At 42.7% G+C, this 460,240-nt stretch overlaps 6 protein-coding genes and 1 long non-coding RNA gene across 31 annotated transcripts; 2 read left to right on the top strand and 5 right to left on the bottom strand.

The window, feature by feature from the left end:
- Positions 1 to 41,596: 41,596 nt before the first annotated feature.
- On the bottom strand, positions 41,597 to 48,545 carry KPNA2 (karyopherin subunit alpha 2). Of its 2 annotated transcripts, none has more exons than XM_081160880.1 (11): positions 48,444 to 48,545; positions 47,375 to 47,474; positions 47,076 to 47,213; positions 46,444 to 46,532; positions 45,208 to 45,476; positions 44,888 to 44,982; positions 44,531 to 44,794; positions 44,104 to 44,337; positions 43,690 to 43,872; positions 42,546 to 42,695; positions 41,597 to 41,950 (listed from the first exon to the last, which is right to left on the bottom strand). In XM_081160880.1, the coding sequence occupies exons 2-11, from the start codon at positions 47,447 to 47,449 to the stop codon at positions 41,858 to 41,860; spliced, it is 1,590 nt and encodes a 529-aa protein (XP_081017006.1). In that variant the 5' UTR covers positions 47,450 to 47,474; positions 48,444 to 48,545; the 3' UTR covers positions 41,597 to 41,857. The 2 variants fall into 2 exon arrangements, with proteins under 2 accessions (XP_081017006.1, XP_081017007.1); XM_081160881.1 differs by having other exon boundaries at positions 48,412 to 48,535.
- An 11,000-nt stretch (positions 48,546 to 59,545) lies between these two features.
- LOC308546686 lies at positions 59,546 to 61,419 on the bottom strand. Its single transcript, XR_013997371.1, has 3 exons — positions 61,331 to 61,419; positions 60,899 to 60,969; positions 59,546 to 59,636 (listed from the first exon to the last, which is right to left on the bottom strand). It is a non-coding gene; the product is annotated as an uncharacterized lncRNA (long non-coding RNA).
- A 1,240-nt stretch (positions 61,420 to 62,659) lies between these two features.
- On the top strand, positions 62,660 to 67,312 carry LOC308546685 (UPF0450 protein C17orf58; the record flags this gene model as incomplete). Its single annotated transcript, XM_081115903.1, has 4 exons — positions 62,660 to 62,735; positions 64,750 to 65,271; positions 65,510 to 65,701; positions 66,385 to 67,312. 4 exons carry the CDS (start codon positions 62,660 to 62,662, stop codon positions 66,573 to 66,575), a joined length of 981 nt encoding a protein of 326 aa, XP_080972029.1. The 3' UTR covers positions 66,576 to 67,312.
- Positions 67,313 to 71,659: 4,347 nt separating this feature from the next.
- Positions 71,660 to 167,556, bottom strand: BPTF (bromodomain PHD finger transcription factor; the record flags this gene model as incomplete). Of its 19 annotated transcripts, none has more annotated exons than XM_081115893.1 (32): positions 71,660 to 71,769; positions 77,835 to 78,021; positions 82,221 to 82,305; positions 83,386 to 83,578; positions 84,335 to 84,508; positions 87,305 to 87,627; positions 90,866 to 91,091; positions 91,377 to 91,459; positions 93,031 to 93,944; positions 94,651 to 94,876; positions 96,891 to 97,108; positions 101,072 to 101,180; positions 102,092 to 102,243; positions 102,462 to 102,623; positions 102,972 to 103,218; positions 105,445 to 105,487; positions 105,804 to 105,954; positions 107,019 to 107,147; positions 108,365 to 108,489; positions 112,560 to 114,867; positions 115,900 to 116,079; positions 118,273 to 118,411; positions 119,463 to 119,592; positions 127,275 to 127,406; positions 127,867 to 128,222; positions 129,485 to 129,672; positions 134,011 to 134,199; positions 142,818 to 143,006; positions 143,546 to 143,746; positions 147,111 to 147,334; positions 154,143 to 154,965; positions 166,947 to 167,556. In XM_081115893.1, the coding sequence occupies 32 exons, from the start codon at positions 167,554 to 167,556 to the stop codon at positions 71,757 to 71,759; spliced, it is 9,429 nt and encodes a 3,142-aa protein (XP_080972019.1). In that variant the 3' UTR covers positions 71,660 to 71,756. The 19 variants fall into 19 exon arrangements, with proteins under 19 accessions (XP_080972019.1, XP_080972008.1, XP_080972013.1 ...); XM_081115882.1 differs by lacking the exon at positions 71,660 to 71,769 and adding an exon at positions 71,773 to 72,678; XM_081115887.1 differs by lacking the exon at positions 71,660 to 71,769 and adding an exon at positions 71,773 to 72,678 and having other exon boundaries at positions 93,457 to 93,944.
- A 27,453-nt stretch (positions 167,557 to 195,009) lies between these two features.
- Positions 195,010 to 211,323, bottom strand: NOL11 (nucleolar protein 11). The gene is made up of 18 exons (XM_081161779.1): positions 211,092 to 211,323; positions 209,650 to 209,763; positions 209,189 to 209,245; positions 208,014 to 208,162; positions 206,000 to 206,057; positions 205,313 to 205,457; positions 203,551 to 203,745; positions 202,233 to 202,309; positions 200,973 to 201,096; positions 200,226 to 200,314; positions 199,047 to 199,121; positions 198,412 to 198,596; positions 198,137 to 198,262; positions 197,755 to 197,985; positions 197,090 to 197,168; positions 196,496 to 196,588; positions 195,636 to 195,743; positions 195,010 to 195,466 (listed from the first exon to the last, which is right to left on the bottom strand). The coding sequence occupies exons 1-18, from the start codon at positions 211,230 to 211,232 to the stop codon at positions 195,350 to 195,352; spliced, it is 2,163 nt and encodes a 720-aa protein (XP_081017905.1). The 5' UTR covers positions 211,233 to 211,323; the 3' UTR covers positions 195,010 to 195,349.
- An 8,503-nt stretch (positions 211,324 to 219,826) lies between these two features.
- Positions 219,827 to 410,029, bottom strand: PITPNC1 (phosphatidylinositol transfer protein cytoplasmic 1). 6 transcript variants are annotated; one of them, XM_081162712.1, is made up of 10 exons: positions 409,916 to 410,012; positions 409,659 to 409,784; positions 308,588 to 308,736; positions 297,000 to 297,088; positions 284,648 to 284,719; positions 258,709 to 258,804; positions 238,379 to 238,534; positions 234,982 to 235,045; positions 225,810 to 225,928; positions 219,827 to 222,479 (listed from the first exon to the last, which is right to left on the bottom strand). In XM_081162712.1, the coding sequence occupies exons 3-10, from the start codon at positions 308,652 to 308,654 to the stop codon at positions 222,474 to 222,476; spliced, it is 669 nt and encodes a 222-aa protein (XP_081018838.1). In that variant the 5' UTR covers positions 308,655 to 308,736; positions 409,659 to 409,784; positions 409,916 to 410,012; the 3' UTR covers positions 219,827 to 222,473. The 6 variants fall into 6 exon arrangements, with proteins under 6 accessions (XP_081018838.1, XP_081018836.1, XP_081018837.1 ...); XM_081162710.1 differs by lacking the exon at positions 225,810 to 225,928 and having other exon boundaries at positions 409,916 to 410,029; XM_081162711.1 differs by lacking the exons at positions 409,659 to 409,784; positions 409,916 to 410,012 and adding an exon at positions 402,131 to 403,043.
- A 30-nt stretch (positions 410,030 to 410,059) lies between these two features.
- PSMD12 (proteasome 26S subunit, non-ATPase 12) lies at positions 410,060 to 425,669 on the top strand. Its single transcript, XM_081162631.1, has 11 exons — positions 410,060 to 410,286; positions 416,829 to 416,888; positions 416,977 to 417,105; positions 418,283 to 418,390; positions 419,760 to 419,864; positions 420,977 to 421,126; positions 421,219 to 421,353; positions 421,927 to 422,039; positions 422,711 to 422,885; positions 424,028 to 424,105; positions 425,097 to 425,669. The coding sequence occupies exons 1-11, from the start codon at positions 410,179 to 410,181 to the stop codon at positions 425,304 to 425,306; spliced, it is 1,371 nt and encodes a 456-aa protein (XP_081018757.1). The 5' UTR covers positions 410,060 to 410,178; the 3' UTR covers positions 425,307 to 425,669.
- Positions 425,670 to 460,240: the final 34,571 nt, after the last annotated feature.

Genomic DNA, 460,240 nt, shown 5'->3' with positions numbered 1-460,240 from the left:
CACATCTTTTCAGGATGAGGTAGCAGCCCCAGCCCCGGGGGAAAGGGAGCAGGCACATCACTCAAATGCAACTACTTTGGACAACTGAGCAACATGAGGAGGCTCAAAAAAATAGTCATATCCAATCATCTTCAAAATAAAAACTGTAGTAGCTACAACACAATCCTCTAAGGGCAGGATGGGAGGAGATGTGGAAATACTTGTATGATGCAGTCTTCATGGGTAATGCACAGAATATGGGCCAAAATGAGATCAACATGGCTCACAAGCCAATGGGTCAATGTCAACCATTGCTTAAAAACCTTCAATGACTGCTCGTTGCCTTTAGCAGCCAATCCAAACAGCTTTAATGACATAAAGGAATGCCCATGATTTAAATATATAAGCTTTTAAAAAGCAGAAAACAAAAATATATGTGAAAAATGATCCCAATTTTTAAATAAATACACTTATGCATTCATTCAAAATGATAGTTACTAAGCGTATGCTAGCTGTTGAGCACTGTTCTTAGAGCTTGCAGTCTAGTGGAGGCAGACAACCAACAAGAAGACTATACATGAAACACAAAGGGTAGGACTGAATTATCTGTTGCTTTCTAGAATGCACTTTCAATGCTTAAGTCAAATCAGTCCCAGTGATTCTCCGAAGTTTAACTGAAATGTTAAGAAAGATTGTACCTCTTTCCCATTAGACATGAGCTAGGAAGGACAGGCACTGCTATGCCATATTGCGGCCCTCCATGGCAGTCCCTGTCTAAGATTGAAGTCAACACAGAAGAGAAGGGGCCAAGAGATGGAGAGTGGAATTTGATTCTGATTATCCCATTTGAGCCCCTGTATCCAGCCATTCCTAAAGCTACCATGTAGTTTGAGTCAACTTTTCAGTCACTTGCCCACAAAGAGTTCTAATGAATACATCCAGTGAAGCAGAATTTCAGGGCTGGAAGCTGCAATCTGCATTGGTAACTAGGTCCCCACGTGAATAATCATTGAGGGGGTAAAGAACTGGCTGGAGAACACAGGCTGGGAAACTTTTTCTGTAAGGGGCCAGAGAGTAAATATTTTAGGCTTCACCAGCCACAGGGTCTCTGTCGAAACTACTCAACTGTTGTAAGGCAAAAGCATCTATAGGTGAATGTGCGTAGCTATGTTCTAATAAAACTTTATTTATAAAAGCAGGCAGTGGGCTAGATTTGGCTCACTGCCCATAGTGCCAACCTCTGCTCTAGATCTAGAGCCATAAGTAAAGAGAACAGTACTATACCTGGAAGGAAGGGTCAGTAGGATTCAGTTTTTCCAAGATCTGTGAAATCTGAAACCACTTAACAATTCAGGAAAAGAAACCAATACAATTACAACAAGAACTAATATTTATTGAGAGCTTACAATGTGCTAGGTGCTGTGCTAAAGAACATATCATTTAGGATGCTTTGGTTAGCAAGGGGCAGAAAACCTGACTCAGACAAACTTAAATAATAGAGATTTGTTATGTCATATAACAAGGAGCTCTGAGATAGATTGATTCCATAATTGGAGTTTCAGTGGTTTAGTGACATGTTCAAGGACCCAGCTTCTTTCCATCTCATGCCTCTGCCTCGCTCAGGGCTTTGGTTTTGCCTTCAGGTAACTCCCTTCATGTCCACAAGACGGCTAGTGCAGTCCCAGGCCTCTCATCCAGACCAAACAATCTTCAGAAGAAACATCATCTCTTCCTCTGTCTGATTCTTAGGAGTGAAGACATCTTTCCCAGAAGCCCTCCCACATCAGCATCAGCATCAGCATCAGCATCTTTCCCTCTCAGCTCTCACTGGTCAGAATTTGATCATATATGCCCACCCTTAAACTAATCATTGGCAAGAGCAATGGAATTTCCAAGATTAGCCAAGACTAATCAGGAATCACCTCCTGATCTAGGCTATGTGGAGGGTACAGAGAAGGGTGTGGAGGGTGTATGAATACCTGAGTGAAATCAGGGTTCTGCTAGGAAGTGTGGGAGCCAGGAATGGATACTGCATAAGCAACCACAATTGATATCATCAAGTGATATTCTTTTTCATTATTATAGATGAGAAAATGAAGTTCAGAGAGAAGAAAGTGACTTGCCCAAGGTCATACAACTAATAAGTAGAAAAGACTGGATTCAGACCCAGGTCTGAGACTATAGTACGCAAGACCTCAACCAACACACTAAAATGCTATTGTAGAGCTGAAGATGTTCGGAAAGAGCAGGACAGATCCAAAGGTTACCTCACAATCAAGTAAAATTGAGCCACTTGTTAAACCTGTGTGATGTGGCCAGACCTCCTTAACAGGTCTGAGCCTTTGCTGTATGACAACCTCATAAGTCAGTGTGTAAAACCACAGTAATTTATTTAGTTCACAATTATATGGGTCAGGAATGCGAACTGGGCTCTGGTCGCAGCTGGACTCACTAATGCATCTTTGGTCAGCTGCCAGCTAGCCAGCAGATCAACTGGGGACTGGTTGGTCTAAGATGGCCTCACGTGGGATGACTTCCCTTTGCTCCACATGGTCTCTCATCCTCCAGCAGAGTGCCAAGAGGGAGAGTGGAAATATGCAAGGCCTCCCGAGAACTAGCTCAGATCTAGGAAGGGTCACTTTTTGATTAGGAAATGAGCCGAAAAAGAATTTTCTTTCTTCATCCCACAGAATGATTGATGCTCTAACACTTGTGCAACATTATGCCCCATTCCCGTGTTTGTAGTTCAGAGAGTGTTCAAATAGGTTGGCCTCTTTTATGGCCAACACGTCACCTAGGCTCCCAGATGACAAGGCCTCTTAACTCGAGGTGGCAGGTAGCATCAAGAGGTGGGACATTGCCCTGGCCTGTGTGACTCAGTTGTTAAGAGCGTCCACCCATGCATCGACAATCGATGCTTCTCTCTCTCTCTTTCTCCCCCCCCACCCTTCCACTCTCTCTAAAAATCAATGGAAAAAATATCCTTGGGTAAGGATTAACCAAAAAAAAAGACTTGGGACATGGATTTAGTATAGAGAGTTAGAAAAGCAGCACCGTGGTCAATGGATTGAGGCTGGGATAAGAAAACATGAGGAGAGCATCTGAAAACCAAATATTTAAACCCAAAGATAAAATTACGCCATCAAGCTGTGTCACCCTCCCCCCAAAAATCATATTCCATATGGTAATTAAGAGACCAGAGCCGTATTTTCTACTATCCCAGTAAGTATAAGCTATACATTCATTCATCAAATGTTTATTGTGCCAAACTCTGTCAAAAATGAAATGAATTAAATTCTTACTTATCAAGTTGCTGTCTTTAAAAATATCCTTCAGAATGACTTGTGCTATCTTTATAGGACTAAGAAAGTTTCCCCTAATATCATAATTTCTTTATTTGCAAACTTATTAAACATGTGGTCTAATCTATCTGAAAATATTGATGTCTTTTTTCTGAATTCATTCACTGCTGTCATTAGCAGTTTAAATCTATGGCTGTGTGTAGGCATCTAAAACATTTCCTTCATTTCTAAGGAAAGGCAGCGAGCACAAGTTGTATTTCATCTTATGAACCCATTCAGAAATTTACAGTCTTTAGGTGTGAACTTACACAGCATGAAGCTTGGCCCACAACATTTCTGAAAGTGGAATTTGGCTCATGTGAATTCTCATAACAAAAGAGGAATTGCCAAAACAAGCAACTTTCTCTAAATACAGGTGAAATAATATTCTTACAGAGTAAATCCTCACAATGTGAAAACATACAAAGTTCACTAAACGTTCTCTTAAATAGTTTTCCATAGAACCGAAGCCATGGAAAGCGATGGAGTGGCGATTGTGGAGGGAATTCCTCTCCCGGGTCACTATGCTGGAGATATGAGAAAGGAGCCCAAGCAAAGCAAGGTGAAATCTGCCCACCCCCATGGAGCGCAGCCTGAAAGGAGAGGGGCTGCTGGCTTCAGTTATCTCCATTTCTACAGCTTGAGGTGGGCATCGATATAGAAAGTGTTCATGATATAGAAAATATAGAGCATATAGAAATACAGAAAATAAAGACAAAAGCTAACTACCGTATTTGCTAATGTTCGTTGTGAATTTTCTTGTTGAAAAGAGCAATTTCTAATGTGCCATTTGTGATTATGTTACAGTTCAACAATCTATAATATATTCAATTAATAGGCAGCCATATGGACCCTAAAAATGCCAAGGAGTTAAACTACATTAATACACTGAAACGTGTATTTGTAATGAAGTCATAGAAACGTTTAAGAACATTGAGTTAGGCATCATCAAATAGTAAATATTAACAAAGAAGTTAAAAACATATGACCTAGTGGAGTGATGCTGTTTAGAATAAAGAGGTTGTATTCCAGCAAGAAATTTTAAACTATCTTAATATCCAATCATACAGGATCAGTTAAATAAATCAGAATTTATTTATAGTCATACTATGGAATGCATGCAATTATTAAAATAATATTGAGCCCTAGCTGGTTTAGCTCAGTTGTTGGAATGTCGGCCCACAGACTGAAGGGTCCGGGTTCGATTCCGGCCAAGGGCACGTATCTCGGTTGCAGGCTCCATCCCTAGTCCCAGTCGGGGCCCGTGTGGGAGGCAGCCAATCAATGCATCTCTCCCATATCGATGTTTCTCTCGCTGTCTCTCTCTCCCTTCCACTCTCTCTGAAAAGCAATGAAACAAAATATCCTCAGGTGAGGATAAATAATATTAATAATGTAGAAATCTATTAAATATAAGATACATAGCATATATAATATACAAATATATTACTAATATGTCTGTTTCTTCACTTGATCTTAGCCAAAAGTCTGAGGAACAATTACATGTCTATTCCTTGACATGGGAAATGCATTAAGCATGCTGTCAAATGAAAAAAGCTTTATATTGTAATATATTACTGTATAAATTCATTTCTTAACAGAAAAATAAAATATATGTGTATACTTAAACGTCTTAAAAGAAACACATCAAAATGTAACTAGAGGTTATTTCTAGATAATGGGGATTTCTATTTCTTCTTCTTTCATATATTTGTGTTTTCCACTTCTCTTATAATGAGCATCTATTACATTTATTACATGTAATAACACAGTAAAAATAGTGGGTTCTAGCAAACTAAAAAGATACAAATAAAAAATAATGAAAAAAATGCACCAAATGTCAACAATGGTTGCCACTAGATGAAGGGATCATATGGGATTTTCATTTTCTTCTTTAACTTTGATGTTTTCTCAATTTTCCACAAAAAGCATATGTTAAAATCATATTGCACATTACTAATATATATAATTTCACCCCATATAGAATGAATGGGCAGGAGAAAAGAAATGATTACATAGTTAGGAGAAAGGTCCTTTCAATAAACTAAAAATAAAAACTTCTGCATTATCCTCAACTGCTATAGATTCTTTCTTCAGAAATGTCTGATTTTCAATAGCAGGATTCCTAAATAAGCTGATAAAGGTGTAATTTGCAAATCCCAGTGACACCTTTGTATTTGTCGAAATGGTGGTGGGATCCCTGACTCAACACTGCCCCCTTCCTGTGGTCATAGCATCTTTCTCTGAGACAAGGACAGCCCTGTGCCAAATTCAAGAGAGAAACTGGAGCTTAAGAGGGGTTCCTTGGGTGACTTGGGTTCAAAGAGTCAATTGCTCAAGTACAAGTTGAGGGAGATGTGAATCAACAATAGCCCCCGTGGAAATGACTTCAGGATCTTAGCTGACAATGGGCTCAGCATGAGTCATTCTAGCGACATGGGCTCTTAGCTGAATTCAGAGCAGGATTCTGTTGGGAATGAGGGTCATGATGGTCCCTCTATACTTGCAGCCCATCAGCTTATATTATAGCAATACTTTCAGTTCTGGGTGCTGTACTGTAAAAGGGACCAGGGGTAATGAAATTAAAATGCTGAGGGGCTTCAAGTCATGTCCCATGCAGAAGTGAGAAAGAAAACCCAGAGGAACACATCAGCTGCCTTAAAAAACACATTCAAATGAATTAAACTTGTTCATGTGGTTTTGCAGGAGGAGTTATGACCAGTGTGCTGGAACTGGGATTGGAATTCTATTGAGACAGACCTTTAGATAAGAGGAAGGCTTTTTGAGTAGTTTGAATGAGCAGAAGGTATACTGGCCTTGAACCTGCCCCTCAAAGTATGGTCCATGGAACCACAACATGGATTCTTGGGAAGCCCATTAGAAAAGTGTTGGGTTTCAGGGCGAGTCCAGACATCCTGAATCAGAAGGTACAGTTTAAAAAGGTGGCCAGACGACTCAAATGCACATTTAAGTTGGAGGGGCACTGGTCTAGACTGCCCATCTGGGGAGGGAATAAAATGCCCTTTTGCTCTCACAAGAACTCTGAGCAAACCAAGGTGAAATCTGCCTACTCCCATGGTGGAGAGAAATCCAAGGCTGGGCTACCGTTATGCAAGAGACTATAGAAAATTCAAAAACTGGGGGCTATCAGAGAAAGATTTATGAATAAAAATGTTCATTGAATCAGAGTTTGAATTAAAAAAATAAAAGAAAAATAATCTAAATCTGCTAAAAACTATAAGAAAATATTATGCAACCATTAAAATTATATCTTAGATGAATATTTAAGGGACAATAAAAATGTTCATAATACTGTACATAAAGGGAAAATAAGTTACAAAATAATATATACTATGTGAGATTTACCACACATACTTAACATTAATTAAAAATAATTATGAAGCCCGGCTGGTGTTGCTCAGTGGTTGAGCATCGACCTATGAACCAGGAGGTGACGGTTCGATTCCCAGTCAGGGCACATGCCTGGGTTGCCATCTTGATACCCAGTAGGGGGTGTGCAGGAGGCAGCTGATCAATGACTGTCCCTTATCATTGCCGTTTCTCTCCCTCTTCCTTCCTCTCTCTGAAATCAATAAAAAACATTTTTTAAAGAAAATATTATAAACCTATAGGCACACACAGAAAAAAAGGGAAAACGAAAAATCTCATGGTTGAAAAATTCCGACACGTTTTGGGAGAGGGCAAGCTCATGGAGGAGTGGTAACAGACACCAGAGGGCTGTGAAGGAACCAGAAGACGCTGGGTGGGGTGGTGATTAAAATAAAACATGTCACTTGTGGACAGGACTCCAGACTCCCCTCCTGGGAGACATCTCTGACTCACTGTGTGTGCCCTGGAGCCAAGTCACTTAGAAATGCTCTTGTCTCTTCTCCCAACTGAACAAGGAACGCTGTGTTTAACATCTCTAGCTTCCACTTGGGGCTGCAGGGAGGTTAATTACTGTTTGAGAAGGTATGTGAGCTGGTGGAATAAAAGATCCAATAGGCAGGAGGAGGGTTATTACCAGTGAAGTAACCCTTTAAATCCTGTGGTCCTCTCATGCACCCAAAAGATCAGCACTCAGGCTTCTAGTTGGGCAGCCGCAGGCCGGGCCAAATGCTCGCATCACTGCAAGGACAGGACAGGCATGGCCAGCTGTGAAGAGATGAATGGGAGTAAGGCTCTGAGCCGGGACACCAGCCCAGCCATACCCTTGGGCAGCTCCTCCCTATAGAGCTAGCGACATGCCTTCCTTGGTACCCCACTCAGTACCCTTATTCATCCCCAGATCTGGAGCCCGGCCTTACATGCTCCTCGAGAGCCCCTCCCTGCCTTGCCTTGCTCCTACTTATCAAGACAAGTCCCATCTCCATGTACTGGGAGCTCCGATGCCCTAGAGCTACTGCTCAGAATGCAATGGTCTTGTTAAGATACAGAAAAGTGGTACAATTTCATTATCTCCAGTAAATTGACGTTGTTGGCAGTTACATCAACTCAGGAGGGACGCAGACAGATGGGGACACACATGCACACGCACACCTGATTTCAAGAACTTGCTGGTGGGTTTGATCCAGTATCTTTCTATGGCTTGGAAACCAAATGGGGCTAAAATTATTCATTCATTCATTCCATCAATTGTCTTTATGCTTTCTTTGAGCTGTAGGACGTTGCCAGCAACCCTGATGCCTCTCTCCTGCCTCTTCTGTCACTGTCCCCCACAGGGATGACTCCTATTTCCGCATCTGTTACCATAGATTAACCTTACCTGGTTCTGAACTTCATGCAAATGGAACAAACAGTGTTACCCTTCGGTGTCTGGCTTCATTCATTTCATGTTTTTTGTGCGGTTTCTTTATGTCCTTGGGTATAGTCATGCTTCTACTAATTTTTTTTCATTACTGTGTAGTATTGCACTGTATAAATAAACCACAGTTTATCTCTCCATTCTTCCATTGACCAACATTTGGGTTGTTTTGAATTCAGGAGCTAATTCAAACAATACTGCTGAGTATTCTCATCTGTGTTTTTGGAACACATGAGTGTGCATCTCAACTGAGTAGATATTTAGGGGTGGGATCGCAGGGCAAAGGTTCTACTTCAGAAGACTCTACCAAACTGTCTTAAAAGTCTGCATTTTAATCTGAGAGGAAAGGGAAATCATTAGAAGGTTTAAAGTAGAGAAATCACATAATGTGGCCTATCTCCCCAAAGGAGGATCCCATGCTAGACATTTTTAAAGATTACATTTTGAAAATATTCACCACATGAAATAAAACTCAAGGTCACCAGCACCAGCATGAAAAGCATGACTCCAAATCAATCTCTCTAGCCAGGACCTCTGCTCTGAACCACAGATCCATGTCTCCAAAGCCTACTTGACAACTCCACGTGGCTGTCTAATGGGCATCTCGAACTTTCTATGGCCAAAACTAAGCTTTTCCAACAGGGGTCCCATCTTAATTAATGGCAGCACCATTCTTCCATTTACTTGGGCTGAAAACATTGGTATTATTGGTGTTATCTTTGTTCCTGTGTATTTTTTCACACCCCATATCCTGTCTATCAGCAGATCCTGTGAGCTCTATCTTCAGAATATTCTGGACCCATTGCTCACCATGCCCCAGCCACTACCCTTCTAGGCCACCATTCAGGCCACTATTGCAATTCCCTCCTAAGTGGTCTCCTGACTTTCACATCCTGCCCTCACCCTCTTCAGGCTACTATCCATGCAGCTTCTCAAGAGATCCTGCTGAAACATAAATTCGATCCTGATACTTCTCTATTTAAACTCCCCTGTGGTTTTCCATATCACAGGGTGAACACCAAAATCCATTCTACCACTCAGCGTGATGTGGCTCCTTTTAACCCCTCTGACTTTAACTCGTTTGCCTCTCCTCTCCTCTCCCCACTCCCCTCCAGCCACACTGGCCTTTCTCCTGTTCCAAGCAGCCCAGGCATGCTCTGGCCGCAGGCCCTTTGCACTTGCTGTTCCCTCTGCCTAGAATGCTCTTGCTCCCACTGCTTGTTCTCTTGCTTCCTTCAGGTCTTTACTCAAAATTCTCTTTCCCATTAAGGACGTCTCCAGCCGCTTTGTTTAACAGTTCACTCTTCCCTTTATACCCAACATTTTGTATTTGTTTCCCAGCTTTGTTTTCTCAGCTTAGCATTTATCACTATCTTACACGCCGTAATGTTTTATATTTTTTATCTTATTTATCAGCTGTCCCTCCCAGTGAACGTAATGACCATGAGGACATTGATTTTTTTTTTGTTTTGTTTACCTCCGTAGCCCAGCATCTAGAATAGAGCTTGGCACGTAGTAGGTACAATAAATATTTATTGTATGAATGAATGAACGGCCGGCTGGATCCTTGCCCTAGGCCCTTTACTCATTACCTGTGCCTGAGAAGCAGCGGTTCCTAAGCACCTCCAGTGAGCTGGAGCTGCCAATAGAAACATGTCCCCCCTATGCTCTCCCTTCCTGGCGTGCAGGGACCTGGGAAAAGCGGAGATGCTGATTGAGATCTCTGACCGGGAGGAAGATGGGATTAGGTACTAGAAATGAGAGGAAGGATGTCTCCGCCCGTCTGCTCCCAGCAGCAGAGGCTACGATCTGCCTGGCAAGTCGCCTGCTCCCAGAAACAGGATGTGTCCAGAGAGGAAGTGACTGCAGACATGGTTCGGGGGGGAAAATACCCTGTGCCTGAGACAGAACACTTGAGGCCAGTCATTCTGGAGCCTTCCAAGGGTCCATTCCTGGGGGATGAGTAAATTCCGCTGCATGGTCCCGTGGTGACTCAGTCTGTATCTCGGGGAATTTGCAGCCCATCCCTAAGACAGAGCGGACAGGTGTTTCCTCCTCTGGGGTTCCCAGTTTGGGTGACTGGATGCTGATGGGGAGAGGGTGCCCATGCCAAGCCCACAGTCAGCTCAGGTGGGCTGTGAGATTAAGCCAGCATCTTCCTGGGCTGATGTGGGTGAGGAAGTGAGCATTTGGCAAGGCAGCCGGTCTTTTTTTTTTTTTTTTTAAGTATGTTTTTATTGATTTTAGAGAGCGAGGAAGGGAGAGGGAGAGAGAGAGAAACATCGATCGGTTGCCTCCTGTACATGCCCCAACGGGGGACTGAACCCGCAACCTGAGCATGTGCCCTGACCGGGAATTGAACCGGTGACCTTTTAGTGCACAGGAGGGTGCTCAACCAACTGAGCCACACCAGCCAGGGAAGGCAGCAGGTCTGCTGCAGAGAGAAATACTCAGGGCCAGAGAGAAAAGAGCGCCTGTGTTTAAGGCTCCGAGGGAACTGGCAATGGGGACAGCTTTCTAGCAGATCCTCTGACCGGTCTTGTCTTCCTTGACTTGAGGTCAGAGGTTAGACGGTCTAGAAAGCCATTGCCCGGGGTTCTCTAGGAAACCTGCTCTCGGTACCTCCCCCAGGAGTGGGCAAGGGAGCAAGCCTGGCCTGGCCGAGCCCTGGGACCTCTGGCTCAGGTACCCCAGCAGAGGGCTCTCCCAGCTTTACTGAGGTCCCCCAGCCTCCGAGCAGCGGAGGCCATGGCCTGAAGTCTAATTTTGCAGCAGGAGAGAGAGAAGCAGCTCCTACAGACTCTCCACAGCAGTTCTGCCTCGGTGGGCTCTCAAATGCCGACTCTGCGTTTTGGCCAATAGGCATGAACGTCTCAAACCCCATACCAGGAAACTCGGTGAGAAACAATGCGGCTGTTTAAGAAAAGAACCACAAACCCAGCGCTCAGCATGGAAAGGGCAGATGCACCAATTCAAGTTCCCAGAAGAGCGAAAGAAGCGAGAAAACCCTCCCAACACATGGTCTGCATGACCACAGAAATCTCCAGAAGAGCTCTGAGCCTTCTGTTTATGGTGAAACGCAGCGAGCAGCTCAAAGCTGGGAAGGTTATTTATGAGCATTACAATGATTGTCATAAAAGCTGCAGTGTGTTTGTTCTTCCTCTCTGAAAACCCAAAACGAGCATCTTAAACTTGTTAATGATAAGAGATTAAAGATAGCAGGAGGTGTCATCCTGGCAGACTGCCTCTAACCTCTTTATTTACAGAAAAGAGCTCCTATGGTACAAACTATTCTGCAACCTGCTTTTTTTTGCTTCAGCATTGGCGGTGAGCTCGTATATCCACCGATGTACACACACCAACATCCTCCTACGTGCTTCCTAGAAACTAAGAAACTAAGGGGTCTTCCCTGGTGGAAGAGATGGCTTCATTTTGGGGTGGCCTGGACGTGGGCCCCAAAGCAGACATCCAATCTGCTAAATGGTCTACTACACTTTCCCACGCAAGGGGCTCGCCGCCCCAGCACTTCCTCACGTCGAGCAGAAACTGGCCCATCTGTCTGACCCCCCTCTTGTGTGACAGTCCAAAGGGTGGGGAGGGTGTCTCCTCTCGGCTGTCTACAGCTCCCGCTCTCGGGACTCCCCCTCACCTTGCTCCAACCTCAGTTTTTCCTTTCTAGAAACTGGAGGTGAAGGCAAAGCGACGGTCTCCCTGGCAGAGAGAACCACCCTCCTGGTCTGCCCGAAAGCGACAGGGCTATCCCGGGACATGTAACTGAGTTTTAAAACCAGGGCAGCCCCAGTAAAACCAGGAGGGCTGGACACCCTATTCCCAGAATTGTGGGGTCGAAGCAGGGTGTGGTCAATCCTGACTAAGTTGCTAGAATTCCCCTTTTCACAGATCCACCAAGGTCAGGCTGGAAGTTCCCGGAAGGCACACTCAGAGATTCTCGTTGACCGAGCTGCTTAGGTCCGCCCTGGGGACAATCGCCAGGACAGGGGTGGATGTCCGGGAGGCAGGGACCCGTCCACCTGGCAGGGGATCGGCTCAGGCGGCTGAGCACTTCCACTCTGCAAAGCCGTCACGAGTCTAAGGCCAGCCCCAGCTTCTCCCCAGATTCTCTCCCCTGTCACCAAGTGATGTGGCTCCCAGACCCTTCACCATCCCAGCCTGTGGGATCAGGAAAAGGGTCAGCCTGGGAGAAGACCCAGAGCTTTTCCTCCCCCCTGAGCGCCAGGATACTCGAAGGGGCGGAACTGGGCACCAGACAGACCCCAAGAGAGGAGCCTCCGCTACCAGGCAGGACAGACCCTACTCCGCCCCCGTGGGAGACATCGCTCAGGGCCAGCAAAGTCAGAGACCAGGGTAAACTTATGTTAAAACAGTATGTCAAGGACACTTTCAAACCACACGCTTCCCACGTTTGAATCCAGCCTCCCCACGCCTTTCCAGGTGAAATACCTCTACGCTTAAACCAACCAATGGGTCTAATTATTAACCAGAAAAATACACGGTAAGTGTACAACTTTCCCTGTGTTTCCAGACTTCCTGGATATTCTGTGGTGCATTTATTGTACTTTTTTCGGCTTAAAAATTGGACCCAATAATTTCAATTTAAAGGCACTTCCCCTGAAAACACAATGAGCTTATTATTTTAAAATGTAAGTAGCAGACACTTTTAAAAATAGGTGATAGACTAAATAAATGAATGGAAAACAAAAGATGAATTTCCCATGCAGAAGAATTCCAAATAATTGACGTAGGTGCTCCACACTCACGCAGGGGGACAGAACTCCCTGGTCCTTGCGCCTGGCTGTGCATCGTGACTTCCTTGCAAACAGCCGCCTGGAAGACTGGGGAGGGAGAGCGATTTGACAGTGGAGAAACCTGCCAACCCCGCCCCAGCCAGGCGATTCCAGAAGAAAGAGCTTGTCCTATGTTTCCTGACTTCGCGGGATGCTGTAGAACTGTGGGGAGGCTTCTGCTGAGGCGCAAAGACCTTGGACCTGAGTTCCAGTCCTACCTCTGTGTGTCCTTGGGGCAGTCGCCTCACCTCATTGAGCCCTAGTTTCCTCATCTGTAGGTGGTGACATCTGTCTGCCCCGAGGTCCCAGAGAGGAGTGCAGGGGACAGCTCAGCAGAGGGTCAAGCTGTCACTACCCCGGAGCCCAGGCGGTTCCCCTCCGCCTCCCTGATCCATCCAGCTGCTCACTCTCCCCGCATGTCAGCAAGGTCAAGGGCCTTTCAGACCCGCTCGGTCCATTTGGGTGGGGGTGGGGTTGGCACAAAGCTGTGCTTGTTAACTTCAAGGACCCAGAGGGCACACTTTATAGAACACAATGTTCATGCCAGCATCTCAGACCACAAACCCCAAGAGTCTGAGTGCTGAGACACTCAGGAAGTCTAGAGGCTTCTCTCATCTTCGGAGGCCCAGCCCAGCTCACGGGAATGGCAGGCATCAAAAGGCAGGAAGTCCCCAAGAGTCTGTCCCATGAAGCCGCCAGACACTGGTTACCTTTATGTGGCTGCTCAAGAGGTTGCGTTCTCAGGGAGGGGTGAAGTGATCGGGGACCTTCGGAGCCTGAGAAGCGAGGCCACCACAGGAAGCCGGGCTCCCCGCGGCTGAAAGAGGGACCCAGAGTCAGGGCCTCAGCTCCCTTCCGGGATAAGTGGCATTTTGGTTCACGTTTCCTCCCCTCTCAGTTTTTTCTTTTCCCCCCATACATTCCCCAAGGAAGTCTGAAACGTGGACTGCAACCCCCAGGAACAAGGCCCCGGAGAAACACAGAGAACGGATGGCCTGCCGTCAAGATCTGATGTACCAAAAGCCAGGGACAGTCCTGGCTGTCGCTCTCCCCCTGCTGGCTGTGCCTCACCACTGGCTTGGTGACCCAGGGGACCAGCTCCCTGTCCTGGGCTTGGGGGTTGGGGAGAGAAAGTAGAGAAAGAAAAGGCAGGTGACTGCACTGAAGAGATGGCCTGGCGGGTCACGAAGTCGGACTTGTCACCATCGCCTGTGGGAATTTCTCTGCAGCGGATGGCCCCGTGATGAGAGGAGAAGAGAGAGAGAATCTCTTAACGGGCTAAAGAAGGATTTTTGTAGAAGGAGGGAGAAGAAATGACAGGTTGGCCAGGGAGACCAGCGGGCCTCCGGAAGGCAGCTCCGGGTAAAACACGCCGGTGGTGCGAGTCCTGCTAAGACAGAAGCAACCCAGGCCCTCGCCAGCTCAGCTGGTTAGAGCGTTGTCCCCACACACCACGGCTGCGGGCTCCATCCCCGTCAGGGCTCACACAAGGGTCAACCAGAGAACACATCAGTAAGCGGAACGACTCATCAATGTCTCTCTCTAGCTCGCTTTCTCTCTCTCTAAAAAAAAAAAAAAATCAATAAATAAAATTTCTTTTTAAAAAGACCGAGAAGCAACTCCAAAAGTGAAAATAAAGAAGGGACAGGACAGCAAGTACAGGAGGAAGGAGGAGAGACAGGCAGAGAGGGAGACGAAAAGCAACATGCAGCCTGTTTGCTAAGGCCCTGCTCTGGGCCCCAGAATGCTCCAGATTAAATGATCGCAGCTCCTTGCATCCTCACAGCATTTCACAGATAAGAACACCAAGACCCACGAGGTTAAATTCTTCACCCCGGAGCCACAGGTTGGCTGAATCCTATTTGAGCCTAAGACCGTGTGACGCCACCAATGTCCGGGATCCATGGTAACTGCCTCGGAGCTGCAGGCTTCCTGCTTTGGGTCCTCACTTGACCCATGGCTGCTTTTCATTGCTTGTGATTTTAAAAATAATCATGTAAAAAAAAAAAGGGGGGGGGACAACCCAGGTGTTTGAACACATCATTTTTCCTCACATTGTATAAACAACACAGCCATAACAGCCACATCTAGGGGCAAATGGATGACAGGTGAGCCGAGAGGGTGATCCCCTCGGCGCTTCGGGCAGCCAGGGGAGGCCTGGCTGGGTGGGTGTCTCCCACTGTAAGCAGCCTGGTTTATTAGCCCAGCATCTCATGCAAAAGTATGACTTTCTATGTGTAATTGATTTGCAAAAGTTGGGTCCCACTGGCTTTGTAAGACTACAGCTAGATGGTATAGAGGTCTGGGAAAAGAACAGGAAAACACTCTCATGGTATTGTTGGGGGGTGGAAAATGGATACTGAGGATGACAACATTAGTCAACTCTCACAAAAGGACCTCTCTCCCAACACTAATTGTGACTGGGGAAACCCCTTTTTCAATTGGCTAGAAAACAACAACAGAGCTTTAGGAATCCTAAACAATATATTTGCCATGTGAACTCATTAGGGAATAAGAAATTAAAAGATCAAGTAAGATTTATCTCAGGAGTTCAAAGATTAGTCAACATCAAAAATATAATGATAATAAGAATAATAGCCTCACTGGATATCTACCCTTCCAAATCTACTCCTCACCCTTCCCCATCCTGTTCTATGTCCCTGGAAACTGGCCTGAAAAGTTGACATCAACGTTCCTCCTGGCCCTGGCTTCTGATAGGCCCAGCGGATGACAGGCGCCAGGAGAAGGCAGGAGGAAGGGAGGAGCCCCGGTTGGGGTGCTGATTCCTCCAGATACCTGTCTGCGAGCCCCCCACTAGGCCGCTTCATCCCTTGACTGAAGCTCAGAGCTCCATCTCTGGTGTCAGTAACCACATGGCCCTGGCCCTTCAGGCCCAGGCATGGCAAAGGATTCCACTATTCCTAACGTGGGCTTACTGTGCTGTTCCTGGTTGCTTTCCTCACCTTCCTTTCATTAAACCCCCCTCCAGTCATCCAACTGGACTATGCCACGTCTCCTGCTGGTCATTGGTACCAAAGATGGCCCAGTACCAAGGGCAGCCCCTCAAAATAGAATCCTGTGATTAGGTTGCTTTTATCATTGAGGAGAGCAGCGGAAACCTCCTTGAAGGAAGCAGTGGGCATGGAATGAGCCATGTGTCATCAATGGCATTTGGTAGCATTATAATCACTCAACTTCTCAGGGGTGGCATGGGATGAAGGGCAGGTGGAAGATAAGGCGCTAGGACTTGGAGAGACTTGGGCACATAGATACTATGACAATAATGGTCATTATACAGATTGTGGAGTTACTTGGCTTCTACTGACATCACTAGAGAGAATAGGTAGGGAAAAGGGAAAATTGAAAGCTGTGGGTTTCCAACTAAGAATGCAGTGGACAGTAAGGGAGGCTTGGTGGCAGCTGTGAAGGAGCCCTCATCCCCGTCCTTGCAGAGTGTTTATGGCTGAAGACTGAGCCCAAGGCTTCACTGTACATGTAGCAGAAGTTAAATGCTCAGGGAAGGGCCCAGCAGGGAAGTGGTGGAACCCTGGGACTTACACTGGGAGAGTCTGGGAAGTCGCAGACAAGGCTGAGAAGTTTGAAGTCTCATGTCCCCCTGAACCTCCCTTGTCATCTCAGGTAGTCCCTCCTCACCTGAGGGAACCAACTATCCCTGTCTAGGAGCCCTTCAGTGACTGCACCTAGGACAGTTGCTTCACAAAAGGGATGTCAAATCTCCTCCTCAACCCTCCAAGCCCAAAAGGAGAGTTCGATCCCAACACAGCCCAGGTGGGGAAGTACAAGCCCTGCTCCAGGAAGAGACGGTCTCTATATGGAATGAGTTGCAGGACCTGCCAATTTAAATCAAGAGTCTTTGGAACATGTACGAGAATGGATTCCATGCACTATAGCCCAAGGAGGGTAAATTCAAGGCTTAATTGGGCTGAATTCGCTGACATGGATATACTCTCCCAGGTCTGGGCATTGGAGTTTTGCAAGAGTAATCTCCTACAACGAAGGAGACTCATTCTGATTCAGGCGAGGTTTAATAGTGGCCTAAAGTTAACGAGGTTGACATGCTGAAAGTTCCCCGGTATGCTGAGTGCAGAGGAAGGAGTCTGAATGTTCAAAGAAATAGGAATGTCTAAGTGCACCAATTATACGTGACCTCTCAGCTGTCTCTGACCATATCTCCCTCGCCCCACCCCAAGGCCTGGAGGATATTTCCTTTACCAAGACGTTAAGAAATGCATTGTGATGGGGGCACCAACATCCTCAGGAGCGCTGTGATGTCACTGTGGGCTGGACATGAGGTCAGAAATGCTACAAAGAAATGGGAGCCCTTGATCTCAATGAGAATTACCAAATTCCAGAAGGGGAGAGGTCAGGTGGGTGTCGCCAGACACCACATGATGCAATCACCTAATAAACAGCAGAGAGGAGTGGTGCTCAGACTGTACTGACCTGTGGGGATCTGTCATGATGGCCGATTGATTACGGGGTTCCTAGGAATCAAGCAGATGAGCTGTGTTGTAAGATGCTGCTACTCGACATAAAAGAAGGAAAGATTCCAGGTCTGGCGGGCAGAAATCTAACTCAAGTTGCCATAATAGGGATTGAGGACGTCCTGTGCAGTTCCCAGACCTCCCCGTTCACAGACCCAGGTCCCACTGAGTGAGAGGGAGGCCAAGCCCTTTAGAGGAGGGGTCTGCTATGCAGCCACACAACTATATATTATAGATCTTTCCCCAAAGCCTCTATAAAGGATCCCAGAGCCATTTACCAGGGTGGCTGTGGACTGGGGGGAAAAGAACACCCAGACTTTTTCGGGGTTTTTAGATATTGGCTCTGAATTGATGTCTCTAAAGACCCAAAATATCACTCTAGTCTACTGGTCAGAATAGTTGCCAACTTCCTTAACCTGATGAACATTTTCTATCAACACACTCAGAAAAAAATGATGAAAATGTAGAAGCACTGAGAACAGAAACAAGGAATGAAAGTCCACGGTCACTACTTCTATCTAACATTCTATTGGCAGGCCTAGGCAATGCAATAAAGATAAGAAAAATAAATCAGGAGGTACAAGAATTAAGAAGACAGAGGCAAACAGCATTTATTTGCAGAAGATATGATAGCTACATAGAAAATTCCAAGAAGGTCTTTAGACAAAATACTAAATTTATAAGAGTTCAAAGTGGTGTCTGGATATAATATCAGAATGCAAAAACCTGACAGCATTCCTAGACAGTGGGATAACCAATTAGAAAAAAAAAAACCCGTTTACAATAGCAACACAACTCTAAGATGCTTAGGGAAAAATCTAACAAAATATGTCCAAAATCACTATGGAGAAAAATCTCCAACCATTATTGAAGGACATAAAAAGAAGAACTATATTCAGAAATGGAGCCTGTTCAGAGATGAGAAGGCTCAGTATTGTAAAGATGTCATTTCTCCACAAAGTAATCCAGAACTTGAAATCGATAAAACAACTTTAATAAAAATCCAAATAGGTTTTCTTTTTCTTTTTTTTAAATATGTCTTTATTGATTTCAGAGAGAGGAAGGGAGAGGGAGAGAGGTACAGAAACATCAATGATGAGAGAGTCATGGATCAGCTGCCTCCTGCACACCCCCTACTGGGGATCAATTCTGCAACCCGGGCCTGTGTCCTGACTGGGAATCGAACCCCAATCTCCTGGATCCTAGGTCAATGCTCAACTGCTGAGCCACGCCGGCCAGGCCAAATAGGTTTCCTTATCAAACTTGATTTAAAAAAAAAAAAAAAAAGCTAAGAAATATCTGAAGAAGAACAATGTAGCAGGACTTGCCTCTCCAAATGCTGCAATAAAATTATAAATAAGACAGTGTGGTATTTGTGCAAGCAGAAACCAAGAGGCCAGTGGGACGGAACAGAGAGGCCGGAAAGGGACCCACACAGTATAAAAACAGCACCAGTGAAAAGAGGCCTGCGCTATTCGAAAGTGCTGGAAGAATTCGTCATACAAATGGGGGGAAATGCTTAGATCTTTATCTCAGAGCACACACAAAAATAAATTCTAGAATAATTAGAGACCTAATTGTGGAAGCAAAACTTTAAGACATCAGAAAAAAAAAAAGCAAAACCACACACGTAGCTTTTCTTTATAGTATTGGGTAGGAAAAGATTTCTCAAATAAGACACAAATAGGATAAACTATAAAATTACATTTAAAAAAACATAGAAAACTTCTGCACCAAAAGAAAGCAAATAAGGAAGGAAAATAAAAGACCACGGTCACAGTGAAAATAAAGCCGTGAGCTTTAGTGTTTGTTTTCAGAAGCTATAAGGAACTCCTACAAAAGTAAGAAGAAAATGGCAAGCAAATCAGGTGGAAAAATGGGCAAAGGATTATAAACAGGAAATTCAGAGAATGGTCAAGGGCCTGTGTAAAGAGTCCCCAAGCTCCTTAACAGGGAAATACAAAGTAAAAGGAGCCTGCGAGATCGCTTTACAGCTTTCAGGTTGGCAAGAATCAAAAAGACTGACAATGTCAAGTGTCGGCAAAGATGGGCACGAAGAGGAACCCCCCCACCTCACCCCGCACTGATGGTGAGAGTGTAAATTGGTGTAATGACTTTGCGTAACAAGTTGGCCACAGCGAGGTGACACGGTGGCGAACAGCCTTCACTGCAGCAGCTCTGCTTGGGGGTGTCCAGCGTAAGCAAAGCCTCACGCACTTGTCCAGAGGGGCATATGCAAGAACACCCACTGCACCTCTGTAAGAGCAGAAACCTGCAAAAAACTCAAACATCCATCAGCAAAAGTCTGAGTAAATAAATTGCAGCAAAAACGTACAAAGAATACCGTGCAGGAGCTTCATTTTTTTTTTTAAGAGCTAAAATTACATCTATCTCCCTGGATAAATTTCAAAAACACAGACTTGAAAACATGTTGAAGTATAAAATATACATGATGGAATTTAAATAGAGCCAATAAGTAGCTCAAACAACGACTCTATATATTATTTGTGGATGTTCCATATGTTGTAAAATTATGAATATGTCACCAAAACTCAGGATAGTAGTTACGGCTAGAGAAGGGAGGAAAGGGAACCAGACTGGTGAAGGTTACGCAGCAGGAGTAACAGAAATGACCACTACCTGTAACGCTTCATTTCCTTAAAAATAAGCAGAAACTCAGAAGCAAATTTGGTAAAATGTTAAATGTTACTCAAATAGATGGTTGGTGCAAAGGATACTGTATTAAACTCTAAACTTTTGTTTGAAATATTTTACAATTTTAAAAAATAGAATTTTTTATAGAAATTGACAAGCTGATCCTAAGATACCTATAGAAATGGAAGGGACATAGAATATACAAAAATTAACTCAAAATGGACCAAAGACCTAAATGTAAGAGCTAAAGCTGTAAAAAAACTCTTAGGAGAAAACACAGACATAAACTTTGTAACTTTGGATTAGACAATGATTTCTGAGATACGACACCAAAAGCACAAACGATAAAACAAAAAATAGGTACATTAGATTTAATTATAATTTAAACCTTTTGCTTCAAAGGACACTATCAAGAAAGTGAAAAGACAACTCTCAGAATGGGAGAAAATATTTGCAAATCATATATATCTGATAAGGGCCTAGTATCCAGAATATATAAAGAACACTTACAACTCAACAATAAAATTGCAAATAATCCACTTAGGAAGTGGGCAAAGGATCTATACAGACATTTCTCCAAAGAACATATACCAGTAACCGTAAGCACTTGGAAAATACTATCAACATCAACAGTCATTAGGGAAATGCAAATCGAAAGCATGAGATACCACCTCACACCCACTAGATGGCTATACTCAATAAGAAGTATTGGTGAGAATGTGGAAAAATTGCAACCCTCATACACTGCTAGCGGGACTGTAAATAGTACAGCTACTTTGGAAAGCGTTTGACAGTTCCTCAAAATCTTAAACATAGATTGCCCTACAACCCAGCAATACCACTTCTCGCTATATCCCAAGAAAATTGAAAACATGTCCACATAAAAACTTATACACAAATAGTTATCACAGCATTATTCATAATAGCCAAAAAGTAGAAAAAACCCTAATGTCCATCAATAAACAAGACGTGATATAGCCATACAATAGAATATTATTTGGCAATAAAAATGAATGAAGAACTGACAGATGCTCCAACACAGATGAACCTAGAAAGCATCATGCTAAGTGAAAGAAGCCGACACGAAAGTCCACACAGTGTCTGATCCCATTTGTATGAAACGTGCAGAATAGGCAAATCCATAGACACAGAAAGCAGATGAGCGGGGGTCTATGGCTGGAGGGGAGGGTAAAGGGGGGGCGGCTGCCGATTGGATACGCAGTTTCTTTTTTGGAGCGATGAAATGTTCTGAAATTAGATAGTGGTGATGGTTGCATAAATGTAAATATACAAAAAGTACTGATTCATACACTGTAAACGGTCAATTTTATGGTACATGGATTATACTTTATTTTAAGAAAACACATTAAAGATCCCGCGTTGGAGTTTGTGGCCTGCTCTGCCCCTCCCCCGCTGTCTCCCTGGAGGGGGTTCAGGACAGCATCTGGGAGTGTGACTTGGCGGTTGCTCAGATGCCTGTCCTCCCACGAAGACCATGAGGAAATGAAGCTGGAGCCCTGTGTCCGAATCCAGTTTTACAGGCTGCAGTGTGGCATCAAGAGTGTTCGCCACTTTATCCCATAGCCAAGCAAAACACATGCTGATTACAGGAAACAAATGAGCTCTGGAGGGAATGTGATGGTTGAAAAAGGTCGCTGCATATTTTCAACCTGCGTAATTACCTTGAATTTACTTATAAGACGGCTACAGTCATGTCACAGTGATCGGTGGAAGTCTCTCGATCTGTAATCATTTTCACTCGCTTTGCAAGCAGATCTGAACACAGTTTTATTTCAAATATCTAAAATACTTATAAATAAAAATATGTGGATATTATACATATGTATATTTATTCATTTATCCATCCCTCTAACAAATAGATGCACCTAACGAATACCTACTACGTGCCAGGCACTGTTCTGGCCCTGGGGAGACAAGATGAACAAATGAGAAACACACCCTCGTCTAATAGAGATTACATCCTGATCAGGGAGACTGAAAATGAACATGCGTCCCATGAGGCAGGCGACATTAATGCTATATTGACAAAGAGCCGAGTGAGGAGGTCAAGTCTCAGAGAGCAGATAGGACATTCAGGGCCGGCTTCTCTGAGAGGGTGACACTGAGCAGAGAACCAATGACAGGAGTGGGGAGCTTTAACAATCTCTGCAGGCACCGAACAGGCACAAGCATCCAGAGGGGGAACAAGCTTGGCGAGGGTGAACCACAGCAAGGTGGGTGATGTGGCTGCAGAGGAGCGAAGGAGGGAGGTGCAGTTGGGGAAGATGTTAAGTGCCAGCCGTGGAAGTTTCCAGGCAGGTGCGAGGTGCCAGCCATGCTAAGTGCTAGGTGCTAGGTGTTAGATGCTAGGAACTAGGTGCCAGTCATGAAAGTGTCCAGGGAGGGAAGCCACATGTTCTGCTTTGTATTAAGAGGCCAAGTGTGACTGTGTGCAGAGGATAAGTGTAAGGGGACAGGAATGAAGGCAGGGAGGGTGACACAGCCGTCTACGGAGCAGCACAGATAAAGGGCAGACGGAAACAGCCAACGCTCAGTGCAGCGACCACCAAGTAGCCGCTTAGCTTCTCCTTCTGTGCAGTTTAGACCTGCCAGAATGGGTAAGCATGAATGTGGAACTTAGAATAAAGATGTTTTCAAAGATAACCACTCGTCCGGCCGGGCGTGGCTCAGCGGCTGAGCATCGACCTAGGATCCAGGCGATCGGGGTTCGATTCCCGGTCAGGGCACAGGCCCGGGTTGTGGGCTCGATCCCCAGTGGGGGGTGTGCAGGAGGCAGCCGATCAATGACTCTCATCATTGATGTTTCTCTCTCTCTCTCCCTCTCCCTTCCTCTCTCTGAAATCAATAAAGATATATTAAAAAAAAAAGATAACCCTCACTTGGAACCCTCGTGCCTTGCTGGTGGAAATACAAATTGATGCAGCCACTGTGGGAAATGTGTGATGGTTCCCCACAAAGTAAAGCAGATTACCGCATGATCCAGCAAGTCCACTGCTACTATGTCCCGAAGAACTGAAAGCAGGGATCAGACAGACACTACGATGCTCGTGGCAGCGCTGCTCACAGTAGCCCAAAGGTGGAAACAACTCACATGACCATCAACAGATGAGCGGATAAACAAACGTGGTCCGTGTGTGTGTGTGTGTGTGTGTGTGTGCACGATGGAATATTATTCAGCCTTAAAAAGGGATGTAATTCTAATACATGCTACACCATGGAGGAAACTAGAAGGCATTATGCTAAGTGAAATAGGCCAGATACAAAAGGACAACTATTATGAGGTAACCGCTCAGGAACAGTCAGATGACAAGTCCCCTTCACCCACATTTATCAGAGAGGGTGACATTTAAAGATGGTGGGAGAAATCTGCATAAAGGCCCTGCAGAGAGCAGACACTGGGGATGAATGTGCTTTTATAAGATAATGAGATCATATGTCTAAAAATGCTCCTCCATGGAAAAGACTGCCTGGGAGGTGGTCTGAAGCAGCACCGTCCAACAGAAATACAACACAAGACACGTATAATTTTACATTTCTAGTAATCACATTAACAACAAAAAAACACAACCGATGGGATTCATCTTTACAAGATTTTTTTTAACCCAACATATCCAAAACATCATCTCAGCTTGTAAACAATATTAAAAAATCATTAATGAGATATTCTATATTATTTTTTTCATACAAAGTGTTCAAAAGCCTATGTGAGTTTTGCACTAGCAGCATCTCTCAGTTAGGTCTAGCCACATTTCAAGGCTCAATGGCAGCCATGCACCAAAAGGTTGCCAGTTCGATTCCTGGTCAGGGCACATGTCCAGGTTGCAGGCTCCATCCCTAGTAGGGGGTGAGCAGGAGGCAGCTGATCAATGACTCTCTCATCATTGATGTTTCTCTCTCTCTCACTCCCTCTCCCTTCCTCTCTTCTGAAATCAACAGATTTTTCTTAAAAAAAAGGCTCAATGGCTACATGCACCCACGGCTTCCCTCCTGGACAGCTCCAGGCCAGAAGGAGGAGCGAGGTTCTAAACCAGCTCTTGGTCCCTGCCTTCCAGGCCCAGCTCCACCACTTACAACCATGGGACCAATGAAAAGTGGCTTAATGGCTGTGAATCTCGGTCTTGGTCCTGGGAAATTCCTAATAAAAGGGAGCTAACAGTTCATCTGCACATATCACAGAGTTAGTGGGAGACTCCAGCAAGATAAACTAAAACTAGAAAGGTTCATACAGTTGTGATGCCTGATGGAGTCTATGTATCAACCCCCAATGCAATGTGCTAAAATCCTAGAGTTAGGTAATAATAACATGGGCAAGACAAATACTTCTGTACATGTGAACTCAGGGGAGGCATGCAGAAAGGGTAGAAGGGGGAAGGTCATAGTATGAAGCACCAGTAAATAACTCCACAGTAGGTTTCTCCAAAAACAGGAGCCCCAGAGCCACTCATCACTGACTTATGGGTATGTGGAACCCAAGGAGCACACGATCATAATTGCTTTGTAAGTCAATTTTCTTCCAGGCTTTAAGATACTATTTCTTAAAGGAAGGAGCTCAGAGCTTCCTTGTTTAGGAATTTATTTTCCAGGGGTGGGGTGACTTAAAGAGCCCAGGCCATTTCCTGACGGTGCACACCGAGCCGGCCTGCAAGCCTCAGGCCCCAGCAGGGCTGACCACGAGCCAGACCCAGAGTAAGCTTCATCCCACGCTTCCTGTTGGGTCCGGCAGCCTGAGTTTCCTGGTGACCCTTCCCTGCACCCAGCTGATTCAAAGGCCTGGCAAGACCTGGTGCCAGCCAAGAAAATCTGAGGCAGCCAGGTTTGTTATTTCAAATCTTTAACCCTCCAGACCTCTGTGTTTGGCTAATAAATATGAAAGTTAAAACAAGGATGCATGTGACAGCCACGATTATAAGACAAGCAAGCAAAAATGCCTGTGTGACCAGCCCTCGAAATGCCAGCCCATTTCCAAGTTAACTAATTTCACTATTACAGTAAAATAATAAAAGCGGTGAGCAATGGGAATGTAAAATGGTACAGCCATTCTAGAAAACAGTTTGGCAGTTTCTTATAAAGTTAAACATATAGTTACCATAAGACCCAGCAATTATACTCCTGGGTATTTATCCCAGAGAAATAAAAACTGGTATTCATACAAAATCCTGAGCATTGATGTTTATAGCAGCTTTACTTGTAATAGTCACGTATACATATGTAGGGAGATTTATAATAAAGAATTGACTCACGTGATTATAGAGGCTGACAAGTCCCAAGACCTGAAGTCGACAAATTGAAGAGAGACAATGTGTAGTTCCAGTCTGAGTCCAAAGGCCTGAAACCCAGAAAGAGCTGATGTTGCAGTTGCAGTCTGGAGGCAGAAACAAAACAAAACAAAACAAAAAGAAACTATGTCCCAGCTCAAGATAGTCAGGCAGGAGGAATTCTCCTACTTGAAAGAAGCCAACCCTTTTGTTCTATTCAGGCCTTCTACTGATTAGTCGAGGCCCACCTACATTAGGGAGAGCAATCTGCTTTACTCAGTCTATTGATGTAAAGGTTAAACTCATCCAAAAACACCCTCACAGAATAAGGTTTGCCCAAACATCTGGATGCCCCACGGCCCAGTCAAGTTGACACATAATAGTAACCATAACAAGTCAAAAACTGGAAACAAGTCAAATGTCCTTCAACAGGTGAATGGATAAACAAACTGTGGTACATCCATCCAATGGAATATTACTCAATAATAAAAAGGAATGAGCTATTGGTACATGAAACAACTTGAGAGGATTTTGGGGCTTTATGCTGGGTGAAAAAAGACAATCTTAAAAGGTTACATACTGAAGATGTTAAGATATGTTAACTTGCTTGATTGTAGTAATCATTTCGCAATGTTTACATGTATCAAACCATCACATGGACACCTTAAATATATACAATTTTTATTTGTCAATCATACTTCAATAAAACTGGGAAAAAAGAAATAATTAAACCCTGCCCTTAAGTTGTTTTTGCTCCTTTTTGCCTAGTATTTAAATAGCTCCTGTTTTTGAGGTAATAAAACTAATATATGTTAATTGGGGGGGGGGGAGTTACATACTGTTTGATTTTTTGAAGTGGCAAAATTACAGCGATGGAAAATAGATCAGTGGTTGCCAGGGGTTAGGGCTGGAGGGAGAGTGTAACTATTAAGGGGTAACTAACACAGAAGACTTTCTTAGTAGTGATGGACCAGATCTGTGTCCAGATTGTGGGGATAGTTACTTGAGTCTGCACATGTGATAAAATTTCATAGAATTATGCACCAAAAAATAATAATAATAAAAGAAGTGTTCCCTGGCTGGGTAGCTCAGTTGGTTAGAGCGACATCTCAATACACCGAGGTTGCAGGGTCAATCTCTGGTCAGGGCACATACAAAAATCAACCAATGATGCATAAATAAGTGGAACGACAAATTGATGTCTCTCTCTTCACCTTCCTCTCTCTAAAATCAATAATTTTTTTTTTAAAAAGGAGTTGTTGTTTTTTTAAATCATGATGAGTGTCTATTCAGTAAGTACCATGTTCCCAACACTACTCTTGGAACTTTACATATATTACACATGGTATTGACAGTAACTGTGTGAATAAACTATTATTCCCACTTTAAAGAGGAAATAGACACTCAGAGAATGTAAATAACCCCACATGATCACATAGCAAAACCAGGACTTCAACCAAATCTGCCTGACTCCAAGCCTTTTGCCCTTCCCCTTGCCTCATGGAGTCTCCATCACTCACATAATGGGTCATTCAGCCCTGATGTCATCTCGTGCCACAGCTGAGCATCCTGCACTTACCCCTCTCACACTCCCTGGAACCTCGGGTCCTGAGATAAACACGGGGAAGTCCTGCTCTGTGATGGGGCTGTAAGAATTAGCAGAGAGATGAGGCCATTGAAGGGCATACAGGGCGAGGCCAGAAGGCAGATGGCTCAGCCTGGGGTCAGGGGTCCCAACGTAAAGGGAGCAGCTTTTCCCTCTAACTCTTGCTTGAATTTAGAAGGTGAACAACTTTTCGAGCATGTGTGTCTCCTGCAGGTGGCCTCCTCTCACTCCCTCCAGGCTGAGCTGGGGGACCCTCTTCAAGGTTCACAGATCAACAGAGCTTATCAGAGACCTGCCAGTACATATGCCATTGAAGTTGGAGCCTAGCACAAAATTTGGTCTGTGTAGGGGCTCTGTAAGTGTTTGTTGAGTGAATGAACGAACTGCGAGAATCTAACACAGGGGTTGTGGACTTAAATGCCTTCAGACGCCAGGCAGACAATACAAATGAAGGGGGTTGGGGGTGGTAATAGTAACAGTGAGAATGAGAGTGAAATGGATTATACCTAACAGGGCGGCCACTGCTCAGCTCCGGCCACGTGCTGCCCTGTGGGAACGCAGACCATCTATTCCCACATCTGATCTTTCAAGAGAAACCAAAATCTAGACTTTTATGATGAGCTCCTGATTTTTTCATGTTGTAAGTGAATTTGAAACTTTTTTAATTAAGTGAGGGCAAAACAAGACACGGATGCTGGTGACCACTGCCCAGAGGACGTTTGGAACATCTACCCTGAAGCTCCCGGGTGTTTCCAATGCAGTGGCAGTGCTTTTGCTGGTAACTGCGAGGCACAGAGGTCACCAGCAAGCAAAGGAAAGCCAGTGTCACCAGCCCCCATGAGCCAGTTCCATGTGGATGGCCTCTTCGGCAGGCATGCCACTGGGAGAGGCCCAGTGAGCAGGCAGGAACCCCAAAGGCTGGGGGGGGATCAGGGCCTGATAACTGCTTGCTGGTTTGGTTATGGGATTCTCGTGTAACTTCACCCTCATGAAAAATGCATCTCTTTTGAATTATCTGGTTATTTTCATCCTGGCACTAGAGGCCCAAAGACCAGGCAATCTCATCTAATGGACTAAAGATGGTCTTTGGCAGGTCTACTTGACGAGGAGCTGCTCACAGCAGACAGACGGAATTACAGACAAGACTGGACAGGGCGCTGGGGAAGAGGCCTCGGGGGTGAATCAGCCCCGGCTGAAGAACCAAATGTGGATGTGAAGTCTCCCACCTCCCACCTCCCACCTCCCCGCTCCACACCAGGGGCCTTAGTCATCTCCTTCGCCAGACAGCTCTTCCTCTCAAACTGAGGAAATGGCACAGAGCTCAAAATGGCTCCGTTTCAAACCTTCCTTCTACCATTTGCCGGCTGTGTGACTTCAGAAAGGTGGCAGCTTCTGAATCCCAGTGCCTACGCCTTTATTTATTTTCTTTAAAAAAAAAAAATTTATATATATATATATATATATATATTTTTTTTTTTTTAGAGAGCAAGAGAGAGAGAGATTTGTCATTCCACTTATTTCTGCATTCATTGGTTCATCCTCGTATGTGCCCTGATTGGGGATCAAACCCGCAGCCTTGGCGTATCCGGACGACACTCTAACCAACCGAGCTGCCCGGCCAGGGCACCAGTGTCTACACCTTTAAAATGTAACTAACACACATATATCAGACGCCCCTTGATATGATATAATGAGACTTCATCTCTTTGGCAATCTTCCCAAAAATCTACATCCCCAGTCTAATCATGAGAAAACATCAAATGAGCTCAAATTGGGGAACATTATACAAAATATCTGTGTGTACTCTTCAAAAGTGTCAAGGTAAAGAAAAACAAGGGTGGACTGAGAAACTGTCCCACGTTGAAGGAAAGTCAGGAGACACGAAAACTCAACACGCCACGGTACCCTGGGCTGGATCCTGGCATGAATGAGGCCTTTGGCAGAACCACCGGCGCGATATGAACAAATCCTGTAGTTTACTTTTAAGATCATGAGACTAATAGCTTTTCTTCCTCACAGCCCTTTCCCCTCCTTCGTCCCTTCCTGAAAAATTCAGTCCTAAAACGTAGGTGGGACAGAGCGAGGTAGGCGTCCACGGTGGAGGGAGGTGGGGAGCTGTGGTGACCCAGGCGGGCGCCACACAAGGGGGAACCTGACAGGAGGCAGGGCCCCAGCAGGACAAGAGCGTCCCCACAGGACGCGGCCTTGGACGGGGGCAAAGCATCACTGCCAGAGGAGGGAGTGAGAGACGGGGAAAGGGAGAGGCTGGAACGAGCCCTGCGGCGTGGGATGGACATGGGACATAGCAGTGTGAACTCAGGCCGCCAGTGTATACAGACAGACATAGAAAAGGTGTAGAGGTGAGTGTTTAATAGGTACAGAGCTTCGGCTTTACAAGATGAAAAGAGTTCTGGAGACAGATGTGGCGATGGTCATATAGACAAGGTGAATGTACTTAATGCCACTAAACTGTACCCTTAAAAAGGGTTAAGATGGTAAATTTTATGTTACGTGTATTTTACCATAATTTTTAAAAGTAATAAGCAAACCTAGATGTAAATGATTACGTGTGAAGCGTGTCGTGTCGTGTTGTGGGTGCGAGTGTATACATCCCGACATTCCCAAGCTCTTCCCACCGAGGGACTGGGAGGCCTCGCTCTACCAGCAATGAGCACACTCAGCGTCCAGACCTTGACTTCTAAATACCATTTCCGCTGAAAACCAGTTTCCTTGGAGAAACGGCTGATTCCAGGGCTGGGCCAGGAAAAGTACAAGATGATCCTAGAACAGCTTGTGCTAGGAAGCTCCAAGAATGAACGATCATGGCCAAAGGACACAGCAACTAGCTTGACTGAGCTCCCACTGGCCAAACGGGGATAATTTAATTAACAAAATAAGTAATGAGAGTAATGGATGGTAACTGACTGACTCCAGGAGTCCATGCAGACATAAAAAAACTACTTACCCCACATCACAAGGGGGTAAGGATGCTCACTCTTCTTTTTCTTTTTCCGATTTTTTTTTTAATGCCGTGAGTGGAAAGGATATGACACAGAGCAAACTGGAGGCCCAGAAAATTCCTAGAGAGACTGTCCAGGACATATGGACTTTTGAGACCTTTCCAGTGTCATTTCCTGTTGGTGGGGAGGGAAGATGCAGGGTGCCCAGGAGGAGTGGGATGTGGGGGTGAGGGTAGTAGGCGGGGGGACTGGGTCACCAGCCGCTGCTTCTCATGAGCCCCCTCCCCTGGCACTGAGGGGCCAGGAGGTGGTGAGGGGCCTCCCAGAGCGGCCTCTGCCCTGCAGAGCGAGGTGCCCCACATCTGGTTCACATCGAAGGGTGAAAGCCAGCGGGTTTCTGGGCTGGACGAAACCCAGCAGGCTTGGCCAAGCTGTGCTGCTTGGACACCAAGGCACAGCGTCACCCCTTCCGAGGGTCACCGGGCCTGGCCTGCTCCCGAGGGCTCACAGAGGGGATGCCGTTGGAATGAGGCCATCGTCTCTGCTTAGAACCACATTCTCTGGGCCCAGCTCCGCCTAATGTACAAAACAGCTTCATCGTGTGTCCAGAGGGGCTGGTTCTGTGACTTGCAGATGACTCATTTTGGGTCTGGAATGAGGCTGGAGCTACACACACACACCAAATGTAACCACCTCCACCCACAGGGCTTGTCTGTGCTTCTCTGGATGCCTCCCTTGGCTGGGAAGGGACAACTATTTGCTGTGGAATCTTGAGCAACTTTCTTAACTGCTCTGAGCCCCCGTTTCTCCATCTGTAAAATGGGAACAATTCCTTCCTCATGGAGCCACAGTTAGCCTATTAGAAGTACTGAACATAAGGCACAGTCACTGCTCCGGAAAGCTCTCAGTTAATGTCCACCATTCCCGCTGGTCATTGGGATACCAGTCTTAACCTTCTAGTAGATAATAAAAGCTTGGGGGAAAGGACTTTTTTCTTCCAGGCTTTGTACCCCAGCAATTAGTACCATCCGTGCCAGCACGAGGCAGGGGACAGACGGCTGCCCTTTGGTGGCTGTGTGACTCGAGGAACCTTCCTTAATCTGTCTGAGCCACCGTTGCCTTCTCTGTAGAAGTGGAACCCTTGCCCCTGCGTCCCAGGTGTTTGTGAGAATCGAGGGAGGTAACGCATGTTGGGATGGTTTGCGGTGTAAACTATTTCCCTTCCCAGACTCATATTTGAAGCTCAGAGAACTCGAAGTTATGGGGTTAAAGGGATGCACATCAGGGAAACCTCTCTTTAAACCATCAGCTTTGGCCCTCTGTCTGCCCAGCATTAATTCTTTCCTTTGCAAAAATTGGCAGCAGCCAGAAGAGAGCTGATTCATTCTGGGAGAGCTCTGGGGCCCAGCATCCCGGCCAGTGCCCCTTGGAGGCCTCAGCTTCCTACCCTGCTCTTGCCTGTTGTTGTCCTCAAACTTATAGAAAGGACATTGTCCCTCTGCCAGATGCAACCAGCTTGCTCTTCTCCAGTGCCCGCCTGGGTGGTCCGGGGGAGCCCCGCCGCTTCAGTGGGTGTTCTTGCCCATTGCAGAGCCCTGGCCGGCAGCCAGCTCTGCCTGCAGAGCAAAGTCTAGGTTCTGAAACGCCACCTCCCTTTGTCCTTTGGAGAAGAAGATGAAGCCAGAGAAGCTGGCTACACTTGGGCAAATCATTTGACTTCATTATGCCTCAGTTTTCTCATCTGTAAAAAGGGGTTATAGACACTACCCACCTTATAGAGTGCGATGAGGCTTTCCTGAGAGGTTCAAGTATGTAAGGGGTGCACTCAGCACAATGCCTGGTGCATAATAAATGCTCAGTAGCCCTGGCAGGTGTGGCTCAGTGGGTTGAAATGTAGTCCCTTGCACCAAAATGTTCAATCTCCAATCAGGGCATATATGGGAGGAAACCGATTGATATTTCTCTCTCACATCGATGTCTCCCTCTCTCTCTCCCTCCCTTCCTCTCTCTCTAAAAGCAATGGAAATATCCTTGGGTAGGGATTAAAAAACAATAACAAGTCCTCAGTAAAGGTTGGCTCCTATAATTGTTGGCTCCCATTTGGAATCTCTCCAGCCCTAGATAATTCCTGCAAACTCAACTCTGATTTACCAGGGCTCCTGGGGGAGAGAGACAATCTCTCACCTGGTTTCTCTTGCTTCCTTTCAGCAGTGAGGACTCCGAGAGTCCATCAACATCTAATCCACTCCTGTAAGCCAGCCGGCCAGCTAACCTACACATCAGGTGATGAAAATTCAAGTCCTCTCACTGATCACCCAGCTCCCCACACGCCCAAAACTCTTTATCGGCCCCCCCTAAACCATCACCCACTGAACTACCAGCCATGACATAACTACCCGCCCCCAACTTGGACCCTGTTTCGTGTAATCAACACCCAAATGGAAAGCTTTTGCTTAAAGCTCTTTCTTTGAAACCTTGAATAAAAGAAAGAGCAGGGAAAAAAGCCCACAATGAAAAGCCCAAGGTAAATTAAATACATAATTATAACATATAATAATGTACTCTATTACAGAATGATATGTTAATAAAACAATCAGATCATGTGGATCATTTCCATGTATGTTTGCATGCACGCAACCAAAGGCTAAGAGGAAGCTTGTCACCCTCAAGAGTGAAACGGAACAAATTGCACATTTTTTCGCAGGGAAGGAAAAGCTAGAAAAGTAGCATGAAGGGCCGCGGCTTCTCTGAAGCAGCTTTGGAATCTGTGTCATCACCAGGCTGCGATGTGAAGACTGGGGACAAGCTCATTGAGTAACCGTTTAGAGATATTTGGGTTGAAAATATGTTCTCAAAAACATCGTATCTACCTATCTGTCAGAAATTTGTTACCCTCAACAACCTAGAAACAGACTCCTAGATACAGAGAACAGACTGACAGCCGAGAGAGGGGAGGTGTTGGGGCGCTGGGGGAAAAAGGTGAAGGGATTAAGCCCCCCCAAAATTTCTCATAGACACAGTATGGTGGTTACCAGATGGAAAGGGGGGTGAGGGGAGGTATAAGAGGGTAAAGGGGAGATAAATGGTGACGGAAGGAGACTTGGGGTGGTGAACACACAATACACTATGCAACCCAGCATCCTGCTCTTCAAACTGCCACCAGTTGAGAGCCTCCTTGCGGAGCTGGCTATCCCATGCGGCCCTAAAATATCCCTTGGAGTTAGATACCACTTTTATCCCCACGTTGCTGAGTTGGAATGAGAGCAGTTAAGTAACTTTCTGGAGGTCACACAGCTTTTCGGTGCCAGATTCCAGTTCAAACTCAAATCTGACTCCGGAGCCGGTGCTGTTAACCACTGGGCTCTACTGCCTCCCTGTGGTGGGTTTTCCAGTCGGGAGGAAGTCACCAGCTTTCCCAAATCTGGCCCCTCCCGCCTGGCGAGACACAGAGCTCAGGATCCCCCACGCCGCTTTTCACAGCAAACCCCAGCCTGTGTTCACATTTTCAACATGCGTGAAGTATTAACCCACCATGACAAAAAGAAAAAAAAAGGCACTGGTTTGGTTTTCTTTTCACCAAGAACTTCCACTCTCTGGCTCTCAACCATTCTGAGAGCATTGTTTCTCACCTTCCGTGTAAAACCAAAAGAATTAAATTAACTCACATTTTGGGAGCCATCTGGAAGCTGACGCTGCCTGGCCCAGGTTGGGACCCCTAGATCTGGGAACGCTGAGATAGGTCGCATCTCCAAAGTTTTAGAAACACCTCCATTCTCCATACGGGTGTTTTGGACGCCTCAGGTGGCGGGAAGGCAGGTTTATTTTCTTCCTGTTAAAACTCTCAACGTTCAGAGCAAACGTTTTTGGCCTGGGCGGTGGGTTCCGTTGTGTGGTGGGTGGCGAGCAGGAGGGTCCAGGAGAGGAGGGTCCTGGTGGGCGGGGTAGGTTTGATCTAATTGGTGGGATTGGAAGCAAATGTGACCCCATTAACTAGATTAGAACAGAGCTGATGGGATTGGGGGGTGGTGAATTAAGGTTTCATTGGGCGGGGGGCGGGGGGGAGCAACAAAAGCAGCCCGAGGGAAGGGCAAGGGAGTGAGTGGGGCAGGTGACCCACTGGTGGGATTCTGAGGCCCAGATTGTGTTAGGACAAAGGTAGGTGAATTTGCAAACAGGTAAAATAAAGTCATTAAAAGGACAAAGATACTGTGTTTCCTTTATCTTTTCCAAACATCTCTGCCTCTGAACCAAAGCTCTCCGTGTGAAGTTTGCTGAAAACTTGTGGAGGTCCCGGAAGGCAAAGACCACCGCCCAGCCTGCCCACAGCTGGGTGTCGCTGAGCTCTTGCGGTGGTCCCCGCACTGCCTTAACCATCCACCTGCATTAAGCCACTTCACCTTCACAACCCCACGAGGTGGACACTGAGGTCTCCCTGGCAGCTGGGCCTTCAGAAAGGCAGGAATAAGTAGCTGCTCACTGAATAGCCCCCGGCAGAGAAATGAAATACCTCGTTCTACCCACTGCAGGGACAACAGGACCTCCAAGCTCTGGGGCCCAGCTGAGAACTATGCAAAAAGTCGTTCCTTTTCCAGAAAAGCCACTTGCAAGATGCACAATGCATGTGATTCCCAGGGAACATACGGTGCAGAGAGAGGCGGGCGTGTCTCCAGCACCCCACAGCTTAGGGGGATGTCGTAACCTGCAGATGCACCCACAGCAGGGCTGAGCCAGCAACCCAGGCCGCTCCCAGGAGCTTAGAGCCTAGATCTAAATGGGCTCAAAGGTCACCAACATAAGACTGGGGCTGAGAGAAAGGACAAGCCAACACTGAGTCGCTTCGAGGGCTTTTTCAGCCTCAGCACCACTGACATTTTGGACCATGATTCTTACTGGGGGGCTGTTCGGCGCATCGCAAGAGGTTGAGCTTCCCTGACCTCTACCCACTTAGATGCCAGTAGCATCCCTCTTTCCAAGATGTGACAGCCAAAAATGTCTCCAGACGCTCAGCTTTCCCCTTGGGGGACAAAATCGCCCTCGATTTTGAACCACTGCTTTAGATAAAAATTAATCTTAAACTTGTTTTGTGGGTTTGTTTTTTTTTTTGCAATTACCTGACATCTTGCTCAAAAGTCTAAATGACCCAGTTTAAAACCAGTATCTGAACCCCTTTGAATACAGCAGAAAGCCAACCAAGGGGCAATTAACGACACAGTGCGGAGCTTGTGCCCTCTTTGCAGTGTCACGGCAGGAGGCAGGAGGCCTCTTTCCCTCCCCGCAGTTCCAGTCGCTGCGGAGGGCAAGGGCGGGGCTGGTGCACCTCAAGCCCCCGCATCCCAGTGCCCCCGGGAGGACTCACGGGCCTTCCGAGCTTCATTCGTACTTATCTGTCCAGTTCCTTAGGAAGCTCGGGCCAGGATGCTATGGGAAGGCCAAGTCACTGGGACCCTCGCCGCACCCTGAAAAAGAACGTTCCCGCAGAAAAGGGCCGGGAGAGCCAGGAAAGAGCCCCCAGGAGCGCGAGTGAAGAGCTGAGTCCTTGCGGAGCGCGGTGCGGAGCGCAGGGAGAGATGCTTTCCAACTTCCCGGCCCTCCTCCTAGTCTCTGGAGCAGGGAATTATTCCAAGTATTTCCTGAACAGCTGAAGTGTGTTAGAAACCTGCTAGCATTCCCTACATTATCTCCAGGAAATGGACGCCGGAGAATTTCTTTGCAACAAGAAACTATTTGAGTTCTGCTGCCCATTTCCACCTGAACTGGGTGAATACTGTGGCTCTGGGAACTGGAGACCACGGTCGTCTTAGATCATTGTGATGTCATGGTCAATGTCCCAAAGGATGTACCCTGGAGAACTCTTCTAGCATTATGAGTATGTGTGTAGATATACATATGCATATATGTGTGTGTGTATATATATATATGGAGAGAGGGGAGGGACGGACTTTCTTCACCAGGTAATTTAGAAACATCAGTGACAGCCTGCTAGTTTTCCAGGTATCCTCAATCTTTGCTAAGAAAGAGGCCAATTTCTTCTGCTTTAGGCAGAATTCTAGAATGTCCAGCAAAGGGAAACTGATCATCCTCATCCCACCTCTAGAGAATTTAACCATCCCAAGCAAAGCAATGTTGGGACGTGGGGGTGGGGGAGGGGTGACATGGGTACAGAGAGCCATCTGGGAGCCAGCTGTGACTTTGGCTGGCAAATTCCTCCTGTCTCCTATGAGAAAGGCAGGCATGCTCAGCACAGCAGAAATGCCAGAGGAAAATGGCAGTCGTTACCTCCAAAGCAAGGAACAGGGCCCAGAAAGCCAATTCTGGAAGACAATCACAGACCTGATCACGCTGGTGAGGGCCAGGCAAGCTCCCTGCTGTCTCACAGCAGTTGGAACCACTCGTTCCCCCAGGTCAGCGGGGCGCGGGATCCAACACTGGGAAAGTGTGTGATTGTGCTCTCGGGGACCCGCTGTCAGCCAGAGGACCAGGAGCCAACCGTGTCCTGCGTTGCCGCCCACCCTCCGGGGGCCACAGGGAAGCCAAACTGAGGCCAAGGGGAGAACCACAGCCCCTGCCATCTTCTGTTTCCAGGGCCCAACGCGCGGCATTCTTAGTGGGCTTCATCATGCTTGTGGAATGAATGTCAACTGAGGGCTGTTGTTTAGGGACAGCGGTTACGACTCCTATTCAACTAGAGTTTGAGTCAAATTAAAGCTAAATTCATGGGTCTGAGATCTTAAACTACTGTCTGAAAGCAATCTCAGAGGGTGAATTAAAAAACAACACACTACACATGGGAAGAAAATAAACTGGAAAGATCTACACCTGAAGTTCGTAATTTTGCGAAGGTGGCTCTGCCTTTGAGAACCTTATTTTCATCAGGCCATGAGCCCCATTCTCAGGAAAGCTCACACGTACCCACTTAACAGTAAACCTTATATCCAATTTCAAGGGTTCACGGGCCCCCTGAAGGCCTATACTAGATCCCAGGTTACTCAGATTCAGAGCTCGTATCTGAAAAAATGTACAATCCCATGGTGGGATTATAGGCTTTTTTTTTTTTTTTAATGTTTTTATTGATTTTAGAGAAGAAGAGGGAGAGAGAAACATTGACCGGCTGCCTCCTGCACACCCCTTACCGGGGATGGAGCCCGCAACCCGGACGTGTGCACTGGCCGGGAATCAAACCGGCGGCCTTTTGGTGCATGGGATGACACTCAACCAACTGAGCCACACTGGCTGGGTAGGTTAGTATTTTAACCTCTGTGGTTTTCTGTTCTTTTAATTTTCTAAAATTGGTATTACTTCTGTAACTAGGAAAAGTTACTTCATAAAGTTACCAAAAAGAAAGAAAAAGAAATAAGCTTTGTATTCACTATGATGTTTCCTCCGAGTGACAGAGACATTGGTTGAGAGGATGGGCACAAAGAGAGTGTGGAGACAGTCATCGGCCACCTAAAACTTTGGTGAAGGTTGGAATTTTGAAAAGTCTTATTTCTGTTTTCCCACATTTTCCCTGATTCCAACAGTTTTGATTTTTAAAAAATGTAACTTTTGTAGATCCATTCAGGAACTGCCTTCTACATATCATATCTTGACTTTTCCTTTTTAATTTTCTTGCTCATGCAATTTTTCCTCGCCGTCCCTTGTTTTTATGGATTAGCTTCCAATATTTCTGCCTGAGCCTGTCCAAGCTCTAATCAGAGTAGAAATTACAGTTTGTTTTGCTGTTTCACAGTCAAGCTTCGTATCTCTACTGAGCAAAGGCCTCTGTTGTTTATACTGACAAGCTTCCAAGCAAACCATCACCACATTGGACTTGGGTGGTTCAGGTGACTGTCCTCAGGGCCCTGAGGTGCATGAGGAGGTGCTCCAAATATTTTGTCCAATAGAAGTGAGAGAAAGGTTAACATTGAACAAAGAACTCAGAGCTCTCACCGGATAGCTGGTGGGCCTTGGGCCAGTTCCACTGTTCAAAGTCTATGTCAAGCTTGTAAAGGCCTAAAGGCTGGCAAAACATCCACCTTTTGGATAGAATCCTATCCTGGATATAGAAACAAACCATGTGGTGAGCTCATGTTGATTTATATCTGTGATTAATAAGAAAAAAAGTAGTAAGAAAGAGCCTAGAAGGTAAAATATATCAAAATACAAGTGTGTAGAATAAAAGAAAGCTTTGCTGTTAAAAGCTTGGGAATAGCTGTTCTGACTCTAATACTTACCTGGGATATTAATAATATATAGTAATTAATATCTAAAGAGTACTTATGTTATACCAGGAATTGTGCTATTTTAACAGCCCAGAGGTCACTAACATATTTGAACTCGCACAGATCTGGCTCCTATTTATGAGTCCACTGCACCCCGTCCCAGAACGCGGATGGGAAAGACATTTGTGATTGTGAAAAGCTGGGAGGAATGCATAAACTGATCGATTTAAAAGGGTTTGGTGAATACAACTCCTACACAGTGTTATGAAACTGTCCCAAATATTTAGGAGGAACTGGGTGTTTATAGACACCAGAATTATTCTTTCAAACTATGCCAACACTCCATTTAACATACAAATGTTCAAAATTAAATTGTTCTGCCCTCAAAAAAAACCACAAAACCTACTCGATAGCTTGTTTCTTATCATCTTTATTAGCTGGGGTTATGACACATATCAGTGATGTGGCTAAAACATTTCCACTTACACTTTCCCTTGGGGGATGGGGACACCGCATGATTTGGCGGTGTCACAAATGAGGTCAACAGCCCAATCTCTAAAGAAAGCACCATTAGCGATATTTCAAGGGCTTTCCAAAATCAGCCGGCTGAGTTTTGGCAAGCTTCAGCAGGGTGGAGGGAGGTAAGGAGCAGCCAGCTACACTTCCCTTAATGGCCTTCTGAACTTGGGGTCCTGTATCTCACAAGCTTTCCAAATGACCATACAAACAAAACAAGATTTTGCTTTTACCACTATTGATAGAATGGAAAGGAACATACCACTTTGATGAACACAATTTTGGTTCTGGAAGCAAAAAAAAAAAGAGCAATTTAAGAGACCAAGTACTGAAGTGAAAATCCTATTTAACAATGAGGATTTACTGTAACAAGAAATTATCCAGAGTTTATCTTTTCAGTGATGATGCAGCCACAGAAAGATTGAGGGTGAAGGGAGAAAAAAAAAAAACAAAAGCAAACCACTTTAGGAAATGAAATGTTTATTTCCTACTTTACTCCAAAAAATAGTAGCTTGCTTAGATTTAAAATCGAGATACAATGTATAAATTTAAAGAATCAATATTTTGTGAAATGTTTACTACTGAGAGTCACTTTTAATAATGTTAAAGATTTTTGTAACAAGCAAAATACGTGTCAGCAGTTTTTACTTGGTGTTTGCTTCATGAAAATTTCTTACCTCCCCACCCATACTTACCTACAATACAAAAATGAAACAGTTATAGGCAAAGAAATATAATTTATTAAAGTCTTAAATGAGATTTAAAACTTCTAGGAGCCAAAAAAAATTGTGCATTAACAAAAGCAATTAGACATTAACATGTGAAAGAGGAAAAAGTTGGTGACTATATAGTGTTTTTTTCACTTTTAAACATCAAGCTATGAAAACTCAAAGTCAAAAATGTTATCCAGTTAAGTTCAATAAAAACAAATGCCTGTCCGAATTTTAACAACTCCCAGGAAACTAGCACAAGAATTTTATCTAAAATGTGAAAATGTATTTTTGGAAATCAGCTGTCTCCTGTCCATTACTTCATATTGAAACATGCTTTTTACTTTAACCAACCCAGACCTTGTACTGTTGACACCAGTCCCTCCAAAGCTAGTAAGTTCCACCTGTCTTTAGAGCAAAGCCTAGAGGGTCCAGATTTCCTTTTGCATTACCTTTTCTCAAGTTGAAAGAATTTCGGACCCAGCATCCAAGAAGGAACTTATGCTTCAGAAAGTGTAGGAAAAGGGGAAGTGGAGCAAGTAGCTGGGAAAGCCCCAGCTCTGTCACTCTTTTCCTCCCCTTCATGGGGGAGCCTTTGAACAGAGAAAGTGAGAAAAAGACCATGGCTCCTAACAAGATGCCCTAAGCTTAGGCGGAACCACACGTAACATGGTTTAGTGTCCCAGTGAGAAGCTGTGTTCCTTTCCTGCACCCAAACAGATTAGCACTAAACATTCTATTTCACGGAGGAAACTTTAAAAGCTCATTACCTGCACAAAGCAAAATGTATTTGTGACACACATATTGATGTTTCTCAGTGGGTCCCAGGACATACCATCGGCAGCACCTTTCCTTGTTGAATTTTGCAAATGAATACTGTAATTACCTTTCAAAATGAAAAGCAACAAATTAAAGTGATTTGATCCCTAAAAAAATGTATTAATGTGTATGTTAACTGGGGTAAGAATGCCTTTGCTGCTGAGACAAGGTAAATGGGAATTTGTTACATTACATTACTGACTTGAAAAACTCATCTCAGTGAATACAGTGCCCTTAAAGGTCCTAAGTAACTTTATCAGTTTTAGAATTTTATTAGACAATCAGCAGCCAGTTCTCATCCATATTAACTGTAGATTTTCTAAATCAATGGCAGGTACATACGTAGGTGACCAATGCATAGTTTGTTTGGTGAATCTTCACCCTCATTGCGTTTTTCAGACAATCACACCCGGATATGGTATAGGACATTTCTTATTTGGCCCAGACAGTTTATCTGGAGTGGCAAATTTCCAGATCTCTCGGAGCACCCCAGGGGCACACTTCTTGAAACCCACTCCATGGATGCACTTGTGATCATTGACGGTGTATTCTCTGGTCACTGCCTTGTTGATGGCAGAATGACCCTTCTCGCCACCCTTCTTTGCAGGAGCCATTCTGCCGACCCACAGTGTAAAGTACACATCACTCCTAACTTTAGTCTCAACCCAAATCCCCACCTCTACACCATGGCTTTTATCTTCTATGGGGGGAAAAAGCAGGCACGCTGTCAGAGTTCAGCAGTGGAAACCTGGTTCCTCACTTTTCTAACTCACTCAAAAAGCAGAGACAAGATTACTTTTTAGAACATTTCACTTCCTCACACTTATGGGTACTGTAGTTAACACTCACACCCCAATCCATTTCCTATCCTGCTAACGGCACAGCTATGCCTTAGAGTAGTGGCTTTCCAACCCAGACTGCACGGAAGGAGCACCTGGGGACCAACCCCTTACCAAATAAACATAACTTCTGGGTAAACTTTGCAGCTGATGCCAAGGTGCAGCCTTGAAACCACTTTCAGTCTTGAAGTTTGGAAGGAAGGAATGTCACTTGCAAGTCCCAGAGACTCAAGATTAAATTTAAGATTTTTATTCCATCTCCCTGGCCAGAGATGTGAGGAGACTGGCTGAGGGGTTCTGGGAAATTTTATTCATTCTTTTGTGAAAACTCTGAAAAAATTTTTCTGGCTGGTGTGAAATGGCAGTGCCAACTGCCATTATTACTCACCAAGGGAAGCAGCCTAGAGCAAAGCCGTAACTCAGAAGCAGGCAGGAAAAGCTGTCACCCGTATCCTTGATGACATCATAAACCTTACATCAAATGATGTCTGTAACCAGAACTACACCTCTAATTAGTCACATCATTTTGGTTCATTTGCAACCTAAGAGCTCCAAATTGGAAAACAAAACACAGGCTTGGTAAAGTAACAAAAATGGTGGAATTTAATCTTTATTTACAGGACACTGCAAGATATGAAATTCCACATAGAAATAAGAAACCCACTGAGAGGAGAAGCATCATACAGTATGTACAGTTTGGAACTGTTCAAGTATAGATTCGTTGTAAAAAGTGCTACAATAACAAACCACATTTAAAAAGAGTTCTTAATAGAGAAAGAGTAAGACAAACTTATACCAAACACAGTACACAACAAACAACTTTATGCCTCAGTTGTACGTTCTAAAAGTTAAAGGTCCCAGAAGTGCCATCCTGAACTTGGAACGTGTAGCCTTCAGAGGTAGTTTCTGGCGCAACATTTTGATCTTCCTCTTCCTGGATTTAAATAAATAAATAAACCTATGTATGTATTCCCAGAAATATGGCATATTTCTAAGCAGCAGCCTGCCTAGAAGTCTGTATTTACTCTTAAGGTCTTCATTTGCACATTTCACCCTTAATCCTGTACCATATTTGAAATAATGGAGGGAGGGCTGCTAAAACTTGCCAATTTGTTAGTAGGGAGGTTAGGGCCTCTGAATGGGTTAAGAAATGCTACTATAACAGAAAAATATTTTCTTCTCCACTTTAATAGGCAAGGGGAAAACTGCTTATTAGGCCCAGAGTATAGTCATGGGGTTGGTCTACTTCTCCACTGACTCCTACACAAGCTTACCCTCAAGATAATTCTAAGATTCCCAAGGCTATTCAATTGAAAATAAATTGGTGATTTTTTAAATATCTCAAGTTAAAAAGGTATCAAGCCAAACACTTGAAGAGCAAATATGTGCATTACATTATGTCGCAGATATTTTGCCACATTTAACAAGGGTACAGGGCTTATTGAAAAAGTACAGGGGAAAAAACGTCTATGGGCTTGATCTTAAATGTCTCCTTTCCAAGTTCTTATCAACATTTCCATGTTACTCACCTCTACAGAGAAGTACTTCTCAATCAAGTTTAGTGAAGCTTTGTACACAGACTCATTTTCATGGTTTTGCAGAGCTTCAATTTTGTCCAAACCTCCACATTCTTCAATCATTATACTGAGTTTCTCAGTTTCACCTAGTTTCTCAGCAGCCTAAAAAAAAAAAAAATCCAATCTATGTTTGAGCACTAATATATATTAGACAGAAATAAACGCCTGACAGTTCCTTCAACAACCCTACAAGATAAAAACTATCTCCATTTTACATTTTAAATTTAAGGTAATCATGTCTGTACTTGCTCTCAGCAACTTCTGTAGCTTTTGGCTACAAAGATCTTTGAATAGTTCTCCATCTTTCCTGTTCATCATCATCACCTGGGCAACTTTAAAAATGACACTATATCCAGGTTCAATTGGTCTGTGATGGAAACAGGAAATTTCTGAGGGTTGTCTTTAATCCTCACCTGGGGATATTTTTTCCATTGCTTTTCGGTGGCGGGGGGCGATGACAGACAGACATCAATGTTAGAAACATCGACTGGTTGCCTCCCACATGCACCCCAACAAAGTCTGGGGGATCAAGGCTCAACCAAGGTACGTGCCCCCTTGGCCAGAATGGAGCCCAGGACCCTTCAGTCTGTGAGCCAATACCCTTAACCACTGAGCATAACTGGCCAGGGTGGAAATTTCTGTTTTGTAAGAGTATCCCAGATCATTCCAAAGTGCAATCAAGGTGGAGAACCATTGTCTGAAGGGCAAAGATAGCCTATGGTGCACAAAAACAAATTTCCCTGAGTTATTTGTTAATATCAAAATGAAGTTAGCCTGGCCTGCGTGGCTCAATGGCTGAGGATCGACCTATGAACCAAGAGAGCACAGTTCGATTCTGGTCAGCGCACATGCCCGGGTTTCGGGCTCAATCCCCAGTAGGGGGGGCCATGGAGAAACCGGCCTATCAATGACTCTCTCATCATTGATGTTTTTATCTCTTTCTGAAACCAAACTTTTTTTTTTTTTAAAGCATTGCCCACATGAAATGGCTTTCTGATTCTGTGACCTACTGAGTAAACTTAGCTGCCTTCCCTCGAGTCTAAATGGCAAGCCAATCATCAAGTCCCAAAACAAATGACACCTTGTTAAGACTTACCTGAAAGATATTTGAAATGGCATCCAGAATAACCAGAATAATTTTGGTATCTTTCGCAGTTAAGAGGTTCATTAGTGGTTCTATTATGCCACAATGAACGAGGTATACAATCTGTTCAACTGTTCCACCACTTGTATAGTTGGTCACAGCCCACACAGCTTCCTTTTGTGTCTTAAAGTCCGCCTAATAAACACAAGGAAACAGGTTTATTTCAGAATGGTTATAAAAATAAGATTCTGAAAGTGCCGTTTTAGAAAAACTATCGAACCTTAAGAGATTACTAGCTATTATTTAGCAAATGACTGCAAGTAGAACCCAACATTGGAACATTAAGAATCTTATCAAGCACTGCTCTAGCAAATGCTTGTCCATAAATACTAACAACCCTTTGATTAAGGCCTAAGGCTTTATTACCTTAGAGAGAACAACAATGAGGAATGGGACTAATCCATGATTCACAACTTGCTGTATCTGATCCTGGCGGCCAGCTGTGATGTTTGACATTGTCCATGTAGCTTCCTTCTGAATATTAGTTTTGGAGTTCATTAGCAGGCTGGGAAAGACGGCAAGTGCTCCTGCATCTATTACAACCTGAGTCTGTTCATCTGTCCCAGTGACAATATTTCCTATGGCTCTTAATGCAGGAGTCTGAAAAGGAAAAAAAAAAGTTATGCTAAAAGTTGTCTTTTATTTTTTCCAATATTGCTCAAAAACTCTATACCCCAAAAGTTTTGACAAGTAATAGGCTTATCATGACCTAAAATGAACATTATGTCAACATTAGTATCAACTGATTATGTTCCTTGTACTTTATGTTCTCATCTGAAAGTTAACAACTTACCACAATTGGCAATTCAGTAGCTCCTAGGAGCTTCACAAGTTGGGGCACAACTCCTGTTTTCACAACCATTTCAATCCGCTCATTTGGACCATCAGTGAGGTAGGAAATGGCCCAGCAGCTATCTGCTAATACTTCTGGATCATCATGATGCAAGAGACGAACTAAAGTAGGAAGAATCTGCTCAACAGCATCTAACGGGGGTGCAGGATTCTTGTTGCGACAAAGGTTTGAAAGTGTCCAAGTAAGATTACGTAAGTAACCACACTAGGGAAAAAGAAAAATGCAATGAAAGGTCCTGTTTTTGAGGAGGTGGGAAAATTAGAATCAACTAGTAAGTAACTTATGTCAGTAACTTACTGCTAAAGATGACATATCAGGAACTGCAAGAAGAGCCAACAGTGGGTCAACTGCACCATACTTGATAACCAAGTCTCGGAAAACTGAACCATCACCTGAAAAGAAGTGCAAAGTTAATCCTATTTACTTTTCTACACCATCAATGTTCAATGACTCAGTTCACCAATGTCTTAACATAAAGACTCTCAGAAATCCCCCAACTTACTTACATGAATAAGCACTGGAAGAAAGCCAGTTCAAAACCTGACGCAAAGGTTGTCATCTCCCAACCTCAGCATGATTAGAGACATTCTGTCAAAAGAATTTAAAATGCCAAGTACCTGCGATGTTTCCTAGAGCCCATACAGCTTGTTCACTGATGTGAGCATGGGGAGATGCCAACAGAGAAATGAATGCTGGGATAGCACCTCCATCTACTACAGCCTTGGTCTGTTCCGATGTCCCGGAAGCTATGTTAGTGAGGGCCCAAGCAGATTCAAACTGGATGGGACTACAATCAGTTCTGCCCAAGAAGGACACAAATTTTGGAATCAAACCAGCCCGGATTATGTTGTCTATGGGTGGCTGTTTTTCCCTAGAAAGCAGCTTCCTAAGGGTGAGCAAAAAGAGAAACAAAAGTAGAAGGAGTTAACAAATAAAGTTTGTGTAAAAACGAATTAAAATGCAATTAGGAGTTTAGAACTTTAGACAACCTTTTACAGTAAGGCACTAAATGCTCAGATATCCTGGAGTTTAAAAGGAGCTGAACAGACTGACTGCATAGTACTACTATATGTGGTGTCTTAACTATACCCTTCTTCCAAAAATCAAAATATTACCAGTAATATAGGTTACCCTCCTCTCTGCATCCCTGCAGATATCTACTTTAGATCTTGTTTTTTAAAACTTTGACAATCTGACAATTCACTCTCATTGTTAATGCTTGCTTGTGACTTAGATTTTCCTAACTGTAAAGCTACAGAAATTATTAATCCTTTCTGTGATGGATGTCACAAATATTTATAATATCATGAAAGATAAGAATCTGGGGCCCGGCCCGGCTTGGCTCAGCGGTTGAGCATCAACCTAGAATCCAAGAAATCGAGGTTCAATTCCCAGTCAAGGCACATGCCTTGGTTGCGGGCTCAATCCCCAGTTGGGGGAGTGCAGGAGGCAGCTGATCAATGACTCTCTCATCATTGATGTTTCTATCTCTCTCTCCCTCTCCCTTCCTCTCTCTGAAATCAATAAAGATATATTAAAAAAAAAAAAAAATCTAGGGATGGGGGTCAATGGGGGAAAAAAGGAAGTGTCTAAATATAGTTATTTTCTAAATGGAGAAGTCAATCAAAAACTTTGTAATTTTCTTTAAAAGTACACCAAAGGTCAATAGTGATGATCACTGGGTGTGAGTGGGATTTTAGGCTTATAAAAAATTATACTTTCACCTAAGGGAAGATTCCAATGAAAATAGGCCTAAGACAGGCTTAACCATTCATTCATTACCCACACCATCTTTCCCACCAAAAAAATCTTAAAAAGCTAATTTCTAGGGTTACCCACGCTACAAGACTTACCTAGCAGCCTGAGTAGCTTGGAGCTGGCTTTCCAAATTGTTGCTATTTATGCCTTTGACAATGTCCTCAACAGACCAATTTACAGTGCCCTATAGAAGCAGTGGAATTTTACAAATTATCATTTTTCAGATTAAATACAAACAATAAAATCCCTATTTGCCACAGTGACGACATTTTTAGGTTTATGATCAGTTACTAAATGTTTATTAACCCTACATTTTATTGTCCGTTAATATTCATTATTTTAGGCCATGCAGAACAGTTCTCAAACAAGTACAAAAAAATAGAGAATACCAAAAAAAAGGGTAGAAATAGGCCAGAAAATCGGTGGTTCTGGACACACTTTCAGTTGGTAGTGGAATGAGCCAGGTCAAGTTACTGAGCTGGCAGCTGTAAATGCAGGGAAACCTGAAGGGAGATCAGAGCTAAAGAAGACCTTGAAATCAGCTTGAGTAGATTATGGAGTGGGCAGGTAAAAACAACCCATCAGAACTACTGAGTCAGAGCAGGAAAAAAAAAAATCTTCACAGATTTTATAGTTAAAACCGTAAGGCTAGCAATATTTTTTAAATATTTAAGTCCCATATTGATTTTCTAGGTTTATCATAATTCACAAGCTAAAATATATTTACCTGGTTGTTGCGGTTTTCCTGGAGTGGAGAAGTAGCATCATCAGGAAACGAGCTGACATTTCTCCTTTTCAGCATCTGGTCATCCTTCTTAGCTTTCCTCAGCTCCACATTAACTTCTATCCGGCGCCGCCGCATTTCCTTTGGAAAGGACAACACATCATGTCACCTATCATTTCAGGTTTTGTTGCAAAGTGAAGGCTTTCCCACACACCCCCCCCCCCCCAATTCCCTGAGTTCTGACCCCTTCCCAATTCTTTCCATTTAAAAAATACCACATGAAAGTAACAGAAGGTACGCACTGTGCTGTCTTTCCCCTTGTTCTTGAATCTGTTAAGGCGGGCAGCTGGTGAATTAGCGTTCTCGTTGGTGGACATGGTTATGAGACAAAGGGAGAAAGCTCTAAGATGGGGGAGAGAAAAAAATTTCCCTTTTATCAGTTTACTTTGTCAGTAAGAAGAATGTTAATAGACATTTCACGTCCCTTTTTCATACCAATCCTTGGAAATCCTGGGTGTACTGTAAGCTCACAGCACAATGTTTGGTAACTACCATGCTGGCCAGTGCAGCTCTAGACTCCACTATATACAGCCCATAAATAGTTAACTGAAGACAAAGTGGGGAAACCGGGCTTACAGTTAAAAATCTATGTCCTAGGCGGAATATATTGAGTCTCTTAATGGCCAAAATAGGCACATTCTTCACATTTGAAAATGAGAGAAAAATCTGGTTCACTGTCGCATTATCAAGTCCCCCATAACATTTTGTCAAGACTGAAAATTTGCGACGTAGTTCTGCAGCTTCGGCAGCTCGGTAACACTTTCGCTTCCAGGAATTTCTAGCGAATGCACTTAATTTGGCCGGTATTAGCTGACATCACTCAGACTCGGACACTGACGAGCCATCTCTACAAGACGACAACTTTATTTCAGTCCTTTCAACTTTATTCCATTACGTGAGTTTACGAGCCTGATACAGCCAACCCAAGGCCTACGTTTTAAGAAACAGTTCTTCCCATTGCCACCGCCACCGCCACCTCCACCTCCAGCCCCTTCCCCCGGCCCTCAGGAGACGCGGCGGCGCCGGGCTCCCTGCCGGGGCTTTGGCCCTGAGGCCTCTCTCCGATTCCGCGAGTCGCGAACCGCGAAGGCTGCCGCGGAGGTTCGCAGAGCCTCGGCGGCCCCACGCCCGACGGCTCGCATCGCCCAACATCCCCCTCGCCAACGAACGACGCCCAGGAGGCCTCTCTTCGAAAGAGGCCAAAGCCAGGCCGGGCGTGAACCCGGCGCCTCCCCTCCCGCCGCCGCGGGCAGAGCGCGGCCTGAGGTCCGGCCGTTACCTCTCCGGCCGGGCCGGCGCCTGACTTCGTACCTACACAGCCGGCTCGGGCTTCCTCAGGAGACGGTGCGCGGAGGGCAGGCTGCGGTTCGGTTGCTCTGAAAACGTCCACCACGGGTCAGCCCAAGACGGTGTGGCTCGTGCAGCCGGCCGGCGCGATTTAAATTTCCCGGTGGCTCCGCATTCCGATTGGCTGGTTCGAGCCTACGGTGAGCGTCAATTGGTGGATTTGAAAAACACGTTGGGGGGGGTGGTCATAGGGCCTAGCCGCAGCGAGGATTCCATCGCGAGATGAGGGAGCGGCCGGGCAATCCCAGAGTACCTAGCAGTTCGGAGGGGAAAGACTACAAATCCCGGCAGGTAGCGCGAGGGGCCGGCCCTGTGCCCTGCCTGTGCCTGCGACCCTGACCTTCGCCAAGGGGTTGCGGGTTCCCGTGCCGTCGGGGGTCCGTTCCCTCGCGGCTGCCTTAACCAAGTACTACAAGTGATTCCCAAAATCATGCTCTTTAAAAATGTTAATATAGAAACATGTTGCTACGCGCATTTCACAGAAGGAACGTGGCAGGCAGGGGTTTCCGGCCATTACGGAGGGGAGGGACAAGGAAGATGTGTGGCATTTTTCTTTTTAACTGTGTCATACTGCATGAAAACCACGAATATGGCAACAAAAGATTTATTATGCCTGTTTCTCTAGACACTTATTTTTAAATAATTTTAAATATGGAAGAATTGCAAATCTTTACCCAGATTTGCCAAATGTTAACGTCTTGCCACATTTGCTTCTCTCTTCCTTCCTCTCTCGCTGTACAATTGTAATTCAAATAAATACAATAATTAATGCAAGAATACGCAACTATAAACCTACTTTTGCCCACCCTTGTTTATAGTCTGTGTTCAAGTGTTGCCAATCCTTCCAGTAAAGTTCTCTGCTGTATTTTACACATTTCTGAATAAAATGTTTGGATTTTCTTGCCAGGTGCATTTTTTTTTAATATGTCTTTATTGATTTCAGAGAAAGGAAGGGAGAGGGAGAGAAACATCAATGATGAGAGTCATTGACCGGCTGCCTCCTGCATGCCCCCGACTGGGGATCAAGCCCACAACCGGGGCCTGTGCCCTGACCTGGAATCGAACCCCAAACTCCTGGATCCTAGGTCGATGCTCAACCTCTGAGCCACATCTGGCCGGGCGCCATGTTTATTTTTTTAAGTAGCAATGATGGTTATCAGAGCATTGGGATTATGGGCCATTTTGTTCTCTTTCTGCAAAGTGCTGTATTCTAAAAAGGGCATATTTAGAAAAGTTACATTGGAGTTTTTGTTTTGTTTTACTATAAATAAACTCAAACACTGAACACTGTCCATTCTGGCAGACATTTATGCCAGCCTCACTCATTTGTAGCAGCCATGGGATTCATTGCCTACCCAGTCAGCATAATCCCATCCCTTAAGTGCAAAAAATGTGAAAAGAATTCACCCCTAAAACAGTCACTGTCAGGCATTTCCTTGGCTACTGTGAATGGTTCAGGGAAGGGCATGTGAACTAAATTCATCCAGTTGGGAAGGCTGTGCCTTTTGTTTGATGATTGGATGTAGGAAAGGAGGCTCTGTTCTGGACTGAGGGAAGTGAGTCCTAGAAATGCGAATAGGGCAATTGTAGAGAAACCAGGAAAACTCTAATCAACAGCCTGCCCAACCTCCGAAGGTTGCAATTACATGACTTTACAATTATGTCATCCAATATACTTCCTTTGTTGATTAAGCTAGTCAAATCAGGTTTTCTTTTGCTTGAAAATATTGAGTACTATATGCCCAGACGTGTTCTAAGTGGTTTACATATATTAATACATTCAATCTTCACAAGTCTGCAAGGTAGTATTATTATCTGTTCCATTTCGCAGAAGAGATTGAATCACGAGTTGTTAACAAACACTGGCTGTTTGGTTTCAGGACCCATACATGCTCTCAACCACTATTCTGTACTTGCATCTGAAAACAAGCTGAAACAGAAATATGATGTTAAAAGTGAGTTACCTTTGAAAGATACAAGGTTGCCCTGAGGAACCACCCACCCTCCACTCTTAGCTATTGTAGTTCCCCGATTCAGGAGAGGGCCTCTGGCCTAGGCCATCCCCCAGTACATTCCAACCCCCAGTCACATGGATTGGTTTGGTCAGATGTAACGCAGAGCAAAAGACTATTTACTGAGGACATTTTTTTTTTTTAAATCCTCATGGGAGGATATTTCTTCCATTGCTTTTCTGAGAGAGTGTAAGTAAGGGAGAGTGGGAGACACAGATGAGAGACACATCAATTGGTTGCTTCCTGAAGCCGGAAACCGAAAGAGGTATGTGCCCTTGGCCTAGAGTTGAACCCGTGACCCTTGCAGCCTGTGGGTTGACACTCTAACCACTAAGCCCAGCTGGCCAGGGGTCCTAAGGTCTTTGTGAGATAACCTTTTCTTACACAGGTCTAAGTATGAATAATCTGTTTGTCAGTCATTCTTTGAAGTAAAAATTGTGTTCCAGTGAAAAAGCAGCTAGTTTAGCCTGCAACTCAAACATCACACAAATGTTTTCCTCCAGAGACCAACACTGTATTTTGGTAGGCAGAAGTGATTTAGGCATACTTTCCATTTGTCACACAAAATATTAAAAAGATGTGTAGTCAAGGGTGGAGATTTAATACAATTAATAATAATTCTTACAGCATTATCAAGGACATTCTTAAGTGAAGCTGACTTAAGTGAAGCTTACTCCCCCCCCCCCCTTCCAGTGCATGAAGGTGAAAATACCATTTGGTGCCACTGTCCTAATTCACTAAGGCTACAGTTTTACCCACCACCACTTCTGCACCATCGTGCTCGATGATTCATTAATTATTCACTAATAGTGTCTTAGTTTTCATGAAAAGCATTTCCTGGATGACTGGACCCACAGGTAATGAGCGACACATGACACACAGACAAGATTTAAAAGGTACTCTCCAAAATGTTAATAGTGCTTACCTCTGAATGGTAAGATTATAGTCATTTTCAAGGATTTTCGTTTGGCTTATCCGTATTTTATAGTTTTACAGTGACCAGGTATTACGTGTCCAAGAAGAAAATGGAATTGTGTTGTTCTGTAGTTCGGCTGGAATCTGATGTGGTTGTGGAAGGGTGCGAGTACCTCATTTTCCTACACTGTCATCGGGCCCAGGGGCCTCCCCACTTTCCCTTTAAGCCGGAAGGAAAGAGGAGAAGGAGAGAAATAGGTGGAGGTAAGTGGGGTGCGAGGGCGGGTTGAAAGAAAAGCCTTTTTACCCTGGGACCCCCCCCTACAGTCCACAGCACATAATAGGTCATCAAGTGACAGTACCCTGAATAAGTGCAGGAAAGGAAGAGAAAGAAGGGCCTGTAAGGGATGCGAAGGGTAGGGTGCGGTGCGGTGGGGTGGGGTGCGGTGAGGTGCGGTGGGGTGCGGTGGGGTGCGGTGGGGTGCGGTGGGGTGCGGTGGGGTGCGGTGAGGTGCGGTGGGGTGCGGTGAGGTGCGGTGCGGTGCGGTGCGGTGCGGTGCGGTGCGGTGCGGTGGGGCGCGGTGCGGTGGGGCGGGGTGCGGTGGGGTGGGGCGCGGTGGGGTGGGGTGCGGTGCGGAGGACCTTACGCCGAGAGAGTGCTTCTTAACGCCAGTGGCAGAGGCCGGTCCAGGGCAGCTTTGTAAAATGCAGAGCCGGGTCCTGCCCAGGTAAACGGAACTAGAAACGCAGGAGCACAGCCAATGGAATTTTGTTTAAAGCTCCCCAAGTGCGCGTGACGTGCGACCGGGGCAGAGAACCTTCCAAAAACCCAGCAGACGGGCGAGGACCGCCCGCGAGCGGACCCCGCCGCTCGGTCAGCGGGGCGCGGAGAGCCACGCGCAGGCGCACTATGGTCAGCCTGAAGTCCAGACCCAGGGCGCCGAAGCGCGCAGGCGTGTGCGCTGCCGCCCGCCGGCGGCTTCTGAAACACGCACCGCCCGACGCACGTCCGCGGAGCGCAGGGGGCGGGGCGCGATGATGGCATCGCGTAAGAGGGCGTTGTGGGAAAGCTGTTCTTGTGGTGACCCAGTGGCCTAATGGATAAGGCATCAGCCTCCGGAGCTGGGGATTGTGGGTTCGAGTCCCATCTGGGTCGTACCGGGTTCCATTTTTACCGGAGAAGAAGGCAATGAGGGAAGCGGGTATCAAGAAAAGGAAATTGTAAAATGTGCTGCTTCTGCGCCCCCGCAGCGAGCGCGGGGACGGCTGTCTTTACAAGCTCGGAAGCGGGTCTCCGCGTTTTAAAAACATTGCAGTTGGGACTCTGTAAGCGAAAGCTAGGAACTGACGCCAAAGGGGAGCATTTCTCTTGCTTAACTTGTACTTTTAAAAGAAAAAAGCCGACTGGACACGGACTCCTCTCCTTCGCTCTCTACCTTTCCAAGCTGAGCTTCACCTTGGGCCGCAAAACACACGCGCAAAACTTGCTCCCCACCCTTAGCCCAAGGGGTGTGCGCGGATCTACCCTTGCTGGCTCCACACATTTGTTTCATTACCGAGAGTTTGTAGAAAAGCAATTGTGCTGTAAGGACACACAAATATAATAAACATAATTTACGGCTTCTGTCTCGGAACTATTATGAACAATAAATTGTAGTTAAAACGTATGGGTTTTGAGGGGGGCGGTGTGCCTGTGTGTCTGTTTTACTTGCAGATTAGCGTAATAAACGAAAATCAGAGTTTTTAAGCTTTTCAGACCGGTTCAGTGGACTGGCTTGAAAGTTTAAACTCTTCTTGGAAAACTTGTGCAAGAAGAATATCACTGAGCTAACTCCTACTCTACAAAAACTACTAAACGCTAAATGCAATGTAGTATCCTGGACTTGAGCCTGAATCAGAAAAAGGACATTAGTGGGGAAACGAGTGGAATCAGACACAGTCGAGTTCAGGCATAGAATGTGCCGGTGCTGATGTCTTAGTTCTGACATACATGGTAATGGAAGATGCCAACATCGGGGCAACTGGGTGAAGGGTGGTGCATGGAGCCCTTTGTTCCATCTTTGCAACTTTTATGTGAATCTGCAATTATTGCAAAATCAAACGTTTACTAAAACAAAACAAAAAACCAGTAAGCAACCAATAGAGAAATTTAACAAATACCCTCAAGCCCCTTTTAAGATTCGGAATGTCGCGCTGCACGTTCAAACCAGCACACGTTCAACAGATGAAGGCCCGATGACTTCCAGCTCTGTTCCCGGTCTCTCCGAGTTGGTGGCCACATCAGGTCCTTGCATGTAGTAGGTGCTCAAAAACATCTGAACTGAATTGCCTCCTGCCTTCGACAGGTAGGCAGCATCTGAGGACGATGGACGGTGACAATGCGTCCCTGGTCCCCAAAGGCAAAGACTGCTCTCCTAACGGACTGCTCAGCCCCAGGCGGGAATCCCTGCAGGTCCCCGGGCTCCGGCTGGCCTGCCCGGGCCTCTGCAGGCGCGCCTGCCCCTTGCTCCGGGTCCTCTCCTCGGCCTCCTTCAGCCCAGCTCCCTTCTCTGCTGGGTGTCCTGCTGCTCATGCCCCAGGGCTCAGTCAGCTGAAGTCAGCAAACACGTATTGAGCGCCTACTGAATACCCCAGAGTCAGGTCCCCTGATGCAAATTCCACATTTTCCTCTTCCCTCACCGCTGTCACCTCCCGCGTTCCTTACCTGTCAGAGGAAGAGCTGTCCCTCCTCCAGTTCCAGGCCAGAACCTGCCCCCTGTCTCCTCAGGAAACTTGTCTGGAGCTTAGTAAACACTCAAAAGCTACAGGCCCATTAGTTCCCCCACCCTCGCCTTTGTCTTTAGGTTCCCCCCCTGCTGGCTTTTCCTCTGGGCCCCAAACGGTCCACCACTCCCCACCCCTTAAGAGCTCGTCCTGGGCCCGGGCCAGCTCTCTCCACAGAGGCCGCTTCCAGGGCGATCTCCACATGCCCGTCTCCTGTGCCCCACCTCCACGCTTTCCTCGCTGTCCTGCCACCGGGCGCACTGCTCCTCCACGGTGACCTCTTAATTAGCAAATTTAAGAAACACCGCCTGGCCCTGGCCAGCCAGCTCAGCTGGTTAGAGAGCAGCCCTGAAAACACTGAGGGTGTGGGTTCCATCCCTGGGCAGGGCCATGCGAGAATCAGTCAGCGAACCTATAAGTAAGAGGAACAACAAACTGATGTTTCTCTCTTTCCCTAAAATCAGTAAAAAAGAAAAGGAACCCCTTTCAGTTCTCATCTTGCTTGGCCCCACCCTGAAGTTTGAAATTCTCAACAAGTCCTTTCTTCTAGAAACACACCCTTGCTGGTCCCCTCTTGTCAACAATGGAAACAAACCTGCCCAACCTAAGCTGAGCAAATGACACCTGTGTTCTGGCAGCAAAACTGTTGCAAAACAAAACAAAAACTAGGCTGTGAATTTTTAAGGATTCACAGACTCTCATTACATTTCAGTCTATAGTCTGTACTTGACCTTATTAATAAACAAAGGTGTCAAGTCTTGGAATACAGTTAACAACTTTTAAATAATGATAGCTGTATTACATTTATTATACGTAGGCTAAGAAGAAAGATAAAATTACTAATATACATTTTATAACATTTTTGAACTTTGGTTTAAAATCAACTAGAATTTTTTTTAATCCTTACCTGAGGACATAGTTATATTGATTTTTTAGAGGCACAGGAAGGGAAAGAGAGGGGAAAAAAAATCAACCAGTTTCCTCCCTGGCACACTCCAACTCAGGGTTGAACCCACAACCTCTAGGTATGTGTCCTGTCAGGGAGTCAAACCCATAACCTTAAGGTATACAGGGTGGTGCTCCAACCAACTGAGCTACATGGCCAAGCCTCAGCTTGAATTTTTAAAATGCTGTCCTATATCAAATTTTGGTTAAAAAATGATTATCGATGTGTAATATACTCGCAGAAAAGTCACATATCATGTGTGCAGTTCAATTATGTTCACAAACCGAACACACTTATATAGTCAGCGCCCAGATCAAGAAATGAGACATTAACCACTGCAGAAGCCCCCCCCTTGAGTTCCCTCCATCACTACCTCCTCCCAGGGTGACCAGTAGCCTATTTCTAACAGCATTGTTTAATTTTGCCTGTTGGATCACTTTAGAATTTTAATTTTAAAATCTCGGATGCATACAAATATTTATTAGTATTGTATTAGTTCAAATTTTCAAAACTCAAGAAGTTCAGAGACTACACCAGGACTGATATTCAAATGCAATCCGATTAATACTAACATTCAGGATTATCACAGTTTACAATTTACCAGGTTGCAGTATTAAACATACTGTGGCGTTGCCATTTTCTCTACTCCTCTCGGAAATCCCACAAAAGCAACAAGGGGGGTGGATGAGCAGCAGAAACACGACCACCACCCTCAATGACACTGGGAGACACCAGGAACCCCTCCGGGAGAGGGGACAGCCACCAACAGCAGGGAGGCACCCGCGCAGGGAGACGCTGGGGCCGCGCGTCTTAGGCCCGGCCGGCAGGGGGCGCCTCTCCGGGGGAAGGTCGCGCTCAGAGGCAGAACAATCGTCCCTTGTTTGCAGCGAGACTGCGCGCGGACAGCGCCTCCGCCCGGGGACAGCGGGCCTGGCACAGAGCGCTGGCTATAGCTGTGTAACCTCGGGCAAGTTAGTTAACCTTTCTGTGCCTCAGCTACTCATCTGTAAAACTAGGATAATAAAAGTATAAACTCATATTTTGATGTAAAGATTTAATGCTTGGAACAGTACTCAATAGGTGCCAGCTATTATTATAATCATCATTGTTGACAACAGACGTTCGTTTTTTATTTTATTGTAACATTAGATATGGGAGTACCCCAATTTTTCCGATTTTGTTATGCATTAATTTAAAAAAACCATTTCTTGAACTATGAGTACAAGGAAAAGCATAGAGATAAAAATGACTGGAGAGAAAATACACCCTCTAGGAGATGCAATCAGGCGATCAATGTTAAGAAAACCACAATATAATAAAGATAGGTGTCTGCTCCCTAAGGGAAGGGGTGGGGGTGCCGATTACCAGAGCTCACTGCACTGGAAGCCAGTCAGGCCGAGCCACTTGAAACTGGAGCCCTGAGGGGGCCGACTAGTGAGGCGCACCAGTAAGACCAGGACAATGACTATGATACTGTCCAACAAAGCTTGGAAAGTTCTCATCGATGCAATAAAAAGTTAAATAAATATTTGAGAGGAAGAAGCAAAATATCATTATTTACAGAGTATATATATATTTTTTTACTGGGAAAACCCAAGGGAATCCATTGCAAATAGTTTGGACTATTTTTGGAGAGGCACTAACTGGGACGTGAACAGTAACCATGGATATGCGCACAAATCCGTAGCTTTCCTATATACCTAGAAAGTCCAGTTAGAAACGATAGAGGAAAAAAGATCCTTCCAAATTACAGTAAACATATAAAATACCCAGGAAATAAATGTAACAAGAAAAGTGCAGAGCTTAGATGAGAAAATGATAATATTCTGACAGAGGGAAAAGGCCACACGAAGAACTGTAGATGCTCTATTCTCACGGACAGAAGGAGAGCACAGAAAAGCTGCCAAGTCCTTTATAATGTAATCTGTACAGTTAATGCAAATTCAATCAAACCAACAGGATTTTTAAATTTAGCAGAATAATCCTAAAGTTCACTGGGGAAAACACACACACTATCATACCCAAAACCATTTTTTAAAAGAAAGACATGTTCTAACACCACGACAATGATAACCACGGCCCGATATCCTGCGGCCACCGGGGCGCGAGAATGAACAGAGGTACTCGCAGGGCAGGGCCGGGCCTAGGAACAGGCCCACGTTTACTGTAAGGGGACAGTCTCCCTGTCAGCAGGGCCACCCTTTTCATCTCACGGCACACACAGACTAATTTCTACAATTCTGCGGCACACCAAAAAATACATTTTTTGCCCATCTGACCAAAAAAAAAGTATAATTTTGCTTCATTCACACCGGCCGGCTATTGCTGTCGGCTGGTGTCATTTTTCATTTGACAGTCTAGGGGAAAGAGGTCAGTGCCTGTAACTAGACAGTCAGGTGTTGCATGTTTTAAACATTTTTGTGGCTCGCTGGTTGAAAAACCACTGCCCTGTGTTAAAGGTGACATCTCGACGTTGGGAAAGGATGAATTTATTTGCCAATTGGATTAGACAACTTCCTAGTTATTTGAGAAAAAAATAAAATTAGATTCTTACCTCATACTACATACCAAAATAAATTCCAGATGGAATCGTGATTTTACTACAAGCGCTAGAAAAATATAGGCTAATACATATATAATTTTGAGTTGGAGAAAGGCTTTCAAGGCATGACAAAGGACACTAGGGACATTGTTAACCAAGAGATTGATGGATTTTACTGTGCAAAATTTAAGTTCTATGGCCAAAAAATCCCTAAGACGTTAAAAATCAAACGTAATTCTGTGAGGAAATGTTTGCAATGTATACTGGGTTCAGCAAAAGTAGGTTTGCAGTTGTGAGTGCTTGAAACATAGAGTTTATTCTTGCATTATTATTTATTAATTATTGTATTATTTCCCATATGAACAGCTGTTACCCTCCTTTTGCCCGCTGTATAATAGACAAAGAGTTTAAATTCTTAGGCTATAAATAGCTCTTAAACTCAGAAAGGGAAATATGAACATCCCAATAAACAGGCAAGGAATACGAACAGGAAATTAACAAAAGAAATCCAAATGGCCAATAAATCTATAAAAAAGCGTACAATATCACCAGCAATAAAATAAAAAGTGAATTAAAGAGGAGCCTTTTTTTAAAAAAAAAACACACTCTTCAGGGTGAAAGAGGTGACGGGACTGAGAAGTACAGACTGGCAGTTGCGAAACAGTCCGGAGGACGCGAGGCACAGCACGGGGGACACAGTCAATGACACTGTAGTAAGCGTGGTGCCAGGCGGGGGCTGGACCCTCCCGGGAGCCGCTGCGGAACCTGCACAGACGTGTGACCTCTGGGCCCTACACCTGACACCGATACAACGGGGTACTGAGCGTCAGCTGTCACTGGAAGAATATTTTCTGAAGACTTTTACACGGAAATCGTAAAAAGCTCTTCAGAACAAGGATATGAAATACGGGTGGTTCCCGTCCCGATGGGGAAAGGCGTTAGCGCGGGTGACAGCGCCCGCGGCTCAGTGTGACCCCATGAGGCTGCCGGGGGACACCGCGGGCCGCAGCCGAGACACCGCATTATCACATCCTTTGACTCAGCAGTTCGACGTTTAGGAATTCAGCCGATCAAAATGATCACGCAATCCTATACTTACTGAAACGGAAAGATGTTGACAAATCATTAAAATGTAAAACACCACATCATAAAATATGTATACACCATGATCCCAGAAGGAAATTATGTAACCTATTTTCATGTACATATATGTGTACAGAAAAGTCTGCAAATGGATACACCAACATATTTATAGCAGTTATTTCTACACAATAGAATCACATTTAATTTTTTATTTTTTCTTACCTGTGATGTCTAATTCTGGAATGAATATGTATGACTTGTATAAATTTAAGCTTTTATAAAGGGATGAAAGATGTCATTTTAAAAACCCCGACAGATTTGACTATATAAACTAATAACATTTCTTATTTAAGATATCAAAAATTAATAGGTCAAACTCGAGGCGACTTTAGCAGCGGAGTCCCCGCCCGCGCTCTTTCCAGCCATGAGCTGCTCCCAGAGGAACCATTAGCCAGACCTTCACTCCCTCAGTTCTGCCCCTTAGCGAACCTTATGCAAAGGAAACTGCACCGTATACATTGTTCTCTGTCCGGCTCCTTTCATGGACATCACCTTTACCACATTCATCTATAGTTTGCTTTTGTAAGTGTAGCTCATATATTCTCCCTGCTGTATCAGCAATGAATATGGCTCATGATTTTGCTCCCAGGAGACATGTGACAATATCTAGAGACAGTGTAGGTTGTCACAACTGGAGGCAGGCTGCTACTGGCACACGGTGGATAAGGCCAGGGATCCCGATCAAGGTGCCCAAAGCCCAGCAAAGAATTAATTACCTGCCCCCCCGCCGTCGATGGTGCCTGCTCTGTGGTATTCCACCAGGCGACGCGACAGCCTGCCATTCCCCTGTCGGTGGGGACACAGACAGTCTTCCAATGGCAAAACCTGCAAACAGCCTACAACGTTCCCAAATTATGGTTTGTCTACATGAGAACGTGTCACGCCGTTATGAGATTTCACATTTACAGAGAGTCTGCAATAAAATTTTAACTAAATAAAAGCTGGCTACAAGTCTGGGGGTTCTCACAATCCCCTTCGGGTTTGATGGGTCCCCGCAACGACTCACAGAGCTCGGGAAGGTGCTACACTTACAATCGCAGCTTTATCATAAAGGACGCAGATCAGGATCTGCCCAGTGAAGAGACGCAGAGGCTGAGATCTGGGAGGCGTGCTGGTTAAATCACCGGCCACCCGAGTGAACCCCATCTCCGGCCTCTCTCCGCTCCCCGGAGGGCCCGTTGGCCCAACGTCTTGACCGTCTAATTGCGTGGTTGGTCTTTCTGGTCCCAGCTCCCATCCTGAAGCCCTCAAAGGGGTCTCTCTAAGTCGCCTCATTAGCAAACCTCAGGTGAGATCCAGGAAGCTCATGAACAACAAAGACACTTTTATCACTTGGGAAATCCCGAGGGCTTTAGGGGCTCCTTGCGGGAACCTGGCGCAAATCCCTTCTTATGTGACACATAGTAGATGCTCAATATTTGCTAAGCAGAAAGATACACTCAAAACACCAGAAATTGGCAGGAAAGAGGAAGACTCTTAGATTCTGCCACCTGACACAGACACACAGACATACAGACACACACAGACACACAGACATACACATACCTGTTATGGAGACGGACACATTAGGCTCTGAGAAACCAGTATCATTAAACATTCCAAACATATGACGAATTCCTCGTGCTCTGGTTTATATTATCAAGCATCATGATGATAATCTGGCTTCCCATGTGACTTGTTTATAGGGAGAGAATGCTCTGAACTCTTTGTACCTCCCATTATTCATGGGGTTTGGAACCTGCAAACCAGATGCTGCCCAGCTCTGGACCCCAAAAGTTCTTCCAGGCTGGTGCCACCCTGGGGGCCACTAGGAGTCAGTGGGAGTCACCCAGCTGGTCTCTGCCTCTACATTTCAGGGTGTGGGCTTTGGGGCATTCACAACATTCCTGCAACAGAAGAGTTTCGGGAACACCCCAAATTGGATCTGGGTGACTTGAATATAATCTCTAGCAGGTATGTATGAGATGTGGCTGTAATCGAGAAAGCTTAAGCCTAATTCATTTTATTCCACTTGACTTAAAGAAAGAGCACGTGAAAGAAGGGGATCTGAGGACATAGACAAACTGGGCCCCAAAAGCACGAATTTCACAGTGTTTACCTGGTCCTGGTCAGAGGCTGGAGACACTCAAGCCTTGCAGTGACTGGAGAGATTCAGGCTTCTTCCAAAGCCTGAATGGGAACGAGTAGCCTGCCTTCAGCTGCAGTTCAACTTAGGGCTCAATACACAACTTTGTGATTAATAATTAGACCTCTGAATCATCTTTACTGTAGCCTCTCCAGTGCATGTTAATAAAAACATTCTGGTTTATACATCTGTTTTTTATGAGTTTGGTTAACATGAGTCAATCCCATGAATCTGATCCACTGACATACTGTAGAGTTTCAAGCTGAGGAAGGTTGAGAACCAGACTACAGAACATAGTGACCGCTCCCCCCTGCCCTCCAACATATTGTCAGCCTGTGACTAGACAGACAGCTCCTCTCTAGAGGAACATATTTACCTCCCAGTAACCCTCAAACCACAACACACCTAAATCAGGAGACTTCCTACAGGAGCCCCGAGCCACGTTCTCTTTGGATGCGCCCAGTGGCAGGAGCTGAAAGCAGTCAGTGTTCTCGGAGACCTTGGTTGGTACAGTCTTCTTTCTTAAATTGAGGTTAAACCTGTCACTTCATAACTTCAACCTACGGGTTCTTTCACAAAGCACAACAAATGTTTTTGTGTGTCCAGGCTGCCAACCCTAGGTTCCTCCAAAGGAACTTGAACCTGATGGAGTCCAGCCTTCTCGCTGGCCCCTTGTCTTAGCTTTCCAGTGTCTTCCTGGAGGACGTGACCCCCACAATCTGGTCCGTCTGCCAGCACTACGATTCCTGAGGCCTAAGATATTAGTGCAACAGAAGTGTGTTCTTTCTTTTAGCAGCTGCATCTCACTGTTGGCCCAGACGCTTCAGGGAAAACACCTTCATGGCAACGCATTTTCCTTCCCCTGGGTTTGAAGCTGTTGAAATGAGACGCTCGCCGGGAAGGCTGAGGGTTTGCTAGGCTGAGCTTGTTTCTGCCCTTGGCCAGCGCTGTTTCGGTCCGACCTGAGGGAGAGGCTCCTGGGCTCAGGACCCGCACACAGAGCCCTTTCCAGGATGCAGACCTAAGCAGTGAATGAGTTTTTCTTGGAAGGAAGAGAAACAGGAGATGAGCCATCACTAGAGATCCAGGAAGGTGCTTTGTTCACCTTGTTCCCTAGCACCTGGGGGTAAAAGGTTTGGTGAATCCTTCCAACTTGATGCTGATGGGGGAGGGGGTGGGGAGCTATTTTGCTGATGACTTTTTTCTTCTGGTTCTAGAATATAAAAATCATATACATAGTAAAATCGTTTGACCAAACCTAGGATGTGGAGACTTGTTTCTCTTGGAATCCCTGGCACATTCTGGGATGAGCTGTCACCTGAGCCCTCCCTTCCACAAGCCCGAGCCCTCTTAAGCACCAATCTGCTCATCTGCTGCCGACTTAATCTAGAAGAAACTTCCTACCACCCACTCTCCCCCCCCCTGTGCTCCCCGCAGCCCAGCCCGCAAACCCTCAGGGGTTCAAGTTTAGGACTGGATGCTCTCATTGCGCAGAGGCCGCAGGGCGCACATTCGTGGGGACACCTTTGGGAGGCCGCGCTGCGCCCCCGAGGAAGTGGGAGAAACCCCTGCGGCTCCGAGCTGTTCCATGGTCTGTCCAGCGAGTGATTCCGTTTCCCCGAAGGCTGCCTCTCATTAGCATGAAGGGGGTGGGGGTGTGGAGAAGGGGTGGGGGGAGAGAAACTGCAAAAAGCCCTGGCTCAGTTTTAGAGCCTGGGAACCGTGTCTACAAAAATGACAGCTAGAGCTTTCTGGCTCCTCTGTTTGATCCTTGGATCGTCTCCCGCAGCCCCGGTGGCGGAGGGGAAAGGTAAGAGCGATGAAATGCTGAGCCTTGGGAGAGGGGCTGGGGTCCGGGGGGGGAGCTGGGGACAGGGAGTGATGAAGGGCGGGAGGAGAAAAGGGGTCCGAGTTTGCAGGAGAGGAGACTCCGGGTCCGTGTTCGTAGGGAGCAAACTGTGTCCCCAAGACTTCATGTGTCTTGGCAGCCTTTTCGGAAAGAAGCCAGGTCAGCTACTGAAATGATCTCGAGCGAGCCGGGCAGGCAGGAGAAAACTTTGCATGTTAAGTAGTTGCTCCATCACGGAGCAGGGAAAGTGTCAGAAGGGGTGACGGCGCGCCTTTTGGGAACCTCGCCGGCGGGGCTCACAGGACACCGCGGTGGCAGGCGCCCCTAAGAGCCCTGGGTGCACCCCTGGGGCCGAGGGAGAAGGGAGCAGAAATCCGACCTTCCTCCCCTCTCCCTGCAGCCCCAAGGAATGGCCCTGCCACACCTGAGTCTTTAAGACACACGGTTTCATGCATGAGATGAAAATAGGTTGCGGAGGGAAGACAGAAAAGAAGGGATTTTCTGTGGCGAGGTGTTTTGTTTTGCTTTTTGGGGGATTTTTTTTTTTTTCGATCCACTATCTCTGGGAAAATAGCTTCCGTACCTCACTGGGCAATTTACTTTGGATTATTTTTCCACATGGAAATTGAATGACTTCAGTGGCATTTAACCCAAATATCAGGCAGTCTTTCCCATGACAACAGATGGTGATATCAATGGGGAAGCAGTTGGGAGGTCAACAGTTGACAGTCAGGAATTGGATATCCACCAGAACTTTACTCAGCTGTGTGTGGGACAACGTTGACCATGATGAGTCAGAATGAACCTCTTTGCAAAAACATTAACTATAACCAGCTATTATTGCTGGGTAAAAGCAGATTTTAAAGAGATGATCAATTTGGCAAGATAAATCACTTTAAATGAAGTGTTGCAAGAGCTGCAAATGGGCAGACCACGCTCTTCCAAGCAAGAGGAGAGGAACGCCGAAAACCAGCCTTTAAAACAACAGAAAGGGAAAAACAAAGACAGGTCCCTGTGCCTGTTTGGAGGGCACTGGGACCCAGGCAAACCCGGAGCTGACACTGTGTAATTGGGCATGGAAAGTTGCCCAGCTTCCAAATTCGCTGAAGTTTGCTCACCAACCTGTCTGGAGCCCTGGGGAAAATCATTAATAATTTTAAAAAATGTGTTTGCATGCCATACCATTTAGAAATTGTGTTTTTTCCTCCATCATCAAAAGAGGGGAAATTGTAAGCGATGTGTGTGCTTTTATACTTAACCAGGGGCCTCCGCCTCCCAGCCAGGCTTTAAAAACTTTTCTTCGCTGTGGTTTACCCCTAAGTGGTGTCCAAGAAGCCAGATAAAAATCCACTCACGAATGCTCGATGCTGCAGAGATCAAGAGGACAGTGTAAACACGGATGGGAAAACCAAATAGTTCTGTTGTCAGGGGCGCTTCAACAATTAGGAGAACCTGTAATATGAGACCTCTTCCCCTGGGCTTTGCTCTGGGTCCTTTCTCAGCAAACTGTACACAGCAGAAAGGCGGATGTTTATATATATATTAGAGAGGGGGCAGAAAGAGTCTGTGCTTCCACCAGACTTGCCAATTACGTTTAGTCCTAGAACAAACAGGGGGTTGTCATTTAAAAAGCTATCGATTGGAAATGTTCCTTGAAAAAAATGAAACGTTCCCACGTGGCGAGCAGGTTATGCTTAGTTGGCCGCATTCTTCGAGGGCAAGACCCTCCGCTCCGTCTTCCCTGGGGGCCTCGGAAACGACCAGAGGCCGAGGCTTCCCTCCCGCTGCGTTCTCCGGCCGTCGCTCGCAGCTCTCCCCGCGCAGGTGCCCGCTAGGGCCGCAGTCCCCTCCGCTCCCCTCCGCTCCCCTCCCCCGGCCGTCCTCTCCCCGCTCGCGGCCTCCCCTCCCCTCCCCTGCCCGCCTGCCTCCCTCTCAGCCTCCCAGCCTCCCGGCCTCTCCTCTTTTCTCCCTCCAGCCTCGCCGCCCCCGGACAGGAACCCCGACCCCGGCGGCGGCCCGAGCGCCGAGGAGACGCCGGGGCCCCGGGCGCAGCCGGTCCCCGAGGCCGCTGCTCCCGCCTGGTCCGACCCGCGGCGCAGGAAGCCCCCGCCGCCCGCAGAGAACCGGCCCGGCTTCCGGGAGGCCACGCGCGCGCCCGCCGGCCCGCCGAGCCCGCGCCTCCCGCAGGCCGAGAACCGCGCGTCGCTGCGCCGCGTGCCCGCGCTGGAGGACACCTCGCGGCGCGCGCGCGCCCGGGCCCTGCGCTTCCCAGCCGCGCGCCCGCCTGCGCGCGCCGCCGACGCCCCCGCCCCCGCGCCCGCCGGCCCCGCTCACCCCAACCGGCCGCGCGCCGCCGCGCCGCCCCCGGGACCCGCGCCGCCGCCGCCGCTGCTCCTCGGGCCGCCGCTGGGGAACGCGGGGCCGGGCGCCGAGTCCTGCGCGCGCGCCTGCAGGGCGGCCCCGGACGAGCGCGAGGCCTACTGCGAGAGCGAATTCGGTGAGCCCCGCCCCGCAGCTCCTCGCGGCCCGGGCGGCGGAGCCCCGGCCGCCCCGCGAGCCCCTCCGAGCCGAGCGCGCTCCAGGCGCGCGCGGGCGCCCCGAGCCAAACCCTAGGCAACCCCACCGCCTCGGTCCTGCAGGCCCCAGGCCCGTGAGGCTCTGTCGGGATTTGTCGCATTGGGGAGAGCAAGGGAAGCGAACGCTGTGCATTTGTCCAAACTCTTTTTTGGAAGCAGCGGTGAACGGCATCGTGCACGACGTGGACGCGCTGGGCCCAGGGATCCGGCTGGTGACGCTGCTGGTGGACCGGGACGGGCTGTACAAGATGAACCGCCTGTACGTCGCTCCAGACGGCTTTTTCTTCCGAGTGCACATCCTGGCCCTGGACTCCTCCAGTTGCAATAAGACATGTCCAGAATTTAAACCTGGTATTGAAACTGGTCTCACTGACCACTTTTATATGTACTTTATGCCACCGTTTGTAACTTGGGCGCCACAGCTGGGTCTCTCTTGGTCACTCCAGCACCTCCGGTGGGGAGGGGTAGTCAAGATGAATGGAATTTAGACGGCAGGTACTATTTTGGCCGCTGATTTGAGCCCCAACAATTCCCCGTCCTCCACGCCTCCCGTAAAAGGTGGGAACAGCCCGGACTGGCACAAAGCAGGCACTCAGGGAACACGCATTGACAAATTGCGCGATGTGGCACCGTAGCCAGACGCGACGCATAAGGGTACCTGTTTAAACTGAATTTAGAAAAGTGGATTTTGGGGGTTGGGATGCGGATATCCTCTCCCACATCTTTCTAGAGATGTGCTAGTCTGGAAAATCCTGCTGATACATTGAGATTAGGACCCTTGCTCTCTAATGTTGACTGTTTACTGGCAGATTATCTGGTTATCTTCTAAAGGTCACTACTAGTCTGTTTCCACCTGTTGTCTGAGGGTCTTATGTCTGAGATGCAAGATAATAGACTCAAGCTTAGTCGTTCCTCAAAGATCTTACATTTTCTTGTTTCATGGCTTTGAAAAGACACTATGAATTTATATATGTGTGTGTATGTGTGTGTGTGTATATATATATATATATATATATAATTTTTCCCCCCCCCAGGCAGCAGGTATATTGTGATGGGCCACATCTACCATAAGAGACGGCAGCTCCCTACAGCTCTGCTCCAGGTCCTAAGAGGGCGCCTCCGACCAGGAGATGGACTGCTCTGGAGCAGCAGTAGCTACGTGAAAAGGTTTAACCGAAAAAGGGATGTGCAAGTTCAAGGTGCAATTCACACCCAATGCATTTGAACTTACCATCCTGGCATTTCTGGATCATGAGAGACTTGGGATTGATCAAGACAGGAAAGGTCTACCTTCGTGTAACGGGACCTTCCTTTAGAACAGGGCACAGGGCTCCTTTATATGAACTAGTTGCGTAGTTCCAACTCTAATCATGAAGTTGTCAGCGTACTTACAGAATGCTTCCGAGCTCCGCGGCAAAGCTATTCTAGTGCGAGCTATGCACACAGCTGCTGACCTGTCCCGTCAACAGATCACTGCTTCATGCTGTTTATTTTTTATTATTTTAATTTCAATACATTCTCAGAAATAGTTCACAAAAAAAACATTTCCTGGATTTTATATACAACTTTGAATAGCTTGTATCACGTATCAAACCAAATTTTATACCTAAGCCATCACATTTTAAGTTTTGTACAGAACAGTAAGTGCACTAGTCAAAGACAGGTATGATGTCATATAGATCCAACAGATGGGTCAGAGCCCAAAACAAGTTATAAAGTTTTACACTTCAAAGAAGACTAAAGGGCTTAATTCAAGCAAAATATTATTCAAACAAGTGTTTTTGATGTACCAAAGTGTAAGATAGTTTATTTTCCTGCCTCTCTGTTCCTAAAAATGTTTTGTGCTGAACTGACTGCTGTCCCAGTGCTAAACATATTCAGGGTGTATCTGATGTCATTTTTCTATTAAGATCAAGTATGATGTTTGTGTTGTAAAGCAGTAAATCTTGCCTTGAAATCGGATCTTGGATGCACCTGGTTTTTTCAGCCTCATTGAGCCCCAAAGGTTTGGGAGAAAGCCTTTTCCAAAGTTACTCCACAAATCCTGGCACCAATCAGTATTCAATGACAGCTTGCAAGCACGTGTATTTTAAACGTTTTCTAGTGGTTAAAAAAGGTTTAATCACTAGCTGAATTTAATACTGATTTTATACTGGAGTCCAAAAGATATTAACAACTTTTTTTTCAGAAGACCAAGGTGTACTTCAGTTCATTTGAAACACTGAATAGTCACGGATAACCCGAGGCTGAGGATTACTGCCTACAGGGAGAGGTGCAGAGGGAAAACCGCCTCCTAGGTCTTAAAGGAGGTGCAGTCAGTGAGCTCCAGTTCTTTAGTCTGAGTGGCGCACAGTCCTTAGTGGCTCGACAGCACTGCAGGCCACCAGGACAGGACACCAGACACTTCATGAGGGAAGCATGTAGCAATAGCCTAAGATATAACATCTGGGTGTGATGGAGATGCAGTTATCTTATTTGTCCCAGACATGGGTAAAGAGGTAAAAGTTGAGAGGTTTTATTATTCTGTGGTTAAAGCACTACTGAAAAAAGTTTTAGAGAATTTTCCTAAAAATGAGCCTTGCACAAACATAATAATCATACTAGAATTGCTTCTTGGGAATCAACTACATTAGTACCTTAACTCTTGGCTTATAGAATAAAAATGAACTCAGACGTAACCAGCAGCAGTCACAAAAGCCAAAGCCAAGTTTTTAACTGTCATGAGGCTAAGCAGTGATCTTGAGTAACATGGTGGGGGGGAAAAATGGCCAAATAGGTAGTTATTGGTTGGATGGTCAGATGTTAGAGCATAAAGGGTCATAATTATGCTCTGGTTTAAAAGAGGGGGAAAATACCACTTTTACAGAGCCTGAAGGGTCAGGTTTGATTAGACTGAGAGGTTTTGGAAACAAAATATCCCAGAACTGTGATCTGCTTGATGCTAGAAGGCCACAGTTTGTACACCCCCGCAAACACAAGCAGGCCAGCTTTTAGAAACTTCCTCTTAAAGTTAAGGCAGGTTAGCAATGAAAGTCAAGTGAGGCTCAAATGAGTTGCGCAGTGGTGGGTATGGGGATGGGCACAAGAGACAGTGAAGACGGAACTCCAGGTCAGCAAAAAAGGTGAAAAAAACTCTCCTGTTCAATATCGTCAGTACTTTGGATACAATCTTTAATTTTATGGAAAATCTTAATTAGCAAACTCATTGTCATTCCCAATCCTTTCGTTCTATTGATAGATTTTTCTCAGCACATGGATTTGTGCTCCCAAGACTAAAGGACTCTGTGCACACGTAATAATCCCTCAACAATAAAATACTCCAGTGCCTCAAGAGCAACTCATTCACATCCCTCCTTCGAATTAAGCTGCTAGAATTCAAGGGAAAAAGGTACTTGGTTTTCTTTTGGTAGGACAAGGTCTATAAAACACATGTTTTTTGGTACTAGCTTTTCACTACCTTTTAAAGACATCTCTTAGCAGTGTTTGTATTTCTCTTAAAACACCTTTAAGGTTTATCAAACATGTATATGCAAACACCTAAAAACTGACCCACCTACATCTATATATAATGCACAACTTCTATTTCAGGAACTGGACTTTATCATTTAAAAACCACAGACTATTTCTTCAGTTGGATTTGGAGGGTCCCAGTTGGATCAGGTGGGATGTGATCTGAGAAATGCCTTTTTGGGCATCTTACTCTAAGTATGCAGAAGGATCTCAGAGTATTTCAAACTACTACAAATATGCCCGGGCCAGGTGGCTGTCGGCTGGCAGGTCGTCCATACACCAGAAAAGGTTGCGAGTTTGATCCCTGGTCAGGGCACGCACCTAGGTTTCAGGTTCAATCCCCCGTCAGGCTGTGTACTGGGGAAACTGATAGACGCTTCTCTCTCACATTGATGTTTCTCTCCTTCTCCCTTCCTCTCTCTCTCAAATCAATAAAAACATATCCTTGGGTGAGGATTTAAAAATAATCATTAGAGCCCGGCTGACATAGCTTAGCGGTTAAGTGTTGACTTGTAAACCAGGAGGTCCCCGGTCAATTCCCCATCAGGGCACAGGCCTGCCGGGGCTGTGGGCTTGGTCCCCAGGAGCGGGCGTGCAGGAAGCAGCCCATCAATGACTGTCATCATTGACGTTTCTCTCCCTCTCCCTCTCTGAAATCAGTAAAAGCTTACTAGAAATACTTCTCAGCTGACTCTGTCCAAGTGCTTCTAAGACATTACTTTGCCCATGAGATACCGCCATTCCCATTTTAAGGACTACAAATCTAAGATTTATAGGTTATAGCCTCAACCACGAAAACCTGAGTTCTGCAATAATCACGGAGCTCTGTGTAGCTCAATCTGTAAGTGCAGATTTAAAAGGCCACCAGGTCGGCTCTTTAATACCAGAAACACACAAGGATGCACGGAGTCTGCCTAACAGCAGTGAACAGAATAGGGAAAGAGCTTTTATTTGCAGATTCTAGGAAGGTAGAGTACAACAACAGCAAATGTCAGATTCTCTAAAAAACACTGCAGGCCACTTGAAATATAAAAAGGTAATTGTTTTACTTTAGAAAATATCTCTAAAAGTTCACAACTTTTAAAAACTTACCTACTGCAGGACATTAAAATCAAATCCTGCAGAATTTGGATAGGAGCAAAAAAGCTTTACCAATATTATGAAAATACTTTTCATGAAATCGTTTCAAGGATTGTGAATTTGGCAGATGAAACGTAACAAGCATTGAAAATACCTTTAGCCAAGGAAATCTATTGATGTAAAAATAAATATATTAAGAGGCCCAAATATCCTAACAGTATCACAAGTGTGCATTACTTGGGTTATTGAAAACAAAATAGCTGCAATGTGCCTATCTTACTGAACAGCAGAAGCTTGTCAAAGAGTACTCATAAAAAAGCAGCTTTGGAGCCTCCTTGTGTTAAAAGAACGTATCCTTTTCAAAAATTACCTTTGGAAGACTAAAGCTTTGTCTGTAGTTGATAAAACTATAATAAAACGTCTATGTATTTATATGGTGGTAGAAATTGCAAAAGGCTTTATACTACTAAATTACACATATGAAATTAACATCTCCCTGGTCAGAGATTCTCATGAAATTTGCCTGTTTTTTGTACAATTTGGCAATGCCAACAGCTACAGAAAATATATCAACCAACCACTGTTTCATTAGAAACTGCACCAAATCCAATGTCAAAAACATTACTTTATTTTTCTAGGATGAAATGTCCTATTACGTACAAAAGAATTGCTGTTTAGAATTTGCCACAATCTGTTAAAAACATAGCAATCTATTGCCTACAGGTAAGAAAGTTCTTGCCGCAACAAGTTTTAAATGATTAAGCCCATATATTTCTATATATATATGTATATATATATATGAATAAATAGTACAGAAATACTGTGATGTGATGAGATGCAGAATAATTTTATAATTCATTAAAATGTAGGATTCTTGCATCAGCACAGTGCATACAATATGTAACATTTTTCAAAAGTAAAAGGATGAAATCACCTATATTTGATTACTTCCATGTTAATATTTTAAGCAAAAACGGTTTCCATGTTTTCATACTGAGCATTAGTCTCTTTAGTTTGTAAGCACAGGTTTAAGTGACATTTTTATGTACAAAAAGCAATGGGCTTCATTAGACAAAATTAACCCAGAATAACCTGTACACCTGAGCCTGTAATAAGAAAGAACTGGAAACTGTAGCAACATCTTTCTTTTAAGAAACTAAGGTCTGGGAAAGGTTTTGCATAGCAGGGTGATGTTAAACAGAAGGAAACACTTAAAAAACATTAATTCTAGAACTTGGTGGGACAAAGCTAGTATGAATTAGTGCAAAATCTAGTAAAATTTTTGCAAAGCTGCATAAACCAACCATGGCAGGTCTTCTAGAAACTACTGTTACAATGCCTTGGTGCAAGTGTAAAGTTTGAACACTGAAAGGAAAAACATGCAACTATACCCTCCTCCGCTGCTTCCATTTCCCCTACTGCTTATACCACTTTTTCTTATGTGGAAAATAAACCCCAAACAACTCAACCAACAAACAAAAAATACAACAACGAGGATGCCACCTAAAAAAAAGGCCCTTCAGAAACTCTAAGTAGCTGCCTGGGACTCATAATTTGCCGCATCTCATATGATGTACAGATGAAGGCAATGTGTGTTTTGTCACATTACCTTTTATATTAGTACAATCAACTGATGCAACAGGACCAGCACCCCTGAAGGCTATTCTCTGCCGTGGTGACAATGGGCTGGGAATGATAAAGTGAGGGCCTCTACTATCCTGGACAAGCCCAGGTGCGATGAGCCGGCTCTGTCTTTTATCTGCCTGGCAGCCCTCCCTTTCCCCTCAAAGGCTTGCAGATGACCATTAGCGCACATTCAAAGACACCATCTGTGGGAGAAAATGATCTCCATTTATTGTGTTTCATATACATCCATAGTTGAATTTTAATACAAAAAGAAAAAAATTAGAATCTGACAAATGTTTACAAACAAGATACCTTCAAATAGATTTTACTCATTTTAGCCTGGTGCAGAGTAAATGACAAATTGTATTGTTATATTCAAGGCAACAGAGTCTGTAGTCCAGGACCCCTAGCCCACCTTCACGCAAGCTTAATTGTTGTCTACCATGAGCAAGAACAAACTCACTGTTGATTCCCAGTTGTGTGTGTGTGCACATGTGTACATAGCAGCTCCTTTCATAGAAAGAAAAGACATCTAGAGGTCGTCTTGTACTTTTACCTATAGGAATCATGATAAGATACAGAATGGATTACATGTAACCAGGGCTGGATTTTTATAAGAAAAAATAATTAGCTGACAAATGAGGGCAGCAATAAAAAAGCGTCTTTTTTGCAACAATAAATAAATACAGTCAAAAGTTTTCTGAGAGACTCTAAACCAGCTTCTTCACTGAAGAGCAGACGTGGCATTTCCATGGAGTTACACTTGACCCCATATTATCTTTTTTTCTTGCTTTCTTTTTTCTTTTTTTTTTCAATAAACAAAGTTTTCCCGCTTCTGCCACAATAATAAAACCATTTGATCTTGACAAATAATGGTGTCGTTGACTTCGCTTTTCCCTTGTCCGTTGGACAAAATTGGTCAAGAATAAAATTGGACTGTTATGACCAATAAAAACGAAGTTTAGGTCAAGTCTTGTCAGGATAACCTGACTAAAAACATCTGGCTCCTTAATTTAAAATAGTTCAGACAACCAGATTCTTGCCGTGTTTTATGTTTAGGTTAACACGCTGAACTTTAAGAAGCTGTAGACTGCAGCTTGTTGTTATGAGACCTACAGAACACAGAAAAAGGGACAAGTAAGCACCCTTCATTTTAAAACAGTGATGCTTTACGTGGAGGCCAAGGTCAGTCTGTCTGGGAGAAGCAGCCGTGTTCTTTCATTTACCCTTGGTGAGCAAATGTATGAAAGCAAGTGAGAAACTTTAAACCTTAAAATTAAAAAATTTCACTGTACACAAAACATAAAAATTCACCAAAAAAGGCCAGTATTAAAAAATATATATATTTGCCTAATAAAAATTACATTTTTAGCCAAAGGGACAAATAGAGACATTTACAGAAGCATTACCATAGTAGTAAAAGGTGTGTGTGTGCATTTGTGCGTGTATGTGCGCATGTGCTTATTTACATTGATTTGGGGAATGTGAAGGGAAAAAATTATGTTAAAAAGGAAATAATATTAAAATCACATTTTTCTATTAAACTCCAGAAAGTCTCCTTTCTAGTTTCACAGTTTTATTCACAACTTTTGTTGGTAAACCAAATTACAGTTACCAGGATTAAGTCAAAGTATGTTCTACTGTAATAGTGTATATAAATACAGCATTTCAGTTTACAATCTTAAATACATTGTTCATCATGGCTGCTAGAAAAACTGTTTATTACTATACATCTTTTTTCAACATTAAAAAATTATATTAACTAATCTGAACTTTGAATTTGGTAATCACGTGGTATAATAAAAGTGTGACCCCAACATCCAGTTCTGATTCCAGTTAAAAATTCAGACTAAAGATATCACAATCTGTAAGAAAAGAAAGAACATGGATGGTATAAATGATGACTTGTAACAAAGTACAGTAATGAAAATAATTTGCAAACAATGCTGGTGATCATAAATTAAAAATGGGGGAAAATATGGCAAATGAAAATACTGGAAATTCATAAATAAATCAAATTGCAATGATTGGCTACATATCTGTTTCATTCTGCCTTAAATCGTCGAATCTACAAAAATTCCCTAACATCTCTTCAATTATATTTTATTTACTTAAGCAGAATTGAGTAAACTTCTCAATTGGCTCCCATGTTCTTATTAAAATTATGTAAACTCAAATATAATAAAAAGCTACACAAGATGAGCTGGTGGCAAGCTCTCCCGAGTGGCCCCCTTACTGTGCAGATCCAGTTCCTAGGCCCCCTCTCCTTCCCCGATTCTCGTTTCCACAGGCCCACAGGGGCTTTCCTCTCCAGCAGCAGCAGCTGCCACCCCCCCACCCAGGGCTCTGCCTGCAAGCTTCCCAGCTTCCCCCTCACAGTTACCACCATAGGATACACAGCCTTTCCAATTAAAAAATTTTCAGAAATTTATGCGGAGGATAATTGTTGGAGGTTAAATCAAAGAGCATGGAGAGGCCTGTGACTAAGTTGTGGTCCCCTGTTCTATCTTACTTAACCTGAATGCAGGCTCCCTAGGATCAATCACTTTGAACTTTCAGTTCTTAGGTAGGTAGATTTGTTATATTGCTATTTCCTGTTTTATCAACTTCATATTGTTCAAAATCCTCTTAGGGCAAACAGAACTGAGCTTATGTAACCATTTCCCCCTCCCTTCCTGAGTCCAAGTTTTATTTCCCTGTAAATTTAATCTTTTTATGATTTATCTAGAGGCTGATTCTAAAAGGTGAAAATCAATGTAGTATTTACATTATTATGACTATGTAAATACTTTTCTCTATAGCATCTACTCCTTTGCTAAGAGCATTCTGTTGCATTCCTATGCAACTTTTCGTTTGCCATGGAGTTTTTAATTGCCATTCTTTTTCTCCGCTTTCACTTAAACATTTTTCCCTTCCTCCCCTCCACGCCCAGATGCCTCCCTCATGGGAGTGCTCCATCTCCTCCTCCAGTTTGGGCAGCTTGCTGCACAGGCCTGCCATACAAATGTCACCCTGGGTCAGAGTCACTCCCATTGCTTTCCTGAACCTCGTTCCCTGGATCTAAGCTCGTTTCCTTGATTTGCTTCTTTTGCTACCGAACATCTTAAAATAACATGCTAAGAAAGGATAAAGGGAAGGAACCGCTTTCTGAGCCTGTACACGACTGACTCATGTGTTCTGCCTCTACACTGGACTGTTTGGCTGGACGAACACTTCTAGGTTGAAAATCATTTTCCCTCAAACTTTTGGATTTATTTCTCCATAACCCTCTAGCATTCCAGTTGCTAGAGAAAAGTCTGATACCAGTCTAATTCTTGTTGCTTTGTAGGTTGCCTGTATTACCCCCTTCAGAAGCTCTCGGAAAGGCTTCCTTTATCCTTGGCACCTGGAAATTTTACAGTGATGGATACGTGGGGTAGAGCTTTTCCATTTGTCCAGCTGGCTTATGATGTTTTCTATCAGTTGCCCTCATCATGTCCCATACTACTCCTCCCCGTTTTCCTACCCCACAAAATAGCAAGCTCCACAGGGGCAGCAGCCTTATTTCATTCACCGCTGTATTCAGATCTGACACACATCAGAGCTTCCACCGTATGCTGAATGAATGAATGAATGAATGAATGAATTTTGCTTGGACTTGAAGTCTTGTGCCACTCACTAGCTCAGGATATTTTTCTTAGTCTTCTGATAATTCCCGCTCCTTTGTCTTCTGTATTTTCTTTCTGGAATTTCCACTGAATGAATATTGGATAATTTGTAACACTTTTTTGTCTTTCACATTTTTTATCTCCTGTCTTTCTGTTCTTTACGCCGAGTTTCTTGATTTTAACTTTCTCTGCTTGCAATAAATTAAAGTGGCCCCCCCCGAATCATTTCTTTTTCTCAGATTGTTCTTTATTTCTAATACCCTGTTCACCATTTTGTAGATGTAATATCTTCTAAAATTTCTCTCAGGCCATGGTTTAGAGGCTTTTTTTTTAAAGTTCTCTCTTGTGTTCTCTGGGATCTATTTTTCTGCTACCCTGAGCTTTCTCTTCCCCTGCAGGCTTCCTTACATATCTGCTGGCCCTGGCTGCCTGGTCACGTTAAGAGTAAGTTAACGGACTAGATAGGTGCCTGGAGAGCCCTGTGTATGCATGTAGGGCTGACTGGCTGGCAGGATTTTTTGCTTTAGAACATAGTTTCTCAATCTCACTATTAACATTTTGGGGCTGGATAATTCTGTTTGTGGGGGCGTCCTGTGCAGTGCAAGATTTTAGTAGCATCTCTGGCCTCTACTTATACATGGCAGTACCACTTCCCACCACTAAGCGTAAAAAAAAAAAAAAGCCTCCAGGCATTGCTAACTATCCCTTGGGAGTTGGGGGGTGGACAAATCATCCTTGCTGAGAGCCACAACTTTAAAACAAGGGGGCTGAGGACCTGACCCTTCAGAGACCACGGCATTTTACTCTGGGTCCAACTCACTTGTGTCTACTCTGGTTCTATGAAATTTATTCCGTTTCTTTAAAGAAGAATTCTGTGCTCTTCCAGTTTCTTTGGCTTCCTACACAGGTCTGTACACGAGTTCAGGAAGGTGACTAGCTCATATGCAGATGGTCTCCAACATACAATGATTCGACTTAATGTTTCTTCGGCTTTACAAAGGTGCTAAAGGATTGTGCATCAGTAGAAACACGTGAGGCTAAACTATGATGTTTAGTAGACTAGGTGTATTAATAACTGCATTTCAACTTAGATATTTTCGATTTACGATGGGTTTATCAGAATGAAACCCCATCATAAGTCGTGGAGCATCTGTACGGGTCTTCAGTTATCTCCCCCTTTTCCTTCCTTCCCTCTTGCCTTCCATTTGATTTCAGAATCTCTGAAGGCTCTCTGGGGTTCCACTGAACAGTAAGCTGTCCCCTCTGCTGAAGAGCCCTCTAGGAGGAGTCTGGACTGTGGCTGGGCTGGTTTCACCCATTGACCCTCTTCCATCTGCTTTCTGGTCTTCCTATATCTGTTGAAATCTCATTAGCTAACTAACTTCTACCATATTCTTTTCACTATTCTGAATTTAGCCCTTTTTATTCCTTTATTATTATTTTCCTGGGGATTCTGTTATATTTGAATGTCATCTTCCTTGAATGGGTTAACAGACAGGGGATGATACAAGGGCAAGTTTCAGAGATTTTATAGTTTCTTGGTTCTGTCTATAGCCTGACTGCCTTACATACCTGCTCTCCTCCCTTCCTGGCTTAAGGTTTTTTATTCCTTTGCTGAGAGAAGATAATTGGATACTTCAGCTGGGCTGTCCTTCACATTTATTTTATGTAAACTGACTCTAAAATGCAGTTCTTGATACAACTTGCTACAGGAAAAGGAGAGAGACAAAGAACACCCAACAGATTTTCCTCCGAGGAAAATTACTAAGTAGAGCACTGGGGTTCTTACCCTCTGGTATGCAGAGCCTCTTGGGAGTTCAGCAGATAATATACATGCTCAGGCCCCAACCAAGCCGAGGTCTACTCAACTGAGTATCTAGGGACAATAAAGCTTGTGGGCTGGTGAATGGGAGACAGTGCATAACGAAATCTCAGGGGCTACAAAGTGGTGGCAGCTACCACAGGAATGGAAGCCTTCTGTTGGAAGGAGAAAGTCATGGGCTCGAGAAGGGGGGCTGAGGTTCAGAAACAAGTGACGAAAGTCATAGGACCTGAACACCATGCAAAGTTGCTCAATGCGTTTATGTTATTAGAGGGTCAGAGAAAAGGTCGGTGGACTTACAAAGTCTAGTTTTGCCCATAGAAAAAAATTCCCAGAAAAAGAAAACATTGTGTGATTTCAAAGATATCACAAACACAAATTAAGGAGAAAGTACTTACATTCCCTTTCACTGTCTTCCCCTTCCTCTACCCTATAGAACTCACTTTTATACTTCTGTAAAACCAGAGCAAGAGCTCTGTCTCTCACTTCTCTCTTTGTACGTACATTTAAGAGAGCATCTTGCTTTCTGTAAGCATTTGATAAATGCTCTTAAAATTTTTTAAAATGACTAATTCTAAGCAGATCACAAAATCAGCAATTTCTCATTACTGAGTCTGTCCTCTTGTCCTTAGCAGTATATCATAATGCTAGTCTTACCTGTCTTGTTTGTGTGTGTATGTGTGTGTATTTTAAAGCATTCTTGATTTTAAGGTTCAAATTCACCATAGACTTCACTGGCCTTAAGACAGTAGAGTGTGAGGAGCTGAATCAATCCAGAACACTGGCTGCATCTGCTCACCTGCTGGCCTTGAATCCTTTCAATTTCTGTACAAAGAATGACTCGAGGACTTCCGCACACTGGTAAAAAGGGGAGTCGCTTGGGTTGTAGTAACGACAGTTATCAAAAATTTTGGTCATATCTGCCACAAATTCCGTCAGCTTTTCATAATATCGTCTTTGTATTCTTTCTTCCATAGTGGCAAGGTCTTAAAAACACAAAATGTAAAATATTTTCAAACCTTTAAGATTTTTCCAATGTGAACACTGCTCACAGTCTTAACAAGAATATGTATTTCCTGCCCGAGCAGCCCTGGAACCAAGCTGACTCCACTAGACTCTTAGCAATCAGCAACTCACAAAGAAAATGGGCACACTTCCCCAGTCTTGTTTTTGTTTGGGCCTAATGTATAAATCTTGGCTACTGTTAAGAAGGTTCTTTTACTTTCAGTAAAGTATAGAGAACCGCTCTTTATTCAATTAGTTTTAAACAAACGAAACTATACCAGCATGATCAATACATAGTTAAGTACAATACACTTTCACAGGCAAACAATTACATATACCTGTCATATGTACAAAGAGAAAGAGCAAATCCAGAATTAAGAAAAAAACTTCTGTAGTTTTGTAACCCATGTACAACACTTCAACAGAATTTGTTTTCTTTTTTCATTTTTATTGTTACCTTGGTGACAAGTGATACTGACTCACCACTTACGGCAGTAATGACATAAGGTGTCCACTTAAATCAAGTTAAGGGAAAAATATTAGATGATATGAATAAAAATGTTAGTATGCAATAGTACAAGCATGCAGAAATGACAAAAATCATTAGGGTGATACACACATAACTGCTTTGGAATATACTGAGCTAAAATAACTACACCTGAAATAACATTAGGCCCTAGGAGAAAGTGAAATTCCATATACAATTTTACATAAAAATTTGGGAGAGTAAAAGGCCAGCGATCTCAAATCCATCTAAGGCTAATTGAAAGAAACAGAATTCTAAGCTAAATCTAAATGATTATTTTCGAATATGAGAAAATGATTTTAAAGTGCGATCAAAAAATAAAAGTTCAAGACTAAGAAACATTTGAAAAATAAAGGCCAATGAGAAAATTTAATCTAAGAGGCATTAAAGATATGATAAAGCTGTGATAATGCAAAGCATGGCACTGTGCAGGATGACACAAACATTAACAGAACTGAATTCAAAACAGGAACAGACCTAACTATATTAAGCATAGGAGTTTCATATATGTTGAGGATTCCACTTCAAATAAGTAGAGGAAGGAAGAATTCATTAAAAAATTAGGTTGGGGCCTGGCTGGTTTGGATCAGTGGTTAAGAGCATCAGCCTGCAGACTGAAGGGTCCCGAGTTCGATTCCCAGTCAAGGGCACATACCCCTGGTCGGGGCCCGGGTGGGAGGCAACCAATCAATATGTCTCTGTTACAACGATGTTTCTTTCTCTTCCTCTCCCCCTTCCCCCCTCTCTCCTCCTCCACTCTCTCTGAAAATAAATGGAAAAAATATCCTTGGGTGAGGATTATAAATAAATAAATGGACAACATATCGATGACTACGGAAACACTTGGGTAGGAGAAAAAGACTAAGAGCATGGCTCCAAAGGCAGAATTTCTAATGATTAATAAATTTCAAACCAAAAGTGTTAAAAACTATCATATGCCCCTTCAAAATCACTATAAAACATTTAGATGTCCTTACTATATAGATAGTCCTTAAATAATATTAGCAACAAGATCAGTATCTTAAGAATAAATGGGCAAAATATATAAATAGGAAACTCACACAGAAAATGTTCAAACAGTACATACATCACTATTTATTAAAATCACGCAAAGTCAAAGTACCATTTTTTTTTCCAGATTAGCAGAAATTAAGAATTATACTATCAAGATATTAACAGAGGTTGCCTCTCTAAGGGAGAGTAAGAGTGGAAATAATTCTACAATTAATTTTCTACATCTCTTTGACATGTGAATTTGTACTTCAAACATTATTTGAAACAAGTATTTTCAAAGGAAAAAAACCTTCGCCTTAAAAAAAAGTGATAATAGTGCCCAGCTGGGCATGGCTCAGCGGTTGAGCGTTGACCTAGGATCCAGGTGATTGGGGTTCGATTCCCGGTCAGGGCACATGCCCGGGTTGTGGGCTCGATCCTCTGTCAGGGGCGTGCAGGAGGCAGCCGATCAATGACTTTCTCATCATTGATGTTTCTCTCTCTCTCTCCCTTCCTCTCTCTGAAATCAATAAAGATATTTATTTAAAAAAAAAGTGATAATAGTGTTTTCAAGAGTGCAGATATACACAATTAGTGGACACTGGTTCAATTTGCTGAAGTGCAGCTTAAAAATATTTAGCAAAAGCCTACAAAAGTACTTAAATCTTTTGGCCCAGAAATTCCAATTCTAGGAATTTTTCCTAACAAAACAAGTGCAGGCAGATGCATGAACAAAGATGTTCATATAAGTGGTGTTTATAGTAGTAAAACTGCACATAACTGAAAAATCCATTAATTGGGGGTGATTAAATCAATTAACTTCACACAATAAAAAATTATGTAGGTCTACACCACAACAGATGTGAAAAAGGTACTGACAAGTTTATGAAGATGTTATAAAGCTGCTGATCTTGTTGGTTCCCTCATACTCCCAAGAGAAACAACTAATTTCAATTCAGTCTATATCTTCCCAGACATTTTCTATGTATTTCTTTTTCTAGGTATTTCTAAAGACATTTATGTACCCTCAGAAAACATATAATTATTTACTGCATTAAACCTAGGTATTGTTCTGTAACTTATTCTTTTTATTGTTGACACTATTAAGATGTCCCCATCCCCTTCCCCTTTTGCGCCCCTCCACGCAGTATTATTCTGTAACTTTCATTTTTTTCAATTTTCTTTCAACAGTATGTCTTGGAGATCTGTATTATCTCTATGTGCATACTTATAGAAGATGATGTTTATCTGGGTAGTATTAAAAAGAGCAAGAAAGATAGCAAAACAGTCTAGCTCTTCAAGAAAATAATTTTGGTTAAATAACTTAAGGTAATTCAATTTACAAAATATATAAAGCCTTTAAAATCATGTTGTTGAGGAATGATGACACAGGAAGATGTCTGCCAGAGAGATCATTATATAATCTCAATTTTAACACACACACACCAAAATGTAATGGAATTCAGTGAGGAAAAGATGAAAGATGCATTTTATCTTTCCTTATTTTTCCTTTATTTCTTAAATTTTCTACAATTAACCTGTGTTGTTTTTAGAAGTAAAATTATTTACTTACTTAGCTATCTAAAGCAGATTTATACAAATCTGAAATGCATACAAGGATTAACTTCTATATTCAACTTCTGGAGAAGAGAGGCAACAACTACTAATTTATTTATGTGGTTTTTTCAAAGATACTTTTAACTAGCCCTTATTTATTTCTTCTTTGTGTTTCCCTCTCTTTAAAAAGTTGTCACCAAACACAAATCCTTCTCATTAAAGAAATTTTTTTAAACTGAGATATAGTTGACATATAACATTATATTAGTTTTAGGTGTACAACATATAATGATTTGATAGATGTATATACTGCAAGATGATCACCATAATCAGCTGCTTAACATCCACCATCAGACAGTTACAAATTTTTTTTTCTTGTGATGAGAACTTTTAAGATCTACTTTCTTAGCAACTTTCAAATACAATAAAACCCTTCCCACTTATAAAATGCTCAGCTGGCTTTGGAATACTTTTTTCATCAGCTGGATGGAGCTACTAACTAATCCCTTGGCAGTTTTGTAAACTTTTGTGTATGTTGTAATTTTTATAAATTTTTGCAGATGAACTGTTTTTAATATAATCCCAGAGCTTTCCATCTTAATGCAATCATTTGTAGCTGTAACTCATTACCCTTTCCCCCAGGGAATGAGGCCATTTTCTGTCGGGTCTCTCCTGCGGGTCCATCAAATTGCTCTCCTTCAGGAAAAGACGAGGAAGAGGAGACAGGAGGAGAGGCTCAGACAGACCCCGACACATTCATTCCTGTGTACAGCTGCAAAATACTCTGCTCACGTATCATCTGACTTAGCTACTCCTCTACCGATGGCTGTTTATTTCATTCCCAGTATTTCTGCAATTATAAACACTGCTGTGACGAACACCGTACTTATGTACACGCAAATCCTAAAAAATGAAACTGCTGTGTCCAAGGGTATGCACACTTAAACATTAATACATACTGGTAATTTGTCCTACAAGTTACTGACAATTTGTACTCCCATCAAGCTTGCTCAAAATATCCTCATGATATATTAATCTCATGAGTAATAAATGAAAAATCTGCTGAGACTTCTGAAAAACTTCTTATTCCACTCAAGTACTTACCCATAGGTTCCTTAATAACACCATAATAATCTGGTGCATCATTAGGATCCACTGGTTCCAGAAAGGGCCAGGCCATCTTATGGGCCTACAATGAAAAAACAAAAAGGGCCATTTTTATTGTCAGGTAGAAATACTAATTAACTAAAATTTCCCACTGGCAAACTCCAAAAGTCTTGAACTGGATAGATAATATTGTTTATAATAATGCTCTAGTCACAAATTATCTCAGATGGGCATACTCTAAAATAATGGTTTTCAAAGGGTCTGAGGGCCTTGGCACGAGGGGGTGGAGGTTGAAGCACTAGCTCAGGAGTCAAGAAAGTTGGCATGATGACCTGCCAACTGAATAACGTAGGCACTGCAATCACGCCTGTAAAATGGGGAATGGGGTGGGTTCAAAGTGTGAAATGGAAGCCCTGGCGGATAGCTCAGTCAGTCAGTGTTGACCAGATACTCCAAGATTGAGGGTGTGACCCCCAGTCAGGGCACATACAAGAATCAACCAATGAATGCATCACTAAGCAAGTGGAACAACAAATCTCTCTAAAATCAATATATTTAATTAAAAAAAAAAAAAAGGCAAAGTGTGGAATGATCACCACTGTTGGCTAATGAGGTGGCTGGGATGTAATGTTAAATAACGTTCAACCACATACTGAGACTATAGCTCTCCTTTCAGTTCTTTCCCTTCTCCTGCCGGTGAGAACGACAGGAAGAAGTGTCACTCTAGCTCTTAGGTTCTGATACATCTCTGGCATTTGCTAATCTTATAAGCCACCCCCATCTCGTTTTGATTTTGAATAAGGGAGGGAAAGCTTTGGCTCAAATCCTTAGATAAACATTTGTACCTCACTAGAATTTAATCAGACTGTTTTTCAATCTATGGTGGTGGGATAAAGTTCTCTTTAAAAATAAAATTTAGGTTAAAAAGAGTCATTTTAAATACAAGTGCTAGGTAAACAGCAGCTGAGCTATTGTGTGGTTGTGGAAATCTCATGACATTGGCATGTGAAGGACTGAAGTCTGTGGAGCACTTCACTAGACTGGCTGGGAGACAGTAAATATTCAGGTACTCTAAGATTGGAAAGTTCAAACCCTAGGAATGTTTCCAAAGTCACATTGGTGAATTTCAGCTTCAGACGCTGCACACAGAGTGGTTTCTCACCTGTAAAGAACGTAGCACCCTCTTCAAACCCTCATAATCTTTCTCTGTTAGTGGCGTGAGCACTGTCATGGCATCCTCTGTCGACTGGCACTGTGGACAGACATACTCGTCAATGAGCTCTGCCTCACTCTGCAAGATGCCAACGCAGCGCCCATGGTACCAATTCTGACACCGATCACAGCCAATATAAAATCTGCAAGTTCCAAAATGGAAATGTGAGTTCAAAACAGATGGGATCATATTACTTATAATTTACTTTAAAAAGCAAAAAGCATGCACCTGAAAATATTCTAACCCTGGGATATAAAACAGATTTAGTATTATAATTGTTTTAATACTTTTGAAGATTGATGTTCCTATGTGTTAATTTAGTATTTCTGATGTTAAAAACAAGCATTAAAAGTTTATTAAGAACATGGTATAATATTAGAGAACCAATACGAAGAAAAATGTAAAGCATTTTAATTGACTTTAAAGCTCAAAACAAAATAAAGCCAAAAATCTTTCAACAGATACCATTATCAAATGGGAAGCTAATATTGGCCACCCAACTGGGAGTTCAAAATCCTGTAAGCTAAAAACAGAGTCTCAGAGCTTGTATCCAAATTAGTATTTTTCTAACCTACAAGAAAGCGCCATTTCAAACACTGATGAAGTCCAAACAAGGCAGGCTGTTTTAATCTCATTAATTTCTGTTACATGTTGAAGAATCAAGTCTACCATTAAACCACATTTTCCCCAATGAACACAAACATTCACTAAGAAGCAACATAAATTTTGAAGGGGAGGTAAAGAAGGAAGAAGAGAAAACAACTGGAAAGGAATTTGTAATGTAAGTGTATAATATATGCAGAAAATATCTTGCTTTTTATTTTAAAATAAATAAGTAACCAGTCAGAGCAATTTCGCTTCCTAAATTATTAAATATGATGCTCTTATCAGAACTCACTGTGACTCATCATAAGGTGTTCTGCAGATACAGTACAATTCCTCACTGCTGCCCTCTTGTGCCCGTTTACAATCATTACAGATGTACACATCCATTTTCTTAGCCTCCTTTTCTGTGATGCCAACACATTCTCCATGATACCAGTTAGTACAAAGATCACAGCCAATATAGAACCTAAAAGTATTCACAATGAAAATGACAATGTAATTGTCATTTTTGAGCTGCATGGTATTTAAATCTGTCTTCCCTGCCCTGATTCACTTTCTTACAGGATAACTTTCTGCAATGAGTCAGCTAAACATCCTGAATCCGGCCGTCCTACCTCTGGCAAACTACAGCATCTGACACTGTATCAAGTGTGAAAACATAAAGTCACTCACATCAATTTCAACAAATACAGTTTAGTGAAATATGGGTCTTTAAAACATACTGAAATTTGAAAAATAAAGAACACACTGATGGTAATGTCTGCCTCTTAATGAATGTGTGTAAAACTGTAACAGGCACAAAAACCAAAGCCAAAGAATCAAAGACTTACATCTGTCAAACCTATGCCACAGAAGCCATTTCAAAATCAGGGCTATTCCTTAGATAGGTTTGAAAATGTATCTCACAATTTAAATTTGAAAACAAAGCAAAGCGCAAACACCAAATAGAAGTTACACTACAAGGAACATGCAGGTCAGCCAGGTGTAGAAGATAAATGGTCAAAACATGATATGAAGAAGAAAACTAAGAAAGGTACATGTAGTAATTCAATTTCTACCAACTTTTCTAAATAAACATTGGAATTTAACTTAACTGTGACAGAGTATGACATGGGCCAGTTTTTCAGTTAATGCAATGTGTGAGACAATATGGAGAGGGGCCAAGTTAATTAACCGTAAGGAACTGCTTCAATTCAAAATCAGGGACAACAGTGCAGAGTGTTGTAAGGAAAGTGATCCAAAACAGCGAGAGATTCTACAGTATTTGGCAAGGGGGGGCTGCATGAGCGTGTACCTGTGGGCTAATCACATACAGGGTTACTCAAGGCTTTCGTAATATAAGATCCCAAAAGACAAAATGAAAAGTGTCTCTAGGACAAACAACAGTGTATCTAAGAGTGTTGACAGGCACTGTGTAGGAAACACCATGTCAAAGTCATAGGAAGAATTAGTATGGGTCACAGGGAACCAGACTGGCCTTGCTGATACCATTGGTTCTAGCAAGGTGTTTCTTGGTAGACTCACCTAGAGAAACAGAAGTAGTCCTCAAGCTTCAAACTTTATGAAAGTTAAGGAATAATACACAGTTGTGTGGTTTATCCTACTACCACTAACTTTTTTAAAAAAAATTATGACTCTCGCATGATTTTCACAGCCACGGGTGGGGGCCCTTCAAGGTGTTTTTGTGTTGCCTTCACCAGATGGTGGGCTGTATGTTCTGAAAACAAGCTCAGAACCTGAACTTCAATTTTTAGTCACTCTCACTAGATTCCCAAACCAACCTAGTTTGGTAGTAAAGATTACAAAATACTCCTTAATAAAAACCCCACTAACTCATCCAAACTTGATCAGGGAGTGAATGAACCTGGTATACTGAAATGTTAATAATGATAAACTGAAAAAATATGAAATATCCACAAAATAATGAGGCAGTCTCAATACAATGAGCACATGTACACGTGTGCCTCATTTTATGCAACTTAGATATTACATGAAATACATTTCTGTCACCTTAATATTTTAAATAGGCCAAAGAAGGTTCTTAAAGAAATTCCATAAGCAGATCTTTTTGTAAAGAAAGTAAATTATGTTCTGTTTTGTTCTACAAATCATTCAACATATTTTGCTTAAAGGGAGGCACACTTGTATCAGACTAAGGGAAAAATCAGTTAATAGGGCTCCAGTTTTTACATTATGTATAATTCCCAGTAAAGTAAGACAATGAAAAGTGAAGATGCCTAAACTGATCTGTTTAATTCAACACATAGCTAAGTCTACCAACAGAAACTTTTGATCTAGGACTTGCAGATTATAATTTAAATAGCACCACCAAAGCAGCTTCAAGGTTGCAATTTAAACATCATTAAAGAGAGAATTTTATTTTAAAAATTGATTAGGCATCCACTTAAAGTAGACATTAAACATTCCTAATTCTAAATGATCATATTTTCAGCACAATCTGTAAAAAAAAATATTGTGGTTAATTTTGGCTTAGCTGGTCTACATTTAAATGTTCAAAACGGAAGCTAAATACTTTGTTAAGTGATAATAATGATAAAAAGTAAAACTACATTTATAGACCAGCATCTCTAAACTCTTGTATATATTACCAAATGCAAGTCACAACTGTCAAAAACAGCTTCCAGCTGCCAAGCTTATTGCATTTTTGAGTGTCTTAATTGAGGAGTGGGTAAAAGGAATGCTTTTGGTATTTTTCTTGACTTTTTCCCCAGTAAGAAAGTGGGAACGTTGACAAAAATAATATTGTTATACCATTCCAATATAAAAAACCAGAGAATTGCTTAAAATTAAACGATAAGAAAACAAAGGCACTCAAACTTGAAACCTCCTGCACCATTCAGATTCAGTCTCTAGAATGTGATGTGTTAGGGTGGTGAACAGATTCCAGAAAGGATGCTCTGAACTCTGGCAGCAAGAGCAACACGCCTCCTCCTCCAGACAGCACTACTGACTGACTTGGAGTTAATCCAGAGAGGAGAGGAGAAAGCCAAGGAGCAACAGAAAGCTTGCTTTTGACAGGAAAGAGTATTAAGGACAAACATGAATCATGAACACAGGGAATAAGTTTTACTTGCTAGTGTCAAGGTTAGAATATCAGATGCAAGATCACAGATGAAACACTATTACCTTACTTTTAACTAGTTCCATTTACATTTCTACCAATATATTAATATTCTTCAAAACTGGAAGATTAACGGCTAAACTTTAAGAAAATAGACTAGAGCTCAAAGGATCTACTCACTTAGATTCATCGTAAGGCGTTTTACAGATACAGTAAAGCTTCGTGTCCTTCTTGGTTTCCTTTGAGGTAGTAGAGATCATCTTCTTCTTCTTGGACTTGGAGCTCGAGTCTCTTTCCTCTTCCCGCTTCCTCTTCTGGGAAGCTGCAGGCAGCGCGGCCGTGGCCGTGGCCTGGGGGCCCGAGTGCTGGGGGGGCGGTGGAGGCGGGGGCGAAGGCGGAGGGGCTGGAGGCGCAGGAGGCGCTGCGGGGGGAGTGGCAGCCGCTGCTGTGGCCTGCACCACTTCCTTTTCTTTCTTAATTTTCAAGTCTCTCCTGAGCTCTTCCTATTGTCAATCAGAGACAACACGAGACTATCGTTTGACTTATGTAAACGCACAAACCAGCCAGAGGATGTTATACTGCATTACCTCCCTGGTCGAAGTAGCTCTGTAGTCCAGCCTAAGGTGAGGAGCTGCAGTAACTCCAAACACCCGTGTTCTTAGCACACCTTTAACCCAATGAAAACTAGAAACGGAACATGAGGGTGGCATAACAGCCAGAGCGCTGCCAGCTATCCTCAAAGGAGGCCTGACAGAACGATGCACAGGTGTCTAACAAGAGCACCCCCCGGCTGGCCCGCCACGCCCTGGTTAGTTCAGTCGTGGCTCAGGATGTCATTTCAAGTGTCCTCACCTACTGGCTTTCTCCTGGCCACTCTCCTGTGGCCTTAGAGTGAGACTGAACATGATACTCAAACTGACCAGTCAAAGCAGAATGAGAGACGGATTTGCCTTGTTTCTTATGCAGCTATGTCTAGAATTTAAGGCTGCAGGGAGAGCCTTTTCTTATTATAGATTTTGCCATAAATTAAAGTCCTTACTTTTTTCATGTGAAGTACTTTACAGACACACCTCTGCTACCCAGTGCTACAACTTATTCTTAGAAAAACCACTGGGACTGGCATCATGAACAAACTTGGTGTAAATAAACCATAGTTGTGACCAAGCTTTTAAACATCACAAATATTTTAACAAATAAACCTGAATGGTCCTGATTTAATAAATCTATTTTCTCCATGTCTAGATAGTCTTGTGAGTGAGAAGATAAACTCTGTGAGTATTTAACAGCCCTTCTCTATTTAAAAAGAAAGCCTGAGCTTTTTCCTAGGGAAGGAAGTAAATCTTGAATTTCATTTTCGTAATACGGGTTTGTAACGTAACGAGATGACTGCAGGAAAATCAAGATCATCAAGACGTTGTAGTGGGTACACACTTTCATCCCCCCTTCAAAAACATACCAATGAGAGTTAAATATAAAAAAGAAAAAACTGAAAAGGCATAGCTATGCTTGAGTACAATATAAATGTCTCCATGGAATGGAAACACAAAACCATGAACAGGACTAGAACTGCAGGCCTGCTGGGCTCCAGCTTCAGAGGTAGGAAGTGGTGCCCAACAATACTGACAGGAAGAAGATGACTCGAGCTTTGTGCGAGGTGGGTTACGAGCAGGCTTCCTGCTTGATGTTAAGGGTTGGCTGGGCTACAGTGGGCATCAAGAAAGGAAATAAAACAAAACCCCTCTCATTTAAAATAACAAATGCAAAACCAAAAGAAAACATGTAATATGAAAAAAAGACTACCAACAAAAATAATAACTGGATCTGAATTCACTCCATATGAAATTAAGTTCTATTAAAAAATGAGTAAATTATTCTATCAAAAAGACAAGCAGAGGGGGACGGAGGAGGGATGAAAAGGTGGAAAACAGCACCTTTTTAGGACAGTGAAACTATTCTGTATGATACTACAATGACATGCTTCTGTATTGTCTGATGTTGTCCTTCAAAGCAAATTATCCTAGCAATAAATTCGAGTTAAAATAATGCAGATTATTTTCTTAAAGTATAAATTTTCTTCCTCATTTAATACACTGTCAGAAAGAACACCATAACTGTACAACAGAGTATCTACAACAGTAATAACATTTTTTAAATGGCCACATCATGTATGGAATGCAGAAATATGTTCAGTATATGTTGTCTCCAGTGTGACTGTTCTGTGTAAAATGTATTTATATGAGCATAAAATAATATAAACAAAATATATTCTAAAATTACCTTAAAATGGTAATCTTTGGGCAGTATGAGGTTACAGATTAATTTTTATTTGTTGGCTAAAGGTAACTGCATTTATTTATTTATTTGTTTATTTACTTATTTATAAGGATATAGATTGTGAACACTTCCCTGCTCTGTGCAGAATACAGAGCAGGAACAGTATGTGAAACACCCAAATGTTAAATAAGTGTATGTTGAGTGAACTGAATGGATACATCACATTATAAATAATTATTCTGTAACATGCATTTTTCATTCAAATATTTATGAGAGTTTCCCCAAAGAATTAAACACAAAAAATCACCAGTCCTACACTCACCATTTTGTTAAAATGGTACTCCATTGTGTGGACACTCCAAAACAGATTTAATCCAGCGGTTCTTGGCGGAGGGTAGTAATGGTACCTCTGGAGAGTGTTTGAGATTGTATGTAGAGGGAACAAGGCCACTCTTTTGCTTGTTACAATGAAGGGAAAGCTACTAGCATTTGGAGTGATTTTTCCCACCCCAAGATTACAAAAATGATAATCATGGTTTCTTCTGTTATTTTTGTGGTTTCCTTTTTTACACTAAAATTTTGATTTATAAAATGTATCTTAATTTAAAGTGGTTGCTTCTGTGAATTGGCTCTTTTGTTTATTACACCTTGACAATGGTTGTAGTCCTGACATTTACTATCTTACTGAATTCTCTCATAAATTTTAATAATTTTTCTTTTGCAGTTTTGATAATATCATACACAATAACTTTATCTTCATTCTTTCCTTGGCCTAACATACTAGCTAGAATTTCTAGAGATGCTAAATAATAATGTTGATTTTTGGCATTGTCATCTGGTTTCTGACGTTAAGGGGGAAGATCTCTAATGTCTTAAGAGTCATACTGATTTTTGGGCTGATCAATATTTTAGTATTTCTCACCTTCTTAAAATATAAAGGCACTTGTAAGGATGCTTTATATAGCCTACTTCTCTTATAAAAAACTGTTTAGATATGTATGAGTAATTGTCTTCTTTCATTTTTCAATAAATTCCCCAAGCAAGCACAGGATTTGCAATGCCTGCCAGATCAGTTACAAATCAAGGAAGAAATGTGGTCTTACTTAATGGGCACAATTTGTTTTTCATTCTTTCAACATTATTTCACAGTTTTCTTATCTTTCTCATGAAATGGCTCCTGATAACTTCTGGCAAGACTATGTCACAGAGAATAAAAGTTATTCCCAAGACTTCTCAAATGTTTCAGTCAGTAGACTAACCTCTTAGGGCGCCTAGTTTAGAGATTACAATATACATTTAGATATAAAATCTCTAAGATGTGTCCCACAGCTTTTTACTAAATATACAAAAATGTAAATCCTAGAAAACAAGATGAAACTTTAAACTTAATCAAAATTTCTAGGGGGGAAAAAGAATAAAATTAGATGGTAAAAACTGGACAGAGAAGGAAAGGAAATAGCTTCTTACCTGCACTTCAATTTGTAGCTCTTTGTCCAGGAGAGCTCTCTTTTTCAGTATTTCAGCTTTGAGTTGCTCTTTGTGTTTGAAGAGCAGTGCAGAGAGCTTGGTAGCGTTCTGCTTGCTACGTTTCTGTTCCACACTCTCCTCGCGCTTCCGTTTTTTCGCTGCTTGTTTTTCTTCTTTATCTATCTTATCCAAAATATACTTCATCACCTGGTTACACACAATCATTCTAGAGAGAAATACACAACCTATGTAATGCTGGGCATGTCATTCTCAAAGGCTTAAGACAAGATTTTTTGATGTCTACAAGTGGTACACAAACTTTCAGTGACTGGAAAGCTTCAAAGAGTGATTAAAACCAGTTATGAGAACCTATTAGTGCCAGGGGTCCCCAGTGAGTTGACTTCAATCAAGATTAAAAACAGAAACTCAGAACCTGTGCGTCTGTGTAAGAAAGAGAAGAGAGTGATGCACGACGAGGCCCTGTTACTAGGTTGTAAACACCGCTCCCTACCTTTGATTCTCCTCTCGTTCAGCTGGAGTCATCGTCTTTTTCTGTTTCAAATGTTCTATTACAGCATTATGTTTCATCACCACCTTCAGGACAGAAAACAAATCCAAAAGTGCATATCTTATAATGAATACAAGTTGGTACACAGGTAACAGTAGAAATATGACCACTAGTATGTGTTTTCTAAAGAGATTAAGAATTTTCTATTATAATATAAATACAATTAGAGCTATATGGTCTGGGTGCTTACTAGGTACTGGGACCTGTGCTAAGGTAAGCATGTGACATTGCCTCATTTGTTCCTCGTAACACTGAAAGGTAGAAATAATTTTACAAAGAGATCCTGAGACAGAATAGGAATATGGCTGCAATTCTAGTCCAGCCATCATTCCCCAAGGCCAAGTTTTTAATACTCTGCTCTTCCAAGGCATTAATTTTAAAGATTCTCCCACCCCTATCCCACAGATGGCCTAAAGAGATTAGGGTAAAGACAGATATTGTGATACATAACTCTCAATTTATAGACTACACAGTACTAACAGCTGGGTAATAATGCTTTTAAACATATTATATATCATATCAATTTTATAATTCTATTAACATAGATCTTTAAAATCTTTTTGCTGTTTAAAAAGTGCTTCTAACAATATCATATTATAATCATCAAAGCTGCTAAGAGACGAGATATTAATTATTCCAACCACTAAAAAGAAATAATTATGTGACGTGATAAAGGTGCTGGTTAACGTTATAAGAGCAATATTACAATACATAACACTGTATCAAGTCAACAGGTTATACACCTTAAATTTACACAACACTCTGTCAAATATATTTCAATAAATAATAAAAGTGCTTCTACATACACGACCTCCTTTAATCATTACAATGACCTTGGGTGGCTGGAAAGAGAGGGAGTTTTAGTGAGGATACAGCTCAGAGGAGGTAAGTGAGTTTCAGGGGCTGTGAATGGGACACCCAGGAACTGAATGCAAGTTTCATGACATGGGAACACTTGAAATCCACACTCAAATTCCTGACCAGTGCCAGGCGGTACATGCTGTAGATGCAAAGAAAATTCTTCCCAGTAATGCTGCAGGATGTTATAAGGTGACCTCATTGTAAGTAGAATAGTTCTTATTCACCTAAATCGCCTCACTTTGCTAAGACGCTCCTGCATGATGCCGCTTTAGATGTAAGCTATGCAATAATAGTAGTTTGAACTTACTTACAAAGGTGTATGGCTAAGAGTGCAAATGAGTGTCATCGGTCTATAATTTGCTTGGTCTACATGCAAACTAAGGGATGGCAACTGTAAATAACTTCAAACAATTGCTAGGATGCTTGAAGGAGCTTTAAAGTTCATTATATCTTCCAGTTTTGTATGAATGATGCTTCAGCTCCTAAATCCATTCTTCCCATATCTTAATTCTCCCCAAATGCAGGTAGTTTTTCTAATAAGCTCTGACTATTGCCAACAGAAAGTTCCAAACCATAGTAGTCATTCAATATTTTGGTTACATAGGTGCTGCTTCTAAATTGAAACATCAGTGAATTTGTCTCATTTAGGAAACCTAACACAACCAAACACTAAATCTAAATGCACAGCACAATAATTCAAGCTACTGAACATGCTGCTTTTACTTAATAACTTTACCTGTTTCTGAATGATTTCACTTTGATTAGATGCTTGGAGGGTGTGTTCCCGCTTAATTTCTATCTGTTGCTGTTTCTTCTTTTGCTGCTGATCCCTGAGTTGCTGAACCCTTTGCAACTGCTCTTGCACACTGGCTGCCTGCACTGTAACCACATTCTGAATCTGGTGAGTCTGCACAGGACTGCTTTGCTGAATTTGAATAGGTAACTGGAGTTTGATTTGCTGGGGCACACCACCTTGCTGAGCCTGTATCTGAGCCACAACCTGCGACTGGATCTGAGAGAGAACCTGGACTTGTTGCAGCTGAGGCACAGCAATGACTTGGGGCTGAGGCTGCTGTATCTGTAGCTGAGGACGGGATGGGGATGACACAGTAACTTGACTTAACGTTTGTCCCGATGAAAGAGTTTGAGGTGAAGACTGTACCTGGGGTTGTGATTGTGGCTGGCCCTGGGAAGGTATCTGAAGAGATGTATGTGGCTGAATTGGAATCGGTTGTGAGGTTGTAGTCTGAACCTGGGACTGCTGTCCAGGAGACACCTGGGATGGAGTCGATGGACGTATTCGAGTCTGTGGTGGACTTTGGACGCGAACAGGAGACTGTCCTTGGACATTACTTTGAGGCTGACACTGTACTGCAACTTGGGGTTTGGATGACTGTGCTTGGGTGGGTTGTGCTTCCGAAGGGACAAGGGATGCAACAGTTGTTGGGGTCTGAACTTCAGGCTGAGTCTGAACTTCAGGCTGAGCTGGGGACTGGGGCTGAGTTTGGGGCTGGGGCTGAGCTGAAGGCTGAGCAGTCTGTGGCTGGGATTCTGGAGGACTCACACCTGATGACTGAGCTGGTGGCAGGGTTTTGGCTTGTTGCACCTGTGTCGAGGGTGATAATTTACTCTGTCTTTGTTCACCTGTACCTGTGAAAAAGAAAGACCAAACAATTCTATTACTCTAGAACACAAGACCAAGGTTAAAAAGGAATTTGAAGGGGATTTTCTAAAGATGAGAATTCCGTATTTCGGTATAAGATTGATGCCTTAGAAAGGCTCCATTTAGATACACTTGGGTTAGGACTCTTAAACTGGGAAGCGTGGGCTCTGTTTTACGGCCGCCCTCTACATACTTTGCTGACTCTCCAGAAAGTTGGTTTCCAAAGTAAGGTGCAGTGTCTGGAAATCAGTCAGGTCTTTTGGCCCAGGCAAATGCTAACTCTCATTTTTCTCCTAAGCATGGTGGCAGTTAGTGATAGCAACTTGTAGAAGGCTAACAAAGTGGTTCTAGACCTGCAGCTCTCTCCTGTAGGTTATGAGCTGGATATATGCACCTGCCCTGAGATTAACTCCATGACTGAATCTGTGCCAGTAAGGCTTGGAAAGGAATGTGGGCATAGTTACAATGGTATCCACAGCCCCACCTCCCCTTCTAGGTATTTTATGAGGGGTGAAGGTGACAGGAGTCTGTAAGAATATGAGATCTCACTGAGATCTCTTGGGGCCGACCAGCCAACTGTTGAGCTTACTGGCTTGAGGATTATCCTCCCAAAGACAAGCACCGGTTTCTTGTTGTTAGCCCAGCCACTTGTGCTAATAGTGCGCAGTGTGTGGGATAACCCCCAAGTTCTACCTGCTGCTGTGGTGGAAACGGTGGTGGTGGTGGTGGTGCTGGCTGCTGTGGCTGTTGTTGCCAACGGGGTAAAGAGGAATCGCTGAACAGTACCATTTGGCATCGCAGCTTGCATCAGCTGCTGTCCTGGACCAGGAAGTATAGTCACCCCTTGAGGTATCAACTGTAGCTGCCCAGTAGTTTGACCTTGTCCTTGAATTACTACTGTCAGACCTTGATTGCCACCCTATGGAAAAAACACACAACACATAAATAGTATTCAAAGCACCAATCTGTAAGTATACCATTTTCATGTTAAAAGGTCCTATACTATAATGAAAATATATATTTGAATGTCTATGGAATGGTACCAGAAGGAATTCAGATAAGCTAAAATAAGAATACTTATTTAAAAAGACTGATGCTGCCTGGCTGGAGTGGCTCAGGTGGTTGAGCATCATCATGTGCACCAAAAGGTTGCCAGTTTGATTCTCAATCGGGGCACATGTCCAGGTTGCAGGTTTGATCCCTGGTTGGGGCATGTAAGGAAGGCAATCAATCGATATTTCTCTTACATCAACGTTTTTCTCTCTCTCTCTTCTCTTTCTCCCTCCCAGCATGTCCTCGACCAATTTAAAAAAAAAAAAAAAAAAAAAAGACTGATGCTGTTTATCGGAAAAACCATGAACTAACAATCTGAGTTCCAAACGGACAGCCAGGAATCTGTATATAAGTGACATCATTCCTCTGGATATATATATCTTCCAAATTATAAGCTACATACCCCCTCTTACCCATGGTTTTGCCTTCCACAATTTTAGTTATACATGACCAACTGCTATATAGATATATGAAGTGGAAAATTCCAGAAATAAATGATTCATAAGTTTAAAATTGTGTGCTCTTATGAATAGTGCAATGAAATCTTGAATTGGCTGCTTCGAGCACCCACAACGTGAATCATCCCTTTGTCTAGCTTATCTTAGCAACCCTCTCGGTTATCAGATCAACGGTCTACTGCAGTGCTTGTTGTGTTCAAATGACACCTTATTTTACTTAATAATGGCCCCAAAGTACAAGGGTAGCAATGCCGATAATTTAGATATGCCAAAGAGAAGTCAGAAAGTGCTTCCTTTGACTGAAAACGTATGTGTGTATAGAACAAAAACACAGTATTATATAGAGTTCAGTACTATCCATGGTTTCAGGCATCCACTGGGGGTCTTGGAATGTACCCCGCATGAATAAAGAGGGACTACTTGTAAGGGAACTGAAGTGAGTGACTAACATCACAAAATTCTGGTTTTATATTCATATTATTTTACAATTTCAACGTTTTGAATCTTTAGACATTTGTATATCCCCTTTTCTCATTACGTTTTCCCTTTTTTCTACTGAGCTACTGAATTTTTTCTTCTTGATTTCTAGTAATTATTCATGTATGCTGGGTAACAGTCCTTGGCTGGTTGTATTTATACTTTCTCATTCTTTTCACTCTCTTTTATAATGTAGCCAAATACACAAATTTTTCTTTTACAGTTAGTGTTTTCTGTGTGTGTAATAAAGCCTTTTCTACCCTAAGGTTATGAAGACTGAGTGAGGTAGCATCCAATTTCATGGTTTCCCGTTTATATTCAATTGTTCCAGCACGATTTACTGAAAATGTCCTCTCCTCAATGATCTGCAACGCCGCCTCTATCACATAGCAACTGTCCACATACGCATGTGTCACTTTCTGTACTTCTTATTGTTCTGTTGGTCTATCTACCCTTGTGTCTATATCTTATTACATTAATTAGCGAAGCATTATAGTAAGTTTTGATATCAGGTTATGACATAGGGAAAATTCTCCAGTGTTTCTTGACCCTTTGCACTTCCATATAAAATTTAAAAATCAGCTTGTCAAGTTCCATGGGAACTGCATTCAATCTATTGGGTACTATGAGACTAACTGATAACAATACTGAGTCTTGCAAGGAAGCAGCTTAATGTACTCATTTTATTTTTCCCATAGAAATGGGCCAACCAATAAAATTTTGGTGGTTAAAGGGTTCTCCGTCTTGCTGTTACTACAGCTCATAGGGTAAGGACTCTAGACAGGTTGTCTTGCCTTTAAGAAGTATTTTTGTTTAACCCTACAAATCAACCATTTCTTAAAATAAGTACATTTTTTAGTTTCTGAAAATAAGTACATTCTTTGAAATTTACAGCAAGAATAAATATGACCATCTCTAAAGTTAAAAATAAGTGGCGTTACTTACGTGGCCCTGTGTTAACTGAGTGAGCTGAGCCATGGTAAGCTTCACCTGTCCTTGTTGGGGGCGAGGGGACGGTGAGGTTGAAGACTGTAGATTTGCAGTGGACGGTCCCGAAGTTAACCCTTTCTGCGCAGGTGTTGAGGAAACTGCATTAGGGGCAGAGATTGCAGTGGAAACAGGCTGCCCTCTGATGATCTGAGTCACCACTTGCTGAGGAGTACCTAGGCAAACAGCAAAACATTACAAAATCCTTATGTGCCCTTAGCAGCACTGAGTTGAAATAGTTCAACACTTCAGATGAATATATTACTTTCAATTTCCAAAAAAGACTTATGAGACGCTGACAGCTCAAGTATGCCTTCAGACACATACCCAGGCCCAAAGAACAGACCTTGTCAGTGAGCCTGTCTTCAATCACATCACTGACAACCACTCTCCAGATCCTGCTATCTATAGTGTAGTGAAAAAGCAATGAATGCTTCCATAGTTATTCTGCAGTAAAAATCTACTGATGAATGAAGTTTAATTGGAATGGCTCTATAGTCTTATAAAAACTTCCATTCTCATTTAACTTGCTATAACTGGAAGGCAGGTGGGATTTTCACCCCCGTGGAATAGCTGCTAAAATTATTTGGGAACTAATTTTACATTCACAAAGTCCTAATTCCTTATTAATTAGTGAATAATACCACATTTTCAAAGTTTTATATTCACTTCCTTTTTTTCCTTCTATGAATGCATTATTCCTGTGCATCTTCCTTTTAACGACTGTTGCATATGTATAAAATTGAGACTATTTTGACATTTAGAACACCTTCCTTTTTTAAAAAAAAAATACCTCCATGGTGAAATCCTTGCTTATAAATTTATGTGCTTCTAATTATTTCCTTAGAATAAACTCCCCCCAAAGTTACTAGGTTCATAACAGGAACATAGTCCTCATTGATAGGCTATATCAGTTCATATTCCCACCACAACTGAGTGCCCGTTTCAGTGAACAATGAAACGCCAGGTACTAGCACTGAAGTAAAATATTCCAGCAATCAGAAAGAATATGATCCCAGGACCTGAATTGCTTCAATTTCTATAGAGGGTCAGCATTTAAAACTGTCAAGTCATTATATTGCATTTGTGAATTCTCTTCTAGTTGCTTTTTACAGATTAAAGATATAAATTACAAAAATGTATTTTTCCTACTTTGCTGCCTGCCTTTACTTGTAAACCTATAAAGGTTTTTTCATGTTGATTTTTTTTGCTTTAATTATTGCTCTTAGAGTTTTCTTGCATTCTCTAGTCAGATACATCTTCACAAGTATATTCTTAGTCACGGGATATGTTGGCTATTCCCCAACCCCATAAAAACTGGTTATTCCGGTATCATTTACTCATAAATCCAGTCCTTCCTTCTCATTCAAAATGACACCTCTGTCACACAGCAAATTCTGACATATAATACCTCCTTAACTGGTTCTAATGGTCCAGCTTCTTCTGTGTCGTGCTAACTCTGGAGGCTTAACACGCACTTTAACAACCGGCAGCACAGGTTTCCCCTCAGTGCTCTTCCCACCTTTCTCTAGTTATTCCCAACCACTCCTCAAGCTAAATAAAAACCAGCACAGCTTGTGTGGGCAAGGGCTTTAATTTGAGAACTTCTGAATCCCAACAGCACGTCCTTGTACTGAGGGTCAAGGAACAATACACGAAAAGCTACTTTAGTTGATCACCTGGTACTGATAACAGTGTCAACGTAAACACAGATAGATAAAGGGTTGGTACCAATTAATTATATGAAGGTCACTCCGACAATAATCCCCAACACGTGCATGTTATTTTTAGATTATCATCCAAGTACAACCACTAAAGTTAAACTTTTTTTATTACATCCTGGGAGTCTGTGGATTCCACTGGGAAAGGCTAGCGTAGGGTAGGAAGGATAAGTTGATCTGCACACACTCAAAGACACACAGCGCGCACACACGCGCACCAGTAGCGCCTCTCTGCTATAGCTATTCTCATCTTCACTGGGCCCTGACAGCCTCACTGGCCACCTTGCTTTTCCTTCAACACACCAGCCCCACTCCTACGTGAAGCTATAGTTTCAACATTGCAAGTCAAACACACAGTCGCAGCTACATAAGACATTAGAGAACAAAGGCTCTATACATCTTGCAATCACCAATTTCCTTGTGGTTTTTCTTGTTGTTGTTGTTACTCCTCACCCCAGGACTTCCCTCCACTGGTTACTCAGAGAGTGGAGGCGGGGGTGGGTGTATTTTTCCCATTCATTTTTTTAGAGAGTACAGGGGAAGGAGTAAGGGGGAGGGAGGGAAAGGGGATGGAGAGAGATAGAGAGACAGGGACAGGGACAGAGACATCAATGTGAAAGAGATATACTGATTGGTTGCCTCTTGCACACACACCCCCACACCCCAACTGGGGCCAGACTGAACCTGCAACCAAGGCAAGTGCCCTTGACTGGGAATAGAACCTAAGAACCTTTGGTCTTCAAGCTGACACTCTAATCACTGAGCAAAACCAGGCAGGACAAACGTTCATTCTATTTTTACAGTACTTTCTCATTTCTAATTCTGTAAACTAGCATTTTATTATCTTTTCTCAAGATCGGACTTGGAAAAAATGGCTTATTTTAATAATATTTGCCTTTTCTGTTTTCTAATTATATTTGTACTTTTACTTCCTCTCTCCTGTTTTCATTTAAGGTTTGTTTTAAATATTTTTCTAACTTTTGATTAATATTTAAGAATATGGGGGTTTTTTGGTCCGTTTTGTTCACCAATGTAGTTCAACTACCTAGAGTAGGTGCTCAAGCATTGTTAAAGAATGAATTTGCGCCGGGCCAGGCATGGCTCAGCGGTCAAGCATCGACCTGGGATCCAGGAGATCACAGTTCAATTCCCAATCAGGGCACATGCCCAGGCTTCGGGGCGTGCAGGAGACAACCTATCAATGACGACTCATCATTGATGTTTCTATCTCTCTCTTTCCCTCTCCCTTCCTATCTCTGAAATCAATAAAGATATATTTTTAAAAAAAGAAAACTTCAGCTTTATCCAAAAAAGAAAAAAAAGAATGAATCTGCCTCTGAGTTCAGCTTTGGCAGCATAGCTTAGTTGCTATTTGATAATCTGTTTGAAATTACACATTTGATATTTCTTTGACTTAAAAAGTTACTTATGAGAACACTTTAAAATTTCCAAGCAAGTAAATGTTATTACTATACTTTAATATTAATTTCGAGCTTTACTACAATGAATGTGGCCTATAAACATTCTACTTTTTGGAACTCACCAAGGTCTGACCCATGACACATTATATGACCTTTTTCATACAACTCGTCCATAAGTATTTAAAACCAATATGTATTCCTGAAAGTATAAAAGTTGATATACAATCTGTTTCTGGTCTACTATGCTTCTGTTAATCCCTCCTTGATTTCAAGTATTTTTGATTAAAACAATTCAGTAATAATCTTTAGTTCATAAAGATCCAAAATTACATCTTCATTGTAATATTTATCTTTAAGCCAATATAAAATACCCTCTTTGTCCTATGGAGAATCTTTTAAAAAACAGTGAATTCTACTCTGTCCAATATCATTAGGATTATCTTTGTTCTCCTCACTGCTCCTCTCTCTTTCACCTTTCTTTGCCCATCTTTTTATTTTTAACCTTTTGTGTGTAACAATTTTAGTTATGTTTCTCAAAAATGTATAGCTGGATTCCCCCCCCACTAAATCTTTACATTCTTGAAACTTTAATATGGGAGATTTAGCCTAGTCACATTAATGAAGGGCCGGCACTGCCTTTGTAATCTTGTTTTTTGCTTTCTTAGCTGTTTTCTTGGTTTTATCTCCATCTTTTGACATATAGATTGTTTTCTTTGCTCATTCTCTACTTCAATTATTTGAATATATATATATATCTATATTCTGTTTATTATATATTTTTAAGATATTTTTAATAAATATACTTGGATCTATTTGCAATGCCAGAAATGAAATAATATCTATGAATGCATACTAAGATGAATTAGAAATTTAGTATGCTTTGAAGTCTTAATTCAAATTGCCATTTTCCAGTATGTAGAATGCCAAATACCGAGTATTACAGATTTCCTGAACTGGTTGTTCAGATGTAAAATGATAATACTGGATTGATGAATACCTGGCTGTACCATCACAGGTGTTCGAATAATTGCCTTTCCTAGTGTTGACTGTTGGAGTGGTGTTCTAATCACCGTCATACCTGGGCGGATCTGAGGCCCTGTGATTACCTATAAATGACACAAAAGACAATATATTAAAATATTTTTAAAACACTAAAGCATGATGGACTTAGAACACTTTAAATATTGTATACTGATAAACATAAGTCTAAGGAAATGACAGAGACTCTTGAGATTACATTTTAATTATATTAAGCATCAGAATAAAGATGGAATTTTGAGGGGAGAAAATGTAATTCAAATGAGATCATATGAAATTTCTTGTCATTGATACCAAGAACAGCCTACAGACTAAAAGGAAGACGCAAGACTCAGTGACGTTCTAATCAACCACCATAGTTGCTCAAAGAAAAATGTTGCATTCTATCTTCCCTGAGCTCCAATCCATACCTGTAACCCAGGGAATATAAGAGAGGTAAGATCACAAACCAAATGTTCTTTCATAGTTTTAAAGAACAGAGTATAGAGTATGTTATTTTCAGTTTTATAATTAGGATCAAAACATTTTCAAGTTTGCAAAACTAAACCTTTTCCATATTACTCATGCCAAAGAAATGATGTATCTAACATATGTGCTATTAGCTCACTACAAACTAGTTATTGTGCTATAGATTGTATTTTTCATTCTACTTCTCAGCTTCATAGCAAGTTTCCTTGGGTCTGGTCCAGTGCTATCTATTATTTTATATAAAATAATTTTCTTTATAAAATCCTAGAAAGCAATTCTTATGATTCATAAACAATACTAACATGCTCTTAAGTATATATTAAAAATAAATAATTCATGTATCAGTTTTACTTAGAAATGTAATTGACTTTAAAAAAAAAAAATCAGTACTTTGTCACAGATTAAGTAAAAGGAAATGAAAGTTAGAAGCTAGATTAATTGTGGGAGAGACCATCCTGAAAACCTGATGGGGGTAACACTAAAGCAAAATAAGCCTGTAAAGAATTCTTACTTGGGAAGTGCTTGTGGCTCCTCCAGAGGCTGAGGTATTGGGCCTGATTGTGACTGTTGCTGTCCTGGGCTGGAATGAAGTAAAGGTTTGCTGACTTGTACCTGTACTTGATGGAATGATGCCCAGGACTTTTTGCTGTACTTGAACAACGCCTTAAAAAAAGATAAAAAAGTCATTAACAACTGCTCCCTTTAATAAAAAGCATCAGGTGTTGCTCAGTTTCTGAGAATAAACTACGTGTGGCAGGGTTTTACAGTGGGCTACACAGAATGTGAGATCCGAGGACTGAAATCAGTGGAAAGGAAATGAAAAATGATGGCAACGGTATGATCTGGCAAATGTGAATTAAAACTCTTCACATTTCCCTTACCTCCTTGTGTTGCTGGCACATTTACAGCGACAATCTTGCTGTTTGCAGGAAGTGGCAGTTTGGTAATTACTTTTCCTGCCATAGTGACTGGATTGCCTGTAATTTGGAACGTCTGACCTGTGCTGGCAATGGTTGTAGCAGATGTGGCAGCTGTAGTGGTGGCTAATAGGGTATAAGACATTTAATAAGCTTTAGATTTAAAATAACCAGCAACGTAGTGACTTCTAGGAAGGGCACCAATGCATGAAATGTGGTTCATTCTGTATTAAAAAAAAAATTCCTCTCCAAAGTGAACTATGTAAATGTTGATAGTGAACTAATGTAAGAGAGGAGGTTTGCTAATGTAATATTATGAATATTATCTGTAACAAACCAATTGTTACAGTTTGTTTGCTCAATCTGCTACAGAAGAAAAACAGTTTCGAAAGAAATGTTTTATTTCATCAGGAAACTGACTGCAATTCTTTTTCTTGAATGAAAGCAATCTCTTATTTAATCACAGTTATGTACCTGAATTTGACTGGCCTTGCTTAACCCACGTAGCAAAGGTCTGATGGAAGTTCTTGTTCTGCTGGAATGTTACTGTAGCTGGAGATCCAACTTTAGTAGTTAGTACCATTTTAGTTCCAGTTGTAACTGAGCCACTTAAGGGGGCCACCATAACTTTCTGTGCTGGAGAGATGGTACTAGTCGTACTGTTTGATGGGGAAGTCGTGGAAGCTGAAATTACTGTAGGCTTCTGTTGTTCCAACCGTTTCTAGAAAAGTCAGGGACAGAAAACATGAACCAAAATAGTTTTAATTAAAAACAATACCATTCTGCAAGAAGTCCAGCTACAATTTCTCCCAATCTAAGAAGCTGCACCATATTTTAAAATATTTTACTTTTCAAAATATGCCCATATAAATTTACCTTGAATTTAATTTCTTGATGAAAATATTTTTATGACTCTAATATATTTTATTAAAAGTAGTTTTTCATAACAAAAAATTAAAAACTATCAAGTTTTTTCAGCCTATACAAATGTCCAAGCTTTCAGACTGAAAACAAAAGAGACATGGGTGATTTCACTAGACACAGAAACACCTTGCTGCTCAGTTATGGTTATTTAGAGAGGATAACAAATGATACTAACTGTAAAAGATTCCTGGTTTACCATAATGTTAATTTATCCAATCATATAAAAAAAAAAAAAAAATCAATGTTTATACATCACTATTCAAAGATGGAAAACCTGCAATCAAGCAAGCTAAAAATTACAAAACAATTTCCCTAGACTTATTATTTTTGAGTTCAAACATGTTTACAGAAAAATACTTTAGACTACTTTGTACAGAGCGGTATAATCTGATACTTCAGAAACTACAGTTATTAAAGACAGTTTGTGTATCTTTTATCATAGATTGCTGACATTTCCTGACAGCTTACAAACATGATGGTATAAGCTTACACATATAAAATAATAGGTGGCATGGATTACAAACCTGATGAAAGATACTTTACCTTCATTATGTTATTTAATGCTCAGACCAACCCAATAAAGTTGCTGGTATTGTGATTTAAAGATGAGGAAAATGAGAGGTTGTGAAACTGGCCCAAGGCCAGAGCTAGTTAATGGTGGAGCCGAGATCCAATTCCAATTCTGAACTATCTCCTGCCATTGGAAACTACTCACCAATGACATCACACACAATCTTCTTAAGACTATTTCTGTACATACCCTCAATGCTTGAATATAACATAAGGTATTTCACATAATTTGTTCAGAAGAAAAGGAGTTTAGTTTTGGATACTTAGACATAACGTGATTGACTCAATAAAAAAAGGAGGGGGGAAAAAGACTGAAAACATATCTAGAAATTATTTCCTGGAGCTAAACCTTCAAATCATTAGGTTACATTGCAGAGATGACAAGACTCATGCATTAAATGAAAAACGAAACCACCAGCCAGTCTTCCCTATGAAGGAGAACAGAATCCAAAAGTGCTGTTATCTCAAACTTTAAGTCTGATAATGACGTACAGTAAACCAATGTAAAATATAACTAAGAATTTGAAAAAAGGTTTTATAAAATGTGGGAAAAAAGGAACTTGGAATGAAAGGCTAGCGTATATAAAATACAATTTTTAAAGGCTATATGTAACTTAAGCTAATGATATTAAAAATAGACATATCTATTTCATCTGTATCTTTAAAGTTTCTGTATTCAAGTTCGCTAAAAACTTTTTATATTATCTCCTTAATAGAAAAAAGGGGTAATCATCTTTTATGTGGGTCCCTAGTATTCCGGAACATATGGTGCATTATATATAGTATGGAAATGCTAAGAAACCATCGGTAGCTTTATGATCGTCAATTACAACAAATTCATAGAATTTTAGTACAATTTACTTTTCATAGACTACAGAGATTTTATGGATTGGAATTCTGCAGGAAAAATATTACCTTTAAAAACTATCCACTAAATTATAAAGATAATAAATAAATCTTATTTCAAATGTTCTCCAAATATGTACACTTTTTGCAAATCTACAGCTTGGTGTATCCACAGAGCTACTTTCAACTAACGAAATTAAGATATATGTGAGATACCCTTAAAAATAAAACTACATGAACAGGTCTTTAATGTGTTTTCACTGTGCATGAAATTGGGTAAAAATGTCAATTCAGCATGGCCAGCATGGCTCAGTGGTTGAGTGTCAACCCATGAACCAAGAGGTCACAATTCAATTCCTGGTCAGGGCACATGCCCGGGTTGTACAGGACGCAGCAGATCAATCAATGACTCTCATCATTGATATTTCTCTCTCTTTCCCCTTCTCTCTCTGAAATCAATAAAAACATATATATATATAAAAAAAGTCAATTCATTGCCAGGTGGGACTGGTACTAACTCCCCCACCTGCTGGGCAGCCAACCGCTGCTGTTTGAGGTGAGCCTCCATTTGGGCCTTGAAGTCCTCTGCCTTCTTCTGTTCACTAACCTTAGTCTGTTGTTCAACTGCTTGTGCCTTTTCTTTCTCCACTCTGCAGGGGAAAAAAAGGAGGAACTTATTAGAAATTACCAATAAGGCAGGCATCTGGCATCTAATATTAGGTGAAATCATGAAGAGGTATCAAACCATTTTGATTTAAAAATAAAAAACTTAAATTAAGATAATTAGAAATGGACAAATGGATAAAATTAGAACCAGGACCTTAATGAAAGATATACAGCTAGTACTTAAAATCAAAAGGAAGAGTAACATTAGGACACACTGAATAAACTATTAAGGGGGTAATTCTTTAATTCTGAAGTGACAGAATCTTCAAATATCTGATAATATGTTAACCATTTCCTTACCTCTCAGCAAACGCCCTTATCTCCCATAATTCCAACTCTTCCTCTGCCACCCAGGTTTCAATAATAACAGGGCCAGTTTGCTTGGGGGTTTCTGGTCTCTTTGGCCGTAATGCACTTGATCGCAGGCCTTTCCTCTGAGGTGTAGGTGTTTCTTTGGAAAAGAAATTAGAGTATTTTAAGCAATATAGCTCCTAAAATTACAGTACTTCTGGCATCCCCTCTTTTATATCATGAAAAGCAGGGACTGGCAAACTTTTTCTTAAAAAGCCATATGGTAAATACTATGTGGGCCAGATGGTCTCTGTTACAATTTCTTAACTCTGCCTTTGTATCACAAAAGAGAGGAGAGGAATAGAGATACAAATATGGATGAGAGAGAAACATAATCCATCAGCTGCCTCCTGCATGCCCCCTACAGGGGATCAAGCGTGAAACCTGGGCATGTGCCGTGGCCAGGAATTGAACCATGACCTCCTAGGTCAACACTCAAACACTGAGCCACGTCGACTGGGCTTTACTCACTTCTTAATAGGTTTTTTCATAAATATTTTTATTGCACATATAAAGTAAAATTATTGATTTTTGTGTATATATCTTGAAATCTGGACACTTTCCTGAACTTTTTTTAGTGTTACTACTTTTGATTCTCAAATATATTATTATAACTTTTCTTTGCCCCGAGAATAGGGGCTGGATCTCACTCTTCTACGTATTTGCCACCCGGTGCCTACCATGTGGGTGCTCTGTAAATGTTTCCTGAGTGCCTCCTTAGCCTCTCAGATTATTTCTACACTGAAAAATCAAGTATTTTACAGGAGCTTTAATCCTTGAGTCAACCAATCTTCACTGACCACTTATAGGTCAGCTGCTGCAGCAGGTGCTGGGACTATAGCAAAGCAGGCAGACTTGGTGGCTGCCCTCCTGGAGCGGATGGTCTGGCGTCAATCACTGCTCCACATCTTAATTATAAGAGATATTATTATAGCTCTTTGTACCCTCCCTGTTCTTGGCACATTACCTACGGGGATCAATGTGCGCTTAGTGGAACCGTGCTATGTTTACTACTTAAATATCATTTTTAAAATTTAATAGTTTGTAATAAAAAAATCTTTTTCAAAAGTCGAATGAAGAGTTAAACAATTATAATGAAATTTCAATTAAAAAAATGTGACTAACAGGTCAATAATGAAAGAATGGACTCCTTCTATTCCTTACCTTTTGGTGCTTCTGGAACTCCAATGGGGCAAATGATTTTCCTGATACAATATTCAGACCGAATGCCATAAGGACCAACATCTCGCCTCTTAATTATTTCTGTTGTTGTGATTTCCGTTTCAGATGTTTCTATGGTGATTTAATTCACAAAGTATTAATAACCAACTAAAAAGGTACATCTGCTGCTCTAAAGACAGACATGAAACCAACTTTTGGAAGCGTCTGATTAATGATCATAGGATCATTGTTAAAATGAAATCACACTGAGCTGCTTCTTCACTGAAAAAATTTTTTTTTAAAAAAATATATCTTTATTGATTTCAGAGAGAGGAAAGGAGAGGGGGAGAGAGAGATAGAAGCATCAATGATTAGAGAGTCATTGATCGAGCCCGCAACCCGGGCATGTGCCCTGACCAGGAATCGAACCCCGATCTCCTGGATCTCAGGTCGATGCTCAACCGCTGAGCCACGCCCGGCCGGGCTTCACTGAAAATTTTAAAACTGAGCAAAATGCTGTTTGGGGCAGCTTAGTTCCTGGGGGCCAAAATCATCCAAGGGAAGCAGCAAGCATAGAGTTTGAGATGTCCCAGTTTAAGTGATTTATAATCTATAACAGCAATTTTCAACCTTTTTCATCTCATGGCACAAATAAACTAATTACTAAAATTCTGGAGCACAGCGAAAAACATGATTTTTGCCCATCTAACAACAACAAAAATAGGTATAATTTTTTATTCATTCACACTGATGGCTATTGCTGTGTTGGCTGTTGTCATTTTTTTATTTGACAATCCTAGGAAAAGGTGGTCAGTCCCCTGACTAAAAGTCAGGTACTGCATGTTTTAAAAATTCCTGTGGTGCCCTAGCTGGTTTGGCTCAGTGGTTAGAGTGTTGGCCCGAGGACTGAAGGGTCCCAGGTTCAATTTCCACCAAGGGCACATATCTCGGTTGCAAGCTCGACACATGTGGGAGGCAACCAATGTCTCTCTCCCCGCCTCTCTCCCTCCCACTCTCTCTGAAGAGCAATGAAAAAGTATCCTCAAGTGAGGATTAAAAAATGAAAATGCCTACGCAGTACCAGTGCGCTCGGCTCACCTGCGCAACACTGCTGCTCTACAACTCTCTCTCAAAATTCACGCTGGTTCACACATAAGTGACTCACCTTATAATCTAAGCCCCACTTCCCTGCCCCCAAGATTTTTTAGCATGTGCTGCCAAACTTTAGCAAAGCTGTATTTTTAAAACATAAGCATTACAGTTTAATAAACAACAGATATACTTAAAATTAAGCAAACTCTCAAGTGATTTTCTCTTTAAGCTTAAACTAGGAAACCAAAAGCCCTTACCTGTCCGTGTAGTCCCTCCTCCTGGAGGAGCCTTGGCTGCCATGTCATCCCATCTCAGACTTGCCCACAGTAACCGGAGCATAAGGCTCACCCCTGCTAAGGACTTGACGGTCTGAAGTCTATACCTGAAAGAAATCCAAGAAGTACCATATACTTCATACACACACTATTAAACTGAAGGACTGTTTCTTGTCCTCATTTAGTATTTATAATATGGTTTTGTAAGCACTCTGGCTATTGTATGTCCCTTAATAAAAAACCTGTTTGTTCCTAGGCAAAACATGCATCTAACGACTTAAAAAGGGTTGGTAGTCACTTCAAATGACATAAATTTGTGCAAAAAGCATGCTTCACTGTAAGATAGATATGGCAACAATTTATGAAGACTTTATCAATTTAGCCTAATCTCAAAATAAGTGTTAGAAAATTATGAAGGAGAGCAAATATAGAGAAATAAATTGTGTTACAAATGTGATGTTTTAAAGGATAAAATCTTAACTGATTGATTTTTGCTGAAACAAACTAGAAAAAGCAAAACATAACCAAAAAGACCTTGCAAATAAGACCTTTCCAAATGGACTGAAAATTCTGTGTCCAACTGGTGGCTCCGCAAAACATTAACTCCTGGAGGATGAGTACAGTTAATACTAATAACACTTTAACAACATTAGTGTAGTTTTGGAATCCTACAATGAATAAAAAAAAAGGACACTACTATATGTTACTAATCAGGAGAGAAAATAATCTGTTTTTTCCTAAACATTGTGTGTGAAGTTATCGGACATTTTAGAAATTATTTTCCAAACAGTATTAAAAACACATTTCAAAACAAATTTACAACTGTAATGAACATCATGTTCTAAAATGGAATTAACCGTAAAACATTTCAAAGCAGGCCTAGGCTGTCAATTCTCTATTAGCAATCTTCGTGTAATTAAATACCTTGTTGACATTTCTACATACTTAAATGAATATACTGGTTGATTGCAGTGTAAAGAAAACTTATAAAACTTAAATAATTTCCCCTTCTAACAGAGGTAGACAGTAAATCTTAGACAATTTGGAAGGCAATGCTTTCTATTCTTGTTAAGTTGGAAAAATGAACAACGTGAGAAAGGGAAAGCTTGAGCCAAAAAGTTGCTGCAACTTAACTTCCCATCTCCACCTGTGATACCATTATTTTCTTCACTGTGTTATCACCCTGTGAATCCTCTGACCTGCACAGAACAATTTCTTAACTAGCGGGAAATGTTAACTAGAGCAGGGATGTCCTAGGAGGGAGGAGGTATGTCACATCCTACAAAATGCCTTAGGATTTTGGACTCACTATTGGAAAGAAGTGCTTTCCCATCCTCTTCTTCCTCTAATCTCTCCTACAAACAACTTTTAAAACAAGCATCTCTACTTTACAATGGAAACATCAGGTGGGGAACACATCTCATGCGTTATTCAGCCTGTTCATTCATTTATTCACTCAAAAAAATATCTGAGTGCCTTCTACGTGTTAGACTAAGCGAAAGGAGCCGGGGACACATTAATGAATTATAACCTGTTGATGTGTCCTCAGGAGCTGTAACTAAGGAAAGCACAAGGTGGGGAGCATCCGATTTGGCTCAGGGATGTGGCTCAGAGCTTTGCTTGTGACTCTCAAATGACGAGAATGTGGCGGTGGCTGGCCCAAGGCAAGGGGCACACATATGCGTAGGAGGGAAGTGTGCAAGAGCACAGATTTCTTCCCCAAAACCATATCCAGTGTGCTATGGCTGGCAGGAAGGGGTGCAGATGTGCAGCAAGAGATGAAGCTGGCACAGGAGAGGAAGGCAGAGCCAGAATGCGCTGTACCAAATGGAAGAATTAAGGAAGAGTCTCAAAGGCAATCTATGTTAAGGCCTCTAAAATTTATCCAGTATTGGATGGGTTGCAAAGGGAAGTACTTCTTATAGATGTGACAGGTGACAAACGCTTTCCCCTCTCAGCCCTGCAGTAGTTAACAAGTCCCCTTTAAATGCTTGCTCAGTTCAGTCAGAATATTCACAGGATAGATCTGTATTTTAGGAGGATCCATCTGGCAGTACTGTGGAGACAGCTACTGGTTCAAAGTGATACTAAAACAGGGAATTTGGGGGAAAGGGAGTAAGGGAATGGACAGTGTGGAGGGAAAAAGAAGCCCTATGAGTCAATGAGACAAGTTTCACTTATTCAACACTGCTCAGCCTTAACATGAACCAAAGATCAAACATGCACTTTTGGCATTCCTATCTCCTATTCTAAACATCAGAAATATTTTATTCAAGTGTAAGTATAAAAATGCATTTCACATGCATGTTTTTTATAGCTATATGTTTTCAAAAATTGCATTCTAAAGTCAAAAATGAATTACATATTCACCCATGCCTCTGTTAGACAGAAGGGATTATGTTTCTTTCAACTTCAGCAAATTAAGATGTTAGCATATATTTTGAAGGCAGTATCTGTTTAAATTTACAGGAAGGTATTTCCTTTCATTTAAAAATGAGAATTAACTAAACAGATACAAATTGTGCCCACAGTGCATATTAAAACATAACAATACAAGGCTCCTGAAACCCAGCCGTGCAAGAAAGGGCCCTGGGCAACACTTGAGCAGAACTGGTCCAAAGAAAATGCTTCCCAGTTGAGCCTACCTTCCATTTCATAAAAGAAAAAAGCAGAAAGGTCGGCCTCCACCACTGCCAGGTCATTTTAATTAAAGTATTTGTACACAGTAACTTTTCCAGTGGGAAAGAAGTTACCTGCAGGACAGTCAAGGATACACTTTGGAACCGCTCTCAATGAAGAAAGCAGAAAAGTGCAGAGTAATCCTACAAATCCATGAACTGTAATGAAGAGTTCCTTGATTCCCTGCAGGATTCTGCAAATCCTTCATTGCAGGCCCTGCAGAGAAATTGTACTTTTCAGCTGTCTCTATTGAATGTGTAATGGAGTGATGATATTTTAATTCAAATCAAAAGATGAATTATAAAAACTTGGTCAAACCAACTATGCCTGGTCATACTAATAAGTTAATTCCTTTATAGAGAGTACTCACATACTTTTTTGGTCTTTTATGATACTAGCTAATTGCCATATAAAAGGAACCAAAAAAGCATGATTTTTTAACTAAAAGAAACTGGGACCATATTAAAGATACACAGAAATGAAGCCTGCTCAGTAACTTACAGAAGCAATCAACTTCAGGATCCTAACAAAAGGTAACTGCAAAACAGGCCCTTCCCGATTTCTGAGCATGTCCCACAAAACTCTTTACGTTCACGTTCCATCGTTTTCAACCGCAGGGTGAACAAGACAGACGAGCACATGACACAGAAAGGACAGAGCGAGGACAAACACGCAAAATGGGACATAGAAGATGAAGCACTGGGCTAGGGTTCATGAAAACCAGGCATCATTCCTAGCTTGGTCCCTCTGCGGGCAGAGGCAAATTATTATACACATATGAAAGATAAGAAAGATCCTTTCCTAACATAAAACTATGTGATCTCACAACCCTCGATACTACATACTTATGACTCACCCCAAAAGTTCATGCCCAGGAAATTTTAAAACTATTTCTGGGTTTTAAAAAAATCCCTAAGCAATCTCAGAGACTACCTTTACTCACATAAATAATAGAACCCCAGAACAAATATTATCATACAGATAAATTACATTAGGAAGACTTCCACATTATAATGAACCTAATGAGATTTACAGGCAACTTTCCTATGTCTTATGTTTTTACGAATTATCTAACAAAAATAAAATACATTTTTTATCTACAACTGGGAATCTGTGTAAGTGGAGGGCTGATTTAAGTTATACACAAACTTTTGACCACAAGAGTGTTCAGTGCCCCTACCCAACATTGTTCAAGGGTCAACTGTATAAACATTCCAGAAAGTTGGTGATTATCCAATTCTGTGATTATCTCATTCCCAGAGCAAACACATGGCAAAAATTTGGAAAGTTAGACCACAAAAACAATTGTTTCTTTTGTCTTGTGAAAAGTAAAAATGAATTTCATTTTAAAGGATTCCCTTACATTTTCAGTCTTTAAGTATATGCTTCCCTGTCTTTTCTCTATTATCTCATTTTCTTTAAAAAAAAAAAAAAGGGGGGGTATTAGATAATTCTTTTACACTTTCTCCCTTCCCCAAATACATTTTAAAGTACATACCTCCACGTGATACCAAAGGTTGGTCGAGGAGAAGGATATGGCCATATGTCCAAGGCAGGCTTAGCATTGTAATTAAAATAAGGGACTTCTCGGATTCCTCCTTTTCTGGCCAACTTTTTTAAGTCATCATTAGGCAAAACAAATATGCTCTTCTTGCTGCTCTTGGTGATAAACTTTCTATAGGATGGCAGAGCTGTACCTGATCGAGTCTTCTTGGGTCTTGAAAATTTCATGAGCTTCACTTTGTCCCTTGTGGAATATTCTTTGCTCACAGTCATAGACGTTACCAGAGTGCCTCCTGCAGTGGTCAGTGAGTCAGTCACTGTTGTGGTGACCACGGTTTTGCTCTGCTCCTTCACAGAGATGATGTCCACACTGCTGCCTGGGGAGGGTGTGGAAAGCTTTGTTACTGTTGTAGTAGTGGTTGTGACTGTGGATTTGGCACAATTTTCTGTGGAAGAGACCAAAGTTTGCTTATCGCCTTTTGCAACTTTAATTACAGTTTTTGACTCTGTGGCTACTGTGGATGTCATGGTGGTGACTTCTGTGATGACTGTTTTCCTTTTAGAGTCTCCATTGCTGTTTTCATCTTTGTTGGTGGGCAGACCATTTTCATCAATAAAATCGTTACTGAGGTTGGATTCTTCTCCAGAAACAATAGGTGATGGAGAAACTTTCTTAACTTCTGAGGTTTCAATTTCCATATTTTCTATTTGATTCACTGAACTGCTTTCTGGACATGGTGGAGGCGTCGTAGTTTGTGCTCTTTCTGACTCTTTGGTCAATGGCAGCGTCTCTAGGCCATCCTGGTAGTCACCTTCAGCACCTGAAGATCTCAGTGAGCATGATTTTGTTTCCAAGTTGTTTTTTTCATTAAAATCTTCCATGATGACATCACCATTCATGAATGGCTTTACAGCAGATTCTTTAACAGTCAAAGACTTAATATCATTTTCAGGAATTATTTTATTTATATTATTAACCTTTGGTTCAACGTCACCACCTACTACTTTACTCTCAGAGATTTCTTTCAAGCATTCACCTTTCAAATATACTTTAGGTTTATTATCTTTTCCATTAATTTGAAAGGTACTTGCTTTCTGTCCTTTCTTTTCAGGCTCTCGATTTTCATTATTCTTTTTGTCAGCGCTACTTTTTAGATTTATTTGATCAATACATTTATTAACTGGTCTCTCCTCTAATTTCTGTTCTTGATTTGGTTTTTTACCATTTGCTTCAGTTACCTTACCCTGAAGCCTGTCATCACATTTTCCAGTGGACTTATCTGCAACAAACTCACATTTCAATGGTTCCAAGCCTTCAATACTTTGTTCTTGAGTTACAAACTGCTCAGAAATACTGTCATTGCTATTCTGAACAATCATATCTTCTTCACTGCTGTCTTGAATAGACATAGTATCAGAACTATTTTCCAAAGTGCTATTATATTCAAAGTCACATCCCAGTTTTCCTTCAAAGTCCACTGCTTTTGACAGAGATGAGATGCCTCTATCATCAGTACTCTTAGATACCAATGGAAATAAAGGGCTCTGGGAAGGAGAAACAATGGTGTCATTCTCCTCCTGTGTGAGTGGTTTTTTGGTCTTAGGGATCAAAGCACCAATTTCATCTGCACTGGCTAGTTTAGAGTCATCAATGAGAAAATCACTTCCTTTTGTTTTAATCTTACTAGGTTCCAAGCCTTTACTGGTTGGTTCAGAGGGACTCTCATCTATGTCATTTCCAACAGAATTTTGTTTCTGACAGTTTTTCTCTGGGCTCTGAATGGAGGTGTCCGCTAACATTTGATCTTTTGGATAAAGTTTACTTGTGGTATGGTCAGGATCACTGATTCCCAGACTTGAGGGATCACTTTGTGAACATCTCTGAATAAAGGCTTCAGATTTATCATTACTTGCATTAGGACTTTGTTCTTGTCTAAGCAAGTCACTTTGACATCCTTCTTTTGCTTTTGTTATTACTGGTGACTCAGACAGACTTTTCAAAGAACTTGTAGAGGTCTTTCCTGTACCCTTAATTCCACCCTCCAACTTCATTTTATCAAGTCGTTGTTTTTCTTCCAGTGTAAACTGTTTAATTCTCCTTTCAAGAAGTCCATCTAGTTTAGATGACTTAATTTTCTTTTTATAACTAGTCCTTAGATGAAAACCCTCACTGACATTGACCACATCTACTTGAGAACTTTCCTGACAATTTATTTGTGACTCTGTTTTCACATCATCATCTATTTCCATTGGTTCTTCCTTAAAGGATGAATCATGGTCAGAATCTAGAACTTCTTTTATATCTGTGAAATAAAGACATTTATATAAGTGATGTTTTTACTATAAAAAGGGGAATTCACAATACTTTTATTTTAAAAACTTCCAATTTTCACTCAAAAACATATCTATATAATTCAAAGTTCTTAATATATGATTAAAATAGGTTAACAGAGCTAAATGTTATAAAAGGTTAAAAAAATCAATATATTCCAAATATTTAAATAGTTGAATTCTTCGTATCTAAAAATGATGGAATGTCATATACTAAGTAAAATTACTTAGTATATGACAGCTATTGCATACACCAGGACCTCATGTAAGATTCTCTATACTTTAGTTATAAAATATCTTAAGGCTCATGCATTATCTAGCTTATCTAATTTTTAAAAAACGACTTTTCGCAAAACACAATATAAGCTCCTCAAAACACTGAATGTAGAGTAAGTTATTTCATGACCCAGCAATTCCATATGTCCACATAAGAACTTATACACACATGTTCATATTAGCATTATTCATAATAGCCAAATGGTAGAAAAGACCCAAATACCCATCCACTAATGAATGAACAAAATATGGCACATCCATTTAATCAAGCATTATTTGAAAATTTTTAAAAATGAAGAAATACTGATACATGCTACAACATGGATGAACCTTAAAAACATTATGCCAAGTGAAAGAAGCCAGTCACAAACACCACATATTATATGACTCTATTTATATGGAATATAAAGACAGGCAAGTCCATAGAGACAGAAAGCAAACTGCTGGGCTGGGGAGGGGGATTTAGGGAGGATTGGGAATGCCAATGGATGTGAGTTTCTTTCTGGCGTCATGAAGATGTTCTAAAATTAAGTACGGTGATGGTTGAACAACTCTGTGGAATACTAAAAACCACCAAGTTGCACACTTTAAATGGGTGAATTACAGGCATAAGGATGTTTCAATAAAGCTATTATGAGAGAGAGCATGCACTACCTTTCCTGCTGTGCGAACTAGACCCAGGGCATTCTTACCACCCCAGGCTGCCCCTCGCACTGGGCTCTCCTTACCTTGGTCCTTCTTCTCAATAATCTCTGAAATGTCCATTTCACTTTGCTCTGATCCTTTTGCTGCATCTGAATCTTTTATATGGTCTTTATCAGAATCAGGCTCTGTTTTTATTTTTTTTGGACTTCGTGGGCTTTTTCTTCTATCAGATTCATCCATATTTTCATCCGTATTAGTTTTGGCTAAAAAGAACCAAGTATATAGTAACTATAAATACTTCAAATATTAGCAATGTAATATATTTAGTTTGGTGAAAGATCAAGTACTTTCCAGCAAAATATACTTCATTCTTTTTTATTTTAAAAAAAAAAGTTGACCCAGACAAGAAAAAGCTAAGGGAGCTCATCACCACCAAACCAATATTTTAGAAATGTTAGAGGGTCTTCTTTAAGAAGAAGGGAATAAAAAGAGTAAAAGTAAGCACAATAAAATGGCAGTAAGTATATACCTATCAACAACTGAATCTAAAAATCAAAATAAGCAAAATAAGCAGAACAGAAACAGACTAAGACACAGAGAATATTCTGACGGTTGCCAGAAGGGGGGGGGGGTCAGTAAAAAAGGTGAGGGGATTAAGTAGTACAAATTGGTTGCTACAGAACAGTCACAGGGATGTAAAGTACAGCAGAGGGAATACAGTCAATACTATAATAATAACCACGCATGGTGTCAGTTGGATGCAAGATTTATTGGGATAATCACTTTGTGAGTTATGTAATGTATAATCACTGGGGTTTACACCTGAAACTAATATAATAATGTATCTCAAATGTAATTGGAAAATAAACAGGTTCAGTGTATCTGAGTGTGTGCAGTCCATGAAAACCCACTTAGATGTACATCTTTGAGTCATTTTATGTATATTATCCTTCAAAAAAATGTTTTTTTAAAAAAGTTGAAGATCCTATATATATTTTCTTATATGTTTGGGTGACCTAAAGCATAAAAGGAATGACTGCATTTTAAATGTGTGTTAGCAGCCTTCATGTATGAGACTATTTCAACTTGTTCACTGACGACAGAAAGTCTACATCAGTGGTTCTCACATACAGTGTTACAGAACCACATTAGAATTCGATGAATTTTCTGATCCTCTGAGCAAAAAAAAAAAAGAAAGTATGCACACAAACTTTTGTAAATCAATTTCAATGGATTCTTGGATAATCTTGAAGTTTATCCATAGACTCCAGGTGAAGAATACTTAAGTCTATATCAGAATAAAAGAGAAATATCCAAATGTAATGTGTGGCCTTGTTTAGAAATGATTTACTTCCAACAGTAAAAAGGCATCTTTGAGACAACTGGGGCAATGGGAATATGAGCTGAGAATCAGATGATTAATATGTTAACTCTTGTTAATTTGCTGAATGTGATAATGGCATGATGGCTATAAAAAAAATATCCACTTTAGTTAGAGATACATACTGTACTACTTTTGGTAAGTAACATAATTTTGGGGATTTGCTGTAAATACAGGGGGCGAAACTCCAGGAAAAAAAGTGGGCAGTGACAACTGAAAGAGTGATAGAATTTGATAACTGCTGTGTTGAATGATAGTTACACGGGAGTTCATTATTCTATTCTCTTTTGTGTAGTTTCAAATTTTTCATACGAAAAACAAAATGAAACCCACAAAATAGAACTATTGTCTGGATGAATATTCTTGGCCCTTAGAGGCATTTTCTACCTTTTATTTTCTTCACTTGAACTAAAATATCTCAAGGACTTAGCAAGATATACCTATTTTTTATTTAAATAAATGAATTCTTCCAGAAAGGTCTGAATGAGGGTAGGAAAAAAGAGTGCAAAAAACACACTCAGTACCTGTCAAGACAGCAGGATAGTGGTGAGAGAAGAAGAGCATCATACAAAAGGGATACGGAATGTGTCTGGAACCCACAGGACACAGAAGAATAAAAAAAAACTAAACTGATCCTCCTTATTCAATGTTTCTTTAGTTACTGCAGAACAGCTGGGAAATATTTTTCAGTGGTTTCAAGTTGGTCAGAAAAAGTTTTATATGACAATGGTAATCTTGATATTTAAAACAGATAACTGCCTGGCCGGCATGACTCAAAGGTTGAGCACTGACTTACGATCCAGGAGATGACTCTCTCTCATTACTGATGTTTCTATCTCTCCCTCTCCCGTCCTCTCTCTCCAAAGTCAATAAAAATATATTTAAAAAATTATAAAAAAAATATGTAACTATAAAATGTTTGCTGTTTTTCCCATTAAAGTCTTGACATAAATAATATTAATATTCACCCATTACTAAAGTTGATAATGTGTAAAACCAACGCATACAGTTTCAGTTATAAAAAATAACACAAATCAGAAACAATTCTACAGAAAAAATAACTTCCATTACTTACCTCCTTCTAACGGCTTTCTGTAATTCACATTAGTGTTGCCTGGCAACTTAGGAACAAACCTATAAACGTGAGTTTTACTAATCCAGCTCCAACCACCATATCCTGTTACTCTGTATTCCTCTCCTTTTTGCTTCCAAACCTGGTGTAAATACAAACATTCTGGTTAAACAAAAGAATGAGAATGCTTATAAAAGCACATGTGGTTTTATATATTTTTCCCAAACAAAATCAACAGGCAGGCAAATTAATTAAATTTACCAATAAATTTTATTTTCACAGAGAATCAAAGATTCATGAAAAAAACTTAATTTTCCTTTCTGATATAAAAAAAAGTAACACAAGGGGAACCCTAGTACACTGCTGGTGAGAATGCAGACTGGTGCAACCACTATGGAAAACAGTATGGAGGTTCCTCAAAAAATTAGAAATGGAGCTGCCGTTTGACCCAGTGATTCCACTCCTAGGAATGTATCCTAAGAATCCTGAAACATTCATCAGAAAGAATATATGTATCCCGATGTTCATAGCAGCACAGTTTACAATAGCTAAGATCTGGAAACAGCCCAAATGCCCATCAGTAGATGAGTGGATAAAAAAAGCTGTGGGACATTTACACCATGGAATACTACGCAGCTGTAAAGAAGAATCTCGTACTCTTTGGGACAGTATGGAGAATATTATGCTAAGTGAAATAAGCCAGGCAGAGAAAGATAAATATCACATGATCTCGCTTATACGTGGAATCTAAAGAACTTAATAAACTGATGAACAGAATAGATTCAATGACATGGAAGCATAGATGAGACTGATGAATGTCAGAGGGATGGAGGAGGGCGGGTGGGTGGAGGGGGAGAGAGTAACCAAAGAATTTATGTGCATATATACACAACCCAAGGATATGGACAATGGTGGGGAGAGGGACTGGGGAGGGGGAAGGGACGGGGTGGAACGGGTCATCGGGGAGAAAAAGGGACATCTGTAATATTTAAAAAAAAAAAATAACACAATTTTACAGTTTTATGACAATTTCAACAAATTGGTCTAATAACCCACCTATATTCTACTAAGATAAACCTATGCTTATAAAATTGTCAGAAAGGTTAAAGTAAAATAAATTAAGTACTCAAAGTTGCAGAATAAAAGTCTCAGAAATGGCTAACACTATTTTGAAAGATTAAAAGTATGATTACCTGATGTTTAACTGGAAACGTGTATTTTACCCACGTAGCTTGTTGCATCGTTTCTTCCTCTTCTTGTTTCTTCTCCTTTTTTTTGACTTTCTCTTTTTCTTCTCTTTCAATTGATGTCATCCGGTGTAATCTAAGAATATAAGAATACAAAGATAGAATTACATAAAACTTTGAAAAACAAACAATATAAAAATACAGTGCTGAAAATTAGGAGGCCATAAACAAACAACGGTTAGCTGTAGTCCCCAACCCAGACAACCCCAACCCCGAAAAATAAGTGGACACACAATTCCCTAACAGGAAAAATCAAACAGTACAGAAAGGCAGGACGCAACGCTGTGCTCCCTGTAAGACATACTCATTCCTGACTTATTCCTAAAATATTTCATGCACACATCAATATATTTACACAAAAGGGGTATTATATTACAAACACAACTACCCAGTTTTTAATCAATGAATAATTGCACAAGGAGCTCTCCATACCAGAAGATACAGATCTTTTAAAGAATTAATGTATCACTGCATGAATATACTATAATTTATTAAACCAGCTCCCTATTGAAAGGAATACTTTATTTCTTCCCCCCCAAATAAGACCAACAAATATAAAACCTTTTATTTTATCAACCAATATTTCTGATTCTATCTAGCACTGGGATTTTAAAGCCTTCACATGGTCCACTAACATAGAACTCAGGCTTCCTACATCCACAGAGAAAGGGACCCAATGTCTCCTGCTTTGGGTGAGGAGCGGGGCTGAGAAGGGAGAACCACACCAATTAGACATCATCATTAGGCAAAGGACAGAAGCCACACTCTTTTTTCAGGCCAAAAAACAGGTATCGCTGCACCCAGCAGTAAGGGGATGGGCAGGCCTGTGGTGAAGCTCTAAATTAAGGTGTTTTAGACTCTATGTTCATGAATGGGACTATTTCCTAGAAACAGGGACGGTAATCTAGAGAGACGAGCTCCTATCTTTCTGAGAGCTCCAAGGTAGAATTGCTTTTTAGCAAGCTCTACCAGCTGCAGCCAATTTCGCATGCACAGCTATGCGCCAAGTGGAAAGATAAAGAGATCCTTTGTCAAGTTGGGGGTGGGAGGTGCTAATAAGCTGTGAAAGTGGATTTAATTCTTTTTATCTCCATCCCTCCACCAAAAACTCCGTATTTATCTATCTCCACTTTTAAGAACGTTTTGTGACCCTGTGACTACAGGAACCCAGAATCTAGCCTCCCCCAGGCTGACAGAACTCATGCTAATTAACTGCACACACTAGCAGAGCCAACATCCTTCCCTCTCACACAGTGGATTCTCACCAGGACCAACTCACTGATTCAAATACCATCGATTTGCTGCCACTCTTGGAACCAGGAAGTGGGGCAAGCTCTGTAGGCAGGGCAGGGTGGATAACCCAACAGCCTCAGCCCACCAGAGTAAGGAGGGAGTGACGAGGACCATGTAGAATCTCTCAACAGTTTCTCTGGGGTCAGCTTTAAACACCTCTGCAAGGTCAGGTCCAACACAGTAACTGTCCATCTTCACTGAAAGGCCAGGGATGGCGCACTGTGTGGGAACAGCAGTGTAGTGACACTCTAGGGGCTCATGGTTGAGCTGGACACTCAGCTTGCGCTCTTACTGTTCACACAGGAATAGGTCCATCACCGCCAACGGCTGAACTTTGCTGGGGAAGCCAGGCCTGTGAAGTGGCTGTAGCTAATCTGCGATGTCAGCTAACCCAGAGTAAATTCTATTGTTCTCACTGCCACCAAAACAATCCTTATAAGAGAAGGCAGCAACAAAGGAGCCCCAGAAGAGTTCAATTCCTCTTGGCTGGGCAGAAAGCTTGGCTACTGCCGCCAGCCTGGAGGCCCCAGGAAGGAAGCTCCATCAGGGCGGACTGCCTACCTCCAGCTGCTGCTCCACACTAGCGGGTGCAGTGGTGGCAGGCGTTCTTTCCACACCTCCATGGTTCAACTGAGAGCTGGAACGAGCTTTAACTCCGCTCCCAATCTCCTTGTTGTGTGTGTGTTTGCTATTACACTCAAAGCTACAATAAGCAATGTTTTCTGTCTTTCTTGGTCAACTTGGGGAGTCTCTCCCAAAGTTCCCCAGTGCTGGGATGGCTAAGTCCAAATGTTCATGCATTTAAAATGCTGACCATGCGAAACCGCTCTTAGAACTATACGTTTTACACTGCATCGATTATAAAGCCACCGTTTCCCATACCTTCACTCAAGTTAGTACCAACTTCTAAATTATTACCTCAAGTGAAAGAATAAATACTATCCCACTGTTCTGATTTACATTTCTTTAATTATGAGAGAAGTAACCTTTTATTTTATTTCTACTGGCCTTTCGTATTTATTTTTCTGCAAAATGCCAGTTCAAATCCTTTGTCTTGTCTGTACTGGGCTATCAGTCCTTTTCATTTATAAAAAGGTGTTTGTCAATTAAGGAAATTTTCCATTTGTAGTGCAAATAGTTTTCCTCAGTTTGTCATCTGTCTTTTGAGTTTGATTACATTAATATTTTCCACTCAGAATTTTAAATATATATATCCACTTTTTTCCTCTATGGCATCTGGGTTTTATATCTGTTTAAAAAGAAAGTATCACAACAAAAACATAAATTAATCCATGATTTCTTATTAAAGTTTTGTTTTTATCGTTATTAAGAGGTGTTTTTTTTAAATCTTTCATTTATCTGAATGTTTTTGCTGAGGCAGAGATCTAGATGATATTTTGTCCAAACATGCCCTGCCCTCTTTTTCTCTAGCATGTGATGCTATCACAGCCAGATTCCCATGTGTGTTTAGATCTATTTCTGTATTCTGTTTGATTCCAGTGTTCTACTTCCTCTGCAGTACAAATAATTTTGATTATTGAAGTTTCAAAATATGTTCTAATACAATCCCTTTTTTTATAATACCTACTTCCCTTTTCCTACACATTAATCTTTCTAGATGAAAAAATTAGTATCATTTTTGTCAAGCTTCCCTGCCCACAAAGAAAAAATCCTATTCACAATGCAAATAAATATTAATTTTGATTAAGTTACTATAATTAACATAATACACAGCATATCTTTTTATTTACTCAAAAGTATCCTTTTACATCTTTAGTAAAATTTTAATGATTTCTTTACATGATCCTGAATATTGTTAAATTTACTCCTAGTTGAAGTTTCTTTTCTGTTGTTCAGATATTTTCTTTCATTATGATTTTTAAATAGTAAAATGTAACCAGGTTAAGAAACAGAACTTTATCAATAACCAATACATCTGAAGCTAGTATGTCCCACCCTTAGTCATTATCCTGACTTTTCTGTTATCATTCCCGCACTTCTCTTTATGGTTTTATCACCCATGTGTGTATCCCAAATAGGATAAAATTTGGCTTTGAAAACTCAGTACCAAGAATAAAACTAGCTACACGAGCAAAAGAGCAATAATGTCACTATTAAAGAAGGTTACTGAGAAAAAATAAAACTTTCATCTGGGTCACAGTTCACAAGTTGAAAAGGGCCTCTTCTGGTGAAATTCAAGGTCAAGAGCAAGGCCTGGAAGGCACCAGGCTCACCACACTCAGAGGATCTGGCAGACTGTGTGTAAATAGGTGCTGCCGAGATGGATCTGAAGAGGACTGCTCTGCATTTCCTGTTTCTGGGCCTTCTGAGGATTCTGTGGTGCAAACTGTGACAATTCTCAGTTCTCCCCCTTCTTAGGTACGTTACCATTTGTACAGCTGCACTACTGCATCCACAATCTTACTGGTGCTGTGTTCTCTCTTGTTCCCTTTGTCCCTGTGGATTTATGCTTTTAAAAAATCCCTCTGCCATAAGTTTTGGTGGAGCTCAGCAAGGAGCAAACTTAAATGCGTTTACTCAATTTGTTTTTTTAACTCAGAACTCCCACTGTATTTTCCACATGGTTACTGTTGGTATACATAAAACCTATTGTTCAGTATGGTGGCCACTTTCATTTTCATATTGTTTCTGATAGTTCTAAGTGTATAATTAGATCAACTAAATAATAATTGTGCCTATATCTGCTAATATGTTTTACAACTCTTGACAAACTGCCTTGGCTAATACTTTTAAGAAATGTTAAAAGACAGTAGTGATAGTTCACATCTTTGTTTTGTACCACTTGAGTGTTAATGGGAATGCTTGATGAGTTTCACCAAAAAGCATGATGGTTTGGTTTGAAATACATCTTTACAAAAAATAAAAGACTATTCATCTATTCCTATTTACTAAGCTGTGCTTTTTTTTTAACGAATTAATAATGAATTTAAATCTTTAAATACCTTCTTGGCATCTAACGAGAGGATCAAAGTTTTCTTTCTTTGATATCTTAAAGTAGCATGGAATTAATAATCTCCTAAGAATGGACAAGTCTTCCATGCCTACGGGAAGCCAATTTAGCTATGGTTTATCATTCTTTGAATTCACTCCTAAATATACTTCCTAATGTTTTAAGATTTCTTGAATGCACATCTATTTACTATTAATTGTTCATCAATGGTAAATATTAATAAAGACAAGGCTATAATTTTCTACTTATCTATTCATCTAATTATATTTATCAAGTTTTATACTGACACAAATAATAACCTATAAGATTTCCTTCTTGTTCTATTTTGTGAAAGAGTTTCAATACAATTATGTTTACTGAAACTTGAGTAACTTCCTTATGAGGTCACGGTCCTGCCTGTCCAGTGACAGCCTCTAAACTGAACCAGAAATCCTTTTCCTGCCTTAGAAGAGTGCAGCCTACTCAGGCCAATGACAGATCAGTGGGGCTCCCCCACCCAATTCTTCTACCCAAAAGTAGGATCCCCTTTCTCTGTGGATGTAGGAAGCCTGAATACTGCATTAGTGGCCCCTGTGAAGGTTTAAATCCCTCGTACCAGTGAGAGGATCACAAATATCGGTTGGTATGTCCCATTTTCTAGTCTTGATATTGGTTATGTTTTCTCCCCCCCTCCCCCAATTCCTGATAATCTCATCAGAGGTTTGTAAATTATAATAGCATCTAAGATATGTTTGTTTTCTATTTCATCAAATATTTGATGTTCTTTAGTATTTCCTTTCTTTCTGCTGACGTCGTCAGATCTATGTCTAGCTAATCAATTTGTAGTTCTTCTTTCCCAGTATAAATGTTGAAGGCTACCAACTTCTCCTGGGTACTCTTTTTCTTAAAAATAATCCTCACCCGAGAATATGTTTACTGGTTTTAGAGAGAGAAGAAGGGAGGGGGGAGAAAGGGGAGATAGAGATAATTGAGAGAGAAACGACAACTGGTTGCCTCCCATAAGCTTCCCGACCAGGGACTGAACCCGAAACCTAGGCATGTGCCCTGACCAGGAATGGAACCTGAAACCTTTTTGGTGTACAGGATGACGCTCTAAGCAACCAACCATCCAGCCGGGGCTCCCCTGGATGCTCTTTAGTTACAGCCCCAAAATTTCAATGTATGTAGTGTTCCCATGAACTTTCAATTCAAAATGTTTTCTAGTTTTCATCATAATTTTTCTTTGACCACCTGCTAATTTAGAGGTATATTTTTTAAGTTTCAAGCATACAACCCTTACACTGCTTTAAACTTTTACCACAAATGCCCATATCCTTAAACAATATTCTAGCACTGTATTAGCATATGTTTTTAAATTTTACATAAATCAAATAATACTCCATGTATTTTTTTAGGAAAAGAATTCTTTTCACTCTGTTGTACATTTATGAGATTCAATCTCACTGACACTTGTTGCTCTAGTTTTTCACTGGCAGTCCATTACAGAACCACACAATTTAAACATGCCTGATTATGGCATTTAGGGGTTGTTAGCAAATTTTAACCACTAAAAAAATATTATAAAAAAAATATCTTTTAATATGTATTGTCATATACATGTAGGGTTTCACTAAGGTATTTAGTTAGGAATAGAAAATTTTCAACTTTGTTTTTACCAAATTGTTCTCTAAAATGCTTATAACAAGCATTATACTAGTTGCTCTTTTATCAATGTATCAGAAGTCTCTTTCTATTATGTCACATTTTTGCCAACACTCTCAAATTTTGACAATCTGTTGAAGAATATGAAATAATAAGTCCTAGTTTTTTAATAAATGTTTTTCTTAATGTTGATTTTTTTTTTTGCGGGGGGGGAGGCATGACATCAATGTGAAAGAGAAGTATTGATCAGCTGCTTCCTGTACACACCATGCCTGGGGATCAAACTCACAACCCAGGTATGTGTCCTGACCTGAAATCAAACTGGTGACCTTTCGGTATACTGGACGACCCTCAATCAGCTGAACCACACTGGCCAGGGCTAGTTTTAATGTACATTTTACATGGACGTTAAGCATCTTTTAATGTTTTTGGCTACTTGTGTTTCCTATGAATTATGTATGCATTTTTTCTACTCAACGGTTTGATTTTTTTTGTTTGAACTGAAGTTCTTAAAAATATTGTGAAGATTAACCCTTTTTTTACTGTAGTATAATAAAAAAAAATCTCCAACTTGTCACTCTAAATCTTCATTAGAATGTTTAATATTCAGAAACAAATTTATGAAAGGCATGATTTAGTCATTCCAAGTTATGTTTGAGTATTGGGAATTCTATTTAGCAACATTTCAATTAGCTTTAGTCCTTAAAGTAGTGTTCTCTGCCATCAGGGATGTAGCTGCCTGGTCCACTGATACAAGTTTCAGCATGGTCACTGAATAGGAGAACATTGAGACAGAACAGTTTGTTGCAAGTCTGGAGTTAAATGCAAGAAGGAACAACAGAAATATACACTACTGCCTCACAATTGTCTCTGGCTCTCTCCTGGCTTTACCCTGATAAAAGAGAGCCCCAAGAGGTAGAATAAAGGTATGCCACCATTTAGCTCTCCTCTCCAGGGGCGCAGTCGGTAGCACCTTAGCTTAACCCATTTTTGTTTCCCTAGGAAGAATTAAGTTTATTCCATTTGTGGAAGCCTGTACTGGTTGCAGCAGTTACATTCAAAAGGGGAGGACGAAAAGAGAAAGAAAAAGAAGTATATGTAAGATTTATGTGGGAAAACAAAGAAACAGAGCAATCCTTAGCAGGTAAAAAATGTTTAGTAGGTATAAATTAACTTTTCTTAAGAAAACTTCTCATTACATAATAAAACATGTTGAAAGCAACACGAAGCTATATTATTATTTGGAAAATGGCAGTGTTGTTATACCTTTGGAGTGGGGCCCTGTAGGTAGAATGATTCTTACTTTCCACATTGAATAATAATCTACATTTTTACCAAGAGCTTGTATTAGTTTTGTAGTAATAACTTCTTAAAGACTAACTAAAATTGAAAAAATAAAAATAAAAATAAAATCCCTAGGGCCAAAAAGTAGATTCAAGGCACAAAACGTATCTTTTTTTTTTTTTAACTATGTGCTGAAGTTACACAGCTCTTGATCTACTTAAGAACCACCTGATCTTTGTCCAGACACTCAACTCTAAATAAATCAGATGCCTAGCACACTACTGGAAACATTCTAGAATAAATATTCAAAGAAATGAGTGCTTTTTCTATTCAATAAAGATGCTTTTTACTGTAAAAACTACTAACTTCATATACTTGATCTGCTTTGATATTCATTACAATTCTATATTATGAATTAGAACTAATCTTATTATATATGGGAAGAAAATGAGGCCAAAAAGAATTAAGTCTTTAATATGGTCTTTTAAATACATTAACTTTCATTCTCAATAGACTAATCTTCCAAAAAGGAGTCTATACACCATCCACAGGGCTCAGAATTCACTTACCTCGTATGTCCTAAAGATTCCCGCCATATTGGTAGCATCACAACTGGTTTAACTGCACACTCCAAAATAGCTAAAGCCAGTGCAAATTCTCTGGGTTTGCTACACATCTGAACTGCCTTGATCCAATTTGCCCTGTATTTCAGGAGGAAAAACAAATATTTTACTTTGTTGATCTTAAGGTACAAGCACAAGTTGTAATTTATGATGCCTCCATCTTACAGAGCATTTGTTTCCAGGCTAAGCAGGTATATATATACTGCTACTGGAATTTTCTATCTCACAGAAACATAAATTTTGACCACTGGAAGGAATCCCAGAAGTTAATTAGTCCTCCAGCTTCTTAAACCATCTACAATGTTCTGTTACTTTGTTTAGTCTCCATTTGATTCCAGGGATAAAGAGTCTGCTTTCCAGAAACCTCCCAAACATTAGTGTTGGTTCAGTAACTTAGAAGTGCACTCATATCCTTAATGTGCCTAAACTGACTTCATTCAGTTCACTGGGAATAACCATCTGAAGTACACACCTGCCATGATCATTTTTTAAATAGTTACTATATTCATAGCAATAAATGAACCATAGCTTCGTTTACCTGTGTGAAGCCCAGTTGGGATGAAGAAACGATGAAGGGATGTTGTTTTCCAGTTGGGTGATAGTCAGTCTCAGAGTAGATACTGTAAGAACCTTGGACCCGTGGACAGAGCCATTCCATTTGAACTCTCCTGCTGGAGTCAGACAGAATTTATGTGCAAGATGCCTTCTCTTATCATGGTCTTCTCTGTGCTGGTGCTTATTCAAAGCAAATGAATTGGTGGAGTACTGATTGTGGTAGACACGATACTTCCCTTCTTGACCCAACTTAAAATAATTGTTGATATTTCCTTTCATGACCACTTCCTTTTTGGTGCTCAACCGTGAAATTTCTCCTTGAGAGTTAACTACTAGTACCTGACCAAGAAAATAAAAAGACTCCATTGTTTATACCAAATATGCAAATTTGATCAATTATCTTTCAATAATTTATGTTAATCATTCCAAATAAGATACATCTTACAACTGAACTTCTGAAGTTTAAAAGGTAGTTAATTGTTTATAATTAAACAATCAAGATATGCCTGCCAAAAAGAAAGAAAACTAACCTTTATTAAGTGCCTATTATATGTCAGACATTATTAAGTACTTTCATGTATCTCAAATAAACACACAAAACTATATGCGTAAATCATTCACCAGTCATTATTTCAAGCCTATAATATATAGGTTAGGGAAAAAGGAGGGCATTATACATACTATTCCCCAAAAAATATATTCCTAAAAATACCTTTTCTTTTGCTCCTTTTATCAATTTTAGCTTTAGGAGAAGAGCCTGAGGATAATCTAAAATAGTGTAAAGAGTTGGTGCCAATCCTTTTGTGGACTATGAAATCAATAGTGGGCCTTAGTCAGCTTTTTAAGAAAATGAACTATAATACAATAGAAGAGAAAATAACAGAGTGCTTCCCACATAGTAATGTAAAATATTATTTCAGGAAAGTAGTGTGTGTACTGGGGGGCTATGAAAAATATCTTCCTGAGGGTCAGAGTAGAAAAGAAGTTGGAAAGCCACTGCTTCAAGCGATTCCTATGATGTTAAGAAGAGAGCAATGCAGAGCCTTGCTATCTACCCTGCAAATGATTCTCAACTGGGAGACAAAGTTATGACCATTACTCTGTCACTATGGCTAGCTGGGGGGCAGAAATACTGAGTCCTGACTTCAATCTTTTTGTTCATAATGAGATGAGATGCTGTGCTGTGCGCTATGCACTGTACTCTGCCATCAAGTCCTGTCCTTTAGCTGCAGGTTCACCAAAACTGATTCTAGCTGGACTGGAGCCTTAAAGTATCTACAAATACCCTACTCATTATCATGTGTGGGGATAAAGGCTCCATCTCTTTAGAATTACATACAATAAAACTAACCATCAAGAAATAGAGTATACCACCCATTTACAGCATTTCTATGCATGGACTGAAATTTGGGGGGCATAACTATACTTATAAACCTAACACTTTAATTTTTTTTAAATTCTTGTTAGCCAATACACTCTTGGAAGTGAAGAAAATATAATTCAAAAGAAGGTCTATAAACTTGCAGCCCCTATTTCTAAGGTATGGTAAATAAAATTATTTTACATTCCAGAAATTTTTGTTTTAAACAGAAAGAACACACCTCTTTGCCCTCCTTAAATAACTTATTTGCTTCATGGGCTGCGGCTGCCACCTGTTGGCTCTTCAGCTGACTAAGTTTGCTGTCTGGATTCCGTAACCTGGTGATGATTCGAGTTGAACCGGATGAGCCTCGTCCACCTCCAGGAGACTCACTTATTTCCCCATTAGACTTTTCTGATTTGAAATCACCTGTTATCAAATGAAAAGCCAAAAATAATTGCTAACAGTAAGTAAATTATGTATTTAATACTACTTTATCTAAAACTCATACCTGGGTGCGCATCTAAGATCCAGAAAGTAAACAAAAAAAGTCCTTGAAGAGCCAAAGCAAATGTATTCATTCTTATAGGTTTTACTTAAAAGAAAGTTATGCTAGAACTTGACTGTGAGTCATTTATAATTTTACAGAAAACTCAAACATGCCAGGTTATCTGTTTCGAAGCTCATCTACTAGAAAACAGTAAGGGCTGCTACAAGTAACAAACATAAGTCAAAGCGCACACTAACGAAATGTTGCCTTATATATTAAATGTGGGTTTCTGTATAAAAAGTAAAGGATGCAATTAAATTTATAAAGATTTCCACCGAAATTCTGCTTACATACCTAATGGTTGAAAGCTTATAAACATAAATGCCAAGTGAATTTTCTCCTAAGTAATCCAGATAATTATCTGCATATGCAAATAATTATACATGTGAAAATAAACTAAATTAGTTTTTCTTAAATAATAAAGACCTCTCACATTTTCATCGTACTTAATTTTTTAAAGTGACAGATTTAACAACAAAGGAGCAATTTCTGCTTTCCCATGAATCTCACTTTGGCTGAAAATTTCTATACATTCTGAAACGACTGCATCACTATCCAATTTCCACTGGCCAGATAGCCGAACAAGATCTCATTTTTCTTTTTTGATTTAAAGCTCTGTAAAATTAAGACAGTATGGCATTGGCAAATGGAAAACCAAACAGAAAACTACTATACTTTATAATATAAAAATGCCATTTTAAGTAGAGAAAAAAATTGAATTGAGAAAACTGACTATCCATTTTGAAAACTATGGAAGTTAAAACAATTCAGCAAACATTTGTTAATTTTATGTATTCAACACCCCCTTCTTTCCTTTGGGGATATGCATTTCTCCCACTACAATATGATTCTGCCAGGACAGTAAATACATATCTTGCCCTATGTATGGAGTAAGCAACATCATCCAGCTTAGACAGAGCACATCACTGGCTGGCCACAGCAACAGTCTCAGAACTGGTTATGTGATCCAAACCATGCAGCATCCTATTCCAATTTTGAAAGTCTGAAGATGCAGAAACAGTCTTACTTTAGAAAATTTGGAGATGGAGAAAGGGTACTAGTGAGTATAAATTAAAGGCTGGTTACTTTTACCCCACAACATGGAGAAAACATCCAATAATAAGAGACAATAATAAACCCACCATGGGGGTGGGGGAGTGCTGAACAGGAGGGGAAGACCAGTGATAACCTCATTTGGGTTATTGCTGAGTCCAATAATGCACCCGATGCTGTCATTACTTCTGGACTTCCCAACTGTATGAGCCAATACAACTCCCTTTTTGTTTTAAGCAAGTCTGGTGAATTTCTGTCACATATAATCATTACAGTCTAAATAATCCAGCAGGTATTTTAAGATTTTGATCCCAAAATATGGCACTGACTAAATCAAGACGTGGTAGAGGTACTGAGTATTTTGCCATCCCAGGCTGGAAAACTAGAAACCTTCACTGTCTGGTAGCACAGCAGCTGGTTGGACCATCAATAATTCTTTCTGGGTCCCAGAACAAGAGCCTACCCATGCTGAAGGTTTATGCCAAGATGTTGAACTTGGTGGCTACATCTTGGAACCATCTATAAAGTCCTACAATAAAGATTTTTTGACCTCCTTTGGCCTAGGCTGGACTTCCTAAAAAGCAGAAAGGGAATGGCACAGAGCTTTTAAAAAGAAGTCCTGCACGCAAAATAAGGGAAAGGAGGCAGATAACTCACTCATCCCTACCAGTAAGACTTGAAAGGAAACCCAGCTGAGAGTGGAGGTCCTTATCTCATAGCCCTTGCCCAAAGGTCACACTATAACAGAGTGCATCCCTCTGATGCAGCCTGGAGGCAGAGTACACAGTTGCTTTACCCTAGTCTCTGGAGCTCAGTGTTTAATGATGTGAGGAGGCAGAAGCTTAGATAGACTATTCACTTGCGGGCAAGTAGAGGTGGTTTACCTTCAGGGACCCTGAACCACATTTCTGGGCAGTAGGTACCAGCTGGGTACCCAGACAATCTATAAGGGAGTGCCACTGCCAGAGAAAATTTCCAAACCTGCCAAGCTAGAATGTATGATTAGCCAAGCCTACAGCAATCATCAGCAACCTATCCCTGACAACAGCCAGCCAGAACTCGGCTGCTAAAGTAGAAGAGCCTCCAGAAGGAAGATCTTCCCATATGCTTCTCACTTCTCATCCACAGCCACCCTCCCAGAAAACCAATGGCAGCAAGATTTATCAAAGAATGTCCTCTACTATCAGGATACTGAGTGTTAAAGGAAGTCAAATTCATAATTTAGCTCATGGATTTTGAGATCAAGATAAGCCACATCCAGACTTAATAAAAAATAACAGACAACACGCAGAAATAGAAATCCTAGATACAATTATAATTACCAGATGTAATTTTGGGAAACAAGTTTTCGGAAAAAGTTTCAGTTGTGGGTAAAATCTTTTTATTATGTTAGGCAGAAACATTTTTTAATTTGAATACACAAGTTTGTGCTGAGCTACCAAAGGGTGGAATTGTGGTAATTTACTGTTTCCTATCTTTACTGCATCTCTGTTTCTTTGGAAACGACTCCTACCCCACTCCAATCATATACTTTTGCTGCAGCCATCAATCATAATACCTTGCCTGCCCTGGCCACAGGAGTGGGAACAGTATGTCCAAGATAGGCCACTCAAATTCCTTCCTCAAGGGCTTGGGCTTTGGATTTGGAGCAGGAGTAGTGGCCTTGCCTTTGGGTGACAGACCTTGGAAAGATATGAATACAAACCACAGATGCCATCTTTCCTGCCACTTGGAAAAAGCCTGTCTGTGTCAGGAGAGAATGAAGTTAACACACAAAGATATGCAGATCCAAAAGGTGAGAGGAAAGGGAGGAAGACAGAAACAGTCTTGATACCTGGAGGTCCAGTTATCCCCGAGGACGAATAATTACATTCCCTTTTCCCAATTACGTGAGCAGTTAAATTCCCTTTTCACTTCAGCTAGTTTAAGTTGATTAGGTCACTTGCAATTGAAAAAGTCCTAATTAAAACAGATCTCCACCTCACACAATACAAAAAATTATACTCCAGAAGGATTAAAAAGTTACAAATTATGTGAAATTACTGTAAAATACATGAATATTCTTGGGATAGGGATGGTCTTCCTTAATAAGACACAAAATGCAGAGAAACCCTAAAGAAAAGCATTGATAAATTTAACTACATAAAAATGTAAAAATTTCTGTACAAGATAACAGGAAGAGTTAAAAACAAGCAATGACTATATAAGTATATATGTAAAATCTAAGATTAATAGCCATAATATTTTATAAAGCATTCTTAAAACTCATTAAGGAAAAATATCAAAACAATAGAAAAAAAGAAGCAAATGACGTGAAGAAGCAATTCACAGAAAGCTGAACAAACACATGAAAAGAAATTCAACCACATTAGTAAGCAGGGATCTGCAAATTTTAACATGAAATCCTTTACCATTGGCAAAAATGAAGAGATTGATGATGCTGAATTTAGGTCAGAGTATGAAGAAATATGTATGTATGTAAACTACAGGCATAGCTCACTTTTAATGTACAATGAAGCAGTAGCCATCACTACTTTAAAATGTGCCTAACCGTTTGACGCAGCTATTCCACTTGCTGTTTCTATAACTGCCAAACATACTCACGTAAGTACACAAAGATATATGTTGAGGATGTTAAAAAGCATCACTACTTGTAATAATAAAAAAACTATTAACAGTCTAAATGTCCATTAAAGAAATAGTAAATGAATTGTGGTTCATTCATACTGTGAAGTACCATGCAGCAGTTAAAAAAGAATGAATTTAATTTATAACATAAAAAGATCCATTACGTGTATTACTGAATGAATAAAAACAAGGTGCAGAACAATACATGCAAAATGATCCTGTTTAAATTTAAAAATAACTTTTTATAAACATACACACATTAATGCAACTGCATGGAGAAAGATAAAAATGTTACACACTCAACAGTTGATGGGGGTTACCTTTGGGGAGGAGGGTGTGAAAAAGATCTATTTTTTCCTGTGTGCTTTTTGTATTTTTTAAAACAAAAACAGTAAGTGCAAATGCTACATGTTTAAAAAAAGAAGAAAAAAAGGAAAAGAAAATCTAAATCTTCCCACCCCCATCAAACTTTCATTTTAAAAATTAAAAATTAAAAAAAAAAAAAGCTTGCTTTAATGTAGGAAGTGTATTCTTACCTATCTCTTCTTGAACAGAGACAGGTGTATGAGACTCTCTTTCTCCACTGTCAGGATCATCAGCTGCCTTAGCAGATTCACTCTGGGAAGAATTTAGTTCACTGCTGCTGTTACTGTTTTCCAGATTAGGCTGAATGGAGGTAGTGGTAGCACTAGTGTTACTGCTGTCACATGTCTTGTTACGTTCTTCTAGAAAAATAGAATACCTGATTTTTAAATTGGAAATCACATCAAAAATAAAACTAATTGTCAGAAAAGACATTTTATTGTTTTAGGAGTGCATTACAAAGCTATATTTTAAAAAGAAAAGCTACTCATGTATGAATAATGCAATGTATGAAAAGAAGTTTGTAAGCAATACCCTGAGTTATTTTTTAAGTCTCTCAGTCTTTTAACTCAGACTTTTATAACCTTAGTCTACCATACAAAGCCAATTTTTCAGATACCCCAGAGCTGAAGAATAATAAAGTGATGTAACTATCTCACAAAACTCAGTGTTCACCAGATACTGCAGAAGTGATTTTGTTGAGATTATCCCTCAAAATCTGAAATTTACATTATTCTTACTTTTCAAACAGTATCAGAGTATTAGAAACAGATGAAAACAGGATTCTTTATCTCTGAAGTTTTCTGCCTGAATTCCATGCCTCCAAATTAACTAGAAGGTAATACCTAAGTGATTGTTAATTTTAAGGACAATTTAATAGTATCACTAAGAGTATAGTTCTAAAAGTATATCAAAATGAACACTACCCATGAACTGAAAGCCTACATCTTCCCATGGTAGCTGAGAAATTAAAAGACTCCTGCATTTCACTGTCAATAATAAGATACTCTTTAAACCAATCACTTCCATTAAAAAGTGGCTGAGAGTACATCACGAAGGCTATCTCTAATATGATGAGCTCCTAAGTTTTTTTTGAGGAAAGAACAACTTGATAGAAAAAAGGGAAATTATATGAACAGTCACAAAAGAGATGAAAACGGCATTTATACATATGGAAATATACTCACAATTCAAACTAAGAGAAATGCAAAGTAAAACTATATGGAGAAACTACTTCAGCTATGAGACTGGCAAAAATCCAAGTCTCACAATACATGCAGGTAGAGAAGCAGTGGGTTAACAGCACTTCCACACACTGCTGTGGGAATGCAAAATGGTGCACAGTGGATAAAAGGAAACTGGCACTATCTAGAAAATTACACGTGCCTTTATTCTTTAGCAATCCCATGTCCAGAAACCTACCCCAAAATACACTACCAAAAACACTAAATTATTTATTTACAGAGCTATTCATTGCAGCATTATTTATAATGGCAAAAGACCAGAAACACAAAATGGCCATCAACAGGACACTGGTTGAATAAAAATGATACACACAATGAAATATTATGTACCATAACAAGGATTGTAGAAATCACTATATCCACATAACAGTACTTATAATAACTTTCGTGCAAGAAAGGGAAAGAAATTTAAATTTATGGACATATTTTTATTTTCTTTAGCAAAAAAATCCCACAAAAAACTGCAAGAATAACCAGAATGGCACCTATAAGGGAAGGGAAAGATCTGGATACCTAGAGAGGAAATCGATAAAAGTTCTTTGTTTATATACAGTTACACAGTTTGACTTCGAAATCATGCCACTGTTTTACATTTTTAAAATATTAAAATTAGAACAAAGTGAAACAAATAAATCCTAACTGTATATCAAGTTGTCGGCATAACCACAATTATTTCAAGTGACTTTGGAACACAGTATTTTGACTGTACATCCTTACTGGAAATATGGTAGAAGGATAGAGAACTGCAAAAAAATCCTAACTGCCATTCAGTAGACTTATTATTCACAATAGTAGTAATGTGAAATTACTATGATCTACAAAATCATTTATTACTATTTTAATGCACACTGAGATATTAATAATATATAATTATTAATGGACATCAGTATCAGGATAAAGCAAATACCTAATTAAGTTACTGTCACTAGAAACTAAGGCTTTCAGTATAAGGGAAAAGAGAAAAAAGCACAAAAATGAAGAAACTAAGTATGCAATCCTCAATCTGAATTTGAAATGTCGGTATGAATTGGTCTTTTTTTTTTTTTTTTTTTTTAAAGGTATTTTGTAATACTACCCACCAAAAATACCTAGAGGCAGAGAGAGCCCAAGAGCAATAAGTACCCCAAGGCCCAGATTATGGTCTCTAGATATCATTCCCCACTAAAAAAAACACAGGGCTTCTTGGAGAAATGATTGATTGCAGGTCAGGGGTAGATAATGTGACAGATAAGCATCAAATATCTTATTCTGCCCAAGGCAAGGAGGCAATCTAAGGCTACAGATCATGGCAAAAGGACTCAACAGCCAACATGAAGGGGCTCTGCTGGTTCACATACATGAAATGAATGATAACTGAAACAAACTGAATATATGACGACCCATGGGTTCAAATGGATATTTAAAATAAGAAAGTCATGCCCCTCCCTCAAAAGTTCAAAACTCATGAATCACCACTGAGGGTAACTGGACATCAGGCTCCTGGCTCTGAAAATTAGACTTTAAGAGAAATAATTAAGCATCTATTCATGCTCTAACTATATTTCAAGGTATTCAAATAGAAATAGCCTTAGATAATGAGAAAATTCTTTATAGAAGATTCTAGTTAAAAATATATAGAAAGCCCAGCCGGCGTGGCTCAGTGGTTAAGCATAGACCTGTGAACCAGGAGGTCACGTTCGTTGTGTGCTCAATTCCCAGTGGGGAGGCAGCCAATCAATGACTCTGTCCATCATTGATGTTTCTACCTCTCCCTCTCCCTTCCTCTCTCTAAAATCAATAAAAACTTTTTTTTTTAAATCCTCACCTGAGCATATTTTTCCCATTGCTCTTCAGAGACAGTGGAAGAGGGGGAGAGAGAAACATGGATGTTGAGAGACACAATGACTGGTTGCCTCCTGTACACACCCAACCAGGGCAGGGGATTGAGCCTGCAACCAAAGTACGCACCCTTGGCCAGAATCAAACCCAGGACCCTTCAGTCCGAGGACCAACGCTCTAACCATTGAGCCAAATCAGCTAGGATAATAAAAACATATTTTTAATATATAGACATATATATATATATAAGTAAAAATAATAATACAATTAAAAATCACCATGTCATAATCTCGAGATAGATAACTGATTCTGGAAACATCATCAATGACTGAGAGATTAACAGGGAACTTTACAATGTTACCACTTGAACAAATCAATCTTAGCATTTGTAAAGGCAGAACAGACAGAACTCATGAGTCTTTTGATGCAATACAATATGAAGTACTCAGAACATAATTATGAAGTATTCTGGCCAAAATAGCTGAAAATGAATTTAATCAAGCCTTCAGAAACAAATTAACACCAAGAGGAAGGAAACAGACAAATCCTGGATGTGGGTGATTCCATAGGAGGGCACACTAGGATTCTCCAACAAGTCAACAACAGGTGAAAGAAAAGAGTTGGGAAAAGGGGGAGTGTTTTAGATTAAGAGACTCAGGAGATATAAAACCAAGTATCATGTCATATGGCGACCTTATTTGTAGTTATTTCAAGCAGAGCAAATGTAAAACAAAACAGAATAGCATTTTTAAGTGAAGAAATTTAAATTGACTGGATATTAAGGAATTGTCAATTTTATTAAAATGATAATGGCACTGTAATTATGTAAGACAATGTCCATATTCTTTAGAGATGTATGTAGGACTGATATAACATGTTTGGAATTTGCTTTAAAATACTGCAGTAGGAAACACAGCTCAAATTCACATCAACAGGAAAGAGAATAAACAGACTATGGTATAATTACAGAGGACTATTATAATGCAGTTAATATGAAAGAACTCCAGCAACATACAACATTGTATTAGTAGTATAATATAAAGTGAAAAAATTAAGTTCCAAAAAGTTACACTTAACACAACACAATAAGACATACTTAACACAATATACCTGCTATAAAGTTTAAAATAACAAAAACAGAAATATATAGTTTTTAGCAAATCATGTAAATCAACTCAATGAGGCAAGAGTACGAGGGTTACACACCACTTTCACATCAGGTATGAACAGTCTTAACTCTATCGGGTTTCCCTTGTAAGAAGAAAAGATGTTAGTGAACATAGGATTCAGGATAACAATCACTTCAGGTAGGGAGAGGGAGGCAGGGGATGAAACTGGAGAGATGGTTAGTTAGGTGCAGGTTAGTTTGCTTTTTGTTTTAGGTGACACATTCCTAGTATTTATTTCATTATTAAAGAGAATTTAAAACCTGAATGAATTAAGAAGGACTATGCAATGACTAGTGACAAATGCAATTAACTAAGGATTATGATTTATCTAATACTGTACACCCCTGGGATCAAAGGGGGGGAGTTTTTTTAAAGTTTGAGACAAAAAAAGAAAATAAAGGAGCTTAAAAAAAAAGCATGGGGCCCGGCCGGGCGTGGCTCAGCGGTTAAGTGTAGACCTAGGATCCAGGCAATCAGGGTTCGAATCCCGGTCAGGGCACATGCCCGGGTTGTTGGCTGCAGCCGATCAATGACTCATCATTGATGTTTCTAGCTCTCTCTCTCCCTCTCCTTTCCTCTCTCTGAAATCAATAAAGATATAAAATAAATAAATAAATAAAAATAAAATTTAAAAAAGCATGGGTGAAGCAAGTATGATTAAATCTTGATAATTTTTAAATCCAAGTGTTAGATATATTAGGGGCATCCATTTAATTTTGTGTATGTTTAAAATTTTTCATTAAAAATTTTATATAAAAGAAATAGCAAATTTAAAATTTGAGAGCTACAAACCAGTAATACAATCAACTAACTCAAGTTGGAAAAATACATATAACTGAAAAAAGCAAAGCAAATCACACAAATAACATCTGATTCCTCAACTAACCATTCCTTTTACAGCTATAGATCTAGATTTATAAAGTGCAGCATACCTAATGTATAATTGTCTAAACATCATCTTCTCAAATAATAAAGTAATATATAAAGATATACCCTCATTTATGAGTCTGGAATGCATTTTCTCAAGAAAAAGTGATTAGGTTCTAGACCAGCTCACAAAAACCATTTTTTAGCATGTAATATATCCAAGTATGGTTTTAACCAAGAAAATAATTCTGGGATTGGGGCTTAACAGATTCTGACTATACGTATCTTAAGATACTTCACAGGAAGTGCTCTCTGCCATTAGGGAGATAATGGTACTTCATAAAACAGGCAATCACCCTGGCCCATGTGGCTCAGTTGGTTGGAGCATCCTCCTGTATAACAAAAGGTCACAGGTTTGATTCCTGGTCAGGGTACATATCCAGGTTGCAGGTTCAATCCCCTACGCAAGTATTTTGATCTAAAAAAAAAATTAAACTTTCAAGGTGTTCCATAAACTCATAATTCATAGCTTTTTTGTTAATTTGTCCCAAGTTAATTTGTCTTACATGAAAAAAGTGTTTTTCTCCATTCTGGTTGAGAATACTGACTTTGTTGGTTTTGTATTTTTTAAATAATAGTCCTAGAACTCTTCACCTCTTTACTTCATTAGGCTACAGGATTAGGGGAATCTCAAGCATGTGCTTCAAAACACCACAAAGAAGGTAACACCTACCAACACATGTACATTTTAGTCCTCACAGTCCAAATATTCTAGCCCCACAGCAAACAGTATAGGTTTTGCTATTTACAATACTACTTTCATTGGACATGACAAACACTGTAAATAAATAAAAACAGGAAAAATTTTAGTTACGCTCAAACCAAAATTATATATAGGCCTTGATCTTCAACTTCTGAACATAAACACCAAAGCCTAAAAAAACCCACAAAATTCTAAGCAAAAAACTGCAAGGAAAAAAAAAAAAGTAACTTTTCCACCTGATGGTAAAAGGGAAAATTTTTAAAAGAAAAAAAAATGAGGTAAAATAATCAGAATATATATGACTAGAAACTAAAACGAAACACATCAAAAATAGTAAGAAATGAGCATTTAACTGCAGAACCTACAAAAGCCATTACTGATCAAATCAATGAGGTAAAAGTATATGGGTGATACATTAGTTGAGCATCTAGTATCAACAGCTTCTTATCCACTGATTTTATCTTACAATATAATTAAAAAGTAAAGCAAAGTACTATATTTTAAGATGTCATCCCAAAAAGTTAAGAAATATTTGAGTTTAAGGTGCTAGAAGGATATGTGTCCTTCTTTCCTCTAATAAATTTAAAAATTGATATTCTGGTACAAAAAGTTTCCAATCTAAACTCCAGCACAGAAGTATAATTCTGAAATTGAGCCTTTTGTTAACTATAAAGATGGTACACTGAATACAAAACAATGTTTGCCATATGGGGTCGTTTTGAGCAGTAAAACCATGTTCATTAACTAAAGTGAAATGTCTGAAATGCAGATACAGGAAAAAAGAATGAGGGCCTGGCAAGAGTGGCTCGGCCGTTGAGCATCGACCTACGATCCAGGAGATCATGGCTCGATTCCCAGTCAGGGCAACATGCCCAGGTTGTGGGCTCTATCCCCTGTTGGGGTGTGCAGGAGGCAGTCGATCAATGACCCATCATTGATGTTTCCCTCTCTCCCTTCTCCCTTCCTCTCTCTGAAATCAATAAAGACATATTAAAAAAAAAAAAAAAAAGAGTATGAGGCAGTGAATGGATGTTCCCCTCTCACATCAATGTTTCTCTTTCTCTCTCTCTCCCCCCCTTTCTCTTTAAAAAATAAAAAAAAATCAATAAAAATATATTTTTTAAAGAGATTAACTTTTTTAAAAAATGGGATGTTTTATGCCAATAAAATTAAAAATTTTAATGGAATGACTGTACTTCTAGAAAAGTGTAACTTAATAAAACTGATACAAGAAACAGAAAATATGAATAGTTCACTATTACCGAATAAATGAAATCTACAATGAATAACTTTCCCACAGTGAAACTCCTGGACCAGCTGGTTTCAGCAAATATTTAAGGAATAAATAACACAAACCCACAAAATTCTTGCAGACCAGGAAAAATGGGAACTTGCTCCAATTCATTTTATGAGGCCAGCATAATTCTGACACCAAAGCCTAGCATGGACATTATCAGAGAAGGAAAACTGTAAGCCTATCTCACTCATGAAAATAGATACAAAAATCCTAAACAAAATATTAATAAGCTGAATATAACAATAAACAGGAATAAAAGTGAATCACAACCAAGTGGTATTTATTCTAGGAGTATGAGATTGGGTCAACACACAAAAATTCAAGGTAGCAGCTTCTGCTTCCAGGCAAGATGGAGTACAGGGACTGGATTTACCCTCACCCATGAAACCACCACGATCAAAAAAAGAGATCACATGACAGAAAATGAACAAAGCAGCCCTGGCGGGTATGGTTCAGTTGGCTGGGTGTCGTCCCATGCACTCTCTGTGCACTCAACGGTTGCCTGTTTAATTCGCAATTGGGGCACATGCCCCCACAAGGGATGTACAGGAAGCAGCTGATCGATGTCCGTTTCTCTCTCTCCCTCTCTCTCTAAAAATCAATACAAATTTTTTTAAGAAAGAAAGAGATAAAGAGAACAAAGGAACTCACAGGCACCTCACAAAAGAAGACATCCAAATGACCTATATATCCATATACACACATGAAAAAGTGCTCAGGCCAGCCAGACGTGGCTCAGTGGTGGAGCATCAACCTAGGATCCAGGAGATCGCAGTTTGATTCCCAGTCAGGGCACATACCTAGGTTGCAGGCTCTATCCCTGATCGGGAGAGTGAAGGAGGCTGCTGATCAATGACAACTCTCTCATCACTGATGTTTCTATCTCTCTCCCCCTCTCCCTTCCTCTCTCTGAAATCAATAAAGATTTTTTTTTTTTAAAAAGTGCTCAGCATCCTTAGTCACCAGGGAACAGCAAGTTCAAACCAGAATAAGATATTCCTACATTCCTACCAGAATGACTAAAACAAGGAGGAAGGGGGAGAGAGGGAAGAATTATGTGAAATTTTTATAATACGTAGAAAAAAATTTTTCAGGATTTCCGTCAAGGTTACTAACTATAATTCTTGATTTTTAGTGGAATTAGCAGTGTTTATTTTCTTGTTTTTTTCATCTAAATTTTCTAATTTGTATTTCAAAAAACACGTAGCTCCTGTAATAAAAGTTTTTTCATTTTTAAAAAATGCAAAAAGAAAGGCATAACAACATTCTTGGTATAATATAACTTGTTTTGAGTATAATTTTAACTTTAAAAAGCTTAAAATACGAATTACTGATTAACTTACTTTTATGTCAAATATATCTTGCAAAAAATGTTTTATGACGATGTTTTTTTATTATAATTATATGGTTTGAAATGTTAAAAAAAAAACTATATGAGCACATGCAAACATAAAATTAATCTGTTAGCACATACAGAATTGGAATGGTCAAATATTCAACACTGAGCCATTAGTATGTAAGTACTTAAAACCAAAATATCTGCCACTATGGTCTGGTAATGAATATACAATTAAATCTATTAGACAAAAACATCTAAATGAACTTTAAAAAGCATGAAGATTATGATGAGTTTCAAGCACTAACTGCAAGAACATTTGTCAAACTCCAAATGTTAGGTGACAATTTAGCAATCAGGGATGGCACTTATGTAAGCAAGCAGCATGAATGAACATATACTTTAAAGTCTTAGGTGACATTCAGCTTTACTACAAAAGGGAAGGATTCCCCCCATTACAGAGGCATTGATACACGCCCTCTGTACCTGGCACATCCTGGGGGAGCTCAGATGCCACCTTCTTCTCTGCCATGTTGCTGCTATCATGGGTTTCTGAGAGACACCCCTCAGGACTCCTCCCTTCAGAGGGACTAGTCTCTTCTGAAGAAGCATTTGTTGTGTTGTCGCCAAGATTTGCTGACTCAGAGTTACCTTTATCCCCAACTTCTGTTGGCTCTATAGTAAAATGCACAACAAAACTTTAAAGATATCCTTTAAAATTGCTTTAGGACATATGGCCACATTCAATCAACTACTAAAAATAAATGATCACCAAAAAACCTGCTTTCACTTGAGGGCCACTTTGAAGCACTTAGATTCTGGGCTATTTTTGCAGTAGGTAATTCAAAAACTATTTAAGAATACTTAATATATTAAGAATGTTTAAGTAATTAATATGAAAATGAACAGGTTTTATCACATAAAAAATTGCATATTCTGGTTTTAAAATGATTTTTCACCAACAAATTTCACAGGGAAATGGCACCTTATTATGAACTAAAGATATGAGTATAACATTATAGCAAATTGAGTAATATACAAAACTCACTATAATGATTATGTATGTTACAAGGAGAAAGGGTGTCCTAATCTCTTTAGAAATATAAAATTCAATAGTTGCTTGTATAAAAATGACTCATTTTCATTTTGTAAGTATAACTAGAGATTTCCTAAATAACTGATGAAATATTTTTTTAACCAAGTAATTTTTTTACCCTCAGGTTTTCCTTGCTCAGGATCATCATCTGGCGCTTTGTCATCATTGTCTTTTTCAAGAGACCGGTCTTCAAACTCCTCTCTGCTCTTCTCAGCATCTTTGGAGTTATTCTCAGTCTCACTGTTGTCCTTTTCTATTTCTTCTGGACTTTTAATATCAATCTCCCCCTTTTTTGCTCTTATGGATTCCAAAATTTCTTCTATAATAAAAAAAAATAAAAAACTTTGTTTCTATATATACCAAATACCAAAGTACTACAAATGCCGCTTAAGAGTTTCAATTCAAGTTATTAAAGTTAAATATTAAAAGCATTAGAACTATGAAATAAGAATCAAGATCGATAAAATTTTGACGTTTAAGAACTCAACTAATTTGGTTATCTTCACTTCTAGAAAATACATGCTAATATAGGTCCTACTTTCATTTTTAAAAAAAGAAAAATTAGCCCTGCTGGTGAGGCTCAGCGGTTGTCATCAACCTATGTATGAACCAGGAGATCCCACAGTTCGATTCCTGCTCAGGGCATATGACCAGGTTTCAGGCTTGATCCCCAGTAGGAGGCAAGCAGGAGGCAGCTGATCAATGACTCTCACTGATGTTTCCGTCTCTCTCTCCCCCTCCCCCTTCCTCTTTCAGAAATCAATAAAAATATATTAAAAAAAAGAAAAGAAAAAGAAAAATTAGTCTACTTTTTGAAATTGAAACTTGATTATAGATTACTGTCATATTCTCTGCCACATGAGACAAACTGTAAGCTGACACAGACACACAGTCTGGGTAAAACCGTACAGTGATCAAAACCTAGAGACCCATGACCTAGTGCAGATCTGACTTATCTGTGTGACCCTGGGCAAGCTACTTAACCTTCAGTCCTCCACTGTAAAATGAGAAAACAGAAGCCCATTTGGAAACATTTCTCCCTGAAGTCTCATAACTGTTCAGGGGAGGGAATCACTAAACTCCCACTAAGGGCTCAAATCCTCTTTCAACTTGGGCAGCAATACGATACCTTGTATAGACCACAAGGTATATCAGCATCAACTTCAGGATATTAATGTTCTTTGGGTTATGATTCCATACTACCACTTTTATTTTATTGCTCAAATTGTTCAACCTTCGGCCATTGGGAGTCCTATGTCCTTTAAACACACCTCCTTCATTCACATGTTCATTCATTCATTCAGCACTTCCTTACTTTCTAGCACTACAAGATGCTCCAAGCTCACCTTGTGTTTCCCTTGCTCCCAGCCCTAGAAAGCCACCACTGCTAGGTATACTTGTTACAGAATTAGTATGTATATGATTACTAACCCATATACAGGGTGGGGCAACAGGTTTACAGTTGTCCGTATGGAAAATAATTCAATAATAATAATATAAGAATAAACTGTTTCGTGTACTCACACTATAAACCTACTTTTCCCCACCCTGTGGTGTGTGTCTGTGTGTGCGCATGTAACAGTAGCCATCTGTGTGTGTGGTTCATTCAAGCACTGTCCTGTTGCTTCTTTGTAACTTCTTTCTCTGAGAAGAGGAACCTGGTTTATATGATCTACAATGTATCTATTTGGCCAATACTAGTAATGCATAGTAAAGCAGTTTCAGAACTGATAACCTGTATTCCTCCATGGGAAATAAATTTACCAATGTATGTTTGTAAACAAGAAACATTTTTAATGCCATGCACCCAAGGTACTTCTTTTTGGATTTTTAAATTTCCTCGATTATAGTTCCCTTGTTTAAGTATTCTCTACCTTCATTTTTGTCAATATTTCTTAAGTTGTAGGTATCCTGAATGTTTCCTAGGATTAGAAAAACCCTGTAAAGAATACTGACCTTTCTGGTAAAGTGATTACATTTGAGCTGGTTGGAGCTATTTTCTCATACTCTCACCTTCTTTACTAATTCCTCTAAGAATTTGGAGCCAGTGCACATCTAAGACAGTTACAGGACAATTTCAAACAGAAGTAATTCCAACTGGCTTTCTGTCCTCATCATCATCTAAGTCATCCCAGGATCCTTTTTTTACACTATTTCCTTACATCCTGTGACCTATCTAAATATACTGCTTTCCGTTCTGATTTACCCTAGCTGCATTTACTCTTGCTAATAAATACACTAAACTTATCGATGAAAGTATCTCAAATCACTCTTTTTAAAAGAACTTTATTTAGAAAATGAAAATTATCTGCTTTTCTTAGAGCCATATTATTTCTCACTTTCAAACAGCTCTACCCTGATCTTCCATTGACAGATTTTCCAAACCAAACTGTTGTACATTCCACCCAACTTCCCTAGTGAAAAATCAAACATTGAAAACAAGACCTACTAAGTTTATACCATCTAAATTGGATGAAAAGCACAGGTAGAATGACCACAGGTCTCTGATTTTTTATAAAGGTTCTAATTTCAAATATTCTATCATGTTACCGCCCTATTAAGCATACATATATTTATCAGCCTGGATGTGCTTGCTTTAGATTTTAAAAACTACGGTACCCATAGCCATAAGAAAAACAGACCAAAAGGGCAGGACATACACACACACACACACACACACGGATGAAAGAAATAATCATCAGTGTCACATGCGCTTTGCACACATGTACATTCCATACACATTGCAGGAATATTTCAAAACTAAACTGAAAGAATTAACAAATCAAATTTTAAAAAACTCTACCTAGAAAAATTTGTTCCAAAAACAAGCTTTAAACAAGCGAAATAAAGCATTATAAAACACAATTACCATAAAGGTATTTGATAAAACAAATACAGTAAACCATTTACAGTTATAAATATATATAGTAAACTACAGAATCTAAATGATGGGCATATGGGTATTTACTATATAATTCTTTCACCCTTTGTGCATATTTGAAAATTTTCATAAAATACTAAGAAAAAAGAAAAATTCAACTATCAAAAACAGAATTACATTTTTCCTAAAGTGGATATATATGTACACAGAAACCAAAAGGTTCTAAATTTCAAAGGATGTATGCTATGTGAGAGGTTAAAAATGTCAAGTCACTAGGCCAGGCTGTGATTCTGACATTACTGTTCTGATACTCAAATTATTCTTAGCTATTTCAGAACCCCAATAATTTCTGTTGTTTTCATCTCGTAAAATCCCAAGTTAAGGAACACCACTAGAGTCCTAGCTGGGTAGCTTGGTTGGTTAGTGTCCTCCCAATCCGCCAAGGTTGCATGTTCCATCCCCAGTCAGGGCACATACAAGAATCAGCCAGGGAATGCATAAATAAGTGCAACAACAACAACAAAGTGAGGACTCCCAAAAAGGTTTAATAAGAGAGTTAAAGAAAACAAATAATTTGGGGAATATTAGTAATGATCAGGGCAAGAAACCAAACTCTATAAAATGCATAGCATCCCTAATTTATGTTGAGATGAACAAGGTTCTTCTGAGAAAATGAAATATAGAGAATTCAAGTAAAATATACACACTTGAAAATTTTAATGCATTTTCAATTTTTGTGTGATTTCATTCCAAGAGTTTATCTCAAATTTAAGAAAAAGTAAAATGAGGAAATTTCTCTCACCATTAGCTGCCGCCAGAAAGGATTTATTACTGCCCCTAGCCTTATTGGTCAAGTCTTCAGTTATGTCCATGTGCCGGTGGATTTCTTCACGCATTTCTTCCAGAATTTTGCAGAGTTCTGCTTCCCAGTAATCTTTGTCTAGACAGTCAATTAATTCTGCAAGCTGGACCTTTGTACTGTAGTACCAAATTTTCTTTTCATTTTCATTTTCTGTATCTTCTTCTCTGTTTAATAAAAGTATAAAAACACTTCCTATGTTAGACATAATGGCACTTATCTGAAAACTTCACCTATTCAGTGCAAGTTAAAATATGTAACACAAAGTTTGTGCACTAAAGCTCAATAGATTTGTTCACAAGAGATCCCTTCGAGTCTCATTCAAACTCAAAGCTTTTCTTATTTTACTTGCGCAACCTCTAATTATTTTGATTTCCCAGCCCTCAGCGGCTTAGGACAAAAGAATTTATGAGTAGTAGTAGGGAGAGGAGTTAGTACAGCAGCACAGAAAGATGTATCTAAAAACATGACACAGAGAAATAGGACCTCAAAATTCAGAATGTGTGAATTGTGGTGGAGGGACAGTCTTGGTTACACTTCAATCGACTTTAAGCGATGAGCAGAATTTTAACCAGAAGTATTTAAACTCTACACATGGCAGGTACAGAGCAGGTCCACATTACAATATAATTCAGAAGCATTTCCATCAAAATGATGTAAAGGTGGTCTGCTAAATTCTGGTCCTTGGAGGAGTCATCCCAATGGAGCAATAATGTCTCATCACTCTTCTTTTCTTAAGGACAAAGCTCAAACTGGAGAGGAGAGGAGCAGCTTCCTTTCCTGCTTAAATCTCTCCCAAGGTCCCATTCACTTTTAAAAGAGGTAGAGACTTCAACAGGAATGGTCACTAACTAAAAACAGGCACATTAATGTCTAGGACCAGACTTAGAGAAACATACGTGATGGTATTTATTCTCTCATTCAAAAGGAATTCAGGAGTGCGTGTGAGGTACTTGATGAGAAAGTGTCTACCCAAAGGCAAACTCATGGAGTTGAAAGGACTGGGCTTTAAGAGATCAGGCATTAAATGGGCTCAGTCACTTATGAGATACGTGAATGTGAGCCCCTGAGGCATGTTCTTCACCATAACAGTATTGTATTCAGGGCCACTGTAACAATCAAAGGTATGATGAAGGCATCTATCGTACCTGGACACATCATTAGTGAATAAATATAAAATATTATTACTATTAAGGCAGTAAATAGAAATTTAGCAGAATTCCAGGAATTAATCATTACATAATTCTGAAGGAGGGATATAATAAATTATAAATAGGCTATCAAAATTATCAAAATTTTTACAGAAAAAAGATTAATTTAGCTTTGCTTTTGCAAATCAGCATCTGCTGGCATATGAGATTAGTATGTTTCTGTTGGAAACTTTTTACAATTTCTGAATTTCAAGTCTTAAATCTGCTCTACATTTCACTCTATAATGGGTATTTCTACTGATTTCTTATTACTGAGCAATGACAATGGTCTTATTCTAATTTACAATGTTAAAGATGTCAGAGTCCCCTAATCAAAAAAACTAATAAACAGCTTTCAAATGGTAATACCAAATCAAAAATCCAATTAAGTGACATCAAATCAGAAAGCAGTTGGTGAGCTTTGACTGAGCATAAAAGTTACAACACTGTCTGATTCTTTATTTTATAAAACATCAACCTTAAGGATTTTCCATTATAAAGACGTTAAATTCTTTCTGTAATTGTTTGCTTTTTTCCCTCTTTATTCAAAAATATAGAATTTCAGTGGAACAAGAAAAACATTCTACATAAAAATGTTTTTGGGGTAGAAAACGTAATTTACAAGCATAAGATATCAACATTTAAATGAGATGCCATATACCCAGCCGGGCATGGCTCAGCGATCGGGGTTGGATTCCTGGTCAGGGCACATGCCCAGGTTTGCAGGCTGCAGCCAATCAATGACTCTCAGCATTGATGTTTCTATCTCTCTCTCTCTCCATCTCCTTTCCTCTCTCTGAAATCAATAAAGATACATTTTTAAAAAATAAATAAGTAAATAAATAAATGAGATGCCATAAAGCCCTGACTGGATAGCTCAGTTGGTTAGAGCATCGTCCCGATATGCCAAGGTTTCAGGTTCAATCCCAGGTCAGGGAACATACAAGGATCAACCAATGAGTGCATAAATAAGTGCAACAACAAATCGATCTTTCTCTCTCACAAATCAATTTTTTAAAAAGTTTTTGTGAAGTGCTGGAAACACACCTCGTGGGTGCAACAAGCAAAGTTGCTGTTATTTTCCTTATCTTTTGAAGTAGGTAGTATCTACCTTAAGACAAACATTTACAAGCGAGACAGCTGTTTTAAAAAAAAGTAGAAGTGCCCCGGCTGGTGCTGCTTAGTGGTAGAGCATAGGCCCATGCACAGAAGGGTCATGGGTTTGATTCCCAGTCAAGGCCACGTACCTGGGTTTTGGGCCCTGGTCGGGGCACATGCCAGAGGCAACCAATCAATGTGAATCTCTAACATGGATGTCTCTCCCTCCCTCTGTCTCTCTTCCTGCCCCCAACCCCTCCCTCCCACTCTCAAAAATCAATGGAAAAAATGTCCTTGGGTGAGATTAACAACAACAACAAGTAGAAGTGTTTCAGGGTACAAAAGGGACAGAGGTTCAGAGAAAGAAAGCCCTAAGAAATAGTATAAATAGGCTGAGACTTGAAGGACAAGTTAGCCAAAAGGTTTTTAGCTGTTTTCATCTGTTTCTATTTTGTTTTGGGTGGTGGGAAGCAAGGGAATTAAAGTACAATGTTAGGGAACTGTGAACTTTCGGTTAGAAGCAAAAGGAAGTAACTGAAAGGCTTTTCAACTTGGGGGGAAAAGGAGACCTGATCAGAACTGCTGTTTTAAAAATCATCCAGATATGGAACAGAGAACAGAATTGGGAAATGGGCAGTTATATATATATAGACCAGTCTGGAGGACACTAAACTAGTCTAATTGAGATGATGATGGCTTGTATTACGGTAGGGACACTGAAAATGAAGAGAAACTGATTCAATATTTAAGAGGTAATTAAAGAGCATAACAAACAACATAGCACAAAAGATTATTCTCAGGTTTCTAGCTTGAGCAGCTGGTACGATGGTGATCCCATTTACTAAAATGGGAGCACTGAAGGAAGGAAGGGTAGGTAACGTGGGGGGGGTGATGAGTTCCATTTTAGATATGTTATGTTTGAGGTGCCTGTGTGAACATGTCCAGGAGGCTGCTGGACATATAGAACTGGACATGGGCAGAAGGGTAACTGACGTAGGTCTGACGGCAGCTACAACAATACGTAGGTTACAGCTAGAATGGGAAGATGAAGACAGAAAGCTGTGTAGTTTAAAAAGTGTAATTTAGTTTATTTTGCAAATGAAAACATACAGAGTTTTTAAATGCTGTGTTCAAGGTAATTTTATTCATAATGAAGAGTGATAGGAAAAGGTCAATTTCCCTAATTTTGCAATTCCTATTTTACTGAAAGTCCCAATTTCAGAACAAATGAGTGACAGGATGAAAACAATATTTAAGAAAGGTTGGCTCTCCTATAATGAATTAAAATCAATTTCTACATTATTTACCCAATATCTTGGTTCCTCAGGTAGACTAAAAAGAACCTTTTATGCTTCACTAACCTGTACAAAAAACATTTTTAAATGCGTATTAAACAATTTAAAACAATGGAAAAACAATTTCTACAAACTACTAGCAATATAATTAAAACTTGTTCACTGCCCCAGACTTTGTTTCTGAAAAGCCCCCTTGGACATGATTCATCATCATTTTCAATTTCTGGGCTTCCAGGGAATGGACACACCAAATCTCCACATACTGTGAACCGAGAGCAGTATATAAGGCTTCGAAACTTTCACCAGGAGTACACATATAATCACCACAAGGGGGCACTTAAACTGAAATTGTTTTAATCTAACTGTAGAAAGATGTAAAATCTTTCAGATTTACTCAAATTATTGACAAGTAACACTTATCACTAACAATGACATTTAAAGTTTCGTATTTGACTTTACAAAGAAAATAGTCAAAATGTCAATGCATGAAAAAAGATACCCTTATTTTTCTGAAATCTTCATTAAATTTTGTATATTTTATTATGCATTTAGAAGAGCAATTTGAGGAACTATGATTAAATCTTTCAAATAAATGCATTTAAATGAACATTTTTATTGCCAAACATATAACTTATGTTTTAATCTAACTTTAGAAAGAATTTCAATTTAGAAAAGTAGATTATTTCATCAATAATGTAGCACAAATCTATCCTTAGGTGTTTCAAAGGTAACATCTTAAGTCCTCTGACTCATGTAATTTCAAAAGTTTGCTCTTATTTTATTCAACTACATTCAAAAAAGTTCTTTCCTGTTTGACTGAGTGTTGTTTTATATAGTGATACAGATTTATCAGGAAACAAAACTTTTTAGAATGCCACTTAAGTTACTTTATATTTTCTAAAAATGCCTTTGTCTCAAATTTTTAAAGATCTCAGAAGTACTCAGTCCAGATATTAGCAAAAACCATTATACTATCTCCCTCCCACTTTGCCTCCCCCAGGTATAAACACTGATTTTAACTAAATCGCAGCTAAATCAATGCAAGTTGCAGACTTCTCAAGATGATGACTTGGAAACTATGTTACAGTATAAAATTAGTTATTGAAAAAATGTATTTTGGGGCCTCAATCAGAAGGACTTGGGCTCCCAAAAATATTTTTATAAACAGGTTCTGAAAAATACTTCCAGCCCTGGCAGGGTAGCTCAATTGGTAGAGCATCATTTCGCTACACCAAGGTTGCAGGCTCAATCCCGTCAGAGCACATACAAGAATTAACCAATGAATGCATAAATAAGTGGAATAACAAAGCAATGTTTCTCTTTCTCTCTCTTCCTAAAATCAATTTTTAAAAAAATCCAAGTACCACTTTCTAACAGCCAAGTCCTACTTAACTTTTCTGAGCTTTAGTCTCTTCATCTATAAAATGCAGACAAAAACAGTACCTATATTATTGGGTTCTTGTAAGGATTAATGAAAAAAATGTATATAAAATGCTTATAACACTGTCAAGCATATAAGAAGTGCTCAATAAATGTTGCTGTTGGCTACTGTTATACTAACTAGTTACACCTTGGTCTAAAACCCTAAAACCAAGGCCTAGACCACTGATTATTGTGTAATAAGCCTTACAAATGTCAATACCTATCTTTATGTGAACCTCTGGCCTCTCTCTGGCCTGAAAGGGCAGCACAGGGAAGGAAGTGAGAGGCAGTGCGAATGAATATCCAAAGGATGAGGAAAGGCAGGATGGGGAAGGGAGGCATAGGAACGGGAGAATACAAGTGCAGAATCAATTTCACTTACTTCCTAATTTGTTCACAGCAATCCTAATGACTCTGAGCCCTTTGGGGAGGGCATTTGAGACTCAGTGAACATGGCCTGCTAACTGTCTACAGAGACAGTGCCACTGACTTTTCACTTAAAACGAAATAAAGCATTAAACTTTAACACAAAATGTGGTTATAGTTATCTCACCATTTGTAATGACCTTGCCAATAGAAGTTTCCATGCTACTACCCCAATAGCAAGATGTCGAAAAAATTAAATATAAATAAAAGGCACAGTAAACACCATGACCATATAACGTGGGAGGTGAGGGGCAATAAAAGACGTTACATGAATTTCTTAAAATAACTGATCCAAACCACTGTATATACAACTTTATACCCTGTCTCTCATATCAGTTTCTGGATTAAAGTAATAGACTGAATCCACACATCTCATTTTGCTCCCTCCTAAAACCCTCTTAAAACTGCTCAACAAATTTTTCTTTTAAAGTTTTATATATTTTTTATTTTTTAATATGTTGTTATGACTTCAGAGAGAGGGAGGGAGAGGGAGAGAGAGATAGAAACATCAATGATGAGAGAGTCATTGATCGAGCCCGCAACCCGGGCATGTGCCCTGACCAGGAATCAAACCGCGATCTCCTGGATCCTAGGTTGATGCTCAACCGGTGAGCCATGCCTGGCCGGGCAATAAAGATATTTTTTTTTTAAAAAAAGAAGCAATTTGGCCCAGGCTGGGTGGCTCAGTTGGTTGGAGCGTTGTATCGAATACCAAAAAGGTTGTGGGTTCAATCCTCGGCCAGGGCACGCATGGGAAACGACACATCAGTGTTTCTCTTCTCACGCTGATGTTTCTCTCTCTCTGCTTCTTTCTCTCTCTCTCCCCGCCTTCCTTTCTCTCTAAAAAAACAAACCCAAAACTTTAGAAGCTGAAAATACAAAGTAGCCCACTCCCTCTACCAAATTTCCAAAGAATATACAAAACCACACTACAACGCTGCCCAACACCAGGACTGAGGTGAATCCTCTGCTTTCCCACATGGCCTCCTGACCTTCCCACTGACCTGCCTGGAAGAGCCTCTTGAAAACCCTCAGGAAAGCAGAAGCCAGACTATTGACCAAGAGTCTGCTGGACCTATCTTCTGGGAAACTGCAACCACTAATGGACTAATGGCAGCACTGGTCTTTCCTTTGACAGCTGGTCTGTTGTTGCTGCTCCATTTACATAGACATAAGTAAAACCAAAAAAGCAGCAAGAAATCCTGCCACCACAGTGAGGGTGGAGATTACCTCAGGGTGGGCTGTAGGGAATATAACCGGAAAATGGCCTACAGTTGCATTCTGCCTAGTAACCTTCTATTTCCCATCCTACGCATTGAAAACAATGCTGTATATTTTGCTTTTTTTTATAACACTCTTCTTTCTTTACAAGTTTAAAACCTGTGCTAATGTACATATTTCTTCAAGTTGGAAATTACTTAACTGTACAATTGATTACTAAATCACAAAGATTTAAAACACATCAGCAGCACAGTTCTGCTACATCATGAAGGAAACGGGCCTAATTTTAAATACATACAAAAATAAAGACCAGATTTACTTACATTATGAGTCTTCGGTTTAAGAACCAGTATTTCCTCCGACTTCTGTCATATCCAATAGGTTCATGTCGAATATATGGTTTGTTTTTTTGGATTTCAGCAACACAGTCAGTTACACCAGGCACCTTATGTGCTACACAGACTTCGCACTGCCATTCATCCTCTGGCACCTCCTCAAGAGGTGGCTTCACACATTCCAAATGGTATACTGCTGAACAGGTCTCACAGCAAAGCAAATCCCCAAGTTTGTGACAAACCCTACAATGGTCATCATACTGGATCACCCCTTCAGACATCAATTCTTCACGAGCAATATTTGTGGTAAGAAACTGATCAACTAAGAACTGCAGAACCTTGATTTTGTTCTCAACTGGTCCATAAGGATAGTCCTCCGCTTCTTGGTAAGGAAGCACGTGATGGTACTCCTTATCGCTCTCACAGTACACCCGCAGCACCTCCGGCCACGTCATTCCATCTATGAAATACAGCGTGGAATTAACGCTATCTTTCAGATCAGCAGGTCCAAAGGTAGTATTGGAAGTGTCTTCTTCACGCAAAACTGCTTTCAAAAGCACAACGTGCATCTCCGCCATAAGTGTACACTGCTCTTGACTCACCAAAGCTGCACAGAAGTCCTCAAAGCGAAAAGGGGATAACCTTAAAACAGTGCCAAAGTTCCGCAGTACCTCATAAATGGCAATAACATTCATTATATGCTCATTAGGCACCATTAAATCCTCAGAGGACTTCGGAAATTCAAGGGGTGGGATGTCTTTTTCTTCCAATATTGGTGAACGAGGCCGATGTACTCTTGGTTTTCTCCTACCTGTAAATAAAGAAATGGTATAATTACATATCAACGTATCATTTCTACAAACTAAGGGTTTTCCAATTTTTCCTGTTTGGATATATACCTCAAAAATTATAACTATACTTCTATTTTTCTAATAACTGTTAAGCTGAAATAACACCAAGAAGCAATGATTTATCTCTAATTTTTAAGTCTAAAGAAAATCTAAATTCTGAAACTAGACCACCTTCTTATACCATATCCAAGAATAAACTAAAATGGATTAAAGACCTAAATGTAAGACCTGAAACCATAAAACTGAATGAAAATATAGGCAATAAACTCTGATACCGTTCTTAGTAATATTTTTTCTTCTGTATCTCTCCAGGCAAGGAAAACAAAAGGAAAAATAAACAAATGGAACTACATCACATTAAAAGTTTTTGCATAGCAAAGGAAACCATCAACAAAATGAAAAGACAACCTACCAATTGGGAAAACATACTGCCAATGATACATCCGATAAAGGGTTAATATCCAAAATTCATAAAGAACTCACACAACTTAACACCAAAAAACAATCTAATTAAAACATGGGCAGAGGGCCCGGCTGACGTGGCTCAGCAGTTGAGCATCAACCTAGGATGCAGGAGATCGAGGTTCGATTCCCGGTCAGGGCACATGCCCAGGTTGCGGGCTCGATCCCCAGCAGGGGGCATGCAGGAGGCAGCCGATCAATGACTCTCTCACCATTGAAGTTTCTATCTCCCCCTCCCTTCCTCTCTCTGATATCAATAAAGACATATTTTAAAAGGGAGGGCAATGATAAAGTATATATGTCGAAGAGATCATGTAAGAATCTTTTTAAAGTCGTTGCTTCTGGGGAGGATAAATGGGGGACAGGAAAATACAGACTAATTTTTAACCTTTTTATTTTTTAAATATGTCTATTGATGCCAGAGAGAGGAAGGGAGAGAGGGAGAGAGATAGAAACATCAATGATGAGAGAGTCACTGATCGGTGTCTCCTGTATGCCCCCAGTAGAAAAATCCTAAGAAATCTACCAAAAAAAAAAAAAACGAAGAAAAAAAGCTACCACAAAAACAAATGAGTTTAGCAAGGTCATAAAGAACAATACACAAAAATCTATTATATTTCTATTATAGCAAAAAAATTGAAAATTCAAACTTAAAAAGTAGTATCAACTACAATAGCACCAAAAATTATGTGTGCAGAAATAGTATGTCGAAAACAACAAAACACTGATGAAAGACAACAAAAACCTGAATTAATAAAGAGACAGAGTGTACTCAATTGGAAACTTCAATAATGTTAAAATGTCAATTCTCCCCCAAATTAAGTAAAGATTCAACAAAATCCCAACAGGATATTTTGTAGATATTGATAAGCTAATTCAAAAACATAAATGAAAAGGCACAGGAACTAGAATAGCCAAAATAATTTGGAGGAGGGGGGAAGAATCAAGTTGGACAACTCTTATTATCTTATTTTATGAGTTAACTGAAAAGCTACTAAAATCAAGATAATTGTCTGCCCGGCCGGGCGTGGCTCAGTGGTTAAGCATCGACCTAGGATCCAGGTGATCAGGGTTCGATTTCTGGTCAGGGCACATGCCAGGGTTGCGGGCTGCAGCCGATCAATGACTATCTCATCATTGATGTTTCTATCTCTCTCTCTCCCTCTCCTTTCCTCTCTCTGAAATCAATAAAGATATATTTAAAAAAAAAAAGAAAAAAAGATAATTGTCAACTAATCTTGATTACTGGCAGCAAAAGGAGACACAGAAATCACTGGAAGAGAACAGAGAATCCAAAAATAAATTCACACAAATATGGCCCACTGTATTTTGGCAAAGATGCAAAGGACCTGCAACAGAGAAAGGACTTTTTTTAACAAATGGTACTGGAACAATTGGACACCCATATACCAAAAAGAAAGAAAAAAGAACAACAACAAAAAAAGAACCTCAACTTCTACCTCACACCTTATAAAAAAATTAACTCAAAATGAATTATAGACCTAAATATAAAACCTGTAACTACAACATATCTAGAAGAAATCAAAGAAGAAAATCTTTATGACCTGGGGTTATAGTTTGGACAGGGATCAGAAAAATTATGACCTATAAGAGATTGGAAAAAATAACCAAAAGAATATTTGGTGATGTGACAATGGGTGAAATTCAAATTACATGTCCATAAAGTTTCATTGGAATACAGGTTTTCTCATTCATTTATATATTGTCTCTGCTGCTTTCCTGCTATAATGGCACAATTCCAACAGGCTGCAATCAAAATTTGAAACTTCTGCTCTTGAAAAGACACTGTTAAGAGAATGAAACCACAAGCCACAGACTAGGAGAAACAATATGCACATCACATAGGTAACAAAGCATTTACATCCAAAATGTATAAAGAACTCTTACTACTCAGTAATAACCAAGCAACCTAATTAAAACATCCTCAATAAAGTTTTCATTATCTTTCCATCAAAGATGATATACAAATGGGAAATGAAAAGATGCATATGAAAAGATGCTCAGCACCATTAGTCATTAGGGATAAGCAAATGAAAACCACAATGAGATATCCCTAATATACCTATTAGGGTTGCTAAAATTTAAAAAAAAAAGAAAGAAACTGACAACATAAAGTGCTAAGGAGGATATGGAGTAACTAAAACTCTCATACATACATTTGGAGGTCAGAATGCAAAATGCTGCAGCCACTTGGAAAAGAGTTTGGGAGGTTCTTATAAATATACAACCTAGAAATCCCACTCCTATGTATTTACCCAAGAGAAATGAAAACCTGTGTTCAAAAGGACCAAAAACATTATGCAAATATTTATGGCAGCTTTATTTATAATTGCCAAAACCAAGAAACAAGTGAAATGCCCTTCAACTGCTGAATTATAAATGATGTAGTACATCCATATTTCGGACTGCTACTCGGCTATAAAAAGAAATAAACTACTGAAACACACAGTTTAGATACAGCTATGCTAGGATTAGAAGGAAAAAGACAAGAAGAGAAATTCCACAGAGATTAATATGTGCATTTCAGAAATACTTTTTAAGTTCCATAAATAGAATATACTATAAACAGACCTCAAAGGAGGCAATGTTAACATACTGAAATCAAGCAGGAAGCTGTGACAGTAAAATATAGAAAATGCACCTACTGAACACTGCCATTCAGTATAAATCACTTGGCTCTGCAGCCTCCTAAGTGTGTGAATTCTAGAACACACCCATCAGAGAGGAGTCTAAGCATTAACTGTCTTTTCCTTTTCTTTTTTTAAAATATATTTTTATTGATTTCAGAGAGAGGAAGGGGGAGGGAGAGAGAGAAACATCAATGATGAGAGTCACTGATTGGCTGCCTCCTGCACGTCCCCTATTGGGGATCAAGCCCGCAATCCTGGCATGTGCCCTGACTGGGAAACGAACCTTGATCTCCTGGATCATAGGTCCATGCTCAACCGCTGAGCCACGCCCATCTGCCCATCTGGGCAGCAATAACTTTCTTAACAAATCTACAGTTTCAGAGTTGCAATTTAACATCACTTAAGTAACTAAAGAATTCTGCTAATAATAATAATAATAATAATAATGTATTTTCCTTGAAAACTATCAGTTAAATAATTTGGCCAGAAATTCCTGAGAGAGAAAAATTTATATATAGGAGAACCCAGACATGCTGGGACACACCAGTGTGTCACAATTCAGCTCACATGCCAACTTTAAAAATGTTATAACACAGAAACTAACTGAGTTATCAAATCAAATTTCTCAACCAAAGTCTCTGAATTTTAATCCTTCCTTCCTTTCTGTCCTACATCTATGATTATTAGCCTAATTTTATCAGAACTGTGAGAGATTTTCTAAAACTAAGAGTTAACTGTCTGTTCCTCTTACCAAGAACAAATGAGGTAGTCATCTCAAAGATGATCTCAAGTCTTAGTACAGAAATTCAATGCCATCATATAAATAAATAACACTGGGCCAACAAAGGAGGGCCATAGCCAAACTGCTGTGGCTACCCAGGCTGCACAGGATTCAGAGCAAATAAGGGACTAGAGGAAAAGAAATGCTAGGTAAATTCTCAGACTGGCAGAAGCTGACTGTCTACAACTGCACAATCGATCCAAGAGTACTTTCTGTGATGATATGAAATGACCCAGATGTTCTACATCTGTGTGGTGCAACACAGGAGCCACTAGACACGTGCGGCTACTGGGCACTTGAAATGTTAATTAGTTCCACTGAAGATCTAAACTTTGAACCTTATTTAAGAGCCACATGTGACTAATGGCTGCCATTCTGGACAGTAGACAACTAAGGATGAAAAGAATTCAGAGACTTTCTTTGACTAGTACACTCAGTTCAACAATTACCTATTGCATACTAGAGACTGAGCCAGGCACTAAGGAGAGATGAATGAGACCGTCCCTGCCCAAAAGTAGGTTCTAATGAAAGAGCCAGATAATTAACAGTCCATTTCGGTACAATGTCTTAACAAATAAAAATACAATGATAAAGAGATCAAGTAATCCTTCCTAAATGCTTATGCAGTTAATAACACAGCCTCAAAATGCATGTGTGGGCGGGTCAACGCTCTAACCATTGAACCACACAGGCCAGGGCCCAGCCTTCTTTCATCCTAAGAGAACTTTGTTTCATAATTTCTGTAATGAACAGCTTTTCCAAAGAATCAACAAGATGGTGGAAGCGGAGCAGAAGAGAAAACCAAAGTTCGGGAAGTTCGCCTCCAGTTTGTGGATCTTGACCAGCTGTGGGACACGCCCCAAGGGCTGCGGGCGCAACTGCACAGCGCCCCGCAGCGGGTGGCGGCTGAACCGGGCCTCGGAAGGAAGCAGAGGCGCCTGCGCAAGGAGGCGGTGCTGCCCAGAGATGCCCAAAGTGATGGAGACGCACCTACCGGACAAGATCATTCCGCCCATGATGGTGGGCAGCACGGTGGGCGTCTCCAACGACAAGACTTTCAGCAGGTGGAAATCAACCCTGAGATGACTGGTGGGCCACTACCTGGACAGTTCTACATCACCTGTGACGCGCTGCCAGCCGGCACCAGGGCCGCCCACTCCTCCAGCTTCATCCTCCTCAAGAAGCCAATAAAGGCACACACTTATTTTTTAAAACAACTTGTAACAAAATAAGTCTGCTTAAGATGATGCTATTAAAATTGCATTTGTAATGATCCAGCAGTTCCATTCCTAGGTTATACCCAAGAGAAATAAAAACATATTGCACAGCCAAAAACCTATACATGAGTATCTGCAGCAGCATTATTAACAACAGCCAAAAAGTAGAAACAGTTCAAATGTCCATGAACTGATAAGTACATAAGAAAAATGTGGTATATCTATGTAACAGAATATCATTCAAACATAGTACTGTTATATGCTGTAACATGCATGTTTCAAGGTTCACCTTGAAAACATCATGTTAAGTGAAAGAAACCACATATTATATGACTCCACTTATATGAAATGTCCAGAAGAGACTATCAACAGAGAATGAAAGTAGTGGTTGCCAAGGGATGGAGAGTGAGAGAAGAACAAGGAGTGACTATGCTACCAGTTTCTTTTAGGGGTGGTAAAAACATTCTGGAATTAGATAGTGGTCATGGTTGCACAACCGGAATATACTAAAAACCACTGAATTATACACTTTAAAAAGTGTGAATTTTATGGTAGGTATATCTCAATAAAGCCGCTATTTTTAAAAGGGAATTTTTATTAAATATTGCTTGTAAGTCATTAAGCAACTTAGATGTTCAATAAATGTTAGCTATTACTGTTACTATTTTTAAAAAATCATTCAGCAATGAAAAAATATTTGAGTAGCTCTGGCTGTGTGGCTCAGTTGGTTGAGCATCCTCCTATGCAACAAGAGGTCACAGGTTGGATCCCCAGTCAGTGCACATGCCCAGGTTGCTGGCTGGATCTTCAGTAGGGGGCATGCAAGAGGCAGCCGATCTATGTTTCTCTTCCATGGATGTTTCTCTCCCTCTCCCATCCTCTCTCTAAAAAAGTCAATTAAAAAATATTTTAAATATATTTATATATGTATATATTTGGGTAACATAACAATATCTAAAACTATGTAAAATAATTTGGTATGGACCAGTAGACAAAACAATTAAAACACTGTAATTATAGTTACATTCATTTTAATTATGTTATGATTTTACTCTCAATCTCTGAAAGAGTATTTTGCAAGTATAGAGTGTTTTGTTTTGTTTTTAAATATACCTTTATTGATTTCAGAGAGAGGAAAGGAGAGGGAGAGAGAGAGATAGAAACATCAATGATGAGAGTGTCATTGATCAACTGCCTCCTGCATGCCCCCAACTGGGGATGGAGCCCACAACCCAGGCATGTGCCCTGACCAGGAATCGAACCCCGACTGCCTGGATCCTAGGTCAAAGCTCAACAGCTGAGCCACGCCCCGCTGGCCTATAAGGTGTTTTTTTAAAGAAATTTTCTGCCTTCAGAGGCTTAAAGAACCAAGAGCATGAAAAAAAATTAGAATAATGAAGTCAGTGCTAATTATGAAGTTGAGACTATCACTACTATAAAGCACACATTCAAAAAGGAGAGAGACCAAGGTAAGTAACAGTACTCTAGGAAGACTTCTCCAGGGATGATGTCTCCCAAAAAGCGGGATTGGAGCCTGGCTAAGGAACAAGGAGGGTGGAATCTGTTCAACGCAAAGAGCATCTGCTAGGATTTGCTGCTCCTGTCTGTGTCACCCACATTACTGGTCCCCCCCCACCTTCTCACCCCCAGTATCCCACCTCCAAGGACCTGTAGTCACAGGGAGGACACAGGGTCTTGAGGAATAAGGAAAGAAGGACCTAACAGAAGAGACCATATCCCCTAACATCCCCAATCCTGCTGCACTAAGAAATTTCAATACGCAGCTCCATTTCCAAATATACACCAGAAGAGTAGATGAGCATGAACACAGGCTATTTATTATTGCAGACCTCAGACATACCTCTTTGCTCTCTCAGATCATTTTGCCCAACTCTTTAATAACTCTTTGGGGCCCTCATTTTCTTTCTCTTAATTCTCATGTTTTAACTTCTTTAGGTACTTGTACCTGAAAACAGATCTCATTAATTTTTCTTATAGAAGTATATTTGATCCACTCCTCTCTGTCTACACTTTGATGTTGTTGAAGTCTGGAGAATTCTGAAGTACTTCCTGACTTGATCTTCTCTCCAGTGCTATAAAATCCAGATTCCCACTAGCTCTCTTGTCCTCTTTTTTTTTCTCTTTTTTAAATGTTGTCTACATTTTTAAAAAAAATAATATATCTTTATTGATTTCAGAGAGAGGAAGGGAGAGAGAGAAACATCAATGATAAGAGCGTCATCATTGATCAGCTGCCTCCTGCACGTCCCCTACTGGGGATCGAGCCCGCAGCCCGGGCTTTTGCCCTGACCAGGAATTGAACTGTGATCTCCTGGATCCTAGGTCAACGCTCAACTGCTGAGCCACGCCCGGCCGGGCTCTTGTCCTCCTTCAATCCATCCTGTAAAACAGCTCTGCTAAACTTCCTAATGTCCCAATGAAATCATATCCCATTTGTTTCCAGATCTTCTAATTGATCCCCAATACCCACAAATAAAATAGATCTGAAATAGATTGGTGGGGAGGTGCTCCAGAAATCATCTCCTCCAGTAATTCTCTCCATCACGGAGGAAAGAGCTGGCTGCACCAGTGGCTTAACAGTATATCTCTGTGATTTGATTTGGTTTTGTTTCATGCTTCTGCATGGTGCTGATGGAAATAACATATTCCTTGGGTGTTCCAGGAGTGAAAAATGACTGAGGACCACTGATCTAGCCCAATCCTTACCCTATAGATGAGGAAGAAAAAAATATAAATGCTCCAGCCTGGTTATGTAGGTGCTGCCCAACAATGGAGCTTTACAGTTTATTTCCTATTCACACACTCAAGCTCATGCTAAACGGGGTTACTTATGACTGCTCACGCTTTAAAATCAGTGCCTTAGTCCGGCTGGGCGTGGCTCAGCAGTTGAGCGTCGACCTAGGATCCAGGCCACCAGGATTCGATTCCGGTCAGGGTGCATGCCCACGTTGTGGACTTGATCAATGACTCTCTCATCACTGATGTTTCTGTCTCTCTCTCTCCTTCTTCTTTCCTCTCTCTCTGAAATCAATAAAGATATATTAAATAAAATAAAATAATAAAATAATCAGTGCCTTAGTTCATGCTGCTTCTTCCTTCCATTTGTCCATCCTCACTGTCCACATGCTAATCCAGGAAGCATACGCCCACAACTACCTAGGGTATGATCTGGACCTCCTTTAAACCTCCACTACCCTTTGTACCTCACTTGTAGCAATCAGAAATTACAAATATACTGAAAAGACATTTGGTTAACATTGACGGAAATAAATATTGCCAAACAAAATCTGCTTCAGATAAATCTACAGTTCATTCATGGCATCTTATACCGCTTATCTCCACTGTAATAATCCTTAGAAGACATAAATCACTCTCTCTCTCCCAAAATAACAATGGAGCTTCTGCTTTCTGTAGTCATCAGAGGTTCCTAATTTCAAAATTCCAGCTAAGTATTTTCAGAAGCCCCACACAAGTTAAATGCAAGAGCTACTTCAGCTATGATTTCATTTTTTTAAATGAGCAAATGCTAGACTTGAAGGTGTTGTCAGAACTTCACCAAACGCCCATTCAAAATAGGTTTTTCTTACATAACCCTTCAAGGTATTGTCAAAGTATGTCATAAAACCTATATGCTATCCCTGACTGGTGTGGCTCAGTTGGCTCAGTGGTGTAATGTGCACTAAAAGGTCACTAGTTCACTTCTCAGTCAGGGCACATGTCCAGGTTGTGGGTTTGGTCCCTGGCAGGGGTGCTTACAGGAGGCAACCGAATGATGTTTCTCTTACACTGATGTTTCTCTCTTTCTCCCTCCGTCTTCCTCTCTCTAAAATCGATTTTAAGTTAAAAAAAAAAAACCCTATAGGCTAAAACAACTTTGAATTTTAACAGTAAAAATTAATAAAAGCCTTATTTAGCCAAATACCTCTAATTTATGCAAAACTAGATGATTTCAATTTTGTATTAACAAGTTGTCATGTGAGTACCTTACATACCCATTTAAATTTTTTCTCCATAAAAGGAAAACATCTAATCACCAGTGAATAAACCCTTTGAAATCTATGATTTTAGAAAATTAAGGTAGTAACATCAACCAATGTCTTTGCACTATCAACAGTTACATTACCTACAAAGTACTCAATAGATGAATGAGCAATTTCTTACACTAGAATTTAATGCTAGTACTTACGTCAACATTCTAGTCTACAAAGATTAAACTGAAGTACCAACAAAGTATATTCCTCTTTTAGCCTTGACAATACAGCAGGATTCAAATCCACCAATCCTATTTCTTTATGTGCTTTTGAAATATCTTAAACCAGCCCTAGAATGTTTTTACTTCCAAAGCATACCCACGTATACACATTTACCTGACAGCCTTCTTCCAAAAAACTAATGAAACTAGTGCTTAGCCCAAACAACTCACTGTCATGCACTATTACTCATTCTAGGCAAGTGGATATAGTCTAAAAGTTTAGAACACAAAATGTATTATTATCCCTTTTACCATAATCTTGAGAAATAATGTGTTTCAAAAGTAAAACATACAAGTTAACACCAGATCCAATAAAGAAAGAAAAATGCCTGGCAAGCAAAACATACTAACTCTGCTACTAAAAACATTCATTGGTCAAATTCGCCCATTAACATCTAATTAGACCAATTTTTAGTTTTCCAAATCCAAAATATTTAGAGGTACAGCACCCAATGAAGAATTACCAAAACTTCATCTATTACAAGTTCTCACCTACTGACAATCATTTATCCAACCAGTCTTTGATGAGCACCTGCTATTGCCACATGCAAGACACTCTGCTAGGAAATGCAGGAAATATAAGATTAATATATGAATATATAATCCTTAATTTCATATAAAGATAGGGTAAGTATATACAATTTACTGAGTGTCATTAAGAAAAACAAAATGTCATGTAAGTACACAAATATACAACTATTAATTACATCAATATTGTAACCACTTTTTTAATTTCCCAAGCCCCTAACTTAGGGCCTGGCATATAATAAATGGTCAATAAATGTAAAAAAAAAAAAAAAAAAAAAGGAAACCCAACCACAATTTGTAACTTAACTCAGCATATACAGTTATCAATCCTAAGTATTATTTGCCAGGTCTTCAAAGAGAGAACGTTAGCTGCACTGCCCTGCCAAAACACCCTGGGATAGTGTAATTCAGTCTCTGGGGGTATTTCAATTCTGGGCTCTTGGTAGAAAGGACCACATGTGATTCCTTAAAGTAAAAACTGTAACTACAGAAGATATACTAAAATCAAGTTGGCAAGAAATGAAAAGTGGCATAGTCTCCTCTACACACAAGACATAAAGACTGACACTTGATTCATTTCCTTCATTCTCCATCCAGGAAACCCCCCGCCCCTTCCACTCCCCCAGGCAGATCTGTTCTCACTGTCAGGCAAAACAAGTTACCATTTTCATTTGCTGTTAGGAGAATCTAAATGGGATTATACCAAGCTTAATACTCATACTCCTCCTGTAAGTATTTAAGCATGTATAAAAAATGGAAACATTTAAATTTATTTAACCACATCTCCTACCCTACTCTTTTAAAAAAACAAGTGACACACCTTACTTTCTTAAGATCCTATTTCCTCATAAACTTTACTTTGTAAATGTTCTTAAAAATGGATTCTAATTTAGTTAACTCAGATTAACAAACATATAAAGAAAAAAATCTTGTAGGTATTGCTACAAGTTATGCTATTTTCACAATTTAGTAAGATGCAACTACCCATTTAATACAAAGCAGCAATTGTGTGCTTAAAAAGAAAAAAGCATCTAAGCACCAGTCTAGAGAAACTTTGTGAGAAAAGGAGTCACCATGAAGAAATTCATTACAGATCCAGGACTTTTATCCTTTGAAATGGGATAAAAAGTCACTTTCTAATAAATCCCTTTATACTTTGGCTGTGTGAGTTAGAAGTTAGCCCAAAAGTTCATCTTCAGCAATTACGTCTGCATGATCGACTGCACATCTCCTGCAACAGGTGACACGAAACTGTATTTCTCAGGCAAAGCGAAGGGATCAAATTAGTAAGGCGCCTGTTCCTACCACTTACTTTTATTTTGGATCTTACCAAAACGACTTTGAATCGGATGCATTACCACGTTTGTTTTGGTTTTGCCTGGTCTTCTGCTTTGCTTTTTCGTCAGCCATTCACTAACAACCGTGGCACGAGCCCACTAGCACTCACCAACATAAACAAACACAGGACCAGATAAGGCTCCCCTCGCCCGAGCTGATCCATTTCCTCCACACAATTCGAAAACCATAATACGGCGAGGGGTGGGGAGAGAAGCCTGGCGTGTGCGCCACAACCTACCTAAGTCCTCAGTTCCATTTTATGGAACAGATATAGAATAAAAACACCTAAAAGAAACCACATTCGAAATGCAAAGAGGTCTGCAAAACAAGGGGCTTCTTTCATTCCAAAAACACCAAGCCGACGCAGGGGGAGAAAACGAATGCAATAGATGCATGGGTGCCAAAGTTTCGGTCCTGCCCCAGAGCGACGCTGCACTGGCACGAATTCCGAAGAGCAAAATGAGGGGGTTCGGGGCAGGGAAAGAGCGAGCGAGTGTGTGGCCTGCAAACTGCAACAATGCAATCTCCATTTTGAACAATGAGCCTCTTTCCTCTGGTAAATGTAGTTTTTTGTCACTTGAGGTAACGTCGCGCTTCCCCTCGGCTGGGGCGAGGTGGGGGTGGGGGAGAAGAGAGGGAGAGGGAGTGGGCGTGGGGGAGGGGGAGCGCGGCGGCGGGGCCGGGTGGGTACCTGGAGTGCTGCTGTAGGTGCTGTGGCTCCTGAAGCTGCTTTCCGTGCAGTAGCTGGCGTCGTCGTCGTCGTCTTCCATCTCCTCCGGATAATCGGAGTCCTCGTCGTCCTCGTCCATCTCCTCCTCCTCGTCGTCCTCGGAGTCCTGGGTCTCCTCGGCGTCGCCGTCCTCCTCCTCCTCGGAGACCATGTCCTCCTCCTCCTCCTCCTCGCTCTCGTGGTCATCGTACACCACTTTGTTGACGGCCCTCCGGGCCGGGGTGGTCCGGGCCAGGTGGCCGCCGCCGCCCCCGCCCCCCGTCCTGCCGCCCCCGCCTCCTCGCCCCCCCCGGCCCGGGGCGCTGGTGCTGGGGGGGGCCGGCGGCGGCGTCGGCGGCGGCGGCGGCGGCTTCCTCCGGCTACTGCTGCCCCCCCTGGGCGAGCTCAGCCGCGTCTTGGGCGCCACCTCAGCCTGGGCGGCGGCCCACCTGCCCCGGCTGCTGCCGCGGTGCCGCGAGCGGAGCCCCCCGATGGGTCCGGACGTGGGAGGCGGCGGCGGCGGGGCCGGGGCGCAGCGCTCCGCAGCGGGAGCCGCGGGCTGCTTGGGCGGCCTGCCCCGCCGGCCCCTCATGTCGGAGCTGAGGCGGCGGGGGGGGGGGGGGAGAAGGGAAAGCGGAGGGGGGAGGGGCGGGTGGAGGGGTGGCGGTGGAGGGCGCCGGGGCCGGGTGGGGAGGCCCGCGGGCCCGGGCGGGAGGGGCCCGGCCGGCGGAAGCGGGTGGAGGGAGAAGGCTCAATCCGAATTGCTGGGGCCCCACTCCGGATCGCCTTCAGCCGCCATCTTGTTTCTTCCCTCTCGCTCGGTGACTGGGGGAACCGACAGCGGCCGCAGGCCGGGAGCGCGGTCACGTGAGCTGCGCCGCCGACGAGCCTGGGACGGAGCGAGGCTGCGCGGCGGCCGCTAGGGGGAGCGCGGGAGCGCCGGGTCGGGGGCGGAGAGCCCGGGGCGCCTTCGCGCGCCTCGCGGGGACCCCTGACGGAGGCGGCGCGGCCCGGAGGGGCGCTCCCCTCGCGAAGTGCCCCGCGCCCCAAGCCTGGGGCGGCGGCCGTCTCCGCGGAGCCCACGCTGGAGCCAACTCACAGGGCCGCCTTCCCACGCCTCCCCTCCCCTGGCTCGGAGAGAGGGCAGGGGCGCCCCCGAACGTACCCCTCTCCCGCCCCCTCGGGGGGACTGATGCCCAAAGAGCCAGAGGGTACCGCGGAGGGGGGCGGCTCGAGCCCCCGAGGGGCCGGGGCAGCGCCCGCGACGGAGGGAAATTAACTGGGGGCGGGGAGGGGAGCCCCCAGAAATGCGAAACTCCCGAGGCTTGGTCTCAAGAGTCGCGAAATCGATCCCAGCGACGACGGCCCGGGCTGGGCCGGGAGCCACGCCCCGGGAGCCACACCCCCGGGAGCGCCGCTGGGGGCGCCCGGCTCAGGCTCCCCGCCGGAGTCCTCGGGTGCGGCGCCCGAGTGAGCCCCGCGCAGCCCCCGCCTTCCCGGGCGCTGGGACTCCGCACCTCGGCCAGAGCTTCCCCGCTTCTCCCCCGCAGCAGGAGGAGCGACTTCCTGCCCGAAGGCGGCCTCAGAGTGTGTCTGTGCTCGGGAAATAGTTGTTACTTCTTCACCTGGCAAGTCGTCGGCTCTCGACTTAGCCCAGGGACCGAGTGGCGTCCGCAGCCCAAGCCGGGGTTGGGGGGCTAGGGGGGACTCAACAGTGGTCAAGGCCAACTCTGGGAATGAGAGAAAGGTTTTAGAAACATATTAATGTTTATTGAGATGTGTGCCGACCAAAAAGTGATTTAAAGAAATACAGGCCCTGGCTGGGCAGCTCAGTGGGTTGCAGCGTCCTCCGGATTTTTCCAAGGTCTCCGGTTCGCTTCCCGTCGGGGCACATACATAAATCAACCCCTGAATGCACACGTAAGTGGAACAGCCGAGCCCATGTTTCTCTCTTTCTCTCCTTCCTCAAATTAATAAATAAATTTTAAAAATATATATATACACACACACACACACACTTAACAGGATTCTGTCCACTGAGAGGCTTATTACAATCTAGTTACAAGGACTGAATGCATTTGTTAAATGAAAATGTAAAACACAGCATTAATTGGCAATTTAATTTATTCATTATAATTCTTTAAGCTCCAGGGGTGGCAAGCATATGCCTTCGGGGACCAGTTAAGTAATGAAAGTAAAGTGGGCAAGGTGAGGACTCTGTCAGATGGAAGTGCCTGTGTTTTGTTTAAAGGGGGAAGCCGTGGGCCCTGGCCCCTGTGGCTCTGTTGGTAGGGGTGTGTCCATATACCAGAAGGTCACAGGTTTGATTCCCAGTCACATAAAAGTTTCTCTTTGTCTAAAAAAAAAAAAAAAAATCAATGAATGTCCTCAGGTGAGGATTTAAAAAACAAAGGGGGGAAGCTGTGGGAAAATGGGATTAAAATGGCTAGGTCTTCAAGTTTTTCAAGAGAAGGTGCACATTTGCATTGCATATGAAATTTTACAATCTTTAAATTTTGGCAACTAAGTCAATTTTTTAAAAACACTTCAGATTGATAAAAATAAATGCAGTTCAGATATAGCCCAGAATCTATAAGTTTGCAACCGGTGTCTTGCACTGTGTACAGTACAGTCCCATGTACTATAGGGAAAGTATTAGAAATGATGACAGCCTTCAGAGTTCACAAGCCAATTTACAAAAAAACAAACAAAAAAACTGTAGATGGCACAAGAGGTATTTTTTTGTATTCTTGGTGTTTTTAATTGCAAGCAACAGAAACTGACTGACTCATTTAAACAAAAGAAAGTCATGAGGCTATGCACACCTCCAGAATCGCTAGTTCTGAGTATAAATGGAGCGCAAGCTCTCAAACTGTTGTCTTCCAGCCGGCTCAGGAGCTGTGCATTCCATGGGCCATTCTACTGTTCTGTGAAGCCAGCTGCTTCTGGTTTTTGGGGTCCACAATAGGGCTAATGAATCTGATAGGACAGCCAGTTTCTTCTTTCACTAAAGTTAGTTCCTTGGTCAGCTGCAGTTATGGACTGAATTGTGCCCCCCACACAGTCCAATGTTGAACCCCTGCCCACCAATAAGATGGCATTAGGAGGAGGGGCCTTTGGGAAATAATTAGGCTTCGATGAGGTCATGAGGGTGGAGCCCTCATGAATGGGATTCGAGCCCTTCTAAGGGCCTGAGGGAGCTTGCTTTCCCGCTGCTCTCTGCCACGTGAGGACACAGAAGTTGGCAGTCTGCAACCAGAACCCAACCATGCTGCACCCTGATCTCAGACTTCCAGCCTTCAGAACGGTGAGAAATACGTTTCTGTTGTTTATAAGCCACCCAGGCTGTGGTAGCTTGTTACAGCAGCCTGAACTAAGACCAGCGCCACGATGGGTAAGACACAATGATGGCAAACAAGGTGGTTAGTAACCCATGTCGGATGATGGTGGTGAAAGCATGGCTGGTGGAGAAAGCAAATCCAAATTCAGCATAAACCTCTTCCCAGTGTGGGTGACTCCCTGCACCCACCAGGATAGGAAGGATCCATTACAGTGATTCATCCTCAAACGGGCACGCAGCATGGCAACTGCAGGGTCAGCCTTGCCCAGGAGAAGCCCATGGTGAGCTCGTCGCTCCAATGAGTAGTCACTGGCTCGACTAGGGAAGGAACCTGCCCTTCACCTACAGGGTGGGTCTTGTCCATGAACTTATTAAAGCTTCTTTAGCAGTGGGGGCATTTTAGTAAGTGTCCATACAGGAGACGTATGTCCTCGTTGATGTCCCCTCTCCCAAACCTCCCCTTCACCAACCTAAGTCCTTGATCACCTGGCTCACGGATTGATACGGAGTCTTTCCTGAGGCAGAGAGAACCATAAAGCTCTGCTCACTGGGAAGACTTCCTCTGACCATGGTCCTTTCGAGACCACTCGCCTAGTGCAGCTGTAACACCTCAGCAGTCCACCCCCAGCTGATGCCATCTGTGAACCAAGCTCAAATGTCCTCCTCAGTCACCTGCTCATGGGAGTTTTCCATAAGGTTATGAATTGAGGGAGGGGTGGCACTAAAATGGAGTGAACACACTGGGTGTCGCATGCCTGTGCCTTCACGCAGGGCCTGCTCAGACCTGCTCTTACATATTCCACGTCCTCTCGGGGAAGGGAGTGCTACGGGGCACTTTATGGTTAAGTGGACGGATACTTAGTTCCCGATAAGCTTCACAGTGTATGGTGACCTGGTGCTCCATGGTCAGGCTTTCAACCTTTGGAAGGGCCCAGGAGCAATTTAAAAACAGTTTCCAAAAAGAAGAATAGTTATTAGCCAAAGAGAGCAAGGCTTTGCTCTAAAACCCTAAACGCAACCATAGTGAAGCTCTCCTGGGGACATCACATGGGCTCTGTACAGGATCCCAGGATGTGGCTGCACACAGAGCACCGCTGGATCCACTGGGATCTGAGGACCAATCAGCAGAGCTCCTTGCACTGCAGCCTGGACCTGCTGAAGGACCTGCTCCTGCTCTGTGCTGTGGCTCAACGTTAGCAGCTTTCAGGTGACTTGGAAAGTGGGCTCTATGTGGTAGACGTAGTCTTCTAAGTCCAAAGAGAGCCAGGCATGGAGTGTGTTGGAAGAAACCACCACACCCCAGTCCTGGAAGTCCTCCCCTCCGTTATAGTTCTATGGCTTCGACCACTCACTCTTCTAAAGACTTGCCTTTCATTCCAAGTGACACGGGTGTTTTGTTGAATTGTTTTGCCGTGAGTTGATATGGGGTGTTTCTCAGACCTCAACACTAGATGCATTTTCTCTACCTTCAGCCTCAAAAGGCTAGACAGTCACAGACCACCGGTCCCATCTCCCTGAGAGCCTACGGCCTACAACCACTTTGGTTCCAACTTCTTTATCAGTTTGGTTTTTGGTTGCAAGCCACAGAAACCAAGGCTGCCTGCTTCAAGCTCACAGGATCTCTGGGAGTGCCCAGGGACCAGGCTCAGAGGCTTGCCACCAGGAGGTGTCCAAAATCAGGCTACAAAACCAGTGAGGACAGCATGCTGTCGCTGCCTGGCGCAAGGCCCAGCTTGTCCTGGTAACACCACCCATACTGGGCGCTGGGCACTGCTCCATAGCACTGCTGGCTTCCAGCTCAAAGGCTGAGGGGACAGTGCCCGGGTACAAAATCGAACTGCAGGAGAGGCCAGGATGGGGAGCACCTGGCTATTCGGATTGAGCTCCCATAATGTGGAGGATCCCTTCAGTCTGGGAGGGGGTGTAGGTCAGCTGGGTAAGACACACAGAGGGAGAAGTCAACGTGGGTTGACCTAGACTTGGGTAACTGGGGGAGTGCTATCTCACAGCCCTGCAGTTAAGACTCAGAATGTCAGCAGGAGAGCTGGTTTAGGAAGGAAGTGATTAGCTCTGTGACCTCAGATAGGTCACCCAACCCTGACTGAGCCCCAGTTTCCTCACAAATAAGTTAAGGGGGTTGGGTTAGAGCTGTACTTTCCAACCTGTTCACATTATAGCACCCAATGAAAACCAGAGAAATAATTAGAGGGACACATTAGATGTGGTAAAAATAAAATGTTTTCCTTATAGAACGTTATAATAAAAATTAAAATGAAATGCAGTAGATAGTGTTAGACAAAATTGGAAATAGTGAATTTGTAACACTTTCCAAAAATCCCCCTTTTATTAAATGAGAAACTTGAACTTGAATCCTGGTACCTAACGTTATATTCTCAGGTTTGTGTTTTAAATAGCTCATGCAATTCCTGATCGAGACTTTTCCACAATGATCTCTTTAAGTGAGAAGTAACTGTCTGTAGCAGAAGTTGATAAAAAAAAAAAAATTAATCCACCTTTCATAACCACTCAGACATTTATAACAGTAGAAATTATATTTGTTATATTTAAAGCTCTTCCTTTTCTTTCATTGACAAATGTGCTTATAAAATTTCTTGTGGATTTCAGATCCAAGCTTTTTCAAAGCTAGTATTTCAAAATAGTGATGAAGTTCTAATTTACAGAACATACAGGCATTTTTAGAACAGTCACCTCCCAGTCTGGACATCATTTGTGGCACATTGGCCACAGAGAGAATTATCTAACATAAAAGTATGTAAAGGCAGAGATTCTGGGCTGCCTGCATCAGAAGCCCCCTGGTGCACACACACTCACTCACACCTACCTCCCCACTGCACTGCTGCGCATACTCCCGAGTCCCTGGGACACAAACTCCTCCAGCATCCATCTCCATGAAGGCAAGGATGTGCCTGCATCTGGCTGCCAACAGTGGCCTCTTGCTCACTGTCAGACCCCACTCTCTTAGGGCAGTCGGAGGATGAGGCCAGAGAGAGCAGAGGTGGCTGGTCCAGAGACGCCAGCCACTCTGAGGGCTGGGGGTGACCACATCCACCCAGCACCTCTCATTCACTGCGCACTAGTGTGTGCCATCGCTAGCGGGGCAGGTCTGGTTTAGGTCATCCCCGTGGGTCTTTCCAAAGCTAATGTCTGTGATTATGATCCTGCTGTTTCATATTTAAGGAGGCTGGATTTGGCTTATTGGTGGGAAGATGCGGTGGGAATGTCCAGGAGACACTTTGAAATGTGGACTGAAGCTCTGGAGAGATTGCAACTGGAGGTGTAATTTGGGAAGCAGCCTCGCTGACAGGGAAATGGCAGCCGTGTGGATAAAGCATTATGGAAGAAAGTACAGAGAGCCCACGTCACATAGGCCATGGGGAGTCGCATCTCAGGAGCTGGAGGAAGAGCCAGGCCGGGCGTGGCTCGGTGGCTGAGCATCAACTTAGGACCCAGGAGATCGCGGTTCGATTCCCGGTCGGGGCACATGCCCGGGTTGCGGGCTCGATCCCCAGTAGGGGGCGTGCAGGAGGCAGCAGATCAATGTTTTTCTCTCTCCCTCTCCCTTCCTCACTCTGAAATCAATAAAGACATATTTTTAAAAAAGAAAAGAAAGAGAAGTCTATTCAATGATATAGAATGTTAAGTCAGCATCAATAACTGGCACTGGGTGAGGCACAGCCAGAGGGAAACCAAGGACAGATTGAGGAAACTGTGCCCCCAAACCTGCCAATCTCCAGTCTTCATTTTCCTCCTATCTCTTTGCCCTCCCCATTTCTCTTGTAGACTTGTTTCCTTCTACCCATTGGCTCAAAGATCATTATCCTCAGGCTCTGTCCTACTTACTTACACATCTCCTGGACCCTCTAGCTCACTCCCATGACTTCAGTTGCCACCCAAAGATCTTGTTTCTCAAACCAGCATCTCTTGTTCAGACCTGCACCCTGATCACTTGTTTTTTAAGCAACCTTTTGACTAGTTTTCATACTTCCCTGGTACCAGGGATACAAGTCTGAATCCAAACACAGATATTCTGCTCACCCAGGCCTCTGTGCTCACCCATCGGTCCTTATTTTGGGAGGAACACAGCCTGGCTCCAGCTGAGAAAACAAAACCCCATTTGAAGACCTAAAAATCTGCAGCTCTGGAAGTACCTTGCACAGCAAGATAGGGTGACCAACTTATTCCAGTTTGCTAAGGACTTTTCCAGGAATTCTCTCAGGTCCAGACAAACCAGGTGGTTGATCACCCTACAGGCGTGTTTATCAAGTCCAGACATTTTATGAATATGGGGGTGGGAGGGCAGCGGGGGAGGAACAGATATGCTCTAGCTACTCTCTAGGGCCCCCAGGGCCTCTGCAGAGGTCTGCAGGAGCAGGTGGGGGCAATGAGACAGAGAAATTTGGATACAAGGTCTCATTTAAACCCGCAGGCTGCAGAGGCCTGGGGACCTCAGCAACGTATTTACATAGGCAAGATGATGCCCATCCACACTTTGACTAGTGCTCTCTTGTCTATGATTCTACAATACAGTCTCACAATTTAATGGCTGCATAGTATCCCATCAAGAGGATTCTGAGCTTATTTCCAAATTTTTCGTATTACAAATAACACTTCATGAACATCTTTGCGCAAGAAGTTTAATATTAAAATGTCAGTGATTAAGCATATACATTATGAGACGGTATCCCATTTAATCCTTACAGTATCACTGCGGGGTACGTATTATTTTCTGGAAACTAGTGCCCAGAGGTTACATAATTTGCCCAAGGTCACATAACTAGTGCACGATGGAGGAAGGATTTGAAGCGAGCATCACACTGTATACCTTTTAAAATATGATGGTGATTTTTTATTAATTCAGGGCTGCAGCATTTCTTGCCCAGATTTATTCAGAGAAGGTGGCATTGCTGCGGAGCAGAAGACAGGACTTGAACTAAGCAGACAAGCTATTCTGAACTGTGGGAATGGGGGAAGCAAATTTAGGGGGCTGGAGATGTTTAGATATGTCCTCACTCAATAAGTATTTATTGAGCACCTATTATATGCTGAAAGTACATACAATGCTACTTTGTGTAGGGTGGGGAGGGAAGGCTTCTGTGAGGAGGTGGCATTTAAGCTCAAACATGAACATTAAAGAAGTCATCCATGTGAAGATCTGGGAAAGGATGTTCTGGACAGAGTGAACCCAGCCTGTTTAGGAAAAAATAAGAAGATTTACTATGCTGGGGCAACTCTGTGATCTTAGGCAGGTTTCTTGACCACTATTTTGTCACATGCAAAATGAGAATGACTCTAGTACCTACCTCATAGCATTGTTATGGGTATTAAATAAAATAATGCACATAAGGAGCCCAGTACAGTGCCTGAAATTCAGCAAACACTTAATAAAGGTTAGTGGCAATAATAATTATGATTATTTTACTATTTTATTAGTAAGAGTACACTAAGAAGCACATGGGAAGCAAAATGAACTAGTTCAATGTTAATACTCAGGAATCAGGTCTGAATTCAATCCTGGAACTACCATATAAGAGCATAATTTACATCACTGTTTACCTCTCTAAGCCTTAGGTTTTTTTCCTCTTTCTCTCTCTTTTTCATTGATTTCAGAGAGAAGAAGGGAGAGGGAGAGATAGAAACATCAATAATAGAGTGTCATTGATCAGCTGCCTCCTGCATGCCCTCAACTTGGGATGGAGCCCGCAACCCGGGCATGTGCCCTGACTGGGAATCAAACAGCGATCTCCTGGATCCTAGGTCGATGCTCAACCTCTGAGCCACACCTGGCCGGGCTTCTTTTTTTTTTTTTTTAATATTAATTTATTGATTTGAAGGGGGGCGGAGAGAGAGATTTGTTCCACTTATTTATGCATTCATTGGCTGCTTCTTGTATGTGCCTGGACAGGGGATCAAACTCACAACCTTGGTGCAATCTTGGCATATCTGGACATTAGTTTTCTCAGCTGTAAAATGGAAATGAAAGTAATGCTTACTGCATAGGATTATATTAAGGATTAAATGAAAGAAAAAATACACATAAAACATTCAACACAAGGTTGGTACCATGGGAAATTCTTAAAAATCTTGTCTGTTGATTGTTGCCTTGTAAGTACATGGAGATTAAATCTCTACCATCCTGCCCTGGCTGGTGTGGCTCAGTTGGTTGGAGTGTCGTCCTGTGCACCAAAAGGTGGTGGGTTTGATTCAGGCAATCTCCTACTTTTTACCTTGTCCGCTGTGTAAATCCCCACAGCCAGTATGCAAGGCCATCTGCTGATTCGTTTTTCTTTGTGGCTTTAATACTTTCAAATTTTTTTCACCCTGGCCTCTGTGGCTCAGTGTTTAGAGAATTGGCCCTCAGACCGAAGGGTCCTGGGTTTGATTCCAGCCAAGGGCACATACCTCGGTTGCAGGCTCTACCCCTGACCCTGGTCGGGGCTTGAGCGGGAGGCAGCCAATCGATGTGTCTCTCTCACACCGATGTTTCTCTCCCTCTCCGTCTGTTTCTTCCTACCATTCTCTGAAAAGCAATGGAAAAAAATATCCTCAGGTGAGAACCAAAAAAAAAATTTTTTTTCTTTTACTGTATCTCTTGTTCCACAACTCCCCCCCCCCGCCCATGGACTTCCTTTCTGCCTCATTTGGACTCTGTTTAAATTGACCTAGTTTTCTCTTGGATCAAATCTCCAGGAACTAATTCATTACCATTGACAATTATCTAACAAGCTTTATTTTAATCATTGTTAAAAAAAACCTTTCTTTCCCTTTAATTTTTGGATAACACAATCACAAAGTAAAAAATGTAATCATTTACTTGACCGGTAAAAGACAACACGTATGAATAAAATTTGACAACCACGCCAGCAGGCCTACCCGGTGATCAGAATGATTGCAGCTGAAAGCTGTCTGCCAGACAATGGTTTTGGATTTGCTGTGGCCCTGAAAGCCTGGAAAAATGTATCGCCCGGCATCCCGATAAGGAAATCAATTACCTCATTCTGAGCAAAGAGAATGAAAGGATTTTAAAAAAGAAAGAACCAAAACAGTAAGAATAAAACAAACTGGGAAGAGACACACATTTTAAGCTAGTATTGCTTTGCTTGCAGATAAAGTCTTTCCGCCTCAGATATTCATGGTGATTCTTTGCCTGCATTCCAGCGTCCTCTGAAGCCACTGAGATCACCCACCCCAGAGGCAGCCAGCCGCCAGCCTTCAGCCACACCCCATGTCATTTTTCTCAGCTCCTCAGGACAGTTACCCAAACAAAGTGGCTTCTGATTCTCCCCACCACAGGCATCCCATTCAAGCATCGCAGCCCCTGCTGGCCTGGGAGCAGAAATCAAGTTCAGTTTCCAGGGGGAAGTCACACGTAATCTCTTTCTGAACTGGGTTTCCATCATCCTGGAGTTACTTCTTCTTTTTTTTTTTTTTTTTTTTTTAAATATATCTTTATTGACTTCAGAGAGAAAGGAAGGGAGAGGGAGAGAGAAACATCAGTGATGAGAGTCATCGATCAGGGGCCTCCTGCACGGCCCCCACTGGGCATCACCCGCCACCCGGATCATGGGTCGATGCTCAGCCACTGTGCTGCGTGGGCCGGGCCTGCAGTTACTTCTTTTGGCCCTCAAGCTCCATGAACAGCCCCAGCACATAGGCGGGGAGGCAAGTACAGGGTTTTCAAAGCCCCATTTAGTCTTCCTAACGGGTCATTTTCACCGAGCAGTAGAGGGACGGAATATTTTTATTTGCTGATCGACTGAAGCTACTACCCCCAGTACTTCCAGCATTTCATTCTCTCACGAATGCCGCTTTCTCAGCCTGGAAGCTATAAAGCCAACGTCTCAGGAGAGTCAGAATTTTATTAAAAACGTATTTGCTTTACTCAAAAGTGGATGTATGTTAGCTTGATCATAAAGCGAATGACCTTTTTTTTAGTGGAAGGGGAGGTGGTAAATGAAACATGGGACTCATTTGCCAGCTGATGCTGAAGGCATAAAATAAATAAGAGGCAAGAGGCGGGGGGGGGGGGGTCCCCACACCTTGGCTAGGATACACACACAGTGGACTGCCCTCAAGGGTAGCCATGGCCAGGCTGGACCTAATTTCATAGGCTCTTAAACCAGAACTGTGTCTGCTTTGCTGATTCTCCGCCTTCTGTTATGTTCAGAAAAACTAGACCCAGATCACAGAGGCAAGGAACAGAAGGCAGTCTTGCAGACATGCCTAGGCCTGTTTGCATAGATAGAATCCCTTGGCCAGAGCAGTGGCCCACAAATGAATGAATCCCTAATCTAGCAAGGGCCCTCTGGCGGCCCGCAGCTCTGCCCTCTTCTTGGCCCCTCTACTGGGGGACCCTGGGCTCAACAGAACTGAGGAGGGGCCTGGCTGGGCTGCAGGAAATGGGGTGACGAAAGTATTACTAGCCCTGCTTGTAATCCTTTTAAAACGGGTATCAGATGTATCTTTGCCCTATAAACACTCAAGAGTGCATTTTGATCAGAAGAATGTTTAAGCTGTGTCATGCACGGAAGGATTCTCAGGAAGGCTAGATTTTCTAAGAGATCAGGGAGTAGTATTTAAAACCCAGTTCTCTCTGGATGTGCAGGGATGGGATTTAAAAACAGATTTCAAGATAAGTCTTGAGAAGCTAGAATACATGACAGTGCCCTCAAGCTTGGACAACGTCCCTGCTCTCTTCCAGGGTTGATAAAAGGGTCCAACCTAGCCTCTGGGCATCCTTTCCCACTTGGTGACGTCTATTTGCCAGACCCACCCAGCCTTGCTCCAGTGGTTCCAGACCAACAGCATGGGCGCCACCTCCAGGCCAATCCCGAGAAGCGTAGTTTTGTAAGCCGGATGGATATTCCCACACATGTTCACTCAGGGCAGTGGGTATCCATCCTCAAGACGCAGGACCTCAAAAAAAGAGATGGGATTCCTGGGTAATGGGTCTGGGTTCCTGAGTTGGGGTAGCCTCCCCTAGGCAATTCTGGAATCTAGGGTTTCTTGGGGTCAAGAGTCTGACTGGTTCATCCCCTACCTTCCCACCTTGTTTGCCCCAAGTGACCTCAAAAAAGAAACGGGATTCCTCCTGTCCCAGCCTCGCCTCGTTTGGTTTCAGCGGCTACTCTTTATTTCCAACTTGTCCTTGACCTCCCCCAGATCAGCCTTGCCTGACAGCCTCAAAGCCAGCTCTTCCAGCCTGTCTGAAGGACTCCCCAGCCTAAGTGACTTTCTCCTTTGGGACACCATATGATGGAACCAGGGACGGCTAATGTCCATGACCTTGTGGAGAAGACAGAATGTCCATGACCTTGTGGAGAAGACAGAATGTCTAGTGAGCTAGGCGGCCTCCAAGGAAGGGGGTCCACCATCACCTGATGGCCAGCCGTGCCCGGAGCACATATGGCTCATTTCACGCCTCATCACGGACTTCAAAGCGTTGGAAACTCACATGTGCCAACTGAGCAGCCCAAACTGTCACAGTAGCTGGAGATGGCAGGGAAGCCCCACCTCCAAAGCCTTGGCCTGAAAGCTTTGCTTTGTGGCCGCCGGTCTAAACAATTCAGCCAGACCACTGTCCAACTGGCTGATTTCAAGTCCACCCGAAGGTAAGGGGTGCACAGGACTCTCCTCCACCTGACGGCCACAAACGCCCCGGCAGCAGGCCACATGCACCCTGCTGAGATTGAACAGGACACTACTCAGCATGTCACTGAGGATCATTCAAACTCCTGAACATCTTCCAAGAGAACTTTTGGTGGCCCTGTGGTCTGGAAACTGTCCGTAAAATCCATCAGCTCCTGAGTGGCAGGTACAGGCAGTGACAGCAACAGTCCTAGGGGTTAATGTACCCTCTTCATGGCCATGACATCATCTCGGTGGGAAACAGGTACCCTGCCTGGACCTTTCCACTGGATTCCTGGGGGATCAAGTGGAATCACGCTCTGGAGCGGTGATTTTCAATCTTTTTCAAGCCCTCACAATCACATGACCAATTCCTTGCAATGTCTCTTTATATCCATCTGTCCATCCATCCATCCTACCGGTTCTGTTTCTCTGGCAGAACCCTGACCAATATTCCATGGCAGTGGTAAAGTGTTTTGTAGAAATGACAGCGTCCGTGGACATTATCCTGACTGTGGGTACCGGACAGAATGGCAGGATGGGCCCCCACGCCTGCTTCACAGGTGGTGGGCACCGCTGAAGGCAGCCAGCGTGGAAGAGACAGAGGACACCTCCAGGAAGAAGTCAGAGCTTGCCGGTGAACGTGTCTGCACAGCCCCTGGGGCCGCTCAGAAATATCTGGGTGAAACTCTGAAGTGGTTCAGGGTCCTTCCCCATCAGCAGGTGCAAGTGGAACCCAAACAATACAGTTTATCTTCATGTGACGCCATGGGTAGCTCCAGGAGGCGTGGTGCAGGAAAACGCAGCGCTCGGGTTCCAGCAGGAAACAGATGGCACACTCAAATTAGGACCATGCGAGGAGGCTTGACAGACGGGCTAGCTTCTCAAAGGTGGGCACGGCATAGGGACGCCACAAGGGACAGCCCGGTACTCCTGGGGCTGGTAACAGTCTGTTACTCCGCTGGGCTGAAGGGACAAGAGGGAAAGACTTCCAGAACTAGGAGGCAGGCTGTATACAGAAGGTGGAGGGACGCCCACAGCAAGGTGACCTCTTAGGGAGGGAGCCAAGGGAATAAACGACTCTGACTTTTTCCTTTTCTTTCCTTGATCTCATCTGGGCTCTTCCCAACCAGAAGTCAGGGACATGGGAGAGCCCCATTATGTGTGGTCCCTATAGGTCAGCCTCTAGGCAGAAGTCAGATAGAGACTGATGGAGAATCAGCTGGAAGGCAGAGAAATGCTGTCTGGCCCACACAGGTTTACTGGGATACCAAACCCAAGGAGATCTTTCCTCCCTTTGGAAGGCATTTTTTCAGTGTTATATTTATAGTTCCTCTTTGTTCTGGCGAGTCTCAAGCAGGGACAGCAATGTTCTCCTAGAGGGCAATGGAAATACATGTGGGCAGTTCCTCTTTTCTTTGGTTATCTCAATGACTTGGGGGCACAGTTGGCATTCTGTGGGCCGGAAGCCAGGAATGCTAAATGTTTTCCAACACTAAGAAAGAGTTCTGAAGAATGAAAAACTTGTTGAAAGCCTGGGGGGGGGGGAGGGGGCTAGGATGGGCTCAATCAAGTCAGGGCATCAGAGAGGCTGTGGCTAGAACTGGGGCATCTGGGAGAAAGCTGGTTATGCCTAAGGGTAAGATCCTTGGGTTGCCACAGTTCATGGAAGAGCCTGGTCAGAGATCAGGGGCCGGGTGGAACACACACTGAACTACCATGGATTCAGTAAAGGAGATATTTAAGTCCGAAACTAGTCTAGCAAGGCATCAAGAACATTTGTAGGCAGGGAGGGCCCATGGGTTCACTGGTGAGGCAGATTCAGTAACTCCAAGGTCTAACCCAGAGGAAGGAATGCACTCGGGGTTCATCTGGTGCCAGCATGAATGGATGTTGTCATGGGCTCAGATGGGGACACCAGCTGCTCATTTTCTCTGAAGTTCCTGTGGGGTTGTCGCCCTCTTGTCAGGTGGGTTCAAGTGAGATGGGTGTTAGAACCTGACAAGTTGTGCTGTGATGAGAGGGGTCAGGGATTGGAGAAACCACTGTCGCTGAAGAGGCTGGAGTGCGACCGTGGAGGCAGCTGGGGGCACTACTGGCCCTTCTAGGGTGGGAAGTTGGTGAAGTGAAAGAAAAGGGTTGGTTTTATATATATGGAATGTAAGAAGCCATCGATTGTGAGGCCCATCCCAATTGCAGAGATAACATGTGGGTAAAAATGAGTGTCTCAGAAAGACAGCTGTTTACTCGATTCTCTCAGTAACCCTAAGAAACGTAGGCAATGTTATCTCCATTGTCAGTGGGAAAATTGAGGCTCCGAGAGAGTGGGTAACTTCCCAAATATAAGGCTTTAGTCCAACAGGAACTTACTTCTCCCAGGGCTTTCCCTGGAGCCAGTGGCAGGCTAAAATTTCCACTTGGCAGGGATTTGAGGGGTTGGAAGAAGCTGGAAGCTAGTTTGTCTCAAAAGGTATCTGGGAAAAACCATATACTTACTTGGGGTTACTTTGTGGGACTAACAGATTATGGTGGGGATTCCAACCCCCCAAGCCTCTCTCAGTGCTGCCATGCTCAGAGCTGTGACCAGTGCTGCTAAGGCTTGACGTGTCTGCCAGACTCCACCAGTTCTGGATGGGAACCCTTGCCTGACCCTCTCATGACACCACCCTTTCAGAAGACCTCAGCTTGTCTGAAGCCACTGTGCCCATCAGCTTTCTTGGAACCAGGTCCCAGACATCGCACGGCTGCCTCTGAAATGCCAAGGGTCTGTAGGGACTTCCTGTGGCCACACAGCCCAGCCAATGCCAGCCTCTGCCTGGGGCCACTCAGGGATTCCTAGCAGGCCCCACCCCTCCTCTGGCCCACCCCAGCTCCTCTGTAACAGAGTCTAAAGTGTCTAAATAATGAGGCCAGGACCCTGGGCCAGGTCCCCATTAGCTCTGCTCAGAAAGATTATAGCTCTGGGCTTACCCTGACACTATGTGTCACAGAAGCTTCTGCCTGGACACAAAGCATGTCTGAGAAAAAGGGGGCCCACACAGGCCTCTCCACCCGGATGCTTGTGCTTCTGGAAAGGTGAGCTGCAGCATTTTCTCTGTGTACAAAGAAAGGGTGTTGCGCCTCTACTGGCTTATTGTCAGCTAAGACTTTCCTTTCAGTCTCACGTATATAGGATCCTAGCACATTGGCCTTTACTAGGGTCTTGTGGTTTCTTTAGGTTTGGGAAGCCAATGTAACATTAAAGCAAATTTCAAACAAAGTAAACACTTCATCCCTAACCCCCCCACCTTAGCACTATCTCCATAGTCACACAGTCACTCCTATTACTTATTAATTGAGAATCTACTACATGCCAGCCACTGTGCACACCTCACTAAGCAGAGGGCTCTTAATTAAAATGATCCTCATTCTAGTACATCTTCTGCTTAAAAAGCAGGCTCATAACTGACTCATAAATATTATTCACGTTTTCACATAATCTTCAGGTTCCTAACTTTAAAATATAATACATTATAAAAACTTTGGAAAATAAGTGGGGGAAAAATCCTATCTCAACACATAACCCATTGCCTTTCCTACATGGTTCTCCTTTATTTTATTTTATTTTTAAATTTAATTTTATTAATTTTATTTTTTAATTTAATTTAATTTTTTTTAATCCTTAGTGAGGTATTTTTTCCATTGCTTTTCAGAGAGTGGAAGGGGGAGAGAGAAGAGAAACACTGACATGAGAGAGACACATCGATTGGCTGCCTCCCGTTCTCGCCCTAACTGGGGTGGAGCCTGCAACCCAGTTTTGTGTCCTTGACCAGAATCAAACCTGGGACCCTTCAGTCCACGGGCCAGCCGACGCTCTAAGCACTACGCCAAACCTGCCAGGGCTATAGTTCTCCTTTAAATCTATGGAAAACTAATTTCAAACATATATAACCCTAGAGAGACTAGTATAATGAGTTCCCATGAACCCATCTGTAAACTGAACAATCATCAAACTCATGGCCAAGGATGTTTCATCTAAACTCCTGCCTTCGCCCTTCCAAATAATTTTGATGCAAATGCTAGAAACCATATTACTTCTTAAGTAAATATTTCAGTATATATCTCTAAAAGACAGGGACTTCCTTTTTGAAAACATAAAACATCCAAAACAAAATCAAGAATAATTCCCTTTGCCCTGGCCGGTGTGGCTTGCTTGGTTTAGCATCGTCCTGTGCACCAAAAGGTCGAAGATTCAATTCCTGGTTGGGGCACATGCCCAGGTTGCAGGTTCAATCTCTGGTTGGGGAGAGTAAGGGGGGCAACTGATCAATGTTTGTCTCTCCTCCTCTCCCTTCCTCTCCTCTCAAATCAATAAAAACATATTTTTTAAAAAAAGAATTCCTTGCCCTAGCCGGTTTGGCTCAGTGGTTAAAGTGTCAGCCCTGGGACTTAAGGGTCCTGGGTTTGATTCCAGGCAAGGGCACATACCTCAGTTGCAGGCTCGATCCCCAGGCCTGGTCGGGGCACGTGCGGGAGGCAACCAATCAGTGTGTCTTTCTTCCTTCCACTCCCTCTGAAAAGCAATGGAAAAAATATCCTTGGGTAAGGATTTTAAAAAAACCCAAAAAAACAAAAACAAGAACAAAAACAAAAAAGAATTCCTGTTATCATCAAGTATCTAATCAGAAATCAACCTTCTCTGTTTCAAACCTGCCTTACATTTTTTTAGGTTTGTCTGATTAAGCTGGAATCCAAATAAGGTTCCCATATTATAACTGATTAATATGTTTTTTAAGTCTCTTTAAACTTATAGGTTGTTATACTACATCTTTGCAATTTATTTTATAGTGGAAGACCTAAATTATATTTTAGAACACTAAATTAAAATTAAGAACATAGGTTGGTCTTAGAGCAAACAGTATCAGCTGAGAGCGGGCAGTTACCCACACTTTCCACAGTCAAACACCGACTCACAAGGGGGTAATCAATAAAAAGAAAGCATTGCATATATAATATTAAGGTGCACAGGTGTTTAAGATAGTATTTTAATTTCATAAACCAGTTTTTAACAGTTCTAAACTCTATAGAGTTACCCTTTTCATTGGTGGTTTCTAAAAGGAAAAATAAAGTCACAGAGCTCATTCTATGTGAAAGCACAGGGTGCACAGTCACCGCAAAGGGAAACAAACACCCAGGGCACAAAGCAGGGCGGCTTCTCCATGGACGGGAGCACAAAAGTGCACAAAGGTGACCTGCTCTTTATTAAGGGGCTCAAGGCCTAGAGAGACATGCAAGTTTAAAGACACCTGATTGCTATGGCTGCACAGCCTAGGAAACAGACAACCCTCGCTTATCTACAGTGTGAAGAAGGATTTGAGGGATGGCTCTTATCTCCATCCCTGCTGTAATTTCCCATTGTCCACTGTGGGGTGGGCTGAACAGAGGTTCTGCCCCCAAACAGCTTTGGCTGAAGTGCTGTGCTCCCAGAGGACGAGCCTGCAGGGGTGGGGAAGGGAGAGGGCCCTCTCACCCCCTGCCCTCTGAGTCTTGCCAGTGTACACCCTGCCTCCAGAGAGTGGTTCTGGGAGAGCAGCAGAGCGGCTGGGCTGGGCGGTCGGTCAGAGGTCTGGACAACACTGGGGACGCCTGGCCCTGGGAATGGGGCCAGGCTGTGTTATTTTTCTGACTATTATGGGCCTCAATATACATTCCTTCCTCCGGTCCAAACTGAAATTCCGTGGCACTGAGCATCTGTATGTGAGCACGTGTGTGGTATGAAGAGCACAGAAGGAGAAGCTGGAAGGACCCTTGTTTGTGGCTTGCCCTGCCCTGAGCTCCAGCCCTCAGCTCCAGTGCCTGGATCTCTGGCCTGGAAACTTGGATGTACAGGAGAGGAAAGGGGCCTCCAGTCCCCTCCTGGCCTATCTCAGGCCACCTGGGAAGGGTGGAGGGAACAGCCTGAACAAAGGAGAGGAGGTGGGCTTGGCAAGGTTGCTTAGAGCAGGCCCATAGGGAGAAGCTCAGAGTATAAGGAGAGGTGAGCAGGGGCCAGACCACGCGGGGCTTCATGGACTACAGTGAGGAAACTGATTCTAAAGACTGCAATGAGAAGTAATTGACGCTTTAAAAAAAAATTTGTGGTATAATTCACATAACATAAAACGCACCATCTTAATGTGTGCTCCCTACTCCTCCCTCCACCTGGCCCACCCTAGGCAGCCATTAATTTGCTTTCTGTCTCTACGGATTTGCCTAACATTTCATATAAATGAAACCATACACTATATGGCCGTTTGAGACTGGCCTCTTGCTTGGCGTAACATTTTCTAGGTCCATCAGTGCATCATTACAAGCCCTTTAAAGGGCATGTGTGAAGCACTCGGGTTTCCGTTTCAGCGTCACTTTCACTGCTGTGGAGAGAGTGCCCAGGAGGGAAGCCAGAGTGTAAGTGGCACGTGAGCTGGGAGCGTGACAGTGGGGAGGTGGGGGAAAGATGGCTGCAGTGGTAATGGAAAAGGGGGCATGTTTGAATTATTTTATAGGTAATGTCGACAGGACTTGCTGATGGATGGGCGGTGAGGGAGGGGTGGCGCCAGGTCCCCAGGAAGTCCGGGGCACAGGAAACAGGTGTGTGGGGGGGTCAAGAATTCTATTTTGGGTATGTTAAGGTTGAGACAGCTAATTGGAGATGTTAATTAGGTGGTGGAAACTGGAATCTGGGAATTAGTGGTAAAGTCAGAGCTGGAGTTAAAAACTTGAGGGTCATCAGCCAGAAGATTGAGTCTAAATCCAGGGGAATATGTGTCAAATGACATGCATTATAATAAAGCGATTCGCATCCCCAAGGGTGACCGGAGCAGGTCGGGGAAATCCCGTCCCTCAGCTCCCGGCTAAAATCAGAATATTCTGCATTTGAATGAGTACTCAGCAGCATCCACAAGGTCTGTATTGAGAGGCACCAACCTCACTCAACAGACCTCTTTGCATTTCTATTGCCACTTCAGCCAGTCAGTCGAGACCGGGGACTCTCACTGTGGGTGTTAACTTCCTTTCTATAAGAAAACAGACCAAGAGGGAGAGTGGGATCTAGGTCTTGCCTCCAGTTAAAAATGCTCTCTGTTCATGGAGATCACATGCACTGAAGAAATGAAACATATACACAGCCATAACATGTTCCGATGTTGCTATGCTTTCAAGTGATTTAACCCTCCCGGGGCAATCCATACTCCATAACTCCTTCCAATTGTTAGCAATTGGGTGGTTATCCCAATTGCTAACAAAAGGTGTTTGGGAGGAGTCCTATAACCAAGCCACACACTCGACCAAGCAGGTCCAAGTTTGCTCAAATAGCAACTGGGCCTGGTCCGCACCTCAGGGTGGCAGCAGTGGGCAGGGAGGGAAGATGGACACTTCCAGCAATTGTCTCCTTTGTTTTCTACACCTGTTTATGTCCATCACTGTAAATCACAAGTGCAGGAACTCAGGCAAATGAGACAGAGGCTCAGGAGGAAGGAAATGTACTTGAACCTTCACGTCCTGAACTGTAGTCCTTTTGCTGAACCAGCCCTTTAGCCAGCAAGGGGCACTCACGGGCAATAATAAATCACTGGCACTGGAGTTTCCTGGTGGTTCGCTGCCAGCAATTTCAGGGCAGAGGGCTTTGTTTCTTCATCTCCTGGCCCTGGCTGGTCCCCTCACCCATTCAACAAATGAATGCCTGCCAGGAGCCTACCCTGACCTAGGGCTTCTCAACAGAGAAGACAGGAATTCTGCCCCATGGAGCCTAAATGAACAAAAAACAGACTGATAAGTAAAACAGGGCATGCCAAATAGTGAATCACTTCTGGGGGGAAATGAATGAGGGAAAGATATTAGGGAGTGCCATCACGGGTGTAGAAGGGAGGTATTGTAATTTCCTGTTGGGAGCTCAGGGAAGGCTTCCTGAGGTGACACTTGAGCACAAACCCCAAGAAGGTGCAGGAAGAGGGCACTGGGAAGAAAGAATAACGTAAACAATGGCAGGGGCAGGACAGCAGGTGAGGTCAGGAAGTGGAGTGAGGACGCCAGCCTGTGGGTTGGAAGAGAAGACTGATAAGGTTCGTCTTCCTTTTGTAACAGGCTCACTCCACCTGCGATGTTGAGAGCGGACTGCAGGGGGCAAGGATGGAAGCCAGGAGACTGCTTGAGAGGCTTGGGCGCCGATCCGAGAGAGACAGAAAGATGGCTTAGGCCAGAATGGTAGTGGTGGCGATGCCACCAGGAGTGAAAACTAAAAAAGCCATGCTTTCAAATCAAGACCACGAGATGCCACCTCACACCTACAAGAATGGCTGCTATAAAAACAAAACCAAAACAGGAAGTGTTGGTGAGAATGTAGAGAAATTGGCTCCCTTGCAGACTGCTAGTGCGAATGTAAAATGGTGCAGCTGCTGTGGAAAACTGTATGGCAGCTCCACAAAATATTGAAAATGCGAGCTAGCAATTCCACTTCTGGGTATGATATTGTAGGCAGTCAGCCATGAGCAGGGTAGGAACCCCAGGTATGGAAGGAAGATCGCCAGGGAGGAAAGCCCTGGGTGCCCAGCAATGGACAATTTTAAGGTGGAACCTCACCCCAGGGTGACCTTGCCTCCCCTAGCATACATCTGGACATGCAGTTTACACCCCCTCAGAGAAGGAACAAGGGGGCTGGAGGGTCAGGTGGACAACCTCTCATCTTAGGTCAGGTTTCTTCTCTTAGGTAAAGGAGTAAGGAACCATAATCCTTTGGTTCCTTACTTAGCTTCTTGTTTGTGGGAATTTCTCCTCCATCTTGTAGTTATTTCCTGTCCAAGGTGTCTTCTCCAATCATTCAGCAATTATTTAAGGGCAAGTCCTCTGTGCCATCTTCATATTTCACCTGCTAACAGCTCCTAACAGAGGTAGATCCCTGCCTATTAACTGAACCATAATCCAATCTGCCATGACTCCAAGGTCTAATAAGCCCTTTAGCCAAACACCTACGGTGCTAATTAATGTTTTCCTCAGGGTCTTAGTACATTTGCACAGAATTTAAAATATTAATACTTTTTTTTTTTTAAACTTGACTTGGAGCCCGAACATTGCCACGGAGGGGCAGGCAATCTTCAGTTAATCGCTCGGCTTCTCAAGCACTTTCAGCACCACATGCAAATCAGTGCCAGGCAAACATTTTCAACCCAGCTACAGATGAGGCAGGCTGTCTCTATGTGAGTCTCTCCCATTAAAAGTATCCCTTTGATCAAAAAGAGACAAAGCATTGATAATCTAAAAAGTTCCCCACGACCTTCTGTCTACTACATAAAGAAAACCACAGCAGAATTCTTTTTTAAAAAAACAGCAGAGCCCAGTTGGGCGTGGCTCAGCGGTTGAGCATTGACCTGGGATCCAGGAGATTGAGGTTCAATTCCTGGTCAGGGCACATGCCCGGGTTGCAGGCTTGATCCCCAGTCTGGGGCATGCAGGAGGCAGCCGATCAATGATGACTCTCTCATCATTGATGTTTATCTCTCTCTCTCTTCCTCTCCCTTTCTCTCTCTGAAATCAATAAAAATATTTAAAATAAATAAGTAAATAAATAAAAAATAAAAACCAGAGATTTGAAGAAAAAGTGACTATAAGATTTAGAGATCAGGTAAGAAAACTGACCCTCAAACATTTCCAGGGCATTCCACCCTACAGCAAGTGCAATCAGGCATTGCCCATAGAAGCATTTCAGAGAAATATATAGCCGTAAGAATACAAAAGAAAACAGCACACCTATTAAAGGTGTAGGCATTGACAAAACTTTGAAATATGATCAATTTAAACACATGCATAATATAAGCACATTTCTATTAAATTATACTTATGGTATCCTGAAAGGATTAAATAGCTTATTTTTAAATTGTACACTGCAATAGAAAGGAACCAGAATCTCGTAAAGTTTCTAGGTCCAAATACCAATTTGGAGGAAATTATGAATTCAGAAGAACATGAAAAATGATACTACAGAGAAGGAATCAGCCTAACCCAGACTGAAAATTCTATAGGACAAATCACCTAACTTCTTTCACAAGTAAATGCAAGAAAGAAAAAAAACAAGAGAGATGGTAAGGGAACTTACAGATTAAAAGTCATGAGACTGATCAACCATTACCACAATGTGTAAACTTTACCTACCCTGATTCAAATAACTTGTAAAAATAAGTAAGTGAAATATTCAGATAAAATTATCTGATGTCTGCGATAATATAGGAAGGGGAAGTGAGTGGGGGTATAGATGAAACAGTATTGGGAAAATACTGGTAAATGCGCAAGCTGGATGATACATACATGGCATTCATTATACAGCTGGCCCTTGAACAACATGGGTTTGAACTGCACAGACCCCCTTATACATGGATTTTTTTCAAGAAATACCTCTACTGTTTTTAATCTGCCATTGGGGACCTGCAGATGTGGAAGGCTGACTGTATGCACTGATCTACAACATCTGATATAGGGGACTTGAGCATCTGCGGATTTTGGTATCTGTGGAGGGTCCTGGGACCAATCCCTCAAGGATACCAAGGGACAATTTAAATTTTGGGGGAGTCAAAAGTTATACAAGGATTTTCAACTGTGTGTGGGGGTGTCAGCACCCCAAACCCCTACGTTGTTCAAGGGTCAACTGTACTCTTCTGTCTACTTTTGTATGTTTGAAACTGTCCATAATACAAAAAAAAAGAAAAAAGAAAAAAGAGGAAGAACTATAAAGTAAACTATAACTATAAAGCAACAGTTTAAGAATATATAATCAGGTAGGGTCTTTGTGAGCTTAAATTAAAAGTTTTGCTGGCTTTTGCAATTACTACGTTTGTATCCACCTTTGCTGCACCTAATTTTTTATTTCTATTATACTATTTAATTGTACACTTCTCTTTGCTTGAAAGGCAGTGTATGAATAAATTAAAAGCTTTATACCCAAAGCTATAGAAGCCTTAACCTTCCTGACATTCCTAAGGGAATCATGTACCAACCTGTTGAAAATGGTTTTTCATTTTCATTTTCTAGTTTATGCTACTGAATATTACATGCTACTGCCCAACTCAGTAATGAAAACAGGGTGCTGACGGTCTGTGCAAATCCAAGAGCATTTCAAGTATGTACTTGAAGTTCTCCAAGTTAATTATAAAGTAGAATAAAACATCTATACACTAACTATACCTTACCTGATGTACAACTTAAAATATAAGACAGTCAACAGTAAAATAAAAATATCCAAATAAACCAGAAGAAATAAATGTTGTAAGCCTTGTGATCTGACTATATTAACATATAACAAATTTGGCCCGGGCAACCCAAAACATACAAATTCATCCGGAAATTAAAAGTAGCCAAGGATAACTGGATTCACATGAAATTAAATTTTAGACAAGAAACTCAAGTTATTAATTTATGAGGATTATAGGAAACTGTCATTACCTCATCACCTCTCACACGAAGGTATATGTGTGTGTTTCTGGGGGAGCAAATCAATATCAATTGCTTTGTGAGTATAGAAAGGAAAGATACTTTTAAAAAAAATTTCCTCTTGGCCCCTGGCTGGAGTGGCTCAGCTGGCTGAGTGTCATCCTATGCACTGAAAGGCTGCTGGTCAGATTCCCGGTCAGGGCACGACACCTAGGTTTGGGGTCCCGTCTCCAGTCAGGGTAGTACAGAGGGCAACAGATCAGATGTTTCTAACACTGATGTTTCTTCCTCTCTCCCTTCCTCTCTCTAAGCATGTCCGGGGCTGAGGATTAAATATACATACATACAGATATATTTTTTTCCCTTTGGCAACAATGTAGACGTCCCTTTTCTGGTCTGGGTTTTTTGTTGTTGGTTTTTTTTTTTGGTTTTGCAACAAGTTGTCCATGAAGTCTACATTGTTCTGCAGATACCACTAAGTTTTTTTCTCTCTGATTCATTCTTTCAACTTTAAACTTGGACTAATTTACTTTTATCTTTTCCAGACTTAAACTATCTCAATCTTGATTCCATGCCCTGGCCACCACCCAAGGTATTCTGTGTTTGATGAGACAATTTGCTAGGTCTTAAAGTAATAATGCTCTCTACAAATCTACAACTCATGTCATACTTAGAATCTATCACCTAATCTTTTAAGCGTTATATAGACGGCATCCATTTATTATCTCATGGTGTTCCTGTAAACTATATCCCGGGGGGGGGGGGGGCTACTGCAAAGCAGGTGTTTTCTTACATTAAATTAAACTGTAATTAGGAGTTATATTCCTAAAATTGAACACCAAATTACAGATATGACTAGCCATGGTGCTGGTTAAGAGGCAGCACTGTGTAGGGGTTAAGAATAACGCTGGAGCTAGAATGCCTAGGTTCAAATCCTGATATGTACTACACTAGCTACGTGAACTTGGAAGGTTCAATTTCCTCAACAGCAAACCCTACTTCATGGGATGTTCAGCAACGTTGAGTATTAAATCAATAAATATTTGTCAAGTATTTAGAACAATGGCTGGCACATAGTATTACACAACCTAATATATTATATAGCAGTAAAGTAAGCTTAAATGATAAGTACACAAATGTGCATCTGTTTTTTAGCATGTGACCTAAACTAATAGGGTAACCTTAACAGACACTTATTTAAAACCCACTTAATAAGAGTACATTGCCTTCTTAGAGGTGAAAAGGCTCTGGGAGGTAACTTAAAATGATGCCATTTAAAAAAGTTGTCCAGAATTTTGAATAGTTTTTTCAAGAAATTCGCCTGCAGCAAACAAAACCTTTCCAAATATACCACTGATTTGGGTAAGCTTTCAAAAATGTCCCAAAATAATAATGAAGATGATTAAAGGAAGTGGAATAGAATAATCTAAAGTCACATTTCAGCTTTGCTAGTACAAAGCTGTGGGAACTGGGTAGGACACTTAACATTTATGAATAACCTGTTATGCCTTTTCAGCTCTAGTTTTCTGAGTCTGACACTTTGTTTTAAGAATCAAAACATATCAACTGTATAAAAACATGCTGTTAAAAAAATTTTATTGACTGGTCAGGGGGGAGGGGCGGAGAGAGAAAGAGAGAGAAACATCGATTTGTTTTCCACTTATTTACGCATTCATTGGTTGATTCTTGTATGTGCTCTGATGAGGAACTGAACCTGAAACCTTGGCATATTAGGATGACACTCTAATCCCCTGACATACCTGGCCAGGGCAAAACATGTTTTTGTGAAAACATTAAGTGAAAAAAAGTAGACCACACATTACATTAAAACTATTTGTTATAATATTCAAATCTGTGAAATAGTTCTGTTCACTTATCTGCTCATCCATCTACAGATTAGAAAGCAGAAGAGATGAGAGTGGTGGCTACGAGGCACAACATTCCATTTGAGAGTGAAATTTATGCCAAAACAATTTTATAATTTACAACCACAACCACCAAAGAAATAATTGATCCATGCAAAAATTATCAGTGGATCTAAAACCACTGTTGGGAGGTATATTTAGGAATAGGATATTTATACAATCTCAAAGATATACACGGCTACCTATGAAGTACAAAAGAAAAAGGTACCTTTAGAGCAAGGCAACCTGGTAAACACTATCTTAACTAAGTGACATAATTTAACATCACCAATGATGGGACAACTCACATCAATGCCTCTTGATGCTGGGCCTTCTCTGGAGCATTGTCGTGAAAATGATTAATCTGAATCTAACCATGTGGAAACGACAAATCCAAATTGAGGAACATTCTGCAAAATAAATGGCCTACATTCTTCAGAAATGCAATATCCAGGGAACTGTTCTAGATTAAAGGAGATTTAAACAACATGAAAACTAAATGCAATGCACAACCTTGAATGAATTTTACGGGGGAAAAAGACCAGCTATAAACATATTACTGGGACAACAGTGGAAATGTGATTAAGGACTACAATCGCTCTAAACAGTATTATATTAATATTAATTTCCTAAATTTGATAATTGCATTGAAGTCACATGAAATAATACTCTTGCTTTAGAGGATTAAACTGAAGTATTTATGGGATTACACTGAATTATGGGATTAATCTGGATATTTGCAAATAACTCTCAAACGATTCAGTAAAAACGATAGCAGCAAAACAAATATGATAAAATGTTACCAATATGTAAATTTAGGTCAAGGATATATGGGTATTCACTGTTTTTTTCTTGCAATTTTTTTTAAGATTAAAATTTTTTACAAAGAGCTGGGCAAAAAGTCCATCTTAGTTTTAAAATTTTATACATGAACCACAACAAACTCCATTTGGAAGGAGACAGAAAGCAAACAAATGCCCAGTTTAAGTAGTAATGACAACCCACGTCTACATCTCCCTCAGAACACAAAGTTCACAGCAGGAAATCATTTCCGAGATGTAGAACTTAAGTCTAAAGAACAACTCTTTTTATTACTTTATAGATGTTACTATATGTAATCAGAAACACAACTGAGATATTTAGTGTTTTAAAAAATAAGTCTAGAGGCAGACGATACACTATGTGTGAACAGAGTTATTTACTTTCCAGAAAAAGTAACTATTGCAAACCTTCAGGATTATTACCCCATAGTTGGACAGATAGGCTTCACTGTTCAATAACTTTATTGAGTAATCATTTACTGAACACCGATTATGTGTCAGCGGCTCTGTGCTTAGTGTAAAGAAAAGGGAAGACACAGCCTTGCCTTGAAGAACCCAGTCGGTAGCTGTCTCTTGTCAATTATATCTCAATTTTTTTAAAAAGTCTCTATATGTCCTAATAAACTGTTTTTTTCTATTCAGTAATGTTTTTATAACCTAAATTATCAATTAAAGAGAGAGGTAATCTGAGAGATAATGTATAAAAAGAGGCATTGTTCAGCGCCTAGGTGGGTAAAAACGGTTAGTGGAAGTAGGTAAAGAACAGGAAACAATGGTCAAAGATAGCAAGTGCCTGTCCAAGCACAGTCCCAACCTGCGTGTGGAACTGACCTCTGCTGTCACCATGAGCACAGATGAACTGGGACAGCTTCTAACTCTGACAAAACTACATTCTTCTTACAATCACTGTTTCAATGGTGATATTTTTATTAAAAGATTTAAAACACATGGTAAGAAATTAGACTTTTATAAGTATCACAAATAAGTTTACTTAAAATTAGTTCAGTTACACATTTTTTAAAAGTTTCAGAACCTTTCCCCACCAACGTCCATAAACTAGGATAGGTTTGCATGAAACCTGGTCCAACCTAGGAGCATCAATAAGTGATGGTCCAGGTACTCTCTGACACATTTCTCTTGTCACTGAGACAGTCACAAACAAAACATATCTCTTGCCTGGATGAGTAGGAAGAATTCACTTTTAAAAGAGCTTCATAAAACGTCTATGAGAGAGAACTAGTAGTATCAGAAGAGTTCCAGCACTTCGATTGAATATAATTCTCTATTATTCTTTTCTTGATTCAATTTCTGTAGCTCACGAAAACTTACTTCAATCTTGTTGAGTTCGGAACAAATGCATATCTAAAGGAAAAAGTTTCATAGTAAAATAACTTTTACTAAAACTTCTACGTATGCATAAGCCCTCAATGATTACTTATAACTATTCCATGAAAAAAATTTAAGAATCAATTATAATTTAGGTGATACCTGGGTAAAAACAGAATTTAGTATATATCAAATAATCACACACCTGAGATTTCACAAACTTGTAAAGACTTAACAGTAGCCTTTTTGCTTCTGGTATCATTACCACAACAGTAAAATTAGCATCTAGAAGTAGGCATATCCAATCCATAATCTAGAGGTAAACAGGAAAAGTAAAGTTAAGATTTTAAATTTAATTTTAGGTTAATTCATTTAACAAAATCCATGATTATATCAAACAGTTATGAAAACATAAATCTTCCTTACAAATATCTGAAAATTTTAGAGATAAAAATTTCTCAACAATATAAACAGGCTTTTTTCTGCTTTTTAAAACCTCACTGAGGGTATTTTTCCCATTGATTTTTAGATAGTGAAAGGGAGGGGGGAGGAAAGAGAAACATCGATGTGAGAGAGACCCATCGATTGGTTGCTTCCTGTACGAGCCTTGACCAGGGCGGGGGATCAAACCTGAAACCCAGGCAGGTGTCTTTAACCGGGAATCAAATCTGAGACCCTGGTCCTGCAACCTTGGGATGACCTTCTAAACAACTGAGCTATCCAGCCAGGGCTTCATTCTCTTATTCTTAAGAGATTATTAGGAGGATACTTATCACCCTCTTCAAATGAGGCTAAGGAAATTCTTGAAAAGGGTCACAATAAAGAGTCAGGGATTAAAGACAAATTTAAGTTCTTTAGTGTAGAATTATAACTTTAAAAATCTATCTACCAAACTGAAAGATCCTCTCGACCTCCCACTCCAGTGGTTTGTATATAGGGTGATGGAGGAAGTTCATATGGACTAGGAGACAAGAAATTGATTACTGAATTCGTTTCTGACACTACATGTAAACTTTTTAAACAGATTTTATCCAGCACCAAATAAAAATAAAAAAGCAATCTCACCTGGTTCAGGGTTGGAGGGTGTATTCCAGAAAGAGTCATAGTAGCATTTTCACTACACTTCAAATAAAGGAAATACAAATACTGGAGAAATAGCTGGGTGGGGAAGAAAAAGGACAATTTATTACTTCGATGGAGATATGTTCTCTATATGTAAAGCTAACAAAAAGACTGGAAGGACTTTTAAGAGGCTACTGAATTTGACTGAGGACACAAAAATGAATAAAACTGCAGTCCCTGCTATCAATGAGGAAAGGAGTTTGCCTGGTTTGGGAGGGTAGGTAGGGAGCTTATTGTTTATAAATAATAAGCTGAGAACAGGGAATCCTTCTCTGGGAAACTCTTTTTATAGTTTCTACTCATTTATAACTTAGATGGATTCACCTGGCCTTCAGGCTTGGCATCAGAACCACGCCAAGGTCTGCCAACCGGAAGTCTCTCTAGTCTCCTAAGCACAATTTTCACAATAAGGGCTGGGAAACGTTCCTCTTGTTCACATGAAGTTGATAACCTTTCTAACACCCTAAAAGCTGGTTAGAAGGAAGCCGCAAATTTAAACCAGAGATAAGATTCTATAGGATTCCTAAGAACACTTACAGTGATATGTTGTGCTGGGATGTCTTTCAAGTGAGGCAGAAGAAATGTTTCACTATATGCTGAATGAAGAATTGCATTTCTACTTAGGAATAAAGGAAAATCTTATGGCAATAAATGAGAACTTTTCTACCAAAATTATGAATAATTTCCTTTTCTAATCATTTTTAAAAATTTATATGCCAGTTTTACTTTCCTGTAAGAGTTCTACCACTGATCACTCAAGATTGGTATTTATTTAGAATACCAACTTTAGATTGACAGAGGCTCTACCTCAGTATAGCTTCTTACATAAGTAACAGGTTTAAGTAAGTTGTTTCAATGTAGCAATGAATATAACCCATTTTTAAGCCAAAACTTTAAGAAAAACAAAATCCGCCCTGGCCAAGTAGGTGAGTTGGTTAGAGCATCATCCTGACATGCCAAGGTTGTGGGTTGGAGCCCTAGTACATACAAGAATTAACCAATGAGTGCATAAATAAGTGGAGCAACAAACTGATGTTTCTTTCTCTTTCTCTAAAATCAAGTTTTAAAAAAATTAAAAAGAAAAAAAAACACACCAAAAACCCCCAACACTTTAAATTATCTAATTACTCCTTAGCTATTGCTGGGCATTTGACTATACCCCCCAAAAGGGAGAATACAAGGGAAACTGTTTCAAAGGATACAGCAGAGCTGCTCTTTTTGGTATCACAGGGCACGAAGTGGTCTCCTCTACTGTGTTCTGAGGCTTTTCATTTAACTCTTTATCACAGTTACTGCAGTTTTCTTCTTCAGGACTGAAGCCATTTTGAAGAATTCCAGTTTGCTCTTCCATCTTCTCATCTTGGACAACATCACTGTAGTCAGAAACTGACTCCATATTGACATCTGTTTCTTGAAGACTGTCATCACCAATGCTATCATGTTAATTGAGAGCAAGAAAGTCTTATTACTCTTTGATCTTACTGGAAAAATTTTCATTTCCTAAGCATTCAAAGTTTTAGAAATCAAGTAACATAATAGATTAAAAATGCAGTGAAGGAAAAAGACTATCAGCTTCTAACTTACCTCAAGAATATTTTTAAGCAAGCACACGTGACTGCTTCAGGAATGTCAGGGAACTGCTGTAGACAGAGCTGTAACATCTGTACATCTGTCCTTTCTAAGGCAACCTCCATTAAGCCGGGGCACAAGCTAAGAAAAGAAAACATGTATCATCTTTGTGTATTAAGAAAAATCTCAACTGCAAATAATTTATAAGCTTTTTCAGAGTATGAAAATCAGAACTGTAAAAAACAAGGTCAAAAAAAGTTATGCACAAAACTTGGTGTACAAATGTTTACCTGTAAGAAAGCACACGCATTTGGACAAGCTGCATCAGAGAGTTCCGGGGATAAAATGATGGCTCTGTTTTACATCTTTCCAGAAGTCCTATCACTACGTCCCCAATAACAGTATGAAAATCAGGTGTCCGCTTAGTAGCCAAAAATTTACGTAGTTCTATTTCAATGTGTTTTTCTGAATCTTTCTAAAAGGCCAGAAGTAAAGAGTTTAGTCTAGAACATTGTCATTGTAAACTTAAGTTTCCTAGCTCGACATTTTCTTATGTCACTAAACAGCATTCATGCATTCCCGTGAAACTGGGTTGACACCACAATTTGCTGCCAAAAGACAAAAGGCAAAGGAAAAAAAACAACACATCTGAAGGGTTTAGAATTCAAAATTTTTAGGAGGCTAAATTACAAACATATTCAATGCAAAGTTGAATGAGATATTAATGAGGGAACCACTATCACACAAAATGCTTAGTGAGTCAAATAAGCCAAAGTATTAGATCACTCTGACAACCTTAAGATACGATACAAAAGTTAACTACAGCTATAAAAATGATCATAAAAATAAGAGAGTAAGAAAGTAAATAGGATTTTTTTTAATCACTTGAGTTGATTTTCCTTATTTCTAATATTTTTTCACTTACCTTTATGGTTGATAAAAGTTGTTTGGACGCTGGAACCTCTGGTTGTGCATTTGCTTCAATTTTCCTTCTCCTTAACTGTAATTAAGTAAGTTGATCAGGGTCTCAAAACAATACAAAAGCTCCAACACACATTTAGAAGAATATAGAGAGACTAGCAAACTCACATTCTAATCACAAAGGTTTCTTTAATAGTTTAATTTTGTTACAGTGAAAAGCGGGTTTATTTCAACTTTTTTTTTTTTAATATATCTTTGTTGATTTCAGAGAGAGAAAAGGAGGGAGAGATGGAAATATCAATGATGAGAGAGTCATTGATCGGCTGCCTCCTGCACGCTCCCAACTGGGGATCGAGCCCGCAATCGCCTGGATCCTAGGTCGACGCTCAACCGCTGAGCCACGCCTGGCCGGGCACAACTTTTACCTTAAATGTCTTTAACATGTTTTTATTTTAAAAATATTTTATTTATTGACTTTAGAGAGAAGAAGAGAAGGGAGGGGGAGAGGTGAGAGGGGAGAGGGGAGAGAGGAGAGGGAGAGCGGGAGAGGGGAGAGGGAGGCGAGAGGAGACATCAATGTGTTGTTCCACTCATTTATACCTTCACTGGTTGCCTCTTGTATGTGTGTCCTGAACAGGCATTGAACTCATAACCTCAGGAGGATGCTCTAACCAACAGAGAAACCCAGCCAGGGTAGTTTTTTGTTTTTTAAACACAAAATAAAATCTTTTTTAAAAAATATATCTTTATTGATCTCAGAGGGAGGAAAGGAGAGGGGGAGAGAAAGAGAGAAACAATGATGAGAGAGTCATTGATCGAGCCCACAACCTGGGCATGTGCCCTGACTGGGAATCGAACCCTGATCGCCTGGATCCCAACCGCTGAGCCACGCCCGGCCGGGCACAAAATAAAATCTTTATACTCAGGAAATATTACTACTAATTGTGAATTGGTCAATTTTGACACCTGGATCTTACCCAAAAACATGCCCATAAAAATTAAGTACTAGACTACGTGTGTCATTTTTGGATAAATGCTATCGGGTTACAAAGTTCAAGATTTAAATTGCCTTGTAAATAAGATCAAAGCTGTTGAGAGTTGTATAGATATGAATCATTAAAATTCAGCCTTTTTCCATTTTATAATATTTCCACTAATATTTGTATTTGACTACCAAACTTACAATTCTCTTCGACGGCTCTGAGTTCTGGTATCCAAGTCCACATTCCTGGCAGGTTTCCCAATTTACAAAATGAGGCACAGCGTGAGTGCCTAAGAAGATACATAATACACAATTTCTAGAATTCTTTGACCTAGGTATTTACCCAAACAATCAAAGAACAACAACAAAACAACCACTCATGCACAATTCAAGAGAGGCTTTAAAGTCCATTTAACCCCAGATCAGTAAGTCACAGTATAGTAAAATAAAAGTCTATGCGCCCAGCAACATTAAGCCAACTGATGAGACCATTGGTAAACGAGGGCGGGCAGAGGCATTAATGATTTTATCTGGGGGACTCTCTCACTGACCCAAACATTAGAACACTGGAATTCAAAACCACTGTGTAGCTTTTTTTTTTTTTTTAAATATATCTTTATTAATTTCAGAAAGAGGAAGGGAGAGGGAGATAGACAGAAACATCAATGATGTAAAAGGCATTGATCAGCTGCCTCCTGCATGCCCCCCCACTGGGGATCGAGCCTGCAACCAGGGCATGTGCCCTGACCAGGAACTGAACAGCTATCTCCTAGATCATAGGTCGATGCTCAACCGCTGAGCCACTTGGGTCAAGGATATGTCAATAATCAGTGGCAAATTTAAACATTAAGAACAGGCTCTATAAATTGATGGTTGTAGAAATCTACATATCAAACTGTAAGTTAAAAAAATGGTTTATAGTAACAAAACAAACTAATAAGTTCCTACCTGGATCTTGACTATGCTTGAGTTTTCCAAGGGCACCCGCTAATGACGAGACTTCACACTTGTATGGAATCACTGTGAGAAATTTTCCATGTAGCATAAACAAATGTTCCCCATAATACCAGAGCTACAAAAAAAGTTATCAAAAATGTAATCATTTTTTCCTCTTCTATGATCTGATTCAACAAAGTCATATGCCTTATAACAACTTATGGTGTCAGCAATCTTAATAAAACACAAAAGGACATGATAAAATTGAGCAACTTTCCAGAATAATCTCATGTACAACTTATTAATTGGGTAGGTTCACATAGCTCTTATTTTTGCCTAGGTCTGAATGAAGCATAAAATTTAAAAGATACTATCGACTCATAAAAACATGATCAATGTATACATTAAGTGTTTAATACTGTCACTATTACACATCTATTAACATGATAATTACCAAGTTTATTGTAACATGGGCACACTGTAATGATGTAGTAAGTAAAAAAGGTAGAATTTAACAGAATCTAATGATTTCAATTGTAAAGCTGTAAAAATGAAACAGGTATATCAACAAAAAGCTCAAAGGAACATGGGAATCAAAACTAACTTCGTTACAGCAGTGAAACTGTGAGTGGTTAATTTGATTAAAATTATGTTTAAATAAATTAGAATTACATTGTGTGCTGAGAGATCTAGTCTCCTCATTCTATAACTACAATTATCAATAAATCCTATTATACTGATATACGTGTGAATATTCATTTATTAAACAACCTGTACTCACTGAACACTTTTGCTAGACACTGGACACAACGGAGAAGAAACAAGGACCCTGCCTCAGGAAGTTTACAGTCTAGTCTTTTTAAATAGTAATTCTTTGAGTGTTCCTATGTAACTCCAGGATATTGTTTAACATATAAACTAAGAGACTAATTTATTAGGAAAAGCAACATATAACAGGGTATATGTTTTGAACTATAACAGGGTATAGTTCAAAATACAAACAGAAAAAGACCAAATCAACGAACGAGCAGCTAAAACCAAAGTTCTTTTATTGACCAGCTAACCGCTCTCTCTAATGACTAAAACTAGCTACAATTCAGTCTCATATAAGGAAACTATAAAACAGCCAAGTTAAAAATAATCTTTCAGGTAAAAAAACATTTCTTAACTTACTTTAATCAAAAACTGCCAAAATATTTAGATCAAAAAGGTCTTTTCATTAGGCACAAAAATAACTGAGTTTGAAAAAAATCTCCAAGTGCAAAAACTTACTTGACCACTGGTACCCTGTGGCAATTCTTTTGAAATCTGCAGTGTTTGAAATTTTGTGTTCCATATGGAGAGGCATTCTGTAAAAGAAGAGAGAAATCCAGAATAAGTCCCAACAATAAATAAGTATATAATGCACTGTTGGGGAACAACGTGAGAGTCACAGTTAAACACACAAGTCCTGCTTTATTAAGTATAAAAAAGAGTAATGACAACAGTGACTGCCACAGAAATTCAAAGGAACTAGACCTCACGAAAAGGAGAAATGGACATGTGTGGGGGCAGGGCATATATAAGACATCTGTGTTCTTTCCCCTCGATTTTGCTGAGCCTTTAACTGCCTAAAAAAAGTCTTAACAATAACAATATGCTGATATAAAAAGGTCTCTATGATATCTCAGGTAAGGTAAAATTCTAAGAGTGGTTATTGGGGTTTTTAGAGCCAGGACTTAAGAGGGGTGAGGCACATGGCACAACAGTGTCAACCTGCTTGAGCTGAATCCTAGTTCACTGCTTAGTCACCCAACACCTTTGTTTCCTGACTTGTGAAATAGGGATTATAACAGGAGGACAACATGATACAAATAATGAGATAATTTAAGTAAAGTGCCTGGCACACAGCTATGCTATCACCAGTAGCTCCTATGAGTAAGAGAAACGTAAGAACAAAGCACACAGGTATGGATGGTCCTATCATGTTGGTAGTCAACAGGGAGCCTGGCCCGAATAAAGCAGAGGGTTCTTGCTCTGAAGTCAGGACAAGAGATGGGAAAGGGCATGGGGTCTAGAATGGGAGGAGACCTGAAAGCTAAACAAGAGATTCTGAGTTTTATAGTGTAGGCTGAGTGACCCCAGTCTTGCACTGGCCAGGAACAACTGTGTCTTTCATGACAGACTCCAAGTCTGTGTGCACTGGAGGGGTGTTTGGAGGTGAGGTGATGAGGATAATCCTGTTCTGAAATGATAGAGACAAAAAAGCAAGCTAGGAGTCCCCAAATTTCAGGCTGTCCAAGTCCAGTGGATTTCTACTCTGTGTAAATGTGCCAAGCTATGAATTTAGCCTTTAGGGAAAGGCTTACCAATGTTTCAAATGCCTAAGGGCTGGCATCAACATCTGCAGTTTTTATTTCTTTAAGACATTAGTCATGAGCAAAGAGTGATACAAGGAAATGTTTTAGAAAGATTAACAAATCCAAGATGAAATCAAAGACCTATAAAGAATGAATCAGGGTAGTAACAAGTAAATGGGGGGGACATACACTAAAAGGTACACCTTGAAGAAAAAATCCAAAGGACTGCTTATTGATTGGATTTCAGTTACCCTTAGAAGCTGGCAGTGGTAGTCCCAGGACGGCTACGTGATCTTGATCCAGGACAGTGAGCGCAGCACCATTTCGAGCATTTCCAGACACTACAGTCTTGAGCAACAGTGATCTAACTACCCTCTGATTTTGATTATTTTCTGAGTCACTCGGATGTATTGGTATCAAGGTTTCATATATACACCCATCAGAGCCTGATGAAAACAAGTATTTGTTGTTCAATATTAGGTAAAGAACAGTTCTATACCTGTTATAGTTAAGCGTATGTACTAGGTTGTTTATAAGATTTTACCAATTTGATACAAGCTCCAACCAGAAAAATAAACAAATATAACAATCACGTCACTCTATGCTTTCACTTAAAGAATACACTATAAACTTAAAATGGAGGGAGGAGTATCATCAATAAAAATCTTACTAAGAAATGTCATAATAGCCAAGAAATAAAAACGGTAAATACCTGTAATAAAATATGAAAGGGGACTATGAGGGATACAGACAATCTAGTCACTGAAAGGATACATTTCTCATTTAGAAATTAATTAGCATTCTAGTCTATACATCACATTTCTTGTTACACCATCTCCCTGAAAACCATATGAAACTGCTGTTTTTCTTGGTCAACTGAATTTTGGCAATTCCCTGTAGTTCTAGGTATGTTACAGGAAGATTTTTATGACCCTCTGGTTCAGAATCCCTACTTCAATGTTCAATAAGCTAAAATATAACTTGCAAACTTCTATTTAAAAAATATGTCTTATAGGTTTGAGAAAACCAGTCCCTGTCAAGCAAAGGCATTAAACAGATTCCAGTGACCTTCTAGATATGATAAATGATGGAAGCATTTTTCTTAATAGCCATTGCCAACATTTGCAAACTGAAAAACTTCACAAAGATTTTTAATTGCAATAATATGTATATGTTTCCTAAATATTGCTCATTTCCCCCCTTAACCTTCTTAAAACAACTTTAAAAGAAGCGAAAAAATGTAGGGGGGGGAGAGGGTACCACAAAGGCACCCCCTGCCCCAGGCATAACACTGGGGTTATAGTTGAGACCATTACATAGAGGTAAACTCCAAGGCATTAAAAATATCTGCAAGCCCGGCCGGGCGTGGCTAAGCAGTTGAGCAGCGAAATAGGATCCAGGCAATCGGGGTTCGATTGCTGGTCAGGGCACATGCCTGGGTTGTGGGCTCGATCCCCAGTTGGGGGCGTGCAGGAGGCAGTTGATCAATGACTCTCTCATCATTGATGTTTCTCTCTCTCTCTCCCTTCCTCTCTCTGAAATCAATAAAAATATATATTAAAAAAATAAAATAAAAAATAAAAATATCTGTAAAACACTGGTTGGCTCAGGCCAAGAGTGCTTTGTTAGTCTCCTTATACACGTCTATCTCCATCACAGTAAATCTTAAGATTGGAAAAAAGGAATGGAGAGGCCATTTAATAACAACCTTAGATATTTTATGGTTCACTAATTATATCCAAGAACCTGGTTTATCATGATAAAGATTAAAAGTAATTTTTCCTTTTTTGTTAATGTTATATTATTTTTTTTGCTTGTGATAAATTTCAAGACATAAAAGTTATCTGCAGAGAATAACCATGACCAGACATGGCAAAGTGCAAAACGCAAAGGCATAAAGCTTGTAAGGAAACATGCAACGGGAAGTGCCACAACAGAAAACTGCAAAACCAAATCCGATCCAGTAGTATTGTTCCACTTACAATCACTGTAAACCTAAAGAAAAATACTTACTTAATGACATCAAAGAGATGAATTTCCGATCCACAGATGCACTAAAACTCTGTATATCAGATTTTTCTTCTTGTCCAAGTAACAGTGTGTATTTGCTTAAGTCACGTGAATTAAACTTTTGTACATAAGCAAAGTAATTTCCATGCTGCAAAACAGGTTATTTTGTTTTAGAAATATTCTCATTTCAGCCAACTATATTTAAATGTTAAAACTAGTTATTTCCCCATTCTCATTACTTCAGTGGGTGCTTAAAAACATCTTGTCCAATTAATTTAAAATATAAAATATTTCAGTTAGGAGTAGAAATATAGCCAGGAGGCTTTTTAGAATTTAAAAGATACAAAATAAAAAATCTTCTGAGAGAAATACTGAAGTCCAATTTTAGTTTTAAAAATAATGTGATTTTGCCTGGCCGGGTATGGCTCATCGGTTGAGCGTTGAACTAGGATCCAGGCGATTGGGGTTCGATTCCCAGTCGGGGCACATGCCCAGGTTGCGGGCTCCATCCCCAGTCGGGGGCGTGCAGGAGGCAGCCAATCAATGACTCTCATCATTGATGTTTCTCTCTCTTTCTTTCCCTTACCTTTCCTCTCTCTGAAATAAAAGATATATTAAAAAAATTAAATAGAAATAATGTGATTTTAAAATGTCACACATAATGGTCCCAGAATTAGAGATATCACTTACTTTTTCAGTAATAAAGATTAAAGCAGGATGCCTAAATACCATGAAAAACTTTGTCCACCTAAAAAAATAAAAATAAAAAGTATAAAATACCAAATCACCAGTTGAAATATACCATCAATCTAAATTTAAGAAAATGTCTTTTTTATTATGTATTTTTTAGAGCCAGAGAGATATAAGAGAACACTTAATTCAGTGTTCCAGCCCGGCTGGCACGGCTCAGCGGTTGAGCATCGGCCTATGATCCAGGAGATCTTGATTTGATTCCTGGTCAGGGCACATATCTGTGTTGTGGGCTCGATCCCCAATAAGGGGTATGCAGGAGGCAGCCAATCAATGACTATCTCATCACTGATGCTTCTATCTCTTTCTTTCCCTCTCCCTTCTCCTCTCTGAAATCAATAAAGACACATTAAAAAAAATTGTTTTTTAATTTAGTGTTCCAAACTACAGGGTGAGGAAAAGTAGGTTTACAGTTGTGGGTATGTGAAAGTTTATTCTTTTACTATTATTGTATTATTTTCCATATGAACTATAAACCTACTTTTGCCCCACCCTGTATACACCATAGAGAATTAGTAGGTATTTCTCTTGTCAAATGCCTTTTTGATTAAATGCAAATTGCTGAACTTCCCAGAGTCTTAAAGACAATAATGTGAACTGTAAAGTTTCCAAGGGGAGTGGGGTGTGAGAGAATGGAGTACTTCCCAAACTAATTGGCGCCTACACCCCTCCACCCCCACCTTTTTTTTACAGTCACTTTTGGGACAAGCATTTTGAGGAAAACATTAGGATCTCAACTGCCTTTTTAAAAAAAATATATCTTTATTGATTTCATAGAGAGGAAAGGAGAGAGACAGAGAGATAGAGACATCCATGATGAGAGAGTCATGGATCGGCTGCCTCCTGCACGCCCCCAACTGGGGATCGAGCCTGTAACCCGGGCACAACCCGGGCACGTGCCCTGACTAGAAATCAAATCCCAATCGCGTGGCTCCACTGCTGAGCGACGCCCGGCCGGGCTCAATTGCCTTCTTAAAGTAACAGCGGGAACCGAGGCACAAGAGGACAAGCGCTTGTCACCAAGGCTGCACAGCCAGTTTTGGCTATTAGAACCCAGATCCTCTACCTGTATCTTTTTTTCCAGTTGCTCACACTTTAGAGGCATCAAGGGAAGTCCAAGATACAGCTAACTGGTCATTGTCCACATGGTCACTAAGTGTAAGTCTTTGCTTTGACTTTTAGTTTAGTTTGACTCAGGCGGACCTGGAGAGGCAGCAAGTTAACTGTACAGGGAATGTATTAAAATTATGGGGATTGGAGCAATATGAAGTCATGAAATGTCCTTCTAGCATTTGGGTGCGTCATTTCCCCAGTTTTATTCCAGGATCTGGGAAAGCAGAGGGCTCCAAACACTATCATTTCACTACCAACAAGCTGCACAGTGCCTCAGGGGTAAGGGTTCTGACTATGGTAGTCAGGGCAACATGACAGAAACAAAGATTTTGTGTGCGGGGCTACCTACTTCATCTTCAAATAACTGAACATCCAGTTCTCTGGCATCAGAAGACTCCTATGATCCTAGTTTCCTCAATCATCTATCACCCTAGAGGGTTCTGAGAGATCTTATTTTGACCAAGGTCTTATAAATGGTTTTGAATTAGGCTTTTATGTTTATAAACAAAATGCTTTTTAAAAAAAATCCTCACCTGAGGATATGATTTTATTGATTTTAGAGAGAGGAAGGGAGAGAAAGAAACATCGATGTGAGAGAGAAACATCCATTGGTTGCCTCCTGTATGCACACCAACCAAGGGTCAAACCCGAAACCTGGGCATGTGCCCTGACTGAGAATTGAACCCGCAACCCTTCGGTCCACAGGACAACGCTTTAGGTAAGTGAGCCACCCAGCCAGGGCTAACCAAAATGCTTTTCAACAAAGCAATCAGTGTTATAAAAAACACGCAAAGTGCACTTTTATTTTGGTAAAAATTCACTTACAAGTATTAGAACTTACTTAATCACTTCTTCATCAGAGATGACAGATTCAATTTTCTGCTGGGGCTCTGCAAGCAAGGCCTCTAGACCACGAACAGCACCTTCCCTGAATAACACCACGGGTTCCGTCCCTTGTATTGAATGTATCCTATATACCTCAGCTGACAACTATGAGAACGTAAGAACATTTTAATTTTTATTCCAAACCAATTTCCACCTAATAGAATAAAGATATTTAGAGAAGGCTTGTTTTTAAGAACTGATTTGTTTTCATCTTGATTCAATTCTGTTTCATAACTATATATGGTTTCAAAGTCAAATCTACAACGTAAAGTACATACAGAAGTCTGACTTTTGCTCCTACTCTGTCTACCCAGCCCTCTGCTCTCCCCCTTAAGTAATCATTTTTATTCATTTTTGGTTTATCCTTCCATTGTGAGGACTACAATCAAATCTGGAGGTGAGGAGCGGTACAAATGAAGCCGCTAATGCAATTATAAGGGACTCTGGTGCTAAAGACTGATGCCATAATTACAACTATAGCCTGTAAGCCCCAGAAAAGAGGTTAACCCCATTGTATAAAATTCAGGACCGTGTTACTGCAAGGTAAATGAAAAGACTGGAGCCAGGAAACAGCAGTTAGCAGGCTAGGAGTTTCAGGGTCCAGGAAACAACTGGCATTATATCTGAATCAGCTCTATTATGAGTCACTTCTAAAATGTGCCAATTACATTCAGAGTTAGGCACTTAGAAATGGGTTAACCTAATTTGAGATCATTTTATAAGTAAGAATAAGTTAATTAATACACTTTCATTAGTAAAAAAGACAGTCACAGTTCTTAATTTTAATGCATTTATGTGCCACTCTTTTAATGTAAAATGCACAAAACTTGCAGGATTTACGTATTTTAAAGGCGGCACAGTGAATCTGTTCTCCCAAGGGACACACCACAAACATCTAAACTCATGGAAATAACTACAAACTTATCATTCAGGAATTGTTTATATTTTCTAACATGAACTCATGAACTGAGACATGTTACCAAGATATACTTGTAAGATAAATAGAATGAAAAACTAATTATAAGCTTTATTCTCACTTTCACAGATGTAGTAAGGTAAACAACTTACTGCAACGCAAATTATTCCATCTCACCAATAAGCTAATAAATATGCTGAAATCCAAAGACTTACTGTAGCTTTAAATACTTTATCCAGGTTTACATCTTCATTAGTCCACAATCTCAAAACCTTAAATTAAAACATAAAAATCAAAAAAGTATCCCAATTTTCACTGACATGTAGTAAAACAGAGTTAATAAATCAACTATTTTTTTTAAATTTTATTTTTGTTTAAAATATTACAGATGTCCCTTTTTCTCCCCAATGACCCGTTCCACCCCGTCCCACCCCCCTCCCCAGTCCCTCACCCCACCATTGTAGGTGTCCTTGGGTTGTGCATATATGCATATAAATTCTTTGGTTACTCTCTCCCCCTCCATCCCTCTGACATTCGTCAGTCTCATCTATGCTTCCATGTCATTGAATCTACTCTGTTCATCAGTTTATTAAGTTCTTTAGATTCCATGTATGAGCGAGATCATGTGATGTCAACATTTTGTGATATATATATATATAAAAGTTTTAAAACTTACCTTGTTATCATGTACAACAATATACTCTCCAGTTTGAAAGTTGCACACAGCTGGACATGTTATAATTTGACCTTGTTTCACCGACCAGCTCCCCAAAGGTTTCTGATCAGAAACCTAGTAAAATTAACATACGATATTCAAAAAGTCAATTTCTGACTATAAAAGCAATAAAATTTACAACTAAAATGACAGTATTCAACAAATTTCCTAAACAAAACAAAAAATAAGTAGTCACAAAAAAATATAAATACTGTATGATTCCACCTAAGACAGAGAGCAGAATGGTGGCTGCCAGGGGTTGGGGGAATGGGGAGTCATTGTTTACTAGGTACGAAGTTTCAGATTTGCAAGATGAAATGAATTCTGGGCACGGATGGTGGTGATGGCTGCCCAACAAGGTGAATGTACGTAATATCTGAACTGTATGCTTTAAAAAGGTGGTTTAAAGCAGTACATTTCATCATGTGTATTTTACCATAACTAAAATATAAAATACGTTTTAAAAGTAGTTAAAATGAAAATATAAACAATAGTACATTTAAAAAATTGATTCCACTGTGCCTTTGAACACAGGCATGGGAAATTAAGTAGGGCTAGGCTCATTCTCAATCCGACACTGTATTCCTAGGCAGGGACTGCAAACTCTTAAGGCCGCTTGACAGCCCAGGTAAAAACCAAGTGTCTTCAGAAGGCTCAAAACAAGCAAACAGCATAGGGAACAGTTTGCAACCTGTTCCCCAAACTTCAAAGTACATTACCTAACTTCTTAAAGACATGCAAAACTATATTCAGCAGCTCAGAAAAAAGAAAAAGAATTATTTTGTAAGAGATCACTAAAAGGAAAGCGGCTGAAAGCTGTGCCTTCGCGCTTTAGGAAGAAAAGGGGGCGGGGCGTATAGATTCCCCCGGACTCAACTCCAGGATTTTCCAGGGTGTGTAGTTTAGTTGGCAACAGATTATTCGTAATCAAGGTCCCCATGAAGATACTAAGAAAGAAAAAATCCACAAAACTCTCCTCCGAGGGAATAAGTGTATGGACACAGGGATAAACCAGTTCCCTCTGCCAGTCATCCTCTCCCGCCCAAGCAATCTCCGTTCAAACTCTTCAGCGAGAAGATGGGGTGCCAGAGACCCCAGGAGGGGATCTTAGCAAGGCCACCTCCGGAGTTTCGAAGCAAAAGCACAAGTTTGTTTTCCGAGTCTAGTCCACGTGCACGTAGACGCCCGGCAGCCTGAAACACGGAAACATGCCTCTCTGCAGGAAAACCACCAAATCATCTTCTACACTTCCTTCAGCGTTCCGGAGAAGCCAAGCCGGCTTTCCGCTAAACCCGCTCCACGATCTTTTTTTCTGAAGCCGTGAGAGACCCAAGGCTCCGGCTCCGCGCTCAGCAATGGGCTGGCGCGACAGCTGCCGGACGCTCCGATTCTACTGCCCTCACCTTATAGAGGATGACGGTCCTGCCGCTGTCCGTGACCAAAAACTGGTCTGTTTTGTCGCACTGCTCCACGCCCAGGAGCCCGTCAGGCCCGGCACCTAAGGGTACCGCAGACAACGTGAACTCCTCCTCCAGGGCTGCCATCTTGGGCAAAGCTAAGTATCGCCGCGCCTCCCTCCCGGCAGGCTTCGCGCTTTCTCTCGCGAGAACCAGGAGACACACCAAGAGAGAAACCTGCTCCGGGAGCCTGCGACCTCTGGCGGGCGTGGCGGGCGTGGCGGGCGTGCTGCGCGGGTGGGCGGGGCCTGGAGCTTGCGGCGGACTCCACCTCCCAGGCCACGCCCCAGCGAGTCCCGGATGTTTTCTGGTGGCGGAGAAGGGGCGGGGAACCGCTTACCTGTTCCGTAGAGAGTCGGCGCCGCCGTCGGGGAGCGGAAGGGTGGGCGTGGCAAGGGGGCCGACTATAAATTAGATTTTTTTTTTATTTTAAGCGAACTCTCTAGGAATTCCTGCCACAACCTGATGGGATAGCGTGCCAAACGAAAAAAAAGCGCTTCCGAGAAATTCTTAGGAACGCGCTGGACCCGAGGGAAGTGCGTGCGCCCCCTGCTGCCCGGCTGCGGCGCGGTCGCCGGGGCTGCGCTGCGCTCGGGCCTCGGAGGCGCCCGGGCGGCTGTTCCGAGCGCCAGGCGAGGAGCGCGCTCCAGCTCGGTGATGCCCAGCCCTCGTCTCACGGCGCACAGACCAATTGTTCAAATTCTGCGGCACAACCAAAAATAGGCTTTTTGCCAATCGGACAAAAAAATAGATATAATTTCTGATCCGTGCACACTGGATGGCTATTATGTTGGCTGTTGTCTTTTTTTTTAAATTTTATTTGCCAATCGAAGGGAAAAGCGGTCAGTGCCCTTGACTAAATAGTCAGCTGTTTAGTGTTTTAAAAATTCTGTTGAAAATCGATGCTCTAGCTTATAGGAAATTCAAGTTTATCTAATGAAGACGGTGGAGTTGAAGGTCCTTGGGAGCAGTTTTTGGCAAGATTTCCTTTCTGGGAGAGAGTCCTAAGACAAACGTGACTTCTTCAATCAATAATGTAAAAAAACGCACAAACCTAAATGAAAAGGTAAATCCTGCATTCTCTCAGGGAGACCCCCTACGTGGGCAGTTCCGTCCCAGGGCAAAATGCCTCCAGCTCGGCTGAGATTCAGCAGCCTCCTGTGTGTGCAGTTTCCTCGCGGCCACAACAGTGCTCAGTGGAGAAAATACTCAGCTAGCTTGATGGACTTGGATGCTGTAAATCCTTGGTGAGACTAACAAGACTTTTGTTTCTCAACATAACCAAGAAATTTGAATTTGTGGTCCCTTTGTTAGCGGAAAAAGAAGTGCTGTGAGATTGTGACTTTGACCTCTTGGCCTCTGTGAAATCTTCCTTTTCCTCCAGCATAGTTAAAGCAGCTTCTCTGCGGTTCGGGCCTTGTTTGGCGCATATTGCCCATAGTTCAGGACGCCCCCCGACTTCTGCTCCTTCCCGTCAGGTTCACCTCTGCACCCCCATTTCCTAGCAAGCAGTAGGAACTGGGTGAAAACATGCCGTGTGATAGAACGAATCGCGTCACGTCTTTGCACTCGGCACCAGGAGTTGTGTCTGATCCATAGTTTACTGTGGCTTCCTTAAATAAATCACATTTCTATGGCTGGCCGTTGTAGTAAATGGGACGTGCACTTGATCCATTGGGACAAGTAAGACCTCCTGGCTAAGAAAGCTGGCACTGTACTTTGCATATCCGACTGTAAATTTGAGTCTTTTAAGTTTGGTAAACTATTAAGAGAGATTGCGGTCCTTTTTGGAAGGCCACCAGCTGTAGCAAGGGAACTAAGAGTCTTCAGCAACAGGCCTAAGATCAGAGTGGAGCAAAATGTTCCACTTCCAAGATGCATCTGTGGAGGTCAATGGGCAAGAACAGGGCCTGGCTCTTTTTCTAAGTTTTTTCGTTTATTTTAATCCCTACCTGAGGATATTTTTTCCATTGATTATTTTTAGAGAGAGCGGAAAGGAGGGAGGGAGGGGGAGAGAGAGGAAGAGAGAGGAGAGAGAGAAACATTGATGTGAGAGAGACACATCAATCAGTTGCCTTCCAAATGAGCCCCCACCAGGCAGGGGATCAAGCCTGCGACCCTTCGGTGCTCGGGCAGATGCTCTAACCGCTGAGCAACACCGGCCAGGGCAAGTTTTGTTTTTTTTTAATCCACACCCAAGGACATACTTTTATTGATTTGAGAGAGAGGGAGAGGAAGGGAGAGGAGGGGAGAGAGAGGGAGAAACACTGATGTGAGAGTGGGCCTGGCTCCTCATCACTGGTTAGAGACGCTTAAGGGCTGGTCTTCCAAGGCAGCTGTGACCCTGTGGTTTCACTGGGAGCTGTGGCGTCCTGTCTGGATTGACTGTCATGTTCATGCTGCTTGGCTGCCTAGCTGTGAAGACGGGAAGATACCGCCTCTCACATTCAATTCCTAGAATAGAATCAGGTGATAAATATACAGCAAACAAGTCTAATTATATAACGGGTAGGAAAGGACGCCCGGCCACGTTCAAAAGGGGGACTGTTACCCGCTATGGACGTTTCCTGGAAGGGTGACAGTTGGTGGCTTGCGCCAGTGGGATGTAGTAAGTGTTTTGCCAAAGGAACATTTCTAGAAAGACCATTCTGAAAAGAGGGTGGGCGGTACATATATATTCCACCGAGACTTCAGAGTATTCAGAAGTTGTGGTCTAAGATGCTCTGACGTATGTTTTCCAGAGTTTTAGAATCTCAAATTAAAAAAAATTTTTTTTTTACTATTTGTATGTTCAATTGTAAAGCTAAGACTAAAACGAAGGGCAGGACCAGGATTGGAAAACTATTGCGTGAACAGGCACACCTCGTTTTATTATGCTTTACTTTGTTGTGCCTCGAAGATACTGCGCTTGTTTTATTAATTATTTTGTTATGGGTGTAACACTTAATAACACAACGTAAGTTTCAGGTGTACAACGTAACAATTTGATACCTGTTTACGCTCTAGCATGCTCGCCACCCAAAGTCTAGGCCCATCCACATCACACATGCCACCCCGGTACCGGTTTTGCCCCCCCCTCCCCTCCCCCTCTGGTAGCCTCCCATCTGTGGTCTGCATCTATGAGTTTGTTTTCATTTTTCGTTCTGTGTTCTGCAGATGAATGAAATCATACGGTTCCAGAACGTCGTCGATGTAAGTGTCGAGACCACAGCAATGAACTGAACAATATTGTCGGAAATCAGACAGGCACCTCTAAATAAAGGTGGCTTCCCCGCAGCAAAAATCAGAGTGAGAGGAAGAATCTAAGTTCTTTCGTCCCAGTGTGGGGCTTATGTCTCCTCTCGAGCTAATGCCAGCACCCTTCTGGTGAGTTCCAAAACCCAGGGAGCGTATGTGGGATTTGAGGCCAAGCAAGCACACGGGATTTAACTGTTAAAGGACAGGGAGGCGGGCCTAGTGCCCACAGGGCCCAACAGTCTTCAGGAGGGGTTGGGGCAACTTGTCATCCACGTGGAAGGAATTTGAAGCAGTGGGAAGGGCATAGGTCCCAAGTGTTGTCGATTTTATCTTCTAAATATAGCTCAACCTGTCTGCCTCTCTCCTCCACTGCCACCCCGCAGGTCCAGGCCCCGTCTCTTCCTTGGAGCACTGTAGTCGCTTCCGTCTCCCCGCTTCTCCACTTGCTCCCTCCCAACCTCCAGCCTGTCCGAGCCCTTCAAAATTCTGGTCAGATTAAGCCGCTCCTTGCTTCGAACCCTTTAATGCCTTGTCCTCGGGATGGACAAGATCCAATCCTTACCTGGCCCACAAGCGGGGTTGCCCAGTAAGACGCAGACTGGTCAGGTTTGAATTTCAGGTAGCGTCATTTTTTTTTTAGTATAAATATATCCCATGCAATTATTCATTGCTTATCTGAAATTAAATTCAACCAGGCATCCTGTATTTTTATTGGCTAAATCTGGCAACCCTACCCCCGCAAGGGCTTTGCAAAACGCTGGTCTCTCTAGTTAAACTTTTGTGCGTTTTTCGGATCTGTCTCACCTCTCCTCAGGTGGGGGAGGGTGTCTTCTACTAAAGTTTTTTCCACTTAGATGTAAATTAGACCAAGCGTATCAGAAAAAAAAGAGAAGTTTTTGACCTTTTTTATATTCTGGCAATGGCAGGACACGTTGCTCAAAAGAATCTAATATAACACACGATTGACCCACCAGATATTCTGAATTAACTTTTTTTTTAATTGTTTTGTTTAACCACCCTAGCTTTACAGGAGTAAAACGTAATTATTCGACAACTCGCATGCAGTTATTAGTAGTTGCTGGAATCCTAGAAAGGGTCCAAAAAGTTGCATTTCTTAGATTTGTTTCCTTTGGCAAACTGGTTTCTAGAAAGAACATTTTAACCTACTTCCCAGCTGCTTTTAGTGACCTCCTGTGGCGGAAAGGAAGAGACTCACTGGAAATAGACTCGGGGTGAAAGGAGCCTGAGGAAATGATGAGGCGCTCGGGGAAGGGCCATCCCGGCCCCTGGAGCTTCCTTGCAGTGCCCGGAGCCTCTCTTTTCCTCGTGGCTCTTCAGCAGCAGCTTTCATCACCATCTGGGAATCTTATTTGTACATGTTTGTCACTGAGACATAATATATGCTACCTGTGTTGGTTTTTAAAATTAGTTTATTGATTATAATCAATAAACTATTCGTTTATCCCTTTTTAGAGAGGCAGGGAGAGAGAAACATGAATGTGAGAGAGAAACATCCATTGGTGGTTCTGGTACCTGCCCCAACTGGAGGTCATACCCGAAACCTAGGTACGTGCCCTCGACCGGGATTCGAACCAGCAACCTCCCGGTGCGCGGGATGACGCCCAGCCAGCCCAGCCACGCTGGCCAGGGCTACAAGCTACCTGTTACTGCCGGTGTGGTTACACTTGGAGAAGTGAAGCTCAGAAAGATGAAGCGATCTGCCCAACATCACACAGCATCAGAAACAGGAGTGCTTCCCCCACCCCCAGGCGTTTTCTAATGTAACGCAGGACAGCATCTATGCTTACTGGCTTATTAGACACCCCCCCCCCCCCATAAAATAAGCCTTTAAAATGTCTGATACAGGCCATAACACCCATGTTGAAAACATTATGCTGAGTGATATAAGCCAGACACAAAAACATAACTATTGTATGATTCCATTTCTATTAAGTGTCCAGAATAGGCGAACTCCTGGAGACAAACACGGAGTGCAGGCTGGCAGGGCCTGGAGGGAAGGAAGGGGAGAGTTACTGTTTAATGGGAACAGTTTCGCTTCGGAAGCATGGGACGTGCTGGAAACGGGCAGTGGTGATGATTGTACAACATCGTATGTATTTACTGCTACTGAATTGCACACTTAAAGCTTATTCAGGTCTCACCAGCCTCGCACGCACGTGTGTGTGTGGCCCTGTTGTGTGACAGCTGTCACTGGGGAAGGCCGGGGGAGGGCCGTACAGGACGTCCATGTCCGTGTCCCTGTCTTTGTAACTTTCTGTGAATCCATCATTATTTCAGAAATAAAAAGTTACCACGAACACATAATACTGAGAACAAAAAAGAGGAGACTGCGGTCAGATTCCAGGCTAACTTGAGGGCAAACTTACTACCCCGCCTGGTTTGCTCTGTGGGAGAAACGACCACTCCTCCCCCCGGGACCCCTCTGTTCCTGGGGAGCGGCTCTCCCAGGGCTCGGGGTTCGAGGGCTGATGCACAGCCTGCTGACCCTCCTTCACGTCCTTTCCAAGGAGTGAGATGGGAGACGGAGGCAAGGCTGCCTCCTCACCACGCTGCTGTTTCAGTCAGGAGTCCCTGATTCTAAAATAACCGCGAGCCCGAGTTTTTACCTCGATCCTGAATTGGTCTAAAAAAACAGCTCAACAAAACTCGGCAGTTATGCGTGGTTTTCAGGAAATCCTCGAGGGAAGATGCGCCGTTCAATGTCTGTAATCGCTGAGAGCGACGACAAACCGACTTCTAACTGATGTTTGTAAAATTCAGTGCCGCGCCTTATGCTTTGGTTTCTGCACGTAGCCAGTCAACAGTTCTGCAGCTTAGGGAGCTAGAGGAGGCACTGAACGTCTGAATAAACCAGAGAAGTCCCGTTCCTTTGGCTGCAATATTAGCGAGAGACCCTAATGCTGGGGACCGGAGCAAGAGCGTTGAGGCAAAGTACAAAGCTATTTCTAATTTTCCCAGCGGTGGTTAAATGTTTGGACTTGAATGGAATATCCTACTAGGTTGTATGCCACAGAAAAGGGAGAGTGTGTGGGAGTATGGAATATTAGAGGGCTAATCATTAAGCAGAGGAAGTCGCTATGATAAACTTGAAAACAGGGTTTGCCTGGATCGACTACATGAAGTTAAACACACACACATGCATAAACATACATGTAAGACGTGTACACACAAGGAGAGAACCCCACGGGGTAGTGTTCCTACAGATTCCTTCGGGATGACTTTTCTTGGTTACCACTCAGACTGTAGACTTGCATTTGACAAGGGGGACCAAGCCCCTGTTGGATGGATGGATGGATGAGCTTGTGTATCCCGCTCGGTTACAGATTTGCCTTGAGAATTTTTTGGCTGGATAGTTAGAGCTGGCGCCCAGGCTTTTCCTACCAGGGGCCCTGGCCCTGAAGGCAACACATGACTATTGGGCCAGGTTTCCTTGCCCGCAAGTCCCCCAGAACTGGGCCCGAGTACCAGCCATCGGCTTGTTCCTCCTGCCTCGACCACTTCTTTCCCACCAGCCCACCAACGCAGCATTGCCAACACTCCCTGGAGGCCAGCGGAGAGAGGAAGCCACACTTGGAAAGAAGATTGCTTTGTACTTTATTTACAACAGAAGGTAAGAAAAAGTAAGTTATTAACAATAATAAATAACTGGGCAAAAAAACACAAAACAGCCATAAAATGACACAGGAGGCGGGCATGTGTGCAGGTCGCCGTTTGCTTGCAGTCTGTAGCACTGTGCGTCACACCTTGGTCCCTCAGCAGTGGAGGTGGTCTGTCGCCTCCCTTCACTAATCAGGATCCCACCTTGAAATGGAAACACTAACAGGCAGAACCTCAACTCAAAGAACCTCCTCTCGGTGATACATAGACACTGAAGGGGGGCTTGCAACTCAGTTTTAAGCAAGGACATCCAGACGCTTATCCTAAAAGATTTGTTAACAACAAAATTACATTTAATGACGTCTGAAAGGTTCTCAACATATTCACATCCTCTTATTGCACTAACTCCTAAAAAGTTTAAAGACGTTTCAAATGCAAACAGACTGTTCTGGAGGCAGAAGAGCCTGGTGTGGCCGCCGCGGGCCAACGCTGTGCAACTGTGCAGCTTTTCGGTCTCAGTGACAATCAGTTGTTGGAAGGAGTCTGTCCATGACCAGTTACAATCACCCAACAGATTTTTTTTTTTTTTAATTTCAAGAATTATGGCTCAGATGGCAGACTGTTATCTAGCCTACTGAGTCAGATGATCAGAAAGAGACTAAAACTGGACAATTCTTGTCTATTCGATTATCGAATTGCACATTATATGTAAATTATACCCTGGCCCTTCTGAAAAGCAAATTCCTATCGACCTAAACCAGCCAGTGACCTTGTTGTCTCTGAATCCTGAAGTTACTAAAGAAAGTAGAATTAAAAAAAAAAAAATACACATACTACATTAACCTTGACATGTCACAGGAAAAGGATTTGTCGAGAAGTGTCAGAATCTACTCTCCAGGTCACTGTTTATTGCAGCGTCTTGAAAGAAAACCACGCAATTACTTTTGAGGTCTTGGCTTTGTGTGCCTGCATTGTACAGTCACGACCGCGCTTGGAGATTTATTTTCACAGCCCAAAACACGGCTAACAGACACCTCCAAACACACTGAAACCATTCCTCCCATACAGATGCAAAACCGAACAGAAGGACTTACAAATTAGTTCACCAACGAATGCACACTGTGCCTGTTGTAACGGTGGTGACCGAGAAATGCCATGGCCTCTTTTACTTGATTACAGCCCAAAAGAAAAAAAATGAAACCGTCTTCAGAGCTAACTTCTGACCAAGTTTATGCGGGAAAAACACTGAGACCGTCTTACCCCTGGGAAAGCAGTCAAAGTAACAAATGCTGGACTGCAGCCCAGGGGCACCTCGTATGTGACATGCACCCGAAGTAATGAAATGTGCAGCCACTGTCGTGGTCTTTGCTAACATCAGTGATGAAGATGGTGTGCACGTGTTATTCTGTGGATTACTTACTTTAATTTGGCTACCGGAGTCCTCTAACTGGTGGTGTTTGACCCACTATACTATATTTACATATATACATACAGGTATAATACAATTTTGGTGAGCAAAGTCGAAGGTTCCCACATCGCAGACAGAGGCACTGAGTTAAAGGTTCTATTTCCCCCCAAACATGCTTAATGAATTCAAGTTTCTGCTTTTATTTTTCTTCTACGTTTCCATCATGCAGCCATTTCATTTCCATCCTTACAGGAATTGCTAATGTTCTATGTACACGTTCCTGGCACGCTTGTATCCCACAACAAACAAATGCATGTATGGAGAATGTGAAGCGACACTTGCAAATCAAGACAGGTACAAGGTTGGAGTCATTCATGCTCGTGATGACGGGATTAAATATTCAAAGCAGTCGAAGGAATATACTCACCCCCCCTTTATTAAATACACACAAACCATGTGTAGACAGAAAACTGAACATAGTTTAAGAGCACACACACTTGATGGATAAAGATCACACTATCTTTAGCAGTTTGTAATCGATGTGGGTGGCATTGCACGGCCTACGAGAGAAAGAAAACTCACAGAAGGAAATGAGAAATCAGCTTTCTAAAGCGTATAGGATTGCGGACCTTGCGAGCGGAAGCTACTTTACAAAGAGCAATGGTATTCATGGAAAAAACTAGGTGTCAGATGTGTGAACAACCTGCACAAAATGAATCGGTCCCATTAGAAAACGACCCCATCCCGTCCTGATTTTGGCTTGCGGATAAATGGTAAGCGAACACGTACACGATCGAGGCCTTGTGAAAATGGGATTTTGCTTTCTGAAGCCAAACATTCTCGCTAAGCACTACTGGGTGGAGAGGGAGCCGTCGAGAAGTCCAAGGGGTTTGATACAGGGTTACGCTTTCCCACAAGCAAAAGTCATGCTACCATACCATGCAAAGGTGTCTTACTACAAGGCTATCTTTCTTAGGGAAGAGACGCACCGTTGCTCTAAGCTATGGGCAACTGGTTTCCCTTGAGGTCTGGGTTTATTTTTTTATTTTTCTCGAGCTAAATATCAACCTGCAGATAAAGAAAGGACAGTCTGACGTATGACTTACACTTACTTGGTACTGGGCTCGGGGGCCAGCGCCTGCACCTGGGAGTGTCAACATGAAAGACACAACTCGGAGTGCTGAGCACTTAAGAGAAGCAGGCAGGGCCCACGGGCTGAGGGGCCAGGAGAGAAAATATGCTCCTTGGTCTGTGTTTCCTTTGGATTCTGTTTTGGGAAGGTCCCTTTCCTGAGGTTGGAAGTTATGGTGAAGAAAGCTAGCTGGGGGCCTGAAGGCGGCCGATTACCTTGCTCGCTTCCTCTCACAGAGGACGAGAGTAACGCTAGATTCTGCTCGCCCTTCCTTCTGCGTTGGAGCGGCAGTGAGGTGCGAAGGTGGCAGGTTTTTCCTCTGAAGACCGAAGGCAGTTCCCTTCCTGCCCCTTTGGTGAATGATCTCGCCTCCTGTCAACCTTGGATCTAATTTTGCAGTAGCAACACTCGTCTAAGAGAAAGCCAGGCAGAGGGGCGTCTTCTATCTCTCCCTTTTACTTTACAGACTGGAGGCAACAATTCTGCTCATTCTCGCCCCCCACTTGACAGTATTTACTCAATTTCTGTGACGGTCCCAACATTTGGATGTCAAGCAAGGTGCAAGAGAATGACAGTCTTTCCTAAGGTCCGGGGACGGGCAATCTGTTCCAGGGAGCCTGGATGTTATTAAAAGTAAAACCAGGAGGGAGATAGGAGACAATTCTCTTTTTTAGGGTTTCCCAAAGCAGACATTCTGACAGAGTTCAAGTCCTCTTAGCTTACTCTACCTACCCTTGAATTTCTTTGAATGGGCAAGTAGTCAATGAATTCGATTCAATAAACTGCAAATTCTGAGAATCCTTCGTGGAAGATGGAAGCTGACAAGTTAAGGTTTGTTGGTACCTGTAGAGTAAAAAGATGTTTGCCTCACCTGGGCCTCTTGGTTCCTAACTCAACGCTTCCAAAATCTGTCAGTTCAGGTCACATTCACCCATGTAATTCTTAAGATTTCTGAGGCCGCGAGGGCACATCGGGGAAAGTTATTAAAAGACAGAAACAAGTGGAATCTTTATTAAATTCTCTGAAAGGTATAAAGAAGTTATCATCAATTGCACTTGGAGCCTCTATGGGTTAATTAAAATTTTCAAAAAATTTAAAGTGTTAATTAGGCCCCAAATCCTGAGTCAGAGGAACCAAAATAGGAATCTTAGTAACTACTAGTATTCAAGTATTGGTGCTGAGCATTTCAAAATTTAACAATTAGGTATGTTATGCCTGAGAGTATTTTTGAGAATTTCCGGTTTGATGGGAGGAAACTGACTTCACTATGTTACCACACCTTGGACCACGGTGGTGCAAAGTTTTCATTTATTTACCCTTGAAGTCCATACCAACCTCATCAAATGACCAGTAACAAGGCTTCCTCCCTGGCTTCCAGCTGTGACTACAGAAGATGCCTTCTGTCCTTTGCGTGTCTTACATTTTGCATCTAATACGATGCTGTGTGGCATACTCAGGGGTTCATATTATATGTGAAGTTACGTGACCACATACATGCACACTCGGAGATCGAAAGAACATGTTTGAGTGACAAAGCAGTCTTTTTCTACATTAGAAGATTCTTAAAAAAAAACCAACCCTGAAAACAAAAATATAAAACCCCATGAAAGATTCGTATGAAGCTACTCTGACTTGGGCCGGCATGGCCGGTCTGAAGAGGGCACGCCAGGTAAATTCAGGGTGGCTTTTTTCTCAGGGTCTGGAAGCGTGAGAGTTTCTGGGGCAGACTTTTTCCGGGGCCGATCTTTGGGCACGGACAGAAACTCGGGTGCGTCTGTGGACAGAGGTGTGGACGGGGCGCTGGAAGGGGCACTGCGGACTGAAGAAGGTAGCAGGGGAATGCTCGAGATAGAAATCGCAGGTGGGAAAACGCCAATTTTCTGGTTGGTGGCTTCCTGAGTGGCTCGTTCGAATTCTCGGACTTCATCCATTGTCATGTCTTCAAAGAAAAGAAAAAAAAAAGACAAAGAATAATGAGAAGTTATTTGGAAAACACGCGAATGGATTCATCTCTATGCCTGTTTTTAAAGGACCTATAGGGCCCGGCCGGCGTGGCTCAGCAGTTGAGCAGCGACCTAGGATCCAAGAGATCGAGGTTCGATTCCCGGTCAGGGCACGGTGCCCGGGTTGTGGGCTCGATCCCCAGTGGGGGCGTGCAGGAGGCAGCCGATCAATGACTCTCTCATTATTGATGTTTCTCTCTCTCTCTCTCCCCCTCTCCCTTCCTCTCTCTGAAATCAATAAAGATATATTAAAAAAAAAAAAGGGGGACCTATATAGGAACCCTATGAGAAAGGGGCCTCTCCGGATTATAAACCTGAATTATCACTGAAATGCTAAACCCTGAAGTTTTCCTTTTAACGGAGGCAAACTTCTGGATCCTTTATGAATACCTGTCCAGGACTTCCCAAAGCACTCTTCATGAGTATTTTATGTTCTGACTCTGAAGATTATCAGGAGTACAGAACCAGACCGGAGCTGTGTGTGACTATTATCAGACACGGCCATCTTTTCTATAAAGGGAAGGTAATTAAAACAATCTATGGCCCCCCAAATGTATGGCAAAAGTAGGTTTACAGTTGTTTATACAGAAAAATAATAAAATAATAAAATAATAATATAAGAATAAACTGCTTCACGTACTCACACTGTAAACCTGCTTTTGCCCCTTTCTGATATATAGGTCACATAATATCGTATGACCAAACCAGAAATATTTATCAAAAAACAAAATCCTTAAGCAGATTTCCTGATTTCAGAGTTCCTGAAGCAATTACTAAATTTTCTGAAAGGGAAAGTTTTTACAAAAAGGAAATATAAAATGATGGCTGTGTTGGTATAATATAAAACTCAGAAGAGAACATGGAAAATCGTACCCGTGAACTTGCCACTTTTAAAAAAATACTAAGTCTAGTGAACAAGCTAAAAAAAGAGACGACGTTTTTTAAAAATGAGGTATTGCAAAATAAAAAAATGGAGACTCTCAGGAAATGTCAGCGAATTGGGGTCTGCTTCTGCTATAATAAATGGTCATCATCTTGGAGAAATCAGCCTTTCTGAAAATGTGCTCTACTCCATGCCTCCAGCAGAGGGCGGAAATCACCAGGAGTGGACAGAATTTGGATTTTACAGTCCCTCCAGGAGTCTCTGAGAAGTTCCCTTCCTGGAAGGCACCGAGACTGCTCGATAGAAAAGGAGGCTATTTCCTTACTGCCCTGGTCATGGGTGGTAATTTTGCAAAATTTCCATCTAATTTGTTCCTACTCGGCTTGATGATTTAAGTTTTACTGAGCACCCAGGTGGTTATTTGTGGTGCACAGCAGCCTCCGGATCTCAACTTTCATTACAATAGAGAAGAGACAATGGAAAAACAGTCTCCCGCTTGAAGGAATTCCACAGAATAAGGGAAATGTCGTAAGCATTCAAAATAACCACTCTGGCCCTACCGGGCGTGGCTCAGCAGCTGAGCATTGACCTAGGATCCAGGAGATCGGGGTTCAATTCCTGGTCAGGGTACATGCCCAGGTTGCGGGCTCGATCCCCAGTCGGGGGTGTGCAGGCGGCAGCCGATCAATGACTCTCTCATCATTGATGTTTCTATCTCTCTCTCTCCCCCTCCTTTCCTCTCTCTGAAATCAATAAAGATATGTTTAAAAAAAAAGAAACACCAAAAAAACAAAATAACCACTCTGAAGAGATAGGCATTATCTTTTGCTGACGTCATGGGAACGCCTGTGAGTTGTAGCCAGAGAATGCTCGGGCTTTCCCATGGGGAGAACCAGTCTAGGTACCACCAACCACCTGGTAAACTGATCTTCTACCACCAGTAATCACAGTAAAATGAAAAGAAAACCAAGCAAAGAGCCTAAGCTGAGAGCTGTAAGAACTCAGAATGAGACAAGCACTGTGCTTTGTGTCTCTTGGACGCGTGGTGTCTCCCACTTTCCTCTGGCTTCCTTTGTCTAGCCACCCTGACAGTGAGGAGCTTTCAGACAGCGGCTGAGGGGGAACCAGTGTCTAACATTCCTAAAAGAAAAGGTAACTGAAAGTGATGAAAATCCAAGGACAGTTTCCTTAAGGAGCATTTCTAACTTTAGAACGGAGAGAGAGGGAGAGGGAAGTCCTATTAGGAGTTGGTCTGTGCAGAGAGAGGATCAGAAGATCACCTGGGCTAAATCTTGTGAGAAGGGTTTTCTGCAAGTACAATCACCGCATGCAAAACGGGGAGGAAGAGTTAGGGCCATTTCACCCTCAAGGGCAGACACGTGCACCCAATAAGCAGCCTCGCAGGGCACATTCCAAAGGCATGCTCTGAAAACTTAGCTAAAGATTTCCAAAGTGCAACCAACAGGTCTTCACAATTCCAAAGCATCCCTTTACAACAACAGCCACCTCTCAGCCTCCTAGAACTAAAACATCAATTTCTTAAAAATTGAATTAGTGTACTATTTTGGGTCATGCGGGCTCAAGCTGGCACCCAGAGATCACAGCTCTGGACAAAGGTATGTATCAATGACTCAGTGATTACATTTTTCTTTGTCATCGGTATCTCCTCTTCATTAGCATGAACATAATGATATTTAGTACAAGGGGTCAATGGGGGAAAAAAAGGACATTTGTAATACTTCCAACAATAAAGATAAATGTTAAAAAAAATACTGGCAAACACTCTACAGTCAGCTCTCAATTTCCAAAGTGCCCAGGGACTAATCCGAGGCTCCCTGGGTACAGTCCCTGCTCACACCTTCACTGCACAGCCAGTGCGTATGAACCGACTGCAGACCCACCTTGACATTAGCTTAGTAAAAAGGAACCGACTGGGTAGAACAGCTATAAAGAGCCATAGAAAGCATCTCAAAGCAAATGTAAGGAAACCTAAGAGACCAGAAGGGTCAGAAGCCTTCCCTTGAATGAATAATGAGTGTTTCTAAAAGTTACTGGCACGATGGCCTAGCGTTCATGACACCTGCTTTTACCCGTTTTTTGGCACAGGCCAGGCCACTCACTAGTGCGACAAAATGTTTCCACTCTCCGTGTGTTCTTGGCCTTATGACCGGCAAGACCTGCAAGTCAAGAGGCTTTAAAGGATTGAAATGTCTGGAAGCAAGAGGTGACACTGTCCAGTTTGGACCCTGCTCAGCCCCTGGGCGACGGCGCTTTCTGTGGAAGTCCGAGAATGGAGCGTTGGCCGTCTTTCACAGATCAGCTGATGTGTACGTTGGGTAAAGGGGGGGTGGGGGGCGCGACATGTTTTAAAAATTCTACATACACTTGTCTGGGCATGGTTCTCTATGTCATCCACAGTGGAGGAATGCTGATTGCAAACTTTTATGTTGGTCTGTTCATGCATGTTTTTCTCGTATTCCCGGACATCATCCATTGTCATATCTGAAAGAAGGTCGAGACGTCGGCAACTTCCGTTATTAAATGCAAACGTTCAATGGGGAGACTTTAGGGAAAGACGGGAGCTTAGCGGAAGCCAAGAGAGGTTTCAGAAGCAGGGACTCGCTAACTTTATAAAGAGCAAACCATAAAGTTAGCTAAACCAGCCAAAGGGGGGAGTAAGTCCGAGGAAGTGAAGTCAGAGGCAGTCTTAGGACAGAGAAGAGTGGAAATTATTTAGGGGGAACTCTTACAAAGTGAGCTAAGTGGGTGCAGGGTGAGCACGTGGGCAGCGCCATAGCCTGAGATCTCCTAAAGCAGAGTTAGAAGATCCCTGCAGGGACGGGCTCAGGTGTGCCTGGTTTAATACTTACCTTCCACATAGCTTCCAAATAGAGTCGTGATTTAAGTCAGTGCATTGGACGAGAGAAAGGACACTTTCATTGCTATTATGGGAGACATGACGTAGGAGGCAGAGGAATGGTGGTCAGGGGTACAGGTGAGATTGGGTACAATGCTCACACACAGGTGTGTTTCTGCAGAGGACACGTGGTGTCAGAGTGCAGGTCTAACAGCGTGAAGGTGGCTGGCACTACTCACACCCACACTAGTCTATAAATAAAACGGAACGTGACATTATGATTTTGGGTCCGAGCCCGCAGGTTTTCAGTATTTCAGGAAAACAATCTGTTAATCCGATGGTTCTCAACCGGGGGGTGGTTTCGTGACATTTTTGATGGTCACGACCGGGATGCTACCCTTCCTCCAACGAAGAATTACTACCTGGTCCCACTGTTCATGGTGCTGAGGTTGAGAAACACTGTCCTAATCCAACTGATAAAAACCGTAAACATAGAACCTGTCCAGTTTCAGTAAGTGCATAAAAATAACAATTAGCCTCACTTTAAATACTTTTATTTTATTGCCCACCCCCACCCTACTCCTTGGTTATTTTACTACATTTTATCAACAATTGTCCCAGATGGGCATTCTTCTGTTGCTCTCTCGGCAGAATTTAACTTCATGCCTCTTTACCATAAAGGTATGCTGAGCGATCGGTTAATTGAACACCCTGATCACTAATTACCTTGGGGGTTTAGAGCGGGTACTCACAGCTGGGATTGTTTCTTAGGTGTTTTCTGCATCGTGTGGTTTGGTGTCATTTTATATCAATCCACGTGTGTGTGCCATGTGAGATTCTCTTTATTTCCAAGGGCAGACTTGCCTGAAGTTTATAATTTAATTCAGCGTGGTCTGGGGCTAAGGTGGAGGGTGGCTCTAAACCTAGACCTGGGCTATGTTCTTTAGCGGATGATCCCTGCCACCCCCCCACGCCCAGAAACGGTCAGTCAAGAATGCTGTCCATAGCAATGTAAGTATCAAGAGTGCTAAGCAGCAGTCTGGCCAAGCAAAGAGCAAGCTTTTCTTTTAGAAAATTGAGGTGACTGGAAGCAATAAAGAGATGCTGCTTTGTGATTAGAACAAATGCACCTTAGTTAGCAATAACAACACATTCCTTCAATACAATCACATTAATTTCAATGGCTGTTTATCAAAGTTTCTTAAACACAAATATACCTGGAATGAATGCTTAGGTCATTTTAAGCTCAATGTTTAAAACTTAAAGAAATTTCTCTGTATTTATGTTCACTAGACACTTTCTCTCCTCCCACTCACAAAGGCATTTTAGTTTCTTTGTTCTAGTAAATTCCAACACAAATCATTCTTTGGCTTTAATTAGCTCACTGTTAAGAGAGGGGCTTAAACTGTGTGACTATGTGCTTTCAAGGATATATCAATTTTATGGATGTGATGAAAGATTTAATAACAAAGATACTCATTACAGCCTTGTTCATAACAGTGAAAAATTGAAAACAACCCAGGGGGCTGATAGTACTATGCAAACACAAATACTGTAGAAAAATATTTAACACCATAGAGAAATGTCCTTGGTATATTGTTAAATAAAAAATAGGAGGTAAAAAATTATGCATATTATGTGAAATCATTTTTGTCAGGACAGCAGTATATACATTTAAAAAAGACAAAGTATATACATTTCAAAATGTTAACCGTGATTGTTTCGAGGGGTTGGAATTATAGGTAATTAACATTTTCTTCATTCTGCTTATCAATATTCTCCACATTTTCTACATCAAATACACACTATTTGTGTAAGAAAGAAAAAAAGACCATCATTAAAAAAATATATATTATTTCTGGTCCTTAGGGGCTTGACTCAGTGGTTGATCGTTGACCTAGGATCCAGGAGATCGCGGTTCGAGGCCCGGTCAGGGGGCTCCATCCCCAGCAGGGGGCGTGCAGGAGGCAGCCGGTCAATGACTCTCATCGTTGATGTTTCTCTCTCTCCCTTCCTCTCTAAAATTCAATAAAAAAATCTTAAAAAAAAAAAAAAAAAGTGCACACTTCCAGTGAGGTGGTTCCCTAAAAGACGATGATAATTTGGTCCCTGCTGATGTGGAAGTGAAGGATGTTTGCCTAAATCCTGAGCTCCCTCCACACACCGCACACGCTTATGGAAACAAAGTAGACATTGTCAGTATTCCTTAGTAATTTATGGAGAGCCTAATCAAGTGAAAATGTATGTTCCTGCTCAGGTTATCTGGTAAAATGTATTATGTCTTGCTTCTGCAAAGTATATTACCTTGAAATCTATATGTGAATCAATTTTCTAGTAAATTCAATTACATGTGCCCAAGGACTGGTTATCCTCTCGGAGAAGATTCATCTTCATTACCGATTGATTTTCAATGATCGGTGATGTCTAACCATTTAGGTTGGGATCTCTTTGTTTTCAGCAAGCGAATGCTTACGTGTGTCAGAGCAACTCTTAATTAAAAGAAGCCTATGTCAATTATTTTGCAAGTAAACTGGAAAAAAAAAAAAATCACCCCTTAAATTTGTAGATTTAAAAGGTCGTAATTTACTTTTCTTAAATAAAGGTGTCTTGAACAAGTACTACTGGGCTAAGAGCCCAACTTAAGAGCATAGGAACTATCGCGGTATTTCTTCTAAGAAAGGCGCATCCTAGTATCTCTGACACTTGGCTGTCAGAGGTTGACGGACAGAAGCAGCACTGGGAAGTACTCTGGGGTACAGATGCCCCGTCATTGCATTTCAGTGGGGCAAGATTTCCTTTCTCTGCCCTCTTGTGAGGTCATTTCTTTCCTTCTCTTACCCTCCTTCAGGTGAGGGCAGAGCAGAGCCCGTCCCCTAGCCCACCCTGTGGAGGTCACACCCCAGGGGGCCTGAGTAGGACCCCCTGTGCCAGGTGACTGGGCGGAGACTGGGCCCTCCTCCTCTACCATCAGCCCGGCTTCATCAAAGCAGCGCTGGGCCCCGGGGGTTTGTTAACTGGTGGATCTTCTTTGGTTTCCTAAACCATGAACTGAAGGCTCTCAGTAAGGGCAAAGTCTACCTCAGCTTTATGAGTCTTAGTGCACTTCGACCATTTTCTACTTTTCAAAAAATAAAATGTGGGTTCTAATTATTATCTAATGAATCGCTCAAGTAATGCATGAATTATGTTTCACAGAAATAATTCAAGTAGTATTGGACTACAGAGAAAAGAGTTTAACTCCTTTTACCTCCCCCACAAATCTCATTCCTTTTGGAAACACAGGGTACCTACTATTAAAGAGTTTGAGGCACAGGTTGCCCGATTTGAAAAAAAAAAAATCACATGTATGTTACTACACACACATGCACGGTCTCATTTATTTTCACACTTATGGAATCATAGTACAGCATACGATACTATACTACACTATACTATATACTATACTACAGGTTGATGGACAGAAGCGGCACTGGGAAGTATTCTGGGGTATAGATACCCCCTCATTGCATTTCAGCACGATTACTATACAAGTATACTATACTATACATTATACTATACTATACTATACTATATACTATACTATACTATACTATATTATATACTATACTGTACTATATATTATACTATATACTGTCCTATACATATTGCTCCAGCTTGCCTTTTCCACTAATGGAAAACACACACATTTCCATACCAGTCCCAAAGAACTGCCTCATTACTCTAAGCTGCTGGGCACAGTGTGGGTTCACAACTGACTCAAGCATATTCTTGTGAACGGACATTTACACTGAGCCTAATGTTTAGCTTTTATAAACAACACTGCACCAAACAGCTTTGCACCTATACTCATGAGCACGTGGGCCGCGCTCCTTAAGAAAGAACTTCTAGACGTGGAGTGGCTGGGTCATAGGTTATTTGTACTTACCATTTTCGTAAAAACTGTTAATTTGTTCTTCCACCTATCCAGAACGAAACGTTGTCACTCCCTTAAATTATCGCTATCGGACGGGCAAAGTCGTACCCTTCTGTTGTTTTCATTACATTTCTTGTGATTAGTAGTGAGGTTACTGGTCATTTGAGTTTCTCTTTCTACTGTTCCTGTACTTTACCTTTTTTCTACTGAGTTGTTGGTTTCTGATTTGTAGGACCTCTTTATATATTATAGATACTCGTCCTCTGTTAGCTGCATAGACTGCAAGTATCTTCTCCTAGCCTTTCAACTTTGTTTATGGTGGCGATTTTCCTTCCGTCATTTTAGTGTTAAAGAAGGCGGGCCGATTTCACAGGAAGTGGAGGTAAGGTCATATATTTGAAAGGCCTTTAGGACAGGAGCCAGGTGAACACACAGAGAAACTACAAATGACAGGGAACAAAACGTCTGCAAGCAAGAATTTTCCTACATTGTACTGGACCATTGCAGCAATTAAAAATTTTTAAAGAGCCTGGCCGGGCGTGGCTCAGTGGTTAAGCATCGAGCTAGGATCCAGGCGATCAGGGTTCAATTCCCGGTTAGGGCAAATGCCCGGGGTTGCAGGCTGCAGCCGATCAATGACTCTCTCATCATTGATGTTTCTATCTCTCTCCCTCTCCTTTCCTCTCTCTGAAATCAATAACGATATATTAAAAAAAAAAATTTTTTTTAAAGAGTCTTACAACTCTAACTCAATAACCTGTCCAGTGACACATTGTGTTATATTTCCTTCTAGAAATATTTTCTCTCCACTTCCAGGCTTCTCAGCCTAAACAGAAGTCATTTTTTTCTTGCTTTAAATAGAACTGCAAGTCTTGAAACAACAGCTGGGTTGGGTTTGGGGTGGGGCACGAGGGGGGTGGCTCCAGTGATGGGGCATGAGGGGGGTGGCTCCAGTGATCATGAATTAGATTGGATGCTCCTTCGGCTCCACCAAAATGATGGCTGTCCTTTGGGAAGTACCTTATTTAAACCTTCAAACATGATTGTAAGTTCAATAGTTTGTTATAAATAGCTAAGGGTGGCTACACTTTTTTTGCAGTGTAAGTAGCCAATTCTCAAAGCTTGGTGCTTACCCTTTCATGTAATTGAGACCACTAACATTAGAATTATAATCTACAGTTGTGATTTTTTCCTACAGTTCTTAATTTGAGGAAGTGGAGGGCAGGTCACAGATCCCTTTGATAAGCGGATGGAAAGTTAAGGGTTCTCTCCCCAGGGAAACGAACATAAGCACGCACACATAAAATGTTGCGTAAGAGCCATGGCACTCAAGTTCATGTGAGGCCGTTGGAAAATGCTGGCCTGGTGAACCCAACCAGCTAATGCTCCCTAAGCATGCCTCTTTCTCTACCTGAGCTTGCTTCTCATTGTTGGGCTTGCTCTAGGGACTCCCGGATGATTTCTAAGTCATTGTCACAAGGTGGTTTCATCTATACCAGTCAGAACTACCACCCATATTTTTTTGGAAGGGTGAGGATTTCCAAGATGTTCCATGAGGGTTCACTCCATCACAGCCTCCCTCTGGCAATCCTGTGCTCCTCTCTCAAAATACTGCCAGACTGTGATGCAAAACCATGCTTTTGTGAAGCGGGGCTGCCTATTTTTATAGCCCGCGCCCCCACCTTCTGAAATGTGTTGTTGTTGCTTCTCTGACTAGTGTTCTAGTCACGCAGGAGACACCCAAGGCTCATGGATAAAGCCCAATCAAGCTTTTGAAAGACAAACTCAGCTCCTCCAACAGTGGAAATGGTTCCATTTTACCATGAACATGAGCTGAATAACATCTGTTTCGGGAAATAGTTAAAAGCTGAGACTTGGAAAAGATACAAAATTAAAATCCTTGGGCAAGAAAAGATCACCATCGTCTATGATGTCCCCCCCTTTTTTTTTTGACTCTTAATTAAGCACCGGAGGCGGTGAGTCTAACTAGGGAGAAAGACACCCGGGGAAGCCATTGCATTAGGGCGTACAGTTTGTGCGCAGTACGAACACTCAGCCCAGGAGGTGAATGGAGCTAAAATTCGGCCCCAAGCTGACAGCACCTGCTGAATCTGCCTTAAGGGGGGCGCCCTTTTCTAATTCTCACAAGGCACCAGTTTGGCAGTTGGCCCTGAGGACACCTACCATTCTTCAGTCTAGCCTGTTTGCTCTGAATTAAACTGTCCTTCCTGGAGATCTAATCTGGTTTGCAGTCCACATTATGCGCCGGGTGTTCTTAAACTTTATCGAACATCAGAATCATCTGCAGGGCTTATTAACACATGGATTGCTGGCCTATACCCCAGTGTACCTGATTCTGCAGGTTTGGGGCGGGGCCTGAGAATCTGAATTTCTAACAAGTGACCAGGGGATGCTGATGTTGCTGGTCCAGGGACTTCACTTTGAGAAACCAGGCTATAAGCTACAGGCAAGAGTTGCTTTTTATTTGTTTGTTTTTACTTTGGACCTTTTCCATGTTCACTAACGACAGCCTCCCTGAGGCTATATAGACCAAAGGAAAACAAGCAACTTCAGGTACCCAAAACTGAAGTGCTACCCTGGCAGACATTTGGCTTCTGTACCAGGGATGCACCCATTTACCCGAAAGGTCCCCCAGCATTACCCTGAATAAGGGGCTGAGAAGACGCTCTGCAGGCAGGGCCGTTTCCATCCATTTGAATCGAGCGTCTGCGTCTGGGTAATGAAGGAGCCACTGTTTTGTCCGCAAGCAGCTCAGCCCGGGGGTGATGCCAGCAGTAACTTACATGATGGGTGGGGTGGTTCTCAGACCCCTTGGTGAGTGAAAAGGCGGCTTGTTTTAGTTGGGGCTAGGACTGTGGATACAGGGGGTGGAGGCCTTCTCCGGGGAGCACAAGGCGCCCTGGCGGTCTACATCCACTAAACCACATGCTGTTTTCTGCACTCAGATTCAGAAAAGGCTTTTTGTCAGCCGGCTCCTCAAGTTCTGTCTCCACCTAACCCATCTAAAGTAAACAGGTAGGTGTTCTCTGTGAGGTCTCTAGGACCGGAGACATCCCATTTCCTTTGATGCATTACTCTAGCGCTGGGCCCCTGTAATAGTCTGAGATTTTTCTTTTCTTTTTTTTTATATTAAAAGTAAAGTCTCTCCCTTTACCTCAGGCTTGGCTTAACAAGCCGGTCCCCACCCTCCATACTCCAGAAGGCCGCTTACCAGAAGCCCACCCACAATTTTTTCTCCTTCTATAGCCTGTCTCTACTCACACCCTCTTTCCTGATGGACAAGCTTGCAGTGTTCTGTCCTCTGAACCAGGACCCTGGTACCCTGTGTGATGCTGTGTTTCCTTAAAAGTCCGCTCTGGCATCCTGGCACTGGAGAGAAGTCTATTAATGTGCCCCGTGTCTTCTCGGTCCTCAAGGTAGCAGATGTTTGGCCCTTCAGGTCCCCCTTCACTTGCTAAGCTTCTAATCAGTTTGAGCCTATTATTTTTTGAATATCCTTTTGATCCCCCCTTAATGTGGGTTGTAAGGAAACATGAGCTTGGAGGAATCCAAGTTGGGCAGACCAGTTCTTTTTTAACTTTTGCTGGGGTCTGTGCTCCCTCTAAGAATCTGAGAAAAGTTCCCCAGAAAAATACAACCAAAAAGACTGGTTTAATGACCAGGGGAAGTAATAACAGGAGCCTTTCCCTCCGCCTGCCTCACAAGAAACAATCACAGATAGGTCTTAGGGAGACACCGTGACCATGTGCTGAGCCAGATGAGCAGCATCCTGGGAGGGGGGTGTTAAGGGAGGTGGTGATCTTTCAAAAGAGTCTCTTCTACGAAGATGCAGAGCTGGGAAAAACTGCAAAAAATAAAAAGCCCGAGGCCTACAGAACCATGTTTCTAAATAAATAAATAAATAAAATGTGGCTTAGCAACAGCTAACAACATTACTGACAATCACTGTCTTTTGCCCATTCAGTCCAACCTGTCCTGTCACTTAAAATTTGATAATTTCTGTTCTGAAGAGGAAGGGAACTGGTGGAACAATGACAGAAAAGCACCAGAATGCAATCGTGCTCACACTCAGAACAAATCCAGTGTGACTTAGGGTAAGGCCAGGGAGAAGGGCACCTCCTTGGATAATCAGATCTAACCCAAACCACCAGCTGGGCGAGTTTGTTTCTATTTATAGTCAAGGACACTAGCGTCTGACGACTGATCCTGGGACTGCTGAGGGTTCCCATGGACAAAACGATAGTGCTGAGGAACTGGGAAGGGTGGTCCATCCACTGTGGGATGAGGCAAATGTTTTCATTTACTGGAAATGTGCAGAACTTCAATAGTTTTGGGGGCACCCAGACCTCTGCCCTGGAATTCTCACCGAGTCCTTGTTTTGGGTGAGGGAGTGAATCAAAGGATGGCTTTCACTCGGTATGACGTTGGAGACGGCTTTGATCTTGAAGTCTGGCATAAATTAGGATGAGACTGAAACCCACCCAACGGCGTATGATGGAGTCCTGTATGCACGTCAAGTAAGCAGGCATCAAACACACTGAGGCCCTATTTCCTCGAGAGCTAAGTGCTGTCGTTCTTTCTGATCAAGCTTCTATCATTACACTTTCCCTCATTATGTTCCGTGAGCTGTGCTATTTCCAGTCCAGGAGGCAGGAGCCCTGCCTTTGTTGTCTCTCTAGGTAGCGTCTGAAGCCAGATGGACTGCAAGCCCAAGTCAACACGTTATGAAACTGTCCTACGGGTTATTCGGGGAAGTAGACTTACCATACCACTCATCAACCCACGCAAAAGCCTGTCTGTGTCCAATCAGCAGAATGTCTCGGACCACCTGGAAGAGTAAAAGGAGGTAGAAATAATACCACGTTTGATGAAAACTACCTGGAGAATAGATTGTTCCCAGTTCTAGGAATCCTGGCAATGGGAAATTTCTCCATCCCTCCGTCCCTAAGGGGTGACAATTGTAGCTGACGTGCACAGATATTGTACTTGCTCACCCTCAGCCCTTCCCATGTCCTTGGTGTAAATTAATGTCCCTCTTACGTGGAAGTCGGGCTGGAGGTGTGTACACACCAATGAGAACAACTTGGCAGTCACACGGCAAGGACTGCAATGACACTCCAGACTAATCACCTTGAGGTTTTTCTCTCTGTTTATCTTTACCTAAAACAAGCTCTACCTTTCATGTGCAGAAGGGTGTGTCTTGCTGGCGCCAGGAGGTCATACACGTTAGAAATCAAGAGCTTTTCTGGGCAGCAAGTAACTTATAAGAGCACTCAACACTCTTTCTTCTCTTATGAAATATCTTAAATCTTGGTTAATTTTCTTTAAATAAGTGAAGGTGTGGGACACAAGATGAGTAAATGTCTTTCTAGGTTTGACTTTCATGTAATACAAGGGGGGTGGGGTGGGAAGCAAGTGTAGTCAACTATCATCGAAAGAGATGAAATGAGAGACCTGAACTAGAACAGAACGTAATGACGATGATAAGCCTGACTGGAGACAAAAGGAATGACACTGTTTCTGATGGTGACACGTAATGGCAACAGTAGATGAAGAAAAATAATAGATACATAGTCTGCCTGCATGCAGCCTGTCCATGTGCTTTTATTTCACCGTATTCTTTTTTTGTCCCCCATAAATACGCCTTTTTATGTTTATTGGACGCTCACGCTCTCCTTCCAACATCCCTTTCTTACTGCCCAACAAATCCAGCAATTGTCAAAAAACCTCTCTCGTGGAAGGTTCGAGCACGTTTCAGTAAGTGAAGGATTTTAATTTTGGTGAATTTGCAGAAACAAGGGAAGCATTTATAACAAAGTGTTTATTATTCCAGCCTCTGCCTATCTAGTGAGGCTTAAGGAGGAAACATATCATGAAAGTAAGAAACACAAAGCCGAACACACTTGAGTGCCGAGTGTGTCGAATTCATGGAAATCAAAAGAACAGCATCGAGGCATCGGTAAATAGACCCTGTTACGTTAAGCACAACACAGCTGTCTGCTTGGAAACAGGAACTCAAGGATGTGCTAATAACTCGCTTTCAAACGTTCCTTCCCCTCAACTGTGAAAGGATTCTTAAAAAACAAAAGTGTTGAAAGGCCCCCATGCCAACGCTGGCCTCAGACACTCATTAGCGACGCCCGCGCCAGGGCAGGTGTGTTCTGGGGCGCCGATGACACTTCATTCTATTTGGAAACGGGCAACGGCGATGCCTACGCGAGAGTGTGATTCTTACAGGTGTTTTAAAGAAATAGGTCCTCAAAACTAGCCAGAATCACCTGGGAGAAAAGAAACACAAGGAGCCCTGTGGCAATCTAAATATGCTCTGTGAGAGGAGGGAATAATAAAATGCACTATGGTAGTGGCCTTAGGAAAAGATCATTTTCGGGGGGGGGGGGGGAAGAAGGGGGGATGTTGTAGGAAGTCAAGGAAGTTACAGCCTGAGGGAAAGACACAGAGCTGAGGCTGCAAAATATTTACTCAGAGCCCTGACTGTCTTCCTGCTTAATAACTGGGACACAGCTGGACAGCAGGAGGTCCCGGAACTTGATTTCTAGGTGTTTCGCTCGGCTCCCACCTCTGGTTGGGCAGAGTGAATTCTGGGGCTCAGCAGATCGGCACACTTCTCTGTCTCAAATTTGTTCCAGAGTCTGCTATTATCATGAACCCAAGGTCAGTCTACTCCTTGGAAGTAAATTCAAGATTTAAACATTTTTATTGTCCATTGGACCCCCTATTTTATTGTCAATTGTCCCCCGTAGACAAATCCATCTAAGTAACAAAAAGCTCAGCACATTAAGGTTAAATTCCAATGCCTCCAAAAGAATTCAAGAAAGCTATTTTTTTAAATCAGCTTTTAAGTGGAAAAATAAACAGATATCCAGCCTATCTGGAATGCGGAGACAACGTGGGCAGTATTTATTTTTATGGAAATGGAAGGAGTTACAAAGGCCAATGCTCAACACGCATTTCCTATTTTTTCCCCCCATAAGGGCAGGGGTCATGTTAGAAACCCCTAACAAACCTAAATCATTAGCAAGGGAATTCCTGCAATAAAGTTAATGAGCTTAGCCAAAGTGGGCACAGAATTGAAATCTGTGTTTTGAGGTTGTTCACAATTCTTTGTTGACAGAATTATTACATGAGCAGAAATTCTGCGGTGCACCATCTAATGGGACTCCTGGGATTTCTTGTTCTGTCTCTTGGGGTGTCCTCTACCTTAGGGGGTCTACATTTGAGGACCTTTAAGGTGATAATTATCCTTGGGGACTGCACGCGCAGGTAAACCCTGTGCCTCTGCCTGGCACCCAAGTACCAAGTACAAGCACCCATGCCTGGAACATCTAGCCCAATGCCAAAGGGAGGTGTATGTTTGTTTGTTTTTAATTTTATTTTTCAATTAAAGTTTGCATTCAACATTATTCTGTACTAGTTTCAGATGTAAAGCATGGTGATTAGGCAATCACACACTTTATAAAGTGTTCTCCCTGATATTTCCAGTACCCACTTGGCACCATCCATCATTACTACAATATCATTAACTACATTCCCTAGGCTGTGCTTTCATCCCACGACTGTTTTGTAACCACCAAGCTGTACTCAATCCCCTTCACCCAGCTCCCCAACCATCAGCCTGATCTCTGCGTCTGTGAGTCTGTTTCTATTTTGTTCATTGATTTATTTTGTTCTTTAGATTCCACATATAAGTGAAATCATATGGTATTTGTCTTTCTCTCTCTGGCTTATTTTGCTTTAGTGTAATACCCTCTCGGTCCATCCATGTGGCTGCAAATGGTAAGATTTTACTCCTTTTTTTATGGCTGAATAATATTCCATGGTTTATGTCTGTGCCACAGCTTTAGTGCCCACTTGTCTACTGATGGGCACTTGGGTTGCTTCCACATGGGGGAAGTATGCTTTGAACACCCAGCTTCCTGAATATACACGCACAACAGACATGGAGGTACAGAGTAGGAGATGATGTAAAACATCTATCACGGAAGAAAATTCAACCTGTCTGTAAAATGCATTTTCATGAAAATAGGGTTGTCCAGATGTAGTTAGCTGGTGTTGGCTCGGCACCTGTGCATCATTTACTCCAGCTCACCATAGAGGTAGCTACATTGTCTGCAGCTCGGGAACTGCTCTTTTGTTCACTTACCTTGTGTACAAATTGTTCCACTCTGGTCTGAAGCCCCCAGACCTCGAACTTCACAGTCACCAGCTTGTAGGAACACATGATGGGCTGATGACTGTCTCTCCAGCCTTCCCGTAACTGTCCCCGTCCTGTCTTCTCCGACTTGAAGTGTTTAGGGTCCTGGAAACAATATACCAAAGAAATGGTAACTTAAAAGGTCAACCGTCATTTATATGAAAGGCCACACCGTGTAATTCCATTTACATGAAATATCCAGAATAGGCAAATATATGGAGAGAGGAAGTAGATTAGTGGCCTAAGGCTAAGGGACGGGCATGGTATAGGGAATAACTGCTAAGGGAACAAAGTTTCTTCTGGGGGTGATAAAAATGTTTTAAAATTAGATTTAAGGTGATGGTTCAAAACTTGGTAAGTGTGCTAAAAACCACTGAGCTGAACACTTTAAATGGGAGAGCTCTCTGGTATGTAAATTATGTATCAATAAAACTGTGGAAGATACATAAAAGCAATAAAAATGTTATATGCTACCTCAGTAGGATTTTTCAGTGTGTGCACCAGCTCTGGGTTTGCAGATATTCCTGCATACATTAATATCATGACGGTCATTATCCTAAGCGCATGTTTACTGAAGGTGCGCTGTGAGCACAGGACAGAGGCGGGTATTTACCTTACGCTCTCCCTCCACCTGATTTCTTTGTCCTGAGGAGGGTGAAAGGGCATCAGCTGTGTGTGTGGCCTGGAGGGTGGTCTGTGTGTGGTCGCAGAGAACTTCCCTCCACACAGAAAACAGACTCAACTCTACTTTTGGATACCTCTGTTCCCTGACCTGCCTCCAGGGTCCCTTCTAACTTGCATCAGTTGCAGGAAAATGGTGGGCCTGGTGATCTTAAGCGTGGGTGGCATTTTCGAATCTTTGGTGAGAACTCTGCCATGCTGTATTTTTATCACCTGAAACAACCTGGAAACTGCCACTGAAATTATATGCACGGGCCTGGAAAGATTACGATAATTTCATAACATGAGAGCGCCATTAAGCACGGGGTCTGGCCCATAGCAAGCACTCCACTAATGTAAACCTCGACTGCACTTCCCAACCCTACAGTCCAGGGCAGGGACAGCCATGCTTTCCCAAGGCGCCCTGCAGTTTGTAGTAAATCTGATGGTTAAGGCCATGGGACCCATTCCTGCCTGCCCTGCGTTTCTATACCACGTGCAACCATTCAGGTCAGGAGATGGATCACCAGGGAGACTGTGGTAGATGATCTCCAAAGACAGGAGCCATCTATTCCTTTCCGCACTCGGCTCCTCTCATCAACAGGTGGAGGCCACCTGCCCTCCCCTGGAATCCAGCCTGGCCTTTGCCTTGCTCTGACCAATGCAACATGGCAGAAGAGACACTGTGTTGATTCAGGTTGTGCTAATGTCCACTCCATACTTCTTGAGGATAAAGCAAGACCCTGCAATATCAGACGTGGAACGCTGGTGGGTCGCATTGCCAAAGCAGCCAAGAACTGCGGGGCCTCGGGGCAAATTTCAGTTCTGAGTGAGACGGGAAAGGTACTGCCTGCCCCGAAGACGAGGCAGGCGCTTAAATCTGGGTGTGGTTCCTTATCGCTCCGCAGAATTATGAAGTTACATCAAGGTATCGCCAAATAAGGTTTTAGGAAAAGGCTAGATAGAAATGAGACGTGCACTGTATTTTTAGATGCAGAATAGGATTTTTAAGATGGAAGTGATAATTTAGTTTCACATCCTCGATTTTATGCAGAAGGGAGCTGAGGCCTGAGGGAAATGAAATATTTTGCCTCAAAACCACACGCGCTTGGTAACAGGTCGGGGACTAGAATCCCAGCCTCTCCTAATTCTAGCCCAATGTTCTTTCCACTACATTTACTTTTAATACTAAACAGGGAGAGGGTGTTTTTGTTAGAGCCAGATGCCAAAGAAGCAATTAACAGTTGGGCTTTTTACGGCAACAGTGTGCTGATTTTTTGCAAGTCTGGAGTCCTATCTGCAGCTGCTGATTTCATCTAGGAAATCTCAGACGTGGCCACAATTAGGAATTCACTTTCAAAGAGCTGAAGGGCGGTAAGGGGGAAGGACTGACCAGAGAGATCCTTTAATCAAAATTCAGGATCAGAAATGAACATCCAACTGAATGCCTTTGAATTAAGATGGGGGGGGGGAATCTAACCCTTGGGTCTTACCTGAAATATTCTGGTTGCAAACTTGTCTCCTTTTTCCCATTCAGAGCCCATCGCCCCTAATCCTGGCCCCCACCCCCCAACCCCAATACCCATTCCTCTTGAAATAATTTTCAACTCCCACTGTCCCACTTGAATTTGTGAGCATAAATATCTAAATTGTCCATTTGCATATCCGTGGACCTTCCTTATAACCTTAAAATTTTTATTTTCATTTTTAAAATATATGGTTTGTGTATCTACAGCTATTACAATATCTTAGTCCTGATTCAAACTCTGTCATATCACTTACAAACATTATAAAAGAACCGGGTTGTTTCACATTTTAAACTTCCATTTCCAGGTTTCCTTATTTTAAAATGAGGTTTATAAACCTCCACCTTTATCTCTGATGCTACAAATCCCCTGGACCTTCCCATACTTTGGTTTCAGGGTTTGGCTTATTTTAAAAGGACATAAAGTTTGACGTTAGTGTGACCAAGAGATTATACATCTTCAACCTCCTGGATCCCAGCCCAGTGTAATCAGAAAATATGATGTAAGTTCTCTGCAGTGGGGTGCAGGTGACTCCCTAAAAGATATGTTCCAGTTCTCAACGCCAGTAACTACGGGTGTGATTTTATTTGGGAAAAAAGGTCTTTGCGGATGTAATGAAGCTAAGGATCTCGAAATGAGATCACCCTAGATTAAGAGTGTGGGCCGTGCCCTGCCGGGTGTGGCTCAGCGGTTGAGCATCAACCCAGGATCCAGGAGATCGAGGTTCGATTCCCGGTCAGGGCACATGCCCGGGTTGCGGGCTCGATCCCCAGTCAGGGGCGTGCAGGAGGCAGCCGATCAATGACTCTCTCATCATTGATGTTTCTCTCTCTCCTTCCTCTCTGAAATCAATAAAGATAAATTTAAAATAAAAAGAGTGCAAGCCGTAAGTCCAATGACAAGTATCTTTATCAGAAACAGAAACGGAGAAGATAACACAGAGAAGAGGCCCCATGACGCTGGAGACAGACTGAAGCTATACAGCCACAAACCAAGGAGAGCTCCTGGAGGCCCCTGAAGCTGGAAGAGGCGAGAATGGTTTCTCTTCTAGAGCGCTCACCTTGATTTGGGGCTTCTGGCCTCCAGAACCGCGAGAGAAACTGCTGGGGGTGAGGGTCAAGGCTGGCCCTCCACCCCTGTGCTTGTCACGTAACTGGTCTTGGTGGGGTCCCCAAGTGACCTGAATGCACAGCCAAGATTAAGCCACTGCTCCAAGATACAATATCATCTCAGGGCTGCCTGACTCCTGGACCTGGACTCCCAAACCTTACACCCTGTGGACAGGAACGGTCCCACCTGAAATGCTGGTACCATCTGCCGGAGGAGAGCCAGTCTCCTCATCTGCAGGAGGGTGTCAGTGCTGACTCCCTTGTGCGGCTGCTGCAAGGCTTCAACTGGGTAACGTAGGCAAAGTCCCCGGTCCAGCACCCAACAGAGGATGTGTGATAGACAGGAGACATCCCAGGGAGATAAGAAGCATCCTCTAGAGATACTGTAAAGCAATTTCCTCAAATCTCATTAAGCCCCTCAAAAGTAGGCAGCGGGAATGTCCGAAGAGCTGCAGGATGGTTATTACTTTGTTGTTATCCTGTGGTCGAGTGAACAGAAAAATGCCGATGAGTGCAACAGAAACAAGACCGCCAACCATTACTCAGGTGTCCCTGTGCCAGGGAAGGGCTGGTGGGCACTCCCATTTCCCAGGAACTGTCGCCTGCTAGTGTCTGTGAGAACGGCGGCAGAAGAAATCCCAAGAGAAGGTTTTTTTTTTTTAACGCTCACCCAAGGATATTTTTTCCATTGCTTTTCAGAGAGAGAGGGAGGGAGGGAGAGGGAAAGACAGAAACACCGACATGAGAGAGACACATCGACTGGTTGCTTCCCGCACACACCCCGACCGGGGCTGGGAATTGAGCCTGCAACCAGGTATAGGCCCTTGGCCAGAATCAAACCTGGGATCCTATAGTCTGCCGGCCAACACTCTAACCACTGAACAAAACAGGCTAGGGCCCGAGAGGAGTTTTTGCTTTTTGGACGCTATGACTAGGTTCTGGGCCAAGGACAAGGGACAGTCTCCAGCCTCAGGACCAATTCCTTCCTCTCTGTCTCACGTTTCCATGGCAGGTTCCAAGATGACGAAGCAGGGAGCAGAGCAGATTGCCCTACCGCAGGCTGCTCCCTTAAGGATTTCACTGGGGCTCTGTAGCCACAGGGGGGCACGCGCAGGAGCCAAGGTGGACACTTCCCTGGTGGGTGAACACACTGGGTGGCTACCTCCCTATAGCACGATGGGTCAGTCTTGAAGTCAGACAGGTTCTGAGCATCGTAGGGGTTTCTTAAGAGCTTTCCTCTTGAAGGGTCAAGAGCTACACACTGACAAGTGCAATCCTTTGCTTCCAAAAGCCTTCCTTCTACGCAAGGGTGGGTGTCTTTCCCTTATTGGGGAAACAGTATTCAGTTGCTAGGGCTGCAGTAACCAAGTACAACCAAAGGGGTGTCTCAAACAACAGAAATTTATTGTCTCACCCGTCTGGAGCCTCCCAGTCTGAGATCAAGGTGTGGGCAGGGCTGGCGCCCTCTGAGGGTAATAAATAATTTATTTCTTGCCTCTGCTAGGATCAGGTGCTTTGGTTTGCTGGGAGTTTTGGCATTCCTTGGCTTATAGATGCACACGTCATATGGTGTTTCCTCTGTGCATGCCTACATCTTTGTCTAAATTTCTCCCTTTTATCAGGACACCAGTCATTCTGGATAAGGGCCCTCTCGACCTCATTTTAATTCGATTACCCCTGTAAAGACCCACTTTCCAAATAAGGTCACACTCTCAGGTACTGGGGGTCGTGAGGTGCTGAGCCCCACACTCTGCAGCTGTAGCTGGGTCCCCGGGGCGATGCGGAATTCTCTGAAAGCCATGCTCTTGCCTCCAGAGCTCTGCCCAGCAGCTGGCTGGCTGGGCATACGCCAGGCTACAAGTTTTCCTGGCTGGGGGCTTCTAAATTCATCCACAATGAGAGCTCTGGCTCCAGATCCTGCTGCTGCTCCCCAGGCTCCGGCAGATGGCACAATGGACCTTTGCAGTCAAAGCCCATCTGCATGGAGGAAGGTGAGCTGGTACCAGGGCTGTCTCCCTGTGGGCAGATGGACCTCGCTGGCCACTCTTCTGCATGGGACATCTTTAGGAGGCTTTCTCTCTTCAAGGTCAGGCATGCCTCCCGGCCTCATCCGTCCCGTATGGACAAAGCAGAACAAAGGCTACACTGCGGCTTCTTCCTTAGTGTGCCCAGGTGCAACTGTCCCCGAGTTGGTTAGAGTCAGTCTCACACCTGGGAGGTGGGAGCAGGAGCCCCCGGGAGATCCTGGACATGAAGCGATATTGGTAGCCGATTTTCATTGAGATACAAAGTCTCTGTGATTAATTACACTTTTGATTTGAACCACAAAGGACCCTATCCAACAGGGGCTTGCCCTGCTAATTGAAATGAGAAGTTTTTGATAAATGTTAAATGGAAAAGAGCTAGGTAGTAACAGGCTAGGAATGGCTACATTATGTAACTATAATGTTCAAACAACACACGTCAGCTCCGGCCCCCCCCCCCCCCCCCCCCGGCATCTGGAACTTTTCTGGAAGACTCCAAGATGTTGTGGATATTATTTTCTCATAGCCCTCCAAAGGATGGCTGTTTCAACCATGTAAAATTTAGCCCTGACTTCAGACCAAGATTTCTTGAACTCAAATCCATAAAAATCAAGGAACTTTCAAAGAAGCTAGTCCCAACGGACCACACACTAAAGGATCCCATTCATATAAAATGTCCAAAACAGAGAAATCTACAGAGACAGAAAACTGAGTGGTTGCCTAGGGCTGGGGCGAGGTGGCTTGTGGAGTAAAAGCGTAGGGGGGTGAGAGCTAAAGCATTCAGGGTTTCCTTTCAGGGTGAGGGACATGTTTTAAATCTGACCGTGATGATGGCCGCACATATCTGTGAATACACTAAAATCCACTGAATTCTACACTTCAAATGGGTGACCTGTATGGTATGTGAATTATACCTCAATAATGCTGTTTAAAAAACACACACAAACAGAACTAAAGAGCTTTCAGAGTGTGCTTGAGAACTGACCTAAAACTTGACTTAAAAGGTCAACTGCTATGCATCAGCTTAAAAAAACACCACCACCAACCTAAATGCAAACTGCAGCCAGAAGCAGCCAATTCTTGCTTTGTTAGCAGTTCATACCTAAAGTGCTATTTTTTCAAGCACTGGCTCTTGGCACCGGAGTGCACCATGAACACGGAGTGACTCGGGCTACTGCTCTGCAGTGCCCCTCTTAAAGAGCTCGACGCATAAGTGCGTCTGACACATAGAAAGGCAGGCAAGAAGGTGGCTGTGGTGGGGGACTGCTTCGCGCATGTTCCGAGCCCTTCTTGGTTATAATTCAGGGCCAGAAAAACCCACAACTCTGTACTTGGGGAAGAGGGAGCAAGGTGAGAATGGAAAATCTGAGTACACCCCACAAGATAAGTTAATAGTCAGCAGTCTTGAGCTCTGAGGGTGACCACTGAGAAGATTAAATCGAGAGAACCCCAAGAGAGGTGGTCAGAAGACAGTGATGGGAGGAACAAGTGATCATCCTAGCCGGTGCTCGTGAGATGCTTGCTTTGTTCCAGAGCCTGTGCTGGGAACCCCGGTCAGTTAGAAGTGTAGGTGGGCTAGGACTTGTGACTGCCATCCACAGTGGCAGTCTTGTGGGACGGTCTTGTGGGACTGAGCTCTTAACTTGGGGGATCTGATGCTGTCTCCAGGTCGGCAGTGTCAGAACTAAATCGTTGGAATTTCAGAGGGAAAGGGGTGGGGAGTGGGAAGAGATTAATTGAAGAACTTATATGCATATATGCATGGCCCATGGACGGGCAATAGATCAGTGAGGGCCTGGGGAGGGGGTGGGAGTGGGGTGAAGGGGTCAGTGGGGGGGAAAAAGGGGACATCTGTAATACTTTCAACAATAAAGATAATTTTTAAAAAAAGAATTAAATTGTTGGACATCCAGCTAGTGTCAGGGAATTCGGGATTCGGTTGGCATCAGAGAAAACACCCCAGAATTCTCCTCATAACAAACCTATAAGCTACATTGCCCAGCCCCCTTGCAGACTCACCCTCTTCCTCAGCCCCTGCCAGGGGCACCTTCCACAGTCCCTCCTTCAGATAGCTGCAGGTGGGCAGCAGGCGCCGATCTCTATGTTCCCCTACAAACCGGTGGGGCCACCTTGCAGTCTTGCAGGATGGTGGCAATGAGGGCGGCCTACACATTCCCAGCTCAACAAATAGCTCTTATGCAGACATCCTAATTTCTGTAACTGACTCTGTTCGAATACTCCCTTCACAGGGCTTTGGGATTAGGCAAGAAGTGTACCTCTGATGACTGTGAGAATGTCCCTCCCCAATCTCTAAATAAAGACCAAGAAGGGGGGAGCGATGGATGCTGGGAGCCACGGGGATGGGCCATCTGGGTTGGCCCCAGGGAGCACCTGGCCATAGGAGACCAGCAGCTAGCTGCCTGCGGAATGTGGCGTCCTAACTCCTTTGTCCCCAGCTTTGGGCCCGGTTCCCAATTCCAGAGCAACGAGAGGCGGCTCCCTAACATCCTGTTATGTAATGCTAACCTGTTCCTTTTGGCAGTGACAGATACGACTGTAATTTTAAGATAACTTCCAAACCAGGAAGGTGAGTGTATGGCAGTGAGAGGCCAGGCACCAGCTCTCCTAATAGCCAGTGAGCTAAGCCCTTCCTGTAGGAAGGCCGCCAGGGCCTGGTGCGGCTGGCAGCCTCTGAACTGGCTGCATGTTGTGGGTTGTCCTGCTCACTCTGACCTTATGTGCTGTTTGCACACAGGCTAGGAAGCACTAACAGTCTCGATCCATACTAAAGATACACAACTTGGCCCACAGATCGCCAGAGTTTATTAGATCAGAAGCTGATAGCAGACTAACAAATATTCTTGATCAGTTGCAACATGGCAACGGAGATCAGCGTGGGATTAGTTGTTCCTAGGCCTAGCTCCCTCCTTACGTACTGTATTATTTTGGGACACCTGGACCTCCACCTTGCTGAACATAGATGGGATCGAGATGTTCACTAAGCCAACCCACTGTAATCTGAAGGCAATCAAGGCCTTTTATTTTAAAGTGGAACAGATTTCAAATTTATTTTGGCTCTAGAACCATTTTGTTTTTTCCAAATATGATACGATTTGGAATCCCAATAAATAAAGCGGGTAAAGTGAGGAGTGAGTCCTCGGGTTACTTCAACCTTCATTGTTTGACGCAATATATTTCCCTGTTGACTGGGCCCAGCAGCACCTCTGTGGGGTTCTGGGTTCCATGGAGCAAATTACTCAGTTGTAGGATGGTCAGTTTTTGTTTTCTCAGACCAAGTTCGATTTGTCCAATCTGCTATTTTCTAGACTGTTCATAAAGAGGAAATTTACCCCAAAAGACGGGGAGTGGAGCGCTATCAGATCCTGAAACCTAAGGAGGGTAACCACCGAGGGACTGGAAAGGCCTTTCTTCCCTCTCACCTTGGGCTTCCCCAAGGTCCTCCTTTCACATGGTCAGAGAGGCTCCGGGGTAATGAGATACACTGAAGGAGGAAGCGAATCTACCCGTGTGTTTCTCAAAGACAACAGTTGTTTGTGCCTTGAGCTTTCCCTGAAGGAGCCCGGCTGGTGATGGAGGGGAAACACAGTCTCTGGGGGTGGAATCGAGGCTCCCTGGAATTTCCGGCAAGTTACTTAAGAGTCTCCGAACCTCAGTTTCCTCAGTGATAAAATGGAGACAATATCTATTCTGCTGGGTTGTTAGCATTAAATGATATAACTGAATAAAACTTAGCGATGACTCGTTTTTCTCAAAGGCTAGTTCCTGTCCCTCTAAAGCTGGGTTTAGCAATTCTGTAAGGAATCTGTTGAAACGTCTAAGGCCCAAGTTAATGAGCTGGTAACTGTATGTCTTTCCTTGGGCCCCTTAACAATAACAGATGAAGACAAGTGACTTAATGTCACCTATTCTTTCCTGGATATTTTTGGAGCAGCAGCTGAACAGCTATACCTGGAGTCTGAATAACGGAAGAAGCGGAACGGAGAATCACTGGGTCAGGTCTTATATTTCAAGGGGAAAAAAATACTACTTCCATCTTCACAGAGTAGCAGCTGGAGACTTGGGGAGTGCTAGCTGGGAAAGGGTGTGGGCAAGACCCAGCAGAGCACCTGGTGGACACTGATGAGAGTCTTTGACTGGAGGAAATAAATTGAGATGGTTGATCCGAAGCCAGCCCCCCAGCTCAGATGCAATTTAGGAGAAAACCTAATGTATACTGTAATTAATGCCCCTGGCTGGGAAGGAAGGCGCGGGATGTGACTCCAGAGATGGTATCACGCTCCCAATGGCCCGAATGGTTTCAAAGGCACTGACCCCTCCCTCAGCAGGGGAATAGGGAGTCTTCCAGGGTTAAGATGGCTATTTCGTCTTCCCTCCACAAAAATAAAATAACGATAAAATCGTTTTAAAACTTGAACATGGAAAACAGACCTCTCCTAGGCACAGCTGCCCGACCTTGAATGGATAAGAGACGTGACAAAAACACTGCTCTGCTGGGCTCTTGGGTAAGCAGATGGGCCTTCTGTCTCCGGCGGTTGGTCATCTCTGACCAGGAGCTCCTCCCTGATTCGCCAGTCGAAATGGATCATTTGCCATGTGTGTCATGGCAGGAAGAAGGGTGGGTCGCTCTGCTCTGAGGCTATTTCCCCAAACCTGGTGCATTTACAGAGATCCTTGGGTCCCATCTTTCAGCATCTGGTTTGGTAAGCACTAGGCTGGGGCCCAGGTACCTGTATTTTTTTAAAGCTCCCAAGGCGATTCTAATCTGTTTCAGGAACTCTACCCAAAAAGTCCAGGAAGTTCTGGCGTTTTAATTTAATCACACTAAAAACAGCAGAGGCTGACAAAACTGCCCCAAGTCCTGAGCAAGCTCTGGAGTTGATGCCTGTTTTCTTGAAAGTACAGAGGGAGGTTCACCGTGAGGGAGAATTGAAGCGTTTGGTTGTTTAAGTTTACTTCTCGCTGAAAACCTTGGGCCCTTTGGCTCCTGCTTTGTTTTTTAGAAATCTTAACTATTCTTCTAAAATACACCTGGTAAGAAAGCTCAAGGTGGACATTTGGTAAAATGCCAAAGCTGCCTTGGGTACTATCCTGAGACTCCAGCACCGCAGACTACCCGAGATTGGCGCACACACAATAAAAATAACTTCTAAGGTTCCTTAGAAAGGAAGTATCAGAGACACATACCCTTCTGAATTCCAGTCAAACAGTAACGCATGTAATAACAACACCTTTATAAAAAAAAAAAAAAAAGTCTCAGCACGACAAATGGCTCTATTTTCAGAAGGATCTTGTATCTGCAGAGGATTATGTGATCTTGAAAAGTGGAGTGACTGGAACCAACACTCAGCTTCTCTTCTCCACTCATGCCAACAAGTCAAAAGCAACATACAAACAAACTCCCACAGCACCACTCGCGGCAGCCACTTTCCAAAGACATACGGCTTCTACTGAGCAAGCATCCCAGCGACACACCTGCAGATCTCCATGCCAGAGTCAAAGCGGGACAAGAGGAGAAGGCTCACCATGTGACAGACTGTGCTAGTCATTTTAATGCCCTACCTTGCCTTCCACATCATCTCACTACATCTCATCTCATCTCTCCATCCATCCATTCATTTGAAGGGATGGAGAAATTCAAGATACAGTGATTGGGGGTGATGAAGTGCAATGGCTATGATGACCTGGGAGACCTCCCAAAGCCAACGTCCCTGATTACCTTGGGTCATCTGCAAGTGGAAAGCATGGGCTAAGAATCCCCATCCACAGGTCCTAGAGGTGACCTTTTGTACAAATTCCCCTCCCACACCCCCCAACAAAGCCCAACTGTGTCTCCCTTCCATGGAGGCTTTGCTTGGATGAATCCTTCCTTTTGGGACCTGGAGCCACTTCCCCAAGGGCTCTTTCTACCGAGTCAATGACCCAGCGTCATAATCTGCAACTCCACTCCTGGCAGGGACTTTGAACCTCTGGTTTTGACCTGGTCTTTAGGAATTCATTTGCCTTGATTCTGTAGGACCTACTTGGTCTGGCATTTCACTATCAGATCCAATTGATAAGATTTGGAACTGCTACTCTCGGCACTGAGTTCTGGGGGGCCTCATTCATACAAATTACTGTAGTTAAAATTTTTTCCCTTGAAAAATTGACCAAAAACCCAAAAAACAAACAAAAAAACCCACCATTTTTCTAGGATGGAGTTGGGCATTACCATTTTCCTAGTAAAAAATTGGCTTTGCTTAAAACATCCCAGTAGGCTCCGCATTATTTGGCCAAAAGAACAGCAGTGGTTTTAAAAGCCAGCCCTGGACATGGTACTTGGGCAAGACTTGGTGACCCAGCTTTCTTTTATTTGGAAGAAAGGAGATCTGAAAGAGAATAGCTATTTGTTCCTTGGGAAGTGAGGTGCCTGTTATTGGTTTTAAAAATGATGTAGCCAGGGTTGTTGAGGGCTGGACTACCGTTTCATGTCCTTTTATTTCCAAAGTCTTCTCTTCATTAACAAAATATTGTTGTCAAGATGTCTGAAGGCGATTTGTTCAGAAAAGGGATAGTAGAAGAGGAAGACAAGTAGGTAGATGGGTAGGAGGGTCCTAAACCTCTTGGGGTCCAGAAGCCTCCTTCGGCACCCCCGAGAGAGTTAGCATCTCTAGTGAGGCCACAAATGGAGTCCCCTTGCATCATGGCTGGTGACCCTGCTTTGAAAGCTCCCTGCTATTTGCAAAATAAAAATCCTAATTCCTTGGCTTGACATTCAAGGCCCTTCTGCCTCAGTCAGACAGATACTCACTGACCCTTGAACATGCACAGGGTCTCCTATCTGAGTCACCGCCTTTGCCCTCACTAAACTGACTTTTCTGTCTCTCCTGTCTCCAAAACTCAGTTGCTCCCATATAAGTGTGGGTCAGAGGGTAACTTAATATAGCTGTGAGTGGGGTAATTTGGCTCTCTTCAGCACATACCCATTGACTCAACAATTTTACTTTTAGAATCTATTCTACAGAAGCATCAGAACAATGCCCAAAGGACGTCATATGAGGATGTTTCCTGCAGAACTATGATAGCAAAACAATGGACACAGCTTAAACGCCTACCAAACAGGAAAGGCATAAATAGGACATAACTGTAAAATGGCATATTCTACAGCCATTACCAACCCTGCAGAAGAGAGGTGAGCTTCCACACGGATGGCCAGCTTCTAGCGTTGGTGAAAAACGCATGTGGCACAGTGGCGTGCGCTGAGCTTATTTTCATAAAAAGATGTTATTTGTGCACTGTGTTTAAGTATAAACACCAGAAACACCAAGTTTAGCAATAGCTATCTCTGTGATGAGGCGTCGAGGACAATTGTTTTCCAACGTTATTTATATCATGGAATTTTTTTTTACGAGGATCACGTATTACCCGGTGAACAGATGAACAATACAGATAACACGTTCTGAAGGCCCAGCTCAGATCCCACCGCTCCTGGAGTGCCTGCCCTGACTACTTCCGTTGAAGGAGCTGTCCCCTCCCTGAACTCAGTGGTGATCATCCGGAGCAGGGAGTGAATCTCCTGAGGGCATCTCTCCTGCTGCCTCGGGCTGTGCTACCATTACCTTCTCCCCCCAACCAGATCATAAGCTTCTTAAAGGTGCGGGTGCCCTACTTTTCATTTCACCCCACAGACTCTCTCCCCACCCAATGTTGCACTTTGTCTTCGCAAAGGATCTGTTCGTGAAGGTCTGGGGAATGGCAGTTTCCTTCTAGCCCTGGGGTAAAGTCTTCCTGGCCAGGCCGACCGGACCATCACTTCCGCACAGAGGGAGCCACTCAAATATCATCTAAGCTCCTGACTGGGCTGGAGACCCATTACCTTCCCAGTACCATCAACCTGGATAGATGCACAGTCCTATGCCCAACTTGTAAGGGGGGAAGGGGAGAGAATGAGCGTTTCCCTGGAGATCACCCAGGCTCCCCAGTTGCAATGACACTGCAGCTACAATGCTGCTTTCCTCTTGAGGCCACTGGGGTGGGGAGGTGGGGAGGCAGCAAACCCCTTGGGAAATGGCACCTGTGTATTTGCAGTCAGTCCTCTTATTATCCAAGAGGCCCTGGCCCCAGTCACTTGGAACCCGGCACAAAACAGCTGCGCTGCTCTCAGAAAGAAACGGACGGATGGCGGGAAAGGGGAAAAAGATGACACTAACAAAACAACAAACTGAACTCAACCGCGTACCCCTGCATGTGGCAGCTCTGGCACATCTGGCCACTGAGAGATAAACGAAAATTCTACCACCATCAAACTGCCAAGATGTGGATCCAAATGAAAGCTTTTAATTTGAGGGAGCCGAGTGGTTTGGGTGAAGCACTGTGCACTGGAGGGTACGGCTGAGTACGACAATATTTACTCTGACTCTGTTCTCTTTCTGGGGGCCCATAGTACTGAGCAAACAGCATTTAATCTCTCACCCCTGACAGTTATTGGGAAAGTTGGATATATTTCTTTGTTCTGTTCTCTCTCCCTTAAGAGAGAATTCAACAGATATTTAGATTGAAGTGACTAAGGGACTGGCTGCTGGGGATTTCATAGGCCAGGCAATGATCCCGAGCGTGGGGCCTGGAGGCTGTGGTTCAACAGTCCCCTCCCCTTACGCAACTCAGGGGGAAGGCTCCAAATCAAATTCTGCCTAAAAATGCCCCCTGCACTGTTCTGCACTCACTCGCACCATCTTAGGGGGTGTGCTTCTAGGAAAGCTGTTATCCTTTCTCCTTCAGGCTACCCGGGTTCAGGATATAGTAAATCCCCCCCATTAAAATGATTATGCTTTACTCATTCCTGGAAAGATGGAGACTTCTTTTACAGTAATCCTGCAAAATGAAAGGAAAGAGGAACGTGCTTTCTCTGTAAAAAGAGGATCAGTTTCAAAGGGTGGTAGAGACTAGACGCAACTGCAGCCTTTAGTGTCTCGGCGCCCGGCACAGGGCAGGCACTTAGTAAATGCAAATTAAAGAAATTCATTAGTTAGTCCTGCTACTAATAGGTTTTCCTGAATTTCCTTCTCTTGAATAGGTCTATAACAAGGTTTCTCAACTTTGCCACTTTGGACATTTGGGCTGGATAATTCTGTTTGTGGGGGTGTCCTGTGCATTGTAGGACGTTTAGCTGCATCTCTGGCCTCTGCCCACTTCATGCCAAACACACTCCACCCAGTGGCGACAATGAGAAATATCTCCAGACATTGCCAGGTGTCCCCCGGGGGGCAAAACTGCCCCTAATTGAGAACCACTGGTCAGAGACTTCTCTTTGCTTTACATATATCAATGAAGATTAAAAAAAAAAAAAAAAAAAGCACAAAAAAATCCTCTACTTCTGAACTTCCTCCACCAGGGAATTACACCGCCCCTTCCCCCTCTTCTACTCAAGGCATGTCTGAAAATTTAGACGCTGAGATGCCCTCCACATCTGTGTCGCTGGGGGGAGCTGCGAGGAGGCCAACAGAGATGCCATTTTCTTTGGTCACTTCCTGTCTTACAATGGACGATTTAGTGAATCCAGGAGGAAGAGCACTGGATTTTACATGAGCCAATACTACACGCATGAGAGAGCTCTGAGCCTGGCTTTCAGGGACTGTCCAGCCGGGACTGGTGCTGCAGGCCGGGTGTCGAGACGTGTTCTTGTGCCCTAGGCTGCTCAGCTTTGCAGGTCCACGCCACTGCCCATGCCCTCTGCAGGCACGCTCCAATGGCACGGAGTTTCTCCCTCCTGGGCTGGGATCTTCGCCCTGAAGCTGTGGCGGAGCTTCAAAGGGTTGGGATGGAAATCTTGGCAAGAGGCAACAACCCATGCACCAACCACAGAACAAGTACAACCTGCTCAGATTTGGCCTCACCTCCTATGTGCTGCGGGGGTGGTGCTCATGTGACTCCCTACAAAGAGTCCCCGGACTCTGATGGGGGCTAGGCCTTGGAGGGGCTGTCCTGAGACTGACGGATGTGTTCTCTGTGCCTGAGAAATCACAGTGATTTTTTTTTTTTTTTTTTTAAACACAGCGATGCCCTGCAGAGTTCTACAATGGATATGAGAGAACAAAACTTGGGACGAAGGGGTTCTAGGGAGCTGAAGCTCAGGCCCTGGATGTGGAGAGAAAACAGCAGCTCTGAAAACAGAGAATACGAAGGACACTGGGCTAGGCGGTCAGCTGATCCTGAGCCTCCAGTGAGTGACCTTCTGTCTCCCTGGTTAGTGGTGGCACGAGGGCCACCAGGCAGAGGGCACCCAGCGGAAAATTCCCAGCTCCGGTCACCTTACGGAGAGAGGTATTCTTGATTGTGTGGCTCGGAGGTTTCCAGGGAAAAACAGAAAAATAAAAAGTGCTTTAATCCCTTTCTTTGGTCTGGACAGCGGCGTGTGTGACAGGAGCCGGGTGGAGAGGACTGACCCAGATGACCCTGGTCTCCATCCATACGCATCAGAAACCTCGGATCCAGCCCACTGGCACTGCGGCTTTCTCCAAAGAAAATGTGCTCCTATTGATGATGCTGACACAGTCAACTTCCAGAGATGGATGGGAAGAGAGAGCCGGTAAAGCTGTATGCCTCAGATTAAAAAAAAAAAAAAGGAAAGAAATGCTGATGCACAACTGTTAGCTTACTGGCAACCAAGTCATTTTCTTTGATGGTGCTGGTTCTGAAGCTGTGGCTGCTGAAGGGAAAAACAAAGCCCCTGGCTGTCGCTCATTCATTCAACAATCGTTTTGTGAGCATCTGCCACGGGCCAGCGTTGTACCAGCTGCTGAGGCACGGTGATCAAGACGACAGCTCTTGTCTTCATGGAGCTCCTGACAGAACAGTGAGCTAGCATGAGCTAGCATGAGGTAGCATGATCTGGAAACCATAGATCAGAACTCCGCTGACAGTGGGTGGGGGTGCAGGGTGCCCAGGAAAGCCCACAGGAGAGGTCACATTTGAGCTGACCTCTAAAGAGGAATGACTAGATGCTCCCCAGCTGAGTGGCACAGGAGTGGGGAGGACCTGGGAGTGGAGAAGGCAGAGGCCACACTAAGGCACAGGGCCTCCTCTCAGCCAGCATGGGGTTTCAAGCAGAAAGTGACAAGGTCAGGTTTTATTTTAGAAGGAAGGTCTTGGGGTGGGGAGGGGTGTGCTAATTATTTACAGTGCTGAGTAGACATTTATTTGGAAATGGTTTGCCTTCTGAATTGGTCATACCCCTTATTTTCAGTTCCCGGCTAATAACACTCCACCAAAAACAGCTGGGAAACTCCCTTCTCTCCCTTTTGGGGGGGTGTTCACATTGCAGTCTGGATTCTGGAAGTCGAATGATGATGGGATTGGGGTCACAAGGGAGTCCCGTGGAACATACTTGTCCTCAAATTGTACTGCAGACTCCTGATTCTGCCTTTTCCTTTGCGGTCTAACTGCAGGACCAGTGAGGGAGATTTCTACCTGTGATGCAGGTTGGCGAGCCCCTGGAAGCAGCACTCAGCAAGAGCACTCTGGGCTGAGTCTTCTGGGTCCCCTTCTTCCACATCCATTAAGCAACCCAAATACTAAGGACAATGGCTCTGAGTGTGAGAGCTGAACCCAGAGCGCCATTCACCTCCAAGGACCTTTTCCTCTAGGGCAGGGTTTCCCAGCTTTGGCACCACTGACATTTAGGACCAGATCATGTAGTTGTTTGCTATGGGGGCTATCCTGAGCATTAGAGGATATTAAGCAGCATCCCTGGCCTCTACACACTAGTTGTCAGTAGCGCCCCCAAGTTGTGACAACCAGAAATGCTTGAGACACTGTAAGCATCCTTGTGGGGCAAGCTCAGCCCCCAGCTGAGAACCACTTTTCTACAGGACAGTTTTCCATCGTCATTTCACTGGACCTCGCAACAGCATTTAGCGCAACTGATCGCTCTTCCTCTTGAAACTTGCCTTCCTTGGTACACACTCCTTGTTTCCCTTCTAAGCCTCTGGCCAATTCTTTGGAGACCGCAGGGGCCTCTCCATCCTCTGCCTGGTCTCCAAGGGCTGCCATACCTCAGTGCTGGCACCTGACCCTCTCCTCAGGATACTTTACACTGCCTCCCTTTCATCCAGCCCCAGGATTTTAAATACCTTCTATTTGCCAAACACTCCCAAATCCTGCCTCCAGCCCAGATCTCTTGTCTAAGTTCCAGACTCATTTCTGTTTGTTCTAGATGTCTCGTTGGCATCACAAGGTCCATCCATCCTCCTTCAAAATCCATGTCTCTTCTCACCCACATCTATTGGTTGTCCAAGCCATACATACACCTTAAGGTTATCCTGATTCTTCCCTTTTTCTTATCTTCACAACCAGTCCAGACCAATCTCTGTCAATTCTGCCTTCAAAATACACCTTAAAATGCTCTGCTCCCAGCCCTCCAGTTCAAGCCATCATATAACCTAAATAACCAATAATGTAGACACCAATGACCTCAGTGGTTTCCTGACTTCCACCCTGCTCCCTTCCAGTCCATTCTCCATCCAGGGCAATCTTTCAAAAGCACAAGTCAGGTCATATAATTTGATTTCTTAAAAGGCATTCTATTGCACTTGAAAAAACACACACAAAAAACTAAGTGTCTTAACATGGCCCCACCCCCTACCCAGCCTCCCTTGCACCATTCCTCTTTGTCCCCACTGCGGCCACCATGCTGGCCATCTTCTGCTCACTCACTTGTGCCACCTCGGGGCCCCCACACATGCTGCTACCTTCACCTGGAGCACCATCCCCCAGCTCTCTCCATCCCGCGGGGACAGGCATGTCACTTCCTGATCCCATCCTTTGAAGTCCAGTTTCCCTATGTGTACTCATGGGATTGTTTATTGTTTGGCTCCCCTGCTGGATTAGAAGTGTCCTGAGGGAAGGAACTCTCAGTATGTCTTCTGCCCATTGCCATGTTCCCCATCTTAATACTGTGAGTCACATTCAGTGAATACTTATTGGATGAATGACTATACACCTCTCATTTCCCTGATCAAACTGCATCCAGAAAATAATACTATGACCCAGAGAAATGAATGACTCTGAAGCAAAAAGACAACATTCCTGGAATGTCTGTGTCAGTGAAAACAAGCTTCCCAGTGGTGGTTCTTGGGAGCAGGAGGCACAGGGAAATGAGTCAGGCACCGGGGATCAGACCGTAACGAGGCTTGCTGATTTCCTCATTAGTGTTCCACACTTGTCCTAAGACTTTCCACAAATCGGGAGGGAACTCCCTGAGTGACGGGCAGAATCACCCCAAAGCCATCAAAGAGGAAGAGCTGAAATTAGGGTTTTCTGGCAACACTGCCTTTCTGGGAGGTCTGAGCTCCCCAGAGGCCAGATGTCCAGGAAGGACAGCAGCACCCCAAGGTCCAAGGAGCCACAGAAGTGACGGGGCAACAGCTTCACCCAATATGTTGCCCAATGCTCTGCACATCACTGAAGCCCCATAAGTGTGGGTGAATTTCATAAGTAACTACAGAAACATTTCCTCTGTGCCCTGAGATAGGGGAAGCCGAGTTTCTCCTCTCCGGCAGGTCCACAGTTACAAAGGAAGCATCTCACTTTGTGTTTGTGAAAATTCATGGGTGTGGCTGGTTGCAGAGTGTACTATAAATTGATGGCGCTAAGAATCTTAGCTCAGCCTTCGACTCACACGGAGAGTAGCTCACATCATAGCCTCTTCTGGTCTTTGAAGGGCCCGCAGCTGTGGAGCTCGCGCCTGCAATTAAGCAACTCCGCATTTGCTAAGCTCAGGTTAGACCTACACAGCCAAACGAATCCCAAAATGTGGAGGCAAAAAATCCCAAACCACATTGGGAGCCGGGTTTGTGCAGCGGTGGGATTTATTTTTAACGGGCTTATTTATTGGGTCTTAAATCAGCCTTAACGAATCTGAAAGAGGAGTTTCAAGGTCCACGTGTTACGGCTCAAGGACGAGCCTGGGGCCCTGAGTCCAAACATACTGTGATTGGCTGCATGTTGCTAAACAACAAAAATAGCCCTGCAGCGGCTGTCCTTGCAGGGCTGCGGCCTTATTTACAAGGGGATCGCCCAGGCTCCCTAAGGAGCCGTCAATAAAACACTAACGGGATATAAACGATGACTTGCACCCACAGTAAAGTAAAAAGGTTGGGCTGAGGCAAACAATGGATTCTGGTAGGGTAGACGCTATTGAGAAAGATATTCTCTTGAATATATTCTTAGTCAAGACAAAAAAAGGAGAAGCCCCCATGAAAGGGCTTCCTGCTTGGAGACAGAAAGGTTCAGTGCTGAGAGGAGCTGCCCAAAGTTCAATATTCATTCAGAGGGGATTGACTGAGCATTTTCTGCGTGTTAGACCCTCAAAGATAGAACCCTCACAGATGGGGAGACAGGCTGTGCAGAAGCCTGGAAAAAGAGGAAGCCAGAGGTAGCTGCTGTTTTTTGGTAAAAAAGTCCTTGCCCAAGGATATGTTTATTGATTTTAGAAAGAAAGAGAGGGAGAGAAACACTGATGTGAGAAACATTGATCAGTTGCCTCCCATATGCTCCCTGACTGGGTATCGAACCTGCAACCTTTTTTGGTTGGGTACAGGCAGATGCTCCAACTAACTGAGCAACCTGGCTGGGGTGGTAACTACTGTGTTTTTTTTGTGTGTTTTTTTTAAGAGAGGCTAGTATGTTGGGTAGTTCAACCTTGCGAATATTTTGCTGCCCAGAATGATGGCAGAACTGGGGAGATAGGAAGACTAAATTGAAACTGAGCGGCAACCACGGCCATTGATGGGCCCTGAGGAGTCCAGACTTGATTGTGAGACTTGCAATTAAGAATCCAGCAAGATGTGAAACCAGACTGAATCAACATGAGGACAGATGGAAGTCTCCAGGTTAGGATGGACTTAATGATACTTGCTTAATGAATGAATAAGTCTCTTCCACATGTCATTCCCTCTCTTGCTCACCTCGGATTCTTTGTAGTAGCGTTCTGGAATTTCATCGCAGGCGATATCAATAAAGCAAACTTCTCTCTCAAGGTCTTTGGCTTCGCTGTCAAAAATCTGAAAGAGCAGAGCAAGAGATCAAAGGTTAGTGACAGCCTCAAGGTGCCCACGGGATAGAACAGCGCCCCATGGAGCATCTTCACATGGCTCAGTGCCCCTGGCTGTTGCCTTCTGGGGCCTCAGAATGTGCAGGAATCGTGAAAGGCTTTTATTCATTGCCTGTGTTTTGTCACATCAGAGGCAGGTGTAGCATCAATCACCGCTGGATAGAAGAGAAGGAAGGTTGTTTTCAGAAGTTCAAGAATGAAGAAATAAATATCTTCCCAAAATGACTGCTGATTTTTGGCAGGTAATCTGAACAGGGCTCCGTGAAGGGGCTAAAAAGGGTCTGGGCTAGATACAGGACATAAAAGCAGTAATATAACCCAAGAATTAGAGAATTTAAAAGTGTGAGGGTATTTTTTTCATTAAAAACTTTCTATTTAATTTCACAAGGAATGCATGCTCACTGTAGAAAATACAGATAAACAGTAGAAAGTAAAGACTGTCCGAAATCCCAGTACCCGGGGCTACACTCAGTGGTATTCTCGATCATTTAAGAGCATGGTTTCCTTGGTACATGGAGGGGTAAGAAGGTAGAACCTTGAAAAGGTACTGAGATGGCTTCCTGCCAGTCTACTCCAGGTTTCACGGCCCACAATATCCATCACTTGCATAGAAATATGTAAGATGGCCACATATACGAATACAAAGTTTGGTGGAAAGATTACCTTCCTCTAGTTTTGCCACTTGCCATTTTCCTGGACTAATGTGATCACCTTCCCAGACCTTCAGAAGGATGGTAAACAGATTAAGTTTGCAAAACCACTCCATCCTGGCAGGAGGTTTTAACTGTACCCCCTCCCCCCACTGTTGAACTAATTCCAGCTGGGGAATCATCCGTTAGCACTAATTAAATCTGACTCTTCAGCAGGGAATGAAATATTTTGGAAGAACAGGGTGGCTGATGCCTAGGAACATTGTCTTGACACAAATTTGGTGCCTATTAATAACATGATCTCCCAGGAGGGCAACTGCAGGCCCTCCCTGCCTGCTACCTCTCCCTTGCTTGGCTTCTCAGGTTGAAACAATAAGTCCTTTCCAAATGCTTTCTGAATAACATTGGTGCTGGTAATTAGCCTCCAAGTCTGCTGTTTGCTCTGTAGCTAATTTTCTTTTAAAATGGTTGGAGACCAGGCTCTTTCAGATTTGTCCAAGGAGTTGAACTCCACGGTTGGATCTGAGGTGGCCACTGCATTTTCCTTAGAGGCAGAGAAAGATGGGCTCCCGGATCAGCTCTGATTCCCTCCACTGCCACCCCAAGCCAAGTGCTTTGGGACATTCCTACAGTGTTTGGGAGGGGCAGGTGGATTGCTTTGGAATGAAAGAGAGAGACGGTGGGGAGACAGGTTCAAGTTTGAGTGGAAAAGTGTCTTGTGGAATGAAATACTGGGTCTCAGGTTGTTTGTGTGAGTGTTTTCCCTCCTTTTCATGCATGAGTCTCTCTTAAGTGTGTGCCAAGAGAAGAAAGATGTGTGCCTCGTTAGGAAAACAAAACAACATGGAACACCCCAGAGGGAAATGAGCTTCTGGAGAGTAAATTACAAAGGAAGTTAGAGCTGCTTGACATTTATTGGTGGTAAAAATTTATGGCACTGAAAGAAGGGGAAATAAATGGGGGTTAAGTGAGTTATTGACTGATTATGTGATTTTTCCTACTTTAATTCAAACATTTTTGATCACCTGTTATACCAGTTCTCACATTGCTGCCTCTCAGCTCCAAGTTCAGCCTCTGGTCACTGCTCTGAGCAAATGGGCTGGCCCCTGTAACTCCTGTAAGCTGTGTACCTGAGGGACCCTGCAGGGAGATGGGAGCTTCTCTTACTGGTTTGGATCTGACTCCTGCCGCAGACTCTGCCAATGGGGACAGTCAGTGATGCTCTCCCAGCTGCGTGCCACAGTGTCTTGTTGCTTGGTGACCTTGCAGCCCTGGCCTTCACCGTGACTCTTCTGGACGCATGCACCAAGCACTCCAGGCCTTGCACTGGCAGCGGTGCTCTGACTCTACACACCTGCCGTCAGTCTCATTTACCTGTGCAGAGGGCAGCAGGCTGCTTTCTGCTGCCCAGCAACTGTGGGCCAGCTCCGGCACAGACAACTCAGCAAACTTTCCCGCTGCCCCGTGGGCTACGACCATGACTTCTGCAACGGGGCCTGAGCCCTAATCCTGGAGAGGGGCCCCGTCCAAGTATGTTCTTCCTTGGGTATTTCTTCTCTCTCAGCCTTAGGTAAATTTTATGAGGAGAGTATTACTATTCCCAATTTTCAGATGAGAAAACCAAAGCTCAAAGAAGTAAAGAGTTTTGCCCGAGGTCACACAGCCAGTCAGCAGGGAAGCTCGGATCTAGGGCAAGTCTCAGGCCTTCACCACCAGGCTCCGCTTTGGACTGCCTCTTGGCACCCAACCGAGAAGATACATATCAGGCAAAAGTACCCAGAAAGAAGAAATTGGAATCTGGTTCTCCTACTGCTACCTATAAAATGTATGTCCCCAAAGAGATGGGAGCTTTTCTCCTCATTGGGTAGCTGATGCTGCAGTAGAATCTACGCAGGGACCCTTCGGTTCAAACTCTGGTCTCCTTCATTAATGTGACACTTAACTCTTGCATTGCAATCAATGAAATACCACGCAAGCACCTTTGCAGTAAACGTTTCAGGGTGGGGTTCCCACCACCTAAACAAAGCCACAAAAAATTACTCTGAGGACCTCATCGTCCTCTTCAGGCTTGAGATGACAAAGAGTCATAATTTCTGATAAATAAGTAATCTCCCAATGATTAGAGAGTTTAGGAGATGCTCTTAGGTTCTCAATAAGTACCTGCTGAATTAATGGAAAGCATTAGTGTCTGCTTTCCAAAATGGAATCTATGGCAGGAGTTTTGCTTACGAACTGACGTTAGTTTCCTTTCATGAGCCCCAGTTCTACTTCCGTGGCTGTAAGCACCCTAACTTTCCATAAATCCCAAAATAGGGTTCAGTGTGGAGTGGAAACCTCCTAGTATTGGCCAGTAGGCCCTATATTGGGAATACGGGTATTTGGGTTTGAATTCAGTTATCTCCTCTGTGTAACTTCGGGCAAGGCCCTACACCTCCTCTGGGTCTCCATGTCCTCAGGTGCAGAATAAAAGGCCTCGTCTAGATGGACAGGTATCAGAGAGCTGTGAAACATCCTGGAATTGTACCCAGAATTTGGGGAAATGTATTTTTCTGGAGACAGTGACTACTTTCATGTGATTATCACAGAGATATGTGGCCCCAGTGAAGTTGAGATCAAGTGACCCAGATCACCACTAACATTCCTTCTAGTTCAAGTGTCTGGGATGCTGAGTGATCTCTGGGTCAAGTCAGTCTCCCAAGTCTCCCTCTTTGGCTCAGTACTTCTCTGCCCCTTCACCCCACAGCCAGCTGATTTGGGTGGTGCACAGAGGGGCTGTGGCAGAAAAATAGGAAGTGTGGGTGGTCAGGATGTAGTGTAATCAGAGGCCACAGCTGGGGTGAAACAGCCTAATCTTCTTGCTCAGTTTAGGGCACGATCCAGAATTGAGCCAACACTGTTACAGACAGAGGCTTAGCCAGGCCTCCAGGGAAAACAGCAAGACTAAGTATTCATCTGGGCTTCCCCAGTGGCAGCAACAACTGCCAGGACTCTGGTCCAATCACCACCTCTTTGAGTAAGAGATCTGCCGAGATAGCTCCAGGACAAGATGTATCTTGTTGAAACATTATCAAGTAAAACTCCTCCAGGATCGCATCTGACACAGGTGTTATGCACCTTCAGGCCTTGGGCAGAATTTCTTTTTGAGATGGCAGTTGGGTTTGGGAGCTAACTGTGGTACTTTCCCTTATCCTCTATAATAACATTCCCATCTTTGGTTATTTATCAGACATGCCCACCTACGGATCATCTGCAGTGGGTTCCAGTGCCAACCTGGTGGATTCTCCTAACCCCTCCCACCACCAGGCAATGAACACCCCACAAACAAACTCCTTTTAATATAAACTGAGCAATACTACAAGGAAAAGGCAAGTCTCCCAAGTAAATACTATCTTATAGATTCCAAAATAAAAAGTAAGCCCAGCCGATGTGGTTCAGTAGTTGAGAGTCAACCTATGAACCAGGAGATCACGATTCAATTCCTGGTCAAGGGCACATGCCTGGGTTTTGGACTCGATCCCCAGTAGGGGGTGTGTAGGAGGCAGCCGATCAATGATTCTCATCATTGATGTATCTAGCTCTCTCTCCCTCTCCCCTTCCTTTCTCTGAAATCAATAAAAACATATTAAAAAATAAAAAGGGAGCAATTTTCCCTTTTTTGTAAAGCATTATGAACATTAAGTATCAAGCACCTTTAAAATCTTCATATAGTTTGACATAGTAAAGCTTAAGCTTTGAGAAGTTATCTAAAGAATTTTAAGTAAAAGGAAAGCATTATGCACAAAGATTTCCACTGCGACATTATTGTAACAAGAAAAAAAAGAGAGAAAGCAAGCAAGCAGCTTAAATATCCCAGGATGGGAGAATGGCCAAGGAAATGATGATAAATCCATCTGATGAACTATTATGTAGCCATTAATAACTCCATTCTTAAAAAAGATTTTCCCAGAGGGTAAACATGGGGTGGGTGGGATGGTGAAATGGAGATGCCCCACACTTAATGCAGGCAAATGCTGAGTTGTGAGGTCATAAGTCAGGAGGGAAAGGTGCATTGAGAGATAATGGACTGTGTCTTAACAACCCACTAGACTTCTTCCATGGATAGGAGTTTCTCTCTAGATTGTGTACTCTCTCGTTTTGCTTCTTAAATTTTGTGTCTCTCTTGTTACAGCCCATCGAGGGAGGCCACTGTGTTTGACAGCTCTTCAGAAATCCACAATCCTGGGACTCAGATTCGGCAGCCCTTCTCTCTATAAAATAGTAACTTTTGTGGTTTTAGATCCAAGTTTAGATGGGAACTCTCTGTACTTTCTGCACAATTTTTCCGTAAACCTAAAACTGCTCTAAAAAAATAAAGTCTATTATTAAAAAAAATATTGATGGTGGGGAGAAGGGGGGGACCTCCAAGCTGAGGAGCTGTGTGGATTTTACCTTCCTGCCATCTGCCCAAGTTACCAAGGATGCACGGTAGGGGTGGTTGATTAGTAGGGATTTTGAAGAAAATCTACCAGTTATCTTGTTTTATGCTTCAGATATGATTAAAGGGACAGAGAGTCCCAGCTAAGCCACAGTTCTCTCCCTTTATTTCGCTCCACTTGGGAGGTCTCAGGGGGGAAGCAACTGACTAAGAAACACCAACAAAGAATTCAGCAAGCAGGCACGCAGGAAGCAGAATTACTGTTCTAACAATGCTTTCATTTTAATGCTCTGGATTTGTAAAGTGGCGATTGGTTTGGTGGAGGGCAGTGGATGTCGATCCCCGGCTGATACACAAGGCATATGGGGCTAGAGTTGGCTCATGGTTTCTGGATCATCACTTAACAGCAGCATAGCTGGTAGGGAGGGCCCTTCCCAGTCCTCCTTTTGACTAGGCCTTGCCCTTGGGCTCTGCCCTTGGATTGTTTGGTCCAGTTTTAGCAAGAATCCTGTCAAGATGGCCAGAGTCCTCCTTCCATCCACAGATTCCCCACCCTGAACCTGGGCTGCAGACCTCCCCTGGTCCTTGTGCCCAGAATTGAGCCTGTCTCTCTCGCCTACTACAAAACCTGGCTGTCATGGTCCCTGAATGAAGTCGGCCTTACTGTCTTTAACAAGAATCATGGATAATTTTCCTTCTTAACATGGCCCAGTGGAGGAGGCAAGGACCGTCCTTTCCCTTTCTCCACCCGCCTCCAAGGGTGCAGAAAATTAAAAAAACCCAACAGACAGAAACCTGAAGACAACAGAAGAGACAGAAGAACCGGGGTGAAGTTGGGTATTGCTCGCCAGTGAAGTTCAGAATGAAAAGCTGCTGTTCAATGCGCCTGGGGAAATGAGAACAGCAGAGATAAAAGGGGGAGGGGTGCCTGGGACAGTGAGTGGCAGGATGACCTCAGGGAGAAGAGCACAACAAAGTGAAGATGTACAAAAAGCAGGAACCCTCTGAGCGAAAGGACACTCCTTTCTGTCCCAGAATCTGTGTCTAGAAAGAGCCCCAGCAAATCAGCGCAGGGCTGAGAGCCATTTCCTGCCCTGACCCTAGATCCATGCGGGAAGCAATGGAGAACCCTGGCTGATCTGGGTGGGATGAAAGGTGAGGGAGAAGGTTCTAGAGAACGTAATCAGAGTGACGTGATGACCAATGAGAAAAAGATTCTGGCCAGAGAAGCGATGTTCTAATAAGGTGCCCCAGGTCATGGCCACTAATTAAGAAAAGGAAAGAGAAGTACATTAAAGCAACGCAGCAGGGTCACAGTGCTATCGCTCGATCCATTTACTAAAAAGCCTTTCATGGCACAAAGACGCTTCTAAGTTACAGTTCCCCGGGCAGCTGTAACAGGGCTCTTTTCATCAGCTGGATCTAATTTCAGTACAGAGCGGCCTCAATCCCAAACCTTCCTCTGGGGCCGCAGCCACCGCTGGACACGCAGACAGTGTCATGCAGGCCACACTTCGCGTGCGCACGTGTGGATCCTGGCACCTGACGTGCTGTATGGTTTCCCTGCAGTAGGATCAATATGCTTCCTAAAATAAGCCTCAGAAGCTGAGCTTAAAATAGACTCAATTTCTCCCAGTTCCTTCTTATGTCAATTCACAAGGTGGTCTGTGGGAACTAGAACTGCTGGTTTTCTCAAGTCAACGAATCGATATTTAACCTGCAAGCGCTCACAGGCTCCCTCTGGGACAGCCTTCAAAGGCCTGTGTTTGGGGCTCACCACAGCAAGGCAGCTCTGATCCCCACCCTCCCTCATACCTTTTCTGAGCCTGAACATTAAATCCTTTGCACAGAGAGGCAGAGCTCCCAACATAGGAAAACGACTGCTATTTGCTTTTCCCTGAGAAGGCACTAACTCAGTCTTGAGGGGAGAAATAAAATACTGAGATGGATGGCTTGCTGAGGCCCGCCTGCCACCCAGGGAAGTCACAAGACAGGAGTATGACGAGCAGGCCGCCAGAGTTTCCAGGGCCTCCTGTCTCCTTCCAGCTCACTGCCCGCATGCCTCCTCTCGGGGCAGGACAATGGGGTAGGCACCACCCCCAACCACTTAAGATTCAGGATAAAATGCATCAACTGTCAGAAAAAAACAAAATAAAGGAACAGATTGTTACATTTTCCAGGTAGGTTGTATTCTGTTTGGTTTTCCCTTCTGCAGGGATTGGTTCTAAATATCTCCCCAGGCAAAGTCGGGAACTGCTCGAGGCCTCCTGGCTGAGCGCCATAGACCTGGCCCAGGCAGCTGACCGAAGGCTCCAGAAGGAGCTCCCCAGGAAGGTATGGGTCAGATAGATGCTGGCCAGCAGATGGGAGGGGGCTGGCTTCCCGCGCTCTCCCCAAGGTGGAGGCATAATTAGGCCAGATGCCTTGGAGAGGGCCAGTCCCTTCTGTTTCCCCAGGAAGGAGGAGCCTGGGGCCTCATTCCTACCTGGGCAGAACAGCTCTCAGACGCACATCTGTGGATCCACTCTGGGCTGTCCTTCATCTCACTCTAATACTTTCCTTTCTCTTTTTCCCTTATCAACATACTCTTTCATAATGGAAAATAGAGTTAGAAAACTAGAGAGAGAAAATACAGTATGGTGGTGATGAGCCTGGCCTCCAGAGACAGCAGACCTCGGTCTGAGACCAGGTTGTGCTGCTCGGCTGGGTGACCTTGGCGTGCTGCCGAGGACAGCTGGACCTCACTCTCCTCATCTGTGAAGTACGAACAGCATCCTTCTTCACTGGGGAGCAAGGCCTCAATGACCTAAAGCAGAGAAAGCCCATTTTATTCTGACCCGGCCATGGTAAGTGCCTGTCCATGTTCAATGTTAGTCACATGGGAGGCAGGGTGAATACACCAGAAGGCTGGCACTCATTTTTTAAAAAAATATGATTTTATTGATTTCAGAGAGAGGAAGGGAGAGGGAAAGGAGAGATAGAAACATCAATGATGAGAGAGTCATTGATGGGCTACCTCAGGCACGCCCCCTGCTGGGAATCGAGCCCTGATCTCTTGGTCCATAGGTTGATACTCAACGGCTGAGCCACGCCGGAGAGGCCAGGCACTCATTTTTAAGATCTGAATCACATTTCATTATATGGCTGCAATATAAATGAATCAACCTTCCCACTGTTAAATGTTTAAGACCTTTCCTTTCCCCACCCTGTCTTTTCTCTTTATCATGCTGTTTATAATACTACAGTGAATACCTGTAATAAAATGTTAATCTTTGACTGTTATTGACCTAATAAATCTCCTGTATATCCCAGATACTTTTCCTGATTTCCAGGCCTTTTGATAACAACTGGACTACAGGACACCAATCTCTGGTTTTGCTCAAAATTAACATATTCAAAACTACATTCATCATCTCCACTCCCACCCCTTTGGCTTTCAGGTTTGAGCTGGCTCCTCCTCTTGTGGACCTTTAGTATCCAAGGTAGAAACCTGGATGTCATCCTAGGCTCTTCTTTCCCATTCCCCTATCTGGTCAGGCACTGAGCCCTATTAATTCCACTGCCCCTATGTCTCACCGCTCCATCTCCCTGATAGACCTTCTGTTCTCCATCTCACCTAAACAACTGAAGGATCTCTAACTTCCCTTCCTCTTGAGACTCTGGTTTCCACACTCCATCCATCCATCCATCCATCCATCCATCCATCCACCCACATACCCACCCATGGAGTTTTCTTCCCAATATGCTAGAATGGTTTCTTTGTCATCCCTGGAACATGCAAGTTCCTGGTGGAAAGAGCACAGCCCAGGAGTCAAAATATCTGGTTCTACTCTTGCCTCCATGACTTATGAGTTATATGGCCCAAGAAACTCCTCCAGGTCTCCACTGGAAGTGAGTACAGTTCGTGTCCTGCCCCATCAGGGCCAGGTAATGGGTGTGAAGGTGCTATGGAAGCTCCAAAATGCTACACAAATATGTGGAATTAGTACATTTGCCTCTACCTTTCAACTCACACTGCCTCGGATGTCCACCTTTCCCTGTCCTTGCTCCAGGTATGCTCCACTCACCCCCCTGAGCATCAAGCTTCCCAACAACTCACCGTTCCAATCTTCCACACCCTGGTCTTTGCTCCCCCTTTTGCTCTGAAAGCTCTTCCCCACCCACCCCATCTGTCTGAGTCACACCAACTCACCTTTATGGCCTCTGCCAAGGCTTTCTTGATTGATTACCTTTTAGTAAAGCAATAATACACATAGTAAGTATGAATCCATTTTGGGGAGTAACATTTGGTTACGGTTAAATTCTTGGGCTCCCAGAGGTCCCGATGCCTATCTCCTTGATGGAATTGCCAGGGGAGCACTGCCTCGAATAAGTGGTTTGTCTCAGCTGTTGCTAAATTTGAGGGTCACAAATTAACACTCTAGAAAGGTCGAACTTTTCTGCTTCAGGCTTCTGAAATCTCCCCAACTTAAAGCCCAATCTAGCAAGTGACAAAAGACCCATCGTGATTTCTGTTTAAAAATATGTTTTTCTATCAAGCTGCCACATGGGAGATGAAATAGAATTGACAGGTGGCAGCAAAAGTCTTTCATTTAATTGAAATCTGCACATCTGGACTGGTAGCATCTTAAGAGCTCTAGTAAAAAGATGGTCATTGCCCAGGTCGCATTAAACGCAGCACCATGAGCATGTGCAGCCCCAGGGGTAGTGGGGAATATGCTACGTAACTGATGTACCTCATGGAGTGGTGCATCCCTCAACCCACATTTTAACATTTCCTATATAACAGAAGCCCAACATTTAATTTTTTTGTTCTTTATTTTTTGCTGTCATTGAACTGAACTGTTGGGCTAAATACCATCAACTTTCAGTTGTAACATTGTCTGCTAGTAGTTCGTTCATTTTGTTGTCAGCCAGCAGATGATATCTTGGTAGCCAACAACTAGTAGCAGATGTCAAAGTTCAGAAAAAAAATGTGTGTAAGAAAAAAGAAGAATTGAGAGAAATCCCGTCCACTGAATTTCCTTCTTTCTGCAAATTAGGAAACATGATTGTAAAATTTAATTTTAGGGGCTGAATCTCTGGAATCAAAGAATAGTTTGAGAATCATGGCGCATTACCAAGGACAAGAGACTGAGGAGCAACCTAAGATCCTTGCACAGAACATTCCCTTCCAGCCCATTCTAAATAGCACTCAGCGCACGTCAACATGCACACAAATCACCTGGGGAAGCTTGTGAAGTAGGGCCTGAGATTCTAATAAGGCCCCAGGTGATGCTGATGCCGAAGGTTCTGTAAACACCTGATGTTTTGGAGGATATAAACGTAAGGCTGGGAATACAGAATAAAGAAGCTGCAGAATGGAATTCCAACCCTGCAACGGAAGCCACGGTGGAATCATCAGATTTGGGGTTTAAATGGATCCCTGCATACAGCTCTGTGGGAGATGGGTTTCGTGAGAGACTGCTCTAGAAAAGTGATAAGGTTCTTAACCAGGGCAACAGCAGTTGAAACGGAGAGGCTAGGCTGGATGTGAAATTCCACCCAAATGGAATTCCCAAAAGGCAAAAGGAGGCAGGGAATTTGGCCCCTTTCCCCTAATCCGATCAGACCAGCTTCTGCTCTGAATGATCCTCTTACAGCTTCACCAACAGTTTGCAGACTTCAGAGGCCAGTTTGGAAGCCCACTGTTGCCTCCGCGTTGGGATTCTTCTTGTCTCTCAGGGTGACTTTTCAGAGCAGGCTGCCATCATCCCTTCTCCAGGGCTAGAAAAACATGTCAGCTGACCCCTCACACTGGGCCCCCCCACCAGCTGTGTGATGAACACAGCGTGGAAAAACTGAAGGAGTCCAAAAGCCAGAAAACAGAACACAGGGAAGACACGCAGTTTGGGGAAAGGACAAAGGTACACAAAGACCCAGGGTCGCCAAGACAGAATTCTGGCCAGAGAGGCACAGTCTGAGTCCAATCGTGAGAACACAGACAGGGAAAGCCAAGAATGAGGGGCATCCACACAACATGGCCTGTGCTCTCCAACGTGTCGGTGTCGTGAAAGACAAAGCTGGGCAATGGCTTCGGATTAAAGGAGCCCAAAGAAAGTGACAACTAAAATGGAATGTGTGTTTCTGCACTGGAGCATTAATCAGGGAGGTTTTTTACTGTTGTTCCCTATAAATGTCATTTTGGGACCATTGGCAAACGTAAACATGACTATATCAGATAACAATATTGCATCAACATTAAATTTCCAGAACTTAGTCACTGCACGGTTGTTACGTAAGGAAAAGTCCTTGGTCTGTACTGAAGTATTTAAGGGTGAGGAGGGTCATGATGTCTGCAACTTACTCTCAAAGTGTTCTGGGGAAAAAATGTGTTAATATTTATGGAGAGAGAGAGAGAGAGAGACAAAGCAGATGTAGAAAAAGGTTAACTGGTGAATCTAGAATCGTCGGATTATTTTCGCAACTTCTCTGTAGGTTTGAATTTTTTTTTTAAATAAAAAGTTTAAAAGAAATCCACCAGAAATTGTTTGCTGGTTTGGAAGCAGCTAAAATGCCAGAAGTGAGTCCTGAGCAGGAGAACTGGGCTCAGTTCAATCTTGAGAGTTTCTTGCAACAGAGATGAGCCTGCCCCTCCATGGTGGTCAGTGCCATGTCACCTGGAACAGAGGGTGGGCAGTTCCAAAGGTCTCTCAGAAAGTGCTACCTCGGTTCCACTGCATCACGTAATTCCTGGGACTGGCTCCCTCTCCCGAAATCTGAAGGGAGCAGCTTGATAACCAAGCACTGTCTTGTAAGAGTTATTCCTGGGCCCCACAATGATGCTCCATCATTCCAGGGAGCAGGTGCCACTGGCTTTTAACTACTGCAGTTCTCCTTCTGAGCTTCATAGGACAAGAAGGTAGCACCCGATTTTTGCCCTAATGGTGTTTCCTCCAACTCCAAATGGAAAAATGGGCTTTGCTGGTCATTATTTTCCCTCTGCTGGGGGTAATGTACCCAATTCTGCACATGGGCCAACCAAGGAAAGCAGAGTGGTGCCAGCTGCATGGGTTTCTGCAGAGACCACTTTAAAGTCACCCAACTGTCAAGTTTTCAAATGGACAATGGTTTGCTTCTATGCTTATCTGGATATCCTGGAACAATCTGATGGAGGGTTGCTAAAACAAGAATTCTTTCGCACCTTTCCTCCTTTTTTCTGGTCTTTCTCTCGCTCTCTTTTTATTATTATTTAATGAAAAGGAAAAAAAACAAAAACACACAAAAAAACTCTCCTGGCCCAAAGCCTAAAATCTCTTACTTGTGATGCTAATCTCTCCTCCCTGGCTCCAAGCCATCTCAGTTGGCTTTGTGCCTGTTTAATAATCATGGTTGCTGATAGCAGGTTGTGTCAGTGTTTCCATTATGAAGCTCAGCTTTGAAAATGTTCCTGAGGTGGGCGTACAGTCAGTCTTCCAGGCAGCGGGTACTTACCCCGCATGCCTTGCCCCATGTCCAGGTGTGGACCAGGCATCACCAGCCTGCATTTACACACCTCTTCTCTCAAGGCTACTTGGCCTATAAGGGTGCTCCTTTAGAGCTTTTAGGAAAAGCCAATTTTCTGTACAATGCTTCACTCTGTAAACATCTCTTTGAAGGCATCTGAATTTGAGTCTGAGTAAAAAAGGATCACACGTGTTAACAATTTTTAAAAAAGAAAGAGCCCTGGCCTGTGTGGCTTAGTTGGTTAAGCATTGTCCTGTGCGCCAAAATGTCTTTGGTTCAATTCCCAGTCAGGGCACTCAAATTTTTTCAATAAATGGTTTATTTCAGGAATAAAATTAAAAAAAAAAAAAAAAAAAAAGAGGGAGAGAGAAAGAAGAGAAACGACATGGTGGGTATCTGAGGAGAGTGTTTTCTCCCAAGGCTTGATAAAGAAAATATTTTTGTCTTTCTTCTCCTCGGTTCCTTAACCCCAATTTTCTGTAAGACTTGTTTACATACTGAAGTTTTTTCAACCAAACTACTGAATAGTTTCCCCATTTATCACCTACTGTCCGTTGTTTCATGGACTCAGATAGCCAGTGAAGGGCAGAAGCTTCCATCACTGACACTTCCCACAGGTCCACTCTGGCTGCGGGATCTGCTTCTTGGCAGCTGAGGTGGAGCATGGAAAGAGCAAAGGATACACTTTTAAAAGGATGGGTCCTCAGTTTTGTCAGTTCTTAATTGTGTGGACTTGGGCAGTGTATTTAAACATCTCTCAATAGCAGAGCATCATAGAGTCCACCTGAAGATGCAGTGAATGTTAAAACTGAGATAATATATAGCACAAAGCTCTCCTAAATTTAAGTGTCGGGTCTTATGCTTTGATGTTGGTCCCTAACAGCAGCTCCCTGGGTGCCTGCTGAATTCACTTAATTTCCTGGTAACTGCAGGGGGCATTTTTCTGTCTGGCACTGGAGGAGTTTTCCCACCTAGTTTGAAGAGCTGTCTTCCTGCCCGTTAATTATTATTTTATTGTCCATTCTGACTCCCAGGCACAACCCACAACAAATACAAGGACTTACTGGACCACGTTTACTCGCTGCTAACATCATTCAGAGGGATGACAGAAATAAGGAGCCACTCATACAATGTCTCCTGTCTAAAGTCTTCATTAAGAAGAGATTGGGAAGTTTTCTGGGCAAATACGCAAAACAGGGGTAAGTCACAATAAACCCTGTGAGGATTCTCTGCCATCAGGGGCAAGATCTGTCCCCAGGCTGGAGGGCGGCTGTCAGTCGGCAGGAGGCATGTATCCAAGGTCTTGCACAGACTATGGGAAATCCATAAACGGTTTAGGACAAAGACTTCTCAGAGCTGCCTCTCCCTCACGTGGTGAGACAGGCAGAGGAGTTTGGCTGTGGATATTTTCAGATGTCCTCTGGCACTTGACCTCGGCCGAGGAAGGCACACGCAGACCGAAAGGTAGGAAAAATAAACTGTTCGGGCTCCAGGAACAGAGTTCTCGGTTCGGCTTTGTTCCTGTCAAGGTTTATCTTTAGCCTCGTTTTATTTTTAACTTATTTCCTTTGCCTTTGGGTCTCTGGGGCCCGTCTCTCTTTCCTATCATGGTGTTTGCGCCCAGATCCCCTTTCTCTCTGAATCTGGTCATTTTCATCCCCTTCTATGTGTGTGCCACCAGCATCCTGCCCACCACCCGTACCTTCTAAGGCCGGGGGTGGGTGGTGGGTATCTAACTTGAGTCAGACTCAAGATGACCCAGCTTTGTCCTTCCACCCATATTTGAAAATTTACACAAACTGAAGACATGTTTGAAAAGCCATTTTCCATTTCAAGATTATTTGCTGCCCTACAAAACTTGGAAGGAGAAAAAACAAACCTGACATTGCTTCTGTAACACGGGAAGGACTATTTCCCTTTGTTCGCTATGGAAATTTAAACCTTTAGCCAGGCTTTCAAAACTCAAGGTAGCACATTCCACATGCGGCTTCATAATTCCATTTTTAGAACCAAATATAGCATATTAATTACATGGGAGCTTATGTGCCAAGGCCAAACTAACCTAGAATCAAGTCCCAGGTCTGATGCTCGCCAGCTCTGACCTTGTGCAGACCACGCGCTCTCATTAAACCTCTGTTCTCAGCTGGAGGACAGGAATAAGAAGAGTTGTGAGGACTTGGTAAGATCACAGCTATAGGCGGGTTAGCAGGATGCTGGACTCACGCACAGTAAATATTCCTGCCAATATCCATCTCATTGTCATCATTATCACTAGCCGATATCCACATCACGTTATCACTGTTACTTCCCCACTCTGGAAGAAGGTACTTTCTAGCTGGGGCCTGCTGGTTTACCTTCTACACTCTGCCTTCCTTTGGCTGAGAGGCCCAAGAGAGCCTGCTTGCTCCACCTGTACTTTGCAAAAGGGCCATTAGATGGGGCCCTGCCATCATTGCCCAAGTCGGCAGTGCAGTAAACACCACAGCCCTCAGGGTTTGGCACGTGTGTGATAAGCTGGGTCCATCCACATGAAGTGGAGATGTACTACTCCTTCCGAATATAAAGCTCAGCATCCAAGCAGCAGCATGCTCAGAATCATTAATCAACCCACTTTTCGGAAATAATTATCAAGACTCCCTGGGAGAAAATTCCTAGAGGTTAGTGGCCACTTATAGAGTGACTGGCATGTGATCCTTCCAGGATCATGCTTTCTAGCCACAGGGAACTCATTGCTGATGGGTGCTACTGACAGACCACCGATCTGGAGAACCCCAGCCCCTCAATTTCACTGAACAAGGTCCAAGAGGCTCACATTCAAGGTTCTGCTTTACCCCAACTCATGCCCACATCTCTGTGATCTCAGTTGCCATCCGGACAATACCTTATGCCTAAGTCCTTTCTAATACTCTTCCAGTGACCTTCGCCTCTATTCTACCTTCTATCTACTTCCTCCCAAGCAACCCCCCAGCCCCGGTCTTGAATCTTCTGGTATTATTCCACCTCTAAAATCTGAAAACTCCAAGTTACCTTCTCTCCAATCCCAACCTCAATGCTCTCATTCTCACTCCCGGGGCCTTCTCTTGGACCTTGCTGAGCTCTCCAATCCCCAGAGCCGCCACAGGACTCCAGCGCTCAGGCTCACCTTCACTTACCAGCTCTATTTCTCCATAACCTGCCGAACCCACCCTGAAAACAAATCCTGAATCAATTCACCCATTTCTTTGGCTCCTACGTGCAGGCTGCAAAGCACAGCTGGGAAAATGACAATTACTTAGGACGGTGGCTCTAACTCATTCAAAATTTCCCAAATCACCAGACTGCCAAACCTTTCAAGCAATCCTCTTACTCTTCCGGAGGTGGTCCCCTCATCCATTTCCCATACAGGGTACCATTCACCTTTCTCCTCCTCAAGCCCCCTTTCCTGTCCCTTCCCTTTCAGTGGCTTTCTGCTCCTCTCTCTTCTCCCCACAGACACATCCTTCACTGCCCAGCCCTTGCCCTTTCCTCCTACCTTGGAGGTTCATGAAGACCATCCACTCTCTGGCTTCCGGGAGCCAGCTCTTTTCTACTTTCCAACTTTCACTCTCCTGCTGGCAACTTCCTCTCAGCATCTCACAGCCAAGAGTTAATTTACAACAGTAAGTTTATCAATTGATAGCCCCACATTTGTGGGGTTTTTCTGGCATCCCATGCCTTCCCCTGGGTTCACTTTTTAAATATATATCTGTTCACTAACTTCTTGCACCTACTGTTGCTCTTCAGAAGTTCACAGTCAGAGTCATTATTGTACCCTTTGTATGTGATCTGCCTTTCCTCTGAAGCAGCTTTCAAGCACTGTTAAAAATCTTTAATCTCTGAAGTCTCATTACAATGAGACTACGTATGGATTTGCGTCCAACTCCTTAGTGTTAGAGTGATACTAGAGGGTTGCCTGCTGGGAGTGAAATCCCACCACCTAGCTGTGCAAACTTGAGAAAGTTACACATATTCTCTCTTTTACAGTATATTCACCTGTAAAATGCTCTTCAAGGTTATTAGAGGACTAATGAGTTAACACATAGAAAGCACATACAATGGTGGAACCTAAGTGCTCGGCAAGTGTTAGAAATTATTATTCAAAGTATACTTCTGACCTGAGTTTTCATGTCGTTCTTTAATTTGAGGAAGTTCTCTGCTTTTATCATTTCAAATTGCTTTTCTGTTTTTCCTCTATTGCATTTGTCTGCTGCTTTGAGATAACCATATGGTGACTCTCAACTATTAATAGCTAATACATTTAGCTATTTATTTTTTAAAAATTCTTTATATTTCTGTGCTATGAAATGGGTTGTATTTCTCAACACTGTCTTCCAATTCAATGATTATCTCTTTAGTTATGTCTGGAATTTGTTTATCTTATCTATGGAGTCTTTCATATCAATGCCTGGGCTCCCAAATTTCTAATTGCTTCTTTTTTCAAATCTTCAGTTATTCCCATATCAACATTTGCTACTGCTTGTCCCCAGACTTAGAGCCCAGCCACTCTATGCACCTCCATCCTCCTGAGTTTCTGGTCCTATTTCTGATCCATGCATCTGGCTATCTCATTTTATTTTTTCTCTTTTTGTATTTCATCTGGGCTGGCTATGTGTTTGGAACAGAGGAGATGTATCAGAACATGGACTTGTTTTCTACCAAGATGGGAAGTCTTCCATAGGCTTCTCCCCTCAACTATAAGTCCCTCACTTTCTTTCTCTTTTAAAAATGTTTTTATTGATTTCAGAGAGAGGAAGGGAGATGGAGAGAGACAGAAACATCAATGATGAGAGTCACTGAGCCTGCCTCCTGCGTGCCTCCTAGTAGGGAATCAAGCCCGCAACCCCAGGCATGTGCCCTGACCCGGAATTGAACCATGACCGCCCAGTTCATAGGTCGACACTCAACCACTGAACCACCAGCTGGGCTGAGTCCACTTCTGACTCAGTTCCTCCCCTTCCTTTCAGAGCCAAGCATCTCTCAATTGGTACATTGCAAGCTGGGTTCTGCCCCCACCACCTCACTCATTTTCAGAAAGGTCACCAATGACTGTCTTATTGCTCAGTCCCACAGGACCTTTTAAATCCTATGTTCCTGCACTATGTTGCTATTATCATTGGTGACATTTTCTTCCTTGGCACTCTCTCTCCTGGCATCCTGAGTCTCCTCCCACCTCTCAGGGGGTTCCTGCTCATCCATCTTCATGGACGCTTTTCCATCCCCTCCCCCTTTAATGCTGCTACTCCTACAGGTCCCACCCTTACCCTTCTTCTCTCTTTAGCTGTCACATATCCGTTAGGCAATATCTTCCATTCTTATGGCTTCAGACTACTCTTGCTTTATGACTTCCAAATCTGTATCTCTAGGTCATAGTTTTGGATTTATACATTCAATTTCATACTGGTTATTTTCACCAAATTTCCCATGAGCACTTTACACTCAACCAGACAAAAAGGGAACTCGTCAGCCTCTCCAAGCTGCTCAAAAATACTCCTTGTCTTGGTGGCACTATCACCTTTCCATGACAAAAATCTGAATTATCCCAGACCCCTGAGTCCGTTGTCCCATTCTATCCCCAAATCTAATTAGGCACCAATGTATCTCCCTCTTTCTAATTAATCCTCTCCTCTCTCTTTCTATTTTGGGCTGTGTTTTGTCTCATCCAATCTATTGCAAGTCTCCTGTTTCCTCAACCAGTCTCTCCCTGCATTGCAGTCCTCTCTTTCTTTCCAGTCTCATCCTCGATCCTCTGTTCTCTATAGTATCTACCCTTTTATGCTACAATGGTTGGACTTGCCTGCCCAAGCTGATGACTCCTCATACCACATAGATGCTCGACAAATGTTTCCTGTACAAGGAATTAATGCACTATTGTGATCAACCTTTCCTTTCAATGCAAAATAAAAGACTTCTGGGGTTCTCACTGCAAAGTCAAGACAAAGGGATTGAGGAAGATAACTGATATTTACTAAATACCTATTACCTGTAGAATAGGTGGCTTATATCAATTGTTTGGTTCAGAACATTCATTATCATTTTAAATCTGATTCAAGGGGATAACGGAAATCCAGGAAGAAGAATCTTTAAAACATAAGCATTTACTACACCTCTAAGAATGAAGAACACCCATGGGAACAGTCTTTAAATCAGAAGACTTTACATTCTTGTCAATTTAGAAGAATGGTTAGAACAACATGAATAAAATGAGGTCTGCTGAGAATAGCTCCAACTCCTTCCTCTCTCAAGGTCAGAGCTAGCTGCCCTTGAGACACCGTAGGACTCTTCAACTACATTACCCAACTTTGCAGCAGGAGAAACCTGTTGAAGTCCCTGAATGTTCAGCCCAATAAAACCACTTCTTGACTTTGCCCAATGTTACAGATAAACACCTGTTACCTAGAGGGGCACTGGCTTGGAATAAGTAATGTACACAGAGTTGGAAACATCTTCTACGTTGGACATTCCTATTTGTACAAGGGTGTGGTGATAATTTTTCAGTTCCTTAGTACTCCATGGTGCAGACTTACACAGTGGGTCCTAGAAGACACAGTTTTCAGGGCAGCTAGAGAACAAATGTGACAAAAAAACACAACTCTCACAAATCCGTATTCAGAGGGAGTCACTAATTAATTTTTATCCTTAATTGTGTAAGAGAGAGTATTTTTTCCCAATAGTAAGATTTTTCAAACAGTAAGATCAAATCTTGGAGGAAGCAATGCAGTTATAGGAACACTTAGCTAAAGCAGAGTATAAGTTATCCTGCTTTAGATAAGTGTTCATTACTTTTTTTTTTTAAAGCAATACCGTTTTCTATTCCAAACTATTACAAAAAGCCTCAACACAGTCATACCATGTGTGCCACTGGTGTGTATGATTTAACACCATCTATTTCAAGAGACCCAGATGGTTCTGAGCAAATTTAGCTGGGTGCCGAAAACAAGGCTTCACCCATAGATCAAAATTAAGTTACTAGAAAAATCAATCTTTCCAGTGTCCTTCATTCCTGGGAACCTTCTTTAATACATTTCATGTTTCATTTCAATATTTCACTCTAGTTTCGACATGCCAACTAAGGTGAAGCTGAGTTAAAAACAAACTCCAACTCAAGGCAGATTTGTAATTTCCTCTGAACCCAGGTATGAGTGATGATAAAACATTTCAGCACCAAATAGTCCATTATTTCCTTGACTATCTACTCCAATAGCATTTAGTTGATGCTTTAAAACATACATTTATTAGTAATCTAACTGGCATAGCTCAAGAAAATTAAAATTACTCCATAGAATGGTCTGCATATTCCAAGGGTATTTATGACTGTCTCTTTAAAGGACTGGAAACAAGATGAGATTTTCAGATGCAGCTTCAGGAGGTTTATATTTAATAAAGTTTATGTACCAAATGGCTGTAAAGTCTGACGGACTATAAACAGGCCTTCAATAGGTATTAGTGGGGAAATATGATTTAACAGCTTAATATTGTGCAGACAGAATTGCTGTCAGTCTCAGAAGATCAAGTGCAGAGTTTGGTGGGCAACAGCTGGCATGCTGCTCTGTGAAAACACAGAGCCTGCACACAGTGGAGCAGACGGAAGCAATGATTTCAGTGCATTGAAAGCAACCCCCCCCCCCAAACCCCCCACAACCAAACAAACAAACAAAAGACACAAAAACAACAACAACAAAACTACCTTGGAACCACATCTATTGGAAACCATTACCTTCTTTTCCATAAAGTAGGTTCCTATCATCTCCTTGCCCCACTTATTTTAAAGACTAAAACACTGGTGGAGACATTGTGTCCTTGAGGGTGTTTATGAGATAGACAGCATCCAGGGTATTGCGAAAAATCCCTTTTACAAAGATGATGGCGCTGAATCTGTGAGTAGAGAAGACGCATCGCTCCTTTTTCAGAGCTCTATCAGCTCATTGGCATTAACAGGAAGCCAGTCAGTGCCCGGGAAAAGTTGACAACTGACCTTCCAGGCCTGAATGACAGCATAGCTTATCAGTCAGTGACTTTCCACTGGCGGAACCCAGCCAGCATGGTGCTCACACTTTATATGCAAACACTATTCAGAGCTTAAATGCACTATCCAGACACCTCAACATCCACTGCAGGAGGAAGTCTCACGGCGAATTCAATGAATTCAAGGCGCTATCAGTTATACCAACAAAAAATAAAAATGCTGCCACTTACAACTGTATGATGCCATCAACGCAAACACGCAGTTCATTTTTAGGACTGTCAGAAATTAAAAAACAGTAGCCACCTTAGACTTGATGAAATATGGAAACACCAAAAACAGCTAACTTTTTGAGCACCTACTATGTGTACCAAGCACTGTTCCGAGCACTTTTCATGATTAACACATTTAATCTTCACAAGTACCCAATGAGTAGAAACAATAATTCACTCATCTACATACAGACTGAAGTAACAAGCCTTAACCAACCTCGAAGCAGCTGACCCAGGAATCAAATCCAACTGGTCCGACTGTAGTGCGTGCAGCTTTTGTCCCTTCATTTTGCCAACATTTTTTTTTTTTTACATCCAGCTCTCAGATCACAAATTGTACTACAAACAGCAAAGGCGACGTCTTACGGAACCAAACAGAGTATGTTTTCCATTGTCCTCAGAATGACACTATTAGACACAGATTGAGAAGGCCATTGATTTTCCACTCCACGGACCAAAGTGGATAATAATCCTTCGAAACTGCAAATGGGGGTGCCTTATGCAGCCTTCTTTTTAGCACGTACTGATTTATTCAAGAAAATCACAGATTTCGTAGATGGCTGGTTATAATAATCTCAGGTTAAAAACAGAACCATAAAAGTTGAAGACAGCAGAGATTCTGTCTAAAAATAAAGCAAATGCTTTTTTTCTTTCTATAATCCTCAGTTAGAAGCTATTTAAGAAAAAGATAATCAGCTTCAGAAATCTGTAAATATGGATTCTACGGTTCTCACTGGAACCTCTGCTTTACGAAGTCATTTTAGTACGTTTTGAAATGCGTAAATGAATTATTTTACCCTACATCCATCCATGTTGCCCTCTTATTTTTAAATGATATCATTTTAAAAATTGATTTTAGTGAGAGGAAGGGGGGAGAGAGAGAGAGAGAGAGAAACATCGACGTGAGAGGGCAACATTGACTGGTTGCCTCCAGCATGCCCCCCACTGGGGATCGAGCCTACAACCTGGGCATGTGCCCTGACCAGGAATCAAAACTGGCAACTTTTGGTGCATGGTACGACACCCAACCAACTGAGCCATCCCGGCCAGGGCAGTTCTCCACATTATTTACTCTATTTTCTTGATAAGGAAACCAAGACTCCGCTGCTTAAGGTCATATAGCTGGGGCTTCAACGCTGATCATTTTGTTTCACAAAGAACAACTCTGTGTTCTTTCATTACAACACAGCTGAACTAGACACTAAATCAATTCCAAATACTCCTTTTAGGCAACCTCCAAGGACAGCTCTTGGGAAGGACAGAACCTCATGCTTCCAGGAACTCAACAGGGCACACTCTTTCCATCTGATCAGAGGAGGTTGTTGCTGAGGAATAAAGGCTAATGGGAATATGGTGCCCTCCAGCCGTTTTATTATGTGTGTGGGGGTAGTGGGGGTGGTTATAAACATGCTTTTTGTAAACTTTCCTGTTTCCAGGGGTATGAAGAAGTGGAGAAATTAGAGAATCTGATTTCCTAAGTTTCACAGTTGGTTTTAAATAGCACTTAATATTTCTTTTAAATTTATATTCTCAGCCTTGATGCCCCTCAGATTCACCTGGGGGAGCTCTATGAATTCCAACGCCTGGATTCCACCCCAGACAAATGACATCAGAATCCCAGGGGGTGGGATGATGGCATTGGTGCTAAAGCTTCCCAGGTGACTTTACTATCAGTCACGATGGAGAACTATTTGTCTAGATCCTTAAATGGGGTGGCAATCTATCCTACAAATGGCATATACTACACCTTACTCCCCCAAAAGAATATATATCAGGTTTAACTGGAGGGTGGACTTTAAAACGGCATAATATACTCCCAATTGGCAAATTCAGGGTTCTTAGAGGGATAATGTTCTACCCTTCATGTGTGTTGGCTGGTTTAGACCAGGCTGCACCCAATTAAATCCCAGTGGAGTGGAACCCAGGCATGAGCCATTGCTAAAACCTCTTGGGTGAGGCCCATGTGCAGCCAAGATTGAGAACCACCCCTTTAAATGGTGTCTGCTTTGTTTGGAAGAGGAAGTAGAGGCCAGGCTGCCCCCATTAACCCCGGTGAGCGACAGTAACTTGGCAGCAGCCATCACACGCGTGCTAAGCACTGGCTCTCCCAGATTGAGATTTACGGCCTTGGACAAACAACAGGACCTGAACTTGGCATGGTGCCGTTCTCCCCAGTAGTAATTAGGGCTTAAATAATCCCCATCAGTATGTGCATAAAATAAATGGACCTCAATTTAAGACAACTTCCCCATTGTGTCCTGGTTAATGTTTTCACAATTTACAGGTTTTCACAATCGGAAATATACGAGTTTTGTTTTCACACAGAGAAGAAGATATTTAAACCTAGTCATATAAATACTAATCCCCCCCCCCCATACTGGGTCATGCAAAAAAAATTACTTACATGGTCATTAATAATAAGATAACAACATGTACTCTATTCAATCACTAATCAATATGATTATCACAAGCGTCTTTCAATTTAATCATCGCTTCTTATCGTCATCAATTTCATTAAGTTTTTGGCAGGTAGGGGAGAAATCAGGGTATAGATAGCAGTATGAAGGATGGCAGCTGAATGACAAGACTATACACCCAGAAAATGCAAAGAAAGGAAGTGAGTTTATGAAATAATTTAGCAGAGCAGTGAGAAGAGAAATATCCACTACTGCTCTGCTTTCTTTAGCAATCTGCCTCCCACCCAAATGCCCGTACTCCTCCCCGGACAGAAAACGCACATGCCAGCACACACCATCCGCTTAAGGCTTGAGTTTTAAACCTCGGGACAAAGGTATCTTTTAATAATTAAAGTAAGCATTATTACATAAAAATATATTTCTCATGGTCTGATTTCAAAGCATTAATAACTGAATGAAATGAATGAAAAACCAATAAAGTCTTCCTTTTCTGCCGCCCTGGGACCAACCTTGGCCCAGCTGGGTGATCAACAGCTGCTGCTGAATATGTAAATGAGAGAAAGGCGAACTAGCAAAGAAGTCTAAGCAAGCTGGGGCTGGCCCGTCTGGTCCAGTGGCCTCCGAAGCAAGACCCAGGGATCTCGGGGGCCGAGCCAGGCAGAGGCTGAAATGGGAACATGGGCCAAAGCACACTTAGGACCTCCTCTTTTTGTTTGTATTTTGTTTTTAAAAAAAATGTTTTGATTGATTTTAGAGAGAGAGGAAGTACGAGGGAGAGAGAAAAAACATCAATGAGAGAGAAACATTGATAGGCTGCCTCCTGCACGCCCTCTTACTGGGGATCAAGCCCACAACCCGGGCATGTGCCCTCACCGGGAATTGAACCGGTGACCGCATGGTGCGCTGGACCATGTCCAGCCAACTGAGTCACACCGCTGGGCAGGACCTCTTTTGTGTAACAAGATTGCGGGACATGGACTAGGGTAAGCCGGGTGCCATGACAGAGAGATAGGATCTGGCCCCAGTGGCAGTCTCAGAATCAGCAAGTTGGAGAGGAGATCACGCGGGTAAAATAGCTGGCATTTCTCCCAGAGGAAGTGCACTGTGTTGACCAGGACTATGCACAAGTGCCCATGGGTTAGTGCTTCTCTTGCAGGCTGGCCTAAGTCTCAGAGAGGCCCAGCCCTGGCCATGCGCAGGGGATGCTGCTGACTCTAGCGTGGATAACCTGGTATTTTAAATTCCTAGGAGAGGAGTAACAAAGCTAAATTCCTAGGAGAGTAGTGAAAAGAACTTAGCAGCTGCCAAAACAAGATTCAAGATAAATGATAATGATGTGAATTTTTCGACTACTTAAAGCAAGCGGAGGGTAACCCAGAAGATTATGCTGTTCCTATCAACCTATAGGGATCACCACGAGGCCACGTGACCTCCTTATACCTCCACAAACAGAGCAGTTTTAACTATTCAGGAGGACAGAGCAACAGAGAAAAAGAGAAAGCAAGGCCATCTGTTTGGGAAGACCAAAAGATGTTAAAAAAAAACACTGTGCCAGGCAAAGCAGCTCAGGCATATCTGATCTGCATCTCCATTTTCCTGATGGCCAAGCCCACTTCAATATCCAGTGTCTGGCAATTAGTTAAAGGAATATGAGTGTGGAATACAGTACAGCCATCAAAAATCATACTGGAAAGGACACTTCATGACATGTTAAAAACAGCATATTATACGATTCAATTTTAGGAGAATTGGTTAAAAAAGAAATTCATCCATAATCTGCAATATGAACCAAAATGCTAATAGTAGTCATCTCTGACTTATGGAATTAGTACTGGTTTTTCTTTTCTTTCTTATTTCTCCCCCATGCCTTTTTTTTTTGCATTTTTCAAGTTTTAAGAGCCATGTGTTAATTTTCCAATCAGAAAAGAAGCCATTATTTTACAAGGATTCAAGGTAAACACCGTGTAACTCTATTTTAGACAATAAAGCTTTGATGAAACTGGCCACCACAGTACCTCATATTTCAGATTTCAGGCTGCTGGCAAACTCTTCCGTTGGGGTCACTAACCACCAGCAGATGCTAACCACTGGAGATCCTGAACTTGGGGGGGGGGGGGGGAGTACCACTGCCACATACATTCTTCTTTCCTTTGGAAAGTTCCAGGAACTCTGGCAAAAGCATTGAGCTGGGACAGTCCAGAAAATATACAAATGTACACATATATCTGATTGTATTCATATCAGTAAGTAAATGTTAACAGTCATTGAGAAGATATGTGTTCAATCCAATCATCAGAAACCAAATCCAGGAGTTCCAAGGTCCCCACCACCCTCTCAATTCCCAATGACAATTACTCCAGGTCACAGAAATTTCTGCACATAAAAATGAGAAGAAAAGCTAGACAAGAGATCCCAGGGCACTAGCCCTCAGAAGCCAAAGGCCAGAACTTCGAGGTCCCAGGCACAGATCTTGCTGCTGGCCTTGGACACATAAGGGCTTGAAAAGTGCTGTGGCTCTCAGAGCTGGAGAGGCAAGGGCACAGTGTGGATGGGGGGTGCGGGTGTGGGGCTACTCACACTGTCATTGCTTCCTTTGTTGTCTTCATACTTGGTTTCTATGTGAATGGAGAATTTCGGCAGAAAGGAACACTACGGAAGAAGAGAAGGTTTCATTAGCATACTCTGCATCTTCAGTATAGTGTCTGGATGCTCTCCTGACCCCTTGGTTGGGAGCCCTGTTTGTGATCAGAAACTCTAAGACACTAGGTCAATATCCAAATTCAGACGAGAAAAGCCACCTCTGGCAACACGAATACAATTTCATCCAGAAGCCAGGCCAGAGAGAATGACCAAGTGATGGAAGGCAAGTTGCTGGAGAGGACATTTTCATTTCTCTCTCTCTTTTTTTAAATCTTCACCCGAGGATATTTTATCCATTGCTTTCCAGATAGAGTGGGGGGGGGGGGGGAGAGAGAAAAACATCGATGTGAGAGGCATGCATTGATTGGTTGCTTCCCACATGCGCTCCAACCAGGGTCAGGGATCAAGTCTGCAACCAAGGTATGGGCCCTTGGCCAGAATTGAACCTGGGACCCTTCAGTCCTTGGGCCAAGGCTTTAACCACTGAGCCAAACCGGCCTGGGTGAAGAGGACATTTTCAAAGGATTATGTTCTGAGTTGTCCCACAGACTTGAGAGAAGCCAGTTCCTGAATCAGAGGCAGTTCCAGTTCTGGGTGCTTACTGCTGGGGAGCAGCAACCACTGCTGGATCCTGGAGACCCAGCCTTATCCTTTTAAAAATATTCCTATAAAACTAGGCAGGAAGGTATAGCAGAACCTTAAGATCATATATTACTGAAGTCTGACAGACCAGGCTTTTAGTTTGGGTCTATCACTTAATAGCTATGTGACTTTGGACAAGTTGTTGAACTTTTCTGGACCCTAGCAGTATTAAAACAGGGATACTAATTATTACTTAATAGTGACATCGTGAGGGTCAAATAAAATCATGTGCACAGAACACATGGTGCTGGGCATAGAGGCAGCATTCATTCAGTATTAGGCTACAGCTGAGCTTGACATAAAAGAGCCCCCCTTCTTGCTGGCACAGGGAAGAGGAACCCCAAATGCACACAGCCCTAGTGTCCCAGTCTCATTGAGTTCCATTCTAAGTATTCAGTAGATTTTAAGGGTTAAGGTAGAGGATTTTAATGGATATTGATGTAACCTCCCTCCTGCTGGCACCAAGCTGGGCAATAACTTATCTTGGCCACCAGAAATGGGATTGAAGACAACTGGGTAAAATGACCCAGCAACTGTACCAGGAGCTGTAGGCATTGGAGAAATGAGAGTTGGGTTGATATGCTCAATCCCAAGAGCACATACTCTACACCAGGCACTGTTCTAAGTGCCTGCAGGTTCTAATTCATTTACTCCTTGAGTCCATCCCATGAACTATGTACTATTATTATTGCCCTGCTCTAAAGACAAGGAAACGAAGGCACAGAGAGGTTAAGAAAATGGCTCACAACCACACAGCCAGTAAGTAGCAGAGGCGGGATTGAAAGTCTGGTGGCCTGGGCCCAGTGTCCATCCCCACTGGTTCTAGAAGTGGGGTCTCTGAACTTTTAGCAGCAGCAGCAGTAAAACCTGGAACTTGTTAGAAGTGCAAATTCTTGGGCCCAACCCCACACCCACTGAATCCAAGAAACTCTGGGGGTGGGGCCCAGGCATCTGTGTTTAATGAGCCTGTCAGGGCCCACTGATGCACACCCAAGTGGGAACACCACCTCACTGCTTCAGGCAGAGGAAGTAAACAGAGAGAACACATTATTTAAACTCCAGAATCCACAGTACCCACCCTCACCCATGTCTGCCCAGTGGAGAAGACACCCCCAGCATCTATACAATAAGGCAGAAGCTTTGGATGTGCCATTGAAAAGTCTCCTGATGCCACACGCCTGTGAGATTCGGCATTCACCAGTCTCAATCTGAGTGAAACCAGCAAGCTGAACCATGACAAGGGAAACAGTCAATCCCAATAATTGCCTTCATGGAGAAGGTGGCCCTGCGATTATTCATTGACACTTTCTTTGCTGTTTCCTCTCCAAGCTCTCACTTCATAGCTGCTGCCCTCACACCCAGTCCCAAGGGGTTCCAAGGAGGGGCTGCTCATTGTGAATCGAGACCCTGAGGACTCAGAGCCCTCAGCAGAGCTCTCCATCGACCTTGAACTTGGGGAGATGCACCTGCCCGCGACCCTTTTAAAAACAAGGCTTCAGGTAAACAGATTTGACCTTTTTTAACCCATAATTCACATGAGAGTCAATCCAAAGTGAGTACAATACCAGCTGGTGAGTGAATGGAGCGGGCCAGCGTGGGGAGCTGGGTTGGGGTGCATCGGAGTGGAACTCCGAAAGGATTTTTATTGTTTGAACCTCTAAACCACTTACTTAAGGCCAAACAAATAAATCTTAGCATTTGGGTATTGAACCCAAATAGGAAAATCAAAACTCTTATGCAAATCAGCAGATGTTATTTTTGAGTTGAGGACTTAGGTGATTTTCATATCAGAAAGGCAAGGCCGTCAGAGGCTGTGAGTGCACCTGGAGAGTGAGGTAGCAGGGGGACCCAGGTCAGACAGGCCACCTCCAGAGGGAAGGCATTTTTCTGCTACAGCAGTGGTTTGGGACTGATAATTCCCTTGGGAACTCTGATGGTTGCCTCTCGGAGCCCACGTGGTGTATCTATGGCTCGGAGCATTTTCAGAGCTGTCACTAAAATATTTCCAGTGAGATGTCCATGTTGAGATAAACTTCTGCTTCATACAGGTTAGCATCCCTAAGAACACAGCCCACCGATCCTTGTGGAGCCTAACTGTCAGGAGTGCGAGAGGAAAAGAAGTTGGGAGCCCTGACATATACAAACTGGAACATACTGAAAGAAGAGAGACATCGGGGGTGCCCCCCAATGGCTAAAACTGGACGATGTCTAAGGGACTCAAAAGACGCATACTCTCTATGGTGCCCTGAGCACTTAAAGTCCCATTTGGGCTGCAACAACATGAAGACAAGTCAGAAATACTCACGGCAGACAGAATTCCCAGATGGAACCCAAGAACCCCAGACTGCCCGGCCGGGTGTGGCTCAGCTGTTGAGCATCGACCTAGGATCCAGGCGACTGGGGTTCAATTCCTGGTCAGGGCACATGCCTGGGTTGCAGGCTCGATCAATGACTCTCTCATCATTGATGTTTCTATCTCTCTCTCCTTCTCCTTTCCTCTCTCTGAAATCAATAAATATATATTAAAAAAAAAGAAAAAAAAAAAAGAACCCCAGATAGTGGTACACATATCCTATATAATGCCTCCCCTTAAGTGTGGACAAGACCTGAGAGTATGGGATAGGAGGTCGTTTGATTAGGTTACCTAAGTGATCAGATGATGCTACATTATATAAGACCTGTTTTTAGAAGAAGCAGAGATTCCTCTGCTGGCTTCGAAGAAGCTGCCATGTCTTGAGAGGGCCACGTGGCTAGAAGCTGAGGAGCTGAGAGTGACCTGCTCTGTTGAGGACATGTCATTATGTGTCCTGGGTCCACCCTCTCACTGTCCTCTCTTTCCTGAAGGTTCCACAGCTCCTTTTTCTGCATAGCAGCTCTCTCCCCTCACCCCTTCTCAGCTCTCCCTAGACTCCCTGCCAACTTCATGCAGGGAAGCAAGAATACTCCCGGGAGCTCCGTGTACTTTCTTTCTTTTTTCCTAGATCTAAAGGCTTTATGCCTGCTGGTTCACTCAGCCTTGTTACAAAAACAGGCTCAAAGAAATGAAGAAATAGCATTAAAAACACACACAGCACGATGACCCTGCTCCCAGGCAGAGGGTTGGGTGGTGACTCTAGAGCAGCAAGATGAAGCAGGGGATAGGCAGTGAGGTGCCCTCGTCCCCTGGAGCCTGGGGGACAGCATGAGTCACTTTAGCCCTTCCCCAGCGCTCCTGCCTCCCCTGGGCCCACGCTGGATCTGAGATCTCTTTCTCATGACAAATCTCTCTCTCTGTCTCTTCTTGACTACAAGAGCAGCTTGGCCAGAGGAACCATAACAAATATCTGCTTTATTACATCCAGGCTATGTTTTGCCCTCAACCCCCTAAAAATAGTAGTGGTGTCATGGAGAAATTAGGGAAATAAGGCAAAAGATCTCGTGTCATCTCCTCTTTGATTTTCTCGCTTAGATCCTTCCTACCCAGAAGAATCTTACTTGTATTGCTGACATCTGCTGCCTGCCCATGACCAGCTTCCTTAGTAGCCAGGATCTGTGCATCTTTCATTTGCCTTCCAAACCCAGTGGCACCCACCCACTGGCGCAAACCCATTCCTATAAGTTGATCATCGGGTACCTGGGAAAGCTCTAGCACCTAAAACCGAAGGTGCAGAAAAGCGATGGTACTTTGTTGAACATTGTACTTGTGATGAGTACAATGGAAGTGGTGAGGGAATCTGTGGTCGGGAAGAAGAATGACAGGAAAGATGAGCGAAGTACCTGGGCCTCTGAAAGGATAATTTCCAGACGTGAGCACACCCAGGTTCAGTGTCAGGAGACGGAAGCAGCATATGCAAAATGCATGGTAGAGCTGAATTTTCAATTCACTACAGACATGCTTTGGAAACATGAAAGAGCTATTTTTAGTACAGTGATTGATTAGGGTTGCTATGGCACTAGGAAACACTTAGAACAAAACGAAATGTAGGCAAGTCTTAAAGAGAAAGGGGCAAACAGGCTGGAAATTTCAGTGGGTTTCTGGATGGTACAGGAAGCCTCGGCTGCAGTCCCCACACTGCAGAGGGAGAGGGGCATGGTGGCTGTGGAGAATGGGCCATGGGAGATGAGTCTGAGGCTCTCTAAGTATTCTGCACCCCAGAAGCATGCAGTGATGGGGCTAAGGCTCAGGCTTTTGCTTCTCAGGGTGTCCTGTAGCCACTGAGAGCAGAGAAAATTAGTGTGTATACGTGTGTCAAATGACAGATGTGCTCTGCTTCAAATAAATCCAAAGAAGGAAAAACAAGAGTTATCCGAAAGATACACTGGGGAAATAATTATTCATGTAGGAAATTCTCAGTGATAATCTGATGGCTTAAGTTAATTCCTATTGTGGAAGTGCTTTTAAAACCCTTCCCACAACTCCAGGAAGGTTGTGAATTCTCAGGTATAAGAAGATCTTCAGAAATGAACAAACTCTCTTCCTATAAAAGACATGAAAACCACTGAAAGTCCACTGGTAGAAGGCTGGGTAAGCACACTGTGGTGGGCTCTAAAGCTATTAAAAAAGCAAAGTATGAAACAGGATGATCCCATTTTTGTAAAAAGAAAACAAACAAACAAACCACCAACAGTTAGCATATTGACAGAAAAAAATGGAGACAGACATCAAAATACTATTGTGAAGGAGACCAGTGGAAATTATGGGGCCCTTTTTAACTTCCTATGATACACATTTTTATAATGTTTGGATTTTACAATAAACATTTACTTTTTCAGTGAACAGAAAAATTCAAATCTAATAAAAAAAGTTAATAAATATATCAATGATATCCCAAAGTACTTCTATTATATGTAATGAAAATCACAAGATGTTCTAAAAATTCTCTTAATTTTAGTCCACTTTAACTTACAGAAGAGCAAATTATAAAGAATAGTGATAAGTAGATGGAGGGGGTGTCAATCCAGGAAGTCTGGGAATCACTACTTCGTTCGTCGAGTTTTAGCACAGGGCAGGATGTGAGAGGTGGTACAGTTTAATAGTTCAAGCTAATTTTAAGGGATATCCGAGTTTAATCCTTGAATAAAATGTTATGCAGGGACATGGCGGTCAGTGAGGCATGCACAAGGAATCTCCTGGACCAAGAAAAGGAAAACTTAAAAACCAATGATTGGGCCCTATAACTCAATGCCTTATTCCTGGTCACCAGCTGGATTCCTGCCATGTCTGAGAACAAACTTTATATGGAGGCTTGGAATGAAGCAAGTTAAATACAAGAGTTGAGAAGCTGGCCTGGAGTAGATGAAGTTTTTATATGCTTTTAAAAGATCATTTCCTTTCAGCTTTCGACTGGAACTCAATGCATCCCTCCCTGGCAGTCTTGTTCCGACTCCACGCAACACGTGTTCCCTGCTATCAATGAACATTAAGCTCTATACAGACTTGACCTTTTCTCTAATGGAATTCCCCTGAAGACATCGATTCACTGGTACTACATTCTTTGTTACCATATTAAATGCATTCTAAGGCCATCCAGGGAATTTCAGCTTGAGATGGAATCATTAATAAAACTGGATTTGCAAATGTTCCACATCTCACCAACAGGAGACTTACATCCAGAATGCTCCATGGGGCTAATGAGATCAGGTCTGGAGTTGAGGATTTATTATTGTCTAGGAATCTGGCGCTGTGCTCTTTGTAAAACAGGAGACAGTGGGTGCTGAATCTACATGTAGAGGCAGTTGGGAGACACCTAGATCTTAAAGGACCTTTCCATTTTCTTTATTCATCAGGAAAACTGGCCCTACAGTCAGAAGGTAACAGATATAAATTTCCCTTTTGTGGATGGAGGATCTTTAACACACATAACAATTTCAAGAAGATGTCTGTCCAGCTGTCCCCCATCTACTTAGGATCTCAGTCATCATACAGGGAAAGATGCAAAGGAAATAAAAGGAGACATTTGGGCTTCTTTTGCTGTTCTGGGTTCCAAGGGCCACGTATGACTCTACACACAGATAACGTGGGTGGTAATAGTGGCGGGGTAGTTGGAAAAAACAGCAAAGAACATAGTTCCAGAAAAGTGAGAAAAGGAACCCAAGTGGAGATTTTTTTAGAAGTAGAAGAATTTTAAAGCAAAGAACAATAGGAATTGCATGTAAATACTGGAGATGAAGCTAAAACCAGAGAACAACTTCCCAACTACAGGCTGCACGGGAAGAAAAAAATGTATCCAAGGGTGGTAGGGCCTGAAAGAGAGGTAGGGGAGGGTGAGAAGGAGGCAGGGCACAGAAACAGAGCCGGAAAACAGCTGCTTGTGCTCCAGCCCACAGCGAGGAAATGAACGCCGGCCCCTCTGCTGCTGCTCATCAGCCGCACCCTGCACGCAGGCTTCGGTTCATTCATTAGTTCACTCACCGAGGGAGCCGAGTACCAGCAACCCACTGGGGGAGCGAGGCTGGGAAAGGGAGCAGAGACATGAATGAAAGGACGTTTCCTCAATGGGGACATGGTTTGCTACGCACGCTTCTACAAAAATAGGGCAGGGAAATTAAACTCAGGCTCATACAACCTAGGGCCGGACCAGGCGAAAATAAGCAGAAGATGCTCATCAATACTGATAGCCACACGCAGTAAAGGCAGGACAGGAATTTAAAGAGACAGGCAGGCCACATCAAATGAAAAAGAATGCATGTAAATAACAGAGATGGGATCAAATTGGGGTGACTTCCCAAAGATAGGCTGGTATATGGCCAGGTAGAAAACCTACAGATTCAGTAAAAACCTGTACGAATCTCCCTCTTAATCAACTGGGCAAATTACTTACTTAAATGTATACTATCATGTAGTTCAGAGCATCTTAGTGATTAGAGAGGTCAGAAGAGATGGGCAATTTTGCACTGACTTTATTCAATCACTAAAATTTACTGTAAGAGCATAACCATAGTTATATGCATTTTATTTTTACAGAAATCTGCCCCACAAAATTTCCCCAGTTGTATTACTCTGACATCACTTGAATACAACTCCATAGGTCTTAAACTGTAGAAGAGAAATCCAATTTTCATTACCACACATGGAAAGTAGAAAACAAAGAAAGAAAGGATAATTCCCTAGTAAAATCTATTGAAAATTCCTTTAAGCAAATATTTTTTCTCTCTGATGATTGCCCTCTGTAAAGTCATTCTGAGTGATGTTTAAAAAATACAAACAATTTAAAAATGCTATGTTAGGATAGTGAAGCATACTTTATCTTCTGTTCTCTCCCTGCCCCTTCCAAATGGCTAAATTAATTTTCTTTGAAGTACAAAGAAGAGCTTGGGAACAGCTAGAGCAGATGGAAATGGGACAAATCAGACAGACAACACTGACTGGATGTTCCAAGGTTCCTGATTTCACCAGGTACCCACTGACTAGGTTGCTGAGATTCTCGGGTTCGACTACCAGTCAGGGCATATACCGACTGATGTATCTTTCTCTCTCTCTCTCTCTTTCTCCCCCTCCCTCCCTCTAGAATTGATGAGAAAAAAAAAAGTTATTTCCTATTCCTCTAACCCCCATCACAACCCCTGGTTTCATGATCCCAAAGAAGAAACACTTAGGGACCTTCATTCTATTAGCTGACAGAGTGGTTGAGATGGCTAGACTGACCTCTAATTTCCTTCTGGACAAGACTAGCGCTAGAGTTCCGGTGCAATAATGTATCTTCCCTGGACTTGTACCTATCTCTTAGTTTTGTAATTTCCTAGTTTGGTAACAACGCTTGGCGGGACTCAATGGAAGGAAGAGAGGGCTTGAGAGGAATGGTCATCAGCACCCATCAGCTCTTTCAATTGTCAGAGAAACTGATGAGGCCAAGATTGCAAATGGATTCTCCTCCAGGACAGTTAGCTGCTTTCAGAAAAGTACCTCAATTGATTTCCACTCCTGGGAAGACAACCTGAGTTCATCTAGGGTAACTGATGACCCATTCTCAGCTGTGAGCAGCCCTCACTCTTCTAGGCCCGACTGAACCAACCCTGAACAGCCCCACCTCTCACGGTGGCTCAGTACTGTTTGTTGTCATCCAAGAGTTATTTCCTTCTCCTTGATCTATTACAATTTACCTTTTCTACCTCTTTCAACTAAATAATTAAAATGTTGGGTAACATTAGACAGCCCAGGACTACCTTTGCTCCCTGGGTAACGACAGCCAGCTATTCTAACAGAAAAGTGCTTCCATTGTGTCATCGCCTCTTCTGCAGATTCTTATTAAAAGATGTTTTGGTGGGCCCTGGCCGAGTAGCTCAGGGGTTAGAGCGTCATCCCGATACGCCAAGGTTGGAGGTTCGATTCCTGGTCAGGGCATATACAAGAATCAACCAATGGGTGCATATATAAGAGGAACAACAAATTGGTGTTTCTCTCTCTCTAAAAAAATCAATCAATAAATTTAAAAAGAAAGGAAAGTGGTGAGAAGCAATTGAATTGTTTAAAAAAAAGAAAAAGATGTTTTGGTGGAATGGGATGGTCATAACAGCAAAAATATATAGCAACTGTATAATCTAGGTCACTCCTATCAACTTACTATAGCTAAAGTTGTCAAATTCTTACAAATGAGATGAAAATCCTTTTCTTTACCCTCCACTGTTACTCAGGCTGAATCGATGCTGCTGAGCTATGTCCATGCTCTGGCGCTGCCTTTTTTTAGCCCGAGAAAAACAAAGTCAGCTGCTCTGGAAGGCAGCCAGTCTCCTCGGGCACCTTCCTTTTGACTTTACAAACTTCAGAAGGACCAGCAGGTTCTGAAGGACTGCTTAGATGGTCTGTCCTCTGGAAAATGGTCGCTGTGTTATTCTTTGTTTATTGTATAATTAAGATTTTTCCTATAACCAAGCTAAAGATATTTTTTTCCACTTCCTGGGCAAATCGTATTTCCACATAATCCTAAACACTTGCAGTCACTCACAGTGATGAAAAAGCTTTTACGTCTCTGTAACTGTGATAATGAGGAAGCCCTGGATGACCCTAAATAGAAAGTTCTCTTGGCTGGGTTTTGTCACAAATGAGGGCAGCATGAGGTCTCAGTAATAGGCTGGACAGTCAGATATAAGACCTAGAGGAGCCTAGGAATAGACAAACATTGCTCTGGGCTAATCCTATGAAAAGAGACACCTATCTGGCTTCCCTGAGGAAGGGGGAGGGCTTGGTGACAGGAATTGGGAGTCTGGTGTTGGGGAAGTTTTGCTTTGGGGCACAGACAGGAAATATAAAACTTGGAATAGCATCAAGAAGAGGTATTTAGGATTAAAGGATCAAGGGATAAAGAGCCCAATGAAAACCCATTTAAAACAGGGAAAAAGATTAAGACGATTGAAAGCATCTGTCATAAATTCTGGGCACAGACCCTGTGGTCAGAGAGAGGAGTGGGCTCTTCCCCCAGGGCTGCATGGGGCAGAGTGTGAAAACACAGCTGCGTCCGAGTCAATGGGACAGAGTGCACCTACAGCCAGAGAGAGAAACCCAGGCTCCCCCAGTCACTGGAGACAGAAAGAAAAGCTGTCCTGTATTTGGGATGGGAAATAAAAGTGGTTTAGACAGGAGCACTGTTGCTTCCCTGCAGAGAATGAGATCCAGACTCCGACCTGACATTCAAAGTTGCCCTGGCCTGGCCTCTATGTGTCTAGGCGGCCAGGATACAGTGATGCCACTTAGCCACTGGGCCTGGAATAAGCATGCTATGTGAGAATTGTGTGCCGGTTCCCAAATTCATCTGGAAGCCCCAATTTCCAATGTGATGATATTTGGAGATGGGGCCTCTGGGTGGTAATCAGGTTTAGATGAGGTCACGAGGGTGGGGCCCTTATGATGGGATTAGTGCCCTTATAGGAAGAGACCGGAAAGCTTGCTTTTTCTTTCTCTGCTGTGACACAGCAAGAAGGTGGCTTTCGGCAAACCAGGAAGAGGGCTCTCACCAGAAACTGAATCAGCCAATACCTTGATCTTGAACTTCCAGCCTCCAGAACTGTGAGAAATGCATGTCTGTTGTTTAAGCCACCCAGTCTGTGATATTTGTTATACACCCTGAGCAGACTGAGACCCAGTCAAGGGCATGTACCTGGGTTGTAGGTTTAATCCCCTGCCCCAGTCAGGGTGCATATGGGAGGCAACAAATCTAGGTGTCTCTTTCCCATCGATGTTTCTCTCCCTGCCTCCCTCCCTACCCTCATTCCTCCCTTCCACTCTCTCTAAAAATCAATGGAAAAAATATCCTAGGGTGAAGACTAACAACAACAACAACAACCAAAGAAACCAGAAACTCAACTCCAACACAACTCAGTTAACCATTTTCTTGTTATGACGGTTTGACCTGTTGGCCAATGGGGAAATGATCCAATTAAAATCCCACAACACACTATATTATAGGGTCCTCTTTTTTTGTTGTTGTTAAGTGGAAGTAATGACTCTAGAGGCTTTTAAGACAAAAAGTGAAATGACTTTTATCAAGTCAATGAAACCGTCCAATCCAGAGCTCTGAGTAAAATAGTCTGAATCTATGTCTTTCTGCTTTCAAGGCTCTCCTATAAGGGGTAAGGCCACAGCCTTTACGTATAAACACCACCTCCCATTGATAACTACCATTGTCTCCTTAATACTGTGTTTCTAGAAACTGTTCTGTTGCAGTGAACTATCACAAGTAGAGCAGTCAAGCTATTCAGGAATACAAGCAAAGTTAATTATGTAAAGTAACTCTCAAGGCGTTTTAAATTAACAGCCATATTCTGGAACAAATGAGAACATCCAAGTTATTGCATTATATATAACTATGTAATAGCCAACATTTAAACACTTCTCATTCTGAATTATCCCTCTATGTTTTTATTACACTGATAAGATGAGAAGTACGAGGGACATTCCAATTAATCTACTGACCGTATTGCTGAGTATTTCAAAATGATTAAATAAAACTTACTGTGTATTCTGGTTCCGGATGTTCATTTGGACAAGAGGGAGAGAAAAAAGAGAGAGAGACATTTAGACCACACTTATATGCAACAGAAAACCACAGAACTAACATATACTAGTGCATGATAATTATTTAAATGTGGTCAAGAAACCTTCCAAGAATTAAACTTTCATAAATACTGAACGTTTCCATGTTTGCTCTTGAAACCCTTTCAAATGGCACTTTGGTGGTTGGTCAGATAAGGGCTGTAGGACAAGATTCAATTAGCCTATGGGTTTGTGGCTAATTAAAACCAAAGAGTTGGCATTATAAAAGCAGAATTAAAGACTAATAATTCCAGTAGAGCATTTCATTAACCACACAGGAGATCTTTTAAGTGGAAAAGCAGCTTTCAAAACCAATAAAAAGAGCCTGTTATGATGACATTCAAGTGAGATCTTGAATTTTCATGTGTTTGAGAGGGCAGGGACTAAACTTCCTAATTTCCTGGCCACAGTTTCTAGCTCAGCATCAGCGTAGAGGTTATCACGATGTAGTTTGGAACAGAAGGACCCAATAGAATCTTTTACATAAATTATAGTCAAGATGTTCTTTGGGTGGGGGGGTGGTGTCAATGAGGAGGGGGGCTGTTAGGAGTCTCTGCTGGGATAACAAACTTGAACTCAGTGAAATCTGAACTGTTATATCTTATTGCTGCAAGTAACATACGGGTTGCACAAAGGACTTACCTGTAATTGTGTAGGGATAATAGTTCCAAGCCTTCTCTGTAACATAAAATATTTTGGGAACGACAGCTCTGGCCCAGCTAGGCAATTTGCTAAGAGAAAGAAAAAAAAAAAGAAATAAAACGCAATCAGAGTCTGTCCAGAGCCTTACTCTGCTACCATATCTTTTTGGATAAATTGACTGTTAGAGAGACCCGAGGAGTTCTGAGGCAGCTCTTCTCTGTGCGGCCACCCCTTCCCCACCCCTCTGGTCTTTACCATAGTTTATCGTTTTCTGTGCATATTCGTGTGCTCTTCAGATGTGTGACGGCAGAAGGTTACAGCCTGGTGTGGGGACCTCATAGGATTGTAAGCCTGTCCTCTTGGACTTTATTTACAAGGACTTGAGAATTCAGTGGCTGGGAGGTGCTATGTTTATAGGGTTTGGCCAGCCTGGCCTTTGTCTACTAGGAGTGATACGCAGAAGTAGTATGAAGGGATGTTTAAACATGAATATGGGGGCAAAGAGGCAAATGTTAGAGCCAGACGTCAGCTTAACAATCCAAATGAGCCATGTTTTGAAAGTAGACTAAAGCAATAGAGAGCAGCAACTTTAGAGATATGAAGGGAAACAAAATATAACCACTTGATGGCTGCAGTCGGTTGACTTGTGTCTCTCCCCCAAAACGGATCCACATCCTAAGCTGTGCACTTATCCTTCTTTGAAAATAGGGTTTTTGCAGATGTAACCAAGTGAAGGATCTCAGGATGAAGTCTCTCTAGGTTTAAGATGGCCATGTGAAGACGGAGGCAGAGACTGATTGGAGCGATGCAGCTACAAGCCAAGGACTGCCGCACACACTTGAAGTCAGGAGAGAGGCACGAAACAGACTCTCCCACAGAGCCCCCAGGAGGAACCAACCCTGCCGACACCTTGATTTTACACTTCTGGCCTCCAGAACAGTAAAAGGATAAATCTGTGTTGTTTTCAGCCACCCAGTTTTTGGCAATTTGTTGCCGCAGCCCTGGAAAACAAATATGATGACAGAGCCGTGCCTCTGGAGCAGGGACCCAGGCAAGCATGTGCAGAAAACAGATTCCTAAAACAAAGAAAACCCAAGCCCACAGGTCCCAAGGCCTTTTGTAAACCAAAGACTAATTAAGTTTTGTTTCCCTTCAGAGGCAAACTCTACAGCATAGGACAGGCCCAGAGAATTCCTTAAATATTACATTTAAATACATAGTATTATATATTCCTTAAATATGTCTGCACAATTTTATCCCTGCACCCCCAGCAGTACACCCTGGAGTTTTGTGTCTTTCCAGATACTACCATTTTGTTTCTTTCCTATTCTGGTGCCTACAGCTAAATGTCCGGGACACTGACGTCAGACCAGCGAGATGACGCAGACACTCAGCTCCTGAGGGCTGCGTGTTGGCAATAAGGAACACCACGAGGCAGGTTTGAATTCCAAGCTGATATAACTAAGAAAGGGGGGGAGTTATGCTTCTAGAACCCCAAATCCCTAATCCCTCCTGGACAAGGAATTTAGTGACAACCAGAGCCAATAAAATACTGTGAACCTTGTATGTCTTTTCAAATTGTTTCTCCAGTTTCTGACAATATCCAGGACCTGCTCTTTAAAAGACAAATATGTACTTTCAATGGCTGGCCAATTGGACCTAACCCAAAGCTCTGGGCCATTTCTCAGGATTAAGACAAAGGGGAAATTAAAGCTCCCATGAGCCAGGTGAGTGTGACGAAGACCACTGCTGCTTCAGGTGGGCTGCGGGGAGAGAGCTTCAGAATTCACATAACAATTCTTCTTACTGCTCTAATGCAGAACGGCTCAGTCCTATAAAATCATCTCTGCGGTAACTGCTCATTTACCCTACACTCACACCACTCAAAAGGGAGGCTGCTTTCCAACAGGCACTGTTATAGCTTCTGCCTGTGATTTATTCTTTCAGTCCCTGAAGTCGGAGTGCAACTGGGGCTGATTTCGAGTGTGGGAAGATTGCAGTGGGTCCTCTTGAGGGAAATGGTCATATGCAAAACTTCCCCTGGCTTTCTTCCTCTTTGCCCTCAACCCCAGCGTAATATGGCAACAGGGAGGGTAGGAAGAAGTGGGTTCTACTCACAGACAAGTGGTTGTCCTGGGCTTTTAATGGGCTGACACAGGACTGCAGGGTCTCCCCAAAGTAGGCTGGGCATTGTTTAGCTTAGACAAAGTCATAGGTGTCAATCCCTACACACACTAGGGCCCACTATCCACTGTCCTCCTTGGGGGAGGGGTTCCATCTACACCGCACCCCTCCCCAGATCCATTAGGCTCCTCAGGCATGGATGGCACTCTGAGACCCAAGCCCCCCTCCCTCCATAATTCATTCCCTGTATCATTTAGAAAGCTTCCCAGCAGAAGCAGCACATTCTTAAGCAGCAATCATTTTCTGGAAGGAATATGAAAGACACTGGCAGTTTTCCACTCACACAGAGATTGTTCCCATTTGTAAATGGTCAGGATTCTAGAGTCTACAATCCTTATTTTAGCTGCTTCATTCACCAGCTCTTGCAGGATACACAACACTATAGTCAATTACCTTTCCCAATGAAATGCCCTAAAAAACACAATCATTCAGCCAAGACGGTTGGTTTGATTTTATGTGACTCTCCTAATTAGTTGGGGAAGGAGGCCCTTCTGGTGCGAGTCATTTACCAGGCCAGGCACAGGAGGCATCTGCGACAAGTTCTATGATATGTCAGTTTAAATATTTCTAAGCCCACGAACAGACCTTCTCTCAGGCCCTGCTTCCCCCAGAGCACATCATTATTCAAATCATTTTTGTCTGAGAAAGTAAAATTTAGTTTTCCCTGCAGTAATGATTTATCGGGGCTGCAAACAAAGATGGGATTAAATTAGTCCCCACTGCTGCTGTCACTTTCATAATGTATCCTGTCACACAGCCTACAGCTCTAAGGAGACGCCTGTCACTCAAACGCACTACTAGGTGTCAAACAAGAACCTCTCTTCCTAGAAAAGGCAGCGTGACTCGAATCACGTTCTTTTCATCCACTGGCCGTGACCAGAGCTCCCAATGGCCCATTCTCACCACGATTCAGGTTTAGAGACACTGAGGAAAAAGATGGACGCTTGCCTCTAAGGCCTTTTTTAAAAAAATTCTCACTCAAGGTTATTTTTTCCATTGCTTTTCAGAGAGTGGAAGAGGGGCGGGGGGGGGGGGGGAGAGAGAGAAACATTGATGTGAGAGAGACACATTGATTGGCTGCCTCCTGAATCTTGCCCCAACCAGACCGAGTAGCAAGCCTGCAACTGAGGTAAGTGCCCTTGGACAGAATCAAACCCAGAACCCCTCAGCCCATGGGCCGGTGCTCTAACCACTGAGCCAAGCTGGCCAGGGCTCTAAAGCCTTTACAAGATCACAAAGCGTGCCGATGTGGAATGACGTGGAAGGCCTCCCCAAAGGCCTTCTTACTTTTAAAGACCAACTTTTCCCAGTTCACATGGACTGTACTGGTTTTAGCAATGGAAGTCCCATAGGCTAAATTCCTCAGTCCTGGGCAAACTGGGATGGCTTGTAGGTCATCCTAAAGCAGTAATTCTCAAGGGTGGTGGGGGTTGGTATTTTGTCACCCCCCCCCAGGGAGACATTTGGTCAAGTCTGGAAACATTTTTGGTGGGCACGACTGGCAGGGCTGTGTGGAGGTATGCTGCTGGCATCTCATGGGTGGAGGCCCAGGTTGCTGCCCAACTTCCTACAATTCACAGGACAGTGCCCACAACAAAGAATTAATTATCTGGCACCAAATATTAACAGTGCCAAGACTGAGCAACCCAGCCCTGGATATAAGTGAATACAGTCTCTGCAGCCTTCATATATATTCCCCAGGTTTCCCTACATCACAGCTGACCTGAGAGGAAGGCCCCAAGGCAGACATAATCAGGATAGGTCTCAGGTTAACAGTGTTTACCTACTTCAAAAGAATCTGTGGAACTGAAACATAAAACATCCCTCCATTAGAAGCTGCTGGCACTTTATAATCCAGATTATCACCGTGTTTCTCCACGACATCTAATCTCACTTCACAATTTATACACATTTGGGAGTATCACTTGGCCCCAGGAAGTATTAAACATCATTAGGCCAAATGTGGTCTAAATGAAGTCTAATCTCATTTTCTCAACAGGGATCAGAATTACGATGGTCTTAACTGGAAATTCTGGACATCAGTATTCCTAGCAGAAAGACAGTCCTCCCCTCTCGAGTTCATGGAAACGGAGCTGGGATGCTCCCCAGCACAGTGCACCTGAACCCTGACACTGTCGATGCTGAGACGACACTCAAACAACTATAGCTCACTTAAGTGACTTTAAAAGGACTTAGCTGCCTTCATACCCTCATTTTCCCACTGGCCCAGGAGGGATATTCTGACTGTTTGTTCCTTCTTTGTGCCCAAACCTGGCATTTGACAATTTCTGGGTCATAATCAATTATTCCTATCCAGTTCCACATACAGTAATTTCTGAGGTTTTTACATTTCTTCTGCAGCTGCTGTGATTTAGTCACTTGCTCTTCTTAATGGTTTTTCTGGCTGGTCTTTTAGTTCTGCTCTTAATGTAATTCTTTCTATGGCAGCAAAGAGATGAACGGTTTCTAGACCAGAGCTATCACCTGTGAGAGGGAGGGCTGCCAGGTTTCACCCACCGGAGTTCCCTGACCTCGGATACCACCGCCACTCTCCCCATTTACAAGGACACTTTGTGCTGGGATTCTGGGAAGAGGCCTGCCTGGTAGGCCAGCTCTCGGAGGGCTCCGCTCGGATGGCGTGAGAGGGATTGGGCTGGGTTGCTGTGAGGAACCCAGAGGGCAGTCCTCACGCGTCAACATCATCTATCAAGGGACCGAGATGGAAGACCACTTCACTGGATGCTATGATCCCAACGAGGCCTAAACATCTGCTTCTGTGATTTCCCAGGGGAGTAGATGAAGGAGCAGAAAGGAGGTTGGGGCCTGTCAGCGTGAGAACGCCTGGCACACATGTTCTTAAGAACTGAGATGGGGACAGAACAGAATAGCAAGGACTGAAAAGTATGTCTGGAAGAAGTTCTTTACATGCTCTACCTGTCCCAGTATTATATTTTTAAAAAGTATTAATTAAATTATTTAATAGTATATCAAATATATATTTATGTAGAAGATTTAAATATTCTAAAGTATGTCATGTTTTTATATATATATTGTGACTACTGTGTATTGTCTGGCACGCCCAACTAGAATGCAAGCCCCACTAGGGCAGAGGTCTTTGTTCTGTTCATGGCTGCCTGGCCGGAACCTAGAATGGTGCTTGGCACATGGCACATAGTAGATGCTCAATAAATATTTTCTGAATGAGTGAAGATTGTATCTGGATATTCAGAATCCAATAATGACCATGCAGAGTCTTTAAAAGTAGCTTGGACACAAGCTCTGAGGTCGGAATCTCTGGCTCTGGCACTTTTCTATGACCCGTTGCCGAGGTGGTGTTGCAGAGGCAAGCCACATGAGCTTGGGGCACTGGGCTCCTTCTCTGGGGCAGATCAGGGAGAACAGGAAGAGGAAATATGGAAGACAGACCCAAGCCATGGCAACAAAGCTCTATCAAGGAGCTGATAGGTAGAGTGACCAGCTGGTGGCTTTGTCTGTCCAGTTAAGCAGGATTCATGGCTTATGGAAATTGTACCTTCTCCTACCTAGAGCCACTCTGGGCCAGGAGAGGTTGCCCTGGAAGACAAGAACCATGTAGCAGGAGAAATGTTCTTTCCGTGCAAATCGATTCAGGCATTAGGCAGAATCACTGTTGGAAGCTGGCAACCCTCCCTGACTGGCAGCTGCCAGCACAGCCTAATTAATCCAGCAGCCGTGGTGGGGAAGAGCATGACACTTCATGACTGAAAAACAAGCCTAAAATAGGCTTCATCTCTTCCCCAAGGCACCTCCACCCCCACCCTGATTCTCTCTCATGGCTTCAATGGGAAGGGACTGGAGAGGTGCTGGGGATGAAGTGAAAGGAAAAGGGGACAAAAAAGCCCCCCTCCCTGTATGATTCTGGGCTACAGGTCTGATTGAGAATCACTATTCCAGGGTTTGATGAGTATCTTGCCTCCTTTCCCTGGATGCTATTTGAAACCAGGATTTTTGAAGACAAGCCAAGAAATACCACTTATTTGGTTCACTAAACTGGATCAAAGGACAATCACCAAATGTAGTGATGTATGGGCACTAATGCAATGTCCTAAATGTATTAGGCAACCACCAAAATGTACTGTGTACCCAAGAGCGTATTAGACATCGTAGGAAGGGCCAGAGGCTAGAGCAAGCCCATCATCCCTGGGAGATGAGAGCAAGCACTAAGAGGATAAATGGCACTTATAAAAGACACTATACCAAACTGAAAAATAGGCAAAGGACTTCAAGAGGCATTTCTCCAAAGAAAACATACAAATGGCCAATGAGCACATAAAAAGATGCTCAGCATCACCAGGCATTAGGGAAATAAATGCCCATCAAAACCAGGAGATACCACTTCACACCCACTAGGACAGCTATAACCAAAACAGACAATAACACGTGTCACTGATCATGTAGAGAAATCGGACCGTCATATGCTGCTGGTGGGGATGTAAAATGGTATCGTGCTTTCGAAAACAGAAGTTCCTCTCCCCACTTAGGGGTGTCTCAGGCTGGGACTGGGAACTCAATGGGATGCCTTAGGCATGGGATTTTGGGACAAGTGATAAAACGAAATAAGGGACACTTCAGACCTACTCATGGCAGCCATGGGGGTGATAAAGAATGAAACAGTCTGATTCTACTTGAAGATGGTTCTCATCATTGCTGCTCTTGGCCCCTTGGAGCTGCCCATTCTCCAGAGAATTCTGTAGGCCATGAACATCCTTCCATGGAATGTCCTTTCTGCCCCGACAGACTCAGAGAGTAGGTCCTGACTACGTAGGCTTTGAGCATTTCTAGTCCCTCTAATAGTTGCTTTGGATATTAAATTTAAAAAGCAATTTCTGAATGAGATTCAGGTTATTTTGTCAGCTCCCGAATTCAGGACAATGAAAATTGTCTGTGTAAATTATTAAATGGGCACTGGAGCATCTTACTACTGCCAGCTGGACTCTCAGAGCCCACTTTCCTGTAGCCAGGGAAGGGGTCCACAATATGCCACAGTGGCCTAAGGATTATTAAGAGCTGAAGACACTGGAGAATCAAGTTTGCTTTTTCTGAACTCCCCTTATCTGCCTAAAAGTAGAGCCTCCTGAAGGAATTCAACTCTCATCAAAACCACGAGATACCACTTTACAACCAGAGAAGAAGGACTCCTATGGCCAGAGACCAGAAGTAAACACCAGGATATGAAATCGTCTAAAGAGACATTGTCACAAAATGATCACATCTCCTATCCACTCTCCTAAGGCGCCGTTTATTTTTCATAAAAGTCACCTTTTCCCCCCATAAATGCCTTTTCTCCCCTTCCTCTTCCCGTTAAAATGGTATATAAGCCCCAAATTCTAACCACCCATTGAGCCACATAAAAATTTCTTTTCCCCTGTTAATCAGTCCGTTACCATTTAATCTGCAGGCCCCCAATTACTCATTCTAAGTGGGTGAAGGCAAAGTTTTCCTCTGTGACACCACTCATGCGATGTCACACATCAATTTTTCTTCCTTTCTCACTAAACAACAATCTCCCTGCTTCTAAGATGCGTGCTCATACTCTTCTGAACATGCCCAGAACCATGTAAATGATAAAAGAATGGATCTAGCTTAGATTTGTACAAAGGGAAGAATAAGTGCTTTTCCCTGGGCCTCACTGGTTCCTCACTTACGGACGCTGGAGGAGAGTTAGGATAATGCCTGAAACATACTTTGAGCACAGAAAATTCAGGTTGAAAAGGATCTGAAAGGCTGTCCAGTTTAACCGCCTATTTGATATTTGTATCTGCTCAGGGACAGCCTGAAGACTGGGTGTTCTGCTCACGCTCAGGCACCCCCAGAGACAGCATAAATGACCGTAAGGCACCCTACTGTGCTCTGAGACGACTTGCATTCGGAGATTTCTTCCTTAAACAGAGCCTAAACCTTTCTGCTGGCATTCTCACCCATCACTCTTTGTCCAGTTGGCCCTCCAGGCGTCTTATAGAATACACAGGCCTGATACTTCTCCCCAGGCTACACCATTATCCAGTTTTATCTATTATCAAGCTTTTCTAGGCTAAACGTTCTTGGTTTCTTCAGTCATTTTTCATGTCACTTGGGTTTCTAATCCTAAAATTCATATGAACAATTTTAGAAAAGTGGAGTAAGTAGCAGGGACTTGCCCTACTAGATATCAAGGCTCTTTTATAAAGCTATAGTCATTTGGAATTTTAGGATTATATTCTCTAATTCCATTTAAAACAACCCTGCTGCCATTTTAATCAGACTTGCATTAAATATATAACTGATTTGGGAATTGACGTCAACTTGATAATACAGCATTTACTGCTATTTGTCCAGGGTTTTTATTTTATTAAAAATTTTTTTTCTTTTAAATATATCTTTATTGGTTTCAGAGAGAGGAAGGAAGAGGGAGAGAGAAACATCAATGATGAGAGAGTCACTGATTCGCTGCCTCCTGCATGCCCCCAACTGGGGATCGAACCATGATCTCCTGGATCCTAGGCCATGCTGAACTGCTGAGCCACGCCCGGCCAGGCTGTCCAGGGTTTTTAAAATGTCGTCCTCTACCATTTTATATTTTTCTCCGGAAAGATTTTGTGTGTCCTGTAAATTTGTTAGTGGGTATCTTCAATTTTCTTTTTCTATTGCAAACAGAATTTAAAAAATTTGTATTTTCCACTTATTGCTCCTGCTGTATAATAATACTGCTAGTGATTTTTGTATGTGGATTTTATACCCAATGATCTTGTTGAATTCTCATACTGATGTTAACAGTCAAGGATAAATCTGATCAAGTCATGACTTATTATTACACTCTGAGGTATTTGATTTCCCAATGTTTTACGGAGAATTTTCACATCTATGTTCTTAACTGAGATGGGTTTGTAAGTTTCCTTTCTGTACTGTTACTGTTCAGTTTTGCTGTCAAGGTTCAAGAGCCAGGCAACATTCACTACCTTCCCAGAAGTCACCAGCCTCTTCCTCCCCTTCCTCAGCAGCAGATCATTCCTCTCTAGAACATCTTCCTCTTTTTATTGGGAAGAAAAATTTAAATGAATCAACATCTCCCTTCTCTTCCTAAACAACATTAGCAGCTTAGAGTGTTTGTACTATAATTACTATCCTCTCATCTTCTGCTATTGCTATTATTTAAATTCCATGAATATACCCCCAATTGCTCATTATTAATATTTTAAAACATTCTATGCTTATTCAGATTTGCCCAGAAGTTTACCAACTTCTTATTATTACTTCTTGGATTCAATTTCCTTTTCCTTCAAGTACATCCTTTAGTAGTTCTTTCAGTATGAGTCTCTGTAACCTCTTTGTCTTTCATTGTCAAAAGCGATTTTTATGCACGATTCTCAGTTCCAATTTCCCATCTGCATGGGCCAAGGCCACATACCTTGTCCCCTTATAGGTGTGGCACCCTCTAGATGTGAGGCCTATACTCAGTTCTGACAGCCACCGGCTTCCTTAGCATTAGCTCATCTGCTTTCCGTTCTGGTTTGAATTTCCTCTTTATTTCTTGTACCTGAGGATTTCCCTTTCTTTGTTTAGAACTCTGCTTTATATTGTTATATTTCATCCTGTGTTTGTCATACGAGGTGGTGGTGGTGGGGGGAAGATCCACATTAATCTTTCCAGTTCCTATTCCTGGAAATCTAGATATTCTATTTATAACAAATTTCCCTCTTACTGCTGTTTATTACTTGCCTTTAAAATAAATACCATATATTTTGATAGAGAAAACAGACATGACAGAGACAGCTAGGCACTTCTCGTTCTGTTTCAGGAAAAGTTATAAAGTTTTCTAAAATTTTTTCTTGAATTTGGTAAATAGAGAACATTCCCCAGGCAATAACTTGGGAAAAGTCAATCGGCTGCCAAGAAATGAAATTTTCCCTAGGTCTGTACCTATTTTTCTCACATCTCCCTCGCTTCTCTGCTCTACAGAGATGATCCCGGCTCAGTATTTGAATTATATCGTCCGCACTAACAAGCCAAAGCCGTATGTTGAGAAAACCTGTCTTTGTAAGGAAGCCATCCCCAGGCAAGACCTGGAACTCAGCTATTCCTGCAAATCAACAGCTGGCTGGAGGCTGCACTGGTTCTAAGCCCTGGGAATTCACAGCTCCAAGTAGACAAACAGGATCAATCTAATTTGCATTTCATCGTGACTCAGGAAATCCCTGGTACTCTACCCCTGGGCAGATTAAAATGTGTTGGTTTAATAAGCCCAAGGCCTTCACTGTCAGGATCTCGGCCTGAGAGATTTCCACACACTTATTGGCAGGACCCAAACTCTCCATCAAGAAAGAAGAGTCAACTTCAGCCTGTCAGAGGGTGGAGGCCACATGAGAATGGCGGAATCCCAATCTGGCTCGACTCAGAACTGTCTGACCACGGTCAAAGCACGGAGAATGGGTCAGGGAATAAACTGGGGGCACTGTCCAGCTATTGCGTCCAAAATGCTTTCTGAATAATCACATATGGGCTGACTGGAGAGGCTGTACGTGGGGATAAAGAGTATTCATGGAAATGATAGCAAAGCCCAGGCTAATCACACACTAGTTCTAGTCGACAGTTGCTTTCAATATAATATATTCCATATGGCATGTGACTGCAAATTTCTGACTCAGGAAAGGAGAGGAAAGAAAGGGGCTGGAACGGAGGCGTAGAATGGGGAAAAGATCAAACAAGCACCAATAATCAATTATGCCACGAGTGATAAGAAAATAGCAAGAGATTAAGGTCTGTATTTTGTAAAGCGGAAATGGCAGTCCTGATTAGTGCTGCTTTGTCATCCTCAAATCTTTACCCTTCCAACGCAGAGGTGACTACCTCCACAGTGGGAAGGAGGGGTCCACCTGAAAAACAAAACCACCTTAGCACTGCACATCATACTTTGGTCACAGGTAACTGTTCGTGTTGTCAATTCCCTTTGCAGACACCTGAGTGATCACCTGGCAGAAAGGGGAAATCTTACCAAGTCAAGACCCCAATGGCACGCTGCCATCTTCAACACTTTTCTGCACCTTGCAGGCAATGCTACCTTCTCCTACTACCCCTGAACCAAAGGAGAAGACAAAGTCCTTTAATCCTTAAGATCAGATTTCATCTTAACTTGTCACTCAGGGGGTGGGAGAGGTGAGAGGAAAGCTTCTCTTAATGAAATGCAGTTGAGGACTATTCTGCAGTACACGGGGATTCTGTTGTTGGAAGCAACTAGACTGGTGGATGCAGAGGGTGGACGTGATGATTTTCCAAGTCACCTTTTTTATCCCAGACCCAGCCTTTACCTCAGTGGTGCTGTGGGGCCAGGTGGGAGGGGCTCCCATGTGGTGAGAGAGCCCACAGGCTGGATGCAAGCTGCCACCACTCACCTGTTGAGATACACACGCTTCTCGGTGAACTGCCCGTTGCCATGGTGAGGGTCCTCGAAGGGCTCATTTTGGACGACCTCCACCCCTTCCCCTCGGTCGCTCTGTTCGTGGCTGTGCTTGCTGATCATGTACAGCTGTCCGATTTTGTACTGCAAAACACAGAGATGGAGGTCAGCCCCACTGCTCACCTTTGAAAACACACACACACACCCGCCATCGACGGTGCCACAAATGACTAACATCAACACTTTCTGCTCAGGGAAGAGAGCAGGGAAGAGAGAAAAGGCCTGGTGTTCCTTTTCCTTGTGAGTGAGGGCTGCAAGTCGTGAGCAGAATGTAGAAACAACGTGTTCCTGTGAACATTTTGCATCACCTTGAGGTTGGCAGCCCACCAGCCCATGGAGTGGCAACAGGGAGTTTCCCTTCCCACTCTGGTCCTACAGGGTTAAGTGGAGCTAAAGTCCTATTTTTCTCAGCAAAACACAGGCCAGGATGTGCTCTCTCTGTCCCTTCTTTCTGCCTAATTAACTGTATTGCTGGGCACAAGAGGATTAGATGTCACCTGTCTCTTCCATCACCTCCAGCAAAGTGTTCAAACTCTCCTGGAGGGCTCTGTCCCCTGAAAAGGCAGATTTCAAAGGTGGCTGGATGTCAGAATCACCTGGAAACTTTTTAAAACCGCCAGATGCCCAGCCCCCAACCCCAGAGTGAAACCTGTGTTCTAAAGGCTGATCTCCAATGAGGAAAATTACAGTATCTTTAACTGCTTTTGTCCAATTCCATCAACAGTGTGGAGCCTTCCAGCCTGGGGTCTCAGAAGCCATGTGCGCTTCCAGGAAAATGATGATATGGAAAAACACAGAACATGAACAGTTTCTGTCCTGGCTTCATTTTCAAGCTGCTCCTCTCTTCTCCCTGCCTCTCTGAAAACCCTGGGGCTGGCAGGCATTTCTCCACCCAGCGAACTTTCAAGGTGGCAAAACTCATTTAATGGAGAAAAAACAGATAGAGAGGAAGTAGAGAAGAGTCAGGAGGCAGGACAATGCCACTTGCTGTGGTCCTTCCCACAGCACACACAGTGTCCTCATCATCAAGGGCCCTGGGATGGGATGGGATGGGATGGGATGGGATGGGATGGGATGGGATGGGATGGGATGGGATGGGGGAAAGGGTCCTGTGTCTACAGCAAACTAGTGACAGTTCTGGGCTGCTCCCAAAAGAGCCGAGACCAGCAAGGACGCATGAGAGAGAGAGAGATTATAAATTAAGGAGGCAGGTGAAATGCACAAGTCAACAGTGCAACTGATTCCCAAGCTGAGAGGACACACGTCAGAGATCCCACTTTCACTCCGAGACAGGTGCAGGGAGGGGAGTGTGAAGAGAATCTGAAAGGCCCTGGTCTGAGGCCAGCCCGAGGGACCAGGGCCAGTAACCATGACGACGAGAGCAGAGGGTGGCTGGGTCTTCTCAAAGGGCAGTGCTTCCCTATCTGTGCCACGCCCTTCCCTAGGATGGTTGGCATTTAAAATGCCCTTTAAAAAAAATTTTTAGTGAATTTATTGGAGTGGCATTGGTTAATAAAATTATATAGGTTTCAAGCATACAATTCTGTAATATAGCATCTGTCTATTGTATTGTGTGTTCACCACCCAAGTCAAGTCTCCTTCCATCACCATTTACCCGCCTTTATCCTCTCCTATTAACATACTTTTAACACAAGTGTGTGTGTTTGGGAGGAGGGAGAGCTCGGAGGATAAGAGCAGGAAGAGGAAAGAGGAAAATCAAAGGTAAAATCTATTTTTAAAACAATTTCTGGAATCAGAAACATGACTTGGCTTCCCCTTAATAAGTTCTTACTCTTATTTTTGCTCACAAAGACTAACACTCTTTCAAGGAGGAAGACAGTAAGAAAAAGCTTATGGATTAAGATCTGTGCGCTATACCCATGAGATCAACAGTCCACCGTGTGCAGAGGGGCACACGAACCTCTAACACAATCCTCAGCTGCCCAGAGAGTGAAGCCTTCACTGGCAGTTGCTTTGTACTTGGTGTTCAAAAGAATAAGTATTTACCAACAATGAAATATTATTCAGCTATAAAAAGGAAAACAGCGCCGATACAGTGCTGCTTAATGGGTGTTATGGGTTGAATTGTTTCCCAAAATTCCTATGTTGAAGTCCCAGTAACTCAGAATGTCTTTCCAGAAGTGATCAAGTTAAAATGAGGACATCAGAGGAGGCACGAATCCAAATGGACTCGTGTCCTTATACAAGGAGGTAAGTTGAACACAGACACACACAGAAAGAAGAGGAGGAGAATTGATGCAGGGAGAAGACGGCCGCCTGCAAGGCAAGGACAGACCTGGAACAGATCCTCCCCTCACTGCCTTCGGAAGGAACCCACCCCGCCTGCTGACACCTTGATCTTGGACTTCCAGCATCCACAACTGTGAGGCCACACGATTCCGGTTGTCGAAGCCACCCTGTGTGTGCTGCTTTGTTACAGCAGCCCTCGATAACTAACAGTGGGTACAGGATGGGGTTCCTTTTAGGGTGATGAAAGTGTTTTGGATCTGGAGAGAGGTGGTGATTGCACAACATTGTTATAGGCTAGATGCCACTGAATTGACTTTAAAAATGATTAATTTTATGTTATGTGATTTTCACCTCAATTTTTTAAAAAGTGTTATTCTGCTTCTGAAGCCATTACCTCTAAACCAAAATTCTGTCAAGGGCTTTAGTGGGGGATTTGGCAGAAGGGACAAGTCTACCACTGGATGGTCTTTGGTAGCTCCAACCACCCACATATGAAAAATATAGGGGATCAAGGACAATGCATGACAAAGAAAAGCCATTAGCCATACACAAGTCAGCCTGACTCTGTTCAGCTCAAGTGCTTCCTGCCCCGTGAAGGGACCGGGCCGAGGCAGCTGGCAGCTGATTCACCTGCACTAAGAGGAGGGCCAGGCTGCCCGGCCTCATTGATCATTCCCAGGGCTCCTGAATGAGCTAGTGCAGGGCAGACATCAGCCTTAGCTCACTAAGATAACGTCAGTCTGGGAGCAACCGACTGACGTTGGACGCAGAGATGTAGGTGACATTGTGGTGGCTGGGGGGACACTCAAGCCCACAAAATGAGATGGTCAAGGGCTCTGCAGCGGTCACTTCCTTCCTTCCCAAATGAATCAGGTCTGCTCGGCTGGTTGTGGACATTGGAGCTGGGCCATGCAGAGGGAAAGGTTTTGTTGTTTATAAACCACAAATTGACTCACAGACACATGCATTTCTCAGTTAGGAGGAGAGAGCAAGTCAGATGGACCTTGAATCATCTGCCTAAAAATCACCAGACACACTCCTAAAAATGCTGAATCCCAGGCCATTCCAGTCCTTTTACATTCAGACTCTGGGGGACAGGGAAGTTGGGAATCTCACTCAAATGCACACTAAATGAAGAGAACCACTGGGTCAGAGAGAGGTGACAGCACTCACTAGGACTTGCTCAGTACAAAAAGGTGACCAGGTCAAAATGTTCCACCTTTAGGAGGCCTGTTTCTTCTTTGATACTCATTTTTTGCAAAGTTCCATCCGTAGTTCAATGAAAATAGCATATCCCTGATCACCAACTGCAAACAAAATCATACATCAAATGAACACAGCCAAATCCCAAGACTCAGGACTCCGAAGACTCTAAAGCCAGACACTTGATGGTGATGATGGTGCTGATGATGATAGTGATGATGGTGGTGATGGTGATGGTGATGGTAGTGGTGATGATGGTGGTGATGGTGATGGTGGTGATGGTGATGATGGTGATGGTGATGATGGTGTGATGGTGGTGGTGATGGTGGTGGTGATGGTGATGATGATAGTGATGGTGGTGATGACAGGGGGGGTGACAGAACATAGCTTAATTGATTTCCTATAAGTTAGGTGCTTCGTGTTCATTTCTAATACAATGACTCATGCAGATGGGTGTTTTCAGACGAGGAAGCTGAGTCTCAGAGAGGTTAGATACTCTCCATGCCACAAGGCTTCCAGGTGGCAGAGCTTGGATTTAACACCACAGGTCTGTGCTCTTTTTCTCTCCACCCAACTTTAGCCCTTATGTCTTTAACAGGTGAATTGCTTCAACAAATCAAAGCCTCACAGTGATTAAAGACGGGATCGTTCAGAGCCACTGCCTCTGAACCCGACTGTTTCAGAAGATGAGTAACAAAAGCCTGATATCACTTGAAAGATCAAAGTTGTTTGAACTGTGCTCATGTATGAAATTGTGGAGCAATTATGCTCTAACTTTGTAAAATCTATTGTTATAATTCCAGAGGTTGGATAATCATCATTACAAGCAATCACAGTTAGAGACAGCTCAGCACCGCAGGGCTGGGCCTCCATGTGAGCCATCGTCAGAATAGCTACCCCAAGTAATTATCTCCACAGTAAAAGACACGGGGATTCAAATCTTTCCCACTTGCACAGAGCGCTGCAAAATTTGAGAGAAGGCAGAGTTGCAAGATGTACCTGGAAAAGCCAAGCGATTTAATCAGTCTGCACTTTGCAAACTCCATGGCTGGGCACAATTAACCTAATACAGTTCAGCCTCCAACTCTGATTTTAGAAAAGGTGACCCCATACCAACATCCCTGAGTATGGTAAACAATTATTAACGGAGCACCAGTAACACCGTGAACATCACCATCACCGTGAACATCCAGTTGCGCCATGTACTACTGGACCCAAAGTTTTGGGCTTAACACAACTCACAAGGCTGATTTTCACTTAACTGCTCCCCATAGCCTCCCATACTCCTCCACCCCAAAGAACCAAGGGGCAGCCATCTGTCTGCTTCCAACCAACCCCTGTCTCCTCCCTTCCTGTCCTCTTTTTCTTTCTCCGTTAGTCCCAAAACCTCTGCTTTGCAATAAACATCACTGACTCCGGATGGAGTTATCTCCTGACAATGTGACTTGGAACCTAAAGGCAGGCCTTTACCATCAAAATGGATGGATGTCACATAACCTAATAATCACGGAGAAACACCAGTCCTCTGACTTAACGTGGTATCATATATTTTTCCATCTGTGAAGTGGGCGTGATTCCTGCCTGTATTCCTCTGGCTATGTGGGTGAGGGAAAGAGTAGAGGGTGATACAATTTGGTATTCTTGGGAGTTTCCCACAGCGTTCACAGCACTATTCATGCATTTGTTGAAACTCTTTCTTCCAGCCTTTTCCACCCTTCATACACAACCTCAAAGCACAGTGAAGCAGGTGCCTCATGAAACGCAAAGAGCCCACTGAAGACTGTCTGAAAGATAGACCATCACGCAGGATTCGGGTGCACTGCCAAGTGGTGCCCAAATTGTAATTACACACAGGAAGAAAGAGATGAGTCCAGATTTTAACACCCTCATTTCAGAATGCCAGAGGCTAGGGGCCACTGTTTTCTGCAATCCCACAGCACAGCTAAGGCACTAGGGGAAATGTTCTGGTCTAGCAGTCAGCAAACTATGTGGGCTGGCACCTGTTTTTTCATCACCCCCTTTTTTTAAATAAAGCTTTATTAGAACACAGCCAAGCTCATTCATTCTGTGGCTACTTTCATGATACAACAGCAGAGTTGAGTAGTTACAACCAAGACTGTATGGCCTGCAAAGTTGAAAATATTTACTATCTGGCCCTTGACAGAAAAAGTTTGCTGACTCCCATTTTAGTTCACTGGTATTGGGTCTAGTCTGGGCCAGCCTTAGCTGTTCCCCGAGATTGGTGCTGTCCAGTCTGGTGGCCACTTGCCATATGTGGTTAGTGAGCATTTGAAAATTTGCCTGTGCAATGGAGGGACTGGATTTTAAATTTTCTTTAATTTTAATTAATTAAAATTTCAAAACTGACACTCAAATCACCTATTAGAAAACTTTTATACATGTTTGCGTGGGTATGTAAGTCTACTTTTTCAACTGGAAATTTTATGAAATCTAAATTCAGATCTGGTACCTTGAATGAAAATTTAGCATCTGATTTCAGTTTGCTGTAAGTATAAAATGCACAATGTATTTTGATGACTTGATAACATCCCCCCAAAATAAAAATAAAATAGCTCTTTAATAATTTTTATATTGATTACATATTGAAACTATAGTACCTTGGGTATACTGCACTGACTAAAATATAGTCTTAAAATTACCTATTTCTTTTTATCATTTTAAACGTGGAGACTAAGAAATTTAAAATTATGTATGTGGCTTGCATTTGTGGCTTATTGCACTTATTTCTATTGAACAATGCTGATCAAGACCCTAATCAAGCCCAAAGGGGATTGAGAGGCAGGTCATTATGTCACACCAAGACTTCAGAGGCTGGCTGGTCAGGTGACAGAGCCAGGCCCACGGTTTCCAAGTGTTTCCAAGCTAGCAAGGTGGAGCACTGGTAATTAGGGATCTATTTGGAGAAGCCCTCCCTCCTGAGGACTGGCGATTACCTGGACCTCCAGAGAGGTGATAATTGTTCACAGTGTGCTCTGTGCTCCGGTGGAAAGCACTGGGGTTTTAAAATGGAAAACCTGGAGCCGAAGCCCTGATTCCACCTTTGATTAGTTTTGTAACCTTGGACAATTTACTTACCTGAGCCACAGTTTCTTCCCATTAAAATGGGACTAGCAAAATACTTCACAGGACATGGTTAAGAATCAAATGAGAAAAAAACTTAAAATTAAAATGCTTCACAAAATATAAAACTGTACATGAATCGCTGGAGCGACTGCTCCTTGGGTCTGGGAACACACTGTCTGAGTGGGACCTGAAGATCTGTTTCGTTCGTTGCCCTGTGATGCTACAGTTCTGTAAGGGAAACAGGCACCTGCCATCCACCTGCACAATGCAGAAACAAAACAAAACAAAACAAAACAAAACAAAAACAAACTAACAAAGGAAACCTTACCATCTGCCTTTCCTTCTGTAAAAACTGTATTAGATGGACGTCAGATCAAACATTTGCCAAAATATTATAAAAAGCCTGGGAACTTCTGCTTATATGAGGCCCCTAGAATAGTCAAATTCATAGGGACAGGAAGTAGAATGGTGGTTGCCAGGGGGCTGGAGGGCTCGTGTTTAACGGGTGCAGAGTTCCAGTCTGGGATGATGAAAGCATTCTGGAGATGCTGGTGGTGATGTCTGCACATGAATGCACTCAACGCCATTGAATTATACACTTAAAAATGTTTAAACCGGTCAATTTTATGTGACGTATATTTTATCACACAATTTTTTGAAGCCTGGGAACATGTCATTTTCCAGTGAGTGTGGCTCACCTGCTTCATAAAGGTGGCCATCTAACAATGTTTCTATTTTTATGATTATGAAAGAGCTTTTCTTAAAAGGACAGGGACTTTTATATCTGACGGATCTTTGGTTTGAAAGCTTATTTGAAGGTGTCGAGCTGAACAGACCGGAGAGCCATTTCATGACCTCCCTCAGTGACAATGTTGCATGAGACGCCCTGATTCCCACCATGCCAGGGGCGCTGTCTAGCTCACAGAGCCCTAACCTTAAACTTGTCTTTAATGTTAGCATTGTGGAGAATTCACATTGCTGAAGCTCCCAAGCAATGCAATGCTGACTCTGACATGCGGCAGACAAAGATTCTGACAGAAGGGAAAGAGTGATTAACTGAATACAAATGCATTCTGAAGCTGCCAACCTCAACACGGGCAATGAGAACATCAGCTCCTTTTTGAACATGACTGTCACATTTCACAGACTGGCTCCTCCCCTTGTCTTCTCAGCCTGGGGATATGCCTGAGAGTGACTCTACAGCAATACATTATTCCAATTCCTTTTTCCTTTGGGAAGGTAATGTGTATTTTTACCTACAAGGGCTGGATCTGACTTGGGTTCTGCAAGGACCTGACTGGCTAACCCCTCAGTCTTTCTGGCTCTGAGATTCAACGTCCTGATTTCTCTATGTAGACAGGGAGGTTTGTTCTTTTTTTTAAAAAAAGGTGGAAAGTTCTTCGGTGTTTCGTCAGATCTCTCCCTGCCAGGTCAATAAACCACGAAAACCAATATCCGATGCCACAAAGAAAATACAAACCTGCACCTCATATTTCAGGATATCAGTGCATTATCACACATTTATCTTTCCTCCTGGATTTTTATAAGCAGTCCTCTGAGGTGCCTTGTTTACGTAATGCCTGTGTCATTATGCCAGGGTGCGGGAATGAGAGAGCTGATAAAAAGATTTAAGAAGGAGCTGGGTTATCGACATTTAATTCAAAAAATTCTTCTTTTGTGACAAACTAATATAAACAGCACCATACACTGATGCTTAACCCATCCTGAGTTTTGGACTGAAAAGAAATACAACAATTCAGCTCCAAGGGCTTAGGCTAGGCGTTGTGCTGGTGGTGTGAGCACAGCTCTATGCCTGTGGCTGCTGCAAAACTGTGCAAATTGTTTCCAGTACACTCAGCCATCTGAGAGTGGAATATACTTGACCAAACACAGGAGGGCACCAATATTCTTTGTAGTACATGAGAAGTAAGAGTGCAGCCCTGGCTGGTATGGCTCAGTTGGTTGAGAGGCAGCCCATGCACTGAAAGGTCACCGGTTCGATTCCTGATGAGAGCACATGCCCAGGTTTCAGGCTCAATCCCCAGCAGGGGTATATAGGAGATGGCTGATCGATGTTCCTCTCTCTCTCTCTCAAATCAATAAAAACATTTTTAAAAAGTAACAGTGCACATGTTATTTGCTCCTTTTAACACTGACTTGCACTTGGGGGTGATATTGTAGCCCTGATAACTCATTTGATGCCCCAACTGAAAAGCCAACATGATCACATGTGGCACGTATAAATTGCTTTCTTAGCACAGGCTAAAGTAGGAGGTGGCATCCCCTGTATTTGTAAATGAGAAGCTGAACAAATTAGCCTTTAGTGAGCACCAATTAGAATCAGGAAGAGAGCAAAGACAGGAACAGCTAGAACTCAACTCAAAACCATGAAAGTCATTGGCCCTTGAGGCAGGACATGGGATTCCTCCATATATTGGTTTCCGGACAGTCTTGGCTCTGGAGAGTCCTGTGCATTCAACAAACATTTCGTGCCTGTGCCCTGCCTGGCGAAAGAGCTGTGGATGAGAAAGACCTGGTGTCTGATGAAGAAGGCTTCCTGAGGAGTTCTACCTTGAAGACACCAGGCTACGACCTGAAGGAACTTGATGCTTACTTCAGAGCCATCATGTCATCTGCCAAGAAATGTGACACTGACTGCAACCCAAGTAGACAGAGAGGTTTGGTGACAGGTCTGACCTTTAGAAAGCAATCAATGCTCTTGTATTTGCTTTGGAACATAAACCCACAGCCAATCACAAGACTAAAAAGGGTAAAGTTGAGACAGAACTTTCCCAGGAAAAGGATCCTGCATCGTCTCCTTGCCACCTACCTTTGTCATTGCTCATCTCCTTAACCTTGGCCTCATAATCAAAGGAGAGATGTCTAGCTACTAGAGACAGGAGCAGGATCCTCTTGCTACTAGAAGAGCAGGATCTTTCCAGAATTAGAAAAAGCAATTGTTTGGGAAGCCCATGGCACCTATCGATCCTTTTAAGAAAATGGCTGGTAGCATCAAGGGACACTGTAGTACTGGCTAAAAGCAGAAATATGCTTGCATGAATCACAGCAATTAGTTTTGGTGTCTTTGAGAACTTTTGAGAACAGAAGGGCAAACTGAATGGCAAAGGGAAGCACTCGCTGCTTCAGGTATAATCAAACAATGGGAGCTCTGAATGTTTTCAAAGACTTATTCAAGCCACGTCATGCCTAGAATAACAAGATCTCAGTAATATTGGAAGGTCACTGAACCCCTTTGCTTACCTAAGCGCTATCTGGCGCGGCAAGTAGTCTGGAGACTCAGCTAACAAGCAATGCTGAGAGAGAGTCATGACCAAGTTACATCTAAGTTTGGAAAGTTCCAGCATCTTTCTTTGCCCCACTTTGGAGGCAGGGCCCCAGGTTTCACACACATGGTATAGGACCTGCAACCCTTAGGCAGCCTGTACTTGTGGCTGGTTGCAGGGAAAGCACATTTTCTGAAGCAACGGCAGCCTACGGGTGCTTCTTCCTTGGTAAAAAGAAGCAGTAACTGATTGAGAAAAGCATGTGGTTGTCAACTGCGGCTCTCGGGAGACAGTTAATGAAGTCAGGCAAAACAGAGTCGATTGGGTACAGTTTCAGAAATCGCTACATTTACAAATCTATCTTCTGAACTCCTGGTGCATTTGGGACTTCTTCTAATGGCCTGGAGAGAGGTTCTATCAACTGGTACATTTTTTTTTTTAATCCTCACTTGAGCATATGTTTTTATTGATTTTAGAGAGAGGAAGGGAGAGAGAAAGAGACAGAGGGAGAGACACAGAGAGAGAGAGAGAAACATTGATAGGTTGCCCCCATATGCACCCTGTCAGGGGGATCAAACCCATAATCTAGGTATGTGCCCTGACCAGGAACCGAACCCGCAAACTTTTGGTGTATGGGATGATGCTCTAACCAACTGAGCCACCTCGCCAGGGCTATCAACTGGTACTTTTAAGGCCAAGTGGTGGCCCTGTGGTCCTCATGTCACCAGTCCTTCCATCGCTCTGTGTGTCCTCCCGTCCTAAGGGGGACGGGAACAAGTCCCTTAGGCAACGCCATAGTGAAATATAATTTACCACTTTTTCAAGGAGTTGGGAGAAACAAGAATGTAAAAGACAAAATGAGGAACAGGAAGTGCTGTTCTTCGCAGGTTATTTCCCTCATGTAGTGAAATATACATAATAAAATTTACCATTTTAACCATTTTAAAATCTACAGTTCAGTGTCATTAAGTACGTTCATATTGCTGTGCAACCATCACCAACATCCATTCCCAAATGTTTCCATCATTTCAAGAAACTCTACTCGTTACACAGCAACTCTTCTATCCCCAACCTCCCAGTTACTGCTAATTTACTTCCTGTCTCTTATGAATCTGTCTCTTCTAGATACCTCATGGAAGCAGAATCACACAATGTATCCTTTTGGAACTGACATTTCACTTAGCATAGTATCTTCAAGGTTCATCCATTTTGTAGCATGTGTTGGAATTTCATTCCTTTTTCAAGGCTGAATAATATTCCACTGTGTGCATGTATATTTTGTGTACCTAGTCATCTGCTAATGGATATTTTGGTTGCCCCCACCCTTTGGCTACCACTGTGAGTAATGCTGCTATGAACCTTTGTGTAAAAGTATCTGAGTCCCTGCTTTCAATTCTTTCAGTTTATGTCTAGACTTGGAACTGCTGGATCATATGGTAATTCTATGTTTAAGTTTTTAAGGAACCACCAAACTGCTTTCCCCAGCAGCTGCATCATTTTGTACAAGCAGCAATGCACAGGATTCCAATTTCTCCACATCCTTGCCAACACTTGTTATTTTCCATTAAAAAAAAAAAAAAAAGCCATCCTAATGGGTGTGAGGTGATGACAGGATGCTTTAAAGTCAAGTCTAGGTTCTTTCTTGAATTTGAGTCTCTCATTCTTGTAAAGTTCATTTTAGGTGGTGCATGAACTTTTCAAACCCTTCTTCCAAATAAGTACTGAGACAACCCTGGGAAAGATTTCAACCCTATTGTTTATTTAAACTAGAAATGGCCCTTGGTGAACACTTCTGGTGAAATACTGATCTGAAATGGTTATTTTTCAGGGGGGTTGGAGGGTGTCCCGTGGAAATGCTCTGCTTACAAACACAAGATTAATTCCATGCAATAAATCCCTTTAAGTCAAAAAGGTCCCAACACATTCACAAACAGTTAAGTCACTCTATGAGGGAACCACAAAAATGCTGCTACGAATTATTACCTTAGGGAGCCTGGGGGTGGGGGTGGGTGAGACCTGAACAGGCACTTTGATTTGTGCTGTAGCTCATTCAGTATTATTTTGATGGCCCAGTCAAAAATGTAGTCAATTATAAAATCACAACGTAGAAGGCAGCAAGCAGTCCTTAAGAATTTACTTATGAAACAAATGTGTATGATTTATATAAAGATTTGCGGCGAAAATGCCATTCTTGGTAGTTTGCATATTTTGTGTTTTTCTTGTGGATTAAGTCACTTTTTATCTATTTTAGGTGAAAGTTACTCCTGAAAAAGTACTGTTCGAAATGACTTTAAACTCTACAGTAGACAAATAGTTTCTCATAATTCGGTGATTTTTGTATATTCACAAGGTTGTGCCACCGTCCCCACTATCTAATTCCAGAACTTTTTCATCACCCTGAAAGGAAACTCCACGACCATGAGCACTCAGAGCCCAGTATCCCCTCCTCCCAGACCACGGCACCACTAACCTACTTTCATACATGTGGCCTCTTGTGACTGACTTCTTTTTCTTTTTCTTTTTTTTTAAATATATCTTTATTGATTTCATAGAGAGGAAGGGAGAGGGAGAGAGAGATAGAAACATCAATGATGAGAGAGCCATTGATCGGCTGCCTCCTGCATGCCCCTGACTGGGGATCGAGCCCACAACCTGGGCATGTGCCCAGACCAGGAATCAAACCCCCGATCGCCTGGATCCTGGGTCGACGCTCAACCGCTGAGCCACGCCTTGCCGGGCAACTTCTTTCATTTAGTATAATGTTTTTAAGAGTCACCCATATTGTAGCATGTATCAGTGTTTACTTCCTTTTTTTTTTTTTTTTTACCAAATAATGGTCTATTGTATGCAGTGCCACATTTTGTTCACTCATTCATCACACGATGGGCACTTAGGTTGTCTCCACTTTTTGGCGATTATGTACGAGTCTTTGTGTGGACCTATGTTTTCATTTCTCTTGGGTAGATATGTAGGGGTGAAATGGCTGAGTCACATGGCAACTCTGTTTATCCTTTTGAGGGAGTCTAGTTGTTTTCCACAGCAGCTGCACCGCTTTACATTCCCACCAATAACGTCTCATACTTACTTTTGATAGTTTTAAGCTACTTGTAGAAACAAAAAGGTCAAACAAGTGACTTCAAAAGCAAAGAGTAAGCTCTGGGACAAGTGTGGCCTTGCTTGCTCATGTCACTGTATTTTACACTTGGGAAACATCCAATGAACAAATATCATGGCCAAATCCAGCCACGTGGCACCTTTTCATGACTCTGCAAGGGCAACAAAAAGCTAAACTTGACATGACAGACAGTTAGAAGCTAAGACAGCATATCCGAATGTGCTGATTATGTGGCACAGGCAGAAAGTGTGCGAGGGGTTATGAACGAAGGAATGGCATGGGCTACAGTTGTCCAGGAGGGCAGCACCTGGAACATGGGGCACTAGCTTGGCAAGAAGGAAGGGGGAAATCACAGCCTAAAAACAAATCCTGGACATTTACTTGCTCAAAGCAAAATTTCAGTATTTCCCAGGACCCCTGAAGATACATGATAGAAATAACAGTAAAAGTTGCCCCACAATGCTAACTTCACTGGGGTCAGCATGATTCTAAAGCATTTATACTATTTCATCCTCACAGCAACCCTACGATATAGGCAGTATTATCATCCATATTTTACAAATGAAGATACTGATTGATGCACAGAGAGGTTGAGTAACTTGCCCCAGGCACCAACTAGAAAGCAGGAGAGCTGGGATTTGAACACAGGCAAGTGAGCTCCAAGATCCAACCTCCCCTGTCTCCGGCATTAATCTCCTCAGCCACTTGCCTGACATCCAAATAAAAGGTTATTTATTTATAAGGCGCAGTGAAAAGTGGCCGGGTAAGTAAAGTGACTTTCTTTACTCTTGAATGCTGCTGGCAGTTTTAGATTGATGTTAGGAGTTGTTTTTTAAAAAAATGGGAGGCAGCTGTGCCAAAGAGAGCAGGTTACAGGGGAAGTTACACGGGGTGACAAAATTAGAAGCCAAGAGCCCAAGGTTCTGAGCCTCGCTCCTGGAAATTACTTCTCCTACACAAAATCTGACATACAGCAATTAAAAGAAGCACACCCACCTGTACAAGTCCTCGAGATGCTAAAGTAAAAATTAAAATTAATGAGTCCATCCAATTGGGACTCACAGAATGTGTGGTGGGAGCGGAGCCATTCCTTAGCTGACAGCTGATGGGACCGTTATTTCATGACAAGGAATAGTACTTCCCTGCCTTTGGATTTGAATGTTTACCAATGTGATTCTAAGCCCAACCTAAAACAATACGCAGGACAGGAGCCGAATCTAGATGCCCTATGGGAGAAAATCCCTTCAGCTCACCCAGTCAGCCTGATGTACAAGAAAATAGAATGGATTATCTGCTTGTATTCACCCTTCTGAGAGCTCACTGGACAAAGGCAGTGGGCTCCAGGTCTAGCTCATACACTCTGATCAATTGGAAATTGATTCCTAATGACATTGTGGAAGGCCAGAGCCATGCATATTCAAAGGCTTCATTAGCTATTGCAATGATCTGAATCTAAGTGTTTTGTGATACACTGAAGAGATATATGCTACCTTTCCTGCTCACTCTCTCAGAAGAAATCCACAGCCTAAACCCCACATGTCTATCCCTGATGGTTTACCTTATAAGACTGTCCATAGGGCAAACCCCAAACTCCTTTGTAGGAACAGAGTGAGGAAAAGGCTCTAAAACTGAAAAAATCACATCTTTTCCCCTGGTTTTCCTTTCCTGTCCCTTCTCTTCTCTCCATCCCATCCCCTGACAACACCTCCCCAGCCCCAGCCCCAGAAGGGAGGCCTTTCTTCCTTCCTCCTCTTGGGCAGATGGTATTTGCATACTGACATATTGTAAATCTAGTCACCCAGGTAACGGGCTCCAGTTAGCAACAGCGCAATGCAGGTCAGCTTGATGCCTTCTAAAATTAGAAATCAGACCAATCTTATTTTTAACTGTTCGAGGTAGGATGCCCAGTTAGATGGCAAACTCAGTTCTTAAAATGAATTTTCAGTTGGGAAACTCAGCATTAATTGACTAATAAAGGCATTTCAATATAATAACATGGGTTTTGACATGGTGAAGTTGTAGCTCCATGACTTTGCTCTTTCTGTAAATAACCCTACTATGACTACAGTCTTTGTTAGTAGAGTCATCTTCAGCCTCCCATGTCCCTTGACCTTCACAGTCAATTGGTCTTTAAGGACTGTTAATTCTCTGTTAGACATTCCAGGCCTTCCACAGTTGGCTTCCTCTAACCCCACCAAGGCCCCCTCTGCCTCACAGTCAAACTGCCTGGCAGTGAACAAAACCCATCTCCCTGTCCATCCTCTTTTGCCTCCGCCCACACACATCCTTCCTACCTGGGATCTGCTACCTTCTTTTCTTTCTCTTTCACGAAAAGGGGTCTTGGATGGGCTTCAAGGAATGCATGAATTGTGCACAATCCCCCACCACTATTAATTTCTCAAAAGGCCCACGTCCCCCCAAATGTTAAGGGCCACCAACTACCTAATTACAGGTGGTACCTACACAAGCATTTCCCATATTGACTTCAAGGAATGAGAGAGCCATAGGATATTAAACAGTGGGAGGGAAAGGGCTCCATAGTCAAGTGTGGGAAACACTAGGTCAAACAAAGTTTGACAGGTTAGTTAACCCAGGCCTTCCCTGGGCCTCTGCTATACTGATGTCCACCATGAACCACTGGACACTTCTGAATGTCCCCTTAGTGATCCCAGGAAACCTGAGTTTGCACTTGACAACCACCAGGCCATGCAATGCTTTGTGATGGTTCTCCCTGGGCTTTTTGAGCTATTTTTGCTTTACTATATACCTTTCAAGAATTGTTAGCATTTATATCATCGTACTTGTCACATTATGTTGTGCTCATTTTACATAATTTTATTTCTGTCTCTCCTACTAGACTGGAAGCCACCTGAGAATGGGGTACACGTCTTGATATCTTTAGAGTTTAGATACTACTAATGTTGAATAACTGAATGATTGAGCTTTCTCCCCAAATGGATAAGCTCCTTCAGAATATATACATTTTAAACATTTTTTTGTATTCCCATAGCACCTAGAAAACAGCTTTTCATATGTCAAAAGAGTCAATACATTTTTAAAAGCTTTTATTTATTGATTTTAGAGAGAGAAACATTAATGTTGTTCCACTTATTTATGCATTCATTGGTTGCTTCTTGTATGTGCCTGGACCAGGGATCGAACCTGCAACCTTGGAGTTTCAGGATGATACTCTAACCAACTAAGCTACCTTGCCAGGGCTGGGAGTCAATAAAAAAATAAAATAAAATAAATTCATTACAAGATATGTATTGGACACCAATTATGTCCTGGCACCAAGGATATTAAAATGATAACGTACAGCCCTAGCCGGTGGGCTAAGCTGGTTGGAGTGTTGTCCTATACACCAAAAGGTGGCGGGTTCTATTCCTGGTCAGGGCCTGTATGGGAGGCAACCAATCGATGTTTCTCTCTCACATCAATGTTTCTCTCTTTCTGTCTCTCTCTCCCCCTTCTTCTCTCTCTAAAAATCAATAAAAACATATCATTGGGTGAAGATTTTAAAAAAGGTAAAGTCCAATGCCTAGAATCAAGGAGCTTAGATTCTGGTAAGGGAAATGGACATGTAAACAAAGAATGATGATGAAATATAAATACTAGAAAAGGAAGCCCAGGCTGCCTGGGAACACAGGATGGAGCACTTAGACTGTTTGCACTTGTGGGAAGCAGGGAGCGGTCAGGACTGTGATACTGAGATTTGATGATGGGATCTGCAGCCAGGGCCCGAGCACTCAGGTCCTCAACGCGCCACGCTAAGCCACATGTTGGGGGGAAACTGGCCAAGAGGACGCTCTCATGAGGCAGTACTCATACGAGCTGGAGGTTTGGCCTCAATCCTAACATGGATCCCACGCCCCGATGAGCTGACCTCTGCTGCCTAGAACTGTCCTGTTGCCCAGGGAGAGCCATCCTGGGACTTAGAGCCATGCAGGCAGCATGGCTTCACTGTCTCCAAGTCTTTGATGTCTTACTAGTTTGAGATTGAAGGGTGGGTGGTCCAAAGAAAAGAACGGAAGAAAAGAACAGAAGTGCATCTCTCTTCCCTGAGAACTAGGGCTGGGCTGGTCTCATTCGCCCACCTGGCCTTCCCAGGGAGGGCAGCCCCAAAGCCAGAGAATCCCAGGGCTCATAACCCTCACTTTTGTGGGGAAACCTGGGGGTCCTAAGAGGCAGTGTGCCAAGGAAGACAGACGATGTCCTTACACACAAGTCCAATACACATACCCCATCCAGAAAGATTCTCTTGCTCTTTAGAGGAAGAGTGGGGCAGGAGATGGAACACCCCAACACCCAAGGCCTTGGTATTGTTTAAAGCTTCCAGGTTAAGGTTGAGAACCAGGGGGGTAAAGGAAGTAGAGTAGACCCTGGAGTACCCCCTAGGGACAGGTTGTTAAAACCCATTCACACAACAATTGCATCTCTATTGCCTCAAGGGGCTTGGCAGGTCAGGTCAATGAATGATGCCAAAGGTCAAAGTGAACACACACACTTCTCCAGCAAATTAAAAACACGGGAATACCCTCCACCTATACACAGAAATATGCTTGCTTTAATAGTGTCTTAGTTTCCCACTTTTAGTAGAAACATGGGTACCAAGAAATTTTCCTCTACCATAAAGAAAATAATAGGCCAAGTGTGATGACGAATCACAAATAATATCCAGCTGCATGGCATGGGGAAGACAGAAGGGGTGGGAGGTCGGAAAGGGAAGCATGGAAACCTGGAGAACCCATGCCCTGCCTAGACGGGGCAGCAGCGGCCCAGCTCTAGTGGGTCCTTGCCAACATTTCCTATTTCTCAAGAAAAGCTGGAAACCTAGATTTTTATATGAATGTCCTAAAATTCTAAAAGCTGACTCAAATTGAAAACAACTCGAGGATTCTTGAACAAAGATGGTGGCGTAGGTAACCGCAGTACACTCAGCCTCCCACAACCACATCAAAATTACAACTAAAATACAGAACCACCATCCCTCAGAGCCTCCTGAAATCTGGCTGAACAGAAGCCCTACAGCCAGGGAGCTGAAGAAGCACCGAGACGATAGGAGGGGCGCAGACATGGGCGGATCGGGGCTGAATCCCAGAGACGAGGCCACGGGCCCACACCCGGTGCTGCGGTTTAAACCTGGGAGGGAATCTTGGCAGGAGAGGTTTCCCGGAGGAGTGAGGGTCCCAGCCCCACAGCAGGCCCCCAGCCCAGGGCTCCAGGGCCGGGAAGAGACGACGCTACAACTTCAGGTTGTGACACCAGCGGGGACTGTCGCTGAGGGTCGCTGAGGCTGCGGGAGCCCCAGGCAGCTCCCCTTAAAGGGCCCGCGCACGGATTCACTCGGACGCTCCCTCTGAGCCCAGCGCCAGGCAGCAGCTTGAAAGGACCTGGGACACTCGGGGAGGAACTAACCTGCCTGAAATCGGGGCGAGAGGTGGAGGGGCGGCTTCCTCCTGGGCAGAAGAGCTGGCAGAGGCCATGGCTCCTTTGGCGAGCCCTCCCCCGCCCAGAGCCAGCGGGCAGGTGCCATATTTGAATCACCAACGCCTGACTCACACCTTTGGCCCCGCCCTGTGATTCCCGGAGGCGCCTCCCCTCCCACCCTGCAGCTCATCCGGGTCCTTTCCAGGGGCTTTTCTGTGCAAGTGGCCTCTCGAGCCTCATGCTTAGGATTTTCCTAAAATCTCTCAAACAAGCAGCAGTGTGCCCCATACGGCCTGATAAGTGGTCCCAGGCCTGGCACTAGTGGCAGCCTGCATTGGCTCAGAGCTTGGCCTCTCCTGGACACCTCCATGCCCAGCACAAGGAACAGCCAACTACAGTTTGCTGTGTAGCTCATGCTGGGTGGCCCTGGGCAAGGCACAGGCAGAGGCTGACTTTGCACCTCCCAGGAGGCCTCACAGACAGTGCACCTGGTGGTCAGACTCGACCACACTGGATTACAACCCTATCACATCCACGAGTGACACTCAAGGGGAGCACTCGGTGAACACCAGAGCCCTACTGAAGTAAATCCGGCTCCATAGGGGTGTCTCCAGCACAGCAGCTCTTTGGCTGTAGTTGCAGCTGGTCCTCACAGCCAGTTGGCCTGGGGGTCAATTCCTCCCAGTGACACCAACAGCAACCAAGGCTCAACTACAACAGGACAGTGCACACAGCCCACACAGGGGAGCACCTAGAAGGCCCAGCTCAGGTGACTGAGGAAGCTAAGCCACTGGCCCCTACAGGACACCAACTACACAAAGCCACTCTACAAATTCCAGGAGACATAGCAGCTCTACTTAATACATAGAAACAAACACCTGGAAGCAGCCAAAATGTGGAGGCAAAGAAACATGTCACAAAGTAAAGAACAGAAGAAATTTCCAGAAAAGGAACTAAATGAAATAGAACCAAGCAAGCTACTAGATACAGAGTTCAGAATTATGGTTATAAGGATGCTCAAGGATATTATTAAGATTATTAAGAAAACAAGTGAGACCATTGATGACATAATAAAGTACCAATCAAAAATGAAGGCTACACGAACTGAAATGAAGAATAATTTACAGGGAATCAATAGTAGAGGACACTGAGAATCAAACCAGCAATTTGGAACATGAGGAAACAAAACCCAACCAGGAGAGCAAAAAGAAAAAAGAATCCAGAATAATGAAGACAGCATAAGGAGTCTCTGGGACAACTTCAAGCAGCCCAACATTCGTATTATTAGGGTGCCAGAAGGAGAAGAAGAGCAAGAAATTGAGAACCTATTTGAAAAAATAATTGCAGAAAACTTCCCCTACCTGGTGAAAGAAATAGACTTACAAGTTCAGGAAGCACAGAGGGTCCCAAACAAGAGGAACCCAAAGAGGCCCACAGCAAGACACATCATAATTAAAATGCCAAAGGTTAAAGAACACAGAGAGAATCTTAAAAGTAGCAAGTGAAAAGCAATTAGTTACCAACAAGGGAGCACCCATACTTTGCAGGCCAGAAGGGAGTGGCAAGAAATATTCAAAGTGATGAAAAGCAAGAACCTACAACCAAGATGACTCTACCCAGCAAAGCTATCATTTAGAACTGAAGGTCAGATAAAGAGCTTCTCAGACAAGGAAAAGCTAAAGGAGTTCATCACCACCAGACCAGTACTTCATAAAATGTTGAAGGGTCTTCTTTCAGAAGAAGCTAATGAACAAAAGAATCTGACAAACTAAACAGATCCAGATACACTGACGCATGTAACAGACGGTCATATCTCAGAGGGAAGAGGGAAGTGGGGTGGAGAGTGGGAACAGATTAACCAAAGAAATTATATGCATAAATGCATAACCCATGGACATAGAAAATAACGGGGTGAAGGCCTGGGGAGGGGGTATGAGCTAGATGGAGGGGGTCAATTGGGGGGTAAAAATGGGACACCTGTAATACTTTCAACAATAAAGATAAATTAAAAAAACACACACAAAAACAACAACTCACAACACTCTATATAAACATGAAGTAGGTGAACTACATTTAGCCAAATATTGTAATTTCTGATTACATGTTACTCAGTTACAATAAAGAGAGAGAACGGAGGTGCACGATAGAATACTACTACTGGAAAGCATTGTATTCAGAGCCACACTACCTCATTAATGGCCAAGCCCTAGGACAATTATGGGAATGAAGAAGATATAAGAACACTATAAATGTTTTAGCATAGCTCCATTTTCACCATCTCAATATTGATAATGGTCAGAAAGCGTAAGTTAGAAAACAAAGAGTACAACTTATTATAGCAATAATAACAACAGTACTTACTGAACATTTACACTGCAAGAGGCAAGGACTACGTGCTTTATATAAAAATTATCTCATTTAATTCAGAAGGCAACCCTTTGTTGCAGGCAAAATCGCCATCTCAGTTTTCAAATGAGGAAACTGGAACGTAGAGACGTTTTAAAAATCATGGAAGGTCACACAGTGCGTGGAGCAGCTGGGAGTCAACCTGAGTCTTTCCCACCATAAGTCATGGGTGGACATCAGTCTCTGGCTGTGAGGCAGGAAATGGAAGTCGGCATGGGGGTCTGAAGGGAGGGCCTGGATTTCCCCTCCTGGCAGGCAGAGGACAGAAATGAAGAATGAAAGTGCATAATTAATAGAAGCCTGGGGAGGAATTTAAAGTAATATAAATGGCCAATAAATGTTCAACCTCAAGTAATCAGTATCACTTCAGATTTTACAAGGGGAAGACAGTAAAAAAAAAAAAAAAAATTTAATACAAACTAAAACACTGCATCTATAAGATTAGTAAAGATTATAAAGGCTAGCCACTGGTGGTGAGGTGGAGGGAACAGACCCATAACCACACTGTGGTGGGAAACAAAGTGGTTACACCCTTGAGGAAGATGATTTGGCTATTGAAATTTAAGATGTTGATACCATTTGACCTTGCTACTCTACCTAGGAATTTATCCTAGAGAAACTCTTTTGCAATTGTGCAAAGATTTACATGCTTAAGATTATTCATGGCTACATTATGTGCAAGAGCAAAAAGCTGGAAAAACTCCAATTGTCCATCAGTGGGACCGGTCAGATAAATCAAAGTACATCCAAATAATGAAATGTAATATAGCTCTTAAATCATGAAACAGATCTCTATTTGCAAAAATGGAAAGATGCCCCAGATGCATAGTTAAGTGGAATAAAGTAAGCTGCACAACAGTAGGTATAGCAGGAGTTTTGGTACAATGCACACTTGCTCTGGAGAAAAACTAAAAAATTTATAGTCAGTTGTTAATGGCAATTACCGAAGAGGATTGTGGGAAATGTACTTCTGTAAGGTTTGTAGTCTTTATAAGGAGCATGTACTTTTCAAGTAATGAAATAAGCTGGCATAAAAAGGAGCTATGCTGAAATTTTAGGGCAGGATTCCAATTCCTGGGGATGAGGGTAGACAGAATCAGGAAGGGACCCAGGGGTCTTCATGAACATGCATAACCACATAAGCTGTTCACTGTCCAAAGCTGCCCTTGTGAGCTAGCTGTCCAGGGTGCAGGGCATTAGATAGACTCCTGAAAGAGAAACTCAGAAAGGCAACCAAAGCAAAAGTCCTGGTTTCTAAGCAGGGCAGGAGGGTTGTCATCAGAAGGAAAGAGTGTGCATGTCAACTCTGGACATCGCAGGGGTCAGTGACAAGGCATGGCTCGGGCTCCTTAAAAGTGGGCAACCAAGTGGCCAAGAGAGCCTGAATGTGGCTCTGACTCCCAGATCTGCAGATGGGTGAAAGACATCAAAGCTCCACATGGGCCAAGCCTCTCCAATACTGCCTCTTCTCTCACCCAATTCCCTGTGTTAAGTTTCAACATATCTAGATGGGACATAGTGACCAGAGCCTGGAAGTTAACCAAAATAATTTGCAAACTGCTGCATAAAGTGAGCTGATTGTATAGACTTGTTGAAGTAAATCTGTCTCCAATTTGAGTGGCCTGGGTTCTAGAATTTCCTTTGCAAGCTAATGTGTCTTAAAGCTCTAATTACACTCTCCCATAGAAATAATGTTGTTAGGTCAGCCTAGAGAAGACTAACTACCCATAATTCTCCTAAAGAGAAGCCCAACCACTGTTTCTAATAAGATTTCTTAAGGAAATGCATTGAGTTGCAGCAGGGTGTGAGAAAATAATGAATTTAATTCCTCTTTCCATGCCGCAAGTATGTGGGAATGTTCCCCAAAGTGTGGTCCTCTAACATCTAAAGCATGTAAATGTATATTACACATTAACATTTTTTCTTTTATTAAAATTTTTATTTATTTTTAGAAAGAGAGGAAAGGAGGGAGAGAAACATCGATTTGTTGTTGCACTTATTTCTGCATTCATTGGTTGCTTCTTGTATGTGCCCTGATCGGGGATCAAACCTGCAACCTTGACTTATAGGGACGACGTGCTAATCAACTGAGCTACCCGTCCAGGGCATTTTTTATTCTTTTGATCAGAGGGTTCCATAGTCAAATCTGGGAGAAACTGGTTCAAACCAAGTTGAGCAGGTTTTATTATTTTCTTTTTATTTTTTAAATTTTGGTAAAATGTACGTAGCATAAAATTTACCATTTTTAAGTGTACAATTCAGTGGCATTCATTATTGTCATAGTGTTGTGCAACCATCACCAGGACTTTTTCATCTTCCCAAACAGAAACACTGTCCCCATTAAACACTAACGCCCATGCTACACCCTCCACCTCAGTCAGCCCCTGATGACCATCATTTTACCTTCTGTCTCTATGAATTTGCCTATTCTAGGTACCTCATGTAAGTGGCATCATACAACATTTGTTCTTTTTTACATTTTGTGAGAACTTTGACGTTTCTGGCTTGGGTAACTGGCACAATGGGAGAATGGAGACTGCACATGGACTAGACTGTGGAAGAAAGAAGCTTCTATGAGGTTGAGGAGTCAGGGAACAACTCGGCGAAAGTGGCTGCCTGGACATAATAAACACAGGCTGGTTTGGGGCCCAGGAAAAAGATGGAGGCTGGAGCTCTGGGTAGAAACTGACAGCCTTCCAAAGGTCTGTACAGCCTGGAATAATGGGGGTGGGAAGCAGTACTCAAGAGACCCAACACTTTAGGGGGACAGGAAGAAGGAAAAACCTGGAACGGCAACAGAAGGATATGCCCAAGAAACAGAAGAAACCAGGAGCGCACATAAGTGCTTCCCCGCCCTGCCTGCGCTGGGCTCATGGCTCCTTCTAGAACCACCTGTCTACTCCACCTGTCTAGAACCACCCAGGTCTACTCTTGGTCTCATTCTCTTACCCCAAGTCTAAAGAAACTACTGCTTTCCCCAGCCTGCGAAGGCTACATCTGTTTCCAAAAGCAGGAATCCATGGTTAGTATGGTGATTCAGCAAAAATAAACAATGCTTTAAATCTACAAGGAGACAAACTTCTATGGACCTTTAGTATCACCCAGTCGGAAAACCCGTATAAGGCCTCACTTCACTTTCTCTAGCTTCTTTCCTTCAGCACTTTCTCTTCACATTAAAAGACATGGACATTTTTTTTCAGTTGGTAAAAGCCATTTAAATATGATTTACGTACGGGTTCTGGCCTAAGACACATTGATTTCTCAGTAACTCTCACCCCCGCTGAGTTCTCTCTATTCCGCAGCGACAGCCCCGGCCTAAGACACAGCCCTCTGGGCCCTGTAATATCTCCCACGGGGGCGCGCCGAAATCCACTCTTGTCCACACCTCTCTCTTCCCTTCGCCCCACTGCAAACCGCTTTCTGTTGCTTCCCATGTCAAATCCCTCCAACTGCTCTTGGGATAAAGCCCTGGTCTTCAGGACAGCCCGTGATGGGCGCCCTGACTAACGGGTGCCTCTTCTAGCAAGTGCCCCCCTCCCCTTTAGAGTTTTGCGCCTCAGATACACTGGGCTGCTGCCCCTCCCACTCTTAGGAGCCTTTGCACTAAGACTCTCTTCAATCTCCTTCGCTTTGCCTAATTAATGTTCTCCTCCTAAACCCTCTCAAACCACCCCAGACATCTTCCCTGAGTCCCCACGGCTAGACCCAGCCTCCTTGTCTGAGCCTCCTAAGAACACCTGGTACTTTCCTTCATGAGAAAGGGCTGAAGGGAGGCTGGGAACCACAGATGCTCCTGTTAACCGGTTTCAGACGTCACTTGCTGTCCACAGCCTCGATGCCACACACCATCCTCTCCTACACAGGGTTCCAAGCACCCACTATAGACTGATCAAGTTGATGATTTGTTTTTTTTTAATGTTTTTCAGCTTTTGTACTTGGGCCAACCTATTCCTCAAACCTGCAATATCCTGAATTTTCCATCTCCCTCAAGTAGCTGGCACTGTTATCCTCCAAAACTGCTTCTGTGCATCTGAACCAAATTTGCATTACAATTTAAATCCATTTCCTGGAGTGACTGTGCTTTAGTAAAAATCCAGAGAGCTGAAAACAGCCTAGTGACCTAAAAAAAAATATACAAGTAAATCCTAAAACACTGATTATGACTTTATGAAAGCAGAGAAGAAAAGCACGAAGGAATAATTCATAAGCCTATGGTGCAACTGTGGGAACAGGATTGTTTACTTAATCACACAAACTTTCCTCTCAGTACTTTACTGTTAGTCCACACAATGTTTGCAGAGTGCTGAACGCTATGGTGCATCTAATGTGCTTCAATTACAACATTAACAGCGAATGTTTACTGAACAAATTTATTATGTACCAAAGATGGTCTAACAGCTTTTTGTACACTAACTCATTTAATTCTCATTAATAACTCTAAGAGGTAGGTGCAGTTACGATGACACCCCCCCATTGTACAGACAAGGAAACTGAGGCACGAGCAAAGTAGAACACCAAAGTGAGGATGTTTTCGGACACGCTAGGATTAAGGAAGTTTACCTCTCCCGTACTTTTCCTTATGGGAAGTTGCAAGAGGGTATATCCATTCAAGAGGCTGCAAAATAAGGGAAGGGAACAATAAATAAATAAAAAAGCAAGGGGAGACAAGAAGCTCAACAGTGAAAAGGAGTGGATTAGAACGAGATGATGAGGAATGAAAGCTTACTGAAGGACATGAAAAATAAAGACCTGGAGCAAGCGGAGAAACTTAGAGAGCAATTACCTTTTATATAGGGTCGGATTCTAAATTCACTATGTCAGAAAACAGGAGACTGTCTTTATAGTCATAGGTTGTAGAAGGCATTCCAAAGCAAGACATGAAATCCGAGAGCCACAAAAGAGAAGACAACAGATGGACTATGAAATAACGTTTAATTCCTTTATAGTAAAAGACATCCTCACACAAGCAATAACAATAGTCTGGGAGAAAATATTATAACATAATACTGATCATTAACTGTTCTAATATATAAAGAGTTCCTAAAATCAATTATAAGGATAAACAACCCAATAAAAAACAATGAGCTAAAGACAGAAAGAGGCAAGTTTCTGAAGAGATAATGAACATAAGATGCTTGGCCTCATTAGGAATGAGGGAAATGCAAAATTAAATCAACCCTGAGATTTTTTTTTTAGTCATCAGATTAGCAAAAATTAAAACGAGACATGGAATGGCAACATTGGAGACAGTGTAGAGAACCAGATACCCGCTCACTGCCTGGTGGCACTATGAAGTGATATAGCTTTTGGAAAGGCAAGATGACAACGCCCATCAGAAATGAAGATGTCTACATTTTGGACCAGCAATTCTGCTTTAGGAATCCATCCTGGGAAGATACTCAGGCAGACACATGAAGACGTAAGAAACAAATGAGCTTATGGAGACAGATTTATTTGTAATAGCAAAAGAGTGAAACTTCCTAAATGTTCATCATTAAGGGAATAAGTTACATTTTTGTCCATCTATTTAAGGAACTGCTGTTAAAAAGAGTGCGGTAGATATAAGCATACTCACATAGAAACCTCTACTATAAATTAAGTTTACAGTAATGTGTTTTGTGTAGACACTTAAGTTTTAAAAACCTACATATGTCTTATTCTCATGTTTGTAAATGCACAGAATAAGGTCTGAAAAAATAAGCAGCCCATGTTTTTACCGTGGTGAACTCTGCAGAAAAGGGCAGAACTGGAAAGGCTGAAAGAGGGCTTCTTACTATAAACATACTATATGGATTATTTATATATTGCTTTGGAATTTTTTTTTAAAAAACCACTTATCGATGTTTGAATGATCCCCCTTCAGGCTTCTCTTTCCTATTCCAAATAGAAATAGTTCCGCTGACCTTCTGTGGTAACATTACCTCTTCAGTCACCTCGTATGAGTCGGGGTCAAAGTCCTTCAGAAGCCTGACAGGACTGACCCATCCTCTGTGGGCCTGAGGGCCCTGGCGCTCTCAGGAGCGCAGTGCGTGGAAGTCAAATGCTGAGCTACCTGATGAATCACTCACTCACCCCCCTGTAAACACTGGGGAGACTGGGATGAAACTTTGGGGTAATATTTGTCACGAAGAGACCCAACCTGGCTCAGTTTTCACAAAAGACAAGCAGTAACTCCACTCAAGCAATATGACTCAACTCAGAGAGAGTCACGAATGGGGCTCAGATGCCTCTTGGAAGCAGTTAAAAAGCTGCGCGTTCAGTTGCGCAGTTAGAGAGCTGAAAGCACTTTTCACGTAATTTCCACGGGGTTACCGTGCATCAGAGCCTGCACTAACCAGGAGGAAACGGAGAAGAAAAGCGGCAGGGAAGGGAACCGTCTCCCTCACGAGCGTGTTTGGTAGGGGAATGGTATTTTGAAATTTTGTCCCATTTTTCACAATTCAAGGGTGCTCTCTGGCATTTTCCCTTCTGGGGACAAGCATTGTGCTTGGCACTACTCCAAAAGTGCTCTCTATAATTCCTGCAACATTTTCTTCTTAGAATTCATTCCCAGCAACACCAGAAATTCATTTGTCTTTCAGAATTTCTAAAACCATAATCATCAGAAGTGGAAAATAATCAGATGAAAGATGGACGAAAAAAGAAACACGGCCAAATGCAGATCGACTGGTCCCTTTCCAAAGACAATGATCTCCACAGTACCTTTCACATGCTGCCTGTATCTTCAGTTTAAAAAACAAAACCTCTCTATTAATGTCACCAAGATTATGATATAATAGAATTAGCTAAATGTTCTCTCCCGGTAACTTGTTACGGATGTTATGCCTGCCGCTGTATCACACAGGATTGGCCAGTTATGCTGCGGGAACAATGAACCCCAAGATCGCCATGGCTCAAAAGAGCCGAAGTTTACTTCTCGCTTATATGCAAGTCAACAGGAGTGCTCTGACCCTCCTGGTCACTCAAGGTCCCAGGCTGCCACCAAAAGGTTTTGGGTTCAATTTCCCATCACGGCACATACCTAGGTTGCAGTTCGGTCCCCAATCAGGGCTCGTGTGTAAGGCAACCTCTCTGTCTCCCTCCCTCCCTCCCTCCCTCCCTCCCTCCCTCCCTCCCTCCCTCCCTCCCTCCCTCTCTCCCTCTCTCTCCCTCTCCCCATCTCTCTCTCAAAACCAATAAAAACATATTCTCAGGCAAGGATTGAAAAAACACACAAAAAACTGGAGCACTTAACAGGCTGCAAATTATTTCTGAGATTTGAAATGGAGGATACAGCAGCTGTCCTGTTCATCTTTCCAGTGATGGATTAAGAAATTTAAATTGACAGCCAGGAGTCCAGCAGCCTCTCTGTGTCTTCTTATAAGGACACTTGTCATTGGATTTAGGACCCACCCAGTATGATCACACCTCAAGATCCTTAATTTATTTATATCTCTGAAGACCACCCTCCTTCCAAATAAGATCATACTTACAGGTTCCCAGAGACATCTCTTTTTGAGGGCTACCATCCAACCAACCCACTACAGTTACCTGGGTGTGAAATTTTACTCAGCAATGCATGCACGCACTTTTCTGGTTATAGGTTAAAGATCTACAAGGAGTTTTTGGGTTTTTAAGAAATATTTTTATTGATTTCTTTTTTAGAGAGAGAGGAAGGGAAAAGGGGAGAGAGAAACATCGATGCAAGTGAGCAAAAGCATCAATTGGCTGCCTCCTGCATGCCCCCTACTGGGGATCAAGCACACAAACCCAGGCATGTGCCCTGACCGGGAATGGAACCAGCAACCTTTCGGTGCACAGGATGACGCTCAATCAACTGAGCCACACCAGCCAGGGCCACAAAGTAGTTTTTGAAAAGTCAGTTTACAACTTCCCAGAAATATATTTATTATTCACCATGAAGCATCTTGCACACACCTAACAAAAACAGTCCATGAACTCTGGCATTTCATCGGCTGCAATGCCAGCAGAGTTTTGGGCTTCTTACAACATCCCATCCCACATCTGATCTTAGTAGAAGGTACAGAAACCTCACAGCAACTTACATGTATGTTTTTATTAAGTAATGCTCCTCCACCCTCCACTACCCAAAGCTGTGAAATCCTTTAACACATTACAAGCCAGGGAACATCAAAGAATCTGGGCTCCGCACCATGTCAGCTCAGAAAACCAGGCTGTAATTTTAGACAGATGTTAGTGAACTTGGGGAATCTTGGTGTGTGGACTTGGGTGCCTCCAACCCCAGATGGCAGGGGGGAGCAGTCAGTGCTCCTTGCCCAGATGACCCAGAAAACGTTTCTAATGAATCGTCCAGCATGACTCACGCTGGCTCCCACATCTGGTAGATCTGAGTTACATCACTCGTGGTCCTCCGTGTCCTGCGGGTTCCTGGGAATGCACTGCCCAAAGTCAAGTGCACCAGCTGCAGCAACTGGCTGCATTCACAGGCCTCCCTGCGTCATTCTGACGGCCACAAGCTATGGGGCTGGCTCCAGCTCCCAGTTCCAGAGGCTGAGCCGGCTACCCCCCAGGAGGCCACCTCCTCTCACTTTCCCATGGGCCTAAGAAGTCACCATGGAAGTAAAATTCCATGCCTGGAGGTATCCAGAGCAGGACTGCATTCTCTGGTTTTCTACACTAATAACTCCTGGCACCATAATTCAACCACATTAGCGATGCTAATCTGGAGAGGGGAAAAAACAAACACAAAATCCTGAGCCATTCACATTCCTTGAACAGGATCAGAGGAGGAGAGGAATAAGTATTCACTCTGAAAGAATTCCCAAGAAGAAATAATGACTTTGATCTTTATGGAGACAGGGCCAGCTGATACTCTAATCACCTGGACCAGAGTCCTGCTATGGTCTCTCCATCACTTAACATGTCCCCAACACTCTCTAACAGCCCACCTAGTACGACATTTCTGCTTTTTTGTTAACTATGGATCCTTCGAGATTGTTATTTTTGTATCCTTTCATTTACTGATCAGCGCTGCCCTAAAGCTGCTTCTGGGGTACCAGCATTCCCAGCAGCTCTTTGTGTGGGGGCTCTTCCTCCTGCTCATTACTGCTAGCCCATGACGTAGTTCATGCTCATGGGACTACAAGCCTCTCACTCCCAGTAACTCCACCTGTTCATTCAGGGCACATGAGAGGTAGAGGGGACATTTTTAAAAAGATCATTAATTTTATTGGTGGTGATAGCAACACAACAACGTGAGGGGACTTAATGCCCCTGAACTGAATACTTAAAAATGGTTACAATGGGCCCAGCTGGTGTGGCCCAACAGTTGAGCATCAACCTAGGATCCAGGAGATTGCGGTGCCGCTCCCGGTCAGGGCACATGCCGGGGTTGTGGGCTAGATCCCCAGCAGGGGACGCACAGGAGGCAGCCGATCCATGACTCTCCCATCATTGATGTTTCTATCTCTCACCTCTCCCTTCCTCTCTCTGAAATCAATAAAGGCATGTTTACAATGGTAAATAGTGTTATATGTATTTACAACTTCAAAAAAATTTTTTTTAAGTAGGGGGAGCCCAATGAGTGCCCCTCACTTACTTTTCTCTGGTACTGGTGGAGGTTACTGAGGACAAAATCCCAGAAATGTCATTTGTAACTGTAAAGCCTGAAGTCTGTGTCCAACATACCCTAGGCCACTGGCATCTATTTGGCAGGACTGGCTGACTCAAGAAGAGTTATAGAGCCTTGAAGCTCCCCTGGGGCACAATGAGGGCTGGCTGGCAGGCCTTGCGATTCATGTTATATAACCAGGCTGCCAGCTTCCAAACACCATGAGGTGAATTCCGACATGTTCCACGCCTGGGATGAGCCAGCCAAAGGATGATTAATTCCCAAGTAACTTCATAGTGGAGCCTTTTCCTAAATCCCAAATGCAATAATGTCATTTATTAGCTGGGAAATCTCAGGGATCCTCTGTGATGGGTCGGCTCAAACATATTTTGAAAGTGGGGCTTCTTTCACCTTTCCCTTCTGTTTTGCTTAGTATTCTATGGGCAAAGAGAAACTTTAGCAAGGAGAAAATTCCACCAGCAACGCATGGTTTTTGAGCTGCTCAGTAATCCAAAGCTTTCAAGTGAGTAAGCTTTTTCCTTTACTGGCACCCCTGCGACAGGTAAAGAAAAATACCTCAGCGATCAGCAGTCCATGAAGATCTTGTACAGGGGATGTGACGTGGGAAGATGTCTTCCAGGGGAAGTTACTGGGCTCTGGAGGCTGGTCCCCAAGCCCATGTGTCTGAGCTCTGGCCAGGCATCTAAATAAACTAATCAAGGTCTCCAGCCTCAGACCAGCCGCCCCACAGCAGCACTCACACTTGGCCTAGAAAGTCTGTCTGGTGGTTCACCATGAAACCCAAAGTTTGGCAGCTGGAAAAATGTAAACTTTCCCTTTTCTTAAAATTTGCAAATTAACAGTTCAGCCAGGAGCCAATCATTCAAATGGAGTCGGATTAAGTACTTGGAAATTCTTCTACTGAGCTCAAACAGACACATAGAAACACTCATTTGTTTCTTTAAGATAGAGTTTTGCAAAATAAAGAAATTTCTCTAAATCAGAACAGTAACAGAAAGGGGGATAGGTTCTTATCCATAGAGGGCAAGAGAAATCTAACTTTATTTTTTAAAAATACGTTTTTATTGATTTTTAGAGAGAGAGGAAGTGAGGGAGGTAGAGATAGAAACATTGATGAAAGAGAATCAGCGATCGGCTGCCTCCTGCATGCCCCCTACTAAGGATTCAGCCCGCAACCAGGGCATGTGCCCTGACAGAGAATTGAACCGGTGATCTCTTGGTTCATGGGTCAACACTCAACCACAGCCACGCCAGCCGGGCAGGAAATCTAGCTTTAATGGTGTGACTTGTTTGTGATGAGTTCCAACCAGTGCTCATAGTTTTTGTTCTAAACATATAGATATTTCGGAGTAAATTCTGTAATATTCTTTAACATAAAACATACCACTTTTGGGATTCCAAGAGACATTCTGAAGCGCAAGAGGGGATGGGGTTTCCTGGCTGCTCCTAAACCCTCCCTGCCCCCTGTGCCCCCCAACCAAATGCAGAGTCATGTATCAGTCAACTATGTTCCTTATTATGTGTCTGGATTCAAAATGTAACCTCCCTGCCTCCCACCACACTCATGTTTGCCCCATCTGCTTGTCCTTGAATGGAAAGGAGAAGATCCCTTTGCTCACAGATGCCACTCATGCTTCGTGATTTCCACAAGGCTCTCGGGAGCCCATGAACTCTAGAACCATGAAGTAGTCCACGGAGTACGTGGACAGCAGTATCCCAGCTGTACGTGATACCACTACAGGTCCCTGCCACCTTCTCATTAGGTCTCTGAGTGCAGACAAAAGGTTCACTGACCTATATACAGCCACAGGAAGGGAAAGAAAAGGGGCATTTCCCAGCACTGCTCCTTAAAGGCATGCTAAGCACCATGAGTAACTTAACGGCTTCTTCCTTTAGCTGCCCTTAAGAGAGAATTCAGCTCATGACATATCACCACTTACATATTGTATTCAGTATGTGTATATATAGCTCAACACAAAGGTAATATACTACATTCCAAAACACTTGCCAAGACTCGGAGAACATTTTTTTGTTTGGCACACTGAAACCGCAGAATAACCATAAATTATGTAGAGGCTGAAATTTCTCAGTACATTCCAGAAAAATAAAATAAGAACCTCAAGCAACAGAATTTAGTGCTTAATAACTTTCACATGCTAAAGTTTCTGTTTAATCAACTGCGACTTTTGATATTTTATTTAATACATCTAGGAGGCGTCACCGAAAGAATCATTTTCACATTGCTTCTAAATTCAACGAGAGTGGTTACATTTTTATGAGAGTAGCATTTGCGCGGCCATTCCTTAATACACAAATTATTCAATCCCACAGTCCTCTAACCCACACTGCAGACTAATCTAATGCATTTACTCTGCCCTTTACACATCCCTCAGCATGTGGCTCGCACAGTATGATTGATAGCTTTCGCTTTTCTGACCCAAGAAGTCATTTTTTTTCCTCCTGACATCTTAACAGTCATTTTTAATAATGCTTTTCGGTAGTTCCAATGTCTCTCGATTCCTGACATTCCAGACTGACTTGGCAAGTCTGTTCTCCCATAAAAACACCCGTCAACTGCAGCTACCGATGACTGACTCCCAGGCTCATGGTCTGGCAAATACTCTATTATGAAATCCACAAATCCAAACAAAAATCCAGACACTTTTCAGAGGGCACCACATGTTTCCTGCCCGTGCCCATGACAGGTGCTCCCAGTAGCACAACCTCCAGGAAACACTCCCTCTCTCTCTCTCTGTCTCTCTCTCTCTCTGTCTCTCTCTCTCTGTCTCTCTCTCTCTCTCTGTCTCTCTCTGTCTGTCTCTCTCTCTCTCTCTCACACACACACACACACACACACACACACACACACACACACACACCAGCCAAGTGATCAGGCTGAGAACCCTGTGGCCGCACTCTTACCAACCTCAGGTAAGTCACTGGGTCTAAGTTTCTGTTTCCCTCTTTGTAAGGTGGGAATACTAGTTGTTCACCACCTTCACTGACACCGTGACCAAGTGGCTAAAGAAATCCTAGCACTTAGGGTGGCATTTGAAGTTTTTATTAAAAATCTTTTAGTCTGATTTCTCAGGGAAGCAGGCTAATTTTTGCAGTTCCAGACTAATTGGCAAAGCCTGAACCAGCAAGGTCTAAATCAGGGTTTCCCCGCCTTAAAAATTTTCTTCAGAACAAGGTCAGATGTGAATTAACAATGACAGCAGCCCCCTGGAGAATTATACTAGCTGATGTGGCGACTGAGCTAAAAATTACTCTTTGATAGAAAGTCAGGATGGTCTCAATTTAGAATAACAAAACATTTCAACAAAGGCTTATGTTTTTAATCTAGAAAGAGCTGGCTATGAATTTTCTCAGGCTTAACAGAAATCTAATTAGGCAAAGCTACAGTAAGAACACTAGTATCTACCACGTACGCACTTTCTGAGCTGGGTATCATGCTCGTACCACAGGCAAGAAAATGGGATGAAGAAAGAGGTTAACAGGCATGAATGGCTATTCCATGACAACCAACACTGTTGGCTACATTATAAAACTTACTGCTCTTCAGCTATTAACAGAGCTGTGTTTTGAAAATTAAGATCTATATACTTTTCAAGTAGAAGAAACACACAGTATAAAGTACTGAGTCCCCTAGGCTACCTGCCAATGTGAGCTGTTGGAAATGTCCTACTCTCCCATTCTATTCTGTTCTCAGAGAGGTGGGTAGGTGAGAGACAGATGAACAGACGGATTTATAGTCCTCAAAATCAATACACCTATAGGCCATAAAACAGTTTCCAAAGTATTTGTACAGATTAAACCAGAATCATGTCCCCAAAGGGATGATTCATCTTAACGTTGATCAAAAAAGGGTAAGAAAATTATTTTAAAAGACAGTAGGTATTGCTTTTCAGCGATGTGACCACTTGAGAATAAGACGGAAATATTTTATTTTTGTGGTCACCATGAGATTTCAACTCTCAGTGCTCTGAGTAATGGTTTTTAAAAAAAGAAACTTTGAAATTCTTGATCTAGAGATGTTTTGGCTGTGAAACTTCCTTACAAAATTGGCTGCAAGTCCAATTTCTTCCCCAAGTGGGCTTATTGTTACTATTTATCAAGAAATGAACCTCGTCATCTCTGTAGACGCTGGGATCTAAAGATGACACCCTCACCATGGCCAGCGTGGCTCAGTTGGTGGAGCATCGTCCCAGTCACCAAGAGGTTGCTGGTTTGATTCCCAGTCGGGACATATTGCCTGGGTTGTGGGCTCGATCTCCAGTAGGAGTTGTGCAGGAGGCAGCCGATTGATGTTTCTCTCATCAATGTTTCTCCCTCTCTCCCCCTCTTGCTTCTTCTCTCTCTAAAATCAATAAAAACATATTTTTTTAAAATATAAAGATGACACCCTCACTCTCACTTCTTCCCAGTCCTGACCCATCACTCCCACAGATCAGGAGCTGGGAAAGCACTGCCCTCTCCTCACTGGAGTTTCTACCTGAGGTTCCCTTCCATGGTGAAAAGCAAGTTGGCAACCACCAGAGGCATAACCTAAAGAGAGGCGTGGTGTGGCGTGGCGTGGCGTGATGTGGTGTGGTGTGGAGCAGGGTGACCAGAGGACTGAAAGTTGGAGCCATGGTCTGAATTTGGCCACAAATGAACTATGTATGTGCCCTCAGCACTTGACTTGACCTGTCTACATCTCAGGTCCTCATCTGCAAAAGAAGGCAACTAGATCACCCAATTGTTAAAGTTCTCCCCAGCTGTGGAAGTCATTACTTCTTGAATAAGCACTATTTGCAAAACAGCCGTTTTTAAATCTGGTCCTCATTTGCAACAATTCTTGCTTTATGGGGCTTCTGCAACCTCAATTTCCTGGAAAACACATACCAAAGTACCAACTGGTTCATGCTGTCCCCCCTGAAACATTTTGTTGCATCTCATGGACCATCAGGGAAATACCAAATCACAAGCATTTAGACTCCAGTGTGTTTTAAGGGACCACGGGGGTGTGGGTGTGGGGGGGTGTTAAAGAAGAGACCAAAATCCATGTGACTTTTGGAGGCTTTTTGTATAAAACCAGAACATGTTTTGGTTTTCCTAACCTAAACTCTACAGACTTGAGAGAAATCTGATACTAGACAAACGATATGCGAAATCTGATCCAATTGGGAAGGAAATAATGTATCATATAAATCTATCAGAGAGAGAATATTTTCTACCCAAGGGAGGGAAAAAAACACACCTCAGTATATTTCTGGTTTACCTTCCAAATTGGTCTAGAAATACCCTACTCAAGATAACCATATTTAAAAACTTTAAAATCATATTTTTTAAAAGTGCATTTAAAAATAACATATACATTATTAAGTCAAGAGTTTCCTTTAAATTATAGCCCCCCCCCAAGATATTTTATGTCAAATACAGATTTAACATAAATCATTACAGATTTAACAAAGAATTACAATTTAAAAACCACTAACAGAAGATCTATCACAGTCTTAAATTATTGTGAGGTCAGTAGGAAAATATGATTCAGTTCCTCCATGGTGTAAAAGGAGGTCATGCTACCCTAAAATGTCATAAAACACAAACAGTTTTACTTTTTCCAAAGATCTAAGTAAACCCAATAGCGCAATGAAGCAGAATTGCTAGCCTTTCAATTCACCTAAGCCTTATTCCATGATCCTAGCTATTTTCTCCTCTGCATTTGTCTGACCACTCTTTTGGCCCTTTGCATACATGACTTTGAATTGTTATTGGTCCAATTACTCTATTGGGCTGTAAATCCCTTGAAGGCAGTATTCAAATGTTATCCCTCCTCTGTATGCTTAATTCCTAAAGGAAATGTCCTCTGAAGACATCTAATCCAAAACTCTATCCTTTTTAAAATTTTGTTTCCTGCCTGCCTTTCAGTTGATTGTAGCTAGGTGACTGTGTCCCTGATAAGGGATGTGAGCAAAAGTGATATGTGCCTCTTTGGGACCGGGGCCTCTTCCATGACCCCTACTTCCTCCTTTTGATGGCAACCAGCCATGACCATGGAGAAGATGACAAGGCCCTGGGGAATGGAGGAGCTACAAGATGGAAGGAACCTGGGTCAATGAGTATCGGAATGGAACAGATGACTATATGTAACATTCACCTCATACTGTTAAGCGAGAGAGAAATTAATTTCTTTAAGTCTCAATCTTGTGGATCTCTTAGCAGCCTGGCCTTTTACTATAACTAATATGTGCATATTTATGGCTGAAAGGATAAGAAAATATGGGAAACAGAAGAAAAGTCATCTGGATCCTGCCACGCCTAAATAACTATTAACATTTTGGGGTAGTTCCAGGCTTTTCTCTGTGCCTACAAAAAAAAGCAACATACATATATTTTCTACAGAAATGAAACCATACTGGTTTTTATAACCTCTCCCACTTAGTATCATCTTCTACTTAATATACTGATATTTTTCTAAATAAAAATACATATATATCATTTTAATGACTACACTATAACATCCTATTGCTTAGATTTATCAGAATTTATTTAACCAATTTTTCATTGTTGGACATTTGGATTTTTTCCTTTTAAAAATCCTATTATAAACAACACTGATAGAACATTCCTGTACATGAACCTTTACCTGTCAGACTTGTTTTTCCCCCTAGGTCTCTAGTCTTAACATATCTTTGCAAACAAAGATGTTCCTTCTTTCTGTGTACCTGCATTAAGTCATTCTGACAGACATTAGCAAAGCTACTTTAATTAATTATATCTTTGGACGAAGTCCTATTCAGATTTTGTCATCCACAGACAACGGGAAAACCAAACACGGTTCCAGCTCTGCAGTCAGCACCCAAGATGAGTAAGTAGCTCCCTACGCAGTGGAATCAGCCAAACTCCCTTATGCAATGCAACTCTGGTTAGTAACACGCACAAAAAAGAAAGCAGTAGTAGACCTACTTTCCTGCTGACAAACCTTGATCTGCATCTGTGTTGCCAATTACTTGTTCGACAAACTTGTTACTTTTTTGGAAATAATAAATAATTCAGGGAAAGTCATTTTGAATCCTCTGACATCTGTTGCTTGTATGACTGAATTATTCATCAGTGAGCATAAACAGTATTAATTAAAGTACTGAGGCAAACCATTGAAATAGAAATGAATGCTGCGGAAGAAAATGCCTCTACTCAGAGCATACTTCCCGTCATTGACAAATATCTCAAAGAACACACACGCCCGTCCTTGGAATTTAAAGGGACGGATCCACTTAGAAATCGGAAGACAGGATATGAGTGACGAGCACTGTTTTATGTCTCCAAATTTATTTATTTTTTCTCTCCTTCAGAAAAATCATCACCTTTGATTTGGTCTCTTTCTGCATTCTACCTCCCTGTTCTGTTTGAAGGAGTCCTGTGGTCTTCAAAGAGGAAAGAAATTTACTAATTGAGGTTCAAAAGCACTGCAAGAATAGGTACCATCGGATGGAGCCATCATGTGCTCATTTGTAAGATGAGATTTAGATACATTAATGGAAGAGTTCCCCCAAATTAAAGATGGCTCAATTAATCTGGCTGCCACAGCCTGATCGTTTATTTCCATGACGACTTTGGCACTTCCTTTTGACAAAGCGCTTTCTGCTGGTAATGAGCAAAAGAGGAAAACACCGTGCAGCCTCTCTGCCTATTCCAGGTGAGTGACTCTTGGTAATGCTCCCCAGGCCCCCTCCCCGCTCACTTAGAGTGATATGAGATTCAGTAACACCCTCCACTGTAGAAGGGATTGCAGAGCATGTGTGTGCGGAGGGGAGTGTGAGCATCAAAGAAATGTGTTAAGAGTTTACAAAGTACTGGTGGTAAACAGATGGCTCCAAAGGTGGGACTGGAGTAACTGGTTCCTCAGGTACCAGAAGAAACAGGCCTCTTAGGAAAGGCGAGAAGGGGAGCCACTAACGGGGGGCTTGAATGGGGAGGTTTTCAGAGAAGCCTAGTCACTTGTGTGGCTCCGGTGAAATCGGTCAGGAACAACGGCTTGACATGGAGGTAACCCGGCCTGCGGCCTGCTCCCTCCACCTCAGTACCAACTGCTGGAGTTGCTGTGGGCGATGGAGGAGAAACGCTGGGGAGGGGAGAAGAAAAAAGGGAGGGGAGCTGCAGAGAACAGGGAGGCCAGAATAGGAGGAAACAGCAAGAAAATAAAAAAGCAGATTGAAGAAAGACACAAGCCCAGTTTGGGAGGTTTGGGATCTTTTCGAAACCTCTGAATTCAAAGAATGACATGCAATTGGCAAGATCTTTCTGCTAGTGGCCACTTGTGAATGCTCCTGTGCATAAATTAGCACTTTCAGTCTCTCCAGATCCCATCCACAGAGACCTCCCAACGCTTCCAGAAAAAGAGGCACAGAAACCCGCCACAGACTTCTGAATTCTCTTTCAGTGACACCCTTTGACGGGATTTCACAAAGGGGGACAAGCCTCCCTTGTCTCTCCAAGTTTGGTTTGTTGTCGTGGTTTTGTTCCTACTCGAGGGAGATTGGAAGAGGTACAGATGGTGGAGGAGAGCCTGGAGAACAGGAGAATGAATGGAGGAGAAACAGCTCTGCCTGGCTCAGAATGGCCCTTCATCAAAGGGGCTTGTTGTTAAAAACAGCCAGCGAGGGGTGGAAAAGAAACCAAGGCTCTGGGTTTCCCAAAAAGAGGCTGAAGAGGGACTTCTGAGTCTCTTTTAGGCACTACCCAAAATGAAACTACAGACTTAGAAAAGATCACTCACATAGCATTCAATTTTAAGAAACAAACTAAAAAAAGACCTTTTAGAAAGAGGGCCAATGGACTTTCTGGGTAAAAGTACCACCCAGCTGAGAGGCCCCTCACTGAAATCTAAGCCCAGCTGGGATGCAGGCCCGTTTGTCATGTCACATGCTTCCAAGATGCCCACACAGCCTTAATTTCATTCAAATATTTAAAAACAACATTTACCCAGGACCTTCTGTTTACAAAAAGGGGAAGAAAAAAAGACGCTGCCTCCCTCCTTTCCAACAGACAGTCTCTACGCCAGAGGTAAGTGAGGGTCTCGGGAGCTGAATGCCAGCTGAAGCACCTTTCCTGGCCGGTGACTCCAGCACTGACATGCCATCACTCTCAACAGGAAGAGTCTGGAGGCTGCCCAAGACTGCAGTCTTGGTTTGAAGGTTACACTATGATGCACTCAGAAACTGGGGGCTGTGAAAACACACTCTAACTGCTAGTAGTGAGCAAGACTTTTAGGGGGAGCAGGGGAATACTGGGGTTCTCTTGTGGCTTCAGTCTAGGAGGCGTGGGAAACCCACAGGGGAGGGGAAGGAAGCCAGGGCCGCCAGTGGAGGCCACCCAGACCTTGAATGCTGACTGTTAAACATAAAATAAAAACAGGTGTCCTCACTCAATAAAGATACCTATGGGCGGTTCAGTAAGTGTTCCACACGTCACCATACATAGGAATCACCTGGAAATCTTGTTATAATGCAGATCCTGGTTCAGAAGGTGCCTGAAATTCTGCATTTCTAACAAGCTTCCAAAATGATGCTCTGTCGCTGGCCCACAGACCACACCTGGAGTAGCCGCATGTTAGGATCAGAAACCCGTGACCCAACCCTTGGCTCAAGTAAATCAGTATCCACGGCAATAGGACCAACCACTGAGATTGAAGCTTCCTGGATGGTTCTTATGTGCTGCCAGGGTTGAGAACCCACTGGCTGGACTAATTCTGACTCAATGTCAACCAGATTTGTGGACCCTGGAAACTTAAATCTCTGGGAATCTCAGTTTTGCATCAGAAAAGGGGATGTGCTGACTAAAATGGATTGGTATAGAAACCAATGTGCAGTACTCGAAAGCACTTCGAAGGAAGATAAACTATAATCGTTATTTTACATGATAGTGTCTTCGTGTGTTTTTTATTAGAGTGAGGAGTTAATAGTATGGGCTGTGTGCTAACTCTATGGAAGAGATTGTTTTTCAGTTCGTTGTGTGGTTAAGCTCCCCAAAACCCAATGCACTGGGACTCTAACTTTCTTAAAAGACAGCTGACTCCTAAACAGATTTTAGGTCCCAACGGTATCCCAGCCAATACCTTGAAAACATTTCAAATATGGACTCCTGGCACTAACTGAGGATGGATATAGGATCTGGGAATTGGACCCACCATCCCTCCACTTCCACTCCTCCCCTCTCCTGCCAACCCCAAGCTCCTGGTACAAGGAAGGTCCCCTGCCACTAACTTTCCAATTGCTGTGCAATAAACACAGCTCTAGAGGACTTCAGTTCTTCCAGCCACCAACAGGTGGCATCGGTGGTCATGAAAGGTCCTTTCAGCCTCAGCCTTGGCCTTGTTCCTTAATCTCTGTCATGTTTGTTATGTTTGAAACGCAGTGTCTTGTTAAAAATTCACTAAAGCTTAAAAAAAATGAGGTCACAAGCTCAAGCATCTTTGGATAATAACAGGAGAGGGGCAGAGGAGTAAGGGTCCCCCACGGCCCCAGCTCTCTCAGGAAACCACCTCGCCAGGGCCCGATGCGTGCCCAGCTGGGTTAGCGTCACGTTGGGTTTAGAACAAATGGGCTTTGGGAAACTAACCTGTGGGAAGAGCCGCTGTGTCCCCAACTGACAGAACAACGAAAGTTCTTCTCACAGCCCAGAAACCACACAGAAAGTAAACAACCCCCAGCCAGGAGGCAAGGCGACAACCGCAGCAGCGCCTTTCAGAGCCCAGGATGCCCTGAGGGCCAGAGCTCCATTTCCCTCGGGTTTGCCGGCTCCCGCACTGGGAGCACCACCAGCATTTCCCAGGAAGCGAGGCCTCCCTCCTCACCCGCAGCAGCGCTGAGTGTCGGAGCCAGGGTGGCTTAGATCCTTCTGCAGGAACTTAGGCGAATGCCACCATCTGAGTCTTTCGGAGGTAGTGGTTAGAAGTCCAGCAGACGGCCAGAATTGTGAATATTATTTTAGATCAGTGGTTCTCCGCTAGGGCACTTTGCTCCCCAGGGGACATTTGGAGGCACCGCATGGAGACATTTTTGGTGGTCATGCTGGGGGCAAAGAGGAGGAAGTTACTGGCTTCTTGTGGGCAGAGTCCAGGGGTGCTGCTGAGCATCCTACAATGCACAGGACGCCCCCACAACAAGTACTCATCCAGCCGCAAACGTCAACAGAGCCAAGGTTGAGAAACCCTGCTGCAGGGGCCAGGAATTCTGGCCAAGAAAACTCAAATTCCAAAAGCCAATTTTCCACTGTCGTCACACAAAAAATCTTGACTGAGAAGACAAAGGCTAATTAACAGACACTCCCTCCTGACGTCAAAATGGGCCCTCCCAAACTTTCTTCGTCCCCGGTTTTTGATAACAGTGTCCCTTGTTTTTGCCAAGGCATCCCCTTCTGGACCCCTCTCCCAGGAACTTCGCTCCAGGCACCATGTACTCTCCCTCCGCACCCACGCGCTTCCTCACCACCTTCGTCTATCGCGTTCACAGGGGCTGCCTTCCTATTCTACAGTCACCTCTCACCAGAGAAAACAATAAATATCTGGGAGCCCATGCCGGTATAAACAAATAATTGAATAAATAAATAAGTGGAGGAGGGACAAATCTTCCTTAGAGAAGACGTCCAAGTCGTAAACGTGGAAAGGAGAGAAAATCAGCAGGCGGGATCCATAGATGAACCCTGAAAGCTTTTAACAGACACAGGATACGTACACAGCCTTGAAGCATCTCTCCAAAAGTAGAAATCAATTGCTGCAGTGGTTTCAGCACACCTAAACAGCCTTTCTCTGGGAGGTAGGGCTTCCTTCCCCTCCCTTGATGTGGGTCGGGTTTAATGACTCACTTCTACTGCAGAGAGTATGTCCTAGGCAGAGCTTTCTAGATTATCAGGCTGACATCTCTAAGGGTTTTCAGTCTTAGGTCATGAAGATATTTGGACACAATATCCAAACGCAACCCACACCTGGGTATGGCTAGCAGGTGGCTTTTTTTTCTTTTTGATGATTTTGAGTTTTCCACCAGAATACAGAGCTTGGTGTTTACCCTGAGTGACAAACAGCTTGTAGAGCAAATTTGTTTGGGGCATGGGCACAACAAGCCTGGTTAGATTCCTAAAGGGACAATACCTGGCTCCAAAATTCAGAATTCTGCAGCAGTTGTTCATCGACAAGGCCACTTCAAAAGCCTCAGTGACAACATCCATTAAGTTAATACCCCAGTCACTCTGGGTTGCAGTAAAGATAAAAAAGGTACAACAGAAACTTTCTCACCAGTCCACACACCCCCCCCCCCCCCCAAATCTTGTATCTGGAAAGAAATTTGAGTTCAGAAAAAAATCTCCTGGATACCTCAGAGGCCTCTTCAGCTAATGGGGTAACAAAAGCAGGCTCAAAAAGAAATCAGATGGTCCTTAGCACATGAATGCCAGGTTATTATTACTTTGCAAAGGGTAGGGTCAAAGCCCTGTTAATAGGAAGCAAATACTTCTTATAAAACTAGACTGGTTGCTGGGTTGTTTGGGGCAGAAAATAGGCTGCCGAGGCCTATTTGCCTTTAGTTGACTCTGGAGGAAGTATTTTAAAGACGGATCAGGATTAAACTGTTCATCACATCCCACCCTACTCCCACCAAGCACTGGGGCCCACCACTCCTTGGAGCCAGCTCAAGCCACAGGAGCCAGGAGGCACAGGCACCTCAGCCTCCTTTGCCATGTATAGGAGTAGAGCTGCTCAAGGGAGGGGCCAAGGACATGGAATTTGGAGGGCAAGAGGGGCACTTTGAAAAGGGCACTTGGAGGACTGGTGAACTGTGTTAAAGGTGATGAGTTAGAAAAAGGCCAACACCTGACCCTATCTGTTCTGGGTAACCCAGGGCACCCTGCCTGTATCCCTTTATGTTCCTCCTGGGGCTTCCTAGGATACCGTTATAACAATCTGGTTATTATTTAATAGGACAGGAGTAAAGGGAAGACTAGATAACACAGGCATGCCATTTATACAGCTGTGCCAGGAAGCTATAGTTTACACGCCCCAAGTCTGTTCCCTGCAGATCGCTGGGGGGACTGGACAATAGACGTATATCCAGTAAGGTTTGAGCGACATGGGAGGGTGCCTACCTGTCTGTCAGTCACACCTGGGAGCAAGTCAGTGGCCGGAATAGGCGTGGCCGCTGCAAAGGCATGAAACCTGAATATTTAAACTCCTGGACAAAGGGGCGCACTCTCTGGGCTTTCGGCTCTTTGCTGGTATGCCTGCTGTTTGCGCCTGACTCCTGTGGCAGGGGGCGCATTCCCCTACCTTCGCCCACTTGGCCCACGGCTGTGTGGGCTCCACACAATGGACTTTAATCAGCCCGATGCTGAGCTAGACCGCCTGCAACATGGAACGGAAGCTCTGGACACTGGCCCTACTTTTGACTCTACTGGAACCGCAGATGCATCTTTTTCAGGACTGGACTAAGGGGCAGGGGACTTTACAACACAAGGAATGTGACTCCATGTCAATAAAAACCATCCGTTCTCCCATGCAAATCTTAGAAAATTCATTTTCTGAAGATATCGCAAGAACCACCCCATGCCCACCAGTGTTGGGGAAAATGGACCCCCTAATTTCTCTGGTAACACTAGGATCACCTCCCCAAGTTCTCATCTTAGGGTGGTCCTCTGGAGACCACTCTAGGCCAGAGGTACATCCAATAACATGGAATCTTAAAATCGTAGATCCAGAGGGCATATTCCCAGTGAAGAGCCCAAGAATGCAAAGCCTGCCTCTGTGTTCTAACTAGTAGTAACCCGCCAAAGTATTTGATTCTTGGGCAAAGTAGCTTAAAAGCCAGAGTTGTGAAACAGTCTAAGACAGCCTAAGAGCTTTATACGACTCACAACACTGTGCTCTTTGATACAATTTTAAATTAACCTTTTAACTTAGCTTTCATAAATCTTCACCTGGCCCACTGTATTTCAGATGTTGAATTTAGGACAGTGTTCAAAGATTTTTTTTTTTTTATGGGTTCCAATTTCAATTTACCATTCTTCCTTTACTGACTTCCTTTTGAGCATATGAGTCCTTGAGGACTAAAAAACCAATGAATTAATTAAAGGAAAAATGTTCTGTTTCCCCCATTTAGAAATTCGCTGAAATATAGATGAACTCCATCCTGAACAGCAGGACGTTCTGAGAAAGCCATCAGCCTAAATGCCTTTATGAATAACTATTATGTTAGAAGCTCAAAAGATCTTACATCTCAGCCAGACGAATATCAGGCCACCAAGGAACACGGGGAGGAAAATGAACATAACAGAGGTCTCTACAGTTCTTCTCTGCTTATAGGAACACATAAAATATCTTCTCATTTTACTACCATATACACATTCTGGTAGCTTCTCCTGCTATCTCTGATGTTTCTTGGCCTTAAGTTAAGGACTTGTGGAAGCTGATTTTGCTTCCTTAGATCCCCATGTGCTATGTGACGTACAAAATAATTACAGCATGAAGGCAACATCCTGCTTAACGTGTAGGAACTGGTACTTTGGGCTCGGCAAAGCTAAATCAATGTTGCCACAAACGCGTATTATGGAAATACATACCACAAATTCCGTTAAGAAAGTGATTAAACAGTATTACAAGTATTTAAAAAACACACACGACTAACCCATATCAAGCTTTTAATTCCCCCTACCTGCCAATCAGAGGTACAAAGAGAGAAAGGCTATCAGTATTCAAACCTCTTTAGGCTATTATAAACTGTTACTTGCTCTGCAGAGGTATTCATAAGTCTGAATTACTACAGGAGGTTTATGGTTTTAAAAAATACAAATGCCAAATACCATCAGTATATTACTATGTGTGTGTGTATATAAACACAACCTATGTAATTGTCTATAATTATTTAGTAATCAAACTAGTCTTTTTTCGCCCTGAAATTTACCAGTTAGGAAAATCATTATGTCATGTAAATAATGTCCCTGGCTCCACCCCAGCTGCATAAAAGCAGTCTTCTTTCCAGCACAATATGTATTTGGAAAGTGCCCAGTATGTGGTGTTCTTGTCCAGATCTCTATACCCGAAGTACAAAACAGAAAAAAAGAAAAAGACAAAAATTATAGCCAAGCTCATTCCTCACAACTGGTAATCAACAGAACTCTCTTTCTGATCAGAGGACCCAGCAAATGAAGTTCAAAGATGAGAGCAACCAACTATAGTTATCTTTAAATGCAATGTTGGAAAGATTTCACTTCATCACTCCCCGACACAATGGGATGGGTTTGGAGAAAAACAGGAGAAGCATGTGCTGTGTGATATGCATGTGGCCCCTGAAGAGAAAGGACATTCCCTGTGTCATTAATTCCCACAGGATGCTCAGTATTTTTCATCTAGCACACACCAGACCTACTTGGACACTCCCTACAGCTGTATATTATCCTGTACTGCTATTCGGTTGGGACGTACTATCTATTTGATTCTTGTAGGAAGATTTAGAAGCATTTTCAAAATGGGAGTATAAAATATGTTTTACTTCTAATTTGAGTAATTCTGAGCACCAGTGGAACTGCCTCTTCTCATACACTCAGTTTAATAGGGCAGGCGAAGGCAAGAGTTCTATGCCCTAGAACAGAAATGGAAGCTAACCCCCGCAGCAGAGTGCCGGGGCTGGGAGGACACTCTGCCACCTTAAACTGTTTGTCCACCTCTAAGGAACAATTGCCATTGTGATAGACAATTCTGGGTGCAGAATACCTGCCACAGGTAATAAATCACTTAAGTTTATCTTTTTAGCAAAGCACAGTAGACTATACCCATATATCACTTCAACCTCTCTTTTCTGCCCTGTTGACAAGAGACAAATTGGGAAGGATGGTGGGAACGCTGGGAGAAAGGAGGGAGGACAACAGAAGAGCTCTGTTACTAGGCCTGTGCAGTAAAAGAAATAATAGGAATAATAAAGCAATGTCATTGCTTTCTAAATGTCAGTTCTATTTGTAAAATTATACAGCGCTTCCTGGATTTACCAATGAAGTTTCCATGGGCTGGGAAATAAAGGTAGCTTTCCTTCCAAACTCCTCAGGAAATACTATGCATCTACAGTCTCAACAAGATCTCAAACACTGGCCTTTCTAGTAAGGAGTGAATGTATGTGCTTCACGAATGACACTGCTTAGAAACTGGTGCCCTAAGAAGCCTTGAAGCACAGAATTCAATATGGTAAGTGGGACTTCTGGTTCAGCAATATGGTGACAGACTAAGACAATGTAAAAAAAAAAATCTCCCGCTACCAATACCTGGGAATACTGGGTAAAATATAACCCGAGAAAAAAAGGGAGAAGCCAAATAAAAGTAAGTGAGCTGATTCTGAGACTACTCTGATAACTTACAGACTTAGATTTTAAAGCCCTAGTGGACAAAGGAGGTAAAACCTTGAGCCACCATGAGACAGAGTTAGAAATAAAACCCTTGAGGAAAGGCAGGATCCTCAAAGAGATGCTTCAGTGAAAAGAAAGACTAGAAGAGAAAAACTCATCCCCTGGAAAAGTGGTCCAAGAGGATGGTTCTGTGTGTCCCTGAAAAATGGGTATCTCAGATCTAAACCTTGAACAGTGTGATTCAGGAAGTTCCAAACTAAGAAATTAGCAGGAATGCTGATCCAAGCCAGTGATTCTCCTGGGATCTCTAGAAGAAGTAATGCAAAGGGTTTTGGAGGAGCCCTGCTATCAGGCCACATGAATCCCCACAGGAAAAAAATCCCCACTAAAGATCAGCTTATAAGAAAATTAATAATTGTAATATACCATGAGCAGGAAACAGCAAACACAACAAAAAAGATTATTAGAGTTTCAGGACTTGGTATAATCAAGTTACAGTTTGAAAAACAGAATACAAAATAAGTGTGTTTAAAACAAAGACATAAAAGTAGGAAATAAACCTCAGATTTAAAAAATATGAAAAAAGTAACAGCTTTGAAAATAAATCAAATAGAAATTCTAGAAGTGATTACTATAATCACTGAAATTAAAAGGTCAACAGGTAGGTTAAATAGCAGATTAGACACAAATGAAGAGGGAACTGAGTAAAATGAGAGGCAGATTTGAGGAAATTACCAAAGGGCATTAGAGAAAGGAAAAAAAGCATGAAAGAACAGCTACGGGAATAGAAAGTACAGTAAGAAGGCCCGTTTCTATTTAATACACGATCTATTTAATGACAAAAATAGGTTGTGTTCGTTTGGGTACTCTAAGAAGCAGGTGCCAAGAGAGGATGTTGGGAAAAGCAGGATCATGATGCAGGTGTGACATGAATGTTAACACCTGTTTAATCTTCCTGGTGGGTGCATAAGTGTGAGATTCATTATAGTCTGTACACTTTTATATATTTAAATTGTTTTAAAATAAAAATGTTTTGATTTTTTAATTCCACAAACCCAATGATCAAGTAAAAACATAAGACCACAGCAGATAATGACGTTCTCATACACTGCTTGAGAGAGTATAAACTATACAATTTTCCTAGAGGACAATATTGTAAGATACACCAAAACTTAAAATATGTAAATACCTTTTAATCCAGCAATTAAATTCTTATAATTTATCCCTAGGAATAAATCAAATAGAAATTCTAGAAGTGATTACTATAATCACTGAAATTAAAAGGTCAACAGGTAGGTTAAATAGCAGATTAGACACAAATGAAGAGGGAACTGAGTAAAATGAGAGGCAGATTTGAGGAATTAATCAGAGATATGTATAAACATGTATATACTAATTTATAGCTAAGTTATAGCTAATAGTGAAAAATTGAAAGCATCTTTAATGTTGTTGGGAATTGCTTTAGTAAATTTTAATGCATCTTTACAGTGGTATGTGGTCATTAAAGTTCAGGTTATGGAAGAATATTAACAAGTATTAATTCCAGTTTACACTCTAATGCCAGAGTCCACAAACTACATCTTGCAGGCCAAATCCAGCCTGCCACCCATTGTTGTCCTGACTAATGGGTTAAGAATGGTTTTACTTTTTAAAAAGAACAAAACATAACATTTTGCCCTAGCTGGGTGGCTCAGTTGGTTGGAGCACTGTCCCATGCATCAAAGGTTGTGGATCTGATTCCCAGTCAGGGCACATACCTAGGTTGCAGGTTTGATCTTGGGTCAGGGGACATAAGGGAGGCAACGAATGATGTTTCTCTCACTCACTCCCTTTGTCTTTCTCTTAAATCAATTCTAAAAAAACACACAAACATATCCTCAGGTGAAGATTTAAAAAAATAATAATAACATTTTATTATCAATACAACACAATACATTCTGTAGTAGAAAGCAATTTTAAAAGACTACAGGGGGAAAAGAAGATGACAGGAAACACAAATTAAAACCAAAGTGAGATGCTACCACACACCCATTAAAATAGCTGTAAGCAATGGACAGATAATACCAAGTATTGGCAAGGATGTGGGGACACCGAAACTCTTATACATCGCTGGTCAAAATATAAAATGCAACCGCCACTTTGGGAAACAGTCTGGCAGTTTCTTCAAAAGTTCAACATGCACTTAACATATGACCCAGATATGTTACTGAGTAGAATTCAGAGAAGTTCTACTCTGAAGTATCTACCTAAGAGGAATGGAAAAATACATTCATACCAAGACTTGTACACAAATGACCACAGCAGTATCTTCAGGATAGACCCAAACTCGAAACAACCTAAATATCCATCAGCTGGTAACTGGGCAAATAAAATACAGTGAATCACACAATGGAATACTACTCAGAAATAAAAAAGAACCAATTACTGATACACGCAAAAACATGGGTGAACTCAAAGAACAGTATGCTCAGCGCAAGAGGCCAATCTCAAAAGATTGCATATTGTATGATTTTATATGAAATTTCTAGAAAAGACGAAACGATAGAGACAGAAAGCAGATCAGTGGTTGCCTGGGATTGGGGTAAAGGCAAGGACTGACCACAAACAAGCATGAGGGGACTTTTGGGGGTGATGTTAAGTTGTAAAAACTGGACTGTCATGATGGTTGCACAAATGTATGGAGTTACTAAGACTCGTCTGTACACTTAACACGAATGAATTTATGGCATGCAAATTATCCCTCAATAAAGCTGTTTAAAACAAAATCGGAGGAACAAAGGGGCAGGGAACCGCCTGGAGAAAGGGGTAGGAAGAGGTTCCAAAAGGAGAAAATTTTTAAGATAATACTGTGCAAATGAACATTTAGTTGAGGCAGAGATTTAAGCGTGTAAAGCAAGAAGACATGAAAACCTGGGTAGGAGCATTTGGGGAAGGAAAAGAAATATGTGATAGTGGGGGCAGGATGCACTTAGAAAGGGGGATATGTAAGAAAAGAGGAGGGCCTTGCCAAGACGCTGGTATTTCATCTCATTAGTGGTAGAAGTCATTAAAGAATTTTAAGAAGATGAATGATCATCCAGCTTGAGTTTCAGAAAGCTAACTCTGGAGTCAATGTGAAAAAAACATGACTCAGAGACAAAGAAAAAAGCAAGAGGCTATGGCCAAGTAAAAGATGTAAATGAAAGCAGGGATGTAGGCAAAGTGGGTACAAGTCAGGCCACAATCATATTTGGAAGACAGAACCAACCCTTGGTTTCTAATGAGGTGGTGGGAGAGACGACGAAGAGATTTTGGTTAAGCGGCTGAGAAGATGGTGCTATCACTAAAAAAAGACAAGGACCACAGGAGCAGGAGCAGGTCTGGGGGAAGGAGGTGACAATAAATCCTGTCTGAGGTACCAGGGGGAATATTCAGGTATAAAAATATCCATTACACAATGGCAAAATTGGAAAGAGTATGGAGTTAAGCTGTGTTTAGAGGCCAGAGAAGATAAAACTGCGCTCTACCGTTTTAGGGGAGGGAAGAATTGTTGATGGTAAATTTACAAGAAACCATGCCTAGGAGTGGAGAGATGATAGTATAACTGATTCCCCTTCTGTACATGACCTGTACCTCTGTTCACATCTATTGCAAGCCTTTGGGTAAGGGAACTTAAAGGGACCCAAAGCCCTTCACCCCTCAGGCCTTCTTCACCCACCTACAGCGGACCTTCTCCGACAGTGCTACCAATCTGCTTTCATGGATTTACAATCCATTCTAGATATCTCTTATAAATGGAACGAATCATACAATATATGACCATTTGTGTCTGCCTTCTTTTAAGCACAATGTTTTTGAGGTTCATCCAAGCTGTAGCATGTTAAGAGCTCATTCACTGTTGTATTCTCAGCACTTGGAACCACATAGGGACTCAATAAATGGCTACCAAGAGAAAGAACAGCAGAAAGTTAGACGTAGAAAAGACTTCCAAATGCACATACTAAACATAAAAATTTTATTTTATTTTTTTAAATAAAAATTATACATATAGTCATGCGTCACTTAACGACAGGAATACGTTCTAGGAAATGCATCACTAGACAATTTCAGTGTTGTGTGAACATCATGGAGTGCACCTACACAAACCCAGATGGTGTGACCTACTACACATCTAGTCTATATGGGAAAGCCTATTGCTCCTAGGCTATAAGCCTGTACAACCTATTATTGCACTAAGTGAATACTGTAGGCAACTGTAACCAATGGTAACTATTTCTGTACCTAAACATATCTGAGCATACAAAAGCTACAGTAAAAACACAGCCTAAAAGATGAAAAACGGTATAGGGCACTTAATATAAATAGAGCTTAAAGGACTGGAAGTTGCTCTGGGTGTCAGTGAGTGAGTGGTGAGTGTGAAGGCCTAGGGCATCGCTGTACACTACTGTAGGCTTTATAAACACTGTACCCTTAGGCCACACTAAATTTATTTAAAAACAGTGTAGCGCTGCACTACAACAGCTGGGATGCCACAACAGCTGTGTCATTAGGCAATAGGAATTTTTCAGTTTCATTATAAAATCTATGGGTCTGTCCTCGTATATGCAGGTCTGTTCTTCACAACATTATTATGTGGCTCATGACTGTCCTGAAGGTGTACAACATGATGATTTCATATACATTTATATCATGAAATGATTACTGCAGTCAAACAAATTTACATATCTTCGCACATAGTTAGCTTGTGTATATGCGATGAGAGCAGAAATAAAATTTTTAAAGTCTCCTGTGCATTCATCGACAGACGAATGGATCGACACAACGTGGTATATACATACAATGGAATATTATTCAGCCTTTAAAAGGAAGGAAATACTGACGCAAGCTACAACGTGATGAACCTAGGAAGCATTACGCTAAGTGAAATCAGACACAAAAGGCGAAATACTGTAAGAGTCCACCTATAGGAGGTCCCTAGAGTAGTCAAATTCATTGAGACAGAAAGTAGAGTGGTGGTTGCCAGGGGTTGGGGGGAGGGGAGAAAAGAAAGTTAGCGTTTATGGGAAGATGAAAAGTTCTGGAAATGCATAGTGGTGATGGTTGAACAACACTGTGAATGTACTTAATGCCATTGAACTGTACACTGGTAAATTTTATTTTGTGTATATATATATATATATATATATATATATGAGACACTACCATTTTTTAAAAAGTCTCCTGTACAGTATTTTGCCTGAGGAAGGAAGACGTGGGACCTATGGCCTTGGCCCAATTTTAATGGCTATTTCTTCCTGAGTTGAGTTCTTAAATATCTAATTGATAGCAAAGGGAAGAAAACACATTTAGGATTCACACAGCTCAGTGTCCAAATGTCTAGAGTCCTTAATTTGGAAAATACCACAAGAATCATGAAACTGATTCTAAATTTACTTCTGAATCACGAAAGCAAAAATGAAGTGTGATTTTAATTGGGCTTTCTGGGAGTGTGAGTGTTGCTGCAGATGACTCATTATTTAAATTGCTCGTAATTGCTGGCTACTCTACGAATCTCACCGCCAGAGAGAGAAACAGTTAAGTAATCAAAATATTCAAAACCTGAACTAACAGAGGAGAAAAGGTTATGTTTCTAAACGCTTTCTTTTTAGCATCAATTGTGATTTCTATAACAAAGGACTAACCTTTTTTGTTAATCCCCACCTGAGGATATTTTTTCCATTTATTTTTAGAGAGTGGAAGGGAGAGAAAGAGAGAGAGAAACATCTATGTGAGAGAGACACATCAACTGGTTGCCCCCCAAACAGGCCCAGCCAGGGCTGGGACCGAACTGGCAACCCAGGTGCAAGCCCTTGACTGGAGGGAATCGCACCTCAATCCTTTGGTGCGGAGGCCAACACTCTAACCGCTTTGCCACACCAGCCAGGGCTGGACTAACCTTTTAAAAGGAGATGAATTAGCTTTCATGTTTGACTGTTTTGGTAAGTACATAACTATTTTATTGTCCCTTTTCACCACCCCTAACCAGAGAAAGTAGTTGAGTTCAATTCGCTGAGATATCTAGATTATAATGTTGAGGTTCTCACACAAGCAAAACCTCCCAGCAATGTTAGGTGTCTTGTCAAGATAAAGACAGGAAGTTCTTTTTTTCTTTGATATCTGTCAAGAAAATAGAGAGGTATGCTTGCTACTTTTTTTTTTTAAAGTTATTTTCCTTTTAAAGAAAAGTGTTACATTTATTCCGATGGCAGTTTAATCTTGGGTCTTCAGCGAGGCTTTAGAATGGGGGGCTCGAATGCAACAAGCTGACAGGCTCCAAATCAAATCGACGAGCCCATCATCAGAAGCCACTCTCCGGGCCGGCGCTTCCCTTTCTCCAAACACCGAGGTTGTCCAACCTCAACCGGGGGAGGGGACTCTGCTGTGTCAACACGCAGAGCTGAGAGGGTAGGGTAAATTAAATAAGTCCGGCCAAATGGTTTTAACTGCTCAGGTGACAACGCGCAGGCGGCAAGGAGGGAGAGCAAAGAGATAAAAATGTTAGCACTTGAAGGAGCACAGAGCAGTAAGTACTTGGCGGATCGATGGACCTGCCTCTGCGGCTCAGTAAACACAGCCTCGTGATGATTTTGACTCTGGACTGGGAGAAAGGACTTTGCACCGGAAGGTCATATGCCCCAGGAAGGGCACAGAGGCACCAAAGAGAGGACAGAATGGTACGGTGGTTCTCGACAGCTCGGTGGATGGTAAGCTTAGTGGAGGTGGAAACCCAAGTCAAGTGCACAGGAAGCACCTAAGGGGCAGTGCCTCAGGGTGCTGGAGAAGCCCTGCACCCTCTTCTCCAAGTCAGGGAAGCTGCCCCAGTTCTGAGAGCATCTGGTCCCAGACAAAATCACTTCATTCCTGGTGGAACAACCACTGACAGCCATACACTCAGGGACACGTACAGACTGAGGTGACCAAAAGAAAAACACTGGGATTAAGTCCACAGATCATTTTCAATAAACCCTTCCAGAAAAACAACGTAAGTCCTGGGGGTGTAATATACAGCATGGTGACTACAGTTAACAATACTCCATTGTACACGTAAATTTTTCTAAGAGAGTAGATCTTAAAAGTTCTCATCTCACACACACAAAATCATTTATTTGTTTGTTTGTTTATTATTTTTAAGAACAGCAATGCATTAGTTGGGATCCCAGGTAAAAAATTTCAGAAGAAAACACCTTCAAAGAAGGGGGCTTCTCTGTGTGGTTTTAGAAGCAAGCAAGCTTCACATCCACTGCTCCAAAGACCCAGAAAGGTTTGTGCTGGGGACCTGGCTTGTGGGAGCTTGAGACTTACATAAATAACTCCCTTAGAGATCCTAAAGTATCTTGTCTTCCCCTAAGAGATTCTGGGCAGCATAAATGAGTTGGCTCACTCTACACTGTTCTTCTATTTCTCTAAGCTTAAATTAGAGAGAAAAAAAATTTAAACAGCCCGGCAAGTGTGGCTAAGCAGTAGGGCATCAATCTAGGATCCAGGAGATAGCGGTTCAATTCCTGGTCAGGGCACATGCCCGGGGTGCAGACTCCATCCCCAGTGGGGGGGCCTACAGGAGGAAGCTAATCAATGACTCTCTCATCATTGATGTTTCTATCTCTCTCTCTTTCCCTTTCTCTTCCTCTCTCTGAAATTAATAAAGATTTATTTTTAAAAAAATTTTAAACAGAAACAAAGTTAGTTCTTTTACCATATTCCTAAAGGCTCTATTTCTGTGTGAGATCCTGGTTAAGCTCGAATATACTTTTATTATCCATTCTTTTTTTTGTTTTTTGTTTTTGGACCCAGAAGAACACCTTCCCACCCCCCTGCAAAAGACTCCAATTAAAAAGGGTTGGTTGTGCCCTAGTTTTAGGAGGTGAAGAGGCAGGTCCTTAGCAATATGGAGAAAACTGGGGGGGGGGGGGCATCCTGCCACACAAAGCTACCTGGAGTCCAACTGGAACTTCTGGAGCAATTTAAGCCTTACACTCCAAATGCCCAAACAATGGGCTCTATTTATGCACAGTCCAAAAGACCTCATTGCATCAGAAGGCACCTTCCCAAATAAGACTGCAGCAATTTCTCCCAGCAGCAGAAATCCGCTCCCATGGATAACAAAGCTTCGCTCTGTTATTCATAATAAGGATTTAACCCAGCGGGAGAAAATGCAGTTGCCAGGTCAGCTTCGTGTAGGGCTGAGCATGGAAAAGTGAGCCCTCCTTCCTCCCCCAGTACAGCCTGGTGGTTGGTATAGGATCCAATTTCTTTAAAAATGCCTGTCACAATTTCTTTTGCCGTTCAAGGAGAAATCGGTGAACAAGTGATTTGAAAGGCTGAGCTTGAATATTACTACTGTCCTCAGCTCTTCAAAGTAACATATTGTTACATAAGAATGCAAGGTTCCCCAGGCCAAAAGGCTGCCTCTAAAGCAACAAAAGGCTAGCCTCCCCCCACTGTTCTACACCTAGGACTTCCTTCCCATTCGTTCCAGCTGAAGCAACCTGCTGACCACGTGAGGCACACGACTTACAGCTCCCATTTGCAAACCTTCTTTGCCAAAATCCATATTCATCCTTCATAGAGCCGCCCCCTGATCCTAACCCCCTTGGGAGCTCTTTGATACTGAGTTTGCAATCAATCAAAAGTTTAATGTTCTTACTGAAATTCTTTATATGTGGAATAACATGTTGTTTAGGATTTGCTTCGGAATAATCCAAAGATGGAGGCAGAGGGAGCAGCATTGCAAGCAGCTGGAATGGCCATGAGCTGACGGTCATAGTTGGAGGAGGATGGGCACATGTGGGTTATTATGGGGTTCTCTCTACTTCTGCTTATATTTGAGTTTCCATAGTAAAAATGTGAAAATAACTAGTGTCAAAAAGCTAGCAAGTAACACAACCAAGTTAGGAACTCAAGATCTCCCGATTTTAAGGCCAGTGTCCTCTCTGCAGAACTACTGTTTTTTCATGAATTATTTCATTGTTGCTGTTACTGCCTTTTTCACTGTATCCAATGGTATTCATTATTCATTTGACATGAAAGGCCCTGGTTGCTCTCCTCAAGGAGCTGGCAGTGTAACCGGGGACACAGGTAAACAGATAAATCACAGTGGAAAATACTGAGTACAACAGGCAAGATAGGAATTGAGTGGAAACAATTGCCTATGGGAAAACAGAGCCATTAAGCCTGCTTGGGGAGCCAGAAGAGCAGCCCAGCCAGGAAGTGGTATCCCAGATGGAACTCAAAAGCTAAGCAGGGACACATATGTTAGGTGAGGGAGTTTAGGGACAGGGGCACAAAGGTGCAGTCTTGAAGGGCAGGACGGGGGGGGGGGGGGGGGGTTGGGTGGTCAATATCCTGGTGAGATAAGTGGGGGGCCAGATTGTGAAGGGGCTTGCAGCCAAGCCAAGGGGGCTGGATTTTACCTCTTAGGCAATCAGGAGCCAACACAGAAGTGACAAAATTACTGCTGGTCTGTTAGGAAGGTAACTGACAGCAGGGAGTGACCAGAGCCAGGATTAGGGTGAGGGAGTGAGGTACCATATTTAAGAGGGGGGGGAGGGTGCCAAAAAAACTCAGCAATATTATTTTAATGCAATACTTTTTTTTTTTTAATATATCTTTATTGATTTCAGAGAGGAAAGGAGAGGGAGAGAGACAGATAGAAAGATCAATGATGAGAGAGTCATTGATGGAGTCAACCCGGGCATGTGCCCTGACCAGGAATCGAACCCTGATCGCCTGGATCCTAGGTCGACGCTTAACCACTGAGCCACGCCCGGCCGGGCATTAATGCAATACTCTTTAGAAATTAAAATTAATGCCAAAAAAATCCACAATGAAAAAAATCCAAATTGTAAATAAAGACAGGCTGTTGCTGTTTGTTTTTCGACCCTGCCTATTGTGTAACTGGAAACCCCACCCCACCTCCCATCCCCACCCCCCACCACTGGGTGGGTTTATGAGGGTTGACAATGATATGGGAACAGATGGGACAACATGAGGCCTTATATATAGTTAAGGTTTTTTTTATATTGTAGAGCTTTTATTAACTTTTCCCACTTGGCTCACAACATGGGAGGATAGTTTGATTAGTGTATATGGGGTCCCGGGGTCCCAGTTTTGTTTGCCTCGGGCTCTAATATGCCTGGCAGGGCTCTGCGAAAGAGACAGGGAGTAAGTGGGGAGGGACAGCCCTTAAAAGTGAGAGCAAATGCTCAGAGGGTTAAGGAGGAGACACCATATAGAAATGAGAGACTGGAAACGCAGGCATGTGAGCCTAAGGTTCATGTTAAGCAGAATTTCTTCTACCCAACTACATCCTCGGTGCTTCAGGGGCAAAAATCCCATTCTCCTAGTCTTTTTTATCATTCTGCTCCCAGCTCAGTACGTTCCTATTAACTAATTAGGGGGGGAAAAAGAACTTAAATCCAAGGCACACACGACTGAAGCCAGAAGTGCATAGTTCCTACTTCTACAGCCTCTTGATGAGGAGCAGGGAGAAGTGGTGGACAGTATTCAAAACTTAGGAACCCCTAATGATAACTAAGACCCCCAAGGACCAATGGTTACTTGAATGACACTCTTCTGTCATTTTCCCATTTCATTTTGCATCCTTAGGACTTGGGAGGGAAACTGAAGTGAGGGCTCAGCTTTATGGTCTCTGCAGCTACCAGATTAGAAGAAAAGCTGACAAAATTGATGTCTGCCCCCCCCCCCCCGCTTCATACAATCAGAGAGCATAACTGAACTCCTTTACAATTTCCTGTATCAAATGTTAACTAGATTCCTCCCTCACTCTCTTGTGATTTCTACTCTGCCCGCTTTAGCTTCAGTCTTACAGGAACACAGCCCCAAGTCCACAAAGCAAATTAGAGGCTAGCTCAGGACTGTAGACAGTTCAAATGGCAACAGGGTGAGTCGTCATCCTGATGATCAGGTGTGGAAATTCGATGGAGACTCACAATGACTGGAGGTAGTGTGTACGTGTGTGTGTGTGGAGGGGGTGTTGGGGTGGAGTACTTAATAAATAAAAGCTGCTAAAACCTAACTGCTAGAAAGCTGAGCTGCTCTGAGAAGGAAGTACAGCATTGACAATTTGCAGCCAGTAGCCAGACCCAGGCAAGGAGCTATGACTAAACAGGAAATCGGTTACTTAGCAGTTGAACGGATGTATGAGTGTTTAAAGCCCTGGCACAGGGCTATCCTCTGATACATATACCCTATAAACACAAAACCAAGCTGTGTTAACCCTGACAGAGACTCATGAGTTTATAGGCAGTACCTGCTTGGGCCTCCTGGAAAACTTAATTCTTTGAGAACCATGAATTATTTAAAACCATTGTTTGTTGAACATCTACTATGTGCCCAGTACTTCACAGGCATAATTTTTAAACCACCCGAAAACCCTGCAAAGGAAAGCATTATTTTCATTTTACAGAAGGAAACTCATGAGATGTTATGCGCCTGAAGTCACAGAGCTGGTGCTAACACAGCTAGAATTAAAACCCAGAGCTGAGCCAGGATCCAGAGAATTGAGAAATGTTTCCTTCCAAGCTCTCGATGACCTTATTTTTGGTTAGAGGGAGGTGAGTGAGGTTGAGTTTCCAGTGTAGGGTCAGCTCCTGTCCCTACTTTGTTCATCGTGGAGTATTTTGATTTTAATTATGACTTAAAACATATATATACACATTGTATTAAAATATCATTCATGGTGATTATTGAGTTTTTTGGTGCTCCCTTAAATTCTGCACCCCACGGGCGTGTCTCACTAGCCCTCACACTAGTTGGGCTCTGCTCCAGGTACTGCGATAACCTGAGTGAAGTCTAGAGAAGCTCTCGCTTCTGGGGGACTTTTCCCTTCCTCCTACTGGCCTGCCTCCTAAGTTTTACATCCAAAATGACTGCCTACTGGGAAAGAGGTTTTCACTTTTGTTTTCTTAACTTATTTGCTTCTTCTGTTTTTGGGGTTGTTCATTTTGTCCTTTCCTCTATCCTGTTCTTTTATTCATCACTGGCTGGGATATTTACAAGCGAGAAATGTGGAAAAAGGTGATAAATTAGAAAATGGATGCAAAAAAATTCCACACTATCCATAGTTATACTCCAGCACACTGAAAAAGGAAGCGTCTGCCGGGCCAGCGTGGCTCAGCGGATGAGCATAGACCTAGGATCCAGGAGATGGAGGTTCGAGTCCTGGTCAGGGCATAGGCCTGGGTTTCGGGCTCCATCCCCAGCAGGGGGCGTGCAGGAGGCAGCCGATCAATGACTCATCACTGATGTTTCTCTCCCTCCCTCCCTCCCCCGCCCTCTCTCTCCCTCTCCCTTCCTGTCTCTGAAATCAATAAAAATATATTTTAAAAAAAGGAAAAAGGAAGCGTCTGAGGGTAAAGTCATTGCCCCCTGACCAAGGCCAGATAATATATTTTTATAAGAAATAAGCTTCTGTTATGATCAGATTGTCACACACCTGCTTCACAGCACTGTCCCTGAGCCCTGTTACCAGATACAAAATTAAATAAATACTATGAGCTGAGGTGGTCACTGATAGCTGCAGGGAGAAAAGTCACCCTTTTTCTTTCTAAACTTTTGTTTCTAAGAATGTGGCATTGTTATGACACACACACGAGAGGAGGGTAATGGCCACACCAACAGCAAACGCAGCTGTTCTGAATCTTAATTCGTTTTGTTTGTTTTTTGAAACTAAATACAGTGCTTTATTTCTTTTTAAAAAAATCAACATTAGGAGGCTCATCAATGACACAGGAGAGAAACTGACATAGAAATTGACATCAGTGTGCAGATGTTTTACTGAGCTTGTACCCTTGAAACCTGTATGGTTCTGAAAACCAATGTCACCCCAATAAAAAGAAAGAAATTGACATCAGGTGGAGGTGCACATGCCTAGCCAACTTCCTAAGCAAACTGGATGCTTCTTTACAGTATAAACAAACTATTGCCAAGCCAAGTCAGCCCTGATTTCAATTAAAGAAGCACTCATTCAGCACCTACTGTGCGTCCAGACACAACCAGGAACTTTTATCACCAAGACAAAGGGCCAGGTGTCCTGGGACAGATGGGTGCCCAACAACGGAGCCCTGCCAGTTGAACCAGTGTTTTAAAGACTGCAATATATTAGTTTAAAATTTTTTTTAAATCTTAATTTCAATCCACGTACTTTCTGCCGGACAGGCCAAGAGAAATTTATAGGGGCGGAGGGAGTGGACCTCTGGCCGGATTACAATAAAATCAAATTTTTGTGGCCTGGAGATTCCTCTCCCTTTTCAGCACTTTCAACTCTAAAAAAAGAAGAGTAGCAAGCCGGGGGCGGGATGGCTTTCTGTTGCTGGGACACAGGATCATACTGCTGGAGTACTTCTCCAGTTCTCCTGACTTGACCTACCTAATGAACATTTAAAGGGAGGAAAGAAAAATTACTTCTGAGCTCCGAAAACTAAATGTTAAAAGTCCAGATTCTAAAATCCACACCTTTCTAATCTATGTATTAGGAAGTCACTTAGGAACTCTGCCTTCTTCAACCAAAGATATTTCAACCAAGATCTTAATTAGTCTGGCTTCTCAGCCTGCAGGAACTTGGAAGGCACACAGCAGGCGGGGTGCTGGCTGCACTGACAAAGGGGCCCACGGCCTGAAGACTATCAACTATGATTATCATTGGCTGGGACCATTTAATGACTCCCAGGCATGGCCCAGTCTAAGGCCTATTCATTCATTCATTCACTCACTCACTCACTCACTCACTCACTCACTCACTCACTCACTCAACATTCATCAGGGGCCTCCTGTGGGCTCCTAGTGCTCCTTCAAGTTCCGGGTAAGACCACCCTCCCTGACTTTAAGGTCTAACAGAGCTATCAAAGCTCCTGATAAGCCCATGCCCCTCACCCCCACCCCAGTGCAAATCTCCTAAGACCAGAGACCCTTAGAAAGTATTAGTTTTCTGTGGCTGCGGTAACAGAGTACCGCAAACCAGGTGGCCTAAAGACAACAAATTTATTCTCTCAGTTCTGAAGGCTACAAGTCCAAATTCAAGGTGTCAGCAGAGCCACGCTCCCCATGAAGGCTCTAGGGAAAAATCCTTCCTGCCTCTTCCAGTCTCTGGTAGCCCCAGGCACTCCTTGGCTGGTGACAGCATCACTCCAATCTCTGCCTCCATCTTCTCACGGCCACCTTCTCTGTGTCACTCTGTGTCTTCTCTTCTTCAAAGGACACCAGTCGTTGGATTTAGGCCCACCCTAAATCCAGGATGGTTTCCTCTCGAGGTCCTCAACTAGTTAACATTTGCAAAGACCCTATTTCTAAACAAGGTCACATTCTGAGGTTGCAGGTGGACACAAATTTTGAGAGGACACCATTTCATCCCACAACAGAGGCTGTCATTACAACTGACAACTGATTACCCATCTCCCCAAAGAGGCCATCAGAATAAGTCCCCTTTATCTCACATGCCCAGAAGCCCAAGAATCCTGGTACGCCCGACTTTTATACCTGCTTCCCCTCTGACCTTGACTCTGCACACAGCAAAGACACATAAATCATATCACTCCCTTGCTTGTAACTCTCAGTGGCTCCCTTTGTAAGGACAAGTCCCAAACTCCTAGTTGGGCCTCCAAAGCCCCACCTGGTCTGCCCTATGCAAGCCCCACCCCCACCCCCCACAACCTTCCTTCCTGCCCCCTCCCTTGCCTCACCACTTTCTGCCTTCCTCCTGGCACACCCAGCTTTACCTGTCCTCACCTCCTTGCTTGAACACTCCCAGGTCATTCCAGCACTAACTGTTAACCTGTCTGGATGGCTGTCCTCCACACTGTCACCTGGATCATACTATTGTTCAAATGTCAAGTCCTTGGAAAAGCCTTCTCTATCCATCCTATTTGAAATAGCACCTGCATCCCTGAAACACCTTAGGTCACTTGATTGCATTACCCCAATTTAATTTTTCTTTGTTGCACTTAATATTACCTGGAAATTATTTATTTCTGTGTTTGCTTATTTACAGTCTGTCTCCTACCAGTAGAATGCCAGCCCCATGAGGAGAGGGCTTTGCCTGGATTGGTTCACAGTTTAGTGAGGAAACACGAACATGTAAATATTTATGGGGCCAGATACTGTTGGGTGGATTTTATCTTCACAACAATCCTATGGGGTCAGGTACTATTGTCATCCCCATTTTACAGATGAAGTAAAAGGCTGAACACCTTGCCCAAGGGAAGGCAAAGGTTCAAACCAGGCAGTGTGACTGTGCATCTGTGCTTTGGGCTTCTAGACTGCCTCCCAAAAACAGATTAATGCACTTTGCCAAGAGGCATATGAAAGTTATATAATAGGTCTGTGGGGGCTAGAAGAGGAAACTCTGCCTAGATAGGGGTGGCAGCTTCCCTTCGTTGCTCAGTTCCTAGGTAGAGGGGGCAATCACCACATGCAAATAGCCAGACCTTACAAGAGAGTGGCAGAGTGCACTGTTTCTGGTCATCCTGTGTGAGCAATGGGAGGGGACCTAGGACCCTGGCTCCACAGCTGAGGTGTCAGCATTAAGTCCAGCTGCTGCAAGCCACTCCCCATCTGCAGCCCTGATTCCGTGCACTAAAATCCCGTGTCCAGACCTGCTCCCTCAGCCTGCAGCTAAGACTTCTACATTCCCTACTTCATACCTGTAGCTCTGTCTCCTTCCTGGCTTCCTTCCAACTAAGCCCACTTCTGACACTGACAGCAAGGAGACAGAAAAACTATGAAAAGTGGAAGACAGAGAATGATTTCGTGCAGAAGCAAATGGCTCTTTGGCCAAATATTGTGCGCCCACAATTCATTCAGGCCTCTGTTCAAATGTCACCTCATCAAAGACCTTCCCCCATCACTCCCTGCATCCCCACAACCTGACCCTTTATCCTGCTTTGTTTATCAACCCCTGACATTACACTTGTATGTTTTGTAAGTTTCTATGTTATTAGAGGGCAGGGGGTCTGTTTTGGTCATTGCTGAGGATCGCTAGTGCCCAGAGTCATGTCTGGCGCTCAATAACGACTCAATATAGTGGTCGGTAAGCTAAATGAGAACAGACTCACACACCTGAAATCCAGGGGCAGAACACACTGTATATAACAGGCGATACTGACAAAGATCTCAAGAAATCAAGGCAGGGAAGTATTTATTTTTTCTTAGGCTTAAATGAGATGTTTATAAAGCCTGTAACAAAGTTTCTAGAACACAGCAAGCCTAGGAAAACATTAGCTATTATTATAGAAAACATTCTAGAAAGATTTATATGATTTTGGTAAACCTTCCTTACCAGGTACACCCAACTCGTTTCCTGAGAGGTTCAGAGAAAGAGTTTCCAGGATGGCTAATCCATTTGGGAAATAGGAGGTAGTAAAGGTGTGGTTGGTATCGTCTGAAACGGAAAATATCTGACTGAGCCAAATAAACATAACAGTCCACTGTCCAGAAAGTCATGACTTTAAGATAAACGAAGAAAAGGTTTTCTGGGTGATTCATGTTGAGATCTTGGAGATACAAATAGAGGAGATGTGTGAACTACGTATATCCCCATGTTTCTGCTTCTAAGATAAGTTGTGCTAAATGACAAATCTGTTAGTAATCATGTTAATATTCAAGGCCACAGAAACTAGTCTGTTTTACAAATTACCATGCAATTAAACAGAAGGCGCATGAGATCTATTTTAAGCACATCCTTTCTTTATTCTTAGTATTCCGTTTCACGTCCAAGTCCCCTCTGACCAAAACCACAACTTGCAAACTCACTCTACTATCAAGGAATATTTTCTAATTGCACCCTAAAACCAAACTGCAAGACAAGCTGTGTCCCTGTCATGAATAATGGATGGTAAGAGGAGGCTGACAGTTTAAAAGACGGGAGAAAATGGTCCTGGCCAGTGGGGCTCAGTGGGTTGAACGATATCCTGTGCAAGGAAAGGTTGCCAGTTTGGTCCCTGTCAGGGTGCATGCAGGAGGCAACTGATAGATGTTACTCTCTCCCATGGCTGTTTCTCTCTCTCCCTCTCCCTTCCTCTCTCACTACAAACAAACAAACAAATCAATAAAAAAATATTTTAAAAGATGGGAGAAAATGTAATAATATGGGTAAAGCTTGAGGGTAAGACAAGACAGTAAACTTTTTAAAAAAGTGCTGTTCATATTAATGATTGTTAAAGGGATATTTCATCCCAAGTAGAAACACACAATGAACTTCTTTCAACAATCCTACTTTTTAGATCACAAAGCAGCAGAGAGCTAATGATCCTGAGATGTAACCATTTATAAACTCCTCTGCCTCTAGAACTGTCCTAAACTCTATAAATTGTATCTCTATACCTCTAAAAGGCAAAATATGGTTCAGAAAAGTTAAGTGATTCTCCTGTCCCACCCCCCCACCCCTAGTAGCTGGGATTCGGAGCTGGAAATGAAATTGTGTTGTTCCAAAACAGTGTTCCTTCTGCTACTAGTCACTCCTCAATGACTCCGAAATGCTACTGTGTCACGAAGCCTGCCCAGGTTCACTGCCAAACAGAAAACACAAAGCGAGTGTAGTCTGTTTTCGTAAAGCTAATTTTATTCACTATTTAAGTCCTGAAACTGCAAACTTGCTAATGTTTCATGTTGAAATATTCTTTCATAAAAAGGTATTTTGATGTGAAAATTCTCCCAATCGTAAAAACAAAATTTTTAATGAAAAATTAATAAAGGAATAATGGTGTCAGTTTTTAAAATATCCTTATTCTGTAACATAAAAAGCGGATGATCTAGGTCAATCACCAAATGTCTTTTGAAATTTTACTGGCCCACGAAATGACAGACAGGCACCAATGTATTACAGTCAGCATTTTAAAATATACCCATCAGTGGTTCATGAAATTATTTTAGTCAATACCTACGCCCTTCCTTCCTTCCTCCATTCTTTCCTCCCTCCCTCCCTTCCTCTTCAATAAAATAGAACAGAAAACATCAGGAAATAAGAACAGGTATAAAAAAGGTTAACTAATGTTTCATGAAAGTCTCATTTTAATTTTATTAGGACATAAATGCGTGTATGCACTGGGTCAGGATGTAACACGTACTTACCGTGGGTCCCAGTTTAACTCTGAAAGCCTTTGTACTGTTTTTCTTAGAGTAATTCATATTCATTATTGAACATTTGTAAAACACAGAAAAATTACAAGGAGAAAGTTTAAAATCATCTATATTCCTGTCACTCACCGATGACTGTAACTGACATTTTGTATGTCCCAGGCAAGGTATGTTTTTATATCATGCAGACACTAGCTAGACCCGCTGGCACTAAATACTCCCAAGTCTTCTGATGGAGCAGCATGACTTAAATAGAAAACGGGCCCTCGATGGCAGTGTGCCACAAGTGGGGGGGAACATTCTTGAAGAAGATAAGATGAAGTAGTGTCATTTCAGACGATTAGGCACCCATGAGTCTCTGATTACATCAACTGATGGGTGGAACTGATTTCCAGTGCCCAGCTCACAGAAGAAATGCAATCTTCCATCTTACAGGTAAGCATCTGATTCCACCATTAACATTTCCAACAGAGATTCAATCAAATCAGATTATATATGTGCCTAGAATTTTTGCTCCCAAGTGTTGGATATGGTTTATTTTTAGCCTCAGGAGTGATGGAATTTGTGTTAACAGGTCCTGGTGAGAAGAATCGGTTCACAGCCATTCGAGGGGTGCAGCCAGTGTTCGAGCCCAATGAAGGATGAATCTGAAATCCGGCAAATCCAGTGTGCATGCTCTTGTGAGAATCACAAGGGATTTTCGTACTGAGAAAGTATAAATCGTCGGAAAGGAATGAAGTAGCCAGGGTCTCACAATGCCACAAAGCCCATATGTATTAGCATGAACTCACACCAGAAAAACAGGAGAACTTCTCCTGGAGGAACAGTGGAGACTAGCTCAGAACTAGGAGGTCTCCTGGGAGGGCACCTCCTCTGCTGAGGAATTAAACTTATAAGAACCTCACACTTGCATTGCTGCAAAGGAGAGATGCACGAACCGTGATGCTGAGAACTCACAGGCATATAAACGTGGTGATCCTCAAAGCGAACAGCAATTCAAACATTATTAAGTCACTGGTTTCATATCAAACATCGGTACCTTACCAAACACCTGTATAGTTATATTTAAATGAGTTTCTCACTCCAAAGTATGAATTTTACACTCCCAAGCACATAGGAAGTTTATGATAATCTAGCAACCTATTTGGTAAATAGTTTTTATTGACACAGACACACTCATTCCTCTAACCTATTGCCTGTGGCTATTTGAGCTACAGCAGCAGAACTAAATGACTATGTAGAGCAGCAATCTTCAGCTGGTGTGCCACAAGGATTTTTAAAACATGCAACACCTGACTATTTAGTCAGGGGCACTCACCTCTTTCCCTTAGATTGTCAAATAAAAAAGTGACAACAGATGCCCGGCTGGCATGGCCCAGCAGCTGAGCATCGACCTAGGATCCAGGAGATCCGGCTCAATTCCTAGTCAGGGCACATGCCTAGGTTGGGGGCTTGATCCTCAGCAGGGAGCATGCAAGAGGCAGCCAATCAATGACTCTCTCATCATTGATGTTTCCATCTCTATCTCTCTCTCCCTCTCCCTTCCTTTCTGAAATCAATATATATATTTTTAAATGACAACAGCTAATACAACAATAGCCATCTGGTATGAATGAATCAAAATTATACCTATGTTTTGTCAGATCAACAAAAAAATATGTTTTTTGGTGTGCCGCAGAATTTCAGTAATTAGTTTGTATGTGTCATGAAATGGAAAAGGTTGAAAATCGCTGGGATAGAGACCTTAGGGCTCGGCCTGCAAAACCAGTGATAGTTACTCAGTGGCCCTTTAAGAAAAAGTTGGCCTGTAGCTAGGATTTTTTTAATACGCTGTGGCCATTTCTTCCTGCACAACGATTCTTTCCCTACAGAGGTCATTTATGAAGGGGCATATGAATAGCTGTAAAATGTAACAGGAACACCAATGGGATTTGGATTGGTGTTAAAAAACAAGTTTCAGACAAGTGTAACTTTTCAGGGCTACAAGGAATCTACTCAAACCCTCTTCTATGAAACTGATCTGGATGTTTCAGTACTGCATCCAAATGAGGGTGAAGACACCTAAGAAGGGCCACTGTGACTCTGCACATGTGGACGGGGCCACACATTCCTTCCAGGCTAGAAGATACAAATCTGGAGCCACAGAAACTCCTCTTTTCTTAGGAACTTTCTTCCCTTTGTCCTTTGCTCCAGAACCACAGATGGAAACCTACATAGATACATCTGGGCATGTACCCATCTCATTCAAATGCAGGTAGACCATGCAACCCTGCAGGTTGAAAATACTAGCAACTAGTCATGGCCAGGTAGCTCAGTTGGTTAGAGAATCATCCTGATATGCCAAGGTTGCAGCTTCTATCTCCTAGTCAGGGCACATACAAGAATCAACCAATAAATGCATAAATAAGTGGAACAACAAACTGATGTCTCTCTCTCCCCCCTTCCTCTCTCTCAAATCAATAAACAAAAATTTTTTAAAAATACTAGCAACCAGACTTCACCAACTCTCTATACTCAGCCCACAACCTCACCTTTAGAAAAGAAAGCAGTACCCCTGTGCAGAGTCAAAAGGGTTCTCCAGGTGAGCATCACCTCCCCCAGGTTAAGACCCTGTGAGATGATGGAGAATATTTCCCCCAACACGTGACGATTCTTGTGTCTGTCAGGGAAAAGACCTCTATTCAGACTGCACTGCATGATGTGAAAGCCAAACCCAAATCTCAATGCCATCCTGACAATATTTCTATTAAATAAAATCCTCTGTTTTGTTGGGGGCTTTTAAAATCAATCTGCCACAAAGCTTCTGAACAAGTTAATAACACAGACGCCTGACTCACACTCTCCAGCAAGCACTCCTCCACAAGGAATCAATGGACTTTGTTCAACATATCAAAATAGTTAGTAGTTGAGCAGTGATACAATTAAAATGCCGCTCTTCCTTAAATGCTTTTTCATATTAAAAAAAAAAAAAAAGGTACGAATTCTGAAGTCTTGGGAGTATCAGAATCAAGACATAGCAGGGTTCAAATCAGAGCTCCATCCCGCACAGCAGACCTGACATTTACTAAATGCACGTTACACGGAAGGCACTGAGGCACGTCCATACAACCGCTATTTCTCAGCCCACTTTTAAAGATGAACAAACTGAAGCTCAGATTGTTGAAGTGATTTGTCCAAGGTCAAGCAACTAGTAAGAACGGGCAGAACTGAGATTCAAGTTCAGTCTATCGCCAAAGCCCTGCTTTGTTTTGTTTCCCCTCCAACTCTACGCAGTGGTAGTTAGATGATCTCAAAGGTCTATGACCTCCTCTCTTAGGGCAGGCCTAGGGAGGTGCTGTTTCGTTTTTCTCTTTGCCTCTCCTTTTCCTCCTTGGAAGCACACACTGGCACAGCCTTTCTTCAGATGATCTGGCTTAAGCCTTCTTTATTACAGTCATGACTGAATCATACTTCCTGCAGGTTATATCAGCTCACCTTGCTGGGTTCTGAGGGTTCACAGATTCTTGGCTCATCTCTCATACTGTGAACCTTGATTTCAATTTGAGGTCATTTCCTTTTGGCCAGAGGTATCACCTAACCTACATGTGTAGTCTGCCTCTCAATATTATTTCTGGAACGTCTCTAATTGCCTTGGCCCTACTAGACGGTGAGCCCCATCAACGAAGGACTTAATGGCTTTCACCACTGTATTCCCAGACTTGATAAATACTGATTAGATGAACGAACACTGTTATCTTTCCCACAATTCAAGAAGGGAAGGACACCAAGGCACAGGAAAATTAAGGCAACTTCCTTAAGACCATGAAAGAGTAGGGCTTCATATAAAGTGATTTAAGAACAGCCATCACCTGGAGGAGGGTGTCATCTGGCAGAGCAACCTGGCTTTTGCAATACCGCACTATAGAACGGGTTTGGAACAACACAACAGGTTTCAGAAGTTACCGTCCTCGGTTCCCAAGTCTTTGGTAAAAGCCATCCATCCTGTATATGGGCTGTCTGTATGACTGAATCCAACATGGGGGGGGAACTAACAGTTTTTGCTCCACCTGCCAAGTTCTCACAAGAACCATAAAGAAAGGCTTCTCTCGGCCTACCTAGAAGGGAAGACACCTGGGAAAGGTTTGCAGACATCACCCAAACGGCCATCTTCCCCTCTGCACCCAAAAAAGATGGGACCTGATTATGTTCTAGTTAGCATCATGGATATGGCATTATTCATGGATGGTGAGATTCTTAGTAATTTCATTACGAATTAGGACCCATCTTAGGCATTTCTGAATTTCCTTCCATGACACACAGACTGTTTAAGTAGAGGACTATTGATTTCATTAGAAGAAATGCTGGAAAATAAGACCGCGTACCAAGACACTAAATGCTTCCATGATGAGAAACTACATTAAGTGTCAGGAAATGCAATGGAAATAAAAATATGAGTAGAAAATTGGACTGATTCACCTCTGTATGCCCCCAAGAATTTACAAACTTGATCATGCACTGAAATTTTTGCTCCAAAGCTTCCAGCTGCATCAGGGGGCATGCTGACAGGCTTTGACTTAGTTATTCCTGGGAACCTTCCTTTGAAGGTTTTAAAATCGTATTTAATACAAAGTATGTCATAAAAAGACTCACTAATCATTGATCAATAAAATATATTCCCTTCCACAGAGTGCCCTTTTTTAGCTTCAACCTGAAAAACATAGCTTTCCTGCCACCCCTCAGGGATCAGAGTAATGTCAGGCTCAGGAGCACAAATGAAAATAAGAGGTGACTTATTTCCAGTAACTTTGTGCCTTATGTGTAGCCAGAAGTGGACTGTTCTGGAACAAATATATATATTTTTTTAATGAGTCAATGTACTCTGTAATTCAGGAAAAAGAGGGTCTTCCCTTTCTCAGAATATTCCTGATAACATTTTTAAGGTCAAAATCAGAAAGTGTCCCCAGTGGGTATATAAAGATGGTTATTAGCTCATAGATCTGACACATGTGCTGGATGCACAGAATCTGAGGCAAGGACACAGAGAAGGATCCATGGGCCTGGCACAGCAACCTGAGATGTTTGTCTTCTCCACCCCCTAAGCAAGCTTTTACTTATGGTAGTGAGCCAGTCTCCTTAATCTCACTGAATTATCAATCTAGCGTTCATCTGGGCAAAAAGGTTGCTGTCCTGTGCCCCTTACCAGATGAGCTTGCATGAAAGGAGTGAGTTACTTTGTAAGGCAAAGCTAAACCTAAGTTCTCACAGGCTGAGAGATCCCTGAACACAACACAAGGCATCAGTAGCATCTGTTTTCTCTGGTCAAGGGCTTTCATTTTCATCATGATTAATCAATCAAGTTCCTAAAATGATGCCATCCTCAGCTGCTGATTTCTTTCTTTTTTCTGGTTTCCTCCCTCCCAGGAAGAGTGGTTCAGGCAAAAATCTGGCTACTCACTCAAAGAATGAAAAATGCAACTCTCTTGTGATAGGGAAGTTTTTGCATGAAACACTGCAATTCCATTTCCTTGCACTGTAACTTTTAGGTTACTATTTACTAAGCAAAGTTAGAATATTCCATTTAAGTGTAAAATTGTCTTCTCCCAGGAACTGGCAGAGCAACACTGCCATAAACAAACCAATTGAACAAATTAGAAATTTAGTCTCCAATAAAAGTAGGTATTGGGAGCTTCGCATAGTCTGCAAGGCAATAAGCAGATCTTAATCCCCTGTCTAAACATCTTCTGACAATGAGATCATGCGCCTGGGAGCCTTAAGGCCCAAATCATCTGTCAGGGAGAAATTTCTGACAAACACTTCCCAAGGGAAGGATACCCCAATACACTGCCTCATTCCACTGGCCAAGCAGTGAGAACTCCCATGTCTGCAGGAAACCAGGGAGACCTTTACAATGGTACTGACTGCAAAGGTACGCTATTGGAGGGACAGTTGACTAGAAGCTACTTAAAAAGTGTACAAATGATCCACAACACAAGACAACCAGAATTTTATAGGAAGTAGATTCAATTCAGGCCTTTAAATACTATAGGTTGTTGAGCAATGGGTCTTACAGATCCAGGAAGGCTGGCTACCAAGAGATTATATATAGATCACTCTGCCTCTGCTTCTTTTGCTGACACCACGTGGGCCTCAAGAACCAGGAGCGTCCTGGATGCAGGGACAACTTCCTTTTAAAAGCAACTTAGGTTGTTGATATAGGTTCTTCTTTAATGGTGACGTAGATGCCAAGTTAAATAAAAAGGGCCTATGGTAGTTAAATGAGTAAATAATCTATCAAACACACACACACAAAAAAGGTGTATGGTATAGCAAAAACTGAACTTCTCAAGTATGGCAGGGCCCTACCCAGGTCTACCTGTACCTGGGAACTACAACAGATTGGGGGGGGGGGCAAGAATTTAGGCAGAAATACACTGTATTTGCCCCAGCTCCCCATGATCACCTTGCTTTTCCTAGGTGTATGTATCCTTAGCTAAAAATACAGGATCTTAATCAAATCTTACAGTGAGTGAGATTATGCAAAACTCCACTGTAAATAATATAGCAATACAAATGAACAATGAAAAGGGAGATATAGCTGTGGCCCGTTTGACGCAGTGGTTAGAGCATTGGCCCGTGTACAGAAAGGTCCGGGGTTCGATTCCAGCCAAAGGTATATACCTCTGTTGCAGGCTCGATCCTGGCTGTGGTCGGGGCGCATGCGGGAAGCAACCAATTGACATCTCCCTCTCTCACATCGATGTTTCTCTCTCTCTCTCCTTCCACTCCCCCTGAAAAGCAATGAAGAAAATATCCTCAGGTGAGGATTAAAAAAGAAAAAAGAAAAAAAAGAAAAGAATAGGGGGTGTACATTTATGTACAAAAAAGGACACAGCCTTACTTGGAAAGTTAATGAATTTTTCAGAGTTGGTCTCTGTGTTCATGAGACTCCAGCCATAGTGGCATTATTTTCCGTATTAATCCACACATAACATGGATGCTGCTGTGCCTTCAATTTGGCAATTGCTCTGCAACATATGAGCAAACTACAGGAAAGAATAGCAGTACATCTTTACACATATAATAAATATAAGAGACATTCAGGTTTGCTCTTCAGGCAAGCATGATTTTAAAAGTCAATGTTTTCATTCTGAAATATGTGACTACTACATATTTATCACGTCTAAGTCGGGACTTTATTGCTTTTGACCAAAGTTCTTTGCAAATCATCCAGAAGAAGGGAGAGTACAGCATGATCTTCAGACGGATGTTACAAAGCTTCAAAAAGAATCCAGTCAGAATGAGTTTCTGGGTTTCAAAGAGGTAACATTTTAAGAGTTCATTTACTAAGGGCATGTCAAGGCCATCATATAATCATGTCCACGTAACTGCAATAGCCAATACTTCATTAGCTCTGATTTTCAAGAAAGCCAAGGCAATATAAAGAACAGACATGAAAAGTTAGCTACATGGTACATTTGGGGAACCGTTGTTAGTTTGACTTGGCCAGAGCACAGGATACAAGGGAGGCACAGAAGGTGAGGCTGGGAGAAGTCTGCCCAGAAGGACCTTGAATGTCACACAAAGGAGCTCACTGTCAAAGAGGCTGTGCTGACCCAAGAGACTCAGAGAAGAATGGGAAGTGGGTCTTATTATTAGGAAACTTCTAATCTAATGGAAGTGACACCTAGAGAGGTTCATGAATAAAGGCAGGAGAGAAATGAATTATGACGGGGCGACAGAAAACTTCCCTGAGAAAGTGGCATTTCAGCTGAGCCCTGAAGGGTGGGTAAAATTGGGACAGTAGCAGACGGCAACCAAAGAGCGTAATAGATGGAAAGAGTGTGAAAAGCCATGGAGGCAGAAAAAAAGAATTTCCGGTGAACTGTCGATTAAGATACATGGGAAGCACCCTACAGAAAAAGGTTCCCCTTTGCCTGGCATTCCCTACTGGCATTGCACAATCATGATTTGCCCCAAGTTGGGGGCTTTATTTAAAGGTTTAAGTTTGATTCCCATATTTGGTTTATTATAAGTCATGGGAAATATTTATTAAAAATACAAATTCATTTATTCTCTCCTCAGAAGTACTGAATCAGGTCACACCAAGACACTTACAAGCAGTCTGAAAAGCACTGAGTTCTCTTTCTGAATGATCTAACCTCCAGTTTTAGTTTCATACTGCAAAAGGGAGCACAATAAATTCATTTCTCCCACTGTCATCTCTGTCTACTCCTATGCTTTCCGTCTCTCCCATCTCTCCAACACTCAAATGCACTGACATCAGACCCAGTAAGCAACTCATTACTGAGGGAAACTTTAATGGAGAAATAATACGTAGGACCTAGAAAGAAATCTGCACATGGGGAAAAAATATTAAAAAGAGAAAAAAGTATAAAGAGAAACATGTGAAGAAATGACATAGTGGTCCTTATTGGCTTCCAGTTTCTTCCCTTAGAATTAAGTTGGCATCTAAGGTCATGGAGGCCAGGAGTATAATTACCGGGATGCAATCAGAGTGAGTGAGGAGTCATCAAGATCGTAATCTTGTCTTCAGTTGAGTTGGTTAACTCCAGGCATCCTGGGGACAGTGACAGGAGCGCCTGAACCTGCTTGGAATTTTGACCTTCATGTCTCTCTTCTCCTGCAGATAAACAACCTGATCCTCACATACACATTAAACCCTGTCCTGGGCTCTGGGCCAAGTCCTGTCCTCAGTCTGGAAGGGTTTATTAGCAGAAGTAGTATTAATGAATACTTACTGAGTACCTGCGGCAGGCTAGGCCAGGTGCGAGGCACTTCCATGTGTGATCTGCAAACCAGGCTTCTCATTTTATAAACAAAGAAACTCCGAGTAACAGAAAATTGGGTTGGCTTTTCTAAAACCATAAAGGTAATATGCTATTGATGTGAAGATTAGAAACCAAGGATTAGGATTAGAATCCCTAAGACAGTTTTTTTAGGAGAAGCAAGTTCCATGGTGGAGGAGCTTGGGCTCTGGAGCTAGAATGTTTGGGCTCAAATTCTGGTTCTGCCACTCACTAGCTGTGCCTCAGTTTCTCCATTTGTAACATGGGGTAGCAATAGAATCCACTTCATAGGATTTTTGTGTGCATTAAACAAATTAATATAAATACTTAGCCCATATACTTAGCCCGTAATAAGTACCCCCCAAAATGATAGCCATTACTACTCTCTGTGGGAGGAACAAGGGTCGAGCCTGCCAAGTTCTTTATGCTCTGGTGCACTAGTTCTAATAACAGTTGTCTCAGTCCATCTGAGCTGCTATAACAGAACACCATAAACTGGGTGGCTCGTAAACAGAAATTTATGTCTCATCCGTTCTGGAGGCTGGGAAGTCCAAAGTCAAGGCACAGGCATATTCAGGATCTGGTGAAGGCCTATTTCCTGGTCCATAAAGGGCTGTCTTCTCTGTGTCCTCACAGGGAGGAAGGGCCAGTGGGGATCTCTGGGGTCTCTTTTATAAAGACACTAATCCCATTCATAAGGGTTCCACCCTTCTGACCTCACCATCTCTAAAAGGCCCCACTTCCAAACACTATCACATTGGGGATTGGGTTTCCACATCTAAATTTGGGGGGTGGGGACATAAACATTCAATTTATAGCACTAGTCATAACGTCAACTTATTCCACAGATCAAGTTGTCTCCTTGAATTCCAATTCCAGTTTGTTTTTGTTTTTTAATATATTTTTATTGATTTTTTTTTTTTTAGAGGAGAGAAAGAGAGAGAGAAAAAACCCCACATCGATTGGTTGCCTCCCTTATGAACCCCGACCAGGGAAGGAACCCACAACCTGGGCATGTGCTCTGATGGGGAATGGAACTGGTGATCTTTCAGTGCACAGGACACTGCTCAACCGACAGAGCCACATGGGCCAGAGCTTGAATTCCAGTTTTTTTTTAATAGAGCTTGATGACCTCCTCAAGTGTCCCTAGGGCTGGAGCATCTTGCCAATCTCCTCCTTCCCCCCCACTCGTTTCATAACTAGCATCCTGTCCCTGAGCCCCACTCTGAGCTGGAACACTTCCCCACATGCTTCTCTGGTGCAGAGAGGGTTTGGGCTAGGACCTGGGGTAAGGCTAGGGCTAGGATTAGGTTTAGGGTATCAAGAAAGGGAAGCATCCCTCCCATTCCCACATACCCTGATTCTGCCAACTGCTATATTATACTTGCTCCAGACTCTGAGTAAAAGAGCTTGTGTGCTGTGACTTTAATGAGCTTCACCACTTCAACCCCCCAAAGATCTGTTTAAAAGCCTCACACTAATAATTTACAAATTTAAAGAGATACTAATTGCATATTAGGTTCTCCAGCTATTGACCTTTTGCTTGCTTGAAATAATTTTTACTAATAAAATTTTAATCAGAAGCCTAAAAGACAAATTTCACTTGCAAATACTATTTCTTTCCTTTAGGTAATGACTGTTTTCAAAGAGACACTAAACAAACAGAGTGTTTAAAAACTGAGTTCCCCTCAATGTAACTTATACATAGATTGATAGCAGCATAAATATTACGATCACTTGGGGAAACATGTGCATAACTCCACTCTCTGAGGCATACTCCCTAGAAAGACACTCTCACACGTGGGTAGTAAGAAACACGAAGCATGTTCCCAGCAACAGTGTTCATAAAAACAAAACTCTAGAAACAACCCATTGTGCATGGATCAAAGAATGGAAAATACATTATGGCAGATTCATATAAAGGATACATACAGCCATAAAAATGAATGAATTACAGTTATATGAATCTCAGGATCAAAATGTTGAGTGAAAGAGAGCAAGCTCTGCAATACAATGGGAAAAAATAGTCTTTTCAACAAGTGGCTGGGACAAACGGAGAGCCACATGCAAAAGAACGAATGTGGACTACTACCCTATATCATATATAAAAATCAACTCAAAATAGACTTAAGATCTGACTGTAAGAGCTTAAACTATAAAACTCTTTGAAGAAAACATAAGTACAATCTTTGTGACCTTGGATTAGGAAATAGTTTCTTAGATATTATACCAAAAGCACAAGGAACAAAAGAAAAAATAAATGCATTAGACTTCATGAAAATTTAAAACTTTTGTGCTTTAAAGGACACTATGAAAAAAGTGAAAAGAAAATCCACAAAATGAGAGAAAATATTTGCAAATCATCTGACAAGGGTCTAACATCCAGAATACAGAAAAAACTCCTACAACACAATAATAAAAAGACAAACAACTTGAAAAGAAATTTCTTTAAAGATATACAAATAGCCAATAAACACATTCCCAGTGCCAGCTATTATTAAGGTACCCATTTCATACAATTAAACAATTATAATATGAAATATGTGTTACTTAAGAGCGTCAACATTTATTCTGAAAACACACTCAATTTCCCTTTTATAAATCTGTTTTTGAGGACTCGGATACAGGTGGAATTACAGCAGGCCTATGAGACTTCCTTTCTCACTGGAAGTGATGTTTTTAAAGCCCTGACTTAAATGATATCTTCAGATTATCACACATTCTCATCTAGGCTCTCTTAGTTTCTATTAGAACATTCATATAATGACATCTCGAAGTGCTTTTCTGCAAGATACAGTCTAGATAAACACAGAAGCTTTCTAAAAACAATCGAGGTTTCCCTCAAGATTTATAATAGCTTTCTAAGGTAATTCTAAAATTGTATCTATGTTTCTAGTTTTACCAAAATATGGCAAATGCAAACAATTTGAACCTGAACACTCTCTTTCCATTAAAAAGGTCAATATTCTTATTTTATATCACAGTTTCTGGGACATATACTCCAAAGTGTATCATTCCAGTAAATAATTTAGGAATATATATCCATTTTTAAGATCAACTGTCTGTATTGATACAATTAGCTTGATAATGAATGAATGTCAATTTCCCTTTGGCTATAGAAAGCAATGGTATTGTTGGAGAAAACAAATGGAATTTGTTGCCAAAGGGCCCTGGGTTTGAATTCAGCTCTGCCATTGACTGTATGACTTTGGCAAATCCTGTGAGCCTCAATTTCCGCATTTGTAAAATGAAAATAATAGGATGCGCCTTGGAGCAGGACGGCAAGGATGAAATGAGATAATTAACGCAGTAGTCCTGGCACACTGGAATGTCCCACTACTGTGGCCCTCTGTGTTTTCCCTTCCTCTGTGAAAGCAAAGTCTTGCTAAGTAAACATCCTCATAGACAAATATATAATTTTAATTAAATGTTTAGACACTAAAAAAAACTGGCTTCACCACTAAATTTTCTCCTCTGCATGCTAAATTATAATCTTAGTTAAACTGTTTCACAAAATATCTAATGAGAACCTTATTTTTAAAATTAAAACTAATGAGGAAGTAGAGCATAATCCATTTGTAAGCTTATTAATATAATTGAGGGCTTCATTTCTACACCCAAATGCATTCTAGTTTCTGCAACCAAGGTACGCAGCTAGGAGCTATATTTTAGCATTGGGATGCCACTGAAAAGTCGGTGGCTTGGATAAAGACAGAAGGACATGCTAACCACATCTGCCACTAAGCCAAGAGGAGCAGCTAACGTGATCAAATAACAGAAGCAAGAATCCAAAACATTTTGTCAAATTTGAAATCAGCATATGCCATTCATCGCGTTTACACTTCCAAGTCCCGTGGTAATGGCTGTTGCTGCTATGAGGCTGCTGGTTTTTGTCGATTTCATACACACCGGAAAGAGAGGCTGAGCAGTGCCAGCAGATCTCCTGGCTAAGACCTAATCACCAAAAGCAGCTCCATGCAGCTTCTGACAGTGATGATGAAGATGCCGATGCTGATGCTTGAGCATCACCAAAGCATAAGGTGCTGAAGTAACAGTTATGGTGTTTTCTACCCTGTGGAAATACCTAGGGTCAAACCCAGCCCGTGCCTGTCTTGTATGGTCCACGAGCTACAAATGGTTTTGCATTTTTTTAAGTGGTTGAAATAAATCAATATTAGAATAATATTTTGTGACGTGAAAATTATATAAAATTCCGATTTCAGTGTCCATAACTAAAATCTTTTTTAATCCTCACCTGAGGATATGTTTTATTGATTTGTAGAGAAAGAGATAAAGAAAAAGAGAAACATCGACGTGAGAGAGAAACATAGATCGATTGCCTCCCAAACACACCCTGTTTGCTGATTGAACCCAAAACCCAGGGATGTGTCCTGACCAGGAATGGAACCAGTAAACTTTCAGTGCACAGGACAACACCCACCCAACTGAGCCACACTAGCCAGGGCTGTTCAATGGTTTTTAAAGGGCAGTATCAAAAGAGGACCACTGGAATGAGGAGGGAGCCTGGAAACCATTTCATAACATGAATCATTGGAGGAACTGTGAATATTAAGTTGTAGAAGAGAAAACCAAAGGACAACATTTCTTTAAATATTTAAAACATATGGAAGTGGCTTGTGTTTGTGTCACTCTAGAGGGGAAAAAGAGGAATGATCATGAAAGTTCTAGGGAGGCAGGCATCAACAAAGCACAAGTGTCTTTTAACTGGTCGAAGAGGACAATCAGAGAAGAGGTCATACCACAAAAGAGCGAGCACCCTCCCATGCTGGTGCTTAAGCTAAATGGCAAGGTGATTGCCACGTAAGATTATTACAGAAAGGATTCTGACTGTGGGTAGGAAGCTGAACTGTTTTAACAGTTGGGTTCTTCCTATGATTTTATCTCAAAGGAAAGAAAATTATCATAAATAGGTAAGAGTTTAATGAAGAGGTCAATGGAAAACAATTTCTACTACCACATTCACTAAGGATTATACCTACAGGGAAATGTAAGTATATATACATATACGTGTATATATGTGTATGTATCTATACATGTGTGTACATGGCACATTAAAAAAAGAGGCCTTCCATTTAAATAAAGAGTACATCAGCTATAAAAAGAATCACATTAAGAAAAGAAGAGTTATTTTTAGGAGGAGGACTCCAATTACATAAAATAAGGAAAGGACATCCACTGCTAAATAAAATAAGCTGAAGTCTTTCCCTGTGTTACTACAGGAAATCGGCATGGCACTGCTTAAAAGAAGGGGGGAAGTCTATATATAAAACAGGAAGGGGTGGACTGTGTTAAAAAAAATGGGCACAGTTTCGTGATTTACTTGCACTGGACTTCTCTGCAAAACAGTTTCACAAACATCACAAAGCACAACCACCTGTTAAGCTGTTATTTTGGCCCATCTATTTTCAATGGCAATCTTGACACCCAAGCAAGAGACACACCACCATAGCAACATAAACATCATAGTGTTGGAAAATAAAATTTTAAGAAGCAATTCATAGCCCCTGCAGGGCTGGAAATAAACTAATCCATTTGTTACTATGGCATAGCATTCCCACTCCACACTCAGATCCTCTGGATATCTCAGGATTCCTTCCCATGGGCCATTTGGAAAGTGGAGAGTCTGAATGTCTACTGTACTAGATGATCCCCATAAAATAACGGGTTTTAAAAGTGTGAGACAGCCCTAGATGGTCTGGCCCAGTGGTTAGAACATTGACCCTTGGACCAAAGGGTCCCAGGTTCGATTCCATAGATGCCTCTCTCACATCGATGTTTCAATCTTTTTCTTCCCCTTCCTTTCATTCTCTCTGAAAAGCAACGGAAAAAATACCCTTGAGTGAGGATTAAAAAAATGAAATAAAAAATAAATAAAAGTGTGAGACAATTATCACTTTGTGCGTGGGTCAGGGAATGCATGATTACTAGGTATTCATGCAGCACTCACAGATGGACAATTATCATCACCCCTTACATATATAGGTTCCATATTTCATGTGATCAGTCTTTGATGGGAGTTCAAAAGAGAAGTAGCTGACAGTTGGGGAAACTGAGGCACTGGAAAATCGAGTCTTCCTAAATCAATTCATGGATTATCACACAGCAAGGACCCAGCTAGTTCTTCTAAGTCCATGTTCATACTCCTCAGTATACTGCACCAACCCACACCAGAAACCCCAACTCAGGGCATCACAGGTACTTTGGCTCAAGGTGATAAAATGCAAAGTGTTTAATTAAATGAAAGGGTAGAGAAAATGAAAGAAAAATAACATTTGGAAGTAATTATTCTTTTCTGTGATGAACCTCCCCAGGGGAGCTGGAGCAATTATCCGGACTTAAAATGTGACCATTCTCAGGTGTGGCTGATTTGCAGTTCAAAGAGACCCAACAAGAGCAGAAAGAAAGCTGATCTTCCAGCTAGAAGATGAGACACACCCAAAGGGTGTGGTATGGAGTGGTGGCACGCCATGCCGTCAGAGATCTGCGTCAGGCCAGATCTAAGCCCGGCGGTCAGCAACATAGGCCTGGAATCCATCCAGCCCCACTGCTCACTGCCTCTTTTTTACTTTGTTCTTAACTTTTCTCAATAAGAGCGGCCTGTAAGGCTCTTGGCACTTCCTTCTCCAGGTCCTCAGAAGAGATTGTCCAGGCCAGGAGAACACTGAGTGTAGCCTCCTGCAGATAAAAATAAATGACTCTATGATGAACCTTCTGTGAAGCCAAGGATTTGGCTGCTTTTGACCCAAGAACCAGTTCTGAACCCCTTTGAAAAATTAGATGGTTTCTGACAGACATAACCAGCATTTTTTTTTTCAAAAAAGAAACAACTCCTGGAGTAGTTGCGGGCAAAAGGCGGAGCACCTAGGTAAATAACGGCTAATTTTAAATTCACTTGACCCTTTTGGAAGTGTTTTTCTTTAAAAGGCTTAAGGGAATTATTCTATTTAGACAACTAATAGCATAATTACTATATTTTTTAAAAACAACCAAGCTCCTTTTCAGCCAGATCTTGGCAAGAAATCTCTAAAGCACACCCCTATCTGCAGCATCATAAGTCACACTGCTGAAAAACGTAATTACACTCAGAGGTGTCCAAGTTTCCGTCACACACAATCCAAAAGAAGTGAACTATTGAATCCCGAATCTAAAGGTTTTTCATTTTGGATGTGATGCCTCTTTATGAGCAGCAAAACATAATATCAAAAAATGAGCATTCGTCATGGCCTTCAACAGTTTAGGGGTTGGGTCTCCACCACGCACGGCACAATCTGTACCCTGCTGATTGAATGTAATTCTAGTGACCCAACTCTCCGCACTTGAGGGGAGAGGTGATTAAATAACCACATTTCATATCTTTTTTTTTTTTTTTTTTAATCTTCACCTAAGGATATTTTTTCCATTGCTTTTTCAGAGAGAGTGGAAGGGGGAGAGAGAGCAAGAGAGAGAGACAGAGAGAGAAACATCTATGTGAGAGAGACACATCTACTATTGGTTGCCTCCTGCACGAGCCCCAAACAGGGCCGGGGAGTGAGCCTGCAACCAAGGTCCATGCCCTTGGCCGAATCGAACCTGGGACCCTATAGTCCGCAGGCCGATGCTCTAACCACTGAGCCAAACTGGCTAGGGCCACATTTCATATCTTTAAACCTGTCTCACTGAATGAAAGACACGTCTATTTTCACAGCATTTAAAAAATATTGATAAACCACTTTATCCACCACATCACTTTTACAGAGGCTGAATGACCAGAATTACGGATATGTGTAAGGAGATATTAAGGGGCAGCATTAGTCTTTGCATCAGCACCGGCATCATCATAATTTCAGATCACGGCAAACTCAGCAAAACGTTCCCAGTGGAGAGCTATGTCACCAGGGCACTACCCATAAGGAACTCACTCATTTCAGAAGACGTGCCCGTTTCCAGAACTACCTGTCCACACAAGCCAGTGATTACGTCTTGTTTTCTCAAACATCTATCCGATGTTGTTTCTCTATTTTGTTTAATTGCTAATGACTGGTTTAACAAGGGTTTTGTTTTCTATGACTCTGTATTACAAATGTCTACTATTTCAGGTGCAGTAGAGGTTAAATACACCTGTAAGGTATCCCAGGCACACTGGAAAATGCTTCTCAGGCTGGACTGAAACTCTGAGGAAGAACATGTTTCTACATCCCACTATTTTCTTGGATAATACATGGAACAAGCTTTCCCTTGAGAGTAGCAGGACCCTCATCCCATAAAATCAAATGAAATCCAGGTTGCTGGCTAGTGAGTTGAAAGTTCTACCTACAGACATCACTAGGAAAATTGACAGGAATGAAAATGTTACAAAGTTAATTAACAATAAACCATCATATTGACTTAAATTATTTCATTCTCCTGAGTTAAACATTCACAAAATCCTAAAAGAATAAAATAAAATAAAATAAAATAACATTTTAGCCCTGGCCAGGTGGCTCAGTTGATCAGAGCGTCATCCCATACCCCAAAAGGTTGTGGGTTTGATGCCCGGTCAGGGTATGTACAGGAAGCAACTGATCGATGTTTATCTCATATCAACGTTCCTCTCACTCTCTCTCTCTCTCACCCTCCCTCGCTAAAAAAAAATTAAAAATCAATAGAAACATATCCTCCGGTGAGGATTTAAAAAAAAATTTTTTTTTTAACTGCACTTTTTAAATTCAGAAAAAGGGTTCAATTAATGTCTATTTCTGCCTGGTGCAGGAATAAAGCATCATCATTAATCAAATATTCTGTCTTCTACTTTAATAGAAGAACACTTGTCAGTGCCAACCCTGTTTGTTTGAAATGCTTCTAAAATGCCAGGTCCTGAAAATGCACTTTTTCTGTTAAATGACAAGACAGTATTAGGTACTCCCAAATTTAAATTTTCAAGCACTTCAGCTGTTGCTACAAAGGCATAGGTCATTATTTGAGTCATTAATGCCGCCCAAAATATGGATATGGGTCCATCTTCTCATTTTTCTGCCTTTGAAAGAAAGCAGAACTCAGGAAAAAGTCTAGTTCGTTTCCATTAATTTAAGTTTTATTGGGTTTGTTTCAGGAAATGGTATATGAGTTTAATGATAAAGTAATAGGATACTTGGAAAAGAAAAACTGACCAAATATGTAAGGTAGTAAATTCATAGAGACAGAAAGTAAAATGGAAGTTGCTAGGCATTGGAGGGAGGTAGAATGGGGAGTTACTGTTTAATGGGCACAAAGTTTCACTTTTGCAAGACGACTTCTGAAGATGGATGGTGGTGATGGCTGTCCAACAGTGTGAATGTACTTTATGCCACTGAACACTACACTTAAAAATGGTTAATATTTTACCACAATTTTTAAAAATTATTTTTTGAAACAACTAACCAGAATATACACATCCAACCAATTAAGTGTGGCCCCTTCAAATAGCTCATTTTAGGTGATTACATGTTTATTTCAATAGTGCTGACAAAGAGCAAAACATCTCTGAATCTCCACTATGGAACAAAGGGCAGGTTTGTTTGGGATTTTTTATTGTTTCAAAATTCTCAATAATGGTAAATGTCTTTTGAGGCTAATTTTTGATATGAAGAAAAAAGAAAAAAAAAAAGCTTTTACAGCTCCATTAAAAAAAAATGTTATATCAAGTTAAAATTTTTTTATGTAAGTCCAGATGAGGCGTTAATTTGTGCATTGCTTGGAAAACTGACTCTGGACGAAATGCTAACAAAGGTGAGCCATCTCAGCAGGAAGGGTAAATAAATACATACGCAAGTTTGAATAGTACATTTTGGTCATTTTTTGTGTCCTCCAATTTGTTTATTTCCACGTGAAGAGGCTTTTTTATTTAATTTTTTTTTTTTAAGAGACAGGAAGAGAGAGGGAAAAGAGAGAAACACCAATGTGAGAGGGAAACATTGATCAACTGCCTCCTTGCCACCCCCTACCAGGGATCTAACCCGCAACCCGGGGCATGTGCCCTGACTGGGAATCAAAGAGGCAACCTTTCAGTGCACATGACAATGCCCAACCAAGCCACACTGGCCAGGGCCATGTGAAGAGTTTTACGTTTTTGACTAAATGTGCCAAAAAACATGGTGTTGCCTATCTGTTCCCATTATTATTTTTAGATACTGAGTTTGAGAAACTCACAGGTGCTCATCAGCGAACATCTCTGCTGCTGATGTCTATCAAAGCCAAAGGTTTTCACTACCGTTAAAAGGGATAATTCTCAAAAGTGCAGAGGTGGTTCTCTTTTTAGAGCATGAGTTACAAGTTATTTTCAAAGGAGTATGATTCATTTATCAAAGTTAAGCTGAGGAATGTCACTTGGTTTATACTTGGGTAAAATGGATCGTTCAATGGATAATACTTGTGGACCACTCTCTTAACTGGAATAGAAGATCTGCCTTCCCCCAACTATTTTCTTTGATGATCCTGAACAAGTTATTAATCTTTAATAAATAATCTCTAGTGCTCCTTCCAGCTTTAGGATTCTGAGGAAGGTAAAACTGGGTAGAGCAAAGAGCATAGGCTATGGAGTCGGACGACCTGGGTGGGAATCCAGATGTACCACTGACTAGCCATGCAAGCACCCCAGGTCCACATCTGTAACATGGGATGATAGTATCTCACTCATGGGACTCTTATGAGGCTTAAGTGAAATAAGAAGGCACTCAACAGTGTGATTTCTCTTTCCCTCCTTTGCATGTGAAAGGTGTCTGCTATCAGTCCAAGCATTTAAAGTAGAAATAAAATTTTTAAACACTTTCCAAACAGTGTCTCATGGACTGCGCTGCTGAGGCATATAGTGCTATTTTATTATGTGCATAAAAGCAAGGTTACTGCAAGGCCACACTCAACCAGACCTGTGACACAGATCCAGCTCCTAAGACAATCAGGGCAAGTAACTTTCACAATTTATGTAACACATGAAAACAGAGATGGCTCAGATAAGCAAAATGAACAGCACAACCCTCGGCTTTCGAGGCACTGGCTCAGTCCTCCACAATACTTTCAGGAAGCTTGGGTATAATACTCAACGAACAGGTCATATCACTGTCTCTATAAATTGGCTATACAAGTTGGAAACTTTTTGGCTAGAGAATGGAGAGATAAGCAACATTTTGCCATTTTAAAAATAAATAAGTAAATCCCACTACAATGTTGAAAACAAACAAACAAAAATATTGCACAGCTTAGGGGAAATACAAACAATCCAGCAAATAAGACCCCGTGCACTTGAAGGTTTCAATAACTTCATTATACAGCAGGCTCCCACCGCCGACCCCACAGTTTTACTTTCTGTGGTTTCACTTACCTGTGGTCGGCCAGGGTCTGAAAATATTAAGTGGAAAATTCCAGTAATAAACAATTCATGTTTTAAGTTGTGTGTCATTCTGAGTAACATGATGCTATCTGGTGGGGTCCTGCTCTGTCCCACCAGGGACGTGATCATCCCTTTGTCCAGGGCATCAATGCTGTATATGCTACCCACCCACTAGTCACTAAGTCAACTGGTTTATCAGATGGACAGCATCGGAGTCTCTGTGTTTAAGCAACCCTTATTTTACTTAATAATGGTCCCAACGCCATTCACATAACTTCTATTACATATATTGTTATAATTGTTGTATTTTATTATTAGTTATTGATGTTAATCTCTTACTGTGCCTTATAAATTAAACTTTATCATAGGTATGTATGTGTAGGAAAAAACATAGTGTATATAGAATTTTTGGTACTATCAGTGGTTTCAGGCATCCACTGCGGGTCTTGAAACGTATCCTGAGGATAACGGGGGACAACTGTATCAGCATCTAAGTTAGTGGTGACTTCTCATTCCCCAGTAGATATATTTTCTTCTAAATACATCGGTTGGTGATTTTTGGTGTAAAAAACTAGTGCTCAGAAAACACCTTCATACAGCAAATACAATCAGACCTGAATGTGTGTGTGCAGATAGCATGGGGTAGGGGAGCAGCTTTTGGAGATTAGATGCTCAAATTAGGTGCTTAAACAACATTACTATAGGTTGCCATCAAATTACACTTGTTTGGCCAATCTTACTTCTGCGGGTGATTCATTCTGGGAAAGTAACAACACCCTAAAAATCATCAGACATAATTCTAGGGGAATTAAAAGTGTGATGAGGTTTTTTTCTTTGCTCAGGAACAACAGGAACTCTATACTGTCATGCTTCCCCCAAACTTCAAAGGACCCCAAAAAAAGAAAAAGAAGTGAAGAGTCATTGAATAAATTTGTTCAAGAACTTACGTTAGCTACTTGTTCAGATATATGAGTCGGCTTCCAATAAAGTCAAAAAAGGAGTTTTAAGAGCAGGCCCCTTTGTCAGAGTGCTGGGAAACGAGGGAATGAGTCACTTTAATACCTGATGTCAGTCAAAGTCTTGGTGAACTCTGTCTTTCATGTTACTAAATCAACAAAAGCCCTGTACAGCGTTGCACAGGCAGTCAGCCAGGAAGTGGTGGGTGACCCTAGACTCTTTCCTCTGTCACTGGTAAAGCCAGCAGCCACCACAGTGTGTCCCGGGCAGACCCTTCCTAGTGGTCTGCCATCATGGGAGATGTGCCCAGCCTCGCATGGCAGTATTTTGCCATCCCAGACTAAGTCTACTGAGACACAGTTTAAATAGCTAGTTCCCCTCCTTTATAAAAAGCCCATGCTGGGAGGTCTTAAGGCAGAGTACTCAACTCCCACAGAACCATCTCCTCCTCCTGAATGTGTACTCTAGGATTCATTCTGCTAACACATTACTTCCCATCCAATGCGCATAGAAAGCAGAAGAATGCACTTGGAGCCATAGCCAGAAAGGCCCCCAGGTACTGTTCCTTCATGATGGCCTCTGGGGGCTCCAGAGGATTGTGACATCTGTCAGTTAAGGGTCCCCAGTATCCTGAAGCCCTGTGGTTGGCCTTAGGGCAACTATTCAAGCTGTGATTATTTTTCCTCCCCATAAGTATGAAGTTCTGACCTAAACTGTGGCCATTCTGATCCAAATCTGGAAGACTTTCCCCCCTCATTGCTGCAGAAGAGATCAACCTCCTTTGGAAAACTAAATTCAGGACGACCAGAGCCATGAGGACTGGGACCATAACTTTCCAGTGTACTCGTAATTCAGCACTTCTGTCAACAGCCTTCTCTCTGAACACAGACTGTCTATTCTTCTGGAAAAAATCCATAGGCACCTCCATTAAAACAAAACAGAACAGCTTCACTGAGATGTATTTTATATACCAACTCAATGGTTTTTAATATATATTTACAGAGTTGTGCAACCATCGCCATAATCTACTCTATAATGGCAATGAAACTTCTCCAACAGCCTGTGGACATAAACTCTAGGAAAAAAGTAAACAAATAAATAAAACAAATAATGCTTATGATACGTGCTCTGAAGGAAGGACAGAGGTGCAGAGAGCGATAAAGACTAACAGGGACAGACTGGATGGACGAACAAGATAGGACCACAGACATGGAAGCACAGGACAGACGGACAGGTCTCAGAGGGAAGGTGGAAAGGAGGGCGGGAAGAAATCAACCAAAGAACTTATAAGCATATATGCACAGCCCACAGACACAATGGGCAGGCAGGGGCTGGGGAGGGGTGGGAGATGGGTAAGGGGGGGAAGTGGGGGACATCTGTAATACAACAATAAAAAAATTTTAAAAAGAAAATAGAGCAAACTATCTTAGATGGAGCAATCAGGAAAGATGTCTCTGAGGTGGTGACAGTTTCATACGTTTTCTATAAACTTCCAAGGTTTTTTGGTTGTTGTTGTGTTTTTTTAAAGAATAGTTTATTGATTTTTAGAGAGAGAAGGAGAGGGGGAGAGAGAGAAACATTGATGTGAGAGCACAACACTGACCAGCTGCCACAACCCCTACTGGGGATCCAGCCCGCAACCAGGGCATGTCCCCTGACAGAGAACCCAACTGGCAACCTTTCAATGCACCGGTGACCCAACCGAGCCACACCAGCCAGGGAAGCCTGAGAGGGCTCAGCTGCAGGGCCATTACACTGCACTATTCCCACTGGGTTCCATGTGAACAGAGTCCCTGCAGGTGTGCACCGCTGAGATTCTGTTTGTTTATAAGAACTTTTGGAAGTTTCTGTAAATTGGATGTGTGGTCTGAAAAGTCAAGCTCCCAAGATAATTTTTTCAAACAACTTTACATTTTCCAGATACGATTTGTTTTCCAGTTTTAATACTTATAACACACTAGGAATTTATCAGCCATGTGGCCTACAAAAAAAATCTGCACTGGGGAATACCACAAAATTCCTGATTTCAAGCGTGAGACAGGGAGGCCAGGCAGTTGGCAGCCTGCAATCTGACATTTCTCTTTTTCCTCTCCCAGTGGGCTGAATTTGCTCAAGATATGTAAAACCTTCCTGACTTCTTGCTACAAATCAGCTGATTTCTGTATCTGTCTTTCTCTCTGAACAGAGGCAGAAGTGTTCGCTGGTTTTCAAAAAGGTTTTCAGAGTTACTTGACCATACAGAGCTGCAGGCAACAGAAAGCAGGCCAAAGCCCATACAGGCCAGCCAGGGCACCTGCACCCTCACTCAGGTGGCTAAAGCAATGAACCTCAACGGACTTTTGCCCCTGAAAAACACATTTACTGCCTGTCACTGTGCACGCACTTTTATATTTAAAACAACAACTTTGTGAACCCTACACACACACAAACACACACACACACTCTCTCTTTCCTAAGTGACACTCTGGGGCCAGAGGGAGACATTACAGAGGTTAAATGATGAAAACATATTTTTTAAAAACTGCTTACAAAACAATAGTATTCTCCATTCACTTGAAATAAGAGCCTTTCTGAAATGAAGATGACTCGCTTGTCTCTGAATATCTATAATACTCAATCAGAGAGGGTTTCTAAGTTGATTTTTAAGAGCTTTAGGGACTCACTGGATGCCTTTTTAAATGAAAAGCAGAAGTTAATTACCACCCTCTTTTAACCAGGGTTTTGTTAATAACGGTGTGTATTTTTTTTTCAAGGCCCCAGAATCTGTTTCCTGTGAAGGGCATTCACACCCCAATCACAGGGAAAATGCAGTGCCCTTCACACACAAAGTCCATTTTACTGACGGCCGGGGGATGGCATCTGCTCCTTGTTGTCTGATCCATTAGTGGTGAAAGGTTTGCACTTATCCATTAACCCGCTCCTCCCCCCAGGTACCCCTCAGGACCAAGAAGGGAGCTTTGCTAGCTGGGCAGCATGGGTAACATTGTTCCCTGGCTGTGGAACAAGCAAGAGAAGCTACCAGAATGGCCCAGAAATCACTTACCCTGACAGTGGTTCCTTCCAATGGGCTGGGGGGGGGGGGGTACAATAGTGCTCATTCATTTTTATTGTTGTTGTTTTATTTTATTTTCCTTTTTTTGTTTCTGCTTTTCTTTCTTTTTTTAAATAGTGCTCTTTCTTTTTTTTCTTTTTTTAAAATATATCTTTATTGATTTCAGAGAGAGGAAGGGAGACGGAGAGAGAGATAGAAACATCAATGATGAGAGAGTCATTGATCAGCTGCCTCCTGCACACCCTGGGCATGTGCCCTGACCGAGCATCGAATTGCAATCTCCTGGATCCTAGGTCGATGCTCAACTGCTGAGCCACACCTGGCCAGGCGCTAGTGCTCATTCTTAAAAAACATTTTCAAAATTACAATTATGAGGAATCCCGGGGAAGGTCTATGAGATTAACCCAAGGAGCCTTTCTTTATACTCAGGGGTATCACTCTGTACAAAAAACTAACAGTCAATGCCAATATCAAGCTTAAAATCTCTTTTCTTAAAAAATTCCTGCCCCAATATGTTTGCAGATGCAGCCCACGAAAATCATTTAAAACAGAGGGTAAGGAGCATTATTGGGCACTTTGGCACCTCCATTTAGGTCATTCCAGAGATGGCACTACCCTGATCCCAAATCTGTTCTCAGAAATGTGTCCAAGAAAAGTCTCTGGGGACCCGGGGAGCCTGGATAAAGTACAATGGCTCCCTGCCAGGGTAAAGAACAAAATAATATTCTGAATTAAAGAAAGTTGTTTTTCTGTTCTTTCTTTCTTTCTTTCTCTTTCTTCTTTCCTTCATTGTGTACCAAATCCCTAAGAACCACAAATAAATCCCTAAAAGTACACATATGAATGTTAATGCAGTCAGAACAGCAACTGTTCAACACCAAAAGCAAGCAATGAAAATGAAAGAATTCCTGCCTCAGATATTAGGATGTGCTCAGCTCTAGGAAAATGCTTATCTTGTTGCTAAGTACCTGTCAGGGAGGGGTGAGCGTCAGACTGTGCCCCAAGGAGTCATGAAGATAATGTTTGGAATTGAGATGCTTTGCACCAGAAATCAGAAGGCCTGGGTTCTGGCCTAGACCCTGCCCTTAGCTATGAGATGGAACTAACTGAACCTCCTACAGCTCTATTCTCCTGCCCAAGTGAAATGGCTCACCTATAGATCACCTCTAATAGCCCTTTCACATCTAAAATTCCAGAATCTACATCACCAACTGTTTGAAATGAAGACAATGACAACTACCTCTTTATGATTGACTCTCAGTCCCCAGGGTCCTTCACTGAACAGAACTTTCCAAAGGGCTTATATTTAGTTCAGAGACAATGACGATGAACATAAATGAGGAGACTATTCCAAGGAAATTTTCTAAATTAAAATTAATCCATGGGACGTTACTTCGAAATTGTCTAAAACAGAGCAAAACACCAACACTCTGTCTAGGCTGTAGTTCAGCTTTCTTTATCTCCAAGAGCTGTTCCTCTTTCCTGGAACCAGGGGACATTTTATGAATCAAAATAAGACTAGAGAAATAGTAGAAACAATACTCTCTATAACAATTCAAGAGACCTTTGATTTTTCATTTAGTTGGTAGCACTGACTTTATCTGTTTTCAAGAAATGTGTTTTGCTTTTCCTGGAGTAAATACTAGTGACAGGCAAAGACCAGAACAAGGAAAACAAATAATGGTTTTCACCGTGGCTCTGGCTCTGGCTTGGCTATTAACTAGTTGTGTGGCCTGGTGTACATTAGTTAATGGTTCTGAATCTCAGTTTACTCATCTGCAAAATGTAGATAATAACACACCAGTTCCCCTTTCGCTTCCCTCCACAAGGAAGTTAAATGGGATAAGGCCAGGGGTAAAAAACAGACACACACAGTGTTGGCTCTCTCAATGCCTCTCCAAGACAAGGCACTTTGCCTCATTTTTAAAAATATGGTGGTTAAACAGAAATAAGTCCCAGAAGTTCTGTAGGTCTGACTCGGGCCTAAAGCAAATCAAGAGCTGAAACAAAAGATAAGGCTCCAAGAGTCTAACTAAACTAATGGTAACTGTCTTCTTTGAAGACATTGTTAAGTTGCTTCCCAATTTTTAATGTTCAGGTTGTAGGGCATAGTGCAAAGGGGGATCATGGTAATTGTGGGGTTTACTACCAGTAAGACTCTAGGGGTCTAACCTCTGGCAAGACGGGCCTAGCCTCCCCACCCATCACCTGATTTGGTTTTCCTAAATCCTTATAGTCTGAAACCTGTATCAATCTAAACTGCCCCACTGCTTCTCTGAAAAAATAGAAAACTACTTCAGAATTTGACCTTACAGAAACTGAATCATGCTTTCCTCCAAATGAATTATACATTAATTAAGTTATAATTATACATTATGTTACACGTGGAGTCTGATTTCATTTGCCAATTAAGAAAGGAAGGGCCTCCTACCCAGTTTTGTTCAGTGGTTAGAGCATCCGCCTGCGGACTGAAGGGTTCCGGGTTTGATTCCCAGCCAAGGGCACTTAGGTAGGTTCCAGGCTCCATCCCCAGCCCTGGTGGTCAGGGGCATGTGCAGGAGACAACGAATCTAATGTGTCTCTCTCACATCCTTCCACTCTATCTGAAAAGCAATGGTGGGGGGGTCCTCCGTGAGGATAAAAAAAAAAAAAAAAAGGGCCTCCATCTATACCACTCAAATGTGATTACTTCACCAAGAAGTGGTGGGTATTTAAGTACTTAAAAAAAAAAAGTGGGGAAAGGAGCTGTGCCTGCTGTTCAAGAAAGCCTGAGAAGGGAACCAACCAGAATAAAAAGATTTTGCAGGTAGTAGAGAAGATTCTAGAACTGGTTATTTTCTTGACTATCACCCGCATTTTGGGGATATTTCATGTAGTACTAATATGGCCCCTAGATTCCAAATTCCAATCCATAAATAAAGTCATTAGGAGATCCGGCAGAAGTAAACACATCCGCAAGCTGAACTACTCCAGCTCAGCTGCCCACAGAGGGAGAAGATCTCAACCTTTTCTAGAAATACTCCAGTTGGCCAGTTTCATTCATTTGCCTCCCTCACTCTCCAGGGAGCTGTGTATTGCTTCACTACTTTATTTACACGGTCGGGATGCACCCTCCCCCACCCCCCAAAAAACTCTGCCTACCCACATGGTCTCCATCCTTAAAGATCTTCTCAAATGCTATCTCCTCAAAAGCCAACAAACTGCAACGTTCGGTTGATCATTCGGGTGCAGGCTGACCTCTCTCTGCGTTTTGTAAACTCAGAGCTACTTTGATCTTGCCTTGCATGGTAGGGTGGGTCTTCCCTTGACACTTGCTCCAGACGACAAGTGAGGACAGACCCTTCGGAGCACAGTCACGTTTTTGGTTAGTTACCTTTTTCTCTCTCCCAAAGTACCTACCCCCTTCCACCAAGTAGTGGCTCAATAACACCTGATATATTAAGGGTGCTATATTTAAATACAAATACGGTTGGAGTCGCCGATTTCGTGTGTGTCGCCATACACCACACCACACTAGTGAGTTTCAAATTGCCTTGATCGGCTTCAGACTCCCTCAAGGTCCCTGGACAGGCGCTAAGCAATTGTGGGATCACAAAAAAGGTCAGGAGCAGAGGGGGAATAAGGGAAGCTGGGGGCCTGAGTGATTCTCACGGAGTCATCATTCCCCGAGTGATGGAGCTAGCTTGCTGCGTTGGAGGAATGGAACCTGAGCAGTGCGTGAATGACCCCCGCCGCTCGCCCCTACGCCCGCGGCCAGACCCGCACCCACGTGCTGGAGCGCCCTCCTGTGGCCGTGCCGCAACCCGGCCACGCGCAGCTCGCTAGCAGACCACGCTCCCCGCGGCTGAAGAAACGAGACGCAGAAAGTTTCCGAGCCAGGCGGTTTTCGAAAGGTCGAAGCCATGTCAAGGAGCCTGGAGGAGAGGGCGAGGCGGGAGCGGCGCCCAGGCTGTGGGCCAACGCGGGAGAGGTCCGCACCCAGACGGACCCCCGCCCAAAGGGCTCCGAGGTGTCCCCCAGTAGAGCTCGAGGCCTCCAGATCCCGAGGGCTAAGGGCTTCTCCCAGCACCCAGGCCTTACAGCAAACCGCGGGAGGGGAGCTTGAGCCCATGCCAGAATGGGATGACCCACCGGACACCCCCAGCTACCAGCGCGCGTGGGGCTGTTGGGTTTCCTTGATTCATTTTTTTAATTGGAGAAAGGGGGCGCACCGACGCCCTTTGGCGCATTCTGACTCTCGGTAATGTGGCTCTGGGTGCCCCGAAAAGGGCCCACCTGGAGTCCACCGCCCCACCCAGTGCCGCCCTCCCTCGCAGGGGTGGCAAGTGGAAACAGCAATCCCCCTTCCTCCCTCTCCTCCAGCCCTCTGGTTTGGGAGGTAATGCTCCACCAGGTTTCTCCGCCGCCCGTAGTTGGCTCTCGGGCCGGGAGGCGGCCGCGGGGTACACGGCGCCCCAGGGCAGGGGGCGGGAGGCCGGCGGCGGGCGAGGCAGGGCCGGGCGCGCCCTTACCTCGTCCACGGTGAGCGGCATGCAGATCCGGTACTCCTTCAGCAGCATGGTCCTGCCGGCCGCGGACCACCGGAGCGGGAAGCGGGGGGGTGGCCCCAGAACAACAAGGCTGCCGCCCAGGCGCAGGGCAGGGAGCCGGAGCCCCGCGCTCGGAGCCGGCCGAAGAAACAGCCCCGGCGGTGCGCTCAGCTCCTGGCTTCCTCCGCTCCTCCCGAGAGCATGTCAAGGTTTGGGTCAGGGCGTTCGCGGCTCCCCCGCCCCCTTCCTCGCCGAGGTCGGTCCTCCCCGGAACGCGGTGTTGCAAAGTCAGGGAGGGAGGAAGGGAGCCCCGCTGGAAACTGCTCCGATCCGCAGCCCCGGGCGGTAGGAGCGGCCGTCAGATCAGGACATGCCCGGTGGCCGGCAAGGAAAGGAAAAAAAAAAAAAAAAGAGATTTCCAAAAATTAAAACAAATGCATAAAAGTAACCCGCTGGATCCGCCTCTGAAACCAGACGTGAACCTGGCGGGCCCCCTTTCTCCGGCCGTTCTGCCCAATGCTAATTCACCAGGAACACATTGCAGCCGGAGATGCTGACTTTCCAGACAAAGGCTCGCCGGGCTCCTCTCCCCGGGCGGTAAACAAGATTTCCTGCTCTTTTGAGGGCCGGTCCCCGAGGCGCCCCGGAGCGCGCTGGGGTAGAAAAGGGAAGCCGCCGCTGCCGCCGGGCTCTGCTGGGCTGGGGCCCCGGGTTCCTCAAACCTTGGCTCGAGCTTCGAGGGGCGGGCGATGGCAAGCTGGCGCCTTCCGCGCGCGTCCCCTCCTAGGGGTGGCTCGGCTCTCCAGCGCCGTGCGTGCCCGCGAGTTTGCAGCCACCTCGCCGGAGCCCGAGAGTCCGCGCGGAGCTGCAGTGTGCCTCGGGCCGGGGTGGGTGCGGGAGGAGCCAGCGCCAGCGACGCTGACATCAGCAGCGGCCTCGGCGGGGAGCCCCATCCCGCCAATGGGGAAATAGCAAAGAATGTGGAGGGTTTAAACAAAACAGCATGTCCCTGCCGGGCTGCTGCCAGACAACCCGGCTGCCCAGGAGCCCAGCCTGCCGGCGCTGGGGAGACTAGGAGAAAGGGGCTTCCCTAGACTCCTTTACCCCTGAATCTGTTCTCCAATGTTCCCTGAGACCATAGCGCTCCGTCCGGCCACTCTGGGAGCTAATGGTTCCAAGGAACAGAAGTGCTCCTCGACTGGCAAAGGTCTTTTACAAATACCTACCACAAATGTTTTCACTTTGGTCCAGTAAGTAGGTCCAGTGCTGGAGAAGCCATGGGATTTGAGAGCATGAGAACAATCCCTTGCCTGGCTTCCTAACTGGTTTTAGAAAAGGAATCCTGGAAGACTGTGCAATAGCGTGAACAACCGTGAAGTACAAAGACACCAGCAGAGAAAAGGTAATAGTGACACAGTCCCCTGCTCCACAGTGTGACTGAGGCTTCCAGAGCAGCAAGAATAGGTTTTCCTGTCAGCACTCCTAAGTTCAAAAAGTCACAGTGAAATGTCAATGAAAATGCCTGGAGTGTTGGTATTTCGTCCATATTAAACAGATCCCTCATTTTAACCACAAGAGGCACATTCTTCAGTTCCTCAGGAAGCTGCATATAACTGCTGAAGTCTGTTTTTCATTTGTCTGGTATTTTTAAGCTTGTTTTTCTGAAGACTTGCTGGATGAAAAATGCATCAGTTGCCTCTGCAAAATAACCTGCAAGTGTCATCTTTTCTCCAAAAATTCATGCTTTAAATTTCTGCAGCTACTCAGAGCTTGGATGGCAATACAGATGGCCTCAGTATTACAGTATTTTGAATTATAATTAATAATTATCTAGTATAACTATGGTGGGTGGCGGCAAAAATCATCCAGATGGCTGGAGAGAATTTATAACTGTGTGAACATGATACAAAGCTTGATAGAAAAATGACACCCTATATCCAGCTTATATTTTAGCGAAAGCCCTTTTCTAGATGTTTCTCAGAGTTGGCTCAGAAATATGCACAGCAACTAATTAAAGCTAAATCAAATTCCTCGAGGTGGAAAATCTAAATCTGACACTGTAGTGCTGAATAATAACACATTGAAAGCCTGTGATACGGAAAGAAGCTCAAGCTGTTTTTCTTTTTTCTACTTCTGACTTGAAAACAAGTGTAGTGGCTTCGCTTCTGGCACCTAATACTCTTCCCAGGGGCAGCAAGGAAACATACTGGTTAGCCACACAGACACGTACACACAGGACATCAGAGTATGTGGGCATTTTCCTTGCTTCCTAGACGTTTCCAGATATTGATTCTATAACTAAGTATTTTACTGATGAATATTACTCATAATAATATTCTGAGGAACTACTTCTCTGAATTTTCCAAACTACAAATCAGATACCTCTCCCCTTACCCTTCTTGTAAGCTGACTTCTCCACTGAACTCTTCCTTTTCACTCTGTCCATCCACATGCCTGGTCACATTAATCGTGTTCAAGCACAGCTTTAATCCCAGTGATTCTCTATGGCCTATTGAGCAAGTTCAAATTCCTTGGCAGGAGAATCAAAGGTCTGAATCTACCTTTCCCACAATAGCCAGTCACCCTGCCCCTGAGACAAATCTGTTGGCAGGAGAGGCCTCCACTTTGTCTTGATTTTTCTGCGCCTGCCATTACCTTCACTGAGAATCCCTCCCCACACCAATCTCATCCCCCAAACACCATTTTTCAGCAGGGCACTGACAACCTGTGCTTTTGGAAAGTGCTTCTGATAGCAGCATGTGGGATGGGTTAGGACAGCAGGACACCAGACAGCAGGTTATTATATTATTATAATACTATAGGAGACATATTGGAAGCGCCTGAAATAACGAATGAAGAAAACGGGATGCATTTTAAAGATTTGGAAAGGACTTGGGGGTGGATTGGTTTTCACTACAACAGCGCTTGGGGGAGGGGAGAGCAAAGAGAGAGCTTATTCATTCATAACTCATTCACGCAAAGGGAGGAGAGTGCCATCTACTGGCCAGACACATTTTAACAAATGTTTTAAGTCACCTTAGTCAGCAAGAGTCTGGCAAGGAGAATTGTATCTTTCTTTTTCAGCCAATGGAGTCCCCACAATATCTGCTTCCAAAGAGCCTTGAAGGTTTTGCTATCCTCACTGTGGATGGTATGATGTTCTATTAACAACATACAATCTCACCCGGCCGGCTGAGGCTCAGTGGTTGAGCATCGAGCGTTAATTGGGGAGATAGAGGTTTGATTCCTGGTCAAGGCACATGCCCAGGTTGTGGGCTCGATCCCCCAGTGGGGGTGTGCAGGAGGCAGCCAATCAATGACTCATCATTGATGTTTCTCTCCCTCTCTCTCTCTCCCCCCCTCCCTTTCCCTTCCTCTCTCTGAAATCAATAAAGATATTTAAAAACACACACACACAAAACAGCACACACACACAATCTCATACAATCTACAGCTACTGATCACCACATGTTAAAAAATAGGGGTGGCCCATTGAAAAGGGGGAAAAAAGAGGCACAACGAGTGAAGTTACCAGTGAGTAATGATATGACCAAAAGGAAAAGAATATTAGACTATGTATGTCTGTCATAGCATTTATTCTCAGACAAGTGACAACCTATGAAGGCAGGGGTTCTCAAAACTGGAGATGGGAGGAGGTACACATCAAAATCAATCATCCTAGGAGCTTTTTCAACACACTGATGCCCCTACCCCAAGGCCCATTCAAAGTCCTGTCTCCTACACAGAGCCATTTTAGATAACTCTTTACCTTTCTAGGCAACCCAAAACTCTTATTGGAACGATTCATTTTTTAAAAATATATCTTTATTGATTTCAGAGAGAGGAAGGGAGAGGGAGAGAGAGATATAAACATCAGTGATGAGAGAGAGTCATTGACAGGCTGCCTCCTGCACGCCCCCCACTGGGGATCGAGCCTGCAACCCCAGCAACATGCCCTGACCCAGAATCGAAACTTGATCTCCTGGATCCTAGGTCCGTGCTCAACCGCTGAGCCATGCCGGCTGGGCTGAACTATTCCTTTTGATTCCTGTGTGTATGCAAGTGTGGCCTTTATGTAGAAAATGTCATATACAGTACTGTAAGTGTTTCACCTGTTCTCCAACTCCCCAACCTGATGGTAAGCTTCCAGAGGAGACAGACCATGTCCTCCTATCTGTGTCATCTGGAAAACGTGGCCTAGTGTGAGGGATACTGTAGGGACCCAATAAATGTCTATTGAATGTATGCATATATTAGTTTAGGGTTCTCAACTTTGGCACAATTGACATTTGGTACCAGATAATTCTTTGTTGTGGAGGTTAGTGTGGGATTTTTAACAGGATCCCTGCTCTTTACCCACTAAATATGTAGCAAACCCTACCCCCCCCCCACATACTTATTACCAAATACAGTGCTGATTATGGAGGGGAGAACTCCTGCAATGGAAAACAACTATATTCATTAATCTCATCTAAATGTTTAGCTAAATCAGGTCTAAGGAGAAAGGGAGTAACAGTGATGTAAAGATATCCCTTTGTCATTATCATGCTCTGCTTTATATTACTAAAATAGCCCTTGATAAAGGGCTCTACCTTAACCTTGATCACTTGGTTAATGTCTGCCAACTTTTCCATTGTAAAGTTACCATTTACCCCTTTCCATACTTCATTCTTTGCAAGTGAGTCGTTAAGTGCAGCCCACACTCAAGGGAACCCCACCTCCTTCAGAGAAGAGTATCTACATATGTCATAGGGAATTCTGCAAGATTTGTTCCTCTCCCCTCATTTATTTATTCATTTGATTATTTATATCAATGTGGACTCCTGCATATTTATTTTATACTTGAGTTATAATTCTACACTACATTAATTTTGTTGCTCAAATTGTTCCAGCTTTGGCCATTCGTAGCTCCTGCTGTCTGGCTCCTGTGTCCTTTTAACATGCCCCCCTTTCGAGGGGCGACTTTTGAAAATCAAATGTTATCCTTTGCGATTAATTTTTATTGTATTAAATAGTTTAATTCCAGCAAAGTCTAGGTCTGTGTATGCTTCTGTGTGTGAGTGTTTTATACACCTGTATGTCAGACCTTGTTAGGTGCTAAGCAAATGTTAAATGCATTCTTAATAAAACTAAGCAAAGTTAAGTCCCAAGGCAATTCTTATGTGTAGACCCGTGTACCAGGCCTCTATTAAATAGAGAATGCCTTTGATGTGTAATTGCTTGTACTGTGCAGTAAATGCTCATAAAATAAAAATTAATTGACAATGATGTGCTACAGAATGCTTCACACACAAAAAGAAAACCTGGAGGTTCTGTGGCCAAAGTTATAGTTTTGTCTTTTTTTAAATAAATAAGCTAATAACAAATTTATCAAAGTTTTACTTTTTATTGCATTAGCTATTTTTACCGAAATTGGCAAAATATTGGAATGTTTTGAGATGAATTATGATAGATAACCTATACTCACTGGAGAGAAATTTTAGGGATGAAAGAAACCATTGTCCTTGATCCTGAGTGTCCTTTAAAAGGAGGCAACTATGTGACCATAATTTATTGTAGTTCTTTAATGCCAAAGCCTATTTAACCTAGTATCACAGAATGATGCCGACACATTTGGAAAGAATATTTCTCACTTATGCAATGCCATAGAGATGTAATGTAATTTGACTTTTGATGGAACATTTTAAAGTTACCAGTGAGAAAAAGAGGGAATTATGTTTGCTTATTAAGCATATGTAATCATTTATATCAAAACCAGTTTAAAAATTGCTTATGTGACCCTGGTGGGGTAGCTCAGTTAGTTAGAGCATCGTCCTGATACACCAAGGTTTGGAGTTTGATGTATGGTCAAGGCACCTACAAGAATCAACCAATTAATGCATCCATAAGTGGAACAACAAATCAGTGTTTTTGTTTCTCTCCCCCCTTCTCTCTCTCTCAGTAAATAAATCAATAAATAAAAATTGCATAGGTGACTGTAGTTAGGCTGAACACTGGCCTCCAAAGATAACAGATTCTAAGCCCTAAAACTTGAAAATACTACCTTATTGGAAAAAGGGTCTTTGTAGATGTGATTAAGTATCTGAGATAAGGAGATTATCCTGAATTATCAGCGTGGGCCCTGAATACAATCCCAGGTGTTGCATAAGAGAAAAGGTAGAGGGAGATTTGACACACACAGAAGAGAAGGCAATGTGACCAGGAAGGCAGAGATTAGAGCTCAGAGGCCACAAACCAAGGAATGCCCACAGCCACCAGAAGCTGGAAAATGCAAGGAAGGAATGTCCCCTAGAGCCTTCAGAGGGAGCATGGCCACGCTGTACCTTGATTTCGGCCCAGTGATTTCAGACGTCTGGTCTCCAGATTGTGCGAGAATCACTTTCTGTTGTTTCAAGCCCCTAACTTTGTGGTTATTTGTTACAGCAGTGAGAGTAAATGAATATAATGCTATACTTACGACTTTGTTTACCTGACATAACTGCACTTAACATGAAGAACTTATACACAGGACCAATTTGGGGAAACAAATATTTTACACACACATCAGGAACGTTTCTGTAACGTAAGCCTAGTGGCTCATTCAATACCATCAGTATGGTGAGAATTCCTAACTTTAAATCTCTAGCCCAAATGACTCCCCTTACTTTACCACTCTTCTTTCTGAATAAACTTTTTTCCAATCAGTATTTCATCCTACCTTTTACATTCTTTATTCTCCCACTGCCAATATTTCACTTCTGAAACCAAATTCTTTCTAACAAAGTTACAAATCTGAATCTCAGACTCATCCATATAAAGGGCTTATAAAGAGCCCGTCTGTACTACGGTGCTCGCATCTATTTTTCCTCTGCCCCATTGGCCAGACTTTTACTGAGTTCCTTCTTTACTTCACTTTAATTTTCTTTGTTTCCTTTGCACGCTATCCCTAGATTTCAATTTGCCTTCTCTTTTTTTGTTTGTTTGTTACCTCCAAGCTTAGGGAGATCGGGCTGCAGTTTGGTGTGGGAGTCGACTAGAGTTCTCGCCACCTATCTGCCTCTTTCTCAGACGCCTCACGCTCCTATTTCAGAGTTCTGGACACCATAACCCCGGTTTCCTCTACCGCACCTCTGTTAGTTTTTGTCTTTTCAAAGTCTTCTCACAAAACCTCGACCTCCCATATTACTTATGCCAAGCGATTCTTTTTGAAGTTTTAATATGGGCTAAAATTCCTAAGAATTCTTCTGTGCAACAGTGGAAGATCCCCCTTTCACACAGTCGGAACTTTACCAAGAGGTTCTCCGCGATTTTGGAAAAATCAGGCCACCAAGCAGAAAACCCCTGTGAGGCCGGAGGAGCCCACAGAACACACCTACTGCCATGGCAGCGTTTACCTCAGCAGCGACTGGTGATGCCGACAGGCAAGTGACGCTTTGTATCTTCTACTGCACATATGTTCTAGCTTTTGGATCTCAAAAGACATATTTTGCTGTTTTGCAATGAATGTAAAAACGAAAACGAACCCACATACTTTACTTGAGCCGCTGTCACATCTTCGTTTATGAAGTTTCATTGATCCCACGGATTAAGCCGCCGAGATGCCCAACCAGGTGGGACCCCCAGAACTTTTTTCTTTGGGGTTTACTTCAGCCCGCTCCTACAGAGATGAGAAAACCGAGATTTGAGGAAAGTGAAGCGACTTGCCCACGGCTCTGAGATACTATAACATGGCAAAAACGGGGCCGTAAGAATAAATGGGAAGGCCTATTCCGCGACAGTTTTCCTCACCGCAAATTTTAGATGAGAAGTCAGTCAGTCAGTCAGTCACCGGAGACAGAACCGGACCTCGACGGCAGGGGTGAGCCCCGCCCGTCGCTCCGCCCCCAGGCTGCCCGCGGCACTGCCTGACTGGAGGCCAGCGCAGGGGGCCTCGTGGGGTCCTTCGCGCGGGCTCCGGACGCACTGCCTGAGCGGTTGCGCAGGCGGCTTCCGGTGTGGGTGACGAGTGGTGGCCGAAACAGGGGGCATCAAGGGACGCTTGGGCAGGGACCATGGCGGACGGCGGCTCGGAGCGGGCTGATGGGCGCATCGTCAAGATGGAGGTGGACTACAGCGCCACGGTGGATCAGCGACTGCCCGAGTGCGAGAAGCTGGCCAAGGTGAGGGGAGGCCGGCTGTCTGTTGGCGGGCGCCAGGGGCTGAGTCACGGCGCTGAGCCTGTTTAGGCCTCAGGGGGCCTTAGGGCTGAAGCGCGCATCCCCTGCCCGGGTTGGGCCTGCCTGAGTAGGACACCCCAGGTCCACCTGATCAGGGAGGCTCCAGGCGGGGTATGCTGGTGCATACAGCCTTCCAGACCCTCCCCGGGACAGATGGTCACTTCCTCCCGGTAGGAGTTGGGGCCGGATAGTACTTTTTGCTTTTTCTTGGATACTGTTTAACGTTTACTTGGGTTAAGGCCGCGTCAGCATTCATGCTGGATCAGGGAGTTTCGTTCTACTGCGGAATCAATTTATGTCAAGTTGTTTATGGATCGTGGCGATGTGCCTGGCCTTTGGCCAGGAAAAGGGGCTAGGAAAGTGATAGTACGAGGTGATTAACACAGGATTTCTGTCCTGGGGGAGTTCGTGTACATAACGAATTAGACAAGTCATGCCTGGCGATGAATGCCATACGAGTATAAACAGAGTGTTACTGGAACACAGAGAAGGAAGCTGTTCATTCTTACTGGTGGGATAAGGGATGGTTTTACAGAGAAGTGAATGCTCATGTTGGGCATTGAAGAATGATTAAGATTGGGAAGGAGTCATTCCTGCAGCGGGAACTACATAAATAAAGACAAATAGACACTAGAATGCAGAATAACCTAATTAGAGGAGTTCTTGAATAGTAGTTTAGCCCAGTTGTTTATCTCCCATAGGATAGAAATTTAACTTCATCCACACATTTGTCACGCCCCCTGCGATGTGTCAGGCAACTTTGTGTCATTTTACATATAAAGAAACCAAGGCTCAGAGTTGTTTGTCAAACGTTACAGTTATTAATAGGTAGAACCAGGGGTTCAAAACCTGGTGTGTCTGACTAGGGTATAGGTGGTTGTTGAATCAGCTCCATCGTGGGCTGTTGCTAAGGCCTCATTATGCTCAGGGCTCATTAAGTTCCTTGATCAGTCTCCAGCCACAGACATTTATTGCTATCCACCTGGGATGCATTCACTAATAGGGTTGTTTTGTTCCCTACAGAGCTTACTATGTAAGTCCATTAAAGTGTAACAAATTCAGGGACAGGAGGAGTGTCAGCTAATACTTCACGTTTAGTTTCAGAAAGAACCCTTTTTAATGCTCACCCCCCTGTTTTTTTCCAAAAGAGAACTTCATGGGGCTTTATAAAAAACAAGGATAGGGAAAGATGATTAAGTTGATATACATGTAATAGGTTCAGTACATTATATGGAGGGGAACTGTAAATTCATCTCTGAGCTTTCTAGTGGAGTGTAAAGAAACATCATCAGTTACTTAAGGGTTGGAAAATTCAAACACCTGTAGTGCCAGAGAGATAACGATAGCTGACATTTATGGAGTAGTTTCTGCAGTGCCAGGCACTCTTCTAAATGCTTACATGCATTAACTCATTTGCTCCTCACCTTAGCCCTATGTGATAGGTATTGTCGTTGTTGTTGTTGTTACTGTTTCATAGATGGCAGGCAGAAGTTGAGTCACGTGCTTCGAGGTCATACAGGTAGTAAAGTGATGGGGCCAGGATGCAAATCCAGCAGATGTATTCTAGAGCTTGTGCTCTCACCATGCTGTCCTGCTTAGTGTGCCATGTGTAAGGAAAACCTGAACTTCTGAACACTTGCCCAGGGAAAAGGGCAATAACTCTTTGCCTCCAGTTAACCGTTGCCAGTTGCGGATGGAGGCGAGGCCTTGTCAACTCTTCTATTTTGAGGGAGAAATAAAACATACCTACAGGCCAAAGTCACCCCTGAACTACCACTTTGGAATTAGTAGAATGACAGGGTCCATAAAGAAGAAACCATTTGCTTTAAAGAAGTACAGCTATTCTAGCCTTGGCCATTGTGGGTCAGTTGGTTGGACGTTGTTCCCTGCACCAAAAGGTTGCTAGTTTGAATCTCTGTCAGGGCACATGCCAGGGTTAGGGAGGGGGTGTACAGGAGGCAGCTGATTGATGCTTTACTCTCATATCAATGTTTCTCTCTCTCTGCCCCTCTTCCTCTCTCTCTGAAAATGAATAAATTTTTTTAAAAAGTACAGCTATTCTAGAACTGAGACCTGGGAGAAAAAAAAATCTTCCCTTTATCCATGTCTTCTGATAGTCTACTGTGTGCAAGACCTAGTCATTGCTAGACATTGTGGAGGGTATAAAGATTATTAGAAAAGCTCTTACCCTCAAGTAGGTTCAAGTAGGTTATAGGCTAATAAGAAAAAATATTTCACTACTACGATTCTAGTGATTATATGTGTGGCATTTATTCAGGATGTTATGTACAAGACAGTTGAAAAGATTTGCAACTCTAGCCAGATGTCATTTTAGTTGTCAGACGGAACAGAAATGTTTAAAATAGGGAATGTTGGGGCCTTTTAAACTAAATAAAATTAAAGGCACTTGGATTCTGTGGGTTTTTTTTAAGCCAGCACACCAGTTGAACAAAACAAGGTGTAGGTGTGGATTGCCTTTATTGGGGGGAGGGGAGAGCTTGGAGATGGTGGGGTATTTGGTTTTTATTTATACAGACCCACAGCTTTTAACTTTTGGGTTAGATGGTTGTCTTACAGTCCTAGTTAACTTTTTTAAAGGTATGTCTCTCTGTTTTGCAATTTATTCATCATTTTATATTATTTTTCTAACCATTCTGTTAAACATAAGAAAATACTTATTTAGCATTGCATTTCTACATTGGAACATATGGAACGTTTAAGCATACATTGTTTTGTTTTTTATTTTGAACCCATCAAAACTGAAGAAAGTTTTTCATTTTACTTGTGAGAAAACTGAGGTTCAGGCAGCTGAAGTGGTCTACAGCAGAGCCGGATCCAGCTCAGGTCTCCTGGGAACACACATAGTGTTCTTTCTGCCACATACCACAACCTCTTTAAGGGACTATCACTTTTGTGCTTACTTTCCTTAAAAAACATTTTATTTATTTTATTTTTTTAAATTTGTTTTTATTGATTTCAGGGAGAGGAAGAGAGAGAGAGAGAAACATCAATGAGGAGGGTCATCGCTCGGCTTCCTCCTGCACGCCCCTCACTGGGGATCGAGCTGCAGCCCGGGCATGTGCCCTGACTGGAATCTAACCGTGACCTCCTGATTTATAGGTCGATGCTCAACCACTGAGCCATGCCAGTCGGGCAAGAAACTTTTTATTTTTAATGTAAAAGACATTTGAAGATGAAAATTATATGTGTATAGAGACTGATAAGGATGTATCAGGTGAGAAAACCATGTGTAGCAGAAGCCTTCAAAAGGTGGAATGAAGTCTAGATCTGGGTAGTCAAATTGCCAAATCTAGGCCATTCAAATCTCCTACAATTATGACCTGGTACAGTTCTGTTTCTGTGTCCTGACACTCACCTAGCAAATAATAATAACTAATATTTACTGCTGTGTAAGTTCTATATAATGCTAGCTATGATTATGATGATTATGTTCATGTTATGTTCCAGGCATATATCCAGTTGGGAGTTAAAGGATGAACATAGGCATACAGAACTTACAGATACCCCACACGTACTGATCTTAAACAAACTCCTTAGTCATTTATCTCATTTGCAAGGATTGTTTTAATGAGAAAAATGATTCACAAAAGTCACATGTTCCAACAAGTTGGTTTTGATAGCTCTGGCCATCTTGTTCCTCTGAGTTGAAAGGCAGCATTGAGGAGGTGGAATTTCAAGAACTTGTGATTAGATAGGAAAGGAAGGAGGAAGATGTTTAGCATAGGATTGAACATAGAAGGTAGGGGGTGGAAAGTGGGATGATTAGAGAATTGGGAATTGTATTTAATGAAATTAGTGGTAATCTCCCTCAAGTAGCACTGAGTTGTTAGCCATATAACTTGTCACATTCTACTTACTGTGATAGTAAGAATCAGGAATTGTAAGCCATTAAGATCAACTGAATAGTTAAGGTCAATGTCAAGACATTCAATGCATACTATGTGCAATTGGTGTGAGGGAAACAACAATTAGTTAAACGAGGTTCAGCCCTAGAGGAACTTACAGACCACTTAGGAGGTAAGACATGCACATTAATAACTGGCACAGGTATAAAGGGATGTACCATAATATCTATAGAAGCGACATTATGTGCTTGTCCAGGTACAGAGCATTGAACTACAGTGGTCAACAGTATAGACACTGTCCCTGCTCTTAGAGAGTTTGCATTCTAGTGAGATTACAAAGACAGTAAACATTAAAATAGAACAGAGTTGGGGGTCATTGCAAAGAAGAAACTCAGTGGACTTGAGTGTTAAAGGAGGTGCTGAGTGACTATTGATTTTAGAGAGCATTATCTGAGAACATCTTTGTGAGAAGGTGGCATTTAATGTTTCATTGATACATGCAGACCATTGCTCTAGAGCAGTATGTGATTCCCTCAAACATGTAGGGTTCAGTTCTTTGAAAACCATAGTTCTGAATTTGAATGCCATATAGTAAACTATACTCGGTCTATCACAGTCATGTGACTAACAGTAATTGGAAAAGCAACAGGAAGTGACCGTGAATAAACAGTTATTTTGCATTTTAACTATTTTGGCACTACATTTTGTTGCCAGATGATAACCATTTCCCTACAGAGATTACTTTGATCAAAGCAAAGGCAGCAAAAGCTTGATTTAAACTAATATTGTTTAGTTTAGTGAAGGGAACATTGGACCAGGAAATAAGAGCCCTGGGCTCTGGTTCTGCTGGTTAGTTTTGTGGCTGAGCTGGTTGCTCCCTCAGTTCTTTTACTCTCTAAAGTAAGATGATTGGATTAAATAATGTCTGCCAGTCTTTCCAGTTCTAATATTCTTTGATATTTTATTATTCATTAGCCTTTACTTTGGAGAACTTATAGATTTTTTATTTATTTGTTTGTTTGTTTGTTTATCTATTTATCTTTGCCCTTACCCTAGGATATGTTTATTGATTTTAGAGAGAGAAGAGAGGAGAGAGAGGTAGAGAGAGAGAGAAACATTGATGTGAGAAAGAAACATCTATTGGTTGCCTGCCGTATGCGCCCCAACCTGGAATCAAACCTGTGACCTTTGGTGTGTGGGACAACATTCCAGCCAACTGAGCCACCCAGCCAGGGCCATAGATGTGGTTTCTGTTCTTCAGCCAGCATTTACTGTATATGTAATCTATAGCGCTCTCAGAACTGGTGCTCCCCTTTGCATAGGAAACATTGTTAAAATGTTAGTAATTGTACATGTTTCAGATACCATTAAAATAAATTCAAACAATGGCTTTGCAGTACATATTCTGCTGCATAGAAAGTTCATAGTTTAAAAGTTGCCTTGGGAAACACGGAAACAGTATTTTTTGAAAAGTCCAGTTACTTGTACCCTTAATTCAAAAGCTGTTTAATTCGTGTCTTTCATCAGTAAAAGTGTATTCATATGCTGTCCCTGAATGTCATTAAATTAAAAAAAAATTATTTACAGCTAGAAAAACAATTTCTAAATAAAACCTGCCTCAGTGCTCCCAGTTCACTTATTGTTATTAATATCAGTATCATAAATGTAGATTTTGTGCTGCGGGTTGGTTTTGTTTTTAGCAAAATTCGGGGTTCCTAATAGGATGGCTTATTTTAGTCCTGGCGTATTATCATTTAAGTTTATATTATTTGAATTTTGTTATTTTTTCATTTCTTAATATGTCCCAGGGAGAATGTCTTGTTTTTGCATATGAGGTAGAGGTTATTATCAGGAGGCAGAAAGGGATCATGATTTTGGGCATAGCAAGTGTTGTATTACCAAGTGGTCTTTAGTCCTCTTCAGCACAGTTATTTATTTACTTATTTTTATTATTGATTTTAGAGGAGTGGGGGGGAGGGAGAGAGAGAGAGAGAGCGAGCTGCCTCTCACCTGAGGCCCAACCAGGGATCAAATTCACAGCCCTTTGGTGTGCGGGACGACACTCCAACCAAATGAGCCACACCAGCCAGGGCTGTTATTTGTTTTTAAAGTAATTTAACCAGGGTTTCTTATCTTTTTACCACCAAATATCCTTTATATTTTCTCCTCAAAACTGAATGTTTTAAAATGTTATGGTGATTTATAAAGAAATCACTCATCTTCCCATTTTTATTCTTTAAAGACTGCCAGTTAAGAATCTCTGTTTAGAACAAGATAAATAGATGTTACTGCACTGAGTTGATAAATTAGAATCCAAAACAAAGACTTGATGTTTTGCCTAAGTGTTAAATCATCGTCATTCTGTATTCAGTTTCTCTTAGGTACTTGAAATGTTAAAGATAGCTTATGATCCCCAAGTTGGAAACCACTGCCTTGTGGAACCCATTGGAGAAGCGAGCACTATCATGAAAAGTACAGAAGTGGTTATGGAGTGGTCCTTTTCCTCTAAAATAGGCTTTCGTTTTTCTTTTCTTGTCAGAAACGTCTCATTTTAACCTAGTTATTTGGTTTTGTGTTGATGGTGGTATTTTCATTGTTCATTTTGATCTTCTGTTTTAGGAAGGAAGACTTCAAGAAGTCATTGAAACCCTTCTCTCTTTGGAAAAACAGACCCGTACTGTGAGTAGATCATAGCGAAAAACCTCAGTTACTAATAATTTTATTTAACATGCTTCCATTAACTTTGGATATATTTTCATTTTTATAGGCTTCTGATATGGTGTCTACATCTCGTATCTTAGTTGCAGTAGTGAAAATGTGCTATGAGGCTAAAGAATGGGATTTACTTAATGAAAATATTATGCTTTTGTCAAAAAGGCGGAGTCAGTTAAAACAAGTAAGTTCATGATTGCACAAAAACAAATACATAAGGACTGTTAGAAAACCTTTCTGTGAATCTGTTTTAAATCTGTTAAGTCAACTTCATAACATTCTAAAGGGGTTTTTGTGTTTTTTTTTAAATATATCTTTATTGATTTCAGAGAGGAAGGGAGAGGGAAAGAGAGGGGTAGAAACATCAATGATGAGAGAGTCATTGATCGGCTGCCTCCTGCACACTCTCCACTGGGGACCGAGCCCGCTACCCGGGCATGTGCCCTGACCGGGAATCGAACCTCGATCTCCTGGATCATAGGTCGATGCTCAACCGCTGAGCCACGCCTGCTGGGTTCTAGAGAGTTTTAAAAAATTCTGTCTATATTCTCATAACTGCTTTTATTTTTGTTTTTTCTTCTAGTCTTTATATATTTGCATATTTTTATAAAATTGTAGTGAAAGTGTTGATATAGCTTTGTTCTATTTCCACAATGCTCCATATCTTCATGTTTATTATTTTAAATAATTGTGTTATAATCATTTTAAAAGGTTTGCTGATCCCTGACTTAGATGGAATGTTAGAACTGGAGGAAATGTCATCCAACCTGCTTATATTACTTGTGAGGAAACTCTGGGCAAGAGATGCTGCTCCTTTCACTGTCACATTTTATAGGGATGAGTATAGGTGACTGTGGCTCCTCCTCCCCACCCAGATGATGGAACTGTTTTACCTTCTGCTTCTGCCACTGACTCTTTTTTATTTAGTCATTTTATCTGCTCGTCATTTCTTCACTGCTCTTACAGCCAAAGTTGAACTCTGCTTTTCTCTGTTCATTATCATCATTATTATTATTATTTTTACCTTAGTCTGTTTTCATTTCTTTCATACATTTCTGCTTAGGTGAAGAAAAAGCTAGCAGTCAGGCCTTCCAAGACATGCCCCTTCCACCTTCCCTTTTGTGTAATCAGCCCACCAGTTACAGTGGGGAGGGGGACAGCCTTGCATCTGAGGATTTCCCAGCCTTTATTGATTTGTTCCTGGGTTCTCGTTCCTTCTTAGCTGTCGGAGGTTTTGATGCTCTTTTAGAGGCATCTTAGTGTGTAGAGTTGCTGGCGAAGACCAGCCTTAACCACAGCACTTCCTTCAATAATGTAGTTACTTTTCCTGTATGAGGAATGAACAATTTTTATTATTTTAGGCTGTTGCCAAAATGGTTCAACAATGCTGTACTTATGTTGAGGAAATCACTGACCTTCCGATCAAACTTCGATTAATTGATACTCTACGAATGGTTACGGAAGGAAAGGTGAGTTATCTGTTGGCATGAATCACAGTGATAAGTACTCTCTTATTTATATTCAGAGATACTTAAATACTTAGACATTTTATATTAGTTTGTAAAAATAAGGTTAATTCTTCACCCTGGCCTAAATCTGCTTGAAAAGTCTGTGTTTGGGATAACTAAGGTTTCACTCTAATATTTAAATTATTAGACTATTTCCAGTGTGAGGTTAATTTTCAAAATTTCACTGTGATGGCTTTTCCCCACAATGCCCCAATGTCATATTTCTCTAAGAAAGGGCAGGTACAAAATGGTGACTGTATGTTTCTTTCTAGACAGATTTTTGTGATTTGAAGACAAAAGTTTAGCTTGTATTTAACTTTTTGTTTTTTTAACTGTCAGTTCAGTTCAGTAAATGTTATTGAGGGCCTGTGTTAGGCCCAAATGTGCTAGGTCCAAAATGCACAAGAACTATTCTTTTACCTCAGATCAATCCTAGAAATAATTCCTGGGCCCTGTCATGACAGTAGCAGTGTGCCTGTAGTTCCCTGTAGCACAGAGGTAGGGCTTCACTGGCTGAGGTGCCCAGGGAAGCCTCAAGGAGTTGATGATGGCTGAGCTGGCTTTTTAAGAATGAATAGAAGTTCCACAGGGCATTTTACACATAGGGAAAATAATATACAAAGATATCAAAGTAAAAAACACCTAGTATATTTAGGGAACTGTAAGTCATTTATTATTGGAGATTAAGGTTTTGGGGGATTGAGTGGGGAAAAGGGGTTGCTGCAGGGCAAAGGCTAAACGGGTAAGCTATAGCATGAACATTAGTTTCCTAGGCTCTGTAAGCTATGTAGTTATATTTTTAAAGTTTAATTTGTTGGAAGTTTCAAATCCACTAATATTACGTATAGCTACAAAAAAATGCTAGTAACTTTAATACTTAGCAAGAGCAGATACTTTTAAAGAAATCAGCCCTGTATTTATTTATTTTATTACATTTATTGGGATGACATTGGCTAATATGGTATGTAGGTTTCAGGTGTGGGTTTCTGTGTTACAAGATCTGTATATTGCACCACCTTAGCCTTGTATTTAAAGATAAACCAGCTTAGAGTATTGGTTGAATTGTAGCTACTGGATTGCATATGCTCTTTGTGAAGGGTGTTATTTTTCCAGTAATCAGTTCCTTTAAAGGTACTTTTTGTTTTCGGTGCCATTTATGTAGCATGTGGTTCTGTTCCTTACACGGCTCCGTTTGTACATGGGGGGTAAAGTGCACAATGACGCCAAGATAAATACTCTACGCCTAGTTTGAATAACAGTTCAGTTGTCTTTTAAATTTAAACACATTTCTGTAGGAATTTTGATGATAATAAATATCTTGTCTTTGTAGATTTATGTTGAAATTGAGCGAGCTCGACTGACTAAAACATTAGCAACTATCAAAGAGCAAAATGGTGACGTCAAAGAGGCAGCTTCCATTTTACAAGAGTTACAGGTAAGGTGCTGCATTCTAGACTGTGTGAAACTTTGTTTGGTCAGCAGTATTTTCCTGTGGAAATAGCTTATTTTGGCACTTTATTTTTTCTAAAGCGCCAAAATTAAGAGTGAGGACAGTAGAGTATGAGGTTATTAAAGTAGCTGGAAGTAGAATAGTTGTGATCCCAAATAAATTGAACTGCTAAAGAAGTTCTGAAGAAAAATTAAGATCAACACTTAATCTTGATTTCGTGCTATTATTTGAACATTTTTAATTCTCCTCAATTTAAATGAAATCAGTAACTTACATACTATTTATTTATACCTTAGGAATTTGCAATTATTGGTTTTATTCTTAATGAATATTTGATTGGTGGTCAATTTCTAGGCTAAATTGGTTTAACAAAAAAGTTGCCTTATAATTTGCCATGTTTCAGGGCAGTTTTTAAGAGAGACCTTAAAATGAGACAGCAAAGAGCTAAAGAAATCTGAGAAAAACCATAAACTCTCAACAGAAAAATGTACATGAACTATGCTCAAAATTTAGCTTACAGTTTTAGCCCTTCAAGGGCACCGCAGTAAGTTAAATTGATTATTCTAGCTTTTCAATCATGTACCTTGTCCATTTTAGCTAAAGGAAGGGATAAGGCTGGAAGGCTCTTGTGCTCTATACATTCTCATTTTTTTGTTGTTATTTAAACATGTCCTGTTCTCCCTGTATACATTATCTCATTTAATATCCACACACAACACTATTTTTATCCCATTTTCAGCCAAGGAAACTGACCGAGATTCAAAAAAGTTATGTGACTTAGCCCTGGTCAGGTAGCTCCGTTGTTTAGAGCATCGTCCCAGTACGCCAAGGTTTCGGATGTGATAGAATTGTTCTGTATCTTGGTGGTTACACAAGTTTATAAATGCGTTACAATTCATAGAACTTTACACCAAAGAGAAAATTTTTATTTTACTATATAATTTCCTGGAAGAAACTAGCTTTTTCTGTCATCATCAGTGCTCTCTCTAAATGTGTGAAAGTTGTTATTATTTATCTAGGGTGAATATTTTAATATACATTTAATTTTGTTGCAGTTTTAAAATATTATAAATTAATTTGGGGGCTTACTCTGCTAGGTGGAAACCTATGGGTCAATGGAAAAGAAAGAGCGAGTGGAGTTTATTTTGGAGCAAATGAGGCTCTGCCTAGCTGTGAAGGATTACATTCGTACACAGATAATCAGCAAGAAGATTAACACCAAATTTTTCCAGGAAGAAAATACAGAGGTAAGCATATTTCTCAATATGAATTTACTTTAAAATTGTTTAGGGAAAACCCCCCATAAACTGCAATTTATTTTGTCAACTTTTTTTTTCAGAAGTTAAAGTTGAAGTATTATAACTTAATGATTCAGTTGGATCAACATGAGGGCTCCTATTTGTCCATCTGTAAGCATTACAGAGCAATATACGACACTCCCTGTATACAGGCAGAGAGTGAAAAGTGGCAGCAGGTAAGGACAATCTTAACTTGACCTTGGCACTTAGTAGGAACAATCTGCATTTTTAAATTTTATTATGAAATAATCTTGAACAATAATTATATGCAGTGTTATAATGCTGCTTGTATTCACTGCTTCGATAATTCAGTTTATCCTTAGTGATTCGGACGAATGGTGATAATACTCTATTTATTACCTTGAAAGAAATAGGCTTACTATTAAAAAATATGTACATCAGGTCACCTACCAACAAGGTTACAGATAAAGAGCTAGCATTACTTTGGAAAATTATTTTACAAAAACGATTTTAAATAGCTTATTTGTGCATTCCATATGATTTTGTTATAAATAGCCCAGGTAGTAATTAAAATTAGCAAAGACTTACTGTAATAATTTTATGAAAACTAAATATTACAGAAAGGCATGAAAAGAGCAGCTTGGCAAGGTTTTTTTTTTTCTCCTAAGACTTTTGAGTAGAATGTTAAAAATGAATATATGCAATTATTTGATTTTTCAGTTCCTGACAAAGTTTTCATTTTGTTTCTAATCTTGCATATAACCTGTTGTGTTGTACAACCTTTTTAGGCTCTGAAAAGTGTTGTCCTCTATGTTATCTTGGCTCCTTTTGATAATGAACAGTCAGATTTGGTTCACCGAATAAGTGGTGACAAGAAGTTAGAAGAAATTCCTAAATATAAGTAAGTACCTTTATAATTAGTTTAGTATACCTCAGTAGAAGCACCATTTTGAAAAAAAATTGGTTAACCTAAGGGTACACTTAATTGGTTGCTGATAGATTGTATTATAGAATAAAACTAGATATAATAGTGAAATGTTTCTTATAGTTCTGCATTAGAAATTAATGTAATGAGATGATTCCACACTTCACTCTAAACCACTTATCAAGTAGAAGTTTTATTTCAAGCTAATTTTAGCAGCTTTTGTTTAATGAAGTTTTTACCTTCAGTAGTTGGGGCTTTGTGATTTTTCTGAAGTACCTACTTCTGAAAACCTATTATATAAAACTAGACGTACACGTTATCATAAGCACAGTGGGTTTTTACTTTTTTAAGCTATTTTTCTTTTATCTGGTTCATTATCTATAACAAAAGGTTATAGTCATTAGCCCAGAGATTGGCAAATGCAAGATAGGAGAGCGCAGAATGGCAAGCACAGGAACGCTGTATTCAGAATTACTGTGGGGAAATGGTAGCAAAATTGATAATGTTCGTAATAATCCACTCGGTTCTTATTCTGCAAATAAAAATATTTTTAAAAAACGGTCTTTGTTGGTATTTAAAACCTTGCTATTCTATTGGATGAAAGTTATTTTACAGATTTGAAATATTAAGTTTTATACCATTTACAGGGACCTTTTAAAGCTTTTTACCACAATGGAGTTGATGCGTTGGTCTACACTTGTTGAAGACTATGGAATGGAATTAAGAAAAGGTTCTCTGGAAAGTCCTGCAACTGATGTTTTTGGTTATACAGAAGAAGGTGAAAAAAGGTGGAAGGACTTGAAGAACAGAGTTGTTGAACACGTAAGAATCTGGCATGGTAGAGATGCCAGTTTAGAAGTCAAGTTTGGTGAATCTGAGCATAAGCTTTTATTTTTTGTTTGATAATCAAATGTGTTAGCATGCTTCGTTTTGAGAGCACCTCTCAAGAACCCAAAATTTTGTAGTACGTATACCAGAAGGAATTTTTTTTTTTAATATATCTTTATTGACTTCAGAGAGAGGAAAGGACAGGGAGAGAGAGAGAGAAACATCAATGATGAGAGTCATTGATCAGCCGCCTCCTGCACGCCCCCTGCTGGGGATCGAGCCTGCAACCCGGGCATGTGCCCTGACCTGGAATCAAATCACGATCTCCTGGATCCTAGGTCGATGCTCAACCATTGAGCCACGCCTGGCCAGGCCCAGAAGGAATTTCTTAATGTGAGGGTTGATGGGCGTTGGGAGTGTTTTCTATCTGGTACTCACTTGGTAGTTTTAGAAATGGGTAACATATCTTAAACCTGACCTTTGACCTTCTTGGCATCACTACAGGTTGAATTATGCCAACATTCATTCGTAGAGCACACATTTACTGTGAACCTTCTGTGTGCCAGACAGACGCATGGGAGAATAAGACATGGCCCCACCTTCAAAAAGCTTCAGCCAGCTGAGCCATACTGGCCAGGGCTCTGGTTACAATCTTTAATCACTAGTTTATTTAAGGCAATTCTATATTTTGACCATATATATTTTAAGAGAGTTGTGGAGAGTACTCAGAATAACTTACAAATAACTGCGGAAACCAAAATATTTCAATATTTACTTTTATTATGGAAGTTTAGAACCAGCATCATTCCAGTGTGAGCGATGGAAAAAATAAAAGCTCTGACTCTGACATTTTTTTTTAAATATGTCTTTATTGATTTCAGAGAGAGGAAAGGAGAGGGAGAGAGAGAGATAGAAACATCAATAATGAGAGAGTCATTGATCGAGTCCACAACCCGGGCATGTGCCCTGACCGGGAATCGAACCCAATCGCCTGGATCCCAGGTCGACGCTCAGCTGCTGAGCCACGCCCGGCCAGGCTAAGTCTGACGTATTAACTAAACCTATTTGGCTCTGAAGACAGATGGACTTTCCGCTTTGTTGACAACTTGTGTGTGCTCTTGCTCTCCTCCCCACAGAACATTAGGATAATGGCCAAGTACTACACGAGGATCACGATGCGGAGGATGGCCCAGCTCCTGGACCTGTCTGTCGATGTACGTAGTGGGCGCCTTTGTTTGAATGACTGCAGCCATTCATTGTCAATACCAAGGGACTTACAAAATTGAGTGAAAAAATCAGTTTTGTTTTATTTAATTTTAAGTTAGGTAATAGTTTCCCCAAGCTTGCTTAAGTACCAAAAAATAGCCTAAATATCAGTTTATAGTTAATATTATTTGTACTAGTTAAAATCATCACTTTAATATGTTAGTTTTCCATAGATTAAATTGAAGTTCAAGGTATATGTTCTATAATAAATATATTTAGGTTCCCAACAATGAACTGTAGAAATAAAAGCTATGAGGGAGACCTGACTGCAGTTCATCTGAAAAGCTCCCAGGACCTGTTAGAGAGATTTTGTGTTCAGATCTGGGTTTCATGTAGATAAAATAAAATGTACAACACCAAAGTGATAGGCAGTAAGTGAAATGCACAGTAATGGTCTGAAAAGCCATTTCTGTTACCAGAAGTAGTTGTGACAGTTTCACTGAAAAAGAAGAATAGTGGAGTCTTGACTCTTGGTTAGTTCATTAGCTCTTCTCAGTTCTGGATGAGGGTACCATAGTCCTTAGAAGCAAAGTGCCTTGTCCATGGCTACATGGTTGCCAAGTAGCAGAGCCTGTATCCTACCCCAGCATTTCTGGAAACATATTGACCATGTAATACTGCCTTTCAGGAGAAAGCACTATAGGAAAGAGTAGGTAAGTTGCTGTTGGCAACAGGCTCTTCCCCAGGACCTGTGGTGGTAAGTTTGCAGGAAGAAGATTCAGACTTGGCCCTGACTCTGGGTGGACTCAGGTTCTATTCATTCCCTAGACTCTAGAAAAGAAATACATTATTACAGGAAATCAGCAGTTGCTAACCATAAAATAATGAATTTTAGCTCAGCATATTCTTGAACGAAGAGTTTAGAATATGCTTTCCTTAAATTCTGTTTATTATCTATAATTATCTGGTCTTAATCCAATTTGTCTTTCTCTCTTGCAGGAGTCGGAGGCTTTTCTCTCGAATCTCGTAGTAAACAAGACCATCTTTGCTAAAGTAGACAGGTTGGCAGGAATTATCAACTTCCAGAGACCCAAGGATCCAAATAATTTATTAAATGACTGGTCTCAGAAACTGAACTCATTGATGTCTCTAGTTAACAAAACTACACACCTCATAGCCAAAGAGGAGATGATACATAATCTACAATAAGGGTCTCGATGCCCTTAATGCTTTTAGAAGAGTTAAAATGGAAGTCATTAAAAAAAAAAAAAAAAAAAAAAGACTGTTATGGTGTATATGTTGGGTTTTTTTTTTTCCTATTCTCAGCTCCTTTGTCTAAAATTTAAAATATAGTGAATATGTTTGAGGCCCCTTTCAACTCCCTGCTTTCATTGTTAACTTTTCATTTGCAATTGGTACAAAAATATAATACATTTCTATTGTCTAAGTGCTCAAAAAATTGTGTCATAACTTACCCAAATGTTTTTTTATCATTTGGAACCTTTTTAGCTATTATTTGTTTTCATTCAGCTAACAGCCATAATTATAATAAAAGCAGTATATGCACGTTTATTTTCTATGGTTACCTGTGTTTCTGAACATTTTATGGGATAGTCATTTAAGTGTTTTTTTAAATAAATTCTGTTGTAAGCCTATGAATTATTTAGAAGTTTTTTAAAAAGATTTTTAAATTGACTTTTAGAGAGGAAGGAAGGGAAAGAGAAGAGAAGGAAACATCGATCAGCTGCCTCCTGCATGTCCCCTACTGGGAATCGAGCCCACAACCTGGGCATGTGCCCTAACCGGGAATCGAACCAGCAACCTTCGGTGCACGGGACAATAACCAACTGGGCCACACTGGCCAGGGCTATTTAGTAGAATTTTAAAAGCAACATAGGACATAGAAGAACATTTGGGATAGAGTTGTGATTTGTGAAGAATTTGTATTTTAATATTGTGGCAGAAAGTCCCTAGGCTGAGTGTTTATGGAGGAGCTATTTGGTAGGCCATGAAGACTTTTTTTTTTTTTAATTAAACTTCAATCACAGCTTATTTTTACCCTCCCCCCCTGACTTGACCAGTTGTTGAACAAAATCAAGTGATGTTGTGTTGGCACCATTTAACACACAAAATCATTTTTATAAGACTGTGGCTTTAACTTCTAGGTCTGATTACATCATTAATGTTCCAAATTTATTGTCTCTTTATAGGAACTTTAGTTCCTTTGAACACTGGATAACAACCTAAAATACTTTAAAAATGACCCCCCAAAAAGACCCAGGCCACTCTTAACATGTAGTATAGTACTAACTCTTTTTTTAGAATTGGACAAAAGTAATTTTACTGTCAAAAGGAACATCTGAGATCAATTAACATGAGCAAATTTTAGAAGTTTTTAAAATTTGATTTGTTTCAGAGAAAAATGAAACAATGTTAGAAGGTTATTTAAAACAATGTTTAAATGAACAAAGTATGAGGTCTCCTTGTTCAAAGTACAAATGTAGGGAGGAAAACCATTCTGGAAACAACATTTCTCATCATTCATTTTCCATGTAATGGTCACTGAATTGTCCCATTTCACGATCCCATGGCTGGGGACAATTGTGGGACCTCTGCTGTACTGGTCTGATTTTTTTCGTTAGAAGTCTAATGTATTGGTCACATTAATAATATCAGCATCTGCTATCACTTATCTTTAAGAACTAACCAAAAACATGGCGAGTTCAGAGACATTAGTTCACACCAGCAGTAAGAATATGGTTTTAATTTTCTTTTGAATGGAAAAGATAGAAAATAGAATTGTTTCGTATTGTTAATTTGTAAATCGAGTCGGAGCCTATTTGAATTTAGCTTCTCATTAACTTCGTGTTTCTGAGGACTCATTCCCTTTGTATCCGCCAAACCTCGGGCAAATACGTTGCTGTAAAGACCTCAGATGCTCCTGTTTGGTCTTTATTTAACATGCTCACCCTCAGCTGAGCCCCTTGTGTGTTCTGATTTGCTGCCACTTGTAACTGTGTCCCAGTGACCCAATCCTACTTGACTTGATTAACTGCTCATCCATTTCTTATTTTTTCCTGTCCAAGCAAATTTAAGAGTTATTACCAACTTCTTGGTGTCACACAAAGAATCTGTTAGCCTAGGGCGGTAAACTTGGAGATTTTTTTAAGCCTAGAATCCTGTCTTAGGTTTCAGACCTAGAGCCAGTGTTCATGAAACGGACAGAACCGCCTTACTTTAAACAGAGAAGATAATACTCGTGTCATCATTTTCATTATTAGGTTACTAACCAGCAGGAGAGGTGATGAGCTTTTTTTAAATGAAACACCTTTTTACCATTTCTCTATCACGTATGTTTTTATTTTAGAGTTCAATAGCTGTTTCTGTAATTATCCTCAGTTCCCATGTGCTTGTTACTGAATCATTGAAAAACTCATCTTAAAATTCATACTGTTTCATTCTCTCTCTTACAAGTGTTAAATGTGTGATAAAAGTTCCTACTTTAAGTTGTTTTCAGCTCCTGGATATAGCTGCAAGAAAAGCACTAATTTGTGGGTATTTAAGAAAATCTGGGGAATAAACTCATACTTTAAAAGATAACTTCTCTTTTTAATTCTCTTACTGTTTAAAACAAAAAGCCATAGGTAATTTTCATTTTTCTTTCAAAATCATGTTATCTCAACCTGTTTTTAAGTCGTGGGGAAACATTTTGCACGTGTTGGACTTTCCTCCCTGAATTCTTTCTAATTTGGGATTGGGCACAGGCCAGGCCTGCTTGTGCTCTTGACCAGTGGCTGTCCAACTCCGTGCACATCAGAGTCACCTGCAGGGCTTGTTACAACACATTGCCTGACTCCCACCCAGAGTTTCTGATCCATAGTCTGGGGTGGGGCCCAAGGATTTTCATTTCTAACAAGTTCTCCAGTGATACAGATGCAGCTGATCTATGGACTACACTTTAGAAAAGAACTATGTTGGGCTTTTAAAGTATTTTTCTGAAAAAATACTGAGTGAACATGGACATCAGTGAAGATAGGGTTGTGGAACAGCGTGATGCTTACTTATCCAGTGCCTTTGTTTTTGAGTCTAGTGACTTGAAAGTGTGGTTTTATTGTGTCTCCTGAGATGTAGAGAAATACTAGAGCTTTTTCAGTGGATATAAAACAATGTCTCAAACTTGGAGCTTAATAATTACTATTGAAAATATTGAATGGCATCTCCTGAAGACTGCAGAAGTTTCATATTGCTGTTTTCTCTCTATAAGATTGAGAGCCCTGTTTATCTTTTCCCAGCCCCTAATAAGTTCTACTTTCTGTCTCTGAATTTGATATAAGTAAAATCCTACAATATTTGTCCTTTTGTGTCTGTCTGACTTCACTTAGCATAATGTTTTCAAGGTTCATCTGTGTCCTAGCGTGTGTCAGAGCGTCGTATGGCTGAAGAGCATTCCATGATGTGGATGTACCACATTTTGTTTGTTGACGGCCACTTGGCCTCTTTCCACCTTTGGCTATTGTGACTAGTGCTGCTATGAACATGGGTGTACTAGTCCTGTTTTCAATTCTATATCTGCATATTGGCTTTAAAAAATGGATGCAGGGGAAATTGTACAGAGCATTTCTTTGTACCCTTCACTCATTTTACACATTGGCTTTTAAAACCAAAACAATGTTTATGTACAAAGGAGTGTCTGGTAGACCAGAGAGAGCCAATTCCTGGCAAAGCTCTTAATATTTTAAATCTTACCCCAGTGACCGTGATGACAAATTCCACAAGAACTGTCCTCATACCTACTGTCAAGGGGGCCCACAGTCAGTGGAACAGGAACTACTTGTGATCAGAGTTACCAGACCAAGTTCCAGCCATGCACATGGAGCGTGAATCGTGCATAAGTTCCAGTGGAGCAATTACCATTAAGGCTCCTGGCTTCATTATAGGTGGTCTTGCATCTGAAACCCAGTAAGAACTTTTAAAGGTTTAGAACAAAAAAAAATCGAAAGCACATTTGGCTTTACTGGGACAAATAAGTATTATTCGGTCCGAGTCATAAAAGTAGCTAAATAGACATTATTTATACATCCACAAAATCTCAGCCAAGTTTTCATGAACTTTATTTTATTTTTAGGCTGTAGAAATAATGTTCCCAACAGGGACGGCTTTATCTACAAGGAAGAAGGTAGGTGTCACAGGGCACCTTTTCTTAATTTTTCTGATTTACTGTACATACAGCCTTATTACTTAATATGAGTACCAACTCTGCGGGAAAGACCATCTTCAAGTTTTAACATTTCTACATGCAGTACTCTGTCCATATCTTAATTTGAACTTTGGACATTTTTCTTCAACTGTGAAAGAAAACTTTTTGGTTTCATCATGCTTGTATTCTTGTTTTTTTTTAATGCTTAAATGTCACTTGCAAGTGTAGCAAGTTAAAAGGTTAAAGCAATATGATGTAAACTAATTTTACTCCACCAGGATTTTAGTGTCATATTTAAAGTTTTAGAGCATTCAAAGAATTAGATTAAGTTTAAAAGGGCTAACTAACCTTCCAGAAAGAGCAAAGAAAATGTTGGGATGACATAAGACGCTTCTTAAAATGCGTATCATGTCTGCGGCTGCCTGCGCGACGTAATGCCTCGGCACAGAACGCTAACCAGCTGGCTTCCCGGGGCCTTCACGTCGATTTTTATTGCGAGGAATGCGGGGCAGATACTTTATTCCCGGTGTCCCTCCTTTGAATGGAACCGCTATGGAAGGCCCTGTTCCCTCACCTTGTAGAAGGCAGGTCTCCAACGAGGAGGGTAATGTGATTTCCTCCTGCTGTCAGGACTTAGGGATTACAGTCCCATTTGGAAATGAGCTCTTCCTCTGAGATTTAGGTAATACCAACATATCCTGGACCAGAGTGGGTAAGCAAAAATATAATGGCTCCCCAGCTGGCAAAACCTTACTTCGAGAGGGCAACCTTTTTGTCTGTTTGTTTGAATTTATTGATGTGAGAGAGAGAAGCATCGGTTGGTCGTTCCACTTACTTATGCGTTCACTGTACTTGCCCTGACTGGGGATCGAACCTGCAACCTTGGCGATGCTCTAACCAGCTGAGCTACCCGGCCAGGGCTTGAGAGGGCAATGTTTACAACTACTGGCAGCTAAATGCCCAACAGCTGGCACATGGTTACAACATGTGTGGACTTAGAAGAATATTCAGTGAACTTTGGCTTGACTGTCTTGGAGACAGGCAACGAAAGAAAGACGGCGTCAGTCAAGGAGGTGCCGTGAAAGCGAGAGTCACGGAGCACACATCGGTGTTGTACAGGAGAGACCCTTAGCTAACCGAATCCAGGGGTTCGGGGCTTCCGGGCAAGGCCACCCGGACCATGGAAATGGATACAGGAGTTACAGCTAAAGCCCCATGGCCCCCTCGTTGGAAACACTTTTCTCATGAAATTGAAGCAGCATCTAAAAATAGCCTAAAATCATACACATGACAAGCTCACCTTGATCTGACCCCGTGCTCAGTGAACAAACTTATGATGATGATTTGACTTACCATTAAGTCCAGGATAGCTTGCCAAGTATCATTTGGTGCTTACAAAGTATTATCATTATTATTATTTCTTAGAGGAAGGGAGAGAGAGAAACATCAATTTGTTTCCATATATTCAAGCATCAATATGTGTCCATCTATTCCTTGGGTGATTCTTGTATGTGCCCTAACTGGGGATGGAACCCGCAACCTTGGCTTATCGGAACGACGCTCTAACCAACTGAGCTACCTGGCCAGGGCTCAAAGTCTTATTTTTTAAAAATGTAAAATTGAACATAAAATGGTTGAGTCATGTGGAAAAGTTTAGTGGGTCCCCAGAAACTTAAGCATAGAATGACCGTATGACCCAACAATTTCTCTCCTAGGCGTATACCTAAGAGAACTGAAAAGAATATTCCAACGAACACTTGTACACAAATGTCCATAGCAGCCTTTTCACAGTATCCAAAAGGCCGAAACTACCCAAATGGCCAGCACGCCAAGTGAAAGGAAGTCAGACACAAAAGATCACATATGACACGATTCCGTTTTTATGAAACATCCAGAACAGGTAAAGCCAAGAGAGAGAAAGCAAATTGGTAGTTGCCAGGGACTAGAGGGAAGAGGGAATGAAAGTTACTGCGTAATGCATTGGTAAGGGGTTTATTTTGGGGTGATAAACATGTTTTGGAGCTAGATAGATGTGGTGAGTGTACGACATTGTGAATATAACTAAAGTCCACCCAATTTTTCACTAAAATGGTTAACTTTATATTATGTGAATTTCACTTTAATTTTTTTAATAATTTTTAAATTTTCAATGACAGTTGACATTCAATACCATGCTTCTCTGGTTTTTGAGATACGTTATATTGTTGAAATACATTTGTTAAACTCCAATTACTATTGAACGTTTGCTGATATATGCAGGCAAATTATTCACTCAATGGAGTCATTCTCAGTACACTCAACGGTCACATAGGAGTCGGATGGGACGCGAGTGAGTACAGAACACTTGCGTCTGTAAGGAAGTTGTGTTCCTTCCCATGAAATAACAATCACTCGTTTCCTTCCTGGTTTTAATTCCCATGCTATTTGTGAATGTTTGTGGCAGGATTTCATGTTGAAGAAAACATCTGCTGGTATTACATTCAAGTGCTCTTTCTGTGAAAAGCCTTTTCAAGCTCTTTAGTAGTCATAGCGGTTGCACGACAGCTTGGTAGAGTTGCATGAGACGCTATGTTTTTTGAGACGGCAACATGAGAGAATGTGTACGTGTATGAATGACCTGCCTCCTAGCTGGCCCCTCTGAGCCTCTGGGCCCCTCCGAATGCAACCAGAGTGATTTTTGTAAAACTTAAATCTGCTTATGTTTCGTTCCTGCTTTAAAAAAAATCTTCCAACAGCATCCCCCGCTGACCTCCCTGATCTCTTACCTGGCTCCTCTCCCTCTTCTTTCTGGGACCTGAAAATGCGGCGTTTGTCTTGAGTGAGCATCTCCACGTGCGAACCTCTCTCCCCCGGCTCATGACACGGTTGGCTCTTCCCGGTGCCCTTCTTATCACCTGGGTCTCAGTTCAAATGTCATTTTTCCAAGAGAACTTCCCTGACCTCCCTGGTGGAGGTGGCCCTGGCCGTGAGACCCTCTCTATGCCATGACCCAGCCTCACGTGGGCCGTGTCACTTTCCGCTGTCTGAAGTTGTCGCGCTGTTTGCTTTCCCTTGTCTTTGTTCCTTCCTCTAAGTACCGCCTGCCTTTTTCTCCTAGGCGGTCAAAGCGGGACCTTTGTCCTGTTCCTTGCAGTATCCCCGGAGTTTAGACTAGTGCCTGGATCACTACTGGAGCTCGTATTTGTGGATATGGAATACGTGCTTGCTGAACTAGTGGCTGGTGTGTGGTAGAATCCTGGGCCGCTTATTTCCCTTTGCAGGCTGTTTAAGCGACTCGAGACAAAGGAGATCAGAGGGTGGTTTGCAATCCTTGGAAATAACTGTCTTTTCTGCTCCTTTAGAGATAAATTTCCCACCCTAGCTGGACTGGCTCAGTCGTTAGAGTGTCGGGGGACTGAAGGGTCCGAGGTTCAATTCCAGCCAAGGGCATGTACCTGAGTGTTCCCTGGCCCTGGTCCGGGCAAGTGTGGGAGGCGACCGGTCAATGTGTTTCTTTCACACTGATGTTTCTCTCTCTCTCCCGCTCTCTCTGAAAAGCAATGGAAAGAGAGTCCTTGCGTGAGAATTAAAAAAAAAGAGATCGATTTTCCTGGCCCTTCTTTCATAATGCTTGTAATTTTTTTTTTTTTTTTTTTTGCCCAAAGAGTCAGGGTCACCAAAGAGCATATCAGTCTGCAAGGACCAAAAGTCACCCTGGACTCCCCTCTGCATCTCATGGGCTCGGAGCGTGTCATCTTGGAGGAGGGACCTGAGACATAAAGGGTGGAACTGTGGTGGTGAGTCTAGCAGACAGGAGCGTCCCGAGAACCCCTACCGTCGCTGCTGGCTGGCTGGGCATAGGGAGTCCTATGTGGTCCTCTCTGGAGCTCGGACACAGATTCAGACTTCAGATTTCCTTATTCAGTAGCTCCGTGACCCCTGGGCGAGTCACTCAACCTCTTGTACTCGTTTCCTGTATGGGTCGATGATGATGATGATGATGATGATGGTAAATGTCTTTGCCTAGGGTTTGTATACGGAGTAAATGGATTTGTCTATCACAGTAAAATATTTGGCACAGTACCAGACTGGATTTCTAGCTAGTTTGCTAAAAGGGAGCCAGGCTTGAGGTGGCAAAGTGTAAATGATCTAACGATTCTTTTAGGGGAATATTTTAACTTTGCCTCATGCCTATTAAACAGGTTAAAAATTCCTTCAGTCCGTCCTGCACCCCTCTCATCTTGCTTCTGTCTCTCCTTTCCTCTACCCTTCTCTCTTCCTCAGAAGTCTCGGGGGAAAGAGGAAGAAAAGAGAAAAATAGTCACTCCTTCCAATATTTAATTAATTAAATTTTTTTAAGAACTCGAATTCTATACTAAGTGACTTCCTGGAGGAGCCTGCATGGCCCTTAGAAGACACTAGGGGGCAGCTCTGCACACGCGTCCCAGCCACGTCTCCCGTCACAGTTACAATGCTGTGAGTAAAAGGGTCGGGGATCCCTTCCACTCTGCTCCTGCTCTCTTCCGAAGGATATCCTGGGCATGTGCTGGGTACCTCTCCGGTGTCTCAAATGGCAGCAGGAAACAGCTGCTGTCTCCTTTTTGTGGTCGCCCAGGGCCTCGGTGCCAATCCCAGGAACTGCAGCCCCAGGAATGAGTGGGGGCTGCAGGAAACGCAGGGGCTGAGCCCTTGGCAATTCTCCTTTGTGAAATGGACGGACAGGCCTGGAATGAGCCAAGTGGGAGAACCAGGAGGACAGGAGGCAGAAGAGTGGCCACCTCTCCCTCCTTCCCAGCACCCACAAGGCTGAGTTCATCTCCAAGGTGAGACTCAAGAGTAGGGTTGGGGTGCTGTCCCCCCCCTCCCTCCCAAGCAGGGAATCGGAGAGGACCTGACTCCCTGAAGTGAGCTAATCATGGACAGGAAGTTTTCAACAGACGAACTCCTGCCCACCCAGCGGAGGGGGAGGGGAACACCATGCCGGCGGCCTGCCCCCTGTGCCTGTGGTGTTGTCCCAAGACAGGGTCTGGAGGCCACTGGGTCTGCTAAGGACTGTATAGTAGTTTACTGGGGCTGCAATAACAAAACACCACAGACTAGGTGGCTTAAACAACAGAAATTTATTTTCTCAGTTATGGAGTCCAAGATCAAGATGTTGGCAGGGTTGGTGTCCTCTGGGGCCTCGCTCCTTGACTTGCAGACGGCAGCCTTCCTGTTGCCTCTTCAGATGGCCATGCCGCTGTGTGCACCCTGAAGTCTCTTCCTCTCCTTTTTAGGACACCAGGCATATCGGATTAGGGCCCCACCCTAGTAGCCTCATTTTAACCCCTTTAAAGATCTTATCTCCAAATAGAGTTACATTCTGAGGTATAAGAAGTTCATCATATGAACTTTGGAGACACAGTTCTGCCCCTAATAGACTGACTCAACTGGGCTCAGTTCTCTTCAATGTTAAGAACAGCTAAAAAGACCACCAGAGATTTTACAACTTCCCACTGGGATGACAGAGGCAGGGAGTAGGGTTGGGGGGATTGGAGCCTCCCATGAGGACAAGGGTGGGCTGTTTTTTGGTGCCAGTGGCAAGGCCAAGGAGAACTGTAAAGGTGCTGATTGTGCGAGGAAGGGCGGAATGAACCATGCCCAGCTTCATGTGGTCAGCGCCCCTACTGTTGATGGCCATGGTAGGAGGAGGGAGGACAGCACAGCATGACCCGAGGGGGGACCACCTGCAGGGGCCTTCTGGTCTCCTGAGTGGGGAGCACAGTGCCCTTCTCAGTCTTACCCTCCTAGCATGAGGCCCCTTTGTGTGTCTGGGGAAGGCAGAAGAGAGCAAAAAACATATTCTGGAGCCAGTTCAGGCCAAGGGTACTCATTAAAAAAGGGACATTTGTCCTGCCCAGGAAGATCACTAAAGGGCCCTGGTTTGAGAGGAAGGTCTGGAGAACCAGGACCCTCTTTGACCTTTAAACACTCCTAGTGACCTCTTTCCTTCTTTTCCCATCTCTGGAGCCACACTTCAAGAGATGACAGCAGGAGGGCAGCCTCCAACAGGATGGTCTAAAGATGCCACCTCTTGCCTGGCCGGTGTTGCTCAGTGGTTGAGCATTGACCCATGAACCTGGAGGTCACTGTTCGATTCCCAGTCAGGGCACATGCCTGGGTTTCAGGCTCAGTCCCCAGTAGGGGGCTTGCGGGAGGCAGATGATCAATGACTCTCTCTCATCATTGATGTTTCTCTCTCTCTCCCCCTCTCCATTCCTCTCTCTGAAATCAATAAAGACATATTTAAAATAATAATAATAATAAAATAATAAAAAATAAAAACACATTTAGATAAATAAATAATAAAGATGCCACGCCTTCCCACCCGCATTACTGTGTGTGTGTGTGTGTGTGTGTGTGTGTGTGTGTGTTACACCTGGTGGCAGTAAGGGCTGCAGTGGGCAAACTATCCAGCCCTCCCCCCAGGCCTCTCAGGCTGGGCCCGCTTTCCAGTGCTCCCCAGCGTTGGATTTACCTGTTCTCCTCGCTGTACCCTTCCCTGTTCCACCAGCAGTCTCTGCTGCACCCTAAGGCTCCCCCAGCCCACCCGACTACAAGATGAGAATTCGGAGAAGGCAACTTGAGACTCAGTTGGGAAGGCGGCATGATTTTGCTCTTTGAGGTGGCTGTGATATTGCTCAGTCATGGTGTTTATGTGAAGAAAATCTGTTCTTTGGGAAATTAGGGGCTACAAAAAAAACCCTAATGATAATAAAAGGCGGGGGGGGGGGGCAAGAAATAGATTCCTGCAGGATCCAGAGATGACTGTGTCATCCCCAGTTCTCTCCTGTTTCTTGGGATGAGCTCAGTTTTTCCTTCCCAGGACCGTGCCAAATGTTTCCAAAGGACAGAATATCTATGTCATTTTCCACAGCAGCGGCTGGTGTTAGCAACGTGGTCCCAACATGGCTGAGGGGCAGGAGGGTGGTTTAAATGGAAAAAGCAGCAGCAGGGGGCCAGAAAACAACAGCCCCCCCATACACATACACTTGAGTCACACTCTCAGACGTCTCAAAAGATGGAGCTAGGAGGATCTCTGCAAGTGGGACCCCTTGGTGGGAGCTTTTCTGGAATGTCAGGTGAGGGGTGTGGGGCAGGGGCACAGTCAAAGGCTAATTCTGCTCTGGGGGTTTGCACTACATTTTCAAAAATAAAAAATAGAAGACCTGCTACTGTGTTTCTTGCTAAATAGGCTCACGTCAGGGAAACCTGAGTCACTTTGAGAAAAACTGTAAGGGAAAAAAGCAAGAGGAGTGCTCTGGTCCCGTCCTTCCAGACGTTTCCCTTCTGCAGCAAGCTTATTGCAACGGCCAAATATTTCCAAGAGCGCTCCCCACCCACTTTTCCATAGCCCACACCTTCCCCCATGCCGAGGGGCTACTGGGTTGGTGGAGTTCAAAATGTGTTTATGTCTATCAAATAACACATTCTAGTTATAGGAAATGTTAAAACCACCCAATAACGTAAATATGAGATAAACAATTACCTGTTACTAAACCACCCGGAGAACATCACTGATAATATTGTAATTTCCTCCCGGTCTTTTTTTTAATGCATGCTTTAAAACATTTTAAAAACATATATATATAATTGAGCTCATTATAGTATATATGTACATATTATTATATTATATGTGTACATATATTATATACATAGATTATATTATATATATTATATTATATATATATATTATGTTTTATATAAGTGTATAGACATGGACATATATAAATTCCTTTCACCTTGAATTTTCCATTTAGCATGTATCATGAGCATTTTTAACACTGGTGGCGTTCTTCTGAGAGAGTTCCTGAGACCGCAGAGAAACCCGCGAGGCCGAGCGGCGGGGACGGGCTGCCTCTCGCACCCCCTGAGAAGGACAGGGAGTCAGCGGCCAGGGCTGAGCCGCGGCCTGGATCTCACCCCAGCCTGGCGCTCGCGCTCCCTTCCAGGGTCGCAGAGCTGTTTGCCTGCTCATGCCAAGCTTCCTCCCTCGGGACCTTCTGAAGCTTTCCACAGCTTCAACATCAACGACACTTTTGTCCGCTCCACTTGGGGGAGAGGGCCGGATAGTCTGGTTTTTGTGTCCTTCGTGGATCCAGCCCAAGTTCGAAGGACCCATGTACTTGCTCAGTTTCCCTAGATGGCCCGGCTCCAAGAACAGCTCAGAAACCAAGGAAACCGAAATCCCTGCCTCTCGGGGAGAATGGACAGGCTGTTTCCTGATACTGTGTGTGTGTGTGTGTGTGTGTGTGTGTGTGTGTGTGTGTGTGTGGTGAGCCCCAACCTGTGATTTCATTTCTGTGATAGCGCGAATCGGCCCCCTGCGTAGTACAGGCCTGTTTTCTCCCCCTGCGTACCCCCCCACCCACCCAATAGGCCACCCAGCCCGCCCTCGCTGACTCAGCTGTAAAAAGGAATTAGTGTCTGTGAATGAAAATTTTTGCAAATGAATCCAGCCAACAGCTGGACCGGAGCTTTGTTAATGATGAAAGTGATCAGTGTTTTCATGGATGTGCAGCTTCCTCGGGTGTGGGCTATATCGTCGGTAGAGATTTGTTCCTTGCAATGGTAAGTACCAAGATTTGCAAATAACATTTGTTTTATGGTGATAAAATAGTCATTCCATACAGTTTACCATTTTAACCACTTTTAAGTGTACAGTTCTGTGGCATTAGTACACTCACAGTGTTGTACAACTATCACCACCCATTCATCTCTAGAACTTTCCCATTTCCCCAAATGAAACTCTATATCCATTAAACAGTAGCTTCCATTCCTCCTCCCCTGGCCTCTGGCAACTGTTATTCCAATTTCTGGAAAATGACTTACTTTTAAATAAGTTAGAGCGTGTTCTAGGTTATCACTCACGTTCATTCCTTCATTTAACAAATATTTATTAAGTGCCCCTGCTGGTGAATAAAACAAAACATAAATTTTTAAATTGACATAAGACAGGTTAACAAGAGAGAAAAAAATGTTTAATTTTGTACATACAGGAGCCACATAAAAATCCGAAACCCAAGGGCAAGTCAGGCAGGCGAGGCTTACGTGTCACATGAGCTAAGGAATGGAATAGGGGCCTGGGGCTTCAAAGGCGAGAAGGGCAATTCTCCGGATAAGAAGGAGAGCGGGTGTTTGGTGACTAGATGCTCGCCTGGCCGCACAGCTGGTCGGCATGTAGCTTACCCCTCGCAGGGGCTCAGCGCCCACCCGTGAATCGCCCTCCCTCCCGTCAGTCCAGAGTGGCACAAGCACCTCACTGCCCAGTGCGCCTCTGGGTCTCGCACTCTTATGGGACCCCTGTATGTACATATGTAATAAATTTGGTCACTGTCTCCTGTTACTTCGTCTCATGTTCCTTTGATTATTAGTCCAGCCAGAAGAACTGAGAAAGGAAAGTTATTTTTTTTTGCCTTTACACTGGTAATAGCTCTCTTTGAGCCATGCCCTCTGCTTATATTCTTTTCAGTGTTTTTATTTATTGACTTGAGAGAGAGACATCAATTTGTAGTTTCACTTATTTATGCATTCATTGGTTCTTTTTGTTTTTTTTTAATCTTACCCAGGGTATGTTTTTATTGATATTTCAGAGAGAGAGGAAGAGGCAGAGAGAGAGAGAAACATCGATTGGTTGCCTCCCATAAGCTCCCCGACCGGGATCAAACCCAAAACCTAGGTATGTGCCCTGACCAGGAATCGAACCCACAACCTTTCGGTGTAGGGGCTGATGCTCCAATATTGGTTGATTCTTGTATGTACCCTGACCAGGGATAGAACCCACAACCTTGGTATATCGGGATGACGGCCTAACTAACAGTTACCTGGCCAGGGCCTCTAACTTCTTTTTGGTAGTTAAGGAAGAAGTTTTTCTGGGAGTCCACTGAGTCTTGACTGCCTTCAATTCAAAATAACCCACATGCAAAAGTGGCACATTTTGGGGTGGCATATCCTGTCCCCACGCACAGTGGTTCCACTGTGACCTTGAGGACAGGGTGCTTTCCAACTTTCTGACATTCCATTTGGCCTGCTCAGCTCGTCAGCAGAATCCCTTTCTCATGATCAAAACACAGATAGTTGAGCAGTTCCAGGCATTGCAGACATGCACACACAGCAAGCCAAGAAAGGCATTTCCTCCCGTGAGTCTCCGCGTTAGGGGAAAATCTTTCCTAGAAGCTTTCCTGTAGGTGCTGTTGGCCAGGATCAGGCTGCAGGCCCACACTCCAGCCTTAAGGAGCCCGAGAGGCCAACCTTGGCCTTTCAGCTTCCACGGAGGATGGGGGTGGGGTGGTGGTTGTGCAGCAGAAACGCAATGGGACAGGGTACCTTTGGGCTGGAGCACTGGGACGGTTGGGCTGTTGGAGAAACAGCGAGCTGGCTGGTGCGGGAGCATGGGAATCCTGTCGGTTACGTGCATGGAGAAGAGTGGGGGGAAGGTTGAGATCCGCAGCTTCAGCTTAGAGATCTTATTATACCTGGGTCCTAGGTTGACCTGGGTCCCGTGCACTTTATGACAAAGTTCAGTCAGAGGCCAGGATGAGGTCTGACTATTTTGCTGGGTGCAATCCTGATACAAATTTGGAATCCAAGTTCCTTAAAACGTAAGCCATAAACTCAGCAAGTCATATATTTGACTTTTTGCAATGTATTTTAATTTCCTCACCAGCCTTTTAAATAAAAGGTTATTTGATTGATGGAGGGGAAGCAGTGAAGGACTTTGGGAAGCGTGGGTAACACATTTTGCAATGAAGGTAAAAGTACCAACCAGGCTTTTTATCTGGAGCTCCAGGGAGGGCAGGCAGCTCTTTACATCTTGGACTTTGTACCCTCTCTGGGCAAAAGGCAGAAGTGGGAGTGTCCCCTAAAGACAGTCTTCCTACGTGCTGTTTGGCCACTGTGATTGCCGCTGGACTCCAAAAAAAAAGACCCCAAATAAACCCAAGCCGGATGGATCACAATTTTGCTTGCCCTTGGTATGCTCATTTCCCTTCAATGGTTTTTTTAAAAATAATCAATTAAATGTTTATTATTTATCATCTAACTCCAAGGATGGGGCTGGTGAACTGACACCTGACACAAAAATAGAACTGATCAAGTGTCATAAGGTTAAAAAAAAAATCACCAAATGGAAAATTTTCATGGCTTTAAAAAAACTGGGTTTTTAGATGTAGTTTATATTATTTTCTTTAGTCCTAATGGCCCAGTGGCCTTGTATCTAAATATTTTTGTTAGGATGTATTTTGCTCAATTTTACAAAAGTCCTCAAAAGGGCAGCCGTGGGCTTTGGAGACAGGAATTCTGATCTTGATTTGACAAGGATGACCTGAAAATGGGAACGTTCAGGTGGGTATCTATTCCAGGAGCAACATGCTAAAGTCTGTACAGTAGTAATTTGGTTGTCTGGCCTCACCTAGATAATAAAATATAGCCTAGAAATAGAGATTTGTTGTTGCAGTTATTGATTTTTTTTATTTTTTTTTTTAAGTTCTATTTACTAGAGATTTACTATTTAGGTCAGACAGCTGCTGACTCAATTTTTAAAGAATTTGCAAACGTCGCCTCCTTGGGCTCTCCCAGCCCCGGGGGAAGGGCACAGAGGCATGAATAACAGCGGGGACTGTAACTAGGCAGGGCGAACTGAACTTTTATCTGGCCCCCATCCCCAAGGCGCCAGACCTTTGTTTGGGAGGGAGAAACTTCCTAGCAATTTGGGCCTGCCAGCAATCATTGTCAGCCGAGGTAGGATGCTTTGTCATGCAACTGTGGGCCAGGAAAATGTGCTTACTCACGTAGCATGGGCTTAACGGATTAGCTCAGGGCAACAGTCAAAGCAGCGTTAATAGAAGAAGTACACATTTCTTATGTAGTCCGGGCAGGAGAGGTTTTGGAAGAAATTCATCCCCCATCAAGGCAAGATGTTTAATTTGACGTTCTCTAGGAGAAACCAGCTGCAGCTCCAAGTGGACACGCCCCACCCCCACGCCCCACCCCCACCCTGGTCTTTGAAACCAGAGCTGGGTCTTCCCATCTCCCTGGAAAAGCCGGGAAGTATTGAGTTCCTGGAGCCCACCAGATGCTCTGCAGAAGCATCGGTACCGGGGTAGGGGAGAAAGGCTGTAAACATCCTTTTGACACCAGAGGCTTGTGAAATTTGCAAGACACAGAGAGGGGGGAAAGAGGCAGAAAGGCTTGATCATTTCTGTAGGAAGGGTGATGGGTGGCGGAAGGGTTTTGGAAGGGAAGGGGGTTTTAGGAGGGGATGGATTTGCAAGAAAAGAATTCTCTTTCTACTGTGTCAAAGAATTCTCTAGATGCTGTTTCTAAATTATCAAAAGAAAAAAAGATTGAATTATATTCGGGATTTTAGTAGATTTAGTATCTCTTACATGTAGCAAACAGCTGGGAGTCTGTGGTTAGGGGTTGGAGGTATAAAGAAGGCTTGGATATAACCTTATATCTTCTATCAAACATCAGAAATATTTGGTTCAGTACAAACCCCAGAAATGCCCTCAGAGAAATGGTGAGGAGAACTTTGCAGAATGAATAGTTGAACCTGCCCAAATAGCTCAGGTAGGCTTCACCATGAATGAGACACCATAAAGCCAGACTGACACGGGAGGATGGTGTTATTGACTTAAACACCACAGCAGTGCGACCATTAATAACATTCTTCCCTAAAGAGAAAATTACTTTTGGGAGCGCCCTTTGCGATAGCCTGAATGTTACTATACCTCCCCTTTCATATGTTGAAAACCTAATGCCCAAGGTGGTAGTATTAGAAGGTGGGAGGTCATTAGGGTAGAGCCCTCATGACGGTCCCCTTATAAAAGAGACCCCAGCTAGAGAGCTTGCGCCTTCTACTAGGTGAGGAAGAAAATGAAAAGCCTGGCAGTCTGCAAGCTGCATGAGAGCCTTCAGCAGAACCCGACTGTGTAGGTAACGTTAATCTTGGACTTCCAGCCTCCAGAACGTTGGGAAATGAATTTCTGTTGTTTATAAACCACCCAGTTTATGGTATTTTGTTATAGCAGTCCAAAAGGACAGAGACAAACCAAACACAATCATCCCTGAATTTATGAAAATTGGATCCACCAAACTTTCATGTTTATTAAAAATGTGATTCTATGTAAAGCAGGGTTAGGTTCTAGGCTGAGATAGAATCTACATGATAATTAACACCTACATAATAATTTTTGCCTCTGTGAATATCCAGTGGGACATTCACAATTCCTGTGCTACCACGGGCTTTGTTTGATGTCTAGCATCCTTGGTTTCCAACCATTGAATAGCATTCCCTATTGATTATAAAAATTAAAAATGTCTCTACAGATTTCAAAAGTCTTGTAGGGATCAGTACCACTTCTTAGAGAATCTGTGTTCTACCTACAAAGCTCCCCAATGTGGGACAAGGCCAGTTGCCTGAGTCTTTGGGACCCTTTGGAAAGTGATGCAGTGATATTTCCTTGTTCCCTGTGGTGGTTAATTTTATGTCAACTTCAGTGGGCCATAGGGTACCCAGACATTGGGTCAAACATTATTCTGGGTATGATTGTGAGGATATTTGTGGAAATGGAGTTGAACATTTGAATGGGTAGACTGAGTAAAGCAGATTGCTCTCCCTAATGTGGGTGGACCTCATCTAATCAGTTGAAGACCTGAACAAAACAAAAAGGCTGAGTAAGAGGGACGTTCTCCTGCCTTACGGCTTGAGCTGGAACATCAGTCTTCTCTTGACCTCAGACTGGAACTTGTATCATTGGTGTTAGATAGACATGAGCAGAGTAAGGATGATGGGTCAGGTACAGAAACTCACCAGGGCAGAAACTCACCTAACAAGGGGCAAAACTGGGAAAATAAGAACCTTGTTCCCAGGGTCACCTAGCCTCCCCTACCATATTGCTGGTCATGAGGTTTAGACCCCCTAAGCATTTCCTCCCTAAAGATAGCACCTAGGCCTCGGGTGTGTTTCAGCTCCAGGCCCAGAAAAGCAGCAAAACTAGGCAGGTGGCTCCGTGGCTGCCTCAGGACCAGCTGCATTGACTAATAACTCTCTGCCCCGGCACCGACCAATCAGTGGCGACCATGATCCAGAAAGAACCCACCTGAGCCCTGACTGGTTTGGCTCAGTGGTTAGAGCATCGGCCCCCACACCGAAGGGTTGCAGGTTTGATTCCCAGTCAAGGGCACGTACCTGGGTTGCAGGTCCAATCCCCAGCCTTGGTGGGGCCTCTGCAGAAGACCAATTGATGTGTCTCTCACACATTGATGTTTCACTCTCTCACCCTCTCTCTCCCTCTCCCCTTCCTCCCTTCCACTCTCTCTAAAGAAATCAATGGAAAAAATATCCTCAGGTGGGATTAACAACAACAACAACGAAGAGCGCACCTGGAAAGCTGACGAAGATTCTATTGAGACACTCCCCTGAGAGCTCCCCTAAGATTTCCACCTGCAAGAAAGAGATAAATACGCTCAGGACAGAGGACCCAGCGCGAGCTCCGCACTAGGGGAGACGCCAGCACCATCTCTATCAACCTTCTTCCCACCGTGGGGACCCCAAGAGACTTGCAACCAGGGGAGCAGTGGGCAGCGGCAGCTCGTCCCGGGCTTACCCCCTGAACCTGTCTCCAAGGCCCCCCTTCTCTCCCTCTCTGACTCCCCAGTGAGCCAACGCGGCCCGGCCCGGGCTCTCCTGCCGCTGCTTCTACGCTCTTCCTTGTCTCACTGTCCTGAGTATGTTCTTGCTGCCATCACGGACCCACCCAGCACCCTTTGGCTCAGTGCTGGGTAGCCCTTCCCTTTGGATATCTCCATTTCCCATCCCCTTTCCTTAAGTAAATTCAATTTTCCTTTATTTACCATCTGAGATGGCTATTTAGCCTGCCCACGCAGCACTGACCTTAACCTTTCAATTGACTCTCCTGGTTCTCAGGCCTTTGGACGTGGCCTGGAATTATATACCATTGGCTCTCTTGGGTGCCCAGCTTGCCGACTGCAGATCTCAAGACTCCTCAGCCTCCATAATTCTGTGAGCCAATTCTTTATAATAAATCTTTTTAATATATAAACATATATAATATAAAGATACAGGCACAGAAGGTAGGATATATGTATGTATATATATACATATACATATATATGCGCTATTTCTGAGACCGTAATACATGCCATAATTCCTCCCTCTCTCACTGCTTGCACTCCTCTTTGACTCCTTCCCCTCCAGTCCCTTCCCTATCATTCTACCTGTAGAAATAATTCAGTTTAAGTCCTTTTAATTCTCCCATTTGCTGTGCTTCTGAGTCTTTCATAGAATAAAAGAAAAAGTCCCACACAGGAGCAAGAAACTTGAGTTTTAGCCCGGGCTCTTCCGTTTATTGGCTGTGTTGACCTGGACAGGTGTCAGTGAATTAGGGCTGGTCATTGATTGCCACTGTGGTTAAGCTGAGTGGAGACTTTATAGCCCCAGGACCTGTGTCAACCCTGGAAACATTCTGAGCCAGCTGTCCTTTCAGTTTCCGGATAGCAGGACTTGTCTTACAGTAGTTTCTACCTCCAAGTATACATACTGCCACATGAGGCACATAGTAGGCATTCAACACACACATGCCTTGTGTCAAGCACTGTCACAGCACCAGCTTTGAGACCAGCTGTGCCGTGAACCCGCCTTTCTGGGAGGCAGAGATGAGTGCCCATGGGGAGAATGCCTGGAGTTTTTAAAAGGCTGGCTAGTGGGAAAGTGGGAAAATCACTCAATTTGCCTCTAAATCTAGGGACATGATTACCTCGGCTCCCAGTCACAACATTATCCTTGGTTTCTGTCTCCAGTATCTCGCTTTTATTACACTCCTGGTTTTAACGTCCCTGTTGTATTCTGCCTTCCTGGATCCTGACATTTGGCTCCTGATACATCTCTCTGTTTCACTTCTGGCTTTGGCCCATCTACGCTCTTTGGCCTCAAGTTCCAGCTCTAAATTCCCAACGTTGGTGTCCTCTGAGGATTTCCTCCCCTGTTGCTAAGCCCTTGCTAGATCCTGACAAGTTGCATCAGCAGAAAGAGTGCATGGGGCCTCATTGTACATTGTACACCTATATTGGTGCCTCAGACTTTACCAGTCAGTGGATACAGGTAGGGCCTGTCTAAAGGAGTGCCCAAATCTTAGTTGCTCTGAGCTCTTACCTCTTCAATCTTTTATAGTAGACGCTCCTACTTTCACAAAATATTTTTAGGAAACATCAGGGTACTTAGATATTTATAAACCAGTGCCGGTCATTGGTTGCCATTGGACCCAAGTCTTGGCAGCTGTACACAATAGTGCTCTGTGAGTGATACTAAGATCCCATTGCTCTGATCACCACCTAGGTGCTGATGGAACTGGAAGCCCACCATGCACAATGCCAATAAAACTGGAATAGCACTGGTGGTCTAAAAACCCAGAAATCCTTGTTGCCACCTCAGGAAGCAGAGGTTGCTAATTCCTTTCACACATGTAGGCTTACTGTCTGAGAGGTCTGCAGGGCAGGTTCAAGTATAGCAGTCACATCATACCTGAAAATAACCACTTTCTAATTTTCAGAACCTTTCCCTGGATCTAACTTTCAGAACCATTGTAAAATTCAGGTGCCAAGACAAGTCAATGGAAGAAAGAATAGTCTTTTTAACAAATGGTGCTCGGACGACTGGATATCCTCATATAAAAGAATTATGCTGAACCCATAACTTATACCATATACAAAAATTAACTCACAACAGAATAAAGACCTAAATGTGAGAGGTAAAAATTATAAAACTCTTAGAAGAAAACATGAGAATAAATCTTTAAGATCTTGGGTTAGGCAATGATTTCTTAGATATGACACCAAAAGCACAAACAATAGAATAATTTATAAATGGGTCTTTGTCAAAATTTAAAACTTTTATACTTCAAATGACATCATAAAGAAAGTAAAAAGACACTCAGAGAATGGGAAAAAATTAGTATATTATGTAATGGATAAGGGATTTGCACCCAGGATATATAAAGGAAGAACTCTTATAACTTAATAATAATAAGACATAAAATCCAATTAAAATGGACAATTTGAATAGAATAAATCTTTATCAAAGAAGATATACAAAGGCCAATAAGCACATAAAAATATGTTCAACATCATCAGTCATTAGGGAAATGCAAATGAAAACCAAAATGAGTTACCTCTTCATACCCACTAGGATGGCTCCAGTAAAAAAGAATGACAAGTGCTGGTAAGAACAGAGAGAAAGTGGGACCCTCATTCACTGCTGTCGAGAAGGTAAAACGTTCCCACATGACTCCGCAAGTCCTCTCCTGGAGAAACGAAAACGTGTCCACACAAAGATTTGCACAAATGTTCATAGCAGCATTGCTCACCACAGCCCCAAAGTGCAAACTACCCAGCTGCCCATCAACTGGTGAGTGGATAAATAAAACGTGCTCTATCTATACAATGGAGTGTTCATCAGTAATAAGAGTGAACATGCCACAGAGTGGATGAACCCCGAAAACATCAGGCTAGGTTGAAAGAAGCCAGACACAAAAGAAAGACCACATACTATGTAATTCTGTTTATATGAAATATGTATAAAAGGCCAATCTAGCCCGGCTGGCGTGGCTCAGAGGTTGAGCATCAACCCAGGATCCAGGAGATCGAGGTTCGAGTCCCAGGCAGGTCACATGCCTGGGGTGTGGGCTTGATCCCCAGCAGGGGGTGTGCAGGAGGCAGCCGATCAATGACTCTCTCATCACTGATGTTTCTATCTCTCTCTCTCTCTGTGAAATCAATAAGGATTTTTTTTTAAAAGGCAAATCTACAGAGACAGAGTAGTTTAGTGGTTGCCAGGGGCTAGGGGAAGGGTGGGGAGTGACTTTAAGTGGGTACAGGATTTCCTTTTAAAGTGATGAAATATCCAAAATTAGATAGTGGTAATGGTTGCACAACTCTGTAAATGTACTAAAGACCATTAAATTGTACAGTTAAAATGGGTGAATTTTATGGTATGTAAATCATTTCTCATTAAACTGATTTAAAAAAAAAAAATTGATACTAGAGAGAGAGAAGGTGAGGGGAGAGAGAAACATTGATTTATTGTTCCACTTATTTATGCATTAATTGGTTGATTCTTGTACGTGACCTGACCAGGGACTGACCCAAAACCTTGGTGTATGGGGACAATGTTCTACCAACTGAGCGACACGGCCAAGGGCCTAAACTGTTTTGTTTGTTTGTTTAAAGAAGTGAATTTGATTAGTTCAGGGACATTTGTCTCTGGGATAAAGTAAATAAAACTTCTTTCCATTAAAAAAAATTCATTAGGTACTTCAGGTCCTAGGGCCTACAAAAAGATTTGAGACCTAAACAAAGAAATGTATTGGCTTTACACTGTAGAAATGTATTCAAAACTGATCAGATACTGATAAATACTGATAAATACGTCAACTAGCCAACGAAAACCAACTCACATAAAACTAATATAAATTGTGGGTGTATTTCACATCTGACAGGCGGGTGGGCGACGGTTCCATCTCCATAAGTAGGGTGCTGGGACCACGAAGGCCTTGGGACAGGGAGGCTGCCTCTCGAGCCAACTGTTTCTTTGCTTAAGGTGAGATCCTTCCTAAGACGCCTGTAGCCCTGCTACTGTACCGGCACCCGGGTTCCTCAGACACATCGGTGATAGGCAGGGCTCCAGTGTTCGCCTCCCAGAAACTCCTTATCCTACAGAGAAATCAGTGTTGCAAAATAGCTTATGACAGAGCAACGTGGGTCCTCAGTCCACCCAACAGGGGAACCCGCTCCCGCCATAGGAGGCACCTGGGCCTTTAAAACAGAAAAGGTGAAGCTGTGCTTTCCAACATATGTCAGTCTTTTTCATTTGGGGAATGCGTCTTAACGCTACATTTCCCTAGTTTTATTCCCCCTTTTGGTGTATTTTTCAATTTTATTTATTTGTTTTTAAAAATCGTTATTGATTTTTTTTAGAGAGGGCGAGAGAAAGAGAACCGTCGATGTGAGAGCGGGGAATCCGTGGGCTGCCCCCTGCTCGCCCCCTGCTGGGGGCCGGGCCTGCCTCCTGGGAACCAAACCAGCAGCCTTTCGGGGGGCGGGGGTGATGCCCAACCCACCAAGCCACACCGGCCAGGATTATTTACTCATTTGTATGTGGTGTAGCGACAAAGCGCTAGACCAAGTGTCCTAAGTCTGCGGTTTCACTCCCACCCCCTCATCTTCCCTTCCCTCTGGCAACCATCACTTTGTTCTCTGTATCTATGGTTCTGTTTCTGTTTTTATTCATTTGTTTTCTTTTAGATTCCACATGTAAGTGGAATCAAGGCACCTGTTTCGAAGCCACCTGGTATCTGTTCACACTTGTGTGTGTGTGTGTCTTGGATCTGTCTCCTCTGCCTTTGAATCCCAGAGTCCAGCGCGGTGCCAGACATGCTCTGGGCTCAAAAGAGAGATTTCTTCATATGTAAATTATTTTTGTTTATAGTGCTCGTGGAGACAATCCCCACGTGCCTGGAGTTTTGCTTTCGTCTTCTAAATTTCAGTCCTCACATGTCAATCAAGTGGTTTGAAAAGTAAATAAATAGCCCTGGCCAATGTGGCGCAGTCGGTTGGGTGTCATCCAGTGGATCGGGAAGGGTGCTGGTTTGATTCCAGGTCAAGGGCACATGCCTGGGTCTCGGGCTCCATTTCCGATAGGGAGCGTGCAGGAGGCAGCAGATCACAGCAATGCCCCCCCCCCTTCCTCTCTCTAAAGATCAAGAAAATATTCTTAAAAAAAAAGTAAATAAATAAAACTTAAAAAAATAAGTAAATTTCAGCCCTCCTTGAAAAAGAACATAAAAGAGAAAGTGTTATAGTATCACTATTGCACAACCATCATAGCCATAATTGATTCAGGAGAGAATCATCAACAGATGCTAAAACTGGTGGGTGAAAGCTGAAGGAGTAACAGCACAGTACACGGCCTCAAAGTATCTCTCCACAAGATACTTACTAATTGTACAAGGAACAAATAATAACTTCGAGTGGAGAAACCTGGCAGACACCATCCTGACCAATGGTCAAAGTTAACATCACCAGCCCTTGGGCGGCAGCTCAGTTGGTCAGAGGATCGTCCGAATACGCCAAGGTTGCGGGTTCGATCCCTGATCAGGGCACATACAAGAATCAACCAATGAGCACATGAGTAAGTGGAGCAGCAAATCAACGTTTCTCTCTCTCTCTTCCTTCCTCTCTCTCTTTAAAATCAATCAATAAAACAAAACAAAACTTAAAAAAAAGTTACCATCACCAGTAAAGGGACAAATTGCCACAAAATGCCTTCTGATATGATGAACTGAGAACAAATGCACAAACTGAATCTAATCGTGAGAAAAGCATCAGATGTACCCAAACTGAGGGACATTTGACAAAATAACCAACTCCTCAAAAATGTCAAGGTTATGAAAGACAGGGCAAGACAGGAACATTTTCCAGATTGAAGAGGTCTAGAAAGACACGACGACAGATCCGGGATGTTCTTTTGTTATAAAGGACATCATTGGGAATGACTGGTGAAACCTGAAAGCACTCTGTAAGTCAGCTAATGGTATTGTGTGAAGGTTACATTTTCTGATTTAGATTATCGCACTGTGGTTACGTTGCCACACAAGCCCTTGTTTTCAGGACATACACTCTTAAAAGTGTTTATGGGTAAAGGGGCAGTGTGTCAGCAACTTATTCTCAAATGTTTCAGGAAAAATATCTGATGTACAGAGAGATAAAGTGAGTGTGGTAACATGTTAGCATTTGGGGAATGTGGATTACGGCTGTATGGGACTTCTTTGTACTATTCCTGTAATTTGTTGGTAAATCTGCAACTATGCCAAAAAATGTTGCAAAATGTTAAAATATTTTCTGCCTCTGGATATCAAAGCTATTACTGGATGTCATCTGTGGCACTGAGGGAGTCTACTAAACAGGTAAAAACTGGACAAAAGGATTTGGAGTCATTAGAATTTCTTACCTTTATATCCGTTTTCTCTACAAGGCCCATCCTTTTGCATAGGTCTAGGTAAATTTGATTTATATGCGATATGACTTTATAAATCCTCTCTCTACATATATATTTTTAAACATATGTCTTTATTGACTTCAGAGAGAGGAAGGGAGAGGGAGAGAGAGGGAGATGAGAGAGTCATTGATCGGCTGCCTCCTGCAGGCCCCCCACCAGGGATGGAGCCCGCAACCCAGGTATGTGCCCTGTCGGGAAATCGAACCTCAATCTCCTGGATCATAAATTGATGCTCAACCTCTGAGCCACTCCGGCTGGGCAAATTCTTTATATTAGAATGTACGTTTGGTTACATATCTTTCAAAAATAATAGTGGCTTCAATGTGATAGAAGTTTAGTTTCTCTCTCAAGTAACAGAACTGGGCAGTAAGTCCAGGACTGATGTGGAGGTGCCCTAATCAACAGGGACCAAAAATGCCTCCAGCCTTACTGCTCTGTTATGCTTAGTGTACAGCCTCATGATCCAAGCCGGCTACTCAAGCTGCAGACCGCACATCCATACCCTTCTGGTCGGTAGGAACCAGGGGGTAGCTGGTAGAAGAGCTGTCAGTAGAAGGCTACCCTGCGCCTCCTTTAAAGACTTTCTCTGGACACTGCACATAACAGTTTTGGTTACACCTCTTTGTTCCAGGGCAACTTCTAGCTGCAAGAGAGGCTGTGAATTGCAGCCTCTGCAGCCTCTTTTCATCGGAAAAGCAGAGGAAGAAAATGGCCGTATTCCCAAGCAAGAGAAAAACAGTCAATAAGGAAAACCTTGCAATTATGATTTAAGTGACAATATTGGGAATGCCTGGTGGCATAAAGGCTATTAGATTGGGGGTGGGGGTGGCCTAGCTCATGGAAATGGAGGAACAACCTTGAGCATGCTCTAGAAAGTAGAGTGAAGTACAGTTAAGACCTCTGCTTAAGAGCTGGGGTATAAGTAAGACTCCAGCTGAGCAGGGTGAAGGGGAAGAAAAGGAAGACAGGGGGCAGGGAAGGAAGGGGCGAGAGGGGCCAAGCAAGGGAGAGATCGGGAAGAACAGGATGGTCAAGTTCGGCAGCTCCAGCCTGCCTGAGGCCTGCTCTTGCAGGCTCTCCGGTCCCCCGGGGGCTGTGGCCTCTTACTTACCTGTAAGGAGAGTTCTGGGAAGGACAGCTTTATCTGATGCAAGGATCCATCATCCACTTGCAATTGTCATTTGTAATGTTGAGACTCTCCTGAGTGCAAATAAAGCCTTTCCTATAACTAAATCAGGTGAGCGAACATGGTACAGGGGCCAGAAAAAAAATAGGCCACACTGAAAAGAAATCCAACCGTGTGCAGGGAGGAATTTTAGTAACTCCTGATAAATCAACCCATGGCTTCACTGCTGTCTTCTGGGACACCATGGCTGATGTGATTGGAGGGCCCGTTGTTGCGGCACTGAGGAGGTCTGCTGGACACTGTAAACCTGCTCATAAGGCTTTGGAGTCAATAGATTTATTTATTTTTTTAGATCCCTTTTTTTTTTTTTTAAAAAAAAAACTGCCTTACATCCAATAAACATTTGGTTATTTTCTTGTGAGGAGAATCATAGGGGATATTTACCTTTCAGCCAAGCCTTTGGAGGAAGAAGATGTGTTTAGGTAAAATTATGCACTTGAAATTCAGAGGGGGATGGGCAAGTTTGTTCACAAGCACTCCATTTATAGTGAAGTGTTTACATTATAGCATCCTAGAACTGGAGGAGACCTTTCTCTCTGGGTATAAATATTTCCACAGTGGGCTGCAGAGATTGGAGTTTGCTTTGTTTATAAAAGTCTGCTCCACCCCACTCATGAGAATTTCACTATTGTAGACCCTGGCCTGTGCCAAATAATTTCAAAATCTAAAGCTGGTGAATTTTTGCAAGTTTTGCAAAGTAGCTTGCAAATCTGGATGCAAATCCCTTTGAAGGGTTTAGGTGGTGATTGAGAGCCTGTAGCTGATCTCAGGAAATTGTTACCCCGTGTGTCCCCAAACTGCTCTTTGGAAAGATGAGGGAAACCAAGATGCTAACCAAAGCGGTGACAAGGCACTGGGAAGATTCTGATGTCTCTGAGTCCAGACCCAGGCACAGCGATCAAACAAACTGCTCGGCCCATTAAAAACACATTGAAGGCAACACATTTTTGTGTCGTAACATGTGAGAGGGCAGGTTGCCAAATACTTGGTTATGAATGTGGAATCCAGGAAAAAAAAAAAAAGCCTCTCACTCTGTCACTCTCTTCACACTGCATTAACCCTATAGCTTCAGAAATGGCCAAGAGATGGACTCAGGTCACTTGAACAGGGAGTTTTTCTGCAGTAACTTCAGGTAAAAATGGGGAATGGCTTCAGGGAGTCCTCTTATGTATCTAACACTGGTCTGTAGGTAGAAAGTGTGGAAAATCTTCCCGAACCTCTCTACTGAAGAGAAAGATTAAAGTTAAGCTAAATAGAACAGAAAATGCCTAGGGGTTGTTTTTCCCCTTAAACTGAAATTTGACTTATAATTAAGACATACTTTGTTTTTTTAGAAAGAAGGACCTTGGGGGGCCTATTTTTTTTTTCTAGCTGGTTCTTAGCCAAAACCCTCATGACTTCTCCACTTTTTTCTGGTGATATTAGAAGAGTAAAATCCTTAATCATTGAATCAAAGGAACTTTAAAGACCATTTAGTCCAACACCTCCATTTGAGGGGCAGGAAGGCCCAGGGAAATGAAGTAATTAGCTCAGAATCTCATGGTAAACCAAGGCCAAGTCGCTCATCTTTGAGTCTTGTTTTTTCCAGTACATCCAGCGCTTCTAGAGCAATTACACGTGAGGATTCATCACTGAACCAAGGACTTCTTGCTGCCTCTGCTGGAGGCAAAGCTCCACTCTGAACTTCCAACTACCCACAAATACTGGAGTCGGGCTTGTGGGCCCTAAATACCACTTCCAGTTGCAATAGAATCTGGGATGAAAATACTCTCAGACACATTGTTCTATCTGGGTGCCATTTTCCTGTGGAAGAAGCCTTGGTCCAATGGCAAGTGCTTAAAATAGGGTGCTTCTGGTTTGTTTTGTTTGCTTGTTTGATATGAGTTATTAACTGGGATATGGGAGATGAAAAGCAGGAAGAAAATAAATGAATGTTCTTTAATTCCTCACTTTAAAACCCAAACCTTTGCAAGTTAGTAAGAGCTAATCTTGGGGCAGGCTTACTGGACCCAAGCCATGGTCTGAGATGCCTGTAGTCCTCACAGCAATCATTCCCATTTTACAGATGGGGAAACCGCAGCAGAGAGAGGCCAGGGACTTTCCCAGGGTCATCTGATCACAGGCAATAGCATTGCTGGGGCCTGCGGCAGAGTTTATGCCTCACGGACAACGGGATCCGGGCACAAGGTGTTACTCTTCTCTAGGCCTATCTTTAGCGGTATGGATTCTGCCTTCGCGTTGGCTCCTTCCTTTTCGACAGCTCTGTGGCCTTTATTTCCTTCCTGCTCTGCTGATTCAGGACCCCAGGAAGCCTCGCTTCCTGTCGTGAGCAGTTTGAGGACTGCGGCAGAAACGCAGACTCAGCAAAGTGGAGCCTGCGAAAGGGCGGAGAACCGGGGCACAGGCCGCCCCGCAGAGGTGCCTGCGCGCCCACACCCAGGCACATGCAAGACAGGGGCGTCTGACCAGGACAGCGGTGGAAAGGGACCAGTTCTGGGGATCCAGCGTACGACATGGTGACTATAGTCACCAATGCTGTATTGCACACTTGAAATTGCTAAGGGAGCAGATTTGAAGAGTTGTCACCCCCCTCCCCTATGAAAAGGGTAACTATGTAAGCTGATGGATGTATTAAGCAACTTGATTGTGGTAATCATTTTACAGTGTATCCACATATTAAGTCATCATGTTGTACAACTTAAAAAATCACTTTGCACAACCTAAAAGAAACTAGCAAGAAACAGCAACTACGTCCCTACCTGGCTGAAAACTACATTTTTTTTCTTGTTTTCTAGCTTAATGGCATCATTGTCTGAGAATGCACCCTGTATGACTTAGATCACCCGAAATTTGCCGAGACTTGCTATATTGTCTAGCATTGTCATAAACATTCCAGGTACACCTGAAAAGAATTTGTGACGTGCAGTTGTGGGTGCAGTGCTCTCTACAGGTGGGGCAAAAGTAGGCTTGCAGTTGTGAGTATGGGAAATACAGTTTATTCTTGTATTATTAATTATTGCATTAGTTTCCATACGAACAGCTGTACACCTACTTTTGTTCTACCCTGTATATATCTATTAGGTAAAGTGGGCTTATCCAGTTGTTCATATCTGTTTCTTACTAGTTTTTCATCTGCTTGGTCTAGCAGTTACTGATAAAAAAATATCTTCTGCTATAATTATAGATTTGTCTCTATCTCCTTGCAACTTTTTGCTTTATATATTTGGAGGCTCTGTGTATTAGGCACATGGAACTTAAAATCATTATATCTGTTGGGTAAATTAAGCATATTTTCATTATGAACGGTCCTTTTTTATTTCTGGTATGCTTTTTGCTGTAAAGCTTACTTTCTTTTAATTTCTACACGGTTTGTCTTTCAAAATGTTTGTGTTTACTTTAAAAGCTGTGTTAAAATGCATACAACATACATCTTAACCATTAAATGTTTTTGTTTTTTATTGTGGTAAAAAACACATAACATAGAATTTCCACTTTAATCATTTTAAGTGTACAGTTGGGTGGTATTAAATACATTCACATTGTTTTGCAATTGATCTCCAGAATTCTTTTGGCCTTGCAAAGTTTAAAACTCTATACCCATGTAACAATTCCCCATTCTCCTCTCCTCCCAGCCCTTGGCAACCACCCTTCTTTCTACTTGCTATGAATTTGACTACTCTAGGTACCTCATATAAATAGAATCATACAGCAATTTGTTTTCTGTGATGGGCTATTTCACTTAGTACAATGTCCTCAGTCTCATCCACGTAGTAGCCTGTGTCAGCATTTCCTTCCTTTTCAAGGCTGACTAATATTCCACAGTAAGGATATACCATATTTTTTAATCCATTCATTTGTTGATGGACACTTGGGCTGCTTCCACCTCTTTGCTATGTGAATAGTGCTGCTGTGAACATGTGTGTACAATATCTGTTCGAGTCCTTGCTTTCAATTCTTTTGGTGTATACTCGGAAGTGGGATTGCTGGGTCATATGGTAATTCTGTTTAAGTTTTGGAGAAACAGCCATAGAGTTTTCTATAGTGGCTGCACCATTTTACATTTCCACTAGCAATGAGCAGGGCTCTGATTTCTCTACATCCTTGCCAACACTTATTTTCTATTGTTTGGATAATAGCTATCCTGATGGGTGTGAGGTGATACTTACACTTGACTCAAGTTGTCAAAAGCCCAGGGTCCGCCTGGCCTAGCAAGGCTCAGTGGGTGAGCATTGACCTAGGATCCAGGAGATCACGGCTCGATTCCCGGTCAGGGCACATGCCGGGATTGCGGGCTCGATCCCCAGTCGGGGGCGTGCAGGAGGCAGCTGATCAATGACGACTCTCATCACTGATGTTTCTCTGTCCCTCCCTCTCTCTGAAATCAATAAAGATATATTTAAAAAAAAAAAAAAGCCCAGGGTCCTAGGGCACAAGGACCCTAAATTTCATAATTACCTCCCTGTCCTGTCCACCCCTGGTAGGTTTTCATGTTTGTTAACCTTCCAGAGGTGTTCCCGTAGATGTTTTGAAAAATATATTGTCCATTTCGTTTTAATTGTCCTCCTGCGAGGATTAGTCTGAGTCACCTGGTCCACCATCACTTCTTTTCTGTATCTCGAGTAGAAATGAAGTTGAGCTAAAGCAGAAGGGGGATGTAAGGTTCCAAGGATTTAATATTTCTTTTTTAAACCCACGTTATCTCCCACAACTATATTAAGTGACTTAGAGGAGATATCTTGGCTGAGCACTTACAGGGACTCAAATTAATAGGCAGTGAATTCTTGTTAGATTAAGTGAGAAGAAAAAGAAAAGAAAATCCATGAAGGACAAAGGAGGGGGGATGGGGCGAGGGACCGTGAAGGAGGGTGTGAGGGGCACAGAGACTTGGGGAGAGGGAGAAGGAAAGGTGAAAATGGGGGAGAACAAAATTCAAGGGAGCTCTTTAGTTTCACCAAAGTCGTGTAGCCAGTGAGTTTCTAGAAACTCAGTTTCTACTTTTGAACGAATCCTTCCTTAGCATTCCTTCCTTGCCAGCCATTCACTAATTTTCATGAATGGTTATGGAAAAGGCAATTCATTCATTCACTCAACAAATGTTTATTAAGCACCAATTTTTTGGGGGCCAAACTCTGTTCTGGGCACTGAGGATCGACACGAGAGTGAACAAAACATACGTAAGTCCCTGCCTTCATTGAGCTTCCACGCCAGTGGGCTACAGTAGCCAAGATGTAGCAATTAAGGTGCTAAATGCTACAACAAATAGACCACAAGTTCTCAGTGGGTTAGGAGACTAAGAGTCTGTTTTCCGATCAGCTTAAGAGTCCAATGCCTGTATTTTTGGTCCGGCAGATTTCCACATGCTCACTCAGTGAAAATCAGGCCGAATTACACTTTTGCTCTAAGTTCATTCGCAAGAACTAGTCACATGGCCCCAGCTAGATGCAAGGGCACAGCTAGGAAATCTAATTCTCAGCAACAAACGCAGGGCTTTGGTGATCAGCGAGCTGACACTCCACGTGGAGAGAGAAACAGGAAACCGAATGACTAAACATATTACCATTATGTTAGAAGGCGGTAGATGGGACGGAAAACAAAAAAGCAGGGGAATAAATACAGGACGGGTACTGAGGAATATTGACATTTTAACCTGAATGATGAGGAAGGGACTCACCGAGGTAAGTGAAGGCTTCAAGAGGCGAAGGAGTGAGCCGTCGGGATGTATTACTAGAGCCCGTTACGGCCGAAAGGAGCCAGAGGGAGAGAGGTGGGAGCTGAGGTCAAAGAGATGAGAAGAGGCAGATCATGTGGGACTCCGGTTTCTCCTCTGCATGAGGTGAGTGGAAATCAGAGAGCCATGTGCAGAGGAGGGATAGGATTTGATTTAACTGTATCAAGACCAGTGTTGGCAGCTACGTTGAGAATCTACTGGATGGGGCAAAGTGGAGGAGATTGTAGTGAATTGGACCAGAGTGGCCACAATGGAGGTGATGGGGCATGGTCAGACACTGGGTATTTTAAAGGCAAGCCAGGATCTGCAGGTGGACCGGAGGTAGAGTTTGAGAGAAAGACAGGCGGGAAAGTGGCCTGAGCAATTTTAGGGATGGAGCTGCTAATAAGCGAAACTGAGGAAGACCATGGTGGAGCATGTGTATAGGCGAGATCAAAAATTCACTCCTGGCCCGGCCGATGTGGCTCAGCGGTTGAGCATCGGCCTAGGATCCAGGAGATCGCGGTTCGATTCCCGGTCAGGGCAAATGCCCGGGTTGTGGGCTCGATCCCCCGTTGTGGGCATGCAGGAAGCAGCTGATCAGTTACTCTCATCATTGATGTTTCTGTCTCTCTCCCTCTCCCTTCCTCTCTCTTAAATCAATAAAGATTATATTTAAAAAAAAAAATCACTGCTGAGTTTGGGATGTGTGTGAGAGAGCCGAGTGGAGATGCTGTTGGACAGGAGTCTGAAGCTCAGGAGAAAGCTACTGGCTAGAGCTATAGGTTTGGAGTTTTCCTCACTCAGGGTAAAGATGGTATTTAAAAGCCTTGAGACATCTGAGGAAGAGACCCAAGGATTGACACTTGGCGCAGAAAAGAAGGTGTGGCCATGAAGGGAACAGGGAGGGGAAAGGAGAAAAGAGGAAGCGGAGTGATTGAGGAATTATTTGGGGCTGTGTGTTCTTCAGGTCAGAATCGGAATGAGGGAGCATTAATGTAGGCCAACGGACCTCTCCCCCAACTCTGTTCTTTTTTTCAAGTCCTCACCGGAGGATATTTTTCCCATTGCTTTTCAGAGAGAGTGGAAGGGAGAGAGAGAGAGGAAGAGAAACATTGATGAGAGAGACACATCGATTGGTTGCCTCCTGCATGCGCCCCAATTGGAGCTGAGACCCAGCCTGCAACCCAGGTACATGCCCTTGGCCGGACTCAAACCTGGGACCCTTCAGTCTGCCGGCCGACGCTCTAACCACTGAGCCGAACTGGCTAGCCCCCCCCCCCATTCTTATCTGTCCATGTCTGGCTGTGCACAGTTGAATTGATTTGAAGAGATGAAGGACAGGGCCCTTAGCAGATCATCCTAGGCTTCTCCAGCTCCCTCTTTCATCATCACCCCTGAATGGTCACTCATTCAACAAATATTCGCTGAGCATCTATATGGTGTCAGGCCCTGGTCCAGGCACTGAGTGAACAAGCCAGACAAGGCCTGTGCCCTTACGGAGCTTTTTTCCCCCCTGGCCTCCTGTACATGTCCTGACTCGCAACCTAGGTATGTGCCCTGACCCGGAATCCAACCGGTGACCTTCCGGTGCATAGGAGGACGCTCCAACCAACTGAGCCACAGGGGTCAGGGCCCTTACGGAGCTTATACTCCAATGTGGGTGGGACAGATAATAAACAGTCAACAAACTGATAAACAAGAAAATTTCTAACCCATGGTTAAGAGAATAGAGAGTGGCCTGCTTTGGTTAAGGGGATCACAAAAGTCTTCTTTGAGGAGGTGACATTTGAGCTGAGAACTGAGTGCTGGGGAACAAGGCAAGTTCCCTCTGGAAGGACGCTTGGGGTGCTGCAGGGGAAGAGAGCAGGCCAGTGCGGGGTGGCAGTGAGGAAGGGGAGGTGGGAGCCACCTCCCGCAGGAGCTTGTGGCCATGGTTAAGAATTTGGGTTTCATTCTTAGTGTGGTGGGGACACATTTGGTGGGGTTAAGCAGAGGAGGCATGGGATCCATCCATTAACCTCACAAATGTCACTGGGTTGGTCAGAAGGAGAAAGGACTGTAGGGGGCAGAGTGGAGGCCTGGAGAAGGGGAAGCTTTCTAGCTCAGGCAACTGCGTGGTATCAGGACCAGGATGCGCCCAGGAGGGGCTGAGTGGGTCAGGCAGGCACATACATTACACACGTCTTTGGGTCAAGGCCTGTAGGCAAAGAAAGGGACCTGCTTAAAGAAAGGCTTGGGAGGGAGCGTCCTTGCCTTCAGCGTACTTAGCGTTCCACTGTAGGAAACGGACCACACACCTAGAGGTGTCGTGTAAACACCGAGCCACCGTTAAATCAGAGCACACGGTTGTGGCTGAAGGGGAACTGAAAAGGAGCCACCGGGGCACCCCGCAAAGAGGAGCCTTTGGAGCCTCCCCTAAGCCGGGAGGCTGCGCCCCGGCTCCCCGGCCCGCGGGCCCGGGGGCCCGCGCTGGGGCGACTCCGAACCGGCTCCAGGCTGCAGGCGGTCTCCCAGCTCCCTGCGAGCGCAGAGAAAGCGGGTGACTCAGGGGAGGTCCCTCCCCGGCACGCCACCTTCCCGGCCCGGAGTGACTCACCACCTCGCTCCTTCGCTCGCGGCTGACCCGGGGCCAATGCCTTAATGAGCCTATACTCACCCTCCCCAGCTGGCAGGGACGATTGCCTGGTGCAGTTTTTAGCTCCCCGGGGGCAGGGCTCGAGTCAGCGGCCGACCAGGTTCCTCGAGAGAGGCTTCTGGAAGGGTCCGGGGGAGCTCAGAACCCTGGGGGCCGCGGCCCGGCCCTCACACCCGGGGAGGGTGGTCAGTGCCCGCGTTCCTCTGATTGCAGTCGTTCAACAGCATTTTGGACCGAGTGCAGTTTCGCAACCACTGATGTCCTGGAGCATTTTTCCCTTGGACACCTCTAAAAATTTGCTTGTTGGGGGGGGGGTGGGGGGCG

The sequence above is a fragment of the Miniopterus schreibersii genome (assembly GCF_964146895.1).
Source record: "Miniopterus schreibersii genome assembly, chromosome: 16".
Lineage (NCBI taxonomy): Eukaryota > Metazoa > Chordata > Mammalia > Chiroptera > Miniopteridae > Miniopterus > Miniopterus schreibersii.
Note: the sequence above shows the minus strand (reverse complement) of the source record. Positions and strands in the feature narration are given on the sequence as shown.

Coding starts and splice junctions, on each gene's coding strand:
- KPNA2 (XM_081160880.1), bottom strand. CDS start 47,449: ATGTCCACCAACGAGAACGCTAATTCACCAGCTGCCCGCCTTAACAGA. Junction 44,795..44,887: donor CTGATATGTCATCTTTAGCA/GTAAGTTACTGA, acceptor CTTTTTCCCTAG/TGTGGTTACTTACGTAATCT. Junction 42,696..43,689: donor CCATTTCAAATATCTTTCAG/GTAAGTCTTAAC, acceptor TTTTTTTTTTAG/GCTGCTGAGAAACTAGGTGA.
- NOL11 (XM_081161779.1), bottom strand. CDS start 211,232: ATGGCAGCCCTGGAGGAGGAGTTCACGTTGTCTGCGGTACCCTTAGGT. Junction 198,263..198,411: donor ATGCGTGTGCTTTCTTACAG/GTAAACATTTGT, acceptor TTCTTTTCTTAG/CTTGTGCCCCGGCTTAATGG. Junction 195,467..195,635: donor ACAAGTTTGTGAAATCTCAG/GTGTGTGATTAT, acceptor TTTTTCCTTTAG/ATATGCATTTGTTCCGAACT.
- PITPNC1 (XM_081162713.1), bottom strand. CDS start 402,178: ATGCTGCTGAAGGAGTACCGGATCTGCATGCCGCTCACCGTGGACGAG. Junction 308,737..402,130: donor TGCCGCTCACCGTGGACGAG/GTAAGGGCGCGC, acceptor TGTGTTTTGCAG/TACAAAATCGGACAGCTGTA. Junction 222,480..234,981: donor GTGGGTTGATGAGTGGTATG/GTAAGTCTACTT, acceptor TTTTCTTTGAAG/ACATGACAATGGATGAAGTC.
- PSMD12 (XM_081162631.1), top strand. CDS start 410,179: ATGGCGGACGGCGGCTCGGAGCGGGCTGATGGGCGCATCGTCAAGATG. Junction 419,865..420,976: donor CCATTTTACAAGAGTTACAG/GTAAGGTGCTGC, acceptor TTACTCTGCTAG/GTGGAAACCTATGGGTCAAT. Junction 422,886..424,027: donor AGAACAGAGTTGTTGAACAC/GTAAGAATCTGG, acceptor TCCTCCCCACAG/AACATTAGGATAATGGCCAA.